The following is a 490,365-nucleotide window of genomic DNA, read 5'->3' as shown; positions in this document are numbered from 1 at the left end:
GAGTTTGAGTAACTCTAAACCTGGGCAGATAATTACGTTCCCTCCAACACAGCCCTCTAAATTAACTTGTGCCAGTTAAGATCACTCACTCCCTTTCAGAGGGTAAGAAAAATGATGAAATAAATTAAGTTTTTCTTAGATTCAAGATTCTCTTCTGTAATGAGAAGTTACAGAGAAGATAGACTAAAAGGACCCTGGCTAGTCACTCAGGCTGTATCCTCCCTTAAGTCATTGATCCAGTTGGTCTGTATTTATGGAACAGACCCTCCACCCTTTCCTTTCCCAGATCTCTTCACGAAATTGGAAGGTCAAATAATATGTGTGTGCGTGCGTGTTCGCGTGTGCGTGCACTTACAGACATCTGAATTGAACATTTCTAACTCCCCAGAAAACTCTCCTGTGCTCCTTAACGAATGCCCCCTCTGGAGGTAACTGCCATTCTATCACCTTACTTTTCACTTACATGGAAGCATGCAGTTTGCATTCTTTTGTATGTGGCTTCTTTAGCTCATCTGTTTGTATGTTAGACTGATCCATATTGTTGTGTACAGTCATAGCATTTTAGATAGAATTTATTTTTAGAGCAGTTTTAGGATCACAATGAAATTGAATAGATGGGGGTAGACTTCCCATAGACCCCAGCCTCCCCATTATCAACATCCCCCCCCCAGAGTGGTGTATTTGTTACAGCTGATGAGCCTACACTGACACGTCGTTACCACCCAACGTCCCAAGTTTACATCAGGGTTCACGCTTTGTGTTGAGCATTTTACTTACCCACCATTATGTTTCATTCAGAGTATTTTCACAGCCTAAAATTCCTCTGTTTTCCTCTTACTCCAATCCTGGCTCCAGTGTGTTCTGTGTGACGCTGGACAGGTGACTTAGCTAAGCTTCAGTTCCTTCACGTGTAAAATGGGGGCACACTTGGTACTTGCTTCGTAGAATAGTGTTTTTGAGAAAAAAATTAAGTTGATTTACCTGCAAAGTGCTCTTAACAGTGCCTGGTTCATGGGGAGCGTACCTGAAAGGTTGGGCGTTATTATTTTCCACTGTATTTGCATGCGGTTGTTTTCATGGAGAGGAATGGTATTTTTCCTTTTTTTTTTTTTTTTTAAGTTTCTATAAGTGTTTAGAGAAAAACTCACATAAGTGTGCAGATTATGAATTTCTGCCAACTGGACTGACCCTCATAATTGGCATCCGGATCAATATACAAAACATCCCTCTTGTGCTCCCTGCCAATCACTATCCCCCCCCCCCCCCCCAAAGAATAAACCATTATTCTAAATTCTAACAGCATAGACTCTTTTGTATCCATTTTTGCACTTCATGTACATGGAATCATATGACATGCATGTTTTTGGGCGTCTGGCTTCTTTCAGTCAACATTACATTTGAGTTCTACCCCTCTCCTCTCCTCCTCCCTCCCCTTCTCTCCTGTTTATTGGAAGGGAATAAAGTGCCAATACAGAGGGAAAATATATGAGTGGATGACTTAATAGGAATTTTTAAACAGGAAAATATGCTATTTAGATTAATTTAGGATTTGGTGCACTTACTCTGCCTTATTAAAATCTTGACACTTAAGAATCCCAAGTGTGGGAAGAAGTTTTGAGTTAGTGGTTTGGGCTTTGAGGAAGGGACCAAAGAGAGAGAGTAATGATCAGTGAGAAACTGCTTGTGTTTTCTCTAGGGCAGCAGCGCAGAGCAGGCCTGCTGCGGGGGGTGCTGTCAGTTCCAAGCCCTTTCGTTTCCCTCTGCAGTCTTTTCCCCGGTAATTTTATTTATCATAACTCAGGTTCATTTCTTTTTGGAATGAAAGCACACTCTAAGTACAAGATGTTCTCCAGGAAATTGATCTCGACTGCCTGCACACATTTTGTGAGGTGTCCCCAGGTGACGCCCTGCCTCTCTCCCCGGGCACACTGTCCTGTGGACCTGTTGGCATGTTTGTGCGAGAAAAGCGCCTGTTGACCTGAGTTGATCTTCATCTGTATTTTTAAATTTCGGTAGGAGTCATCGTCTGCTTAATTTCCGTACATAGAGGTAATCATTTTTCTCTGTCTTTCACTATAGCTGCAGAACAAATTCTCAGCTAATGGCTCAACTAGGCCCGAAGTCACCAAAGAGTTGCCAGACATTTCGAGAGAGGTATAATATATATATATATATATATATATATATATATATATATATATATATATATATATATAAAGAGCCTAGCTCCACAGAGAGATTCCTAAGTGATGTAATCAACAATTCAGACAGGCAAGGGAGGGGGGGCAGGAGGGTTGTGGGCTGTAACTTGTCAAGTTAGCCCTACTTCTGCAGCTGCAACTGGATATAATTTGTGGCTGATTTGGGATTGCTGCTAGGTGAGATGGAGAGGTTGTTCAAGGTGACTAAGGTAGAATAATAGACAAGCATATTTTTCCTAAAGAAACAATGGAGGAAGTTGCTGTTGGATAGGGTCTGAAAGTAGAAAAAACAAAGGATTAAACTAATGCCTATTTCAGTTTTGCAAGAATTAACTTTTTACTGTCATATCTCATTGTAGGGTTAGACATTTTGAGGTTTCTTGTGTATTGCCATATATGATCTCTGTGTTTCCTCGTACATACCTATGTCTTCAGCCACCCCCATGCATTGGTGACTCCCAAATCTGTGTCTTGAGTACATCCCATCCCCTGGGCTCTGTGTCCATATACCCAGATGGCTGGGCATGTCCATCTGGATGTCCTGCCATCATCTAATAGGTAATATGTCCAAAGGTGAGCTCATCATTTCTACCTCTTTCATCCATTTCATTCAGTATTATCTGATTTGATAAATGGCACTGCTCACTTGCTAAAAGTCACCTTGTTCTCTCTTTCTTCTCACATATTCTATTATTGTCACATCTTGCCTGTTTTATTTCCTGAATACCCCTTAAGTCCAACCCTCTCTCATAGCCCCTGGAGAGTCCTTTCTGTTTCTTAACCAAATTATTCCAGTAGTCTTCCAAGTAATCATCTGGTCTGCCGTCTTGTCTATCTACACTGAACACCGATGCTGTAATGATGAATATCAAAAGCATATCCCAGTCTACTAATGTATAAAGAAAATTATACACAACATCTGGGTGGTATTTATTCCAGTATGAAAAACTGGTTCATGAGTCAAACATCATTCAATATAATTCACCATATCAACAGGCTAAAGAATAAAAATCATGTCATCGTATCAAATTGATACAGAGAAAGAATCTGATAAAATATAACACTCATTCATGATAAAAACTCTCTGAACATTAGGAATAGAGAGTGGAGCACCTGAACTTGATACTGAACATCTACAAAAAACCTAGAGTTGCCGAAACCGGTTTGGCTCAGTGGATAGAGCGTCGGCCTGCGGACTGAAAGGTCCCAGGTTCGATTCTGGTCAAGGGCATGTACCTGGGTTGCGGGCACATTCCCAGTGGGAGATGTGCAGGAGGCAGCTGATCGATGTTTCTCTCCCATCGATGTTTCTAACTCTCTATCTCTCTCCCTTCCTCTCTGTAAAAAATCAATAAAAAAAAATATATTAAAAAAAAAAACAAAAAACAAACCTAGAGTTAACATCATACTTAATAGTGAGAGATTAGACACATCCCACTAAGATTAGCAGTGAGGCATAAATGTCCTCTCTCACTACTCCTACTGGAACTCCTAGCTAGTGGAATACAAGAAAAAGAAATTAAAAGTGTACAGTTTGGAAAGCAAAACTATAGAACCTATAGAAGAAAATCTATGTGACTTTGGCTTTAGTGGTGAGTGTTTAGATATAACAACAGAAGTGTGATGTGTGAAAGGGAAAATTGATTGCTTGAACTTAATTAAAATTAAAAAAATTCTGCCATGGGAAAGTCACTGTTAAGAGAATAAAAATACAAGCCAGGTATGTATTTTCAAAACACATACCTGATAAAAACCTTGTATCCAAATTATACAAAGATCTTTTAAAAGTCAACATTAAGAAAATAACATAATTTAAAAAATGGGCAAAAGATATCACACTGAAGAAGATACATGGATATCAAATAAGCAATGAAAAGTACAAAGTCATTTGTCATTAGTAAAATGCCAAAACAAAAGTGAGATTCTAGTAGACATCTATTCGAATGGTTAAAATTGGAAAAACAGACAAAATCAATTGCCTGCAAAGATGTAGAGTAATAGCAACTCTCATTCATTGCTGGTGGGATGCAAAATGGTATAGACATTTTGGAAAACAGTTTGACATTTTCTCATAAAGTTAAGAATAGTCTTAATTATGTAATCCAGCAATCGAGCTTCTAGGTATTTACTCAGCTGATTTGTAAGCACAGGAATGTGTATAGCAGCTTTATTCATAATTATCAAAAACCCTAAGCCATCACCAATATGTCTTCATTCCTGCTGAAAAGGCATGGAAGCTAGGAGATAGGAGCTCTTCACAGTATTTTGTGGATCTCTGGAAGACAATGGGGAAATGAATTCTACTCAGAGAGAGCATCGTGTCCAACAGCATGCAAGTGTGAACAAGCACGGCATGTACACGGAACCCAGTGTCAGTTGATTTGGCTGGTGCACAGGAGTTACTAGTACATAGGGATGACTGAGAAGCAAGACTTAGGAGGTACACAGGGGTCTGGTCATGTAGGACCTCTAACACCATGTAGACAGCCATGTAGCTCATCTTACTCAGTAGACAAGGGGAACCGTTGACGTATACTAAGCAGGGGAATGACCCTATCAGATATGCTTTTTTTTAAATATTAAAATTTTAAATTGTAGAATAGTTTTACAGAAAAATGGCAAAATTAGTACATAGAATCCCTAAATTTCCCATACCCAGAGTCCCCTATTATTAACATCATACATGAGTATGTTGCATTTATCACAATGAATGAACCAATATTGATACTTTATTCAGATTTCCTTAAGTTTTCCTAACATCTTTTTTGGTTTCAGGATCCCATCCAGAACAATACATTCAGCTGGCATGTCTCCTCAGCTCCTCTTAGCTGTAACAGTTTCTCATGTGTTATGAATCAGAGTCAGAGACATCAGAATGAACTCATGTTTAAAATAGATATAGAAGATAGACACAGAATAGGTACGTACAAAAATATTTATAAATATGTGTACAAATGTGGGTTAGTATACATCCATACATTTCCTGGCTCTGTCAGCAGAAAGGGCCTAGAAACAATAACACCTAGGAGTAAAAAGCACATCTAGCATTCAAATCTAAAAGCATTCTCCAAAGAAGTATCCGGCCTGGCCGGTGTGGCTCAGTGATCGAACCTATGAACCAGGAGGTAACAATTTGATTCCTGCTCAGGGCACATGCCTGGGTTGCGGGTTCAATCCCCAGTGTGGAACATGCAGGAAGCAGCTGATCAATGATTCTCTCTCATCATTAATGTTTCTATCTCTCTCACCCTCTCCCTTCCTCTCTGAAATTAATAAAAATATATTTATAAAAAAAAAAAGAAGTAACCAGAGCTCTTTGGAAAAGTGGCTGATTCTAGGGCAGGTGCAGAAAATCTACAAGATGAGCCTGAAATCATTCAACGCACTGGGACCTACAATACCTTGGTCTGATCATCTTTTCACTACTCTTCCTATTGTTGATTTCCTTTTTTTTTTTTTTTTATCAGTTTTGATTCTGTGGAACATCTTATAATTGCTACCTTGCACATAACCTTGGCTCTTTTTTGCTCTTATCTCTTTGTATTAACATAGCCAAATTCCAACCATGGTTAATTACAACTTTCCATCTACTTTGCTTGCTTCCAGACTGTTAAATGAGGCTAAATAAAAATACCCAAACATGTTAATTGGTTTTACTTTCTATGATTACTCATCTCAAATGAGTTCTTACTGGTATATTTTCCTAGTCTACTGACTCTTTCACTCTTCTAGGGTTCTGTTTCATACTTTCTTTTCTCAAATCTTAGAATCTAGAATCAGACTGCCTAGGATGACATCCAGGCTTTGTCCCATACTAGCTGTGGTATGTTCCTTAACCTCTTCACACCTCAGTTTACTCATCTGAAAAATGTGCATACCAATAACTACTTCATACAGTTATGCTTAAGTGAATCATGCATGTACACTACATAGAACAGTCCTGCCTTATAGCAAGTGCTGAAGAAAAGGAAGTTAGCTCCTGTTGCACAGAGAGAGTGGTCAGAGCCAGAAAACAACTTTCACATGTTTCTGCCACCTCGAATACAAATACATTTGTAACAATGCCATACACACACTGTTTTCTCCTCTGTCTCTGTGTGAACTTAATGATTGGTACATGTTCTATTCACTTTTTTGAAACATTTTTATTGGTTTCAGAGAGTAAGGGAAAGGGATAGAGAGATAGAAGCTTCAATGATGAAAGAGAATCATTGATTGGCTGCCTGCGGCACGGCCCTCACTGGGAATGGACCCCACAACCTGTGCATGTGCCCTGACCTGGAACTGAATCATGACCTTCTGGTTTATAGGTTGATGCCCAACCACTGAGCAGTGCCGGCTGCGCTACATGTTCTTTTCTAAGTGGATCCCTTCCACGTGTGTGTCAGTTGCTATGCTCCCCCACTACCTAAGGTCATCCACTTGCAATTTTACGTTCCTCTCCTGCTTCATTAAATGTACCCTATTTGGTGGATTGTTCCCATAAACATACAAACATGCAATAATATTTTCCATCTTAAAAGACCTTCTTTTGGCTCTGTATGCTCCTCCAGTTATGTATGCTCCTCCAGTTACTGTCTGATTTATCAACTTTTCTTTAAAACAAATAGCAAATATTTTCTATATTCACTATCATCACTTTCTATTTTCCAATTCTCTCTTGGATGTACTCTGCGGAAACAGGTCCTCAGTGACCTTCTAAATGCTAAATCGAAGCCACAATTCTCATTTCACACTCCACCTGGCTTCTGGGAACCACCGAATCTGTTTTCCTTCTAGCTCAGCATCACTTTTTCTCAGTCTCCTTTGTTTATTTCTCCTTATGTAGTGACAGTGAAAGAGGAGTTGACAGACTTTCTGTACAGGGTCAGGTATTAAATATTTTAGGCTTCATGAGCTATTAGTCTTAACTACTCAAGTCTCTTGTTGGAGTGAGCAGGAAAGGGGCTAAGGAATGGGCTGCATCTGTTCCAGTGAAACCTGATTTACAAAATCAGCCAGAGAGCTGGATTGGGCCTGTAGCCCATTGTGGATACCTAATCTAAAAGTTAAAAAAAAATACTATTGAATTTGAAATATACAAATTTGAATATATTTTCATCAAAATGTAAAGTAAGCATAAAAAATAAAAAAATGTGTTTATATGTTTTTTAAAAAAATATATTTTATTGATTTTTTACAGAGAGGAAGGGAGAGGGATAGAGAGTTAGAAACATTGATGAGAGCAAAACATCGATCAGCTGCCTCCTGCACATCTCCTACTGGGGATGTGCCCGCAACCAAGGTACATGCCCTTGATCAGAATCGAATCTGGGACCTTTCAGTCCGCAGGCTGACGCTCTATCCGCTGAGCCAAACCGGTTAGGGCTTTTCCATTGATTTTTAGAGAGAATGGAAGGAAGGGATGGAAGGGGGTTGGGGGAGAAAGAAAGAGAAAGAGCGCGCGCGAAGAGAGAGAGAGAGAGAGAGAGAGAGAGAGAGAGACATTGATTGCTTGTCTCTCACATGTGCCCCAACCAGGGCAGGGGATGGAACTTGCAACCCTTAGGTGCATGAACCAACGCTCTAATACTGAGCACACTAGCCAGGACAATAATTTTTCTTATAAAATATCCCAAACTGTGAAAATTAAAAAGCATAATATATATAAGTATCTGTCCTATATAATTAAAGCATAGTATGCAAATTGTCCTCTCAATTGGAGTTCTGGGAGTTTGACCAGGGAGCAGGCTGGCTGGGGGAAGGGAGGGAGGCCCCAGCACTGGAAGGTGGCTGGGGAAAGGGAGGGAGGCCCTGGCTGACAGCTGGCAGTTGCTAGGGACCCTACCAGTGAATGAATTTTGTGCACTGAGCTTCCAGTATAAATATATATATATATATATATATATATATATATATATATATATATGTATATATGAAGCCAGCAACCATAATGACAGGTTGCTATGATGCCCACTGTGGTCAGTGAACCAGCCCTATCAGGGCGTGGGGCTGGCTGGCCAACCTTGCCGTCCCTCCCCCCTGCCGGCCTGCCCCTGATCGGACTCTCCCACCCCGATCAAGAGCCAGGTGGCTGGCCAAACAGCACCCCCCCCTCCCCTGCCTGCCAGCCCCCTCCACCCCCCATCACAATAGGCCTGAAGCCCCTCCCCCCGGCCAGCCCGCCCTGGCCAGCCCACCCCTGATCGCACCCTCCACCCCAATAGGGGGCGGGGCTGGGTGGCCAACCTTCTGCAGTCGCTCCCCCTGGCTGCCCCATCCCTGATCGCACCCCAACACCCCAATAAGGGGCGGGGCTGGCTGGCCAACCTTCTGCAGTCCCTCACCCCACCAGGCCCCACCCCAGATTGGCTCCCCCACCCTGATCAGGGGCAGGGCTGGCTGGCCAACCACTCATGGCCCCACCTCCAGGCTACTGGCCTGTGATTGGCCCCCCGCACCCAATTTGGGGGTGGGGCCAGCCGGCCCACTGCCCAAAGCCCCTCCTCACAGCCAGCCCCACCCCCGATCAGCCCCCACCACCCCATGGGCCTGCAGCCCCTCCCTCCAGCCAGCCAGGCCCTGATCAGGCCTATCAGGGTGGGCCAGCCAACCAACCTCCTGCCATCTCCTCCTCCCGACAGGCCCAGCCCCGATCCGCCCCAATTGTGGCTGGGCCAGTCGGACCCCACCTGTGCATGAATTCATGCACTGGGCCTCTAGTAATTAATGATTATCCAAATTTGAAGTCAAAATTATTAAGTGACACTGAACATTTTAATTTAATTTTTTGAAAAGTAATTATATCTTATTAAGCATTTGTATAAAAAGGAAACTGCTGGCAGTTTTAGCATTCACTGTCCTTCTTTTTGCCAGTGCAATGAATTAGCATAGTGTTTCAGGCATATTGAGTCTACACTTAGAGCTATACCAGTGGTTCTCAATCTGTAGGTCGCCAACCTTTGGGTCGCGACCCTTTGGGGGTCGAACGACCCTTCCACAGGGGTCGCCTAAGACCATCGGAAAACACATATATAATTACATATTGTTTGTGTGATTAATCACTATGCTTTAATTATGTTCAATTTGTAACAATGAAAATACATCCTGCATCTCAGATATTTACATTACGATTCATAACCGTAGCAAAATTACAGTTATGAAGTAGCAACGAAAATAATTTTATGGTTGGGGGTCACCACAACATGAGAAACTATATTAAAGGGTCGCGGCATTAGGAAGGTTGAGAACCACTGATCTATACAAATTTAAAACCAGTTAACTGCCACCCGACCAAAACGGAAACCATCCCTGTAGGCCACGATATTTTGAATTCCATTTAAAAAACCAATTTGCAATGAATATTATAAAAATAAATATATTACTCACAATTTGGGTGTTCTTATTTTCAACTGAAAACTCTCACAAAAAATGATTTTAAAGTTGGCCAGGGCTTGCCACTTAGGGAAAACATGTTTTTTATAGACATGCGTGGCATGTGGGGAAGGTCTGCCGCTTGCATCTACAGACGCTTATGGTGGACAATGGGTTAAGTGCGTTGTGGATTGTTTCATATTGGAAAATATTCCCTAGGAGCCATGCGTTGTGTTGGGAATATTGCACTTGTCGGCAAGGACCCCTGGAATGGCAAAATTAGCTCAAAGAGAAGCAAGACAAGGAATGGATGCTGGGCACTAGTTGGAAATAATACGTCTTTGTGCAAGAATCTCATGTTCTCTGAGAGGAAGGATTTGACAACTTAATTAACTTATCTTTTCTCCTACCTAAGCTCTTCTGCCACTCAAATTCTCCCGACACTAAAGCAGTGACTTTCCCCAATACAGGCAGCAGTAATACGGAGCACTGAGTCATAGACACAGTCACCTTTGGTTTCATTAATGCAGGGGAGTGAATGTGTACATGTGTTGCCCTGAGGCTTGAAATTATGATCGGCATGAGCCTTTCGGTGTCAGCATGGGGTGCTGGGTCCTGAATGACAGAGGCATTTGAGTATCATTTATAGACTCAGTGAGTGTGTGTGTGTGTGTGTGTGTGTGTGTGTGTGTGTGTGTTGTGTCTAAGCTCAGGTCCCCGGGAAAGTTGCTTCCTGCTGAGACTACACTTAGCACCAGCTTGGGACATAATTCCATAGCCACTCCAGCCGACACTGCACACCCATGAGCTCCCTTCTAAAATGATGTGGAACCCTTGGTGGGCAACTACTTATAAGAGCCACATTCAGCGGAGAGATGTGGATAGAGCACTCCTAGGTCAAGAGGGAAAACCTATCTCTAAAACAGAGTAGAGCAACTGCTTCCTAATGACTATTTCAACATCAATAAGGTACTGTGGAAGGTGATGAGCTCCCAGATACTGGGAGTTGAGCAGAGGATGACCTGGAGGGGAGTCTTCCATTGGGTATGTAGTGAGTCTAACTGGCCTTTGAGATCTCACCCCACTCTGAGATTCTAAGAGTATAAGATAAAGTGTTTGAAGTAGCAAACAACACATTGATACAGTGGTGTGCTGGGGCCAGTTCTTACCGACTTATAAGAGTCAATTATTAAGTGTTAGGGAAATTTGTGAACCGATGGTTAAACTATTGGAAGCTGGAAATCAGGCATGGTGTGAGTATTTACACCATCAAAATTGGCAGACACTACAACTCAGGGTTTTATTTTTCTCTGGGGAGCTGGCTTACCAGTACATCTTTGACTACATAGTTGGTCCAGAGAGTGAATTTTACTTTAGCTAGGATCTATGCAACTAACTCAGCACCACCTCCTCTAGCAGAAGAATAAAGGAACCTGGAAGAAGACTACTACTATATTGTGGTTTATAATAAGCAACATATATTTCTTTTTCCCTATTCCTGGCATGGAGCCTCTAAAACCCTTGTAATTTTCTAAGTGATGAGAGCTATACAGGTGTCTTTTGTTAGGTTAAAGAGATAACTTTAGGGAAGCCCTTAGGTCACCTACTGGTTGCCAGGGGAACCAACCTTGTGATTAGAGGGTTGGAACTTTCAGTCCCATTCCTCCTTCCCGCCAACCTCCAGGGAGGGGAGGGGAGCTGGAGACTGAGCTCAGTCACCTGGCCAGTGCTTTCATCAGTCACGCCCATGGAAGGAGCCCCCATAAAAACCAAAGGGACAGGGTTGGGAGAACTTCCAGATTGGTGAGAGTGCTGCACCTGGAGAGGGTTTGGAAGTTCCGTGCCCTTTCCCCATGCCTTGCTCTAGGCTTTTTCCATCTGGATGTTCATCCGTGTCCTTTAACATATCCTTTTATAATAAATTGGTAAACAGTAAGCAAACTGTTCCTGAGTCCTGTAAGCAGCCCTAGCAAATTATTGAACCCAAGGAGGGTGTCATGGGAACGTCTAATTTATAGCCAGTCTGTCAGAAGCACATGTAGACTTGGACTTGTGACTGGCATTTGAAGTGGGGGTGGGGAGGGGCAGTCTTGTAAGACTGAACCCTTAATCTGTGGGAGCTGTCATTATCTCCAGGTAGGTAGTGTCAAATTGAGTTGAATTGTGGGGAACCATCTGGTATTGGAGAATTTCTAGGTGGCATAGGAAAAACACATACATTGGAAACAGTGTCAGAATTATAGCAATCCACAAAGTGTTTGTTTAGACCAGTGATGGCGAACCTTTTGAGCTCGGCATGTCAGCATTTTGAAAAACCCTAACTTAACTCTGGTGCCGTGTCACATATAGAAATTTTTTGATATTTTTAACCATAGTAAAACAAAGACTTATATTTTTGATATTTATTTTATATATTTAAATGCCATTTAACAAAGAAAAATCAACCAAAAAAATGAGTTTGTGTGTCACCTCTAACACGCGTGTCATAGGTTCGCCTTCACTGGTTTAGACTGTTCACCTCCTCCATGGTAGCATGAAAGCAACCATTGATATATCAGTGAATGGGTGTGACTCTGTTCCAATAAAACTTTATTTACAAAAACCTGCAGTGGGCTGGATGTGGCCTACAAGCTGTAGTTTGCCAACCCTTGGACTAGATTATAAAGTTGGCTATGTTAACCTAAAGATAAAATTTCAAAGTGAGAGGTAAAAAGTGTTTATTTGAGTTCCAAAAGAATTAAATTTTGGGAAGCACTGACTCAGGCAGAAACCCAAATAGTATTCTAAATATAGGGTGAAGGCGAAGGGATTTTATGAGAAAGGAAAGGAAAATAATTACATGAATAGAAAAAAGGAATTTCTATTGATGCTAATAAGCTATTTAGCTATACGTGGCTGGTTACTGATTCTAAAGAATGTGCTTAATTATCACTTGTATTCAGGGGTTAGCTTTCTTGTTAGTTCTACACACAGTGGTTTGTAAGACTATATTGGTGTGGGCCATTCCAAAGTTTATTTTGTCCAGTTTGAAAGGTTTAAAGAATAAGATATGCAAGCCAGCTCTGATTCCATTTTAAAGTGGTTCCACTTATGCCTACTTTTTGCAGCTACCACCCTGTGTATAATAATCAGGCAAGCCCGGCCAGTGTTGCTCAGTGGTTGAGCGTTGACCTATGAACCAGGAGGTCACGGTTCGATTCCCGCTCAAGGTGTATGCCTGGGTTTCAAGCTCCATCCCCAGTAGGGGGCCTGCAGAAGGCAGCCAATCAGTGATTCTCTCTCATCATTGATGTTTCTATCTCTCTGTCCCTCTCTCTTCCTCTCTGAGATAAATATAATAAAATAAAAATATATTTAAAAAAATAATAATCAGGCAACATAAAGGGGAAGGAGGATGTGTTGTGTGCACATACTCACACATGCAGAGCCCATGATGCAGAAAGAAAGGAGATCTAGGCACAGGGAGGGGCTCCGGGCCTCATTTCGTCCACAGACCATAGAGCCAAGAGCTGCTGATATCACTGTGTTCCCTTTTTATCAGTCAGCCACTCAGCTGTGTGTGGCTCATTATTTTATCAGGTGGCCCAAGCCTTCATTACATCTGAACTTTTGGTAAGTCTGCCTGTATGGGGTTGGAGTGGTTGTCCAATAGCTTTCTCACAGAGCATGGTTGTATTAAAGGCACACAGACAAGTCCCAAGAGTCTGAACCACATTCTTCCCATTCTGTCTGGGGAGCAGCAACCCCTAGTTCTCCTTGGCAGTCAGAGCATGAGAAAGAAGTTCAGGTAGTGGGCAGAGGAATAGGTCACAAATGCTGGCTCCGTATGCTGGGTGTCAGAGCAGCAGGACACATGTGAAGACTGCACCATAGCACACACAAGGCATACATGATAGGCCCGGGGTCTCTATTTGTAGCATTTGACAAAATGTACCTAAATGGTTAGTTTCCACATTAGGCTGTAAACCTCCCAGGAGTCAAGAACAGAAAATGTTTGTTTTTGTCAGAACAAAACATATCTGCTTTGACCAGAACCAAGCACAGCACCTGATAAATTGTTAGGTGCTTGAAAAATGCATAGTAAAGAGCAATGTTATAAGTCAACATCCAAAAATAGGGTGAAGTAACTCATAAAAAACTAATTCACATGAAATAAGAGAACAGTGGGTTCATATGGGCAAATAACATGTGTAAGAAACCCGTGCTGTTTGAGGGGAACTGAAGTTTGTGAATAGTCCGCAGTGCAGGGTGTATAAGCCTCACCTGGGGATTGGATGCTTCTCTTTCTCTTCTCTTGTGAGGCTCTTGCCAAATACTTAGCAGTCGGGAGTGGTGTTGGTTCAGGGCTAAAGCAAACTGACTGCTCTAGCTTCTCCTAGGACGATGATTTATTTACGAGCTTCACTTTCAAACCAATAGAGCTTTAGAAAATAAAGCCTTTGGTGAGAAGCAGGTGCTATCAGCACTAATAAAAGTTCAAGTCCAGATGTGGAGGGGGAAGATATTATCACAGAGAAGTTGGGCTTCTATTGGCAAGTTTAACTGCAGATTAAAGCAAATTAAACTAAGTTCAAGTCAACATTTTTGGGGGGACATTTACCAAGTGTAAGAGATGTATTAGCAGTCTGGGGCCACAAAAATGAGTAAGGATTAGTCCTTGCCCTCAAATCATTTATAGCAGTGGTCCTCAACCTTGGCTGCACAGTAGGATAATTTAAAATCCTGATTTCTGGGCCTCATCCTCCGGAAATTCTGTTTCTTTGTTACTAATGTTGTGGCCCCACCCCATAACAAAGAAACAGAATTTCCGGAGGACGAGGCCCAGAAATTAGGATTTTAAAAAGATTCCCAGGTGATTCTAATGTGCAGCCAAGGTTGAGAACCACTGACTTATAGTCTAGTGAAGTCCTTCAGGTACTCTAGGAAGAGGCATCAAATAACCTGTTTAAAGGAAGATGGAGGTGGAAGAGATGAATTCCAACTCAAAGAATCAATATAAACTTTATGGAGGAGGAAATATTTGAGAGGTTACTATGTCTTCGATTGTGTGTGGGGAAATATATTTCTGGTGGTGAGAATAACAAATAAAGGTTGCAAAGTCAGATGTCTAAGAAGTCAAGCACATCACAATCATGAGTAAAGCTAGTGGGATGTAAGACAATAGGGAATAGTGAGGATTGTGGCAAATTGGAGGGGGTGTGCTCCATCGAAAGGGCTCAGACATCCTTAGGCTCAGTCGACTGTTACCTTGATCTAGTATTTTTTCAAAAGGAGCTGGAAATCTTAAATGTTGTCAATGAATTATATGATGCAATCATCACCAAAACATCATGGGATCGATTCAAATCCATTTAAATCCAGTCAGCTGATAGTGATTTACATAAGGACATTTGAGGGAGAGAGAAAGATGTAAACAATGCTTGAGGAATGAACACCGCTGGAGCATATGTGGGCATGAATGGTTATGAGTAGAAGCAATAAGACAAAGACATGGATAGAGCTGGGTCTCCCAAGACCTGAATAATATACTGTGAAGAAGTTCAGACCTCATTCTACAGGCAGTCAGAAGCCTGTGATTATGGAGATGATGTGCTGAAAATTCTGCTTATGGAGAAAAAGGAAGATGTTTTATGATTAGTCAAGTTGATGACGGTGAGGAAAAAGTTGAATAATTCATAAATTGATGGTGGAGTGGAATAATTATGGACTTTAGAGTCAGAAGCCTTACTAGTAGCTTGAAGTCCAGGCCCTGTGACTTCCTGTTGGATGGGCATTGAGTTGTCAGGTAAGTCGCTCAGCCCTGCAGAACCTCTTCAACAACCAGGTTATTACCCCCATTTTACTCACGAGAAAAGGAAGGCTCAGAGAGATTCAGAAGCTTGATCAAAGTCCATAGCTAGGGATTTGAACCCAGGTCTTTCTGGTCTGCATTCTGTGCCCACCTTCCTTTTGGCCTAAATAGCTCATCCTAGGATGCTGAAACAGAGGGGCTGCAATGATCGGTGGTGACTGCCTAATCCAGTGATGGCGAACCTATGACACGCGTGTCAGAGGTGACACGCAAACTCATTTTTCTGGTTGATTTTTCTTTGTTAAATGGCATTTAAATAGATAAAATAAATATCAAAAATATAAGTCTTTGTTTTACTATGGTTGCAAATATCAAAAAATTTCTATATGTGACACGGCACCAGAGTTAAGTTAGGGTTTTTCAAAATGCTGACACGCCGAGCTCAAAAGGTTCGCCATCACTGGCCTAGTCCCTACTTTTGAGAGAAAAGGAAACTGAGGCCCAGAGCAGTAAGTCTGCTCACGGGCACACAACTAGCTCCCGGGGAGATCAGATTCTCACACTCAGGGCTCAGACCGTCAGAGCAGCGGCTGACGTCTGCACCAGGCTGCACCTCTGGCATGCAGCCTTTTTAATTTGCATGCACTCCTGCAAACAGGTGTAGGGTTCATTCCAGAGAATTACAGGACAAATTTACCCTTCCTGAGGCAACAGCTGGCATGTGTGCTGTGGCATCTGTTACTGAGCACACCCTGGGTTTATGGTGACTTGCCTGTGGCTTCTATCACCAGTGGGGAAGCTGTTTGGCACCAAGTGGACAAATAAAGGAGTTCACTGAAAACCGATCCCTCCATTCTTGTTTATCAGCCACTTGTAGCATGAGTATTACATGGTACGTCACCTAGATGGAAGCGCACAGAGTCTATTATATATGTGAATGAAGATGCTGTTTAAGCAATAAAATGCAATTCACAGTGTTACTGAATTTTGGCTAATTTTGGTCATTATGCTTTTCCTAATTAAAATGCAATTAAAACAGTACATTTTTATGAGTTTAGGTTATTATGATTTTATCCATTAAAATGTAGAATTTAAGATGTTATTGAATTTTTGCTAAATTAGGTCATGATGATGTTCTTAGTCAACAGATACTAAACATTCTGTAACTATGAGAACGGTCTGAATACATCTCTGATATTAGGAATGGGTTTCACAGTTGCGAAGGTTGAAGATCACAGGTCCAGATGATTTATTGGGTTCTTTCCAGGTCTAACATTTTGGATTTTAAACCACAGTACTCAAAACAGTAGCCATTAGTTACATGTGACCATTTAAATTTAAATTAGTTTTTAAAAGTTTATCCAGTTGCACTAGCTGCATTTCTAATGCTCAGTAGTCCCATGAGGCTAGTGGCTACCATATTGGTCAAGTGTAGACAGTAGAACATTTTCATCATCACAGAAAGTTCGATTAGGCAGCCCATTCTAGGAGAACTGAATGATCCTAGTGATGTGCTTTCCTTGAGATGAGATAGTCATATCACATAATTCTCAGAAGAATATGAGTTTGGGACCCGAAGTCACGTAACCTTTACTTCTGTCACTGAAGGGAGTAAAGATACATACTCGTGGGTGGGAGTGGTTAGAAGCCTGACAGATCAATCGGGACAGTTTGCTTTCCCACGTTTGATTGTTCTGGAAACATGATGCTTGAGGATCACCATGCACGCTAATGAGTGTTGGTTCAGCCACACCCCCAGTAGCCTCACCCACCTGATGACTCTGAGACTCAGAAGCCAGTGCCCAGGATCTGGAGAAAGCCAGAGATCAGGATTTTGCTGGTTCCCAGCCTAGAGGAGCCACTAAGAAGAGGAAGAATGGAGAAGCCATCCAAAGCCAAGTAACGTATTTCCTTCTCCTAACAGTGAGGTTTCTGGGTGTGGCCAGAGCCAAGGGGCTGGGAGCGAGGGGTGAGGGGCTCCCTTCAAAATCCTCAAGGGTTAACTAAGACCTAAGGCTTGGTAGGGAAAGGTCACGGGCCAGGAGGGACACTGGGTCTGATCATGCGCTTAAAAGACTTTGCCCTTTCTGATGAAACAAAGTAATATTTATTGTAGAAGACATGGAAAATATAGAAGCTATGAGGATTTTCAAAACCACTCATATTACCACTGGAAATAATTATTGTTAATATTTTGAACATTTAAACATTTTTTTCTTTTCATTCCTTGAACTTGACTATAAAGCATTAATATTAAATGCTTTTATTTTCTGAAACCAGGGCTTTTTCTTATTTAGTTGCACTACCTGTGGTTTCTTTTCTCATTTCTTTTCTCCTACCTCAATGTCTCTTCTCTCAGTTTAGTGTATTCTCTCTCATTGCAATGATTTTTTCCTCCTCTGTGTACCCTGCCACAATCAGCTCAGAAAAATTATCAGGAGAGGGACTTGATTTCATTCATTCATGCAGATTGGATTCATTAGGATGAAGGTGTTAAGTGGCATTGTAAATAGTTTCTGGAGTAAGGGCTCTGCTATGAGTGGAGCTATAGCAGCACCGCTCATGTGACTAGCACCCTTCCTGGTGTTGTCGAGGGTTTTTAGCGGGGCTCATATACAACCGTTGTGCATTTGTATGGCTGTACTCATTGTTACAATAATGAAATAGTTCCACACCAGTTGGTGAGTAGATCCTGTCTTGAGCCCACTGAGGGCCCTTCTGACCCCCAGGACCCACTTACATCCAGCAATGAATGGGCTAATGCCAGGCAGAGCAGGAGGTGCCATTTGCACTGGTGCCATGGCTGGTGACATTCTGATAGGTCAATACCCAGGCCATTGGTGTTTTGACTATCATCTCTGGTTATTAAGTATATGTCAGTGATATTGAAGTATTTCTTCCTGAAGAAAACAGGTTTAGGGGTGCATTACATATTAAAGAGAGCTGACTAGGGAACTGTATACAATCATTCCAACCACTGACTTTATCATTTACTAACTGCATCACCTTAGACTTGTTGCTTCACCTCTGCTTCTCTGATTTTTGTTTGTTTGTTTGTTGTTGTTTTGTCTGTAAAAAGGGGAAAAATTCATTCCTCATCCATCCATCTATCCATCCATCCACCCACCCATTTTTATCTATATCCAACAAACAGCCGTTGCCAACACCAACCCGGAAATGTCGCCTGATGGTGACCAGAACAACATTTAGGGAACTCATTTTGGGGAACTAGTCACAATCTAGTTTTGAAGGTCAAATGAGACCTTGGAAGCAAAAGCCTTTCCAAATCGTGAAGGTCACCAGGTCAGCAGCAGCATCAGTTCCTCGATGCTTATTCAGGGCACAGGCTGGGGCCTTGGTGTGCAATATACCATTCGGTCAGGCCCTCCAGCCCTTTGTTTATCCATTTGCATCCTGCTTAGTGCCAAAAGGACTACGAGTAAGTTTCCATTTGACTGTATTTGATGACAGCCTCCTTGATCCAGATGCTATTTCCCCCCAAAACAAGGAGAGCTTTACAGCTTTTGCTGAATGTAAAAATAATATGCAGCCTTTATAAAAATTTAAAACAACACAGAAAAAGCCATAAAGATGAAAGTAAAATTAACCCCAAATCCCACCTCTCATAGATGATTACTCATCTTTTTGATGAAACATGTCTGAGGCATCTTATACATTTACACATTTTTAAAATATAAACTGCATCACATTATACATGCTGTTCTGTAACCTACTTTTCCTCTGAACATATCATCACACACTGAAAGTTCTGTAATCAGTGGAGTGATGGAAAAGAAGTGTTGAACATTAAAAGGAGCTGTGATCTCTATAGGTTCTTTCATCATAGAATTCTAGAATTCTCTCTGTTGAATCCTTTTCTTGCATTTTCTCCTTGAACTAATTAAGTCTGTGCTTAGGTCTAGTAGGGTGGCGTGTTTTCAATTTCATACATACATACCAGCATTGCCATTGTTCATGACTCTGCTATTCCATTGTATATACAAAATGCATTTGTGTAATTAGTCCCTCACTGATGGATACTTGTGTTATTTCCCATTTTTGGCGAATGTAATAATTCCATAATAAAAATCCCTGTCTATTCAGTTTTGCCCATTTGCAAAGTTGTTTAATCTCACCCTCAGGATTAATTCCTAGAAATGAAAAGGCTGAGGTCAAAGTTTTAAAAAATTTAATTCGTATTTGAATCAGGCTATTAAAAGATGAGACATTCTGGAAGCTTGAGATTTAGCTGGGGTTCCAGGAGTTAAAACTCATGGCACAATTATAGTACAGTGCAGAAAGTGTTCTGTATAGAGCCGACGAGTGAATGTTGTCAGGTGGAAGGGTCACTGAGGCCCAGCCGATGTGGATCAGTGGTTGAGTGTCAACCCATGAACCAAGAGGTCACAGGTGCAATTCCTGGTCAGGGCACACGCCCGGGTTGCGGGGTCAATCCCCAGTGGGAGGCATGCAGGGGGCAGCCAATCAATATTTCTCTCTCATCAATGTTTCTATCTCTCTATCCCTCTCCCTTCCTCTTTCTCTAAAAAATAAAATCAATAAAAACATATTTTAAAAAGAAAGAAGGAAAGGGTCACTGAGTGTTGGAAAAGTTTCAGAAAAAGTAGGTGAAGTTACCTTGCTTTGGAGTCCTTGAAAACAGCCTGGACTCTCATCAGTGAAGGTTTCTCCCAGAGAGACCTAAGGGCAGAGGGAGGGACGAGGTTCTTTGCATCTCCACTAGTATTTGGTGAGTGCCGCTCCCACTTCTTTTTTTTTTTTTAATATATTTTATTGATTTTTTACAGAGAGGAAGGGAGAGGGACAGAGAGCTAGAAACATCGATGAGAGAGAAACATCGATCAGCTGCCTCCTGCACACCCCCTACTGGGGATGTGCCCGCAACCAAGGTACATGCCCTTGACTGGAATCGAACCCGGGACCCTTCAGTCCGCAGGCCGACGCTCTATCCACTGAGCCAAACCAGCCAGGGCCCCCTCCCACTTCTTACACATCCAAGGGCAGCCCAATTTTGATTTATTAAGTTAACTTTTTGGCTCTGATTATAGTAAACTAGAGGCCCGGTGCACAAAAATTTGTGCACTCGTGGGGGAGAGGGGGTCCCTCAGCCCGGCCTGTGCCCTCTCGCAGTCTGGGACCCCTTGGGAGATAATGACCTGCTGGCTTAGGCCTGCTCCCGGGTGGCAGAGGGCAGGCCCAATCCCTAGGTGCAGCCCCTGGTCGAGCTCAGAGCAGGGCCGATTGGGGAGTTGGGGCACCGCACCCTGTCACACTCAAGGCAGGGTCGCTAGGGAAGTTGCGGTGCCACCCCCTGTCACGCACAGAGCAGGGCCGATCAGGGGGTTGGGGCGCTGCCCCCTGTCACTCACAGAGCAGGGCCCATCAGGGGGGTTGGGGCTCCGTACCCTGTCACACACAGAGCAGGGCCGATCAGGGCAGTTGGGGCGCTGCACCCTGTCACACACAGAGCCACAGGGCGATCAGAGGGTTGGGGAGCTCCTCCCTATCAGGCACAGAGCAGGGCTGATCAGGGGGTTGGGCGCCTTCCCCTGTCACGAACAGAGCAGGGCAGATAGGGAGGTTGTGGCCCCGCCCCCTGTCACACACAGAGCCGCAGGGCGATCAGGGGGTTTGGTCGCTGCCCCCGTCACGCTGATCCCAGTGCCGGGAGGCCTCGTGCCTCCTCTGATCCTGGTGCTGGGAGGCATATTACCCTTTTGCTATATAGGATAGAGGCCTGGTGCACGGGTGGGGGCCGGCTGGTTTGCCCTGAAGGGTGTCCTGGATCAGGGTGGGGGTTCCCACTGGGGTGCCTGGCCAGTCTGGGTGAGGGGCTGAGGGCCGTTTTCAGGCTGGCAGGTGACTGAACCTCCCAACCGTTCCTTTTTTTCTTTTCTTTTTTTATTCTGGGCCAGCTTTAGCTCTGAGGCCTCAACTGTTGAAAGCAGGTTTCTGGCCTTTGTTTACCTTCCGTATTTGAAACAATGTTGCGGTCCTGCTGGCTGAAGCCTGGCTGACTAAAGCAGGTTTCTGGGGTTTTGTTTAGCTTCTATATTTGTTACAGTGTTGCTTAGAGTGCAGCTCAGAGGCCGGCAGTGGCAGGCGGGGAACGTTGGAGTCCTCCGTCACTGAAGCAAGCAAGCCTCCCTGTTCGCGTCAGCTGCCTGGCTGCTGGCCGCCATCTTGGTTGGCAGTTAATTTGCATATCTCCCTGATTAGCCAATGGGAAGGGTAGCGGAGGTACGGCTAATTACCATGTTTCTCTTTTATTAGATAGGATATGCTATATCTTGAAAATTTTCACACAGGCTTTTATCTTCATAGAAATCTTCCTTCAATGCTTTTCTCAAAAATTGTACTTCTGGTTAATAGCTGGTGGCTGGCTGGTGTTTTCTTACTTTATTGATGCCTGCATTATTCAAGACAATTCCAAACCCTGACAAAAGAAAAATAGATGGCATTTATTGCCTCTTCTCAATGTTCTACACTTGTCTTGGTTAGAGAGCTGAATTAGATTAGTTTCTGTTCTTTATGGAGCTTTACTTTACTGACTGCTACCATGTACCTCGCTATATCACTGTGTTTCTAAAGTTGTTGTCTGATTATTTCTTTTCACTGTCTTTTTTTCTTTCTGGAAATGGATGCAATGCATAATGGATGGCTTTATAAATTGCCACAAATGATGATAAAGGTTAGGCAAGAATATTAAATTCTCTATTTATACTTGAATATGAATCAAGGATGTTGTTGATTTGTAAATTACCCACTAATGAAACCTGGAAAAAAAAGTTTTCTCATCATATCTTCTCTACACATTCTTAATGAATACTTACCATTGTATACAAGAGTATCACAGATGAATATTCCAACATGTTTTTGGGGAGGAGAAAAATAATACTTAGATGAACTGATCACAGCATCCTGGTAGTGAAGTTGTTTATTGCTGGCAGATGGACCTTGTGTTTTGTTCTGTGCTTTTTTTTTCTGCTCTGCACCTTGACTTCCTTTACCATTTATGAGTTCTTCCTAAGGTGAAAGCCATAAACTTGCTTTCCCAGCTTCCCTTACAGGTGGGATGCAGGCATGTGGCCCAGGCTGCACCAATCAGATCAGAGGTCCTCAAACTTTTTATTTTTTTATTTTTTATTTATTTTATTTATTTTTTATTTTTATTTTTTTTATTGCTTAAAGTATTACAAAGGGTATTACATATGTGTCCTTTTTTTCCCCCTGCCCTTGACAATCCCCTGGCCTCCCCGACCCCCCAGTGTCTTATGTCCATTGGTTATGCTTATATGCATGCATACAAGTCCTTCAGTTGATCTCTTACCCCCCTCCCTCCTGTCCCCCAACCCTCCCAGTCCTCAAACTTTTTAAACAGGGGGCCAGTTCACTGTCCCTCAGACATTCCACACATGCACACTGCGGGCCCTGGAGGTGTCGGCTGCTAAGCAGGACAGGCAGCAGCGGCAAAAACACCCGGCGAGCTGGATAAATGTTTTCGGCGGGCCGCATGTGGCCCGCGGGCCGTAGTTTGAGGACCCCTGAATCAGATGCTTGAATTTGAGATTTTAAATTGAAAGCTAGTGACACAAATAAGCAGGTGCATCATAGAACCATTCTGGTGAGAAGAAGAACAAATAGGCCTGTTTTCTGCGAGAGGGCAGTGTCAGAGGTTCAGGCAGCACCCCCCGGTTCTGGTGTTGTGGATGAACTGAACTGTCTGTATCCAGTGGGTCTACCCAGGAGCTGTCTGTGGTCTGAAATAAATGGCCATTGCCCCTGAATTTGTAGTTCTCAGCCTGGTTCTCTGGGCCTTCTCAAAAAACCTGAAAACTGTCTCATAACCTTTAACATTCCTTTTCTATTTAATCTAGCCAAGGAGGGCGCCTATAGTTTCCAACTAAGAAATACAGTTGATACAACTGGAATATGAGGATAATGACAAGGAAATAAAACTCTTTCATATGTCTCTCCTTTCAGCTACTGAAAAATATCAGTAGAACAAAACCATTTGCCAGGTCATTCTTAGAGCAGTCATCATTTACTTAAGCTGACTCACTGTTGAGAACAGCAATCCAGAAAGAATGAAACACCCAGGCAGGGCGTTTCTAAGGGAAATGGACTGAGTTTGGAATTCATCAGTGGTCTTAGGAAAGGGGGTTAAAAGGAGAGATTTACCTTCTAAGAATAAAATTGCAACTCTGAGTTATTTATTAAAGAGTTTGCACAAAATTACTAAAGTTTGTCTGCAATCTTGAGTAAATGATACTCCATCTCAAAGCTCTTATATAAGAAAGGGTGAATTGTAATTCTGCTTTTCTTTCTAGTATACCTAGTGCTATAATTCCATGATCTCTGGGGCCTAAAAGTGTCTGCTCACTTGTAGACAATGACAGCTGATATCCTCATGTGCACCTTTGAGCTTCTTGTCTATAGCGTGAGTCAAATCTGAAGACAATAGAAGACCTTTGCTTAACAAAGGAACCAAAAAAAGCAAAGGGACAGAAGCATTCTTTTGATGTAAAAAATTCTCCTTAGAGCCAGTCCTCTGCACATTCACTTGTGCTTTACATAGCCATGACTCAATTAAATGATATTATCTGCCCCAAGCCAAGAATTATTTTGTTTCCTCCTTTGGTTAAAATATAACTCACTCACATAGGAGCCAGTTAGTCATCATCATTGTAAAGGGCAAAGAAATATGCTACATCCCATCCCATTCAAATGCTCAGGTCATGCCACTCAGCTAGAAGAGCATCTTGTGTGCCATTAGAATTTTGTTATAGAGAATATTATCAATTTATCATCCTTCCCCAATCTTCTTAGGTAAGAGCTGGAAGCTATTTTTATTTTCTTACAAAAATTAAAGAGTAAGGAGGAGTTTGACCAGGCAAATAAAACAGCAAGTAAAAACCAAAAACCGCCCTAGCTGGTTTGGCTCAGTGGGTAGAGTGTCAGCCTGCGGACTGAAGGGTCCCCAATTCGATTCTGGTCAAGAACACATGCCCGGGTTGGGGGCTCGATCCCCAGTAGGGGGTATGCAGGGGGCAGCCTCTTGATATTCTCTCTCATCATTGATGTTTCTATCTCTCTCTCCCTCTCCCTTCCTCTCTGACATCAATAAAAATACATTAAAAACAACAACCAAAACCAGGAACCAGTTCTCCCGACTCCCTGCCTAGACCCCAAGAGGCTTTATTTTGGGGATATCTAGGATTGAATCAGAGAATAAAAGTAAGTGAATGCGTCAAATGTAAGAGACGGTTATAATTTCTCACTTTCTGACTCCAGAGCAAATCCTTCAGCAAGTCCACAAAAACATATCTGAAGAAACATGAAACACTAATTTGAAAGAATATATGCACTCCTATATTCATTGTTATTTACAATAGCCACGATTTGGAAGCAGCCCAAGCGTCCATCAGTAGATGAGTGGATAAAAAAGCTGTGGTACATGTACACAATGGAATACTACTTAGTCATAAAAAGAAGGAAATCTTACCATTTGTGACAGCATGGATGGACCTGGAGAGCATTATGCTAAGTGAAATAAGCCAGCCAGAGAAAGACAAATACTGTATGATTTCACTTATATGTGGAATCTAATGAACAAAAGAAACTAACAAACAAAATAGAAACAGATTCAGAGATACAGAGAACAGACTGACAGCTGTCAGAGGGGAGTAGGGAGTGGGGCTGGGTGAAAAAAGGTGAAGGGATTAAGTAAAAAAACCCCACAAACCTCATAGACAGACAACAGTATGGTGATTACCAGAGGGCAAGGGAAGTGGGGGAAATGTGAGTGGGTAAAAGGTGATGGAAAGAGACTTGACTTGGGTTGGTGAACACAATACAATATACAGATGATGTGTTATAGAGTGTACACCTGAAACCTATTTAATTTTATTAACCAATGTCACCCAGTAAAGTCCATAAAATAAAAAGATAGGATGATAGTAAGTTGGAATATGGAGGAGGTAGTAGAGATGAATGAAGGCTAGAACTGCTCAGCCTTTGGAAGTTGGGGATCTTGAGAAGGCTGCCTGGTGAGCTGCTGTTTAACATGCTCAGTCCTCACCTGCAAAACCTTTTCCTCAGCCCCTGCCCTGCACCGGGGGACTGCCTTCCTCCCTCAGTGTCTGCACGTCCCAGGCTCTTACACCACTGACCAGCACACGGGTGTTAGCCTCCCCGCCTTCCCTGTGAGGTGCCCACAGGGTGAAGCCAACACTCTTTCCTTTCCTACAATGTCATCAAGAAGGGAAAGAGGACATGGCAAAGGGCAATGTATCATTCCCCAGGGCTGCATACAAATGACCACAGACCTGGCAGCTTATACCGATAGCACTGTATCCTCTCACAGTCTGAAATCCAGGTGCAGACGGGACCTGCTCCCCAGGAGACTCAAGGGGGAATCTCTGCTGCCGCTTCCAAGCTTCTGGTGGCTCCAGGTGCCCCTGGGCTGTGGCCACATCACTCCAGTCTCTGCCTCTGTCTTCACATCACCCCTCTCTGGGCTGTCTCCTTTTCTCTTTCTTGTAAGAACACTTGTAATTGGCTTTAGGGCCCACTCAGTAATCCAGAATGTTCTCATGCTTAGATCTCTAACTTAATTCCATCTGCAAAGACTGTTTTTGTTTTTTTTTCAAATAAGGGCACAGTCACAGTTTCCAGAACCTGGAAATATATTGGGGGATGAGGGTGGGCACCATTCAACCCCCTACAGACAGTGAGTTCTGAGGCATTTGACCTTCCAAAATACCTTCTTTTTATTTTGTTCCTTTTTCTTCTTTATAAACTTGGTATCTTTGAAATAGCATCAGACACAAGTCCTACTGAAATGTCACAGAGCAGAGGCAGCAGGCTGGAGAGCCTGAGAGCGCAGGCGCTGTCTGAGGTCACATGGCCTCGGTTCAAATCCCAGCACTTACCAACCCCTCCGTGGCTCTGTTTTTCCATCTGCATGTTGGGCACAATACCAATACCTACCTCTGAGGTTGTGGATCTTAAATAGGATAATACTTGTAACAGCATCTAGAACTGACCCCAAGCAAAGTGCTTAACAAATGTTAACTGTTCTTACTATTATTAAGTGAACAATAAGAATGCATTGCAGATGGGTAGGGGATGGTGACAATGATGAAAGAGCCAGGTGGGATGGCTGGATGGTGGCTAGAAAGCGCCCCAGGCTTTGGAACTGTCTGGAACTACGGCTCTTTTGTGTCTTGACCTACCTGTGGCCACCTGACTGGGAATAAAACACATTGGTGGCCCCTCCCCTCAGGACCTGCTCTGAGCCGCTGTGTTTGCTGATCGGAGGCTTAGACTCTGGCGGCCAAGCCAAGCAGAGGGCGCAGAATTTCAGAGATTAGGGAGCTGCTGGGCGAACACGCAGGAAGGGCATTTCCTGGGAGGCGCCGCCCCTCGGGATGGGGCAGCCTGATAACCCACCCCACCGGGCACTGCATTCTAGACAGGAGCCTTTCTCCTCCCGAGGCTAGTGCTGGACGCTCTGCCTCCTGCCCTGCTGACCTGCCCCAGCCAAGAAGTTCGTGAGTGGGAGTGCTCAGGGCACGGTCAAGGTGAGGCCCATTGCTCTGTTTCTTATTACTGAGCTCTGTCCGCACTCTGCTGTGGTCCAGGCTGCCCGATGCCCTTGTGGCTGCCGCTCCTCCTCTTGTTCTGAGAGACCTGGCTCACCATGGATGAGGCACAGAGCACAGAGCCCGGGCACTGGGCTTCAGCAACAGCTGCTGTGTGGCTCTAGGCAAGTTCCCTGGCCTCTCTGAATTGCGGTGTGCAGCATCTGGGAGGTGAGGGTTGCACAGTACCTTGAAAAGTTGAAAAAGGTCTAATTGATATTTGCGAGGCAGCACAGAGTGAAGGCTCTGACAGGCCAGAATCTGATTGCAGCTTAGGGCTGTGGGGTCTTAGGCAGGTTCCTTAACCTTTTAGACTTCAAGTCCCATATCGGTAAAAGAGATCAAAGCTTCAGCGGCTGTTGGGATGATGAAACGAGAAAATGTATGTAGAACCTTTAGCTGAGTGCCTGTCTCAGCCTACACGCTTAATGAGCAGCAGCTATTATGATGGTCTCAGAGCACATTGAAGATTGATAATTTAATAAAAAGGATTAAAATATTGAATACATTGTACAACAGAGAACTGTTTACTGGCTCAGTGTGGTCTAGATGGAAAAGCATTCAGCAAGCCCTGTGGAGACCTGACTCTGTCCCCAGTGTGGCCAGTTTGTAGCTGGGTGACTGAGTAAGTTGCCTAACTTTGCTGAGCCTCTATTCTCTCATCTTAAAATAAGAATAATGGTAGCTATTTTCTCTTATTTGCCAGGAGCTGTTTGAAGTGCTTTACATACATAAATTTACTTAATCCTTGACACTCTGTACAGAGGTAGGGAACCTTTTTTCTCCCCAGGGCCATTTGGATATTTCTAACATCATTTGAGGGCCATACAAAATTATCAACTTAAAAATTAGCCTGCTATACTTGGTCAATCATTTAATTAGCTCGCCCCTAATGCCTAGGCAAGGCCAGACCAAATAATTTCACAGGCCTTATATGGCCTGCGGGCCCAAGTTCCCCTCCCCTGCTCTATGAGGTAGGTATTACTTGATGCCCATTTTACAGATAACAAAATGGAGGCATAGAGAAGTTATATGGTATACTCCAGGTAACAGATTATAAGTAGTATTATGAGGCCAAAGTTAGACCGGAGCCTGTGTCTTACCCAGTATACTTTGGAAATACCAATCTCCTTTCCCACACAGGGCCTCTGCCAGGGTCTGATGTGTGGCTCCTGCTTGGGGAGGGTAAAATACCTTACAGATAGAACATGCAGTCACTATTTACCTCCCCAAGTCTTGGCTGCATCCCTGTTTCTGTTTAATGTGAGTGACATTCACATTAAACTGCGACTTTAAACAGATATAGGTATGGATACATCATGTTTATACATAAGTTCACTATACAGACTTCTCCAGTTCTGATTTTGCTATAGCAGACAAGGGACCAGTGAGGCCTTTCTCATTGTTTGTGAGGAATAAACTTTACTGCGAGTCTCCTGAGGCTGAGGCCCAGGACTAGGCATGACTTTACACCCCTTCTCTTTGGTGATTCCAACTTGAGGAAGGGACAGATCTTGGACGCCTCTGCATGTCTGGGCCTCCACACACATTTGAACTCTGAGCTGAGGCTGAAACTCCATGGAGAGTTATCCCTGGAGAATTGAACAGGACCGAGAGAGCTTCCTCCTCCCATGTGACAGCCTCAAACTCCAGCTTTTGCAAAAGTAATTTCAGAGGAAACTGAGCAGAGCCCTCAAGAACATCTTGGTCGAGTGCAGGAGAGAGTTTGATGGGATTCTGTTATTTCTGAGACCCTGTAAGTCTCACACAAAAGCTCCCTCAAGACAAGCTGTTTTACCAGGCTTCTCCATAATGCCTGAAGAGTTAGGTTTGATTGCATGGGTTGATACATGAGCCTTTGGATTTATTTCCTTCTATGCAGGACATCAGTGAAAACTGAAGCGATGAATTTCAGGTGGGGATTACAAAAATTGAGTTCATGTCTAGGATATGGATGACTGGAAGCTGTTCATAATTGCATTGAATTGCCTCATATTTCAAGTTTTGACTGATTAGAGAGCTTCATTTGTCTGCACTAATTAAATATTTTACTCTTGGAAGTAATCAGTTTGAGGGAAGTAGATTTTGGTTGCAGGAGCCATGAAGGAACTCAAACATGCAAAGGAGATAAAATCCTTTGCAGCCCTGTCGGAGTGGCTCAATTGGTGGAGCATTATCCTGTGCACCAAAAGGTTGGGGGTTCAGTTTCCAGTCAGAGCACATACCTGGGTTGTGGCAGATTCTATCCCCAGTAGGGGCACATACAGAAGGCAACCTATCAATGTTTCTCTCTCACATTGATGTTTCTCCCTCACATTGATGTCTCTCTCTCTCTCTCTCTCTCTCTCTCTCTCTCTCTATCCCTCCCTCTCTCTAAGCATGTCCTTGGGTGAGGATTAAAAAACATCCTTTGCAGATCATATTTGAAATAGAGTTTTTTCTGTACAGTACTGAACGGCTTTTGCTTTTAACAGATATGAATTTCCTTTCCTTTTTTCCTTTTTAAGTATACAGAGAAAAGTAATTAGGCCATCATATTTAAACCTTTGGTGCATTTTATGTAATGCTCAAGAGTTGTAAAGGAAAGTGCTGTTGAAAGAGAAAGCTAATTTTTGGATGAATGGGATTCAAGTGTATCTGTTATCAGTGAGCCTGGCCTGGGTGTAGACAGAAAGTGTTGTAGGAGTCCATGCTTGCTGAGGTCTTAGCATTCCTGGAGGGTAAACACAGGCTAAATGGACATCCAGAGGTCACAGTGATTTCAATAAACAGATATATGACCTTGATCCTTGATCTGGTCCCTACTTTTTCCTCTGGGTCCTAGTTTCTTCATCAGTTGAATGACTAGGATGATCTTGATTAGTGATTTTCAAACTTAAAAAGTTCATTTATTATTCAAACTCCTCAATATATAAAACACCATCACATTGGAGGGTAAGGCTTCAACATATGGCTTTGGGGGACACAGACACTCAGTCCATAGCATAATCTGAGACTGATATTATCTTTGATCAACGTCGTTTTGGTCATTCAGTAAATTATCATATGTAAAGGACTCTGACACAAAATGGATGTTGAATACATGTGTATCCTTTCTACCCAACTCTTCTCTGCTTCCCAGGCCCTTATTCTTCTTTTAAGATCAAACTAGAGTACCACCTGCTCTGGATGCCTTCCCCAGCTCCTCTTGGCCCAGGCCAGTCATTCTTCCTGCCATTCTCCAAAAGCTCTTGGTACTTACCCATGGTAGCATTGCTCTTCTGTGCTTATACCACACTGTGAGCACCTCTAAGGCCAAGGACCCTGTGAGATTTATTTCTGCCCACCGGGCCTATATGTGCTGGGGCACGAATAGACTCCATATACTTTTGTTGAATTATCATCTAAGGACTGGTAGAGAAATAACCAACCGATAAAAGGTATTTAGAGAAAGAAAAAGGAGGATGTGTTAGAAAAGGGAGTGATTTTAAGAAATGGATGGAGACCAGGGCTGGACGACAGCCAGAGCTGATGCACCATTTAACAGAGAATAAATGGCTCATCAGGCCCCAGGGAGAATAATTTCCTCTTCCTTCGCAGCTCCAAGGTAACTGTTAGGACAAGGCTTGGCAACTGAAGTTTTAGATTATTTTCTCCTCTCACTATGCTCCCAGTCTTGGAATGGCCTTAATGCGTTTCTGTCTGCTACAATACATTTTTTAAGAGAGCCAAAGAACTTCCAGTGAACTCTTGTGCCGCTTTCTATATGAATGCTCTGTCCATGTGTCTGCCTGTCCATCTGTCTATCCATGTATCCAGTAGTCATTGAGCCTTGCTATTTGCCAGGCATTATGCTAGATACTGAAAGTACGGATATAAACAAGCATGGTTACTGCCTTCAAAAACTCAGCATCTAATAAAGGAGAATGGTTGTTTTAGACGGTTATGATATATATGCTAAATGCTATAACAGAGATAAGAATAAAGTGCTAGTGGAATCCAGAAGAACAAGTGACTTTTCCTCTTTGTGAAACTGGAGGACACATTACATTAAAGAAGGTAGTTGAGTTGAGCCTAGAATATAGATGATAGTGTTGACTGATCAAGATGGGAGGAATCACCTTCAGTGGAGGGCCTGGAAGGAGAAAGGGTTCATGGGCAAAAGTGTGATGAATTTAGGAGGAGCTATCCATTGGGTGGAGTACATTGTTTGGGGAGTCAAGTGCTGGACAGGAGGGCTGAGGCTGTATTGTGGGGAGCCCTAAGGGACATTCACAGAATGTTGATCCTATTTTTTCATTTAATTAACATGTATAGGATATAGCACGTTAGCGTTTACAAACAGAATATCACATTTTTAATCTCATTTGATCTTCTCACAAGCCTCTAAGAGAACTTAGTTATCCTCCACTTTACAGATGAAGAAAGTGAGGTGAAGAAAGGAAAAGGATTTTCTCAAGGTTACATAATTAGCAGGTGGATGAGCTCATACTGAAAGCCAGGACTGTGGGTCCCAAAATCTATGCTTTTAAAAAATTAAACATTCTGTTGAATCATGGCATACAAGTGTGCTGTAGGATGCGTGAGATGCTGTGAGGAAAAGTCTCCATTTTCCTGGGGCAGAACCATCCTCCTACCTTGCCCTTGAACATTTGGCAAAGTTCTCGAAGGACTGCCTAACTTGGGCTGGCTTTACACAGTGTGGCTCTGAATTATTCCTGAGTCATCCTTGATTCAGAGAAACCACAGGAGGAGGGATTCCTTAGCATCCCTGGAGGTGCATTTCCGAGGCTCAGCTGACTCAGGTGAATATCAAGATTCCCAATGATAGTCTGTTGCGTTGGTGACATTTGAATTATGATGGCCAATGGGGCAGGAATGTACAAAACAAAGAACTCATAGAGAAATATCCACCTCCCTCAGTGAGGTAGCAGATTCCAAATTGCAGTGGGCAAGCACGAAAGGGTTCCCATGAGATTGGGAGTCAGTGCCCCATCCATTCAGGCGATTGCCTGGGACTCTTTGGACTCAATTCCTCTAAGATTGGGCTGATCCTATGCATAAGGAGAAAAGCCAACCAATTCTATAGCCTCTTTGCCAGAATGGGGATTGAATGGAAGAGAAGTTGGGGTTAGACCAGGGGTGGGCAAACTTTTTGACTCGAGGGCCACAATGGGTTCTTAAACTGGACCGGAGGGCCGGAACAAAAGCATGGATGGAGTGTTTATGTGAACTAATATAAATTCAAAGTAAACATCATTACATAAAAGGGTACAGTCTTTTTTTTTTTAGTTTTATTCATTTCAAACGGGCCGGATTCGGCCCGCGGGCCGTAGTTAGACAATAAAGGTCACTCAGCCTCCTTAAATATAACCACCAAGTATTCTGAATTTCCTAAATTTCATTGTTTCTTCTGGTTATAAAATTATCTTTTGAACTTTCTTTAAAAAATATAAACCTTCTCTTTGAGAAGACAGCACATTGGTTGCTGATTACTTAACCACAGGGGTCTGCAACCCCACTGCATGTTAGAATCGCCCCGGGAAATTTCAGAACTGCTGAGCCTTAGCTGCATGGCTGACCAATGAAATCAGTCTCTCTGGGCAGGTCCTGGACATGGTGTGGGGACAGTTTTATTTATTTATTTTTATTTTTAAAAATTTTTTAAATTGATTTCAGAGAGGAAGGGAGAGGGAGAGAGAGATAAAAACATCAATGATGAGAGAGAATCATTGATCGGCTGCCTCCTGCACGCCCCCTACTGGGGATCAAGCATGCAACCCGGGCATGTGCCCTTGACTGGAATCAATCCGGGGACCCTGCAGTCCACAGGTCCACATGCTATCCACTGAGCCAAACCGGCTAGGGCGTGGGGGACAGTTTTAGAAAGCTCCCCTGTATGAGTCCGATGTGCAGCCAAAGTTGAGCATCACTGCTCTAAAGAAATAGGATATCAGCCCTAACCGGTTTGGCTCAGTGGATAAAGCATCAGCCTGCGGACTGAAGGGTCCCAGGTTTGATTCCGGTCAAGGGCATGTACCTTGGTTGTGGGCACATTCCCAGTAGGGGGTGTGCAGGAGGCAGCTGATCGATGTTTCTAACTTTTTTTTTTTTTTTAAATATATTTTATTGATTTTTTACAGAGAAGAAGGGAGAGGGATAGAGAGCCAGAAACATCGATGAGAGAGATCGATCAGCTGCCTCCTGCACGCCCCGCAGTGGGGATGTGCCCGCAACCAAGGTACATGCCCTTGACCAGAATCGAACCTGGGACCCCTGAGTCCGCAGGCCAACGCTCTATCCACTGAGCCAAACCGGTTCGGCCGATGTTTCTAACTTTTTATCCCTCTCCCTTCATCTCTGTAAAAAATCAATAAAATATATATATTTTTTTAAAAAAAATAAAGAAGAAATCGAACAGGCAAGTTGTGATAGGAAGATCATAGGGAGAGAGAAAGAAAAGTTTCAGTCTTAACAAAGGCAGGATGTCACACAGATTTATATTTTAACCATCTTCTGTCACAATCACACTGTAGCTCTAACTCTGTTTGGTGGTTTGCCTTTAATGAGTAGATCCCAGTCAGTGAAGTCAGGTAAATACACAGATGGGATATTTCTGGGAAGGGATTTCCCAGAGGGCACCAGGGAGAGGATCCAAGGCTCTCCAGATAACCCCAGGATGGCCGTAAAGCTTGGTTTTGTTTTGTTCTTAAAAATGACCTGTTATGTGCAAATTCATTCTTTGGATAAAGAAATTTTATTAACTATATAATTAAACATTATTTTTTTAAGTTTATGAGTTTTCACATGAATAAATTCACAAATCAGCCAATCCTTATTTTTAAGTACTGGGGGTTATGACTGGCTTTCAAGGGTGAGGTGAGGGTGGCTTTCGACTTGTGTCCTGTGTCCTCTTAGGTGGAGAGGAGAGCAGTGGGGCCAGAATGTTCCCACCCATTGACACAATTAACTTAGTGCTTTGTCCCGTGGCCTGAGCTGCTTCTATTCCCCACTGAAGGTAGAAAAGGTGAGCCCAGTAGGGGCGTCTGGTGACGCAGTGGACAACCACATAGAGACACTGCTTGCAGACCATTTCCTAATCCCAGCTCCACTGAGCTATGGACGTGACATTAAATTAGCTATTTGTAGGACCCTTACCAGATCAGCATGAGGTCTGGCGAAGTCATGTATCTAACACCCAGGGAGAAAAGCAGAGTTAACTTTATTGACACTTTCTGCAGCAGAGGAGCCTGGAACTCAGAGAAGTGAGCCCCTGACCTAGTTAGAAAGTGTGTAGATGAGACCCAAACTCCAGGTGTCCAGCTGCTCTTTCCATGTGCCAGGCTGGATGCCCCTCTCCCCCCAGCAGCAAGGGCCCTGGGCTTCCACAGTGAGCGTCGCCGCCCCGAGCAGATGTGCCACAGCAAGTCTAACACATGCACTGTTTCATATTCTTATTGTTGGATACAGATATCGGAGTCATGGTAGCTTTCACCCCGAGGAGACCAGGTTGGTATAGGGGTTTCTGTTTGTCTCTTGACTTACCTTGGGGTGGCCCTGGGAGGAGATTCAATAGATCCTAAACCAGAGAGGCTCAATCATTTTTTTGAAGTGGGAGGGTTCCCATGCTGGAATCCTGGGCAGACTGGAGAGGGGAGTGTGATGGCACCTGCCCTGGTGAGCCTTCCTGATTTACCGGTGGATCCCAATATATGGACTGGAAATCCCCAACAACCTCTCGGTTGTAAAAATGGATAATGATAACATTTGCCCAGTGATAAATAATGGGAAGTCTAGGAGGTAATGTGTGCAAAATGGTGTTCCTGGCACATAGTGACTTTCAATACATTTTAAAAAAAACTTACACGCATTCGGGGAAATATTCTAGCCCATTTCTTTGTCATCAACAATGCAATCATTTGTAGCATGCTTTACATTTTACAAGCATTGTTTCCTATTTTAACCCTGTGACTTGGGTAAGAGATGTCCTCTGTCACATGTGAATGAAACATACTAGTACTCATTTGGGTTAAGCAACCAGCCCCAAATTCTAGCTCTGAGAGTGGATTAAAGCTGGCCCTGAGCTGAGTCTTGTGTGCTGCCCCATATTGCAGTGGCACGATCGTTCTAGGCTGGTGAGCTCTACTGTGGCTGTCATGGGGCCGAGGAGGAGAAATACATTTTATTGAGACTTTTCCTGCTTCGAGTCAGGCTGGGAATGCCCTTGATGACTCACTCACGGGTTTGGGCAAACAACCTTGTGTGTTTGTGAAACAAACATCAACCCACTCAAGACAGCTGAGCTGGTTGTGAATCCTTTGGGCAATTGGAAGGACGTACATCTCTGGTTTCCTGCAGGGGGTCTGAGCTGTGCCTAGACCAGGCCTTCTCAGCGCTGGTCTTCCCCAAAGCAATGCAAACTCTGAAAGTGATTTCCGACATCAGCATCTCTGAAGCTTCCTTAGTTGCCTCTAGTGCACAGCAGGGCCAAGAGCTCTTGTTTCCTGAGGGTCAGGAGTGCCTATCTCTAAGAGGCGGGGACCCCTCCTCTTCTCCTTTCACAGCAGCAACTTCGGGCATGCCCAGTGCCCAGGCACCAGCTGCCAATGGGAGGTGCAGAATACTGATGCCATCGATGATGAAGATGTTCCAAAAACAACCTTATGTGTCCCTCTGGTAGATCCTGGCATTTATTAGAAGCAGCTTCCTGTTTGAGGATGGAAGTAACTCAGCCCTTTCAAGCAGTCTGGGGAGACCATTGGCCAAGTTCCCAGAACATCAGATTCTGCCTCGGTGAAGTGATGATGGTAGTGAGCCCTGGGGGACCACAGTGGCAGTTCAGGGTTTGGCATGTGCTGGCCTGGGGGCTCTGCCTGGTAACTTTTCTTTGAAAACAGGGTAACAAGAACTATTATTGGAAATTTCCTTTAAGAAATTTCAGACAAAAGGGATCCCATTTTTGTTTCTCAGGAGACTTGGATTACTGTTCTTATCACAGGATAATGGCACATGAAAGGGGGAAAATGCTACCTCCAAGAAGGGTACGTTTTTTTTGTTTGCTTGCTTGTTTTTGTTTTGTTTTTTCCTTTTTTTAAATATTGTTTTTTATTGATTTCAGAGAGGAAGGGAGAAGGAGAGATAAAAACATCAATGATGAGAGAGAATAATTGATTGGCTGCCTCCTGCATGCCCCCCACTGTGGATCGAGCCTGAAACTGCAGCATGTACCCTGACCAGGAATTGAACCATGACCTCCTGGTTCATAGGTCGGTGTTCAACATCTGAGCCATGCCAGCCGGCCTGTGTTTGTTTGTTTGTTTTTTAGCACTTTTCATATACCAAGCACTGTCCTAGGTGCTTTGCTTACTTCACCTCATTTTCACAATAATCCTGTTAAGTAGGAACTTTACTATTACCTCATTGTACCAATGGGGAAACTGAGGTTCAGAGAGGTATCTATCCATGTCTGGGTGGTTCAAGGACCCATTTTTTCCCATTCTCCTGTACCTGAGGGTCTCAAAGGGCACCTCAGGTGCCACCTTTCTGATGTTTGGCCTCTTCACAATATCGTTTACCAGTATTCCTCAGGCCTCTGCTTGCACACCTCCAGGAACAGAGAGCTCACCCCCCACCCAGTGCAGCCCATTTCACTGTTCAGACAGCACCATTGTGGAGATCCTTAATTGCTCATCTGGATCCAGGGAGAATATCAACAGAATAAACAAACAGATAACTAAATACGTGAATAAGTAGAAGCTTCCTGTGTGTCTCCTAGAAGCTTCTGCTCATTGGTCCTAATCCTATCCCTTAGAATAATAACAAGAATAACATGTTTACTGACCAACAGTATGTTCCAGTTACTATACTAAAAGCTTTACATTCATTATCTCATTGTACACGAGGACCCTGAAGTTTGGAGATGTTCAGTACCTGGTCAAGGTGGCAAAAATAGTGCTGGGGTTGGAATCCAAGCAATCTGACTACAGAGTTCCTGATCCCAGCCTCTGCACTCTGCCCCTCCAGAGTCCTAAATATGTAAGCAAAATGGGAAATGGATGGTCCCGGCACTCTTCTCACATTGCTCCAGGAATGCAGAAAGCTCACAGAGGGTTGGAGCCTTCGCAGCTCTCCTCACCCCCTTCCTCCAGCCTTCCTTCTTCCTCTGCCCCCTTCCTCCACGGCTGCCCTACCAGCCTGCCGGACTCTCCTCTCAACTGTGACTTCCCGTTCTCCCACGCAGAGCTGGCTGCTCGCCACTCTCCCAGCCCCAGAAAGGGATTCTCTCAGGAGGCCAGCAGAAGGTCAGGATGCTCCTATTGTCTGATAGAGAAGTGGACTAGGGCCTTTCCCAGGGATGAGGCCCCCAAATGGCTTCCCACTCAGGGCTAGTAATAACAATAGTAATCATAGCTGACATCCGGGTCACATACTATGTGTCAGCTTAGCAGTGTACTTGCGGGGTGACCTCAGTGAGTTCCAGGGCCTCTTGACCTTGGAAATGGTTTGAGAGCCTGGCTCTGAAAGGGTGTTCATGCTGCTCAGAGGAAGCAGCTGGCTCAAGGCCAAACACAGGTTAGAGCCTGGGCTCAGGGAAATCAGGCAAACCTGGATTCCGGTGGTAGTTCTGATGCTTAGGAGGTGTGTGACCTTAGAAACATTACCTACCCTCTCTGGGCCTTGGCTCCTCATCTGTAAGATGGGTAGGAGAAGGCTGCTGTATTGACATCATGATTAAATGATGTCATTTGTTTTGCGCGGGTGACCAGGTGAGTGAGAATTGGTAAAATGCCAGCTAGTGCTATTAGTATTAGAATTGGGCCTCATTTAAGTGGGATTGTAGGTGCACTTCACGATTTCATTCTTTTGTTTTTATTTTATGATTTCTGTTCAGATGGGGAGTTTGTGGTTTCTGCATGAGTAGAGCTGTCTGGATCCCTTGTTGGGTCATCCTGACACTTGTCTTTGGATCCTCATCCTGGGTGGATGAGGAGGCTGGCCGGCTTCCGGGAGAACTCAGTGTATGCGCGTGTGTTTATTTTCTCCTAACATATCTGAATGACTCAGCGTGACAATGATTGTGTTGAAGTTTTTCTTCTTTTTTTCAGAAAGGGGATGTTTGGGCTGAAGCTGAAGAAGAAGAAGAATAAAGCAGAGAAGGGGTTAATCCTAGCCAACAAGGCTGCCCAAGGTGAGGCTCTGGTGGGGGGAGCTGACTGCTACCCTGGGGCCTGGGGCCTCACAGAGTGGACCCCTCCATGGCTGAGAATGGGGTTCGCGCTCCATAGGAGTGAGGCAGGACATGCTGCCTGCTGGGTCTTTGGACCCTGCCGATCACAGGTGCGGGCCCAAGGCCATCCACCCCAGGATGGCTGGTCACCTGGTCATTGGACCAAACGGGCAGGTGGACACCGCTGGGCTCGGGAAGGGGAGCCACAAAGAAGCAGCAGCTGGACTCAGGCTCCTGCCTCTGTTCCCATTTGCTCTGTGGCCCAGGATAAGCCACTCAGCAGCTCTGAGTCCCAGTTTCTTCCTTTGTCAAGCGGACATGGTGTGGGTTGCTGGGTTGACCTCACATGGCCATATGGAGAATCAAGTGAGATTGAAAATGAGAGCGAGCATAGCAGCTGCTATGGGGGAGGCTCTGTCTGTATTGTCTCATTTAACCCCTCCATCATCTTACCAGTAGGTGTTTTTGTCCTAGTTTTACAAAGGAGTTTACAGAGATGCAGAGAGAGTGAAGTGTGGGGAAGGCCAGCTGCAGGAATTTGCAGGGCCCAGAGAAAAACAAAATGCAAAGCCAGTCTTAATAAATGATTAAGAATTTCAAAATGGTAGCAGCAGAGCATTGAGCCAACTTGGAGGAAGTCCTTTTGATCACGGACCCATGACACGGGCCCGCCATGGCAGGCACGGAGCCAGGAAGCAGTCACGTTGGGAGGTAAATTCAGGCTCTCTGGCTTTCTGTCCTTACAACGGGCTACTTCCTTCTCCTAAAGAGCAAGGCCCGAGTTACAGGGTGAACTGTGCCAGCAGAGGCCAGGCTGGTGTCCACTTGACATTCCTGTTTATTGACTCAAATAGGAACACCGGCTTCCATTGGACAGGTCTGGGGTGGTCCCCGGGAGACTTCTGACAGCAACCAGTTCAAGGCCAGCTTTGTGGGCCGTTTCTAAACCCCTGTCATCTCCTTGGGGGCCTCCTTCACCCTGAACTGCCATCCACAGCAGGCTTCTGGTAGCTCTTCCCCACCTAACTCCGCTCCTTGCCTAAGGTAGAACCTAATCTTACAATAAAATAACATGAAAATTATTCACACTAAAGGTGTTGGTAATAATGAGTCCAAGAAAGGAGAGGCATTACATTTGAAGTGGGGACAAGGCTTAAAGCTTCATAGAAGTACTTGTCTATTCAGTTAAATTATAGTTGTCAGGGAATGGGTAGAAAAGGCTGGGGGTCTTTCCTGGTGTCCTTGAAATTATGACACTGTGGTAGGTTCTGGAGACGCATGCTTAAATAAGGCACAAGGGCCTTATGAAAAATGATAATTTATTTAAAAATATATTTTTATTGATTTCAGAGAGGAAGGGAGAGGGAGAGAGAGAGATAGAAACATCAGTGATGAGAATCATTGATCAGCTGCCTCCTGCACACCCCCTACTGGGGATCGAGCTCTTGACCAGAATTGAATCTGGGACCCTTCAGTCCACAGTCAGACACTCTACCCATTGAGCAAAACCGGCTGGAGCTGAAAAATAGTATTATTTATGACACATTAATTAGACCCTGATGCTTTCTGCTTTTGACATGCATCATTCATTACTCTAAAATGTAGATTCCTTTGCTCCTGTTTTACAACAGAGGTTCAGAGAGGGTGAGTGGCTTGCCCAAAGTCACACAGCTAATAAGTTTGAAGAAGTTGGCTCCTGAGCCCAGGTCAGTCTCACACCAGAGCCTGGGCTCTCTTACCCGCTGAGTTGCCCTCCAGTTAGGAGCCCTCACTGCTCAAGGGAGGAAGGAACAAGCTGGCAGAGATTTGGGGCAGTCAACCACAGGCGTTCGAAGGAGCTGGCTCATTCTAATTAGAGTCTTCAGCCCACAAAGCAAACAGGGCAGAGAGAACCAGGCCCCTCCTAGAAAGTACATAGCACCCGTCCTGCTTGCCAGGGGCCACCCTATAGGAGATGGCAAAACAAAGTCCAGAGAACTGAGTACACATTGGTCTTTCCTTGTTGGCCTGGCTTGGGAAGTTAGGACTTTTCTGGGTGAAATATTTCGAGTTTGTCAAAGTCTGTGGCTCTTATATCTGCATATTTGGAGGCATACTAGGCCATGCCTTTATTTTCTAAAATTCCAGTTACCTTAACTCCTCCATTAATTAGTTACCCAACTAAGAGTTATTAGGATCATCCATTCATTCATCTACTCAGCAGATAGTAATGGAATGTCTGCTGAGAGTTGAGCTGTGCTAGGTCTGGGTGTGTAATGGTCTAGAAGTGGGACAGCTCTATGTAGGACTCTTCCATATGCCTCTCCAGATCTGTTCTGCACCTTTTCCTGGGATCTGTTCTCTATCCCAGGAGGCTAACCTCTATGGTTGCATGACCCAGGTTCCTTCCCCAGTGGGGTGTCCCGGCAGGAGATCTGAGAGAGGGAAGAGAGTGAGGCCAGGGTCGGTGTCCCTCCACTGAAGGATGGCTGCTGCTCCTTGCAGGGGAGCTTGACTGCACCTGACTCCTCTTTCTACACTCTGGTGGCTGTGCGCTCTCTCTCCTCATTGTTGGGGCCTCGGAGTGGTAACAGCTTGGCTGCCGTGAGCCCCAGAGAGCTGCACAACCCTCTGTGGCTTTCTCACACCCACGCCTTTATAAAAAAAAAAGTCCTCAAATGGGCCCGTTCTGGGTGGGCCATCTGTTACCTATGGGGCGCTAATGAGGTAACTGCATTAGAAGTTGAGGAAAGTAGCATCAAGATGATAGCGAGCTGAAACGGAGACTATTGGGGCATCTGTGTCAGCGCCGTCAGAGAAGGGTTCTCTGTGGAGATAGCATTTAATCCGAAACTTCAAGGAAGAGAAGGAACCCAACGAGGGGTGGGCAGGAAGAGGAGGGATGTCTGTGAAGATAAATTCCACGCAGGAGAGAGCTTGTTTGGGGAGAAGGAACTGAAATAGGCCTGTGTGACTAGAAAGCAGAGATGGCAGGGACAGAGGGACCCGTGGCCCAGGAGGAGGGGACGGAAGCCAGAGCAGAGCATCAGAGTCCTAAGTGGACTTCAGCTTTATTCTAAGGACAATGGAAAACCACTGAGGGGTTTTAAGAAGAGAAGCAACACGAGGTGGATTTTTTGAGACAGTCACTCTGGATGGTCCATGGTGAGTAGATTGGAGAGAACAGAGTAGTAACTCAATAAATGAATGAATGCATGCACACAAGCTCTAGAAGACGTTGACTACCTTTCTACGTCTGGGTCTGTGTCACCCTCCAGCATGTAATGTAGCGGGAGGGCGTCCACATTTTGTCACCTTCCAACCTTGGCATCTAACCTAGCACAGTGTCTGGCATATGTAGGTACCTAAGCGTGGTCACTGGAAACTTGCATGGATAACATTTGGTCCCCATCCTTGAGGCCTTTGTAGCCAAGTAGGGAGAAAGGCTTAATTGCTTCTGCTGCCGCAGGAGCAGGCAGGCGCTGCCGTTCTTTCTGTCCCTGCAGGCTGGCTTGTCTCTCGTTTCCACAGTGAGAGGAGAGTCAAAGGTGACTGCATTCATTCCGGCATCCTTTCTGTAACTACTGAACACCACAAAGGCTTATGTCCATGAGCTCCTCTGACATAGGGGACCCATTAGCCCATCAATTATTTGATTTGGCACCGTTTTCCTTTGTTGCTGATTAAAATCAGAGAACCAAAATCCATTAAAACTGGAAGGTGTTCAGAGACGATAGGCAAGGAGGGGAAAATGCCATGAAATTCTGAGTGACTTACTCAACTTAAAATCCACACAATGAGCACTCACCATGCACCTGCAGATACTGTGCTAAGAGCTATTTATACTTAATTCAGGTTTCCTAACAGCCCTATGGAGTAGCTAACGCTAGCATTGCCTTGCTTCATAGAAGAGGAAAACAGGGCTGAAAGAAGTTAAGTAACTTCCCCCAAATCTTGGAGCCAGAAAGTGACAGAGCTGAGATTTGAACCCAGACCTTTTGGAGTTAGGTCTTTGAACCACACCATGTCAGAGCCTCTTTGTGTAAGAGAGTGTTCCATCCACTCTTCAGTTTTTGCCAAAAACCTGGTTGAAAAGTGGTTCTCAAGATTTGCTACACAATAGAATGACCTGGGGAATTAAAAACAAATTGATATCCCAGATAAATTAAATCAGAGTCCTTCTGATTATAAAGATTCTGTTTGGTATCTATTCATGAAAATAGTCTTAACACATGTGTATTCGTTTCCTATGACTGCTGTAACAAATACCACACACTAAGGCCGTATCTAATGGTTTCCTTGTATCTCTGTGGCATGGCACTGGACACAGAATGGAGGGTCAGGTCACTACTACATGTGTATTTAACAGGGTTTTCTTCCTTTTTTGCTCCTCTAGATGGTCAAGGTGAAGCAGAAGCACCACAGGAGGGCCCTTCTCCCCAGGAAGGACTGAGAGGAGATTTGATTTATGATGATGCGTCCATCACTCCTGTCCCCTCAGCTCCTCCAAAGAGAAGGTACAGTGTTGATGGGGGCAGTGAGCACACATTTGGGAGCCCTGCAGGCTGGAGGGGACAGAGAATAGCACCTAGTCACTGCCTGCAAGGAGCCAAAATGCCATGTCCTCATGTCCAGCTTTCTCTGTGGCCTGTGGCTCCCGGCCAACCTTCAGCAGGCCAGGGTCATGGCTGTACCAGGTTCCAGTCTTAAATCCCCTGAGTTAAGGTCCTCATGTCCCTTACAGTTCAGAAACGACAGCAGCAACAGGGGACAGATTCAGGAGCTGCCCTTCACCTGCTCTTGAATTCATCAACACCCTAGATGTCTTAGCTTCGTGTCTGTCCCAAATGAAAAGGTGGTTCTTAGGCAACCCAGCTAAAAAGTCAGAACAAACTGGCCTTCTGCCTGAGATTTGTGGTATCAGTCAGCTATTGATGTTTCCAAATAACCCCTAAATTCAGGGGTTTCATATAATCAACATTAATGATTGTTCATGGGTCTACCAATTAGTTAGGTAGTTTTATTGGTGCCAGATAGTCTCAGATACATCACTTTCGTATCTATGGCCATTTGTCAGCTCTGCTGATGTTAGTCTGAGGCGTGGCTGGTGGTAGGCTGGTCCAGATTTGCCTCAGCTAGGACCACCAGGCTCTCCATGTGGTGTCAGATTCCCCCAACAGGCTAATCTGAGCTTGTTGCAATGGGGGTGATGGCAGAATTCCGAGAGAAAGTGGAAGTACACAGGTCTCTTGAGGCCTAGGTATAGTCATTTCTGCTGCATGCTATTGGCCAGTGCAAATCACAACACCAGCCCACATCAGAGGACACTGTTTTAGGGCAAAGAGCATGGATGTAAGGAAGCCAGTAGTTGGAACTATCAGTGCTTTCAGTGTACCATGTTTGTTTATGTCAATTTCTTACTCATGGTAATTCTTCATGCCATCCCATCTTTTTTTCTCAAAGAAAATTAGTGCTTCCCTGTGTGGCAGATCCTGAGTTGTTATTACAAGGCTGTGGCAGGAAGGCAGTGTATGTATGTAACAGGCAGAGGTGGGTGACCAATGGAAAAGGGAGAAGGTGCTATCTCAGAGGTTGACCTTGAGACATGAAATTTGTATGAACATACTGCAATATCTCCTCCCCCATACACTGCACCATGACAACCACCCCCAAGCCCTGAATAGGGGAAATGTCAATTATTTTTAAGTATCTTTTAAAGGATCACTTGCCATTTATTTCACCAGGATAATAGCACTGAATGGAGGAAGGCAGAAAAAAAGTAAGGAGTAGAGACTTTTCTCCTTGGTCAGAACATTCTCCATCCGTTGAAATTCTACCCACCAACTAATGCTCAGTTCAGATCCAGCCTCTGTGGTGAAGTCTCTGTTGCTTATCCAGCTCTCAGGAATTTCTCTCTTTTTTGAACTCCGATGGCATTTTTTAATATGACACATTTTACACCTTCTCGTTCTCTTTAAATGCTTTGGTCCTCTCTCTTGAATAGATTGCTAGCTTTGCAAGGGTCAAGATGATGGATGGCTAATTCATCTTGGTTTTTCCTCTAACTGAGGAAATCACATAGCTTCCACATAGTAAACGATTGATATAAGTTTGCCATTTTATTAATGAACATCTATCTTTTGATATTTACATGCATTATCTCCTTTACCCCTATGTGGTAGAAATGATCATTTCCACTTTCCAATGAGGAAATTAAGGCTAACATCACAAAATTGGGAGAACAAGTATTCTAATTCAGATCAGTTTGACTCCAAAGCCTTGAGATTTTTTGCTAGTTTACTGTTCTCTACCAGACTCAATTATCTGAAGAAATGGAATGAAGTCGAGATGCATGATGGTTTTGTTAAAATGCAAGAGAATACATTTAAAAGGAACTCAGGCACAGTTCATTTCCTGCCTGTTGCTGCTTCTGTGACTATAAGAATTCTTCATCTCTTTCTACTATTATCCAATCTCTAAATCCCAGGTGTGGCACATCTATTTTCAATTACTTATGACAGTCCAAATAAAGGAAATTGTCTGGAATGTGAAATTTCACTGAGATAAAATCTTGGCTGTTCTTTCCAATTTCTCTTTTACCAATTCTTTCAATCTCAAAATTCAGAATGGTTATATCTAACGGATATAATCACGAAACTCAGAATGGTTATATCTAGTGGAAATGGCAAAGTGGTCCTGTGGAAAGGATCTGACAGGAGACAGGGGACATCCTTATTGAGACCCAGCTCTGCCACTGACTTGCTGAGGAATCTCAGTTTTTCACTCTGTGAAATAAATAATACTGATAATCATACTAACAATAAGAGTTGACATTTATTCTCGTCAAGTCCTGGATTAAACGTTTACATGCATTATATCATTAAATTGTAGCCATCACCTCATGTGGTAAGTGCAATAATTAGCTCCACTTTTAGGATGGGGAAACTGAGTCATAGAGAGATTGTCACTTGTCCATTTATACTTATCTCCCCCAGAGATGTAAAGAGAATATGTGATATGACATAAATAAAAGCACTTAGAAACACGTAGGGAAATATTACATGGCTTATGGATCTCAAGTATGTTCTTACTTGATGAAATGTATATGTTCAACTTTCTTTTAATAGATCAAAACTGTTGACTAAGATCCATGATGGGGAAGTCAGATCCCAAAGTTATCAAGTAAGTGATTGACTCTTCCTGCCAGCTTCCCCAGTTCTTCTTGTGTGAGTGAAGAGCTTGCTCCAGAGTGCGTACACGCTGCTTTGTGTTGTAGATTGCCATAACCATCACTGAGGCCCGCCAACTGGTGGGTGAAAACATTGACCCAGTTGTGATCATTGAGGTCGGGGATGAGAAGAAGCAAAGCACAGTGAAGGAAGGAACCAACAGCCCATTTTACAATGAAGTAAGTCACGGGGGTCCCCAATACCCTCTCCATCAACACTCTCTCGACTGCCACTCTCTGGTGTTCTTGAGCCAAATAGAAAGCCTGTGCCCTCATGACTGCTTCCCATCACTCATCTAAGCCCATGGCAAACTCTCATAGTCTCCTTAACAAACAGTCCATAAAGTTAAACAAAAAGATAATGGAAAGGATAGGTAAGAAATTCTCACTCATTTAAAATACATTACTATATTTTTAGTAAGACCCATTTTCTTATTCCTTATAAGCTTATCTTCATCCATTATAAGCTCTAGGTTTATATTAAAAATGTGTTGGATGTTGGTTAGTGAGAAGATACACATTCTTTTGCATAGCAGAGGCATTGTAAATCTAATTACTACTTTTGAAACAGGCATGCTGCCTTGGAAAGTAAAATAGTCATATTTTCCTAAGCAATGTAAAAATTGTAAAGGAATACATCAAAGAGAGACACGAAGCTTATAAATAGTAAACACACTACATTCTCTTTTGAAAGGAAAAAGATTAGACAGTAAAAAAAAATGGTGAAAGATACAAAGAGTATAAAGTGCTATTTGGTGAAAAATGTGTGTCCCGCTGATTTCTGATCCTTAACCCCTTAGTCTCCTCCCTAGAGGCAGCCATGCTCACCAGGCATTTGTATACCGTTTTAGAGACATTTTGGGCAAGCACTAAGAATACAAATAAATATTGTCACCAAATGGTAGCATACTATACACGCTGTCCTGGACCTTGCTCTTTCAACCAATGTGTCTTAGAGATGAGCCCAAATCAGGATGTACCGCTCAGTCTCATTTTCTGCCCATTGCTGTAGTTTCCCATTGCATCGATGCACTGTAATGTACTAAGCCAGTCAATTTCTCATTGATGGATATTACAATTTCTTTCAGTCTTTGGTCACTACTTATAATAATATTTACATGGCATGACTGGGGCAAAGAGTATATGCAACTAAGAAATTTTAAGATAAATTTATTGGGGTGACATTGGTCAACATGAACAGCATTTAAAATTTTGATATCTCCAAATTTCCCTCCCAAGAGGTAACCATTTATACTCCAGTAGTGTTCGAGGGTGCTTGTTTTCCCGTAGACATCATGAATTATCCAAAAATTCAGTAAACTCTTAATTACTTTCCCAGTGGCGGTGGTAATTGAAAAGGAAGGCAGGAGAGCATGGATAATGAAATGCATAGAAAATACCCAAATCCCATTAGAGCTGTTAACTCCTTTCCTCTTTATCACTCCTGCCTCTGAGCCTTTTATCGTGAGTAGAAGTGGCAGTCGTCTCCTTTCTGGTCCTCTCCCTGCCTGCATGGTTGTGATATGAAATAATGTGCGTGAAAGTGCTTTGATGCAAAGCTCTACAAATTTGTTAATGATTATAATTAGTATCTGCTTTATGCATACAAGTCCTGGGTCTAAATGACATTAACTTAGGCCCAAGTGTAATCACGCAAAAACATAGAAGTTGAAGTAAAAATCTGTCTTACAGTTGAACTGAAAACATTTATTACAGCGTTTGACCCTAGTTGTCAAGCCCAAAGTTCATCAGATGTTGAAGGAGCTGGTTAGTAGGGGCTGGGGAATATTTCCCAGCTAGAAGTGTGCGTGGGCTCGGCAGTCTGGGGAACCTGTGTGAGGCAGTTGGGTCTGAAATGTGAGATTCAGCAGAAGGCAATAAACATTGGAACTAATTTATTGGTCCAAAGGAACCCACAGTATCTCATATATCAGAGAATGAAGACTGGCAGGTAAGTGAATTTTGCACATAAAATAAATGCTGAACATGAAACTCTTAAAAAATTTGAACATATATATAAAAAACTTCCTGAAATGTTACACATTTTTTCTATTTTCTTAAACAGAAGGCACTGGAAATGCTGTAACCTTTTATTGATACCTAAGGACTGCCATTTTGAAGGTCTCATTATAATACATGATGACATCTTTCAGTTTCCACATTTGGTTTTTTCTGTTTTGCCCATTAAAAACAGGCTGTTAGAGGTTACTTCTCTCTTTTCTACTGCTGTCATGTTCATCCTAACATCCTTGGGTCAGTTCTCCATCCTGAAGCTCAAAAAAAAAAAAAAAAAAAGGAAAGAAATAATTCACAAAACGACTTCCTAGTTCTACCTCTACAATCCACAAAAACAAACAAACAAAAAACACCATCACTCCAGTTTTCTGCACCTTAGAATCATACGACCCCACATTTGGAAAGTACTCACTGAAGTCTAGTCCTTGAGCCCCTTGTGTGATAATTCCAGGAGAACACAGGTTTGGTCCCAGGCCCACCAATAACTAGCTATATGACTCTAGGCATGTCTCTCTCTTTTCAAAAATATTTTTATTACTTATTTTATTTCTTAATTACAGTTGACATTCAAATTTTTTAAAAAATATATTTTATTGATTTTTTACAGAGAGGAAGGGAGAGGGATAGAGCTAGAAACATCGATGAGAGAGAAACATCGATCAGCTGCCTCCTGCACACCCCCTACTGGGGATGTGACCGCAACCAAGGTACGTGCCCTTGACCAGAATCGAACCCAGGACCCTTCAGTCCACAGGCCGACGCTCTAGCCACTGAGCCAAACCGGTCACGGCTCAAAATTAGTTTATATTAGTTTCATGTGCACAGCATAGTGGTTAGACATTTGTATAATTTACAAAGTGATCCCCTACAATAAGTCTAGTACTCACCGGATACCATACATAGTTATTACAATATTATTGACTATATTCCACACTGAGATACTCTTTTCACCCATCATTCTAGATACGTAAAAATAAATAAATAAAAGATTTGACAATATAAAGGCTTGGCATAGGTATGGAGAAATGGCTATTTTTATATTCTGCCACTGGGAATGTAAAATGGTTTACCTCCCCCAGTAAGAAACTTCATGCTATTTACTAAATATTTACATGTGTATAAAATAAACCATGACCCAACAATCCCACTTCTCATGTCCATTTTAGAGGAAAACTCACATATATCCTGTGCAAAGATGTGGTTGGTGGCATTCTTTATTTTTTTACTTGAAAAAAAAATTGAAAAGTTAAATGACCTTCCAAAGGGTATGGCCAATCCATTGATGATATATACATTCATGCCATCGAGGCCCATGCAGCAACTGGTTAGAACAATACATAAGTAAATCTACTCCAGGGACAGGGTTCTTAAATGCAAGGCTGGGATTTAAAGTCAGAATGAACTTTATGTTTTATAGTACTTTGTCTTTGACTTCATTGGGCCTCAAGTGCATCTTTTTGACAAGATCATCAAAATCTCGGTAAGTATATGATTGGTGGTGGGAGTGGGGGGAGTGGGAGAGGCATTGGGAGTTCTCTAGGGCAGCACAGCCTGCTTAGAAGAGGATAGATTCAGGAGGGTGAGTGTGAGCTGGTGAGTTTGAAACCAACAGGATAGAACTTGCAATAACCAGAATAGAGGAGTTCCAGAAGGAAAACCTTTTCAAGAAAATCTGTGAGTGTTGGAAGCAAGTTGTGATCTACTGTCAAGCCATCATGAATTGAATTGTGTAGTGTACTAATGTGGGAATGTGAAAAATATGCCTCAAATGACAGTGGATTGCCATTTTTGAATTGGTTTCTTTCTTTTTATGAAGCAAATGTTAGTACTTCTCTCTTGGAGTGATCTCCACACTAATGATAGTTAATCACATCCCTTCCCCTCCTAGTTAGTAGTAAACTGAGAAATAGAAAGAATCAGGAAGGAACCAAATGTATCAGTAATGCTGGATTAGAGGATGTGATTTGGAGCAAGTGGTTACCACTTGGCTTCTTAGTAGTTAGTTGCTGTTGAGTGTAGACCTCCAGATCTACCCATGGGGGATTGGGTCTGCTGCATAGACCCTTCCTCAGCCCTGGCAGGTGAATTCCTACCTCCACAGATCTAGCCTGAAGAGTAGAGACAGAGAGAGCATTCTGGTCCAGCCAGGTTGGCCCACCACCTGGAGGACAGGAATGGGAAGGGAAAGTGCTGAGTTGAAGCTGTACTAGTCCACATGAGAGAATACACACAGGATCATTACCAACTTCATACCACTGTAAAAGGACAGAGACCACTGGATGACACATTACATCTCTCTCACCAGTTTGAGAAATTGTTGCTTCTCCCATGCATAAGGTAGTAGGATGTTCATGTTTGAAAGTGGTAGGATCAGGGAGTTGGAGGGAACATACTCTCTTCCAAATTGTTACAAAAGGACAGAATTCCTATTTTATATGCCAACATAAAATGTGTGGAGAATGAGGAAATGTTTTCCTAACAGTGACACCAATTCTAATAAGAATTGTGAAGATGGCAAACTTGTCTTGAAGACTTCCTTGCCTGTCTTTATCATTTGCTCATCTTTATTTTAATATTATGTCACACACACACACACACACACACACACACACACACACACAACATGTTATATATCAGTCCTGCATGAGGCTTAGGCAATAGTGAAATTATGATATTATCTTTCCCAGGGGCACTTGAAGAATGTGACTCTTGAAGAATGAAAAATGATCAAGAGCCAAACATTCTACATGTTTAAATTCCAGGCACGATGACAAGTGGTGCAGGAGATATTTTGGGACCTGGGACATTGCCCAGGACTTTGTTATATTACATAGCTCAGGCAATGACCTGTTTGGGAGATTCAGGCTCCTAAGGGACTGTCTAGATTGCAGATAAATGGTTAATAGCTAGATTTTTATACTGTATCATAGACAAGAGTCATGACTCTCTGTGGGCCAAGTGGATTTTTAGACAGAGAATCAAAGCTGGTATTGCCTATTTCTGGTCCTAACTTACAAGAAGAGACTAATTTGGTCTGCCTAAATAACCCTTTGGGACAGAGACCAAAGATTATAAAGGGAAAACTTCCCTTGAGGGGAGAGTATTTAATACAAGTTTTCTGCTAGTGCATGAACTATAAGTCAGCATGCCCAGACTACACTCAACATGGGAGAAAAAGGAGGGAGTGCTATAAGCAGATGCTGTTGGGATAGACAGCTATAGCAGACCCTGGTGGCGCCCAAGACCATCTTCCCCTGACAGGGTCCCCAGCACTCTGTGTGTGAGACGCTCCAGAGTTCTGGCAGTCCAATGCCTGATCACACCAGTTGCCTGGCACTCACACTAGGTGGATGATTTGAGGAGGCCGCCTGTGTTATTTAAAGATCTGTTTGGGGCTCTTGCATCCAATCACCCCACTGGGACCCAGACACCTTTGACCTGAGAATAGCTTGAGTCAGATTTGTGTTCTTGCTCAGGCCTTTGGGAAGCCACATTAGCAACTGCAAGCATGGAAGGGTTGGAATGAGCTTGGCGTATGTGGCCTTAAATAACTCCTTTATCAAGCCAAGTTGTCCTTGCTTCCCCTCAGTTCTCTCACATCCTTGCAAAGTTTGGTCAGGGGAGGAAGAGTGAAAAAGGAGATGGGAAAGGCTGTCATGTCTCCATTTCTTGAAGTCAGTTGAGTTTGTTTCTTATTGCCTCTCCCAGAGGAGCTGTTTAGAAGCTACAAAAGTCTCCTATTCATCCATCATTCAATCAGTCTTATTCATTAATTCACTCAGTGTTTATTGAACACCCATTATGAACAAGGCCACATGGTGGGTAGAAGAGAGTAGGAAACTGTCCTTGATTCAAGGGACTCATAGCATTTTATAATTAGAAGAAAATTTAGAGGTCATTTAATCCAACTTCCAGTCAGTGCAGGAATCCTTCTCTACCACCTCCATTACATGAGGTTCTTGGACTCTGCTTGATTATACCCAGTGATGGGGAGATCACTACTTCTAGGAAAGCCCATTCCATTGCTAAGACGTTCTAATTATAAAAACTGTCCTTATGGTGAATTGACATCTCTCTTCCCGTAATTTGGGAGCTACACTGGGAACCTACCCTACTACATGGAAGTATTTCCAAGATCTGAAGGCACGAAGTTACCACTGCCCTTCCTCTTTTCCCTTTTCTGGGTTAAGGGTTAAACTCCTCCTGAATCTTCAGCAGTGTCTCAGACAGTGTTGTTTCTGAACCGAGGGCCAGCTCTGACACCTTCCTTTAGAACTTAAATTCATCTTTATAGCATTGGCATTCAGATTTGCTACTGCAGCCAGCCAGGCACTCTGCTGTCTACTGGTTAGATGAAATATTGAGGATGGCCATCTCCCTTGTTCTAACTATTGTACATGTCCAAAGCTTCATGTGATGAGTTGTCTGAGAAAGTTGTGAGCAAAGTGGTATGTGAGTTAGTGGAGAAAGGGAGTACTTTCAGCTGTGGGGAATCAGGGAGGACTGCTTGGAGGAAGCAGCATTTGCTCTAGGTATTGAAAGATAATGTTTCAACAGGCAGAGATGGATGTTGAAGGGTTGGCTGCACAAAAGTTCATTTTGGTTAAAAAAAAAAAAAAGATCGTTCGGACAGTGAGATTTGTTAAGTCCTTTAATAAAGGATTAGCTGAAAACCTGCTGGGAGAAAGAGGTACTTCTGGACGCCCTTTACAGCCCTGAGATTTTGGTGACCAAATGTCATTGTGCTTTAGAGACGAGTGAAGGCCAGACAAGGGTCAAGGCCTAGAATGCTCTGTGAGCTGTCAGGAACCCATTTCACAGGTTTATCCTAAAAAGGAAATGTAGTTCTTCCGGGCTCACTGCTCCGTCACTCCTCAGGTCTTTCATCACAAGCTGATAGGAAGCATCCTGATTGGCGCCTTCAAAGTGGACCTGGGCACTGTGTACAACCAGCCTGGTAAGAAAGCCTTGCCTCCTCGTAGCTCTCTTACTCTTCTCCAGTTTACCCCACCTGGAGGTCAGCTCATTTATTCGCTCATCCATTTAACCATCCATTCAGTTACACTGAGCACCAATTATAGACTGTTGAGTAAAATATGGCTCTTTTCCTCAGTTTAAGATCTAATGACAAAGTTATCTTATATGTCCATACTTCTGAGCAGCTTTTCCCATTCTCACAAATTCTGTCTCATTTAGTGCTGTGAGAGAGCATCAAGAAAGACAGGAAAGTGTTGAAGTTAAGAATATGGGCTCTGGAGCCAGATTGACTGGGTTCAAATTCTATTCTGCTCTTTCCTAGTTGTGCATCCGTGGGCAAATGACGTGGCTTCTTCATATCTCAGTACTTTCTTCATAGGGATGTTGGAGGATTAAGTTAATAAATATACATAGAGTGCTTAGTGTAGACCCAGCACAGAATAATGACTGTGGTATGCCATATAAGGATTTGCTGTAATAATCACTATTATCCCTGATTTAAAAGAAAGTGAAACTCAGAGAAACTAGGTAATTTGTCCAAGGTCAAGAGCTAATAAGTAATAAAGCCAACAATAAACATAGATCTTCTCATGAAAGGCCTCTTTTCTTCAACTGTAATTCAAACTCACATGTCCAGGAGTCCAGGTCATGTGAGTTTGAATTAGCTCTACTAATTCCATTAGGATTAGCATCTACTCAGCTCCTTTACCTTCTGCTGTCATGTGGAATGTGCCCTCTGTATTGCCTGGTCTAACAGTTTGTTTTTGGATAAGCCAGAAGTATAGGTTTTTGTATGAGATTTTGAAGTTTGGACTTCCAGTGTAGGCCAAACAAAAAAATCCATGAGCCACATTTATGGCTTGTGAAATAATATGTGACTTCTATACTCCTTTAATGTCCTCCTACTTCATCAAATCTAGAATTCTGGCCAGGGGATTTCTATCAGGTTGAAAGGCTTCCCAAATACTTGTGACCAGTTGGAGAAAAAGATGGTGAAGAGGATGGGAAGTAAAGGACAGGTGGGAAAGGAGGAGAGGGAGGTGGCTTGAGACTTGGAAATGGCCCAGATGAGGTAATCCCTCAGTAGAGTGTGGGAGACCTTGGGTGTGGGAGAGCATTGGGTGGGGCTGGGTCCATCTGTGCAGGATATCTGAGCTGTCAGGACACTTTTACAGGTCATCAGTTCTGTGACAAGTGGGCCCTGCTCACAGACCCTGGTGATATCAGGATTGGCACGAAGGGGTATCTGAAGTGTGACATCAGCGTGATTGGGAAAGGCGACATCTTAAAGACCAACCCGAAAATCTCCGATGCTGAGGAACAAATAGAAAAGTGAGACAGATACATCCAGGGCTGGGCAATGGAAATGATATGTTCCCATTTCCATGTCTCTTTCCCTCCCTCCCTTTCCTTATGGGTACACGAGAATGGCCAAGTTTATAGCTTATCCACATGGGGTTCTGCTCTGTCTGAGGCATCGAGATGTGTCTGACGGAAGGTGTAACTATGCATTGGGAAGTCAGTTTCTAGGACAAGTAAAGCCTGTCTTCCTATAATAACCCATAACAGACAAGCTATTCCTGAGCTTATCTGATTTATTTGAATTTAGCTGATTTTCCTTTGAATGAATTATAATTTCAACCACTGATTTATAAAATGGGGAGACTTAATGTACCTATTGTAAGGTACAGCGTGGGAGACAGTGTTTATTCTATAATTGTAGGACCTAAGTGAGTTTGCATTCACTCTAATCAGATCCTTCACTGTCATTAAACTAAGAAGAACTCATTTTAGCAATAGATCCTAATCTTTTCAGATTTCTGTCACATATCAGGATCTTTCTTTATGCTTCTAGCTTTTCTCCCTATTCTTTTACGTGAGAGTGCTTTTTTATTTTTTGTTTTTGTCCTCCTCTAAGGAACCTTTTGATCCCTCAAGGGTTTCCATCAGAGAGACCCTGGGCCAGATTCTATGTGAGACTCTACAAAGCAGAAGGGTTGCCCAAGATGAACTCCAGCATCATGGCGAACGTGACCAAAGCATTTGTGGGTGACAGTAAGGACCTCGTGGATCCCTTTGTGGAAGTCTCCTTCGCTGGGCAGATGGTGAGGAACTGTTGTCACCAACAATGACAGGCCTGGTCTTTACCTAGGACATTTCTAGTCAAATGATAGGAAGTTAAAATCAAAATTAGGAAGTGCCTTGAGAGAAAAAACTTGCCGCAAAGAGGCACCGAGTCATGTGGCAAGAAAGAAGGGGAGGATTGCTCACTCACTGTCCATTGGAGATCATGGAGAAGAGCCATGGGGCATCATGGTTAGAACCTGGGCAGACAAGCTGCCTTTCTTACCTCTGGCTACTTCTCTGAGCTATGACCCAGTCCCTGCAGAATTACTAGCCTTCTCCCAATCTGCTCCACAGTCTGCCCAGGCGGTCGTTATCCTGTGTAAATCTGAACATCCATGTTCCCTGCTTAAGAGCCATTGGAAGTACCAGGGCCTGGGCACATGGTTGGAGCTCAGTCCTGGTTGACTGGGCTTTGAAGCTTCAGTTGACACATATTGCCTCTGCCCTTAACTATATGTCTACCCAACCCCTCCACTTGGCAGGGTAATCACTGGAGTATTTTTGACGTGGAATGCCTTGGTGGTCAATAGGACATCAACTCCATTTTATGATGCAGTCCAGACTAGGGAAGTGATTTGCACAGATTCCTCCTTTTATAAAACATGAACTCTGGGTTTAAATCTGCTGCATTCCCTGAGGTGTGGGGAACACTGCTGTTCATAGCACAGTGTTAGTTTCACCCCCGTCCCAGTATGAGGATGAGAACTTCCTGAGGGAAGGACCCGAGCCTTACTGACCTTTTCCCAATGCCTGGCACAGTGTCAGGCACAGAGTAGGACATCAGTAATGTTCACTGGGTGTAACTGATTTTCACAGGTGTTGGGTGGAGAAAGGTTCATTGTTTTTAAAAACTCACTTCATATTTCCAGCAGGTTTGATGAGTTTTCTTGGGTAAGTCATGTTTTGTTCCCATGGCTCCCATTCTCCTGGCTTTGTTTTTAGGGGCGAACCACAGTGCAAAAGAATTGTGCCGATCCCGTGTGGCATGAACAGGTAATCTTCAAGGAAATGTTCCCTCCCTTGTGTCGGAGGGTGAAAATCCAGGTGTGGGATGAAGGCAGTGTGAACGATGTAGCGCTGGCAACCCACTTCATTGACCTGAAGAAAATCTCCAATGAACAGGAGGGAGATAAAGGTAAAGCCTCACATGTCTTATTTGGACACAGAGCCTGGGAATGATTGAATTGGAGCCCTCATCTTTTAAGTGAGAGGCTTAGAGCAGGCACTGTGTTAGGCCCTTCATGTTCGGTGTGGTCTCTGGTTTTGATAGGTTCAGGGCAGAAGATGGAGCCAGACTCGGGAGCCTGGAGGCCTGTTCGCCATCCCAGGTCTTTCATGAGCTTCACTATGTGTCCTCAAGGCAGTCACTCCCTCTCCCTGGGCCTTAGGTTTCTTAATTGAGAAATGAAGTGTTTAGAGTAGATCAGAGGTGGGAAAACTATGGTCCATAGGCCACATCTGGCCTTATTTTTGCATGGCTCATAAGCTAGAAATGGCTTTTCCATGTTTAAGTGATTCCCCCAAATTGTGCCTCCAACTCACTGATGGGAGCAGGGGAGCAGGAGTAGAGCAGGGAGGCGCTGCTGACAGTGCACTCAGAGGGCCAGGGAGGGACAGAGTCCCAGCTCATCCACTGAGTCGGCCAAAAGAGCTTCCACCAGAATAAAGCTCTTTATGTACAAAAACTAAATCAGTAGGTGATGATTCTCTAAATACCCCAACAACTTTCCCTCCTTGCAGTTCTAAGGCAATCTTTCTCTGCACTACAAATCTGTGCTAATTGATGTATATGTTTGTGTGTGAGTGTGTGTGTGTGTGTGTGTGTGTGTGTGCGCGCGCGCACGCGCTTATACACATACACTGAGTGGCCAGATTATTATGACCAGCCAGATTATTATGATCACCCCATCAGTACTTCATTGACATTTCCAAAAATACTGAATATTGAAAACTTCCTAAGCAAATGCTCTCAAGGTTTTGTTATTATTTGCATAACTAATTCACTTCTTTGTACTGATGGGGTGGTCATAATAATCTGGCCACTCAGTGTACATACTGAAGGTTTGGCATAAGCAGAGGTCAAGATCGCATTTTTGTGCCCCTCACAGAGTGACCCTGTTGGAAGGTCTCAATAAATATCTGTTACTTAACTTTTCATATTTCTGAACAGTTCTCCACAGGATGCTTCATCAGAAAGCACACTCTGCCTGTCTACAGATTTCTCAGCTAGATGCAAACGGGTTTTACCCACAGCTTTGCAGGGACATCTTGATGGTGTTCAGGGAGATGTAGAACAGTGTTTAGAAAGTAGACATCAGGGGCCATAAAATGCTTCTATTCTTTTTAACACAATACCTCTGCTTCTTAAAATTTACTCAATGGAAGGACAGAATCTAGTTGATGGGGCTGCGGGACAGAGAGGAAACATTTAGGCATAAAACTATGGATAACAGTAAAATAAAGGTAATTGCTAAGCACATGATGATGCATATATTTATTAAGAGTAATGGCTAATATTCTTGAGCTCTTAAGTGAAGCACTTAATAGACATGATCTCTTTTAATCCTAATAGATGAGATAGGGATTATTAGCATCTTCATTTCACAGATGAGGAAACTGAGGCATAGAGAAGTTATCAAACCTGTCTGAGGTCACACAGCTCAAAACTGACAGAGTGAAGGTTTGAGACTTGAACCCAGGCTGTCAAGAATCAAGGTGGCCATGTCGTACTGCCTGGATAAAAGGAACATTCTGTTGCCAAGGAGATGTTCACATAGATACTGTGTCTTTTCTCGGACGTTCTGTATTAAGAAAGGAAGATAATTATGCTAATAGCAAATTACAATCTTGAGGTCTTTTCAGTTCTATGTTTAGAACATATCTCAGAATATTTACTTCTCTCAGTCTCCAGTACCATCATCCTAGAAGCCACCGATGTCTTCCATTTTGGTGATGATGTGTGGTCCCCAAACCAGTTTGCCAACATTCCTTCTTATACTCAATTCACATAGCAGCCACACTGAAGTTTTAAAATTTTTATTGATTTCAGAGAGGAAGGGAAAGGGAGAGAGAGAGAGAGAGAGAGAGAGAGAGAACCATCAATGATGAGAGAGAATCATTGATCGGCTGCCTCCTGCATGCCCCAAACTGGGGATTGAGCCCACAACCCGGGCATGTGCCCTGACAGGGAATGGATAGGTTGACACTCAACCACTGAGCCACTCTGGATGGGCATCAGACTGACCTTAAAACACACATCCAATTATGTTATATCTTTACTTAAATCCCTCTAAAATATTCCCATAATTTCTAGAGTAAAGAGCTTGTCAGGGGCCCCAAACCTGCTCACCTGTCCAAATTCATCTCATTCAGCTTGCTCTCTGGACTCAAGCCACTCTGGCTTTCTCTTTCAGCTTCTTCTGTCTCCTTTCCGGAGGACGTATGCTTTTCCCTCTGCCTAGAAATCTCTCTTTTCTCTCCTGTTTCTCTCTCTGCCTAACTCCTCTCCATGCTGTATCAGCCTGTTGTTTGTTCTTGCTGCACAAGGTATATCTCCTTCATAACATCTACAATGTACACATTTGTTTAATGTTTGTATTCTCCTTATTCTCCACTCAGCTGTATGTTTAGAGTCTAGCATGGTGCCTGGTGAATTTGATCAACGAATGAGAGAGGCAAGGATGCACATCAACATACATAGATTATTTCTTTTTCTTTTTCCCTTTTTTAAAAAAAAAATATTTATTGTTGGGGGTATTACAGATGTCCCTCTTTTTCCCTCCCATTACCCGCCTCCACCCAGTTCCTGCCCTGCCCCAGGCCTTCTCCACCCTATTGTCTGTGTCCATAGGTACTGCATAGATGCATATAAGATCTTCGGTTAATCTCTTCCCACCTTCTCCCCTACCCTTTCCTTCTGAGATTCGTCAGTCTGTTCCATGTTTTCATGCCTCTGGTTCTACTTTATTCATCAGTTTATTTTGTTCATTAGATTCCTAGTTCATTTATTTCAATTTTTCGATTCAACTGTTGATAGATATGTATTTATTGCCATTTTATTGTTCATATTTTTTTAAATCTTTTTTTCTTCCTCTTCTTCTCTCTCTCCTTAAAGAATACCCTTCAACATTTCATGTAACACTGGTTTGGTGGTGATGAACTCATTTATCTTTTTCTTGTCTGTGAAACCCTTTATCTGACCTTCAATGCTAATTGATAGCTTTGCTGGGTAGAGTAATCTTGGTTGTCATAAGAATTATTTCAACTGTGAACAAGTGTAGACATTTGCATGGAAGAAAGACTGGAAAGAAATATAGCAAAATGATAATTATGACTATTTATTGGTGAAAACATAGACTGTAAATATTTTCTCTTGTCTTTTCTGTATATCGCGTATTTCTAAATGTTTGTGCACAACTTTCATAAAACAAAAAATAATCAACTTGTAAACATAACCACACAACTAAAGTTTGGGATCTTTTTAGGCTTTCTACCTACCTTTGGACCTGCCTGGATTAACCTGTATGGCTCACCCAGGAACCACAGTCTGATGGACGACTACCAGGAAATGAATGAAGGCTTTGGAGAAGGCGTGTCATTCAGGGGCAGAATTTTGGTGGAAATTGCTGTGGAAATCCTCTCGGGAGGGGCACAGGAGTCTAAATTTTCCAAGGCACTCAAGGACCTCAAGTTGTCTTCAAAGGACAAAGACTCCAAATCTTCCAAAGGCTCAAGTAAAGACAAGGGTGACAAAACGGACAGTGGAAAACCCCAGCAGGCTTCAGACAAAACGAATTCAACCGAGGTCGAGGTGGAACCTTTCGATGTACCCCCAGAAGTAAGTCTGAACTCACCTGTGAGTTAGAGCCAAAGAGGAGCAGCACCTGCCACAGGTCCCCAAAGGCCTGCGGAGCTCTCACTCTCCCTGCAAATGTGTGTCGGCTCAGCCTCATTTTCCGGGGCAGATCCTCTGCCTCTTCCTGCACACATCACACCCATCTGCTGCTGGTAAATTCCTTTGGTGTCTCCCCAAAACACAATTCCCATAGAAACCAAAGTAAAAGAGAAATGAAAGTTCTCTGGAGGAGCTGGTGGGAGTGGGTGGTGGGGTGATCAGCTGAACTATATATGTGGCCTATTTTGTTTAGCTTGGTTTTTAGCTCAGCCATGCTGTGGATGGGAGGTAATGTGGGAGAAGGGGTGAGAGGAGGAAGCGTAGGCGACAAGCTGGGACACAAGACATTGAGAAACCTATTCCCTTGCTCAAGCCTGTGGGGAAATCACCACTCAAGAAAATACTTATCTTTGCTTATTGATACGAAGCACATTAGCATTTTTCAGCCTGGTTATGTTATGGGAAAGAAATCTTGGGCTTCAGATGAACACAAACTGTGAATAACCTCTCAACTGTTTAGTTTAGCAACAGTACTTCATAGTTTAAACAAATGAGAGAACTTTCTGTTTTGTTAGTAGCAGAGGTGGGTGGATTGCAGCTCTCAGCCTGGATGGTTCCGCCTCTGGGAGTGTGTTTCTCAGATCAACCAGACAATCATTTCAGGTGGGGAGGGGAGGTGATGGTGGGTCCCCCAGAGCTGTGCTTTCCTAGGAAAGTCTAGACAGACTGAAGGATTGTAGCATGTGGGCGACCTTAGCCTGGGAAGGTCCACTTATTTTTACTGCTGGGATCTAATGAATCTTAAGAAACTGTGGGGGAGAGGTTGGAGCACATGCTTGGAAATATTGGGGGTTGGTTCTATTCATGGCTCTGATACTAATAACACCTCTTCATGTTTCAGTTTGGTCATCAACAAAATGGGATAGTAATAGTCCCTCTCTGATAGGCATCCCCTCAGATAAGTGGGGGTGAGTGAGGGAATGCCTGCAAAATGCTCAGCAGAGCTCTTAGCAATGCTGCTGTTGTTACCGATGATGCTATGGTTTGCTCCCACCACCAGTGGACAGCTATTTAGAGCTCTCTACCCCGTTGTTGGTGACTTAATTTTGAGCATGTTGTCAGCCTCCCCAGCCCTCCCTCTGAAATTATATGTTGGGAAATACTCTCTGGAAATGTGTACTGTTAGTTTGTTAAAAATGACATTGCCTTGAGGTGATTGTGTTTGTGTGTTTCTTGAGAATATATGCCAACTTTGGAAACTTGACTTTTTTGGACTTTGCCAGAAATTGTGGGTAGTTGAGTAGTCACCTAAGCTGACATCCCCTAAGTCTGACCCTGTGTCAATATTTCCTGCTCTTAAGACTGGCCGTTCTTTTCTAAACAGGGATTGCCACGTGGAAAAACATTGCCTCTGTTTGAATCTTTGGGCAAGTGACTTAAGCTTCTGATGCTTTATTCCAATAATAACCTCTACTTTATAGGCTCATACAGAGGATTTGATGAATTAATACATGCAAAGTACTTAGAACAGAGACTGACCCATAGTAAGTGCTCAGTAAATATTAGTCACATCGAGCAGATATTTTAATCTTTCACGGAACTGCAGTGTCCTCATCTGTAAATGGGTATAATAAAATATCTCCCTCCCAGGGTAGTTATGAGAATTACATGCGATAATGTAGGTAAAGTTCTTAATACCGCATCTGACACATAATAGCAGCTTGGTAAACATTGCCATCATTATTTTTCCAGCTCAGGGAGTCAAGATATGCTTCCAGAAGGAAGAGCCATTTGAGCTGAGCCTTGAAGGATGGGTAGGCTTAAGACCTGAATTCTAAGCTGTTGAAATACGTGTCATGACTACCATTTGTAGCACGTACACATGTAAGTTTTATACTACTCGGTGCTCCACATGGATGATCTCGTTTCCCCTGTAGGCCCCATTGTGATGGTTAGCTCACAGGCAAGGAAAGTGACACCTGGAGAGTGGACATGACTGGCCCAAAGTCCACCAGCTGGGAAGTAGCAGAGTTGGGATTTGAAGAGGGTTTGTCTGGCTATGGAGCCTGCTGTCCCTCTTCCAGGCCACATGGCCTACATTCCCTCTAGGTCTCCAAGTAATTTTTGCCCTCCTCCCAGAGAGTAAACCTGGCCCCAGGAAGGTGAGATAAGTGGCTGGTTTACAGCCAGTGGACACAGTGGCAGCAGGTGGGAGGGGGTGTGTGCTCTGTGACTAAGACCCAGCACTGGGCCCCCACCCTGCCCGTCATCTTCTGGTCAACAGAGACAGTTCCTGCTGATGCTGAGAGCACAGGAGGTTCCTGTGTGAAGGAAGGGGTGACCTCCACCTAATGGTGTGGAAACCCTTTGGCTCTCTGAGAGTCGGGGTTTGAGGTTCTTGATTGAATGAGGCTCTTTAAACTCTGAGACCACAACTGCATTGATCCTTAGAGGAATCTTACTGTTTTTTCCATTGAGTTTAACAAATCCAATCACAAAACCAGGAAGCACAGATTACATGATTCCGGCTCACTCAGCCTCTTTGCTCAGAAATGTGATGCTGTGTCATCCGTCCCAGCAACATCTGCTCCTGAGGCATCAGCCTGTTCCATGTCAATAGGAGTCATTTGTAACTAGCTGTGTGCTATCTTGGGATGGCTCCTGTGTGAGAAACTGGCATAAGTGGAGCCATGTTAGATTGGAGTCAGGGCAGCCATTCCAGAGGAACTGCCTCATACGTCTTATTCCTTGAAACTTTGGAAAGTGTGAACTGGGCAAAATAACCTTGGGACTGGGCCAGAGCCGCATTGCCTTCCAAACAACTGTTTGTGGAGCTAACAGGCAAGCAGACCCCTTACCACAAGGCTGAAAATTGTAGGCATCCTTTAGAATCAGTAACCAGTCATGTACAGCTAAAGAGTAACAAAAGTTATTTGCACCAATAGAAATTCCTTTCTTCTATTCATGTAATTATTTCCCTTCTCTTTCTCTTAAAAACCCCTTACCTTTACCCTGTAATTGGAACACTATTTGGGTTTCTGTCTGAATCAGTGCTTCCCCACATTGCAATTCTTCTGGATCTCAAATAAGCGCTGTTGCCTCTCACTTTGCATTTCTATTTTTAGGTTAACACCTGTCACAGTCTAGTCTTTCAGAATGCAGGCTGCTTGAGAAGGCAGCCTCAGTGGAGACCAGGTCTCAAATCTTGGCTGTCTTTAACTTGCTGTGTGATCTTAGCAAGCCAGCCCCTTACTGTCTCTCTGAGCTTTAGTTTATTTGGGTAAAAGGTGGAGGTTGGAGCAGATGAACTCTAAGGCTGTTTTCAGTGTAAAAGCAATTTATATTGTTGTGCTTCTGGGCCCTGCACCCCCCACAGAGCAACCACAGTGCATATAGCCCACCCTGTGTGCACTTGACTGGCTGATGCTCATGTGAGTGCCTAACCCTCTACCCCTTTTATCTGGGAGTAAAGTCTGACTTTGAGTTAAGCACATGTTTAGAATTCAAAGAGCACTGGAGCTGTGATCAGAATACTTGGGAAAGTTACTAACTCAACCTCAAGCTCTGTATCCTCAATTTCCTTATCTGTACAATAGGAATGATCCAAATGTTGATCTCTCAGGGTTATTAAGAGGAACACATATAATGCATGTGACCACCCTGTATAATCCATAAAACTATGCTCAAATGTAGGGGTTTAATCCTATGCCTGAGTATCTCATCTTTGGTTTTCTGTTTTCTAAATGCCTACCCACCAGAAGGTGATTCCATATTTCTATTTCACAACAGCATCTTAGAAAGATAATATGCCCAAGCTTGTGTTTTAAAATAAAAGGATGCTCATCAATAGACAATTGGATAAAGAAGATGTTATATAAGAAGAGCATGTATGTGTATATATGTATGTGTGTGTGTGTATATATATCTACACTAATAAAAGAGAAAAATGGTAATTAGTGTACGACCGCTACCCTTCCCATTGGCTAATCAGCGTATCCTTATGCAAATTAACTGTCAGCCAAGATGGCAGCCGGCAGCCAGGCACTGAAGCGAACAGGGGGGCTTGCTTCCTCCAGGGACTGCAGACTCCAACGTTCCCCGCCTCACTTGCCCGACTCTCAACTGCAACTCTAAGCAACTATTACTATGTTGCAAATAAGAAGCTAAACAAAACTGGCTTTCAGTCAGCCCCGGACCGCAACATTGTATCCATGTTTTCAGCAGCGAGGCCTCAGAGCTAAAGCTGGCCCAGAATAAAAAAAAAAAGAAAACAAGGAGCGGTTGGGAGCTTTTAGTCAACTGCCAGCAGGAAAACAGCCCTCAGCCCCTCAGCCAGCCTGGCCAGGCACCCCAGTGGGGACCCCCACCCTGATCCAGGACACCCTTCAGGGCAAACCAGCCGGCCCCCTACCCATGCAGCAGGCCTCTATCCTATATAGTAAAAGGGTAATATGCCTCCCGGCACCGGGATCAGCGGAGCAGCAAGGCTCCCGGCACTGGGATCAGCGTGACAGGGGGCAGCGCCCAAACCCCCTGATCAGCCCTGCTCTGTGCCTGATACGGGGGAGCTCCCCAATCCCCCGATTGCCCTGCAGCTCTGTGTGTGACAGGGTGTGGTGCCCCAACCCCCCGCCCCCACAGGCCCTGCTCTGTGTGTGACAGGGTAGAACCATAACCTCCCCATCGGCCCTGCCCTGAGTGTGACAGTGGCGGTGCCCCAACCCCCTGATCAGCCCTGCTCTGTGGGTGATAGAGGGTGGCGCCCCAACCCCCCTCCACGGGCCTTGCTCTGTGTGTGACAGGGTAGAGCCATAACCTCCCCATTAGCCTTGCCCTGAGTGTGACAGGGTGCAGCGCCCCAACCCCCTGATCTGCCCTGCTCTGTGTGTGACAGGGGGCGGTGCCCCAACTCCCCTATCGGCCCTACTCTGTGAGTGACAGGGGGGAGCTCCCCAACCCCCTGATGGGCCCTGCTCTGTGTGTGACAGGGGGCAGCGCCCCAACCCCCTGATCGGCCCTGCTCTGTGAGTGACAGGGGGCAGCGCCCCAACCCCCTGATCGGCCCTGCTCTGTGCGTGACAGGGGGTGGCGCCACAACCTCCCCATCGACCCTGCCTTGAGTGTAACAGGGGGCGGTGCCCCAACCCCCCAATTGGCCCTACCCTGAGCGTGACTGAGGGTGGCATCGCAACCTCCCGATCCGCCCTGCTCTGTGCATGATGGGGCGGCGCCCCAACTCCCCAATTGGCCCTGCTCTGAGCCTGACCAGGGGCTGCACTTAGGGATTGGGCCTGCCCTCTGCCACCTGGGAGCAGGCCTAAGCCAGTAGATCGTTATCTCCCGAGGGGTCCCAGACTGTGAGAGGGCACAGGCTGGGCTGGGGGACCCCCCCCCCCGCCCCGCCCAGTGCACAAATTTTTGTGCACCGGGCTTCTAGTATATATATATATATATATATATATATATATATATATATATATATGATGGAATGTTGCTTGGCTATAAAAAGGAATAAAATCTTATGACTTGTGACAACATGAATGGACCTAAAGGGTATTATGCTAAGTGGAATAAGTCAGAGAAAGACAAATACCATATGATTTCACTTATATGTGGAATCTAATGAACAAAATAAACAAACAAAGTTAAAACAGACTCATAGATATAGAGAGCAGACTGATGGTTGCCAGAGGGAGGCGAGTTGGGGAACTGGGTGAAAAAGGTGAAGGAATTAAGAAGTACAAATTAGCAGTTGCAAAATACCACAGGGATGTAAACTATAGTTAATAATATTATAATAATTATGTATGGTGCCAGGTGGGCACTAGACTGATGGGGGGATCACTTTGTAAATTATATAAATATCTAACCACTATGCTGTATACCTTAAACTAATCCTATATAATAAAAGTGTAGTATGGAGGTGGTCTGGGAGTTCAACCAGGGGGCGGGGTCAGCCAGGGGAAGGGAGGGAGGCCCCAGCCGGCAACCAGCAGCCTCTAGGAATCCTACCAGTGCATGAATTTTGTGCACTGGGCCTCTAGTATAAAATAATATTGAATGTCAACTGTAATTGAAAAATTAGAAAAATAAATAGATAAATATCCTAAAGAGGACATTTTTATTGTAAGGTAGAAGTTCTGAAGGTTGAGACGACATTCTAGATAAATGATTGAATTTGGATGTGCAATTTGCAGGTCCCGGTTCCTGCCTGTCTGATTAGTGGGGAAAGTATGTGCCATTTCAGGCTGACACTGAGACTCAAATGCCTATGAATTCCCTGGACCAGGTTAGCATCAGCTTCCTAATGATAAAATATAAGGAACCAGGCCTATCTCATATATACTTTTTCTTTCTATAGATTGTACCAGAAAAATATGAGGAATTTTTACTCTTTGGAGCATTTTTTGAAGCCACCATGATTGACCGGAAGATTGGAGATAAACCCATTAGCTTTGAAGTTTCTATTGGTAAGTGTGGCCAAGCACAGTGCCTAGCACATGACATGGGCCATACAACCATTTCTTGAGAAAACAGTTAATAATTCCTTGTTTGCTTTTGTGTTTCTACATAAGGGATAGATTTATTTTCATACTTTAAAAAACATATTAAGAATATAGTTTGGATTCTGACAGATTTGGGTTAGTAAACCTGGTCCCATTATATTAGGCTCACTTAATTTCTCTGGGCCTCAGTTTCTTCATCTATTAAATAGGAATAATGATAACTTCTCATAGAACTGTTGCAAGGGTTTAATGGATCAGTGTAGGCAGAGTGCCATGCATATAGTGGGTGCTGTTATTATAACTCCCAGAAGTCTTTCTGGGCTGATGCACATTCTGGAAAAATGATTCCAAGATTGGATATTCCATCAGAGAAGGTCTTGATTCACATCTGGAAGTCAGTTTCAAATAAAGAAATGGAGATGGAATCCAGTTAATTTGTAACTTAAGTAGTTTTTACAAATGAGGACATAGCATGGTTATAGATGATGGCTCATTGTCATTGTCAGTCTTATTTCTTTGGTCTAACCATGCTCTTCCTGCCTTCATACTGAGATCTTATTTCCCTGCTTGGGGAGGACATGAACTCTGATCCCTTATGTCAAGCTGCCTGATTCTGCTTCTTGACTGACACCTGGCCCCTCCCCCCTTGCTACTGCCTCTGCAGGTAATTTTGGAAACTTGATTGATGGAGGCTCCCATCACGGGAGTAAGAAGAAGTCAGCTGAATCAGCTGAAGAAGACACCCTTCCGCTGCTGCAAGAGGGAGAAAGGGACACAGCGCAGGAGGTTGCCATCCCTATGGTCTCCACCACTCACCCGGAGAAGCCACTCGTGACAGAAGGAAACAGGTAGGAGATGGCAGAAGCAACAGTTTCTGACAGTGGGAGTCTGACCAATTTCTGGGACTGTTAGTTTCAGTTCTTCCCTAAAACCAGAAACATTATTATTATTGTTAATCTCAGTTATGGGAGCAAGCATACGTCTGGCCAGCATGGTAAGTGCCACTCTCCTGAATCCTTAGTTTCATGTCAACAACTCTCCAAATGACACATCCAGGTAATTCACTTAAGGGCAGAGCAATGATGATGGTTATTATGATCAGATCTGAAGTTCCCTTTATTCTAGAACTTTGATGCATAACAGGTAGGAAGGCCAGAATTTAAAAATTCAATACAAACCCTATTAACAGTTATTATATTCATCTGAGTTCTGTGCTATTATGCAAACTCAATTTAGTGGCATTATTGAATATATCACTTCTTATTTTACTTTGACACAGTCCAACTGAAGAACTCAAAAAACGATTGTTAGCCACCAGAAAAGACAGTCAGAAAACAGCTGGCACCTACATGTACCCTCACTGAGCCCGAACCCATGTAAAATCTCAACATGCAAAGAGAAGTAAAATTATAGAATTCGGTTTTAAGAAAGTGGTTCAAGCACCAACCAAGGGATTTATGAGAATAAGGGGAAGCCACACACAGTGAGAGAACTCTGTGTTCTGAGCCTTGTGCCGTGAATAAAGACTTCATGATCTGCAGGGACTCTCACAAGAGCACATTGCTCTTCTCGTTTGCATGCAAGGAGATTGGACCCACGTCACCAGAGCTCTTCACCCTCTGCTCTTCTCCATCTAGACTCTCTCTCTGGGCACAGACCCATGGCTCACTGACCACTATTAGGAAAACCAGGATTCAATCTATTTCCCCAGACAGCCTTCTTTACTGGCACAGATCCAAACCGATCCCCTGGGCATCCCATAAATTCTTTACAACGTTGCTTCTCTTCCCATCTTTCCAATCTCATAGACTGGTCCTCCCACCCTCTGAGTCCTTTTAATCACAAATGTATCATTCTCTTTTTCCTTCCTACCCACATCTAATCAGCAATAAAGTATGGTCAATTCTAGTTCTTAAATATTTCCTATATCTCTTGCCATTTCTTAATTCAGCGAGTTGGCATCTTCATCTGGATTATTTAAAAACCATTATCTGGCTTGAATGTTCTTCAAGAAACTTACCAAACTATCTATCTGAACCAGTGACTCCCCAGTTGGCATCATCCATGGACGGCCAGTGGCTTTCTGGATTAATTTCAGAGGCCATAACTTGGTCATTCAATGCCCATCTACTTCTCTGCCAACATCTTCAGTCACTTCCCAAACTCCATGTTTCCTCCAGCCACACAATGGCCCTGGCAGTTCCCCAAACTGCTGCTTTTCGTCTTTCTAAACATGCTCTTCCCTTTGCCAGGCAACAAATCCCCTCCTCAGAACTGCTGGCTCCCATTAACCTTCAAGACAAAGACCAAGTTCCCTTTCCTGAATCCCAAGTCTGATTTGGACTTGACACTCACCTCCTCCAAAGCACTGATGACACCGCATGAAGACATGTTCACTTGTCTGTGTCCCCGTTAGACTGTGAGCACTCTGAGGCAGGGCCTGTGCTATTCCCCTGTGTTTCTGCTCCTCTCTGTGCCTGGCACACATAGATGCTCATAACTGTTTCCAAATGAGTTAAGGAGTTGCTGTAACTGGGTTGGGCATAGAGTATTATGGAAGCAGAGAGTGACTACTCTGCCTACGGAGGAAGTGAAGAGTTGGAAAGGTCACAGAAAAGGTGACATCCTAAAGAATGAGAAGGGGCTTAAGAAATGGAGAGAGAGTGTTTGGAAAAAAGTAGAAAGGAGTAAGTGAAAATAATCCTAATTGTTGTCCTCTCCCTTTTTAGCATGCCCCATGTTTTCTAAATCCTGTCCCTCTCATGGGGCCATCTCCCCCCTCCCATGGACCACCTTACCCCTTCCCATAGACCATCTTCGTTGGGGCCTTTTTTGGGATCTCCTGGCAGCCATACTTGGCTGTCCATCCTCCCTTACACACACCATAAAGAACCCCAAATTTCCCAGTCCCTTAATAGCTTCTCTGTCCATTTTTAAAACTGAGGACCTCAATGAGTGGATCCTATAACGGGATCTGAAGGTCTTCTCTGAAACTAATCAGAAATATTCTGCATTCTTTCACTGGGACCAGGTAGCAAAAACATCCCTCACCTTGTTGGACTAGCCTATTGTTGACCATTGGTGACAATGTCAGGGGATATAGTGTGGGAAGGTTAGGGAGGAGATGAGAGGTCTCAAGGCAACCTTGGATGGACCTTATATTAGTCTGAGCAGCTGGCTCGAGGAAACCAAAGTAAGTCATGCTAGTGTTTTGGGGCTTTCTGTATATTTCTCAGTCACTATATTGAGGGTCTGTCCACATAGTGGCACGCTAGGGTGGCAGCAACTAAATTGGAAGATCCTGTGTCTATAATAGACCCCTACATGCATGTGCACACATATACACACAATTTATTTGTCTGTTGCCTTCATTAAAATACCATCTTAAAGGGGTGGTTTAGCATAGCACTTAAAATACCACTGTGTGTTTGTTCTGGGCTTTCCAGTTTTGCAAAGCACATGAATTCACATGAATTTATGTATTGGGCTGGAGCTCAGCAATGAGTTTGGAGCACAGGCACCTAATGACGGGTCATCATTTGAGTCTCGGATTCCAGGCCTACCCTTGACCAAAGTCACAAGGCTGGTCGTGTGTCAGGGCAGCCATTCAAACTGGCAACCTTCTCTTTCCACTGGCAACGTGGTGCCCTCCCATCTGCTGTCCTCCATCTGCACTGTAATTTACCTGAGACACCTAGACCCAGTGAGACCAGGAGGACTCTGGGAACCAAAGAGACAAAGGCGTTGAACATCATTAGCACAAAATAATCCAAACCTAAGAAACCTTGGAACAAAGCACAAAATTGAGAGGGAATTTATTCAGCTGCAGGATTCTTAATGTGATAATTTTAAAAAGACATGCAAGCAGTTTAGTTCTAACCCCTTTAATTTTTTTGTTTTCTTGCTGTAACAACAACCTGAGTTTCTGCCAAGAATTTATTTGGCTTCTCTTATGAATGGGCACCTGCTGGTTTATTGTCTGCAGAACAGACCATGGGGTGTGATTTCCAAAAGAAATTGGGGTTGGAGAGCTAAAAAGAACAAGCATTCATTCCTTCAGGCTTAAGTTCTCTTTAGCTTATTGGGATGAAAACCTCTCCTGTCTGCAGTCTCATCCTGTTAACTGTCTTTTCCTCATCACATTTAAGCATACTCCACTGTCCCCCTCAAAATTCTCTTTGGTGCTGCATTTCCCCTTCTAGGTACTTTGACATCCCTCTTGTCCCTTCTTAGCCTAGTGAGTCACCTACATCATTAGCACTAATGCCTGGTAACCATAAATATTGGATGGATGGATGGATGGGTGGATGGATGGATGGCAGGGAAGCCATGGGATCCTGAAGTTTAGTTTGAGGCATATGCTTTTATCCTCATTAATAATATTACCCTCTTACATTTCTCTAGCAGTTTCAGTTTACAAAATACAATTATATCTGTTATCTCAAGTGATCCTTACACAGTGCCTAGCATACAGACATTAAAGGAATGATGTCAGTTTTCCCCCCTTCTTTCCTCTCTCAAGTTAAAACCTTCCTCCTTGAAGAGGGCTTGCTTGATAAATTCTGCCCTCTGTTGATCATTTCCAGTTTTTCCCTGAGTCTGATAGCAGTAGCTGTTAGTACCTCTCTTCTCCTCAGCCACATCACTGTACATTGTTTATTGCTCATGAGTCCCCAAGTATAGGCTAAGGATGGAATTAACGATACTTTGGTAGTTTTGTCACCACCCCTTGCCCACCCCACATAGAACATACAAAACATGAATCTGTGGCTGGAATTGCCTGGAAACACTTGATTGCCAACTTACGTCCTAATATGTTTTCACAGAAATTACAACTACTTGCCATTTGAGGCCAAGAAGCCCTGCGTCTACTTCATCAGTTCCTGGGGAGACCAGACGTTTAGGCTCTACTGGTCCAACATGCTGGAGAAAATGGCGGACCTGCTGGTAGGTGACGGACAGGCCATGGACTTGATCATTGGGAAGCTGGAGGCCAAAGGATTTTTTATCCACCCAGTAGAAGGTCTTGACCTTAGTCTAAATACAAATAAATTGAAGTTGTTGCATTTGGAGGGCACAGGCCCCTCTTACCACATGGACCCGGAGGAATGAGAATACATTTTGCAAAATCCCTGGACTTTACATCAAACTATCTGAATTCAGATCCCTGCTCTGCTTCTTATTGGTGTAGGGCCTATGGTAGGCTGTTTTGCTAATCTCCAAAGAGCAGGGGATTGACAGTTCTCCCACAAAAGTGATAGATCCTGGTTTCAACTAATGTAAAAGCCTAAATCCCTAACATGGTGGACAGTTTCCTACAAGTTCAGCCCGAATCCAGTTAAGAAAAGGAAAATTAAGAGTCAGCATGCAGTAGTATTTTCCAGTTCAGATACAAGAAGACAGGGGAAATCTTCCTTCATTTCTAAAACAAACAAAAAAATAGCTATATATTATTTCTGGGGTGTTACAATCAATATCTCCACTACAGTGTCTCATTCTCACCTCTCATTTCTCCACCTCTGTGGTTTGTTTTCAGGAGGAAAGTATAGAAGAAGTGAAAGAATTGATCAAGATTTCAGAGGAAGCACCAGAGGAGAAAATGAAGACGGTGCTCAATGACTTCATCAGTCAAAGCAGGTACCCGCCGGCGTGTGGGGTGCTGAGCGTATATGGAATCAGCTTTTAATTATCTTAGAAAGTAGTCCCTTTGCATGCATTCAGGTGGGCATTTCAGTGTTCCATCTTTCTTTATTTTGTTCAGTAATTTAGCTGGCACAAGTGGGATTACTTTTGCTTCCTAAAACATTAACAACTAAAATCTAAAGCAAAGGGGGAAAGAAAAGAGAAGATAAAAAAGACTTACTGCTGAAACTCTTTATGAAACAAGAAAAATGCCAGCAGTGTCCTGGCAGGGTGGCTCAGTCAGTTGGAGTGTTGTCCCGTTGTCCTGTACACCAAAAAAGGTGTGGGTTTGATCCCCGGTCAAGGCGCACACAGGAGGCAACTGAATGTTTCTCTCTCTCTCTCTCTCTCTCTCTCTCTCTCTCTCTCTCTCTCTTTATCTCTCTCTCTCTCATCAATAAATATATCCTTGGATGAGGATTTTTAAAAAAGGAAAAAGAAAAATGCCAGCAGTGGTAGTGCCCAACGTGGTTTTTTTGCATTTAGTAAATACTCAACAATTATATTGACAATGAGATGAATAAGTTCTATCAAATACTATTTAATAGAATTCATCATATAATACATTAATAGGAACCAATTAATGACTCTTTTTCCAAGAGATGAATACAAAGATTCAAAAATAGGGTATCAGTTACTTATTACCGAATAACCAATAACCCTCAAATTTAGTGACTTAACACAGTATTTATTATCTCTGTTAATAGACTCAGTTCTATTGGCCATGAGTCCAGGTGTGGCATAGCTGGGTCCTTTGCTCAGAGCCTCTCACAGACTGAAGTCAAGGCATTGACTGGGTTATCTCAAGGCTCAGCTGGGAAGGATTTGCTTCCAAGATTGCTCACATGGTTATTTGTAGAATTCAGTTCTCAGACAATTGGATTGAGGTCTTCAGTTCCTTTGTAGTGGATGGTTATAAATCAACCTCAGTTCCTCACCACTTGGGCCTCTCCACCAGCTCTCACTACATGACAGCTGACCATCAGAGTGAGCCAGCGAAGAGTCAGAGAGTGTGTGCCAGGAAGATGGGAGTCACGGTCTTCTCAGACCCAATCTTGGAAATGCCATCCCATCACACTCTTGCTGTATTCTATTATGAACAAGTCAGTGGGTCCAGTGCACATTCTAAGGGAGGGGATTACACAATGACAAGAATAGAGATGTAGATCTTTGGGGGTCATGTTAGATCTATCTACCACACAAGGGCGCGCTTGGACTAACTCTTGAAATTAAGTCAGGACTGGAGCAAAGATGAGAATCTGTCTTAATGGAATTAATAGAAAAGGGTGGCTATTCAGTTGCTGGAAGGAAAAAACGAGTAGATAGGGGATAGCGACATTTTGGTATTCTGTTTGATAAGTTCTGGCTTTCGTAATCTCTCAACTATACAAGCATTTTTACTTTAAAAAAAAAGAAAAGAAAAAAATATGTAGTATTTTTCTTTCTATTTTAATTTCTGTCATGTTTTTCATAGTAGAAGCAATATATATCAGTGCTACTCTTGCTGTGAGCTAAGTGCCACCTGCAATTCCTTTTAAGCATTATTTTTTAAATAAACAACTATTTTTAAAAATGTTTTTATTGATTTTAGAGAGAGAGGAAGGGAGGGATGAGAGAGCGAGAGAGAGAGAGAGAAACGTTGATGTGAGAGAGAAACATGATTGACTGCCGCCTGTATGCCCCCTTACTGGGAATGGAGCCCACAACCCACGTATGGGCCCTGACCAGGAATCAATCAGCAACCTTTTGGCGCATTGGACGATGCTCAGCCAACTGAGCAACACTGGCCAGGGCTTCTTTTAAGCATCTTTAAAAAGCTTCGCGATCTCATATTTTCAGAAACTGTGGCAAATTAATAGTTCAATAACTTTTCTGTATTGGGGGTTACTTGGGATAATAATCATTTCCCCTTTCAATTTCATAATCAACAGAAAAAACATTCATGAGGGTTGGACAGAGATAAAAATGTTAGTTTTATATTTGATAAACCTGGATTTGAGAAAGCAACTTGGACCTGAGGTCATGGTGGGCTTCTTGGTCCCCTAAACCCATTCATGGTTGAGCAGCTGGTCTTTGAGGCTTCCCTGAGGAGGGACAGACCATTTGCCATGTGGGGTGAGAAGGCCACAGCCAGCAGCAGGCTGGGTCTGACAAACGAAGGATGAACAGAAATATGTGCTGTGGTCATTCACCCCCATTTTGATGAGGAAATAGTAATTTTCCCCCTGTGAAAAAGGGAGAGAGATGAGAAGTCAGAAGTGCCCCCCCATATCTCCCTGGGCTGGTCCATCCTGGGAGGGTAGGGGAATGAAATTTCTAGTGCCTCTAGGAAAGATAGATGTGTAAAAACAAGACTCCCTCTGCAAAATATAATGATTTTAATTCTTTTTAAAAATTAAGAGAAAAATGTAACTTGACTATACACCCAAAGAGAATTTCAGATGAGGCCTCCAATTGCAGCAGGCAGAGCATGGGGAGATGTGGCGTCTTAGGCTTCCCCTTTCGTTTCTCTTTCTTTCCCTCCCTCCCTCCCTCCGTCCCTCCTTCCTTCCTTCCTTCCTTCCTTCCTTCCTTCCTTCCTTCCTCCTTCCTTCCTTCCTTCCTTCCTTTTCTTTCTTTCTTTCTTTCTTTCTTTCTTTCTTTCTTTCTTTCTTCTTTCTTTCTTTCTTTCATCATAGAAGCACTACATGCTCATCTTACAGAAAAAGAAAATGCAGGGATGCATAAAGTAAAACTTTTCCCCAATTCTTTGTCTAACCCCACTCTCCAGAAAGGAGTTGGATTTGTCCTCCTGGATTTTCTCCCGTGCATTTGCAAACACACACATCCATAAAAACACTGTTCTTCACAGATGATAGCACACACTTTGTTCAGCAGGCTGCCTTCTCGCTCAACAATGCCTCACTGGCATCTTTCTGTAGCAGGACATAGCAGTCATCCTCAGTATTCAATCCGTGATGCGTGTCAGAGGCAGTCCCTGATATTGAAGTTGTCACCATTGAGTTGCTCCTATAAACAATGCCACAGCAAGGATTACTGCATAAATGTATTCTCACAAACATTTTCAGTTATTGTTGAAGGATAGAAGTCTAGTGTAATTTTTGGATCAAATTATATAGATATTTAAATGTTTATTGGTGCTGTTAAATCGCCTCTTGAACATTATAACAATTTACCTGCTCCTAAAATCGTGGAAGGGAGTGACTACATCCCCACAGCTTCACCAACCTTGTCTGCTTTCACATTTTTTTTCTTTATTGATTAAGGTATTACATATGTGTCCTTATCCCCCCATTGCCCTCCCCCCCCCCACTCATGCCCTCCACCCCCCCTGGTTACTATCACAGTTTTGTTTGTTTGTTTATATATATTTTATTGATTTTTTACAGAGAGAAAGGGAGAGAGATAGAGAGTTAGAAATATCGATGAGAGAGAAACATCGATCAGCTGCCTCCTGCACACCCCCCACTGGGGATGTGCCCGCAACCCAGGCACATGCCCTTGACCGGAATCGAACCCGGACCCATCAGTCCGCAGGCCGACGCTCCATCCACTGAGCCAAACCGGTTCTGGCACTATCACAGTTTTTTTTTTTTTTTTTTTTTTTTTTTTTTTTTTTATTTTTATTTTTTTTCGCTTAAAGTATTACAAAGGGTATTACATAAGTGTCCTTCCCCCCCCCCCCCCCGCCCTTGACAAACCCCTACCTTCCCTTACCCCCCAGTGTCTTATGTCCATTAGTTATGCTTATATGCATGCATACAAGTCCTTCGGTTGATCTCTTACTCCCCTCCCTCCTGCCCCCCAACTCTCTCTGGCCTTCCCACTGCAGTTTGACAATCAGTTTGAGGCAGCTCTGCCTCTGTATCTATTATTGTTCAAAAGTTTGTAATGGTCTTTATTATCCATGAATGAGTGAGATCATGTGGTATTTTTCCTTCATTGACTGGCTTGTTTCACTTAGCATTATGCTCTCCAGTTCCATCCATGATGTTGCAAATGGTAGGAGTTCCTTCTTTTTAACAGCAGCATAGTATTCCATCGTGTAGATGTACCACAGTTTTCTAATCCATTCATCTACTGATGGGCACTTAGACTGTTTCCAGATCCTAGCTATGGTGAATTGTGCTGCTATGAACATCTGGTTACATATATCCTTTCTGATAGGTGTTTCTGGTTTCTTGGGATATATTCCTAGTAGTGGGATCACAGGGTCAAATGGGAGTTCCATTTCCAATTTTTTGAGGAACCTCCATACTGCCTTCCATAGTGGCTGCACCAGTCTGCATTCCCACCAGCAGTGCACAAGTGTTCCTTTTTCTCCACATCCTCTCCAGCACTTGTCGTTTGTTGATTTGTTGATGATGGCCATTCTGACAGGTGTGAGATGGTACCTCATTGTTGTTTTGATTTGCATCTCTCGGATGATTAGTGACTTTGAGCATGTTTTCATATGCCTCTTGGCTTTCTGAATGTCCTCTTTTGAAAGGTGTCTATTTAGATCCTTTGCCCATTTTTTGATTGGATTGTTTATCTTCTTTTTGTTAAGTTGTATGAGTTCCCTATAAATTTTGGAGATTAAGCCCTTATCAGATATGACGTTGGCAAATATGTTTTCCCAAGAGGTGGGTTTTCTTGTTGTTTTGTTGATGGTTTCTTTTGCTGTGCAGAAGCTTTTTATTTTGATGTAGTCCCATTTGTTCAGTTTCTCTTTAGTTTCAACTGCCCTAGGAGCTGTATCAGTGAAGAAATTGTTTTGGCATAAGTCTGAGATTTTGTTGCCTTTGTATTCTTCTAGAATTTTTATGGTTTCCTGTCATACATTTAAGTCCTTTATCCATTTTGAGTTTATTCTTGTATATGGTGTAAGTTGGTGGTCTAGTTTCATTTTCTTGCATATATCTATCCAATTTTCCCAACACCATTTATTGAAGAGACTATCTTGGCTCCATTGTATGTTCATGCCTCCTTTGTCAAAAATTAATTGAGCATATTGGTTCGGGCTAATTTCTGGACTCTCTATTCTATTCCACTGGTCTATATGTCTGTTCTTGTGCCAGTACCAGGCAGTTTTGAGAACAGTGGCTTTGTAATACAGTTTGATATCTGGCATTGAGATCCCACCTACTTTGTTCTTTCTCAGGATCGCTGCAGCTATTCGGGGTCTTTTTTTATTCCAGATGAATTTTTGGAGAGTTCGTTCTAGATCTTTGAAGAAGGCCATTGGTATTTTAATGGGAAGTGCGTTGAATGTATAGATTGCTTTGGGTAGTATGGACATTTTAATGATGTTGATTCTACCAATCCAAGAACATGGTATGTTCTTCCATCTGTTTATGTCTTCCTCTATCTCTTTTTTCAACGTCCTGTAGTTTTCTGAGTAGAGGTCTTTAACCTCTTTAGTTAAGTTTATTCCTAGGTATCTTAATTTTTTTGGTGCGATGGTAAATGGGATTGTTTTTCTAATCTCTCTTTCTGAAAGTTCACTATTGGTGTATAGAAATGCCTCAGATTTCTTGGGGTTAATTTTGTATCCTGCTACATTGCCAAATTCATGTATTAAGTCTAGTAGCTTTTTGATGGAGTCTCTAGGGTTTTGTATGTATAATATCATGTCATCTGCAAATAAGGACAGTTTTACTTCCTCTTTTCCAATTTGGATGCCTTTTATTTCTTCTTCTTGCCTAATTGCAATGGCTAATACTTCCAGTACTATGTTGAACAGGAGTGGTGAGAGTGGGCATCCTTGTCTTGTTCCTGTTCTTAGGGGAAATGGTGTTAGTTTTTGTCCATTGAGTATGATGTTGGCTGTGGGCTTGTCATATATGGCTTTTATTATGTTGAGGTATGATCCTTCTATTCCCACCTTTCTGAGAGTTTTTATCAAAAATGGGTGTTGGATTTTGTCAAATGCTTTTTCTGCATCAATTGATATGACCATGTGGTTTTTTTCTTTCAATTTGTTTATGTGATGTATCACATTTATTGATTTACGGATGTTGTACCATCCTTGCATCTCTGGGATAAATCCTACTTGGTCATGGTGTATGATCCTTCTGATGTACTGCTGGATCCGATTTGCTAAGATTTTGTTGAGGATTTTGGCATCTATGTTCATGAGGGATATTGGCCTGTAATTCTCTTTCATTGTGATGTCTTTACCTGGTTTTGGTATTAGGGTGATGCTGGCTTCATAGAATGAGCTTGGAAGTGTTCCTTCCTCTTGAATTTTTTGTAGTAGTCTGAGGAGGGTAGGTTTTAGTTCTTCCTTGAATGTTTGGTAGAACTCCCCTGTGAAGCCGTCTGGCCCTGGGCTTTTGTTTGCTGGAAGCTTTCTGATGACTGCTTCAATTTCTTCCATAGTTATTGGCCTATTGAGGTTTTTAGATTCTTCCTGATTGAGTTTTGGAATGTTGTATTTTTCTAGGAATTTGTCCATTTCCTCCAGGTTGTCTAGTTTGTTGGAGTAGAGTTGCCCGTAGTATTGTTTAACAATCATTTGTATTTCTGTGGGGTCTGTTGTTATTTCGCCTCTATCATTTCTGATTTGGTTTATTTGGGACCTTTCTCTTTGCTTCTTGGTGAGCCTGGCGAGGGGTTTGTCAATCTTGTTTATCCTTTCAAAGAACCAGCTCTTGGTTTCATTGATTTTCTGTATTGTTTTTTTGGTCTCTATGTCATTGATTTCTGCTCTAATCTTTATTATCTCCTTCCTTCTGCTCACTCTGGGCTTTTCTTGTTGCTCTCTTTCTAATTCTTTGAGTTGTAGAGTTAGATGATTAACTACCATTTTTTCTTGTTTTTTGAGATAGGCCTGTAGAGCTATAAACTTCCCTCTCAGGACTGCTTTCATTGTGTCCCAGAGGTTTTGGATTGTTGTGTTTTCATTGTCATTAGTGTCCAGGATGTTTTTAATTTCTTCTTTGATGTCATCGGTAACCCAATCAATATTTAATAACATGCTATTCAGCTTCCAAGTGTTTGAGTATTTTGGGTTGTTTTTATTGTAGTTTATTTCTAACATTATGCCATCGTGGTCTGAGAAGATGCTTTTTATGATCTCAATCTTCTTGAATTTGTGGAGACTTTGCTTGTGACCCAATATGTGGTCTATTTTTGAATATGTCCCATGAGCACCTGAGAGGAATGTATATTCCACAGCTGTGGGGTGTAGAGTTCTGAAGATGTCAATTAAGTCCATCTGATCTAGTGAGTCATTTAGGATTGCTGTTTCTTTGCTGATTGTTTGTCTAGCGGATTTATCCAGTGATGTCAGTGGTGTATTAAAGTCCCCTACTATGATTGTGTTATTGTCGATATCTCCCCTGATATCTTCCAGAAGTTTTCTTATGTATGTGGGTGCTCCTGCATTGGGTGCATATATGTTTACCAGGGTTATATCTTCTTGTTGTATTGATCCCTTTAGTATTATGAAGTGGCCTTCCTTATCTCTGGTTATGGCCTTCACTTTGAGATGTATTTTGTCAGATATAAGTATTGCTACCCCAGCTTTCTTTTCCTTTCCATTTGCGTGAAAGATATTTTTCCATCCCTTCACTTTCAGTCTGTGTGAGTCCTTTCCAATGAGGTGGGTCTCTTGTAGACAGCAGATGTATGGGTCATGTTTTTTTATCCATTCAGCCACTCGATGTCTTTTATTTGGAGCATTTAGTCCATTTACATTTAAAGTTATTATTGAAAGGTACTTGTTTGTAGCCATTTCTTTTTTTGTGTGTGTGTGTGGCTGATTTCTTTCTGAGCTTGATATTTCTTCTTTTACACCAGTCCCTTTAGCATTTCTTGCATGGCTGGCTTGGTGGTGATAAACTCCCTTAGCCCTTTTTTGTCTGTGAAGCTTCTTATTTCCCCTTCAATTTTGAATGATAGCCTTGCTGGATAGAGTATTCTTGGATTCAGTCCTTTGCTTTGCATCACTTTGTAGATTTCCGTCCATTCTTTTCTGGCCTGATGTGTTTCTGTTGAGAAATCATTTGATAATCGAATGGGAGATCCCTTGTATGTTACTTTCCGCCTCTCTCTTGCAGCCTGTAAGATTCTCTCTTTATCCTGAACATTTGCCATGGTAATTATGATGTGTCTTGGTGTGGGTCTTTTCGGGTTCACCTTGTTTGGGACTCTCTGGGCTTGTGTGACTTTTTTCTTCCCCACCTCAGGGAAGTTTTCTGATATTATTTCTTCGAATAGGTTTTCTAATCCATGTTCATCTTTCTGTTGTTCTGGCACCCCTATTATTCGTATGTTGCTTCGTTTCATGTTGTCCCAAAGTTCCCTTAGGCTCTCCTCCTGTCTTTTAATTTTTTTCTCCATTTGCAGTACAGTTTGAGTGTGTTTTGCTTCCTTGTCTTCTAATTCACTGATTCGGTCCTCCGCTTCTCCCAGTCTACTGTTGATACTTTCAATGGTGTTTTTTATTGCAGCTAAGTCGCTCTTCATTTCTTCTTGGGACTTACTTAAGTTGTTGATTTTTTCATCTGTTTCTTCTAGCTTCTTGCATACGTAGTTGAGTTTTTCATCTGTTTCTTCTTGCTTCTTGAACATCCGGTGCATGTACTCTAGGAACCTTATTCTGAATTCTTTTTCCGTCATGTTGCATATCTCTGTCTCACTTAGCTGCTTTTCTGGCGAGTCCTCCTTTTCTTTCCTTTGGGGGTTTCTTTGTCTACCCATGTTTGATCTCACTGACATTACTTGTTGTTGAATCGTTCAGTGGCCGGACCCTGGGTGGCAGTGGCTGCTCCCTGGGTGGCAGTGGCTCCTCGGTCTGTGGTTGCTCCTTGGGCGGTTGTGGTAGCAGCGGCTCCTCTGTTGATAGCAGAGCCTCTGATGGGTGCTGTTCACAGTTGTGGTGGCTCTTCTGGCTGGTGGAGGGTGGCTTCAGACTCAGCAACTGTTCCCCAGGCAGAGCGTGTGGTGATCAGGAAGCCGCTGTTGCTTGAATCTTTCCGTGGAGGGGTGCAGGTCTCCCCTTGGCTCTTGCAGTCGCGCTGTTTGCGAATCGTTGCCTCCGGGTCAGTAGCCGATCTCTAGATGCCGGTGAACGCTGCCTGAGATGGCGCGGTCTCGCCGCTGCGCTGGCGCCCAGGGGGAGGTTTCAGCCTCAATCTCTAACCATCCGCATTTTTTAGGAGTTTTCTGTCTTTCCTGGCTGCAGACTGTCTCTCAGCTGAACCTCCCCAGCTTGATCGGGCCGATTGTTACCCGTTTCAGCTGCTCGCCCCTATCTGGTCCGGGACAAAGCACCAACACGTCTGTCTAAGCCTCCGCCATTTTCTCTCCCTCACTATCACAGTTTTTAATAGATGAAAATGGTATTGCATTTAAGTTATCACTAATTAGGACAATATCTCATTTTCCCAAGTCATGTATACTTCCAAGCCATGTATATATCTTCTTTCATTGCTTCATAACCTTTACTATTTTCTGATTGAACACATTTTTAACTTTATTCCTCAAAATGTTCCTCTCAGTCCTTTGTACAATTTTTAAAATGTGAAGGCACATCCCAGTATTGAGTCTAAGACATTTGCTTTGCAGACAATTTTTAGGACCCTTTTGGTGTGTGTTAAATTTGCATGATGGAAAACTGCTTTATTTTGTGTTTGTTGTTATGAACTAGGACAGCAGTCACAATAGATATGTATTGGAAAAATTGCAAAAACCAGCATCTGTTCCCCATGTGAAGTCTGAGTATCATTTTTCCCAGATAAGAAAAAATTCTCATTTTGTCGCTTAGGAAAGCTAGTGCATCGTTGCTTAATCCTAAATGAAAAATCTTGGTTTTGTGGCTTCATTAACTTTATCATTGTATTACAGGAAGTATATTTGCAAATCTCCAGAATTATATAAATGGATTGTCACTAAGTATTCTTCTTCTTCTCTTTCAGTGCCTTTATCTCTGAGGCAGAAAAGAAGCCCAAGATGTTGAACCAAACCACTTTAGATAAGAAACGACTTACGCTCTGTTGGCAGGAGCTGGTATGTGAAAATCTATTTATACTTTGAAGAGAATTGAAACGTGTTTTAAAAATAAACCTCATGGATGAGGCATAGGTCATAGACTACATGAGGATAAGGTTCTCAAGGTTATACATTTGCATGATATAAAGGCACAGGTGAACAGGGAATATATGGGTGAGTTGGAAAGGGACTAGCATTTATTGAATGTTTACAAGAATGAGCTAGGAGACCACCAGTTAGTCCTATATCCTATTCTGATGGATTTCCTCTTGTTCACTTTCTTGATATTTGTATTTTATAAAAGACTGTAGATTCTTTCACTTGACCTTCTGTTTCACAAGCTGAGAGAGCAAAAACAAGAACAACAACAACAGAACAAATAACTAGTCTTCCTCTTCTTGGTTTCCTCCCATTAAGCACTGTGTTAAAAGTTGTCAGCACTTCCTAAGTGGTGCATGTGTACACAATGAAATATGAGGTGGCCATAGAAAAGAAGGAAATCTTGTCCTCTGCAGCAATGTGGATGCACCCATAGGGTATTATGCTGGTGAAATAAGTTAGACAGAGAAAGACAAATGCCAGATATCACTTATGTATGGAATCTAAAAAACAAAATAAATGAACAAGCAGAACAGAAACAGACTCATAGACACAGAGAACATTTTGATGGTTGCCAGAGGGGTTAGTGGGGTGGCTGAAAAAGGTGAAGGGGTTTAGAAGTACAAATTTGTAGTTGCAGAATAGTCACAGCGATGTCAAGTACAGCGGAGGGACTATAGTTAATAATATTGTAATAACTATGTATGGTGGGTACTAGATTTATTGGGGTGATCACTTCGTAAGTTATATAAATGTCTATGGGGTTGTACACTTGAAATTAGTATAAGATTGTATGTCAACTGTAATTTAAAAAATAAAAAATACATATTTTTAGAAGATGTAAGCGCTTCTTGAGAACAGGCTGTAGCTGGTATGCCTCTGTGTCCTGGAGGCCCTGCATTCTTATAGATGCTCAGACCCTGCAGAATGAGGGAGACTGAGAAATGCCAGGCCAAGTCAGACCCTGGCTTCTCTCACCTCTAAACTTCGGTTCCAGCAGTGGCACCAAGGGACATTTTATATGAGGCCATGATAATTCTGCAAAGAACAATGACTCAGTATTTGCCTGGCCAGATATATTTCAAAGATGTGAGTGGGGCCCAGAAAGATTTAACGATTTTTTAAAGGTCACAGCTAATCCATCATTGTCTTAGAGAGACTAAAACTCAAGTCTCAAAACTCCTGGTTCATCCTTTCCAGCAAAATAAGTGAAGGTTTGTGTACTAATTTTCTGTACTCCCAGTGAGGCCAGGTCCTCACCGTACACAGGGTCTTCTTCCTGGCCCAATTCTTCTTCAGCTCCTTGGACCACCCTTCCCTGTCTCCTCAATGTCACCCACTGCCCACTGCCCACACAGTGTATTCTCAGTGTCTGCCCATCCTTGGCCTGAACAAGTCCATGATTTCAATGTCTCTGCAGTAGCCCAGCCCTACCTCCTCATCTCCAGACCTGTATTTCCAACCTCCTAGTGGACATGCCACTTGCTTGTCTCACAGCACTGCAGACTCAATACACATATCCTACTCAGCCCATCATCTTCCCACCTAAACTTGCTCCCCATCCTGCCAGCTATACTCATTTCTCCAGCCAGAAAACTGAGAATCAAATTTGAATCCTTACCTCTCATCCTAAACAGCCAGTTCGATTCCAGGCCTTGTTGATTCTGCCCCTCAAAGACTCTGGAACTTACTCCACTTCTTCATCCCCAAATTCACTATCTAAACTGAGGGCCTTCATGTCTCTGATCTAGACTATTGCAGTAGTCTTTCTTTAATCCATCTCCCTACCACAACCAGAATGGGCTTTCTAAAGCACAAAGCCAACTAGATCACTGTTGCTTAAAATAGTCACTGGAGATCTTAATCATTCATAGGATAAAGTCCAGTTTTCTTTTATATGATGTACAGGGATGTCTACTGTCTGGCTCCAACCTAGCACCCCAGACTTCTCGCCCATTACTCCCTTCCCATATGTCTATGCTCCAGCAATTTTGAACCCTCAGTGGTTAGGTGACGTCATATGTAGTTGTTCCCTCTGTCTTAACCATCCCTTTTTTCTTATCAAGTTATTGACTGGTTCGTTCGAACCACTATGGGAGGAAGTGGGGAGTAGGCAGGGCTAACTCACTCAGGGCCTTTGAAATCACTGGTAAGTATTTGGGGTTTTTCCCTAAGCACATAAATGTGGGCTGAGCGAATGAATCCAAGTAAACACTTTTGGGTGTTTCAATCACTCATGCTGAGTTCCTTGGTGGCATTTCTCAAATGATGCCACCTAGGTTTGGAAGCATCCACCAGGCCTCTAGGGAGAGGTGGTGAGGACAGTAATCAAGGACTTGGACTCAGCTGGAGGTCAACTCCAGCTCTGCCTCTCAGAGCTGCATTACTCTATTTCCCCAGCTGTCAAATGGGAATAATAGTCCCTACCCCAACCCTAACTGGTTTGGCTCACTGGATAGAGCGTCAGCCTGCGGACTGAAAAGTCCTAGGTTTGATTCCAGTCAAGGGCATGTACCTTGGTTGCAGGCACATCCCCAGTAGGGGGTGTGTAGGAGGCAGCTGATTGATGTTTCTCTCTCATCGATGTTTCTAACTCTCTATCTCCCTTCCTCTCTGTAAAAAATCAATAAAATATATTTTTTTAAAAATAGTCCCTACCCTAGTCCCTAAGGTGGCTATGGTTGCTATGAGGATTAACACAGCAGTTAGAACATTGCCCAGGACAGATTAAGAGCTCAATACATTTTAGCTGCTATTATTATAGTTGTTGTTAGTATCAGAAAACCTAGATTCTGGTCTTGTCTGCCAGAGCTATGGGACCTTGACAAACTCTGACTTTTCTGGGCCTCAGGTTCTTATCTGTCAAAGGGAAGTGAGATGCTGTTCACTGCCTCCATACTCCTATGATATTTTTACTAAATGGGCAGCACACTTAGTGGCAGGCCCTGAAATAGCCCCATGAGTGGCTCCGTGTGGAGCTAATGAACACCTTCAGGATTTTCCTGCAACAGGGCAGTGCTTATCCAGATTTCTAGAAAGATCTGCACTGATTCTTGTCTTGTTTTAGGATGCGATGGCCAAGAAGGCCAAAGGGATCATTCAGCAGCAGAAGAAAAAGTTATCACTTGATGAAATGATCCACGAAGCCCAAAATTTTGTGGAAAAAATCCGCTTCCTTGTGGACGAGGTAATCAACTCTAATGGCGAGCCTCATTAGGAAGATTCGACTGGGTGTTCTCCCAGTGAGGTCTCAATGTTGGATAACAACGAAAGAGCAATATTGTTCCTGAACTCTACTGAGCTGAGCAGGCACTATTAGTTTAGAGGTGAAAAAGGAGATTTTAAAATTAAGCCAAACATCTATAGCTTTATTGATTTTTAAAAAAATGAAGCTTGAATATTCAGAAGTAAAAAGCATGTTCCTTAATGGACTCAAAAAAAGTCAAAATTAGCACATGATCTTTGATAAGTTTTCAACAGAGGATCGAAACTCATGTTCAGTAAAGGTCAAGTCAGCTCATTGGTAAGTTAGTCATAACCATTATCTTCTGATGATGTCTAGAATGATCTAAAAAGGCCCTTATTATACATTTATCTGATCACTTTTATTATTTGAGTTATTTATAAGAATGTATTCATATATTGATTATATAATTAAAAATATGCCCCCAAAGAAACAAACAAAATCTATATATATAAAAGGCTAATATGCTAACTGTCTGTCCGGGTAATGATGTCACTTAGCAGTAACTGGCTTCCTCTCCCTAGCGACAGCTAACCTCCTTGCAGTTTCTTCAGCCCAGGCTTTATAGCCAGGTGGAAAAATTTCACACTTTAACCAAATGTCTGTGAAGCGTTTTCCCGTGCCTCTTATCATTTGATCCTCACAGAAGTCCTGGAGTAGATAGATAGGAGACTCGGTGGAATCCTATTTTCTTTTCATTAGCCGGAAAATGGAGATCTAGAAAGCTTAGAAACTCGAGCTGACTGAAAAGAAGTACTGGCGGGCCTTGAAAATGACTTCAGGTTTTCTCACTGTGCAGAATATACTCAAACACTGCTGCAGTTAAATATTTTACCCTTTGTTCTCCCTGCATGATCTACAATAATAATCTGCTTCATGTTGATATTTACTGCTGTGTTGCTGACAATTACCTGAAAGAGAAGCTGGAGTGTTTCACTGGGCTGGAAAAAGCTTAGCTACATCAGAAAGCAGGTCTAATTAAGCAAGTTTAATATATATATATATATATATATATATATATATATATATATATACACACACACACACACATATAAATAAAAGGTTAAGTTGACTCATGCATGTGCTATACATATAAAGTTCTCGCTGGCGCCAATCGCACACATGTGTTTCGATCTGTCATTGTTGATCGTGAATTTGGTTGACACTGCTATTATAGAGAAAGGGCGAATAGTGATATTTAAAATATTTCTTCTAATTATTTTCCTTTCAATGTGCACGAATTCATGCACCAGGCCACTAGTAAATAAATAAAATATAAAGGCCCTCATGTTTGCTTCTGTCAGACACAAGGTTTTGTGTGGGAAGGTTGCAGGAAGAAGCACAGATTTATTGCTTCTTTGTTTCTCAATGTTATATTTCTTGTTGCAAATCAATTATTCTCTGAAGGCATAATAAACAGTGAGACAGTCCTTTTAGTAGATACAGGGATTTTAATAAACATCCAGAAATTTCAAACCAGGCACCAGGGCCTCAGCTCTCTGATTGACCAACCCTGTGGCCAGGAAAGTGTCCACAGGGATGTTTGTTTCCATATCGAGGGAGAAGAGATACCTGATGAGGGTGCCAGGTGCACCAGAGCACTGGGGATTTCAAAATACAGAGCATCTGCTTCCGGCCCAGGAATGTCGTTTATGACAATATACTTCCCTTTTGTTTCCGTAGCTGCGTGGGTTCAGAAATGTACATTTCAGACACTCATAACACAATGGGCCTCTTGGCGAGGAATTCTGCAGTTCCTCCGTTGAATAGCTCAATTCTAACGTCTAATTTTCTGTGCAGTTCAGTCAAGTTTCTCCTGAATAACCACTTCACATGGAGCTAAAATGCTTGCAATCATAGTTTAGGCCCAAAGTCCCTGTGGAACTGTTTTCCCTTCCGAGAGTAAATGGAAAGACATTCATGGCGTTTTGTTTTTTTATTTGAAGATTCTGGAAATATTACCTGGTTCTTAGGAGACCCAGTGCTTGAAGCTTAATCACTATTACAAGACTGAAAAATGGGAAGGTGTGAAAATGTTTGTTCAGCAGATGGAGAAAAGCAGGCCACTAAAGATCCCAAATCTTCGGTGCAGTTTGTATTTCCTTCCAGCACAGTGAGCAATTTGGCAGATGAGTTTACCTTATTGGTAATTCGTGACCTAAAGCTTCCTCTTTTCCAAGAAGCTACACTTACACTTGCTTGATTGCAGAGACGTTTTAAGTACCTGGGTGGGTTAAGTCACAGAGTTTGCTCTGCAGAAGGAGGACAGGATAGGAGAACTCTGGGCGTGCAGTTGTTAAACACCAACCTATCAAATCCATTCCCCTCCATCCCTACAGCCACAGCACACCATCCCTGATGTCTTCCTCTGGATGCTCAGCAACAACAAGAGAGTGGCCTATGCCCGCATCGCCTCCAAAGACCTGCTCTACTCCCCTGTCAGGGAGCAGATGGGTAAATACTGTGGGACCATCAAGACTCATTTCCTCAAAGTAAGTCTGCATTACTTTTGACTCAAAGATGAGAAATCTCTGTTTTTCCTGGGTCACTCAGCATTCTTACTGTGTGTCCATATCTCTGATGCTTCCCCAAGCATCAGAGGTCTGAGGACAACTGGAATCCCTTGCCCCTCTTGATTTAAATTGTGATTCCACAGACTGTCTTGAGGCTGAATATTTTCCAATTACTATGTCACCAGACACATATAAGTTTTCTCTTTTAATCTATTGAGTGCACCTCAAGGTTATTTTAATTTTTATTGCTTTGATTACTAGGAAGAATGAATATTTTTCTATTAGTTACCTCTCCACCTCTTCTCTTATATAACTTGTCCATGGCATTTATTTTTCATGGAAGTTCTTCTGTATTTTAAAAATTGATTTCAAAGAAAATGACGAGAAAAGAGGTTTATATTCCACAGAACTGCTATTTCAGGATTGCCAGTGGCTTTAAATTATAAAAATCTGCTAGTCTTTTCAACTTGGGTCCCTGCACCCTTCATAAAGACAGGGTCCCCCAATGCCTCAGGATTGGACACCCATAGGAATAATCTCTGGATGGATTCTACTGTCTCTAACTTAAGATTTGAGCCTTTCTTGGAGACCCTGGGTATTTTACCTCTATTACAAAGTTATTTCTGTCGCAGAAGTAGACTTGGGCAAATATGGAGAAAGAGTGGTCGAAAGGCTTAACACTCAGCAATGACTGATGACCCTTTCCTAACTCTTACTAGACTATCCTGACAATTCCAGTTCGGATTTCTACTTCCCCAGAAGGAGGGTGAGGTGGTTCAAAACCATGCCCTGCGAACGATGGATGGAGAGAGAGCCATGCTTAAGTGAGACGATGTGACAACATGACAGAGACTTTGAGTGTTTGGAGGGTTACCCACCACAGGAATGATGGATTGAGTGTGTGTGTGTGTGTGTGTGTGTGTGTGTGTCTGTGTGTCTGTGTGTCTGGAATGAGGACTCATGATAGAACCAGAGGATAGAACTGGGATCCATGATAACCATTATAGGGAAATATTTCTCTAAATGGAGGTTCATAGTGTTATTCCTCATCCCTTTAGGTATCAGCAAAGGCTGGGCAAGTGCTTGATATAAATACGCAATCAGCAGCCAGGATAGATAGCCTCTATGCCATCCAGTTGCTAAAGTCTCCTGTAGATGTGATGGCTGACTGCAGGCAGAAGAGGCAGTGTGGGGTAATGGCGTAATGCCCGGGCTTTGAAATCAGGTGACTCTGGGTTGGAATTTGTATTCCTTTGCTAGGGATGTTGTGACAAAATACCACAGAGTGGCTTAAACAACTTGAATGCGTTATTTCACAGTTCTGAAGGCTGAGAATCTGAGGTTAAGATGTCAGCAGGGCCCTGCTCCCTCTGAGGGCGACAGGGAAGGACCTGTTCCCAGCCTCTCCTCTCGCTTCTGGTAGATCCTGGCCTTGTGACAGCATAACTCCAGTCTCCACAACCTTCTCCCTGTGTGTGTCTCTCCTCGCATGGTGTTCTTTTTATAAGAAGCCTTCTCCAGTTCAACCTTATCTTAACTATACCTGTAATGACCCTATTTCCAAACAAGGCCGTATCCTAAGGCAGTGTGGTTAGGATAGGACTTCAACACGTGAATATTGAGGGAATACAACTTGATCCATAACAGAATTCCAGGGCTAATATTTCTTAGCTGTGTGACCTTGTGTAAGTTACTTACCATTTCTGTGTCTCCTGTTCTTCATTCAGGTGGAGGTGGAGTTGAGGATTGAGTAGATAAATACAAATACAGAACATAGACTGTGCATCACCCAGAGTAATCACCCAATAAACACTGGCATTCAAACAGATGGGCCTCCACCATCCAGAGGATGTTTCTGGAATTATGCACTGCCTTTACAGGGGCAAGTTTAAAAATCATTTTACACACATGACAGAAAATAACATAAAATGATAACTGTAAAAGGAAATTTTCATGCAAGTTGTTCACCACAAATATCAGGATTTTTCTTCAGCTTTCTCCATCCACAAGAAACATTTATCTTAAAAATAGCAAATCATTTCCAAAGGCCCTGTGCTAAAAATACCAGAAAATCAGTGGGCTGTTGCTCCCTCCTAAATATTTTGGTGTATCCTGGCATTATTTAAAATGAGAACAAAGAACGACTGTCAAATAAAGCCTGCGGGTAGACATAGCTCAGGATTGAGAACCTTGGTTTATTCTTTATCTGTATTTTCCTTCTTCCATTGGGATTGCTCAGGGTGATAGCTTTGTAAATTTTGTTGAATTCAATCCTACGGACATGATGACACATCTTGATAAGATGACTCAGCAGAACTATTTTTAGTCCTCTTGTGATTGTCGCCCCTGCTTTTAACCCCCTCCCTTCACCTCCCTTTCTGCTCTTCTCTTCACTGAACTGGTAAATCTGAAAAAACGCTAGCTTTGTGCCAGGGAAACAAAGGCTCCACACGCCTGCCACTCACTCCCAACTCTCACCTGAGCATTAGGAAGTGCAATAAGACAAAGGATAGAATGTAAAACTAAAACCTCCAGGCCAGAGTTTGCTCAAAGTCTATTTTACAGAACCGCTATCCTTCAAGGGGCTCCATAAACATTCTTGTTCAAACGCATTTGGGAGGTTGCAGTTGAATCCCCCTCTTGGACTTTCCCAGTTCCCACAAAGGCTCTAAGAAGTCCTGCAGTCAGGAAACATCTTCAGCTTTTATAATCCAAGCTTGCCAATTGTATTCATCTAGAATAGCTATTTATAAATTTTAGGAAGCTACTGTTCTTAGGGGCCCAGTTTGGGGAATATTAATCTAAGGAAGCGCAAGTGCCTCATCTGAACACACATGGCTGAGGAATGGTAAACCCGTCATGGCAACCAGGCTTTTGTGGTCCCTGGTTCCATGGTCTTTCTTTTTCTCTAATTTAAACATATTCATAATGCTACTAACAATGCTGGAACAATGCTCCGCCCAATCCACCATCCACAAAAAGCTGAGTTCTCCCCCTCCAGTCTCATACCCACAGTGCCCCTAGTGACCGAAGGGCAGAAAAGGACATTCATTCATTACCAAAAGGAAACTCTTGGTATGCACTTAGAGCCCAGCCAGAAGGTGACGCTCTGTCTCTCTGTGCCAGTTCACCAGGCATTAACTCTAGAGACCTCTTCTCATTCTCACCCCCATCTCTACCCTGTCTCTGCTCCGCACCCCGGGGCCAGTCTCTTCTTCTCAGACCTCTAGCTTTCCATCCTGCTTTCCCTGGGAGCAGCAGAAAGTGGTGTCTGGGTCCTGCCAGAGTGAAACCTCCAAGGCAAACAAACCTTTCTCTTACTAACACTGATTGAACCAACTTCAACACAGCTCGTGTGAATTAGCATCTTTCTCTCCCTTTGCTGACTTGCCAGGATTTCTCTTTCTTTTAAGCCAGCAGGCATTCACCAGGACCCCCAGGGAGGTGGGTGGGGCATGTGGGAGGCGAAGACTTTAGCCTTCTGTCTCATGAAATGTTTATACATTGGTGATCACAGTTTTTCAATGTGCTTTTGCATTCTTTATTGTTCTCTGTTTATTCCCCCATGCTATTCTCAAAAAGAAAGACGTTGCTATGGTTGGTCAGGCTACAGGGGCTCATGAGAGACAGGAGAGGAGGAGGAGGAGGGGAAGACACTCCCAGGCTAGAAATGCCTGTGAAGCTAAAGATGGGACGAGGCTGCTGCAAGCACCTAGCGTGGTGCTTGGTAATGCTGCGTGCACTCCAACTTGGGTACTTAAGTGAGACTCTGCACTGTCTTGCAAGCAATTTCAATTTGTGTATTTTACTTTGTTTTTTAAAATTATTTTTATTTTTAATTAAATTTATTGGGGTGACATTGGTTAATAAGATTATATCTGTTTTGAGTGTATAATTCTATGACACATGATCTGTATATTGCATTGTGTGCCCACCAACCGAAGTCAGATCTTCTGTCAATTTGTGGATGTTAAAAAGGATGCATAAACCTGCAAACTTAGGAATGCATCATTGGTTCTTGTGTAACATTTTCACAAGATGTTAGCTGAGCTTTTGGTTCTGACCATGAACACACACATGCACATTTCATAGCAGTAGAAGTGAATGCACTTTTTTTGGTTTGTTTGTTTGTTTTACTTTAAGAAGCAAAGTATACCAGACCAGCGTGGAGCAATGCAACATAGTAAGTCAGGATTCTTGGTGCTTAAATACTTAAAACTGAAGTTAGTAGACCAGCATGATCAGCACCAACAGGGAGAAATAAATGCAGAATCTCACACTCTAACCCGGTCCTACGGAATCAGAATTTACATTTGAAACAGATGCCCAGGTAACTCTTATCCACTGGTATACACATCAGTGTGTGAGGACCACTGGCTCAGAGTATGGGGTCTGAACCAGGTAGAGCAGGCTTGAGTCTTAGCTCTACCCCTGCCTCACTCTGTGACACAGGACAATTGTCTTCACCGCTCTGAACCTCCATTTCTTTATCGTTAAAACACACAATAAAGTATATACTTTCTAGTCATAATGAAGATGAATGATTACCTATGACTTGCTAAAAGTATGCCGGTAATGGGACATTCTTTGTGGATGAGGGAACATTAGACCAGGGCCTGGACAATGTAAGTGCTCAATGCATGTGAAATATTATTACATCATCATCATTAGAAAAATAAATAATTCAACAAATATTTACTGGGTGCCAAGCCCTCTTTTAGGCACATCACTGTGATATCTACAAATGGCAGAGGGATTGCTTTTATTACAACAAAATAACCTTAGGCTCTCAATAAATATTTGTTTTATTGAACAGGTGCTTAATGCATCTTAGCTATTATTGATATTATAGAAGTGATGAATTGAGAATTATTTGTCTTATTATAAATTTTAGAATTATAAGTTGTGGAGTGGTTGTCTTTACCAACAACAAAATGACCTTTTACCCTATTTGTAACCTGAATAAAGAACATATTCCACTCCCTAAAGAATCACATCCAAACTTCTCAACATAACCAGCAGGATTCTCCAACGTTAGCCTGAGTCACCACTGTCAGTTCCTGCTCCTGCTATCTTTGTTCATGCAATTCCCTCTTCCTGGGGTGCTTCTCTACTGGTCCAGCTCCAAAGTACTGAGTCTTAAAGAAGGAATGGAAGTACCTACTGCCACTTCTCTGCTCCCGTAGCCTCTCATAGTAGGATTTTGTGATTCTCTATGGAAAAGAAGTGGTACAGAAGGAAGAGGGCAATACTGATAGGAAATCGTAAGAAAACTAAGGAAAGCCACTTAGAAGGGACAACAAAATATGGGCAGGTTGCCATTCTCAGAGCGAAGGCCTTGCCAGCGATCCTGAATGCAGCCAAGTCTGGGGCCTGGGTCTCCTTAGATGGGGGCAAGGAGTCTCCTAATCCTGGTGATGGGTGAGGGGATTAGAAACCACACTGCATGAGGAAGGGAGGAAGGAATGAGAAGTATTTAGCCGGGAAGAAAGAGCATGGTAGAGCACGTAGGTTCCTTCAAGCACATGGAGGCTTGACCTATGGAAGAAGCATTTGAGTTCTTCTGAATGAAGCCAAGAGGTAGAGGCTGTTGCTGGAGCTCCAGGCACTTGGAAGGTCTGGGAAGGGAGATTTCAACTCAGTGTGGGAAGAGGCAGGTGGTGGGGGTCAGAGACTGGAGTCTAGACCTGAAGTCATCTCTCTTGGGTTTGAGTCCTGGCTCTGTCCCTTAAAAGCTGAGTGTTCTTTGAAAACTCACCTAACCTCTCTGAGCCTGAGTTTTTTCATCTATAAAATGGGGGCAATAACCATACCTACCTGTGAGGGTTAAATGTGCAAGGCTCAGAAGTGTGTAACACAGTGCCTGTTTGAGCTTCAGGCCCCACTAAGACTGAATCCACCTCTGGGGCTATGGGTCATTGGTCTCATTTTGCTACAAGATGAGCTCCTGAGAACTGCTCTCTGAACACCCCCTGGATGTGTCCCTACGTACGCAGGAAGGACCTCATTTCTCAAAGAGCAGGGCCCATAATCAGCTCTTTCTAATGAGGTGGGCTTCCTTGTCACCTCTCCGCAGCTTCCTGGCAAACGGCCAGCTGGCTGGTCGGTGCAGGCCAAAGTCGACGTGTACCTGTGGCTGGGCTCGGCCAAACACTCCAGTGCCATTTTGGACAACTTGCCAGGCGGCTATGAAGCAGAAATATCCTCCAAAGTGGCTGTCCCCACTCACCCTCCAGCCAACCTGATCTACCAAGGTATGCTGCCCACTGGGCAGAGGGTCGTGAGGTGTCGCTAGTGGGCTTCTGAGGAAACAGTGAGGAGGGAGACATGCCTGTTGCTTGTGCATTATTTTAAGATCAACTTAGTCTTCTTTTAATAGAGTTTCTAAGTTTTCTTCCTTACCTTCCAATGTCTGATCTAAAAGAATAAAGTGAAGTCATTAGACACATCTCAAATGAAAATTTGTATTTTTGTGTTAATGGAGAGAAAGCAATTTGTTTTTTTGTAGGCAGACTATGTAGGTTGAGTTTGGATTTGAAGTGAACTATGTATTTTCAGTACATATCAGTGAGTTCTCTGTTGCTATGACCTGTGGAATTAAAGCAGATTTTCCCTTTTGCACGGCATTGGGGTTTTGATCTGTCAACAGCAGGCATGTACATTTCTCAGGAAGGACCCAGTGGAAGCCGGTATCGGTGAGGTCAGCATGTTTCTGCAGCTTGCTTCTTGACTTGGCTGCTTCTAGAAATTCAGAGTGCTTTATATAAGCCTTTCTCCTTTGCAGATATTTTTCATGACTGCTATCCTGTTTACATTTTCATAATACTTAAATTTTGTTATAAATATTAATGCCTTACAGTTGCATTTTGCTTGTTTCCAAATTGCTTCAATTTGCAGGATCTCTAGTGCAGTTTTACCTCCACTTCGCCAGAAGCTGAGTTTTGAATTGAGCCAGGTTTCCTTTGTCATGCAAGGCTCCTCTGATGTTGGTTGACCTTGACTACTAAAAGCTCAATAGTCAGAGAAGACAAGCTTCTGGAGAAAACACCTACCACCTGCCAAGCATTGTGCCCTACACTTTACACAGAAGATTTAATTTATTTCTCACATCAACCCTGGGTGGCTTCTTCATTTTGCAGATCACAAAGGATGTATCAGAGATGCTTAGAAATGCCGAAGATCACACAGCTAGTAACTGATGGAGCAAACAACCTCCAGAACTTGCTTTGTTCCCACTGCTTTCCATCCTGTCCTTAGTGTTTTATCTTTGGGTGAAAAATACCCAAATCAGGTTATCTTCTTATTCTTATGGACACTACCTCTAGCGACCCAAGGTACCCGGTCTGTCCAGCTACAAACAATTCAGAGGAGAGAAGAGACTTTCCCCAGAGCTTTCTGACCCTCTGCAGCATGTTTCTTGGAGTGACGTTCTAGTAGACTTTCCCTGCTGGGAACTTCTCAGCTCCTACTTGGTCTTCCCCCATCGAACCCGGGTCTGCCTCCACCTGCAGCCCTCTCTCTGCCTCCCATCCCGCCAAACAGGTGTGCTCGCGCCTGCCTTTAACCTCCCATGTCCTCTGTCTGTATCTCTCTCAGGACACTTGGTCCTGTCTCCTGTCACTGTGATTGTGGTGTTTTGTGATCTGTTACCCTCTCTCCCTGGAGCTCTCCAAGGGCAGGGCTGTCTTAACTACTTCAGAACCCGTAGAGACCAGAACTGTACCTGGCACACATAGGTGCTCAAAATGACCTTGGCTGGCTGAATGGATGAGTAGATGAATGGATGAGTTAAGACTTTATTGAGTTTATTGAAGTAAAAACCATTTGTGGAGAAACCTGTTTCTCTCTCTCTCTCTCTCTCTCTCTCACACACACACACACACACACACACCAGTGGAAACAGAAGAATTACTATGAATTAAAATGTGGTATTTTAGAAAGAGAAGGTGATTTTGAACATGACAGAAATGAAACCCAGGCTCTGGGCATTTTTTTAGCTCTGTAAACTTGGAACAGTATCTTAGCCTTTTGGTGAGCCATTTCCCTCATCTGTGGGATGGAGATAATTATATTTACTTCACAGGGTTGTTATGAAAGCACCAAGGAGAATGCCTGGCTCCTGAGTGCCGTCAACACCATCTTTTTCCTGCATCCATTTCAGGCTCGGGCTGGTGGTGCCGTGGTTCCATTGTCCTTCTCTGGATGCAGCCGCAGCCACACGTGGCACACAGACACCCACGCGCCTAGAAGCCCACTAACACCGCCCTTTCCACTGTCTGTCCACAGACCGGCATATCTTCCAGCTGAGGGCGCACATGTACCAAGCCCGGGGCCTCATCGCGGCCGACAGCAACGGACTTTCAGACCCTTTTGCCAAAGTCACGTTCCTTTCCCACTGCCAGACCACAAAGGTAACCAGGGCAGCCGCCTGCTTTCTTCCTGGGCCCACGGCTGATCCGCAGCAGACCCCGGGAAAGAAAAGGCAGGGGCACATGGCAAAGTCCCGTGTCTGTGGGCATGTGGATGTTTCAGACTCAAAAGCACGTGTGCAAGGAAGGACGGACATGGGGTCTGTTGTTCCAGTGTGACCACCGTCCTGCAGCCAAGAGAGCAAGTGCCGGAGGCACAGGGAGGGCAGCAGGAAAAGCAGAACCTGGCACCTAGGGCTCCTGCTGACGTGTCAGGCGCAAGGCCAAGTTCGGTGGGGAATGAACGAACGGGAAATCAGCCCACACAACCCACACGAGGCTTATGGTCCCATGTCACTGAGGGATCTTGGTGGGGGAGGTTTTCCAGCTTTGTGGACAGGAAGCCTGGCCTGGCCTGTCACTTTGCACTTTCCAGCCGGGGGGCTGTGTGTACTTTCAATATCCCTGCAATTCAGTGTGTCTTTCTTCTCCAAAATACAACTCCTGACGGATGCTGTGAGGACTGAGGGAGGTGGATCCATACTCCTTTCCTCTGTGCTCTCTCCCTTTTCTGTACACTGAGTGCAGAAATGTGAAAAGCGTTCTTAATCGGCGCAAGTCCACTAGGCTTGCTCATCGGATCGCATGTGCAAGGATTTACTCTGTTCTCTGAGGATGTGCTGTTCTGAGAGAGGGAAGCTCCGTAAAGGATTCGCCCGTCTCTGGGAGTGAAGACAGAGGACACAAAGAGACCCGAGGTTTCATTCCAGCTCATCTATTTTCTAGCTGCATTGACTCACTAAACCTTGGTCTGCCATCTTAAAATAGGGCTATTGTGAAGAAGCAGTTAAGAGAATAGGTGATTGATGAATGGTGGCCATTACATTGGTTGATGTTACGAAGGCTGACATTTCTTCCCAAAGTGAGGCGGTCATCTGGGTGACAAGTGAGATTGCATTTTGATTTATGACACGCAGACCGAGATCATCATGTGAACCAGCGGTGTGTCCTCTTCACCAGCGCCCGTGGGGTGTCTGCTCTGTGCCAGGCCCCATGCTGGGCTCAGGGGAGCCAGGGAGGGTGGGGCCAGCCCCTACCCTGCATAGTGTGTGATCTGGGCGTGGAGACAGGCAGTCCTCCGGACAGACGAGTCAGCTACCCGGTGATAAACCCTGAATTGCTGGGCCTCCAAGAGGCGCTGAAGAGAGGGCTTGGCTCTGTCTGGGAGGAAAGTCGAGAGAGACCTCAGAAGGAAGTGACTCCATTCTAAAGAATGAGCGTGAAAACAAGAAGAGTGCAGAATGCTCTCTGCTTCCTGTCTTGAGAGAGAAGATTTGATGACAAAATTGTATTTGCTCACAAGTGAAGAATCTCAGATAGCCCCCATCCTCAGTTGCCCTTCCATAAAGTGGGGACAACATCAGCGTCTGCTTAGTCAGGTTGGAGGAGTTTGGCAGCCTGGGCTTTGGTACCAGAGATCCAGGTCGAAGCTCGGTTCTGCCACTTGTTGGCTTTTGACAAGTGAGCCTCAGTTTCCTGGTCTGTAATATGAGCAGATAACTGGGTGCACCTCCCAGAGGCCGTGCCTGTGAAGGGCGGCCGCTGGCACCGAGGCAGTGCTCCGTGAAGGGCAGCTGGTCTTATCGTCACAGACTCCTGTGAGGATGCAGTTGAAATGATGTATCGCTGAGGGTATTAAACATCGTAGGGGCTCTACCTGAAACTTGTTTCAGCGTCTGCAGGGCAGGGATCCTTTCATCCACAAGCATCTAGCCCAGTGATGGCGAACCTATGACACGCGTGTCAGAGGTGACATGCAAACTCATTTTTTTGGTTGATTTTTCTTTGTTAAATGGCATTTAAATATATAAAATAAATATCAAAAATATAAGTCTTTGTTTTGCTATGGTTGCAAATGTCAAAAAATTTCTATATGTGACACGGCACCAGAGTTAAGTTAGGGTTTTTCAAAATGCGGACACGCCGAGCTCAAAAGGTTCGCCACCACTGATCTAGCCCTTAGAAGTACATCGGTTTACATTGTCCCTTGAGTGTGGAGTGAGTGAGCAGTGATGACGAGGATGTGTTCTCTTCGCCATGCATAGGAATCCTTTGAATGCACCTCGGGACCCTCACATCCTAGCTGAGTGATCTTTCACTTTTCTCTCCGCCCCACCTTCCAGGTCATTTCCCAGACCCTCTCCCCGACCTGGAACCAGATGCTGCTGTTCAATGACCTGGTGCTGCATGGAGACCACCAGGAGCTGGCGGAGTCCCCGCCCTTGGTGGTGGTGGAGCTGTATGACAGCGACGCGGTGGTGAGCGGCCAGGGCAGTGCTGACTGCGCTTTGTTTTACTTACGTTATTTAACCAGCCTGTTGCTGCTCAGGATCCAGACGTGCCTGGCAGCAGTCCCCACCCGGGAAAGCAGTGAATTACAGAACCAGGAAAATTGGTGACCGTTTGCTTCACTAAAGAGTTTTTCACTTAGAGTTCCCTTTGCATTGCAATTAAAATAGGATCTGGGTCACAGAGCTTCGGTTGGCACAACCCCCCCCCCCCCCCCCCCGTGTGCCCAGCCCCAGCTGGTTCCATGTCCCATGTCTGCGTAATGACAGTGTCCAGGCCTTTTGAAAACAGGAGGTGTTCACTGAGCTCGCCTGGCTGGAAGGGAATGGATGGGTATTGTCACCAGTGCAGCCTCTGTAGCTGGGTCTTTATTTTTTTCTCGGTTGTTGCTTCCAAAACCTGCAACAATGCATTCATCTCTCTCCCATTTCTGTTATGATGGAGACCAGACCTCTTCCTCTCCAAAGATGTCTGTGTTCTGCAACATTGGAGAGATTCACAGGCTTACTGGAGATTTTTAAAAAACAACAAATCAAATCTTCTTTTTAAATTAAGAAGTCTAAAATGAAAGGCAGTGTTTATTTATTTTATTTGCTGTCTCTACCTCCTCGGGAAGTTGCAGAAGCACAAATACATTAAATATAACAGCTGTTCCGAAAAGCCTTCCTAAAGCTTCTTCACCTCAGAGCATGCTGGCAGCTCTGACCTTGATCCAAGGTCAGGAGCAAATTAGGATGGGAAAATTGTAGCAGGTGAGCAGGCACCTTGGAGAGCACCGATTGCCCTCTTGCTTCCTAGAGAAGGAAGAGACCCAGAAAGGTCAAATGCCTTGTTCAAGGTGACAGCTAGCTGAGGCAGAGTCAGAACTTGAACCTAGCCATCTGTGCCCACTCTTTCTGCACATGTGGGCATGGCTAGTATGACTGTATGCCTTTAGAGACACATACTCTACTTCTCCATTCCTCCTCTCCCTCCTCCTCCTTTATCTCTCCCCCCTTCTCTCTCTCTCTCTCCCTCCCTCCCTCCCTCCCTCTCTCTCTCCCTCTCCTTCTCCTTCTCCCTCTCCCTCTCCCTCTCTCTCCAACGCCCCCCACCCAGTTGTAAGTTGGAGCTAGATGTATACACTTATGGAATGTGAGTTCTACTCTTGTGAGTATTGTATAAATTTTCTGTAGAGACAGCCACAAAATACTCATCTTTTCCATTTCGTTCCTAACAACATGGTTCCAATCCTAAGTATTTTTATTTGAAGACCAGTAACAACAATCAGGCATCCTTGAAAGCTCCCCCTAAACCAGCCTGCTCCACGGGTTCCCCTTGGCTGCCTTTGCTGTTCAGACTCCTAGATCTCTATTCGGTGCTCTCAGGCCCCACCCCAAGCCAAACCCTTTATGGAAAAATAAGCTTCCACTCTCCCATCCGAAGGAAAGGAGATGCAGGAGAGAAACCTCCTGGGAGTCTGCACTTTCCTCCTGAAGCGATGCCCGTGGACATGCAGGATTCTGTTGGCACTGCAGCTGCCTGGGGCCCGGTCTTGCAGGGACAGCCCCGATTATGAGATGCTGACTCTGCCACACGAGCAATTTCAGTCTAGAGCTTTCTCTCCGTACAGAGCCTTGTGCTCTCATTGGGGTCTGCTGGCTGTCTAGGAAATGAGTTCATCTTTTGCAAATTTGTTGCTTGGGCTTATGTCTACTCTTTCGTTTCTAGGACCAATTTTAATTATCCCAAGCTAGATCATGGGCAAAATAAGTATATGGCACATCACCTCAGCTGCCCTACCTGTACCCAGATTAGAAACAGGTCTGACCCTTCCAGTGGATACCAGCAGGCGACTCTATTTCTGAGTGTGGCTGAACTAAAACCCATTTCCACCTCACCCAGGCTTCCTTCTACAGCCAGCAATGCACGTGCTGATTCATGAGTCTCAAGGCAACGAAGCCCTGCAACTGCTCAAACCCAGCCCCAGCCCCAGCCCCAGACAGGCATGTGGGCTCTGTCCTTGGACGTCAGAAGTCATTAACCCAACAGCTTTCACTCAGTAAATATGTACCGGGTGCCTGCCCTATGCCAGGGGACACAGCAGTGAATAAAACAGGCAACCCTGCCTGCATGGAGCCTACATTCCAGGAGGTCCTGAGATAAACAGCAAGCAAAGCAGCCCCAGGCTCTGGCCCCATGCTGCTCCCAGGGGAGCATGGGTCCATGCTCTTGGGAGCAGGTGTGGGAAGAAGCAGGAGATGGTGCCATCTAATAGTTCTTAAACTTATGGACCACTCCATACATACAGATAAAAACCAGAGGCCCGGTGCATGCTGGCCAGGGCAGGGACCGTGGTGGGAGGTTGACCGCTGGCCCTTGAGGAGGGAGCTGACCCCCAGACCCCCTGGGAAAGGGGCCCCTTCCGCTGCCACCCACCCCTGATTCCCTGTCTCAGCCGGGGCCCGGGGGCCCCAGCGCGATTGGGAGAGGAGGCTACAGTCGCTGGGGCCAGGCTCAGAAAAACGGATGCCAAAGCCACTCAGTTCCCTGCCTCCTCCTTCCCTCACCACCGTGGGGGGCCCCCAGGGGAAGGAAGAGGAAGGGGGCGAGATAAACCATTGTGTCGAGGGCTGACTTTCAATAGATCACAGTGAGGGAGCTGCTCTGCTACGTAGGAAACCCTGACCCAGAAGCAGGTCTCTACGAATGGTTTAGCCAATGGGGGCCGCTGGCTGTGGGGAGGGGCCGCGGGAGGTTGGTGGTGGGAGCACACTGACCACCAGGGGGCAGCTCCTGCGTTGAGTGTCTTCCCCCTGCTGGTCAGTGCACATCATAGCGACTGGCCGACCAGTGGTTCCAGTTGACCAGTTGTGAGGGTCGCTTAGGCTTTTATATATATAGACACGTTAACACCCTCTTTTACTACCAAGAAAAATAGGATAGAACTGCTCTGTTACTTAAGCATATTGACCTTTATCATTATCATCATCATCATCATCATCTTACCATGAGTTGAGCACTCATTGTATACCAGTCACTGTGCAAAGCACATACATCGTTATATCAACCTTCATGGCCTTATTAACAGATAGTAGTTTGAACTACATTTTAGGCATAAGGCTAAAAAAAGGTTGAGTGAAATGGCCCAAGGCCATAGGATTGCCAGACTCCAAAGCTCACATTCCTGACCACAATAGTTTCCTGCCCTGGAGAGCTTGTGGAATGTTTGGTGCCACCTTATTTCTCCTTTTCCCCTCCAAGTCTACCCTAGGTGATTATTTTATTTTTTAAAATATATATTTTTTATTTCAGAAAAGAAGGGAGAGGGAGAGAGATAGAAACATCACTGATGAGAGAGAACCACTGATTGGCTGCCTTCTGCACACCCTCTTTTGGGGATTGAGCCTGCAACCCTGGGCATGCACCCTGACTGGGAGTTGAACTGTGACCTCCTGGTTCATAGTCAAAGCTCAACCACTGAGCCACACCGGCTGGGCTCCCCAGATGATTATTTTAACTTTATTCCACTGAGCTCTCTATGCTGAGGACCCCTAAGATAGTCTTGGGCCAGGGAATCCTTAAGGTGAACCTCTTAGAGTTTTCCCTGGGAGCCCAATCCTTGGAAAGGTGTATGAGGGCAGTAGCAAGAGGGAGATACTGAGGCTGATGGTTTTGTGAAGATTATTTACAAAATTGTGCTGATGCAGGTCAGGACCAGGTAGGTGGCAATCAGGGCCAAAAGGCATTTCTTTTCTGCCTTAGGGAAAGCCGGAATATTTGGGAGCCACGGTGGCTGCTCCTGTTGTGAAGCTGGCTGACCAGGACTATGAGGCGCCCCGGCTGTGCTATCACCCCATCTTCTGTGGGAACCTCTCTGGAGGGGACCTCCTTGCCGTGTTCGAGCTGTTACAGGTCAGTGAGGTGGAGGTGACACCCGCACCGGTCATCGTCTATCTGGTCCATCTGGCCAGGGAAGCGGCCTCCCTGGACGGGCACTTCCTTGAAACAGTGTCTGGTCCCCCCCTGCTGTCCTGGGTCTGGAGGGGTCTCCTTCTGGGGATGTTGGAGGTGCCACCTAAGAACGCAGGCTATTCCCAGCGCCCCTGTGCTAGAAGGTAGCATCCCAGGATGGACTGTTCTTATGGGTTTAGCCAGCGATGCTTGAACAGCCCTCTGTACAAGTCCTTGAGCAGCCTATGGACCATGAGAGGATGGCAAAGAGGAAGGGGGCAAACATTTGTGGGCTCACCATGTGCCCGGTTGTGCTTGCTGCCTCACATGCTTTCACCAGACCTCCCTCCATCCTGTTGAGATAGGTATTATGATTCCCGTTTCACAGGTAGCACACACATGGCAAATTATAATCTGTACACCTGAAAATTATATACTGTTATTAACCAATGTTATCCCAATACATTTATTTTTTTTAAATATACTTTTATTGATTTCAGAGAGGAAGGGAGAGGGAGAGAGAGACATAAATGATGAGAGAGAATCATTGATCAGCTGCCTCCTGCACAGCCCCTACTGGGGATCGAGCCCACAGCCTGGACATGTGCTCTGACTGGGAATTAAACCATGACTTCCTGGTTCATAGGTTGATGCTCACCCACTGAGCCACACCAGCAGGTAATTAAAAAAAAAAGAGGAAGCTGAAAAGCTGAGGCTCAAGGTTAATTGAATTCAGTCAACCACTCTTTTCATTACACGAAGCTTCCTGAAGTGCTCTGAGTGAGTCCCCTAGTCTGTGACTGAGGGGCTGGACCTACTGACCCCTTCCGGTCCTCCGAGGGCTCCATTCCACGTCCGCCTCTCCCCCTCCCTCACTCCTCCACGCTGAGCATAGAGGTGAGACCCTGCTGCCTGCTGACAGCCCAGTTAATAGAGGAAGCCCTGTCAGAGGCGAGCAGCCTAAGAGATACAATTCATTAGGGTTCCATTAGGACTTCTCATTTGATTACTTGTTCAGAAAGTAATTGGATCATCAGCGCAGCTGTCTGCATGTGCATCTCGTGCATGCTGAGAGACGGGAGCGGGCAATGCCTTCATCTGTCTCCCACTGCTCTCAGTTTTCATCTGCGATGGTTTATTCAGTCTCTCCATCTCCTTTTCTGAAACTCTCCCCCTCAGATTATATCCCTTGTGGGGATTGGAAATGCCCATTACCATGGAGAGTACTCTGAGAAGATCTAGGATTTTCCAAAGGTTTTTGACTATAAAACTTTTTTCTTTTTCTTTTCTTTTCTTTTCTTTTTTTTTGCATAATAACTCTTTATAGTTGTTCACGAAAAAAAATAATCTGGCCCGTAGGAAATTATAGGTTGGCATTTAAATTCTCCCCAGATTTGGCTTCAGGCTGTTTTTCAGCCTCACATCTCATATTACTCTACACCAGGGGTCCTCAAACTTTTTAAACAGGGGGCCAGTTCACTGTCCCTCAGACCGTTGGAGGGCCGGACTATAGTTTAAAAAAAAAAACTATGAACAAATTCCTATGCACACTGCACATATCTTATTTTGAAGTAAAAAAACAAAACGGGAACAAATATGATATTTGTATTTGCATGTGGCCCGCGGGCCGTAGTTTGAGGACCTGTGCTCTACACACACTATGGCCTCTTTATGCCAGGCGACTCCAAGTCATGCGGTTTCCCCATTCGGAAATGTCTCCCCACTCTGCCCACCCCAACCTCCACACTCCACCTACCTATTTAGGGAAAAGGTCATCATTAAATTCAGAGCCAGAGAGGCCTCCTCCGGGAAGCTTTCCCCACCCCCGCCCCAGTCAAGTTAAGTGCTTTCTTCCACCCTACAGCGCACTGCCTCTTTCCTGTTTGATTCGGGCTATGGGAAGGCCATTGCTTTACATGCATGACCCTGAGAGGGGTGGCTCCCTGACTTTTGCACCCGGTCCCATCCCAGACCTGCAGGGGGACCTCCTTTAATGTCCTGATATTTTGTCTGTATTGGGATGTTACAACGATCTGGCTTTTGGGCCAGCTTATCCTGCCCACCCCTGATTCTTAGCATTTTGCCTTCATAACAGTTCTTTATCTTTCCCTGGCCCTGTGCACTGACATACAACACACCATGTACTTTTATAAGCCAGCAGCTGCCCCATTTCACTGTGAAAGCATTTCCGCTTAGCTGGGAGCAAAGCCATTTAATCTCCACCACGCAGTGAGCTTCACAGCCTGTGTGAACACTAAGGGCATCTTTCAAGCACTCGTGTAACAAAGCTTCGCCAGGCCGACATTTCAGCAGCCCCGGGATGAGCAAACAGACTTGTGGAGCTTTGTAAAATCCACCCAGGGCACCGTCCTCTGCCCCATCCCAGCTGTTCTGTGCCTTTTCCTCTGGAGCTCGAGGGACAGTGAGCTTTCTCAGTGAGGTGGTGTTTTGCAGGCAAATCGCTCACCTCTTCACCGCCAGGCAGCACGGGCCATGCAGCCTCATTACTTCCCAGCTCCCCTATTTGGTCTGACTCATTCTGCACCTTCATTGTCTTGAGTCTGTTTGGCATTTGTGGTGTCTGCTGTCTGCTTTTTTCTGAGCTTCTTATAATTGAATTGACCACATCTGCCCTTGCCAACTAGAATACGTCTGTGAAAAGAAAGGCTGATATATTTGTGCTCTGCAGGTTGTGGTGAGCAATTAGGCTTTGTCGGGCATATGGAGTTAGCGTGTCAGGCAGCCAATAAACATTTATCAAGAGCCCACTGGATGTGGAAAGCCAATTGTGGGACTGGCAGAATGAAATGAAGTAAACAAACACCTCCTCTGGGCCAAACACCCCTCCCCCCGCCCCAGGAGAACCTCCTTCCCCAAAACAATGCTTCATAGAACATCTGACTTCCAAGGCACTCAAAGATCATCTGGCCCGACATCGGAGGCCCAGAGAGGGAAAGAGACTCATGCAGGGTCACACAGCAGAACCTGGTGTCCAGGCTCAGTCATGAATTTCTTTACTAAGCTTCTAGAGCAGGGGTCCTCAAACTACGGCCCGCGGGCCACATGCAAATACAAATATTGTATTTGTTCCCGTTTTGTTTTTTTACTTCAAAATAAGATATGTGCAGTGTGCATAGGAATTTGTTCATAGTTTTTTTTAAACTATAGTCCGGCCCTCCAACGGTCTGAGGGACAGTGAACTGGCCCCGTTTAAAAAGTTTGAGGACCCCTGTTCTAGAGAGAACACGCTACGTTCCAAGGACTGAAGGGTAGGAGAACAGCCCCAGTGGCTGGGATCAAATCAGGGACAGCTTCTTGAAGGATACACGTGTTGAGCCAGGTCTTGAAGGCAGTGCGCAGTGGCCTGCACAAGGGAGGAAACCCTTTCTAAGTCCTTTGTGTGAGATTTTAATAAAGCATGATTGTCCTCCTGCAGTTTTGTTAACTCCAAATGCACAGGAAATAACATCTTTTCATCCTTGCAGGCCTGCCTCCAAAAGACTTTATTTTCTGTTTCACTGATTGGGCGTGGATTCTATTTGACTAACCAGGAATCTCTCCTAGCAGTGCAACATGAGGGATAGTTAAGTCTCAAAGGGTCAGCTTCTATCCGAGCCCCTTCCCCAGTCCACTGCTGGAGTTCCGACGTTGTTTTATCAGGTCGAGAGGAGCTAGCTACTTTTCTTCCTCCACCTCCCATCTTACAGCGAGCTCATTAACCTATTAACTTTGTGGCACATCGTTAAGTGCTCACTAAATGAGGGTCACCCTTGCGAATGAATGCACTTGGCAGTTAATAAATAAGTGTGGTAAAACGAATCATCTCGGTTGCATGTCAAGCTGGAAACATTAAGCAATTACATGATTTGGCTGGTGGTGATAACAGGTGAATAAGGGAAAAAATAAAAGGAAGCAACTCAGATTCATCAGTGAGCCACGTGTATCTCACTGGGTGAGACAGCCCCAGAAATAGCCTCTCTTTCCCTCGTTCTCCATTTTCCATCAATGACCGAGTCCAGCTACACATAAAACATGCATGCCCCTCCTCACCATCCCCACTGACACGTCCAGGTCCCAGCATTCATCATCTCCTGCCTAGATTGTTATCCAGCCTGTCTGTAAGGGAAGTAGGGGGAGGAATTAAGGGATTTTAATGATGAGAATGTCTTTCTACTGAAATGAGACCTGTCTGCCTATGCATACCTTCTATTCATGGGCCATTTTTTTATTTTTCTATTTACAGTCGATATACACTATTATATTAGTTCCAGGCATACAGCATAGTGATTAGACATTTATATAACTTACGATGTGATCACCCTAATAAGTCTAGTACCAAACTGAACCTATGCATGGTTATTACAGTGTTACTGACTATATCCCCTAGGCCAGGGGTGGGCAAACTTTTTGACTCAAGGGCCACAATGGGTTCTTAAACTGGACCGGAGGGCCGGAACAAAAGCATGGATGGAGTGTTTGTGTGAACTAATATAAATTCAAAGTAAACATCTACACTAATAAAAGAGAAAAATGGTAATTGGCATACGACCGCTACCCTTCCGATTGGCTAATCAGCGTATCCTTATGCAAATTAACTGTCAGCCAAGATGGCGGCCGGCAGCCAGGCAGCTGGAAGCGAACGTGAGGTTTGCTTGCTCCAGTGACTGCAGATTCCAACGTTCCCCGCCTGACTTGCCGGACTCTGAGCTGGCAGTTTGAAACATTCTAACAAATATAGCCGGCTGGGATCTCAGAGCTGAAGTTATACATTGTTTCGATTATAGAACGGCAAACAAACCAGCAGCGGAAGCCTCAGAGCTAGAGCCAGAGCTAAAGCTGGCCCAGAAGAAAAAAAAAAAAGAAAAAAAGGAGTGGTTGGGAGCTTCAGTCAAAACCCCTAGCCTGAAAGCAGTCCTCAGCCCCTCACCCAGACTGGCCAGGCACCCCAGTGGGGACCCCCACCCTGATCCAGGACACCCTTCAGGGCAAACCAGCCAGCCCCCCAGGCCTCTATCCTATATAGTAAAAGGGTAATATGCCTCCCAGCACGGGGATCAGCGGAGCCACGAGGCCTCCTGGCACCAGATCAGCATGACAGGGGGCAGCGCCCAAACCCCCTGATCGCCCTGCGGCTCTGTGTGTGACAGGGTGTGGCGTCCCAACCCCCTGATCGGCCCTGCTCTGTGTGTGACAGGGGGTGGTGCCCCAACCCCCCCCCCCCACGGGCCCTGCTCTGTGTGTGACGGGGTAGAGCCATAACCTCCCCATCGGCCCTGCCCTGAGTGTGACAGTGGGGGCGCCCCAACCCCCTGATTGGCCCTGCTCTGTGGGTGACAGGGGGCGGTGCCCTAACTCCCCTATCGGCCCTACTCTGTGCGTGACAGGGGGGAGCTCCCCAACCCCCTGATGGGCCCTGCTCTGTGCATCACAGGGGGTGGCGCCGCAACCTCCCCATTGAACCTGCCTTGAGTGTGACAGGGGGCGGTGCCCCAACCCCCCAATCAGCCCTACCCTGAGCGTGACTGAGGGTGGCATCGCAACCTCCCAATCTGCCCTGCTCTGTGCATGACAGGGGGCGGAACCCCAACTCCCTAATCAGCCCTGCTCTGAGCCCGACCAGGGGCTGCACCTAGGGATTGGGCCTGCCCTCTGCCACCCAGGAGCAGGCCTAAGCCAGCAGGTCGTTATCTCCCGAGGGGTCCCAGACTGCGAGAGGGCACAGGCCGGGCTGAGGGACCCTCTCTTCCCCCCCGAGTGCACAAATTTTTGTGCACCGGGCCTCTAGTCATTACATAAAAGGGTACGGTCTTTTTTTTTTATTAGTTTTATTCATTTCAAACGGGCCGGATCTGGCCCGCGGGCCGTAGTTTGCCCACGGCTGCCCTATGCTGTACTTTACATCCCTGTGACTGTTTTTATAACTGCCACTTTGTACTTCTTAAATCCTTCAGAGAAAGACAAGCACCATATGATTTCAGTTATAAGTGGAATCTAGAAAATAAAATGAAAGAACAAACAAAACAGAAACAGACTCATAGACACAGAGAACAACTTGACAGTTGCCAGATGGGAGGAGGGTTGGGGGCTGGGTGAAAAACCGCTGTCTTACGGATGAGGTCCTTGCCTGTCCTTGACCTCCTAACCGGGACTTGTTCTTTGTGGTAGGTCCCTTCATCCGGGCTACAGGGGCTCCCTCCCATTGACCCACCAGATGTCACCCAGATCTACCCGGTTCCTGCCAGCATTCGGCCAGTGCTGAGTAAATACCGAGTGGAGGTAGGCACAGGGAAGGACTGATCAACTCTTTGGGACTAAAGGGCAGTGGTGCGTTGCAATACAGTAGTGCTTTGCATGAGGGGAATTGTGGGGTGGGAAGGAGACGGATGTAGTGGATCAGATGGGCCCTCGAGTTGCTGCTCAGTCCTTTCCTGGGAGAACATACTGTAGTTCCCAGGCAGCCTGTGGACCTCCTTGCCGGCTCCTCCCTGGGCCTTGGAGTGACAGCTCTGCTGGTCCTCTCCTCAGGTTCTCTTCTGGGGAGTCCGAGAGATGAAGAAGGTGCAGCTGCTCTCGGTGGATCGTCCTCAGGTGCTCATCGAGTGCGGGGGACGAGGAGTCAAGTCCTGCGTGATCCAGAGCTACAAGAACAACCCGAACTTCAGCATCCAGGCGGATGCTTTCGAAGTGGTGCGTGCACCTGGTTCCCCACCTGCTCCTGCCCTTCATTCTCACAGGTTGATTGCCGTGGGAAGATGTTTTGGAGTTTGGGCTGCACCCCCGCACAAAAAACAACATCTCCCCACGGCAATCAACCTGGAAGAACAGTCTAACTTAGTGAAAAGCCAGAAGTTCAGAATGAGCTAAAATAGACTTTTGTTGTTGTTTGGTTTGGTTTGGAAAGGCTCCAGGTTAGATCATACAGTCGATCAAATCAGGTTAACAGTGGTCCCCGAAGTGCTGCCCCCACCCTCTTCATCAACTTCAGCATCAGCATCACCTGGGCCTTTCAGAGACACGAATGCTCAGGCCCAACCCCACACCTACGGAATCAGAAACTGTTGGGGGCTGGGGCCCAGACAGTTCTGGCTTAACAAACCCTTTGATACATATTAAAGTTTGAGAACCACTGGCTGAGAACCTACCCTCACAAAACTCATTTTAATAGTTAGATTTTTAAAAATTATTTATGCATAAAAGGGCCATAGTTTACAAGTTCACTTAAGCTTTATCTACAGTGACATTTTTTTAGCATCTGTCCTTTTGTTTCAGTATTTCAACATACATTTTTGTGCTCTGATTTGGAGCTAATTGTGAAGAGTTTGCTTTGTCCAGCCCAGTCAATGCCAATGGACACATATGCTACATCAGCAAAGATTAGAATGAAAGCGTGTGCACCCGTGTGCAAACATTTCACACTGAGCTTTGTTGAGCTTTGGGGGAGGGGATGGAGGGGCCCCAGGGAAATGAGAGGGCCCCTCACGCGCAGCTCCATTTTGAATGGCTCCCTTTTGTATCTTGGGCCTGAGCAAACAGCTCTTTGAGATGAGAGCTCTGGTGAGTAATGACAAAATGAGACCATTGACAACTACTGCCATTGGAGGTGTGGGATTTTTGCGGTTTAAACCCTGGATGAACTGTTGGTGTTGCTCTTCCCATTGTGGGTCATTACTCCTTGGCTTGGGAAGGCACTGCTCCAGACTTCTGGCAAGCTGCAGGGGTGGCCGGGAAGAAGAGGATGACCAGGCAGGGACAGAGGGAGGAAGGGCGTCGGGCTTACTTTGGTCCTGCCCCCGACAGGTCAGCAGGGCGCCGGCAGCCAGGCTCAGCCCGGCAGTGTCCTGACCTCGCGCTGGCCTCTCCCCGCAGGAGCTGCCTGAGAATGAGCTGCTGCACCCGCCCCTGAGCATCTGCGTGGTGGACTGGAGGGCTTTCGGGAGGAGCACCCTGGTGGGCACCTACACCATCAACTGCTTGAAGCAGTTCTTGTGTAAATCCAGGGAGCCCCTCGCCCCCTCCTCACAGGTGGACGGAACCCAAGCTGGGCAAGGTAGGAAGCTCCCCTTGGTTCTGGGGCTGTGGACTGCTACAGGACCCGCACAAAGATGCCCCCCGCCCCCCCACGTCCCCTGGTCTCTGGATCTTTCTGAAGAATTTGCTCTTTAAGTGCCACCTCTGCTTTGTTAGTTGCCAGATTCTTGCTTTAAGAATGGCATCAGGGTCAGCTCCTCTGAGAAGCCTTCCTTAAATATTACTCAAGCTCCCGCCCGCCTCCACTCCCTGACAGTTTTCTCTTCTTGATGTTACTTTAATTTGGTCTGTTTCGGATCTCAGGTGCACAGAGTTGAATTAATTGTGCTTCTCAGTTCATGCTGTACAATTATCATCCATCTGTTCAAAGCTGCATATTATATCCACCGTCCCCCGTGCCTATTCCCATCCCCATTCCCCTTCCCCCCAACTCCCCACTGTAGGCCCCACACCACCAATTCTTGTAAAATGTAAATCCATGTAATTTACACTTATGAAATGGTGCCAGAACCTTCATTTGGTTTCCTACTCTTTTCACTCAAAGCTGTGTTTTAAGGTCTGTGCATACTGCTGTGTGTACATTAGCTTGTTACCACTGCCCACTGCATCTACCTCACTTTGCTTTTCCTTTTCCCTTATATTAGACTCCAGACTGCCTTCAGCTCCCCACTTCCACAAACAGTGCTGTGATAAATGACCTCTGTTCATTAAAATTACTCTGAGGATCAATAAGTGTGACCATTTATTGATTAGCTATTAGGCACCCAATGCCTTACATCCTGATCTCATTTATGACCCCAGTGACATGGGCATTTTCACTGTCATTTTGTCAAGAAGGAAACTGTTCAGAGATGGTAGGCACTTGCCATATTTGCATCCAGAGCTGCCTGGTGCCCAGTTTGGGTCCCTGAAATGACCTCCCTGTGCTATAGCCCAGGTTGCCCAACCTGATGTGCTTTCATTTTGCTTATTTCAGATTCACTAATAGCCACTGAGCCCTCTGGGTCCCTCAGCTCCTCCCAGGACCCCCCAACAGATCACATCTATGTGGACGTTGAGCCACCTCCCACAGTGGTACCTGACTCTGCCCAGGTTCAGCAGGCTAGTCAGGTTGACATCCCTGACTCATCCCCTATGCTGGCGGCTGAACACGCACCTGCAGCCCAAGAGCCACCACAGGATGGAAAAGCTAAGGTCAGAATCTAATCCCTCTTCGTATTTACAAGGCTCATTTGAGTTTGTATGGGAGGCTCTAGATATGAATCCTCCCACCTACTAGCTGTGTGACCAGGAGCAAGCAACTTCACGTTTCTGAGCATCAGTTTCCTCATCTGTAAAATGGGGATATTGATACCCACTTTGCATCACTGTTGTAGAATCAGACACGTCAACGTATATGAAACTAAAGTGCCAGTCAAACAGAACAGTAATATTTAATTGAACAGAAACTTTTGTCAATTTATTTGCTTGGAAAGACAATGGTTTCACATCTAGGACTAATCCCCAGATATTTAGAACCTACTTTGTACAAGGGCATGTGAAACAAAAAGATGTGTCTTCTGGACTCTGGAGAGAAGTGAGACTTCTCGTCCCCAGTTAGCTAAGATTCTGGAAGGGGAGATGGACACATATACAAAGAACCGTAAGCCAAGGATGTGATTTATCTTTCTGTGCCATAAACTTAAGTATAATATCCTGGGCATCAGTTGACTTGAAGGAGACAGTTTAAGAAAGTCCTAAGAGATTGCTTGCCCAGCAAATGGTAAAGGCTGAAATAGAAAGCAGAGTCACATAGATTAGTGGATGTTTGCTCAGGCTGTTCCCGTCTCATCCAGGCTCAGCGTGACCCTCTGACACCTCAAGGGGTCCTCTTCCTCCCACCAGCATGGCCCCTGCCACTTTAAGTTAGAAATCTCAGTGTAAGTGTTTGTTGTCACCATAAAACTGTGGGCCCCACTAGGTCAAAGGTAGTTTTTTAAACATCGCTGCATTCCCTGCATTTGATAGGGTGCCTGGGACAACATAGGTAGGGACTCAAGAGATGTCTGTGAATGGATATTGGGTACATGATGTGTTTGCAAAGATAGCCTCCTCCAGTGGGACAACTGTCTTCTCCAATAAATATGGCCTTGCTGCCAAACATGTATCACTACCTCTCCTACCCCATCACTTCTGTTGTAGGTGTCATTTATTTGTACCCATCCAAATCAGAAATGATGCCAAAGGAGAATTGTCTGTATTATGTCACTTAATCTTCACAACAGTGAAGTAGGCAGGTATTATTGTCACAAATTTAAATTAATTGCTTAATGACTTATAACCCAGGTCTGTCTGAAGCTAATGCCTATCCACATTGTATCATGAGTCAGTCTCCCCTCCTGAACTGTAAGCTTCCCAAAGGTGGGGATTGCGTCCAATTCCCCAAAGTCAAGCACAGTATCTCACATCTGTTCAATAAATGCTTGCCTGTTCCATAAATGAATGAATGAATGGATTATTAAACTTTCATTTATTGAAGTAGTACAGAGAGCTGCAACCACAAAACCTGCCCACACCTCCATCCGCCTCCCAGAGTGCATCTTTCTTTTCAGGAAACCAGTCAGCCACCAGCAGCTCCATGCGTTTCCATGGGGCCTAACTAACAACCCATCCTCATCGTTTGCCAGGATGCCAGGAAACCTTCCCGGAGGTCCACCAAAAGGAGGAAGAGGACCATAGCAGATGAGTCTGCTGAAAACGTCATTGACTGGTGGTCCAAATACTATGCCTCCGTGAAGAAAGCACAGAAGGTAGAGACTCCCCTGGCGGTGACAATCAAGGGACTCGATAGAAAAGTTGTCTCTCCCACCACCTTCCCAATTCCACATTGTCCCCTCTTTTAAATCCACTATAGGTAGGCCCTGCTCAGGCGTGATTCTGTGAATTGCGGAAAGGTTCAAAGCCTGGAATTGCTAACAGCCACCCTCTGGCTGGAGCTGACCCTAGGACACCAGCTCTGTTGTAAAATGCTGGCAGGATGTTCAGTCCAGCCTGGCATCCGGAGAATCTGTCCAGCAGTCAGACTCAGGGAGGTCCAGCGAGGAGAAATGGGGTCTCTGGACAGGTGGGCATCAGCGATGAGGGCTTCAGGTACACCTGGAGATCCCCAGCTCAAAGGGCTCCAGGTGTCCAGCAGGATTCTAAGTTCATGTGGGAAAGTATCAAAGTAAAGTCAGAGGTCTAGGCTTTAGCAAATGGGAATGATCAGTGTGTGGCCAGAGCAGGGCCTCGTGCACATGGAACATGAAAGGGATCGAGTTATAAAGCTGGAGAACCAGCGGGGAGTGGGTCTGGAGAATCAACCAAAGCTCAGTGGCGGAATTTGGTAAGACATCTCACCCCCAAGTAAGAAAGGAGGGGAAAATTAGTCAGGTATCACCATATGCAATTGAATAGACAGTCTTCTGATTCTTGAGTTCAGAAAGAGCGTAGTTTCTTCATCTAGGGCTACCCATGAAGGTTAATATGTAGTTAAATAAACAAACCAAGTGTTAGTCCCTGCCTCCAACCTCCCTCCTTTTGTTGCAATGGACACACCATTTCTGGTGAGTGCTCAGCCCTTTCCCCTTTCTCTGACACCCTGCCCAGTTCCTGGGACCAAACCAACAACATAACATGCCAGCAGGTAAACTCAGCGGCAGACTGGGGTGATCAGATGGAAGATGCTTCAGGGAGGTGGGAAAATAGTGAGGACAGGGACTGTTTTCCAGGGGCTGAGAGACGATTGCACATGGAGGACAAGGGAGTCTACCGCTTGGTGGCACTGTTCTAGGAAGTGTGGGCACCTTTTCTCTAGGGCAGGGCATCTCACTGCCCTTAGGTCTCAGGTCTTTACAGTGAGGCTTCACTTGGGAGTTAACTTTGGGACCATTTGCATACTCTTTTCAAATGGCATCTCTGGGAATGCAGAGGGCTGAGATAATTGAATTAGAACACTTAGCAAGTCAGGATTAATAAATGAGGCACGATAGTGTCAGTAATCTGGTCTCTGTCTTTTCTCAAAGGAAAAAGAGAGAAATCTCAAAGAGAAGAAAGACAAGACAGGTAAGTAGTTGTTCTGGGGAGCATTTAAACATAGAATAAGGCCATTTGGGAGAGAATTATTAAATGGAAGCAATGGGAGGTACGTTAGAGTTGTACACCCTAATTTCCCAGGTGAGGAAACATTCTCAGTCAGATGACAGTACTTTAAGAAGGTCATGTAGCTGATTTGAACTGGACCGGGACCAGCTCCCAGGGCTCCTAACTCTAGTTCAGTGCTGAAATCAACCCATTGGCTCATGTCCCTACATTGACAATCTGAATGTAGAAACAGCAGAGTAAAAATAGAAGTGAGCTGGGATGACAGGCCAAAACCAACATGATAAACTTTAATAGAGGTGACCTGGATTTAGCTTCCCAAACTCAGTTTACAAGGATTGGGTGGATGTGGTTTGGCAGAAATCAAATGAAAGAGGCCTGGGATTAGAAATGACCTCAAACTCGATTCAAGCCAACAGAAGGTCTTGGCCTACAAACAACCCGAACACCAAGTGGCCAGTGCTCAGTTTCAGGTGACACGTTGGAAGCAGGAGAATTAGAGTCAAGCTCCGTTCCTCAGACCACTGCTCATTAGCATGTGTCATTCTAAGACCATCTCATGACATAAGCAGTACTGGCTTCATTTTGCAGATGGTAAAACAGAGGTACAAAGAGGTGGTGTAACTTGCCCAAGTTCACACAGTCAGAATCTAGCAGAGCTAGAAGTCTGTCTCAGGCAGTTTATTTCTAGAGCCTGCTCCTAAAAAATTACTGAGTAATCTCTCTAACTACATTCGTGACTTTGTGCAAGACCCTTAACATAGTTGAGCCTCCGGTTATTAAACTAGATGAATCTCAAGTTCATAAACAGATCTGAGAGGGACTGTAACTCAGAGCTTTGGAGTCAGCCCATCCTGAGTCTGTTCTTTGTTAGTTGGATGACTGAGCAAATTATCTCTCCCCCTGCCCCCCTCCCTACTGTGCCTTGTTTGTTGTTTTTTTTTAAAAATATATTTTATTGATTTTTTTACAGAGAGAAAGGGAGAAGGACAGAGAGTTAGAAGCATTGATGAGAGAGAAACATCAATTCAGCTGCCTCCTGCACACTCCCTACTGGGGTTGTGCCCGCAACCAAGGTATATGCCCTTGACTGGAATTGAACCTGGGACTCTTGAGTCCGAAGACCGACACTCTATCCACTGAGCCAAACCGGTTAGGGCCCCCCACCCCCGTGCCTTGTTTAAGGAGTTCTTACATGTACCAGGACAGGCCCCAGGGGATCTGCTGACATTGCGTTACTATGTGAGTGGCATCTCCTCCAGTTCTGTAATGCACAGACTATAGCAGTCCTACAGAAAAATGTTACTCTTTCTTTTTGAAAAGAAGTGTCATGACACATGCCAGAATAAGGGACTTTGTTTCTTCTCATCTCTGCAGCCGTGAGAAGTCTAACAATTTCCACTAAATACCCACAGATGCAAAACCAGATGAGGTCGTGGTGAATATAGAAGATAGCCCGAAGAAGAAGAAAGATAAAATGCTCAAGAAGAAGCCCAAAGAAGATGAAATCCCCAACCTGGCTGTCTTGAAGGTGTGTGGACACAGCCATCGCCGCCATGGAAGGGGTGGGAAGCTCAGAAGGGGGTCCTGTTGGTGCTTCAGTCAATCCTAGTAATGTCTTTGTCTGAACTAATTTACTTTGTCTTCATTATAATCACTGATGCAGAGAAATAAGGTTTAACAAGCATGTAAGCCAAGACAATGGAGCTTGCTAGTTTTCTGTTTCCTACATCCTCATGTTAGAGAGGGACATAACTTACATTGGTTAGCCTGGATCCAGCAAGGTCACTGACAGTGCGTGTGTTCCCCTTGGCTCACCTCTTGGAGCTTGTCATCATCATGCAGATGTGTACATACTCAAATTAGCAGGAGTTTTAACTCGAGCTGAAGTCAGTTCCGTCAGACCAATTTTAACGTTAGCCAGAGGCTATTAGCTAGAGGCATATTGGTGGATATGAAAACTGGGAATGTGAAAATTATGTATCTCGATAACAAATTTAGATAAATAATTTTGATAGAAAATTTGAATAAGTGATTTAATTATATTACCAATCTTAAATTCAGTTTTGCATTTCTAAAGTGTATATACGTATAATTTCCCACTTGGAAAACTCATGTCTATATGCATTATAATAAAAACAAAACATTTCAGCTCTAGTTGGCTCAGTTGGCCTGCAAACTGAAGGGTCCCAGGTTCGATTCTGGTCAAGGGCACATGCCTGGGTTTCGGTCTTGATCCCCATTAGGGGGTGTGCAGGAGGCAGCCAATCAATAATTCTCTCTCATCATTGATGTTTCTATCTCTCTGTCCCTCTCCCTTTCTCTCTGAAATCAATAAAAATATTTTTTAAAATATATGTATTTCCTCACTTTATAAATGCTAAGAATTAGATGCTTAAGAAGCATATATTGACTGGAATGACCTCAAGATATGATAGTCTATATTGAAAAAGCCAAAGACATCAGTTAGCTATTAAAAAGTTTGTCATGTTTATAATTTTAAATTATATTTTAAAAATTTTGGTTTAGCTATACATTTCTTGGAACTTCAAAGTTTATCAAAAGGTTTTATAAATTTTGGAGGGGTCATTAGATCCAAGAATGCTGATTTTTGTCATATTCCTTATTTTGCTAAAGATAATTAACAGCAGCCTCTAGATTTTTCCAAGGGGTCCTATCAAGTCTGGCTTTGGAGAATATTGGCTTTTTTAATTAAATCAATCTTGGGCCTCTTTCCTTTGTCTGAGCACACTCTCTTCCCTTCTCCCTAAAGATATATGATGGCGACCTCGAGAGTGAGTTCAACAATTTTGAAGACTGGGTGAAAACCTTTGAGCTCTTCAGAGGCAAGTCTACGGAAGATGACCATGGCCTTGATGGAGACCGAGTCATAGGAAAGTTTAAGGCAAGTTCCAGAGTTAACTCTTTTATTTGGTTCTTCTGTTCATAAATGTCGGATATGACTCATTCTATTGATGGGATTGTGATATGGGATGTGTATAAGGAAATTTCTACATCTTATACAAGATCCTCTCTAGAGCCTCACAAGACCCAACCCCAGTCTTTTGAGACACTTGTTTCATGGGCAGTAAAGGGGGTGGGAAGTCATACTAGTGGAATTTAAGAGAGAGTTGTTACCCTAAAGAACCACTGAATTTTGCCTGGTCGGCATGGCTCAGTGGTGGAGCATCAGCCTATGAACCAGGAGGTCATGGTTTGATTCCCGGTCAGGACACATGCCCATGTTGCTGGCCCAGTATGGGGTGTGCAGGAGGCAGTCAATCAATGATTTTCTCTCATCATTGATGTTTCTATCTCTCTTTCCCTCTTCCTTCCTCTTTGAAATCAATAAAAATATATTTTAAAAAATAATCACTGTATTTAACTTTGTTCTTCCCACCCCTGACCTACCAAATGTGTAAGTTACATGAACCCACTAGTTGGATGATTAATCAAACAACACAAACCCTTTATCTGGCAGAGGTACGGTGTCAGCATCACAGAGTAGTAGTTCACACTAGGAACCTACCACATGCTGGGCCCTTTACATGCAGTGTCATGTATTGGAAAGAACATGGGTATTGCAGTCTGCCAATGTGGATTTTGATCCTGGTTATAATGCTAACAGCCCTGTGGGGAGGTATTCCTCTGCCAACACTGATTCACTGATGTGCCGTGAAGAAGCCCAGATTCAGGCAGGCTACGTGAACTTCTGGGGACACTCAGAGGGCAAGGGCAGTGCTCCTGTTTGACCCCAGCTGTGCTCACTTTCCCAGTGTTATGCCCTCTCTGGCTTTTGGTGGGACATATGACCATCTCGTTTCAATGGGTGGTGTTTTGTGTTTCCAGGGCTCTTTCTGCATTTACAAAAGCCCCGAGGATTCCAGCACTGAGGACAACGGGCAGCTGAGAATCCAGCAAGGGATTCCACCCAACCACCCCGTCAAAGTCATGATCCGGGTGTACATTGTGGCGGTGAGCATCCTGTTTACTCTGAGGGGCTCAGTCTGCTCGGGCTGCCATTCAAAGCACTACCGACTGGGTCACTTAAATAACAGGCATTTATTTTCTCACAGTTCTGGAGGCTGGGAGTCCATGGTCAAGGTGCCATCAGGATTGGTTTCTGGGGAAGCCTCTCTCCCTGGCTTGTAGATGGCCACCTTCTGGCTGTGCCCTCACATGGCCTTTCGCCTGTGTACACATCCAGAGGGAGAGAGAGAGAGAGAGAGAGAGAGAGAGAGATCTGGTGTCACTCCCTCTTCTTATAAGGCCATTAGTCTTGATGGATTAGGGCACCACCCTCAGGCTCCTTTAGCCTTAATTACCTCCCTAAAATTTAGGGCCTAAATGCTCCCTCTCCAAGTACATCACACTGGGGGTTAGGGCTTCCGCGTGTGAATTTTGAGAGGACACAGTTCTTCCACAACAGGGGTGTGAAGCTTGGTTGGTAACGTGGACATCTACCTGCTGGCTTTCCAGGCTTGGTGTGTGTAGCTGTATTTGCTCTCTGGGTTTGCTGCTAACTGGGAAGAAAATCAAACAGGCTGGAAACAGGAAGCTCCCAGGCAAGACTGTTAGAAAAACAAACAGGGCAGCTGCCGCTGTGAAGTTCTCCCGCACCCCTCCTACTAGGCCTCTGCACTGTGACGCTGAGAAATTCCATGTTGAATGTATTTCCCAGAAAAACATTCTCTGCCCTACTTTTTGAATATGCAAGCCCTACACTTTAATTGTGAAACGTTGGGGCCTGATTGCCAGGAAGCTCAGGGCCAAGTCTGATGCTCAATCCAAGCAGTTGTCTGCTGAACCTCTGTGGCTCATGTGTCTGTTTTCATCTCCTGAACTTGGAGTTGATTTCCATAATCTTATTTGATTGCGGTAGTCTTATTTTATATTAACTCTCTGCTGACATTGCCTGCATCCTTTTTAAAAACATAAAGGAAGCATAAAATAAAAATGAATTCTTCTTTGTGCTAAGGGAGAACTAAGTTTCCCCTTTCCATCGTGCCACTAACATGTTCATCGTCATCGCCACGACCACCACGTGCCAGGCGTGTTCTAACCACTAGGGATTTGGGGATGAGACGCACTTGTAAAGAATCACTGGCGATGCTGGGTAGTTTATTCTAAGCACCCACCCACAGGATAGTTTAGACCAGTGGTTCTCAACCGTGGCTGCACATTAGAATCACCTGGGAATTTTTTTAAATCCTGATTTCTGGGCCTCATCCTCCGGAAATTCTGTTTCTTTGTTATGGGGTGGGGCCACAACATTAGTAACAAAGAAATAGAATTTCCGGAGGATGAGGCCCAGAAATCAGAATTTTCAAAAGATTTCCGGGTGATTCTAATGTGCAGCCAAGGTTGAGAACCACTGGTTTAGACCAGTGGTTGGCAAACTCATTAGTCAAGAGAGCCAAATATCAACAGTACAACGATTGAAATTTCTTTTGAGAGCCAAATTTTTTAAACTTAAACTATATAGGTAGGTACATTGTTATTAACTTGATTAGGGTACTCCTAAGGCTTAGGAAGAGCCACACTCAAGGGGCCAAAGATCCGCATGTGGCTCGAGAGCCACAGTTTGCCGACCACTGGTTTAGATTAACCTTTTCTAAATCTTGTTCAGGAGGTCACTCATGTCTTGGGAGAGATAATTTCTTTGAAAATCACCCCACCTCTGCAATTCCACCCCCAGAAATAACTTACTTTAACCTGCAGATACAAATAAATCTAGATCTATTTCCACTCGTCTATAGCTCCTGTATGTACAAATAAATTTGAGAAGTGGTGCATATAATATTTTTTCCTTCACCAACCCCTGAGGTCCACAAGGCTCATTAGCGCAGTCAAGGCTCTGAGAATTCCAGAAGCAAAGAAATCTATTTAACTGTCGAGTCTTTAACAGCATCATCTAAACTTATTGCCCCACACTTTTTTTTCTCTCTACAGAAAACCCTGCAGAACTATGGTTCTCTGGGACAAATTTGGGGCAACCCAGAAATAGAGGGTTCGAGCAGTACAAGGAAGGAGAAAGATTTTGGACCACAGAGATGGGAGAAGGACCACTATGTATTGATTCATTAGCAAACATCTACAGCCTACTTCTATATGTCCAGTACCCTTTAGACTAAGGCCAGGAATGCATATCAGCTCCTGCTCAGGAAACAGTGGAGGAGGGAGGGCTTGGGCTGGAACTTGAGGACAAGCAGGACTTGGCCAAGTGAAGAGCAGGGGTGGTGGCCCTGGGTTGCAGGATGTAGGATAAATTCACTGTAATTATGGACAGCATATGCTTTTCATTGACATTTCTAGTAATAGTGATTGTGTGGTTTACTCTCTCACACTAAGATTTTACACATTAACTACATAAGTTAATTAGAAATTGTTTCATTTGCCCGACCAGCGTGGCTCAGTGGTTGACGTCGACCTGTGAGCCAGCAGGTCACAGTTCTATTTCTGATCAGGGCACATGCCCACAGGACCCCCAGTGGGGGGCGTGCAGGAGGCAGCCGATCAATGCTTCTCTCTCATCATTGATGTTTCTATCCCTCCCTTTTTCTCCCTCTCTGATGTCAATAAAAATATATTTTTAAAAAATATTTTCATTTAATAAAACACCAACAAAGTAAAAATAATACTACTTAAAAGTTGCATAAAGAAAGAAAGAAAAATCTCCCCCCCCCTCTGCAATTCCACCCCCAGAAATAACTTATTTTCACCTGCAGATACAAATAAATCTATATCTATTTCCACTTGTCTACAGCTCCTCCCTGGTAGTTATTTAACAGAATCCTGCTTGATACATTACATATTGATCTCCTATTTTCTTTTCTTAGCTAGTAATACAACTTGGACATTTTCCCAGATCAGTATATACAGGCCTTTCTCATTCTTCTTAGTAGCCACCTAGCATTTTTCTGAATTAATGTTAGCATCCATTTATTCATCCATGCAACAAATATTAAGAAGACCGTATTCGAGATCCTCGAAATAATATAATGAACAAGACAGCCAGTAGCCTTGCTCTCTTGGCGATTACGTACTAGCTGGAGATGGTGGGGCATTAAGAATGTATTAAATAGAAACAAAGGTCAGGTAAATAAAATGAAAGTCAGAGATAACTGCGACGTGGATGATTAAAATTGGGCGATGTGAGGAAGGGACCATTTTGGATTAAGTTTCCCCTTAAGTAATTGACATGTAGATTGTCTACGAATGTGGCTATTAAGCATTCTCTCATGAACTCCTTGAAAATATAGCTTGTGTGCTCATGCCATCCCATCTGTAGGATAGAGTCCTGACTACGGATTGTTTCTCACTCAGCTCTCATCTCTACAGAGTTTCTCCCTCTTTTCAGCATCATTCCTCACTGACCCCCTACCCCCACTTTCTCTTAGAAAATGTTTGCTGCCCTAGCTGGGTGGCTTAGTTGGTTGGAGCGTCATCCTGTATACCAAAAGGTTTTGGGTTCGATTCCTAGTCAGGGCACATACCTAGATTACTGGTTCGATCTCTAGCCAGGGCACATATGGGAGGCAACCGATTGATTGATGTTTCTTTTCTCACATCGATGTGTGTTTTCTTTCTCTCTCTCTCTGAAAACCAATAAAAACATATCCTTAGGTGAGGATTTTTTAAAAAAAGTGTTGCTTGTGATGGTTTATTGCCCAGCTTCTCTGGAGCCAGACTCACTCTGAGAAACAGATCATTAATCAGCCAGTGCTAAATGCAAGACTGATGGGGTCATGGACTCAGAGCCCAATCCTTCTGGGCTCTGATTTGACAGATCTCAGACTGCCCAACCAGAACCAGAACTCAAATGCATGCCTCTGCCTCCTGGCCCAGCAAATTCCTCATGCCTCTGTGCCAAGCGCTGCTTTCCCCGGGCAGACAACTCCAGAGAATGCTGAGCTTCGGCAAAGCTGATAGCTCTTAACAGCACCTTGGGGAGGCTAATGCAGTGGTTCTTAGCCTTGGCGGCACACTAGAGTCCTCTGGGGAGCTTCTAAAAAGCCTGAAGCCCAAGGCCAAGTAAATCAGAACACCTGGGGATGGGAGTGGGGTGTCTGTGTATTTTAAACTGCCCGGGGATCCCAGTGAGCAGCCAGTGGTGGGAACCACTGGACCAAGGGGATGTCCTTTCTCGCCCCCAGGCATTTAATCTTAGCCCAGCCGATCCAGACGGCAAATCGGATCCCTACATTGTGGTCAAGCTTGGCAAAACGGAAATCAAGGACCGAGACAAATACATCCCCAAGCAGCTGAACCCAGTGTTTGGAAGGTCAGTGGCCATCTGGGTGGAGTCGCTGCTGCTGTGCGTCTGTGGGGGGGCTGCTGTGTACAGGGGTGTGTCTGAGTACGTGGTGGCAGGAGGTTAGATGTTAACTTCTGCTTTGTGGAGAAAGGCCAACTTCTTTGGTCCCTTCAGGTAGAAGGCGATACATGGTGATCCTCCCGCCGACGGTTCTCCAATAATGATTTTCCTAGATCTTCATCTCTCCTAGATTCAGCCTCCTGCTTTTGGACAGGGAGGTATCCTTTTTGCAAACATGGCAACCAAGGCCCAGAGAGGTTTAGAAACTCATTCAAGTTCACACAGCTCGAGTGGAGAAGGGGCCACACCTTTGGTCTTGTCTCCTGCCAAAGGGATTTTCCCATAGTATCATTTTGCAGCTCATTTGAGGTGACCCCCAAAGTAAAAAGGTTGAACTGTGTCCCCCTCCGTGCTTTGTTTTCCTGCAAAGTGTGTTGCATGTGTGCATGTTGGGTGAACCGGGCTTTCCCCCGTTCACAGAAACCCCACCACCCCCATTTGTCTGCTAACGGGTGTGCCGCACATTCGTGTTCCCTGCTGGAGCTGGTGCACCTGATTGCTGTTAACTTTGGCGTCAGGCAGATGCGGGTTTCATTCTGCCACATACAGGCTGTGTAACTCTATGCAGGTGGCTTAACCTCTCTGATCCTGGTTTTCCTCATCTGTAAAGCAACAACAGTAACTTGATTCTCAGGCATCTTTAGGACAGTGGTTCTCAACCTTCTGGCCCTTTAAATACCTTTCCTCATGTTGTGACCCAACCATAAAATTATTTTCGTTGCTACTTCATAACTGTAATGTTGCTACCGTTATGAATCGTCATGTAAATATCTGATATGCAGGATGGTCTTAGGCGACCCCTGTGAAAGGGTCGTTCGACTGCCAAAGGGGTCGCGACCCACAGGTTGAGAACCGCTGCTTTAGGAGATTAAATGCATAGAATCTCACCGTAGTCTATGCTAGCCCATAAGAGGTACTCAAAACACATACCTTTCCTCTCTCTCTCTCTTAATAATCATTTTAGCAACAGATATATGTTAAGTGTATTTAATTTCCTGGTTTCCTGAGTAACAGGAGTGTGGAGTGAAATCTCCATCAGCCTTATTTAAATTCACTTCCACATTTGCGATCTCTTCGGACCCTCTGACATTTGATGAGCGCCAAACCCTTACACTTTCCTGCTCCCGAGGAAATGAAATAAATGATTGTGCCTGCTCAGGTTTAGGAGATGATTACAACGATGCCGGGGAAACGCACCCTCGCTTCCCTGATCCAGAGGTGACCTTTATCATTATCTGCCGTTTATGTAACCGGCACTTCATTTTGCCAAGTGCTTTGCAGTTACTTTTTATTTGCCGCTCTCACCACAGCGCCCTGAATTAGACTGGCTGTATTACGCCCGCTGACGGCTGTGGTAAACAGGAGAAGGGGGTGATGCAATATTCTCTCCCGCCTGGGCATTGCAGACTCTTCCAGAAGCCTCCACGTGTGGATGCTTTGTTGGAATGGTATTTAATGGTGACTCAGCGACAAAAGTTGCTGGCTCATTCCTGCAGTGTTCCAGCAGGGAGAGGGGCGGGCTCCTGGGCCTGACCTGGGTGGGGTCAGGAACTCCCTCTTTGGGACCTCATCACTGAATGAGGATGCCACAGGCTCCACCCGTGACCCCTGGCACCTCGCCTGCTTTTCCTTACGGCCTCTGACATGAATTGACATGTTTGGGTGTTGATTGGTTGTCTCTTATCTCCCCACTGGAATGTAAGCTCCACTGAGCAGGGACTCGGTCCCGCCTGTTCAACGCCACGTCCCCAGCACCCAGGACAGGGCATGGCACAGAGCACATGCCCAGTGAACACTAGTAGAAGGAATAAGTGAGTGAATGAATGGTGAACGAATGAATGAACAGATAGGTGGACAAACCTCCAGTCAGTTTCCGGTGGGATTTAATAGGGCCTGTCACTGTGCATCAGCCTGAGTGGCACCTGTCTGCAGACTTCGGTGGTTCCTTGTTTTCTTAGGCACCACAGTGCCTGGCACATAGTGGATGTGTAATTACTGTCCAGTGAACAGAGGAATTAGCAAGAGAATTAATAACTGAACAAAGAAACAGTGGAACATCGTGCTCTGAAGCTCAGAGGTACTGAATGTTTCAAAGGCTCAGTTTTTACCCAGTTCACGGTGCATTTCTCAAACCACCATTGGACCTAGAGATGGTGAGACGGCCCCAGTGAAGAGCCAGGAGAGGTTAATCTGTGAGCACACGGCTCAGGAGGTGGAACAGAGGCATGGAGTCGGCAAGGTTGCCAGGGGCAGTTAGCACTTAAGTCCTTTCCCGGTGGCAGCTAAGCTCAGACATGGGCAGCTGGAGGCTTCATTGTGAGATGCCTCCAGAATCAATTACTGTTTGGATTCCAGGGAGGCAGTACTATGTCTTTAGGTGGAAGATGCTAATTTCTTCCCCACAGCCTGCTCCGGCTGCCTTAGTCAGTTACAGTCCTGAAAGCTTGGAGCTGGCTGCCTTTTTCTCTGGCGGGGGGGGGGGGGGGGGGGGGGGGCAGTAATTGGCTCAGGCTGTCCTGTGATTGCAGTTCCTGCCACATCAGAGAGTGAGTCAGGGCCACGTGGATCTGAGCACGAGTTGGACAGCAGCCCAGACAGGCCCGTGGGCACGTGGGAAATAATGGTCCCTCATTCTCCCTTCCTCCCGCCTCCTCCCTGTCCCTTGCTCCCAGGCCACCCCACCTTGCCCCAAGAACAGTAGAGAAACATTGGTGTGTCTTGATTTGGTTTTCAGGAAGACATTTCCCTAAAATGCAGGGTTTAATTCTTAGCTTCTCTAATGCTCAGTCGCATGGATAATGCATTGTCCCAGGAAGTCCAACAGCAGGATGGACTCTAACACCTTGCACTGACGTGGCATCCAGGAAAGAGCCAGAACAAGGAGTCAGAAAACTGGCACTTCTATGAGTTGGGCCTGACTTATGCCCCTGGCCAAGTCACTCGTGTTCTCTGGATTGTAACGTCCTCATCTATAAAGTGAAGGGATTGGATATGGTGACCCCTGAGGTCCCTGGCAGCTCAAGGAAACGCTGCTGCCTACTCTGTGCAGGGGCATGCAGGCTGCAACCGTGCAGAGATGAGGACGGCGGGTCTCTGTTCTCGGGGCTCAGACTCTGTAGAGACGGCATTCCAGCCCTGCCATCCTAGTCTTTAGGGCAGTGGTTCTCAACCTTGGCTGCACATTAGAATCACCTGGGAATCTTTTTAAAATCCTGATTTCTGGGCCTCATCCTCCGGAAATTCTGTTTCTTTGTTATGGGGTGGGGCCACAACATTAGTAACAAAGAAACAGAATTTCCGGAGGATGAGGCCCAGAAATCAGGATTTTAAAAAGATTCCCAGGTGATTCTAATGTGCAGCCAAGGTTGAGAACCACTGCTTTAGGGTTTGTCCATCTTGTATAGGGCTCTCATTTCAAATAAGCTCAGCTGTACTCCCAGATGGAGCAAAAGTGGGCGGGAACGGGAATGGCAATCTATTGGGCGCCAGTTCAATGCCTAGAAGTAAAATGTGCGCTTTGTAAAAACAGCATTTAACCACCTCGCTGTCTTATAAAGAAGATGTTTATCCCCATTTACACATAAGGAGCCTAAGCAGGATGAAGAAACTTTCCCATGTTTTACAGTCAGGAAGGTACTGATTCAAAACCAAGGCTGGAAATCAGTTTGAGACCAAACCCAAGGATTTTCCTCTCCATCTAGCTGCCCCCTAGTTAAAGACGGAAACGGATGGCCCATGAATGCGGGGATTAATGGCTACTGAAAAGTGACAACAAAACTGGAAATTGTTGTGTCTTAGTGAAAAATTAAACCACATAAATATCTCCTGAGTGTTTAGTGCGTTCATGCGGACTGCAGGCTCGCTAAATGCGAAGCTGGGAAATGTCCCCTGTCGCCAAATGTTGACTCCCAAAGCCTCTGCTTGGACCGCAGGTCGTTTGAGATCCAGGCCACGTTCCCAAAGGAATCCCTGCTCTCCGTCCTGATCTACGACCATGACATGATCGGGACAGATGACCTCATTGGCGAGACCAGGATCGACCTGGAGAACCGCTTTTACAGCAAACACCGCGCCATCTGCGGCCTGCAGAGCCAGTATGAGATGTAAGTGCTTTCCCCGCAGACACTGCTGGCCTCCCGAGGTCCCGAGGCTGTGGGCTCAGATCGCCTGCTCCGGGAACGCCAGCCAAGGCTCAGCTTCAGCAATGAGCTCCCCGTCAGCAGGACGGGATTGAGGAAAATGCTGGCTGCCCTGGAGGGGGGTTGGGTAGGGGAGGCAGCGCTGATGTAGGGCCCAGGGAAGGTCCTTCAGGAGCCAGGAGCTGAGTTGCATGTGTTCACTCAGTCAGCTGGGCCTGGTGGGCAGAGTTCCATGAAGGGGAGTGATGCCAGAAGAATGATTATTATAACACAAATGCCAACACCCCAGTTAATGATAACTAACACCTATCACATACCAAGCACTTTCCATAGAGTATTTCAGTCAATTCTCTCAAAACCCAGTGAGCCGTTATCCCCAACTTAAAAATGGAGCAAGTATGGGCCCAGCTCTCACTCTTTAGAAAGATTTTGAATTCTGCTTAATTTGAAAGTATAGACTACCAGCTTTATTTTTAAAAAAAATGTAGCTGATATCTTAAAGAAAAAATTAGAATCTTACAATTACAAATTTCAGCTAAAGACGTTCATTAGATTTTTATGAATATAAAAATATTTTTATTTTTTTACAAATATTTTTATGAATATAAAATAATATGTTCATTGTAGAAAATTTAGGAAATACAGAAAGTACAAAATAATGCTCAAATTATTCCATCCAGAGATAACTTATGTAAAGAAATTTTATGTATTTCCTTTTAGTGTTTTTTTCTATGCTATTTCCCCCCAATGTTAGATTTATACTCTCTGTAAAGTTTTATAAATCACTTGTCTCACTAAGCCTTATATCATAAGCATCCTATAATATCATTTAACATCCTTCAACATAATTATTTTACTAACTCTGTGGTGTTCCATCATACGAATTTATTATAACATGATATGACCAGTTTGCCTTTGTGAACTTTAGGACATTTACATTTTTCTTCTTTATTCCATTAGAAATATTGCTGCTATAAGCATACAAAAGCCATTGCACACCCCTCTGACAATTCACTCGGTATTCATCTGTAGATATCGATTATTTTATTGAAATTAGTATAGACGTCCAAATGGCTCTGTAGGAGGGCTGTCCCCATTTAGATGCACATGAACAGAATCTGTGTGCTTGTTCCCTTCATGGCATGATCTCAGGCACGTGTCTACAGCTGGCCTCTCCTCTGAGCCCAGGAAGCCAGTTCAGTGTTTGCACCCCAGTGACTGTATAAGCCTCCGAGGTATTCTCATCACCCTCAAGTACAGGAGAGGGTACCATTCAGAACATGATTAGCTGAACTAACTCCTAAGTTGGGGCAGGAAGCCACAGGCCAGCGTGGTGCATCCTTTGTTCAGAAGAATTTCCAGACAGTGGAACTACCTATGAGCAAAATAGTTTAGTCAGCGAGCTTATAACCTTTGTTCACTAAAAAAGTTTTAGAATAAGACAAGAGCACCTGTGTCTGGGGAGGCCTGTGTGTGGCTCTGGCCTTGGTTTGGATGGTCACTCCAGGGCCCTCATATCTCTGGCAGGATGTAGGACAACGGCTTTGTAGCCATGTTTTGATTGATTTAAATGCTTAGACAAGTTAAGTTCTGATGAATCCTGGGTCTCAATGTGCAGAAAAATCCAAGCTCATCTTAGTCATGGCTCTTAGAGAGCAGTTCATTGCCAGTTAATAACTTTTAAACAAACAGCTCTTTTTAAGGGATGAAAGGGTTGGACAGATTTAGAAACTCAGCACAAGGAAAGTCACTGATTAGAGAAACAACACACATAGACTTTCTGCCTATGTCACGAGTCCACAGTATGATTTGGGGGAGTGGGGAGCAGAGGGGAGGAAAGAAGCAGAGAAACTGAAAGAATGAGCTAGGCTTTTCTCTAAGAATAAATAGCAGCCAAATGGCTACTCTGTTAGAAGCAGAACAAAAACAGCCTACAAAGAAATCCGTGGAGACAGCAGGTTGGTGATTGCCAAAAAGGGAGCGGGGAGGAACGAGGAGGAACTGCTTAATGGGCACAGGGTTCTTTTGGGGTGATGGAAATGTTTTGGAACTAGATAGAGATAGTGGATGCACAACATTGTGAATGTTCTAAATGCCACTGAATATGGTCAACCTTATAATGGTTAATTTTATGTTATATGAATCTCGCTTCAAATTTTTTAAGGTACATTTCTTTAAAAAAAAACAAACAGCTTACAAAAGATTTTTATGTCAAGCTATTCAGCAGTCCTGCTTTTCATACAAGCATCACATGCAGAGGTTTGGACCAGAAAAGAGAGAAAACAAAACAAAAACCGCTAGCCCAAGTGTATAGAATGGAAAGTCGAATCTGAAGGAAACCACGTGGATCTTAGGGGGCCCTTTGAATAGGGACATGGAGTGTGTCCTTCCGGGGGAAGCCGGGCCTCCCTCTCTGTCCTCCCTCACTTTGCAGAGAAGGATACAACGCCTGGAGAGACACGTCCAAACCCACAGAAATCCTCACCAAGCTCTGCAAGGACAACAAGCTGGATGGGCCCTACTTCCATCCCGGGAAAATACAGATCGGAAGCCAGGTCTTTTCTGGAAAAACAGTCTTCACTGAAGAGGACTCGGGTAATTTCCCCCAACGCAGCCCCTGACTTTGCTGTTTTGAAAAGCCGGCTTCTGGTGGTGTTGGTGGCCGGGGACAGTGGTCATCTATGGTAAAAGTGATGCATGCTCGTGGGAGAAAATGTGGAAAAGTAAAAAGGACAATGCAGATCACTTACAATCCCCAAAGCAGAGATAAGCATGTTGCATGCTGGTCCATTTCCTTACAGTTTGTGTGCATGTGTGTGTGCGTGCTATGTATCACATTTTTATAGAATTATAAATGTCATGTAGTTTTGTATCCTGTCTTTTCTGTTTCAAATAGATTGTGACAATTCTCCCTTGTGCTTTGAAATGATCACTGATATATTCATTTTTATGGTTTTGCCGTTTATTTACATTGTGTCCACTTTCTGCAGTGACACTTAATGCTACCATGCACTTCCTCATACCTACTTTTGCACATTTCTGATGTTTCTAGAGATCACATAAGTAGAATTCATGTGACAGAAGGTAGGCAATGACCTTAAAAAGAATGTTATATACAGTAAATCCTTGGACACAACCAAAATTACCCCCATAAATGTTATGCCAACAACTCTCTGATTTCAACACTAAAAGGGAGATTTTCCATAGGAATATCATGGCACCTACCAGGAAGGTCCCAGGGAGGTTTTCATAACCTTAGGATAAGAAGAAAGTCACCTTTACTTTAATGATACAGAACAATTCTTGTACTGTCACCCTTGTCTGTTTGGTGCATCTTCTAATGCCAAGAACCCAATTAAGGACATGCCACAGGATGTTTTGTCACTGCTGTGTTGATCCCACAAACTGATGTCAATATTTCTTTTTACCATGTTGTTCTGACCCCAGAAACTTCTTGAAGGTTCTTAAATGCAGAATTAATTAACATTTAGATAGTGTGTTTATGACATATTGATTAATTTATGTTGACGAATATTCTCTTTCACACTATGCTTTATTTAGTTTCTTGGTCAGTATCCTGTATTTCATGATTAAACAATTTTTTGCCCTCCAAAAATCTAAAATTATGTTCAAGATCGGTTCTTGATGGATTAAACTTCATGACAAAGATTTAGTCCATTCATTGCTTGTTTGTCCCTATCAACTTTTACTAATTGTAATTACTACTATTGGGAGATTTATTTTTGCCCCCCCCCCCCTTTTATGAAAAAAAAAGGCTCAATTTCCTATGTCAACTTTAGCCATTCTAGTCTTTGTCAAGAAGTTTTGATCCTTTCAACAATTGTTGCCATATAATGTTTGCAAATAATGTTTCTGCCAGTAGTTGTTATCATGAGTTACCTTCTTTGGTAAATGATAGATCAAAGAACCTTTTCTCCGAGCTGGAGATGGTAGGAGGGAAATCCCAAGCAATAACGAGAAAACACAGAGAACATCCATGAAATAGATTGTGCCCATTTCCCCACCTTGTTTTGGGTCATGCTGAGCCCCAGGCCCTCTCACACTGTGGTGTTAGCAAACAGCTTTGTATCTCCAAGAAACATATCCTCTCCAGAACCTTGAAGCCCAGCTAGTGATTTATAGACTCTGCAGAAATCTGATTCAAGGAGACCTATGTTCCAAGACCCCTGACTGTTCTCTAGGTCTTCTTATCAAACCATCTCATGTCTCATTCTCTAAACTTCCAATATCCTTCCCCTTCCTACCTCACTACCCCCACCTCTTTCCATTCTCTCTTTGTTCTTTTTCTCTTTTGCTGGCTTTTCTTGTGTCTCAATATTTTTAAAAAAAAAAACTTTAAGTGTGTTTAAAATGCATCTGACAGCCCATCACTGTCCCCATATAGGAACACACAACTGACAAATCTCTTTGTTTTTCTTTCTTCCACGCAGATGAGACGGTGGAGTCTTACGAGCACTTGGCCCTCAAAGTTTTACACTCTTGGAATGATATTCCAGAGGTTGGGTGTAGGCTGGTTCCTGAGCACATAGAAACCCGTCCGCTGTACCACAAGGATAAGCCAGGGATGGAGCAGGTAGTGGCCAAGACAGATCTGGCCCCCATACAAGTGTTCATCCCCAAGGAATGTGACTTTCCCCTAAGAGTTAATCTTGTGTGCCCTAGAATAATGGTTCCCAAAGAGGGACAATTGTGACACACACACTGCCCTGCTCTAGGACATTTAGCAATGTCTGGAAATATTTTTGGTTCCCTCAAGTGAGTGGAGATGCTACTGACATCTAGGGCGCAGAGGACAAGATCCTATTAAACATCCTACACTGCACAGGGCTGCTTCTCACAACAAAGAACCAATCATTCAGCCCAAAATGTCAGTAATGTCAAGGTCGAGAAACTCTGCCCTGGAGTCAGTGTTGGACTCGGAGCTTTTTCCTTTTTATGAATGAGCTGCCAAACTCATTTGGAAGAATTCTGACATTTGAGAAACTTCAAAACCCATTGGATATGTCCAAGCTCTTGCCGAAAGTTCTATCAGTAGGCACACAGCCCACTAGTTTTCCCAGAGAAGCAATAGATGGTGGCTTACCTTGAAGAACTAGTAAGAAGAAACCAGATGGGAAAAAAATAACTAGAAATCCAGGTTAGGGCTTAGAAGGGAAGAGAAGATAAATGTTATTAAGAGCCTTCTATGTACTAGGTCCCTTACATAAATGATCTCACATAATTGAGATGATCATAGAATTGTTTATCCAAACTGGCCATTTTGAGAGTGGAAGAGGACACTATTATATGAGCCCAACTGGTGCTTAGTGTTTAAGCATTGACCCATGAACTAGAAGATCAGGGTTCAATTCCCAGTCAGGGCACATGCCTGGGTTGTAGGCTCGATCCCCAATGGGGAGCGTGCAGGAGGCAGCCAATCAATGATTCTTATCGTTGATGTTTCTATCTTTCTCTCTCTCTCCCTTCCTCTCTGAAATTAATAAAAAAATATTTTTTAATAATGTCAGTTCTATCTTTGTCAACAAATATTCTAAACATGTATAAAGTGACTAAGCTGTATTTAATATCCATTTCTTGTAAAGAGATCTATTAAAACTGTGAATGATCAATTGCTCATGTGATGCCCCCGCCCCCCCAAAGCTAAAGGAGGTCTTTTCTTAATAAGGGCCGCCTGCAGATGTGGGTGGACATGTTTCCCAAAGACATGCCTCAGCCTGGACCTCCTGTTGACATTTCACCAAGGCAACCCAAAGGGTAAGTCAACTGCAGCCCCACCTTCGGGAGAGAGACCATTGTAGCAGACTGAATGATCATGGCATTTGAGCTGGTGTCTTATGAGTTACATTGATCAGTTGGCACCTGATAATTATATTTCACTTTCTTCCGGGCCAATAACAGCAGGGGGGTGTAGAGATTGGAGTGGTGGTCCCTGTTCTATGGTAGGGGCTATTACTGAGCTTCAACATTCTGAAAATTGTTGGTTAATGGAAGGAGGATCTTCTCAGAGAAATTCATGTCTTTGGTGATTCCATCTGGGACGCTTGGTTTTGACAGAGCCAAGACCTTAAGTGTTGATATTTTTGAACTTGGTAAAGTTGAAGAAACTTACAGACTCAAAGCAATAACAGAATCCCATAGATACCCACTAATTTTCATAGTTTTCAACCTAATGCTGCCTTCCCTTATTCCAGTTATGAATTGAGAGTAACCATCTGGAACACTGAAGATGTCATTTTAGAGGATGAGAATATCTTCACTGGACAAAAATCAAGTGATATTTATGTTAAAGGGTAAGGTCATTAACAAACTCCATCCTTCTTATTCTTCCCCTCCTCACGTCTTTAATTAATCCCTAAGCAAATCTATGCCTCAAGGAAGCTAATCCACCCACATCCCACAAAAGGCATTCATCTTACTCAGCTTGTTAAATAAGGGCACTTGCTTTGTCAAGTATTTGTCTTATTTGGTCACTTTGTTAAAAATTAGTATCTCATGAAAATATTTTTGTGAGGAAATCTTATATAAGCATCTCTTTAAGTTAAATATTGTATATACAGGCTTTTCTATTAACCCTTTGTGGTCCAATTTTATTTTTGGAATTCAGACAGTCTGGTCCAAATTAATTGACGGGATTGAATGTTGAAGTTATCTGTCTCACTAGACCTCAGCTCGGCTTTGGACCTGCTCCTAGCACCTGGTCTGTCGAGTCAGCCTCTACGTTGGACCGAAAAGGGTTAACATTTAAAATACATTTACATCTGAAGGAAGGAGAGAGATGTGATTCTATTGATGGAAGAGTAAGTGATAAGATTGTAAGACTAATACAAATGGTAAAACTTAAAACTTCCTGTTCGCTAGTTGTACTGATAAAAAAGATACTAACCTAGGACTCAGGGAAGTGAGGATTTTATGTCTCTCTTACACTTGGGCTATGACACAAGTGCCTTTGTAGGCTTCCTTTTAGCATCTAGTCAGGGAGAGAGATAAGGGAGTAAAGAATCAAAAGCAAAAATGACATAAACATGTATCCTCCTGAAAAAAAAACAACTCATCTCAGCCTCATCTGGGTATCTCTTTGTCTTCCCCAACCAGGAAGCCTTCTGTCTCATTGATGCCCCCATTTCTACTATGTCCTTAAATCTTGTCCCTATTACCCGACCTCCCAACCCCATACCCCAGCCGTGTAACTTTGCTGACTTACTATGACTGGTGAATGCTATTAGGCTTTTATTATATAGGACTAGACCTATTCAGTATAAATTTAAAATTACAGTAATACATATAGAAAACTTTTCTGTGAGATTAAACTTTAATTCATACAGACTTAATTTTAATTACACAAACATGTCTACATAAGTAAAAACAGGTAAACAAGTTGTCGTTTTTTTAACATATGCATTCGAAAAACCCATTTTATTAATATAACGGACTTTCAGCTTTAACAGACAACCCCTCGCCTGAATCAGTCCGTTATTTTGAGGTTTTTTCTGTATAGATAATATGGGGTACAAAAGCACTTACCATATTATCTCATATTACAGGCCTGGTGCACAGATTCATGCACCCGTGGGGTCCCTTGGCCTGGCCTGCGGGGATCTGGCTGAAACCAGCTCTCTGACATCCCCCAAGGGGTCCCAGATTGTGAGAGGGTTCAGGCCAAGCTGAGGGACCCCACCGGTGCGTGACTGGGGCGGGGGGAGGGACCGTGGGAGGGCTCCAGGGTGTGTCTGGCCTGTCTCGCCCAGTCCCGATCGGCCAGACCCCAGCAGCAAGCTAATCTACCAGTTGGAGTGTCTGCCCCTTGGTGGTCAGTGCACGTCATAGTGACTGGTCGAACGGTCGGACACTTAGCATATTAGGCTTTACTATATATATAAAAGCCTAATATGCAAAGTGTCCCCTCAGGAGTTTGACTGACTGGGAGTTCGATCACTCACTATGATGTGCACTGACCACCAGGGGGCGGTGCAGAATGAAGGAAGGCCCCGGCCAGTGACCGGCAGCCACTAAGGACCCTACCTGTGCATGAATTTTGTGCACTGGGCCTCTAGTATAGGATAATTCTCAGAACAACCCTATGAACTAGGTGCTGTCACTGCTTCCATTATCCAGATGCAAACCCAGGCACAGAGAGGTTAGAGGCTGTACAGTTAGTAAGTGCTAGAGCCAGGATTGGAGCCCAGGTGGGTGCAGGCAGCCCTGGTACCCTCCAGGCCACACTGATGCAGGCCTGCTGGGTTTTTGAGACCCACAACCAGAGAGAAGGTGGCTAGTCACAGCCCTGCAATCACAGGTCTAAATTAGGCCAGGTTTAGAGGCCTTGGTGTAGTAGGCAATCTTGTAACACCAGGTGCAGAGGTGGCACCCCTAACAAAGAGGGCTCCCAGGATAAAAGGAAACTGGTTCTACTTTCACATCTCCTGCATTTTCCTTCTTCATTGCATGGGACTTCCGGTCTGCTCATGAACAACTGAATGCTTCCCCAACACGGCTTAGAATGAGGGTCTGTCTCTGTTTCAGGCCCTTTAACCTCTTTTAGAATCAATGGAAGCTTCCATCTAAATCTAACAATATCATAATCTTAAAACTATGATCACTGACCACATTGAAACTAGTGAAATCACTCTCAATTGTACTGGTGCCTGAAGAATGTGTGTTTAATTCTTGTTCTGCCTTTATTCAGGTGGATAAAGGGTTTGGAAGATGACAAGCAGGAGACAGACGTGCATTACAACTCCCTGACCGGCGAGGGGAACTTCAACTGGCGCTTCCTGTTTCCGTTTCAGTATCTCCCAGCTGAGAAGCAAATGGTCATCACCAAGAGGGAGAACATCTTTTCCTTGGAGAAGATGGAGTGTAAGACGCCAGCTGTGCTGGTTCTCCAGGTCTGGGATTTTGAAAGGCTGTCCTCGGATGACTTTCTGGGTGAGCCAGTGGCTTCATCAGCTCGTGTGCATGTTAAGGGTTGTGTCCCAGGCTTGGGGGAGCTTGCTGTGATTTCACTGCAAGGGTCAGAATTTCAATGCTACTTATGATAGTAAAAAACTGGGAGCACTCCAAATAGCCCTTCATAGGGGATTGGCTGAATAAGTTATGGAGCTTTCATATGGTAGAAGATGCATATTCAAACAGATTTCAGTTGATCTTTGCTCTACCATGAAGGAGCTGTTAAATTTTGAGCTGACTTGTGGTTCATGCTGTGTCTCAGTTTGGCTCAGTTGTAAAAACGGGGTAGTAATATAGCATATCTCAGAGGGTGTTGGGAGCTGTATGTGTGTTACTATAATCTAAAAACTAAGCATAGTGCCTCATACATAGTAAGCTCTCAATAAGTGATAACCCTGCAGCCATTAAACATAACAAAGTATTTAATGAGTTGAATAGATGTGCAAGATGCATTGAGTGAAAAAAGAATGTAGGAAAAGTCCCCTTTCTGTAAAATATATGTGTATATAAAACATGTTTATATGTATATGAAAAAGTGGTAGAGACAGTCAAGGAGAAAGATGACAAAAGGATAAGGACTAATCCATAGAGAACGATGGACGTTTTTTCTTTTTGTTTTTTTGTTTTGCTTATGTGCATATTCTAAATATTCACAATTAACAAATATTAGTTTTGTACTAGGGAAAGGTTATTAGAGAGATATATAGTGCTGTCATGGCTCTAGTGCACGTGATCTTAGTCTGCCTTATATTCATTCATTGAAAATATCTTGTTGGGAGTCCACTACGGTCTTGGAGAGTAACTACAAAGACAGTAAGACTTAGTCCCTGACCTGGAGAGGTTTAGTGGACTCAAAGAGGGAGGTTTGGTGGGAGAAGGGGGTTCTCACAGGCTGATCTATGCCAAGGCAGGGGAAGGCCCAGAGATAGGCACCTGCTTCAGGCTACAGTCAGGGAGCAGAGATGCCCAGCAGCAATGACACCTGAAACTGAGGCCTGAAAGTTTCATATGGTAGCTCTGCCCCTGTCTCCTACCTGCTACCACATTATTAATGCTGTCAGGGCACCAAATATGTCTTGGCCACATTTGTATCCCCAATACCTGCTAGTGATCCAATGTGGTGCTGAATGAATGACTAGTGAGGGATGGATGGATGGGTCGGTGGATGATGGGTGATGGATGATGAATGAATGACTGGGTAGATGGAGGCAAGATGGATGAATGAATGAATGAATGAATGGGTGAACAAGAGTGGTGACTGATTTTAAAAGCTCTTCCATAACTGCTTTGGGCATCTCTTCACAGGCTCCCTGGAAATGAACCTCAACAGTTTCCCCCGGGCAGCCAAGTCTGCCAAAGCCTGTGATCTCAGCAAGTTTGAAAATGCGAGTGAGGACAGCAAGATCTCCATATTCCAGCAAAAGCGTGTGCGGGGCTGGTGGCCTTTTGCTAAAAGCAAAGAACTCACAGTAAGTGACAATGCAGGAGAAGGGCTGGGGCAGGGGAGGCAGGGAGCAGTAAGCCTTGTAAATGAGCAATTTGGCAAACTTCAAGTGAAGTGCCTTGCAGTGGGTGACACAGAGCCCTGCAGGGCAAAGGTTCTGCTGAGAAGCAAGAATTTTGAACACTTTGTAAATGCATTAGCCTTCCATATTTCGGCATTTTGATTTAATAACTATCTCTGTCAGGCTGGTTTTCTGTCCTTTTGGCTTGAACTTATGCCCCTGGTATTAGTTCCCCCCGCCACCCCAACATTTCTTGAAATTGTGCATCACGTCCTGACTGATGTGATTTTACATAAATACCTCATCCTCTCGCCCTTAAACACGAGTCTCCATTTAAAAAGTGATCCGTCCTTTGGAAACGTCCTCGAGAGAGTGGCCGCAGGGAGGGCCATTGACCCCGTCCCTGCACTGCCCCTTGGTGCTCCTGTGTGGCTCACGCATAGGCATTCAGACCTTTCACAGATACTGGGAAGAAAGTTTCTTCTGCCCTTTCCTACAGCCTCCACCAGGGAGGAGGGAGGCTTAGTCTCGGTGAAGTAGAGATCGGGTCTGGGCTGCATCTGTGGCCTCTTTTCTCGGCTGCTGACCTCCTCTTGGCGGGGGGCATGTTCTCCCCTCTGCTCCTGTGCCCAGTGCCAGAAGCACATCCAGGTCAGATCAGGACCCTTTTGGTAGCAGGTCTGGATAGAGAGCTATTTCCCCCTCCCCCTTCCCCCTCCCCACTCCTTTCCCCCTTCCCTCTCCCCCTCCTCCTCTCCCTCCCCCTTCCTCTGCTCTAGGGGCCCAGTGGATATGAGGCAAGGATGCCCTTTGAGCCTGACTGTGTGAATGTCAGCTGCCCGGTTTTCTGGGAGTTTTCCTCTTCCCTCCATGCTCAGTGTAACCCCCCTGATTGGTGGAATTGGATGAAGGGAATGAGGCTCATTCTTCTCCATCCTCCTAAGTACTTATTGAGGGTTTGCTACATGGCCACCCCTGGACTCAGTTCTGGCTTCACAGCTTAGCACATAGTAGGTCCTCGATCAATGAATTGATTGGTGAATGGATGAATTCAGAAACAAAGTTAGCCTGGCCTCTGCCCTCAACCAGCTCAGAGTCCAGAGAGAGGAACAGAGATATCAACAGCGCAGTCATGCACTAAATATTCGAAGTGTTCATCGCACTAAAGGAAGAGAGAGGAGGGAGGGATCTAATTCTCTCTGAGGGAGTTGAGGGGTCATGCAGGGCAGAACAAAGCATGATGAGAAGGTGACAATCGCCCAGCACCTGGATCCTGGTTTTTAAATGCCAATTTGTACTTAAAGAAACCAGGCATCTTTGGAGAAATGGCTGACTCCAGATCTAGGGCAGATGAAACACAGGATGTGTCTGGGACATCTCCTGGTGACAAACAGGACAGTTCGAACATCCAAAAGAATAACGACTATGCTTTGTGCAGATAGCTTTTGCTAAGTTTTTATGTATTTCCTTAATTTAGCGCTCCAGAGGTAGAACTCCTAGGTCTAGAGCAGTGGTCGGCAAACTGCGGCTCGCGAGCCACATGCGGCTCTTTGGCTCTTCCACAAAATACCAGCTTCTGCGCATGGGCCACGAAGTTTCAATCACACTGTACATGTGCGCCTGCACGTGGTATTTTGTAGAAGAGCCACACTCAAGGAGCCAAAGAGCCGCATGTGGCTTGCGAGCCGCAGTTTGCCAACCACTGGTCTAGAGTATGACAATCGAAGATAATGCACACACACTCACACGTACAAATGTGTATGCATTTACCTGTGCAGGTATGTATGTATGTATGTATGTATGTGTGTAACCCTCTTCCTAAAGGATTTTGCCAGCATATGTCCCCACCATGACGGTACGAGAATGCCTCCTCTCATGCCCGCCAGGGCTGTGTGTGAATGAGCAAGCACCATTGCTGAAGAAGGCACGTCCGACCTGAACACAGCCTCTTCTCAGCCTCCCCGGCATCACTCTCAGGCCTGGTGAAGCTGGAAGCCATAAATAACATGTGCAGAAACGACCAATCTAGTCTTTTCAGGACCTTTCCCTCCATCCAGAGGTGCCATTAAGTTAATAGTCTCTCAAAATGTCCTCCCCTCCCCCCCAGCTCTGATTAAAAATTACACTTGGGGGCTGTGATTAGCTTCAGACCTTCAGGTGCTGCTTGGTTGAGTGCTGATGACTGAACGCTCTGTGTGGAGAGATAGGGGATGAGGAGCGGCATTTATCAGAATAGGTCAGTAAGCACCTTGCCCTGCTGCCTGTGTGACACCAAGTTGCATGGTGCTAACTCGTGACCCTGCCTGGGGAAGAATTCACTTTATAATCTCCGCCTCGCTTTTCTTTACATTTTTATTTTCCTGGGGGGGTATGGGTCCTTAGAACATCTATGGGTGTTTTCTGTGTGGGCAGGATATGCTTCTCATTACATTATGTGTTTCCATGAAATAGTGTCACAGGTAATTTGTTGTTGTTGAGAGTATTACAGATATTTTCCCCTTAACCCCGCTCCCGTCCCACCCCCAGCCCTTCGCCGCACTGTTGTCTGTGTCCATGGGCTATGCATATGTTCATATAAATTTTTAATTTGGTTAATCTCTTCCCACCCTCCCCTGCCTTCCCTCTGAGATTCTGTAGTCTGTTCCATGTTTCTGGACCTATTTTGTTCATCAGTTTATTTTGTTCATTACATTCCACATACAAGAGAGATCATGTGATACTTGCTTTCTCTGACTGGCTTATTTTGCTTAGAATAATACTCTCCAGGTCCCTCCATGCTGTCTCCAAGGATAAGAGATCCTTCTCTTTTTACAGCTGCTTAGTATTCCACCGTGTAAATGTCCCGCAGCTGATGGGCACTGGGGCTGTTTCCTGGTCTTAGCTATTGTAAATAGTGCTGCTGTGAACAGAGGGTGCATATATTCTTTCTGATTGGTGTTTTGAGATTCTTAGACTATATTCCCAGAGATGGGGTCACTGGGTCAAACAGCAGTTCCATTTTTAATTTTTTGAGGACACTCCACACTGTTTTCCACAGTGGCTGCACCAGGCTGCCTTTCTACCAGTCGTAAATAAATGAATAAACAAGAAAGAAAGACTATTACCTTTTGCAGAGGCCTGTCTCGTTCTTTGATAATCCGAGACTTACATCACAAGTGGTAGAATAAAAGCATAATTATGAAACAATTAGTAGGGACAGTAATAACAATGAAGGATGATGGGAAAGCCACTCAGCAGGTATGGAGACACACCCACCTGTTTCCTCCATTGACAGAGAAGAAAGACAGCAGCAGATTTCAAAAGGTTCCAGCACTTAAGTAAGCAGCCCCCTTTCTAATTATTGTAACTTTCTTTAATTAATATTTCTTCAGAAATTAAATGATTACAAATTAAATAGCACATGTGACAGTATAAGTGTGTCTGTGTACTAGTACATGTGGGACTCACTCTTTTCACAAAACTCAACAGTAACATCATTTCAGGGCTTTTATTGTCCATCATAAAAATGGCTTCTCCCAGGACCAAAAAAGTAACAGTATTTCTCAAAATAATGCAGCAGAATAGTCAAAATGCTTCCTGGCAACCTCCCACATGATAACACTTTTCTGGAAGGCTGGGGGTGCCCCAGCAGGTCTTTGTGACTAGAAACCGAGTTTTGTCTTTGTGCAGGGGAAGGTGGAGGCTGAGTTCCACCTGGTTACTGCGGAGGAGGCTGAGAAAAACCCTGTCGGGAAAGCGCGGAAGGAGCCAGAGCCCCTGGCCAAGCCCAAGTGAGTGGGGTCGTGGGCGGGAGCATCCGAAATGGGAGCGGCCCTTTGCAGTCCCTGTCACAGAGGATGGGCCATTTCTAGAGGACCCTCTGGGCAAACTGAGAAGCCAGGAGGCAGCCAGTAGGTGCCTCCAATCTACATAGCTTTTCGTTTCTATTGAAAAATATTCTAACGTCAATACAGAGGCAAACAGAAAAGGCTTGTTTCTGTAATACTACCACAAAAGCTTTTCTAGGAGAATTTCATAATATTCTTTACTCTTTTTTTTATGTGAATGTCACATGAATTTTTTTCTACTCATTCTCTGATCATGCATACAAAATTGTCTTAATGTTTCATGCACGCTTTGCTGAAAAGTTCTGCTTTGTTTCCACAGTTGTCATAATTGGGATTTTTAATGGTTATGGAATATTCCTTAATGGCCATAATTGAATTGGTTACCACCCCATAATTGAATATCTCGTTTATATCTACCTTTTTTCATTATTATAATATGAAAATGTTTCCCCTTTATGAATTATTAAAGTAAATTCCCAGAAGTAGAATTACTAGAAGAGTTACTCTATTCAATTTAATCCATGGTTATATATCAATTAAAAAGTAAATATATACAGATATGAAATATGGATACAAAATACTCTTTCAAATTGTATTTGTGCTATCCCTCCCCAGGCTGCAAGTGTCTCAAGATAAGTGGTCCCTTCTCTTATATATATCATAGTGTTAGAAACTTATTTATAGATTAATTCAAAATTATTTATTGAGTTCCTACAGTGTGTACCTACTATGAATAACACTGAAGAAATATAAGACATAATCTCTGGCTTCCAGGAGCCTTTAATCTGTGTAGGGAGAACACACAGACTCATAAAATAGTTATCAGAGTGTAGATGACAAATATGCTAAGTTCAAAGGGGGCTAAGTCTAGTGAGAAGTGATAGGTAAGGTAGGAATTAGAAATGAGGGGGGTCATTATGGGCTGGGGTGATCAAGGTGGGCTTCATGGAAGAGGTGGGGCTTGAGCTGGTCAGGGTTGGTCAGATGGAGGGCACTCAGACCTCTGTCTGGGTTCTAACTAGACTCCTGCCCTCCTCTAGGCCAAACTATAAATGATGAGGAATCATTACTACCCCAAATGCTAGATTGCTTCTGCTTTAAGGCAACACAGTCTTCTTCTCCTGTTGTCAGGCTTCTCCTTGTGGAGAAGTGGAGTCTGAAATTCTCCCCGAGGTCTAGAGAGTCCTACATGAGGACAATATGGCCCCCTTCCCTAATTTTCTCTCGCTTCTCTCTCAGCCGCCCAGACACCTCCTTCTCCTGGTTTGTGAGCCCCTTCAAGTGCCTGTACCACCTCATCTGGAAGAATTACAAGAAGTACATCATCATAGCTTTCATTCTGATCATCCTCATCATCTTCCTGGTCCTCTTCATCTACACCTTGCCAGGCGCCATCAGCCGAAAGATTGTTGTGGGCTCCTAGAGGATCATGGAGGACCCGGGCCCTCCCTTTCTATGAATCTTCTCTTCTTCCTCACCTGTAAATACAGAAGAAAGGGTGCTCTGTGCAGGCACTGTGCTGGTTGCTAATGGGATGAACACAAGCGGCCTCAGAACCAGTCACTATGTCTAGGGACATAGCAGCTCTTCCTTTTTTAAAAAAAATAGATTTTGTTGATTTTTTACAGAGAGGAAGGGAGAGGGATACAGAGCTAGAAACATCGATGAGAGAGACATATTGATCAGCTGCCTCCTGCACACCCACTACTGGGGATGTGCCCACAACCAAGGTACATGCCCTTGACCGGAATCGAACCTGGGACCTTTCAGTCCACAGGCTGGCACTCTATCCACTGAGCCAAACCGGTTAGGGCCAGATCAGCCCTTCTTGGAGGAGATGGGAAAGGAGCAGTCCCTCCTCACCCTGACCCCTGCCACCACCTTTCACACATAAGCTTTAAGTCATGTTTTCAGCCATGGGAAGCATGAAATAATCAACGGTGACCTCAGATTGATTTAGGTGAATGTTTTCTTTATGTAACTGGTTTTATTCTGAAAAGTTTAATTCTGTGTCTGAGATTTTATTGGAAGTACTTTCTTTCAAATAAAAATTTTATGGCAAATAAACTGAACACATTTTAGCAACTACTAGATATTCAGCCTGTCCCATAGATCTTAAGCTTGTTTAATCCTTACAGTTTACAAAACACATTTACTTATTCAGGCTGCAAAACTAGCTTGGAGAAAAAATCATACAAATCACCTAGAATATTTCATGGTTAAAATTCCCTTCTAGAGGTGAGATGAGGCTGGTTTTCCATTAAAGTCAACACTTGCAAAGCTTGTGATTGGCGGTGGTAGTGAGTTCTGGAAAAATCCATTTGGATTTATGTTCTATGGCAATTTCCAAGTGGGAATTTTGTGTATGAAAAGTAATTTTGAGTATGTGTGTAGAGGCAGGGGCAGAGCCCCAAGTATCATGAGAATTCTCTTCAGCCAGGTACATAGCCCACCAGACACGACCCATAGATCATGATCCGAATGACCACCGTTGGCGCTATTCAACACTTAGTCTTACCACCATCTGTGGTAGGGTCTGTCAGACTCCCAGGCAGAGATGAATTTCAAAAGCAGTCTTAGAAACAACAGCCTAGCACTGGTCAGGTGGGTCCGGTTTTTCTTGAAAGTGAACCTTGGCTCTTCAAAGTAACCCAGTCTGGATCTGCTGCCCCACCTGAAGGAGGGAGTGAAAGTGAGGGGCCTGTGTTCTCAGAATAAAGGAACAAAGGAATTGGGGTGTTTAGCCTCAGACACAAGTAAATATGGAACCACTTCTTCTTTCTACCAGGGGGGCTATTTGGTGGTATTGAGGAGGCTTGATTGAGGTTCCCCTCTTGATCCCAGAAGTACATGGCTATTGATTTCTCTAGCTAGCCTGCCACATATGTAACTGTTCTAAAATAAAGGATGTTTACTTCCACATGGAAAGTCATTCCAAAATGTTCTTGGTTCATCAAAGAAGTGTGATTTTAAACTTAGTGTTATTCACTGAATTCTGGCCCTGGATACTCACGCCCTAGTAACCATGATGTCCTATTTTCCCAAAGTCCTGGAAAATAGAGCATTGAAGACATTGGCCACGTTACCTAGTGGGATTAATTGCATAAGGTATGGAGTAACATCTCCAATAATGAGGTAGTCAAAAATACTAGAGGGCATGTAATATATACACTGAGTACATTGTAAATTTTAAAAGATGGGTTAGAAAACTGGATGTGTAGCATGATGTAAAAAGAAAATATATACATGCATAAATAAAATGTCTGGAGGAATATGCCAAAATGTTAATAGTGATTATTTTTAAATAGCTGTATCTTTTTTTCCTTCTTGTAGTTTCTCCTAAAACTTTTAAAATAGAAATGTACTATTTTTAATGTAAAAAGTTTAATAAATATGTTCATTTAAAAATATTTACTGGGTGTCTCCTATGTGCTGGACAGTGGGGATGCAACAGAGATAAGACAAAGATTGCCTTGAATCTTGCATTCTAGTAGTTTCTCAAAATATTGTTTTGTCTCCAAATTATGGGGTGTCCAAGAAGAGCACCAGGTAGGGCACATGTTTCATGCATGAGGTTTAAGAAAAAGCACAACAACTAGAACATTTTATTTTATTACTGAATTTATTGGGGTTACATTGATTAATAAAATTATACAGGTTTCAGTTTATAAAAAATATATAGAATGTGACATATACAAACAGGATTCCAGTATTTGTGATTTACTAGAATGGTGGCTACGTGAGGACAGATTTCAATTCCTTGCCTCTCTGCCCCAATGACTATCATAGAATTCTGCACACCGTAGAAATTTAACAGGTATTTGTTAAGTGAAAAAGAAAAGCACACTGTACACCTGTGTTGTTGAAAAGGAAAAGAACGCTATTATTTTAGGAGGGATTTGGAAGTAAGGTACCATACTTTCCACTAGATTCTGGACAGTGAAATGACAAGGCAACTCTAGATAAAGCAATGCACCTTGTTCACATCCACAGTAAAAACAAGCTAAAAATGGACAATCCTTTCAAGTTAAATAGAGCTCGTCAACTTTGCTTTAATGTCCAAATGCTGAAAAGCCTTGAGCACAGGTGTCTGAAAGCACTTTCAGATCAGATGGCATCATAAATATGTGAGAAGAAGCGGTAAGCAAGGATAATTTTGGAATCAGCTATGTCTTGTGTTCTATATATAGGTTATTATTACCTGTGCTGCATGTAAAAAAATACAGCAATGAAAAAAAATACAATAATGTTCTAGGCCTAATTTTGCAGCCCTGGCCCTGAAGATATTGCAGTTTTAAAATAAACATATTTAAAAACTAATTTCCCAACGAGTTGTTATAGTCCCTACTTGTGTTCTTAAATAAGATTAAATTTATTCATTTGGCAAGTTAAAGTTTTTTTACAGCTTAAGTCTGTTTCCTAGTGGTTTTGTTTATGTGTTTTACATTTGAATTCTTTCCCTCAAACTAAGCAAAGCAAAATTAATTCCAGCAACAACACCACCACCACCAAACAACCCACACGATGGGACATCCAATTCTGTGTCTTCAGTAGTTGAAACATTTGGCACCTTTCTTGCTCTTTCTCGTAAAAGACACATAAATGGCAAATACAGGGTTGACTTCACAGCCAGGGCCAGTTGGTGTTTATTTATTCAGCAGATAGTTATTGCACTCGATCCTCATCCCAGGTGTGGGGTTCAGCACTGGGAACACAAAAGTACACAATCAGATAAAGTAAATCTCTGCTCTAATGGGGCATGGAGTTTGACAGAGAAGACATTAATCAAATAATCACACACAAATGTAATTACAGACTGAAGGATCGAACCAGGACAAAACAGTGGGAGCAGAAAGAACATCTCAATATAATCACTGTCTTCCCTCCTGGGGAGATTCTGTTTCCTGTCCTTTTCCAGCTTCCAGAGGCTGCCGGCATTCCTTGGCTTGTGGCCCCGTCCTCCATCTTCAAAGCCAACCATGTTACATCTCTCTGTGCTTTTCTTCTGCAGTCAATTCTCTCTCTGATTATAGTCAGAAAAGTTCTTGCTTTTGAGGACCCAGGTGAGTATATTGGACTCACCCAGATCACCCAGGAAAATCTCCCCATGTCAAGTTCCATAATCATATCCTCAAAGACTCTTTGCCTTGTAAAGTAACATTCACAGATTCTAGAAATTAAGACATGGATTTTTGGGGGAGGTGGGGAGATGGGCATTATTCTGTCTACCACACTGAGAATCCTCACCCAGGCCTCGCAATTCAGCCCAATTTAGAAGTCATTTCAGTGGAGCTTTGGAGGTTGGTGGGATGATTATGGCGAATGAAAGAAGGAGGCCCCACAGACACTTTTCTCTCTGGAACAAGATGTTTCCCTTCGTTGTTCAGCCTCTCAGGTGACAGTTGTCTCAAGAAACAAAAAGAGGGATTCTATCCCTCCTTGACTCATGAAAATCTCTCCAGCACGATGGACGGATGAGGCACATGCAGAGATGGTGAGGAAAAGCCGCTGCCATTGCTTCCCACCTCTCTGCCTCGGGAGTTTCCACTGAAGTCCAGCTTTCCTTTAGCACAGCAGTAAGTAGTTCCTTCCAAATCAAGAGGGAACACTTGATTGTCTCTGCTCTCCATGACTTGTAAAGGGCGATTTGAGAAGAGAACACTCTAATTTTCTCTGAATCACTGTACTGTGGAAAAACTGATGTAATGGCAGTGAAACTTGGGCAGAGACACTAGCTGTGTGACCTTGACCAAGTTACACAACCACTCTGAACCGCGTCTTTCTGATAAATAAAATGAAGATAATATCCATCCTATAGGAGTGTCCGTGTGCGGGCATGTGTGGCGGTGGGTTGTGGTCTTTCCTGGGGATAGAGGTAGAGGAACATTCATAAAGTACCTCGTTTACTGTCTTACATCGATTAGCATCCAAATTAATGATTACTTACTATTTAAGGAGCAAACAACTACTGTTTGCTGAATGCTGTTGTAGATAACAAAGTAATACCCATATTTTCTCACTAATTCTCCCAACTGTCTCATTTTGCAGACAAGGACACAGCTCCAGTATTTCCAAAACCAGCCAGCCCATTTGTAACAGATAGAAGTTCCAAGTCCAGAACCATCTCTCCTGCCCCTGCCCTCTCCTTTCTGAGAGGCTAATGACTGACTTAAGGTGGGTGGGGCTGCCTCCACTCAGAAAATTCCTTAATAAGTTTTGAAGGCTCACCCGTGCCTTAGGGGTTCAGCCAAACCCCTGGAATATTTCAAATGTGGTTTATATAACGCTGCGGATGTCTGTTTAAGTCTCCGTTTACTTGAATCATCACATTTGATGTTAAGAAAATGTAACAGAAATCTCTCATTTGTGCTACCCCAGATCTTCTTGACATTTTTTTTTTTTTTTCATTTTGCCACTTCTTGTGATGAGAATCTCCCCACCCCAATGCAGAAACAACCTCTGGAGTGCAGACATTTAACTGAACTCTTTTAAAAAAAAGTATTTTTATTGATTTCAGAGAAGAAAGAGAGGGAGATAAAAACATCAATGATGAGAGAGAATCATTGATTGGCTGCCTCCTGCATGCCCCACACTGGGAATTGAGCTCACAACCCAGGCATGTGCCCTGACCAGGAATCAAACCGTGACCTCCTGGTTCACAGACAGATGTTCAACCACTGAGGCACGCCGGCTGGCTTAACTGGGCTCTTTCTAGGTCAGACATAGAACTTAGATTTGGAAATGAATTTTGTGAAGAAGCAGGCAGGGTAGAAGGCACTTGGTCATCCCAGAACCTGCTGGCTGCATACCAGATTTCCATGTTCACCTTCTTTCTCGGTCACAGAGGTCCAGCTCTACTGGGGGCAGCAATGTGCTGAGCTCAGAGAGAACGGCCTTCAGTCTCCTGAGATTGAGGGGAGCCAAGGCTATGTGAGCAGAGCTCAATGGTAGGGCTCACAGGAGGGTTCACTCAACTGACAGACTCTTCATTTTTCATCCCACCTGGGGTGTGGATGTGATGGCTGGGGCTCCACCAGTTACCTTGAATCATGAGGCAACCTTGACGATAGAAGCCCCCACAAAGAATAGGGGGGCAGAAAAATGGGGAGGCCGCTCTGATCATATGGACCCTTCAAATCAACACAAGTTCCACAACTGCTGGACCAGAAAAAATAGAGCAATGAGTCTCCAGCAGTGACTATGGCATGCTGCCACTTGGAATTAAGATAAGACACTTCCACCCACATTTCCTCGGTCAAAACGAGTCACGTGGACATGCCCAACTTCAAGAGAGCAGGAAACTACCATACCCTCCCCCATGAACTCAGAAGTGAGGAGAACCAGATGTTGGGGAATAATAGTAATGCTTGCGATACGCGGGTATGACCGTTCCCAGTTACAGAGCAAATAATTAGGTGCCAGAGTTAATTACAGGGAAGTTCTGTTTGGTTTCAAAACTATCTTTTCTCTTTATTCCCAACACAATAGCTATTACATTATAGTATGCCGGCGAGAGACTATTTTCTCTCTAAAGAATTATCCAATATTCTGCCTGTACCAGTCTTTGTGATGCTTACGATGATTTAATGAAAGTGCTTGCTAACTGTAAGCTGACTGGTTTTTAATAAAACAACAAAATTCAGAGAGCAGTGAATCATTTTTATGGCTTTCCGGAGCTCCTTCTCCAGGACCACTTATGGCTCTAAGCGCTCACTTGGGGCTCCTAGGAAATACCCAGACAGCCCTTTTCTTCCTGTGGGGTTCAGGGAGCACAGCTGGAGTCTTAGCGGTTAGGGGCCCCGCATGCAGGGGCACCAGCGGGTGGCCACTAAGTAGAAGTAAATTTGCACTGGTGTCAGTTTACGATGCTCTGGTGCCCATTTAAAAATAAGCCTTAGAAGTGTATGACGCTGTCCCCGTGTTGGTCCTCCCACCAGGAGGGGGCTCCCTTTCCTCTGCCAGGTCCCAGTGCACTTCGTGCTTCTGTGATCCAGATATTTTATCTGACCCTAGAATCAATATGAGCTTTTCATCCTGCCTTATTTATTCATCCTTGCCTACTGAGTTTCCTCAGATCCTCATGACTGATGGGTAGAAATGGGATTGCAGTCATCGTAATAACCCCCAAATTGGGATTCTTGACCCAATTCAGTCTATTACAGTGGTTCTCAACCTTCTGGCCCTTTAAATACAGTTCCTCATGTTGTGGTGACCCCCAACCATAAAATTATTTTCGTTGCTACTTCATAACTGTAATGTTGCTACTGTTATGAATCATAATGTAAATATCTGATATGCAGGATGGTCTCAGGCGACCCCTGTGAAAGGGTCGTTCGACCACCAAAGGGGTCTCGACCCACAGGTTGAGAACCACTGGATAAGATCACAACCACCTAAAAACTCTTATTCCCTCACACAGCCCTAGAAGCTTTTACATAAAGCCTTAAACCAGGCCTAGGACAGTTCACCCACCATCGTTTCACCTCCAGCTTCAAGGGTGGGAACAGACGGACATGTGGACATAGGTGAGATGGGTGTGGCTGTGCGACAGGTGTTGGCCAGTCACAGGTATGAAGAAGTCTGCTGGCTGGGGCTTTTCAAATGCTCTGGCGTCCCTGACACAAGGAGTGGCCCAGCTTTCTGCCTTTGATCTTCCCCTTTGGTTCCTTTCTGGGATGTAGATGTGATGCTTGGAGCTACAGCAGCCATCTCTCCACAGGAGGACTGAAGCCAGAGTTTTGACAAAGGGGTGTGGGGGGACCCTAACCTATTAGTCAGGTTTTCTGTGGCCTGCGTGTCTCCAAAATTACAGGGGATCTGAAATGACTTTTAAGGAAAAACACACCCATTTGAGTTTGAATGGTAGAGGGAAGGTGGAGCAAGAGGCAGGGACGGGCCAGATTTGGGAGCAGAGGCAGGACAGAAGTCCACAAAAGTATAGACTGTGGTTACCCATGTTTAAGAACATTCTCTCGCCCCTCTCCCCACATCAGCGTCGCTCACATAGAAGCAGGGGCAGGGGCGGGGCAAGGGTGAAACTAAAACATCCTAAAAACTCTTCAATAATTCAGCGCCTTGGTCATTTGGTGAGTTGGCTTTCAGCAAATTAGCTTTCAGCGAATTGATTTTTCACAAAGCCTGTGTTTTCAGCTAGAACCACTGCCATCTCCCAGGGCTGCGATTCCGCCTACAATGGCTGCGAGCGCCTCTGTGCCAGAGCTGGGCTGTGGCCCAGCTGACAGCAGACAATGCCCCTCTCCGGCTCAAAGCCCTGGCCGGGAGCTGCTTTGTCCCTGAGCCCGGCAGGGATGTTGGCAACGCAGGTCTCTCTGGAGGATTCAGGCACCAGCCGCTTGAGTTGGACACAGAGACAAACGCGTGGGGCGGCCTGGGCTCTGCTTCCACCCGGCCTCCCCTCGGAGGGCTGGCTCAGATTGTAAGGGAAATTAGAAACGTGTTCCAAGTTTACCTGATGACCTTGAGCTTACCCAGGGGTAGTCCTGCAAGTGAAAAGAAGTATCTGATTCACTACCCTCCCCCTCTCAATCAGAATCAACCGTAGTTCTTATCGGGACTTTCTCAAAACACAGACTATATTGTCCTCCCAGTACCTTCTCTGACTTGAAATTGTGATTTAATGTTATGTTCCGAAGTTAAGTAGCATTTTCCACCTTTTGAACTGAAGGCATAATATGCTCTATTATCTGCTTAACGGAGGAGAGACTCCTAAGAGATGGATTTTGGCTCTCAATTCACCTACTTCCTGAACGCATGGCCTTAAATGTCCCTAAGACTCTTCATTCAAAGTGGAGGCCTGGGGAGGGGTGCGTGATCAAAAAGAGTGAGAATGGGCGCTCTGCACACTGCAGGGAATGTCCAAAGACCTGCAATAGCATATCAAGGAATTGACCTGTTTGCCTGAGGTGCCAGGAAACATAGAAACCAATGCAACTAGAAACTGAAGAAATTCATCATCCATCCATCCATCCATCCATCCATCCATTTATTGAAAAGCATTTCCTGACCACCTCCATCACCTCTGTGCTTGGGCTGGAGGCCCGGAGATGAAAAGGTAATCTAGTCTGGGACTGAGGCTGAGACCTCTTGTGGGGCCCGGAACAGAGTACACAGGAGGCTAAAGGCCCATTCACCATCCCCACGTGGGCAGGCACCGACACGCAGAGCGCAAGCGCACCCTTATGTAACCTGCTTAGGTTAACACAGCACAGGCGTCACTAATTGGCACGAGGCCTCTTGTTTGAGCAGGTATATAAGGTGCCGCTAACCGGCCAGCTTTTGGCTGCTTTGTTCGTAATAAAGCAGGTCCCACCTACCGACTGTCACTCTCGTGCTCTTCCAGTTTCCTGCACCCGAGGGGCCAACCCCCTTGCTGAGGAACTTGCCCCCGGCGCGTACAGGGTGGACAGTGATGCTGCAGGCACCCCGACCACCTCCCCCCACTCCTCATGCTCTGGCTCTGGGACCATCACGGCATGAGTCTGGTCTCTGCTAGGACTGAATAGCAAAGCTTCCAACCGCTTCTCCTCTGGTGCCTGATAAACTCACTTTTTCTTTCTCTTTAGACGAAGGGGAAAATACTTTAAAAATGACAAAAGTCCTTCAGTTAAGAAACTGGACTCAGACCTAGAAAAGCCAGGCAGTAAACACTCGAGCCAGCAAGGAGTCAAGTTCCTCTCTGATGAGAGGTCACGGGAGAGGCTGAGAGGCGGGCGGGCGGGGCTCCTACCCTGCATGTCAGTTTATTGCAAACTCCACTCCAAGCTCTGTCTTGGAGCCAAGAAATGCCTGAACACGCAGACGGTCACACGCAGACCGGGCCCCTCCACCCGGAGGCCCTCCCAACAAGCAGCACCCGGGTAACGTGGTGGCTGCGGGAAAGCCGCCTGCTCCCCAAATACCACGGCTCAGCTCAGCCCCTCCCGCTCCCCTCCACCTGCCCTATGAGTTACAATGCAACCCCACTGTCACTTTATTCTTCCAGGTTAAGATACTGTCCTTGTGCCCTGGCCCGCGTGGCTCAGGTGGTTGGGCATCCTGGGCACCAAAGGGTTTCGGGTTCTATTCCTGATTAGGCACATGCCTGGCTTGAGGGCTCGTTCCGGGGTGGGGAGGCAGCTGGTCAGTGTTGGGTTATCACAATGATCTCTCTCTCTCTCTCTCTCCCCCCCCTCCCTTTACTTCCCTCTCAGCAAAAATCAATAAAAACATATAAAGATATTGTCCCTAAAAGCCACTCCAGGTATTGGTAAAAAATGGCCAAAATTAGGCAAGTCAAATTCCAAGCTTTTGCAGGAAGAAAGGGGTTAACAGGGAGCCATTTACCTGGTTCTCAAACTTCAGGGCATCACCTGGCAGGCTTGTTAAAAAGGCTGGCCACGCGGCTAGCTACCAGCCATCAGGTGGGAAGGTGCGTGTCCCCAACTCGCTGAGGCTGGGCCTCCCTGGTCTCCTGTCATCTCATGTGGTCACTGAGACGCTGGCGTGATCCGCCTCCCCGCTGGTGGCTGTGAAATTGTCTCTATTTGCTTATTCGGAGGCACTGCTTCACTGCGCCCAGGTTTGGCTTGGTTTTCTTTGTTTGGGATTTTGTGTGTGTTTTCTATTCCAGTTGGTCAAGTCACCCCCCCCCCCCCCCCCCCCATTTTGAGAGCTCAAGTCTTTCTTCCGTTCTGAAAATGTCTGAGGTGAGGAATCTTCCCACACCCTCTCCAGCGGGGTATTTGTCCTTTTTAATTCCTATTAGACGCACAGGGTGCTTCTCATTCCCGTCTATTTCTTATCCTTTCATTTTCTACCTCTTTATCTCTTCATATTGAACCACACGGGTCACTGCTAACTCTTCAGCAGCCTCCAGAGGCTGCACTTGTTAAAAGAACAAATCGCTGCCTATTTTCGCTTCATAATCGCGGTTCTTACTAAAAACCCACGGATTTTATTCTTCATCTCCAAGATCATTAGTGCCCTTCCCTCCCCCAGGCCCCAGGCCCCAGGCTCGCACTGCTGCGGGTTTAGGGCTCCTGTTGAGTGTGTCCCTGTTTCTGGTCTATAGAGACTGCCCCGTCTTACCTTAGTATGCCACAGACCTTTACTTTTTTATTTTTATTATTTCTCTGTGCTTTTGAAAGGAGGGCACGTTTCCCGTGCTCAACCCGGCACCTGGCGTGAGCAGGTGCTCCCCATCCTCCTCAGTCCCCAGCAGCCTCCGGGAAGCCTGTGCCAGACGTCTCCAAAGCCAGAGGCCGATTCACAAAATGCACACGGCTCCCCTTTAGAGAAACCCCGCCGTGTCCGCCTCTGGTCCCTCTGCACTCGGGAAGCACCGTGTGCACGTGGCTTGTCTAGATACTTCTTACTCCCTTGGTTCAATTTCATACACAAAGAAGCAGAGGAGCCCGGCCACGGGGGCTCAGTGGTTGAGCGTCGACCTATGAACCAGGAGGCGAGGTTGGATTCCGCTCAGGGCACATGCCCATGGTGGGGGCTCGATCCCAGTGCGGGGTGTGAAGGAGGCAGCCGACCCATGATTCTCTCTTTATAATTAGTGTTTCTTTCTTCTCCCTTCCTCTCTGAAATCAATAAAAATATTTTTAAAAAAGAAAGAAAAGGAGGGGAAATCAAGCCATTTGTTCCGGTTCCCATCTGAGGTGCATCACAGTACATATCTCCCACTGCTCAACCCACTGTAGCAATTTATCCCAGAGAAACCGAATGCACAGCTTCCCAGCTGGTCTGCCCGTTCGAGGGAGCCGCTGTTAGTCCTTCACAGCTGTAGCCCATGTTCCTAACACCCAGGCCGTGTGTGATGTTTATCAGCGGAGGGAACAATCCTGAGAAGAAAGTAGGGTGTGTTCTGTTAAAGCTATTGCTTGGATTTCTTGGTTGAGGAGATGGGGGTCAGATTCACTGCCAGGTACCAGAGGTAGGGCTCAGACCCAGAATTTCTGACACTTGCCCCAATTAAACCCATCCCAGGAGAAACAAGATAAATTTTGTTGGTGATTTACTAACTAAACATTTCTCAGATGTATGTACTCATATGAACACACAAAAGATAATCACTAAAATGCTTGTTAGATTATTGTTAGGAATTATGACTAAATAATTATTCACTTTTTCTTAATCTTTTGCACTAATGGAACATCCTAGAACAGGGGTGGGCAGACTTTTTGACTCGAGGGCCACAATGGGTTCTTAAACTGGACCGGAGGGCCGGAACAAAAGCATGGATGGAGTGTTTGTGTGAACTAATATAAATTCAAAGTAAACATCATTACATAAAAGGGTACGGTCTTTTTTTTTTTTTTTTAGTTTTATTCATTTCAAATGGGCCGGATCCGGCCCGCAGGCCGTAGTTTGCCCATGGCTGTCCTAGAATCAACAGCTTTAAGAAAACTTTCACCCCCAAAAATGCACATTTGTACACAAACATGAAATTTTACATCAGTTCCAAAGGGTTCCCAGAGCTCCTAAAACTGAGTTATACCTTAAAAATCCCTTCAAACATCTTGAAATTTTAGCCCTTACAAGGGGCCTTAAAGAAATTGGGTTTTAATTTCCTCATTTCACAAATATGAAACTGAAGGCCAGAGACAGGAAGTTACTGGTAGGTTGATCTGAGAGTAGATGCAAAGAAGGCTTGGGATGTCTACTCGTTGGAAGTCCCCTCACCTAGCTGGGAAAGAGACCCTCCACCTCTTTGGACATGGACTTGCTCAGAAATGTCCTCCTTCCCACTGTCACCTCCCTGAGCTCCCGGGACCTCCCCAGATCGTCACAGCTTGTTAGGAGACGCCCTGATTCTGGAACCTAAGTCTCCTAACTCCCAGCCCATTGCCCTTCCCATAACAAATACTGTCCCTCAAAGTCTCTTTAAACCTCATTCTCCATCCTCCAAGCCAACTTCTCTCCTCCCTCCCTTCCTTCTGGGTTCTATTTGCTTTGGCTGCTTTCTTATATTACATTCTTTTTTAAATTAAAAAAATCAAAATTGCAATCCATAAAGTGATAAAAAGCTTGATTCAGATGATTGAAACCAAAAGTCCCTTGTATATTTCCAGTGTAACCAAACTCTAAAAGTAAATAAATAAATCATGTCGCTCCTTCCAACCTCAAGAAAGCAACAACATAAATATAACACACTGATGAGGCAATAAACCTTGACTAACTAAAATAAATAAAAATTATATTTGTAGAGAGAGATGGGCTCAGAACAAAATTATGTTTTGCTGTTGATAACACTATGATTAAACCAAATAAATTGACCCTTCTTGGTAATAAAAATCAGTAACTGCCTTGGAAACTTAATTACATAACGACTGGTGGCTCAGGTTCATGCCATAAAATTGAAGGGGAAAAAATCTGACAACAGAAAAAAGGAAAACCCTTTTCAGGGTTAACCCTGTAAGGTCCCCAAAACACATGAAGGACGAGATGTTTCTGAGTGTTTGGCCAGTGGTGGAACCCAGGTCTCTCGGCAGGGGACTGACTTTCCCACGTTGTATAGCAGTTAACACAGGGCAGATTTCCAGATGAGACCACGACATCCCTGAATCGGTTTTTCTTTAATAATGAAAATGAGTTTTCTTTCAGCAATTATTGCCAAGGTTGTGTGGGACCTTCCCCCCCTGAGGACCACGAGAAGACCTAGACAAAGTATAAAGAAGGCCTATTTAAGGCGTCAGGAACCCACTGAGCCAAAGAGAACTGACAAAGCCAGGGGAGAGTGAGGTCGGGAAATGGAGCCCTTTACTACCCAGACTCTTGATTCCAAAAACAAAAGCTGAGCCTAAGAGTCTGAGGAGAGCTTTTGGGGTTCCCATAGGACTAGAGGGGAATAAAGTGAAGGTCACAGTCCTCCAAAGAGGAGGGGTTTGGAGAAACGTGCAAGGCTTTTAGTTGGACAATAGGGGGGACTGCCACCCCGGAGTAGCACTGAGTGGGAAGAAGGCACTTCTCCCAAGAACTGAGCCTTCTGATGATGTCAATCCCGCTTTGATAAGGTAATGTGCCCTTAGCTTAGGGAAGTCTCAACAGAGGAATGAAAGACAAATGTGACATAGAAAACAAATAGCAAAATGTCAGCCATATAAATAATCACATTAAATAAAAATGGACTGGATGAAAAAGCAAGATCCAACTAGATGCTCTCTGTAAAAGATGCATTTTAAATACAAAGGCACAGAATTAAAACAAAAGGATAGAAAAAGCTTATGCCATGAAAAATTTAAGCACAAGAGATCTGGTGTGTTGTATTCATATCAAAGTTGATGGCAAGATAAAGAGTATTGCTAGAGATAAAAATAGACACTTGTAAATAATAAAAGTATCCATTCATTAAGATATAACAATCCTAAACGAGTATGTGCCTAATTACAAAGGTTCAAAATTCTTGAAGCAAACACTGGTCAAAACTAATAGAAAAGGAGAGAAATCCAGTTATATTATGGTGGGGGGTTGGGGAGAGGACAGATTTGCAACTGGTAGATAAGTCCTGGAGATCTTACCCACAGCATAGCGAGGACAGTCAATATACTGTTTTATAAGCTTCAAGGTTGCTAAGAAACCAAATCTTCACTGTTCTCACCAAAAAAAGAATTTTGTAATGTAGTAGATGTTTCAGCTAATGTTAAGTGGTAATTATATAGCAATGGACATGTTGTACACCTTAAACTTACACAATGCTATATCATAATTATATCTCAATAAAAATCAAAGGCTATAAAATGAATTATCCAATCTCCATCTTTAAAAGTTAGCAAAGGAAAAGCAAATAAACCCAATGTAAAAGGAAGAAAAAGAACAAAAGATCGGGAATCAATGAAATAGTTAACAACTAGCCGAAACCGGTTTGGCTCAGTGGATAGAGCGTAGGCCTGTGGACTGAAAGGTCCCAGGTTCGATTCCAGTCAAGGGCATGTACCTGGGTTGCGGGCACATCCCCAGTGGGAGATGTGCAGGAGGCAGCTGATCAATGTTTCTCTCTCATCGATGTTTCTAGCTCTCTGTCTCTCTCCCTTCCTCTCTGTGAAAAAGCAATAAAATATATTTTTTAAAAAAAGAAATAGTTAACGACTATAGAAAACAAACAGAAAAGTTAAAGCCAAAAATAAAAAGACAGAGAAAACAAAATGGCTAATATTTCGAATAAAATGAGGGGATAAGACATTAGGATAAGGCAATATTATAAAAAACTTTATGCTAATAACTCAGCAACTAGACAACTTCTTTGGACCAGATATGCCATATCTATTAAAGAAATTAAATCCATAATCTAAAAATATGTCCACACAAAGCCAGATAGTGTCACTGATAAATTTCATCAAATACTTCAGGAATGGAAGCAGTGCGTGTCCGACAATGGAAAGGACGCAGCAGCAGGTCGCTGGCCTTCAGTGTTGGGGGTACATGCACAGGAACCCCATTCTCTGCCCCTGTCTTGAAAATTCCAAATTCCAGGGAAGGTATTTTATTAGTCCACCATGGGTCAGATAGACACTTCTAGAAAAACCATCCATAGCCAGTAAGGATGGGAGGCACAGGGACCGAGCCTGAGGACTGAGTATGCTCCTCGAGAAAACGGGGTCCCCGGTCCCCAGAGAGTCACCCAGAGCACCCACTGCCCTTCTGGAGCCTCGCCTGGGGAACATTCAACTCCTGCAAGGGGACATACACATCTAGGAAGGAAACCCCATAACCCATACACACAGTCTTGGCATCTGGCTCGCACAGAAAACCAGTTCAGTCACCATGAGGTTTAAGCTGCAACAGAGAAGGTGGAACGTTCTAAGAACATCAACCAGCCAACAAGCCCATAGGTTGTGGGGCGGGGTTACAGTGTTTTGGACAGGTCCAAGCCTTGGGCTGAGGAGAGGGCACAGTCCTCTCATTGCCACATGCAAGTCCCAGCTTGGAGGGCAGAGCCCTCCCAGCACAATTATAGCCAACAGCTGTAGCTGTGAGCTTGAACCTGTGGTCCGAACACGTGGCCCCACGTGCCTGAGTGATGTGGTTCAGGTGCATGTAGTTGAGTAGGATTGAAACCCACGAGAATGTTGTAAACATCTGATCACGCCCTTACTTTCCCTCGTGGCATCTGCTATAAAATAAAGACACGGCTTGTGGGCGCTGGCGCTGTCTCTCCATCCAGGAGCAGCGTCCCACCGAGACCCAGCTCATTCTCTTGTCTGTCTTTTCTCAATCCTTCACCAGCCCCTCTCAGGGTCACTGAACCAGGCTGAGCTGGCATGGCACATAAGGCGCCCTGGGGCTGAGTGTGCCATGGCCGTGTCGGCTCCCCACAGTAGGTTATAATTCAAGATAAGAGAGCCAGTCCTTGGAACCACCACTGTGTTTTCTCAACCAGTCCCCGAACTCACGCAACCCTAAAACAATCTCCTCCCTGCAAAACACACACAGCAAAACCCAAAGCACCGTAACCTCTGAGACCACTGCAACAGGCTCTGTATTAGTATCTCAGTTTCCACAGGGGAAAGGTCACAGTTAGAAAGGGGCAAAGAGACCGACCCATCTGGCCATGGACCCAGCGTGTCTAATGTTGCGTAATCCTGCCTACACAGGTTTATCTCTTTAGAAGATAATTTGGGGCCCGCTTTAATTTCAGTTGGTCTAATGCAGTGGTTCTCAACCTTCTGGCCCTTTAAATACAGTTCCTCATGTTGTGACCCAACCATAAAATTATTTTCGTGGCTACTTCATAACTGTAACGTTGCCACTGTTATGAATCATAATGTAAATATCTGATATGCAGGATGGTCTTAGGCGAGCCCTGTGAAAGGGTCGTTCTACCGCCAAAGGGGGCGCGACCCACAGGTTGAGAACCGCTGGTCTAATGGGTGCTCAGTAGACTAGGAAGGTGCGGCCTTGGAAGAAGACTCCATTGCTTTTTTTCTGTGCTGCTATGCTCCCAGCTCCCTGGTGTTTCCTGTTTTACCTGCCTCCCCATTTGGGCCGTGAGAACAAAGAGCCCAGAGCAGAGCTGCTGATCAGTTTGTGGAGGTGACCCGGAGGGCAGAACATAACATCCATATTTAAAGAGGCTGTCGTTGTTTTTTTCAAAGGCTGAGTGATTATCTCCTCTCAGAATAAAGTTATGTAAATCCATTCCCTGCAAGGAAAGGGAAAGATGGCCTTTGGAGAATGAAGCTAAACTAATTTTAGCTCACTTTGCATTTATTTCTAGTGCATGAACAACTTTGATTGGGAGTGTGGAGGGGAGGAGAGAGGCTGACCCAGTTACAGGTCCTGAAAGGGGGCGGGGCGGAGCTGTGCTCCAGGCTGGGCACGATGGGTGATGGGTGTGCTTTGGTCACACGCTGGCACCTGGGCCAGCAGGCCTGAGACTTGAATGCCAGGACTCACCGGAGGCAGTATGATCCAGTGGACAGAGTGAGGGTGGATCCCTTGCCTTGGGCAAGTCACAGCCTCTTTGCTTCTTGTTCTCTGTGAAATGGAAACAATCCGTGCTTCCCTAGGATTCCAGCTCACCGTGAGTGTAGAGCCCCTGGCACAAGTGAGCGTGCGAGAAGGGTAGTACGAGATCAGAGAAAATCTGTTGGTCTCTGCCCACGGTTCCTGGCGTGGAGCTCCTGCAGCCCTTGGAATTCCTGGGTGGTGGGAGTGTCTTTTGTCCGAATGTGACTCCGGCTGGGCTCCTGGATGAGGACTGGTCACCGGAAAGACTGAGTCATGATCAGAGGCTTGGAATTTTCAGCCCCCTGCCACCCCCCACCCCCCGCCCCCGGCCCCCTGCCTTCTCTTGAGGAGGGAGGAAGGCTGGAAATGAAGCTACTGATCGATCATGCCTCTGTGATGAAGCCTCCATAAAATTCCAGAAGTATGGGGTTCAGGGAGCGCCCAGGTTGGCGAACACATCCATGTACCAGGCGGGTGACACACTCAAGTCCACAGGGACAGACCTCCTGCACCTGGGACCCTCCCGGACCTCCCCCACTATATTTCTTCATCTGGCTGTCCTCTCTATCCTTTATCATATCCTTTATAAACTAGTAAATGTAAATGTTTCCCTGAGTTCCCTGAGCCACTGTAGCAAATTCACCAAAGCTGGAGGGCGTTGTGGGAATTTGAGGCTTGTGGCCAAGTCTGACAGAAGCTGGGGGTACCCTTCGGACCTACTACTACTTGTACTCTTTGGCATCTGAAGGGGGGCAGCCTTGAGGGACGGAGCCCTTACCCTGTGGGATCTGCCATACATAGTGTTTGAACTGAGTTAAACCCTAGGACAGCTGGTGTCATGGAGAACTGCTTGGGGGGAGGGGGAGGGAATCCCTACACATTTGGTGACCAAAAATGTCAGAAGAGAAGTGTTCTGACCAAGCAGTGAAGAAAGACTCACAGGAGGAAAAAACTAGAGCTCCGTCCCCCCCCCCCGCCCCCCATACAGGTATTATCGTTAGCGTGACTGAGCCCCTCATCCCTGTTACCCATCCACCACCCAGAGATGACATCAGTGGGGAGCTGTGTGAGAGAGATTGCAGGCACACACTGAGGTTCTGGAAGGGGAAGGTTGCTGAGAAGTCTTTCTTACCTCAAGTTGTGCAAATCAAATGGGATGGAAAATGGAATTGGTACCCTTATTATTGTAGACAGATAAAGAAAACTCCGTGACTGATGTTACAAAGCAAAAACTCGGCTCTTTTTCTCTCATTTTCTTTTCAATTTATTGTGGGTTATCTTTTTTGTTTTGAATGGGTAAATTTTTCTATATGCTGGATACTGTTTCGTTCTGAGTGATGAAGATTGCAATTATACGCTTTGATTTTGTAGCTGGTCTTAAATTATATTTTTCAGACAGAATCTATCAGTTTTAATGTTATAATAAATAATCGCAGTGTATTAAAAAACCTGGGCTCTTCAATTCTCTGACTTATTAATTCAGGTTTCGCTATGGATGAACGGACCCTCGAGATGGAAAGAGCCCCAGTGCTCTGTGTGCGCCCGGGAGGCTGTGGATGCAGAAGGAACAATGCGTTCCTATGTGGTTTCATGCAGACGAGAATGAAATAAACGAAATACCCCTGGCTTTAAAAAAAATCATAACTCCCCCCCCCTTTGGCATAATAACCAAAAGTAGTTTAGCATAATGCAGATTGAAGGACAGGGAAATCGAAAACTGAGTCCCAGCTCTAGTATTTAACCTCTCTGGCCTTCATTTTCCCATCTATAAAATGGGGAACATAATCCCACATAGTTGGTGGTGCTGTTGCTGTAACTGGTGTGCTAAACAAGCATGATGATGCATTGTGATCAAAACATGCTTTAGTTGTTATTCTTCCGTCCCTTTAAATGTGATTCCTGGGGGGGTGAGGGGGAGGGGGTGGTCTCCCCATGCCTATGAGTGCCAAGTCCTACAGGCCTGTATGTACTCTGCTTACACATAGACAATTGATGGTCTAAAGACTACAAATACAACCTCAATTCAGCAACTGCAAAAATCCAGTCCTTTTTAGCAATCCCAAACTCTGAACGTGACTTAGCTTCCCTTGCGAGCTCAGGCCTGCTTCTGGGAACCGCGGGCAAGGAGAGGCCTTCTCTCTGCCGCCTCATATTCCCCTTCTCCTGCTCCCAAGCTGCTCCTCCTTTCAGATCGGCCGCCAGGATCACGGAAGGGGAGGTGGGACCTACGTAGGAGCAGAGGACAGTTATCACCTAGCAGGTTACTTTGTGCTCTCGGATCTGGAGGTGGCTAAGACGTAAGGTCTGAGAGTCCCTTGAGGCTTGAGGCTAGCAGGTGCCCCCGCCACCCTCTTTACCAGTCCTCTCCCCATCTTTCATCATTTCAAACCAGGTAAGGGAGTCAGTAGACAGAACGGGTGTGTCTTTGTTTCCACTGCAAATCCTGGTGTGGTGAGGTCTCTCTCATTCCCTCTCCTCATCACCAACTTGCTGCTATCTTTGTGAAAACCGAGTCAAAAGAGTCTCCTTTTAACATCCCGTCACGTAAAGATTAGAAATGATGTATCTCGCGTGGTTGGCTTATAGTAGGTGACGTGGTATAATTCTTAACTGTGTTCTTCTCTCTGGCAGATGAGAGAGGACTTTATGGGAAAACCCCAGCCGGAGCCTGTTTCAGTGCATTGGCATCCTTTTCTAACAATGCTCTGTAGTCAACAAGTTTAGGTTTCCCAAAGCCAGAGTGTTGTTAATTATTCAACATTTTAAGAAATGCCACAAACAAAACCACATGCTGGAGAATTGAAAACTGTACTCAGAGGCAGCCTGGGTTGGCACACCAGGGCTTGTTGGTGATGTTCCAGAACCAGCCTTAAAACGAGAGACTGCTCTGTGCGCTTGAGTTTCCTTTAAAAAAAAAAAAGTGTCATTTTCTGCACATCTACATGAAAGTCTAAAATTCAAATTTAAATAATGGTTCAGAAACCCCACTGAAAGTTGGCCCCTATTGGCTAAAGAGGAAAAATACAGGAAACACGCTCATTCTGGTCCTACCATATCTGAGCGTGGCAAAGGAAGATTTGGGCTTTTTGTTGTTTGTTTTGTTTTTTTCAGCCAACCAACTCAATCAAAAAGCATGAACCTCCCAGGAAACCCAAGACTACCAATCACCCAGACCCGTGTCTTCGAATACAGCGTACGCATGTGGTGTGTTTGAGTTCTGCCCCCTGGGAGGCTGTGGGCGTTGAGGCTCTCCTGCTGAGAAAGCAGAATGTTTTGTTCTCTGACAACCTCATGGAATCCCAACTGCTCTCATGTGGCTGACTCCCAGGAAACAGAACCTCTTCCCAAGCCGGAGGCAGCATGGTAGCCAGAGGGCACTGAGCTGCAAATGCTTTATTCTGATCTGAGCAGGACCCTTTGTATACCCAGTGAGGACGTGGGTAAGTCCCTTAAGTTATTTGGCTCAGAAACCCACTTTCCTTTGTTAGTTCAACTTCAATCTCCCATCCCCTTCCTCCACCCCCACCCCCAGGTGGTGCTCCCTGTGCCTTATTGGCGTAGCTGGCAGCCTTCTTGGCCTCTGCTTGTCCTCACCGCCCTGACCAGCACCAGCCCACTCCACCACCAACACTAGGTCAGCGTACTGAACTCCACTGAGGCCCTCACTGCCCGGCATTGGATTCTTTCTTAGGATTTCCATCTCTCTGCTTACATTACCCCCCTGCTTTTGTACGTGGTCTATTTGTCCATTGGAGCCTTCAACATATTAATCATAGTTACTGTAAATTGCTGGTCTGACAATGCCAACATCTGTAATGTATCTGAGTCAGGTTCTGATGCTTGCTTTGTCTCTTCAGACTATGTATTTTTTTCTTGGCTTTTGGCATGCCTTATAATTCTCTTGTTGAAAGCTGGACATGGTGTATTGACTAATAGGAATGGAAGTAAGTAGGCCTTTACTGTGAGGTTCTATGTGAATCTGTCTAGGAACTAGCCTGTGTTTAATATTTGCTATAGCTGTAGGTGCCAGAACCTTCAAGCTCCTGTAGTGTCCCTGTATTTGTCTTTAGGTTTCCCTAAGGACTCCTCCTTAAATAGAGTTAGCACCTGGCCACTCTTGGAGCTGTTCTCCACTGTTATTATACTGGAGTCCTGTTGAGTGGCAGTAAGATGTGGTGAGGAGTGGAAGTACCCTATAATCTTATTAAATCTCAGTTATTTAATGTGCCCATGTCCCTGGACTGTGACCTTCACAAGTGTTTCTTAATTCTCTCCATCCCCCCACCTTGAGTGAAACAGGAGGCTACAGGGGTCTGGAGTCTAACAAATGCCCCTCCCTCAGGTGGAGTAAGTTCTGGTAGTCTCTTCCCTTCCTGGGTAGGCCTTTGCATGCAGAATGCTCTGGCATATTTCCCAATGGCAATTTTTCTCCTCCCCCTGCTAGAGCCACAAGGGGGAGGAGAAAATTCGTGATTTTCACTGTGAAAATCTGGTAAGGTTATTGGAAATAAAGCCCATGAAGATGTGACCCCCCTCAAGACTGTGGCCCCCAGGATTTTCTCCCTCTCAAACTAGTCCACACTCAGCCTTTCGAAATTCATTCAATCGTCTGTGGTTGAATATAAAGGTGTTTTTTTCCCTCTCCCAATAAATTTCTTCTATTCAAATAACACTGAAGTAAGCATTCAAGAAGTGAAATATTTGTCATATTCTTAATGATTTCCTTTGGCTAAATTTATGGACTGCTAACTTAGCAGGTATGTACAAGTTAAAGCTTCTTTTAAAAAGTGTAGCGGATTGCTCTCCAGAGGGCAGAAGGATTGCAGTAATCATGAAACTATCAGCAGCCCTCTGTACCTTCAATGTTACTGGGTATTATTTTTAAACTGACAATCCAGTAAACTAAAAACAGTATGTCGCTCTTCAAAAGTTACCTTTATTTAGTTTCTTGTGAAACTCATCATTTAGAGAGCAATTATAGGTGTCTATTAGTATTATATTTCTAGAGAGAGAGAGAGGGAAGATGGAAAACACTATCATTAGAAGCTTGAAAGGGTCCACCAGGTAGACTACAGACATGCTGGCCCCATTTTAGGGCAGCAGCCAGTGGGCAGGACCTGGGTACCAGGCCAGTCTGAGAGAGGCAGAGGATGGGGAAGCGGGAGGCAGCTCTCATCTCACTGACACCAGGTTTCCTCTGTCATTCAAGAGGTCACTTAATATCTCTGGAATTCTTGAGCCTGTTTCCTGAAAAAGCATTTGCCATCCATCAGAAATGCATGGTTGTTACCATAGTGATTGGATTGAAAGCATGATTTAATTGTTGTTCTATAGGTACTAGCCTTATATATACACAAATATAAGATTTGAGAGAGAGAGAGCCCTGGCCTATTTTAATCCTGGCCTTCTCTTCCATGCCCAAATCAGTCCCTGTGAGACTATAATTAACTTACTTTACAGTCGGGCTGTAATGAGTCACGGGTAGGATGAATGCAAGATGATAGGAGTTGAACCTGGAGGGAAGAGAGGGCTTTCTTCACAGCTGTTCCCCTTAGATTTCATCACCGACCATCTTGCTGCTCAACAAATGAACAATAATGACAGCGATTTGCATTTGTTTCCAAAGGATTTTTGACCCCAAGTCCTTGAAGGCAAGAACTCTCCCAGTGCCCCACTTCCCCAACTTGAACTAGTGGCCACCTCATATCACTGCTTCATTTCAACTTGCGGAATTGGATTCATCAAACTGTATTTTATTAAGTTGAGTTGTCTGGCCTCTGGCATAAAGGGGACCCCTGTGCTGGTCATGGCTGGCGTCCCAGGATAGCTTGCACCCAATGCCTTCAAAATACACTTGCTTCTTGAGGCTACTTCATTTGGAGCCTTTAGATGTGATCAGAGCTGGTTGTGTCAGATGTGCTAAGGAGCACTCTGATACTTGGAAGTCCATGAACACGAGACTTCACACAAAAACACACTCACTCCTAGAAGCACTGCTATAGATTTGGATCCTACACACACAGGCAATTTCACAGGCTCCATTTTGTTCAATTCCCATCAATAAAAGGAAAGTGTAAGGTGCCTTCATAATTGCATGCATTGCATTATGACTTATTCCTGCGGGAGAGTACTTAGTTTTGAAGAGGCATTAATGAGAACAGAATACACCAGGTACAAGTCTATGCATTCGATGACTGCAATAATTGTACACAGAGTAGCCTCTGGTAGCTTCTGGCTCTGGTTCAAACCTTGTGTTTCCTTCACCACTCACCCCGCGCCAAGCACAGGAAGGCATGTTTCTGGACCTGCACAACCTCTAGCTCTGTCGTCTGTGTCGCTGTGGCTGAGCAGGCACAGTGGACAGCTGACGGATTCCTGGAGGCATATGACCTGCCGTTCAAACCTGGTGCCCAGGGATGGAGGGAGTTCACATTTTCTGATTCCTGCCTAAATAAGGCCAGTCACTGTCTGGCTGTTCCACCGGAGACTGGTGCATCCTGAGGGTGCCCAGCCCTGCGAACTGGCGTATCGGGTATACAGGACACGAGTGTGCTGGCTCCGAGGTGTGCACCCCACCACATTCTCCACCCTAGAAGTCACCTGGGAGAGCTTTGCCCTGGTGGCTATTGATCACTGCTCAGCTGTCATTTCTTAAGCTGGCACTGCATCCCTGTCCTGCTCTTTGGACTGCATTTTAATGGTTAGAACCTGATTGGGGGGGGGGGGGGGGAGGGGTAATGGATTCTTCATCCCATGATCTCTGCCCTCACCAGGTTTTGATCATTTTACACATGGGGACAGGAAAGTTCGGAGATCTATCTGATGGTGGCATGACCGATGAATGTCAGGGGAGAGAGACTCTTATGGGCATTTGCCTCTATGGTTCTCCAATCTCTGAACCTCTCATCTACCCCTTGGTAATTTTTCACATTATGAGACCTGCCTGTTCCAAAATATGTCACATTCCCACAATCCTTTGCAGCTCACTGCACACAGGTGACTTAGGTCCCGCCAGGTAGATGCACACAAGGCCTGGGTCAGACGTGAGCGCTCTGAGGAGGAGGCCTGGTGCCGGGGAGGCAGACGCCTGCGGAGAGGTCGGCTCCCACGGGCTGCAGACCTTCTGGGGTCTAGTCCCGAGCGGGGTGTGTCCCGCCAGGGTGGCCAGGGTCACGGGCTTTCACTGAGGCAGCTCCCACCACCCTGACCCTGGCTTAGCTTCAGAGCTCTCTGCGCCGTCCCAGACTCTGCGCCTGCTCATGCCTTTAAGTAAGTTTCCTTGCTGAAAACAGCAAGAGTTGATTTTGTTGTTGGACCAACGTTAACTGGATTTTTGATTCCCCAACTCAGTTTCTTTCCTGGGTCCACAGTCAGGCATTAGCTTCAAACTCACATCTTATCAGCCTTTTTCCTTTCTCCTGACAAGTAATGGGAAATAAAGGCCTGAAGGCACCTGGAAAGAGAACTTTGGACCCTGGGACCCCATCAGGATGGACAGGCCTGGTGGGGTGACAGAGAGGAAAATTGAGGGCACGGGGCCTCATCAGGGGACAGCGGAAGGAGAGGCAGGGAGTGAATGAGAATTGGGAAGGAAAAAGAAAAGGGAACTCGCATTTCCTAGCAATGGCCTTGTGCCGGAACACATCACGAACAACGCCAAGGACAACGTAACATTTCTGGTCTTCCCACTTTCTAAGGAGGATTCTTTCTTTAAATTATTATTTATTGATTTTAGGGAGAGAGGAAGGGAGGGGGGGAGAGTAACACCCACGTGTTGCTCCATTATTTATGCATTCATTGGTTGTTTCTTGTATGTGCCCTAATAGGAGATCAAACCCACAACTCTAAACCAACTGAGCTGCCCGGCCAGGGCCCTAAGGAGGATTCTTTCTTTGTGCTCTTCAGCTCCTGAGATCTTTTTGTGGGAACAAGATCAAGGAATAAGCAAAAGAAAGGTCTCCGTTATGCACAGAAGAAAGAGGAGATACAGGAAGTGGAAAAGGGGTTCCAGGCAGGCAGTATGGGGGTGGGCAATGGGAAGAAGTACCAAAATGGGTGGGACTTTGGGGAAGGCAATACTCTAAAAGGGTTTAGGAAGAGTGGCTGCATTGCCTGCTATAACATTGTTCTCCTTGCCTCCTCTTTCAAGAGACTTAAGTCTCACATTATTCTTCAAGCATTTGGATATACATTTGTTATCCTGGGACCCTTCTTAGGAAGGAACAAATGCATATCTCATTTGACCTTCATTATAATCCTGTGAGATGAACACTATTGTGATTCCTATTTCTCAGTTTAAGAATCTGAGGATCAAAGAGGTTTAATGGCTTATCTAAAGTCACACAGCTCTCTAGGCAGTAAGACTGAGATTTGAATCTAGACTTGCATGGAGGATGGTAGAAGTGACATATGTCAGTCTACTTCGCAATCTGCCCATTTCTGGGCGTGGATTTGGGAATACTACTTGAGCTGATGTAGGGTTCTGCCAATGACTTTGATCCATAGCTTAAAATTTAAAAGTTTCAAAGTTCTATACAACAACTATTCCAAAGGCATAAAAATAGAACCTCTAAAACTATCATCGAGGGCTAACCTGGGTAAGTTATTCAGAAAATAAAAATTAAATTAAAAAGAAAACTGGCTGTGCAATACCTCCTTGGTCTGCCCACAGCACAAGAAAGCAATGAATTTACTATGCACCTTATAAAAGTTTGAATGCAATTACCTCACTGTTGTTTATATCCATACAGACCAGAAAATGAGGACACAGGAGGAAATGAGCCTTTGTAATTACTTCAGTCTAATATGCTAGTATTAGGGCCGGGGAGAAATTAATTGCTCTGTACTGTGTAAGAGCTTTATAGATTATATTTATCTATCCTCACCACATCCCTAAGATGTTGATACTATTAGTCATATCCTATAAAGGATTCAGCGGGGCTCCAGACAATGAAATGATCTGCTGAGTCACACAGCTTCATGGGTCCTGGGATGGTCCTGGTTTATACCTGTTGCCTCAGGGTGATTATTGAGTGCCCTCCTTTCATTCTCAAAGTTGTCCCCTTTTAGATGACAATTTGTAGGGTTACCCTAGTCATCAGTGACAACACCGAGGCGCCCTAACCCAGTGATGGCGAACCTTTTGAGCTTGGCGTGCCAGCATTTTGAAAAACCCTAACTTAACTCTGGTGCCGTGTCACATATAGAAATTTTTTGATATTTGCAACCATAGTAAAACAAAGATTTACATTTTTGTTATTTATTTTATATATTTAAATGCCATTTAACAAAGAAAAATCAACCAAAAAAATGAGTTCGCATGTCACCTCTGACACACATGTCATAGGTTCGCCATCACTGCCCTAACCACATTCCTATTCTTCCTTCCTGACAGAGGTTACCTGTCTGCAAAGGTGGGAACCTCTTGAGTAGCTGGAGTATGGGCACATAACTCAAAACTGGTCAAAAAGAGCTGAGGACAAACACGTTAGAGCAGCAGTTCTCAACCTGTGGGCCGTGACCCCTTTGGTGGTCGAACGACCCTTTCACAGGGGTCGCCTAAGACCATCCTGCATATCAGATATTTACATTACGATTCATAACAGTAGCAACATTACAGTTATGAAGTGGCAATGAAAATAATTTTATGGTTGGGTCACAACATGAGGAACTGTATTTAAAGGGCCAGAAGGTTGAGAACCACTGTGTTAGAGGGTTTCTGGAAACACCCTTCCTCTGGTTTAAACAGAAGATTAAGGAGAAGCCCCTTCCTGCCTGCCTAGGACATAGTTAGTTACCGATGTGGTGCGTGGTGCAGTGGCCGCCATCTGGTGACCATGAGGACGGATGCCCTTAGGAATCTGACCCAGAGCCCTTACCCATGAACTAACCCTTGGAACCACCCAGCACCAGACTGACCAAGTACAGCAGTAAATATCCTAGTTGTTGAGTATCTGTTAGTAGGGATTCTGTTGCTTGCAACCAAAACCCTTCTACCTGTTATGAGGAAAAGGAATTCAGGTTTTATGTTTTAAAATGTCAGTGGTTACTTGAAAATTAACATTCATTGCATGGCCATTATTAAAACATAAGCAAAAATTAAAATGCATATAGAAGTCCATCTTAAATGATTATACTCCATAAAATTATTTTTACTATTCTAGCTTTTGTCTTAGTTTTATATCCTTTCCCCCCCAAGCATATATACATATATTTATTGCATAAAAGTGGCACCATACTCTGGCCCTAGTTTGTAACCTGTCTTATATTTGTGAATATGAGTGTCTAATATTATATCATGATGTTCTTTTCACATTTTTGATGGCAGCAAAGCATTTCTTTGTGTGTAGGTGCCATAATTTAAATAATCTCATATTGGTGGACGTTTTTGTTATTTATAGTTTTTAACGAATGCAATCACTATAATAAATACTATGATAAACATCTTTATGTATATAAACTTGCTCACTTGGTTAAATACTTCCATAGGATAGATTCAGAATTATACTGAATCCAGAGGTAGCATGGAATGTCTTTAAAGGATTTGTGTCTGAATTGCAGAATTGCTCCCCAGACGACTGTAGCCCTGTGTTCCCTACAAGCAGTGCATAAGACTCCTGTTTCCTTATGCCTTCCCAATGCTCGACATTTTTCTCTTAAGCTTTGCCAGAAAAGAAAATGTATCTGATTTGGGGGGGTATGCTTTTGATGATCAAATAAGGGTGGACATTTTGGCTTCTTGTTGAATGCTCGGCTATCTCAGGGCACGGGAAACTTCTATTTTACTCAAACACATTTTAATATTTCGCTCAGGCCTGCAAAGCCCCTGAGCTCCTGGTCTGACAGACAGCACTGTCCTGAGTTGATTTTGGGGCCTGATACATCTGGGGGAGTAAATCCTCCTACTGGTCTGCTCTCGGAACAGCCCACTCATTACTCAAGTAGCGCTGGCAGCCCATGTGTCAACAGTGCAGCCCTGTCCCAGCTCCTTTTTAAAAATAACAATTTGTCTTCAGTTTCCAACCCCAGCTGCACATCAGAACCATCTAGGCAGTTTTTTCATCTTTAACTTAAATTTTATTTTCCTTTCTGAGTAGATAATAAAAATGCAGAGGGATATTCAGATTAAAATCTCCCTCTGTGGCCCCCAAGCACTCAATTCTCCCAGAAGCAACCAATGTCACTCATTTCTTGTGGATCCTTCCAGAGATAGGGTCGATTTTAAGACGTACCCTTTCTGGGCTAGACCATTTGTATCAGAATTTTCAGGATGGAGAATCTAAAAACTTCGATTTTTAAAATAAATATTTTAATTGATGTCAGAGAGTAAAGGAAGGGGACCCAAGAGAGAGAGAAACATCAATAAGAGAGAGTCATTGTTCGACTATCTCCTGCACATCCTACACTGAGGATTGAGGTGACAACCTGGGCATGTGCCCTGACTGGGATTCAAACCATGACCTCCTGGTTCATAGGTTGGCGCTCAACCACTGAGCCGTACTGGCCGGGCTAGATTTGTTTTTTTAAGCCCATGGTGTTGTTGAATTGTAGCCAGGGTTTAAAATGACTACATCAGGATGTCACTCATTAATTAATTCATTCAACACATTTATTGAGCATGTGCTTTGATGGGCCAGACACTGTGCTTGGTGCCCGGGAGACAGCAATGAACATGACTCTCATGGAGCTTAGACTACAGCACGGAGGAAAGCAGAAACTGTAACGATCAGAAAGTGGAAGCTTCATGACAAAACTAGAACAGGATAATGGTAAGTCTTCCAATTGCTTTTATCTCAACTTGAGTCTCCTTCCTCTCGAGAGCCCCTCCACTGCAAGGCAGTGAAAGAAGGAAAAGGAGACAAAGTTTACCGGGCAATTGGCTCACTCCCAAAGCCCAAGTTCAGGACGAGTTTGAAGCTCGTGCCAAAGTCATTACTGTGTAAGGTCCATTCTCTTCATTAACACAGACCATTGGATTCTTCAGTAATGACTTAGCAATGATTTTGAGAAATGTCAATTAGCTCATTAGTCCAAAGTAGAAAGTCCAATTCCTTCTTTCTCTCCTGCAACCCGGTAAGGCCTACTCTGAGCATCACCAGGGGTCCCGCATGCCCAGCTAACACCTGAGAACTGGGGTGCCTCTTTCAGAGCTGGGGTGACACCAAGTATCTGTCAAAGAGACAAGGGGCTGGGCATCTCCTTGACTAACACAATATTCAGTTCAACTCAACAAACTCTACTATCAACATATGCCAGGCACTGTTGTAGGTACTATTATTATTCCATTTAAAAATGAGGAGGAAACTGAGGCCCAGAGAGGTTGATTAACTTATCCAAGTCACCCTGCATCAGACCTAGGTTTGCTGATGCCAGCATTTGGTATATCTCTCAAAGGTTTGCCTCAAAGGTTGAATGAGGTAATCCATGCATTGTGCTTAATGTAATATCTGGTAAATCGTCAACTTCTATCTCATTCTATGTAAGGTATCTTCTTTGCTATTGTTGTTAGTCAGCCAGACTTTCCAAGATGTGGCATCTACAGGCTTGTGTCTACCATTCTGTTGTTGTTAATCCTCACCCTAGGACATTTTTCCCATTGATTTTTGGAGAGAGTGTAAGGAAGGGCAAAAATCCACCACCCATCTCTACCTTGATTTTCTGTCCCTTCTCCAGGACAGACAAAACACAAGGATCATCAGCTCAGTGTCCCGATTCTCCCCAAAGCTGCAGCGCAAATAGTCCACTCCTGCTCCACCAGACATTAGCACTCTCTTTCCTCTTTCCACCCCCAGATCCAACTCTTCTATCCTGCCCCACAGCACCCGAGAATCACAGAGAAGTGTCTCATCCATCCCCTGGGAAAGTACACGTGGCTCCAGTGTGCATCCTTGTCTTTCTGGAAAAGTCTGTTTGGGAGGTGGGCAAGGAGGATCTTTCCTTCTTAGAGAACTCCGCAGGGGATTGGGCCTAAACTGGCAGTCAGACATCCCTCTGGCAGCCCGGGAGCCCTCAGGGGGATGTCCAACTGTGGCTTAGGCCCGCTCCTGCTAAGCCGCAGTAGAACATCCTTAGCACTGTGCTCACAGCCATCAGCCCAGCTTGTGGCTGAGCAGAGCTCCCTCTGTGGGAGTGCACTGACCACCAGGGGGCAGCTCCCGCATTGAGCATCTGCCCCCCTGGTGATCAGTGCACATCCTAGCACTGGTCGTTCCTGGTTGTTTGGCCGTTAGGGTCAATTTGCATATTACCCTTTTATTACATAGGATTTTTTAAAAAGGAAACATTATATGACTATTATAAATGGAAAACTAAAACCTGGAAGGTTTTCCCCATTGCTGTAATCCTTGCAGCAACTGAGGGCAGCTCAAAATGATTGTGAAACCTGAGCAATATTATTCAGTTCTAACTAGATAGTGTTGTGTGCAGAAGACACCATGCCTAAGGCCTGCTTTCTCTAGATAAAATTGGAGCGACTGAAAGGAAATTGAAAAGGGAATTGTTCCCTCACTCTGGTTCAATGCTGTTTCATGCCTTGCCTATAGATGATCTTAAATCATGACAAGTAGAACCAGGAGTGGGTATTCTATGCCTCAGAAACACTGGTTTAAGAGATGGAGCTCCTACTCTTCAAAGAGATTGGCCACAACTGTCGGAGGGCCCTCAGAGAGCAGCCCCGTCCCTGTCCATCTCACCCTGCCAACTTCCCACTCCCACCCTTTGATCAGAATGTGGGAGACCTTCCAAACAGCTCTTTCATTCTTTGCTGCCAGCTTGGACGTCTCTGAGGATCTTTAAGAGGGCATTTCTAAAGGGTTATAGGCCAACAGTGATCATTCCACCATCATCAAGATAAATGGCACCAGGAAAAGATGACTACTGTTGAATGACATGATCCCACTTTTGCCCACACGCATGTTCTCCCCCTTGGATTCAGTTGTGGGGGTTCTCTGTGTTCCTTCAGGTTGCTGGTGTAACAGGGCGAGGGGTGTTTCCATCTCTTCTGTAGGGAGGCCCGGATGATGAGGTTCGGCCAACTCTGGTCTGGGTCTTCCTGCTGTCTTCGAACACATTTTCCTCACCATTGAAGTAGTGAGACATCAAGCACTCAGATGTGGTTGTGGCACAGGGGAAGGGCCACAGTGTCTCCCAGCCTTGTCCTCTGTCCACCACTTGGGGCTCATGTAACCTGGATAGAAGGCCACCAGGTCACCAGGCCATCATAGGACTCGGAGCAAGTCTCAGCCTAATGAAGGCTTGTGCTGTCTGGCCTCGTCCTCTGTGCATGTATTTTCCTGTGACATCAAGACTCAGGAGTCTGTGATCATGGGTCTCTGCCAAACACCATCATCCCATCTGGGCAATACCTACATATGTAGAGACAAAAATATCTGAAGGAAATACACAAAATGTTACTCGGGTGAATTTCTGGGGGGTGGCAGGTGATTTTAGTTTTTACATTTAAATGAAGTAGTTTATCAAGATTTCTACTCCTTGAGTAGATTTAATTTTCCTTTTTACTGATCTGTATTTTCTAATTTTAGTGTAATAACTGCAAAATAATCTATAGTTGAAAAAAATATCTAAAAAACTGTCACTCTGGCCACAAAGTGATGAACAACCAGTTATTCTTTGAAAAATAAAGGTGAACTCCTGGCCCACAAGTGTCAAACTCTGTGATTTTAATTCCACTTTTATTGTTTCATATGGTACATTATTATCTTATAGGCCCACTAGAAAAACTCATATTAGCTTTTCAAATCCAGTTTGTTTGTCTGTTTGCCTTGGAACCCCTTTTCCATGTAAGTCCTAATCACAGCCTATGGAATTAAGCGTTCCAGCACACATACTTTTGGAAAAATTGATCTGATTCATTTTTCTTCCCCATTTGATAGCCAACAGAACTAAGGTCCAGAGAGACTCATTCAGAGACTCTCACAACCTTTGAGAAACCAGCGTGGAGCTCAAACGGGAGTTCTCTCCTGCAAGACCAGGGTGTAATCCTGCAGGTGATGCACACTCAGCTCCAGGGGACAGCAGGCACAATGTGAGCCACGCCCCCTGGAGTTGTGCCGGGCACACCTGCGTGGCTGTATGGTACTCAGTTCACAAAGTTACCGCATGGCCGTTTGTTCTTTGGCTGAGGCCATGATGGAGGAGGCTCTGGGCTGAACAGATACGTGAGGTATATCTATTATTAGTTGAAAGCAGCAACTCATCTCATAGCTAATGCATTAAGCTGCCTAACATAGTTTTCAGAAGATCTTGAGAAAGGAAACCTGTTTGGTTTGCTCTTCTACAAACTGTGGAGCTTTCAGTGGAGGATTCTGGCTGATTATAGTTCTGAGAGTCAGAATATTTCTCTCTCTCTCCCTCCTTTGAAAAGAGACGAAGTACCAAAGATGTGTGCAAAGCATTGTGCTCTAAGATATGCCTCCTGGGAGCTATTGTCACAGCTATTGCTGTTGGAACAGGGTTATCCAACCTGCTAAGGAATTCCATTTTCAGGATAAATTGTACCTTTACTTTGGTTTTCTTTTCCACTGCACCAACTTAGCCAGGGTCCCCAATGGCAATCAGAATGCCAAGATATTTTCATAGTTATTTTCTCCTTCCCTCTCACCCTTCCCCTTTGCCAACAGCTGCAGCACCCCCAGCTTGCGTCCCCTTCTTCGTCTCGCTGTGTCAGCCCAGCATGGAGAGGGCTCTCTTTACTTCTCTGAACTGGGAAACGGGCCTGGATTTCTCTTCCCCATCATGTCTAATCCATGGAAAGATCCTGCCGCATCAACGCTGACATTTCCCTCAAATCCTTCCACTGCTCATGGTCCAAGTCAGTGGTAGGCGTTGCCGCCACCAGCCTGGTCTATTGTCACAGCCTCCTCCTAACTGGACTCCCTGCTCCCAACCAACGGGCCTCTGAGTGCCTATTCTTCCCACCTGTTACCGATGTCCCTCTGCTCTGCAGACAGCTCCCCCTCATCCTTTATCTTTCAGTTTAAGCTGGTACTTTTCTCTACCTCCTTCCGCTTTATTTTCAAAAATTCTACCATGACCTATAAATCTTTATTTGTGACTGTCTGCTTAATCCCTGAGCTACTTGAGCACAAGAAAAGATTCTTGATTGCCTCCTACCCCACTGCTTAGCACCATTTCCTGCCTAGGTTTCAGCTCTTAGCTCTGACTGTGAGAAAGCTATTTAACTTCTCTCTTTTTAGCTATAAATGGGGCCACTGATCCGTAGCTCACAGGTCACTTGGAGAATTAAGTGAGCTCATTTGCAAGGTGTCAGGAGTAATGTGTGGCCCATCCTAGGTATTTCATGCCAGCTCCCTTCCCTTTCTATCTTGAAGGTAGGGCATGGGCGTGTAAGTCAGGAGCCTTGATTGTAAGTGACAGAAACTACAGAAACTGAATTTGAACTAGTTGAGACAAAAAGGGGGAAGCTTCTAGCTGCTGTTTCTAAGCTGGAGAAGCAGGGCTGAAGGTGAAAGCAGGGAGGGTGGCATCTCATCGCAGCTTCTTCCTGGCCGTCACTTTTATTCTCTCAAACTGCCTGCCTTTCTGAAGCGGAAACTCACCTCTGCAGGCTTGGCCTCCCCCTTAGCTTCACTTCTGGAGAGAAATGGGGCTTCGTTTTCTGAGCTCCAGGTAGAGGGACACCAGGGGAGAACTCTGAAACTCTGATTGCCTGACTTGAGTCACGTGCCCATCCTCCTGACTGTCACTAGGGCCAGGGAGGTGGAGACATCCAGCTCTTGTTCAGAGTAGAATAGGCTGGGGGACAGTACCCCCAAAAGAAAGGGGCTGCATTGCGCAGAGAAGTGCAAGATTCCCAGGCAGATGACAGAATGGGTGTCCACCCTGAGAAACACGAAACGGTACAAAACAGTGCATGCCACGACATGGCGATGATTACAACTGCCCCCTAGTTATGTGTCTTTCTCCCTGGCTGTGTCCAGCATCCCGGAAACAGAGACAGTGCCTTCGTTATGCTTCTTTCCCCGGCCCCAGCACAGTCAGGTGTACACCGGGCAAGGAAGAGGTGTTTGGTGCCTAAATAAATGACTATGTTGTAGGCGGCAGGAACGGCACCACGGGTCTGACCGGTGGGGTCAGACCAAACCTGGGTTCAGCAACCTCAGTACTTGGGTTCTGGCTAGGAAAGAATTCAGAGCAAGACGCAAACTGTGAGAGAACATTTATTGGGTAAATTACAGAGGTAGAAGCAGTAATTCCTGGAGGAAATGGGCTTAGCAAACAAGTTATGGAGCTAAAGGAAGGGCCCTTGGAGTTTGGGAGTGAGGAAGCTAATGGTAATGTGCCTGGGGGTGGGAGAGGGGAAAGGAAAGGGAAATGGAGAGAGAAGGGAAAGGCAGGGGTGTGCTCCCAGGAGGGGGATTGCACGGGGTCCTCCATCCTAAGGGTTTTAAGGGCAGAGGTTTCAGGGGGAAGATCTCAGTAGAATAGTCTGCAGTTTTCCAGGTGTGTCCATTTAGGGTTGTTGTCTCCACTGATTGGCCAGCACCAGGGTAGGCATCATTATTCAATGCAGCTGGTCCTGACGTCAGCCGTGGCTGGTTTTGGTGTTTATCTGGGCCTGGAGCTGAAATACAACCTGAGGCCTAGAGGTTATCTCTAGGGAGGAAAGGTCAGGGGGTCCAAGCCTCAGGACCAGTGATACGCAAGGGGAGGAAAGGTCACCCTGGGGTCAAGGTCCCACCCTGTAATTGATTGTCCCTTACTAGGCACCTGGGGTCTTCCAGGCTGATGACCCTCTGTACCTGGCCCAGGGCCCTCGCTCTGCTCACGTCTGTCCAACTGCCCACAGCAAATGGACAATGTGAGCACCACCACTTTCTTTTATTCCTGCCGGTGCTTCTCAGCTTCAAACTTCTCAGCTGCTTCTGTGATCCTGGTGTGAGGAAACACTTACATAATGGCCCTCAGAGTCCCCAAGAAGTTTGGCTTCTCTCTTGTTAGTTATTTACATCTTAGAATGATCTCGCCGAGACTTGCCAATTCTCCTTTGCCTTGCTTGGCTTCTTCCATGAGTTTCCATGTTCCTATTTATAAATCTCACTTGAGCCCAGCTCTTTGGGCCTAATTCTCTCCTCCCTCTGTCCCTTCCTCCCTCCCTCCCTCCCAGGGGCAGGGCTTTGGTTAACCCAAAATGGCTTTCAGAGGAGGGACAGCTGTTCATGCCAATGTGTTGTGGCCCCATCCAGCTCCGTCAAAGATGGCAGCCTTCCCCAGTTGCCTGTTTAGCCTCTGCTTCAAGGACAGAAGGGTCACTTAGCAGCTTCCTTGTTCAATGCAGGGAAAGTCAAGAGGCTGTGAGAGGAAGTGACTGGGCCAGGGGCACAGAGGTCCAGACCAACTCAGTTCTAAGCCTTGTAAGTTCCAAGTCCCTACCACAGCTAAGGCTTGGACCCCTCTCTTCAGCCCCTAGAGATGAAGGCAGCCACCACGGGCTGAGCTCCTGGGCTCTGTGGGACACTCGGGCCCTGTGATGATTCAGACCAGTCCTACCCCTGCAAGGCTCACAGCAGGCAGCTGAGAGGTGGATCATTACTACAATGGAGGTGACGCACCAAGGTCTCAGGCCATGAATTGCACAATGTTGAAAAGATTAGAACGCAAATGGCTTTTGCACCTGCAAAGACCTTGGTGTGACTCCAGAAAATTCTCCAGGGCTCATTTACCAAGTACCAGCTCACAGAAACAATTAAAGAAAAATCCTTTGGAGTTACTGTTAACAGTCACAGCGGTTTTAAAGCTGGGGGGATCTTGAAGACAATCTGGTCCCAAACCCTTAGTTCATAAGGGAACAAACCAGATCTGTAATTATGCAATTAAATCATAGTTCTGGCGTGCAAACTGCCCCCAAGGAGTTTATCTTAATAATGTATATTATTTTCTGTTAAAAAATGAAAAATTAACATTCATGCATGAGGCTTTGAACTACACATGCTATGGTCACATTTAATTCTCCCAGTAATGAGATGAGTGTTTTTATTGCCGTTACAAAGGAGGAAACAAGCACAGAGATGTTAAGTGGCATGCCCAAGGTCACACAGCTGGTAGATGAGGGGGGTAAATGATGGGTGGGGGTTTGAATTCAGGCTTATTTATTTCCAAAGCCTCCATTCCTAGGAGAATGGAAATGTATTGAATTCATGTTAAAAAACAACAACAAACAAACAAACCTGGATCCTCTCCTTAGATCTACGACTAACAAGTTATGTGAACTGGGAAATGTCTTTTCATTTCACTGGGACTTAGTTCCCTGTTCCATTGAGCTGGGAGGTTTGTGCTGGGTCCAGTGATGACAATACATGGCCCACGAATGGCCATCTTCCCGTCCCATATCCAAGACAGATGTGACTATAAGATCGAGGCACCATTTCACCTGAGCTCCAACTTCTAGCCCAGTGTCATGCAGCCACTCTCGGTCAGCTGCAATTGGCATGAAATGAAACTCAATTGCCACCCTTTGGCCCGAGGAGCTCTCAGCTAGAGTCCAACTCTATTTAGTGTGCGCAAACTGGCCTGGATCTTGTCATTTCTCTGCAGAGCTGGAAGGAAAATGGGAACAGCTTATCTGTGACTCTGCAGAGCAGAGCCCTGTGGATGCAGAGTCCTGCTGCTCTCCTGCTGATGGCAGGGCTGTGCCCAGAACTCCAGCGGGTTTGCCACAAGTGTGAGGGGTCCCAACTCTGCTCCACATGATGGAAATCTTTCCTCGCTCCTGATACTTCCTGATGTCACATAATTCTCTCCTGAAATGAATGTCTATTGCTCAAATGGCTTAGTTACTAAGCCTTAGTATCAACAATAAGGCAGCCAAAGAGGAAAGTGGAAAAACCCCACAGTCCTCACACGCTGATTGGCATACAGACCAGAGGGATAGGAGGGGGCGATGGGGCACAGTTAGTCGGAGTTATCTCCGGAAAATTTCCACAAGTGCCAGGAGGTGACAGGGGAATGGAAAATCAAAACAGCGTTGACATCTGATGCCGAGCTGACAAGTGCCATCAAATGCCATGCCCAGAGGAGCGGGGGCAGTGCGTGGATCCGAGGGAGCTGAGCCCCTGGCCAAACCCCAGGCTGCCCCTGTCCAGACCTCAGCAGGGTCCCCTCACGTAGCAGGTCATCCCGTCCTGCCAACAGCCACCATGGGGGAGAATGGTCTATGTTCCAGGTGTCTATTTGAGTCCGGTGTCAGGTGACCTGAGATTGGCCTGGCTCTGCCCTCGGAGGTGAATCAGCGTGACTCTGAAGGAAGCCCTGCCTGGCACACAGAGGGCAACAGGCCGCAGGTGAGGCGAGCGGGCAGGGAAGGGCCTGCAGCTGCATGGACAAGGAGCACTTACTAAGTGACCCCAGGTCCTTGCCTGCCCCTCTCCAGGTGGGGCTCTGCTTCGGGGGCTGTCTCAGGCCCCGTTTTCAATTTAGGCTACTCAGTAGTCATCTTTAGTAGCAGAGACCATGAGAATGCATTAGGTGACTCAGATAAGACAAAATAGAGAAAGAGAAATTCACCAGAAGGATCCAGATCTGTCTCGCGCCCCCTCCCCCATTTCTCTAGCTCAGCGATTCTCCTAAGGTGGTCCTCAGACCAGCAGCAGCAATGCCTTTTTGCCATCACACCACTTCAGCAATGTTACCTGAATACGCTCCTGTTCTTGTAGGAGTCCTCATAGCTTAGCGAGAGGGCAAAAGCTCTGGAACTCGCTAGAGGTGCGCATTCGCTGCATCAGAAAGGCTGGAGGGGGGCTCAGGCTACCTGGTCTTCTAGGCGGACAAGCTGACCCTCAGGAGCAGAGGGAATGCCCCCTCCACCCAATGCCACTTCCTTAGGGAGCCTTCCCGCTGGTCCTGGCTCTGCAGTGAGGGGAGAGGGTCTGGCCTCAGGACTAAGTCTCGACCTAGTCCTGTGAGGACAGGTCACTGAGGCCTGGGGCTTGGAAGGTATTTGAAACTGGTATTTGGGAGAGGGGATGGGAGAGACTGAAAGGGAAGGAGAAACAAGTCTTCCCTTTATCTCCTTAATGTTCAGCCATGAGAATCCCGTCATTACCGCTAATAATGGCTGTCATTTATCTAGCAGTCCTTATGAGCCGGGAGCTGTGGGATGCACTCTCCACGTATCATCTCTCAGCAGATTTTGAGAGATATGGCTCTAGTTTAGGGAAGAAATTGAGGCTCAGTGCATGTAGACATCTTGTTGAAAGGTGTTCATCTCTTCATAAGGGTCGAAGTTGGGACCTGATCCCATGTCTGTCTGACCATCAGTTGGCCATAAGTTGCCTTTCTAGCTCCCAAGGCTCTTCATCATGGTGGATGCAGGGCCAGAGTGAGACCAGGTGTGCCGATGTCCTCGCTCACAGCAGGTGCTTAACCGATGGGCGTCCTCTCCCCTCGCCTTGCGTGCACTCATTCTCTGCTGCCTGATCTCTCAGGGTGCCCTCCTCTCCCCTGTCCCGTTTATTCCCTTTGTTATTGCAGGAGCTCCCTCCTACTTGTGCACAGGCTAAGAGGAAACCTGAGACTTTGCCCCAAACTGGCCCTGTTGCAAGTCCCATTAGGGGGATGCGCCTACTAACAGAGACAGTGGGACACATAGGCATTGTCCCTTCTCTAGCCTCCCATGATCATTGTAGGGTCTCTGAACTCTTACCTCCTCCCCCTGAGGGAGACAGAGGCCCTGCATGGTTGCATGGCCTGCCCAAGGTTGCCAGGGAAACAGAGCAAGGACCAGATCCCGGCTCTCCTGATTCCCAGGCACTCCCTCACACGGCACTGTCTCTCTGGGAATCCTGCCACTGCCTGGTGGAGGGCACGACTAAAGGTCAGAATTGTCTCTTTGCCAGTCAGGATGCCCACAAGTTGCCAAGTATTGTTCTAGCTGCTTCCTAACAGAAACCACCTAACGGTTGTGATGTTTGGGCACACTGACTCTAGAGCCAGACAACCTTGGCTCAAACCCCAGCCTCCCTATTTACTAGTGGTGTGTCCTTGGCCAGTTACTTAATTTCTTTGTGCCTTGGTTTTCCCATCTGTAAAATGGGGATAATACTTTTATAAGGTTGTTAGGAGCATGATTCGTGTTATACCTGGCCCTTTATATGGGTTTTCTCATTGGACCTTACAAAAACACATTGACATAGGCATGATTTTCATTTGCATGTGAAGAAACTGAGGCAGAGAGCCAAGAAGTATCCTGCCCAAGGTCCCCAGATGGTGGTGATTATAATAATAATATCTAACATTTAGTAGACTCTTAGTTGATGTACCAGGCAAGCAAAACAGGGTACAATTGCCCTACTTAACAAATAGGAAAAGCTGAGGCACAGAGGGTACCAAGTAACCTGCTAAGATCACAGAGCTAGTAAATGGCAGAGCCACAATATCGACCCGGGAAGAGGGGTTTCAGAATCTGTGTTATTGACCACTGTGTGCACCCCTGAACCCCAAGCCCTTGCCCTGTCTGCTCCACCATGTTCCCCGCCCCTAATGAGTTGTGGAACTGTCCGTCGCATGAAAAAAAAAAGCTCTTCTTTAACTTTTTTGAAAAAAAAATATTTTTATTGATTTCAGAGAAGAAGGGAGAAAAAGGTAGAAACATCAATGATGAGAGAGAATCATTGATCAGCTGCCTCCCGCATGCCCCCGACTAGGGATTGAGCCTACAACCATGCATGTGCCCTTGACTGGAATTGAACTTAGGACCCTTCAGCCTGCAGGCCGACACGCTATCCACTGGGCCAAACCAGCTAGGGCTCTTCTTTACCTTTAACAGCTTTCCTCACCCAAGGGAGAGTCACAAGGTAATCCACAGTGATCATCGGACAGAGGTTGTTCTAATTTCACGGGGGCTGATTATTGATCAGAGCCGTGGTTCTCCCAAGCCTCGGTCACCATCAAATACCCCACGTGACTTTCACGTCTTTTCGGTGGACGGGAAGACTCTGGTGCGACTCCAGGTGAAATAGAGGATTACCTGCTTCCCATTCCTCTTTTCACTAATTGAGTTCAACCCAAGGAATTGGGAGAAGGCAGACTCAAACACGGGACAGCCAACAGTACCAGATGGAATGGTAGCGACAGGCATAAGAACCCCGTGACGGAGGAGGAGACCCTATCTCGGTGCATGGTCAGGAGCTGCTCTGTGGCAACTCCCCTGGGTGGATGTGGGAGGAGAGCAGGAGGCAAACCAGAGAAGGAGAGGAAACATAAATGCTGCCACCCCCCTTTTGCCACTTTGTTGGCAGAGAGAGGGCTAAGGCGAGGGTGTGGGGTGGTGGAGAGACTCCAGGTGTGGCAGTCGGGACCAGGCCCTGAGAGGCTGTGTCACCACGGCGAAGTCACTCACCTCTGTCCCCCGTTTCCCCAGTGGCCTTGATGGAGGCCTTCCTCCCACATCCCAGGGCTGTAAGGCTCAAGCGATGTCAGGAAGGTGCGGGCACCTGGACAGTGAAGACCACTGCTATTTCTGTTTGTGTCCAAAGCAGGTCTCTGTTCGTTGAGTGCCGTTTGCGTTTGGATATCTGCTGCATTCACAGCAGAACGAGCTCTTTGCCAGGCCCACACTCAGGGACTCACTTGCCCCCTGGGCATCAGTGAGCATGTCCTTCCCAGGACAACCAATGCCAAGGGCCACCCTGCAGGCCTGCTTGCTCTGATTGCCCCATCCCTTGCCTCCCATGGCTGAGTGACCACGACCAACCAAGTTCTCAGTGAAATCAAGAAATCCATTCAATTGCCGGGCCTCCTGTCATGGCCCCTGGTCTTCAGAACTAGCCACGTGAGCATTTTTCATAGGCACCGGTTCTTTCTTCGACAATGTATGATTCCTCAAGGCTGGTGAGAGGAGTTTCTTTTTGGTTATCTCAGAAAATATATGTAGGAAATAAGTAGTTTTCAGGTAATACTTGTACTTCACTATGTTTCTATGTCTATTATTTTAATTTCTTTTTCTAAATTATACAAAAGGATTTGGGGCATCTGAGCCTTATTTTGCGTGGACCTCCTTTGAGACAGATTTTCGTTAACTAACTCAGCATCCAGTGGAAATCCATTCAAGATGCTCCAACTAGCACGTTGAACCAAGGACTGGACCCCAGGCCTCTTGCTTTCTGCCTGGGGCCTGAACCAATGGGTTTTTATGGCCACAGGTTCTTTCTCCAATGGAATGCAGGCAGTGTGGTTTCCCAGAGGAGCTGACTCGGAAGGTAAATTCCTCTCTCACTTTCTAAGCTCAGTGTTTCTGAATCATCCCCTGCCCTCTGCCTTCAGGGCCTCCAGGGAACAACAGAATCCACGGCCCAGGCTCTGAGGGGCCTGTAATAGTTGCCCATTCTCGCTGGGTTTCAGTATCCTTGACTGTATCAGAGGCTGAATTGGTGTCTAAGGTCCCTGCAGCCCTGACCGAATGGGCTTCTACCCTAATTCTTCTGGGTATCAAGCGCCGATGCCTAATCTGCTTTCCTTCTTGCCACTGTTTATTTGGAATCTAATGATTCTTGTTGAAGCCCAGTCTCAGCTAATTAGCCACCACCCACCACTCTGCATGGCATGTGAGTATAGTTACCCAGTATGTTTAGGCTTCCTGTTCCCTGGAGAGTCTAAGACACCCCAGAATATGGCAGCTTTTCATCAGAAAGAGAAATTAGAGTAGAATGGTAACATTCTCTACCGTTTGCTGAGCACCAACTATGTGCCAGGTCATTAGGCGCTATACAGGGTGGGACAAAAGTAGAGTTACAGTTGTGAGTATAGGAAATAGTTTATTCTGGTGTTATTATTGATCAATTATTGTATTATTTTCCATACAAACAACTGTAAATCTTCCTGTGCCCCACCTGTATACTTCATCTCATTTAATTCTCACTGCGACTCTGGAAATACTGTATTAGCCTCCATTTCACGGGTGTGCAAACTGAGGTTTGGCAATGTTAGCCTGACTTGCCCAAGGGGAAAACATTGGGGATGGCTTAGATAGGATTCCTAAGTCAGCCTTTTTGGCCCTAAAGTTAATGCTGCTTACATGGCACTAGATATCACACAAACAATTGGCTTCCTTCCATTTCCAGAGCCCTTTGTTTATACCAATTATTCAAGGTTTGAGTACACCCACCCCTGTATTATGCCCATTTTCCTCAAATCTGTCTCACCCAACTTGCCATCAATTGAACAAATGACCCTTCCTAGGGTGTTTGTAATACCTTATTCATCTCTGTTCCCTCCCCTGCCCCCTGCTCCAGCAGGTGTACAATATATGCTCGCTGATAGCATACACCAATGACCCCACAACGCCCTCTGCAATGAATACCATCCTGATGACCTTTGATGAAAGAAACCTTTTTAATACATCATTTTAAGATAAAAATTTGACATTTGTCATACTGTTCATTATAAGCATCATCAGCTAAAGCCTTTTTTCCTGCCCCAATTTTAAAAGTTAAGTTTGATCTGTTGGGATGGCCCACATTTTTGAAGTTATTGGAAGAGCCAGAGCTGTGATTAGATTTTCCCCTGGTCAGTTTAATGAAAAAGAAAAATTACACACACACACACACACACACACACACCACAACCCTGAAAGGACACACCTAGAAAACTGCAGAACATTCTATTGAGATCTTTTCCTGGGACCGTCCCTATAATCTCCACCCTTAAACCCTTAGGATGGAGGACCCAGTGCACTCTCCCTTCCTGGAGCATGCCTGTACCTTTCCCTCCCCTTGCCCCCCCCCACCCCCAGACCCCCGCCTCTCCCCTCACCTCCCCGCCTCCTTACCATTAGCTTCCTCACCCCCAAGCTCCAAGGGCCCTTCCTTTACCTCTAGAACTTGTTTGCTAAGCCCATTTCTTCTAGGAATTACAACTTCTACCTCTGTAATTTACCCAATAAATGTTCTCTCACAGTTTGGGTCTGGACTTTGAATTCTTTCCTAGCCAGAACCCAAGTACTGAGGTTGCTGGACCCAGGTTTGGTCTGACCCCACCAGTCAGACACATGGTGTCATCCCTACAGCCTACATCTCTCCCTCTCTCCTCTCTCTCTCTCTCTCTCTCTCTCTCTCTCTATATATATATATATATATATATATATATATATATATATCAACACAAAATAATTTAGAGAGAAGAGTGGCATTGTTTGTATTTTTGCAAATTTCTTTACTATCTGCCTTAAAAGACCTCTAGACTCTCGTGTATGTTTTGGTTGAGGTATGTGAAGAAAGTCCCGCCTCACTCAGAGATGTAGTGTGAAGGTGGGGAGGAGCGGGTTTTAATAGCCTTTCTAGATAATTTTGGATATTCTTCTTTGAAACTGTACCAAACTTGGCAAGTGGTAGTTTCTTAGAGATTAATGACAGCGTGGAATCTAAAATATCAATGAATTTTTTGAACTCTGTTCCATTAAAGCCCATTATTGAGCTGCCACACACTTTAAATGGGTCTTTTACCCACATATGGATGTTGTACCATCATGCATTGATCGTTTGGGAAATATTGGCCCACTTAATTATACATATGTTCCCAATGTTAACACAGCTCATACCCAATAACAAAAAGAATCACATTTGCTAATATATCATGAATCTCATATGAAAAAAAGTATAACTATTTGGGAAGTTTCCCAGGCTCACAATGTTAGATATAAGAGGTTCCAAAATTCTGATTTTCACTTGAAAATGTGAATTTTATCACTGCAACAAATTCTGCCAGTAGATTTCTTTAAAGAGACAGATTGATTTCATTCATTTTTGAGAAACTATTTGCCACATACCTAAGTCTGATTAACCATAGTTTGTCAACCATTTTTTAAAGAAAAAAAGAGGTGTTGGGGTGGGGGACATACCAAAAAACAGGCTAGTTCAGCTCATAACTCAAACAATAGCACATTTTTTAAAATAAATTTTTTATTGATTTCAGAGAGGAAGGGAGAGGGAGAAAGATAGAAACATCAATACTGAGAAAGAGTCAGCGATCTGATTGGCTGCCTCCTGTGCGCCCACCATTGAGGATTGAGCCCACAACCTGGGCATGTACTCTGACCAGAATCAAACAGTGACCTCCTGGCTCATAGGCTGACACTCAACCACTGAACCACACCAGCCGGACAGCACAATTATTTCCCTCTGACAACTATGATACTTTAGCACACTGAAGTCATACTTTATGTGTACTTTCCATTTCAGCACACAGCATATTAAGAGGTGTACTCAAAAGTCAAGATTTTATAAAATTAACACTTTTTACTGCTTCATCAAGGACATTTTTCTAAGATATCATTTCAATAATAATACAAAATACATAAGAAACTAAAATCACAGAATTCACAGTTTAGCATGTTACTTTATGTTTATATGCATATTTAGAGACCTTACAGATAATTTAAGCTTACTTAACAGATTCTTTGGTCTTCAGAAGAATATAATATGGAAAAGGTCTTGAAGAAAGAGAATATTTATCTTGAATGGTTTATTAGTTTCTTTCCAACTGAAAAAGGAGATGGGGTGATCAATGACTCAAGTAAACATAACTTTTTTGTTATAAAAGTAATTTTGCAACTTCCTTGGCAGTTAAATTTTGAATCTCTTCTTTGTGATTCACATGGGCCAGTACCTGAGGTTATGTACAGATCTAGGCCATTACTGACCTAGAAATACTTAGTGGAATATTACCAGTATGATTATTATGTTTACTTTTTTTAAAAAAGGACATTCTTATGTGAAACAGGTGTTATTTTTATGGTGAGTTCATGGCAGCAAAGAATACACCGACCACCAGAGCAGTCGGGGCCCACGGTTTTGATGTGCACCAAGGTGCCAGCAGTTTGACCCCCATTCTCTTGCCTCATCGGTGCAAATGTCAACACTAAAAATAAATTAAAATGGCAGGAGGGCCAACACACTCTGAATGTTATTATGAAAATAGGTTTGGCATCACATACTCCCTGAAAGGTCCATGAACCCCACTTTGGAAACTGCTCTCTTTGATACCTTCTCGTTCTAAGAATCCATGACCCTTCCCCAACACCAAATTTCCCAGATGGACTCACTAACCCTAACATCATCATAACTGGTGCCACCAAAGAGGGGAGAGCTGTCCCAATGTTCTTGTCACCCCTCACGCACTTAGGGCGGAAGGTATGGCTGGGAGTGGGCAGGAGGGTGTCACACAAGTGTGAGCATCCAGCTGAGTCTGCCTGACAGCATCCTGTATTAACACTGGGTGTAGCATGCAGGGGAACTGACCTGCTTCTGGTCCCCATAGGGGGAGTGTCTCGGGCCCATCGAGTCCTTTCTGGGCAGCGTTTTCTGAAGACATCATCCTTTCTGCAGGGCTGCTTCTCTCCTCCCCAACCAACTCCTCCTGCCACCTAACATTAGACACATACGCAGTGATGTCTGGTCTAGGCCAGCCACTTCATAACTATGTATAATCCTACAAGAAGTTATTGCTCTTTTCATTTCAAGATGACTGATTTTAAAAAACCAAAGCCCATTGTGGCAGTTCATAAAAACAGACTTTCAAAGGGTGGTTTGGGGACAGGGTGACCTGGTAAATAATTCTTTTCCCTTGTACCTAGCTCTCTAACCACACAGAAGCCTTTATCACCATCTCCCTGATCAGTGGCTTTTAAGAATTAGTTAGGACTCAGAGAATTGGGGAAGTGCTAAGGAGATGAGAACCGCATCAAAGGACCAGGTTTTTAGAGTATTAATGAGTCTAAATGTGTCCTGTGAGGACAGGCAATGTGGCTGCAGAGCCCTGAATGACATTGAGAGAAAGTCTGCAAAGAGTTTCTGAAACGTCTAAGTAGAGAGTATTGGGGGTTTGTTATCAGGTTGAAACATAAGGTTTCACCACAGTGCAAGTAGGTAAATACAGTCAATCTCAGCCTCTTCCTCTGGAGCAGCGGGTCTCAACCTGTGGGTCTCGACCCCTTTGGCGGTCGAATGACCCTTTCACAGGGGTCGCCTAAGACCATCCTGCATATCAGATGTTTACATTATGATTCATAACAGTAGCAACATTACAGTTATGAAGTAGCCACGAAAATAATTTTATGGTTGGGTCACAACATGAGGAACTGTATTTAAAGGGCCAGAAGGTTGAGAACCACTGCTCTGGAGCCATAAGAGCCATTCTCTGTGAACTTACAGTTTAGTCAAATGGGCACAGAAGGGGTAAAAGAGAGCCATACAGCAGGCTACCATACCTGCTAAGAATTCCTCTATTCCCTTGCTCCCTGTCAATTAGTCTCTTATCTATTTAACAAATAGTAATCTCTTAGCACCCATACTCTGCCTAACTCTGGGCTGAACACTAGGAAGAATGCAAACATTATTCATATAAAACGCTTTATCTCAAGAAGTTGCCCATTTTTTGAGGAAGATAAGAATTGGCTACAATCAATTATACATAATCATGCAGAAATGAAAAGGGTGGATCTTCTACTTCTTGACTGTGTGGCATTAGACACGTTAGTTAAACCTTCTGAGCTTCAGGCTTCCCATCTGCAAAGTGGGGATAGTGATCGTATATTCCTCACGGGTTGTTGTGGACATTAAATGAAATAACATGTGTGAAGAGCCTTGTGCAGTGCCTGTACTTAGCATTCAGAACATGAGTCTAGTCTAAAAGCTAAGATCTGGTGTAACAGCTTGCGCCTGGGCTGCTGGCTCTGTGGATGCTCCATGTTGGTGCTCAGCCACACGCTCCCGGAAGCCCCAGCCTCGGAATGGCAACTGCCCCAGCTGAGCTCCCAGTCCACAGCCACCACCCAGCGATAGCCCTATGCGTGCACCATCTTGGATTTGCACCCAGGTCCAACCTCAAGATGGCTTCGGCCCTGTCACCATTTGCCTAAACTGCTTTTGGAAAACCCAGATGAGGCTCTGGCTGGGTAGCTCAGTTGGTCGGAGTGTCCCAATGTGCCAAGGTTGCAGGTCCCATCCCTGGTCAGAGTACATACAAGAGTCAAGCAATGAATGCATGGATAAGAGGAACAACAAACAGATGTTCCTCTCTCTCTCTCTCTCTCTCTCTCTCTCTCTCTCTCAATAGGAAAAAAGAAAGAAAAACATCTGGACCCGTCAGAGGGCTACTGTCACAAGGAAACCAGGCTAATTTAATACCAAAGGGCAGCAACCCCTCCAGGAAGACAAGTTATTGAAACGTGGACGCAGGCACCTGTGGCAGAATATGGGAGACGAGGCAGCCTCCATAAAAGCAGGTCGCAGGGCGGGATGGGCTTCACGGCTTCACTGAGATTGATGCTACGTTATTTCTTATGTAGGGTGATGGGCATACATATAATTGTTCCGCACATAATTCTTCATTTTTGTACGCTCAAATAATTTTATGGCTTTAAAGGGGCCTGGACTGAGAAACCTATGTTATAGACCGATGCTGCTCACAGCTCTGTGACCCCGGGGAGCACCCTCCACTCTGGCCCCTCCTGCCCCTCCTGTGTGGCTTCCAGCTGCCCGCTGCAGGGCCCACAGTCCCGACAATGCGTGTGCTCTTCAGAGAGTCACACTGGATGGAGCAGGAAGGCAGCTGAGACGGAGACCTGGGCACTCGAGGACAGGCCATGGCTTGGACACGCCCACAGCTGGTAGGCCAGCCAAGGTCCAGAACACCGCCTGCTTCTCCTGGACTGATTACTGTGCAAAGCTTTAAGCAAAGCACAGACTTCTCCCTATGCTGTGGTACAGACGCCCCTCAACACCCTCAACACACACACACACACACACACACACTCTCACAATCACACACACACACACTCACACACACACACACACTCTCACTCAAACACACACTCACTCAAACACACACACTCACTCACAATCACATACACACACACTCACTCAAACACACACTCACAATCACACTCACACTCACACACACTCACTCACAATCACATACACACACACTCACAATCACACACACACACACACACACACTCACACTCACACTGTAGTAGGGAAGAGCCAAGCAAAGTGACTGAGAACCACTTTACCAGAAAAAGAAATACTGAAGCCAAATGGCTTGACAAGTTAAAGGGAGCAGGGACGATAAGGTTCCTTAATGAAGCTCTGAGAGACCAAAATAAATAAATAAATAGGGCACAAAAGCTCTGAGAGAAGTAGGGATGTGTTTTGTGAAATACCATCTATAAAGGAGCTACTAAATGCCGGGTACTTTTAATATTCTTTATTTCTAACTCATACAGAAGTAAAAGGTAGGTGTTACTGACTAACTTGCAGATGGGAAGGCCAAGTACAGGGTCGTGGTTACGGCAAAGGCTCTGGAGTCAACAACCTGGGCTTGGTTCCCAGCTCTGCTCCTTGCTCGCTATGTGCTCGCGGGCAGGCCTGCTCTGCGCCTCGGCCACCTCTTCTGTAAGACGGGGATAACAGTGCTTCTAATAAGTGACAGAGGGCACGTGAGACGTTGGACAACAGGCCTGGCACGCAGTGAGCCCTTCATGAGTGTGAGCCGCCTCGTTTAGTTACTTACCCAAACCCCACGTTAGAAACCGGCTGACTCCGGCATTGCATGCCTGCTTTCCAGAGAAATATTGTTTGTGGTTTGTGAAAATTGATGTTGTGAAATACTAATAAGTTTAAATAACTAAATTAAACAGAGCTAGTGTGAACTCAGAGTCACCTCCTTTCCCCCACTTGCCACAATCTCCTCAAGGCGGCGCACAGCCATGAATGACCAGAAGGTTGCTAAATGGCTTTCTTAGGATTCCCCCACCCCCTCCCCTCCTCCCACTCCTCACACACTTTGTAATCACTGGGCTTTAGCCAAGTTGCTTAACTTTTGAGCCTCAGTTTTCTCATCTGTAGAATTGGAGAATAGTCCTTTCATTGTCAGGTTTCTGTGAGGATATAATAAGCAAATGTGTATAAAGTACTGACTATAGTGGTTTTTAAGCGCTCAGTAGTATACCAAATATGTATGTGTACACATGCACACAGACACACCTACATATATGCTTGCAGCAGCCTGTCTTTCCATTAGGACTACATTCTGGAGGAGGGGTTCTATTATTTTGGTCACTGTGTCTTATCTCCAGTAACTTGGTTACTTGTTATATAATGAATATGTGGATGGATAGATGGGTGGGTGGTGATTTTCGCCTTGGTAAGCATCTCCGAATAGAAGGGCCGATGGGAAAGAAATGGACCTGAAAATGCATGACTTTGAAAGAGAAGTTAAGTCAAGGACACACCTGCAGAGAAATCACTCAAAGCTGCCGCAGCATTCAGCTCTGCCAGGTTTTTGTCCTTGGTTCCCCAGGGTTTGTTCTTCAAGCACCACACCGTTCCGTGTTTCCTCCACACACTTGTATAGCCTTCAAATCCCTTTCACAAACATAACGCCATTAGCTCTTTGCAACAGCCCACCCAGGCAGGAAACATGAATACCAGCGTCTCCAATCTAAAATCAAGGAGAGCAGTTGTGGAGACGCTGAGCAGTCTGTTCTGATAGGTGACGAAGGGCTGGTTCCCTCACGCACAGTGGCTCAACCATCGTTAAGCAGAGGAGAGCCATAGAGCCCTGAGCAAAGGCTTCCATTACAGCACAAGCACGGAGACTGCACCTGGTCTTCTGTACAAGACCTGCCGCTCTCCGTATAACGTTAGGCAGGTTACTTCAGCTCTCTGAGTCACATTTTTTCAATTTTACGTAATTGAGATAATATCTGATTTTAAACCTTAACTGAGGGACCCTAGCAAAGTACTTGGAATCTAGCAGAGGTTCAATCAATGATAACCCTCTACTCTCCCTCCACTACCTCAGGAGTGAAATGAAGAGAAACGTTGCAGCAGGGCAGTTAAGAGCATGGACTTTGGAGTCAGCCTGTCTGGGTTCAAATTCTAGCTCTGCCATTTGTGGGCTGTGTGACTTTAAGCAAATGACTTAACCTTTCTGTACTTCAGGTTACTCTTCTAAAAGAATGAGATGATAACAGTACTTACCTCAGAGCGTTGTTATGAAGATTGAATGAGTTACCATTTGTAAAGTGATTAGAATACCTACTGGCATATACTGGGCATTACATGTTTTATTTTTTAAAACAAAAAATAACTAGCTTCACAGAACTTTTGTGGAAAGAGCAGCTGTGAAAATATTTTTTAAATTTAGAAGAATCGCACAAAAAGAGAAAAATACTACAGCATCTCTCTGAATCATCAAAACATATTGGTCCTTCAATTTCATAGACTCGAAGTAAAGTACAAAATGACTAAGTCAGGCATCATTCATTCGGTAAACATTGCTGTGTGCCTACTGTGCATCCGGCATTTTACCAAGTCCTCAGAAGGGCTGCCCTGAGTCCAGAAGCCTGATTAAGTGATGATTTGGGGACCAGGCCCAGCTTGTCACATTCAGTATGCGCTGGACTGCGTAGGGAGGTGATATGAGTGCATACTGAGAGAGAAATCAATTTGCCATAGACTGGATCACCTCCCTCTGTCCAAGCTCCACCCCCCCACTCCCACCCCCAAATTTACAGGGTCACCCAAACCAAGTATTATGGGCTGTCTCTGGTGGGAGAACCAGGGAGGACGAGAAAAGAAAAGCAACATTTATGGTCATTCCAGCTACTCCATGCAAGACACCGGCTCTGTGAGCAACTCATTCTGCAGAATTTTGCAGGAATAAGTCCAAGTGCTAAATTGCAGGGATATGGGGGAAGCTCAGGACCCTAGTGAGTTTCATTGCACTGATCACCCTATCTACAGGAGTCACCCCTGCCGTCACTATGGCAACAGTGTGCATCTAAGTCCATTCAGACTGCTATGACAAAACACGACAGACTGGGTGGCTTAAAGAGAACAGAAATTTATTTCTCATCATTTTGGGAGCCGGAAGTCTGAGATCAGGGTGCCCGCACGCTCTGGTGAGGGCCTGCTCCTAGGTTGCAGACCTCTCACCATGTCCTCACACGATGGAAGAAGCTAGGAAGTTCCCTAGGGTCTCTGTCATAAAGGCACTAATCTTTATTAGGGCTCTGCCTCCTAATAATCTTCAAAAGGCCCCACCTCCTAACAGCGTCACATGGGGTGTTGGGATTCCAGTGTGTGAATTTGGGGAGCACACAAGCATTCAGTGTGTTGCACCATGTGGAGTTTGCTTAGCACTTACCACAAATTTGAAATTATGTATCTACTAGTTTAGGTTTGACTCTTCGTAAGAATGTAAGCACCAGGAAAGCAGGAACTTTATCTGACTTTCCCCCCATTGTATCCCCTCCTCTAGAACAGTACATAATAGGCACTTGATCCATACTAGTTGAGTGAATAAATGAGTGAATAAATATTTCAGCAGCATGAAACAGCCTGTACATGGGAATAGCTCTAGAACCCCCATTCACAGAATCCGTTACTAGTCAAAGAGAAAGCCAACCTCTGTTAGTCTAATACTTCACAGTTTTCATAGCATTAAGTATGCATCTCCTAATTTAATCTTGGTAGCAAATCTACAAGATAACTATTATCATTTCCACTTACAGGTGAGAAAACTGAACCTCAGAAACATTCAATGACATCCTCAAGATCATACAACTGATAAGTAACAGAGCTAGAATGCAAGTGCCCAAGTTCAAGTTCAGTGTTTATCCTGTGCCCGAGGACCACTTTAAAAGAAAGGCGCTTCCTTCTAGATCCTTTTCTAGTTTGTGTCCACAGTCCCTAAGATAGGGTCCAAGGTACTCTCTTCACTTGGGAAGAAAGAGTGGCCCAGCTATAGCTGGTTTAGCTCAGTGGATGGAGCGTCAGCCTGCGGACTGAAGGGTCCTGGGTTCAAGTCCAGTCAAGAGCACATGCTCAGGTTGTGGGTTCCATCCCCAGTAGGGGATGTGCAGGAGGCAGCCAATCAATGATTCTCTCTCATCATTGATGTATCTAACTCTCTCTCTCCCTTCCTCTCTGAAATCAATAAACATATATTTTATTTTATTTTATTTTCAGTTGATCGCATAGCGAGGTTCTCTAGTCAGGTTCTGTCTTTATTGAATAAACATATATTTTTTTTAAAAAAAAAGAGTGGCCCAGGGGCACGAGCTTGGGCTGGAGTCCAGTTGGAGCTGCAGGAACCAGTTATGTAACCTTGGACAAGCCTTGGCACCTGTCAGCGAGCCTCTGTTTCTTCTTCTCTCAGGGGGTTGTAATCATACTGTCTGCCTCACAACGGGCCTTAAGGCTCCAATTTGTAAAAAGAATAAAATTCTACAAAGACATAAGCTCGACATGACAACAGGATGCCAGGGCTCTTGTGTCCTGGCCTCCCTGATTGGAGATCTGATCATAAAGGGGCCGCAACTCCCCCACCCACCTTGTTCCCATTTTATTCCTGTGACTTTACATTTTCCGTATCTGACCAACCCTTCAGAGCCCATACCTAGGAGTAGATAGTAGTGCTAGAAACTTTGTGAATATACTAAAATACACTGAATTTTAACCTTTAAGTATGGTGTGTGGAGTACATCTTATTCTTTAATAAAAAGAGGCAATTGCTAGTCCCAGTAAGAGGCACAAAGACCTACCTAAGACTGTAGCTGAGGTAATATGGAGGAGACAAATTAATGGTAGTCTTTGAGGAAGGTGAAGGAGCCACTATGATTACAGTTTTAGGCCTGAAAATGAGGGAGAGTGGTGGTGCCTTTAACAAAAAGAAAGGCAAGCAAGATTGGAGAGATAATGATCAACTCGGTGTAGCTATATCGAGTTTGAGACTTCAGTGTGACACACAGGTGCACACGTGCATCAAAAAGCCGGGAAAATTGGGCCTGGATTTCTGGGAATAGTGGGGACCTGGGAACTATCTGCATAAAAGCCATTGTTAATGATTAGAAACTGGGTGAGCTTCCTTGCGATTGTAAAAAAAAAAAAAAAAAGCCATCAGAGATTTTAAACCTCCAATATTCCAAGTCTTCTCTAAATTGGTGGGCTCCAATCCTTGTCAACCTGTGACTTCTTTGCGTATAGGTTATCCGATTAGACCTGGAGTGTGTTCAATTCAATTTTGTCAAAGGACTTCCATTGTTCATCCCAATTATAGAGTGAGGAGCTTACTATAGATCCCCTATGAAATGTATGGCAGTTTACTTCTAAGTACATTACAAATGTGGGTTCCTCTGTCTCACATTCTACATGAGAAGCAGAGGAACTTTAGGTACAGATATTGACTACTGCAAGATCATAAAAAAGCCCTGTCTGATCACTCTAATATCTGAATCTCCCGTGTGTCTCTTTATATTGTCTATTTTTCCTCTTGGAATTTGGACATTTGATCCTGTTTTTCAGCATGCCTTGTAATTTTTTACTGGATGCCTAACATTGTGGGTCAGAATTTGTAGAGGCTCTGGATAATGCTGTCTTTCTCCAAGTAGGGTTCAAGTTCCCTTGACTTCAAGCAGATAAAGGATCAGTAAATCACCTTGAGCCCATCTGGGTTGGGCGTTAGGATTTGTTACTGCTGATCTATTTCAATTTCCCCCTCCCTCCTCGGGCATAGTCATAACTCTGAGGGAATTACTTTGGGGTGTAGCCTTTATTTCTGTGACTCGGGCCTCCTGGGGTCTTAACTGAAATCCCAGAGTGTTACCAAGGCCCCTCCGCTTTGGCAAGACTTGAACTCCACCCTCTATCTCCCTGCACTGCTCAGCGGCTGTCATCTCTGCTCAGCTCGCTCGCCTCCCTGCTGCTACATTCTTCTGGGTACATCCTGGAACCTCACTCCGTGCACGTGCAGCTTAGGAGTCACCCACTGACTGCAGGGAATTCATTTGCTCAGGGAATTCATGACCTCTATTGGCCCAGCAGAATGAGGTGATGATTTCCACTCCAGCTCTTGCTGAAAACGAGAAATGGCCTCAGTGTGATGAGGGGAGATGGTCTGAGCTGCTGTCCTAGCGCCTCCTCTTCCTGGCTGTGCTGGCTGCTCCCCAGTCCTTCTAAACGTATTTTATACAATTTGCCCAGATTTCATCATTAGTTTCAGTGATCAGGTTAATGAAGCACATTACTCCACCAAAATTAGAAGTCTTCATTAGGAAAATAAAAAGATAATTAGGCCTGACACTTGGAAACCTACCTGGGGGAGCCAGAAGGGCAGCAATCAGAGACAGGAGAGGATGAGAGGCAAGAGGAAAACCAGAATTTGGCAATCTTATGAAGAGTGTTGGGGAGCCGGCATTATCAAAAAGAAAAAGACAGACGCGAAGAGAAGGCTAAAATAAGGATGTATTCTTGATAAGGAGCTGAAGGTCATGGGTGTAGCGTTTACTGATGGTCCCATCTGTTTATCTTCACCAAACGTCAAGCTTTCTGGAGTGGGTTTCGAGTTTTACAGTGTGTGAATCTTCACAGAACAGTTCTGAACACTCAGCATATACCTGCTCATAAATTATATGACAAGGAAAGTTTCACATATTTGAAAGGCGTGTGATTGAGAGGCAGGTGGAAAGCTGATAGAGAGGTCCGCTCCAGCATGTCCTTAGCAGAAGGGTCGGGAGACATTAATTTAGCAGAGGCCCCCTGCCAGACTATTTATACCCACCAGCAAAAGTGCCAGGTGCATAGCATTCCGTTCATGACTCAGGAGGACAGGATATGAATTTAATTTCAAGGATCCCAACTCACATGTGGGGAAAAGGAATCTGGCTGGTGTCTTTCCCCTCACCCTCTCCATACCCACATAGGTAATAGCCTTGAAGTTAAGCAGAGTCCTGTGGGCACAGAGCCCAAGGGACCAGGCTTTGGCTCTTTAAGAAATATAGTTTCCTCTGCTTCATCTGTCAAAATGTTTTTCCTTTGTATTTGGTGGAAAGAATATCAGTGTGTCCACGTCGACCAGTTTGACAACTGGAAATCCCGAGTTGTAGGCTCACATCCTTTTGGTTCCTCCTCCAGAGAGGAAAGCGCTTGCCCTACCTCACCTCACCTCAGCTCCCCACCATTCCATATGGAAAGGGGCCCATTCTGACGGCTGTCTCCCTTCCTGTAAGCACCCAGTCAGTTTCCAGGTTGTATGGACAAGTCGATACAATAGTCTAACCCAGCGATTTTCAACTGGTGTACAGCAAGAATTTTTAAAACATGCAGTTTGACGATCTGTTTCAGGCAGCTCTGCCTCTGTATCTATTATTGTTCATAAGTTTATAATGGTCTTTATTATCCATGAATGAGTGAGATCATGTGGTATTTTTCCTTCATTGACTGGCTTATTTCACTTAGCATAATGCTCTCCAGTTCCATCCATGCCATTGCAAATGGTAAGAGTTCCTTCTTTTTTACAGCAGCATAGTATTCCATCGTGTAGATATACCATAGTTTTCCAATCCATTCATCTACTGATGGGCACTTAGGCTGTTTCCAGATCTTAGCTATGGTGAATTGTGCTGCTATGAACATATGGGTGCATATATCCGGGGGGCAGGAGGGAGGGGGGTAAGAGGTCAACCAAAGGACTTGTATGCATGCATATAAGCATAACCAATGGACATAAGACACTGGGGGGTAGGGGAGGCCAGGGGATTGTCAAGGGCGGGACAAAAAAGGAGACATATGTAATACTCTTTGTAATACTTTAAGCAATAAAACAATAAAATAAAATAAAATAAAAAATAAAATAAAATAAAATAAAACATGCAGTACCTGACTATTTAGTCAGGGGCACTGACCTCTTTCCCCTTAGATTATCAAAAGAAAAAAATGACAACAGCCAATACAACAACAGCTGTGGGGGTGTGAATGCCCTATCTTATACGTAGGTCATATAATAGAGTTACATCTTTTAAAAAAATATTTTTTATTGATTTCAGAGAGGAAGGGAAAGGGAGAGAGAATAATTGATCAGCTGTCTCCTGCATGTCCCCTACTGGGATAGAGCCTACAACCTGGGCATGTGCCCTGACTGGGAATTGAACCATGACCTCCTAGTTCATAGGTCAACTCTCAACCACTGAGCCATGCTAGCCGGGCTAGAGTTGCATCTTATTGGTCATATCATATATAAAGTTGGGTCTGATTGGTTAATTCTTGGTACCAGAAATCCTTATATACAAATATAAGCACCCGATTTTTAAAAAGTCACTTTGGAGCAGAAAAGGTAGATTATTATTATTATTATTATTATTATTGTAAATCAATCAAGATTATACCTATTTTTTTGTCAGATCAGCAAAAAAAAATCTTTTTTTTTGGTGTGCCACAGAATTTTAGTAATTAGTTTATGTGTGCGATGAGATGAAAAAGGTTGCAAATTGATGGTCTAACCCACGGAGCATTTCATTGACCAACAAAGTTACAGGCAAGTGGAGCTAGAAGAATCCATGTGGGACCACCTGACCCAACAAGAAGGGTGTTTAGTGGTAAAGGGTGTCAGTACTGGAGCTGGACTGACTGCGTTCAAATCCTAGCATTGCCACTTTCACCTTTGTAGTCGCTCTGTGTCTTGGTTCCTTCTTAGGAAACATAGGGATGATGAGACCACGTTCCTTGTAGAGCTATTGGGAGGCTAATACAGTGCCTGGCTGCCCCTCTGACGGCACGAGAAAGCTCAGCATAAACCATGAGACACACTGTGAGTGTGCACTGTGGTTTCCCTAATTAATCCTCCCGGCACATCTGTGTTTAGTCAATGCTCACTTCGTGGATTTTAGGAGACAGAGCTGTCGGCCTGTTCAGCATCGAGGGAGTGGGCATTTGCACTGGGTCAGGCATCCCTCGAGCAGCGTGGAGGATGCTCACTGGCCCAGGGATGAGGAGCAGCTCTGCCCCGGAGCCCAAGCCCTCTCGGCTCAGTGCTGCTCGGAGGCAGGCTGCCCCAGAAGCAGCCAGGATTAGAGAAGGGCTCTGCTTGGGGTGCCAGGCAGTCAGAAACGGAAAGGATGGAGACAGACTGTCTGAGAAAGTCATTGCCACCCCCCACCCCCAGCAGGAGGGAGTGCAGTGGATGATCAGTGACTCATCGCAAAGGGATCGTGTCTTGATGAGGACGCGATGCATCTGCATTAGGCTGATTAAACATTGTTTCTTGTCACCTTAACAAATGGGATATTAATGAGTCTGGAAAGAAATGCAGAAAGGGCTTTGGAGGGTGACACACCCGTGCCCCAACCCTGGCTCTGTAACTCACCAGCTCTGTGACCTTGAGAAAGTTCCTTAGCTTCTCTGGTTCTGTTACCTTGTCATCAAGTGGAGATAATAATCTTTACTCCACAGGACTATTGCCGAGGGTCAGAGGAGCTGGCATATGTTACGTGCTGTGTGCCTACTGTGCCAGGCTCAGAGGAAGCAAGTAAGACAATGCCCATATGTCTCCTCTCCCGTCCAAAGGGAATCATTATGTGTAAGGACACATGGGTGGAGCGTTCAATTACTTGTCAACCCGTCCACCCCATGGCATCTCAGGTGGCTCCAGAATTCCTAGAACTGAACTCTAATCGCTCAGAATATAACAAAGCTCAGAACAATCTTGCTCCACAAGCTGTTGCCATACCTCCATGAGATTTAAATTACTGACTTAGCCATAAAAAGGGTGTTTGTTACTTTAAAAAATATAGACTGGGTATGCTGTCTCTAGGTAGCAGTAGGTACTTTACCTAGAGCTATTTCAATAATTTCCTACATTTAGAACCTTTTATGGGTGTTTTTTTTTAAACCAAAGTTACCCTGTTTTGTGTTTATTTTCATGTCAAATTTCCCTAGTCAGCAGGACCCGTGAACCACTGGTATTTGTGTTGTTACTGCTTAATTGTGTATCTGGCCCATAGGCAGTGCTCAGTAAATCTTTTTTAGGTGAGCTCTGAGTTGAGCTGTTTTTCCTACTTAAGCATATGATGTTAAAAAACCAAATTCAATACTACTCTCCCCACAATGGCTTACTATGACTCAGGCTAAGTGGTGTTATGCTCTTTCCTCCCCCAAAAATAAATGATCTGTTCACAAGAACAACTCATCAATAAAAGATGCTCACCAGAGGCCAGAAGATCCCAGGTATTTCCAAATTTTATTTCATCTGTTTGTTTTTTATTTTACACATTTCAATATAACCTCTCATGGAATCCGTCTAATAAAAACACAAATAACAACAACATAGCTGTGCCCACCTATTGAACGCTCGTTGTGTGCCTGCGTGCTTGTAGACTGTCTGCACCAATGTTGCAGCTTCATTACAGAGTCAGAGGGAGGGCAGGTTGGATGTGTTCTGATGCCCAGTAGGGCAGCTGCCCAAGGCCACCCCGCTAGGAAGCCAAATTTAAACCAGAAGCTTAGACCAAATCCAGGAGTCCTCTCCGGGCGCGCAAAGGCCTCCCAGCCTGGCATTTGGGCTTCCCAGGGTCTATGCCACAGACTTTGAGCCACACCTCAATTCTTCCCTCTGTGCACTTGCTGCTCTGCACTTCACGCGCTGCTGTGGCTTAGAAAACACCTGCTTCCTGGAATGCTCTTCCTGCCTCCTCTGACAGCCAATCCATCTTCTCTGAGACCCACTGTCTCTTCCAGAAAACCTTGCCCGCTCCCCTCTGCCCCCCATCCCCACACACACAGCAGGAGTCTTTCCTTGCTCTAAACCAGCACAGCATTTGGGGGACACCATTCCTGGGCCACTACACACCCCGCCCCTGGCATTTCAGCTTTGTGCACAGAGGCCCCGATCCTATCTCTGCTGGATGCTGCTCACCTTGGAGGCAGAATCCACGCAGGATCCAGACCTGATCCACGCAGCTCCCAGCACAGGAGAGTGAGGGTGGAAGCCCCTCCCATTGCAGTCCCATGACCAGGGTGGCTGTGTCTGACAAGCTAAGTCACACAGATTCTCCTCCTTCCCTTCTGGCTTCCCTCCCTCCCTCCCCCAACTTAATTGATTTAAAGGGACTCTGTGGGACTCGCCAATGAAGCATGAGATGGACCCACATGTTGCTGGGAGCCGCCCAATTAATCAAAGGGCTAAAGAAGAACAAAAATGCTGGATAAAATCAAAATAAATAATTGCCAAATTAGTCTCCATCTGTGCATTGTTTTCAACAAACAGAGCTCAATCTTCTGGCCTGCTAGGATTGCACAATGAGGCTTCAACCAACAGGCAAGCGAAAGGAACTGAAAGTGTTTGGGAGGTAGGATTTGCCCATGAATTTATTTGGGGGAAATTCCATTGACTCAAGTGGCATGTATTATGCACCTGCTACATATCCGACAGTCTGCTGGGCACTGGAGACATAGTGACAAAGGCTTTTCTGTCCAATAGTTGAACAGGCGAGTAGGCCCATAAAGAGATGGGGAAGAGGCAAGATGGGCAGGTTTGTCTTGGTCACGTGGCCTAGGGAATTCCTGTCATTGCTTTGGGTCTTGGTGACTTCACCTGTGAGATGGGATGATAACCAGGCTGGTGAGGAGGAAGTGAGATAACATTTACAGCAAGGCCTGGCTCACCCTACCTGCTTCATCATTGCTCACTCCTTTCCACTTCTGCCTGGAGCCCATGGGTGGAATTCCCCACTCAACACAAATGCTATTGGTAAATGGAGGATTAGAAAGGTAGTTCAGGGAAACAAGTCCATGATGGTGACCTCATATAACTGTCTTCCGTAAGCAAACTGAGCTAAAGAAGATATTTTCTTCTTTGTCTTTCCTGCTGAAATGCTTCATCCTTTCTATGAGTCTCAGATGGTGCTCCCTTCCCAATTAAAATATCTTCAAAAGTACCTAAGATCCAAGTCTTCGTTTCCCTGTGTTGATGTAAGAGCTGTCCAAACTTGTAGAGAATTTTTATGAAAGTTTATTTGAGCCAAACTGATGGCATTGCCAGGAAGCAACGTCTCAAATGCTTCCAAGAGTAAGTTTTGCAGTTTCTTTTATGCATTTGGAATCAAGGAGGGAACATGAAGATTACATGAAGGTGGCAGAAAGCAAGGCACAGGACAGATACCATTAGGATGTGCTCTCTTGGGTGTGGTTACACTTCCTAGGGGTCTGAAAAAGAGGCATTTCAAAGGTGTGTTAACCTAGATCCGTGGTCGGCAAACCACGGCTTGCAAGCCACATGTGGTTCTTTGGTCCCTTGAGTGTGGCTCTTCCACAAAATACCACATGCGGGTACCCACGTACAGTGCGATTGAAACTTCATGGCCCATGCACAGAAGTCGGTTTTTGGAAAGACGAAACAAGTATATAAGACAAGTGTGGATGGGAGAGTTGGAAGGGGTCGACCTCAGCGAACGTACCTCAATCAGATTGAGGACGTTTTTAGCAAAGGCCAGCTTAGGAGTACCCTAATTACGTTAATAACAGTGTACCTGCCTATATAGTTTAAGTTTAAAAACTTTGGCTCTCGCCCTAACCGGTTTGGCTCAGTGTATAGAGCATTGGCCTGCGGACTGAAAGGTCCCAGGTTTGATTCTAGTCAAGGGCATGTACCTTGGTTGCGGGCACATCCCCAGTTTGGGGTGTGCAGGAAGCAGCTGATCGATGTTTCTAACTCTCTATCCCTCTCCCTTCCTCTCTGTAAAAAAATCAATAAAATGTATTTTTTTAAAAATTGGCTCTCAAAAGAAATTTCAATCGTTGTACTGTTGATATTTGGCTCTGTTGACTAATGAGTTTGCCGACCACTGGTCTAGGAAATGTCTGTGTAGCTTTAATGCTCACCAGGTAAAGCTGATGACCAGGGCTGTAGGAGTACCTCTGTCCCAGATGGCTCCCTCATTACCCCTGGACGTCCTGGGCTAGAATTGGAGACTGTTACAGACTCTCACCATCCACACTGCTCATGGTTGGTTCCCAGAATAATTGGGTCTGGGGGAGGGGAGGAAGGGAAGGAATTATCATCTCTTATAATATTTATCTTTCTTCAGTTAGAGAAGGGAGCAAAAAGTATGAAGAAGAACTTTCTTCCATCATGAGTAGCTACTGGCTGTTGAATAAAGTGCTGGAAGGAAAGGAATACAAGAGCTATTAGGTGAGCCAGCCTTCGACCCAGAGAACATCTATCACAAGTAACAATCTAGCATCATCGCTAAGAGCATGGTCTTGGGAATCTGCTCATATGAGTTCCAGCTCTAGCACATAGCCCCTGCTTGACTGTGGGCCAGACATGTAGCCTTTCTGAATCCCATTTTTCTTACCTATAATATTCATCTACCAATTCATTCATCTTCCAATCCATCAATCTACCCACCTACTATCCACCCAGCCAAACATCAGTCCACCTACCTTTCCATTTAACCATCCATCCTTCATCCATTCATCCATCTATCCATATCATCTAACCACGGTCTATGGTGTCTAATGGCACCATGAGAATGGAATATCTTTATGGTCCTTTACGGTCTGAGATTTTGTGATCCCATAAAAATTGATGGATAGTAAGTAGGCTGATCATATACAGAATGAACCACAATCTCAGCAAGCCCTCTAAGAGCTCCCATCTGGCGGAGAGGATAAAAAATACACATATTTATTTAGAGCTGAAGGCAGAAGATGAAAAAGAGCCTAAGGGAGGTGTGAGTGGCAGCATGAAGGGTGGGGCAGGTTGAGAATAAAATGGCCTGAGCCATACAGGAAAGGTAGCCTTGTTTTTAAAATATGTGACAATCACCTAGCCAGTGTGGCTCAGTGGTTGAGCATCAACCTATGAACCAGGAGGTCACAGTTTGATGCCTGGGTAGGCAGCATGCAGGAGGCAGCTGGTTGATGATTCTCTCTCATCATTGATGTTTCTATCTCTCCCTCTCTGAAATAAATAAAAATATATTTTTAAAAATATGTGACAATCATCATTATGGGTTAGAGGGGTACTAAAAGCCAGAATCTACCTCCCCCACTAACCCATGCCATGCTTCCAATTCCTACCCTCTTTTGGACAAGGGCATCTGCTCCCAGGTGGTTTCTATGAAAAGCACAGCTTGCCCGGGAACACATCAATCAGTACCTATCTATAAGATTAGCAACCACACCATCTTTGATTTCAGGGTCTCATTTTCTGAGCCTGAAATCAGACATGTGACAAGCACACATGGAGACGAATAAAGGGTCTGTTTGGAATCTGAGCTGCCTTAGAAAATTGCCTTGTATAGATGCTGTGGCTATAGAATGGCTGAGCCCAATAGATCAGGAATTCTGTTTGGAGGGAGCCTGAGAAACCTGGTTTTCACGTCATTTTGATGCATTTCTGGGCAAAGAGCATTCAGTAGAGAGCAAAGAGTAACCAAACAGTAGTAAGAAGGAACCAAAAGTCAAATGAGAGCAGCAGAAGAAAAGAGGAAATGGTGACTAACAGGCAGTCCTCAAAAAATAGGCAAAAAGTCCCACCTCCACCCCTACAAACTTGACTTCTCTCTAATTGTTTTCTCACCTGGCTTTGCCTGGAGGGACTCTTCCAGATCAGCCTGCACTAGAGGCAGAGGCCTGGGGCCCTGGAGAGGGCTGGGCCCCCTGGATGCTTCCCATCCCTACCCTCTGCTTCTCTTCTTCAAAGAGGCAGAGGGCTCCTGCCCCCAAGCCGTGGGGACTACTCACTCCGATGAGGAGCTCAGGGGTGTAGGTTCCCATGGGGTGGACAGGGCCATCAGAGAGCAGTTCTTAACATGCAGCTGTGCAAGGAAGGAACTCCCTGCTTCTGTACGTTTGACTATTTTAGATAGTTTCCATTCTCTAGGGCTCTTCTCCTGAGTCAGCTTCTCCATTCCAACACGTCCAATGCGGCCATTCATTCCTCTAGGGGTCCCACAACACTTGATTTTTGCCTCTTTTTCACCTTGTATTACTTATGTATAGAAATCTCGCCTTCCCTCCTCCAACTTTATTGCTAATATGAAAAGGGTAGAGTGCTTGCTTCAGAAATACATACACTAAACTTATATGTAAATACATATACTATACATATAATAAAGAGAAAATTAGCATGGACCCTTCACAAAGGTGACACACAAATTCATGAAGTGTTCCATATTTTTTCTCACTTATATGTGGAATGTAATGGACAAAATAAACTGATGAACAAAATAGAAACAGAGGCATGGATATGTAGAACGTACTGACAGCTGTCAGAAGGAGGGGGGAGGGAGGATTGGATGAAAGAAGGTGAAGAGGGTAGCAAAAGAGCACATATGCATAACCCATAGACACAGACAGCAGTGTGGTGAAGGCCAGGGGAGGGAAGAGCAGGGGCTGGGTGGAGGTGAGAAAAGGTGGGGAAAATGAGGAACATCTGCAAAGTGTCAACAATTTAAAAGAAAAGAAAAGGGTAGAATCCCATCTATGTAGTATTAGCCACATAGTTTGTCAGTATCCTATATAATAAAAGTCTAATATGCTAAGTGTCTGGTCATCCAGTCGTCCGTTCCACCAATCAAAGCGTAATATGCTAATGATATGCTAAGGCAGCTCAACCACTCTCTATGACATGCATTGACCACTAGGGGGCAGATGCTCCAACTGGTAGGTTAGCTTGCTGCTGGGGTCTGGCTGATTGGGACTTAGTGAGATGGGCCGGACACACCCTGGAGCCCTCCGGTATCCCTCCCCGGCCCCGATTGTGCACTGGAGGGGTCCCTCGGCCTGGCCTTGTGCCCTCTCACAATCTGAGCTGAGGGACTCTCCCCCCCCCCCCCCTGCCCCCAGTGCACAAATTCCATGCACCAGGCCTCTTGTGGTTTGGGTTGTCCAAACCTTTACAGGGGGCTATATTAGATTATCATTAACAAGTAGGTAATAGAGAAAGCTGTGCTGTTTTGGGGTTATCCCAGGTGCTTATGTCTATCTTATGGATATTAGCTATAAGGCCACGTGGATCAGAAATTCCTTGGTAAAGTTTGAATTTTTCATTCTCCTTTTAAAGTCAATTGCACTAAACTAAGTCAAACTGAAAGGACCTCAGAAATTATCCAGGTGAGAAACCCCCTCACCCCCCCATTTTACAGACAAGATTGCATCGTTTCAACATAGTCACCCCTCCAGCTAGGACTGTTATGAAGCAACAAATACGGTGACAGTTCTGGGCCCTCTCTCCTCCCTGTGCCATCACAGGGTTCAATGAGCAGAGCCCAGGGCACATTGGGGATGGCAGTGCGCCCGCTTCTCATCAAACCTTCCTCTCCACTTCGCTCCTCCAGGAAGAAGCCTGGGCAAGTGCTCTTTCCACTCTTACAGGCTTGGACTTTCTTCCTTCTCCATCCACATTAGTCATTTTAAGAAAAGGGGAAAGGAAACCACTGGTCACTTCTGGGATTAGTCACAGTCACACGAGTTCGGTGTCGAACCGAATCAGTCCACACCCTGCTCTGGATTCTTCCTTCCCAAGCTGAATGGGAAGGGGCGTTCATCAGTGTCCACCCCAGAAGCACTCAGCAGTCAGGTGAGCTGGAGAGGAGAGCTGCCCCCACAGCAGGTCGCCTTGAAGCACCGAGTGACAGTTTGGGACGGTTAAAGCCGATGGCGGACACCCGGTGGGGACGGGCACAGGGGAGGCTTGCAGAACTGTGACTGCAGCAAATACGGCCAAAGTCACATGTGCAAGTCAGACCAGCCTTGGTCCTGAGATACACATCTCAGTCCCAGGAGCAGGTATTTTCAGTTCTGGCCCCTGTCACTGAGGGGGGACAGCGAGCTTCTCTTCTGCTTGTTCATAGAAGGAAACCCAGGATGTTAATGAGAAAGGCTTGACTTGTCAGCATCTTTGCTCCCCCTCCATTGTTTTCTCAGATTCCCACAGGAAGGACTGGGAGAGAAGACGAGGGGTGGGGTGGGGGTAGGGGTGCTGATGCCCACTTGGGAGTTAGGGCACTGAGGCACAGAAGGGTGTACTGACATCCCCACGATTAGGCAGCTGGTGAGGGCAGCTCAGGGACTCAAAGCCAGGCCTCTGCATCGCTGGTAGGAGTCTTCCTCAACCCTGAGAAACAACTATGGCAACCTCAGTGGGTCCTCCAGACCAGAGGGCTTCCACGGAACAGTGTCTCCTAGCAACAGCAACACAAGCCCCCCCCCCGCCCCCCCACACACACACACAATCTCAGCTGAGATGAGGTGCACGGGGGTGGGGGTTCTCTCCTGGTGGATAAGAGTCTCCTCTTGATGCCTCTGGGTCTCACTTTTCTCCTGCTCAGCTGCTGGCGGCCCCCAATATTATGCCCCACAGTTCTTCTCCTTTCCCTTATAACTCTGGCCCAAGCTGGGTCAATAAGTCTTCTTCTTTCTTTCTTTTAAAATCAAATCTTTATTGTTGAAAGTATTACCTATGTCCCCTTTTCCCTCCCATTGATCCCTTCTAGCCCCCATCCCAGGCCTTCACCACCCTATTGTCCGTGTCCATGGGCTATGCATATATGCATACAAGGTCTTTGGTTGATCTCTCCCACCTGCCCACCCTCCCCTGCACTCCCTCTGAGATTCTGCAGTCTGTTCTATGCTTCTATGTCTCTGGATCACAAGCCCTTTTCTTCTTTCCCAAAAGCAGAGGAGAGACAGCCAGACATTTCCACACAGGATAGTTCTGAACAGTAGCCAGAGAATTGTGACCAACAGTAAAAACAGTATCCCCCCTGCCACATTCTCACAGGAGACATTGCTGATGCTGAGAGAGCTACAGACTCGCTCCCAGAGGCAGGGCCTCCCCCCAGGCACCGGCTTCCCAGGAGCTTGCCTCCAGTGTGGCCGGAATGATGGCGATGTCTATGCTTCCATTTCCTCATCTTAAAATGGGGATTACACCTGCTTTTGGGGTCACTGTGAGAATCACGCAAGGTTCTGTGTAGAAGGCACTTGGCGTACCATCTGGTGCATAGCGGGTGCTCCAGTCGTGGCTTCTGAAACCTCAGTGTTCCACCCCCTAGCTATGAGGCTCCAGGATCGACAGGGCGTGGTGACCAGGGAGGCATTGGCTATAATTTCTCTTCCTTCCTCTCCCCTCCAATAACCTTCACGCCAGCGTTTGGGGTGGGGCACAAAAAAGGGTGTAAACCTTGTCCTCACTGCAAATTGGCCTTTAAAGACTGTCCCACTGGGAGGGCAGTGTCCCTGGGGATGGAGAGGGAGCCCTCCCTGGAAGATGCTCTGAGTGCTGGACTTCTTGGGAGCTCTTGTCAGACTTGGGGTGGGGGAAGGGGCAGGGAGCGGGAGGTTTCCTGAACCTGAGGGCCTGTGAGGAAGGGGACAAGGGGACAGCCTCTCCATCTCCCCTCCCCTACACGTGCAGAAATCACCCGGAGCAGAGTTTAGATGACAGGAAGGACGGAGACTCATGACCCAGCTTCCTTTTTTCTGAGAAGTGCAGATTCGGAATCACAGCCAACGCTCTGTAATTCAGATTTTATATCGAGATAAGAAAAGTCACACTGCAACAGTAATCTTTAAGTTTTAGCAGAAGTCACTTCTTGTTGAACTAACATTTCCATCCAAGCCACTTGCTAACAAATTGTAGGCTGCTGAAAAGTGGGTTTTATTGGGAGAAGACCAATTCGGCATCCCTGGCAGAGACCAGATGTTAGACTGAGGTTCGCTGAAGGGAAGCCTGTCCAAGGTCACTCGGCTGGTCAGTGCTGGGTCCAGAGCCTGGTGCTTCTGGGGGCTCACCTGAGCCCTCGGTGCTGACTGGGTCCCTGCGCTGTGCTTTACGGCTCTGTGATTATTTTCATAACTGACAATCTGTACTTCTTAATCCCTTTGACCTAAAGTATTGTGACAACTCTGGATAGTGCCAGGTGGGAACTAGACTTATCAGGTGATCACTTCATAAGGCATAGAAATGTCTAATCACTACGTTGTACACCTGAAACTAATATAATATTGTATATCAACTGTAACTGAAAAACAATTTTTTTTAATCTAAAGAAAAAAATTTTAAAAACCATCCTGAGCACCCTCAGAATCACCTGGAGGACTTGTTCAACAGTCTCTGATCCAGGAAGTCCGAGACAGGGCCCAATAATCTGCATTCTAGCAAGTTCCCAGGTGAAGCTGATGGGGCTGGTTCAGCAGCCACAGTGTGAGAACACATGCTTTAGGGCAACAGCACTGACCACATCAGCCTCAGCCGTGAGAAACCGGGAGGGTGTCCTTAAGAACAACTCATACAGAGGTTGTTAGGTCTCCCCGTTGCACCGGCACCATGACTGGTCAAGCAGCTGTAATCTTCAGAGACAATGAGAAGGTTTCTGCTTGGTCCAGATCCAACCACACCCCCGAGCAGCTGAGGACCAGGTTCCCTGGCCTCCCAGAGTTGGTTGTCTGGTCCCTGAGGGCCTTTCCTTGTGCCCGGAGAGGGAAAGTCTGGGAAAAGGAGAAATCGCCGCTGGCAGTGCGGCCACAGCCCTCTAACCCGACCTCTTCAGGGGACCTTGGCAACCACGGGAGCTTGGTGGCAGCTTGTGGCCATTAACACAGCTGGGCCTCGGGTGACCTCAGACAGCTCTTCCTCTGATGTTTATTTGGTTTCCTACAGCCTCAACAGTAGGGAACAGAGGTGAAAACGAACGTTTCTAAGAGACCATCCCCTGCTGGCTGCCCCTGCCAGGGATTGGAAAGATTTCTGCAGAATTAAAAGAGTTTCGGCTGCCAGCATGGATAAGGTCTGTGATCCCAACCCACAGGCTAAATATAAAAACACAGGCTAATTACCACAGTGCCCCATTGCAATTAAAGCCACACGAGTGAGTGCACTCTGCAAATGATGCAGCGAAACGCAGCCGCTGGCAGCAAGACCAGCTTGGTGCACGGTAATCTGAAATGAAACCAGTGCTTTAAAGCTTAAGGCTTTGAGAAATACGCCGTGACATTTTTTAGAAGACAATCTTGTGAAGCGATTGCCACCTACCCAATAGCATGAACTGGACCAAAATGGCATGAGATGATATTAGATGATGTTGGAAGGGGTGGATGTTTGGAAAGAAGGTAAGAGTGTGGACTTTGGAGTCAGCCCTGTACCAGCTCTGTCATTTATCAGCAGTGACCTTGGGCATATGGCCCAATTCCCACATCCAAACCACCACCAAAAGAGGTCCCAAATCTGTCCACTTCTCTCATCTCCATTGTCTCCCGCCACAAGCAAGCCCCATTCCTCTAGTCTGGATGACTGCAATAGCCTGCTAACCAGTGTCCCTGCCTCCATAGTTGCCACCCAATAGTCTATTCTCCGCTCAAAAGCCAGCGTGATTTTTGTTTCTTTCATTGCAGTAAAGCATGCATGGCATACAATTTTCCTTCTCCACCATTTTAAGTAATATTCAGTATATTCACATTATCGTGCAACCAATCTCTAGAACTTTTTCATCTTGCAAAATTAGAACTCTGTGCCCATTCAACAATTCCGCATTTCCCACTCCCCCCAGCACCGAGCAACCACAGTATTTGGAAGCTTAAGACTTTGAGGAATAAATAAGTCATGGCATTGTTTTAGAAGACATGTTGTGGTTGTTTTCTTCATTTCCTCTTTCCCCATTTGAAGCTATTTTGTTCATTTGTTGTTTATGAATTATCTACGGAATAAAAAATAATTTATCAGCCAAATCAGGACAATTTTGAAAAGGAAAGGGCAGGCTAAAAATCATGAACAGTGTCAAACCAGGGACTTCTGGGAACCCTAATCATAGGTGACCTGGACGAGCTCCACGGTTTGTTTTGCTCATAGTGCATCCCCAGCACCTACAACAGTACCCAGCACACAGTAGGAGCTCAATGAATGAATGTAGAAACTTTCTGATCTCAGGTACCTCAATCATGAAAATGGATGTGATAACGGACTGCCTAGAGACTGTTGTGAGAAACAAATGATATTGCTCATGTGCTATCAGATCCCTAATAAAATACTTATTTCCTCCTGTGCTATTTCCATAGGAAAGGAAAATTTTAGAACTAAAGAGACCTCAGTCCCTGGAAGTGGAATCCCAGAACTGGAGGTGATGGTCTGGTTCGGGGTCTCGCAATCCTGGCTGAACGTGAGGCTCCCTGGAGCTTATCAACCACCCATGCGTAGGCCCCGCTCCGAGCCGAGTGAAAGGAAGGCTCCAGAGGTAAAGCTCAGGCAGGTGGATGGTTCTTAAAGTCTCTTGGGGGATTCTGAGGCACAGAGAGTGCTGAGACTCCCAAATCAGGTCAAACCCACTAATTTCAGATGAGGAATAAAGCTCAGGGAGGAGACCTGCCCATGGTTGCTCACTCCACGTGGCAGGAACTGCCCTGGACCCCAGGTCTCCTGGCTCTTAGTCGGTTCTCTGTCCACTCTATCAATCTGCTTCTTGCCAGCGGGTGTGTAGCTGTCCAGTCTTGGAATGATCCTGAGGATGTCCTGTGAGAGAACCTGAGCTTGCTAATGAGCCCCAGTCTTCATCTGCAGGATCAATGCACCAAGTTCAAAGACAGGATGAGTTGTCAGATCACCCTGATCATCAATGCCCACCTCAAGGCAGCCCAATTGCCTCTCCAACCTCAACATCTTCTTAGTGACTCGGGGGGGCGGGGGTGACCTTCAAGCAGTGAGTCACCCAGGATCCTCTGGATTCTGATTCGGTTCAGCCAATGAGTGGCACCACCAGGTCAGATGACAATAGGAGAGCCGAAGCTAACCTCGGTGGAGTCTGTGAGGATAACTTGAGCAAATGAATTCCACGCCTCTAGCTGACTATTTCACATGGTCAGTACTAATAAATATCCTTCCTTTCTGGTATACATGGGCAAAAACCTGTCCAGTGCTTGGGGGAGAAAATGGAGATTACCCTATATTTATAACAAAGGACTGGCACAAAAGTATCATTTAGTTAAACAGAAAAGCAAAAAACGACAACAACAACAACAACAACAACAACAAACAAACAATAAAAACCACCAAAATAAAAATCAGCTCTGTTCTCAGTTTGTTGTTCTTGTTAATTACTCCTTTGTTCTCTGAGACCAGCCCAGATTCATTTTTCTTTTCCTAATCTGTTTCTAAACAACATTCAGAGCTTTCTACAATGTCTTGTGGGACTTTCAAAAGGATTCTGTGCTTACAGGAACGTTTCTCCCGCTCTCCAGTTCGTAGGGGTAATGAACTGAGCTGGACGCCAAGGAAAAGCCATGTGTTCACGAAGCTTGATGGGCAGCCTGGGTTAGCCTTTGAAAGTGTGGTGGCCTCCTCTTAGAAGTGCCTGGAACTGTCTCAGACAACCCGATTGGGTTCTCTGACTGCAGTCCACAACGCAACTCAGACAGCTACATGCTCCCAGTAGGAAGCGCACAGGCTGGGCTGCTCCCACTGGTGTGTGTTGTTGGACAAGTCAGTGAATCTCTTCATGCCTCAGTTCACGCAGATGTAAAAGTGGAATAGTGACCATGTTTACCTGGAGGACCAGTGGTGGATAGTGAACTCTGACTTGGGTTTTGGGCCCTAAGGGGACCCTGAGGCAGGGAGGGGATTTGTGAGGATTGGCAGAAATGAATGTCAAGTTCTTGGCACATGGTAGGTGACCAATAAATAACAGTTATTATCACTTCGTAGGGTTTTGTGAGTGTTAAATGTCATGATGTATAAAAATAACCAGTTCATGCTAGGCACATAATAAAGGCTTAAAAAATGATATAATATATTGAAAAACAGGTCTAAGAATAACTGTGAAGAAGGCTTAAAAGTAATGCACTCCACCCTGATGTTGACTTGGATTATTCTAACACCTCTGTTGCCCTTGGACATTATCCTCTGGACTCACCTTCTCCTATTCTAAAAGAACAGGTGGGTCCCTGACAGATAGAGCTCAAGGGTGACATCAATGACACCTGTCAAGAAAGTTAAACTTTTTTTCATGATAGAAAATGTGAAGCTCTAGACACATTTCAAACCTTATTTTAAATCCCAAATTAGTTGAAAGTTGGAGTGCAAATTTGAAAGCAGTTTTGAAGCCTGGGTTTCTAGACTGTTACAGTTTTTGTATTTTTCCTTGTAGATGTTGTTTCTGGAGCTATGGGCCAGGAGGCAAGAGGCTGGGAGCTTAGTCCCCACCTTACCATTAGCTAGTTGTATGGCCTTGGGGCCCTAGTTTCCCACCTGTCAAATAGGGGGGTTGGGCTACCTTTATAAGGGCATGATTTTCCTTTTCCAAAAACTTTGGCACGGTTGGGCGTAGGGCTATAACTTAGAATACAGTCTCTGTGTTAAGTGAGGTGGGATGGGGGTTAAGTCCTCGCCCCATAGATCCAGGGAAGGGACCTCACTGCCTGCTGAAAGGTCTTTCCCACTGAGGATGGGAAAACTGGGAAAAAAGGGTGGGGCTGGTGACGTGTGGAGTAGGGAAGAGGTATGGGGTTGTGGTGGCAGCAAGTGGCTCTAGGGAGTGATCAACTGGAGCAAATGCTGGTGAGAAAAATAAGAAGGATGAACACAGAATGGCAATGGTGATGTAGCCATTGATGACCTTGAACCTTTCTGGGGAAGAGGTGGGAATGAAATCTAAATGAAAGGAATTTGAGCCCTAGCTGGTTTGGCTCAGTGGATAGAGCGTCGGCCTGCAGACTCAAGGGTCCCAGGTTGGATTCCGGTCAAGGGCATGTACCTTGGTTGCGGGCATATATCCAGGAGGAAGTCTGCAGGAGGCAGCTGATCGATGTTTCTCTCTCATTGATGTTTCTAACTCTCTATCCCTCTCTCTTCCTCTCTGTAAAAAATCAATAAAACACACACACACACACACATATATATATGTATATATATATGAAAGAAAGGGATTTGAACAAGACTGGAACAAGAGAAATTAAAGATAATTAGACATATTTTGGAGTTTTGCTGTAGATATAGAAAACCATTTTTAGAAATAAAAAAACAACAAGATATGCAGATACTTAGCACAGTGCCTGTCACAATGTAAGTGCTGAAACATGGTAGGCGATTATTATTTTTTTCTTTATTCTTTATTCTCTCATCTGATCTTCACATTCCTGAGAGGCCCAGAAGTCTTTATGAAAGTGTGAAATGAGAAAATTGAGGCAAATAAATATGTTTACTTACTCAATGTCTCACATTTAGTTCATTGGTTTATCCATTCATCCTACACGTCTGTTGAGAGCCTGCTGTGTGCTGGGAGTGGAGCTAAGAGTTGGGTCTCCTAATGGGCAGATCCATAATTTTTCCAATATATAAGGGGAAGTTTCTTAAAATTTTTAAACTGATCTAGTAAATGTGTGAGTTACAAACCATCAAGGAAACTCAACTCCCTGATTCCTCAAAGAGCTGTCCATCTAATGAGTTTGTCATTTAATGACAATGTCATCTAATGACATTGCTTTGATTTTCTCCATTTCTTTAAATGTGAAGTAGCATCTTCTACTAGTGCTATATTCATATTATATCCCTGAGCTTCTATGAATTGGGTATTAAAGTCTTAAGGGCTGACCTCCTTTCTCATGGACAACTGCATCAGCATCTCTATCCTAAGATTTTTTGGGGCTCTAGAAACCCATCAAAAGTTGGCCACTTGGCAGAGACTCCAGAGAAAGGTTAATTAGTGATCATTCTTGGATTCGTTTAGATACAAGAAAAGCCATCTTTGGGAAATACGGCTGCAATTTTCAGCTCCTCCGCCATCCTTCACTGTCAAACAGGCAGGGTGTAATCAATTGCTTAGCGTTGAAAAGGTTGAACATTCAAGTGCAATCTATCTCTTTGAACTTTATTACCAATGTTCTTTTTCTCAACCTCTCAAGTAACCCAATTTCTCTGACCAGGGAAATTGAATGTAGAATCAATGCACCCCTATTAATCCTTCCACCCACCACCATAATCACCATGACGCTATCTGCAAGCAGAGATACACTTAAACTATTTAAAGCCCAATCCTTGCTTACTGAGCCCAGGGAGTTTCATAGCCTTCTTTGGGATCCATCTCCACTGAGGGCCCTTCTCCGACATGGAAAGGAACAACCAGAGACAAGGATGAGTTCCAGCAGCCAGGCCCTGATGTATGTGGGCTGTGGAATGTGCCAGACTAGACTGCAAATTCTAGAGCTGACACCTACTTTCACTTTAGCTTTGGGTCCCTGCTCTCAATTAAAACCTACCTCAAGTGGTTGTACAGATTCAAGAAGGTAATATGTGCACATAACCTCTTAGCATAGTTCTAGCACTCAATAAATCAATATAATAATTATTCATTATTAACATTGCCTATACACAGAAGAGAACGATCACAGAGAAGGAGGATTAATACAACAAACTCGGTTTAAACATATATCACTGGTTAAACATATGTCACCTCAATTTAATGCTCCATCCCACTAGCGATGGTGCGTACTTATATTCAGGTAATGCCACGTGTGGATCCTCTGTGACTGGTTCTGTCTCAGAGGGACAACTCTCTGGGGCCAGCAGCCTTCAAATTCAACGTGGAATGGTTTGTTCCCCTGCCCTTTCCCATTTGCTCATCTTTGGTTTGATGATCTCAAGATGGAGGTATCCTTCTGCCTTGCTGTGATATTTGCAAATTCCTCAGACTCCTGTCCGATCACATTCCTGCAGACAATTTTGACTTAGATCCAAGGGCCCAGGCTAGAGGACAGGGAGTTGTACTTCTTGGTGACCTCTGACGCATCTTTGGTTAGATTTCTCTCTGATATGTTGCAGCCCGCCTTTTGGTAATCATTTACTCCTCAGAGCACACTCTCCCTTTCCCCTACAGTGCTTCAGATGGTGTATGGGGGCTGAATTGTGTCCCCACCAAAGTCATATGTTGAGACCCTAACCTACAGTACCTCAAAATATAACTGAATTCAGACATAGGCCCTTTAAAGAGGTAATTAAGTTAAAGTGAGGCTCCGATCCAATCTATTGGTGTCCATATAAGAAGAGAAAATCACACCAGGGATGTGAGCATACAGAGAAACGGAGACACAAGGAGATGGGCATCTGGAAGGCAAGGAGAGAGGCCTCAGGAGAAACTAACCCTACAGATACCTTGATCTCTGACTTCTAGCCTCTAGAACAGTGGTTCTCAACCTTCAGGCCTTTTAAATATAGTTCCTCAAGTTGTGACCCAACCATAAAATTATTTTCATTGCTACTTCATAACTGTAATGTTGCTACTGTTATGAATCGTAATGTAAATATCTGATATGCAGGATGGTCTTAGGCGACCCCTGTGAAAGGGTCGTTTGACCGCCAAAGGGGTCGCAACCCACAGGTTGAGAACCGCTGCTCTAGAACTGTGAGAAAACAACTTTCTGTTGTTTAAGGACATCATTACAGCAGCCCAAACTGAATAACACAGTCTATTTCTTAACATCCAGAAACTTCTATGACATCAACTCATGAGTTAAGATAAACGTTGCTGACTTGTTTCTATGGTGGCTTTGGGAAATTCTATTTCCAGCCAATTGCTTTTATGGTGTCACTAGACAGTGGCCAGGAGGGAACCACAGCGCTTGAGAGCATATTTTTCTCCAGTCTGCCATTCTTCCTGTGGCTCCTAACGGTGGGGCTGAAACAGTTATTTCACATTCACATTCCAGCTTCTCCCCGTGGCCAGGGTTCTTCCATACATTCATTTCTAGTCACTTCCCTGGACTGCTCTTTTCATGAATAAGCACCACATTACTCACAAAAAGGAATTCACAGTTTCCAGTCTCAGTTCCTACACTTAGTGAAATGTTCCACATGGAGGCACTGTGGGGAGCTCCACGATGCAGCTGTAACCTTCAAATCTAAACTATATGAGAAGCTCCCTGGATGTGCCAGAGCCCCCCACATACCACACAGTGCATGGAACAACCTGGGGGAGAGAGAACTTGCATAGACTACAGTGAGAATATATTGTACAGTGTGCAACTCACACAGCTTTACAAAGCGGCCCTGGTAGAAACCATCCTCATGCAATCCATTTCCTGTCTCTCCCTCTCCCTTCCAATCTAAAAAATCAATGGGAAAAATATCCTCAGGTGAGTATTAAAAACAACAACAAAAATTTAATGGAAAAAAAGAAGAGAGAGCGAGAGCGAGAGCGAGAGCGAGAGAGAGCGCTATTGAGAATGAGACAATGCACCTGACATTCTGATGCTGAAGCTTGGCACAATGGAACCCTCAGTAAGTGTTGATTTCCTTTTCCCAGAGGTGGCGAAGTGTGTTTTGTAGCTCTGCAAAGCCAATCACACCATCATAGGGGAAAGGGGCAGATGTGACATCCCCAAGAGAAGTTCTGTTGAGTGATTGTGGCAATCCATACCCTAACCCAACCCCGAACCCCAAATGGGATCCCAAGTGTGAGAAAGCCCAAGGGAAACTGTAGGAGCAGCAGGCCTGCCATGGATGTGGATCCTCAGAGGGGGCAATGCTTGCACCCTGTGGCCTGGCCAGTGCCCACTCTGATGGGGACAGTGATTGACTCTCCCGGCTGATGATGAAGCTCTGACCAGATTGCTCTCTAAGAAAACCTCTAACTTGGAGTTGTTAAGTGCCCTTCAGAAATTCAGCTTTGATGCACAGCATATTCCAAGATGGTGAATGTGGTGGGCCCTATCTGCCTCCTGACCTCAGGAGCAATGATGAGGCCTGAAATGGAGGAGGATGTAAAAAGGAAACAGAACGGTTGGCTTTTCCTTTTTAGTGAGAAAGGAGGTTGACAAGGCACTCCTCTCAGGAGACCTGTCCAAGGCTCCAAGGAAGGTGCCAACCCCATCCTCAGAACCACAAGTCACTCACCTTAGACAGGGGGCAGCTGGACAGACTGGTTGATGCGCATGTTTCTACATATTCCATCCACAGCCTGTTCGCTTGAAAAGTGATCTTTATGGAGAAAGGGACAACCCTTACCTTTAGGAATGAAGATGGAAAGCTGGAGTCCAAGGGTCTTTCCAATGACCATCTCAGCAAGAACAGTTGAACCCAAACTGAACTCCCTGGGAAAAGTGACTTGTGAGATGGAAAGAGAATGGGCTTTGGGGTCTGACAGGAATGGGTCTGAATCCCACCTCCACCTCTTAGGAGCTATGACTTTCCTTGTGGGCTTCCACCATGATGGAAGGAGATAATATACGTGCATGTGTAGAGTACACAATAAGTGCTCAATATGTGGACATGGTTTGCTTTGATTCATATCATTGCAAACCCTGAACACACCTGGCCATCACAGCTGCTTCTGCCTTGGATGAACAGCCATCTCCACTGGTTGACATCCTATCCATCTTTTCCATCCTAGATTAACTGGTAGCCCTTCCAGGAAGCAGTCCCTGATTTCCAAGTCAAATAAGCCATCACACAGGGAAATACAACCATGTTCTTCCCCTACCCAAAGCCGCTGGGTGGTTCTCCATTGCCTAGAGAACAAAACCCAATCTCTTTAGGGAGAACAATAAGGCCCTTCATGATTTAACCTTTGTCCCCAATTCTTCTCCAAACTCTGCCTTCATTTTACATTCCAACCTTATGCTTCTACTGTGGTTTCATGAACACAGCACACTCTCTCATATTTCCCTACTGCTGGGGGCTGCGCCATCAGAAGCAGGTGCTGAATCAACTTGCACTTGGATTTCTGGGATGTGAGGCATGCTAAACCTGGGCCCAGTTGTAAAAGGGCTCTTTGAAAAGTCCTTCCCCTGGAGCACAATGAAAATCCTTGCATCTGCATTTTGCAAATAGAGTATCCCCTGCGTTCATCTTTAGCCACCCTCAGGATGACGATGGAAGACGTGTTGGTGTCCCCACTCCCCCAACCAACCTGTGCTGCCTGCCTGTCTGCAGCCTGGGGTCAGCGGAGAAGGCATTGCCCCCATGGGGGCATTGAAAATACAGGGCTCTGGCATTGCTCTGTCCAGTGTTCCAGGTGAGAGTGTGGCTCCTAGGCAGAAACAGACTTATTCCAACCCTGACTTATCACTTACCAGCTATGGGACCTTAGAAATGTCTCTGAACCCCCATTTCTTCGTGGGGGGAAGTGGTAATAACACCCAAAAATGTTATGGGAAGGAGGCATCTAGCATATAGCAGAGGGTCAATAAAAGTTTACTACTATCAGAATTTCTGGAAGCAGCAGGCAATGCTTCCACCACAAGCATGTGTGCTGGGTTGTATGCACTGCAGAGATTGATCCAACCACCTTGGAGAGAGCTACAGCTCAGCACTAAAAGGCCAAGGTCATGTCCTCCATTCTCATCCTTCCCTTCCAGAGGCCTCCCTGTGGAAATTAGTTTGCAGAGTCTGGCAAGTCACTTCTCTAGAGGGAAGCATCTCTGTGCTCCAGGGAACACGTTCCAGAATTTGACCTCTGCAACTTCGACTCTTCAGGACTTACTGGATGATGTGGGTTATGGTTTGGAAAAGTCCAAGAACCTGGAGGCAGAGGACCTGGGTTCTGGCCCTGGCCCAGCTGGTTACCAGCTGAGCTGTGTGATCTTGGCTAAGTCACTTAGCCTCTCTGAACCTCAGATTGCTTTTCTGTAGTACATGGGTGTCTACTTCACAAGTAAGACAATGAGAGCAAAAGTGTTTTGTAACCTACAAAGTATGGCTTAGGTCTAAGTTTCTTGGGTTTGCTTCATTTTCTCTAGGTCTCTTTTACTGTAGGTTAAAAATATCTTATCCACAATTCCAAAATGCAAAAACATCTGAAAGACAGTATTTTGGTAACTCATTTGGCTGCAGTACTTGACCTGAATGAATTGAGTGCGTCTATTTAAAGACTTTATTTATCCGACTTATAGCAAATACTCAAGTTTTACTGCAGAAATAATAACGTGTTTAGTTTGAGAGTACTGTTCCAGTTACCTCTGGGGGTGAAAAGTAATGCACCAGATATTCTGAAACCCATCGGGCCCCAAGATTTATATTCTACGTATAGATCCTAAGTCATATTAGCAGTCATTCGTGTTCTACTTTCATGATGGGGTCAGGAAGCCTGGGTCCTAACTTCTGGCATGAAACTAACCAGCCCTGTGTCCGAGACACCAGTCTACCATCTGTAGACCACAGAGGCGTGCTCTCAGGAGCTGGCCTGCAGTGTAATGTGAAGATCAAGGAGATACATGTTTTAATCCTAGTTCTGCCCCTTGGACAAGTTATTTAATTTTTTTCTGAGCCCTTCTTTCCTCATCTATAAAACCTATCCCAAAGATGTTAATGAGAATTAAAGAACAAAATGTATGTAAAATATTGAGCACAGTCCAGGTACAAAGTAAATGATAAGTGAATGGTAGCTGTTTCTATTATCGGCCATGTGGACACTCTGGGCCTCCGAACTGAACTATATGAATGTGTATAATGAACAGCTCTTGCTTCCAGTGATTATGGATTTACTGCCCAGAACAGAATGACTGAGGAAACATGCAGCTGACAGATAAGCTCATCACAATTCAACTTTCAAATGAATGACTTTTTCTAGCTTTGAAAAGCTATTCACAAGATGCCTCAAAAAAAAAAAAAAAAAAAAAAATCAACCAACGGAGCTTTAAATATGGCCAGTCATTTTCTGCCAGCGGAAAAGGAAGTCAGGGAAAATGGAAAGAAATGATTATTATTTTAGTCCTTGACTTTCGGGAGAGAACATTTTACTCCCCTGATAGGAGTTTCACCAAATGACCATCTCTGGCATCTGAAGGGACACTGCCCAGAGGTAAACAGCAAGAGGCCAGAGGAGGCGTGAGGAACCCAGGCCAGTATTTTGTAAAACACGGAGTCACCTGACAAACTGCATTGGGTGACTTAGATGATGTTAAAATGCAGATTCCCCCAGACCCAAATGAATGGGATTATATGGGTTTGGGACTGAAAATACGCATCTTTAACAAGTGCCCTTGATGCAATCAACACTGAAAATCACTCATCTTGGGCCATGTCATAATCATGCCATAAATGCCATGTATTATTCATGTGTGTCATCTCACTAGGATTTCTCTTCATCTCCAAAAGAAACTTCTGGTCTAGAAGAAGCAGGAGACAAAGAAACCATCCTAGGAATTGCATAGCCAACTAATAGAAGTGAAAGTATAGTGGTGCCCACGGTGGGGGAGGCGGGTTGCCAGTCGGCTTGGGGACACAGAGGGACAATTGTCAAGAAAGGGAAGTTTCACCTGCACATTTCCCTTTCTGGATGCCCACCTCACCCTAGACTTTATTAGCAATGGGCTGCTATTTTTATCTTCAGCTGCCTGGTTTATATGCCCTGAGTTTCATAGGACCTTATCAGATGTCCACAACATGCAAGGAAAATACCAGGAGGTTCCAAATCATTGCACTTCATTGCGGTTATTTTAGGGTTAGCAGTGGAACATACAACTTCAAAACCATGTGTTTGATCTAGGATATCTTTTGGTAGCTTAACTTTCATCAAAGTTGTGTCTGATGGACAGAAACCTCAATACTTAACACAAAATGGAATGTTTCCACGTTCCCATTATTCCCCAGCTCAAAAACTCAACAGGTTCCATTTCTTTCAACTATTTAACCACCAAATGGAAGACAGGAGAAAGATCCCTAAAAACTACTATCTTCACTGCAACCATTCACGGAGCACCTCCCATATTCCCAGCACTTTTTATATTCACCAGGTATTATAAATATATAACCTCAATTCTTAAAATTCCGTAGAGCTAGTACTGTCTCAATTTTATAAATGGGGACAGTCTGAGAAAGACTGGTCCTCATGTGCAAGTTCCCACAGCTAGGAGTGGATCGACTTAGAACTGTTGGATTCCCAATGGCAAATACTATCAACACGGTTTCAAAAAGCAAAGGACTTCAGCAGTGAATGTAGGTCTTTCTGTATGACCTACAGCCAGGTCTATCAGCAGCAACTATCCCCTTCAGCTCAGAGGCTGAAGGCTTAAAAAGAGCATTGACAATGAATGAGTAGTTTAATTCTATAATGTATAGTAAGTGAGTTTGCAATTCTCTTATCAAGCCTTCAAAGTTAAAAATTGATAGATGATAAAAACAAACAAATAAAGAGGGATAATCTGTAATATGGAGTTGTGATAAATACCAAGGACACAACAACGAAATAGGTGTAACCTTTGCTTCAGTGATGAGCTATCACATCAGAGATGTGAAACAGTGTGCTAATGATATCAACAGGGAGTCATGGGACCATGGAGAATTTAACCTGAAGTGATGTTTTGCTATATTTCATTTCTATTTTTCCTGAAATTGAATAACTTGATGTTCTTATTGAAAAGGTTACTTACATTAAATCTTCCTGCAGAGTAGGAATAAGTCAAAATGACTTTATTGCTCAATATGTTGAATTATATAAGAATAAACTATAATATAATGCATTATAAAGCCTTAGCACCATTGTGAGCCACGTGAGTCACTCAGAATCACAGAATTCTGGAGTTTGCAGAATCCCCAAAGATTGTCCGTCTCTCTGGTGTTAGAAGATCCTCAAGAGAGGGAATTGAACCTCATGATTCTGATGACCCACCTCCCTCATAATTTGGTTCATTACCGGACACCAAACACAATGGTAGGAGTGACTGCAGAAAAATATTATTTTTCTGAAATGCATTTAGAATTTCTAAATCTTGCAGAGACAAAGGAAAAAGATGATTTTTTAAATTAGTTAAGCTATTTATTAGCTGTCTGAGTGGGAAGAATATTGCAGAAAGATAAATTATAAAACCTGAATATAGCTGGCATCCAGCCTAGATTTTTCAGCCTGTTTATAAAACATGCCAGATATCAGATGGTATGCAAAGGGTAATGTGTTATTAGCAGATAGCCAAAACACTGGCTGCAATTTCTAGGAAAGACTAAATAATTTTACTAAGCTTTTGGCAGAGCTGTTCTGTAACACACCATTTCTCTTTAAATCTGCTTAGAAAAAGAAATGACTTGAAATAAATGAGGAAAGTTTAGAACTTTCATTTTCTACACAAGGGAATATAAATATGGAAAGCATGGTACCAAACACCAGAATGTTCACATTGTGAATGCAAACCCCTAGTTATCTACCCCCTCTCCAAAGTGTAATCCTATAAAATTTGGAGTTCATACAGTCTAGAACCTGACAACTAGAGAGGAGAGACAAAGCAGTTTCCAGAAGTGAGAGCAGCAAAAAAAAAAAAAAATGGGAGGAAACTGAGAAACAAAAACCAGATTCCCGAGGTACTGCATTGCAACACAATAACTGTCCATAAAAATGATGCTTACCTCTAGAAATAAGAAAAATCTCTAATAACTACCTAATCCTACAATGAAAAGAATTAGAAGGGGAAAAACAAGAAAAGTCCAGAGTAAGTAGAAGGAAGGAGATGATAAAGATCACAGTGGAAATAAATGACATAGAGATCAAAAAAACAATACGAAAGATCAATGAAACCAAGAGCTGATTCTTTGAAAAGATAAGCAAGATTAATGAACCTCTAGCCAGACTCATCAAGAAACCGGACCTAAATAAATAAAATCAGAAACAAAAGAGGTGAAGTAATAGCTGACACCACAGAAATACAAAGGATGGTAAGAAAATACTGCAAAACAACTATACGCCAACAAATTGGACAAATTCCTAGAAACATACAATCTTACAAAACTGACTCAGGAAGAATCAGAAAATCTGAATAGACTAATAACAGCTAATTAAATTGAAGCAGTAATAGAGAAAAGGAGCAAAGTAAATGCTACGTTATTATATAGAGGCTTAGATATCGCTGCTGTAAATTCCCATCAGTGTAATTTATGCCAATCTTTCTAAAGGTTTTTATTTTTTTTGACATCCCCTTAAAGATAAATTACCTCCATATGGGATCATTCTTCTCTCATAATCTGTAATGTTGTATCTCAAGTGTGGGTTTCAGTGAAGTAATAAATAGTTCTATTTTACTGTCTCAGTGACATTGCTACAAACAAATCGGCATCTATTAATCCTACTTCCTTTAGCGACACAATAAGCACGCCCTTCTGAGATTAGGAAGAAAATCAAATTTCAAAGTCAAAACCACATTCCAAATTTCTTAAAAGATTTTTCTTGTTCAATTCTTTTGTAGAAACATTGGTCACCATTTAACATACAGTGGCAACAAAATGCACCCAATGTACATGCATCAAGAAGTCAATAAATCATCATACATGGACAACATGAATTTTAAACAGACAGTACTAAAAAGTAGCTCATGTTGCATTTAACCACAGTTATGGTGCTCTCAATAAAGAAATAACTAATATGAGAAATAAGAATTCCAGTTTCAATCTGAAATAAGGTTCTTGGTAACAAGTAACATAAAATAATAGTTACATAAAGTAATTATCTTAAAGGAACCATTTCTCAGAAATCATTTTGTGCAGAACACAAAGATCTTGGAAAAATGTGTATCTTAGGTTAAGGACAAAAGAATGCCATTTTTTGAAAATTAATTACTTGAATGATGCAAATTTTTACTGTGTCCATAAATTAAAATGTCTTTCAATATGAAGATTTTATGTTACATGTTTTGACACCTTAAATAACTTTGCAGATGTTCAGCTAAACTGAAAGATTCTGTAGGACTAGATTATTTTCAACAGGAAGAAAAACACACAACAGTAATCAAAAGCCCTTTCTAAACTTACAGGCAGTTTCTGGATATGGGATTTAATTAATAAAGAAAAAATTGAAGCACCACAATAATATGCTTTTTTAGAAAACAGAAAGGACTGGCGATATACAAGTTAGGGACAAAAGCACATAAATATTTAGCAAAAAAAAAATTTTAATAAGCACTCTAATCCTCTCTCCTGAAGTAATAAAAAAAAATTTTTTTTGGTGTGTGTATAGTACTATGTGAAAGATACAAACCACAATTTTGTTTAAGATATCAAGTTCTATTCTAATTTGACCAAATGAGACTATCATACTATTTGTACATAATAAGAATGGTATATGTTTATTTTTTCATTGTTTGATTTATGTTTTTCCTTCTAAAATCTATGATTAAGGGATAGCACTAAATTATTTTGAAGTGCACTGAAGCGAATTTATGGTAAATTGCCTTGTGGGGAAAATCAGTTCCTTTGTAAAAAGAGCTCAAAGTAAATATTTGCAAATAAACTTTTAAAATAAGTTATAGCTGTAAATACAGCCATCTTATAAGTTTCCCTTCTTTTGCATCTATTTACCAACTTTAATAATTTCAGCAACCCAAATAGTAATTTTAATTTCAGTTTTTCTACTCCATAATGTGTTTTTTTAGCATGTGTAACAGGCCACATGCTAACAAACTTTAAGGGTTCATAAAATTAAAATTTATGATTCCTACACAGTTATACTTAAGTCAGATATACAAGATTGGAATAAATAACTTCAACCTAGAATCTGATTTAAATACCACAAAAGAAGAAAAAAAGACCAAAAAGGAAAAAAAAAAGATTTTAACTCATGTAACTTTTGACTATTAGACTATATGTAGCAAAGAGTAAAATATAAAATATTTTTGCCTTACCAGTGTAGCGCACTGGTTGAGCATCGACCTGTGAAGCAGGAGGTCATGGTTTGATTCCCAGTCACAGCACATGCCCAAGGTTGCGGCTTGATCCCCAGTAGGGGGGCATTCAGGAGTCAGCGATCAAAGATTCTCTTTCAATATTGATGTTTCTATCTCTCTCTCCCTTTCCCTTCCTCTCTAAAATAAATTTATATATATATATATATATATATATATATATATATATATATATATAATATTTTTCACCTCAAAAGAAGTTATCCAGAAGTAAAATTCACTAAACAAGATATAACATCAGGATTATGAATAGGAAGTACTCAGACTCATTTAATTCAGATCAAAAGACATTTTGGAGGGAACAAATCCTTCCTGAACAATATAATTTGTATCTCATTAACCTTACAAACATCCTTTCAACTTCACCACTTATCCCATAAACCTTCTTGACAGTTCCCATTTTCTATTTCTCTAAAAAAATTTGTTTAGCCTCTTAATTTTCAAGTGTCATGTCAAACCCCTTAGTTCACTCTAATTCCATAATCATCATTGAAAAGAACCCACAATAATAATTTTCTTCCTCTCATTAGTCAAAAATCACCATGTAGTGATGCAAAATTGAGAAATTAAAAGTAAAACAATCCATTCGAAATAATATACTTAAGATATATGGTTGCCCTAACGGGTTTGGCTTAGTGGCTAGAGCGTCGGCCTGCGGACTGAAGGGTCCCAGGTTCGATTCCGGTCAAGGGCATGTACCTTGGTTGCGGGCACATTCCCAGTCGGGGGTGTGCAGGAGGCAGCTGATCAATGTTTCTCTCTCGTCGATGTTTCTGACTATCTGTCCCTCTCCCTTCCTCTCTGTGGAAGATCAATGGAATATATTTTTTTTAAAAAAAGATATATGGTTTTATGTAGTACGAAGACCACATAACTGCTCATTCTGATTGACCTCTGGCACTTGAGACAAGAAATTAGAATGAGTAACAGAAACTTAAAATACTTAAAGTCTGCATCTGTTTTGAATAGATGTGGGAGTAAATAAAAGTGACCGAAATTATATGATTATGAATGTTTTCTGTGAAACAGTACAAAATTGATTTGCCAGAAAGCGAGTAAAAAATCTTCAACTGACAACAAACATCTTATGTAATTTGGAAAAATCTTAAGGTTGAATTGTAACTATAGGGAACACAACAACAGAAAATGTTTTCATGCATATACACATTACATAACAAATAAGCAAACCCCAAGTCAGTACAATACATCAATGACTGATAAATGATATTTGGATATATAAAGAAAGAGAAGGAAAAGATAAAATGTTGACTGCCGTTGATGAAAAAGCACTTCAACAATTTACACAAAATGATACTAAACAGTTTTTTTTAAAAAGATGTCCTAAGAAAACCAAGCCACAATAAGTTAGTGTTTTCCATAATACATGCTGAATTATTTGATCCCATATCTATACACTGTTACTGTCTTAATTCCTAAATGTTGTGACAGCATATTTAATCGTTGAGGTACATTAGTTTACATCTTTTATAGGTACTCTACGAGGGTTAATTTTTCTTTTCCAGTTTTTCATCTTCTTCACCTACTCCCAAGAAAATCAAAGGAAACATTCCTAGAATGCAGCCAATAGTCACCCCAACAGCTTTGCCCTAAGGAAACAAAACAAAACATTTTTGAAAGTTATTTTATTGCTGTAAGAGGAATCCTTGCTTAAGTATCTATGATAAACAATTACTATCCTATATAATAAAAGCCTAATATGCTAAGTGTCCAGTCGTCTGGTGACCAGTTGACTGTTCAACCAATCAAAGCGTAATATGCTAATGATATGCTAAGGCCACTCAACCGCTCACTATGACGTGCACTGACCACCAGGGGGCAGTCAACTGGTCGACCAGTTGCTATGATGTGCACTGACCACCAGGGGGCAGATGCTCCAACTGGTAGGTTAGCTTGCTTCTTGGGTCCGGCCGATGGGGACTGAGCGAGATGGGTTGGACATGCCCTGGAGCCCTCCTGCGGTGCCTCCCTGCCCCCGATCATGCACTGGTGGGGTCCCTTGGCCTGGCCTCTGCCCTCTTGCAAACCAGGACCCCTTGGGGGATGTCAGAGAGCCTGTTTCAGCCCGATCCCACAGGCCGCTCCCCTCGGGAGGGCGCCAGATGCAGGGCTCATGGCTGGCAGGTGCTGCTACTGCAGCTCGAGCCTCTCCCGATCAGGACTGATTGGGCGCGAGCCCGTGGCAGCTGCAGTGGGGCCCGGATGAGCAGGAGTGGCAGGTAGGAGCTGCAGGCAGCACTGGACTGCGGGTTTTGGCCCAATCCCCACAGGCCACCCCAAGGGACCCCACCTGTACATGAATTCGTGCACCAGGCCTCTAGTGTACTATAAAATTCAACTGTGACTGCATGTCTTTTGATCATAATAACCGAAATATAAAAATATGCTACAAAAATATCCTAGAAGAAATGATATTTAAAGTTCAAAGCAACCAGGAAATTTTTCTTTTATCAAATTGCCATAAAAATAACATCAAAGAATATTCAAGTAGAAAACACTCGTTAAATATTGAACATATATTTTAATGTCAGAAGACAAGAAAAATCCTCACCTAGAATCTTATTTTGACCTTAGATAATGTTTGTATTTATTTATATATATTCACAGAGACTATATTAGATTCCTGACTTCCCCATATACATGAAATGACCCTTGCTAGTAGACTACACTTCCCACCCAAAATGTTAGAATGCTTGTTACTGTCATCCATGAAAACCAAGGTTTTCTCCGCCCTCACTCTAGGAATGCCAGTCAGTGAGTTCCAACACGATTTTCTCAATGGGGCAATATGGTCAGTAGGGCAGAGAAGGAGGAAAGAAATGGGCTATCCTTCCTTTTCTGGCTCCCTGATCCAGGCCCTGAAAAAAAATTATATATATATATGGTTAATCCTCAACTGAGGACATTTTTTTCTCCCACTGATTTTTAGAGAAAGTGCAAGAGAGTGGGAGAGACACAGAGAGAGAAATTTTGATGCAAGAGAGAAACCATTGGTTGCCTCCCGCACGGGGATCAAACCTGCAACCAAGGTACTTGCCCTTGACCCGAATCAAACTCGTGATCCTTCAGTCATGGGTCATTGCTAAAACCACAGAGCCAAACCAGCTAGAGCCAACCGGCTAGGGCCATATTTTTCCATCATGATAGTTATATATATATATATATATATTACTAGAGGCCCGGTGCACGGATTTGTGCCCCGGTGGGGTCCCTTGGCCTGGCCTGCGGGGATAGGACCAAAACTGGATCTCTCACATCCGCCAGGGGGTCCCGGATTGCGAGAGGGCACAGGCAAGGCCGAGGGACCCCACTGGTGCACGATGGGGGCCGGGGAGGGACTGTGGGAGGGTCCAGGGTGTATCTGGACTGTCTCGCCCAGTCCCAATCGGCCAGACCGCAGCAGCAAGCTAACCGACTGGTTGGAGCATCTGCCTCCTGGTGGTCAGTGCATGTCATAGTGACTGGTCAAATGGTCAAATGAATGGTCGGACACTTAGCATATTAGGCTTTTATTATATAGGATTATCGGGTCTTATAATAATATTAGGCCCTATAGTTAATTATACTGGAGCTAACTGAGGACTTGAGTATATCTGTAATATTATGCAAGAAGATATTTTCAGAGTTTCAAACAACTAAATTACAAATAAGGCTTTAAAATACAACATATGTCAGTTAGAAACTACATGTGTACTGGCATATATTCTATTCTAGGTAAATTTCAGAGTTAGCATATGTTATAACTAGATGGCTGATCACTAACTTCAACCACTACTAACTTCAACCACTAAGGCTGTTTATAACCAAATGTTATGTTACAGAATAGAAGATTTGACCCTAAGACATACCAAGCGGAGTCAACTACTGAGGGACAGAATCCATATGCTTATGGGGTTTTATCAATAAACATACAAACAAGTATATATATGACAGTTTGGTGTGTGACGTGCTTTTGTTACAGAAGGGGGGAAATGGACCTGCTCATAATATAGAAAGAAAACAATTATAAATTATGTCAGAAGAGAAGGCCCCAGGAAATAATCTTATCTTGATCCCAACTGTTATGTTAAAATGTTAAGCCAAATTCCTAGAATGTTAGAATACCCTTACTCCTCAACAACTCTGGCTGATTGATATTAGCTAACTAATCTCACTTCAATAGATCTACAAATTGCAGGATATGGACACACACACATAATTTTTTATGCAGTGACAGGTTTAAGGTAGAGCCTGAGAATTTGAGTATCTAATCAGTTCCCAGTAATGTTGATCCTGCTGGTCCTGGCATCGCACTCAAACACTGCCCAATGCAATCCCCTTCTCACCTGGCTTTCACCATCGCCTACGTTTTCAGTGAGGGCTGCGGTGACCCTCCGATTTAGTATTGCAATCTGTCTAGCACTCCCAACCTCTTTTACTCTGCTTAGCTTTCCTTTTTTTCTTTAATTTCCCATAACACTGTGAACTTCTAATATTCTAAATATTTAACTTATCAAGTTTTTAAAATTGTTTCTTTCTCCTCACGCTGCTAGAACTTAAGATCCACCAGAAAAGAAAAAAAAAAGATCTTGTTTTGTTAACCAATAATATCCAAAGCTCCTAGGTCTGTGCCCTGCATATAATAGGTTAACAGTAAATATTTGTTGAATTAATGGATGAATGATTACACCCACCATCTCTAATTCAATCCTCTCCAACTCTTGACCTTTAATCCAAATGCCTACTCGGTATCACTGCTTGAGTGTTCTACTAACATCTCAAATTCAGCGTGTCCAAAATAGAACTCATTCTCTTCCCTTACAAAAGTTGTTCTTCCTCCTCTTCTTAATTGGTAACACTGATCCATCCAGTTTCCTTCCTATTTAAAATAGCACTCCACCACCTAGGTATGGGGTTCAAGCTCTTTGCCACAGTTTATACATCAACAGAAAAATGCCTTTCCTGTCTGATCCATTCTTACATCTCCCATGTTGTTTTCCATTATTGCTTCGATGTACAACTACTACATAGCACAACCCAGCAATTACTAATCTCTTGTATTTTTGTTAACACACCCTGTTTTTATCATGCTTTTCTACTTGCTAGTCAATATACTTGGAATTCTCTTGTTCACTTAGTAAATGTCTCACCAATAATTTTTAGAAATCAGCTTAGATCTAATAATCACCAAGAAATCTCCCCATGAAAAGAAACTTTTCCCCACAAAGTATTAATTCTTGTACTTGTGCTATTCCTATATCTAGTTTATAATTCCATTACTGCATATGTCACACTAAATTATAATTTGTTTAAATGTCTGGTTCTCTACCTAAACAATCCTCAAAACAACTATATTCATTTTATGTCTAGCACATAACCGATACCTTAAGATTAACTAAACCATATGAAGAATTTTTACAAATGAAGTACACCTACAAAATATGAAGTCAATAAAAAAAATTACTCTTCCTCGGAAAACTGCCAAGCCTTGGACAATTTGTGTTAAAAACTTCACTCAAATCGATTTTAGTCTCAAATTTCTCAAGGGGCTGAACTTGCTCTGGCCACCCAAACTCACTTTCATAAGCCACGTAACGTACTTACCAAATGTGTGCTAACACGCGTCTGCCACATGTCAACCTGCTTTGGTGTGAGGTCAGGAATTGACAGGCCTAACCTGGCAGCCAAAGCTTCGACGTAGCCTGCAAGTCTTCAAAAAAGACACGAGGACAGAATATAAGTTGTTAAAGTCCTCAGGTAGTAAAAAACAAATTAATACAAAGAGAAACCAGATAGTTTTATACCTATAATTAATTGGCACTCTAGAAATGGTGTCGACATTTTCATAAACATCTTTGTGTATAAATTTTTATTGTGTATAAATATATCCAGTTTAAAACTATTTCCATATTACTATATTTAGTACATAGGTAAATTAATTGACTTAGCAAACTTATTCTCTACCATTACTTTAAAAAGGCTAATTCAAGGTATAGAAATGTTTTACAACAATTTCAATTTATGCACTTATTCTACATTCCAAGTAAAGCACTTTAACGTATGATATAAATTAATAACTATCATCAGAAAGCAAAAATTTCCAAATTTACCAGATAGATATAATAAGAAAAATAGCCTAGAATTTTCATAACAGTTTCAAGTATTTATCAATTCTAATTTACCTTCACTTATTGGATACTATCTTACTTTATGAACTGTAAGGAAAAAATGCCAATTAAACTATGCATACCATTGATTACGGGATGGATCCCAATGTCAGGTATGTTAAATCTAAAAAACTGTGCATCTAAGAATGGATAAAATGTGGTGTTTGTTATTTAATGATATTTTTAAAAGGCAAATAAGAAATAGTTCTTTAAAGTCTCCCAACAAAATCTTTATCGCTAACAAAAAATAATTGTTTTATGATGCAATCTAAAATGAAGCAGCCTTACAATGTATTAGATCATTTAGTTCTATTAAATATAGAAAGCTATCACAGCAGCTGTAATACCATTACTAACCTTAGTATTGGAAACTGGGAAAGGTAATGTTTGAAGGATGATATCATTATGGATTTATCCCAGAAATTCCAGGAATGTAAAATTTTTGCCTTGGCCCCAAAGCAAAGAAACTCTGTTTTTAATGGTAGCTTTGGCCCCAACTGCAGCGCAAAAGTCTAACATGTAGAGTCAGACCAATTATAAAGCTGCCTTTGCCTAGACTATAGGGCTAAGTAGACTTCTATTAGCCCCAAATCCAAATTCCAAAACTCACCACTCCAATGAACCAAGGAAGGAAGGAACAAAACCAAAGACTGAGTATGAGAGTATGCGTATCACTATGATTAATGCCAGCTGAGCCTAATTGATACTTCCCAAGCTTCCCCAGGCTCAGGAGGCAGCCCAGCCCATTTGCCACTGGGAAGTGAGAGTGTAAAAGTAGAAAGAGAGAAAACTGGTCTTTTCTAAGTAGACAGTTTGTTTCATCATTCCTGCCACAGGGAGTAAAGAAAGCAAACACATGTATGCTTTGGCCATTATTCCTTTAGAAAGTTCCTCTCTCTAGAGAAAACATGGGGTGGAATAATGACAGGGGTTCTTACTTTTAATCCTGTCTCGGCCTTGGAAATGTCTCTAAAATACATACATATAAATAATTAACTCTGCTTCATTGTGATAGCTTTAGAACAATTTGTGTATATGTCAGAATTTCTTGAGAAGATTATTAAACACAAATGTCAAGGCCCCATCCCAAGAAACACTTACTATGTATGACTGGGGTGTGACCCGGGCATCAATAGTTGATGTGCACCAAAGATTTAGTACTGCTGATTTAGAAATTTTAAAGTTTAGCTCTAAAATTTAGCTCTAAAAGACACAAATAAATGTCTTTTTTTTTTTTTAGCCCTCTCAATGAAGGAGAATGGAGAAAAGAAAGAGAGCAAATAAGTAAAGACATGCACAAATGAATAAATGTATGGACCTACCCAAGACCAGCTAAATCTGACACAAGATTTCCCAAAGCAGCAGCTAAAAAAAGTGAAAAATGGACAAGTAAATTGTCACGTGGAAGTCATAAAAAGCATTAGAATACATCACTCTAATTAACAAAGCACTGGTCTGGAAGCGTTACCACATTTCTCAAACTAAAACAACTTTATCCAAAGTAACTCATTGAATAGCTCGGAATTTCAAGATTTCATAATAGAGCACAATTCTTCTGAGATTATAGAATTCTATAATCTTCATCAAGGAGCAGGGTTGTTGTTTTTTTCTGTTGTGGCAGCCAGTTTCCATTTTAGGTTCAATATTCAAACACGTGTGCAACATTTTGTAGTTGTAACTTTCAGATAATGTTTGATAAAGGGAATTTGGATATTAGGGGAAAAGTAAAGCCATATGTACAACTCCAAAACTCCAGGAAATCAAGGAGAAGAAATGTCTCTTACATTAATTCATCTACTTATGTGCTCCATACAACACACAGAACACAGAACTATCCCCAGATTTCACCATCACGAAGAATACAGTGTTAATTGAGGGGAAAGCAGAAGATAGTACCAAATTAAATTTTCCATCTTGTATTTCCTTCTTTGATTTTTCTACCCAACTTGAGAATAAATAATTTAATAGAGAAAAGGGGTAGAAAGGTTTCAGGGTGACCAGTAATAAAAAGAAAAACTTTTCATTAACATAGTCAATGTAGTAGATTACTGTTACCCATCAACTAACATACTGTACCTAAAATTTCTCAGAAAAACATAGTATTATGTACACAAAATTAAGAATTAAAGGAATAGGATTTAGGAGATAAACTAGTAGACATTTCAATGAGTAAATGCATTCAAATAAATTATCCCCTTCTATGCTTAACCTACTGAAATGTTTTTAAATATACAGATAATAGAATATTATTATTATTAAATACCTGCCATAGTTGAAATTCCCAAAATAATTCCAATAGACATCTCAATATGGGTTCCCTGAAAAAAAAAGATTGCAAAGAAGTTAACCTTAAAATATTAAAGCTCTGGTGACTATAAAAGAGTAGCAAAACATTAATAAAAACAGATAAAGTAGTCAAACATGTTATTGCAACAAAATTATAAAAATATGCAGAAATATGCATATATAATGCAGTAATTCACTTAATTACTAAGGATATGCAATATGCAGAAATAATATCAATATTTCTTCATTAAAATTAGGCTTTCAGAAAAAAAAATACCAACACAGATACAATACAATTCATGATTAAGAATCTAAGATTTATATTTTCTTATCACAGAGAAAGGTGCTTTAAAGCTCTTTGAGCACAAAGTCGACAAACTCACCTAAATTTTAAATTCTGAATGCTACATCTATACTATTGTTATTTATCCTATAAAAGCTTGAAAAGCCAGACTAAAACGGTATCTAGGAACCCAAAATATCATAAACTTCAAAAATTACCCTTATAACACTTAGTTCTTTAGCCATTGAGTACTGGGACTATCTGATTCATTTCTAAGCAACAACAACGTTTGATACAATAGAGCTAAAGCAAAAATGAGGCTCTATTGTATTTCCACCGCATTTATTTATTGAGAGAGTTTAAGACTTTCTACATCTCTCTCACTCCTCTGAAGAAAAGAGGAGCTCATATTTTTATTTCTACTTTAAAGAGAAGGAACTGAAGTGACGAAGATGAAACTATTCTCATGGGTTATTACATGGACTAAATTAGAAATCCTAGAACCTGTCATGCTAGCTCAGTTCCAGTCCTTGGGCAACGCTGCCATAAACGGACATACTTTTCAAAAGCCCTCTTGAATACTAAGAATGCTTGAACCTTTAAAAAATCTCCATGGTGTTTGTGGAGAAAAGAGAACGCCCTATGTGGTATGTAGAAATACTGCATTAATCAATTATTTCTAAAACTGAAGAGAAGCTGCGTTAAGCTTTCCTCAATTTTCTTTCCCCGAGGCCTTTGGGTCCCACCTCTTTAAAATCAATTCTTATAGACTATGGCCCAGACAGCCTGATGCACAAAAGTCTCCCAGGCACTTAAAATTACAAGGTTGAAAAGGTACCCAAAGAAAGAGATTTCCGAAGGAGGAAAACGAGAACCGGCACACACACACAAAAAGATGTGTCACTTTATATATGAACACAAACAGCAACAACAGCGCTGGGGCTTTGGTATAGAAGAGACGCACCTGACAGTTACGGAGCATGGAAAATAAACACAGCACCGTTAACAGCGGTGAGTCACTAGGAATGACCCAAGAAGAATCTGTTTGCAGTGCAGTACCTGTATTTAACAAGTATTTAAGTGTGTAATCGTTTGATTAAATTTAAGGAACCTGAAGGTCCTTCTAACAGCATAAAACGCCTCATATAGAGTCAGTCAGTTTGAAGGCAACAGACTATCCATGCCTTTACTTTTTTCCCGTAGTTACATCAACATAGTTTCCTGTTAGCAGGTGAGTTGGAAATCATAAACAAATTTAATAGTAGTTGTCTTACAGGTTATACGTGGTTCATCACCTGAATATAATTAATCTACTCTAGAATTCGAATAAATGTTATACTAGTTAAATTGCCAGAAAAATAATCCCCAAATCCACTAGGTTACAAAAGCAACCCCAATAACATAAAAATAGAATAAAGAGCTATAAAACCAGAAGCTTAGTATGATTAGCAGTCAACAATAAAGGTCAAATCTATTACAAGAAGTTATATACAAATTTGTTTTTGTTAGTACAACTAGGGCAGCAGCAGCCCAGAGAGTACACCTAACCGGAAGAAGAAAATATCAAATGTCTATGCCATAGACTCTATGGCATGATAGAAAAGCAGAATCAAATATCTTAATATCGTAAAACAGACAGAGCTGTCCACAACGTTAGGAGGCAATCAGTGTTTTTTTTAAAAAGTAAAAAAAAAATTCTTATGGAGGTAGGTGGGAGCCGGGTGGAGGGGGACAGTGAGGGAAAAGAGGGGGGACATCTATAGTTACTCTCAACAATAAAGATACATTAAAAATATTTTATGAAAATAATGATCACTGTTTCCCTTTGCATAGATTCTAGAGTTATATTATTTATGTATATTAATCTCAGCAGTGTACTACAAAGCCTCTTTGGAAAACTTCACTGTCCCTGAATTAGTTTGCAAGTATCACAGGAAGCTATTTTTTGCCACACCTACTACTCTCAATCAGGTATTGAAGTCAGTGATTTAAATATTTATTTTAGTATTATACAAGTGATAACCTGGTGATTAAGTCCCTGAAAGCGGATTTCAATGTAAACTAGAAAAACAAATAATACTAAATTACTGAGCCATCTGGGGCCTGCAAAAATAAGTCACTCTCACTTATACTACTAATGAGATGCAGGCCTGAGTCACACTGAATCGTGAACATTAGTACAGTAATTTGACTCTAGAATGTGGGTGTTTTGTTTTGTTGGTAGCTCTATTTAAACACAGATATGTTACTTTAAATATTTATATCAAAGAAATAATAAGATCTTATTCAGGATCTAAAAAGCTACTCAATTTTCCTATTCTGATCTCCCTTAGCCCCTTTATGCAAAATATAGCCTCTCAACATGTCCCTGTAGCGAGATTAGTCTTTCAGCATTTGAATATCTAAGGTCTGCCCTACTGAGGTGAAAAAATTATTATTAAGATGTCAGTAGGGGGGCAAGTAGCTGTTAATAAAAAGAATCTAAAAGATTGAGTCATGTAAAATTGAAAGAAATATTTGCCACAGAGAAACTTTAATTCAGACAATCTATTCAAGAAACACGAGTCTTAACTATTCTATATATATAAAAGCCTAAAATGTAAATTGTCCCTTCCTAAGTTCAACTGGGAGACTGGGAGTTCGATCACTCACTACGACGTGCACTGACCACTAGGGGGTGGTGCGGAGCGAAGGGAGGCCCCAGCCAGCAGCTGGAAGGCCCTGATGGGCCCTGATCGCTGGCCAGGCCTAGGGACCCTACCCGTGCACGAATTTCACGCACCGGGCCTCTCGTAGCTTATAAATTCATCAGAACAAGGTTTTTATTACAATTATATTTGACTTACATTAACTATTTAAATAATCTAACCAACTCAGATTTTAGTAATTTCAGAAAAGACAGTGTAGCTCTAAATGGCTGTCTCACATTCATAGATATATAAATTGGCCAATTTGATTCTTATGTACATATTAGGAAAATGTTGAAATCAGTAAAAAACTAGCATTTTGAAATCATATTTTAGAAGCTTTTGCCAGAATACTCTGCGAAGGAATTATCCAATGGGTGTTATCTCCTTCAAGTTGTGCGCACGTTAGAGTATCTTCTGTGACTATTTATGAAACAGGATACCTTCGGCTGTGCGAACCCTGTTAGTTCCCCAACCAGGGGAATAGCTAGACTTTTTGGATATCTCATTTCCATGAATCTGGACATAAAATGAGACTATATAGCAAAAGAAAAACAGAACAAAAACATTCTTGAATGAACCAATTTTAGATATTTTCTAAGCAAATTTTGTAATCTACACAATGTAAATTATCCTTTTATCCTGATTTTGAAACCAAATATTCTATTTATGTCTACATGGAGTAGGACATGTGACCTCCAAAACACCAAAAAAAAGCAAAAACAAACCTTGTATCTCTCACATGTATTTTCCTCACATTCAATAATCCAAAAATCGTTACCTTTTTTTTAAAGCCTCCTACATAAAGCTAGAATTTATAGATTTTAATTAAAGTTAAAGTCAGTGAAGAGAAGTGAATAGAGCACTTGAGTAGTTTCAAAATAGTTGCATTTTAATCATGGTGTTATTTCTGACTTTAGAATCTGAACCCAATACTGATATCCATTAACAAAAGGTGTCACATAACAGCAAAAAGGTAAATCGGCCATTCCTGAGACTAACTATTAAAGAACACCCTGACATTAAAATGACCATGGCAAAGGAAAATTCTTTTTTACCCATTACAATGGAACAAAGACAGAGGGGTATATGTTCACAGTGCTCTGAATTGAAATTTATAACATCTTCCAGTTAAATGGATAGATAAATTATATCAGAACATCCTTTAAAACAGCGGTTCTCAACCTGTGGGTCGTGACCCCTTTGGGGGTCGAACGACCCTTTCACAGGGGTCACCTATCATCGGAAAACACACATATAATTACATATTGTTTTTGTGATTCATCACTATGCTTTAATTATGTTCAATTTGTAACAATGAAAATACATCCTGCATATCAGATATTTACATTACTATTCATAACAGTAGTAAAATGACAGTTATGAAGTAGCAACGAAAATAATTTTATGGTTGGGGTTCATCACAACATGAGGAACTGTATTAAAGGGTTGCGGCATTAGGAAGGTTGAGAACCACTGCTTTAAAACATTTTTGGTCATGGCCGGTATGCTCAATGGTTAGAGTGTCGACCCTTGACCCAAAGGGTCTTGGGGGCTCGATTCTAATCAAGGGCAGGTACCTGAGTTTCAGGTTCCCTGCCCCGGGTGGGGTGCCTGCTGGAGGCAACCAGCTGATGTGGCTCTCTCACATTGATGTTTCTCTCTTTGTCTCCTCTCCTCCCCCTTCCACTCTCTCTAAAAAATATATCCATGGAAAAAATATCCTCCAGTGAGGAATAACCATAAATAAATAAATAAACAAACAAACAAACCACATTTTTGCATGGGAAAATTAAATAAGGAACTAATCAAATAACATACATGTGATGTGAACTGCTGATACAATTAAAGAACATAAGAAAATTTTACATACATTTTTCTTTAATATGAATGTTGAAACCAGAACAGAATAATATACTCAATATGTGTTTGTTATTGTCAATGTTTTACCAAAAGTCATAATGATTAACATACATGATGCTTTAAAATTGAGCTAGAGCCTAATTGACATAAAACATAGTAAAAAAAAAAAAAAGCTTCATTCATTGTTCATTAAAACTTTACAGCTACAATATGCAAATTATTAGAAAAATTTAGACCGCATAAATTTCTTTATTAGCTCAAAATAGAAGGGGTAAGAGAAAGAACTTACTGCAACAATCATAATTGCATTATCCAAAAAGCCAAACCCTACGAAAGGTATCGCATTGTGGATGAATACTGAAAAACATCAAAAACAGAAAAACATATTTTAAGATTTCTATAATTTTAAAATGACAAAAATAGACCATACAATTAAAGTCTCCTCAGTAAGCTTTGGAATTTGCTTGCCATTCCCCATAGCCAGAAGATTCTTCTACTCCTACTGTAAGTTTAGCTACTTAGTAGAAGCTATACTGAGACAAATAAAAAAACAAAATAAAAAATCCGTAACATGTAAAAACAATCGTGTTAGGCTTCTGTGTTTTCTTACTGGCAACACATACAAATTATATAAAGTTAACAGCAGAACAAATAAGTAAATACGTATTATGAATACCATGTTTTTTCCTGTTTAACTGATATTGACATCAATCTGTTTCTCTCTTATACCTAAAGACTGATATCATAAAATTGATCTCCACATTAGAAATAATAAAAACATTCCCTGAATCAAATTTTAGGGAAGCTGTTTGGTAACTTTTAAATAATTGTTTTAAACAAAACGTTAGGAAAATGTGATTACTTCATCTATATTAGACATTTACATTCAGAAATCTTTTTCCCCTTCACAATACTTCAGTATCCCTGAATGCTTTCACAAACTATAAAAAAAAAAACCCCATTCTATTTAAATCAAAATGTAACTTGGCCTCCTCCTACCAAAGGCACACCTTACCTCATCTATCTAGTACACGATCTGAATAACCTGAGATAATAGAGGTGTAACTAGGAAGAACTAATACCTATATGTTTTTGATACATTTAGCCTCATTTTTCTAGTTCTAGATGGTAACATATTTAAGCAATAATAGATATGTCTTAAACCGAGTTTATACATTTTTGCTGTGGCATAATAAATAGGATAACTCACTCTGAAAGATTTAATGTATTGACTCTTGTACTATCAATAAATGATATAGTTATTTCAAGTCCAAGATACAGATGCACAATATTTAACAATTATAGAGCCTTTACCGTATCTCAGCTGTTCTGGGGTGGGTGGCGCAGCTTCCAATTTTTCTAAAGGGGAAGAAAAGGGTGTGGGGCAAGAATTAGTTACGATGGCATGGTCTCTTTTTTTATTACAATGAAGAAAACACCAGCAGATTTACAAAGCTAGGAAAATATCAGAGTTTATTCATAAATTGTCTTTCGGTTAATGGACCTAAATTAGCCATACAGAAGATGTTACTTGGTATGGATTAAATACAAGGTTGGAAAACAAAACTGAGCGTTAGTTACAAGCCTGTCATGGAGTCTATAACCCTGAATAAATCATTTGCTTTTTGTTTTTTGTTTTTTAAGTCCTTGCATCTATGTAACAAGCCTGTTTACATTAATTGCAGTTTTCAAAATTTCGAAAATAGCCCTGGCCCATGTGGCTCAGTTGGTTGAGTGTTGTCCTGTGCACCAAAAGGTTCAGTTCTGGTCAGAGCACATGCCCAGGTTGCGGGCTCAATCCAGATAGGGTCCCCAGTAGGGGTGCGTGTGAGAGACAGCAGATTGATGTTTCTCTCTCACATCAATGTTTCCCTCTCTCTCTCCCTCTCCCTTTCTCTAAAAATCAATAAAAACATTTTGTTTAATTTCAAAAATATAGCTACCCTTCTTAAAGATGGTAATCCTAGGTAACTTAAGAAATTTACATGCAAGTGAGCACTGATACTGGAAAAAAGAATGTTCAGCCCTAGCGGGTTTGGCTCAGTGGATAGAGCATGGCCTGCCGACTGAAGAGTCCTGGGGTTCTATTCCGGTCCTGGGCACATGCCTGGGTTTCAGGCTCCATCCCCATTAGGGGGCGTGCAGGAGGCAGCCGATCAACGACTCTCTCATCATTGATGTTTCTGTCTCTCTCTCTATCGTCTCCCTTCCTCCCTGAAATCAATAAAAATAAAAATATTAAAGAAAAAGAATGTTCAATTAGGCCTAAATATCCTTTAAAAATAGTAAAATAATATTTTTAAAGCAATATATTACAACAATGATTGTGTTCTGTTCTTTAATTAATCTCCCTTGATGATATACTAAATATTTTGAGTTTTGAAACCTATACTACCAGGTAATATAGAATATCCTACACAATAAAAAAAGGAAGGTGTTATTCAACAAGTAACAATATACTATTTATAATATATGTCATAATAAACACACAAGGTTTTCCCAAGTATATGTCAAAGTAAATATCTTCAAGTGACATCATTAAATATAAAAATTAACAATAATTACAAAAAAAGCAAGCTATCAAATCTTGTAATAATAACCATCTTACGCCCAGCTGGTGTGGCTCAGTGGTTGAGTGTCGACCTATGAACCAGGAGGTTCATGGTTCAATTCCCAGTCAGACTCGATCCCCAGTGGGGGACATGCAGGAGGTAGTCGATCAATGATTCTCTCTCATCATTGATGTTTCTATTTCTCTCTCCCTCCCCCTTCCTCTCTGAAATCAGTAAAAATATATATTTAAAAAAATAATAATAAACACCTCACCATTTATATAAGCACAAGAATAGGCTATGGTAAAATGGCAGAGAAGTCTACCTTCTTCATCCTCATCCAATCCCACAGAATTAATCGATAACCTATAGAGAAGAACCCACACCATGGATTACTCTGCTCTACGATTTAATACAACCAGATTTTCCAATGAAACACATTACAAACGGGATATACATTTTCTAAAATATTTATTTATAATCTATGACAATGTGAGGACTAAATAAATCTTTATATATAAGCTATATAAAAAATGTATAGTTCATATTTGTGAATGCTATTTTATTTAAAAATCATATAATACCATCTGGCTTTATAATAAGAAATACACTAAAACCTAGAGTTTAATCAATTATTGTATTATTCATAAAGTTCTAAGAATTCAACTTTAGGGTTTTTTCTCTTTTAGAAGGGTTAAGAAATAAAGATATACTAATCTTTGTAGAGTTTTACATTTGATTAAAATATTTTCTCTATACTTTGACTTGCGCTATTATCTCAAAATTTACCTTTAAGCTATGCAAATAGTTTTCCAATTTTTAAAAAGGAATGTAGACTACCACTGTAGTCCACAGAGTTTTCTGGTGAAGTAGATAGAACTATTTGCTGGCTGCATTACTCTACCTATCACTCCAGGTCGGACACTGCACGAGGTCCTTGTCAGTGAACTAGAACATCTTGAAACATCTAAAAATTCATCCAGCAAGACCTTCCCAGTAGCTAAGAGTATATAGTGTCCTTGCTTTTACTTCTTCAAATTCCCTGCATACTGACCAAAATATCTAAAATATTTTACAACTCCTAAGGTTTAGGACCAGGTGAATGTATAATGTGCAGCAGTAGAAAGAAAAAAAAGCAAATAATGTATATAGTATCCTAGTCTTTCTGACTACACAGAAGGATTAAAAAATTAAAGGTAATAAAAAATAATCTTTTTAAAGAAATAGAGCAGAAAGAAAACCACTGGCACGGAGTTGAATGTAAAATCAAATCACAGATTCTGCCTCCTGCTTCACAAAGAACCAAAGGAATAATAAGAGGAAACATGAAAGGAACATTTCCTAGAAAGTGGAAATTTTCTGCAAAATATAAACTTTATGGAAAGTAGCTATCAAAAATTTTTAATTATAATTTGATCATTTTGAGGACTTTGACACTGTAAGTTATCTTCTTTACTATATTAACTGAATCAAAACAAAATATATATCAGAAGTAAAAAACATTAGATGTAACAACGGAACTCAATCTTGAAAATAAACCCAAGGTGCCATCAAAATATACCGGTTTTAAAATGCAATGGCTGCTAATACAACCTCCCTGAAAATAGTCACAATAAACGCTAGAAGCTTTATTTCCCTACGTAGGTATCTTAACCTTAGGAATTTCCTTCTGACATAGGTAAACTATCTACACTTACACTGGAAATGTATTCTAATCTAAAGGCAGCAGCAGACTTTGCAGTCAGAAAAACCAATTCTTTCCATTACGGTGTGTGTATGATATACATCATAATTTCTCTATCCTTTTCCTGAATATTTTTAAATAATATGACATTAAGATTGTACTTCACCACACACCATATTTTCCAACTATTTTTACCTAAGAAATTCTGGTCCTATTTCTAACACTGGCTGAATAACCTTCTATCAAACCAATCCTTCTGCCTAGAACAACTCTAAAGTATAGACTAAAATACAATATAAACAAATAACCAACCAAAAGCATTAAAAAAATGACCAAAAATAGTTGATTCTGGAAAGGAATCAACACTTGGAATTCTGGAGGAATGGTATTAAAGGAGTTGCCTGTTTGTTGCAGCTTTGGGCCTAAGGGCATGCCTCAATCCACAACCTGTAGGACAACTCAAATGCTAATATGTTCAGACTTTCTGGTCTGAAGAAGCAGTGAACAGGGTACAAAGTAACAAAAGCCACCAGAAAGTAAGAGGTGAATCCTGGAAAAAACAGAGTCAGAATGGAGGAGTCCTAAATTCTATATACCAGTGCATTCAGTTCAAATATATGGCTGATCCATGAGCCACACACATGTGGCAGGGAAAACCCCCAAAAATCCTAGCTAAGGGTAAAATAACTAAAGATTTAAGCTGCAGCCCAAGAGTTTGTAGTTTAAGCCTAACCATTAATGGCCTGCTACAACAAATGTTAAAAATCTATATTTTAAAGAATAAAACAGAACCCAGAGTCTCTGTAATATAATAATCACAGCAATGACTAGGGTACAATTCAAAATTACTTCACGAAGAAACAGGAAAACATGACTCAGTCTCAGGAAAAACAATGGATGGAGACCAATCGAAAGTAATTCAAGTATTAGAAGTAGCAGACGAAATTACACTCAAATTATACTGAAGGCATAAATGAAAATATGCTCGAATAGAAGTTATAAAAAACAGAACCCAATTATAGTTTGAGAACTGAAAAATACACTTTCTGAAATTTTAAAATTAATTGAAAAGGCTTAAAATCAAAAGGGAGGTGACAGAAGAAAAAGTTAGTGAACATCAATATAATATCACAAATCAAGGGAAAAATTCAAAATCATTTATAATAGATGTAGTAAATACCAAAGCAACTTCACCCTGAATGACATAAAAGGAACAGTTTAATGCACACATTAGTCCTTTAATTACAAAAAAAACAAATACTCTTTAAGTGGCAATTATCTACTTTCTGACCTTTGACCACCTAATAATACCTGCTCCGGGCCCCACACTACCATTTTCTCAATAAAGTACAGGCGTAGGCTTGGCCACACCAATCACTATTTGGCCTAATGAGAGATTTATTAAAAAGACAGAGATGAAGCTACCATGTTTAAGAAACAATTTGGGGGCTATATTCCTGAACATTATAAATAACTGCTTAGACTTTTAATAGAACCAAAAGTTCCAATGGATAAGGTAAAATTTATAATAAATATGTAACATTAAAAAAATACAAACTTGAAGTACAAACCATGCTGTATGCAAAACAATTTAAGCAAATCATATTAAATGCCAAAAAGAAGACATGCACCCAAAGGAGGTTTATGAAGCTACACAGCAGTATTTTAAAATAAGTTAATATGGCTCAGAAATATAAAAACTGACATTCAAAACTGAAAATACTCTTTAGAAACAGCAAGGAACTTAACTTTTTAACTTAGTAAATTTCAATCAACAGGTTTTGTCTTTTAAAATTAAGACTATAATTATAAAAGGATTTTAAAATTATTTTTAAAAATATATATGCTTTAGCTAAGATCTCCCCCCCCCCATCCCCCAAAAAAGAATTTGAGTGTGATTTTGTAACTTTACTTAGCATTTAAAAGTTTCATGCACATTATGGAGTAAAGAAATTTCTATGTAGATCACATAATACTGTCATTTCATTAACCGTCTGGGGTACGTATCATGCGACCTGGGTCTTCATTGCAACCTAGACTGCAATCCAGTTTACTTAAGGGCAACTAACCAGTTCCTAGGCTGAGGCAGGCCCCGGGTATAACAGTTGAGAGAACAGGAGTTGCCCAGTAGTAATGATGAGGTGATAATGCCCAATGAATCATCATCTTTACTAACCTCATTAATACACTCATCTGTTAATTGTTTACCTCTGGCTTAAGAAATAGTAAATACTAGGGGTATAACAATTTATTTCTCTTATAGCTGTCATTTCATAAAGTTTTTAAAGATAATCAAACATACTATTGATTAGTGGTTGCTTTTATGTGTCTAACTTGTGTACCTGGGATAATTATATACACTACTTAATATACAGAGGCTATACTCCTTCCCTTCCTTCATGCCAAAGGAAGACAAAAAGAATGATTACTATGTACAATGATATTCCTTTTTAAAAAGACTAAGATATTAAAACAGTACAACTTTTAAAAAACAGATCTTATAACTTATTAGGTATAGAGATAGCACTATAATAAGTTTAGAAAATCATTTAATTATGGATGTTGTATTATATTATAGATGTAAAACAAAGTGAGTTAGGACAAATTAAAAATTTGTCTTGGAATATTATAAATGGTAGATATATCTGTGGGTATAGTTACATAGAGTCCCAGAAGATATTCATTTAAAAATAAAATTGCTTTGCCCTACCTGTGGTCGGCAAACTGCAGCTCGCGAGCCACATGCGGCTCTTTGGCCCCTTGAGTGTGGCTCTTCCTAAGCCTTAGGAGTACCCTAATTAAGTTAATAACAATGTACCTACCTATATAGTTTAAGTTTAAAAAATTTGGCTCTCAAAAGAAATTTCAATCGTTGTACTGTTGATATTTGGCTCTATTGACTAATGAGTTTGCCGATGACTGCAGCCGGTTTGGTTCAGTGGATAGAGCGTTGGCCTGTGGACCAAAGGATCCTGGGTTCGATTCTGGTCAAGGGCATGTACCTTGGTTGCAGGCTCCTCCCCGGCCTGGGCCCTGGTGTGGGCTAGTGCAGAAGGCAACCACCCAATGTGTTTCTCTCACATCGATGTTTCCCTCTGTCTTTCCCTCTCTCTTCTACTCTCCCTAAAAATTAATGGATAAATATCCTTGGGGGAGGATTAACAAAAATAAATAAATAAATAAATAAATAAATAAATAATGAATTGTTTTATACTAGGAATGAGCAGAGATTTTTCAGTCAATACACTACCTTTTCCTCTTTAAATCATTCCCCAAATAAAAATCTCTTATAGAATGTGAGCAGTAAAAGGATTCTTAGGACCCACCTGCCAGTGGTTCTCAACTTGGGGTGGTTCGTCATCACCTTACAAGATGCTCAGAAATGCAGGGATATTTTGGATGTGATAATGACTGCGAAATGCTACTGGCATTAGGAATTCTAAATATCCTATAATGCACAAGAAAGTCCTTTATAATGAAGAGTTATCCAGCCCAAATGCCAGCAGTATGCCCACTGAGAAATACTGACTTAATTCTCCACTTTGAAGATGCAGCCACTTAAGCCCAGAGATGGTAAGTGACTTACTCAAAGACACATAGCCAAGTCCAAAACCTATATTCTCATTCTCTTCTTCTATTTTCCTTTTAAAAGTAAACTCTCAATAAAAATATAGAAGAACCAACAATCAATTGTATATGAATATGTGAAACACTGTCAGTATGTGAAACAGTTTATTGTATTAAATCATTGATTTAACCTGCATGTATTTTCCCATACAAACAACTGTAAGCCTACATTTGCCACACCCCTATAAAGCCTAAGAAAACTAAGTTGTATTTACCCTTTATCCTTTTAAAATTTCAATTGGTCCACAAAGTATTTCTGATTCCTTTTTATATACTGTGTTACTAGTATACTTCTTAGGCAATGTATCTATATTAAATAGTAATAAAAAATAAAATAGGAACAGAGAGATATTTATTTGTATACCTGCCTCCCTCCCCCATCTCTCTCTATATATACACCTATCCCTCTCTCTGTTCCTCTCTGTTCTTCTCTCTCTCTCTCTCTCTCTCTCTCACACACACACACACACACAAAAATACAATTCTCCCAGTACCACCACCACTACAGAATGCAACATAAATTAGATATCAAGCTGTATGGAGACTGAATCTTAAAAAAAAAAAAAAAGTTCATGAATGGCCTTAAAATGCAATTATATAAGCCTTTCAAATTATTTTATTTTTAAAATACATTTTTGTGAAGTTTAGTTACTTAAAAACAGTTTCTCTTTACAATATTCTGAAGGTTTACCTGTGTGGCACTTTTCCCTACCCATTCATCTTTGTTGCTCGTTATGTGTCCCTTGCCGGGGTTACTGCAACAATTTTTAAAATACACTATTTAAATATAATTAAATATAAGTGATTTTGTCTTTTGTTAAGGTCATAAGTTTAATCCTTCAGTTAATGAAACATGCAATTATTATTCTATCATATCCACAAAATCTAGGATTAGAGAATAAAAAATATCTTGTAGGTAGTCCAAAACAATGATGCAAAAAAATTATCATTATAACTAAAGCATGCTATTTCAAACCAGCAAGAAGTCAAGAAGTTCTGTTAAATAGATGTTTGCTATCTGCAATAAACATCTAGTGAACAATCAATACTGTTAAGATGGTACTATACCAAAACTATCAGGGGTCTCTGCTGATGATACCTTCTTCGCCGTCTTCATAATGGCTACCTCAGGTTTGGGAAATCTGCATGCTAAAAATATTTAAAAATCAAAATGTATTCAAGCAATAAAGCCAATAAAATATGTATAAATAAAAGGGTATATGAAATTTTGAAATGAAGCATGCTTGAATATAGACAGTTCTCACTTTGCACACTTGTGTGGGACCATTAAAATGACGGTGCAGCTGAAACTGCACAATCTTAATAAGCAATGGAGAAAATTACAATTGTTCTGTGATCTTTAAAAAAAAAATTTCCAAACATTGAAATCTCTCTCACAAGGAAAAAATAGTTTGGAATTACGTATGGTGGCGGATGTTAACTAGATTTATTGTAGTGATCATTTTGCAATATATACAAATATCTTGTATATCTGGAACTAATACAGTGTATGTCAATTTTATCACAATAAAAAAATTTAACAACTCGTCTACTGACAATAATAAAGGAACATTTGGAAATAATGAAACTAAAGTTTATGTAGTATGCCATCCTTTAAAATATTAGAAACACTGAACTAAAGTGTTTTATTATCTCTTTGTAAAGAAGATGATCCAAGGCAGCTTGAACCGTGCTAGCACTCATATCTCACAATGTGGAGCAAGCATCTTCTCTCTGCCTGGTGAGTTGCCACACTCCTTTGTGAGTCTGGATTAGCTAATACTCGGTATCCTTTGTATTCTCAATGTCATAAAATAGCTCTGAGAGCTCCTTTAGTGTGAAGTTGGAACCAGAGTCACTTCCTCTGGAACATCTGCATCCTTTTCATCACAACCTCCTCACTTACGTCCACAATAAGTGCGCCTTCTCCAGGCCCCTCTGGCTGCGTGTCTGGAGCGTCTCAAATGGCAGCAGTTCAACAGCGGTGTCAACACCCCCTCATCTTGGAGGACCGCCTCAGCTGAAGAATGCCGCGGCACCGCACCCGCAGCCCTGCCCCCTGCCCAGAGCAGTCCACACCCAAGAGCTCAATTTCAGAGGCAGAGAGACTTCTCACCCAACTCAGGACAGCACGGAGGGGTCATCCTATCTCTAGAAGCCTCCACCGGGTCAGCTAAGGCTCCCATGGACACTGTATTCCCCAACAAATGTTTTATGCTCATCTTTGTCTCAGAGACTGCTTCCCAAGGAACTTAACCTGTGACAGGGATGGTAAGGCTTCTTGTCAGCAACATATTCTCAAGTGATTCGTGGGGAGGGGGTGGGGGATAGGTAGTAGAGGGGAGCTTACTGTACTATACTTAAACCTTTTTCTATAAACTTGAGATTGTTTCAAAACTTAAGAAGTAATGTGAAGTGGGGAAAGCACAATTACACTAAAAAGTTCCCATTGTATACCTATAAAATCAGTATTAACAATTCACATTTTTTCTAATGTCTTTAAGAAGGCCCTTTGAGAAGAAGAAGAAAAAAGCTAGGATCATGTTTTTTAAACCATTAAGATCTTTCTCACACACAAACATAAAATTCTGCCCGCTCACCAAAGGCGCCACATCCCACATTATCACGCTCACATCTGTTTGCCTGTTCCCTGTCGCACGTCAAGCACGCCTACGTTTATCTGCGTGACCTCGCCTCTTTCCCACCTTAAAACAAAAAGCAAGACCACCTGCTCTCACCTTGCTACTCAGGACAGGATCCCTGGACCTGCAACACTGAAACCACTGGACACTTGTTGGAAATGCAGAATCTGGGGCCCTGTCTCACACGTACGGAAACAGAATCTGGGTTTCCGTAAGATTCCCGGGTGATTTTCCATGTACTTTAGATTTTGTGAAGCAAGGTTCTAGTTTCTACTGTGGGGTGTAGAGAGCTACAAGAAGCACTGTCACCACCCTTACAGTGAAACACAGTCAGACTAAATTCAAACGCATGGCTTATTTCGAACCAAACCCATAAGAGAGCTGAAGTCACAGCGCAAACAACTTGGCCTGAACTAAGAGAGAGGCAGGCAACTGCAAGGACAGAGGGGACAGGGGACGGTAGCACTTGCTTACTTGGGATCGATGCAACCGGACACCTTAAGGAGGGTACAGCTAGAACAGTAAGGGCGCAGGTGAAGGCAGCGTGCGGGCTGGGGGGACAGTGGGAAGGCACCCGCATACAGATAAATTGGGGGAGTCTGCACTTCCTTGCAGATTCTTTCACCAGAAATCCCACCAGACACAAAAAGTGGTAAGAGAGAGAATGTTGAGAGAGTGTCCAATTTGGTGCAGGCCTCCAGGAGCGGAAAAGCAGTCGTGCAGAAGGAACATGGAATTCTACCTGGATCCTTTTTTCAATCTCTCCTATGAGTCAAAGGCTTTAGTCTGTCAGAAGGGCCAAACATATTGTCAGGGAAGGTGACCAATCCTCCAGTTTGCCAGGGACTAGCTTAGTTTTAGCACTGAAAATCCTATAGCCCGGGGAAAAAATGTATCCCTAGCTCTTGGGTATCTTAACTTGAAAAATGGAGTCCAAATCATCTTCTTGACTTCATAAGCTTCTTACCAAAGAAAATGAAAAGATCTTACCTGCTAAATGGCCTGCATATTTTTACAAAATGCTGCTAAAAAGGGGTGTGATTCACTTACCTGTGATATTTTATTTTTCTCTGATGAACTAGAATTCTACACAGGACTGTCTGTAAAAAAATGAGCATACTAGTAATAAGTAGTTAAAATAAGTTTAGACTTCTGACCAATAAGTAAAGGAATACTCTCAGTAATATTCAAGCTACTATAGTAGGACTATCCAAAGTTCCCTTTAAACTGTAAGAGCCGAATCCTTCTTTATTGATACTCCCTCCTCAGCTGACTACAATCTGGCTTCTTCCCAAATATTTCTTATAAAACTACTTCTGACAGCCCAGCCGGTGTGGCTCAGTGGTTGAGTGTGGACCTATGAACCGGAGGTCAGGGTTCAATTCCCGGTCAGGACACATCCCCGGGTTTGCAGGCTCGATCCCCAATGTGGGGCATGCAGGAGGCAGCTGGTCAATGACTCTTATCATTATGTTTCTATCTCTCTCTCCCTCTCCATCCCTTTCTGAAATCAATAAAAATATATTTAAAAAAACTACTTCTGACAAAAACACCAGTCTCTTTTGTGTTAAATCCTATGCACCCTCTTCCGACACAACTGCCCCCAAGCCTTTCCCTTACGTGACTTATTCAAAGCATCAGATCAACCTCACTGTCTTTTTCACTTAGCTTCTGGAACACACTGTTCTTGTATTTTTCCTGTCTTTGTGGACACTAAGGTGTTTTTGAGTTCTCTCCTGGATCTTCTTTTCCATCTATATACAATTGTTGACACTCATACTTACATCTTCAGCCTAATCTTCCCTTATGAGTTTAGATTTGTAATATAAATACAACACACACACACACACACACACACACACACACACCTAACTACTTGATATCTCCATTCACATTCACACAGGTATCTTAAACTTGACATGTCCAAACTTAAGACTTTAATTTCCATCCCTCCGAAACCTATTTGTCCCCAGACTTCTCCCTCACAATTATTGGGACCATCTTTTACTCAATCACTAGTCAGAACCCTAAGTCCTCACTTTCTATTTTCTTTCCCTTAATTACCTGCCCTTTCTACCCATCAGCAAGTTCCATAAGTTCACTCTCAAATAAATATCTCTTTTAAAAATATATTTTTATTGATTTTAGAGAAGAAAGGAGAGGCAGAGAGAGATAGACATATCAATGATGAGAGAGAATCATTGATCAGCTGCCTCCTGCACGTCCCACACTGGGGAGCGAGCCTGCAACTCGGGCAAGTGCCCTGACCAGGAATCAAACCATAACCTTCTGGTTCATAGGTCAACGCTCAACCACTGAGCCATGCTGGCTGGGCTCAAATAAATATCTTGAATCCACCTCCTTTTCTTCATCTCCGTGGCCACTTAGTCTAAACTACTACCACCCCTGGCCTAGACTACTGTAACAGCTTCCTAAGTGGTCTCCTAGCTTATGCATTTGCAGCCTTCAGTTAGTCCATTAGCAGCCACAGTGCTCTTTACATCCCATTATTTCACTCTAGGGCTTAAACCTTCAAACGGCTTTCCTAAGGTTTACCTACAGAGGCCCTGACTAATCTGGCTTCTGCCCACCTGCCTATCTCATTCCACGCTCCACTTTGTTCATTAAATTCCACCCATAAATACTTTCTGTCAATTCCTATGCTATGCCAAGTCCCTTCTTATCTCCGTGTCTTGGTATTTGCTTTTCCTCCCCAGAATGCTCTCCTCCCACTGTCTGAATGACTAGCTCATCAAACCTTTCTTTTCAGTTTAAATATTACCGACACAAAGGCCTTCGAAGATCGCCTTATCTAAATAAGTGTCATTCTGTTTATTCTAACAGCACAGATTATATATAATGATTTAATTTATTTACTATATTACTCATATCTTTCCTCTCTCAAAAAATGTAAGTCTCATGAGAGTATTATGCCAAGTTAATTAATTCTATTATATGGTAGGGAGAGTAACAAATATTTGTTAAATAAACAAACTTTCAAAGTTTGGAAAGCTTTCCAATGAATAGTATGTTAGATATCTATATTAATAATAGACAAATATGTAAATTGGCCATCCCTTCGTGACACCCACAGCCAATCAGGAGTGAGTATGCAAATTAACCCGACAAAGATGGCGGGCCTGTGGCCAGCGTGCACACGTGCAGACGCCAAGCAGCCATGGCGATGACACAGGCGTTCCACACCACCCCAGCTGCTCCAGGACTCTGGGCAGCGTGGGAAGGCGGAAAGGCGGCTCCGGGCCAGAGCGAAGGCGGTGCCGGCAGCCAGGGGAAGGAAGGCCTATTTTTTTTTTTTAAATATATATTTTTATTGATTTCAGAGAGGAAGGGAGAGGGAGAGAGAGATAGAAACATCAATGATGAGAGAGAATCATTGATTGGCTGCCTCCTGCACACCCCCTACTGGGGACCGAGCCTGCAACCTGGGCATGTGCCCTTGACCGGAATCGAACCTGGAATCCTTCAGTTTGCAGGCCTACGCTCTATCCACTGAGCCAAACCAGCTAGAGCTAGATTTTTTTTTTTTAAAGAAAACTACAATACTCTATAGAAATGTGGAGTAGCCTGTCTACATTTAGCTTTGGATACTCTTGATGCATAGCATCTTTGAGTGCTGAGACCAGTCTTACCACTGCCGTGGGGCATGCCAGCCACACTCAAACACCGCCGCCGAGCAGCAAATCTGGGCAACCTTTGCTAATAAGCGTTGGGCAACCTATTATGAGATGCCTTAAACTGATAACTAGAGACCTATGCAGACGTTTTGCTTCAAGAAAGTTCTTCCTACATTAGTTATAATAAAAAACATTGGAAACAACATTTATTTATTGTAGATCTGCATATGAACTACGAAGCAGCTCTTACATTTTGTTTAAGGAGATACTCAGGATGAGGCATCAAGTTAAGTGAAAAGAGCAGAGCTTTTTTCCCATTTTTGAAGAAAAATGTATGAATTAGTATAGCTATGTACAGTGGGGCCTTGACTTACGAGTGTCCCGACTAACGAGTTTTTACCAGCTGTCTCTCGGCTGATTTTTTGCATTGAGTTGATAGAGTAATTTGAGTTAACGAGCTCCTTAACAAGCTCGGTCTCAGAACGAATTAAACTCGTAAGTCAAGGCCCCACTGTCTAGGTATGTAGCAAAGGTGTTCAAAAACATATAGTGAACCCATGGACACAGACAACAGGGTGGTGAAGGTTTGGGGGTAGAGGGAGGAAGGCCTATTCTTGCATGAATCTTCATGCATTGGGCCTCTAGTTTTTTATAAAACTCATTAAAAAATCTAAAGAAAAATTAGAGTAAAGGTTAGAAACATATGACAGTTATGTGTCACAAATACTAGTTTTCTGACTTTTCCAAATTCCTCAAACAATTTATAAACTTTTTTGCATACTGATTTTACTTTGATTTTGCTTATGCAAATGCCATATTTGCTTTTGTACTGAATGTTAAAAGATAGACTAAGATATGTAACTTTTATTGATCATTTAAGGTGTAACATTTTTCCCAAACATGTGTTAAAAAAAACCAGGAATGAATATCCAGAAGGGTGTAATAATTAGAACAGAGTTTTAGAGTCAAATAAAGCTAAGTTAAAAACTCCACTCTGCTACACAGGTTGCAGGATCTTGGGCAAACTCCTCTTGGCCTTAGTTTCTTAATCTATAGAATAGAGATCATTCCTTCTCTCTCCATGAGAAGTAAATAAAATAAGTACATGGAAACTCACTTAATTCAGCATGTTTGACACATAGCAGATGCTTAATAATTGCTAAGTAATTGTAGTGAAGATGGTGTTAGCAGCAGCGAGAGTTGTGGCTGCAGAAGGTGCTCTATAAAATATAAGAACCATTTCACAATAGAAGTTCAGAAGTAGTTTTATGAAATACGAGGCTGTTTTTCAAAGTACGAATGTTTTAAACCATACAGTGCACTAAGTAATCTACCCTAAAACTCAGAAAGAAAACAGAAAATCTAAACTAATCCAAATAAGAAAACCATTCTAATATAAATTTCCCTGAAACTTTAAGATCCAAAAATAGTAATATCTCAGTTAATCGGGTGCTTAAAACAATGATCCTTTGAACAGCCAAAATCCAGATATTAGCAAAAGTACTCACAAGATCTTCAATGTGAGATCTGAGCGTCAAAGGTCAATAATGTGATAGAAGCAATTGGCTAGCTGGAAAGACAAAGAAGGGTGGTGGTCTATGACCTTGAAACGTATATCAGGATTAAACCCTATTGAGAAGCCTAGGGGGATCAAAAACAACATGAGAATGAAAGAAAAAGAAAAGAAAGAAAAAACACATGGAAGAGTGACAAAGAGCAGACATTAAAAATAACAAAAAAAGATGCCAAAAAGCAAACCTCCTTACACAGCAGAAAAGAGTTTACCACAACCACAAGGGATGAATGAGAATAGCGTAGAATAGTCTACAGGCACTGAGGGATGGGGGAGGGTTACTACAAGTCCAGCACATTTCACTACCACTATATCACAGAGTCTAAAAAGCCTGCCAACTGGAATGGCACATGGTGTGATGACTAGTAGTATATCTACAAATAGAAGTAGCCCCCCAAAATATTACTGTATTAAAATACAGTATATAAGGACTCTGACAGCTAGCAGAAGCTAAATTGTGCTCATTATGCTTTCATTAAGGCAGAGAAAAATGCAGCACTATGTTCAAATATGCTTCCAACAAAAGCTATCCAAGTAAATGCTTAAGAGCTTAAAGTCCTTTGTCTAGAAGATCTCTCATTTACCAGAAGATCTGAGGTAACTAAGTTATTACATTTTAACATCTAACTTCTTGTTTCAAATGTGGTTGTTTTTATTAACTTAAAGCAGTCATAAACCTATGAGTCAAACACAAGGGAAGAGTCCTATAAATCTACATACTAATTAATTCAACTGACTTGAGGAAAACGCTAATAAATTTTTCACTCTGGGATTGGTCTTTATTTGTTCTAGTTAGCTTTATACTGATGTGCCAAAGAAAACCAGTCAAAAGTGTGATTATGCAAACTCATCACTATTTTTAGAAAAACTGAAACTATTAATGGTTCAATATCAGATCATTCCCAACATTCAAAAACATCCATTATCTTTAGTTGCAACTGACCTTCTGGATGCCCCTGTAAGTAGCAGACTTCATATTATTTCAATTTTCCTATCCACAAATTTGTTTATAAAAACTTGATTGTCATGATTGCTTAAGTTAGCAATAAGTGACTACTGAGATGAACAACACCAAATTAATTACTAGTGAATCAAACACTCTAGCAGTGTTCAACTTACCTGAAGCCATATTTTCTAAGTATCTAATATTTAGAATTTAGTCAAGAACTTAGAAATTAAGAAACATCGCAATCAAGGAAAACAGTTATCACAAAGCTCATTTATTTGATAGAGAGGTGAGGAGTTTGATAGGGAGGTAAGGAGTTACTCTTCGACCTTATCCAGAGACAAATAAATGTAAAATAAAGCAATGAGCTAGAAGCAAAGAGAATACACTGATAACAGCAAGTATCCATGTATGATAGAAGAGAAGGAGAGCTAAGGCAGAGGATTGAAGCAGCAGCAACTTACAGCATTTCATATAAAGTAATGGCTCTTGACCAGGACAATTTTGCTACTCTCTTCTCTTCCCCCCACCCCACATCTTCTCCATGGAACATTCGGCAATGTTTGGAAACATTTTTGGTTGCCAGAACTGGGGTGAGGTGGGTCCGAGGGTGCTCTGTCATCTAGTGGGTAGAGGACAGGGACACGGCTAAAAATCCTCTGTGGAAGACGGTCCCCACAACAAGGAAGTATCCAGCCCCAAATGTCAATAGTGCCAATGTTGAGAAATCCTATATGGAGGAAGGAGTCCCACGTAGCTCAATATATAAAAGAAATCACTGCACTAGCACTCAGCATAAGAACTAATGTTCAAATTTCTTAAAATAAACAAAAGCCTAATATGTTAATGGTATGCGTTAATAGAGAAAGACGTAATACAAGATTTCCAACAGAAATTAATTCTTTTTTTAAACGCACTGATAGGAAGTAATAAATTACTATTAAGCATGGCCATCTACATGGAATACCACTTCCTAATTTCCCTTCCCTTGAATCCAGACTGGTCTTAGTGACTTACTCAACCAGCAGAAGTGACATTCCGGGACTTCCAAAGCTAGGTCATAACAAGTCGGGTGGAAGGTTGAAGAACGTTCATACCCAATCCTCCAACCTTTGAATATGTTACCTTGGATGGCAAAGGAGATTTGCAGATGTGATTAAATTAGGATTTTGAGAGAATGAGATTATCCGGGGCCTAAATATGATCTCGGGGGTCATTATATAATAGGGAGGCAAGAAAAGGTCAATGAAGGAGATGATATAATGATCGAAAACAGAGATCAGAGTGATGTGGACAGGAACCAAGCAATGACAAAAGCTGGAAGGGACAAGGAAGAGCTTCTCCTATGGAGCCTCCAGGACAGAACCTTGCTGATGCTTTTATTAGCCCCTAAGTCTCCTTTTGGACTTCAAACCCTCAGAACGCTAAGAAAATAAATTTGTATGGTTTTAAACCACTAAATTTGTGGTAATTTGTTACAGCAGCAATATGAAACTAATACAAAGTCTTAAAGTTTCTATCATGCACCTACTCTGGCCACCGCTGCAGTTGAGCCCAGCCTTCCAGCTCTCTCCCCCAAAGTGCCAGACATGAGCAAAACCACCTTGGACTCTGTAATCAGCCCATCTCCCAGCTGAAGTCTACGGAGTGACCTCTATAGATACCACATGAACCAGGTGAATTATCCAGCTGAGCCCTGATTATATTCCTGATCCACAAAAATCAAAAGATATAATAGAATGGTTGTTGTTTTAAATCACATATAACTCCAGACATCAAGCTATATGTAAGTGATGATTAAAGACTGTTAAATAGCATATATCCATTTTATAATGGAAAAAATCTTATTTGTGTTATCCGTTCTTTACTGGCAGTAATCCCTAGTAACAGGGGCCACTCCAACATGCCCAATAACTCTGAAGTATTCAGAATTAAGCTTGTTAGAATATATTGATACTAGTGGCCTGGTGCACGAAATTCATGCACATTAAAAGGGAATTAATTAGAGGACATATTTTAATATTGCTATTTGCCCTTTCTCTATAATAGATGTGTCAGAGATGAAAGAAAATTAGTAAAATGTATATGAAAATCTTCCTCATATCAGAGTCAAGTCCCCGCCTACCTGTGCACTCCTCAAAATCATGCGAGACCCAGACCCAGCCAGCCCCACCTCCATTGGGTGAGATCCAGACCCAGCCGCCCCCATACCTGTCAAGCCCTGCCAGGCGGGGGGTGCGGACTCAGGTCCCCTGGCCCGGCACTGGGTGGGGGACACAGCCTCAGGGCCCCTGGTACACGCCGGGTGGGAGTCACAGCCTCAGGTCCCCTGGCCCACCCTCAAGTCCTCTGGCCCGGTGTCGGGGTGGGGGACATGGCCTGGGGTCCCCTATCAAGCCCCACAGGGTGGGGGAGGTGCAGCCTGAGGTCCCCTGTCAAGCCCTGCTGGGTGGGGGGCATGGCCTGAGGTTCCCCAGCTCAGCTCTGGCAGAGGGCGCAGCTTCAGGTCCCCTGGCCTGGCATCGGGGTGGGGGTCGAAGCCTGAGGTCCCCTGGCCTGGGCCGGGGTGGGGGGCACAGCCTGAGGTCTCCTGGCCTGGGCCATGGTGGGGGGCGTGCCTTGACATCCCCCATCAAGCCCTGCCGGGTGGGGGGCGTGGCCTGAGATCCCCTGTCAAGCCCTGCCAGGCATGGGACGCAGCCTCAGGTCCCCCACCCCCGCCCAGCTCGGCGCTACGCAGCCTCAGGTCCCTGCTGATCGCTCATTATGGTTCATTACAGGAATCCCACCTCCGCTGTGGGTGCAGCCATATTGTGACAGCATTACGGTGTGAGGGTCAATTTGCATATTACTTCTTTATTATATAGGATATTAGGTCCTTTCCATATTAGTAAAATAATTGATTGTGGCAAAGCTTCATTTTAACTTACCTAGGCCCAAGATATAGAAGCTCTCAGCTTCTTAGATATCTCTCACTCCTCCTGACTCAATTCACACTTCACATCCTCATCCTGGCTCTTCCCTGCTTGCTGTGTCTAGTTGGGGCTACTTCCCTTGTTCCTCTTTTACTATTTCAGTGAAGGCACTGAAATATCTTTATTCACGCATCTTAATTTAGAGTATGAGATGTTTTCCTTACCCTCGTTCTCATTCTCTTTCAGCAAAAGCTGAAATTATCTTCAATTGATCCCAGAGGTTAGTAGCTTAACAGAGTGGCTATTTTCTCCCATAATCCTGAACAATAGGCTGAGAGAAATGGAGATATTCTCCTTAAGAGTCCAGGATCCCTAGTGGGTCATAACTCCATGAAAGATTTTGTTTTTGAGTATTCTAGACATCCACTTTACTATCAGCTTTTTATCTTCCAGTCTTTCATTTGACAAAGGCCCTTCTGCTATATGGCAAGTTCTCAAAACGAAGCTCCTCATCTACTTAAATAATCACAAAAGGTGAGGAACTACAAGGTTATACATAGTTTAGAATTATATGGTGTGTCTATGTGGATGTAGATAAATGGTAAAAAGAAAACCTAAATGTACACAATTACCACTTAATATGGCAAAAAAGAAAAAAAATGCAAGCTAATTAAGATCTAACATTGATAGCCTGCTTGGCTCAGTGGTGGGGTGTCGATCTAAGAACCAGGAGGTCAGGGTTCGATTCCCCATCAGGGCACAGGCCCAGGTTGCGGGCTCCATCCCCAGTGTGGGGCATGCAGGAGGCAGCCCATCAATGATTCTCTCTCATCATTGATGTTTCTACCTCTCCCTCATTCTTTCCCTCTGAAATAAATAAAAAATATATATTTTCTTAAAAAGATCCAATATTGATAGAAAAACTGCTCTGTTCACTGCAATCTATCTCTTGTTAAATGTAAAAAGAATCTCATTTTTAAAATCCTTAAGTACATGTTTAACAGAAATATCCCCTAAGAAGCTCCTTTTTTTCAAATCAAATCTTTTGCTGCGCCTTCCCCAAAGCCAACTCTTATCTCTATGTAATTCTCCAGCAAACATTAATTACAACACCTTAAATAAGTGTGGGAGGCAGCCTCTCAGATCCTCCCAATCATTTCCTCCTCCTGGTTTTACACCCTGTACAGTCCCCTCCTATGATGTACCAGGGCAGAAGGGATGGACTATCTCTTCTAAGACTGGGTAATAAAAGACTGTGGATGCCAGCTTAGACTGTGTCATCACTTGTCCTGGAGGGAGCCAAGGGCCACGTCTTGAGAACCCTTAGGTGGCCCTGGGAGTGGCCTGCATGGCAAGAAACTGAGACCTCCAGCCTACAGCTGAGTGAATGAGCCTTTTTGGGAATGGATCTTGCAGCCCCAGTCAAGGTGTCAAACGATGCAGCCACAGCTGAAAGCTTGATTACGACTTTATGAGACCGGAGTCAGAAACATCTCACTAAGCTGCCCCAGGACTCCTGAAGCTGTGCGACAATACATGTTTATTTTAAGCCATTATATTTAGGGGTATTCGTAATACAGCAATGAACTAATACAATGAGCAATGCCACTGCCCATCCTTCAAATACCAAATTGCTGTACATTCGGCCCATAGTATCTGCAGGCTCTGGGGATTCAACCAAAGATAAAAAATATTTGGGGGGCGGGGGGGGGCTGGTGAGTTACGAGTTGCTGTCATGTACAAAGTAGTTAGGCCTAGGATGGTTGCGTCTGTACTGAATATGTACAGACTTTTTTTTCTTATTATTCCCTAAACAATACAGTATAACAACTATTAACATAGCATTTACATTGCACGAGAAGTAATCTAGAGAGGATTTAAAGTACACAGGGATGATGTGCATAGGTCATATGCAAATAGTACGCCATTTTATAGAGGGGACTTGGGCATCCACAGATTTTGGTACTCACGAGGGTCCTGGAACCAGTTTTTTAAAATAATTATAAATAGAAAGTGTAATTGCAAAAAGTGGGAGACAAATTTGTTTGAAAATCTTGGCTAAAATTAAAGGCAACTGTAATAATGTCAGCTTGCCAGCCCTACTTGTAAAAACAATGAACTAACAATGTACTATCTGAGGTTAGGCACTGTTTCTGGAAAAAGACCAGGTTGAGAAGGTGAAGTGAGAATACGGTATCAACTTTTTTTAAATTGGGGAGAAAAAAAGTTTAAAAATCACAGTATCCTAAGTAGCTATGATAAGACATCCCACAAAGTAGGGGTTATCTATTATAAATTGATTCTATGAATCTAACACTTTATCTTGTCACAGACTATATCACTTGCCCACTGGTAAACTCATAAGAAAGATAAGGGCAAAAGTACCAAATTTCAGCAGTAGATTCCACTGACATATCAAAGCATGGATGATTTTTTTCTTGTAATGTTTCCACACCAAATCCAAAACATGTCATGACATCATACAAGAAACCTTCCCAGGAACACATAAGATTCCCTACAATTAAAAAAAAGCCCTTTTACCAAAAATTTATTTCATTAGAAAATCCACTAAGTACACACACACACATTTAATATGTGAATCGGGTATTGAAAAAGCAACAATAAAAGAAAAACAGCAATTTTTTGTTTGTCTGGGGGAAAAATGTTGATTTCAGCAATGTAATGAGCTGCATTCATTTGCAACATAATAATGAATAAGGTAATTTATTAGTGACGATTCAATTCCAGTTATCTCCATAGTAACTATGTGTATTCATATTGAAAACAATAAAGAACATTAAAACTGTCCTAAAAATGAAACCAGTAGCATCACTTAAGTGTCATTTGAGTCAAAGAGCAATAATTTAGTCATCAACATTGGCAAAAATAGTTTATTTAAACTTTAAAGTTCTTTAGCTTATAAATAGGAGATAAGCATTCTTTCTCATATAACGTACATACTTATTAAGCATAATTGATCTAAGTGATCTCCATTGACTGAAGCTTATAGGTCCTTTCCAGTATATGTAAAACTATGTTAAATTTCAAAATATCATATCATTGTAAAATGCAGCATATCTATTGCAATGTGCAATAGGTATGAAGTAAAATTTACCCAGGACATGCTTTTTCAAGAATTGCCATAAAATTATATTAATAGGGCCCTTCACTCTTGTAACAGTGGTAATATAGAATTTCCAAGAAATTACTTAGAAAGGTCAAATGTGTGTTCAAATAGTCTTAGCTCATGGAGAACTTCAGCATGTGAGTGTCTATTGTATTTCAAGGAGCTCATTTTCAGAACTGAATATTTTAAAGCCACATACTGAGTACACACATAGCTTACAAAATATGCTAGCATTTGATTATGATTTAAAATAATGTGATTACACATTTAAAAAATGAATTGACTGCAATGTGACATTTTTCCTGTAAAAGCACTGTGGGTGGACATTGTCTTGAATCATCCAATAGGATAAATTGGTCCATAATTCCCTGAATGTAGTAGGGAGGGAGGGGCGTGGTTAAAAGACACAATTAAGCCTGGCCTGCATGGCTCAGTGGTTGAGTGTCCACCTATGAACCAAAAGGTCAGGGTTAGATTCCCGGTCAGGGCATATGTGGGGTTGCAGGCTCGATCCCTAGCGTGGGTATGCAGGAGGCAGCTATCAATGATTCTCTCTCATCACTGATGTTTGTATCTCTCTCTCTCTCTCTGTCTCTCTCTCTCTCTCTCTCTCCCTTCCTTTCTGATATCAATAAAAATATATATTTTAAAAAAGACACAACTAATAAAAAGTTTTTGAAGAAGTAGTATAGATAAGTCATATGGAGGTAAATAAATCTTTCCTTCATTCCTGTGCATAGGCCAAGGAAACACCTTCAAGTGCCTGTGGCAAATCAAATGCCATCTTCCCAATCAATATGCTGTAAACATAAGGAATCTACAGAATGGTTATGTACCTACCAACTTTGGGGGCCGGGGGGGGGGGGGGGGTAAACTTTTGATGTTCAAACACATCAGAATGTAATATAAAATAGTAGCAATGTAATTTGTCTATATTACCATATTTAAATGGCAAATATTTTAAGACAGAATGATTTTATCTTTTGCTCCTTTCATCCCTTTGATTTTATGAATTGTTAGCTTTTGCAGCTGGACTCAAATTCTGACCTACCAGCATGCTGCACTGATTGTAAAAACATCCTATTTTAACATGTTGGCTTAAAAATAGTTTTGCTTTCACCATTGCAGATTACTTTTGAGCAGAAGTCTGCTTTTTCTTGTAGAGCCACAGATTCTCAGAAAAAATACCTTTTTGTTTACTTCATTCTTTCAACCTCTGGGGAAACAACAAAAACTGGAGTTTAACTTACGAAGCACCGAACTTAATATGGGCTTGCAAGTATGTACTGCAGTTGCTGGTTTGATCCATTCTTTCCATTTCCCGGGGAAATGTTCCCTTCCGCTGCTCAAATGAATACAACTAGACGTGTGTGCAAACTAGCAGCCGAGAGCATCTCTGCCTTCTGAAGCAACATCCCTTCTTATGGGCCCCCAGACACCTTCGTTCCATAACCATCCAAGAAAGTTTCTTCCTCTCGGGTTCGTAGCACTTTCGGGGGAAGCAGGCATGCCACCTGCGCGGCTGCAAGTTCACAGGAAAGCATCGAGGGACAAGAGGGCTGGGGACGGGAGGCACACGGCAAATCAAAACAAAATCAAAACAGGATCGGTTGGCCATTGGGGCTGAAGCTCGGGCTTCTGAGGCTGGGGAGGAACCAGCCAGCCAAGCGTTGGCCCTGGCTGCCTGGCTAGATGGGCTCCGGTCCCACCTGCCCCGGGGACACTCAAGAGGCGGAAAGTTCCCCCCACCTGGGACGTCCCAGGCGCCGGGCCAGGCCGGCGAGGGGGGCCGGCGGGTGGGGCGGCGGCGGCGATGGCTGGGGTCCAAGGCCGAGGGGCGGCAGGACTTCCCCGGGGCAGGCGGGGCAGTGGAGGGCGCCGGGCCCCCGGGGTCACCCCCCCGCCCTCTCCATCCCCTTTACCTTGGGCGATGGCAATGGACTCGAAGCGGTGCAGCTCCTTGAGCAGGCAGCTCCTCTCGGTGGAGTGCAGGCTGTAGATGAAGTCGCGCGCGCCCTGCGCCGTGTTCAGCGCCTCCATGGGCTCCTTGGGGTGCGTGCCCAGCCCCCGGGGGCCGCCGGGGGAGCGTCCGGGGAACGCGATCGCCAGCAGCCCCCGCCCGCAGCCGCACCAGGACGGCAGGCGGGGCGCGGCGGCGGCGGCCGGGCCCGGCCTCAGGCTGCGCGCGGTCCGGCTCCGCAGCAGCGGCAGCAGCCGGGACATGGCGGGCTGGGGCGCGGGGACCCCCGCGGCAGTCCGGAGGGCGATCTCGGGCGAGGCTGAGGCTAGAAGGAGCTGGGCTCCGCGGACCCCGCCCCGATGTCCTCCAGATGGGCAGCCGCGGCGCCGGGCACCATGCACTCCCCGGGCCCGCACGGCTCTCGCGTCCTCTTCCGTCCCCGATCCCTTCCCAAAGGCCCGCGGCGGCTTCGGTCCCTCTGATGAGACAAACTTTGTGCGAGGCGATCGGGCTGGGAGGAGGGGCGGGCGGTGCGGGCGGGCGCCTCCCGCGCTGAACAGGAGCGGCGCGGGCAGGCGGGCTCAGCGGGGTTTGTCTGTCGATCTGCCTTTCCAGGGGGATGAGTCAGCCACGCGCCGCCCTCCTCCAGCGCCGCCCTTCTCTCCCGCCGGCTTTCCCAGCGCCCGCTCCCACCCCGATCGCTTTCCGCGCCCTCGAAGCGGCCGCGCTGTCAGGCCGCAGCCGCCGCCAGTACCTCTAGCGGTGGTTTAAGGGGTAACAGGGCGGGGCCAAGGCAGGGGGCGGGGCGGGGCGGGGCGGGGCCGCGCAGGCGTAGTCCTCTGGCTCGCGGGCCCGGCTCGGGTGTAGGGAGCGTGCACCAGCGTGCGCACCCCCTCGGGTGCGTGGAAATGGAGGCAGAGAGGGCGCGCCCCGTTGTGCTGGCGACAGTCACCTTTAAGTCCGGGGATGGAAATAGCGAAGAGGAGCTTTGAACCCCTCGCCCGGCCGGGTAGTGCAGCTGTCACCCGGCCCGCCCTAGCGCCATGCCAAATCGGGGCTCCTTCCGATCAGTGCCCCAGCCTGCGCCCCCCTCTCCGGGCGCGGGCCGCTCCGAGCCTCGCGGGGTCACAGCCTCCTACTGATGAGGGTTTTGGAGATGGAAGCGCCCAAGCTGCGCTCTTTGCCAAGTCAGCGCCCACCGTGGCCTCGGACAGACACTTCGGTCTCCAAGGCACCCACTCTGGGAGCTCCAAAGAGAGGGCGAGGCCCGTTCTACCCCTTCCCAAGACGGGTTTGAGCCTGACATCTTGACACCCGTCCTCGTCCTGATGCCAGCAGCTTGCAGATGGGTGATGCTGGAGCGCTGGAGGCGAGTGTCACAGACCTTTCCCCGGTGTTCCCTCAAGGTTTGTGTGATTTCTCTATAGTATAGAGCCTATACCAAAACGAAGAATTCCCCGATTCTCCATTTCTCAATGTTCAGGTTCTAGGCATCTTTCAAGACCCGGCTCAGACTCGCCTGCTCCATGCTTTCCTTTCTCTCTTCATCTGAACCTGTCTTACTGTCACCTAGGCTTCAAGCCCTTATTAAGGGAATAGATCCACTTAGAGACTAAATCTGCTCAAGTATAATCAAGACCTAAATCCTCTCCTTATCATATCCGCTGCTGCTGCTGCAGCCAGGCCAAGCCCTGGGTTGCAGTAGATGTGCTGTACACGTGTGAGTGCAATAGATTCACTAAAGCTCCCTGCCTAGTGGTTCTCAAAGTATGGTCCCTGGGCAACAGAGCTTGTTAGACCTGCAAATTCATGTGCTCCACCCAGACCTCCTGAATCAGAAACTGGGAGTTGGGCTCAGTCGTCTGTGTTTTAACAGGCCCTCTACTTAATACTGATGCACACATAAGTTTGAGACCCACTGCTCTAACTTAAACATGGAAAGCAATTTTTCTTTTAAATCTCAAAGTCTCTGGTGTAGTAATGACAATTAATACACTCTGGCCTGGCCGGTATGGTTCAATGGTTGAGTGTCGACCTCTGAACCAAGAGGTCATGATTCCATTCCCAGGCAGTGCACATGCCCAGGTTTTGGGCTCCATGCAGGAGGCAGCCAATCAATGATCAATGATTCTCTCTCAACATTGATGTTTCTATCTCTCCCTCTCCCTCTCTGATATCAATGGAAATTTTTTTTAAAGAATGCACTCTGTGAAAACTAAGTTCTTTGAGTGCACAGACTGTCTTTCTTGTCTTTGAAACCTTCTGTTCCCCCCGTGCGTGTTGGAATCCTCTGCAGAGTTATTTCAGTCTGGAATTCTTGGTATTACCACCACCTCCCTCTATATCTCTTACCCCCAAGAAATTCTGACTCACTGGGCTTGGGGTTGGGTCCTGGAAAGTGAGATTTGGACAAAACTACTCACCAAGAACCCATTCCCAACAGATTGCTGAAAGTTTGATAACGGGATTAACCATGGCCTAGGTGGGTGTTGGTTGTAGGTTATAGTAGTGGTCCCAATGAATCACTCCTGATGTGTAGACCTGTCCTGTGGTATCCACTCCCTTGTGTAGACCTGTCCCACATTGACTTTGGACTTGGCCAAATGACTTGCTATTAGCCAGTTAGTGGGGCATCACAAACCTGATCTGATAAGTGCTTGCTCGTTGGGACTTGCTATAGTGTGTCTGCTGTAATGTGTTTGCTGTATGACTTAGGAATATTTCATTCTGCTGTAGAAAATAGGAGAAACTGAAATATACACACAATTTGCTTATGAGACATGTTACACATGAAATAAATGGATATGTGTTTAAAAAGGATGGAAAAAATGAAAGTGCTATTTTAGATAGAAAGAGGTAGACCAAGTGAACTTTAAATACTAATAAGGCATGAATTGTACTACTTCTAGACTGACAACAATGTCATCCCTAAATTGGCCACCTACTAGTGACACCCATTATAGCCCCATTATGGCCTCAGGTAGCCACAAAGGCCATCTCAGATTCAAAGATAAACCCCTAGCTACTCAGCCAGCTAATGACCAGACACAGTCATGACCAGACATACTTGTCCTACATCTCTCTGACAGAAGAGATGCATGTTGGTTCCTGGCTCCTTTAATCTGCTAACCTCCCTCACTCACTCTTCGCACTGGTCCTTGGAACTACCCCATCTGCAGAGAAGACTGGCATGGCAGAGAGGGTTAGGACATACGAACATTGCATAAAACCAAATGTAGGTACTATGGTCCTTCCAGTCTGCTTGTACCCTATCTAAGCATGTTTATCTACCACATCTCTTTCCTGTTTCTTCTCACTCTGTTCTAAACTGGTTGATAAACTAGATAACCGTTGCTGCTCTTTGAGTGAATGTGCTATGCCAGACTTGGTGGCTTAGGTAGCCAATTTATTTTGCTTTTGATTTTGTGGCTCAGAAATTGGGAAGGGCTTGCTTGGCCAGTTTATTGTTTGAGTCTCTTATCAGATGTCAGCTGCAGCTGCTGTCATTTGAAGGCTTATCTGGGCTGGACATCCAAGATGGCACACTCTGTGGCTGACAGTTGTCGCTGGCTGTTGGCTCTCTGGAAGCTCAGCTGGGACTATGAACCAGAGCCTTCACAATCCCTCCAGCATGGCAGACTTCTCACATGGCATCTGGCTTCCCTCAGAGTGAGTGTCTGAAAGTACCAGACTCATGGCCTTTTGAGACTTATGCTAAGAAGTCGTGCTGCATCACTTACACTTTATTCTACTAGCTACCAGCAAGCCACAAAGGCCATCTCAGATTCAAAAGAAGGGAATGTAGAGCCCTCACCTCCCCCCAGTTGGGGACATGTTTTAAAGCTGCTCAATTTCATACTCCATGGGCTCATATTTATCTGAACATCAACATACCTATAGGCAACAAGACTGTGACTGCCCACAACCAACATAAAAAGTGTGCATACACATATAATAGGCACACACATGCATGCATGAACACACACCTATATGACTTTTTCAGGGTAGTATTTTGTAACTTTTTCCCCTTCCAGGCTTCCCATCGTATTTGAGGTTGGGGAGGGAGATTGATCAAGCTAAATATAAATAATAGGGCTATCCAATGCCTTCTGTTCAAACTTTAAACTCAGATTTTTAGTGAGGCCTTCAAATCATTCATCTACTTTTAAAAAATGACTATCTTTGAGCCCAGCAGAAAGGTCAGTAGAAGGATTTTGAATGTTCCTATTTGTTTTGGAAGAAAAATAAGGAACCCATTCCGACTTTCTGAACACGTTTTCAGAGAAACTTATTAAATCAGCTAGAAGGGAACAACCTAGGAGAAGGTAAATTTGAGCAACAACCCCCAAAAAGTACAGGAATTGGACACTCCAAGTACTTCTGAAGGTAGAAATATAATTGAGCTAAAAAAGAAAAGAAGACCTCAGTGAAAAACTTTAAGGGAGCAGTTATAAAGCCAGCTTTCCTTGTACATCTGATGCAGCTGGGAGGTTGCCACCTCCGCGTCCCAGCTGAAGTCTAGAAGTTTACTAGTGGAGACACTAGATTCAAAGGCAGGAGAAACACCGGAGGGGAGGGAGGTGCACCAAAAACAAGGAGATGGAGGGAGTGCCACATTCTGACTCATGGATCCCTTGTCACGCTTCTGCTTTGCCTCAAAAACACAGGTAGCCATACTATTGGGGGATTTCTCTCTGAGCACCCACTGAAAGAGCTCAGCCAGACCACCCGACAATGAAACCATCCATTACCTAGCTCTGCCACGCACAATTTCCAAACAGCTTTTTGGAAATACACTCTTAAATACAAAGTATGAGCCAGGAGCCCAAAATCACTAGTAAGTTGAAGAAAGCCTTCAAGATGGCAAGACAGAACCAAAATAGCTACCATTTCTTTAATAGGGGGATCTCTGAGGAAGTAGGGAACAAAATAAATGTTTGAAAAGGCATCACAATATCTTTGCAAAATAAGGAGAGATACTGCATCTATGGAATAATAGGAATCTACAAAAGTAAGAACATCCAGAAAACAAAAAAAATTACTTGAAAATTAAAAATATGACAAAGTAAAAAATGTTTCAAAAGGATCAGAAGATAACATTGAGAAAAAATTTATTTAAAAGTAGATGGTAAATAATATAACAAATATAAAATAGAAGATAAATGACAAAATTAAAGACTCAGGTCAGGAGGTACAAGAGAGTTAAAGAAGATATAATAGTTTTGAAATATAAGGGAGAAAATTGTCAAAGAAATGTCTGAAGGAAAGTTCCCAAAGAGAAGGTCATTTGTTCCAGCAGCAAAGTCAGTGGCTCTCAAGAGACATTCAATAAAAAGAATCCCATTTCACAATGGCTTCAGACATCTCAACAGCAACACTGGACACCAGAAGACAATGGAGAAGCAGCTTTAAAATTCTGAGGAAAACTATCCCATTTAGAATTCTATATCTAGCAATCTGGTGTGGTGGTAGAGTATAACCTCAGATATTGAAGTCTCAAAATATTTACATTTCATATGTCATATCAGGAAGTAACTGTAAGATGTATCCCATTAAATTGAAGGATTAAACCAGGAAATGGGAAGTCACAGCACAACTAGAGAGTGTCCAGTCCAAATGGGAGCACGGTGACGGAAGGTTTGGGGAGCTGTGCCTCTACTACAGAGATGGGCTTAACAGATTTTTTAATGTATTTTTGAAGTATTGAAAGCAGGGTTACACTTCTGAGGGAAAGTTGGAGGATGGATTGGTGGTAGGTACTTTGAAAATTAAGCAAACAAAAACTAAGGCAATTACTAACTCTAGTAAATAAAATTATATTAGGGGGAAAGTATACGAAATTAAAAGGTCACAGGTAAATAGTATTTACAAGATGATAATAATACAGAATGCTGAATTAACCAAAAATTATGCTATGTCTAAACTGGGCAGATGGGGAGGGGAAGTGTCTTAGTCAACTTGGGCTGTCGTATCAAAATACCGTAGACTGCATGACTTAAACATCGGGAATGTATTTCTCACAGGTCTGGAGGCTAGAAGTCCAGGATAGATTTCAAGGTAGATTTCATTCTGAGACCTCTTCTCCTGGCTTGTAGGCAGCTGCCATCTCTCTGTGTGCTCACATGACCTATTCTTTGTATAAGTGGAGAGAGAGAGAGAGAGAGAGAGAGAGGGAGAGAGAGAGAAAACTTTCTGGTTTTCTTTTATAAGGGCACAAATCCCATCATGAGGGCCATACCCTCATGACTTCAACTAAACCTAATTACCTTCCCAAAACCCTATCTCTAAAAAGTGACACAATTTGTGGAGGAGGGACATTCAGTCCATAGCAAGAAGCGTGTGTGTGTGTGTGTGTGTGTGTGTGTGTGTGTTTATGTATATAGTGTTGTAGAGCAAGAAAGTGGGAGTAAGAAAGCTACATTCTTGTCTTTCATAGTAAGCATGCCAAGTAGGGTCACAACAGGACACAGATGGTAGTACACTCTAAGTGGGATAATTTGAGGATACTTTCAATACTTCAAAAATACATAAAAAAAATCCATTAACAAAAGGACAATTTTTTCTCTTTTTTATTTATATATTTTTAAATTTATCTTTATTGTTGAAAGTATTTCAGATGTTCCCCCTTTTTTTCCCCATTGATACCCTCCACCCCGCACCTGCCCCTCCCAGGCCTTCACCACACTATGGTCTGTCTCTGGCTATGCATATCCTGTATAATAAAAGCCTACTATGCAAATCCACCAAACAGCAGAACAACTGGTGGAATGACTGGTCGCTATGATGCGCACTGACCACCAGGGGACAGACACTCAATGCAGGAGCTGCCCACAGGCCCCAGGCCAGCCACGGCGAGTGCCAGTGGAGGGAGGTGACCGGTGGTGGCCCAGGTGATCAGGGGGCAGGGTTGGAGAGTGGGCAGCACCAGGCTGGCCAAGGCGGGTGCCATCAGGGGTCCCCGATGGCCCCCTAGTCGCCCCTACAGATTGTCCCTGATTGCCGGCTGTGGGGTGCGGCTACAGTGTTTTGGCCAGGCTCAAGCCTCGAACTAATGAAAGGACAGGGTCCTCTCATTGCCACGTGCAAGTCCCAGCTGGAGGGCAGGGCCCTCCCAGCACAATCATAGCCAACGGCTGTGGTTGTAAGCTTGAACCTATGGTCCGAACACGTAGCCCCACGTGCCTTGTGATAGAGTTCGGGTGCATGTAGTTAAGTGAGGTTGAAACTCACAAGAATGCTGTAAACAACTTGATCACGCCCCTACTTTGCCTCGTGGCACCTGCTATAAAATAAAGACACGGCTTGTGGGCGCCGGCACTGTCTCCTCATCAGGGAGCAGCATCCCACCAAGACCCAGCTTTCATTCTCTTGTCTGTCTTTTCTCAATCCTTTCACCCCCACCCCCGCCCCCCACTCAGGGTCACTGAACCAGGCTGAGCTGGCATGGCACATAAGGCGCCCTGGGGCTGAGTATGCCATGGCCGTGCCAGCTCCCCACAGCCGGCCAGGCCTAGGGACCCTACCCGTGCATGAATTTCATGCATTGGGCCTCTAGTATGCATATAAATTCACCTATTACTCGCCCCTTGCTCCCCCCCCCCCCGCCACTTCCCTCTGAAATTTGCAAAAGGTGTGAAAGTAGGGAAGCCACAAGAGATAGTACAGTAACGTGACTTAATAGCAATTGCACTGTCACCAACCTTAGGCCCAAAGGGGTAAAAGTGGAGTGCATGGGGACCACAATCTAGAATGAGAGTCAAATAGAGTAGCCCTTCTTGAGGGAATCAGGGACTTCCTGTTGAAGACACAGCCAGCTAGAGTAGATCATCAAAGAGGAAGCCACAGGAATAAATATTCTAATCAATCTCTCTCTCTCCCCGCTCTCTCTCTCTCCGCCCCCATTTCTGTCTGTGTCTCCTCTTCTATTCTCTCCTCTCTCCCCTCTCTCATGTCTCCTCTCCTCTCCAGGTTCTCCCAACTAGAGAACAACTCAATTGAAAGCCAAAGGGACCATTCATAAACCCATTGACGTTGTTCATACAGGTGAGTTTCTCTGAACAGAAAACACAGAAGAGGGTAGAGAGTAGTTCCAAGGGACAAATGGAAAATATCCAACACAATAAGAACACACACAAAAATGAAGAAACAATAGGCATAATCCTATTATGTACTCAGAAGAAGCTTCTAAAAGAGTTGAAAATAATTGCCTTTCTGAACTAACAATTGGAAATAGGAAAACACTGTTGGGAACTGCTTTTTTATGTTATATGCTTTGGAGAACTATTTGACTTTTATTTATTTATTTTTAATATATTTTTATTGATTTCAGAGAGGAAGGGAGAGGGAGAGAGAGATAGAAACATCAATGATGAGAAAGAATCATTGATTGGCTGCCTCCTGCATGCCCCCTACTAGGGTGGAACCTGCAACACGGGAATGTGCCCTTGACAGGAATCGAGCCCGGGACCCTTCAGTCCGCAGGCCGACGCTCTATCCACTGAGCCAAACCGGGTAGGGCAACTATTTGACTTTTATAACAAAACTAGAGGCCCGGTGCACAAAATTCATGCACGGGTAGGGTCCCTCGTCTGGCCAGCGGTCAGGGCCGATCTGTGGGGCGACCAGCAGGGCAATTGGGGGGCTCTTGCTGGCACCTGCCTTGGTCGGCCTGGCACTGCCCGCTTGCCGGCCCCACCCCCCTGCCACCACCCACTTGCCAGCCAGCCCCACCCCCCGCCATTGCCACCAGTTGCCTCCCTCTGCAGGGTGACTGGGGGGGTGATCAGGGGGCCCACGCTGGCCCCTGCCTTGGCTGGCCTGTGGTCTGCAGGCTGGGGGAAGCTCCTGCGTTGAGCATCTGCCCCCTGATGATCAGTGTGCATCATAGCAACTGGTCGTTCCACTGGTTGTTCTGCCGTTCGGTCGATTTGCATATTAGGCTTTTTATTATATAGGATACAATGTTGATAGAAATAATTTTTAAGTGCTCTTTGGATTTGCAATGAGAAAATCATTTATAATCTTTTGACATGCAATTTCAGTTAAGTGCTGGGAGCAGAGGTCAGATTATAGTGGGTTGAGAAGAGAAGCTGAGTGGGAGATGAAATTTAAAAGACAGCCAGCTGTTGTTATTCAAACGTTTAGTTAAAGTCACTTGGTTTAGATAGATCAGAGGTGTTGTTTCATATGAACTGTGTTTTAATGAGCTCCGCATACTGCTGCTTTGGTTCCACATGTATTATCCATATTCATGCACAGTTTTAGGATTCAGAACATCACTTTGTGCTTGTAATTATTAAAATGGTTTCTGGCTGTTATTTCTTAACCTGTCCCCAAAATATCATCTTGCCTCTGATACCCATTCCTCTTGCTGTATTTCCTTTGTATACCTTCCTAACTGAAAATCAAAGTTTGAACCATCTCTGACCTCCTCTTTTACTTCCATCTTGTCCTTGCCAAATGCTATGCATTCTGTCCATTAAATGTTTTTAATTTTTGTTTCCTCCTTCCATCCTGGCTGAGCCTGACAGAGTTTAAGCCATCAGGATTTGTTGGCTGTCACTATGGAGTAACTACCTCTCCATGCCTCTAAACTCTATCTCCAGTAGCTCTCCTTAGTAGTTAATGAACTTCATGATATTATTAGAAACTGCTTTTCCAGCCACATCTCTTATTACTTCCCCTTTCTTTAGAGAAACATGACTCCCTAAGTGCTCCCCAAGATTCCCACTCTTCACACCTGTGTTCACATTGTCACCTTTGCTTGGTGCACCTTCGTCCTCATGTTCTCTACATGACCAGTCTTTCCCATTTTTCAGGGCCCAGCTCAAATGTCTTCTCATGTCCATGAAGATCTGAGCTCTTTTCCTGAACCTTTTCCTTGTGTTCTAGCACATAGTGTGCCCCAATTATAAGCAATTTGAAGGAAGCTTCCCTGCCTAATTCATCTTTGTTTTCCCTTAGCAGCTGGCATAGTATCCTGTACATATACACACTCAATACATTTGTTGAATTTTTAAGTTAGGTAGCCAGTCAATATTTTTCCTTTTTATTGAGGTTTAATTGGCATACAAAAAAAACTGCACATAATTAATCATTTGTAAGTTCGGACATTTGTATACATTTGTGATACCATCACCAAAATCAATGTAAAAAAACATATCCATCACTTCCCAAAGTTTCCTTGTGTCCCTTTGTTTTTGTTTTGGTGAGAACATTTAACATGAGATCTACCTTCTTAACAAATTTTAAGCACACAATACTTTATTGTTAATTACAGGTGCTATATTGTTCAACAGATCTCTGGAACTTACTCATCTTATGTAACTACTAGAGGCCCGGTGCACAAAATTTGTGCACGAGTAGGGTCTCTAGGCCTGGCCTGCGATCAGGGCCGATCGGGGCCTTCCAGCTGCCGGCCGGGGCCTTCCTTCATTCCATGCCGCCCCCTGGTGGTCAGCGCATGTCATAGTGAGCAGTTGAACTCCCGGTCGATCAAACTCCCAAGGGGACAATTTGCATATTAGCCTTTTATTATATAGGATAACTTTATACCATTGAACAACTCTCCTAATTCTCTCTTCCAACCCCCTAATAACCACCATTCTGCTCATCAATATTTGATTTTATAATATACTGTTATTTGAAAGACAACAAAGAGCAGTAACCTTAATGAACTGTCATCATAGTACTATCTAATTTTGTTCCAGGTGCCAGCAAGATTTAAAAAATATGATTATTAAGGAAAAGATCTGGGGACTGAAAAGTCCTATTAAAATTGAGAAGCTGCCCTAGCTAGTTTAGCTCAGTGGATAGAGTGTCGGCCTGCAGACTGAAGGGTCCCAGGTTCAGTTCTAGTCAAGGGCACATGCCCAGGTTGCAGGCTCAACCCCCAGTAGGTGGCGTGCAGTAAGCACCCGATCAATGATTCTCTCCCAGCATTGATGTTTCTATTTTTCTCTTCCTCTCCCTTCCTCTCTGAAATCAATAAAAATATTTTTTAAAAATTGAGAAGCCATAACCCAATATTGTACCCATCATGTAAGTAAAGGTTAAGAACAGAGGTATAGGAGTCAGAGTAACCTGGGCTGAAATCTTGCACTGCCCTTTACCAGCTGCATATTTTTAGATCAATTAACCTCCTGAGCCTCCTTTCCTCAATTTCCTTCTAGGAAAAAATCAGACAATAATGGTACCTAAAAGCACTCATTAGCTTTGGAATCAGACAGAATTGGGGAGTTATTATTTAAAAATGATGAGAGAACACTTCCAAATTCATTTTACTGGCCAGCATTCAACTCATATCAAAGCAAGATAAGGACACTTCAAGAAAGAAAATTACATGCCAATATCCTCGATGAACATAGATGCAAAAACCCTCAGCAAATACTAGCAAACCAAATTCAGCAACGCATTAAAAGCATCTTACACCATGATCAAGCTAGATTTATCCTTGGGAATCAAAAGTGGTTCAACATATACAAATCAATAAACATGATACATCACATTAACATTATCATAAACCATATGATAGTCTCAATAGATGCAAAAAATTTGACAAAATTTAATATCCTTTAATGATTAAAAAAAACCCTCAACAAATTGAGTGTAGAACTATACCTCAACATAAAAAAAAAGGCCATATATGACAAACCCACAGCTAACATCATACCCAACAGTGAAAAGCTGAAAGTTTTTCCTTTAAGATCAGGAATAAGATAAGGTTGCCCACTCTGATCACTTCTATTAAACATAGTACTGGAAGTGTTAGAGTAATTAGGCAAGAAAAAGAAATAAAAGGCATCCAAATCAGAAAGAACGAAGGTATATTGTCTGTTTGCAGATGATATGATTTTATATTTAGAAAATCCTAAAGACTCCACCAAAAAAACTATTAGAATAAATAAATTCTGTAAAATTGCAAGATACAAAATCAATATACAAAAAGCAGTTACTTTTCTGTACACAATGAACTGTCTGAAAAAACTTAAGAAAGTAATTCAATTTATAATAGCATCAAAAACAATAAAATACTTAGGATAAATTTAACCAAGGAGTGGAAGATCTATGTAGTGAAAACTATAAAACAGTGATGAAAGAAACTGAACAAGACACAAAATAAGTAAAAAGATATACCATGTTCATAGATTGGAAGAATTATATCATTAAAATGTCCATACTCCCCAATGACATCTATAGATTTAATGCAATCCCTATCAAAATCACAATGGCATTTTCCACAGAAATAGAAAAAAAAAAAATCCTAAAATTCAAATGGAACCACAAAAAACCCTGAATAGCCAAAGCAATCTTGAGCAAGAGCAAAACTGGAGTCATCACATGGTCTGATTTTAAACTATATTACAAAGCTATAGCAATCAAAACTGTATGGTGCTGGCATAAAACATTTGAACAGAATAAAGAGCCCAGAAATAAGCCCAAGAGTATACAGTTAATGAATGTTTGACAAAGATGCCAAGACTACACGATGGGGAAAGGATAGTATTTTCAATAAATGGTGTTGGGAAAACTGGATATCCACACTCAAAAGAATGAAATTGGGCCCTTACCTTACACCACACACAAAAATCAACTCAAAATGGATTAAAGACTTAAATGTAAGACCTGAATTCATAAAATTCTTAGAAGAAAACTAAGGGGTAAGCTTTTTTTACATTGGTCTTGGTAACGATTTTTTGGATCCGACACTAAAAGAACAGGCAACAAAAGCAAAAATAAACCAGTTGGACTATATCAAACTAAAAAGCTTCTGCATGGCAAAAGAAACCATCAACAGAATGAAAAAGCAACCTTTGGAATGAGAGAAAGTATATGCAAACTATATATCTGATCAGGGTTAATAACCAAAGTATGTAAGGAACTCTTACAACTCAATAGTGGAAAAACACATAACTGGGTAAAAAATGGACAGAAGAGCTGAAGAGACATTCACCCAAAGAAGACACTCAAATGACCAACAGGTATATGAAAATGCACTCAATGCCAATAATCATCAAGGAAATGCAAATCAAAGCCATAAGAAGATATCACCTCATACCTGTTAGGATGGCAAGTACCAAAAAGACGAGAGCTAAGAAATGTTGACAGGGGTGTGGAGAAAAGGGAACCCTTGTACACTGCTGGTGGGGATGTAAATTGGTATAGCCATTATGGAAAATGGTATGGAGATTCCTCAAAAAATTAAAAATAAAACTACCATATTATTGGCATCTCAAAGAACTACCTGCACTCCAATATTCACTGCAGTATTATTCACAATAACAAGATATGGAAATTACCTAAGTATTCATCAACCAATGAATGGGAAAAGAAAATGTGGTATATTATTAAAACAAAATAAAATGGCAGACAGAAGCTTTTAAGCCATGTAAATGAAATTTAATCTATCTTATTTCATGAATGTGAGCAAAACAAGTTATTCATCCCTCCATCACTCCCAGGTTGCTATAAAGTTAAATGATTAGGTCTGCTGATCAATTTCATAGTCATAGCTAATCATTTAGTATTCACCACACGGAAGACACTGTGCTAAGTACTTTGCATACTTCATCTCCTTTAATCCTCTTAGGCTTCCAAAGTAGCTTTTGTTATCTCCAAAATAGTTTATAGATAATGTAGTTTATAGATAAGAATAATAAGGATGCTGATTATAGCTCACCATTTTTGAGTGCTTATTATGGTGCAGGTGCTGTGCTATATCTTTAATATAGATTCGCTCTCTTTATTTTCATTAATAACCTTATCAGGTAGGAACTATATTTAACCCTCAATTTTTTAAAAGAAAACTAACGAAACAGTGCAGACAGGTTAGCTGTGTTGTCCAAGATTACACAGCTAAGAAATGATGGACAGGATTCAAACCTCTGGTCTCTGTGACTCCAGGGTTCAAGCTTTTTTATCTCTAAGGTCCAGCCAAGCTCAGGCACAGACATGTTGCCTGCAGTGGTTCTCAACCTTCCTAATGCCGCGACCCTTTAATACAGTTCCTCATGTTGTGGTGACCCCCAACCATAAAATTATTTTTGTTGCTACTTCTTAACTGTAATTTTGCTACTGTTATGAATCGTAATGTAAATATCTGATATGCTATATGTGTTTTCCGATGGTCGTGACCCACAGGTTGAGAACTGCTGCCTTAGAGTGAAGAGACAGTGAGTTACTGTGACCTTGTCTGTGTGAGTTTCAAGGTTTCTGTTCATCTTCAGGGCCACCATCTTAGTCCTGGCCCATAATCTCTGGTCTACACCACAATAGCCTAAATAGTTTCCCTGCTTCTACTACAGCCTCATTCACATCCATAATCCTTAAAAGCAGACAAAATGGTTATCTTAGAATATAGTAAATCAGATCATTTCACTGCCTTGCTTAACCCCTTATCCTTCTGTTCTCATGGCTTAGAATAGAATCCTAACTCCTCACTGAGTCCCTCACATAGGACCTTACATGATCTATCTGGACCCCATTCACATCGGGCACACACTGCCCTTTGCTCTACACTTCAGCCACACCGACTTAGGATCCTGGGACAGACCTATCTTGTCCCTGCCTCAGGTCTTTGGCCCTTGCTGTTCCTTCTGTAGTACTCTGCTTCTCAACTTCTTCGCCGTGGCTGTCAAAACCTAGACAGCCAAAACATTTACTGATCACCCTAGATCAGTGGTTCTCAACCTTCCTAATGCCGAGACCCTTTAATACAGTTCCTCATGTTGTGGTGACCCCCAATTTCATTGTTACAAATTGAACATAATTAAAGCATAGTGATTAATCACAAAACAATATGTAATTATATATGTGTTTCCCGATGGTCTTAGGCGACCCCTGTGAAAGGGTTGTTTGACCCCCAAAGGGGTCGCGACCCACAGATTGAGAACCCCTGCCCTAGATAGTTACCTCTCTCCCGTTTACTCTTATTCTTGTTACTTTGTTTTGCTATTTAGCAATTTTTGTTATGTGAAATAACCTGGCTCATTCATAAAGTTGTGTACTTTTCTATAGTCTATTTCCCTCTAGTGAAAACAAGCTCTCTGAGAGTAGAGACCTTATCTATGGGGACCTTAGACAAGGTCTTGCTCACTGCTCAATCCCCACTCTTACCACCATGCTTGGCAAAAGAGATGTGCAATAATTATTGCATATATAAATACATGTAGGACACACATCATAATGTGCAGTCTTTTGCCCTTAAAAAGTTGGGCTTACTGTCTATGTGTGGTCCAGGACATACTTGCACAGTCATAAAAGATTCAACAATAATAAAAACTGCCAATACAGAAATAAAATAGTCTCCACCCAGAACAAATTTGATGACCATCCCAGAGTGAGAAAGTCCCGGGGAACACATTCTTTCCAAGTCTACCCTGGTCGGACAGCCGGAATGACTGAGGGGATAGTAGACCCATGAGTGCTATAGGTGCTCATGACTTTTGATGACCTCTGCTAGGATGCAAAAGCAAATTTAGAAAGCTGGGCCAATTCCCATCTCTTCACAACACATGTTCTTGGTTCTTGTCCTTCTTGGCTTCCAGATCCCAGTCTGAACTGTAAGTTCAGTGTGCGTGCCTCTGTCCCAACAGTCTTGGCCTTTGTGATATGTTGAAATGGCGCTCCGACTTGGTCCAGCCCTCTGCACAACTAAGCTAAGGATCCTCTGACTCCTGGAGTAAGGTATTCCCTCCCTCAGGTCTGGTCTCCCGGATGCCTCCCATTACCTCTGAAATCTCTCTCTACCACACAGACAGTTGACACCAAGGTTAACCAAGACAAGGTATAGTGGAAAAAAGCATGGGATTTGATGTCAAAAGAAAAGTTCAAATCACAACCTCACCACTTACTCTTTGTGTGCCCTGGAGCAAGTTGCTTAAGATTTCTGAGTTTTGCTTTCCTCCTGTTAACCTAAAAGTAAAGGCAAAGTGAGAGGCAACAGGCGTTTATTTGAGATCCATTGGGAAGCATGGATTCAGGCAGAAACCCAAATAGTGTTCTGATGAGGTGAAGGCAAAGGGCATTTATGAGAAAGGGAAGAGTTTGATTATATCAATAGAAGGAAGGAATTTATATGGGTGTTAATACACTAAGAAAGGAATTTCTGTAGTTACAGATAAGCTAACATAGTGATGCTAATTTTAAAGAATGTCTATATTTTTAAGTCCTAGTTATGTCTGTTTTCCTGTTATCTTTGCAAATAGTTGTTTGGAATGCAATGCTGCTTTAGGCCCAGTCCAAAGGTTATTTTGCCTACTTTTAGCATTCTCAAGGTTTGAGGAATGAGGCATGCAAGGCAGTTCCGCTATGATAGCAACTCTCACTCCATTTTAAAGTGGCTCTGTTTGTATTATTATTATTTTTTTTATATATTTTATTGATTTTTTTACAGAGAGGAAGGGAGAGGGATAGAGAGTTAGAAACATCGATTAGAGAGAAACATTGATCAGCTGCCTCCTGCACACCCCCTACTTGGGATGTGCCCACAACCAAGGTACATGCCCTTGACCGGAATCAAACCTGAGACCCTTCAGTCCGCAGGCTGAAGCTCTATCCACTGAGCCAAATGGGTTAGGGCTGTTTGTATTATTTTTTATACTTTCTTTTAAAACCTAGAAAGCAATATCTACCTCGCAGAGTACTTGAGATGATAAATAAGGAAAAGTCCTTTTTTACACCTCTTTCTCATTTGTTTCAGTGTTTTCTGTTTTCTTGAACAGCATTATCATCACTCATCTAGCCACTCAAGCCAGAAACCTGGAGGGCCTTCTTATAGTTTCTCCAGATCTACTTCCTCCTGCTCCAAAGCCAAAACAATCCTCACTCAGGTTCACTTTCCATTTCACATTATTTTGGTCCAATCATCTCCCACCTGGAATAGAACAGTATCCTAACTGGTCTCCAAACACTGGATCTGTTTTCCACCAGCCACAATTATTGATAAAGTGCAAATTTAAGTATCTCATTTACATCCTGAAAACTCATCAATGGCTTCCCATTGCTATTAGGATAAGGTACACAGTCTTTGCAAGGACTCATGGGGTCCTGCATTGCCTGGCCCTGGCTTCCTCTCTAGCTTCACCTATCAGCTCTAGGCACATGGGTCTTTTGTCCTTTCTGGAACCTCCATCATGCCTTAGACACCCTCATATAATCTTAATTCTGCTGGAGCTCTCTCCTTCTCTGACTACCTTTGTGTACCTTCTACGAAGTTCATTTCTACCCATCCTCCAGGTCTCAGCTGAAATATCATCACTTTCTCAACCTCCCTTTCTTCAAATATCTCTCTCTCTCTCTTTCTATCTCTCTCTTTCTATCTCTCTCTCTCTCTCACCCACCCACACCTCTCATCATTATTTTAATTACATGATTAGTATCTTATTTCAGGCTATACCTACTCTTACATAATAGGTGTACAATAAATGCTTGTCAGAATAATGAATAGTAAAATTAAGTCCAGACCTATTGTAAATTAGAAATGGACAATAAAAATAGCAAAGATAACTTTTTTGTTACAGCCACATCATTACATTAGGAATTTAGCTTTGAACTCATAGCAACCATCATGCTGGCTACAACTATGTGGCATATTTGGGTTCCTGACAATTGGATGTTAATTCAAAGGGCTGTGAAAACTTCTGACACTTATATTTTCTTTACCTTTATCCTTGGGTTTCTTTAACTGATAAACGCAATGGAAAAGAACACAGGCTTTATGATGATAGGAACGTTCTCTATCTCATTCACCACTGTATCCTTTAGGCTTGTTAGACTGTCAGCACATATACTCATTCAATATTTTCCTAATGGATCAATCAGTTAAATTAATAACATTCCAACAAAACATCCTCCCACCATCAGCAAATATTCTGAGCATCTCAAACTCAAAGTTGCAATGTAAATAACACGTAAATAAGTAGATGGTATTTTATTAAAAAGAAAACACCACTGTAGAAGTCCTCAAAGAGGAACACAGATAAATTGATTTCCTTGTTGTTAAAAGATTAGATTAAATGAACCCAGGGGTCCTATCTATATATATAAAAGGCGAATATGCTATGTGTCCCACCATCTGACCAGTAACTATGACATTCACTGACCACCAAGGGGCAGACACTCAACACTGCTGAGCTGCAGTGACTTGGCAACGGCGGTTCTCGGGTGACGCACCCCAAAACCAGAGAGGAGTGAGCCCAATTCCTTGTGGGGCCACACAATTCCACCTCTGCTGTGGGTTATGTTGTTGTTGGGGCACTGTTGGCCCTGCATCTGGTTTACCGCACACTTGCATTTGCGTTCCACACCCTGTACAACTTTGCAGAGTGCCCTCTCGCACTCCATGAACCCTTGGGGGATGTCAGAGAGCGGGTTTTAGCCCGATCTCCACAGCCCAGGCTGAGGGACCCCCACCTCACTGCACAGACCGCAGGAGGTTGGCTCCAGGGTGTCTGGCCCATCTTGCCCAGTCCTACCCCACCGGCCACCTTCTATTTCCTTAATTAGAAGTTATAAAATTCTGATTCCAGGATTATATGTGAGGCATTTAGAATAGTAGGTGCATGAGCTCCCTGACAAGTAATTGGGTTCATGGGACACTGGTGCAGTTGACACCCCAATTTAGTATTAACTTTCCCCAGAGCATTAGCAAGGACTTTGCACTAATTGGTTTTCAAGCTTGATGACTACACATTCCTGTTAATAGATCATCTTGTAGCTTAGGAACAGTTTTTCAAAGAGACTCAAAAGAAGGCTCTAATTCTTCCTCAATGGCAAGGCCAAGTGCTGGAATACAAAGAACTCTGGTTCTTGTCCCTGAATTGGGTCAAGTCCCAGCTCTATCTGCACTATGTATGGCCTTAGATATATCTCCTGCTGTCTTTGAGATTTCATTGTTTTTCATATGTAAGTAAAACTATAGCAGGTAAACTCTAAAATCTCTTCAAGTTCTGCCCTAGCCCATATGGCTCAGTTGGTTGAGTGTCATCCCATGCATGAAAAGGTCACTGGTTTGATTCCCGGTCAGGACACAAGGCCAGATTTTGGGCCTGATTCCTGGTCAGCAACCTATTGATGTTTCTCTCTCCTCCTTCTCTCCCTTCCTCTCTCTCTCAAATCAAAAAATATACACTGAGTGGCCAGATTATTATGACCGGCCAGATTATTATGACCACCCCATCAGTACTTCATTGACACTTCCAAAAATACTGAATATTGAAAACTTCCTAAGCAAATACTCTCAAGGTTTTATTATTATTATTATTTGCATAACTAATTCACTTCATTCTACTGTTGGGGTGGTCATAATAATCTGGCCGGTCATAATAATCTGGCCACTCAGTGTATTAAGAATACATAAATAAGAAATAAAATCTCTTCAAGTTCTAAAGATTCATGATTCTAAGAAACTGTAAAAGCTTATAAACATTCACATATTATTCCCTGTGAAATTCACACTACTTTCCTATGTGCTCAACAGAAAATCCAGAAAATCTGGACTTCTTATCCTAGTATAAATATCTTGTGTGATCTGGTTCCTGCCTACTTCTCCACCTGCTCTCAACTGCTCCCAGTTCTTTGGCTGTCCAGGCATGTTGCTGTACAGGATGGAGCACATATTATTCCCACTAGCAGGGATATTCTGCCCCTAGCTCTTACATTGCTGGCTCCTTTATTATTATCATTGAGTTTATTGGGGTGGCTTAAAAGCCCTTGTGATTATGGATTTCTCAATGAATTTCAAGATAATAATCAATGTATGGCATGACATTTTCTAGAACTGACCAGTGTTGTTAAATCTTAATTGTAGCTATTGCTAAAAATATCTAAGACCAGTTGCTTAATGTGGCTTTGACCTTGAAATATTTAAATGCTGACAGTGTGTTTGGAAACCTCATTCCAGTTTTGACTAGTATTTTCTGAATAGCTTTGGGGAAGTAATTTATTGTTTCTGTTTATAACATTGCTCCCTTCCTTTTTAGTAACCTTTGGTGTATAAGTTCAAATATAATTTATAATAGAGAAGGTGAATAAGACAAGAATAAAGTAATATTTTTCCAGAAAGCATGCACAAAAATATCGTTGTTTTAATTATTAAATTGTACTTAAGGAACCCCATATTCCAGTAGCTTCTGAAGTAGTCTTTTGCTATTAATTAGGTACCTTTGAAACCATTACCCTTTAGGTGTCTATAGGATATCAGGAAGGGTGACATTGGGTAGGCAAGGGATCCAGGCCTCAAGGGTCAGTGCTTTATAACTCTACTCATCAGATTCCTACTCTTCTATCAATTCCTTGAAGGCAGGGATTATGTATTTCCATTCCTTCCATTTGTGGATCATGGATTACCTGGAATGCATAAAGTTCAGTGGCAAAAATTTAAAAGCAGATAAGAAAACCCCAAATTACAAACAGGTTAGTTTACAAAGGTTTCGCTTTTCTTAACATAAAGTATTTGTCTTCCTCTACTTGGCTTATTTCAGTTAGCATAATGCTCTCTAGGTTCACTCACCACTGTTGTAGAAAATGACATGATTTTCTTCTTTTTATGACTAAATAACATTCCGTTGTGTGTGTGTGTGTGCGTGTGTGTGTGTGTGTGTGTGCGCGCAAACGCGCACAAGCATGTGTGTTGCATTTTCTTTATTCCTTAATTGTTGATGGACACTTGGGTTATTTTTATATCTTGACTATTGTGATAATGCTGCAATGAAACATGGGAGTGCAGATATCTCTTTGAGATAGTGATTTTATTTCCTTCTATTATATGCCCAGAAATGGAATTGCTGGATCATGTGATAGTTCTTTTTTTAATTTATTGAGGAGCCTCCATACTGTTTTCCATAATGACTGCATCCATTTACATTCCCAACAATGCACAAGGGTTCCCTTTTCTCCACATCTTTGCCAGCTTTTCTCTCTTGTCCTTTTTATAATAGACATCCTAACAGTGTGAGGTGTTATGTTGTGGTTTTGATTTGCATTTTCCTCATAACTAGTCATGTTGAGCATCTTTCATATATCTGTTGGCCAGTTGGATGTCTTCTTTGGAAAAATGTCTCTTCAGGTCCTTTGCCTTTTTTTTTTTTTTTTACTTTGTTGTATATAAGAGTTGATATTTTGGATATATAGTTTGCAAATATTTTCTCTCATTCCATAGGTTGCCTTTTCATTTTGCTGATTGATTGCTTTGTAGAAGCTTTTTAGTTCGCTGTAGTCTCACTTTTGTTGCCTGTGCTCTTGGTGTTATATCCAAAGATCTCTACCGCAACCAGTGTCAAGGAGCTTTTCTCCCCGTGTTTTTTTTCTAGGATTTTTATGGTTTTAGGTCTTACATTTAAGACTTTAATCCACTTGAGTTGGTTTTGTGTTTGGTGTAAGATAAAGGTCCAATTTTATTTTTTTGAATATAGATATCCAGTTTCCCCAATACCACTATTGAAGGGACTATCTTTTCCCCATTGTGTATTCTTGGTGCCTTTGTTGAGAGTTAGGTGACTGTCTGAGTGTAGATTTAAGGTTTTTAAATGCATTCCCTGTAAAAGAAAGAAGAGAGTGTTGGCTAAGTAATAAGGAGAATCATAGTTAACATTGGATAGTAAACCTGGAGGCTGGTAGACCTTTTCCTGCTCTGCAGTTGCTGAGCTAGGTCCCGTGGTCCTCCTGGGCCCCAGCTGCCTTTAACATAAGAAGTTAATATGGAAAGCATTTCCATTAGAAGTTCTGGGCTACAAATTATTGTGCTTCTGTGGCAACCACGCTGTCCTGGGCCACCCCTTGCCACCTCCTCTGTTTCCCCAGGCTAGCCCAGCAAACCAATGCTATCCAAACACCCAGCCACTCTTCTCCAGGCGCAGGTACCAGACGCTGCAGTTCCTTGATCACTGGACCATGCAGCTGGTGATACTCCCTATTTATTTATAGGGAGCTTGTGGCTCTCTTCCCTCCCACAAGGTTCATTCTCCTGCAGGGGCTGTCGAGTGCTGACACCCATGTTGTCTGGAATGCAATTCTCCTACCTGACATCAACAGCCTCTTCAGGAAGTATAATAAGGTAAATCTCTGGTGCATTCAGGTTGTGTCCTTAGATTCCTTCTGAGTTCCCTCTCTCATGGACTGCATCCCTCAATGGGCCAGCCTACCCCAACCTATGCCAGTTAGCAGAATGGAGCAGGAGATGCCTACTGAGGGCTGGATCCAGGACAGTGGGGCGTTAGCATGACCCGGAGAGCTCTAAACTATGTATTTGCATATTTATAATTTTTAAAAAAGAGTTACAATACTAATATGTTATGTATTTTGTTACATATGTATAGATATAGAAATTAAAGATAGGAGATATAAAAAATGAATCAAAAGAAGAAAATTTTAGTATTTCCTCTTCGTACCCCTAGGGTGCATTCATGGGGTGCATTGCATCATTTTGGAGACCTCTGAAAACCAATGCTGTCAAATTGTGCTTGAAAGCAGCGTGGGGTAGTTGTTAAAATGTGGACTCAGGAGTCGGCTGGCCTGGATATGAACCCTGGCTCCATCACCTCCTGGCTGGATGACAGCCTCAATATCATTTAAAACATGAATAGTGCCCTAGCTGGTTTGGCCCAGTGGATAGAGAATCAGCTTGCAGACTAAAGGGTCCCAGGTTCAATTTTGGTCAAGGGCACATGCCCGGGTTGCGGACTCGATCCCCAGTGGGGGACATGCAGGAGGCAGCTGCCAATGATTCTCTCATCATTGATGTTTCTCTCTCTCTCTCTCTCTCTCTCAAATCAATAAAAATATATTTTTAAAAAACTGAAGCTAGAGATTCTCTTAAATAAATAAATAATAAAAAATACGACATGAGCCCTGACTGGTTTGGCTCATTGGATAGAGCATCGGCCTAGGGACTAAAGGGTCCCAGGTTTGATTCCGGTCAAGGGCATGTACCTTGGTTGCTGGCATATGCCCAGTGGGGGATGTGCAGGAGGCAGCTGATCAATGTTTCTCTCTCATTGATGTTTCTAACTCTCTATCCCTCTCCCTTCCTCTCTGTAAAAAATCAATAAAAAAAATACGACATGAATAGTAAGAGTGCACATCTCACAGAGTTCTTAGAAAGATTAATTAATATAAAACATTGAAGTAAATGCCATTTACCAATGAACTTGATATATGTTATTATTTTCCTCAGTGCCACTATTAAAAATAATGTAAAATCTTAAAATACACACACACACACACACACACACACACACACAAAACAAAACAAAACAAAAACACCAGATGGGAGGAAAAGGAAAGAAGCCTGGAGGGATGTCCTAAAAAAGATGATCCCCAATCTGAATTCACATTTCCCAGCAATGCATACAGGTCTGCTGGGTGAAGGTCATGGCAATGAGTCAGCTCAGCCTTTTCTTAAATTAGTAAAACGTTTTCATAGATGCTGCTCTTTGCTCTGATGTCTCTTTTCTGTCTGCATCTAACTCCTCTCCAGAGTCTCTGTGTTGACTCCAGGGGCTTTTCTGTCTATAGCCTAGAGCAGCAATTTTTCAACCTTTTTCTTTTAATCTCATGGCACACATAAAGTAATTACTAAAATTCAGCAGCACATCCAAAATACATATTTTTGCTGATCTGACCAAAAAATAGGTATAATTTTGACTCATTTACACTGGATGGCTATTGTTATGTTTGCTGTCATTTTTTTTTTTTTAATTTGACAATCTAAGGGAAAAGAGGTTGGTGCCCCTGACTAAATAGTCAGGTATTGCATGTTTTAAAAATTCTTGAGGCACACTGGCTGAAAATTGCTGGTCTAGAGGAATGTCACTTAATAGGTGATGTTTGCATACCCTCCCTTATGTGTCTTCAATTATTCCCATAATCAAATGTGAAATCAACCAAAAAGTAAGACCAACCCACTTCCCCCAGTCATGGGTGGTGATGGGACCCTTTTCTGTGCGGGAGGAATAGGCAGAAGTCCTTGGGTCAGGCCCTTCTTGTTTCTTTTGCTCTGCTCTAGTCTTCCTGCCTCACTATGTTCACAGAGCCTAGAGCTGTAGTTAGTGGCCACCTTGCAACCAGAAGGATGAAAGTCGTTCGGAGGCAGAGAAGAGGCCTGGTTTACTGAGGATTTCCCTGAATAGCTATTCCAGCTCTGGATTTTTATATTAAATACTAGAGGCCCGGTGCACAAAATTTCTTGCACTGGGGGTTGGGGCCCTCAGCCCAGCCTCACCCTCTCGCAGTCCGGGACCCCTCGGGGGATGTCTGCCTGCTGGCTTAGGAGTGGGCCTAAGCCAGCAGGCGGACATCCCTCTTGCAGTCCTGGACCCCTCACTCTTTATTGTCCGTCTGCAGCGGAGGCAGGAGAGGCTCCCGCCACTGCCACTGCTCTCACCAGCTGTGAGCCTGGCTTCTGGCTGAGCAGCACTCCTCCTCTGAAAGCACACTGACCACCAGGGGGCAGCTCCTGCATTAAGCATCTCCCCTCTGGTGGTCAGTGCACGTCATAGAAACTGGTCATTCTGCCGTTCAGTCAATTTGCATATTAGGGTTTTATTATGTAGGATATGGAATATATACCTCCCTACCCATTGTTGAGCTGCTGTTTGTTGGAGTTTCCATTACTTGCTGTCAAACACATTCACACGTCTGAATTAGTTTGTCAGTAAGGGCTGTCTAATAGATGAAAGAAGAAAGGCCCCTGGGGAACAGTAGGCCCTTGATTTGCCCTGACATCCAAACCCAGTAACTTTCCTCCAAAGCTTGCACTACTTTGGTGTTGGTAATTGCTGCCATCTAGTGGCAATGTTGTAGAACTAAAACACTCTCTGGCCAAGAGCTGTTTTTCCTGCAGCTCTTTCAGTAGGAATGAAGAGTCACGGGAAAGGTAATTATACTGGCAAATGGCAGCATGATTATGTACTGATAGGAAAAATCCAGGAGAGGGGGAGAAAGAAAAATTGAAAGCACAGTTCATAGAGAGGATACTGAAAAATTAGAGTCCTGAGAGAACTCTGGGAGACAGTAGAGAATATGCCTCAGATGTATTGCAACTAAGGTGTGTGAAAGTTGGGAGATTTATTTACCAACTCACATCACTCACTGGTTGTGGGATGCTGGGAGGGCACACATTCCCCAGCATTTCTGGTCTGCCCTGGACTTGGGCTAAAATAATTCTGGTGAGCAGAGAAAGCCATCAGGCAAAGATTCCCAAATGCTTGCAGCTAGAAGCCATTACGTTGGCATGTACAGGAATGCTGAGTCCCCAGGGCATATGGGGCCCCAAGAGGGTCTTCGACTCTGTCTTGGTTGATGTTTTCTCCATTTCTGAGTCTCTAACATAGAGAAAAAACTGAAAACAAAACAATTCTGACCCTGACCGGTTTGGCTCAGTGAATAGAGCATCAGCCTGTGGACTGAAAGGTCCCAGGTTTGATTCCGGTCAAGGGCATGTACCTTGGTTGGGGGCAAATCTCCAGTAGGAGGTGTGCAGGAGGCAGCTGATCGATGTTTCTCTCTCATCGATGTTTCTAATTCTCTATCCCTCTCCCTTCCTCTCTGTAAAAAATATATTTTAAAAAATTCTGATTATTAATGAATAGCTGTGAAGAGGCAAAAAAAGTGTTTTAGCCATAGTTTGTGCCTTCCATACAGACACACCTGAGTTGGGGACCTCAGTTGTTAATCTCTTTGGGTCTCAATGACCTAATCTGTAGAATGGTGGGAGGTAAGTAAAAAGGATAGGGTTTCTTTGCAATTCTTATTTTCAATTATTTTATCGGTTGGATAATTCCCCTTTGTCCTCATTAGATATATCCAAGCATTTCAAGCGGTATATATCTGCCATTTAACCAATTCAACGTGTTACGTTATATCTCTTTTGAGTATTTACTCTTTGCTGGTCATGGTAAAGCATTGTATGTATCTCCAACCACTATAGCAATCATCTGAGGATGTTAACATTATTCCATTCTACAGGTGAAGATTCTGGTTCTGAGAGGTGATAACGATTTATCCAAACTGAGATCCTTCTGACTTCCAGGCATTCGTTTCTTATACTGCAGGACAGTGAGATGGTGACAACTATCTTTTGCCAGGAAAAGGAATGAGGAATTCACATCTGATTCTTCACTAGCAGATAAGGCGGCTGCTGGTGCTGCCCTGAGAGAGCAGCGTGAGGCTATGGGAAGCCTTTCTCCAAAGTCGGCCCATCATTCCAGGCTCACTTCCCTCTGTGGATTCGTGAGCAGCCCTGACGAGAGGGCATGAGAGTTCTGGAGGATGCCCACTAATTTGAAGTGTTTCAGCCCACACAGGTCCTTGTTGTTATTAATTTCCTGTTGGGGTGAAGCAAGTAGCCAGAGATCGCAATACAGATGGCAGTAGCGGCTTCACCATGGCAACTATGACGCCAATCGGCGGGAGGCGTAACTACACCCTTTAGTTCCGGCTTTCTGGTGACGTCACTTCCGTCCCCGGCACAGCGGCGTGCACGCCTCTCTTCCTGCTGCGGCGGAGTGGAGCCGAAGCGGAGGGAATCCACGAGAATGTGGGGCCGGCGACATGGAAAAGGAAGGCGGGAAGCCGGCGGCCGTGGTAGCAGTGGTGACTGAGCCGCGGTTTACCCAGCGATGCAGGGAGTACCTCGAGAAGGAGAAACTCCTGGACAGACAGCACCGCGTGGAGAAGATGCCGGACGGCACCGTGGCGCTGCCGGTGCTGGGAGACGCGCTCCCCGAGCAGCACCTGCGGGAGCTGAGGGGTCGTGTGGCTCCAGGCGGCACCTGTGCACTGACGCAGCTCCTGGATCCTGTGCCTTCCAGGACGGCCCAGGGTTGTTCGCCTGCCCAGCGGCTGTGCCTTGCGGTGAGTCGCTGGGCAGAGGGCCGGGGAGTGACATGGTCAGCTGAGTTGGAGGCTGATTTGCCCCGATCTTGGCAACGACACGGTAACCTCTTGTTGCTGAGTGAGAACTGTTTCCAAGCCAAGCAGTGGAAACATCTGGAACCAGAACTCTGGGGGGTAGTGGCCTCGGCACTCGGCGTCCAGCGTTTGGCCAAACGAGGGCGGGTCTCACCAGATGGCACCCGAACGCCAGCAGTGACTCTGCTGCTGGGCGACGATGGCTGGGTTGAGCATGTGGATAACGGGATCCGGTATACGTTTGACATGACCCAGTGCATGTTCTCCTTCGGAAACATCACTGAGAAGCTCCGAGTGGCGTCGCTGCCCTGTGCTGGACAAGTGCTGGTGGATCTCTATGCGGGGATTGGTTATTTTACATTGCCATTCCTCGTTCATGCCGGCGCTGCCTTCGTCCATGCCTGTGAGTGGAACCCCCACGCGGTAGTGGCTCTGAAACGTAACCTTGAGATCAATGGAGTAGCAGGTCGGTGCCAAATACACTTTGGAGACAACAGAGAGTTGAACCTCTCAAGCATTGCGGACCGGGTGAACCTGGGGCTGATTCCCAGCTCTGAAGAAGGCTGGCCGATTGCCTGCCGGGTGCTACGAAAGGATGCCGGGGGCATTTTGCATATCCACCAAAATGTGGAATCTTTCCCAGGGAGGAATCTCCAGCCTTCGGGACACAGTGAAATGGGGAAGGAGGATTGGCCTTGTCCTCAGCAAATTATCAGTAACCAACGGGAAAATGGAGCTACTGGGGATTCTAGGAGGAAAGTGCTGTCCGCAGCCATCAAGCCAGAGTGGCACAGGTGGGCGGAGTCTGCAGAAACTCGAATTGTCACTCTGCTTCAGCAGGTGCACGGGAAACCGTGGAAGACACACATCTTGCACATCCAACCAGTGAAATCCTATGCACCCCACGTGGATCACATAGTCCTGGATCTAGAATGCCGGCCCTGTCCTCTGGTTGGCTAGAGATGGTGGATCCAGAGACATGAGGATCTACCTGTGAGTGAACCTTCATGCATCAGCTCAGGCCAGGTTCTCACCCCTCTTGCCTCTGGTAATCCATTTAAATACAGTATTTCGTGGCCCTGCAAGCAGGCTCTGGACCAGTCCATCCTGGGAGAAGCAGTATGGCTCACTGAAATGAGGCCCATCTGTGCAGTCATGCATTCCGAATCCTGACCTCGGTTCTGTCTGACCGTGGGTACCTGGTTTCAGTATTCTTTTGGCGTTGGATTTCCGTATTTACAAAATAAGGGTTTCTCTGAATTATCTTACATGGCTTTTATGTAATGAGCGGTTGCACACAGGATGTTGGTTATCAGAGTGAAAGGCAGTGTTGTTTCCAAAATCATGCTGGTTACCATATGAAAAATCAACCAGAAGGTGTCCAGGAGGGAAGCAGACCAGTGAGAAGGTCTCTGTAGTTGTCCAGGCATGAGGTGATGGTGGCCTCTAGTTGGTGGCAGTGGGAGGTGGATGAATTTGAGAAATAAAATCAATGTGACTAATCAATGGAGTCTATATCAAGACATTAAAGTGATGCTGCTTTATGATTATCACTGACAAAATAGGGAGGGAAGAGGACAAAAATTACTTTAGTGTATTAACTCTGTTCCTCTACTTAGGCATTCCTAAATGAGTGTTGGGAGGAAGGTGATGTCTTAAATATTGGGTTTATTGTGGTAGAAAAATGGATAAAATGACTGCTTTAAATCATAGGGAAACTAGATTTTCAGTCTTAAGCTGTGCAATAGCTGCCAATTACTAGCTTTTTTTTTTTTTTTTCTTAATCCTCACTCGAGGATATGCGTATTGACTAGAGCAGCGGTTCTCAATCTGTGGGTCGCGACCCCTTTGGGGGTTGAACGACCCTTTCACAGGGGTCGCCTGAGACCATCGGAAAACACATATATAATTACATATTGTTTTTGTGATTAATCACTATGCTTTAATTATGTTCAATTTGTAACAATGAAAATACATCCTGCATATCAGATATTACATTACGATTCATAACAGTAGCAAAATTACAGTTATGAAGTAGCAACAAAAATAATTTTATGGTTGGGGGTCACCACAACATGAGGAACTGTATTAAAGGGTCACGGCATTAGGAAGGTTGAGAACCACTGGACTAGAGAGAGGGGAAGGAAGAGAGAGCATGAGAGAAACATGGATGCGAGAGAGAACATTGATTGGCTGCCTTCCATACGTCCCTTGACCAGGGATCGAACCAGCATCCTAAGTATGTGCCCTTACCTGGAATCAAACCCAAAAACTCGTATATGGATGACGCTCCAACCAACTGAGCCATACCAGCCAGGGCTTGCTAGCTATTTTAAAAGTTCGAATTAAAACCTTACATTTTTAAAGGGCTCCGATTCTCTTTTCATCTTCCTTCCCTGGCCAACAACATCAGGACCAGCGGAAGGAGCTATAGGGAATGTGAGGTGTTCTGGGGTTTTTAAGCCTCACTTTATTTTATGGCTGTCTGCCATCACCATGGTTTACCCTTTGGATGACGGACTGTGGGGAATCTCTCTGTTTACCTTTAGGATGACTAATTGTGGAGAATCACTTCTCAGAGCCTTATTTTGGTGCACTTTGAAGCCTTCTGGGTTTGTTTATCTGATAGAGGAAATAGATAAAAGCATGTGGCTTTATCAGGATTATGATTGTACCTGGCATTTGCTTAGCTGGGGTTGGGCTGGGCTGCTGGTCCTTTTTGCAACAGTGGCGGTAAACCAGACAGATTGGTGCTGTTTGTGTTATTCCGTAAATATTGTCTACGATATACATGAGCCACAGGAAATATATTCACTAGACACAGTTCCTGAAATAACTGAAATAACACAAATACTCAGAATTTGAAGACGATGAAATAAGTGCCATATGAGTGATAGCACGTTGCAAGAGTGCTAAGGTGAGGGAACAAAGTTCAAAATAAATAGCTAAATCTTGACTGGAAAGGGAAGCTTCTGGCAGTCTAACTTGCTCTATTCCCACCCCCCGCCCCACCTCTAATACAGTGTTAAATTGTTCCTAATTTCAGAGGGAATGCCTCCAGTGTGTTTCACCATTAAGTGATATGCTGTCCTTTGTTAGGCAGTATTCATAGAGTCCCATTATATTGCTGTGTGTGTGTGTGTGTGTGTGTGTGTTTATCATCTTTTCCCTCTGTTCTTTCACTTTCATCATAAACTCATAGTGTGGGGCTGTTTCTGGACTTTCTCTTCTGTTCCATGGGTGAGTTTTTCTATTCATGCACCAACACCATCTTGTCTGAATTATTATAGCTTTAAAACAGGTCCTGGTAACTGATACTGTAAGTCCTTCAACTTTGTTCAAGATTGCATTATTTATTCTTGATCTTTTGCATTTTCTTATGATGTTAAAATCAGTTTGTCAATTTTTGGAAAAAAGAACCTGCTGAGATTTTTTTGTTGGGATTACAGGGTAAAATTGGCATTGTTACAATATTGAATCTTCTGTTTTGAAGCTTTTATTCTACTCATTTGGGTGTAGCTATGAAATGAGAAATGATTTTTTTTTTTAAATGAAAGGTGATTATCAGAAGCTGGGACTACAGTATCCCATCTAAGGTGAAGGGTCCTGTACTTCTCCTGTCAGTGGGATACTATATCCATCTTCTTTGGGCTCCCTGCCTTGATAGATAGATGTTTTTAATTTAGTATTACTTTACTCTTTCTGTCAGCAGTATCTCAGCCCTCAGATTATTCTTGACCATCACCCTAGAAGATTAACATATTTGAACCTGTCATCTATTTATAGTCTAATATAAATTAGAGACCCGGTGCACAAAAATTTGTGCACTGGAGGAGGGGGGTGTCCCTTAGCCCAGCCTGCCCCCTATTACATACTTGGAGCCCTCAGGGATGTCCTACTGACGGCTTAGGCCACTCCCTGCTCCCCTTGGGGAGTGGGCCTAAGCCACAGTCTGGCCTCCCTTTGTGGGAGGCAACCAGGCTGATCAGGGGAAGGCACCAGCCCCATCACCCCACTGCTGCAGCCACTGCCAGTCACCACAGCCACCAAGGTGTTTTCATCAACACAGACTCCAGTCCCTTCACCATGAAAAAGTGACAACTTTCTTTAGGCATTTTCAAGATGTGTCTTTCATAGGATATGACATTTCTTCCTTTCTTTTTTTATCCTCACCTGAGGATATGTTTCCATTGATTTTTAGAGAATGTGGAAGAGAAAGGGAAAGACAGAGAGAAACATCAAAGTGAGAGGAAAACTTTGATTGGTTGCTTCCTGCATGAGCCCTGACCTGGGCTCGGGCCAGGGAGGAGCCTGCAACCTAGGTACATGCCCTTAGTCAGAATTGAACCCAGACCCAGCAGTGGGCAGGCCGAGGCATTATCCACTGAGCCAAACCAGCGAGGGCAGGATATGACATTTCTTAGCCCTCCAGCAGCAGACTTTCCTTTTTTTCTCCAGGAACGTGGTAAAAAACCCTAGATCACCTTATTGGATTCTTATTACCCAAGTTACTAAGAATATTACCAGTGGCATACAGGGAGCTTAGCCAATGAGCAGTCAGAAAAGGTGTTTCCTCTGTAGTTCACACCAATTGCCAGCTCGGCCCCTACCCAGGCCTAACGCCTCTGGCCGAGTCATTAGGCCTGGGCAGAGGACCTCCAGCTCCCCGTCATCGCTGGCTCCGCCCCTGCCCAGGCCTAATGTCTCTGACCAAGGCGTTAGGCCTGGGCAGGGTACCCCCAGCTCCCACAGTCGTCAGATCTGCCCCTGTTCCCCGTGATCGCTGGCTCTGCTCCTGCTCCCCGCCATCGCCGGCTCCCTCCCTGCTCCCCGCCATCGCGGGCTCCGCCCCTGCCCAGGCATAATGCCGGTGGCCTAGTCGTTAGGCCTGGGCAGGGGACCTTCAGCGCCCCGTCATCGCCGGCTCAGCCCCCGCTCCCCGTGATTGCTGGCTCTACCCCTGCTCCCCGCCATCGCCGGCTCCACCCCTGCCCAGGCCTAACGCCTCTGGTTAAGGCCTTAGGCCTGGGCAGGGGACCCCCAGCTCCCTGCCATCACTGGCTCCGCCCCTGCTCCCCGTGATCGCCGGCTCCGCCCCTGCCCAGGCCTAACGTCTGTTGCCGAGGCATTAGGCTTGGGCAGGGGACCCCCCAGCTCCCCGTGATTGCCGGCTACACCCCTGCTCCCCACCATCACTGGCTCCCTCCCTGCTCCCCACCATCGCCGGCTCCGCCCCTCCTCCCCGTGATCGCCGGCTCTGCCCCTGCCCAGGCCTAATGACCGATGCGTTAGGCCTGGGCAGGGGACCCCCAGCTCCCTGCATTGCCGGCTGTGCGCCTGCCCAGGCCTAACTCCTCAAGGCATTAGGCCTGGGCAGGGGACCCCTCAGCTCTGATTGCAGGCTTCGATTGCCGCTGGGCGCCTACGTATGCAAATTAACCACCATCTTTGTTTGGTTAATTTGCATACTTATCCAATTGGCTGGTGAGCGTAGTGAAGGTATGGTCAATTTGCATGTTTGTCTATTATTAGGTAAGATTACTGAATAATTATCACATATAACAACCCAAACTAATAAACATCTTCATATCACTACTGAGCTATAAATGGAGCCATTGCTAAGTGTTATATAAAGCTTCCACTGAGTATTTCTTTCCTTTTTTTTTTAGAAAATATTTTTATTGATTTTTTACAGAGAGGAAGGGAGAGGGATAGAGAGTTAGAAACATCGATGAGAGAGAAACATCGATCAGCTGCCTCCTGCATGCCCCCTACCGGGGATGTGCCCACAACCAAGGTACATGCCCTTGACCGGAATCGAACCTGGGACCCTTGAGTCTGCAGGCTGACGTTCTATCCACTGAGCCAAACCGGTTAGGGCGAGTATTTCTCTTAACATTTGTTTACTATATACCATACCAAGTATTAAAATATATTGTTATAATTTGTGTAACAAGCACGAGAAATTACTTGCGGAGGATTAGACCTTAAGCTCTGGAATCAGAAAAATAAGAGTTAGAAACCTGACTCTGCCAGTGTGACTGTCTGTGTCCTTGGACAAGTTCGTTGAAGATTAATTGGATAATGCATGTCATGTATTTTGTTTTATATTAAACTTTATTTCTTTTTACAAGATGAGGATACTGAAGACTAGAGAGTTTAAGTACTCTGTCTAGAGACAGAGAAGTAGTAAGAGGCAGAAGTGGGCAAACATACTGCCAAGCTTACAGTGCTCAGTAAATGTCTGTTGAATGAATAAATGAATGAACCAAAAGTCAGGTAATGTAAACCCAACATTGATTCCATATGCCATTGTATTCTTTGTTAACTAAACAACAATAGACTGTTCCTGTTCATTTGGCACTTACAAAACCAGAAAATTCAAATAGTTGAATTTTGATGAGTATATCTGAAATTTAATGATAAGGAAAACTGGAGCTCCCCTGAAGTAATTTAGGACCGGAGATTATTTTTTAAATACTTCCTGAGGTCTGAAATCAAGCTAAGGTATGTATTTGTCTCTTTTGGGGCCATTACTCCCTACCCTTCCTACCAGCGTCCTTATATTCCATTTAAAGGAAACACATAGTACTTTGTTGGGGAGTTGGGATGGGTAATTCTAAGTGCCTGTTTCCTACTGCTTCGTTCCCCCTGCACTTCCCAGGAAGCTGCTAGTACTTGTCCTAGATACAGCTCGGGTACAGATACATGGTCCAGTAAGCTCGACCAATTGCACGGTCATTCTTGGAACTTGAAATCTTGAGGAATAATGATAGTCCAGAATCAGTTTCTGTTGCTTGGAACAAAGACTTGGCTGATGAAAATGTCGACAGAAAAGTCAAACTAGTTTTTACACATCATATTATCTAAAGGCTTTTTAGAGCTACTAAGAGGCATTTGAATCATTAAAGCTGAATGAACAGATTATTTTTGACCACGGGTTATTTATGTATATAAAGTGTGTGCTTGTGTGTGTGTGTGAATACTGTTCTGGATACACTCAATATAAATATATACCTGAGTTGTGCAACATTCAAATCAATGTAGAAACCAAAGATTAAATTCAGTGAATTGTAGCTATTTCTTTGAAAGCTTTGCTTTTATTTAAAAGATTCCTAAGCATCAAAATACTACCTCATTGATATAAATTTAGTTTTAAAGTAGTATTTTAAAGTATTTGCCAGGATCTTAGTCAAATCTTCACTTTATGGGTGAGGAAAGTGAGACCTAGAGAGTTTAAAGAAACTTGGCTTGAAGTTATATGTGAGAAAGATAAGAATGACTATGCCACCAATCCTGAACGTTCTTGGCCTAAGATGGAATTTAGTTTGAATTAGAAATTCTTTTAAAAATATTTTTTTTTATTGATTTCAGAGAGGAAGGGAGAGGGAGAGAGAGAGAGAGAGATAGAAACATAAATGATGAGAGAGAATCATTGATGGGCTGCCTCCTGCATGCTCCTACAGGGGGATTGAGTCAGCAACCCAGGCATGTGCCCCCACCTACCAGGAATTGAACTTGTGACTTCCTGTGATCACTGAGCGAATTAAAGATTCTTATAAAATTTATGCATCAAATTAAGATTGGAAACTGTTAAAACATTAACATGAACTGTGACATTTGCTCATTTTTAAAACCTTTTCATTTAATATTTACTACACTTAACTTTTAAAATATAAATTGGAGAAAACCCATGAACTATTTTATTTTCCATTTTGCATGATCATAATATAGTGGTACTTAACCTCCTGTCTCCTTACCACACTACTCTTTTAGATTATTCCTTATGGGCCCTTTTCTCCATAATAGCCTCTCTCTTTTTCCTTTAAATTGCAATTAGGGCAGAATAACAGATGGACTGAGTAGCTAATTTACATCTCTGAAGTTTCCATATAAGCCTTCATAGCTGTCTCCTCTTACCAAGTTTGCTTTCCTTTGGGAATTTTGTCAAAACCACAAGATTATTCCCCAGGTGTGCAGTTTAGGAGAATTAACCCAGCAGAAGTAAACAGACTGGATTAGAAAAATGGTGATCAAAATGATATTGCAGTAAATAGGCAAGCTACAGTAGGATTTTGGGTTAGAATACTGACAGTGACAACAGTAAGGAAACAAATACAAGAGACTGTCTGGAAAAAATGAGTAAGATTTGGTTGCAGATTGGCTGTGGGTGAAAAGAGGAAGGAGTTAAAGATGCCTGAAGTTCTAAGTTCCAGGTAGCCTTGGGTTCAAATCCTGGGTTTGCTCTCCAGTAGCTATGGCCATACTGGCCACTTAACTTTTTGTTCTTCGTAACTTATCTAAGCCTCATTTCTTCCTCTTTAAAACAGAGAAAATGATACCTATCAAAATAATGATGATACAAAGATTTAAGTAAAATGTAACACCCTTAGCTCAGTGCCTAGTATATGGGAAACACAGATGGCAGTCATTATTAGTAGGGGATGACAATAGAAGTTTAAAAACATGAGACTGTAGTAAGGAGTTTGGGTGTGGGTTCAATCATTCTACCACGCTTACCTCCACCCAGAGAAAGGGGTCTTGGAGTTTTATTAATCACCCATTTAGAGCCCTGATAAAGTGGATTGCAGAGTGCAGTTTGGGCTGGGACCCTAGGTCAGTGGTCGGCAAACTCATTAGTCAACAGAGCCAAATATCAACAGTACAACGATTGAAATTTCTATTGAGAGCCAAATTTTTATAACTTAAACTATATAGGTAGGTACATTGTTATTAACTTAATTAGGGTACTCCTAAGGCTTAGGAAGAGCCACACTCAAGGGGCCAAAGAGCCGCATGTGGCTCTCGAGCCGCAGTTTGCTGACCACTGCCCTAGGTAAACCAGGTTCTTGCTTACTATTTCACCCTCCTTAGTTTGAGATGGCTGGGTCTACAGTGCAGACTCTGACCTGAATTACATTCTTATTTTCCTTTTTTTATTGTTTTTACAATTAAACTTATTGGGATGACATTCGTTAATAGCTAATTTACATTCCTATTTTCTGGTGAAGTAAGAAAAATAAGTATGGTCAGATTAGTATAGGCTTCTAGGGGATGGTAACTGGGAAGGTAAATATATGGGGGAAACTATTGGAAGATGATTAGTAAGGTTAGTGGGTGATTCAGAGTCTGAGAGTCCTCTTATACGTAAGGGAGAGGGACACCTTTACAAATGGACATTTATGTCCTGATTTCTAAGCAAATGTCTTTTGGGGGGCGTGGAGGCAGAGAGCTTTTCTTGGGAGAGGGGGGGCTTCAGCTCTTTCTTGTTTTAGCCAAAAGTAATCCTGTCAAAGTGGCATACTTTGGGGTGGCATGTTCTTATCCCCTACAAAAAAAGAAAACTGTGATCTCTTCAGCCTGGGAGGAAAGAAGGGACTGCCTGGGTACGCTTTCCTTAAAGAAAACGGGACATCAAAGTCGGAGGCCTGGGTTCCTGCCCTTCATTCACAGTGACCCTTGATATCTGTAAAATGTGGCCGAGAAGTGTCCTCAGTTCTGTCCAACTTGGGAGGAGGTGGTTAGGGATGTGCCAAGAGATGAGGGATGTTGTTGGTATGGCGCCTACAACACCTAGCCCAGAGCCACAGTCGCGGCGGCTCCACGAAAGGCACGCAGACACGCCCCCCAGAAGGTCTTTCCCTGGAATGTCGGCCAACCGGCCCGTCTCAGAGCCGCCGCCAGGTCGGGTGAGTAGGTGGGGCGGGCGGCGCCCTTTGCCTTTCCTCCTCTCAAGCATCTTTGAACCACGTTTATGAGACATTTAATGGGCTCTAATAAAACAACAAGGAAGTCCCGCCCGTGGAAGCAAGGGGATCCCTTCCTGAGCCCACGCCGCCGTGGGTGTGGCGGCCGCTCTGAGGCTGGAGGGCGCGGCTGCCACAGAGCGCCTGCGCCACGGCGAGGCTCCAAAACAGCAAAGGCAGCGTGGTTCGCGGTGGTCAGTGGAAACCATGGTAACGCTTACAGACGTTGGCTACGCCGTACGTGATGACGACGTGGGGGCGCCCCTGGCGTCCGCTTGTGACGCGACGGCAGCGCGGTCTCCGCGGTCTCGCGTGACCTGGGGCACCGCCTCAGCCTCCCAACAGCCCCAACGGCAGAGGCCCGCGGGCGAGGTCAAGATGGTGGCTCCGCGGGCGGGGGAGGCGGCGGAGGGAGGAGGAGCCAGGCCTTAGCCAGCCGAGAACACCGACACCCCGAGGCCTCCCCGGAGCCGCCGCCGCCTGCTCCTGCTCGTAGACGCGAGCGGGCGGCGGGCGGGTGGTGAAGAGACCAGGGAGGAGGGGGCGGAGTCGCCGCCTCAGCCCCCGCCCCTGGCCGCCGGCCCGGGACCGGCCCGCCCAGCCCCGGTGCGGCAGCGGCTCATGGCGGCGGTGGGGCCCCCGCAGCAGCAGGTGCGGATGGCCCATCAGCAGGCCTGGGCGGCGCTCGAAGTGGCGCTCCGGGTGCCCTGCCTCTACATCATCGACGCCATCTTCAACTCTTACTACGATTCCAGCCAAAGCCGGTTCTGCATCGGGCTCCAGATCTTCCTCCGGCTCCTCGGTAAGGGGGAGGGGCGGCCTGCCTCCCGGGACGGGACGTGCCGCCGGGAGCCGGCAGCCGCGTGCAGGCCGTGGGTCGTGTGCGTGTGAGAGAGACTGTGTGTGTGACGGACTGAGTCAGTGTGAGGCTGTGAGAGACTGTCAGTGAGCGTGAGGCTGTGAGAGGACTGAACCAGGTTCGCCCCCGCGGGGCGTCCTCGCGGCCGGAGGAGGGAGGCGGTGACCCGGGTCCGCGTGCGCAGCAGAGGGCGCTGCGGGAGTCGTCCGCTCCTTCGCACCTCGTGGGGCGGGCGGGGGGGAGCCCTGCCGCCGCTCCTCCTGGGGAACGGGTGCCGACGGCCGCTCCCTGTGCGACCGCCCGGGAAACTGCACCCCCATTCGCCCTGCCCCTGCCCCGCCGCAGGTAGCCTTGGACTTGTGCGAAGGCCTGGGCCTCCGTTTCCCTCTTTCCGAAATGCGGGGTGCTCGTCTGTGGTCGCTTCTGTATCGACGGGGTGTCCCGTGACGGGGAAGTGTCCGCGGCAAATGACATCCAGACGAGAGGGGCAGGGTTTTGAATGTCCGACCCTGCAACCCTGACCGAAACCGCTTATGGAGAAGGCGATGTTTATCAGGAGTCCGAAATGTTCCATGAATGAAGTAGAGGTATTTAAAGAAAAAACGTGGCTAGAAAGTGATGAGGCTTTTCCAAGAGAGACTTCTGAAGAGGAGTTTTGGTGGCATTTGCAGGAAGTGTTGAAAAGCCTCATGTTTGACGCCCCGTCTCCACTTGCATCATCAAAGTGAAAAGCACTTATGCGTGAAAGAATTTCAGTCCTTGCACCTTGGCACGTTTGGTGGGTGAGGTAATTCTTGCGATGCGCTCTCAGGAGGCGAGTGCTTTGAAGTGTTGCTGATAGTGGGTCCTCACCAAACCTCTCCGAACGATGAGCCATCTGTTGCTTCTTTATTCGGACAAAAGGAGAGTGGTAATGTCGAGTTTTGTTCTTAGCAATAAGTAGCAGTGTTTTACAGATGATACTTTACTTTTGCAAAGCATTTTCACTGGTATTATCTAACCTAATGTCTGTCTAACCTTCAAAAATCCCTGAGGTGGGAGGTGGTATTTTCATTTTACAAATGAGAAAACGGGGTCAGAGGTTGTGTTTTGCTTTAGATACACAGCAAATAAGTGGTTGCCAGAGCCTAGGCTTAAAAATCTTCTGACATCAATAGTGGTTGACTTTTCTCCGCAGCCCAGCTGCAGTCCAGATACAGAATGGTATAGTGATGATCACACGCTAGATCTTAAAACTCACAGATGTGAACGTGCTGTGCTGTTCTTTAGCACAAGACTTATCGGGAACGCACCAGCTGCTGACACCAGCTATTCCTACTGCAAAAGTGTAGTGCCCTCGTTATCTGTGGCAAAAGCGGAGCTGTGCGATTTCGTAATGTATACAAATATCACCTGAAACTAATACGTTATGCACTTGAAACTAATGTAATAATGTCAATTATACTTAAATTTAAAAAGCATTCGCTAGCTTTAATATTTCATACTTAACATTTTATTGAATTCTGACAGTTATGGGTGAAGTGCAGTTAATGTTAAAATGAAATTAATAAGAAGCGGGGCTGTTGGGAAGGCATTTTATTCCTGCCAGTAAGAAGCCACTCATCGTACCATAAGTTAACGTGCAGTTACTTATGTAGTAAGGTGGTCCCAGCTGAGTCTGACTGCCAACCCTGCCTTCACCCTCCCCAGAAGAGAGCAGAAGATAACAGACTTCTAGGGCACTTGATCAGATTTGGGATCAATGGGATAACCAAGTGCAGCTTTGAAAACTAAGTAATCACATATAGCAGGACTCTCTGAGAGTAGGAGGATGGCTATCCCCATTTCTGATTTGAGAAGAGTCCGTGGCGGAGGAGGAAAAAAAGGAACTTTGTTTGAGAGGATTCACATGTTCATTGCCCAAATAGTGTAGCTGCTGCCTTGTTCTTACTGCAGGTGACTGCAGATTCTCTGAAAACCCTTTTGGGACCAGGTGTGGAGAATTTTAAATGCAGTGCTCTCAGAGTTGAGCTAGGGAACTTTAAGGAAAAGGAGTATTCTCCTTAAGTGAATAATTTGTGGTTTAAGAACATGGAACAAAAGCAATAGTATTTTCTTTGTACCCTATCCTGTTTCTTATTTTTGTAGTAAATCATGGAAGTTTGTATTTGATAAATCATAAGAATAAGACGTCAGGCAGGTTACTTGGTTGTGTCATGCCTCCCTGTTCTTATCTGTATCTTTTTAAAGATGGACAGTAATGGTCTTTCTCTCATTGGGTGTTAAGGACAATAAATGAGATAGGATGTAAGCCCTAGAACAGTACTTGGGACCTAGTAAGCGTTAGCTAATAGTAAGCTTGATGGTTTAAAAACATTTTTTTTTAATACTTAAATTAAAACCATACTGTGTTGCCCAGCTGGTGTGGCTTAGTGGATTGAGCGTCGTCCCATGGACCAGGAGGTCCTGGGTTGGATTCCGGGTCAGGGCACATGCCCTGGTTGCAGGCTCCATCCCCAGGAGGAGGCATGCAGGAGGCAGCCAATTGATGTCTCTCTCTCATTGGTGTTTCTATCTCTCTCTACCTCTCTCTTCCTATCTAAAAATCAGTAAGAACATATTTCTTTAAAACAACCATACTGTGTTACAGATATTTTGGTCTTTTGAGGGCATCAGAGAAATGTTGACACTGTTTATTTGAAAATTTTTATCTCAAAATATACTCTGGGTCAGACTTTATGAGAAATACAAAATATTTTTCAGATCCATCACCTGGCTGTTCCTTAAATTGTGCCAATGTAATTATGCTAATTTTTCACATTTGTAAGTGATAACGTTTTTTAAAAAGTGGCTTTGGTGCTAAAAAACAACAACCCCAAAACATTCTGAATAAAAGCAAGTAAGGCGCATTCAATGAGGCATCTGTTGTTTTTTGAGAGTGGCAGGTTTGTGTGTAAAAGATACCAAAGGATAGTTAAAATTAATTGTTCTACCTGTGTTTTTGTGTGTGTGTGTGTTTTTTAGTAATTGTAGAACCTTTTTAAAATAATTTATATACTGCTGTATATAAATCTTAAACCTTGGCAGTCTGACCTTTTTCTTTATAATAAAATTGTAAAAATGGAAATCTATTTTCTAAGTAAAAAAAAAAGCAGTACCAATTTTATTTTATTTTTTAAAATATATTTTTATTGATTTCAGAGAGGAAGGGAGAGGGAGAGAAATAGAAACATCAATTATGAGAGAGAATCATTGATTGCCTCCTGCACACCCCCCACTGAGGATTAAACCCAAAACCCTGGCATGTGCCCTTGACTGGAATCGAACCTGGGACCCTTCTATCTGAAGGCCGATGTGCTATCCACTGAGCAAACCAGCTTTTCCCTGGCCCAGGCCCTGATTGGTGTGCGTGCCTGCAGGAGGCGACCAATCAATGTAGTACCAATTTTTATATATAGCATATGAAGAATTTACTTTCCTTCCCTATAATAAAGCACTAAAACTGAGAGTTTCAGGAGATTAGAAAATAAAGCATCTCATTTTGGAGATCCAAATAAAATCTTATCACAATATATAGAATATTTAAGAATGTTAAGCTATTCTTAGGAGCTGTTATATGCTAAATGAAATGCAACCCAGTGCAGCATAATGCTGAATTGGCAAATCTAAATCCAAGGCAGAAAATGAAAGCATAGGACTTTGTTTTAATAGTATTACTCATATAATGATAATTCACTGAAGTGGAAAAGCTTTTCTGAACATAAAAGAAAATCTAGAAATTACAAGGGAAATTAAAATGAAAAGCTTTTATGACAAAACTTTAATTTCTTAAAAATGGCACATTGAGGGAAAAATGTCTGTATCATATGAGATTGAAGTCCTAAAAGTTTTACTTTGTCAGTAAGATAAACTTCTACTTCCAGAGAACAATGGGCCCAGGATAAGCAGTTCACAATAAATGAAATGCACATGGTCAATAAGCAAAAGAAAAATTACTCAGCCTCATTTATAACTAAATAAATATAGTTAAAACAAAACTTCACTTATTAGATTAGTGAAGAGTTTAAAGTTTGAATAGAAACTGGTAAGGCAAAACTTTTTTTCCCTTTCTGTAAAATAGGTAAAGTGATACAATTTTTGTAGGCTGTCATTTCTGTGTAAAGCCATTTGGCACTATCAGCTGAAATTCATCATATTCCTTTTGACACACGATTTTGTTTCTAAGAATTTGACCTAAAAATATAGTTGTACAAAGACTATGGGCAAGGATATTCATTGCAGAATTGTTGGTAATGACAAACAACAAATTGTTTATCTCAATGTCTATTAAAAGGGAATCTGTTCATTGTATTAGGTTCAGCCATACAATAAAGTTGATTAAAAGAATGAGATACAGTTATTTTTGGTGCTCTAGAAAGAACTCAGAAAACCTGTGATGTGAAAAATGAAGTAAAACAATAGTAATCAGGACTGCATAAGGATAGATTAGGTATTCTAAGCTGTGACACTATTGACATTTTGGACAAGATAATTCTTTGTTGGGAGGTGGGTGGAGCTGTTCAGGAATTTGTAGGATTTTTAACAGCATCCCTGCCCACTGCCCATTAGATACCAGAAGCACCTCATTTGAGATTGCCAAAACATGTCTCTAGATATTGTCAGATGACTCCTGGGGGGAGAGGGGAAAAAGATTCTGGTTGAGAACCACTGGGATAAACAAATAGACCAATAGCACAGAATAGAAAGCCCAGAAATAGACTACCCAGGCATACTGGTATACAGAAACTTAATGTGTTTCAGAGGTACATTGAGGTACGTAGAGGTAGATGTAGACTATCCATTTGTGGTCATTTAGTTATCCATATGGGAAAAATTCCACTGGATCACTACCTCATATCAATATATAAACAAACAGTTCTAATGGATTAATGCTTAGATGTGAAAAGCAAACTTTAAAGAAAACAAAGGAGAACATTTTTTTTTAAACCTTAAAGAAGGAAAAATTCTTTTAAAATATATAAAAGCAAATGTGTAAAATATTGACAAGTTCAACAATATTAAAATTTAAAACATCAATTAATCAAAATGAAGCATCAGAAAAGTGAAGAACAGCCACATACCTGGAGAAGATGTTTGCATTACAGATAACTGACAAAGAATTTTTAGTCAGAATATTTTTTTAAATGTCTGTGATTCATTAAGGAAAACAAATTCCATAGATAAATGAGCAAAAATAAATTGGCAATTCACAGACAAGAAACATGATGATCAGTAAATGCTCTCTTTGATAAATAATCAGAAATGTAAATTTTCAAAGGTTAAAATAACAAAACCCACTATTATTTAGTAAGATCCTCTGAGTAAGAAGTAAAAAAGAGTATGTGTGTTTATAAATATGTGCTTGTTTTATGCAAAGCTTGGTTTATTCTTCACTTAATACCAATGTGGTTTGATTCTTTAAAAATCATGTTCACATTTAAAAAATAAAAACATGTTTAATAAAATCTTAGTTTGAAGCAAGATTTTAGTTTTATCTTATTAAAAAACTTAAAATACCCTTTTTTAACCTAAAGTGAGTTTGATAGAAAATTTTTCTTTATGGTATAGTTTATCAAGCATACCAACAGATTGCTATTTCAAGATATTCTATTTACCTTGTATTTCATTGGTTAGGGCTCCCTTGCGAATAAGGTAGTCATAACATTTATTTCTGGGCTCCATCTTTTTCTGTCTGGCATTGAAATGTTTTTCCACAGCTTGCTTTAGGTTATGTTTTAAAGGTTTAAGGTAGCTAGAGAGTTGTAAATATTCTGTCCTGTTTCTTTCTAATTTTTAGTCCTAAGTTTCCAGAAAAGGTTATGGTATGAATGGACTTTCCACACAAAAGAACCAAACACATTGGTGTATAACGTGTGATGGTTTGTTTCTGCTTGCTTATTTTGGGTAATCCAAATTGTAAAGGCCCTGAACTCTTGATGAATTGATTTCACATATAGCCTCAGAGATCCTGAATTGATTTAGATACCTGCTTCTTTCCTACCTCGAGAACTTTGGTGAAACTCTAATCACTGGAAATTGGGTCCCTGAGTTGTGATTTCAGTTAATTCTATTCTCCAGTGTCCCAAGTATAAAGTATCATTTATATATAGCCTTGATTATTTATGTAGGTGACCCTTACATGTTAATAAGAAACACTATCCCTGGGCTTAATTTTCTTAGGTGTACAGGGTAAATAACAAGAGTTTTATGTCTGAAGTTGTGAAAATACAACAAAACTTTAATATTATTTTTTTAAATATATTTTATTGATTTTTTTACAGAGAGGAAAGAAGAGAGATAGAGAGCTAGAAACATCAATGAGAGAGAAACATCAATCAGCTGCCTCCTGCACATCTCCCACTGGGTATGTGCCCGCAACCCAGGTACATGCCCTTGACCGGAATCGAACCCGGGAACCTTCAGTCCGCAGGCCGACGCTCTATCCACTGAGCCAAACCGGTTTTGGCAAAACTTTAATATTATTGGTAACAGTCACAAAAGGCCAAGGCCAGGAAAGGGAATGTTGAGACTTATTATTTGGGAATTTGACTTTCTTTTTTCCTTCTGTAAAATGAGTGTTGATTCCTCCCATGTTCCATACATAGGACCTTGAGTATAAAAGAAAATTTAAGAACCCCATGTACACGCAAACTTTGGGTAAGAATTAAATAGTTTTATACTATTGAAGTGTTTGGTCGTTATTATATCTTGAGGGTATTATTTTAGTCAAGAAAGGGCAGTATCAGCCCTAGCCAGTTTGGCTCAGTGGATAGAGCATCGGCCTGTGAACTGAAAGGTCCTGGGTTCAGTTCCAGTCAAGGGCACATACCTTGCTTACAGGCTCCTTCCTTGCCTGGGCCCTGGTTGGTGTGCGTGCCTGCAGGAGGCAACCAATCACTGTATTTCTCTCTGTCTTTCCCTCTCACTTCCACTCCCTTTAAAATCAATTGAAAAATATTCTTGGGTGAGGATTAAAAAAAAAAAAGGAATATAGTATTAGATTGTTACTTGCTAGGACACATCTGAACTTTGTGATTTATAGTCTCACTACATTATTTGTCTACCCTCCCCCCTTTTCCCTTGGTATCTATCCTATATAATAAAAGCCCAGCGACTAAAATGGCAGAACGACCATGGCCCTTGGCCCGGCCAGCCCCACCCCCCAGTGAGTGGTTAGGGGCGATCAGGCAGGCAGGTGAGTGGTTAGGAGCAATCAGGCAGGCAGATGAGCAGTTAGGAGCCAGTGGTCCCAGATTGCGAGAGGGATGTCCATCTGACAGTTTAGGCCCGATCCGGATCCGCAGGAATTTCGTGCACCAGGCCTCTAGTATATATAAAAGTCTAAATGACCGTTCAACTGGTAGCTATGACATGCACTGACCACTAGGGGGGAAGATGCTCAATGCACAGGCTCAGAAACATGGAACAGACTAATGAGTCTCAAAGGGAAGGGGGGAGAGGGGAGGGCAGGAAGAGATTAACCAAAGATCTTATATGCATACTAGAGGCCTGACTGGCGGGGATTGGACCGAAATTGGCAGTCCGACATCCCCTAAGGGGTCCCAGATTGCCAGAGGACGCAGGCCAGGCTGAGGGACCCAACCATACACCAGACCTCTAGTATTTGCATAAAGCAAAATGGCACTTTTTCTCCAGACATATTTCTAAAACCCAAATCATTCCTTCATTTGTGTGTAAAAATGAGTTTCGGGGTAAAGCTATTCAAGTAAAAGGGGACTGGTTATAAATTACAACAAAGTTCATGAATATTCACAAGCAATGATTAATTTACCACTTTGTGAATAGCAAGCTGACAAAAGTAATTTACAGTCCCTGCTTGACTTTCTCCCTTTTAATTGGTATAAACTAGAATTGAAATTATTTGACTCATCTTAGGAGATTGGTTTAAGTTTTGTCTCAGGAAAATTGCTGACTTTTTCTATGTAGAGAAAGTAATATTACATATACATAGTGGTTGAATTAATTCCATTTCCTCTCACCTTCATGGAAAATATTCCTAATCCAGCTTTTTAAAAAAGTCCTTTAAAAAAACACACGATATTTTTAGAGAGAAAGGAAAGGAGAGGGGGAGAGAGAGAAACCGATGTGAGAACCAAACATCAATCTATTGCCTCCTGCATGCCCCCCACTGGGGATCTAGCCTGCAACCCAGGCATGTGCCCTGACCTGGAATTGAACCGGCAGCCTTTACGTGCATGGGACAATGCCCAACCCTGGGCCACACTGACCAGGGCAGTTCATTTTATATTGAAAGGACCTTTACCCAGATATTAGCTCTCTGGGAGATTACTAGTGGCCCACTTGCTCTGGAAATTAATCAGGTGGTTTTTATGCAGAAATTTATGTATCTTCTAGATGATTGTGTCCTTTGTTCTTTTTCACAAATGACCTGATACATTGGCGTAGGATAAATTTTAAGTTCATGGGCAAAGTCATCATTTAGAGTAGCAGTCTCCAACGTTTCAGACCTCACAGACCACGGGTTGGCAACGGCCGGTTGGCGACGGCTGATTTAGAGGAACTAGCCCTTACTTTTACATGCAATGGATTATGAAATGCCTCCACTGTATGTAATATGCAGTCTTTCTTGATTGCATGCTGAAATAAGGAGGATGGATAGATATTTTATTTGGAGTATGTCACGTTTTCTATACTCCAAGCTCTAGTTTCTTTTTTTTAAAATATATTTTATTGATTTTTTACAGAGAGGAAGGGAGAGGGATAGAGAGGGATAGAGAGATAGAAACATCGATGAGAGAGGAACATCGATCACCTGCCTCCTGCACACCTCCTACTGGGGATGTGCCCTCAACCAAGGTATATGCCCTTGACCGGAATCGAACCTGGGACCTTTCAGAATGCAGGCCGATGCTCTATCCTCTGAGCCAAACCAGTTAGGGCCAAGCTCTAGTTTCTTAGCTTTGTCTGACCTCATATATATCAATTTCTAAGTGAGCTGTATTTTGTAGTTTCCTTTAAAAACATAATCCAGAATTCAACAGAAACATTTAGTTCCCCAATGAATAGTAATTGCATTTATTTTCTACAAAATATTTTATGATCCATAGATATACAAGGTACTATCCTTGCTTACTCTCAAAGACATTATCTAACAGGGTAGATGATACCTACAAACTACAATATCGGGTAGTATATGAGTATTAGGTGTTTCACCAGGTTTTGTAGATATGCTGGAGAGGAACAGTCACTATCAGAGAAAGTGGGTCTATAAGATGGACAGGATTTGAGCAGTCAGGGTGGGACCAAGATGACAAGCAGATAAAAATGTAAACGCAGTTGCAGTTATGGCAACGAAAGGGTGTTTTTGGGAAAGAAGTCTGGAGCTATGGTGTGTGCTTTGAGAGGAGCATTATTCTAAGGCCAGCTGGATCCTTGATTTCTAGGATAAGAAATACAGATTTTAGTTATTATTACTATTTCAGAGCTGCCACAGTATTTTGAAGAAATAAATGAAGGCATATTGGTGATGGCTTGTAGATGGATTTGGACAAGATGAGTTTTTAGTTAGAGACAAACTAATAAATAGGTTGGTGAAAAGAAGAGATAATAGTTGTTAGAATTTGGAGACTGTCAAGTTCGAGGGTACAGGGCTAGAAGGCACCATTAAGAAAATAATGGTACCTTTCACTGAAATTAGAAATCACAAGAGCCATTTGAGGTAAGTTAAGTTTTAGAAATTTTGAATGTTACAGTTGTAATGTAGAAGTGCTAGTAGGTGGCTATTTATTTTTATTTTTTTGTCAATCCTCAAACAAGGATATTTTTCTGTTAATTTAATTTTTTAGAGGAAGTGGAAGGGAGGGGGAGAGACAGAGAGTGAGAGAGAGAGAGAGAGACATGGATTGGTTGCCTCTCACACATGACCCATCCAGGGCCAGAGATCAAGCCCTGCAATCGAGGTATGTGCCCTTGACCTGTTTTGAACCAGCTATGACCCTTCTTCAGTCCACAGGCTAATGCTCTATTTACTGAGCCACACCGGCTAGGGTACTTGGTGGCTATTTGGATATCGTTTCCATAGTTGAAACCTTGGATAATGTTTATTGTAATCTCACTTAAAAATTTGTCAGAGCATAAAGAAAGATGCTTCTAAATACACTTCAGACCATACACTTGTTAAGTATGGAGTGGGGAGGAGGATTTATTACTGTTTTCTAAATGTTTTGGTTTTCGTAATGCTACTTTTGTAATTTGAAGAACAATAAAAAGGGTAGACTATTTGAAGAAAAAGATTCAGTAATGTATAGAAAACAAGGAACTTGAAAGACATTTCCGAAACTTGCAAGGTAATTGGGGGGCGGGGGGGGGGGGGGCGACAACTGAATTTGGACGAGGGGAGAATGCTCAATTTAAGGAGCAGGAAAAATAAGAGCCAGCTGGAGTTCAGCTTGAGGAAAAGGAGGAATTAGATGTAAGTATAAAACTTAAACTCAATTTCCTAAAGAATACTTTTAAGAAAAAGAATTCTAAGATTTAATAGGAACAAGTGTTTTCCATTTTGGTTATTTTTAATTGTAATGTTTTTGTCATGGAATTATTTTAATTATTTTTAATAATTATAAAATTTAAAAGGACATGTTCTTTAAAGATTTTAAAACTTATTAAAATGTATGTCATTACAAACTCAAAGGTAATTTAGTGCCTGGGTATATGGTACTATTTAAATTACTTTGGAAATTGTAATTCTAATAAGATTTTTAACCCTTTGCACTCCTCTGTCCCCTCTCAGGGGACATCGGAATTCTAGCATATCACTCGGATGTCCCCTCTCAGGGGACATTGCAGTTTATTAGTGATTACGGGGAATTGAGTTATTTCAACGCAACTTTTTGAGACATGCATGTTTCCCTGAAGTTTTATCTTGAAATGGCACAAGAAATTAAATCAAAATATCATAAAATTACTAAGATATATACAAGAAATGTCAGCGGGTTTTGTGTCGGATTAAACAATAAACTACATATTCCCGATGTGGGACAAAGAAAACGGGACTGCATTGTGTGTTCTAACAGGAAAACACCTGGTGGCAGGCGTCAAACCACTTATTACTGTCAAACATGCACTAATCAGCCTGCAGTGCATATTGGGGAGTGTTACAAAACTTATCATACTGTACAAAATTATAAACAATAAAATATTGGTTTTTTTGCAAATATCCATTCCTCGATGTCACCCAATTCATATAAGTCCAATATCATTATAATACATTACTTGGTTCCAAAATTATACTAAATAATACGAGGGTCTGTAAATGCACGTTTCCGCCGCAAAGTAGCATCGAGTAGCTGGTAGCCAATGTCCAGAATGGTTCGGAGTGCAAAGGGTTAAAAATGTTTTGTCTGTCCTGTTGAACTGACTTTACAAAACTCTTTTGGCCTTTAAACCTAAATTGCCTTGAGGCTTAATGTTCATAATTTAATTTCCTAAAGGTAGACTATAACTATTAGTGGGAAAATATTCTTTAAAACGTTTCACATGACCTTTTTTTCTTTTTTTTCAGGTATATTTGTATCCAGTATTGTTCTGATATTGTCACAGCGATCACTTTTCAAGTTTTACATGTACAGCGCAGCCTTTCTATTAGCTGCAACTTCAGTGTTGGTAAATTATTATGCTGTTTTGCACATTGACTTCTATGGTGCCTACAACACGTCAGCTTTTGGAATTGAACTGCTTCCTCGGAAAGGGCCCTCACAATGGATGGCACTCATTGTTCTACAGCTAACATTTGGAATTGGATACATTACACTACTCCAAATTCATTCCATCTATTCACAATTAATTATTTTGGATCTCTTGGTTCCTGTAATAGGCTTAATCACAGAGCTACCATTACACGTCCGGGAGACTTTAGTTTTTACTTCTTCCTTGATTCTTATATTAAACACACTGTTTGTCTTGGCAGTGAAACTTAGGTGGTTTTATTATTCCACACGGTATGTTTATCTTTTAGTGAGGCACATGTATCGAATTTATGGATTACAATTATTAATGGAGGACACATGGAAGAGGATCCGTTTCCCAGATATACTGAGAGTCTTTTGGCTAACAAGAATTACAGCTCAGGCTACAGTGTTAATGTACATTTTAAGGATGGCAAGTGAAACTGATTCCTTCTTTATTTCTTGGGACGATTTCTGGGACCTCATTTGCAATCTTATAATTAGTGGATGTGATTCTACACTAACTGTGCTGGGCATGAGTGCTGTAATTTCCTCAATAGCCCATTATTTGGGCCTTGGAATATTGGCCTTTATTGGATCAACTGAAGAAGACGACAGGCGACTTGGCTTTGTAGCACCTGTTTTATTTTTTATTTTGGCTCTTCAGACTGGTTTAAGTGGGCTAAGACCAGAAGAGAGACTTATTCGCTTAAGTAGAAACATGTGCCTTTTATTAACTGCAGTCCTGCATTTCATCCATGGAATGACAGACCCCGTATTAATGTCTCTCAGTGCCTCTCATGTGTCATCTTTTCGTAGACATTTTCCTGTGCTCTTTGTCTCTGCTTGCCTGTTTATTCTTCCTGTTTTACTCAGTTATGTTCTTTGGCATCACTATGCACTAAACACATGGTTGTTTGCCGTTACAGCCTTCTGTGTGGAACTCTGCTTAAAAGTAATTGTTTCTCTCACTGTTTATACGTTATTCATGATTGATGGCTACTATAATGTCCTCTGGGAAAAGCTTGATGATTATGTCTACTATGTTCGTTCAACAGGCAATATTATTGAATTTATATTTGGAGTAGTAATGTTTGGAAATGGGGCTTATACTATGATGTTTGAGTCAGGAAGTAAAATTCGGGCTTGTATGATGTGTCTACATGCGTATTTTAACATCTACTTACAAGCAAAAAATGGCTGGAAGACATTCATGAATCGTAGGACTGCTGTTAAGAAAATTAATTCACTTCCTGAAATAAAAGGGAGCCGCTTACAAGAAATAGATGATGTCTGTGCAATCTGCTATCATGAGTTTACTACATCTGCTCGTATGACACCATGTAATCATTATTTCCATGCACTTTGCCTTCGGAAATGGCTGTACATTCAAGATACTTGTCCAATGTGCCATCAAAAAGTATACATTGAAGATGATATCAAGGCTAATTCAAATATACGTAGCAACAACGGATTTATTGCACCTAATGAAAACGCAGAGGAAGCTGTAAGAGAGGCTGCTGCTGCCGAATCTGACAGGGAATTGAATGAAGATGACAGTACAGATTGTGAGGATGATGTTCAAACAGAAAGAAATGGAGTGATTCAGAATACAGGTACAGCAGCTGAAGAATTTAATGAGGACACTGACTGATTAAACAGCATTTACTAATCATTGAGGTTATTTGTTCAAAATTCAGTTCATCCAAAATGGAGTTAATATGCTTCACTTCATTGTGTAACCAAGCACAAAAACAGTCAATGTTGAATCTGTGAATGGTTTTCCGTTTACTGTGATGTGCTACTGTAAATATACCTCTTTAATTACTTCTGGTCTCTTTGGTGACCTATTTAAATTTGTGTACATTATTGTACATAGAATAAAATGTTTTCACGTTTTTATGACAAAATTTGAACAAATAGCTTTTTAATAGATATAATGATAATACAGTGCGCCAACTGTGCCAAAGATTCCTAAATGAAAGTGTATAATTCTGGCCCCTAGTGTTTAAGATAGGTGGGAGAATGAAAAAGCAAATCAGAGGAAACCACATTAAATCAAGGAAATAATTTGGACCAGAGGATAAAGGATATATTTTTATGAAATAAGGAAAAAGTAGGCTGCCAGAAGTGATTGAGACTTTTTTTGAAATTTGAGAGTAGCACTGTAGTTGAGCTGAGTTCAAAAGTCAAGATTTGGATATTGTGAGTTGAGAAATAGGCATATATCAGGTATGTATGTATATCAGGTATGTATCAACATATCTGGTATGAACCAGAATGTGTTTAATTTTGATGTGAAAATCAGTATATTTGTTAGCCATTCTTTGTTTGCAGCATTGACATAAAATTGTCCTTTTGGACTTCTGAAGAGATTATAAAATTAAATACTTGGTGATTTTCATTCTTTTATGCTGAGGTATTAAGTGACATTAAAAAAATCCTGGTTTTATAGATAGAAATAAGGGAGATGGTGTGCAGTGATGTATATAATACCTCTTTAGACAAGTTCCAGAGAATTCCTTTATTGAAACTAAGTTTTACCATGAAATTTCACATACATGATGGAAAATACATACCAATTACATGTCAGGAAAAAATACTTTAATGGTATTATTGTATAGCTCATTGGCTAATTCCAGTGGATCCTCATCTCTCACTGCTGCCATTATCTCCAGTATTTGACTAAAAACAAAAATAGATGGTTTAAATTTCCAATTACATATTCTGTTTTAAAGCTATTTATCTTTTTCCACATAATGATACTAGCACTTTTAATAAGCTTAAGCGGGTATTAGAGTTTTCAGCACTATCAGAAAGTTTAACTGCTAGGATATTTAAAATTAGAGTAATTAGAGATTCTTGTGGTAGTTTTTGCATATAACTAGAGCCAAAAACCAGTTTCAAATAAATTATAAAGGCAGCCTATATTATGTGTACCTCAATTAGGGAATTAACCTGGTAGAAATGAGTCCTTTTAAACTGTGGGTCATTCCATACTCATTACTGGGTCATGGTAAGCTTTTAAAAAATTGAAAGTTACAAAAGGAAAAGTACAGTGCATGTAGGCAAGTACTATTTCATTTATGTATGTACATGTGTAATGCGTCAATGTAGGTCATTGTGGGGACAGCCATCAAAATTTGAAAGCCACTGCTTAGAGAACTAGTAATAAAGGATAGCAAGAAACTGTGGCATGATCACTAGCACAATGAAAGCCAAGGAAGTTATTTACTCAGAATAATGTGTTTGGTAGGGGGGGAGACTGGGCTTTCTTTTCCTGTACTTTTCCCCCTGCCATACAGAGAATAGCCCAGGTGTTATTCTTTCAATTTCTCCCTAAAATAATTATCAGTAATGTTTTCTAGCATTCTTATATATAGATAGAATATTTTTATACATGAATTATAAAGTTTTAAAGTAAAAATTAAACATTTAAATATCTTTATCTTAAGCTTTTTGTTCCTTTTTATCAGTTTCTTAAATATAAAACACCAAATGGTATTAGGGATGGAGATTAAAGATTAACTGGAACTTTATTCTGTAAAAGTAGCACAAAATGCTTGCTTAATTTGTATACTAAATGAACTGACTGAATTTTTGTTATCTGACAGTCAAAAATATGCTGAAAGTAAATCTGTTAACATTTAAATTGACACTAAAGATCCAATTTTCTTCGTAAATTGCAGAATTTTCCTCTATTAAACTATTTGGAATTGGAACTTGCATAATACTGTGCAAAATAGATTCCTGATACCCTTCTCCTTTCCAGTCCTTTCTCCACACTGATACCAGTTACAGCTTAAGAAAAAAGCTGCCATTTTCCCGTTTAAAATCCTTTGGGTCCTGATAAAATCTAAACTACTAAAGTTGGCACAGAAGAGCCCTCACAATCTGGCCTCACTCTACCTTCCCAGACTGATCACTTACTCGTGCATCCTACTTTCTGGCACCCTAACTCACTGTTCCCCTGGAGCAGCTAAGTCCTCTAACAGTCTGCCTTTGCTCAGCATGTTTATCTTGGTCTGGCATAATTCCCAGTTCGTAAACAGTTGAAATGTCACTTTAGTTCTCTTACTTCCCCTCAAGGCGGGCAGTTGCTATGTCCTATGGTCCCAGTCACACATTCATACCTCTATAACACCACTACCAGCTAGAATTATACTTTTTATGTGCTTGTTTGTTCCAGAGGGAAGGAATCCTCGTCTGACTCAATTAGTGCCTTATCCAAAGTGCCTGGCACAATGTACCTACTCATTGGTGGATAGATGAGGGAAGGGACTGTCTGGATTCTTCTGTATAGCCTCAGTAAAATGGCATATGGCAAGACCTCCAAAATGTGCTTCAAGGAATTTATTTAGAAGGGAGATCTCTATACAAATAATTAAAATAAAGAACTGTTAATAGATGGAATTTGATTAAAACGACTTTGTAAGTAGGAATTTTAACTTGCCAATTAGTTAATTAGACTGTGGCAGGTGTGTTTTTGAAATGTGGCTTAAGCTTTTCAGTTTGCAAATGTTGATTTTCCCAAGCTCTGCCTATTCAGAACTGGTATTCATGATTGTAGTTGCGAATCATGCATTTTTAGCTCTTAACTGTCGGCATTTAGAAGCAGGTTTAAATTTCGTTTTGGAAATGTATAGCTAAAGTCAACAGGTATACTTAACAGTAAGATAGTATAGAAAATGGAGTATAGATTGCATTTTTATAACCATCAACAGGAAGCTGCATGAGAACAGAACGTAAACCAGGTAAGGTGTTCCTATATGGAAAGCATTAAGATCTTTTCCCTCTCTACAAAACGACAAGTGACCAAAATCACATGAAGTTCTCACTGCAGCAATAAAACCACTGGGGTAGAGAGGATATAAAAAGAGGAGCTGAAATAGAGCAATTCAAGTGCAAATTCCTAAAAACCACTGCATTAAAATGGTTGTATTTGATCTGAACTTCATTTGGACTTCACCTAACTTTAATTATGTCCCTTGAGTTCATTTTGTTAAGTGGCATTTGGTGGTTGGTTTTAATAGTTTTGAAGACCATGAAAACAAAATACTTACATTATATGGCAAGGTTCATTTCTGTCTTTCAAACAGTGCCCATTTTCCCATTTCTTTTTGGTAGGAAATGACGTTTTTACATATTTTGAACCAGCATGTGTACTTTTGACTCCACACCAAGGTGCATCTAGAATTAGCAAATAGAAGTCTCTTCAGAAGTTTAACTTTTTGAATTATTTTTTTAAATGAACATTACCAAGCTAATATATAACCTCTAAAATATAAGTTATGATTCAGCTTCAAACATGGCAAAAAGCAACAGAAAGGTTCTAAGAAACACACAAGACAGAAATCTTAAACTGTACAAATTCTTAAATGTTTTTATAAGACTCACTTTTGTCCCCCAACCCCCATTATTGCTGGTGTATGATATGCTTTTTAAAAAAGATCTAAAGCTAAAAGAAATACAATTGTAACATGAAAACATTTAGGTTAAACAAACTTCTGTATTGCCTCAACTGAATATAAAAATAGTAGCTTTGAATACTGGGGTTATTCAATAACCTATTTCCTTAATTAAGAATTGTAATAGCTTACACATTCTATAAGCTATGTACTTTTAATGACCTCATTAAGTTTTCATTACTCCCCAAGGAAATAAACCTCATTTCTTCAGAATGGCTCAGCTTTGACTTCACAAAAAAAGTCCTCTTGTATAAAATCCTTGTGTTCCAGGGTACAAAAATGTTAGCTTCTAACCTTGTTTTAAGATGCAACAGATTACTATCAGAAATTCTTAGACTAAACCAATTTGATTTAAATTTCTGCACTTCAAAGTATTGTAGAATTAAGTCATTGCAAAGAAGACATTGTGTAAAAAGTTCTGAATAGTTTTTTAAACCCTGCGCTAAAATTAGCTTAGTTAAGACTCCTTATTTAGTCATCCCCTTGTAAGTGCTTAGGCTTTTGTCAAATTTCTAAAATTGAAAAAATCACCTGCATAAATATTTTTCCATCAATTGATAACAACCCCAAAGGTTTTCTAAAAAATGTAACTGTTGAGGCTGTGTGCTGTTTTAAAATAAAACATATGTTCAATTTTCTTTAGTTCTTTTTTTGGAATGGGTTAATATGAAAAAGTTCTAAAAACAAACTTACCAGTCTCAATCATTAATTTTTCACTAGGTATTGACTTCAAAACTTCCAAATTAGCCTCAGTTTTCAGTGAGCTTAAAAGATATTAATGTATAAAATAAAAAGGTGTATTTAATGACTTTTCATACTATAAACTTGTCTAAACAGATCACAAAACTAACTCAAAATCCCAAAACAAACTTTGGTTGACTACAGAGGCAATATACCATTGTATTTGCCCATCCATATTAAATAAAAGTTCTAACCACCAAGGCTGAAAGTTTTTTTAAAGGGCTATTAGGCCATTGCCAGCAAGAAAAAGACCAGGTCCTGGGGTATGAAGTTTAAACCACCAGCAATAGTACTAGATGGAAAAGGCAACTTGTCAGCCATCCTAGAGTTGCGCATTCTTACACATCATGGTGGGGATACGAGTTGTTTTGAAAGAATTTACAGTGTATATAGATAGATAAGGGGTGGGAGGAGGTGAAACAGGGTCAGCTCTGGGATAGGCTCAAGGTCTTCCAGGAAGGTGTCTGTTCTGGGACTGGCTGTGGGTAATAGATTGGAAAGTTCAAGCAGATGGCGCCTAGCTAGTCTCTTTTTAGATAATTGTGGAAATAGCCACAAGGCAGTTAATCCAAAATTCTACCAGACAACATACAGGAATGTGAGCAGTCTTGTTATCTGGCCTTGCAGTTGTTTACTGATTAACCCCCTCCTGTTCTTCCTTCAACCTTCTGGCCTGTTGTGATTTAATTCAGGACATCTCAGAATTTTCTCCTTGTCACTAACTAGCCTTACTGAATCCAAATTAAGATCTATTCCAACCAGATCCTGCCTTTGGGGAGGATACAATAACTTCCTATGAGTAAGTAAAACTTTTTAGAATATTTCACTTTTCTGAGAAATTGACACAACTTAGAGTGGTATAGTCTAAACTTTCTCTTTCAGTTTCACCTGTTTTCCAGAAATCTACATTAGCAAAACTCACTTTCGTTTTTATACGTTTCCCTTTTTGGATATAATTTTAGTAGGATTTTAGGAGGGGTGGGAGTGAAATGTTTGTCTAGTTTATCGTAAGTACCAGTCTTTTAATTAGTGTTCTCTAGAAGAAAACAGAATTATTTTCAGCCATATTAGTACTTGGTCAATGTAAATATTTTCTAAAATATATTGATATGCTCAGTATTAAGGGGAAGCAGAGTTTGCCACTGCAAATATGCCTTTGGGCTATTATTTGAAGCTAGTTATTTTTAAGGAAAAACTTTGACATTTCTCCCTAACTGCCTAAGACAGTGGTCGGCAAACTGCGGCCCCTTCTACAAAAGAGTGTGGCTCTTCCACAAAATACCATGTGCAGGCGCGCATGTACAGTGCGATTGAAACTTCGTGGCCACACTCAAGGGGCCAAAGAGCCGCATGTGGCTCGTGAGCCACAGTTTGCCGACCACTGGCCTAAGAGAATTTAGAAAGAGGATCTGCTCCAGTGAGGGAGCTATCATCATAAACAACAATAGTTTAATATGAACTAAGTATAACAGAGGAACCTACTAGCAAGGCCCATCTGATCAAAGTCCTGTTGTGTCCCATTGTTAAAGAAGGCCCAGCAAACATTTGTTTACCAAACATTTGCTTTTCATCTCCATGTGAACTGCTTTTCTCCCCTTTGAAGTCCCAAACCACAACTCCTCCCTCCTTAGCTCAAGATGGCTATATCAGCTTCCTCTGTCCTCTGGTCTCGCTCTCATGGAACTCCCATATATACCTACATAATAAGTTTGAATATTTTCTCCTATTAATTTATCTCATATTAATTTGATTATAGAATCCAGGCAGAATAACTTAAAGGGTGGAAGGAAAATTAAATTTTCTGCTCCCACAGTTTGGATACTAAATTTAAAACTTGTCACCAAATTAACAATTTACATATTTTTGATCTCATGAAATCATGTCTAACTGACTTAAGACTTTTCCAACATGTATTCCATGTTTGTAAAAATTGATCAAAATACAGAAATGGGGAGGGGGGGAGAAGGAAGAGATTAACCAATGAACTTATGTGCATATATGCATAGCCCATGGGTAGACAATATACGTAGTGAGGGAAAAGGCCTTGGAGGCGGGGTGGATGACGGGGTCTAAGGAAGAACAACTGAGATTGTGTGTTCAAGTTTAAAACTTGCCCATTTTCTTGGGGGGGGTGAGAGTGGGGGGAAGAAGGTTATAATTTAATCATTAGAAACCAAAGTTTGTTATAGATAGTATAAATTACCATACTGCAGAAATTCAGATTAAGACTAAAATAAATTTCAAAATAAGACCAGAAATACTGACTCTGACTAAATGACTAATCCATTAATTCAGTTAATGTAGGGAGGGAAAAAGCTAAGTCTTTATAAACTCGAGATAATTTAGAAACATCTGAAACAGACTTACAGTTCAAATGGGTAGAATAAAAGCCTTCTACCCCTGTCTCTGGAAAGCCATCCCAAAATAACAAGGAAAAAAAGAAACAGCATGTTTTTTATGAAACTAGAAGGCATTTCTAACCCCTAATCAAAATACATAGAGTAGAGAGTGGATGGAGAAATGATAACCCATATTTACCTGCTAAGCAACTTAAGTGTTATATGCCTATAGAGAGAAATACTGAAGACAAACCAATTCACCCAAGGAAGTTCTAAGAACTGGAAGAACCAGGAAAAGACGGATAAGGCAGGGGACTGAAAGGGGGGGATTGTTTGAAAAGTGAAAAGTCAGAGTAAAGAGAAGATGGGACTCCTAGATTACTTTCTCATGAACTAGTGCAGAGATGACGAATTACTTTTGCCCCCACCCAGGGAGAAAGAGGGAGGATATAGGAGGGAGAGAGATGTGTACAGTCTGGAGAATTTAAACCAGAGACTAGACTAGAGAGCAAGCACAGAGGAGTGCAGGGTCAGGCATGGAACTGAAAATGGCGACTGCTTACTGCACAGTGAAATCCTCTCTCCAACCCCTCCCTGCTTCAGAACACAGGCACATTTATGAATCTCCATTCCACTTTTCCAGCAGGGAGCAGAGGATCCTCTCTGGAGACACTGAACCAACTGGGAGGAAGAGCTCAACAAGCTGACATTTAGGAATCCCTGCTGAGAATGTCAGTTGGCCACCTGACTGGCCCAGTTGATAGGCTATCTCACCACTGAGCTTCCAATCAGCTTTTTTTTCTTTTTTTAACTTTTCCAGTATACAGGGAAGAACAGCCTGACATTTGAAGAAAGCCTCCATTGTGATAGAGACCAAAACAACAAAAGGGGAAATAGGAACGCGGAGCATTTTTTGGCAAACAGAAAATAACTTTAAAAAACTGTAATTCTTCGGAGAGATGAGAAGATGCTGCAGAAAAAATATCAAATGAAAGTGTTTGGGGTTTTTTAAAATTCACTATCTAGGCAAACTTTCAAGAGGGAAAAGTAGAATAAATTCACTTTCAAATGTGTTCCATCAACACAAAAGGAATACATGGGATCTAAAAATAGTTCTGTCAAAGAAACACTAGTCCTAACAAGCAGCAAGATGGAAGGGTCTGGAAGGAATGGAACAATCAGATTATCTAGACAGGTTTCCTCACAGGCATTTTATAGAGATGTTGCAAAGTGTAAGAAGCTTAGTTTTGAAGAAAGCCAAGTAAACAAAAGTATGAGGAAAGTTACTCCAGGAGAATAAAAAAAGTGGTACACCACATGGTTCAGCAGTCAACAATATACAAACATAATGAAAACATGGAATATGCATATAACCAAAAACTCTAAACTAAGGGGATTATGGAGGATAATGCAGGTGGGGGAACAGTATGGAATATGGACTTAAATGCTCATATACCTTCATGAGAACAGGTAAAGGGAATGAATGAATAACAATGCATATAAATTAGAAGGTGATAAAGAGTAATGTGAATGCCTCTGGAAAAATTGATTCAGGGGTACAGGACATGCTGGAGAGTGTTTAAAGCCTCTTAGTACTACTGGACTTTCTCTTCCATAGGCATGTAGTCCTTCGCATAGTAATTAAATTAAATAACTTAAAATACTAGAACATTTAAGTCTGAACTCTATAGCAAACAGGTAAATTTCATTTTTCTATTTTCTCAGATTATAGTAAAAAAATCAGAAAAATAATTTTAAGGAAATTAAACACAAATGATGGAAAGTAATCTTATACTACTTTGCAATTTATTTAATGACCTACACTGACATCCTGTAAAAAGACACTGGTGGAGGCTCACCAAATCTGGAAGAAAATGAGCCTGTATTGGGTGTGTGAGGTTTTAGTTTGGCATAACAGCAGAAAGGTCACTGAGTGAGGAGCCAGAGGACACAGGTCCTCACACTTTTGAGTTACTTTATACCTGTTTTTTAGCTTCTTTAAGCCCCAGTTAATTGACCTACAGAGATATAGATGATTATGTCATAGTATAACCTTTCCCCCGTGGTCAGTCATCACACACACACAATGAACAGGTATGTTTTAAAGGGACAAAAATAACCTGAAAATAAACTGCATTGCTACAGAAAGCTAGTTGCTGAGCTCAACATAAAATTATTTTCCATTATTGGAACACATGGTAGTTTTTAAATGTTCCAGCTTTAACTTGTAATAGTACTGTTTAATTTCCTACAGTAATTACTGAAATTTTCAGGCCAAGGTCAATGCAAAATACAAACTAAATTAACAAATTCGTATCATCAGCAATTGACTATAACAATTTAAGGAATCCGCTTAATATGTTAAAAAACAAAAACAGAACCTACCAACCATTAAATCCTATATAGAGATCCAAGTCAACCAAAGCAGCTGCTATTTCCTTGGTACCATCAAATGAATGCACCTAAAGACATACAGGCATAATTCTATTATTATAATTACTTTTCCTTTAATAAAATTTTCTAAGCAAAAATATAGGTGCATTTAGGGTTTTTGGACCACAAGATTTCAAATGTGGTGGCCTCTACAATTTTTATTTTCAATTATAACCTGTCATCATCTCCAATTACATGAGATAAGAAGGAATTTGGCCGAAACCGGTTTGGCTCAGTGGATAGAGCGTCAGCCTGCGGACTGAAAGGTCCCAGGTTCGATTCCGGTCAAGGGCATGTACCTGGGTTGCGGGCACATCCCCAGTAGGAGGTGTGCAGGAGGCAGCTGATCGATGTTTCTCTCTCTCATCGATGTTTCTAACTCTCTATCTCTCTCCCTTCCTCTCTGTAAAAAATCAATAAAATATATTAAAAAAAAAAAAAAAAAGAAGGAATTTGTTGGCTGCCTAAAATCTCTGCCTTTGTGGCCCCCTGTGGCTATCTCCACCGGCATTAGGGCATGTATACATTACAGCATGCATCTCCAGGAAGGAAAACTGGACTAGGGAACCACATTCGTAGGCAAAAGCATGAGAAAAAATTAGAAATATTATAAAACTATTAAAAATATATTTTTAAACGTTCAATTTTTCGGTTAGAAATTACTTTTAAGAGGCAAGTTTTAAGACATAAAGAGGTTGTAAGAACGTTGCTAAAACAATATTATATAGTTAATAATATCAGCTCAATAGGCAAAAAAAATTGAGAGGGCGTTTTTCTCCTTCAAAGATATAGGAGGTAAGGTATAGCTTTCATAGTATTTATGTAATCAAAACCAGTAAAAACAATAACACTCCTTTAAACATACTTAGCCAGTGATATCAAATTAATACTGAGCCTAGAGTCAGAATACACTGGGTAACAAGTTTCTATACAACAAAACTATTAGATGCCCAAAAGGGTTTATTTTTATCCTCTGACTAGAAAACATAGCCTCCAACAGTATCAAATAATTTTAAACGTGACTCCATATAAACCATTTCAGAATATTATTTCTTTATTTGAAAATTTTTAATAAAAGTAAAAAATTTAAGTTGGATTTGCTGTTGCTGTTACTTTTTTTTAACTATTATAGAATCATCCAAGTAAATTCTTATTTAGAAATAAAGTAAATGGGCTGAGAAGTAGAGCCTGAAGGTTTAAGTGCCACCAGTAATACCAAGAGCATTAATGAAAGCCTCTCTCAATTTCCAAGTACTATTCCTAAAGGATAAGTTATAGGGTCAGTAAATTACAGATAAAAATGTGCACTGTAATATTTAATACCACAGCAATGCAAAAAGCATGCATATCACTAGTATGCATAAAACATGAGGCTAAGAATTTAAGAGCATAAATATGAAATTGTCAAAGCAGTGCAATGTGGGTATACAATTAGTGCAAAATGCTATTTCCTCTGCCTAGAGAACAGGTTTTTTTATTGGAGCCCAGTGAGTCTCTCCTGCGATTATGTATGAAAATTGACATATCTGAGCATTTTTCTGAGGCAGATTTTCAAAGGAGTCCATGATCCCCAGAATATTAAAAGTCACATGGATACTCGCGTTAAGTGGTGGGTAGATAATATTTATGGGAAATGTCTCAAGATTAATGACTAAGATGACCATATAGAAGTGTTTAGAGTAGAAGCAAATTACAGAAAGGAGAATGAGTCTCTAAGTCAGAGTAATAATAGTGAATACAGTTGAAAAGAAGTTAAGAAGGCAAGCCTAAGTGTTAAATTATTTTTAAGTATTATTAAAATTAATTTTGCTCAAATTTAAGAGTGTCTGATAGAAAAGGCAGAGTGAACAGAATTCTATACTCATTTTTGTACTTTGAAGACAGTAACTAAATTTACATGTCCTTCAGATAATGAGAGGAATCTTAGTAAGTTTATTGCTGACATCTGAATTACTTTAAAAGACCAATCTTTGTCAAACTGCAGCGGGAAGGCCGGGGAGGGTTGGGGGGCAGGAGGGAGGGGGGTAAGAGATCAACCGAAGGACTTGTATGCATGCATATGAGCATAACCAATGGACATAAGACACTGGGGGGTAGGGGAAGCCGGGGTATTGTCAAGGGCAGGGGAAAAAAAGGACACATATGTGATACCCTTTGTAATGCTTTAAGCAATAAAAAATAAAAAAATAAAAAGCAAAAAAAAAAAAAAAAAAAAAAAAAAAAGACCAATCTTAATAACCAAGAAGCTTTTTGCAGCATCTAGTAAAAACAACTCATACTTACTACTCCCCCTACACACCGATCTCTATTTCTTTTCATTATGTCTGTGAATTAAAAACAGAGAACTTTTAGCAAATAGTTGGATTTCTGCAAAACTTAAATTCTAAATATTATAGCTTTAACTCACCCAAAAATTCAGCATGTGAGTTTCGGCAGTGAAGAAACATGGGTAATTTTGTCTGATCTGACAGTTCAAACTGTTTTTCAAAATATCTGCATAATACAAAAGATTTTGTTAAAAATTTTATTTTAGCATGATAAAAATAATTGTTAAATTATATTTTTTAGTTAAAGGAATTTCCCTAGAAATTATCGGGCAAAGATACTAAGTTGAGACATTTAAAATATGCCAGGCTTAGCCAAAGGCTTTTACAACACACATCTTCTGGAAAGGGGTACTTCATTTTCTGGGATTACAAAATTTTCAGAAATGATTATTAACTACAGGGTAAATTAGTACTTTACTATTGATCACTAGAACTAAAGAGCTATAGAGTTTAAGTTTAGAGGTATAGGGTATTTCCCCAAATACTTTTAACTAGCTGTCCAACCAAATCTCAGCAAATGAAGCAGACACCATCCTATAACCTGTGGGATCCCTTCCCTGCAGAATGTGTTTGGTGATGGAAAATACACGACCGGCCCCTTGCTCTGAGAGCTGGCTGAGCACCATCAGCAGGAGCCAGCTGACTCGTGAGAAGCCAGGCAGAGCTTTATTTATACTCAGTGTTTTCTATGTGCTGTTGTATAATAAATTACTGCTACTGTACCAAAAGGATTCCCTTATAAACTAAATACAAGGAGCTGTTAAAGAGCACAAAAACTAAAATACTCCATTTTTCAGAAAAATGAAAATTACATAAAGTAGCTGCTCTGAATATTTTATAGAAAGGTTTTCCAAGTGCCACATACCATTATCTCATCTAGCATAGCACAAGGGTTGGTGTCAGAGGTGGGTAGGACCTTGTTCAAGATCACAACACACAACATGGCAAACCTAGAACCCGAACTTCAGTGCTCCAATTCCAAGTCCCAGCCAAAACCAAAAGGCATGGTGTATCAAAGAAGCCTCTTCCTGGTCCCACAGTATATTATCCAGAGGATATGATGGGGTGGTGGGTGGAGGGGTGTTTTTTCCCTTCATTTTAGCAGTGTTCCCTCTCATTTTCCTTAATGGTCAAGTAGTTTTAGGTGAAACCAGGAGTTACACACAAGAGGTGTCTTATTATTTTCCAAGGGGCTTAGCTCTTCTAGACCTCTTGATCTTGGGGAACAATTTCTCTGTGTTTAACTTAAATCTCTTTGGTAATATTTTTCCATATCTTGTCTCCTGAAGTGCAGAGCAGCTATTTTACTGAGTACCCCTCTATCTTCGAAAATGCTCAATTTCAAAATTATAAACAAAAATATACTTTTAAAAGACATAGTCATACTAAAATCGGTGGACTATGTCTTTATTACCCAATGTTTAGGTTTTTAAACCACCTTTTAAAATTCTGCTGGGTTAGTATAAACAAAAATATCTTTAAAGTGCTGAAATTTCAGTGTAGGAAACAGAAGGGAAACTTGAGGGGAAAAAAGATTTAAATCATTACACTAGTCATTATTTCCATAACCTCTAAATTAATTCAAATGTCAGCAAGTAAGTGTGCTCCAGTCATTCTGTGAACTTAGTGTGCGGCTTCTGGCTATGCACAGCAGGCAATATTCTCCACTTTGTGTTCTCCCCTCTAAACTGAAAACATTTTCAGCAGAATTAATTCTATGTACTAAGCCACATGACCAAGCTGGAGTCTTACAGAATCTAATGCTCAGTTTGGAAATTAGCCTTCCTATTACAGAGCAGGCAAAAACAATTTTCCAACCTATGTTAATTATTTATGTCCTCTTTTAAAATATTCATGAATAAAATGTAACTTTCCATACAAATTCATTCAATGACCAGGATCACATCAGATTTTATTCTAATTTATTAAAAAACGCTTAGAGAATCACATGAGTTTTCAACACAGTAGGTTCCATTTTATTAAGGAAAAAAAAACAAATAGCTCTTAAATTATCTTCACTCATCATAGAATGTGTCATATAAAAATAAAGTTTTGCTTCCAAAAATGTGTTTCCATGTGGTTGTTGTGTTGTCTAGTGGTGCTATTGGGGCCAGAAGCACCAAAGACCTGAGAAGTTTAACCACTGAAGGGTCATTTTTCATAAAATTTCCTTAGGCGTCTGGAGGAAAATCTCCCGCTAGGCATTTTAGTGCTATAGTTACTTTAAATTAATGTGGACTAAAAGCCACAAAAAGTTGAGTTATTTCAGCACAAAAAAGTTATGTAGCCAAGTTGTGGGCTCCTCGGACATACATAAGCAGTCCCATAAAATAGCTGCTCAAGTAAGAAAACAGAATTTGTCTGATTACACTTAGCATACGCTCCACTCGGAAGTCCTGCTCATCCATCTCTGTCAGCTTCTGAACATTAGAATTGCTACTTCTTTCCTTCAAAGAGCACCTGTAATTCACAGTTCTAAAGTCTTATTATTCTCACACCACAGTCTTTGCCTCGTGAGGCTTATCTTGGCTGAAAAGACACCAAAGTGGAGGAATTATGATCTGTGGGCTTAACTTAAGAAACCACTACAGACAACTGTTTTTTCTACTTAAATATGAATCTGTGAACTTAATATTAAGTGAGCTGACCTACATGATATTTAAGAGAGATAAAGGGATTTAGTGATCCTGTGGGTAATCACATGAGCATCCTTGAAAAACAGCAAATATTATGTCACTAATTAAATAGTTCTGATACAGTTATAAAGATTAGAGAACTGAAAGACTTCGGAGAACATTAATGTAATTCATCCTATGTCACTTGGTTATGAGCCTTCACGCTCCAGGAATTCTGGAGCTTGAAGTCTCAATCTGATTCTTGCTATAGGCATTTTCAACTGGGCTGGACATATGGGGCTGTTTGTGGTAGGGCAGTGAAGGGAGGGGGAGATATAATTTGACATATATAATTTGAAAAATCCCTTCAAGCCACTGGCTTAATCAAGATCATATGACAAAATGGTTAATTAAATATTCTGAGAGAAAAAAAATATTATGCTAGAGCTAGACGGTATCTTAAAGAATTTGATCCAGACTCCTTGCTCATGTATAAGCAACTAAGCAGAGGATTGTTTATTCTTAAATGGCCGTAAGGACAGATATTAGACTTTATTCACATTTTTGACTATTGGGTTCTTAGCAGTTTCTGGCACATATAAGTCTCTAAATATTTGCTGAATGGTGGAATAATTAAATTAACCTCCTTTAGAAGCTCATTCTAATATTTTATCATCTAGACCAGTGGTCGGCAAACTGAGGCTCTTTGGCCCCTTGAGTGTGGCCATGAAGTTTCAATTGCACTGTACGTGCGTGCCCACACGTGGTATTTTGAAGAAGAGCCACACTCAAGGGGCCGCAGTTTGCCAACCACTGATCTAGACAATTAAAACATTGTTTTTGAAATTCAACAAAATGCACATCTTCAATTAAGCCTATGACCAAAATTTTCTTTTCAGCCTCTAACACTACCCACCAGTATGACAGGAGCTCCAACTAAAAGCTATAGGCAATAGGGTATAGGAAGTCCCCAAAGCTTGTAAGCTTTGTTGTTTTCTAAGAAGACACCACTCTCAACATAGCTCTTAAGGATTCCTCTGCTCCAAAGTGACACTATCCAAAGCCCAGCAAGACTAAAATAAGTTTTCTGGCTTTGGTCCGATCACTTTTTCATATCCTTTCTCTTAAATCATATCCCCCACAAATGAATACGATTCATTTCATTGGAATGGTTCATGTATGAATGCATTAAGTCAAAAGCAACACAAAGCTTCTACTATATAAAACTCCACTTATTTCTACCATTAAAATCAGATTATATGGCTAATCAATCAGGGATCTATCTAACCTTTGGTCCCTTAGGAATTGCATGCAAGTATGCATGGCATTTGTTGCACTTAACTGTTCATATACAATGGAAAAAAAGAAAGCCTGATGCTTAAAGATACATATTCAGGATGATAAAAGCTATTTTTTTTTTAAATTAAGATTTTTACAATCATTTCTAAAGTCAACAAATTTCCTTACTTGAGCTGAGTATCTTTGGGACAAAACTGTAGACGGTCAAAATCTTCAAGACAAAAAAGAATAATTACTCATGACTTGTACAGAACAAATCAATTATATTTTCAAGGTCACTCACAGAGCTGGGTTGGCACTTACCGAGTCCACATTCCCCTATTGCTACAACTTTCCCCTTGTTGTTTTCAGCAAGATTTAGCAACTCCATTAAGTAAATATCGGGGTTATTCTTTTCAAATTCATCACATCTTGTAGGATGACATCCAACTGTACTGAAAAACATATCTAAGCACAAAATAATGTCCTAGGATTATTTTTTAAACTATTTTCCATATTTATATTTAATATGCATAAATGAGACTATAGATTAATTTCAACTGGTTAATTTTTAATAGTAAAAAACTATTCAAACTATCAGAATTCCATTAGTTTAATCATATAAAACTTTTCGGAATACTTTAAACAAGGTAGGGCATGAAGATGAAAATTGCCTTAACATATTGATAAAAATAATTAATGCAACTCTTCCCAAAGCTTAGCCCTAGCCAGTTTGGCTCAGTGCATAGAGCATCGGCCTGCAGACCAAAGGGTCCTGGGTTCAATTCTGGTCAAGGGCATATACTCTGGTTGCAGGCTCCTCCTCAGCCCAGGCCCTGGTCAAGGCTCATGAGGAGGCAACCAACCAATCGATGTATTTTTCTCACATCGACGTTTGTGTCTTTCCCTCTCTCTTCCACTCTCCCTAAAAAAATCAATGGAAAAATATCCTCAGGTGAGGATTAACAACAACAAAAAAAAACAAAGCTTGGTATATACTGAGCCTTGTAGAACAGAAAAATGAAACAATTGTAGAATTAAATGTCAATAACTAAATTTATCTTTTATAGTCACTGTTCATGTGTTGTGTTATTTCATGTATTTAATAGTTAAAATGTATATTCCTTCCCATTAATAAGGGTAACTTAAAGAGGTGGAAGGGGGAATTTGTTTTTCTAAATAAGAATAAAGCTCACTTATCTGGAGGCCATACTTTTTGATAGTTTTAATTGCATAGAACACAAATATGAAGCCAAAAGGGTTTTTGAGTGGCTTAAGGTGCAGCTGAACCCATGGGAAAGATGTGGAGCCTTCCTGTGACTCTGAGCAGATGTTTACATAAAAAGGGAGGCAGAGCTTTGAAAGCAGTGAGGAAACAGGTACACGGAGAGGAGTGGAAAAGGGCTGACATCGGAGATCTGAGGATTTTTTAAACGTATCTGTTTGGGGATAAAAAGTATGGAAGACAATATTCTCATCACCTAAAAGCTCTGGAAAGAAGACTACTCTTATGACCTTAATCACTATGAAAAAGTAGCAGTGGATCCTGAAGCGATTTCCATAAACAATAGCTTTTAGGCAGGGGCTTGTCAAGGGGGGGGGGGGGGGGGGGGGGGGGGCGAGGGGGGGGGGGGGAAGGACACTTATGTAATACCCTTTGTAATACTTTTAGCGAAAAAAAAAAAAAACAAACAAAAAAAACCAATAGCTTTTAATAAGCCAGTTATTTTGAAAAATAACGTAGAATGCCTAATTTTTCAGTGTCCAATAGATAAAGCAAACCACACCCCCCAAAAAAGTTGATAAGTAAATGAATGCTGGATAAAGGAGGTATTTTATATAATTAAGATTTCTTTAGGAACCAATTCCAAAATTTCATAGATTTTAAGTAATTGCAGAATGTATGAACATAAAGTACAGGATGGATTATGTAGTACAGTATTACTTGCACAGTGGTCTACATAATAAATATTTAATAAATGATTTTTCACAGCTTAGGTTAAAAAAGAGCAAATAGCAAGCAATTCACCTTAAACACATTACAACATATACACAAAAATTCTACATCAGGAATATTTGAGGTTAAATTATATACCTGGTGACCTTAATTCTCATTAACTGAAATATTAATCCTTATTAAGTACAATCCTTATTAAGCTCTATGCCAATGGGCACTTTGAACTCTTCATCATAATCATGTCCCATTGAAATCAGTCTATTTTCCTGTTGTTTCTACAGTCATGATCCATTGTATTGTACCTGAAGCAGTTCTCAGAAAGATTTCTTCAAAATAACTTAATTCATATTTGCTTTTGGTAAAAGTAATATGAGGATACCATTTGTTTGTGCCAAATGGAGTGCATCTTTACTGTCTTGTAGATTTCCACCTGTAATCATAAACTGAAATAGAAATAAAATAAGCCCACTTTAACAAGGTATCAGCAATTGTTCCACAAACATGCCTTCCCATTACTGCTTTTTTCCAGAATGCTTTTATCTCTGTCACACACCTCCCATTCCTTTAAAATTCAACTGAAGGATCATCTCCTATATGTGGAGTGGTCCCTGTCTACTCCTCTCCACGCACAGACACACAATACACAGAATTCATCACTCCCACCTACTGAAATGCATTCACATGTCTGTCTTTCCTATTAGACCATGAGTTCCTTGAAGGCAGAGATCAATCAGGTTGTGAAACACTGCAAAAGACTGAATAACTAAAGATCTCTGGGAAGCTAATCAATGTAGAGGCAGTAGCCACCAAGTGTGCTGATACCGCACCACTACAGAACTCTCTAAAATAGCAGGCATTTTCCTAATCAAATTATTACTGAAAAATGAAACTGTCCTCTCAGTTACTTGAAATGGTATACCTACATACTATAAAAACTAGGCTTGGTGACAGATACATGTCTTTTTTATGATTGCTTACCTCAATAAATACTAAAGTATGCCATAAAATGAATGTATTTAAGGTTGCCTCTTCAGACGCCTGGTATTTCAGACGGACTTTGAAAAAAATTTCAAAGCGATTTTGCTATTTCTGATCACATGGAAGAACTAACTATCCATGAAGCTTGTGTCATTTAAACTGCTGTGAACAGAATATGTAGACATACTTTATTTCATTAACTTGATAATATTACATATTAACAGTATATACTCAAAAAAGGCAAGTGTAATACTGGCTTTTTCCCTTCTATTCAGCAGAATTTTAACCAAAATTTAGTTTTAAAAAAAAATCTCAATAGTAATAAAAACTAGATGTTACCTTTTTAACACCAATTTGGACAGCTCTCTGTATTACATCCTGTAAGTCATCTGTAAAAGATGAACCCCAAAGTAAGAGGGCCTGGTAAATAAAACTCCATTTATCTATAAGTCACATTTACTAAATCAAAATCAAATCAATACTATTTAACAAGTACTTAACGTATAAGAATAGAGTGTGATAATCTTAGAAAAAGAAACCCGTATAAGGCAACAAACTAGATGAAGTTATTCATTTATTTGTATTTTTATTCTGTTGGCCAAAAGAGTATAAAGTGACAAAATTCAGAGGTTCAAACTAGAGATGAATTCACTGACTATAATTTGAACCATTTGCTTTGAATTTCAAACTTGTTGGTAGATCTTTAAAAATAGAAATCATTAAGATTATTTTTACTATGGCTTTTTAGAGTACACCTGCAATGCCCCCCAAAATATAGCATCTATTTTAAAATTTTAGTTAATGCCGTATTTCTATAATTACTATCCCCATTGAGGAAGGTTAATTTTTTATTTTCTCTGACAGTTGTTTTTTGCTTTTTTCCTAAAATTGATTGTTAAGTAACAAACTTTTGGGGGAGATCAATAGTAATTACTAAGCTCCAAGAGGCCTGAAGCAAAATTAAACAATTATGTCATAAAAACCTATTTTTTAATTTCATATTTAAGCATCAAAGTAAATGTGATTGGAATTCAATTACTATTACTTCTAGAATAGCTACAAAATATAACTTAGACAAAGAATTATCAACTTAGTGAACGTATATAAGTAGAGCAGTTTTACTAATTATTATAAACTAGACTAATACTGATATTGATCACTATAACACTTATTTCATACACACACATATACATATATATACACCCAGTCACAAAGCATGAACTCTGAGTGCTAGGAGGCGAAAAAAAAAGCAGAATGTAATTGATTCAGTTTTCTAACTATACTATGTAAATAACATCTAAACTTCTAAATGCAGTAGGTAAAATAAGTTTTGAGGTAAGGTTAAGGAAAACTAACATTTACCTTTCTCTGTTCAAGTGACATCTAGCATTTCCTATATTTAAAGCTTTCACTTAGTATCAAGTGAGATTAACTTCTGACTGAACATGTGAAATGTGCAATTCCATACCATCCAGACCCACAAAACCAAAGTTTCCTATTTGTACTTACATAATGACAAATATAGTAATTTTCTGAGGCAATATGCACAGTTTATTGGAGAAATTAAAGAACTTGTCACCATCATTTCCTGCTTAGTCACGTAGCTGACATAAGCCTTTTAAAAATGAATTTGATGTGATAAATCAAGTTTGGTTTTGGCTAAGCTTTCCATCAACCTTTGAGGTACTACTCTTCCCACCTGTACTGCAGATGTGTAGGATCTAGCAGGACTGGGCTGGAAAGGGGGAGAGGCAAGACACAGGACTGCAGTGCACCGCCCCCTAAACCACATTCCCACTTAGTCACCCCACTGAAATGTTTTAGGAAAACCAGACATACTAATGTTCAACTGGACATTATTTTTAAATTATGTGCCCTTACTGTTCGATTGCCTGAAAGACTAAACATCAACTACTGTTCGGCTTTTCTGCATATGGTTATGTATAGTTCTATATTCGAAATTATAAACTTCTACAGATAAGGGCTTGGTTAACTGTTACAACAGGTGCATTATAAGTGTTCACTATCACAGTTTATCAATGTAGCTTATAAGTGTTTCACTTTGTTTACAGTTTATCCAAGATGCATAGTAATATTTCAGTTGTAAGAGTGGATTATGCTTTTCTAGGTCTCCTTGAGGCAGACTATTTATCTTCATAGAGAAACTGTTTACCTCAATAAAACATTTACCTTGATGCTTCTGAACCCCCCTATAAATTCCTCTGAATACAGGATCTGTCAAGTTGATACCAATATCTGCGGAAAGCAAAAGAAAAATAAATGATTAATCATGAAGAGCCTCTATGTGAAACCTTTTCTTTAAATAAAAGCTCATACTTTTCATCCTCACATTCATTCACTTCAACAAAATCTGAGTGCCTGCATCTTGCCAGTCACTGTGTCACTGTGCTAGACACCTGGGCTACAAAGATGAGAGAGAGAATGCCTGCTGTGAAGAAACTGGGAATTGGGAAGGCAGACCCACCGACAGACAATAAGAAACGTTCCAAGCAGACACTGGTACTGTGGCACACAGACGAGGAACCCTGACCTAGCCTGGGAGCTGGCCCAGAGGCTTCCAGAAGAAGCGGTCCCTGAACTGAATCTTAAAGGCTGAGTTAGAGTTACCCAGTACAAGAGGGGAAACTGCAGACAAGAGGGAAGGAGCAGAGCATCGGGGTGTGAAATAGCACAACGATTAGGGAGAACGACAGGCCATTCTAGCTGCTGGAAAAAAGTGTAGGGAAGGAGTGACCAGAAAAGGCCAGACTCAGCTGTTACAGACACTTGTCTTTAAAGTGTCAGATGCAGCAAGAAGCACTGATGGCTTTTAAGCAAAGGAGTAAGGTTTGCATTGTGGACATGTCATTCTGGAGTCTTGGTGGAGGGAAGGATTTGAAGGGAGCAAGGAGTCAGGATAGCTGCTTGAAACGGGTAAGAGCTCCCATTTACCATGAAGAGGACCTGGATTAGGGTAATGCAAGCAAAGATGCAGAGAGAAGAATAAATTGTTTATTTCCTTTACTCATCAAATATTTATGAAGGCCAACTCTGTGCCAAATAGTATGGTAAGGGGTTAGGGAACACAGAAATGAATAAGACCCAAGACTCGGTCCCGCCCTCCAGAAATTTATATGGGAACTACAAATATAACTGTGATATAATAAACTACACTGTAGCAACAGAAGGCAAGAAATGTTTATATTCATTGCTGTATCCCTAGAACAGTGATGGCGAACATATGACACGCGTGTCAGAGGTGACACACGAACTCATTTTTTTGGTTGATTTTTCTTTGTTAAATGGCATTTAAATATATAAAATAAATATCAAAAATATAAGTCTTTGTTTTACTATGGTTGCAAATATCAAAAAATTTCTATATGTGACACGGCACCAGAGTTAAGTTAGGGTTTTTCAAAATGCTGACACGCCGAGCTCAAAAGGTTCGCCATCACTGCCCTAGAACCCAGCACAATGGTTGTGTGAAAATAATATAAATGGAGCCACTTCAAAATGGAGTCAGAGCAGCCACCCAGATGAACTGCCTTGCACACCTTACTCCTCAAACTTTGGGATGTTTCAACTGGACAAAATAACTTTTGGGCTGGGCCAAACAATGGTATATTCCAATTAAGTGATTACAAAGTTAACAGGAAAGCAGAAATCCTGATAGTTCTTTAGAATTAGTACCACCATGTGTAGCTAAATAACAACTTACTTGCGCCTATAGAAATTCCCTCCTTGGCTCATTAACACCAACAGAAATTCCTTTCTTCTGTCCCCTTACCTTTCTCACAATTATCCCTTGCCTTCACCCCATAACTGTAAACTATTTAGGTTTCTGCCTGAATCAGTGTTTCCCAGAAGTGCAATTCTTTTTTAACTCAAGTAAGTGCTTGTTGCCTCTCATCTTGGCTTTTCATTTAAACACACATTGTTAGCATGGGAGCACAAAAAGGAGGCAATAACAGCTCTGGCAGTATGATGAGAAAAGCTTCACAAAAGAGGTCATCTTGAAGCTAAAACTAATGGAAAGGGCATTCTGCACACACATGTGTAGGTACAAGCCTGGAAGAAATTCACTGAGCCTGTAGAGCAGTGTCCTCAATGGAGAGCGATTCTGCAGAACCTCTCTTCTCCTAACTCTCCCCCAGCCCATAGCATTTAGCAACGTCTATATTCATTTCTAGTTGTCACATCCGGGAAAGTGCTACTAGCATCTAGGCTTCAGGCCAGGGATGCTGCTAAATATCCTACAAGGCAGACAGGCTAGCCTCTCACAACAAATAATTATCCGACCCAAACTATCAAGTGCTGTTCCTGATAAATCCTGCTGCAGAGGACAAGAGAGCAAGGGGAAGAATGAGACATGAAGTCATGTTGTGATGGGCATGGCCAATAACAATGACATCCTTAGTTAAAATACATACCCTTTAGCTTTTAGCACTAGGACAATCTCCAAGTTTGTGGAGAGACAGCTGCCCATCAATAGACCCCTACATTATTGTTGCCGAGCTCCAGCTTCTCTTCAGTATATTCTCACTCTGCTTCTGCCAAGCTGACCCTCAGTGTGCTCTGCTGCTGCAACATTAAGACAGACCTTGCAAGATGAAAGGAGTCTGGAGAGAGTATTCCACAAGAGAAAAGCACAATGCAGACAACTTCAAAGATATGCAAAAGCATGTCAGTGGAGGGTGGGAGATGAATTCACAACAGGTACTATTACAGTAAAGGGCTGTTAACACACAAATATCAAATACTATAAAATACAAATTCATTGAGAATGCCCAGATCACAGAAATCAGCACCTATTTTCTTTTCATAAGGACAGGAAATAAGATAGGGAAGGGGCAGAGTGGGAAAGGAAACCCTGGCAAGAGAGGAGGGGCCTTTCTGCCTAGAATGACCCGTCACAGGAGTCAGTCTAGTCATCCACCAGGTGATCATTAGGAGCACTGAGCCCATCTGCATCTCTAGCCCATTTTCCCTTTGTGCAGCAAAGAAATTAGAATTTATCCAAAGCAATCTTTTCCTAGAAACAAAGTGAAAAACAAATGAAACCCAAGCAAATTTAGCAAGTACACTTTCTGATACTAATTTCAAAAGATTAGCTGGGAGGCTCAATTATGAAACCTTTCCAATTTCCAAGTCCTTGTCTCAACCCTAATAGGAATGGATGCTAAATCCTTTTTCAATGCTTACACTGAGGCCAATTACAGGTGATCCCACTTCCCCCTACAACCCACCTCTTCCCAATATGAGTCAGTCTTTCAGGCCCTAAGTCTCAGCATACTTCAAAGATCTACATTCAGCTTTGGACCCAAGTGAGCATTGGGCTGTAGGGATATACTGCACAGCCACCAGTTTCTTCCCTTTTCTGCAAGAATCTCTTGTGAGCCCTAGCTGGTTTGGCTCAGTGGATAGAGGGTCAGCCTTCGGACTGAAGGGTCCCAGGTTCGATTCCAGTCAAGGGCACCTGCCCGGGTTTCAGGCTTGGTCCCCAGTTGGGGGCATGCAGGAGGCAGCCGATAGTCTCTCTCATCATTGATGTTTCTATCTCTCCCTCTCCCTTCCTCTCTGAAATCAATAAAAAAAATATATTTAAAAAATCTCTTGACTTATAGCCCCAAGCTTTTTTCTTTCTGACATGGTTCGTCTGAGGTGTTGTATTCCTCAGCCTGTAATTAGAGCTGCTTTCTATACTTTGATGAATAGGCTCCATTACCTTAGTTAAGTTTGATGAATGCGTTCAAAACATGCCACCCCAAAATATGCAGCTTTGGCATATTGGGTTTTTTGAGCTGAAGGCACTTGAGAAATAGCAGATGTGGGAAAGTTTCTCTCATCTCCCCCTTTCCAGCTAAAAGGTCATAAAATTTCCCATAAAAAAGGTGCCCTTCCTATACCAGGCAGAGGACATTCTTACCACCAGAGACTGAAAGTCAAAGTCATAATATATCTATACAAACAAACCCAAAATAACCCTTATCTTCTATTAGCTTCCCTTATATTTCCTGGTCACTGTTCCACAATTTCAGTCCCTCTGTCTCACCACATCCTCACTTAAGCTTTTGGGCCTAACAGCTTCTTTGAGTCTTCATTTTCCATTTGAAGACTCCCATACACACGAAAAAATAAAATGTGTATGTTTTCTCCTATGAATCTGTCTTACGTCTGTTTAATTCTTAGGGCCAGCCACTGAACCTAAGAGGGCAGAAGGAAGTCTTTCCTCCCCTACAGAGGCAAATACCTTCTTTTTCTGGACTCTGACTCACTTCTGTTTCCTGTAAGAAGTTCTCCCTGATATTGGATGGCCTCTGTGACTCCCACTCCCCACCCACTACTCACCTTACTCAGCAGCAAACAAACACCTGCAGGTGATTAAGATAATTAACAAGTCGCCCTGGCCAGGTAGCTCAGTTGTTAGAGCATCCTCCCAATTCACCAAGGTTGCGGGTTTGATCCCATGTCAGGGCACATACAAGAATCAACCAATGAAAGCATAAATAAGTGGAGCAACAAATCCATACCTTCTCTAACTCTCTCTCCCCCTTCCTCTTTGTATCTAAAATCAATCAATAACTAAAGCCCTGGCCGGTGTGGCTCAGTTGGTTGCCAGTTCGATTCCCAGTCAGCGGACGTGCTCAGGTTGCGGGCATGCAGGAAACAGCTGAACAATGTTTGGCTCTCACAGTGATGTTCCTCTCTCCCCCTCTCCTTTTCTCTCTAAAAATAAATTATTTATTTATTTATTAAACATATTTTTATTGATTTCAGAGAGGAAGGGAGAAGAAGAGAAAATCACTGGCTGGCTGCCTCCCACACACCCCTACTGGGGATCGAGCCCACAACCTGGGCATGTGTTCTGACTGGGAATTGAATTAGAGGTCGACACACAAACACTGAGCCACACCGGCAGGGCAATAAAAATGATTTAAAACAATAAAATCAATAAATAAAAATAATTAACAAGTCAATATAAAGGAAACCACAGAATGTTCAAAATTATCCTCTAAAAGTATTCAATCTCCAAGCAAGTCCCAAGAAATAAAATACAAGCAGGAACTGCAGTTCGGACAGAATGGGCTGTGGAGTCGGAATTCTGGCATCAGTACTAATTAGCGAACGGCTGTGGGTAAATCAGCAGGCCTCTGGGCCTGTTTCCGCACTTGTAAGGGAGGCATAGAATTCCTCCTTTCGAGGATGAACTGAGGCTCAAACTGGAAAATGACCCTGAAAGCATTTTACAAACTGAAAGAGTTATAAAATGTAACTGTTATTATTATTATTACTGAGTGCAGTGCAGATTCTGTAACACGCCAACCACAGATGGAATTTTGGTCAACATTACCTATTCAGGCATACCTCATTTTATTGCGCGTCACAGATGTTGTGTGTTTTACAAATGGAAGGCAAGACCCTCCACCAGAAAGTGATTGACTCGCTTTACTGTGGTGGTCTGGAACCCAACCCACAATACCCGCTAGGTCGACGCCTGCACTGTCATCCACCCTAAGTGATTAACCTCCCAATCCAGGACTGCATCATTAAGCAGCCAGATGTAAGTCAATCTGTTTATACTCAGATTCATGGAGGGGAAAAAAAAACCGTCAAAATGCTATTTAACTTGGTCAGAATCTTTTAAATTGAAAAGTTCCTATCAGAAGTATGTCTGGTATCGATAAACTAAAAAAAAAAGTAAAGAAATACTGTATGGCCCTAACTGATTTGGCTCAGTGGATAGAGCTTCGGCCTGTGAACTGAAAGGTCCCAGGTTCGATTCCGGTCAAGGGCATGTACCTTGGTTGCGGGCACATCCCCAGTGGGGGGTGTGCAGGAGGCAGCTGATCGATGTTTCTAACTCTCTCCCTTTCGCTCTGTAAAAAAATCAATAAAATATATTTTTAAAAAAAGAAATACTGTATGAAAATCAATTTCTATCCAGCTCCAGCCAAAGACAATAAACATCTTGAAAAACTAAGTGAGAGATAGAACTGAGACAGAATGACCAGAATTTAATAAAGGCAAAGTGAAAAAGGACTACTTGTGATTTGGGGAGGGAGGGCAATTGAGGGACTCATGTTTAGTAGCATGTCCCCTTACACGGATCAGTCATGTTTCTTTTCCATTTCTTTCTTTCTTTAGCTAGCTTTAAAAGCAGTACCAGCTTTACTGTTAAAAATTACTCCCAGCATTAATGAGTTTTATTACTCAACACAAAGAGTGGAAAAAAAAAAGTTTGCAACCCAAAGAAAACCACATTTCCTCACTGTGTAGGCTCAGTGAATCATGTCTTATCACTGTCACCTACAATCTAGGGATAGAGAGGGACAGCAAATGGGGCATTTTAAAATTGTTTTAGACTCGCTTTGCCTTTAGATAGAACTTCACGCTCACAGAAAATACAGAACAGTAGAGAACAAGCCAGACACCACCACATACCAGAGACCAGTGGTTCTCAATCTTCCTAATGCTGCGACCCTTTAATACAGTTCCTCATGTTGTGGTGACCCCCAACCATCAAATTATTTTCGTTGCTACTTTATAACTGTAATTTTGCTACTGTTATGAATCGTAATGTAAATATCTGATATGCAGGATGTATTTTCATTGTTACCAATTGAACATAATTAAAGCATAGTGATTAATCACAAAAACAATATGTAATTATATATGTTTTCAGATGGTCTTAGGCGACCCCTGTGAAAGGGTCGTTCGACCCCCCAAAGGGGTCGCGACCCGCAGGTTGAGAACCGCTGAAATAGACAAATCCACAAGGCAACCAGCCAAGAAGTTCCTCTATACACAGGAAAACTAAGCTCCGCAAGACACTGAAGTCCCAATCCTCGCTCCCGCCGGGCCCTGCAGGGTCTCCTAAGTGCCGGGCAGTAAATATTCTTACCCCTCGGGTTCCTGCAGCCACGGAGCGGGGAAGTGGCGGGAGGTGCACGTGTGAAGGGGGAGACTATAGTGACTCGCCTCTTTGGTTTTTGAGTAGTTGTGCTTCCTTTTTTCTTTTTATTGATTACACACACGTTATAAGGAGCACAAATCCTAACGCCGCCACGCGAGAACTTTCACAAACAAGCACACCTTGAAGGCAGCACCTACGCCGAGAAGCGGGCAGGACCGGCGCCCAGCGGCCTCGGGCGACCTGGCACCTTCAGAAAAGCCAGAGCTCATGCTGGGCCTGTGGCCGCGGCGAGCGGCGCCCGGGGGCAAAGAGCCCAAGGCCCGGAAAACCAGTTTCTTACCCACGAACTTGTAGCGACTCATGACCACGGCGCCGGGATCTCCTAGGTGGAAGCGGAAGTGGTTGCGTTCGCCCCGCCCTTCCGGCCTCCCCGCCCCCTAGCCGCCGCGCTTCCGTTTCCCGGCAGCCCCCGCGGCCGCTGAAGGTGAGCGGCCGTCATGGCGTTCTCGGCGCCGGCGGCCTACCTGACGCACCAGCAGAAGGTGCTGCGGCTTTACAAGCGGGCGCTGCGCCACCTGGAGTCCTTCTGCGTCCACAGGTGGGCGAGGGCCCGGCGCGCGGGGGGTGACTCCGGGGAGGCCGACGGAGGCCGCGGGTCCCCAGGGAGCCCACGTCTCAAGGACTTCGGGGACGGAGGGGGAAGGCGGCCCCTCGGCCCCGCAGACCCGGGTTCGAGGCCCCGCATCGTCGCCCCTGGGCTGCGAGACCTGGGAGAGCTGCTCTCTGGCCCGGGCCTCGGCTTTCTGTTAAGAACGCAGCACTCGGCAGAGAGGGTCACAGGCGGCCGGGTGCCTAAAGCTGCAGTTAGGCCTCCAGCGCTCGCTGAACAATAGCCGTCTGTACGGCCTCGTTCCTGATATTAATATGTGCATTCTTCATACTGTTATGTGCATGACTTTCTTAGGTCTTCACAGCAACGCTGAGAGTTAGGGACTATTTAGCCTTACTTTGCAGGTGAGGAACTAGAGACAGAGTAACTTGCTCCAAGTATTATAGCTGGTAAGTGGCCCGGCCAGGATTACAGCTCAGGTGCCCGAGTCCAAGCATCTCATCCTCCCAGCTTCCCGTGACCTTCCTCCTTGTAGCTTCCTCCAGCCCTTTACTGCCCCATACACTTCACCTCCCCCCGAGACTAGCCTTAGAGCATAGTCTTGAGACATAGGTTATTTTCGTGGCCCAGGTGCAGTACAAGGTGAGGTGACAACCCAAATGTGCCTCCACTCCCTTATCAGAATCCGGAAACCTCATCCCAGGAGGAGAACTTCTGGGGAAAACCTCAAAACACTGGAAAAGGTCTGGGCGAGGAGATAACATTTCTAATCCCCCCAAATCCTTTTGGTTTAAGGGACAAATACCGGTACTTCGCTTGTTTGATGAGAGCTCGGTTTGACGAACATAAGAATGAAAAGGACATGGTGAAGGCCACCCGGCTGCTGAGGGAGGCGGAGGAAGAGTTCTGGCACAACCAGCATCCTCAGCCATACATCTTCCCCGACTCTCCTGGGGGCACCTCCTACGAGAGATACGAGTGTTACAAGGTGGGTGCGGCCAGCCTGCGGCTGACTCCTCCCGTTCCAGAGTTACTCTTGTCGGGGCAGCTAGATTTCCTTCCAGGTGACATTAAGACTTTTCTTGCCCTAACCGGTTTGGCTCAGTGGATAGAGCGTCAGCCTGCGGGCTGAAGGGTCCCAGGTTCGATTCCGGTCAAGGGCATGTACCTTGGTTGCGGGCACATCCCCAGTAGGGGGTGTGCGGGAGGCAGCTGATTGATGTTTCTCTCTCATCGATGTTTCTAACTCTCTATTCCTCTCCCTTCTTCTCTGTAAAAAATCAATAAAATATATTTTTTTTTAAAAATACTTTTCTTTCCAAATTCAGCTTGTGGTATCCTTTTGGCATAGCAGATGTTAAATTACTTGGTAAATAACCCATTTTTGGACCTTAAGGTGAACCAGTCTGGATTGGTGTTTAGAATTTCTGAGAAACTCTAGATAATACTTCCAAAGAACATAAACCCACTGGATGTTTAGGAGGCACAGGTAGGGAAGGGGTGATGCCAGTTCTTTCTGAACGGGCCTTGCTGTTTTTCAACCCCAGGCAGTTTTACTCAAAGGCATTCTCCCTGCTTATCTTCTGCTGCTCATTGCTTGCTTGGTGTCAAACTGTCTGACACTTGCAGTGGAATAAAAGTGCACCTGGAGTTTGTCTGTTGTGCAGGACCCGTCAGCAGCATGTAAATGTATCTTGTGTACTGACGCCATGATTTTCTCTCCTGACAGGTTCCTGAGTGGTGCTTAGATGACTGGCATCCTTCTGAGAAGGCAATGTATCCTGATTACTTTGCCAAGAGAGAGCAATGGAAGAAACTGCGGAGGGAAAGCTGGGAGCGAGAGGTGAGTCTTACCTGCGTTTTACGGGGTGGCTTAGCCCACGGGGTCAGCACCTGGAAGGAGCTCAGGTTTTGTCCCACTGACGAGGTCTGGAGTCCAGTTATGAGTTACTCTGGCCCCTTGCTTCTTAGATATACATTTCTCAGTTACATGGGACTCTTACACCCATCTTCCAAATTGGTTACACTGTGTTTCCTTCTGGGTTTTCTGGTCTCTAATTTTGCTTTTCCCCTTCTCCTTAGTCCTTTGCCTTTCCTTCCTGCTATGCCCTGTCATCCCTTAACCTTACTCCCCAGCAGTGCCTTGGACCCTTTTCGTGCCTGCTTCACATTTTTCAAAGCTTAATCTTGCTGTAGTGTGAAAGATATATTGGAGAGGGTAAGGTGACGAGTGGAGAGACCACTTTGAGGTTATTGCAGTTTATTCAAAAGATTATGGCAGCCAGCACTAAGGTGCATGCACTGAACATGGAGGGAAGTAGATTCAGGAGATAGTTGGAGGGATATAGAGCTAGATTGGATGTGGGGGAGTGAGGGACAGTGAGGATCAAGAATGGTTTCCAGGTTATAAGCTTTAACATCTGGAGTTTGCTGATGGTGTTTATTGAGATAGGAAAGGTGGGGTGTCGGGGCATTCTAATGCTCAGTTATAAGTGTGTTAAATCTAAGAATCCTAAGACATTACGTGCAGATGTCAGAAGGTGACTGGATATGGGAATCTGGATGTCAAAGGAGCTTGAAAGACACTTGTGAGCTAACAGTTGTTTTCAACATCAGGGAAGTAGATGAGTCTTTGACGGGAGACTAGAAAAATAAAAGTGGCAGGAGCTCCATTGGTCAAGGTCAGGAAAAGGAGACCGAGGAGCACCCGGCAAGGGAGGGACAGCCCGGAGGGTGTGCCGCGGGTCCCGGAGAAAGTGTTTCAGGAATGGCCAGGCCACGTCCTCTCACAGAGTGAGGACTGGGAATAATGTGCAGAGTTTGGCTGCAGGAAGGGCATTAGTGGGCGTGACCAGAGCCTTTTCTGGAGGGTTTAGTCACCTGACAGTAGTGAGCAGAGTGAGGAAGAGAAGACAGGAGGGAGAGAGGATTCTTGAGAAGTTCTGCTGAGAATAGTAACGAGACCAAGGGATTATTTTCTAAGATGAGAACTGATGGTGCGTAATTTGGAAGGAGGGAGAAGTTGTTAATGCTGATGAGGGATGGAAAGGTGGAGGGAGTTTCGAGAAGAGGTGTGGGACCCCGAGCATGCACGGAGGCCTGTCTCTGCATTGGGGAACTGGAGGTGCGGTGATTCAGGGAGAGCAGGAGGTGCACACTGCAGGTGATCACTGCAACCCCCTCTCCCCCGCACAAACCTTCCTCCTCTTGCTGTTGTCTCTGCCACATTGTGAAACAGCACATGTGCTGGAGGCTCAGGTTAACCACATTCCAGGATGGATTTTTCTGGAGGAGCTTCATAAAGTCACTGATCTGGAAAGTGGGTCTCTGGGTTTCCCCCTCTGTGAGGGCCGTGATCGTCTTGGAGATCCCTGAACTGGGGTAGTTGGTCATTATCAGACGTAACGGCATATTTTTCATGTGATTGTGTGTTGCTTCTTGTCCTGGTTGCTGTTGGGGGAGAGGGGCTTTAAAGTTAACATCCCTAATATACATGAATTGAGATTTTTCTTTTTGAGATTTCTTACTAGTGCTTTTGGAGAACACTTAGCTGAGACACAAAAATCCATTTTTGTTGGGGGAGAGTTTAGGTGGGGAGACCATAACCAGGGGAATTGGAGTAGTAGTTGTCATGGTTTGGGTTAGTGAATGAGGTGGGCGGGAGAGTTTTTCTCAACTTTGCTGTTTTAAGAACGGGAAAAGCTTTGGGGACATCTTTTCTGAGTTCAAGTGTGGGATCAAATAATGCAGGTATGAACAAACAACACTTCAGTAGTGAGGATCAGCTAGCATGTGATGTGACAGCAGGAACAAAGGTGACACTAACTGTACAGCCGGGACCGTCCGTTCACTCCTTTTCTAACTGGTCCCTCCTTGACCCCTTCCAGGTTAAGCAGCTGCAGGCGGAAACCCCAGTTGGTGGTCCCATCACTGAAGCTTTGCCCCCTGCCCGAAAGGAAGGTGATTTGCCCCCACTGTGGTGGCATATTGTGACCAGGCCCCGGGAGCGGCCCGCATAGAGACAGAGAGAGGAAGACACACCACCAGTCCTGCTTGCAAGTGAAATAAGTTACAGAAAATATGCACACTTGCCCTAATAAAAATAAAAGGTATGACTGATGTGTTCTTCTGTGTGAGGAGTAACGGGATGCCAGGGGACTGCCATTGTCTTACAGGTTCCGTAGCAGTTGTGCATAGAAAGAAACGTATGTGATGTGTCGTCAGTCAGATGTGTTCTTTTCTTCCCCATTAAGTCACATAGAGAGCACATGTTCTTAATAAGGGACAACTGTAGCAGAACCAGGTACAAGGTTTACTCTGAAGATTGAGTCAAAGAGACTCTAGTTGAAGCCTTAATTAATACTCGTGTCTGGAAGGAATGGAGGCTGAGAAAAGGTATGCTAATGTTAAGGACTTACGCTACCGTCTTGGTTTTCTAAAGATTCTCCTGATGGAATTTGTTTTGATTAAACACCTTTCTCTAAGAAGCACACATTCAGCAAAAAAACCTGGAGTCTCAGGAGTGGCAGTTTGATGGGTAGGGTTAAAGGGTCCAATTTGGGATGAAACTCACTAGCTTTGAAGGCAGTTTTCCAGCTTTGCTTCCTCTACTGTAGCTTGGATTGCCTGCAGACTCAAAGGTAAGGGTACAGCAGAACTCTAACCCTTTGAAGAGGTTTCTTTCAATGGTAAAGCCAGCCATGGCCAATGGTGCGCACTGGTTAGATCATGGGCCCGTGCACTGAAGGGTCGAGGGTTCGATCCCCAGTCAAGAGCAGGTACCTAGGTTTCGAGTTTGTCCCCATCCCCCAACCCCTACCCCTACCTCCAGTTGGGCACATGCAGGAGGCAACCAGGCGATGTGTCTGTCTCTGTCTCTCTCTCCCTCCCTCCCTCCCTCCCTTCCTTCCACACTCTGAAAAAGCAATGGAAAAAATATCCTTAGGTGAGGATTCACAAAAATAAAAGGTCAACTGAACCCAGCTACCTTTCGTTCTTGACAACTCGTTGGAACTGCATTCAAATAATTAGTTCAGGCAACTACTGTTCTTAGGGATCAAAGTCATCACAAAAATAATGTTCTGTCAGTTTTCTAAGTAATCTAAGTATGAGTCTCAGTGCATCTTCTAACATTTAGCAAAGACCAAGTGAATTTTAATAAGAGTTGAAATACAGGACTTTTTTTTTTTCTAGTGGTTCTTTATTTATAATGTAGGCTGAAGCAATTGTTACAAGATAGAAGGGAAACACATTACACAATTGTTATTTATACAAGTTTAGAACAAAAAACTGCACAGGGAGAGGTCAACTCTCAGTACAAACTAGCAACTAAACCACAATAATTTACCTTTAGAAACGATTTCTTTATTTGTAGCTGTGACACTGCTTTTACAATATGCAAAAACACAAACAGGACTACCCAAGGTGTTTTGTCACATTCTTTCTACAGTAAATTTGGCAACATTTTATATTAAATTTCTTCAGATTATACTAACGTTTAAAAACTAAACAAGTGAAAAGCTGTACCGAGGTACAGTTACATCCATTTATTTCAAAGGTTTAAAATACCACTCTTACCTATTGTAATTACCTTGCAGTGATTTCTGCTTTTGCAAAAACCATCTCAAGCATCATATGCACAATGCATCAGCTACTTGTTAGTCCTCGAGATTGGTGGGCTAAACCACAGGCACTACTGTTGCTTATATTCTGTAAAAGGAGCTTGTTTTTCAAAGAAAAAAAAGCTTAAATAGTTTCTAATAATCATGCCTTTGCTTTAAAGCCATAACATAAAATGTCCTTGAGCAATCACAGCAGTGTTAAATGTTAATATATAGAATTAATGACTATACAGGTACGTTACTCTCACATCCAATGCAGTTATGTATTAAAGCATAAGATTATGTCATTGAAGATAGGAGCCAACAGGAACCTGCAGGGTGTGTGGGACCCACCACGCCCCTATCATCCCTTGACAGGTCCGGTCACAAAGGAGCACTGTCAGGTGACCCAGCTACTAGGAATTGCTTGCTTTTTCATGTTTACATTCTCCAAACATGAACCCTCTAAATCTACAAGTCCCTGTTGGCTTTCGGGGATGGGCATTGTAACAAATTTAACTTTCACTTAAAGAAGAAAAGACATAAATCCATTCCAAAAAACATTACCTAGAATACAAAAAGAGGGACAGTCTAGTGGTCAGATTCCGAGTGACAATAAATAAATCCTCCTCTCTTCATTGTTTAGCATGAAGCCAATTAAGAAAAACAAGCCCCCGGATTGGTAAACACATTGGCAAGTTGCTGGATGCTAAGCTGGTTACTCTTGTTAAATCCGCTCAAGTTTTTTCAAAATATTTGGGCTTTTCAATGCACCCAGCCTGCTGGGCACAGTTAAGTAAAAGGCATTTGCTTTATCTAAGAATTCCCTGCTATCATGTTTAAATGTTTTCACATTTTGAAACTGCCTTACCCTTTTGGATGCATCTGGATTCGATGAAAATGGGTATAACAGACGAGTAACTAAGTGGGGGATAAATTCTATGTCTACCCGGTGGTGGCAGCATGCACAGGATTGGAGGTGGGTGCTGTGTGCAGTCAAGAGGAATCGGAGAAAGGAAGTCCTTAAACACCTTACAGAAACAAACACCGCAATCCAGTATGGCTTATTCGGATGCATTAACCATGAAGCTACTAGAAATTCAACCTACAAGGCTACTCTTAAATGTGACAGGTCGGCTATGTTGACAGTGCCCCTCCCATGGCCCTCCCCCCAATCCCAACAGTCTACCCTCCAGATTCATTTCACTCCGAATAGTGCTCATCAACTCTTGCTACTGCTTTGCTCATTCAGAACATCATGTATTTAAATGAAGAGTTTACCTCTTACCTTTTCGTTTGTACATTAAAATAACTTGAATTTGCTTCTAAGCCAGACTTCTACAATGCATCTACAAAAGCTTGCAGGAAAAAAAAAGAAAAGAAAAAGATACCCCTTTTTTTCTGAAATTAACTACTTCGTGGTTCCCCTGCCCTGAGCCCTCCCCCCCCTTATGCATTTAAAATTTTACAAAGACTTATAAAAAAGTTAAGTGGAATTTGGCACCTTCAGAAAAATCAAAAGGGAAACTAATTTTAAATGTGCAGAAAGTAAGTTGTCGATATTTACAAATTAAAAGATCAAGATTATGTCAGTTACATATGTTGCTTTTAATTCTTATCTAAAGGTGTCGAGTACTTTCAAAAGAGCTGTATTCTGAGTTGCCTACAAAATCTTTTGTTGGATTATAGATTGGAATGCATAAGACAAATTAGGTTTTATTAATTAAACAGTCATTCCCCACTGGCAGCATTTCTCGTGAGCCTACGAGAAGCGAGGGGCCGAGCGGTCATTTGTCATGGTCTTCTTCAGTTTCACGCCCCTTCGGATGGCATTCAGCATGTCTTCTCCTTGTGGGGCATCCCTGGGGCTCAGGTCTGCGGGCTCACTCTCTGGAGCCCGGCCCGGGGAGGCAGTGGCACTGGAGGGATCCCTCTCCTGGTCTTCGGCCTCGCTCTCTGGGATCGCCTGTCTGTGCTCCTCAGGGATACTTGGCTTCGGGCCTGGAAGGGGAGGGTTGACGGAGGCTTGGCCGCTCCACAGTGAGGACGGCATGCTGGTGACCCCCTGGGGGCCCTCACCCACAGAGGGCGACTCGGGGCTGTGCTCACCCCGCTCCTCTGGCCCATCCGGAGGGGCTGGCAACACCCCAGGGAGGTCTGGGACGGTTGGGGTCTTCACGGGGATCACGGGTGTCTTGATGGGGATGGGACCGGCTCCGATGGTCCCCCGGCGGACAGAAGGCTTGGTGGAAGGGGTCCGTCGGATGGTTGCAACCCCTGGGGTGACCATGGCAGGTCCGAGGGTGGTGGGGAGGCCAGCAGTGGAGGCCGGGCGCTTGGCTTGGAACATCCGTCGGTAGGACTGGCTGATGTCGCTGTTCCTCGGGATGGTGGAGGATTTGTCAAACTCCTGCTGCTGGTCTGCCTCCTGGTCACCACTTACCGAGAAATAATCGTAATCTGAAACTGATGATAGGATTCGATTAGAAACCTCCAAGGCAGCGGCTCTGCTTTCTGATTCTTCTGTGTTGGGAGAACAAAAGGCACAAGAGGCAAGGTGCTTAGCCACGGTCTCACCCACGCCTCCCCAGGCTTCTGTCGTCCTTAGGAACTGGGCGAGTGAGCAGTCCTTGGCAGGACCTTCCTGCTGTTCCCGGATGTAACCCCAGGTGCCTAGCACAGTGCTGGCGTGGAAGGCACGCACTCCCAGATGGTGGAGAGGCGACATGGAAAACGGCCAGGCTGAGGCAAAGCTCCCCGAGCATCTCTAAGGAATGAGGCGGTGGAGAGAAATTCCCCACGCCCTCCAGTCCAGATCTCAACGTGAGCCACAGCCCCAAACAGACTACCTCAGACCCTGCTATCTCCCTCAACTAACTCCTTAGGTGAGCCCTATGAAGGAGATGGAAGTACTGGCAATGAACCCCTGAAGACAGGTACACATGGGTTCCATCAATAAGTTCCATTTCCTAAAAAAGGTATCAGAAGGGACCGGAAGCTCACAGATTTCTGAATGGCAACACTTGCCATTGTGGACCATATGAACTCAGGGGTGCTGTGTACTACAGGGTATTTACAGCACCCCAGCCGGCTAGCACCCCCTCCAGTGGTGACAGCCAAAAATGTCACCAGACGTTGCAAATGTCCCTTGGGCAGCAAAATCCCTTTGATGGACTGCAAACAGGGTCAGCGATCACAGACCCATTCCAGCTGTCAGACTGCTATGCTGTTGGCTTGGGAGTGTCGTAGGGATGGGGTGAGGGAGGCATGGTGGAGAGAGGATTTGGCTGGAACAGGTTCAGAGTTTGGGCTTCAGACTCTCATAGACCTTAGGTTCAAACTCTAGCTCTGCTGCGTATTGCATGAATTTGGGGAAGTTACACAGGCTCAGTTTCCATGTATGTAAAATGGGGTAAAAAGACGTATTATATAAGCGGCTGAGAACACTAAATGGGAAAATGAAGTGCTGAAACACACATAATGTTCTCCTTAACAGCGTCCGGCTGAATTCCTATTGAGAACTACCCTGCACCCTGCAGGTGAAAACGAGCTGCAACAGCCAGTCCCTGTGGCAGTGGCCCGGCCAGGCAGGCCAGCTCTCCCAGGCCCTTCCAAGATGAAGGTGGTTCGCAGGACTCCCGCCCTCTGCGTCCGCCCAGGGAGGACCTCCCTTTTCCTCGCGGGTCCTGCCTGGGAAGCCCAGCTGCCTGGTACCTTGGGAGGGAATGGTGTCCTCTGAGCAGCACGGGGTGGTGGTCTGGGTGCTGTAGCCACTGGAGCACTGCAGCGAGTCCCGGCTGCTCCTCTGGGTGTCCAGCTGGAGGCCCCGAGACAGGGCCAGGGCCAGTTCCTCACAAGCCTCCATCTCCTCGCCAGGCTGCAGGGTGGAGGAGGGACAGACAAGCCACAGGGCCGTGACTCCCCTGCCTGCTGTCCCCAGGGCCCTTCCGTACCCCCTCCGAGTGGGGACCAGGTGTCAGTCCTCGTCTGCTCCTGGGAACACCACCTGTCTGTGGGCCCAGGGACAGGAACTTGCTTGGGCCCTACCCAGGCTCTAGAGATTTCGACAAGTCTGATCCCCACACAGGCTTTTCCCTGGGAGCCTCATGAAAACTGGAGAGCAGGGAAGGGGAGCGGCTCAGCTCCCTCAGCTGCAAGGTCCCCAATGCTGTCCACATCTGGCCCCCAGGCCGGTCTAGAGGGGCCCACCCAGCGATAGAGAACAGAAGCCTCACCCTGGTGGCAGCGGATACGGTCATGCTCCGTGGTCTCTGAGCCTCCTCGGCAGCTGCAGACGGGCCACCCGCGGCGGCGGGTCCTCCTCCGCTGGGGTCCTGCTCCCGCTTCTCTTTGCGGCGCTGTAGGGTGTTCACCAGAGGCTGGTCATAAGGCCCTGGCTTGGCCCAGTCCTACGCAGAACAGTGTGGTCAGGTACCAGGGCCTCGCTGCCGGGTGAGGGCTGCGGACCTTCCAGACAGCTGCCCACAGAAGGCATCTGGTCCCCTTGGGGGAAGCTCAGACTGGGACAGGTCAGCAGGCCCCTTCTATTCCCTCCCCTGGCTCTAAAGGGAGTGGAACACCCTTCGGGGACCCCCTGGTCACCTCCCGTTTCCTCACATCTGCTCAAAGATGAAAAATCCTCAACAATCGGACAAGTGGCCTGAGGGAGACTCCACTACAGCTACCAGCCAGGGACCAGTCCAGTCCCCAATGACTGTGCTTGAGTGGAGTGGCCACCAGGGGGCGCTGAGGGAACGGCAGCCACTCCCGGGAAGGCTGACCCTCCACTAGGAAAGCTGGGCCCCAAAAGGCACTTCAGGATGTGTCCTGCGGCCCTCACAGGGGAAGGAAGGCCCCCAGGATCAGCTGGGAGGTTAGGAGTCTGAGGGGTCCACACCACGTGTGAGGGGTGAAGACCTGCTCAAAATTAGGGACCTCCTCTCAAAATAAAGCAGAACACCCTGGGGCATCCGCTGCACTTTTGCTTTTACACTGAAGCACACGTTTTAATATAAACAGTGGAGACTAAGAATCAAGTCCGTGTGCACTTTGACGGTGTTATTACCATGTCCAGTAAGGGCCTCGGGGGAACGTGGCCATGGGGGACCCTCCCGGCCGATAACGGGCTCTTAGGCGGCCCCGGAGGCCGAACTGGGACTTGGGACTTGGAACTGACGCCTCTGCAGGTCACAGCTGTGTCTACTACCCAATGGGGTTAACTCATGTTTAGTAACAGGAGCCTCTCCAATCTCAGCTCCTGGTGGATTTGTCTAACTCCAAGCTGCCTGCCGCTCTCTGGCTCTCCCGGTGGGAATGGCCTTGGGGAGAGGCGTTATGGGGAAGAAGGCAGAGTGTGAAAGGAAGGGGGAGAGGGGTAATCAGGGTGAGGTTGGGGGGACAGGAGGAGGTGAGCACAGAAGCCATGAGAGAGGAAAGGAGGGGAGAGAGGGGAGGAGGGAGGAGAGACACAAACCTTCCAGCTAGGGATCTGAGATGACGGGAACATGCCGGGCCCAATGGTGTAATAATGATTGTAGTCTGGAAGGTGGACAGAGGTGACCCGAGGGAGCAGGCGGGAGGCAGGCGGGCAATGAGGGAAAAGGCTCGCCCCCACGGGCCCCACATGGGACTCACTTGATAAACTATAGTGAGTAAACCCGTTAGACAACTGAAAACGAAACAAAAAAAGGGGGGGAGGAAAAAAAATTAATATAATAGGATGAGTGTGGAGATACAAGATGGCATTGACATTCGATGAGAGGAAGCCCTGGACTTCTATTGACAAACACGGGCCTGGCGCTCATGGTGAGCCAGGACGCAGGGAGGAGCAGGTGCAGAGCGCACGTCCGTTTCCTCGACACCGAGCCGTGTTCGGTGGAGGAAATACTGCCCCGCTATCTGAGGACAGTGGGGAACTGACCGTGTCCTTCTGTGGCGCTCTCAATGGTTTCTGAGTATTTAACTCACACAACATCCCTTCGTAGTGCTCATCTCATTGGCAAACTTACAAACCCTACAGTGTCTTCCACTGAACCTGTTCATTGTAGGTTTCTGACATCATCACACTGTTTGGAAGCAGATGCCAGGTCGGGGTGAGTAGGGGGTGGTTTGCGAACTAAAAGGCAGGAAAGCACATGGCCTCTGACGCGGTGAAATGTCACGCCCAGCGGGGAGGCGGCCGGGAGGTCGGACAGGCGGGGTGGATGCTGGAGAGGGGGATGAGCACACGCGCTCTGGGATGAAGCCTTCACACCTCCGCGTTCCCCATAGCCCGACTCGCCCTCGGGACAGCCGCACGGTCCTTGTTTAGGAGCCAGACACCCTCAGGAGAAAGCCCTCAGCCTCATCCGGTCCCCAAGCTCTCGGTGTCGATTCTGAGTGTCCAGGTTCCTGTGCCTGTGGCATGAGCAGCGGGCAGGGGGGTGGAGGGGGGCGAGGGGGGGCCGTGGTGGCGGACCCCGGTCGGTCACCTTCTCTGTGGAGGCCCAGGCGCCCATGGTGGAGCCTGAGCTGACCGAGGTGGGCGAGCTGCACTCGCTGACTGACTGGCAGGTTTCGGAGGCTTCCGAGGAGGCCGAGCTGGACGAGTTCTGCAGCCGGGGAGGGACCACACGAGGGGACCCACAGAATCCAGGCCACACGCCACCAAAAAGTAACGGTGAGTAAAAATAAAACAGATGGGGGTGGGGGAAAGCACGCAGAGAGAGAGACAGACACATACACACAGGAAAGGAAGGATGAGAGAGCAGAGCGTTAGGGTTATTCCTTCCCCAGCTGCACCCACAGGCCGTCGAGCCCTTGAGAAGCGTGAGACCCAGCAAGGTCCGGACCGCAGACTGTAAGCGCCCTGAACCCCGACTTGCGTGTCTAGTCCTGAACTGGCACATGGCAGGTGCTCGAATCGCTAAATGGATGAGGGACAACGACTGTCTCCTCCATGTGCACTGGGTCCCCTGGGAGTGCACTGAGCCCATCCAGGTATCTGCTTTAGGTTTTTTCATTGTTAGCTGCCCTCTCTGGCTCATGCCATTTGCTTAAATAAGCCCCGCCCTGCCCCGCCAGGGTGCCTCAGTGGTTTATTGTTGAACTGTGAACCAGGAGGTCATGGTTTGATTTCCCGTCAGGGCACATATGCCTGGGTTTCAGGCTTGATCCCCAGTAGGGGGCGTGCAGGAGGCAGCCAATCGATTCTCATTATTGATGTTTTTCTCTCTCTCTCTCTGCCCCTCTGGGGAGCACGATCGCGCTCCTCCTGCAGTGTCACTATTAGATGCTAGTAGTTCACTCTTTATGTGGGGAAAAAAATTAAAAACCTTAACTCAAAATGCCTTGGCAATTTTAGCATAGTTCCTAGGATACTGGTTGGCACTCAAAGGGTTAAAGGAAATCAATACAAACACAAATAAATAAGCCAGCGAGCCCAGCCCCACTGGGGTCTACTACTCTCACAGAAGTGCTCCTGTATTCACTGTCTAGGAGGCAGGACTCGTGTTTCTGTCACCCCTCCCACCGGCCAAGGAAAGGTTCCTGCACAGGGACAGAGCAGTAGCGTTCCCCTCCTGCAAAGGCAGGGGACCCGGAGACACCCCGACGTGCAGGGGGCTCCGTGCAGCCGAAGCCACTCCCCGAGCTCCATTTCGGGTGAGCAGTCGGGGCCGGAGTCTGAAGGTTTGGATTTAAGTGACATTTCTGCCACTTGTCAGTCAAGGAATCATGGGCTTAATCTTTCTAAACCTGTTTTCATCCTTAGAATGGGGATCAGTAATATCTAACAGATGAGACAAAGCGAGGGTTTATACCTGTGTGTCTATGCATAGTGCTTAGCCAGGTGTAGAGAGAGTCAGTCACCATGGGGACGCTCCAGGACTGTCTATCTTGGTTCCTCTGACTCCAGCGTGTGCAGCTTGGACAAGGCCAGCGAACCCCAGGGCTGCAGGTCATGCTGCTTTTGATTTCTCATTTTTTCTAAAGAACCTCTTGCTTTGATAGCCTCAGCGGCCCTAGGACCAGACCCTCTCCACCAGCACGGGCCCACTCCTGGGCGCACGGGTGAAGGCACACTTACAGAGCAGAGCTGAGGAAAGTGCGAGAACTCTGAACGCTTTCTCTCACTCGGCATTTGTGTCTGCCGGGGCGGGGGGCGGGGTGGGGGGCTGGGCTGTGCTCCTCCCTCCCTCCCCAAAGGAGGACAGTATTACTGCCCTCAGGACATGCAGCCTCTGGCCTGTGATCTGTGCCATTTCCTTATAATGGTAAGTAGCAGTAGAGCCTTTTTTGAAAAATAGATTTTTCTAGTAAATTCTGCAGCACCCTGAGGAAAGGCCCTAAAGCTGCCGAACCCCATACCTCGGGCACCAGCTCTGAGGTTTAAGTGAGTCCCACACGCCACCTCTGCCTCCCCGAGCGCCGCTGCGCCCCACACTCGGTCTCAGACAGGGAGGCTGCAGCACCCGCCCCCCCTCCTTTAGAAACGGGTGTCAGTGCGCAAGATGAGGTTAGTTTGTCAGTTGATTAAAAACACAAAGAATTAAGCAGCACAGCGAAGAGCCTTGGAGGAATTGCGAACTCCTGCTTTCCTTCCCGTCGTTCAGCTCTGCGTGGGTGACACGTGGAGGACGGCTGGGGACACCTTCGCAACCAGGCCCCCACCCAGTCCGACAAGCACACGAGAACTTGGAGCCGCAGCTCTCGGCCCAGAGCGTTTGTTTGAAACCGAGTCTCTCTCCCAGGAAGACAGGCCGGGTCTCCTGGGACAGCAGGAAACTACCTGCCCAGGGAGCGAGGAGCCAGGGGCTGGGGTCACCATGTCAGACAGGCAGGCAGTCCCCACACACCGCAGCAGCTTCCTCCTCACCAAGGGCCCCCCACGCACCCTCCCGGGGGCGCCCCAAGGCTGAGGTGGAGCAGGCGGTAGAAGCCTCTTCCCAGGTCTCAGGTCCGTAACCTGCAGGTCAGTAACTGCGATCGGGCGGGTCACCCACAGCCCCGAGCCTCCGTTTCCACAAAACGGGGGTCATAGCAGCCGACGTGGTTGCTGGAAGGACCATGCAGCAAACCCGTGCAGGGCGGCCTGGCACGCCGAGATGGCCAGTGACTGTCGGGCAATCGGGAACTTGGGTAAACAAGACAAGCATGTGATGTCCTGAGTCCACAGGGTCTTGGACCAAAGGCTGCGTATGGGTCAGCTCAAAATGGACAGGTCGGGCCGAACCCACCATGCCCAGCCGATGGCGCGGTGGGCACTGGGCCCTCCCACTCCTGGTGTCGTGCTGCCTACTAAGTGTGAGGCCAGACACGGGCACCAGGAGGAGGGGGCGGGGGGGCAGGTGGGTGTGGCGATGCCTGCCCAGCTCCTGCCCGCTGCTCCGGCGGGACCCCTGGCTGGGCTGGGGCTGGCCTGCGTAGCCCGCTGAGGTGGGAGAGCTCTGACACCTCCCTTCTCCCAGAGCAAAGTGCCAACAGGCTGTGCTGCGAGGGCTGCGCTGAGCCATTCTCATTCTCAACATAAACCGGTAAACGGAGCCCAAGAGTGACAGGGTTCCGGGCACTGCCCCATGGCAGAGTCTCAGAGGACAGAGATGGGGGGGGGGGGGGCCCACTGTGCAATGCCCGTCAGCTACAGCACCACGCTAAGCGGGCCCTCACAGGGATGCCGGGGGGGCGGGGGGGGGGGGGGGGGGCAACCCTCTCTGAAGTCTATGCGCTCAGGTGTGGGAACTCCCCAAACCAAAGTGTGATTCAACCACCTCACCATGAACATCGGCTGCCAGCCCACCTTCTAGTCTGCCTCCCTTTGGGGGAACAACACATGTAAAGATGAGACGTTCAACCCGTTTTCTCGCGTCTACAGACAGAGGCCTGTCCAAGCCAAGGGCTCTAGCCATCGATGGTGGTCTGGGTGCCAGGTGTGGCAGCTGCTCCCCGAGCTGAGGGCACCCTTACCTGGGTGGGGGCCTCGGGCGGCATGGGGGACGGTGACTTGGACTGGAAGGCGTCCTGGGATATGAAGCCCGAGTCGTGCGAGGACACGCTGGACAGCCGCACAGGCGCCTGCTGGGCCAGGTTGGAGCTGCGGCAGCGGTAGTGGGAGCTGGGCGAGTGCGAGTGCGAGCCGCTGGAGCGCGAGTCGCTGCTGTTCACGCTGTTCAGGCTGCTGTGGGGCCAAGCAGAGGGGCGGGGGGTGAGAGGAGGGGCCAGGAAACGAGAGGGGGCAGGGAAGGGGGGACAACATAATGTCGTCGGCTCTGCCTCGGAGCAGGAGCAGCAGCACAAGCCGTAAGGTGTGTTTCCAAAGCGCCACTTCATTAGGCTCGTAAACAAGTCCTTTTTCTCGTGAGCCACGGGAAAAGCGAGCTGCTGAGACTCGGGTCTCTGATAGATGGTGTGATGAGGCGTCTGGGCATGGAGGCCTGTGATTCTGCAAAGCCAGGTCCTGCCCAATTCTGCCAGGTCCTTGACCAGCAGAGCTAGGGGACCTGGTGCCCATGGCAGGAGAGGGGAGGCTGATCTTATCTGGGCCCCGTAGCTACACCAGGAAGGCGTCAGTGTGACGTGGATGGAATGTGCGAGTGTGATCCTTGGCTGGGCCACCTGGGCCCGAGAGACCAAGGTCATCCAGCCAACGCTGCTCTGGCGGTGCAGGCGCCAACGGGCATCTCAGGGTGATCTTATCCTCAGTGTGTGTGTCAGGGCTGCATTAACAAAGCTGGTGCTTTAACGAATGGCTCTACCCTGATCATGGGCATCTCTCTGTTAAAATATCTGTGGGCCTGTTGTTAACAGTCCCTCTGGCAAGACGCAGGCAGCTTTCAGCGACTGAAGACAATCCACACTAAGCCCTTTGCTTCTGAGAATAAACAGTAAACAGGATGTCGAGAAATCACACACACCCTCTGGGTGTTCTGTCCGCATTCCATTTCCAGTCTAAGAAAAGTGCTCTACTGTCTGTGCACCAACTCAGAGCATGAAAACCAGAACGCTGAACAGTCCCCGGTCCGAGCAAGTAGAGCTGACACCCACAGGGCAGCCCTAGAAGCAGCTGAAGGGATGAAATGAGCAGCCCAGCCTGGGATTCGAAAGTGTGGTTCCTGCTCCGAACCCTGAAAGTTTCCTGTCCAACTGTGACGCTAAGAAGGCGGCCAGGCACCGCGACTGTTCCACGCTACGATTACTTGGTGCGACAGTCCCGACAGAAACACTGGGGCATGCTGGGAGAAGGCTGCTGGGGGTAATGCTCATGAGGCTGGCTTTCCACTCCCATTGGCCAGGCGGGGGTGGGGGGTTGGGGGGTGGGGGGGCTGACGGGGAAGCCATGCAACGCCCTCCAGCGGCTCATCCTGGACATCAGTGTGTCATGGTTGTCTCCGGAAACGAACACAGTAAACCAGCCGGCGTGGCTCAGTGGCTGAGCATCAGTCTTTGAACCAGGAAGTCACAGATTCCTGGTCAGGGCACATGCCCGGGTTGTGGGCTTAGTCCCCAGTGTGGGGCATGCAGGAAGCAGCCAATCAATGATTCTCTCTCCTTCTCCCTTCCTCTCTGAAGTCAATAAAAATGTATTTTTAAAAAATATTTAAAAGAATAAGAAAAAGAAGAAGAACTGTCCTCAGAGCAGGGCGGAGCCTGGCTTCTCTTACCTGCAGACACTTGACTTGCGGGACATGGTGGTGCTGGGGGACGAGGGCGGCGTCTGGTACGACCAACTGTAGTCAGAGCCTTTCAGGTCCAAGATCACCTACGGGGACAGAGCCAGGCGGGTAAGCGAGGTGCGGAGAAGGGAAACCTTATCCGTCACATCTTAAAACCGTAACATCCAAATGCTGCCACCATCGAGGGGTGGGGATTATACGCTACTAATCCATTAATGTCATAATCCGTTTTCTGAGACAAGCAAAAATGTAATGAATGTTGGGGGGCTGAAATATCGGTAAAAAAGAGAGGGAGGGAGATGTACGGTGACAGATCAACACTGTACAAGAGCCATTTACACCCATGGCCAGAACTGGCAGGGTTTTCGTCCTAAAGCACCACCAAGACCATACGGTTTCAGGATCTGTTGGTTTCTCCATTAGAGCGTCAGCGGTCACTTGTGCCCTATTGGCCCAGGATTCGCTATTATAAACGTGACATAATCAAGAGCAAACCAATTCTTTCACAGTTACTTCTACGTCTGTCTCCCCCACTTGATAGCTACTTGAGTGTAAGGTCTCCTTTTGTTCATACAGTAGGTGCTCTATAAATGTCTATGTACTGAGAGAGAATGCATGCTGAGGTCTCATAAGAGAAATTTCATAGAATGGAAAATAAAAGCTCTCAATTTGCCTTCTGAGCTGGCTCTCTGAAGGGGTGACAAGAATTTGATGCAAAGGCCAAAAGCCACGATGTGATTCATCAGCTGTTTCCCAGTATGTCTCTTCCCACCTGATACAGTGTGAATGTCACATGAACCAATTAATGAGCACCAAAAATAGTCATCTTTCTCATAAGAGAGACCCTCATTAGAATGGTTCAAATGACGGCCAAGATACACCCACGTCAGGAGTGTATTTCTAGAGGGTAGATGGACACAGAGGCTAAGAGCACAGGCTCTGGCCCATCCGGTGTGGCTCGGTGATTGAGGGTCGACCTATGAACCAGGAGATCAGGGTTCGATTCCCGGTCAGGGCACGTGCCCGGGTTGTGGGCTCGATCCCCAGTGTGGGGCGTGCAGGAGGCATCCAATCAATGATTCTCGCTCTCATTGATGTTTTTCTCTCTCCCTCTCCCTTCCTCTCTGAAATCAATAGAAATATGTTTTTTAACGAGCACAGGCTCTGGAAACTGACTGCTTGGTTCAAATCTCAGTCCTGCCACAAATGAGCTGGGTGAGCGTGGCTCAGGGACTGTTCCCAGCGCGAGTGTCCTCTGTAAGGGGGGACCCTGGGGAGATGAGCCGAGGAGGCCCCGTCCCCGAGCACACACAGGGGCTCTGCACGGCTGGCAGGGATGGGATGGGCACTGTGCACCTCACTGTGAAGCGTGGATGTGATTTGGTGGGATCCTGTCCCCGGGACCCTCAGGACCTAGAAGCGCCTCTCCCTGGGTTGCTCCCCGAGCGCCTGGCAGCATGCCTACCTGCTCACTGGAGGAGGGCAGCTTGTGGGGGTCCATGGTCAGGCTCTTCAGGTCTTCGGAGATGGTCTGCAGGTGCGTTATCTCCCCCAGCATGGAGATTTCTTCCTCCTGCAGGCAGGGTGCGCAGCGCGTTATTAACAAGGGGGGTGGGGGCTTACTTCATCGTCCCGGCCCGACCACCTTTATTAGGGTCACTGGCTGACCCTTTCGACTTTTCAGGAAAGGCCCCTGGGACTGGGACATTTGCTGAAGGCACTACCAGCCTTTCTTCTGGGAAGAGGAGATCTGCCATCGTCGGAGTGGCCTGCGTGCCGCGGACAGGGGTGCACCAGGCCAAAGCGAAGCCGCAGTCCGCCTCGCAGGGTCTGGGCTGCAGGCTGCTGGATGGGCTGCCTGTCTTCCCACAGGTCTGCAGCCGGCCCTCCAACTTATTTAAAATGAGCCTATGTTGCCCTGGCCAGTGTTTCCCAGTGGGTTGGGCATTATCCCATGCACCCAAAGGTCACCTGTTTGATTCCCAGTCGGGGTACATGCCCGGGTTGTGGGCTCAATCCCCAGGAGGGGGTGCATAGGAAGCAGCTGATTGATGCTGCTCCCATCATTGTTTCTCTCTCTCCCTCTCCCTTCCTCTTTCTCTCTTATCAATAAAAATATATTTTATAAAAAGAAAAATCAAGCCTATTTGACTTGTTGAGGCTCTTCCCATATTCATCTCACGGCCACTCCTTGGTATTCAGCTTGGCCAGTGGGCCACCCAACCCCCTGGGAGCTTGTTTAAAGCACAGGGGACTGGGTCCCCACCCCCAGAGCTGGGCTTGAGGATGTGCATTTCAAACCAGTTCCCAGATGACGCTGCTGGCCTGGGGAACACACTTTGAGAACCACTCTGCCAGGCTTTCTTGACTGGGGGAGAAAAGGTAAGCACAGCAACTGGTGCTAAGAACAGAAGAGCCGTGGGCTGTGCGGCCAGCAGGAGCGTGCACAGAAGTCCTGGTCTCTCCTATCAGGATTCCCGACCCACAGCAGGTGCCCATGACTCGAGCATGGCGGCTAGATAAAAAGGAGGGAGTCTCCTCCCAATGGCGCTCTGGGCCTCCTGGAACTTCCCACGAACTTACGATCACTGGCCGCAGCATCGAGATGAAGGTGCAGAACCGGCCGCGCTCTTCGATCAGCGCCTTGCGGACCGCCTGCTTCTCGGTCTCCTCCAACAGGAGGTACTTGTCGTTGACATCCTGGAGCGCGCTGTCCAACTGAGGCTGGATGTCGCCCCTCCCTGCGAACGACAGGGCCAGCGGCTGCTGAAACAGCTCCCAGGGCGACCGCCCCCTTCCCTGGCGTGCTGGGGGCGAACCACACTCCTTCGAAACTTTAGTTACTTAGTTACACCCAGAAAGGACGTAAGGTGCTGCTGTTCTGGGCCAGCCATTTTTGAGTTCCAGGGATCCTGGCTCATTCCTGCAAGGAGGGTTTCCGGGAAGGCAACTCCCAACTTGCCCTGTTGCCCTGGGCAGCCCCTCAGAGCCCTCTGCCAACCAACCCCGGGACATGGCGGCCAGACGGAATTCCTTCCTCCGAGCACATTCTGAACAGGCTCAGGGGAGAACAAGGCGAGGGCCTGTGGATGTCCCCAAAAATGGGCAAAGCTGGCTTTGCTGGGCCAACCTCCATCAAAGAGCCTCTGTTTGCACAGGAGTTTGTCCCGGGAGCAGGGGTGGCCAGCGTCAGCCCGGCTCTGCGGCCCGGGACTCCCTGGCAGTCAGCGGGACTCCCGGGAGAGCTCTCAATGCGCTTCCTGTAAAACAAGCCCCGTCATCACGGGGCCTCAGCCAGGTCGCAGGCGAGAAATTGAAGGTGGTATCGATGCTGAGCTGGGTCCGTGTCCAGCCAGGTCCACAGACCCCACTACGGAGGCAACCATTTCTAGAGTTTAAAACAGGGTGTTAACCTTGGAAACAATTCTAGAACGTGGTCGGCAAACTGTCTTTATAAATAAAGTTTTATCAGAACATAGCCACGCCCCATGATTTACAGTGACAAGGCCCACTCCTGCTGCAACTGCAGGGCAGCATCTCTGAGACAGACTTCACAATCAAGCCCTTTGGAGGAGAAGTCTGCTGCCCTAGAAGATAGACAGGGACGAACGGGCCCTGTGTCAGGGGTGCGGCTACTGTAAACCTGACCGGCAGGGGTACGAGGGTGACCGCCTGGGAGGCCAGTGCGTGAGCTGCCCCCGCTCCCCACCCAGGGGCTCCCCCCATCATCCAACCCTGAGACAGAATTTCTAACTTCTCCAGGGCAGGCTCGTGGACCGCCCACCCCCCCCACACACCCCCCAGCACAACGCCATGTGTGCATACAACAAGTGCTCAACAAATGCTTGTTTTAAACACAGCATATTCGAGATGGAGGCGGCCTTAGGGTCATCCGGGCCCACCTGCTGATGTTTCAGTGGAGGTCAAGGCCTAGGGAAGGCGAGGGCCTTATGCAGGGTCACTCAGGGAAGGGAGAGTGGGGACGGCACCCACACAGCCTGTGCCTCTGTGACCGGGCGGGAGCCTGTGAACCAACGCCACTCGCCTCCTGCCCGTCACCACGTCCCCCTCTTAGCAGTGACACAGGGAACTTTCAATGTAATGCCTCGTTTGAAAAGAAAAGGGCCAGGGAAAATGGCCTCGAATGAAGGAATAGATTCTGTGTTTTCTCTCATAAGCAGGCGAGAGGCTTAATTTGGAGCAAGAGGGCCGGCTTCGAGAACGCCCCAGCAAAGAGGTCGTTGGGGTTTGTAAGGACGTCACTTCTGAGGCAGCGGTTACATTTGGAGTCGGCACAGAAAGGGAAGTCACATGCAGCCAGAGGTCGCCCCGCACACGCCTCTGATGTCCGCAAGCACAGTGAACACGGCGCATGCAGAGCCCTCACCAAGTGAGCACACACGTGGGGCGGGGCACCACACTCCGCACGCTGAACCCCGCGGAGGGACGGCATCCAACAATCACGGCACAGGGACCTGCTGACCGAGAAGTTCCGCGTGTCCTCACGGTGACGGCTCAGCATTCCCCCATTAGTCACCATCCAGCCGGGATACTCCGACCAGGGCCCCAGCATCTCCAGCCGCTTCCAGGGGGAGGCAGGCCGGCCATCCCCACACACTGGCCTGGCCGCTGGGCCTCGGGTCTCCCGAATTCTCAGTGGACAGGAAGCCCACACGGGCATTCTCCACCCTCTCCGGGGGCCGGCTGGGGGCGCCAGGGCTCCGTCTGGAGGACACACAGCCGAGCCACAGACAGGAGCTCCAGGAGGGAAGCCGGGTCGACACCCCTATGAGAACTGTGGGTTCCCTCTTCCTCTGTTTAAGTGCTGGCTGCGCACCTGAATCCACGTACTACGCCGAGCGTGTACACGACACAGGCCCCCAGGCGGTGAGGCCCTGGGATGCTGCCCACGTTCCCTGCTCCCCTGAAACCTGCAGCGCGGGCCGACCTCGGGCCCGGCTGGGAGGCCGCGGGACTCAGGGCTGGTCTAAGGCTTCTGCACGCCTCTGAGTCTCTCCCTGACGCCCCAGCCCACGACACACGGAGGCTGCAGACCAGGTCGGCATGCTCTTAACTTCCGTGGAGGAGGTGGAGGGGTGGAGAGAAAGTACACCAAAAGGCACAGTGCTTGACCCACGGCTTGGATGTGCTTTGATTACGGCAGGAATCCCCTGTATTATCAGTCTCTAACGATAAGAAACTGGAAACGTGTATCTTTTCTTCCTTTCGTGAGTTATAAGGCACATGTCTATCTGTAACTAATAGAACTGGGTTTTAAAAATATACTTACAGCGAAAAGCAAAGTGACCAGAACCAAGTGTTACCTGATCTCATAAACAGGAATCTAAAGGATTCTATGATTACAGAAGACTTACTTTAAACATGTGTTGTTATAATTTAAGGACTTTCAAGTTGCGGTGCTCTAAACTAAGTCTAAGCTGTCAAGATTGTTATAATTATAGTTGCAGTGAGTACATTTCTACTCAGGATGTATCAGAACCTGAAAACACAATTTTATTGTGTTTTTATTTCTTAAATTCACTGACATGACGTGTAACCATGTTTATGAAAAGCAACTGTGCAGGAAGTGACTCCATGCCCCAGTCGGACGCGCTGGCCTTCAGACACGGAGGTCTTTGCAGACCCACAAGTCAGGTGGGAGTGTAGGGCAGCCTGTTCATTTCCCCGGCAGCAGCGCCGGCACCTCCGCACACGTCCTGGCCGCTCCAGCTCCCTCCCACACGGACTCTCTCTGTCCTCTCCTTTCGCCTGTCGCCACCCTCACTGGACAGCTGCAAGGGCCCCTCGTGTGTCACCCCGACTGCGTTTAGATCGGCAGCCCCGACTCCTTTAAAAATGCAAGTATTATCACTTCTTGTCAACAACTCCCGTTTCTTTCAAGAAAAGTCCAATGTCCTTAACACGGCCTGCCAGCCAGGCATGCATGGGTCAGCCGGTCCACTCACGGCCTCGAGCTCTTCACCCCCTCCCTCCCCTCCCCCTTTCCTCCACTTCCCACCCACCTTCACAGACGCTCTCCCTCCTCCCCACCTGCCTGGCCTGCTCACCCTGCAGGCCTCCATCCTTCAGGCAAACCCTCCTCCAACTCTCTCCAGAGATTAGGATTCGGCCGCGTGAGCTCAGAAGTTCCTTTTACGCATCTTTCACGACATGCCCAGTACTAGGTCCATCTTTCTTTCTCTAGTTCTCTGAGTGACGTCAGCCCCCACGGACCCTGCACCTTCTGCCCAGCACACCTGCCTGAAGACGGGTGCAGGTACCTGCGGATGAAGGAGGCAGGGAGAGACTAGCTCCCTCTGCGTTTGCTCACTGGCCTCCACTGCCCCGGCCTTACATGGCCTAAGACCATAAAACTAGCAAATTCCAGGCCAGCCGAGCAGCCAAAAGAAGGAAGGGGCGCCTCCCACGGGCTTTGCAGATAAAACTCCTGATTCGGGCTGTGTGTGACCTGGCCTGTGCGGCCTGAGCCATCTCGGTCTTGAGAATGTTTTCCCTCTGCCAGTTCCCAGGTCTCGGAATCCAGAGGCACAAGAGGCAGGAGCCTCTGCTCCCCAGGGGAATCCACACGATTCTCCTTTTCCCAAGAAACGTTCCTGGGCCATGCCCTCGGATGGGCGGGCACCAGGGCACGGCCAGCGTGGCTCCCTGAAAGGAAGGGGGTTTGCCAGCTGTCTGTTGGTTAAGGAGGGAGAGTTCACAAACCTTCCTGGAGTGGCATGAAGATCCCTTATCTTCCCAACATTTACTCTGTATTTCCTTTAATTTTTACATAAATGTTCAAGGCAGGAATTAATACCCCCTTTGAACAGAGGGGGAAACTGAGAGTGGGGGAGGCCAAGTGGCTGGCACAGGGCCGCCGAGCTGGGGATGGGCCCGGCCAGACCCCCACCCTCGGCCTTTCTGGTCAGAGGCCCCCTTCACACTCACAGCAAACATGCCAGGAGCTGAGTGGCCCACGTCCGCCCGCGACAGCCCAACTCAAAAGCCAGTCGGTGCCATCAGCATGAGGTGGGACCTCCAGCCCCTTCCCACGCACTGCAGCCCTCACCTGAGCCTCGCGGGCCACGCAGACACCAGGCTCGGGGGGAGGGCTCCCCCGCAGAGAACAGCCCAGGCCACCCCGGCCTAGATCGTTGTCAGAAAACATCCGAGGTCACTTGTTTTCCGGAGACAGATGTCTGAGGAAGCCGCCAGAATCCCACAAAAGGACTGCCATCTGCCCTGACACAAACACTGCATTTCACTCTAACAGCCCCCCTTCCATACCTGTGCACCTCACAAATCAAGCTGTGTCCTGCAACCCATGGCCTGTCGTCGTAGTTTAACCGGCAGGGGTTTCTTTTTCGTGGTTTAGAAAATAATGGTGCATCTTACGATGGATGGCACCTTCCGAGCCGGTGACAAACGGAATATAAATACAGACATGGGCACGCAGGGTGAGCTGGAGATTCGATTCTGGAATGAAAAATCCCCTTTCCCAACGGAAGCGGCTCCCACTGTCCCGCTACAGGCCTCCCCAATGTCCGGCAGCAGGACTGGACTGATTCCCCAAAGTGATAAGAAAGACAGACTGGAGGCTTTTGACTTAAAAATGTTCTAACTCAATTTGTTATTCTGTCAACAAGCTGGGCCTCAGTGTCTCCTCATCTGTGAGCTGTGAACAACAGTGAGTTCCTAGAGCTCAGATGGCTCCCGGGGCCAAACGGCCTCATTCCTGTGAGGCGCTCAGCACGTGGTGGGCACTGGATCGGGGGCAGCGCCATCTCGGCCACACCACGGCCCTGGCACCTCAGCAGGGGGAGGATGCAGGGCACGGGGGGGGGAGGGGGGGCGGGTTTAAAAAATGAGCATTCAGTTCGAGGTCCCTAATCCTTCCCCTAAAGGTAGGCGTTTCGTCATTGAGATTCGCTGGTCCTGAGCGAGCAGCTGTCCGTCAAAGCAAAGACTGAGACGAGACAGCTCAGAGAACCACAGAACCCCCGCCCCCCACGGCGACCTGGGCTCACGGAGAATCCACGTCACCTCCTCTCACTGGGAAGGCTCCTCCTCTGTGGTTAGAGAAACACTCCCGCCCTCCACCTGTCGCCGGACCCAGGAACCTGCAGCCCCTCCAACTCCCCCTTTCACTTACTTTCTCCCAAACAGCTCTCGAACCCGATCACCTCCCCATCCCTGCGCCCTGGCCACGGTCACCTCTCACCTGAACAAAAGCCACTCGCTAACGAGGTGTCCAGTTGGGCCACTATCTATCTAACCCAAACAGACACTGTCTATCTAATCCAGAGAGACCGTCACAGCGGAACTTTCTAGAAACCAGGAAGTCTTCAAGGGCTTCCACACAGTCCCGAAAGTCAAGTCTTTCCTGATCGGGTCCCTGCTCACCTCCGCCTCGTCCTGCACCTGAGGAGATACCAGTAGAAGCCATTCGCACCTGTGCCAGGTCTCCAACTACAGCACGATCTCCCAGCTTCCCTCAGAGACGCGCTGCGGGGCACAGGGAATGGGGGCGATGCTGGGGGCGTCTTTTTGGGGTGATGCAAGTGCTCTGAAATCAGGCGGCGGGAATGGCTGCACAACGCTGTGGACGCACCAAAGCGCCAGCATGCACCTGTCCGATGGACAAGGCTACGTTCCGTAAAACTTATCCCAATGAGCACTGAGCACGCGGTCCCACCGCCCTCCCGAAGGGGCACTCGGCACCGTCCGCGCTGCTCCACAGCACAGCGTGGGGCCCGGGAGGATCGTCATTCATAAAGTTGGGGAAGAACCAGCCCAACGTCACCATGAGGGGAAGTCAGGGGAAGTCGAGGCAGAGCTGAGCCCCCACATGTCAGGGGAGACCCAGGTGGCTCGGGGTTGTTGTCGTCAGTGACAGAATCCAGCCCAACACCCCCTTGGGAGCTGCTCAGTGCGGATGCTCAGACACGCGGACACCTCGCAGACGGGCCTCCCGGACAGACGGACAGCCCCGAGATGCCAAGAGCAACGTGAAGGTTTAGTAGCAAAATCACCCACAGGATGAGGTTGACATTCAATCAAGAAAAATCATTCTGATTATTGAATCTGAGTCCCCAATACCTTTGAAGTTGGCCATTCCACAAACTCTGCTGAAATAAGAAATACTTTGTTGGGTTGGGGTTTTTTTTAATGAATTCTAAGTTTTGAATAGAACTCTCTAGTTCTGGAGGGACAAAGTAAAAGATACTTTGCCAGCTTAATTAATACAACCAAATCTGATTTGGAAATTACTGTGAGGGAGTTACTGAATGTGGCTCTACAGATTTCGTTTGTGGTATAAACACACACACACACACACACACACATATATATTCTTAGATACATATGTATGTATAAAGATATTTATTTCCTGGGGAAGGGAGGGTTTAAATCACTCTGTATTTCTTCTTTCCATGAGTCTAAACTGGATTATGTTGATTCAAAAGCTCTTTGAATGTCGTGCTAATCCATGAAAGTGCCAAACATGGAAGGAAGAAAGTGATTGAACACACGCACACGCAATTTTCTTAAAGTTAAGGAGAATTAGGTAGGCACCGTTGATTGTCCTGAGCCGGGAGGAGAGCGTGGGCCACGGGCATAGGCCTGGACACGCCCACTGCAAGGACCACACCGTGACCAGCACCAGAGGTCGGATGGCAGACTTACCGAGAACTTCCACTGGCGGGAGACGCACGGTGAGAAAGTGCAGGATACACAATTGACACAAAAAGGAAAATAACACCGTCAAACTGGTATTCGAGCAGCAGTCTTACCTCCCTTTCGCGTGTCCGTCAGTCCACGGCAGCCACCGGATTTTACCACAGGAGGCAGCCACCGATTCAACCCACACCCCCAAGACCGCACAGCCGTGCGCCCTGCCCTGACGCACTGGCGCTCTTCCCTTCTCCTCTCAACAGAAAGCCTCCCAGCTAGGAATCATCACGCCCAGCACAGCAAGGCTCTTCAAAAGAGGGATGAAGACTACATTCCCAAAGAAGTCAATTAAGATGCGTGACCAAGATACCCTTTCAAGTGTAATGTGTTGTAACTTGAAGAGTCACTAGGAAAAACCTATGACACAAAGTTTGAGCTGGGGTGGAAATGAAAAAGAAATAATTAAAGAATTAAAAATTGTAGTATAAAGACAAATAATATGCTAGTCTGGAACTCTGTGAGTCTGTTTACAGGGTTTATACTATGAACTTTGCAGCCACTGCTGACAAAGGACAGATGAGACTATTTAAATGTCAGGCTCAAGGGCAAGCGTATTAAAATGTCCCAGGTCTCTCCAAGGATGTCCATCCGAACACCTGGTGTGAATCTCAGAGGCATCACAACACTTTATAAGCCAAGAGTCCAGGCAGCGGCTCCTGAAGGAGACTGAACGGATGGAGGGGCTCAGGGAAACTTGGGCTAACCGGACCCAAACTAAACGGAAGCCTCAGATAACCGATTTCTCCCGACCCGAAACGCACGGCATTCCTAGTCCGTTCTCGGGCCACTCGGAGCCCCCCATCACAGATGTGCACCAGAATGACGTGTCTGGTCCCTCCGAGAAGGCTCCATTCACCCCGGACATGCACAAGTATGAGCACTTGGTAAAAATAATGCACTTATATACTTTAGAAAAAACAGTTGTTTATAAAGGAAAGATATTAAAGCTGTTTTCTGGAGTAACTAGAAAATCACCCAGAACATTCCCAGCTGCTGATCTGACCTGGCTGCAGACGTCAGCACACACGGCCACCTAATCTGGAGAGGATATGGGGCCCGAGACCCCAGCCACGTGCGGGGACGGAGAGATAGCAGCTTCCGGTCACAGCCTCCATCCTCTCAACCTTCAGGCCCACGGGCCCCGAGAAACCGCCCTGCTAAGGGCCAGTTACTCCCAAGTCCCGGGACCAGAGCATCTCTCCGCGTCCCACAGGCCAGCGCCCGAGGACCGGCCCCGAATCTTTCTACGGGCTCCCTGACGGGAAGTGCGCCGGCCTCCCAGGACAGCCGAGCCAGTGCCCGGCAAGTCTAACGCCAGAACCTTCGCTTCATGCTGCACTGCCCGCAACCCATCAGGCTTCCCTGTCGGGCCAGATTCCGCTCACTGACAACGCCAGCACCTTGGAGTGGCAGCCTCCATGCAGAATTCGGATAAAAGGATTATCGCTGCAGCCGAGAGCTTAAAAGGGACGTCGGGAAGAGCAGAGGGAAAATAGCTACTTTTCCTTACCTCATCCTGTTCACCGACTCCCCACCTGAGCCAAGCCATCAGTCTGCCCGGGACCCTCCCTCCAAACCCATCATCTCTCCTCTCTCACAGCCGCCAGGTGGCCAGGTAGGTGGAGATGCGCTCCCACTGTTTCCCAGCCTGCACTTCCACGGGACCTCGGATTCAGTGGACTTGGTGGCAGCGTTATTTACAAACTTTCACCTCCGGACGCGCTAAAATGCTACTGGCCACAAGCCCTATTGCTGTCGACCGCTTGCTCCCAGGGGCCCTCACTGGGTTGAAGGTTGTGGTGAGAAGCAACCAGACCAGGAAAACACACCCGGAAGAAACAACTGGGCCAGTACTAACCGAAACCCTGACGTGGGTGGAAATCCTGCGGCCGCTCGCTATCTTCAAACCGTCTTAGGGTTTAAGAACCAGGAGGGCATTTCTTAGAAATGTCAAAACCTTGTCCTTTTCCCACCTCTCTTCCACAAACCATTCCACCTCTCCAAGTGTATTTGCTTTTAATTCAAAAAACAAACTGCTTGTCTAGGAAAGAGGAACTTAGGTTTTGGGGCTTTCTACCTCAAAAGATCATTGTCCCAAATAAGCGATAACGTGAGCCATAGAGCAGCCTGAGGGGAGAGTGCGGCATCAGCTGTGAGGCAGCGAATTAAGAGGCGTGGTGTCAGGAACAGTGTAGAAGATGACATCATTGGTATAATAGTTAGAACAGAACATTTGCATAAAGGCTTTGTGCATGATCCCAAGAAATGTATAGGTTTCCTGACAAGGTACAGTAGGCATGGCAACTGTCAGATGCTGGAGACAAAGGTGTGGAGAGGGAACAGGTCCAGGGCAGCTTTGCAAGGGCCTCAAGTGGACAGAGTCTGACCCGAGAACTGCACTCAGGCGCAGCCTCTCGGCTCCCGCTGCTCCCCGGGGCCGCCCCGAGGAAGGAAGTCTGCATTGAACTCTCTGCTCCAAAGACAAATCGAGCCCAAGCGCTTTCCCCCAAGTGACACAGTTAACTGCAGAATTCGTCGTTACCTTTCTTCGCTTTCTTCTGCAGTTTCAGTGTATCCGAGGACTTCTTCTTTATCTCTTGACGAGCTTTTTTATATTCTAAGAGGAAGCAGAATAATTGAATCACTTTACCACTTTGCTCAACAGAAAATAATTTTGGAACAGCCGTTACTTCCATCAGGGCGTAAACTGTGGTGCATAATAAACAGCTTCATCGGAATCCCGTGTGAGAAGCACCTTGCGATGACGTTTCAGAGCAGGGGTGTTACTAACGTGACAAACGACAACACTCACTGCCGTCTTTCCCAGAAGTACCCATTCCTATCAGCTGCTCAGAAAGACGGCATTTGGGAACATTTTACTGAAAATGAAAAATTCAGCCCTGCCAGCATGACTCCGAGGTTCATTGAGCCTCGACCTATGAACCAAGAGGTCACGGTGGTTTGGTTCTGGTCAGAGCACATAACCAGGGTGTGCAGGAGGCAGCCAATCAATGATTCTCTCTCATCATTGATGTTTCTCTCTCTCTCCCTCTCCCTTCCTCTCTGAAACCAATAAAAAGTATATTTAAAAAATAATAAAATAAAATGAAAAATATGTATTTTCTCAGCTCAAGTATCAGGAAATATTTTCAACATGATCCACTCTCCTAAGGGCCGAAATCTCCTCAGAAAGGACCCATGTGGCGAGTCGCCGGCCAGATGTTACAGTTCAGGCAAGAGAACCTCGCACAACAGCAGAACCCACCATGTTCCTCCGGCCCCCACCAACCACCTCCTCTGCCCCCCAGGCCACGCCACTCCCGGATGCCCCATTTCTGCTGCGAGTATCTCCACTGCCCAGGTGTGGACATCTAAAACGATTCACCTCTTGCCCGGCCAGCGTGGCTCAGTGGTTGAGCGTCGACCTATGACCCAGGAGGTCACAGTTCAATTCCTGGTCAGGGTGCATGCCATGTTGTAGGCTCGATCCCCTGTGTGGGACGTGCAGGAGGCAGCCGATCAATAATTCTCTCTCATTATTGATGTTTCTATTTCTCTCTCCCTCTCCCTTCCTCTCTGAAATCAATAAAATATTTTTTAAATAAACAAACAAATAAAACGAGTCCCCTCGGCACTTCTCTCTCCCACTGCCCTCGTGTTCGATCCAGTGCCAACGAGCAGTTTCCTCAGTTACTCCCCATGGCTCCCCTCCCCGCCCAAAGCCCCCAGAGCTCTTACCACTGCCTGTTAGCCAGCCCTCCTGCCAGATGTGTGCCCTCGGAGCTCCCACGTGCTTTCCTCCCCAGCACACACCGGGCGCAGGCTTGACCCTTGGAGACCGTCTCCTGCCCCTTCCACATGGCCAGCACCCCACCCTCCGGCTCCGGAAGACCCAAGGGCAGGGGTGTGTCTGTCTGGACCACTCTGTCCCCAGAGGCTGGCACATGAGGCGCTGATGGGCCATTTCTGGGCAGGAGGCCCGGTTAGCTTACATCATTAAAGGTGGTTTTTAAACGGGCTGCCATGCCTTACGTATGAACCTCTGGCTGTTAAGCCTGGCATTACAATTCACTTTTCTTTTTTAAGAAGTTGATTTCAGAGAGAGGAAGGAACAAGGAGACAGAAACATCAATGATGAGAGAGAATCACTGATGGGCTGCCTCCTGCATGCCCCCTACTGGGGATCAAGCCCAAAACATGGGCATGTGCCCCAACCTGGAATCAACCGTGACCTCCTGGTTCATAGGTCGACACTCAACCACGAGCCACATGGGCTGGGCTTCGATTCACTTTTAATTCAGCGGATTACAATTCACACCACCTAGTGACCAGGCTGGCGGCTGCTGAAAACGGTTTGTGCCGAAACTGAAGCGCTGGGCCCTGCTGTGGGATCACTTTTGACTCCTCATCTTCCATAGGACACCCTGAAAGGCCCACAGGACACGCAGGGACAGAGGGGCCCTTGGGGACACCAGGAAACCCAGCAGAGGCACCAGCAGCACCACAGCCACCTTCGTGGCTCTTCGTGGAATGCTATCCCACCACGGACAGTGCGCCCGTACCTTTTGCGTGGTCTTTATCCAGCTGGTTGGCCACTTTCTTCCATTCTTCCATCTGTTCTTGAAGTGGGTTTATCAGACAGTCGATTAAAGCGCTTTTACGAAAAGGGAAAGAAAGGGAGAAATTAAACAGCTATATTTCTGTTGTCAAGACTGAACACTTGGTTGTCAAAACATCCAAATCACCATTAGCTGAAGCCAGACAAGGCGGCATACTACGCCCAAGCTCACATTCAAACCCCCGGTTGTGCAGCACACTTGTCCCCAGGATTCTCTGCCACGACTGTGAGGCAGCTGCACGTGTGACTGACAGAAACGCCCTCTCTTCTCATGCCTGTTTATGTTTATTTTATTCACAAGCAGCGTTGTGTGCAGGTGGGGTCGCCCGCTGGCTGCTGTGAAAAGGTGATGACACCTGGGCCTCACCCCCCAGCTCATGGAAACTTTGAGGGTGAGGCCCCCCCCATGACTATTTCTAAAAAGACCCACGTGGCCCTAACTGGTTTGGCTCAGTGGATAGAGCGTCAGCCTGCGGACTGAAAGGTCCCGGGTTTGATTCTGGTCAAGGGCACATGCCCAGGTTGCGGGCTTGATCCCCAGTAGGGGGCGTGCAGGAGGCAGCCGATCAATGATTCTCTCTCATCATTGATGTTTCTATCTCTCTCTCCCTCTCCCTTCCTCTCTGAAATCAATATATATATATATATATATATATATATATATATATATATATATATTAGAGGCCCGATGCACGAAATTCGTGCAAGAGTAGGCCTTCCTTCCCCAGCTGCCAGCATCGGCTTCCCTCTGGCACCCAGGACCCGGGCTTCCCTCACAGCCCCAGCTTCGTCCAGAAGAACGTCGAGTCTAATTAGCATATTATGCTTTATATATATATATCCATCCCATGTGATTCTGATGCACATTCAGGATTTCACGTCATGAATGTGGGCTGAGGGTGGGCAGCCTCGAGGACGGGGTGCAGGTCTCTCCAGGGACATCAGCCCATGGGCACCGTGGAGAGTGGCTCCCCACACGGAGGAATCACGCGAGCCCAGCTTTTTATCTGTGCGATGGGAGGGAAACCAGCCCACCCCCACGACAGAGCTGTTGTAGAAAAAGGAGAAAATGCCCATCAGCTGGTGAACCACATGGTGAGCACGACCCGGAAGCTGCTCTCAGCTGCTTTTTGCTGCTGAGCCTCCTGAATGTCTCCAAGTTCTTGGTCCGATCCCCTCCTTTTCTGACCAGGGTCACCTCGCAATTCCTTCCCTCACTCACTTCCTCCAGCCGTCAGCGCAGCTCATGCCCTTCCTTTTCCCAGGTCTCTGCTCAAATCTTTCTTCTGAATAGAGGCGCTCCCTAATTACGCCCCCTGTGCCAACGGTGGCCACCCCCCACCCTGTGTACTTCTCCTCGTGCCACGGACCACCGCCTGACGCCATGACAGGTTTATTTAGTGTCTGGCACATAAGCTCCGTGAGAGCAGCACGTAGTCCTGTTCACCACCAGGTCCCATGACCTAAGGCGGTGCCCAGCATGCAGTAGCTGCTCAATAAGCAGTGGCTGTTGAAGGGGTGCCTCCTCATCCCTAAAGTGGGGTGAGGCACCACAGGACCGGCTCAGGACCAAAACAACCGACGTGCGTGAGGGGGGCACTGAGCAATTCAGGGAGCGCCGTCCAGGTGGGGAGCAGGAGGGAAAGAAGCTAGGCCTCATCACCTGCTACACCATGGGCTCCCTGCCATACACATGGGGCCCTTTCATTAATGTTCACAAAACCCTTCAGAAATGGCCATCCCCACTTCACAGGGGCCGAGATCCTAGTCGGGGTCACAGCAGGTCGCGGCCCCCGAGCATGTGGACTGCAGTGCTTCCTGCTGTGTCCTGTTGCCTCCGGGGGGGGTGGGGGGGGGCTGCCAAGTGCCAGGGCCATCTCGCCTTCACGGCCCCTCACACGACTTGCTCTGTGTAAAGCGGAACCGGGCAGACCTGCTGAGTCGTGCTGATCTGCCCGGGAGAATGCCCATCTCGTTTGAACGCTGGTAAGCCTAAATCCCCATGCCAGTCGCTGCCGTTCCTGCCGCTCAGGAGGCGGGAAAGACAGACGAGAGGCGGACGGTGTGAAGGGCTCTGAGCTCCCACTCTGCTCAGCAGTGGGTCAGGGGGAGCACGCCGGGCACAGGACAGCAGGGCAGCCTCCCTCCCCAGGGCCAGCTCCTCTTCAAGACGCTCCTGCAGGGGTGGGGGTCAGGGGGCTCCTCACCCTGACAGAGAGGGTGAGGAGAGACACGCAGGAACACACAGCCGACCCTACAGGGGGTGCAGGCTCACGAGGGCAGGGACCTGGACCCTCTGGTTGACCAGGGCCGGGCACAGAGCAGATGCCCAGCGAGTCCGTGTTCAAGCAACGAGCAGGGTGCTGGGCTGTGATGAGCGATGGGCTGTGGAGGTTCACGTGCTATGCTGACGGCCAGTCCCGCCACAACACACCACTTCCTAAACCCCAACTCGGCAGTGGGTTTGAGGTTGGGGGGCGGGGGGGGGGGGGGGAGGTCTGGGCTCCTCACCTGGAAAACTGCCTCAGCTTGGCTTCGATGCTCCGGTGCCGCATGCACATCCGGGTGAGGGCGGAGCCGATCTCCCTGGTTCCACCTGGAAGAGAACGGAGCAGAGCTGAGGACGGAGGCCGGTCCAACCGTGAGACACTTAAAGGCGACGGAAAGGATTTAAAAACAAGCGAGTGTCCATCATGTCGTAAAAGCCAAGCCACTGCCGTTCAGACTTCTCACCATGCACGTGTGTGCTCACACTCACACTCACACACACGTGTACACATATATGTATGGTGACAGCTTTTATATAATCACCAAACAGAAGTTACCTTTACTATAGACAATACCCTCTGATATTTCCTATTCCGATTGTTTAAAATGCTGATTGTGATCCAGAAATTGATTTTAACAGCCCACTAATACATCAATGACCTACAGTTTGAAAAATACTTCCCCAGGAGGATGACCAAAATAGCATCTGATATTTAGGAAAAAGCTGTAGTTATTTTTCCCTCCTCTGGCAAAAATAACCCTGTTAGCATTCTTTAGAACGGCCAGTAAGGCCACTCCAGGTAATTGTTTCAAGACACACACAAGTATTTCGGAGAATAGCAAGGCTAAACAGAATGCAATAATAGAGTGTTTTTAAATGGGTGCGGGTAACTCCAGTGCAAGAAGTCCTCCCACTCAGCAAATGTGGAAGTCAACTGCAACACAGTGTGATCTTCCCGGAATTCTTGTCATGCTTCTCCTTCAGGCGCACCCTTCTCTAGATACCCCCTGAAGGCCCTCCCTCCCCGTCTTGGAAACAAGGCCTGAATCAGCATTCACTGGGGCGTGGGGGAGGGAGGAGCAAACTGCAACCACAGATGGTAATTCTGCACCGACACTGAAAAGCACAATTAATTATAAACGTTATGAAAACACTGGGGCTTGTGAAACCCGGGGGGAAATGTCAAATAAAGCACTATTTTTAGCAGACGAGCTGTCCAGGGGAAGCCGCAGGAATTTATGGCAGGTTTAGCCAAGTCAAATTATCAGGAAAAAAATTCTCCTCCTTATTAGTGCTCTTGACATTATTACAGGTTGGCTGTCCCCTTCCTCCTCTAGAAACACCACCGTGCTGCTCACATTCCACCTATTTTCCATTTTATCCTGCCGGACGAACAGGTTTCCGGAACAAAAAAATATATGAGTCATAACAGTGGTATTATATATTAATATTTCTATACTTGAAAAATCTGAAAAGAGAAATTTAACACAGGGCTTCCCCACCTGAACACGGTGGACGAATGGGCCCGGCGACTCTTGGTTGGGGGCAGTCCTGTGCATGGAAAAATGTTCAGCAGAAGCCCTGGCCTCTCTCTACTACAGCGGTTCTCAACCTGTGGGTCGCGACCCCTTTGGTGGTCGAACGACCCTTTCACAGGGGTCGCCTAAGACCATCCTGCATATCAGATATTTCCATGACGATTCATCACAGTAGCAACATTACAGTGATGAAGCAGCAACGAAAATAATTTTATGGTTGGGTCACAACATGAGGAACTGTATTTAAAGGGCCAGAGGTTGAGAACCACTGCTCTACTAGAAGGCAGCAGCATCCCCCCAATCGGCGGCACCCAAAAGTGTGTTCCTTGGGGAATAAAAATATCCCGGCCAGTTGAGGAGCACAGCTGTAAATCAACCTGACCAAGAACTACATGTCACCTGAGGCTGTTTAAATGCCTAGAAGTCTGACAATGTTGCCCTCTAGCTCCTGGCACCTGCAGCCAAGCTCAGACCATAAGTAACCACCACCTCAGCGGCACCATCTACGGCAGCTCACGCCTCTCCACCAGCGGAAACCAGCAGAGGGCGCTGTTTTCACACCCAGCAGCTTGCCTTCAGGTTCTCTTAAGCTTTTATTGCTTAAAAGCAGGGAACACTTTATCCCCAGGGAAATATCTCCTGTTTCATGGGCCTTCATTTGATTAAAAGTTAATAACCTGGCCATGCAAGGAAATTGGCTCACTTGCTCGCTGCTGGTAAACTAGCACTTTTCTGGGGGAAATTTGGCAGCATCTATCAAGAAAAGCCTTAAAAACACACCCCCTCCTTGACCCAGCAATTCTAGTCTGAGAAATTGAACCTGGGGAGATAATTAAGGATGAGAGCAAATCCTTACTTAAGAGACTAGTCACCAAAATGCTGTTTACATCAGTAAAAAGTGAAAACAAAATCCCATTACAGGGAGCGGGTTAAACAGACCAGACAACACCTCCGCCCCAGGGAATAGCATGCAGTGGTCTGAACGCTGCAGAGCGATGTGTAAGGTCCCGGGAAGGTGAGACATTTGCAGAGCTGCTCGTGCAGGGCTCCGGGATAAGCCCTTTGCACACGAACTGTGTAATCCTTGCAATCTCCCAGTTGTGTGGGGATTATCATCATTCCTTTTCCTGCACGGACAGGAAGAGGCCCTATGTAATTTGCTGAAGCTCACACCGCTAGAAAGTGGGGTTCTGACGCAGGCTGAGCAGCGAGTCCGTGCATGGAACCACTCAGCATCCCACACTTGGTACACACAGACAAGGGTGATGGGAAGGGGCGGAGCCGAGAGCCTAGAGGACGCTGCTAAACTTCAGTACCTACACTGTTACGGGTGTTGGGACTTCACAGCCCAGCTCTCAAACTGTGGTTCTTTTTAAAAAATATGTAATTTTATTGATTTCAGAGAAGAAGGAAAAGGGAGAGATAGAAATATCAACGATGAGAGAGAATCATTGATCAGCTGCCTCCTGCACGCCCCCTACTGGGAACTGAGCCCACAACCTGGACATGTGCCCTAATCAGGAATCGAACCATGACCTCCTGGTTCATAGGTCGACACTCAACCACTGAGCTACACTGGCAAGGCTCAAATTGTGGTTCTTGAGCCTAAAACTGTCCAACTGGCACCAAGGGGCTTGAGCTGCACTCCTTGCTGAGCTACTACAGACAGGTAAGTGATGGAAACTGCTTCATTGACCGCCCGCTTCTGTTTCCTCAGGGTGGAATTCTGCCTTTGGAAAAGATCACCTGGAAGCTGTTCCCTCCTCCCATGTCTCTGCTCCATTATTTCTGTTCCCTTCCCAGGTATTTTCCATAGATGGCAACCGGCTATCGATCATCCCCAGGAAAGCCCGTGGCTTCCCAGGACCAGCCCAACTCCCAGCCCAACAGCCAGCAGTCTCCAAACATGCTGCGTGTGCCCCACCACTGCGCCTCTGCCGCCCAGGCCGCCCTGGGAGAGAGGAGACAAAGAACCACAAAGAAAACTCCCGAGCAGCCGTGCGTGCCTCTGTCCAGCTGGGCGCAAGGGCAGGACACGGGCAGATGGCATCCTCCACGGACCCGGGACCCATCCCTTCGCACGACTGCTGATCTGGGCAGCACGGGGCACCCTAAAAATAGCCCCCTCTGCGGCTGCGCTTCGCCACGTCTCATGTTCTTCCTGACCCTCGCTGAAACCCAGAAGATAAATCAGCAGGTTTGAAAGGGCTGCAGAGGAAACTGGCTGCAGCGACAGAGACAGAGCGGACACCTGGGAGAGCGCCGCTGTGCCAGTGAGAACCTTTACGGAAATCAGACGGCTGGCTGAGAGGCACCTTGTGAGTGAGGACACGACTGCACTTGCTTCTGCTCACCCTGCACCGAGCACGCTCGGAGGGCAGGAACCAGCATGTATCACATTTTAAGAGCAAAGCACCAGGTTGGCTCTACCTGGAGGCGGGACCCGGAACTGGGTTTGTCTTTTGTTTAACCCATAAATGTTTGTGTACCCTCTATGGGCACGCTATGGAAGATTTAAAACAAATGAAAATAAATATGAGATTCTTATTATATTAGACGAGGCCTATATTGATTCAGAGTCAGCCTGGAGAAATAATGGTGTATTCATTTCCTATGCCGCTGTAGGAAATTACCACTGGCTTACAGAAGCACACATTTATTATCGTACAGTTCTGGACAAATCAGTTTCACCAGGCCAACATCACCAAGTTGGAAAGGCTCCCTTCCTCCCGCAGGCTCCAGGGGAGAAGCCATTTCCTGGCCTTCTCCCGCGGCTGGAGGCCGCCCACAGTCCTTGGCTAGTGGCCCCTCCCTCCATCTTCAAAGCCAGCTGTGCAGCATCTTTTCTCTTCCCTAGCCTCTGTTTCTGCCCTCACATCTTTTCTCTCAGACTCTGATCCTCCTTCTCCTCCTTAGGAGAACCCTTGTGATGGGATCTATCGGGATAATTTCCCCAATGCAAGATCCTTAACTGAATCACATCTGCCCAGTTCCTTTGCCGTGTGAGGTGCCATACTCACAGGTCTCGGGGATGTGAATGTGGACATATTTGGGGACCATTTTTCTGCCAAAGATGAGTATAAGTTGCTAATTTGGAGACTCTAGGACAGTGATGGCGAACCTTTTGAGCTCGGCGTGTCAGCATTTTGAAAAACCCTAACTTAACTCTGGTGCCGTGTCACATATAGAATTTTTTTGATATTTGCAACCATAGTAAAACAAAGACTTATATTTTTGATATTTATTTTATATATTTAAATGCCATTTAACAAAGAAAAATCAACCAAAAAAATGAGTTCGCGTGTCACCTCTGACGCACGTGTCATAGGTTCACCATCACTAGTCTAGGAGGCACTGTGGTCGAAAAGCCAATATCCATTCATCCTCAAACAGTGCTCTAATTCCATCCCCTTTCCCACCCCCTGGTTCAGGGATGGGACAAAGATGAAGAGAGTTTTGGGGGAGACCCGGGGGAAAATTTCCCTGATCTTAAGAGAGACCCCAGAGGGTGTGAACAGGAAGCAGGTGCCCAGATGCTGCAGGCGGCCATCCTTACGGCCATGGGGACACCTGCTTTCGGATGAGGCTCCTCCTATGGACGAAGAAAGAAAGAGCCTGGGTCCCCTGTGACCTTGCTGAGCCACCAAATTAACACACCCAGAGCCTGCTCTCCCCCCTGGACCTGGGGCTCCTGTTTTGCAAGAACGGACATTTCCTTCTTTTCAAAGCCACTTTGCCTTGGTTCTGTTTCTGCCCGGTTCAAAGAGGAAGCAGGAAGGGTGCAATGACCTCCCAGGCTTCCTCCTGGCACCAGGGGTCACGCGTTGCTAAGAGAAGTGTAAGTGCAGCCCTGCTGCTGAGCAATGCACAAATGCTTTACGGCAAACCTCTTCATTCTTCTCAGTGTGTATGTGTAAGCACTTTCTCCCATAACAAGCAAAAGTTTTTTGTTTTTTTTTAAAAAAAGGGTAGCACAAAATCAGTCTGCTCTCTAAACAGGATGATCTGCAAAGGAGACAATCAGTGGAAAGAAAGAAGTAAAAGTCCAGAGGCCAGCGATCAAAGTGTGGGTGCTGGGGCAGGGACTCTGTTTTGTACAGAAACACACTTTTCCTAAGCGTGTTAGCTTCCTAGGGCTGTGTGACAAAGTCCTCCAAACCAATTGGCCGACAACCACCAGAATGGATGGTCTCGCAGCCCTGGGGGCAGGAGAGGAACACACAATCTGAAATCAGGTGTCAGCAGGGCCACGCTCCTCAGACCCGCGAAGAAGCGTCCCTCCTGCCTCTCCCTCGCTCGGGTGGTGACCCGCACTCCTGGGCTCTCAGACGCATCGCTCCGGGCCCTGCCATGGCCTTCCCAGGGCGCTCTCTCCCTGTGCCTGTGTCCAAATTCCTCTCTTCTCCTAACGACACAGCCCAGCCGTACTGAAGTAGGGACACCCCCAATGACCTCATCTTCGTGTGACTACATCTACAAAGACCTTAAGTCCAAGTGAGGTCACATTCACAGGTACCAGGGGTTAGAATTTTAAACATCTTTTTGGGGGGAACACAATGTACCCCCAAAAAGCATCTATCTACCATGTAGCAAGGATTAGAGCGATTCCAAAGGTTGAGGACAAGGGCTTGGCGGGCTCACCATCGGGCTGGGGGTGCCTAATAATGGTGCAGGACCACAGGCTTTGCAGCAACCCTACGATGTAGGTCTTGTGGTCCCCACGTTATCCATGGACAAACCTGCGGAGGGCCACAGGGCCTGGAGGTGGGAGAGCTAAGACCTAGCCCTGACTTTACAGAAACCAAAAGGCTCTCTCCCTCCGTGACAAGCTGGAGACGTTCCCAACCAAGGACAACGAGGCAATTAAAGTGGCGGACAAACTACAAACTGTGTAATGCCTCTTTGGGAGCAAATGGTGGGAGGGGCATAAGAAGAGTGAGCCCCCAAAAGTCTGACATGGCTATGCCCTGCAGACTGCCACTCGCCACAGTGCTTTGCAGGGAGCGGGGGGAGGGGGGGCATGGCATCCAGCAAGTGGCACTGTCCCCTCCCTCCACCTGCCCCCTGTGCAGACGCTTCCATCCCCCCACAGGGCGGGGGCCTAATGGACAGGCTCTCTCGGTCCACCATGTGCAGGTGGCGAGTGAGGACAGAAAAGCTGATGTGTCAGGCCCAGCATCCAGGAGGGGGTGAGGGTGGGGGCGTGAGGCTGGAGGAAGGGAGACTCAGGAAGCGCCTGGGTCGAAGCGCACGGCCACAGTAAGTCACTGTGCCTCTCGGGCGCTGAGGGCTGATATTGTGGGAAGGCTAATTAGGACAGGAGCAGGCTCCCTGCACCCCCCGTAGGAGCCGGTCCAAAGGGGCAGGACACCTCGGCGCTGCTGGCACGCTGGACCCGATCACTTCGTCATGGGGCCGTCCTGTGCATTGTGGGGTGATTTGCAGCACCCCTGCCTCTACCCTCTGGGTGCCAGCAGCACACCCCACCCACGTCATGCTGAGCGGAAACATCTCCAGACACTGTCAACTGTCCTCGAGGTGCAACATCGCCCTTTTGGAGAGCCACTGGCCTCACAAAGGGGGACATGTGTCCTTGTCCCCTGAGGAGGGGTCGCCGATCCCGGCGCTGGGCCTGGGAAGCCACGCCTGACACACGCAGCGGTCACAGCAGCGGCCCGCACACACGTGCCGCAGCAGCGGAGAAAAGCTATTAAGTTCGATGCCCACCCCCGGCTTCCTAGGCACAGAGGTAATAGGCAACTCTTGTTCCCCTAATGAGGAAAATGTTCCACTTGCCATCACAGAGCCATTCATTCCAAAACACACAGGTCACTTTCCCCACATCAGCAGGCACCAGCTCCCTCCTTGCAAACCAGTTCCCAGCAGCAGCCTCGCACCGGGACTAAGGGGAGCCTCCGCACAAACTTCTGGCCGTCTCCCGAGGGAGCATGAAGATCAGGCGGAAAGGGGGTAGCGGGGAAGGGTCACAAGCTCGGCTCCCCCATTTGCCGCTATCTGACCTTGGGAAGGGTCTAACTCACTTAGACTCAAGTGTTAATGATTGTACTCTAACAAACATGAGTGTTGAGTGGTGTTTTAATCATCTTTGTTGCACATATTACACCCAAAATGCACCATCTAGGATTTCCAGTTTGGGCTTCCTGTGAAAGTCTGTGCCGGCTAGATTTTCTTGTAACTGTCCCAATCTTTTACAATTGCCTCATCCATACTCAATTTCATGGCAGTGTTTTAAAGCAACTTGCTTCTATCTTGTTGTTCTAAACATCCCACTTATTTTGTAGAAATAACCAATCTTGATTTTTGTTTTCTGGGTTTTTTGGGGGGTTTTCTTTGGTTAATCTTCACCTGAGGATATTTTTCCTTTGATTTTTAGAGAGAGTGGAAGGGCAGACAGATAGAGAGAAACATTGATGTGAGAGAGACACATCAATTGGTTGCCTCCTGCACACACCCTAACCAGGGCCAGGGATTGAGCTTGCAACCTAGGTACGTGCCCTTTACCGGAATCGAACCTGGGACCCTTCAGTCCTCAGACCAACGCTCTATCCATGGAGCCAAACCAGCTAGGGCTTAATCTTGATTTTTCACACTCATATTCCCAAGGTTTACATACTTTACAGTTAAATACCTTCATGACGGGCCATACAATGGTTTGGGGGCGGGGGGGGTGGCACACAACAGACTCTAGGTTGAGCCTGCAACTCAGGTGGCAGGAGTGTATGGACATGCCGAGGGAAGCCCATGAGCTGTGAGCTCGCGGAAGGCAGGGCTGGCGTATTTCAGAGAGAAAATAAGGAGCACTGGTTATATCAATGGGCCAATTACTAGTAAGTAGGGCTTTGCTGTGGCAATAATCAGCCAAGTCCTACAGGAAGGCAGGGGCCAGGGAAATTAACTCAGCCCGGCTGGGGCACCCGTCCACATCTAGCGCCCCCCTCCCACATCTAATACTGCCCATCTCCAAGGAGCTGGCGAAGGAGAATGGAAGGAAAGTTAACCGCACAAGGGGCAGCAGCTTCTCTGGAAGCCAGAACAGTTCCTCCTTCCCAAACATCGCAGAACAGCAGAGGCCGAGAGGAGTGTGCGGAGTGCCCACGCGAAGACTGCTGTAAACAGTTATGCATCAACAGCGGCCGTGTGGCCCATCCGGCCGGCTCAGGGGCTGAGATCAACCTATGAACCAGGAGATCACGGCTTGATTCCCGGTCAGGGCACATACCAGGGACGCGGGCTCGATCCCCAAAGTGGGGCAGGCAGGAGGCAGCTGATCAATGACTCTCTCTCAGCACTGATGTTGCTATCTCTCCCCCCAATCTCCCTTCCTCTCTGAAATGAATTTAAAAATATATTTTTTGAAAAGAGTGGTCATTTGATGGTATTCAAAGCCGTAGTAGTCAACCTCTTGTCATGAGCCTCAATTTCCTGGCACCCGGCACCTTCCTATCAGCAGGCAGCTGCCAATGGCAGCAGCTTTGAGAGGCGTCCGCACAGTTCCAGATCTCTCTGTCGTCTACTGTGGTATCGGAACCTTGTGCCACCAGCCTCCTCCGAGCAATGACCAGAAAGCTCCTGTGGCATCTGGCGTTGGGTGCCATGGCGGACACGCAGGCCCCGCCGTGGACGGCGTGCGGCAGGTGTGACAGTGCAGGCTCGCTGCGAGGAAAGAGCGGCTCTCCTTCCTCTCAAGCCCTGCTCTGAGGGCCAGAAGTCTTGAAATGTCAGGTGTCTTTTCACCTTGACGCCGGCTGGAGGGCGGCCCAAGCGCTGCATCGTAGAAACCGCCTCAGCGTGCGTCAGCTGCCGCCCTGGCCGGGCCATCTGCTGCCGGCGCTCCACACGGCCAGCACATGCCAGCACCGCGCCCTGCTTCTGCAGCCTCACTGGCGTGTTTCAGGATGCTTCTATTTATCTATCTTATTTATTTTAAAGATTTTTATTGATTTCAGAGAGGAAGGGAGAGGGAGGGATAGAAACGTCAATGATGAGAGAGAATCATCGATTAGCTGTTTCCCCCCTCACCCAGCACGCCCCACACTGGAGACTGAGCCCGAAACCCAGGCATGTGCCTGACCGGGAATGGAACCATGAACCTCTTGGTTCACAGGTCAACGCTCCACCACTGAGCCACGCCGGCCGGGCAGGATGCTTTCATTTTAGAGCTTTAAGGTACGTGGGTTTCAAACGGGAGAGTAAAAGCGTCTCAGGCGGCACCTGAAAGTCAGCCTGTTCTAATGAGAAAGAAGGGAGCTCAGTTCTTGTCCCTCAGAAAGCGGAGCCATGATGCCCCAGCTAACAAAGACCTGCTCCCAGGGGCCAGGTCCAAAAGGCCCCGAGATGGGCCACCTGAGCCAACCCTACAAGAGAGCGGGTCAGTGAGGACCGCCCGGGCACACCGGCAGGGCACCAGCTGAGCCTCGGCCGGAGGGGCGCCCGCTGGGGGCTCCATAAAGTGGCTCTTCCCGCTGACCCCCTGGCTGGACTAAAGGACCTCCTTCCTCCTGTAGGAAAAAAGGTCTCATGGCATTGAGATGCTGGAGAAGAGACGGGGCAGCACTTCTATCCTCAGCAAACACGGAAAAAACGTGACTGCGGTGTCGTTACTGCGCTGTGAATGGAGGAGACAGGCCCGTCCTCGAGGAGCTACATCTAGTCTAAACTTGGGGGCCATGGACTTCTAGGGTGACCGCATCGCTGGGAGGTGCTTAGAAAACGCAGGAGGCCACCGACCAGCGACGGGTCCTTGCTGCTCGGTGCCGACCTCTCCGGCGCCCACGCTCGCCGTCACTTCTCCGGCTCAGGGGGCAGCAGCCTTTTCTGCACTGCATCCACGAGGCAGCTGGTTCCCAACAGGGGCACTGTCGTTTCATTAAAGGTCAAAGAAGGCACGCAGGATATTAAGAACATCAAATTGACAAATATGTTTCTTCTGGCTTCATCAGCATTTTATTTTTATCCTCGGGCACAGAGAGATGGACAACTGGGAGAAGGCAGTATCATAGGATGCCCTACATTTGTTTAACAACAAGGAGGGAAGGGAGAGGGAGGGAGGGAGGGAGGGGGAGAGGGAGAGGGAGAGGGGGAGAGAGAGGGAGAGGGAGAGGGAGAGGGGGAGGGAGAGAGAGGGGGAGGGAGAGGGAGAGGGAGAGGGGGAGGGAGAGGGAGAGGGGGAGGGAGAGGGGGAGGGGGAGGGGGAGGGAGAGAGAGAGGGGGAGCGAGAGGGAGAGAGAGAGAGAGAGAGAGAGAGAGAGAGAGAGAGAAGAGTTCCTGGTATTACAAGTTACCATACAGAGCTTATGTGCCATTTACACCAGCCACGAAACCTCTAGCCACTCAGTGAAATCAGTGAGCAGCACCCAAATCCCTATGTTAGCCTTGACAATGGCTTCAAACTACCCAAACATGCTTGTATGAGCTATTTAGATCGCCCACATGTTCTTGCAACAAAGACGCGATTTATCTTCACGGAAACTGACGGATGAAGAACGGTGATGGGGAACAGGAGTCATATATTAAACAGTGGGAGGATCTGTCTCTTTGTCCTCCTGGGGTTTCATTGGACAAAATGAAAAAAAACTTAAAACAGTTTCAAAAATAAACCCTTAAAGCTTCCAACAAAGGAAGTGCAACTTCCCTTCAGCTGCAAGGCTGTCCCCACACCCGCTCCGAAGTCGCAGGAAGAGAAAAGCACACGGAGTTTCCTGTTCACAAAACCGTGCTCTCAGCCCCTGATGTGGCTGAGATGTGGCGGGCGGGCGGGGACAGCCAACACGGTGAGCTCAGCAAATGCTGGAGAAGGCTGGCGAGGCGTGTTGGGAAGACACCCCTGTGCCCACACGTGGGTGGGAAGACACCGCAAACTGATCAGCTGACAGTCTTTCGGCCCATCTCCCACATCCCAGCCTCCCCACTTCACGACTTTCCAAAAAGCAGAGGAAAGCCCTGGCTGGTTTGGCTCAGTGGAGAGAGCATCAGCCTGCGGACTGGAGGGTCCCGGGTTCAATTCCGATCAAGGGCGCATGCCCAGGCTGTGGACTCGATCCCCAGTGGGGGGCATGCAGGAGGCAGCAGATCCATGATTCTCTTTAATGATAGATGTTTCTATCTCCCTCTCCCTCTTCCTTCCTCTCTGAAATCAATTAAATTATATATTTTTTAAAAGACTACATTTTTTTTTAAAAAGCGGGGGAAACAAAATTACACACACACACACACACACACAGAGTCCTACCACCATCTGGCGGCTCAGACCAGCAAGCATGAGATTCTGGCCTGCAGGGTCCTGGCAGCCACACAGACTGAGCTCCCCTTTCTTTGTTGCAGTTTTCAAAGCAAAGCGAGAAAGGTAACATGGGAATATAAGACACCGACACGCTCACACTCGGGGAAAACCGTAGCGGGAGCAAGCGCATTCCCACAGCGACTCCTCCCGCCTTCGTTTCCGATGGAACGGTGCCTGGTTGAAAAGCACCGCGAGGGTATCACCGGGGAAAAGCCGCTGGCTCCCCGACATCTGCTCCCCGACATCGCCAGCGTCTGCCTCTGCCACATGGGCACAGAGAGATGCTCCCGCTGGAGCCAGACTCCAGGACGCCAACCTGTGCCAGCAAAGCAGATGTGGGCTGATGTGCAGAGCCTCACGTCTTCTCAGCACAGGAAATTGAACTGTCGGGCAGATAAAATGCTCCCAGCCACAGATCCGGGCATGATCTCCCAGGCAGCCCCCTCAGGGAAGGTCAGATGAAGCAGAAGGTGGCCCGACGACCATGGAAGCAGAGCAGGGCCGTTCGTGTTTTAGGGATGAGAGTCAGAGCAGGTGCACCCCTCTCTGCCACCGGGATGAAACCCCAGAGAGTGAGCCCTCTGGCTCTGCTTCTGCCGGTGAGCAGACCTCCTTGTTACATCAAGCATCTCGATCAGGTTACCCCGTGTACCGCTGGCCTAGGAACCACGCTGTTCCTTTAAGGGACTTCTGTATGTCCCGGAACTGTGCCAGGATGTGCTGACTTCAGCCTCTGTCAGGAAGCAATCTTGCTGCTTTCCAAATTATTAAGAACAGCTACCATTTGCTGAGTGCTTGCAATCTAACAGGCACATGCAAGCATATTGTATTTGAAATCTTTACATCTCATCATATTCCTCAGACAGGTATCATTATAGTTGAGGAATGATTATCCTCACTTCACAGGTGAGGACAAGGGGGCTCAGAGAAGTGAAGTAACTTGTTTAAGGTCACACAGTAGAATTCAGGATTTGCACCCAGGGCCGAGTTCATAGTTAAACCTTGTAACCATTCTTGGGGACATCTCGCTGTTGGCAATTACGTACCAAAGTATTTGGTGGCTAAGAAGTTAGGTTTTCCTCTCCCCCGCCCCATCCAAGCCCCTCTTTTATCAGCCAGAAACTGTGTGCGGACTGGCCGGTCTGCGTGCGATGCCCTGGGACCAGGGTGGACGCAGACCGACCGCCTCAGCACACGTCGCCTCCTGCCGCCTTCCTCTGGCACTGGGCACGGTTTATTCAGGCAGAGGACCCTTCCCTGTTACCAGGAGAATCTCTTCCCCCAAATCACCTTTTAGCTACTGACACCTCCCGGCAGGGGCCACTGCCATCCAGTTTCCTGGGAACGGCCATCCCTGCTCAGCCAAATCCTCTTTGGGTTCCAGAAACACCGGCGTCTCATAAAACAGCACGTCATGGGACGTGTGCACATCTTTGAACATAGTAGGTGCTCAACAAACCTGAGTGTGTGGGAAGCGGCAGAAGTGCCAAACTTCTGGGCTATAACACTCACCCTTCCCAATTTCTAAGACCGTCTCCCTCCTCCCCTCTCTCCCCTTCATCCTGACTGCACACCCCACCCACCACCGTGACACGGAAATCGGAAGGAGCTAAGATTTAAGATTCCCAAGGACAAGTGGCACTCGGGAATGGGACTCAGAGCGCTCCATTTTGTAGATAACTTTCTAGCAAATTCATCTAAGATGATGAGAACACAGTTATCAATGATATTCTCTTCTTCCCCTCAATTTATATTGCAAGGTGCTGTACCGCCACAAAACGAATGAATGAATGAATGAATGAATGCCTGGATGCTTTCTGATCTCACAGTATTTGAAACTCAAACCCAGAAACAGCAAACAGGAAGCTGGCTCTTACAACCAAAGGGTTACCCCACGAGGCCCCGGCAGGCAGGACAGCAGCACATGGCACCACCCAAGTGTCCGCAGGACCCTGAGCCGGGCAGCCCCGTCCTCCTCCCTCCACGTGGGAAACCAAGGCTGAAAACTGGGGTTCACTACTGGTTCCCCCGTCGAGTCTCCCCCGTCGAGCCTTAGGGTCAAGCAGTAGTAATAGGAATCCCAGAACCACTCAATAGCTCTGAAAGTCTCCTTACTGCTCAGGCGAACTCACCCACCCTTTGTGCTGGAATTGTATTAAATCTGGGAAAATGATCCCAGATGGACAGTTACCATATTTCTCCAAGAGAAGACGGAGGGAGGAGAGACTTTAATGTGACTTAAAACTGTAATCTGCTCTGTAAGATGTTATCGAAATCTTGCAGTGGGTCCACAGAGGTTGGGGAAAGACCAGCAGCAGCACTCCGTGGACAGAAGCTGCCACTACGAATCCCAGTCCAGCCCAATTTCTACGAAAACGGGCCATGGTTCTGGTAGCCTGCTGACCCTTTGGGGTTAAACCAAGTTGGCCTCTTGGTCCCTGAGAGCCGGTCGCACAAGGTGATGCGAACTTTTTTACATATATATTTTTATTGATTTTTTACAGAGAGGAAGGGAGAGGGATAGTCAGAAACATCGATGAAAGAGAAACATCAATCAGCTGCCTCCTGCAACACCCCCTACTGGGGATGTGCCCGCAACCAAGGTAAATGCCCTTGACTGGAATTGAACCTGGGACCCTTCAGTCCGCAGGCCAACGCTCTATTCACTGAGCCAGACTGGTTAGGGCTGACGTGAACTTTTTACAGGATCGTTGGAGCGACTCTGGTCCCTCCCTCCTGCTCCCCTTTCTTCTTGGCCCCGAACCCGCTTGAGCAACCGCGTTCCTCTAACAGATCGAAAATACTTTCTCTTAGGAAAGTAACCACCCAGGCGTGGTTTAAACCTCACCACTGCTCCGTCATCAAGTCAACCCCAGGGGAAGCGGCCGAGGCTGTGGGCAGAGGGGCCGCCTGCCCTGCTCCACCACGCCCCGGCCTGACCGCGGAGGACCAGCTGGGCCTGCGTGTCGCCACTGTGCTGTGTCGGTTCCGGCGGCCGACAGCTGCTCGCTCCGTGGATCCTCGTGTTCCTTCCTGCCCCGGAAGATGGGCGGGGCGTGATTCTCAACCATGGCGCTCTAGGCAATAAGCCGCGTCCTTGTTTGATGGTTTGTCTGGAGGTCTTCCCAGACGAAGGCAGGTGGCAGGTGGGTTTATCTCCTGGGCTGGTTCTGACCGGGGTGACAGGTGCCCGAGCACTGTGTTGAGAAGGATTCTCAGGCTGGATCCGGACTCGACGGAGAACAGTGCCCAGACCAGCGAGCAATGTCTGCCACGCAGGCAGGGGCCCCCGGTGGAGGGTGTGCGCCTTGTATTTGCTACCCTGGCCCTGAGTCTCAAAAGAACCAGCACAGCCAACTTCAGGGGATTACGCTAAAATGAAGACTCCGGTGCAGAAGGTCCGAGGGTGGCCTGGGACTCTGCATTTATAACAGGCTCCCCGGTGAGGCTGCCGCTTCCAGACCACCGGCCTTGCACTGCGTCGAAGGGGCCAGAGCACTTCAACAGCCAACACACCTGTCCCCGATTCCCCGAGAACCTGGATTTCAGGTGGACCCTGACCTGGACTTGGAGGAGACACCTGGGGAGGGTGACTGATCACCGGGTCGCAGCCCCATAAAACATCGGGGTCTGCTGCCATAACGAACCCTGCTGGCGAAGCTTCCCCACCCCTCGCCAGATGTCTCCTGCCAATGAGCCTACGCGTGAAAGGACAACTTGGGTCTAGACACGAGAGAAAACCTGGGAGCATCAGATGACACGGTGGGGACACGGTGGCTCGACAAAAGCTCAGCGCGAGTCACCAGTGGCCCTTGGTTCCCGCCGGCCTCCGTCTCTCCCAGGCCCGGGACGTTTAAGAAGCCCTCAGCCTGGCTGAGTATGAAAAGGCAGGCATGGAGGGAGCTTGCTCTTCTGCCGCTCAGAGGATTAGCAGCACAGAAGCTTCCAGCACTTGCAATTAAAGATGAGGTCATGGAGGAAGGAGGGAAGGAGAGACTACGGGACCAGGTGGTCGCCAGCTCACACCCGCTCTTCACACGCACAGACAGGCATTCGCCGTATTTGTAACCTTGTCCTGGGCTTACTACCTCCTGGGCCTGGGTCCTCATCAGACTGACAGCAGCCACGTCTGAGTCATCCCTGAGTTCCCAGATGCCTGACCCAGCATAAAGGTTGGCTAGGTAGTTGTAGATAACAGAAACAAACAAACAAAAAAAGTAAAAACATCAGACAGTCTCCTGTCCTGAAAAGCAGACACTCCTAACATTTTAGCGGCTGAGATAAATCTGAGCTGCCAGAGGGGGCGATGAGTGGTTTTTGTCAGTTTTAGACTCACCCATGGGTCCCCTCTGCTCTGTGGTGTGAGAACAAAAGGGGCCAAAGCTGTGAGCTCTGGGAGGCCTGCTGGGTTTGAGGGTCACAATCATGAAGGGAAAGAACGTACCTAAATGCTAATCTGATAGAATAGTTAGAGCAATGCCTGGCGATTCCGCCAGCCTGCCAAATCCAATTACATATCTGAGCACCTACTATGTGCAAGGCTTCATGCAACAGCAGGACAGCGATTCTTCTCCCATATGTGAACATGCTCAAAAGAAAATGAAGGCAAAACAAAACAGTCTTTTTATTTTAAGATATGCAGCTGATATGGACCTCGAAAGTCCCCATGAGGATGGAATAGGGCCCATTAAAATGTTCGCAATATGCAGAAAGTGTTTTTTTTTTCGGAGATAATTACTAACAATCTCAGGAAGCGTCAGATCCCCTATATGCTATTAGAAAAGCCTTTGCAGGCGCAGCTCTGTTGCCATAACAACCATCATCTGGCGGAGTTATGAAGAAGGATGAGGGACCTGCCAAATGGTATTCTCAACAGTAAGCCCTGGGATTTCTGAAAGTCACTTTTTCTAAAGAACCTTTAGCATCTACGAGTTGCAGAACCTACAAGCTGAATGAGACCTTCGGGGTAATTAGTTTTAGAATGTGACTGGAATTTTTTCTTTTTTATCCCCCCGCCTCCCCCCCAACCCCCACCCACTGCCAAGTGGTCACCCAGACTCAGGCAAAACATCTCCCGGGCCAGAGAACGTGCTCCGCTCTGTGCTGCGAGGGAGAGGCGGGAGCTTTCCTCGGAAATCCCTGGAGTGGGGGGAGCGTAGGTTTAGGAAGGTGGGGGGTTCTTACGGGAAGGACCTCTCTTCCCAAGCAGAAGGTTGGGGCCACGCATGCTGTGAGCTCGGTGAGACTGAGCGAGACAGAAACAGCCACGGAGGCAGAGCCCAGGCCTTCGGTGCAGAGCTGGTTTCTAATTCCAGCCGTTAGACGCCACCTGGAAACTCATGACTGTCACTGTCTCACTGTTTCCCTAAACAGAAATGGCACCCCGGCCCCTGGCGGCATTCGGTGAACCGCTCGGCGGGCTGCATATGGCAAAGACATAACCGCACACCGTGCATCCACACACGGCAAAAACAACACACATGTGCACAAACACACACACAAACCACAAGAGGACCCCCAGGATGGGCCTCATCAGTCACCTCTGCAGAGCAGGGCGGCACCAAGGAGGGCCTCTCCCAGTGTCCTGGTCACCAAAGGACTCGGAGATGAAAGCATACGGCGTCTTAGGTGGCTCCCGGGGACACATCTGCACAGACCAGGGCTGGAGGAGGGGTGAGCTGGGGCACTGCTGGGTAAGCGCACGCAAGGCCATGCTGAGGGGATCCCCACGTCAGCCACGTGTGCTGCTGTGGGGAGCGACCCCGCCCACCCCCTCAGGTTCCTCCCACTGCCTCCTGACGCCACCCATTGCTGGGAGGCCCCAGGACAACAGGTGCCAGGATGCCCTGCTGGGTGCCGACGTCCATCCTGCCCGTGACCCTCGGATCGGCAATTCACCATGCCCCTCCGCTCACCACTTCCCAGATGGCCCTCGGGCACCCTAGCACCTTCCAATAGTCATCCCGGGCCGACGCAACCACCATCCTGAGACGAGCTCACAGGCTCACTTCTAATGAGAGCAGAAAAGTGTTGTCTTTGAGACTCCAGTTTACTTAGTGCAGTGGTCGGCAAACTGCGGCTCACGAGCCACATGCGGCTCTTTGGCCCCTTGAGTGTGGCTCTTCCACAAAATACTACATGAGGGCGTGCATGTACAGTGTGATTGAAACTTCGTGGCCCATGCGCAGAAGTCGGTATTTTGTGGAAGAGCCACACTCAAGGGGCCAAAGAGCTGCATGTGGCTCGCCAGCCGCCGTTTGCCAACCACTGACTTAGTGCCTTACAGTTTCCACCATCCCAAAGGAGAATTGGAAAATACGGAAACGGTTTGCATGACCTACCGGGCTCTCACTGGTCTCAGACACAGCGGGTTTATTTTCACAGTAACTGCTAGGAAGAGGGTGCCAGTGAGCAGGTGTCTCCCCAGAACGCCGCAATGCAGCCCCCCGGGATTCCCCCCAACGTTCCCATCAGGAACCCAGCACTCACTAGGGGAGGAACCAGCAAACCATCCTTAGCACGTAGTCAGCCAATGTGCTAACGTTGGAGGCAGGAATGAGCTCCTATAAGAATGGGTGCTGATTTGGTGACCATCCAGTCGAGGTGACGTTGTATTTACTCCAAACCAGCGGTGGCGACTGAGGGAGGGAAGACGGAAGCTCAGAGGGCTCCTCACCAGAAGGCAGAGGCCAGGGGTGGGGGCACCGGCCGGAGGAGGCACAGAACCATTACAGAACAGGACAGGAGCCGCCCTCCCCCACTGGGGGACGTTAGCTGAGGTTCCGGCAGACTGAGCGCGGCCACAGGAAATGGCCCAGGCGCGGCCATTAGGGGAGAATGGCTCAGCATCCAGATAGCTACGAAGCCAATCTCTCGGCCCGGGAGATGCTGGCTTATTTTAGGAGACAATTACCCAGTTATTACAGAGCTGAAACTGAGCTTTCAGGCCGAAATCTTGGCATCAGGGATCATCTGATCCCAAGCCTAAGAGGTGGGGTAGCCGGGTCACCCTGAGCTGCCTGAGAGAGGGGGAGGGGGGAAGAGAGAGAGACAGTGTGGATGTGTGTGAGGTGAGAGGGAGAGACAGACAGACAGAGACGACAGACAGACAGGCACTAGTGAATCCAAGGGCAGAGACAGACTGCCCGGCAATACTGGGCCCCTAGAGTAACACTGAATTGTATTCAGCCCACAGTCAAGCACTCAGAGCAGGTTAATACCTGTTGGAAACTGTAAACCCAATTTTCTTACTATTTTTAAGTTCAAAAGACTGAGACCCATCACGTAGAGTAAACAAACCCACACAGCTACCATCCAGCCTCGAATGCCTCGCGGAACATTCCTCCTATTTCATTCCTCAGACGGCAGCACTGGGTGCTAGTCTGGGAAGGGAGTGGTAGGGGACAGTTCTCCAGACCCGAAAGCTGGCCTGGCCCCTGAGCACCCGAAATAGACAGTAACCGGCCCCTGGCTACCCCACCTCTCAGGCAGCTCAGGGTGACCCGCTACCCCCACCTCCCAGGCAGCTCAGGGTGACCCGCTACCCCACCTCTCGGGGTTCTGGTTGGTTATCCATAGTCACTGCCCAGCTCTCCCACCAACCAAAGGCATAAGTTTGGGCGAAATCCACTCTGCACCTCAGTTCCCTCACCTGACAGGACCTCCCCCACAGAGCTATCGAGGGCTAAGTGAGGCAGCCTGGTGGGATGCTGAAGACGGGTCCCGTGCAGGCAGAGTCCGTGGGTAACAGACACTTGCCATCATCACGCTCTGAACATGGACAGCACGGCTGTGTGACTGCAGACCGCTGTGTATGCGTGGCTCCACACAAGACGCTCAACTGGATCTGGTCCCAGGTTTACATCCTACCTCACTCCCAAGTGCGTGTGAGTTTTTTACTACCCAGCAATGTGCGCCATGACCGGTCAGGAGGAGGGTCACTGCCTTCCAAGCAGCCGCAGAACGTGCCTGCAGCACCTCGGGGCTGCCGGGGGCAGCCTCACAACTGCGGGGCGCCATTCCCTTAGGGCAGTGGTCAGCAAACTGCGGCTCGCGAGCCACATGCAGCTCTTTGGCCCCTTAAGTGTGGCTCTTCCACAAAATAGTGACTTCTGTGCATGGGCCACAAAGTTTCAATCGCACTTTACGTGCGTGCCCACACATGGTATTTTGTGGAAGAGCCACACTCAAGGGGCCAAAGAACCGCATGTGGCTCGAGAGCAGCAGTTTGCCGACCACTGCCTAAGGGACGCGTCACGGGCATCGGCAAGTCCGGTTTCTACTCCGTCAGATCCAGAATGAGGTTCCCTGGACTTCGACTCACAGCTCCACGAGCTCTGGGCCCCTTTCCTGTCATTCTGTCTGTTGGCAAACTTTAAAACAGACTAAGTCACTCGGAAAAAAGGGGAAAGCTCCTACCCCAGGCGCTGGAGGGAAGAGTGGGGTGATTGTCTGTCTGCTACTGAAACCTTGTTTACGGAGAGCCCAGGTAAACCGGCCCACACATTTATTTTAAAAAATCAAACATTAAGCCCGGTCGGCATAACTCAGTGCTTGAGCGTTGACCTATGAACCAGGAGGTCACAGTTCGATTCCTGGTCAGGGCACATGCCAGGGTTGCAGGCTCGATCCCCAATGTGGGGCGTGCAGGAGGCAGCCAATCAATGATTCTCTCTCATCCCTGGTGTTTCTATTTCTCTCTCCCTCTCCCTTCCTCTCTTAGATCAATACAAATATTTTTTTTAAAAAAAATTCAAACATTAAACGCTCAGGTGATGTAACTCAACCGAGAACAAGGGTGCGACACCACTTACTCTCCTTTCTGGGTGGGTGGGGGGATGTCTTTTCCTGTGAGGAGAGGACCCCTCACCTTTTCCTCGTTGTGGGTATACAACAACGTGAATACAGTTAACACTCTTGAACTAAAACCTCAAAACTGTCAAGAGGATAATCCTTATATGATGTGTATTTTGCCACAGTTAAACATTTAAAATTTAAAAAGCCTCAATGAATCTCCATGACCTGATCTCAGCCTTGGTTTCTGCTCTGGGGACGGTTCTGGAGGAGAAACTGAGGCAAGAACAAAAATGTGACTCCTTCCCTGACCCGCTCAGCCTGGAGGCCCCAGGACAGTGATGGCGAACCTTTTGAGCTCGGCGTGTCAGCATTTTGAAAAACCCTAACTTAACTCTGGTGCCGTGTCACATATAGAAATTTTTTGATATTTGCAACCATAGTAAAACAAAGACTTATATTTTTGATATTTATTTTATATATTTAAATGCCATTTAACAAAGAAAAATCAACCAAAAAAATGAGTTTGCGTGTCTCCTTTGACACGCGTGTCATAGGTTCGCCATCGCTGCCCTAGGACAAGTCGCTCACATCACAGGATGAACCACTGAGCACCACGCCCTCCTCCTGCCAGCTCCCGGGACGCTGGCAACCTGGGCCCCAGACTTTTGACTTTCAGGGTCCTCCTGCTCCTCCCCAACATCACTCTCCCCTTTGCCAGCACCTGAGGTGTCAGTGCCACGGCTCCTCCCAGCTCTGGGCCACATCTGCCGCCCACCAGAGCAGAAATGCAATGTCATGTTTCCAGGGCAGGGCACAGATCAACCAGACCAAATAGGAGGCCGCACAGCATGAATATGCAAAGGAACCTGCGAAAACTCTGCCACGACTGTCAGAAGGCTCTACAGGCCAAGCATGTCAAACTCGCGGCCGGCGGGCCACATGGCTTGTTCAAACGAGGCCCACCGGCCATGAGTTTGACATGCTAGCATCCCAGGCCGAAGGTGCAGCAGACAAAATTCCACGAACTGCAAAACAGAGGGAGGATCATTTGACGGGGGAGCTGGGGAGGGTGGGAACACTGGCTTGGCCACCTCCTCCAATGCTGCTGCTGCTGCTGCAGGTGTGCTGGCTTCAGGCAGTAAGACACCCCATCACACGCTCTGTTAGTGACATTGGCCCCCAATATGCCTGGCATATGCCTGTAGCTCAATGATGTGACGCAACCCTCATACGCCAGGCTGGGCACGGGAGAGACAACAAATCAGGGAGGGAGTTGGATATATAAGCAACTGGGAGCCATGCATGTTGGCAGAATCAGGGAATACAAAGGGAAGGGGGGGGGGCAGAGCCCGTGAGTCCCCCACCACAAATCCTCTAACAAATTCCCTTTCTGAGCCTGAAGTGGTTTCTTCAGCTACAAAGCAGACCCTTGACTAATAGTATCAGCAAGAACGGAGCCCTTCTTAACTCGCCCTTGAGCCATGAGGCGCTTAACTGCTGAAATCTCGACTGCTTTTTCATTTCAAATTTCGAGCTCCTTTGGAAAAGTAGGAGTTGGTTAATAAGCAATCAGATTAACTAGCAGAAACGCACACTAAGGACTAACGTCTCATCTGCCCTCAGGCCTGCAACAAATCCCAATGTTTTTCCAATCAGGATTATGCAAGCAGGAAGCCCACAGCTGGAAATGCGCTCAGCTCAGAGAGTGGCAGGCCGGCTCTCCAGCCCGCGGAGCGGGTCAGACGAGAAGTCTGTGCCTAATGTTCTTCCCAGGACTCACTCCAGAGCACTGGTGGCGGGAGGACTCTCAGGTGGGCTGGGCGCTCCTTGCTGGAGGAGGTGGTGATGTGGGCACCAGGCAGCCCGGGGTCATCGGAAAGCCAGCAGCTGCCTTCACGAGGCAGGGCGCCGCGCCTCTCTCTTCCATTTCCAGAACCAGCCCTCGCCAAAGGGCCAGCAGGGTCCAATGAGTCCCCATGCAGGTCAGGAGCAGACATTTAGGCCCAACGGCCATGAACTCGTTTGCCTTAAATTTTCAGGCCAATCTATATATATAAAAGCTTAAGTGACTGTTTGACAGTTCGACAGACCGGTAGCTATGACGTGCACTGACCACCAGGGGGCAGACGCTCAACACACAGGCATGGAAACATGGAACAGACTGATGAATCTCAGAGGGAAGTGGGGAGAGAGGGGGGCAGGAAGAGATTAACCAAAGATCTTATATGCAAACTATGGCCCAGTGCACGGATTAGTGCACCAGTGAGGTCCCTCAGCCTGGCCTGCAGGGATTGGGCCAAAACCAGAAGTCCGACATCCCTTGAGGGGTCCTGGATTGCGAGAGGGTGCAGGCCTGGCCGAGGGACCCCACTGGTGCACAAATCTGTGCACCAGGCCTCTAGTCAATTATAAAAGGCCTAAAATCCAATTTTCCATTCCTTATGAATAAGAGAACCAGGGCAGCTGGGAAGGTCTTTGAAAAAATCATCTGGTACACTTCAGAAGGGACCTCACCTAAGTCAGAAATTTACAAAAGAAAAATTTTTTAGGTAGTGAACCCTATTTTGATTTGAGATGCTTCACAAGAAGGGCCAGCTGTGGCCAGAGGGGTGGGGGGAGTGAGGGGCTCTATACAGACTGTTCTCCACCCCAGGGCTCACCCACCTGACCATGCCACTCAAGATCAGAGCACACCCTAATTTTAGGGACCTCAGAGATCCAAAGAAGTCAGCTGGCACAATTCCTCACCACATTTAACACATGCATGGGACAGCTTTCCTGTACCTGGCACAGTATATACGTGGTTTCTAATACCTTTGACAGCTCTAGGCAATGCGTGTTGATATTCCCATCATGGATGAGGAAAATGAGGCAGAGAAACTGTTGTAATTCCAACAGGTGGCCTGGCACTGTAGCCCCATCCCACCCCAATTCTTTTTGGAAAGGGGATTCTTTATGGGGGCTATGCATGTTTGCTCAGTATTGTGTAAAGAATTATATAAAAGCACTCCTTCCAGAGTACTACCTCAACACTTCTTATAACAATATTCTCAAGCTGCCTGTGAACAGAGAAGGTGCGCAACCTGCCATATGTCACACAGCTAACATGCAAGGGAGCTGGGCTCTGTGCCTCCAATGCCCATGCACCTTCCACCCAACCTCACTGCTTCTCTCACTGGAATCCTCAGGCTGCTGCCCAGGTCTCAGGCGATGCTGAGGAGACCTGGTTAGCACCCTCCACGCACCCATTTTCCCAGCGCACAGTCCGCTGTTTCACAACATTGCTGAGCTTCGTCCATGCAAACAGTAAGCAGCCGTTGCCTCATTCCACATTATCGCAAACAGATTTCCAACGATGACATCAACAGGGCAGAGTCTGTGCGCCAATTTTTTTCATCTTTGATCCGCTGTTGACAAAACGAATGTTTGGACAGCAAGCGCGGGAGACTTGGTGATCCTGCTACTAAAACGACACTTGCCTTTTACCCGTTGGGATTAGGTTGAAGGACAGCAAAGGGGAGAGAAGCCCAAGGCCACCCCTTCCACTCCCACAAGACACCACGTTCAGGCTTTCCTGCACACGCCTCCCCCAAACTGGCTCTGCGATGTCCCTGCTACCCTCCAGGCGTCTCCTCATCCACAGAGCCACACACACGGGGCAAGAAGAGGAGCTTTCCCAGACACAGGGGAAAAGAAAGAAGGAAGCAAATGTGAAAAGCATCAACTAAGAAGCAGGCTGAAATACAGTCCAAGGAACAAAGTAAAGGGAACACATGCAATGCAGTTTCAGACTAAACAATGACGTCCGCACACCCCGCAGATCATGTGACGGTAGCAGATTTATATCATCTGGGGGTGCGATGGCTGGAAAATGTAAGGATGGGGGGAGCGCCTTGCTCCAAAGGATGTGGACAAATGCTGACCGAGTTTGTTTATCTCAGGTTTTCTTGCACAGGGTTCACGGGAGGTGATCAGCATTCACGGGAGGAGAGTTCCACCTGCATCTCATACGGCTGGCGTCTACTAAAGGTAACAGACAACAAGGCAGAGCGCGAATGTACTTCAAACTGGCACCTGAGAGTCTTTGTGGAGACAAACTCGACACCCATTGCCAACACACACGCTCCAGACGACAGGCGTCCGGCCGCGCCCAACACTCGTCCTCCCTTGCACTTGTCTCCTGGCTTCTGTACTCGCTGTTCCCTCCGTCGGGACGCTGCCCTTCCTGCTGGCCTCTGTGCCCCCTGGCGACCCTGCCGCAGGTCACCAGGCTGAGCAGCACCCCCGAGCTCCGCCTCCGAGGGGCCTCCTCTCTATGGAGCCAGACCCCCAAGGCCCCGGTCGGATGGTCACACTGTCCTGCCACTGTTTACCCTTTGTCTCCTGCACCCAGGCTAAGTGAGCGCCCTGCAGTGGGGCTCCTGTCTGCTGTCCCCCGATCCTGGCATGGGCAGGAATCAAAGCAATTTGCTGAATGATGGAACACTAGAGGGGAGAAACACCTGGGGGGGCACTGGGGGGAGTAGCGGGGGCATGTCACTAACACCAATGGGAATGCAAACGAATTCACACAAAACAATCTACCTTTTCAGACTTGTGAATAAAAGGTTTTGTTTTTAAATATATTTCCATTGATTTCCGAGAGGAAGCAAGAGGGAGAGAGAGAGAAACATCAATGATGAGAGAGAATTATTGACCAGCTGCCTCCTGCACGCCCCCCACTGGGGATTGAGCCTGCAACTTGGGCATGTGCCCTTGGCCGGAATCAGACCGTGAGCTCCTGGTTCACAGGTCGAACGCTCAACCACTGAGCCATGCCAGTCGGGCACTATAAAGGTTTTTGAAGTCTCTCGCTGGCTACGTATACAAGGATCACAGAATTCAGACTCATGACGCTGGAAAGGATCCTCGGTCCCGTGGCCCTGTGTCCCACTAATGCAGGAAACACGTGTCTGCTTTGCACCAAGTCGGACACATCGCTGATGCTCCGTTATCCTGGCAGATGCGTCTCCCTCAAGAGCCATAAACTGCACGCCTGCTTTTCTGCCGGAGAAAAACAGTACACAGATCACAGCAGAGGTTTTTTCTTTCCGCTGTTTCAGCTTTCTGCCACTCATCATCTCCAGCCACGAGAAGAAACCTGGGAGCTGGGGCTTCAGGCCCAGTGCGGGGCACTTCCGTCCTTGGGGAAGGGCAGGTCGCCGTCTTCTGAAAGGCACGGCCTTCATGGAGGGCATCGGACCAACTCTAACTCCCGGGGGTGTCTAGCAAGTCTTGGCATGCAGTGGACGCTCCAAATATTTCATAATTGGTCTCTGACCAACAGAAACCCAGTATCAGCCGCATGCCTTCACTTTCCAGGCCTCAACTCCTTCCTACTGACATTCCCGTCAGATAGAACGGGGTACTATAATTTTTAACTTTTTAATTTATTTTTTAAAATTTTTTTTATTGATTTCAGAGAAAAAGGAAGAGGCTGAGAGATAGAAATATCCATGATGAGAGAGAACCATTGACTGGTTGCCTCCTGCACACCCCCTACTGGCATGTGCCCTGACCGGGAATCAAACCGTGACCTCCTGGTTCACAGGTCGGCACTCAACCACCGAGCCACGCTGGCCGGGCAGGTGATGTATGTTTTAGAAGCCACTTAAAAATGAAGGACGTCAACCAGTTTTATTACTGGAGTCATAAAGCGAAGGTCTGACCACCATGGGAGGACAGTCACACAGGGGCAAGAACGCTACCCTTCTGCTTACAGCAATGCCACGGTGAAGCAGGAAAACAGCCGTGAGAATTCTGAACCATCTTTTCTTCCTCCTGCATAAAAAACTCACAGGCCGAGCAATGGCATGGCTATGCCTCACCTCGCTGTGATAGTGCAAACGAAACTCTATCTTGAACGACTGGGCAGGGAATACCGTTTCTCCTATTGAGCACGGTTGTCCAGTTCAAAGGCCGTCCTCACCCACATTCCAGCCCCTTCCCGGCATCTCTCTGGAAAAAGCCAAAAAGAGAAAGAGTCCTGCTCCTCCCACTCACCTGCAGTCCCTTTACCCATCAAGGACACGTCTAACAAACCATCTTCCCTCAAACACGCCCCTTTTTCCCCATTCCCCACCCAAACCCACGAGGACAGAAAACAATGACGCCACTTGGTCATCACCATGACTCTGACCTTTAAATGTTTAACCAGGGATCTATTCTTTAAAGGCCAGATAAATAGGCAGGTGATTAGTTTTCAACATGAGTCACAATATCCCCACAGAGAAATAATTCAATTAAATATTTAATGGCCTTCGGTTGGTTTGAGGCCCTGTTTATACCGGGCCCAGGTGGCACAGGCGTGGTCTCCTGAGTGAAGAAGGGAACAGGCCCCCAGGGGGAAGAGGGGCCCAGGGGAGGCAGGGCAGGCGGCCCTCACCCTGCAGCTGGGAAGCCAGGCCCGGGGGGAGGAAGACGATGCACCTGGCACAGTGGCACTGCCCTGGTCACGCGGAGGCAGAGGCCCTGCCCTCTCGTAGACTGTGCCTTACCACCCCTCCCAGAGAAATCCTCACTAACCCTTGGAGAGGCACCAACATCCTCAAGTGGGTTCTTGGCACCAAAGTGTTTCAGGTTTGGGCTGGATGTTGTTTCTCTGGGTGATGTGCTACGAGGAGCTGGCTTTACTCTCTTAGCTAAGAAGACCTTCCTCACCCGTGTGGCTCAGTGGTTGAGCATCGACCTATGAACCTGGAGGTCACGGTTCAATTCTTGGTCAGGGCACATGCCTGGGTTGCGGGCTCGATCCTCAGTAGGGGGTGTGCAGGAGGCAGCCGATCCATGATTCTCTCTCATCACTGATGTTTCTATCTCTCCCTCTCCCCTCCTCTCTGAAATCAATAAGATATACGGTATTAAAAAAAAAAAAAAAAAAAAAAAGCCCCTCCCCAAGTAGACTCGCCTCACCAGGAAATACAGGGAGGAGCCTCTGTGGGCAAGGTCAGAGTTCAGACAATCCCACCCTACAGAAGACTAACAACTCAACCTGCTATGTGTCCTTCCTCTAGTTCTTGGGGACGGGAGGAAGCACTGGGGGGATAGCTAATCCGGAGAACAGTTTCATTTGAAGGATTCCGGCAATAAAAGATTTCCCAAGCTGCTCGATTTAGCTGTTTCGGGGTATGGCTACTCTATTGAAAATGTTTAACTGCAACGCCCTTTGCTGTCCTCTGAACTCCCACAAATGTTCATCTTTCTTACAAAGACCAGAGGGACTATGGTATGTGCCTTCATGTTCCTATATCTACATTTCGCTGGTCATACTCCCCAGGTATTTCCCATCAAGGTATTGATCCAGCACCTTTGTTAGCAACACTGAAAGGCTAACATTATTATGAAATGCGATTCGGCCCCATTTTGTGAATACCACATTTTTTTTTTACCAAATATAAATAAGTCTGGCTCCCCAAATAGTTGGGTGCCCCGACCCTCTGCCAAAACTTTGACCCCAAAAAGTGAAACTTATCAAATTAACCACCCAATTGAAGCATTTGGCTTAAAACAAAACAAGAACAGCCCTGTCCAGGTGGCTCAGTTGGTTGGAGTGTCGTACCACACACCCAAAGGCTGTGGGTTTGATCCGCAGTCAGGGCACATACCTAGGTTACAGTTTCGATGCCAAGTCGGGGCACACACAGGAGGTAACCGATCTGTTTCTCTCTCTCTCTCTCTCTCTCTCTCTCTCTCTCTCTCTCCCCTTCCCTCTCTCTCTCCCTCCCTCCCTCTCTCAAATCAATAGAAACATAAACTCAAGTGAGAATTTTTTTAAAAAAGCACCTTCTAAAATAAGTTGCTATGTGACCCTTCCCTGGGAACTAGGAAAATCAGTTCCTCCCTCCTTGTCAGTCATGAGAGCCATCAACCATGGCCTCCTCTGGGTGAACTGAGAAGTGCTGGTTAAACCAGCTTCAAAAAAGGGGGAGATTTCCTCGAAATCCCCATTTCAACATGCTAATCAGCACTCGAGCACACATTCAAGAAGGCCGGCACCGTGCAAAGACCTGCACAGACAAAAGAAGGACAAGTCAGGCCCTGCTCTCAGGACCGACTGGGTCACCGCGTGGAGGAGAAAGGAGTGCGTGCAACTATGTACCAGGAGCCACACAGGGGCTCCCAACCGCACTGCGTGCAGGTGGCAAGAGAGCGAGCACCATCTTTTTGAGCAGGGCTGGGCGGTTACTGGCAGATGCTCCGCCCAGCGCTTCAAAGGAGGAACGGTGAGGGCATGGACCAAAGTTCAGAGAGAAGGCGACCCAAGCAGTCCAGACTCAGGTGGTGGCATGACAGAGAAAGAGAAAGGAAGGAATGGGCAGAGGAGAACAGCAGGGAGCAGCACCTATTCAGCTTGAGAGCCTGGGAGTGATCAATGAGGCAGGACTAGGAACCGAAGGTCAGTCTGACACTTGAGGTCCAGGTGACCTCAGCTGGGAGCTTCACGAACAAACATGGGAATGAAGAGGCGGCAGTTTGGTTTGGCTGGGTCTCAGGTGCCATCGGGAGGACCCAATATCCCTGAACTGCGCCAGGAACGCTGACGGTGCGGAAATAAATGTCTCCTCAGATGATCGGAGACCAACCAGCAGACGGCAGGAGGAGGAAACTGGAAGCTCACCCAAAGAGGTGTGTTTGCCCAGAGGAGGGAGGTGTGGGCACGGGAATGAGTGAGGCCTGCACAGAGCTCTTTCCTACCCTCCACATCACCCACGGCAGATGTCTGGCAAACGCCTGGGAATGTCCTGCTGCTCAGATCATTGTATTTGTTTCAGAGATAGATGCTATAAATGACATGCCCACATCTTCCCAGCGACAGACCTCACAGCAGCACATGGCCCCCAATCTGTCAGGGCCTGGGCGTGTGGAGTTCAGACTCAAATATGCAAATCATCCCTAGCAGGGAAATGGTTCTCTAGGCGGGGCTTTGGGCACGGGAGCCGGAAGAATGAATGAGAAGGTACTGTGTAAATGGTTGTTTTTTAAAAATGTATTTTTTTATTGATTTCAGAGAGGAAGGGAGAGGGAGTAAGAGATAGAAACATCTATGATGAGAGAGAATCACTGATCATCTGCCTCCTGCACACCCCCTCCTGGGGATCAAGCCCGAAACCCAGACATGTGGGAATCGAACCGTGACCTCCTGGTTCATAGGCGGATGTTCAACCACTGAGCCACACTGGCTGGGCAACAGTTGTCATCTTTGTTGGGCAGAACCAGACTCATGTCCTGCCTCTGCCTCCCGCTAGTTTCGTGATCCTGGAAAGGATTTTTCTGAGCCTCAGTGTGCTCATCTTTAAAGTGGGCCTCTCTTCTGGCCTCAGAAGATTCTAGTTAAAACATGAGATAAATCACGGGACAATACACTATGGAGTGTAAAGGGTTTCTTGGCAAGCCACGGAATCCTTCTAATCTTTGCACTGAACCTATCACAACAATTCTGACTCATTCTTACAGGCAGAATTCCCATCCAGAGAAATTAGTGCGTGGCTGAGGACTTACGGACAACAAAAGTTGAAACTTTAGACAGGCCAGCACTTTCAGACACAGGCTCCCATGGCTGGCGAGGCCACTGTACCCCCCGAGGCAGCCCAGTCTGGTCCTGGCAGACGGCCAGTCAAGGCACCCACCACATAAAACTGCAGCTCTGGGGTCCTTGTGAAGGGGTTTCAGCTCCAAATGCATATTCAGCTGCACTGCCTTCTTTAAACACATCTCAGTCCTCTTATTTCTTGGTGAACAGACTGCAGGTCAGGAAGGCTACCCATCCATTTTCATGAGCAAACCCTCACGCACAGCAATGCGTCCGTCCAAGAAATCAAGATGGCAGGATTCTATCCGGGCAACGTCCCCACCGCCTCCCTGCGCCTCCCAGTTGGCTCATAGGGTCAACTTTCCAGTCTGTGAATCTAGCTTAAGCATAATAGGCACCTACTATGTGCAGAGCCTGATAACGACAGGAAGGGAGGGGCTGGGATTCAAACCAAAGTATGCCTCCAGGGCCAGGTCTCTGAAGCCTGGCACCACGCTGGCGAGGGTGAAGCAAGACCACAGCGCATCTGACGGGCGGTGGGAGAGGACGTTGTGTTAGTGTGGGTCTTCCAGGAGCAGGGCTATTTCTCGCCACACAGAGCCATTCTGGTGTTTCTGCAGTTCTTCTCCTGGGAACACGGGGCCTGCACAGTGCTGGGCTGGTCCACCCCACTGGCAGCTTCTCAGGCACCTTTTCTGCCAGGACGATTAAGCTAAAGAAACAATCCCAGGTCAAGGTGGCCCCGCTTGAAGGACCTTGAGAAGCATCACGTCTAGAAATGAGCCATCTCAGAGCAGCGGGGTGGGGACCCAGTGAGGGTTTATTTCCTAAGGCTGTTTGTTGGAAGCTGCTCCCTCTGCCGTTGGAAAGGAGGCGACAAGATGAACTTGGTCATGGGGCCTGGTTAGAAATGACCCAAACTCAGCGAGGAAAGATCAGAGGCCCCCGCAAGCCCTGCCTGGGACACCTGGTTGTACATTTCTTCCCCTGCGCGTGGCCCAGCCACTGCTCCAGGAGACGGAGAGAGAGAAAGCAAGGGGCGCATCTCCATGGTGCCGGTCGCAGGGACGGATATACGCCGTCCTGGCACTAAGAAAGGTCTCCGAAGGCATCTTCCGGTCACTGCACTGCTGAGCCAGCCGTCTGCTCCGTCCCTGCCGGGCCTGCACCCAGCGCCACCGGCTGGAAGTGAGCCGGCCGCAGGATGCTGCTTCACCGGGGAGTGCTCTGCACGGTCCCAACCACCAGGAAGCAGCGCCGGGTCCACACCAACGGGTGCACAGAGAAACCTCCCGGGCCCTCAAAAGGCTGCCCCTGGGCTCTCAGAGGAGAAAGGGAGGCTGAGCTCACCTCTCCCAGCCCTGGCCTCGGACCCTGGGGTCTGCATGGTGCCTTGGGCTGTGTGAAGACCTGGGGCATCTTATGGAACCTACAACTGGCTCAGTGAAGTTCTCGAGTTGGCACTGGAAGGATGAGGGCTGGCTATCGGGGAGACATCAGAGCTTAATCACTCCACCTGCTAACACTTACTGAGCGCCACTGCATGCATCAGACACGTGACCCCTCCCTTTGCACAACCCCGGCTTTATCAAGGAGGACCTGAGGCTCACAGAGGTTAAGTCACTTATTCAAGGTCGCACACTGAGAATATTGGGGGGGGGGGGGGGAGCTACAGGATTCAAAGCAGGACAATCAGATTCCAAACCCCCATTCTCAACTCCTCCTCCATAACACGGGGCCACAACCAAGGGGAGGAGGGGACACGGGACCAGGGAAACAGGGGAGCACGCCAGGGAAAATTCGTGAAGGGGGAAGGCTGGGATCAGAGGCTGAGCAGCACCACGGGCCCCAGGGACTGTCGCGTGGGGTGTGACGGAAGGAGAGGGGGGTCAGGGAGGAGGCGGGCGGCCTCAGGTGCCAGCCTGGGTTGTGTAACCTTCCGTGGGCAACGAGTAGGGAGCTAGAAAGATGCACAGGGGAGCGGCGGGAACTACACTTTGGGAAGAAAACCAGGACAATGGCGTTTCCTATGGATAGAGCTTGCCTACGGAGAGAATACTGGCCATGATGGGAGGCGCAGGACAGCTCACGCAAAGGAGCAGAAGCTAAAGGCCTGGAGGGGAAGGGGCGAGGGGGCTGGCATCACCGTCTGAGTCTGAACCTCAAGCAGCCGCCTCGCCGCTCCTGGTCTCACTCTCAGATCCTGTTCCCCGGAACACGGTGCCAATTATCTCTTCCAATTAAACCGCAGCCACAGGATACGAAGTCCAAAGACACGGACCAGCAGCAGGAGGCTACCCAGCCTCGGCCTGGCATTTATGAGCCCGATTAGCAGGAAGGCCCGTCTCCTGCTCCCCACAGCTAACTCACCAAGGAAGCTGGAAGTGCTGGTGAGCCCTGCGGGGCCTCCGCCTCCGACCCCTACCCCATGAGGCCCCCACGACAGCAGGGCAGGGCTCTGGCGAAGGGCAGGATGACACCGATGGCAGAGCCCGGAGGAGCCATGGCTCCCTCCGCTCCAAGTCCACTGTCCTGCACAACAGGCTTTCGGACGCATAAGTCAATGTGCCAACTCCACAGGGGGCTCCTGCCCATTGGCGAGAGCACAAAAGATCCAAGTTACAGGCGTGCTATCAGCTAACAGCTTCCACTGATTGTCTACAACGGGCAAGAAACTGTGAGAAGCATTTTATATCATTTCATTCAATTCCCACGGCAACCTTCTGAGTCACGTCCTATGTTACCATCTCCCCATTGTACAGATGGGGAGACTGAGGCTAAGGGAAATTTGTCATAGGTGGGTAAATCTAGGATTCAACCCCAATGGTGTCTGGCTCCAAAGTCTGTACCTGAAGAGTCACTGCCCCACGGCACACTCAGAAAGTAACATGCGTGGGTTTTATGTGATCCTGGTCCATCCGCAGGAAAACGGTATTCACCAAGGAGGTCCCAGGGCAAGAAGGGCGCTGAGCTGGAAATGAGCTCACATACTGAGCATCATGACCTGGCCCGGGTCTGTGCTCTGTGCATACATTCATTCATTTTAATTCTTCCAATGACCCCGTCATCACCCCATTTTACAGACGAGGAAACTGAGACTCAGGAAGACAGATCTGGGTGCTTCGCCCTAAGACAGTGGTTCTCAACCTTCCTAATGCCGCGACCCTTTAATACAGTTCCTCATGTTGTGGTGACCCCCAATTTCATTGTTACAAATTGAACATAATTAAAGCATAGTGATTAATCACAAAACCAATATGTAATTATATATGTGTTTTCCGATGGTCTGAGGCGACCCCCAAAGGGGTCGCGACCCATAGGTTGAGAACCGCTGCCCTAAGCGAATTACCCAAACGACTAAAACGCCCCCTTCTGAGCAGTCACACTTTTCGTCTTCAGCATTTTAACTGCAATCCTTTAAAACACAATGCGCACACTATGCCTTCTTACACAGAGCCTCCCGCCCGCTGGGCTGGTGTGAGCTCACTTCCCAGAGCTGCCTGGGTGAGGACAGCGAGGGGGGCCACGCTTACTGCCTGCCGAGGCCTGTCTGAGGCCTCCCCGAAACACACACCTCGTCTGCTCCAAGGAATCCGACCCCTCCTTTAACTGCTTAAACTGCAGGATCACACACATTTAATACACATCCCAGGACTCTGGCCAGGGAGGAGGTCGCCTCCCCGTCCCCAGAGAGACCACTTTCAAAGGCGAGCTGTTTACTCTGGGCCCAAAGGGGCCGTGGACCCGAAGGCCCCATCTAACTCCATCCGAGGCTGTTGGGTTCAATGGAAAGTGACCACTCCTCTTAGCAAGTCACCCATCAGCAAAGCCACCAGCAGACACGCGGCCCAGGTTTCACAGACGGCTGTCACCCTCACAGGAGTAACAGCGACATGGGGTTGGAGCGGGAACAGAGGGAACGAATTAAAGAGGATAAAGGCCTGGGAGGAAAAGACGACGAGAGACACTGATATTTTTCATTATTTCGATGTACAAAGATCTCACACATATGATCTCAATTCCCACAGCAATTCTACGGGAGGGGGACACACCATGAATGGTCTCCTCGGTTCACAAACTCTGGAAGAGAAAGCCAGCCCGATGCCAGGGGGTGCAGACACCTGCCCCAGTGGGGCACACAGACCAGCAGCAGGGCCCGGGAGCCCACTCCGGCCTCCTGCGTCGCAGCCTCACAGCCCGAATTTCAATCACCCAGGTGAGTCATGGGCGCTTTAACGATGGACAAGCACTGGTCTAGTGCATAGGTTTGGGGTCAGAAAAATCTAGGTCTCACTTGCCATGTGACCTGAGCTGAACACTCATCTGTGAAGTGGTCCTTACATATAAGGTAGTTGTAAGAAGGACACAAAATAAAATGCATAAAGCATTTAGCATAAACTCTGGTAGCGAAAAAAGAAAATCACCAGTTGGCTTTGCCATGGTCAATATCCACCGCTAGGACCCGAGCCACAGGCGCGCCTCTCGCGGCTTACATCATTCTGGGAACTTTTGGCCGCGGCACCCAGAACCTGCTTGGCATGTTGCAATGCTCACGGCCTACCTCCGTGCTCTTAAATACACAATGTCCCAGCATCATCACCAACACAGAGCCACCAACCACACTCAGAGGCAAAGACACACAGGGATGAGAAAAGGAGAATGACTCATGGTGGGCTTAAACATTTCGCCAGCCAGCACCCCAGGGCTCTGCCCTGGAGCCTACGGCACCACACACACCCCAGGTGCTGCGGACAGAGACAAGGAAGCCGGGGACAGGGGCGGGCCGGCTCCTCTGGACTCTGTCCAGGCAGGCTTCCTGAGCCGAAGGTCCCTGAGAACACACAGACCAAAGGTCACCACCTTGACCCAAGAACCTCCCCAGGGATGTGAAATGGATGTTACGCCCACAGCGAGCAAACAGCACAGGGATTTCGCCACAGGTGAGCCCGTGCAGAAGGACACGTACACCTGCAAGGCAAGGGCAGGTCTGCACACCAGGGCCCGACGCCTCTGCAGAGGTCAGATCTGGTCCCGGCCAGCCTGCCACTGTCCTTCTCGTGACCCTGGGTCCCTCTGTGCCTCGCCAAGCACTGGGCCTCAAATCCCGGTTAACGCACTGGTCCCCAGGTTTACCCTCTGTCCTATGATGTCTCTGGCCCCATACTGTTCACTTTGCTCACAAAGCCACTCCCATTCGGGTTCTGATCATGAAAGCCCTCAGGCCGGCCAGTTTCTGTCTCTCCACAGCTCAAACCATCAGGATCACTCCCTCAGTCAATCTCCAACCCCACTGTGCCCGCTGGTGACTCTCCTGCTCAGAGAACGAACCCCAGGTCCTCCAAAAGGGGGGGTGGCAGCAAAGCTGAGTTTCCCATCACTGCCCCCTGCCCCCCAGTCTTCTGTTGCAGCCACTGGGATAAGAGAGATCTGGAGTTTGCTGGCAGCGGTTGTCTGTCTGGTTTGACTTTAACAGAAAGCAAACAGAAGAGGTAAAGAGCAGGGCTCTCCACATAACCACAGACGGACGTCAGTGCAAAGACGACACAACTTCCTGCAAACCGGAAACTTCTCCAACCAAATGGCTGTCGTCAACTGAGGAGCCAAACTCTCGTTGGGCAAACCCTTTCGGGAACTCTATGTAGGAACAGCATCTAGAATAGTGGTTCTCAACCTTCTGGCCCTTTAAATACAGTTCCTCATGTTGTGACCCAACCATAAAATTATTTTCGTTGCTACTTCATAACTGTAATGTTGCTACTGTTATGAATCGTTATGTAAATATCTGATATGCAGGATGGTCTTAGGTGACCCCTGTGAAAGGGTCGTTCGACCACCAAAGGGGTCTCGACCCACAGGTTGAGAACCGCTGATCTAGAAAGTGGTTTATAAGTCACTGGAGAAAAGCAGTTCTGGTGACTACTTCACAGTCCAACCCTCTTTCTGATCACAAGCTGTGCTAAACAGCTCTGCACCCACCCTGGGCCCAGGACGCGGCTCCCGCTCCTATTTCAAAAATAAAAATTAGCCCACTCTCAGTGGGCAACTATTTACCACAATAATGTTTGGTGACTTTAATTCACTGTTGTGTAAAGTTCGGATGGTGGTCCCAGAGAGATTTCCCCAAAAGGTCAGGGCAGTGGCCACACTGAGGGAGCCAGTGGAATTAGCTCCCCAAATTAATACAATCGCTTCTCTCACACGTCAAGCTGTGATCCAGACCCAAATTCATAGATGAAAGTTTATATGAATCAACATGACAAAATGGCCATGACCTTCTGCAGGGAGCTTCCTTGGAAACCAGTAGGAAGGAAACACACAGCAGTCCCTCCTTATCCGCGGTTTCATGCTCCACGGTTTCAGTTACCCGGAGTCAACCGCAGCCCAAAAATATTAAGTGGGAAGTGACCACTCTTCTTGGCAACAATTCCTAAGTTTTAAATCACACGCCGTTTCTGAATACGGCGATGAAATCTCGGGCCGTCCAGCTCCATCCGCCCGGGACCTGAATCGTCCCTGTGCCCAGCATGTCCACACTGTAGGCGCTCCCCACCCACTAGTCACTTAGTAGCTGTCTCCATCATCAGACTGAGTGTCTTGATCACTGTGCTTGTGTTCAAGCACACCTCACAGCAGCCGAACGCTGTGTTCCAACGCTTACGTCAGTCACCTCACCTCCTCTGGTCACACAGGCACTGCGTCATCTCACATCATCGCAAGACGGTGAGTACAGTACAATGAGACACTTTGAGAGACCACATTCACATAACTTTTATTAAAGAATATTGCTATAATTATTCTTTTATTCATTATTATTAATTTCTAATAATTAATAATTTATAAATTAAACTTTACCATAGGTATGTATGTTTTTTTTTTTTAAAAACCCAGTATATATAGGGTTCAGTAGGTTCAGTACTATTCACTATTTCAGGCATCCACGAGAGGAGGGAGGGTGTCTTGAAACGTATCCCCTATTTTAAAGGAGATATAAAAAAGTCTCTGCCCTGGCTGGTTTGGCTCAGTGGATACAGTGTTGGCCTGCAGACTGAAGGGTCCGAGGTTCAATTCCGGTCAAGGGCACATGCCTGGGGTTGCGGGTTCAATCCCCAGTAGGGGGCGTGCAGGAGGCAGCCTATCAATGATTTTCTCTCATCATTAATGTTTCTATTTCTCTCTCCCTCTCCCTTCCTCTCTGAAATCAATCAAAAAATATGTTTGTTTGTTTTTTTTAAGTGCCCTTGACCGGAATCGAACCTGGGACCCTTCAGTCTGCAGGCCGATGCTCTATCCACTGAGCCAAACCAGTCAGAGCAAGTATGTATATATTTTTTTTTAAAGAAAGGTCCAAGCCCTGGCCAGGTAGCTCAGTTGGTTAGAGCATTGTCCCAATATGCCAAGATTATAGGTTTGATCCCCAGTCAGGGCACATACAGGAATCATCTCTCTCTCATCAACCAATAAAATTTTTTTAAAAGTCCCAATTCCCCATTTCTTTGCACTTTCCTTCATCATCTTCTCACACCACATTGTTTACTATTTACAAACATGGAGCCATGGAGCTCACTCGCTGAGGACACACCCCTTACACCAGGTGCACTCCAGCAGTTAGTGACGCCTGGGCCTGACTTGTGTGATCAGCTGCCTAGAGCACCAGCCTTCCCATTTCCTGGATCCAAACCCTCTTCTCCCTGTTGCTAAAACAGCCAGCAGCCGCAGGGCCATGCCGCTGGTATTCAAAGCCTGCTCCCTGGGTCAGCGGGAGTCGCACAGGCCCACCCCCACTTGCTGAATCAGGGCTGCATTTTACAGGATCCCAGGTGGTGCCCATGTGCATCCTAGTTTGAGAACCTGTTCCACGTGGTAACAAAAAGACAGCACATGATTTATAATGTCCTAATGAAATTTTTGTTTTTCCAAAATAATCAACCTTCAACTTTCTGTTTTTACAAAACAGGGAACCGTCCGTCCTCTGACTGCTTCTGCTTCCTCATCTGCTTCCTCATCTGCTTCCTCATCTACTAGAAGGGACCCTGTATGTTCTCCTGGGCTGTGGCAGGTCCACTCCGGTGCCTAGCTCGGAGCCGGGGACAGAAAGGAGCTTGACCCCCACTTACTTTCCCTCCAAGCATCACTTCCCTCCTCTCTTCCCATAAGTAAACCTCACTTTGGGGTTCAAAAAGATCAAAGGAAACCAAGAAACAGCAATGGAGAGAAAAGAAGAAAACGGGCAAACACAGAGAACAAGACACACAGGACTGAGCTAGTCTAGGCTCCCCCCCCCCAGCCCCCCAAAATAACCAGTAGACAGTGGGTGCTCAACCACTGCTGTTGCATGGATGTCCTGAGCTGTTAGCATCTCTGACACATCTGCCCTATTTCGAGGTGGACTCAGATTATTTCATGGCTCCCTGATTTCTACCTTATTAGGATGCCATCCTGATTTCCATCTGGATGCTAAGTAAAATAATAAGAAAGGTTAGGTTGTCTCAATATTCTCACCTAGCGCCCGCCCCCCCAAATGCCCTGTTACACCCACCAAGGACCTGAATGAGTCTCTGAGGAAGGTAATGAACTCTAAGGTTAAAGCACAGAGGTGAGAAGATCTCTTTGCCAGACTCCTGGGACTAGGAGCAGAGTCCAAAGCAGCCTCGGACACAGGTTCTTGGGTTTAACTACAGCTACTGCCAGATTGCGCATTCTCTCTCTCTCTCTCTCTCTCTCTCTCTCTCTCTCACACACACACACACACACACACACACACCCTAAACATGTTTGGAGACTCCAAATTCTAGGGAAATGTAACAAAGGTTATTAACTCGGGCAGCTTACATTTGAAGAGTTTTCCAAAGGGCAGCCCATGTGACAGGAGCAATCTGACAGCCATGACAAATTCGGCTTGATTTGCCCGAGAGCCCTCCCTGTTCATTTAGCTGTGATCACTGAGGCTTCCTGATCCTCGCCGAGGAAATGCACTCGGCTGTCCATGCTGAGCCTCAGATCTCGCAGATCTAGCGTCTCCGGGCATTCCTGTCCAATGAGCAGAGAGCACCATCACCCTGCGGAGGGGCCTGGAGAGGGGCTGCTTCACGTGGTGGCACACGAGCTCTCTGCCCTGACAATGACCTTGCACAGTGACCTCAGAGCTTCTTTAGAGGAACCAACTGGCAGCATTTGCTATAGGCAACTGACTCCCCCAACTTCATCATCATTCAGGCTTCCTTGCTGGCATTTAAAATTCAAAAGTATGAAACTCTGAACTAAGACCAGCCTTTCCTCCTGAAGTCATGACAGTAAACCTAGGCTAAAGAAGGAATGATTCTTTAAGTCTTCTGCTGTGTGTCCTGATTCTTCTTTCTAATCTTTAAAAAATGTTTTCATTGATTTTTTAGAGAGAGGAAGAGGGAGGGAGGGAGAGGGAGAGAGAAACATCGATGCAAGCAGGAAACATCGATTGGCTGCCTCCTGCACGCACCCCAACTGGGGATCCAACCCTCAACCTGGACATGTGCCTTTAGCGGGAATCAAACTGACAACCGTTTGGTGCATGAGGCGACCAACACTCAACTGAGCCACACTGACAGGGTGTGCCCTGTGTCTTCTATGATCCCTCACTCTCATGTCACACCAACCCAGCACGTTAGACATTTATCCCAAAAGCTCATGACACCGAGGCCTGCTCAGGTCCCAGGGGGAAGCAACAGGCTCCGCAACTGGCTACCTGAAGCAAGTGTCCTTCTCTGTGCTTTCCTACAGAGCCGTCCTGCTCCCTCAGTTCAGGTTAAGATGGCTGGATTGTTAATGAATTCATTTATCAACCCAACCCCTCCCGAGGATCTATTCTGTGAAAGGGAACAGGGAAATGGGGCAGTAGCTTGAGAAGAAATAGAATCAAGGGCGGTTTCACGTGGTGACATTAAAGAGCGCGTATACTCCAGCCAGTCCTGAGTGAGGGACATGCCAGGGGAGACTCGTGAATAGGCTGGGGCAGGGATACGACCCCAGGGGCCTTCTCCCACAGGAAGGGAAAAGGCTCGATGTGGAGGGGCCGCTGGGGACCTTGGTCCCAGAAGATGAGCGCTGACCCTTGCAGAAATGCAGGCGGCTGGGGGTTCGCCCCTCTGCGCACCGTGGCCACCGCTGTTTCGTGCCGGGGCCTGCAGGAAACAGGTGGCCACCTCCATCCGCATCCGGGCAGGAATGGAATTTCTGTGTCACATTCTTCTGATGGGTCTTTTAAGCAAAGGGTGGATCTGCCCCTACCAGTGAAAGGGTTGGTTTCAAAGCTATAAGTAGGATGTAGGCACTTGCCTGTTTGTTTATTTCATACAGTTACTGAGCCCGGGTGTGAAAGCTGCTATGAGAACATAAATCCAAATCAGCCTGAACTTGCCCTCAAAGTCCGCTCTCACAGAAGACACACACACCATTAGGTAAATGAAGGAGGTGAAACTGGTTTGGGAGCTTACGGAGGTAGATTCATTCCAGTTGGGAATAGGATGTCGCATCCCAGATGTTACTGTACATAATAAGAATCACCTGAGAATCTTTTCCTGCGGGGTCTCTTCCGTCTCATAAAACTCTGGGATTCCTTTATCTGACTTCCTTTATGGTTTTACCCTCTAAGCCAGAGAATGTAGCCTCTGACAATAAATCCAGTAAAGATGTTAATCATAATTTTTTTATCTTATCAGAAAGATCCAAGGAAATTTCAATCTTGATGACTACAAAAGGTATCAAGCCTCCCATTGTAAGGGTCTTTCTCTCCAACCAGTGGAGAAGATACAGGTAAAAAGGCATGACACACAAGTGTCTGCGATTAAATCCACTCCCCCAAACGGCCCCCACCTTCAAGTGCAGTAATGCTGCTGAATGCGCTTCACAGGAAGCCCAAATCATCCAAAAATAGGCTTGGAGGGAGGAGAGTCCCATCTGACATAGGAAAGAGGATCACACTCGGACATTCCAGCTCGCTAGTTCCTTCCTGGGCAGAGGCCCGCGGCCTCGGGAACACAGCCAGGAGGCCACGGGGTCCGTGGTGGGGTGAGCGGGCACCTGCTCCCTCACAGCCTCCGAGCAGTTGTGTCTCCCGGAGCTCCAGGGGAAGAGACCGGGCACAGAGCTCATCACCACCACTCGAGCATGACGCTGCTATGCCCCTGACATGCTTCCCTTTTAATAACCTGCGAGGTTTAAAGTGAACACCGTCACAGGCATCCCTCTCTCCTCCCACTCTGCTCAGGGCCCAGGAGGGTGACAAGGACCCCGAGGCCACAAAAGAATGGGCAGCAGCCGAGGATGCTTTTCTTAATCACTAGTAGTTATTGCTATAACGTCACAAGCAAACAAATGAGAAAGATCATTTTGGAAATACAGAAACAGTCCCTATGAAGGACAGAATTCTCATTAACTGTGGAAGGTCGGTTTGAATTCATCAAAAGGCTCAACTGGCAAGTATTAACCGTGCCCTGTAACAACAACACAAAGATGTTCAGTTTTCCAAGGCATAAACAGTAATGAGCGAGGTTAGAAGGTGTTGGCAAGCTGAACTCCTGGGATACCTGCTTTAACGACGATATAAAATTCTCACAACAAAGTGTACAAATGGCTCCTTTATTTTTTTAAAATATATTTTTATTGACTTCAGAGAGGGAGAGTGAGAGAGAGAGAAAAACATCAATGATGAGAGTGAATCATTGCTCGGCTACCTTCTGTATGCCCCCCACTGGGGATTGAGCCTGCCACCCAGGCACGTGTGCCCTTGACTGGAATCAAATGTGGGACCCTTCAGCCCACAGGCCGATGCTCTATCCACTGAGCCACACCAGCTAGGGCTAAATGGTTCCTTTAAATTGCTGTAAAAGCACATACAGACTACTACAGGGACAATCTTCCTGATAGTATTAACCTGTAGGCTTCTTTTCTATAAAGTGTTAGGACAGTTATTGTCTAGACCAGTGGTTCTCAACCTTCTGTCCCTTTAAATACAGTTCCTCATGTTGTGACCCAACCATAAAATTATTTTCGTTGCTACTTCATAACTGTAATGTTGCTACTGTTATGATCGTAATGTAAATATCTGATATGCAGGATGGTCTTAGGCGACCCCTGTGAAAGGGTCATTCGACTGCCAAAGGGGTCGCAACCCACAGGTTGAGAACCGCTGGTCTAGACGTTCATAAACTTGGGATCTGGAAAGCCTAATTTAATCAAGAGTTTTGCTAAACTTCTTGCTCCCGTAATTAATAATCATAATAGAAAACCAGATAAACATGATAAAAACAGACCAATATAATGAGCCTATCACATGCAGGTGACCTTTAATGCGCATCTACTATGTGAAACATGTAACTGTTTACTAGCTGGGCTCTCCCCAGCCGTAGTGCTGGACAGGAGCTGTTCAACCCATTTCACAGATGAGGAAGCGGAGTGGTTTCCCTTCGGTCTCACAGCTGGTAGGGGGGTCACGCTGGAATAAGAGCCCCGATCTTGTGACTCCTTCCCCCAGCCTACTCACTGTTCATCACTCCCACCTACTTCCCACCAGGCAACAGGAGGTGAGGCTATGAAAGGCAGTCACTCTGGTTCAGTAGAACGACCATCCTGTCGGATGTGATGTTTGTTTGATTATTTTAAGAAGTCAGAGCAGGTGAGGACTCAGAAACTATATATACACATCTTAAACCAGGGGTCCTCAAACTACGGCCCGCGGCCACATGCAAATACAAATATTGTATTTGTTCCCGTTTTGTTTTTTTACTTCAAAATAAGATATGTGCAGTGTGCATAGGAATTTGTTCATAGTTTTTTTTTAAACTATAGTCCGGCCCTCCAACGGTCTGAGGGACAGTGAGCTGGCCCCCTGTTTAAATAGTTTGAGGACCCCTGCCTTAAACAAGTTACTTTCACTTAAAACATTCACTCAATCTTGTGATGAAGGGCCAAGGCCTCCTCTTTGGATATGGAGCTGCTGACCGGAGAGCCATGGTCTTTCTAGCAAAACCACACCCACCACGTCCAATTTCAGGCCCCTTCCAGGAGCGTTTCACTACTTGCAAAGAGAAGACTCCTAGAATTTAACCACCACCATGCTCCCTCTTTGTTTATTTTCATGCATCTTAAGCACACCTAAAACAACAGGAATATTTTAATAACATTTTTCAAGTCTTTCCAAAACACTGAATGTAGTTTTCAGAAAAACAACTTATTCTCTTCACACTCAAATTTCATCAGTTGCAAAAAGTTTTGGAGAAAACATTAAAAAGAAACAATTGATCAGTCAGCACAGCACTCCCCTGGACGAAGCAGATGAGGTAGGGGACAGGCGAGAGAGCGATCCTAGCCCCCCACCCAGGACAGGGGGACAGACAGCCGCCATCGCCCCGGCCAGCAGGCCCACGGGCGGCCAGCTAAGAGAGCTTCTGTCTCACACACACCTATAAGCACCTGGGAAAGACACCAAGTGTTTCTATCAGAAAGCAGGGTGATGTGAGAGCAGAAGAAAAGGTGAGACCCAACACACATGGCTTCAAATAACCATGACCTCGGCAAGCCCCGGTTCTCTCTGGGCCTCCGTTCCGGAAATAAATGGTTAACACAGTGTTCCTTATGCAGCTGCTCCCCTCAGCCCCGGCCTGAGAACACAGAACTGCTCAATAAACTTGAGTTTCTTGGCCATGTTACCTTCCTCCCACAATGCCTGGCAACACGCTTCGAAGTCGAAAGCTCTGGAGATGGATGGGTAGATGGACCGATTTACAGCTGGTCTGGTGGCAGAGCTCTAAACACCCTTCCGTTTAGTAACCTGCTGGCTCAAATGGCCCAAATAGTGAATCAAAAGCTGTATCCTGCACCAGAGTTTTCCCTGCTGACGATGAAAGGATTCTGGTTTTACCCACGAGCACGGAGAGAACAGAGTCGGGATAAAAAGAAAAACAGCCAGCGGGAGAGAATTCGGAAAGCATTGGTCCTGCGTGTTACACAAAAGCTCTGGCTCACCGGTGAATCCATCTTCTTTCTTCCCTCTTCCTTCCAATTGCAGTGACTGACAACAAGGATATATTAGCATGAGTGTGATTGTCCTCCAAGGCGCAGAGAAACGTATAGCCAGCTAAATCCAGGGAAAAGGATAAATTATTTACATTTAGTTTCCAATAAATAGCAAGTCTCAAAAAGTTAAACAGGTAATAGGTCCAGAAGGGCAACCACATGGTTTGATTCCAAGTGCTTAGCATTTCATGAAATGCACAGTTAACTGGAAAGGCGTTTAAACTCTGAAATGAAGCAGGTGCGAGAATCCATGCTTTCAATGGTGAAGGGATAGGAATGGAAAGCAGGCAGAAACGGAAAGCCCTAAGCTCAGCACATCCTAAGATACATTTTGTTAAATGAATCAATCACACAGTAGAGAAAGCTTTCCCTCACTGTCGATTTTTTATTTACAAAAGCTCCAAGTGCTGAGACACATGGGAAACCGCGGGAAGGGACAGTGGACTCCGGGAAGAAAAACATCTCCAGTTGAAAGCAGAGCCCAAAGTCAACTCATTTCTCAAAGAGTTTAAGCTGATTCCCTTCTTCCTTCAACACCGCTGTCTTCGGTGGGCCCAGCTAAGCTTTAAACATATCCTCCCTCAGCTTGTAACATAAGCATTAACTCAACCAATTTGGAAATACGAGTCCCTTAAGAGGGTCTCACTTTCCTTCTGTGTTCTTTCAAGACAATATGAGAACAATCAATGGCCTGTCTCTCAAAGCCTCAGTTTCCTCATCTGTGAAATGGGGACATAGTGGGCCCCATTTCAGTCAGCTGTTGTGAGAACTAACGATACATAGCAGACTCTGTATCTTGTACAATAACTCCTCAATCCAAGGGCACTGCTATCGTTCTCTTTCTGTATATAATTACTAAAAGGAAAAAAGGAGGGGGCGGAGGAAGAATCTTTGAGCAGTAAAACTGGCAGACTGAGAAAAACATCGGTAACACCTAGCGTTAATAAGTCACTACACGTTTTATAACCTACTGGATTATAGCTAATAGCTATTTTCTACATGGTTTTAAAAGCATCTGCACCATGACACATACCTTCTTTAAACAGAAGGAATTTATGTACATTTTCAAGAACTACCTCAAATTCAAACTACATTTGCATACTATTTATGTTCTATGTATGTGTTATGTAATTCATGTTTGACTACATCTAGATTTGGGTCTTTTGTGTACCAGGATTTTTTTGGCCTTTATTAGATATCAGAGTTTCTGTGTTTACCAGTTTTTATCCTCAATAAAGCAGGTTCTAATATACAAAGAAAGGTGTGTGCACTGGGGAGAGGGTGGGTGTTGAAATGATACCATTCCTTCTATCCCCATTATCATGTATTAGCCAATTTCAAAAGTACTAAGAGAGAAACAATTTCTCAATTCTTCCTGCTCTTCAGCTGGTCAGCTGTGAAATGAGGCAATCCCATGAGTTTTCTGAAGTAGGAGTAAATAGACATATATTTGGTAACAGAAGACAGGATCCAGGCTTAAGGTCATGTACATGGAAATCCATTGTAAATAAAGTTTTATTGAAACACAGCAGGCCCATCCATTTACCTATTTTCTATGGCTGCTTTTGCTCCACAACGGCAGAGATGAGCAGCTGCAACAAAGAAACCATGGCTCTCAAAGTCTCCAATATTTACTCTGTGGCCCTAAGTGGTACAAAGCATTGGAACCCCTAGGAGTGCATAACATTATCAGCAGGAAGCAGCCCTTACCCTAAACAATGCTCTCATGTGGTACAATGGCAGAGGGGACAGGGGCTCTGAGACGGGGACTGTGCTTCCCACCAGCGTTGGTGACCACATGACCCTCAGCTCCTCCGGCTGCACACTTAGGGCATCCCTACCTACTTCACGAGGCGGTCATGAGGATCAAACCCCCTACAACCAAACCCGGTATCCCTGCAGCGACCTGTTCATGCTAACTGTCCACCACCTACCCTCCCCCAGGCACAGTTACTGAGTAAGCATTCCGGACTAAATATGAATCATGGAGACCTTCAGCCATGAAGGCACCTATCACCATGATCTAACAGGATCATAGCGCCATCATCCAAACGAAGGGTGCCATGCCCTGTTCTGTGCTGAGTCCCAGAAAGTGAAGGCTCGGGATTTTATGCCGAGCTTGGGAAAAATACTGAGAAGCGTTTCAGGATGGAACCCTTCAAAATCAAATTGCAGGCCACCTCCTGGGTATGGAGAAGACCCAGAGTTCAGCCACCCAGAGTCTGACTTCGAACCCTGCGTGATTAACCTTATTAACAGACAGCAAGTGACAGAACCACGCCATGAACCAGCCAGAGCTGTAAAGAGATTATGCTTAAAGGGCTGTGAAATGACGCTCCTGTGGCTTTGCGCTGATAGGAGGGGTGACTCCAGCCAGAGCAACAGCAACGACCAGGAACCAGACCAGTGAATACTGCGCAGGGCAGATGCTGGGCATGATGAAATCACGGCAATGTCCTAGGCCAGGAGTAGCCACGTCTCCTCAGCCCTCTATACTGTCCCCGCTTTCCACCCCACTTCTCTGACATTTGCAACCAAAGCCATGCACAGCCTTCCATCACCCCAAGGCAACTGATCCTGCAAAACAAATCCCACAAGGTGGGCAGGTCAGGGGTTGGGTGTCAGTTTCACAGTTGGGGAAACCAAGGTTCAGAAAGGAGGTGTGGCCTGGGAGCAAGGTCCCAACTATCTGACTTACCCGCCACTCCATATCCATCCCCTGGGCCCGGCAGGCACTTGGCAGTTAATACAGGTGCTCGGTTAACTATCGTTTAAGGCTTGCATGTAAACCCCAACTCCTCCTTCCACTAGCCATTGACCGTGGGGATATTCATTTATCCTTCATTGCCCAAGTTCATTCATCTGTGAAAAGGGAATAACAGTAACCTAACCACATAGGGTTGCTGTGAGGCCTAAATGAGTTACTACGGGTGAAGTCCTTAGAACAGTGCTGCTGAATCGAAGCTGCCTGACTTAAAGCCAAATCTTCGGACCACTTTTTGCTTCTCATTTGCAGTCATTCCCCAAACACGCACACAGCAATTTTTAAAATTATAGCCTGAGACAGGCCCCCTCCTAGGATGTCAGCATGAAAACGCCAGGGAACAAGAGCCTTTTTCAAAAGGACGCCTGCCTTACGCTGATAACGTGCCTCAAAGTAAGCGGATAGCACCAGTCAGTCACACGCGGGCGTCTCAAATGAGAACTGGAGTTTGACGTGCCCCTCCAATGTAGTCTACAGAGCAAATATTATATGGAACTGCTCTACCTGCCTCTAGTGACCAAACATGGTCCCCATGGCCACTGGGTGTCATCGATGACTGCAGCTGGAAACCTTTTAGAGCAGTGGTTCTCAACCTTCCTAATGCCTCCACCCTTTAATACAGTTCCTCATGTTGTGGTGACCCCCAATTTCATTGTACAAATTGAACATAATTAAAGCATAGTGATTAATCACAAAAAAATATGTAATTATGTATGTGTTTTCCGATGGTCTTAGGCGACCCCTGTGAAAGGGTCATTTGACCCCCAAAGGGGTCGCGACCCACAGGTTGAGAACCACTGTTTTAGAGTAAAAGCATTTCTCTGGGGTTCTGCCCTCTGAATAAGGCTGCTGACCATTCCTGACGGCAGAGGGCCCTTCCCTGAAACCACAGGCCAGATACAGACAATGCAGAGGCGTTCACAGGAGACACAGACACTTCCACTGCTCGGGGACATACGTCTCTGGGGTCACCTCGTGCCCGCGGACCCCCTTTTAGGAGATGAGACGACACGCGTGGCTTTCTGTGAGGATGCGGGGCGGTCTACAGTCAACAGACCCACTAGCAGTGACCTGCACCAACGGCCGTTGAAAACTGAGAAAACCTTAACTCTTGCCGGCCTGAGTGCCCACGGGAAGCAGTGGGCGACGTGGCAGCTGGAGAGGACGCCTGTCCCACCACAGGCCCTCGGGCAGAGCGGCATCTCCTGGGGCTGTTCACATTCCAGAGCTCCCCGGCCGGGCGGTGCTTCCGGAAAGGTCTTACTGCCGCCCACGCGAGGTGCTGAGGCGGGTCCCTGGCAATGACCTGCCAGCGAATGGGGGAGCCTCCACTCCAAGGGCGGGAAGGGCAGCCCGAAGCAGTCCTGCTGCCAACAAAGTCCCGAGGAGGAGAGACTGCCAAACGAATTATTAACCTGTTTGTCAATGTTTGACCCTCTTCCCCATCCAGTTTTCACTGTGAAGAAACGCGTCAATTGGCAAAGAAGAAATTCACTGTTCTGAGAAGCGTGGCAGGCAAATGCTCCGGTCCCCTCTCTCCCCGTCTCTGCCACTTGCCCCGGTGGGAACAGCCGCACTGTAAGTGGAAGGCGTGCGAATGAATGACATAGCAGGAAAGTTCTGCGTCCCTCCCCACAGATCAGAAGAAATGACAAATCAAAATTCTGGAGAATTTTAAGAAACACGGGAATTTCATAAAGTAGAAACACTCAAAGGTTCACATTAAGCCTGGCCGGTGTGGCTCAGTGGTTGAGCACTGACCTATGAACCTGGAGGTCACAGATCAATTCCCTGTCAGAGCACATGCCCGGTTTCTTTCGGGCTTGCTCCCCAGTAGGGGGCGTACAGGAGGCAGCCGATCAATGATTCTCTCTCATCATTGATGTTTCTCTCTCTCTCTCTCTCCCTTCCTCTCTGAAATCAATAAAATTATATTTTTAAAAATCAATTTAATAAATAAATATTTTTAAAGTTCACATTAAACCATGTGAAGTACAGTCTTTTATGCCAAGTGCCCCAGAAGTCAAGAGCCTTTACCGTAACCCAGCTCAATCACTACTAGCAAGGCGGCCTTCGCCAGCTGGTACCTTTCTAGGTCTCGGTTGCCTTAGTAATAAAAGGAGGGCAAAATCCATACGACTGTTCTGTGGTTAAGTATCTACCAGTGAACGTGAGAACACCACCTCCCACCAACCCTGTGAAGTATCTTCTCCCTATTTCAGACAGGAACAACCTGAGGCTCAAAGAACTTTAAAAACTTGCTCCAGGCCACAAAGAAAGTGACAGAACAGGGTGTTGGGCTCGAGTTTTCTGATGCTAAAACAGCTGATAATAATCAATGAGGCACTCAATCTTAAGACTCAGTCATAAACCACGGCCCAGGTGAAGCGCTCCGCATCCTCCCTCTTCTGCTCGGCACAGCTGCACCCTAACAGCAGAGCAGGATGGGGACCAGAAAGTGATGTGCTTGGAGAGAGGCTCTCGCTGCTGACAGGCTCAGCCCAGGCTTGGGGATCTGCCCGGCATCAAACCAAGTCCACTGACCCCTTCTAGGGAAGCGTTTGTTCCCAAAGTCACTGCAAATGACCCCGAAAGGCAACGTTAGATGCCAACGCCGTTGCAACAGCCACCTGGACAAAGAGAAGGGCATATCTGGGTGTCCTAGCGGGGCCTGGAGGTCCGTGGGATTCCCGAGGGCACAGTCAGGTATCTCTGTCCTCATCTCAGCAGAACAGGGAGGGGACAGGAGGGGTCTCAACACCGGGGAGAGCCATCAGAGTCCATGAAATCCCACAAATGTTCATCTTACACTACGTGCCGGAGCATGGCCGTGCTTTGCAAAAGTCAAAGGTGAAGAATAAAGCTTTCTGCCCTCCTAGAATTTACCACCAGAAACTCCTACAACCACCCCTCACCCATGTGGAGAGTGACATGAGCTACGACAGTGACACCAATAAAGCACGAGGGGACCCATAACACCCAAGGGAGAGGCTCCTGACTGGGGAAGGAGGGAGGGACAGGAGGACTATGGAGAAAGGTTAGCATCCCAGCTGGGCTGTGAAGCTTGAGAAAGAAATCAGAGGGAACAGCATTCAAAGATGGGGACAATGTGGGCAACAGAAGTAGCCAGTCCTTGAGCAATAAAGGAAAAGGGGCTGCTATAGGTTAGATTAGATTGAAAGAGACAAGCACGTATCATCCAAATACAATGATAGCATTTTGTATTCTGATTCCTACAAACCAATGTAAAAGACATTTGAGTCAATTGAGGAAAAATGAATTCGAACTAGTGATGTTAAGAAATTATCGTTAACTGTATTAGAAGTGATAACAGTATTGTGGTTATGGCGGGGGTTTTTTTAAGGCCTAATCAGTTAGTGGGTGGTTCCTGCATAAATGCAGGTGGGTAAAATAATATAATGCCTGCATTTTGCTTGATGATACCGTAGCACAAAAAAAGGAGGAACATGCATGTCTGAAAAGAAGAATAGCAGAAAGTTGATGGTAATGGGTAAGTGGGGGTTTATTCCAGTATTCTGTCTCCTTTTATGTGTGCTTAAATTTTTCCATACTAAAGAAGTTTAAAAAACAAAACTATAAAACTCAGAACAGAAACATGTTTTTTCTTATTCTCAACACATGTGTCGTTCAAGGCAGAGTTAGCTTAACAACAACAAAAATATGAATACAGTCACAGAGGGACCGGGTATGAGGAGAGGTTAGTTCCGTCTGTGCTGAGCAAAACAGAGCTCAGAGACCAAAAGCTCAGCAGCAAGTCTGCAAAGACGGTCCCAGGGTCAGTCTCCAGCTTATCTCCCCAGGAGACGAGAGCCTTCTGATGACACACAGGACCCCCAGGGACCTCTCCCCACACAGAGCAGGAGACCCTCAGCTCCTATACCCACCCCACAGGTGGGTTAAAACCTCCCTGGTAATCTCACCATTGACCTGTTTCGAGTTGTCAAATTGCAAGCATTATGAAATAAAGTCCTTTTCTAACTGCTATGAACTGTGTTCCCCCAAAAGTCATATATTGAAGCCCCAATCCCAATATGATGGTATGTGGAGGTGGAGCCTTTGGTAGGTTATTAGGTTCTGAGGGTGGAGCCCTCGTGAACAGGATTAGTGCCCTATTAGGAAGAAACACTCAGAGATATTCTCTCTCTCAGAACATATGGGCACAGCCAGAAGGGAGCCGTCTGCAAATCAGGAAGAGAAACTTCACAAGGAACGAAACTGTCCAGGACCTTGCCCTTGGACTTCCCGGCCTCCAAAACCGTGAGAGAGAAACTTCTGCTGCGTAAGCCATCCAATCTATGGTATTTCTGACACAATAGCCAAAACTAAGGCACCATTTCTGCATTATTTCAAATAAATCGGGACAAACTCGTTATTTTTAACTTTGTTAAATATGATGTTAATAATCTACCAATTTAATAAATAAATATGACTTAATAATAAAACAATAATAAATCATTCCTTTACAAGAACTTAACACTAGTTAAGTACATGACCAGAGATGAACTAGGCAATCCATCCTGAACATTACCTTTCTGCCCTGTTCAGGGCAGTTATTTCTAACATTAGGGTAATTTTAAATAAATAACAGCCAAGTGGTATCAACTACCACACTGATTTAAAAGCTCAGAGTCTGAGCCTTGGGAAATCATATGCATACTAAACTTAAAAAAAAAAAGAGCTCAGACTCTGTCTCTGAAAGCCTCAGTTAGGACGTTTCCCCCACGACTCTTGATCCATGTCAGGGACTCCCATCTCAAGAGTGATCATATACACGTGTGCCTTTATCTGATAATACCAGGCAAGTTCCTCTTTACATCAGCCAAACGCAAGGATCACCACTCTAGGCTTATTCCAGAAAAGCTTCCTAAAAATCACATGGGGCTTCTCAGCTCATTTCTCAGGAGATTAACGGCTGAGAATTATGATTTGACTTCAGAAGCAAGGAGCCCAAACACTTAAACCATACTGTTCCCACTGGTTATGGTAAATTATAAATTTCACAGAAATCCTTGGGGGGAAACAGACAAGGTACAATGGTCATCGCCTCAAAGGGGACCGTGTAAAAGCACCTGGTCATCTTTTGCACCCTCTCCCTAAGCGCACTCCCGGCCACTCCACACCCACCTGGGGGCCCTCTCTGTCCTCTTCACAGACACTCTTCCAGCCCCTGGGGCACGTTTCCCCTGGGACTGGTTTCCTGGGGATATGACATCTAGACCAAGTCCCTGAAGGGAAGGACTGTGACTCTCACATCTTCAGGTCAGCAGCACCTAGCACAGCACCTGGCACCTGGCTGCCACTCAAATGCCTGCTGAGTACGCGGAAGGCGGATGGCTGGATGGATGAGTGGAGAACCCATAATCCTGAGGAATTAATAAAACATACACAAAAAACAGATGTACCAATTTAATAAGCACTGTGAGGATATTAAGGAATGGATATTTATATGAGGAACAACTCCATCAACTTCAGGCAGTGAGAGCTACCCATAACATGGAATTAAATCAGAATCCACAGAAAATAAAACAAAATGGATATATACCTCCCTCCTGACTCTGGCTGTTAAAACCAGACCTTGTGATCCATTTACCGTGGGACTTGAATAGCGAAGGCCACAGAGTTAGAAACAGTCTCTGTTCTCAAATATCCAAAGGTACCACCCCCCGCCCCAAATGTGGTAGGTGGGGCGGCCGTTCTAACCAGGAAGATCTCCAAACCACACAATTGTTCCCCATGGCACCCTTGGACTTCAACATGGTCTATACGTGTACATTTCAGAAAGGAACTTTGGAAAGCCCTGCTCTGGCTCTTGAGTTCAATTGTGGGTGAAAAGGCACATGCCAGACTGGAGTTAGGTTTCAAAAAAAGCACAAACAATCATTTGAGCTTGGAATAGGCTGTGCCCAGAAACACAAGCCCTGGAACAGAGCAGCATTTCAACCAAAAGAAAGCCAACAGAGGAGAGGGGGGAGGAACGATGGCACAGGTTTATAATTAGAGGCATATTTTGGTTTAGAAAGAAGTACACACACATCCTCAAAAGGAGGGGCAAGATCAAGGCACTAAATCAACAAAGCCTCCCCCACAACAGCCCACTCACTCCCTACCCCGCTCCTCCAAATCCAAAGAAAGACACTTCCTGGGCTGTCGCCTACCCCCTCCCACTGTCACTAAAAAGGGGGCTCCGGCTGAGTGAGGACCTGCAAGCAGCCGCGGTATTTCTATGAAATATGTGCTAAGTGCATCTGATGCGAATGGATCTGAATTCCTGAGCGTGCTGTGCCACAGCTTCATGCTAGTTCAGTACCAAAGTCCCCTTCCACTTAGCTCTTCCTCCTGGGTTCTCCCCGCAATGATATTCTGGTTCGATCTCGTTAAGGAGCTTGTTGCAGAGTTCTCCCCACTGGGGCAAGTGGATGCCTTAAGGCGCTCACACACACACACACGCACACCTGCACACCTGCACACCTGCACGCACACACACACATGCACACCTGCACACCTGCACACACACTTGCGCGCACACACACCTTCACACCTGCACGCACACACACACACACACACACACACACACCTGCACACACACTTGCGCGCGCACACACCTTCACACCTGCACGCACACACACACACACACACACCTGCACACCTGCACACACACTTGCGCGCACACACACCTTCACACCTGCACACACACACACACACACACACACACACACACCTGCACACCTGCACACACACGTGCGCGCGCACACACACGTAATCTGGATCACCCTCTACTGTCTGAATGTAGTCACCTCTGGACCCTGAGGCCGTTTCAATCCACAGAGGCAAAGGCACACAGGGAGAAAACAGTGGGTGCAGAAAAACCCCCAGAGCCACCCAGCATCCAGGCAAGATGCCAGAGGACGGGTGGGTGTGTCTGATCATTAGAAAGTTTATCACCCAGAACCCTCATCCTTGGAGGAAAGCGTTTCAATAAGAAAAACACACTAGCATATCTATGTTTTAAAAATTAAAGTCGATCAGCTTTTTCCAAAACAAAAGGGTAATACTGAAAAATAAAAAGCCTAGGAAAGCACCACCATAAACTACCCAGAAACAACTTTAGAGATGTCAGTTTATTTCCTTCCTTTTTTTTGTCCTGTAAACAGATGGACATTTGCAAACAGTCCATGCTTGCACCAGCTAGTTATTACAGTATCTAGACAAAAAGCAAGCTCTTGATGCCCAGTCACCCAGTCCTACCGAAGCAGCCTTGCTTAAAACCAGAAGCTGATTCGGCAAAAACCTGGCAGTTGGGAATAGACATGTGACCATCACTCATGAAAACTGGGCAGGCCACATGGCCAGGCTGTGGGATCCCTGCAGAACCACAGGTCCAAACGCCACTGGGAGAGAGCACAAACCAGAGCCTTCCCGCCCAGGGAGGGTGCAAGGCTTCCTTCCTGCAGGAAGGAATGATCACAGGTCTGTGTGCAGGTGCAGCAGGGACAGCAGGAAGCGCAGGGCGAGGTCTCTGCCACCGGTCTCTGCCACCGAGAAGCTTTTCCATCTCACACTGAGGGTTCTTGATCGAGGGCACCTATCACAATGACCGGAGAGAGGGAGCCTTTCTAAAAGACGCAGACCCCAGCCTCAGCCCCTGACCAGGTCCTGAGTCACCTCTGAATAGAGGGTCTGGCCCAGATACTTTTCAAATAGCTATGCGAGTGCTCCTGGCACACAGCTGAGGACATCTGCCACAGACAGTAAAATAAAACTACTGTCGCCCTAGTCGGGTTTCCTCAGCGGTTAGAGCGTCAGCCCCAGGACTGAAGGCTCACAAGTTTGATTCCAGTCAAGGGCACATGCCTGGGTCACAGGTTCAATCCCCAGCCCTGATCCGGGCACGTGTAGGAGGCAACGAATCCACGTGTCTCTCTCACATTGATGTTTCTCTCTCCCTCTCCCTTCCACTCTTTCTAAAATAATCAATGGAAGAAAATATTATCTTCAGGTGAGGATTAACCAAAAAACAAACAAAAAACCCACCCTATTGTTACATTTACAAATATTCAGGGGTAAGAGGAGTGAAGCAGGCAGAGAGGAGTGAAGCAAGTAATTTTTTAAAAATTTGTAACCATCAGTACCTCCTTCCCAGCTTCACCTTTCACTATAGCCAAGCAGGTAGAGATAAAGGGCAACTCCCTAGGGGTCCGAGTGAGGGAGAGATGTGGGCCTCAGCCATCTGATCCAGGGACAGCTGCTCTCCTTCAGGGAGACGCAGGCACGGATGCAGGACCCCCACCCCGACACCCCCACTCAGGGCCACTGTGTTGGGAGCTGCCTGGTGGCCTCCAGCACAGAGACAAGTGGCTTATGCTGACCTGCACACATGGCTCTTCAGACAAGACGCACCTGCCGCACACCCAGCAACTCCCTCCTGGGAGCTGGCTCTTGAGCTGTGAGTTTTTCCTTAGGCCACTTGGTGACATTTCACGCTAAGTGAAAGTCATAGCCTCAGGTGCCCTTCGCTTAAGGAGGCTTCCCACAAAGGCCTGGGCAAAGAGCTACAAGTAAAGACAAGGACACTTGTCCCTGGGAGGGAGGGGAAACCCCCAGCATCAGGTGCTTGCTGGCTCGGCCATAGTCCCCTCCTCCCCGAGGCCTCGGAGAGCAGGCGGGGGATTCAGAAGGCCAGAGGGAAGTCAGGCTCACATGACCACCAGCCCCAAACCACCCACTGGCCCGACCCATGCCCTCAGCAGTCCAGGGTAGGACTGCCCCATCCCCCTTTTCCCCACACTCCTTGATGCAGCAGATTTGGGAATCCGTTTCCTGGTTGCCCTGCCTGGGTGACCCCTTATTTGTCTCCGTACAAAGGCTGTCTCCCTCTTCCTCCTCCTCCAAGGACCCTCCGAGCATCACCTTTTGCTATTTTGCCTTCGTCCATTCCAGTGCCCTATTGTAAATGGCCTACTATGTGCAGAGCACAGTAGGTACAAAGATAAATGAATTGCAATCCCATTCTTGAAAGAGGGCAAAGATGCACCAAACAGAAAATTGTCATAGAGACCACAACAAAAGAGGGGAGCTAGGGCATCAGGGGAACAAAGGATGCGCAAGGATCATGCATGGCTTTCTCAGGAACCAAGGAGGAGGCGACGATGGCCACGTGGTGTTTGCAAAGAAGCGACCGAGAGCCAAGCACAGAAGGACCCGCTTGCCTGGATCAGTGGGAAGAAACCAGACACCTGAGTGTGGCAAGCAGGTGAAGCGCACACAGTGAGGGGCCGGCAGACAGAGGCCAGCACCTGCGGGGCCGCGGCCTCCCAAGTCCTTGGGGTGCCACCCACAGCTTTGCTAGGCTTTTCCCAGGACTGGTTTCATGTCAGAACCACAGGCCTCGTCTCAGCCTGTCATCACGGGCAACCGAGTCGACAGCCCTAATTATCATCCCTGAGACAGGCGTGGCCTCCTCCTCCCGGCGAGGCCTGTCTGCAGATAAAGGCTCCTCCACCGCAACCGCCAGAGGCCGGCTTCTCCGGGCTCCCTCCCCGGCCTTTAATTTGGCAGCACCCAGGCATTCCCGTCTGAGCCCGACCATTTATAGTTACAGAGCGGCTCTCTGATGGCCGGGAGAGTGTGGGTCAGAGCACGGTGGGATGCAAGATTAGAGGCCAGGCTCTAAAATGAGCCTGTGCTTCCCCAGGGGCTGGAAAGGGCGGGTGACCACTGGGGTGTGTCATGCCCGAAAGCACACACACTCACAGGCCATAGTCACACGGAATTACAGGCAACGAGGGGTCTCGCTCGCTCGTCAGGAGAGCCGGCCCCGTCTGAAATCTACGAAATCTGCAGAGAGCGCACTTTCCTGTTGGCTTCTGCTCACATCGAGTCATTAGTCATTTCAGCCTCTGGGCCTGTTTCCTTCTCTATATAAACACCGCGGCCGCCGCCAGCACCATCATTAACACGTACTGAGTAATTACTGCGTGTCCGGCACGGCCAACGCAATAACCCTGGGAAGCAGACGACTGGCCGTATTTCATTGATTTGTGGACCAATCATAGACTCAATCCTATAGCCAATCTTTTCCCTCCCCACATTTTAACATCTCTGAAGAGTGTGTCATAGTTTCACTGGCATGATTTTTTTTTTCTTTGTGCTATAAAAAATTTAAGTTGCAGCTTAAGGGACAGTATCTTGGGTTTGAGGAAATAACCTATTTTTATTTTGCTAATGTGGACACTAAGCGTGGAGAGAACAGATAACTCGTCCTCACGCAGATGTGTGTGCCAGGTAATCTGCTGGGTGCCTTTTTGCAGCACTTCAATTATTGAACATCCATCGGAGAGAAAGTGCTGCCTTCCGACACTGAAACCCAAAATTAGCCCCACCGTGCCCAAGACTTTTATCTGGGGATTCTTTAAAGATTCCTTTGCTCGATTCAACAATCTGCTCAGTGGCTAATTCGACTTTTCCTCTCAATGTATTCCTCCCTCTTCCTACTGTTACAGACTCCAGTTCATAAAATTCCATCCAAAGTAAGTTCACTCACTCACTCCATCTCACCTTTGGGCTTTTGCTTACTTTGTCTCCGTCCCCATTCTGCACCCCCTCCAGGAAGCCTTCAGTGATTTCCTCCTGGTTAATCTCCTCTCCTTTCCCCCCAGCTGTAGGGTCTTGCTTGGCTTGGCCAACCTGAGCTTAGAAAGCCTAGGCAATAAAAAATTAAAAAAAAAAACCCGGCCCCTGGAGACAGATAGCAAAGCTGAAGTCCCACTCTTGCTACTGATGGGCCCCGTGATTTGGGGCTCAGTTACTTAACCTATCTGTGCTTCAGTTCATTCATCTGTAAAATATTAGTACCTACCTCACAGAGCTGTTGTGAAAACTCGGAGATCGCATGTATAACTCATTGCTCATTAGCACGCAACACACAGGAAATGCTCAATAAACATTAGCTACCACTACAGCCCCACTGCATGGTAGCAACCTATTCATCTGTACACATTTCCTATGAACTGACCTCACCAAACAGACACTGGACCATATATTAACACATTCCCAGGGCCCAGCCCTGTGGCTAGCTCACAGGAGCTCAGAAAACATGTGTTGAATGAATGAATGAATGATGAATGCCTATGTGTATAACACACACAAGGCATTATGTTTTGGAACACATGGGCAAGAGAGCCATGCAAACTATCAACTCCAATACAAGCGCTGAGTTGATGTCCTAGTAACGTGCAAGTACCATGGAAGGAAAACTTAACTCTGGCAGGAAGGTGCGGCGAAGAAAAATACTGATGGACGCGAAGGAAGGCGTGGCTGTAAGGAAGGGACGGGAGCAAAGGCGAAGAGGCCAGACGCGCAGGGTCTTCCACATCCGGTACAGCACGGCGTCCAGCACGGGCCTCGGGTGGTTCAGACCCAGGGTCCCCGGCCCCTTTGAAATTACTGGAAAGCCAGGTGAATACACACCTTTCTGGTCTGGAGGGCCTTCTCCTCTCTGCATCCTTCTTTTCTCACAGGCACAATTGGTTCCGCAAGCCACGTCTTGCCAGCTGATTACTGATCGCCATTTTGAAAATAACTCCTACACCCAACACTCAAATTCCACTCCAAGCTGTATCTATAGGATCTTACTGACACAAGCTTTCATCCAGCAAATTCTACAAAGCTTACCAAGGTTTGGCGCTCTTTGCTTCTGTGACATAAAAGAAACACATTTTGGCTCAAGTGGGCCCTTTCCCATAGAGCTACGTGCCTTCAACGATGCCTTGAATGTTCCCAAAGTTTCTGAACGAACACAAGCTGCCTGGTGTAGACAGACACTCCTACTGTATCTGACTTTTAAACCCTTGTTGCAGAGTAGGTTTACTGCCGCTGCATTTCATTGTGTTCCACTCGGAATGAATCTCTCAGTAAACACCATCAGCAAAGTAAGACCCCCACCACCTACGCACTCCAATGCAGCCCTTCGGAGCGCGTGGTAACGTGGCACAACGAAGAAGGGTTTCATCCTCACAGTTTTAGATTCTATTTTCTCTCAAAATACTTACTCATTTTCTAATTAAACAATTAGTAGAAAGCACAGCCTGGGAAATCGCGTAGGCGTCAGCATCCTACTACACTGAGACACTGTGACAACTGGTGCTAACCAACGGTGAATACAACGTGTTTGGCTCCTCATGTTTGCAGAGGCTGAGATAACCACACGGGCCGGCGTTTATAGCACAGCTTGCTCCAAACGTGAAACAGACACTTTTAATGCTGGACATCCTAAATGGAAAAACGGTGTCTTTAGGTCAAACCCAGAAGTCCTGGACTGGGGAGAGAAAAGAGCTGGCTAGGGCAGTGGTCGGCAAGCCGCGGCTCGAGAGCCACAGGAGGCTTTTGGCCCCTTGAGTGTGGCTCTTCCACAAAATACCACGTACAGTGCGATTCAAACTTCGTGGCCCATGCGCAGAAGTCGGTTTTCGGCCTGGGCGAGTCTATTTTGAAGAAGTGGCGTTAGAAGTGGGGGGTGTCGGTCGGGTGGGCGGGCGACGAGAGAGGCGGCGCAGGCGGGCCGTGGGATACACAGCGAGGGGGAGGCACACGCAGGATTCATGCACGAGTTGAGTGAGCCAGTCAGTCAGCAGTCTCATTGTGCAGTGGTTAGTGCTAGGCGCGTCCACAAATCACGCGCAGGTGACAAAAGTACCTACTCGAAGCATAAAGTTACCTGTATTTTTCCAACCAGCTGCAAATCCTACAGGTATTTTTGTCATCAATTTAAGAACTGTAATTATTTTATTATTATTATAAAATGAGGACGTTTTTAGCAAAGGCCAGCTTAGGAGTACACTAATTAAGTTAATAACAATGTGCCTACCTATATAGTTTAAGTTTAAAAAATTTGGCTCTCAAAAGAAATTTCAATCGTTGTGCCGTTGATATTTGGCTCTGTTGGCTAATGAGTCTGCCGACCACTGGGCTAGGGAATCCATTCAAGGCAGCTTTGTTTACTTTGTGTTTGTTTTATAGGATGCCACGGGACTGCCACGGGACTGCAAAAGGTCCCGGTCCTAAGTGAGTCAAAGACACTGAGCCACATGTTTTTGCTTGATTTTACTAATGTTCGGCATTTCTCTCTTCCCATGTTCAGGGACACAAGACACTGACCTTTTTAGCTCATGTGCTAAATAAAATCTGTCAGTTCTAATTGACTAAGCAAAGTTAACATCCGCTCTTCCTGGTTTAGTACTGATGAAAGGACATGGATGGTTACAACACTAAATAAAGGCAGATGGTACGAGCATCTCACTCCTGCTCTACTAACAGAATCCAAATATCATCGCCACAGAAGGATGTGTCTGTAGCACGGGCTATTTTTAAATTCATTCATTTAAAATTCTTATTCGTTCATTCAGTACATCTTTACTGAGTGCCAGGTACCGTAGACACAGAGGTTCATAGAGTTCTGCCCTCGGGGAGATGACATGTTAGTGGAAAGGAAACAGATTAAATCATGAAAACAAGTGAGAATTTCGCATAATTCCAAGTGCCACCAAACAAGGCAACAGAAGAGAGAGGGAATGGGGGATACAGAGGAAGGAGGGTGGAGGTACTGGGGTGAAACACAATCTGAGAAGGCCTTTCCAAGGTTACATTTGAGCTGAAACCATACAGAAGTTGGGGGAAGAACATCCCAGGCAGAGGGAACTGCACTTATTGCCCTGGACAGAGAATGAGACTGACTTCTACTTCCTTTCCTCCTCAGTTACCCTTCAAGAACCAAAGCCATGCACTTGGCCCTGGGCTAAGCAGCAGGGTTTCCTTCAGGGTCTTCCCACGCTGGAAAATGCAGGCAGGTTCTACGCTGGACTGGTGTGTCACGTGATAAGGCGAGCTGTGTGTCACCAGTGTGTAAGGCGAGCTGTGTTTTAAAGTGGTACCGAAACATGTAGTAACGGCACAGCTGAGATGAGGAAAGCCACATAAAATGAAATACTAAGCCGAAGAGGAGACCACTCACATGTTTCACAGTGTATGTTCCTCTGGAAGAAAATCACTCCTAACAGCGCTGCACGTAAAAGTTGGTCACAGGCTCACGCGTGGCCCAGATGCGGGTGTGCCGAGTGAACCCAACGCAAGGCCAAGATCCCTGAACCCCGTGTGCGTCCCCGAGGGAGCCTGGAGAGAAGGGCTGCTCTCGGCCACCCCCTGTGCGGGTTCGAGCACGGCGACTTCATTCCTGCTTGTTCTCAGGGAGCACAGATGGGCCGCATCAATGCGTGTGACCCCAGGAAGACGAGGAGACCCAGACTGGCAGCAGCATATTTCTCCAGGCTCCTGTGAGGACGACGTGAAGCTGGAACTAAGACGTGTCAAGCAGCTGAAAGCACTGGTTCCTTTCTTTCTTAAAGCCTTAGAGCATTTCACAAAACACTCCCACGTTTCACGGACGCAAACTCCACCTGGAACACGGCACAAGGTGAAGGAGTGAAGCCTTCTCGGTTTGGTCAGCGCCAACCACGGGGAGAGCAGTCCCAGCCGCTCCAGACACCGGAAGGCTCATCCCCGTCAGCCGAGCAGACAGGGCGAGGCCAAGCCTCACCTGGAACATGGCCTGCGGGAGACCGGGGCTCCCACACGACATCTCATTAGGGGACTAGACCTCCGAAGGCACAGGCTTCCCCCGGCACCTTTCCAGGGAGTTTAATGAGCCAGATTGTATAAGGGGCAGGCATATACTAAACGACGCGCATTAAACCTCTCCTATGCACTGCACATCTTTTAAAAAATCTTAACAAGTCCTAACTGGTTTGGCTCAGTGGATAGAGCATCAGCCTGCGGACTCAAGGGTCCCAGGTTCGATTCCAGTCAAGGGCATGTACCTTGGTTGCGGCCACATCCCCAGTAGGGAGTGTGCAGGAGGCAGCTGAATTGATGTTTCTCTCTCATCAATGTTTCTAACTCTCTATCCTCTCCCTTCCTCTCTGTAAAAAAATCAATAAAATATATTTTAAAAAAATCTTAATCCTCTTATAATCCTTATTTCTATTGAAAACGAGCTCAGAGACGTAAAGAAAAAACCAGGCCAAAAACACAGGTCTAGTAGGAATCAGAGCAGAGAGCCCCTTGGTGGGAACTGTCAGGCAGCTCTGCCTCTGACTCAGCCAGACGTGAAGTTCGTAGAGGAACACCGGGCCTTCCCGGCTCTGCCCAGTGTGTCGATCTCTCCTATCACCATGCCAACAAACTGCATGTGGGAATAATGAAGATGTAGGAGAAACAGAAACCCAGGAGCCAGTCCTACAACTGCGACTTCCTAAGGACGTGAGCTTGAGCGATTCCATCCTCTGAGCCTCGGGCTCTGATGTGCAAAGGTGTGTTTCGTTCTCTATTACAGGTTGGAGACCAAGCACATCCAGGACTGACAACTCCCGGCAATTTGGCGAGTGTACCGCATATGGTAGCATGATACAGGCTGTGTGTGTGTGTGTGTGTTTTAACTGAAGTGTGTCTTTTAATTGATACGAAATATAATTAACCATTTTAAAGTGAACAACTAGTACAGTGGCATTTAGTACATTTCCCAATGCTGTGCAGTGACCACCTCCATCTAGTTCCAAAATATTGTCAATGCCCCAAAATACACTCCCATGTCCATTAAGCACTTAGCAGTCCCCACCCCCTCCCAGCATCCACTAGTCACCACGAATCTGTTCTTTGTTGCTGCAGATCTACCTATTCTGAACATTTCAGGTAACTGTAATCAGGAGCCCTTTTGTGCCTGACTTTCATGTAGCATCATGTTTGAGGTTCATCCAAACTGTAGCAGATACCAGTACTCCATTCCTTTTTATGGTTGAACTAGAGGCCTAGTGCACGAAATTCATGCACTTGGGGGGAGGGGGGTCCCTCAGCCCGGCCTGTGCCCTCTCACAGTCCGGGAGCCCTTGGGGGATGTCTGACTGATGGCTTAAGCTGGCAGTCAGACATCCTTAGCACTGCTGCGGAGGCAGGAGAGGCTCCCGCCACTGCCACTATGCTCGCCAGCCACGAGCCCGGCTTCTGGCTGAGCAGCGCTCCCCCTGTGGGAGTGCACTGACCACCAGGCAGCAGCTCCTGCATTGAGCGTCTGCCCCCCGGTGGTCAATGCATGTCATAGCAACCGGTCATTCTGCCGTTCAGTATATTTGCATATTAGCCTTTTATTATATTGGATGATATTCCACTGTGTGCCTATACCACAATTGTCTATCCCTCTGTCTCATGATCCATGATGGACAGCTTGGCAGTTTCCCCCTTTTGGCTACTGCAAACAGGTTATGAACCTTCATGTAGCAGCTTATATCCCTTAAGGGACTTTTACATTTGATTCCAACAACTATGTGAGGCAGACCCGGATCCTAGGAATGACATGCAGGGTGTGCTGCCTTCTTCATGAAGTCACCACATTCAAGTCCCCCTATTTTTTTTAATCAAGAACACTGACCAAGAGCTTCCAAGGCCAAGTCAGACAATGACGACTTTGTGAAGAAGGTATGAGAAGGTGCTTATTCCTGATGTGATTTTAAAAAAAAAAATCGTAACTGAGAATGTGTAACAGAACTTTCACACAGTTGGGTGTTATTCCTGACATGCGTGGATAACGTAAAGGCTGTAAGAAAGATGAGATTTCTCAAAAGTAAAGGTTCTACAGGACTGTGGAGAGAGCAGTGAGATACAGGAGCGAGCAAAAGCAGAACCCCTCATTTCTGGGTCAGCCCTTCTTCGCCCCTAACCAGGGACTTTGGAACCCCCGACCTCACTGTGTACAGATCCACCGTCATCATGTTGACTCTTTCCTAAGGACGTTACCTTGAGCGATTCCATCCCCCCTGAGCCTCTGCCCAGAGACGTTCAGCTCAGAACCCCGAGCAGGCAGCAACCTCGCAGACCTCCCATCGCATCCGGACAGGTCGGATCCCCCGGAAGAGTAACATGCTCCATTTGGTAAGGGAACGGCTGATATTGTCATCATTAATGCGGTCACTGTTTGGCTTCAGGACCATCAAAACAAAGAGACCCAACGCCCTGTAGGTGTTAGGAGTCTTACATTGTCAAGGAAAAAAAAGCCTCAGTTCCCTGAATTCTTTTTTTAATCTTGGGTTTGGGGCCTCAGGTGCAGTAGAAAGTGAACCCAACCCCAACAGGCGCCCTGAAGGGGCAGCGTGCAGGCTCGCCTTGGGAGGAGCCTGCCAGCACAGTCCCTGTGAACCCGGCCCAGGCCCAGCGCCCTTGGACGGTGTCACGGCAGGTGCTCTTCACTGGATCCCTAATAAAGTCAATCAGGGGAACATCCTCACCCTGTGCTCTGTACGGGGCGCAAAGGAGAAACCTGACTATTCAAAATGTTCAAGGTACTCAAGGTGGGACACAGACGGGAAGGGAGTGAGAACCAGAAAACTATCCTTCTCATGGGCTGTCTCCATGGTCACCAACTGTTAGTGTTTTCTTGAGTCTTCCCCAATCAAGATTCTCAATTTAGGGATAGACAAATCAGGAGGTGGGGAGGGGGGGGCGGAGGGATGGGGAGGAGAGGGTAATTTTTTACAAGAAAGATTTATTTTAAACATTTAAATTTTTTTTAATTTAAGGGAAAATGTATTTTCCACCTTCCCTGTATCCCTATGCCCTCCTCCCAAGCTCCTTCGCTTAAATCAGGGGTCAGCTACCTCGGTAAAGGGTTCATTGGTAAATAGTCTAGGCCAGTAGTCGGCAAACTGCGGCTCAGCAAACCGCGTCTCGCGAGCCACATGCGGCTCTTTGGCCCCTTGAGTGTGGCTCTTCCACAAAATACCGGCTCTTCCACAAAATACCGACTTCTGCGCATGGGCCACGAAGTTTCAATCGCACTGTACATGCGCACCCACACATGGTATTTTGTGGAAGAGCCACACTCAAGGGGCCAAAGAGCCGCATGTGGCTCGCAAGCCGCGGTTTGCCGACCACGGGTCTAGGCTCTGTGAACCATTTGGTCTGTTAACAGCTACTCAGCTCTGTCTCTGCAGCAAAAACCAGCCACTGACCGAACCCTCGCCACAGGCTGGCTGTGTGCCAATAAAACTTTACAGATGGACTCAAGTTTGCATTTCACATTAACTTACATGTCATAAAATATTACTCTTCATTTGTTTCAACTAGTTAAAAAACGATTCTTCGCTCCTGGGCCGGCAGCGGGCTGCATGTGGCACACAGCTACGGGAGGCAGGTTTAGAGGTTGTATAAACAAGAACAGAGCCAGGCAAGGACAACGTTACAATAGTATATTTCAGAAAGAGAGCACCAACCTCTGTTAAATGAATTCCAAGAAAGTCTGAAAATACCTTCAATCACTTCTTGGCAGAGGACTACAGACTTTAAAATGTGCCTGCTTACCTCTAAAAGTTAAATGCTCCACTGCCTCCTCTTCAAAAGAGAAATGCAAGAATAGTAATGTATGTTTTCTTTTTCTTTTTTAAAATTAAATTTTCAGAATCAGATTGGTAGGTACTCACTCGATGCCTGGTGCCTTCAGCCCTGGTCACGCTGCTGGACAGAACACAGACCAGACATATCATTTCTCTGAAAGGACTTCGATCCCCGACAGCTCTCAGTGTGGAGGCGATGGATTGGCGCTGACCCCTCCTACACCATGATCTCCACTGATCCCTCTTTGATCCACGACATTCATTTTAGAGATGATTTTAGCTAGGGGTTAGTACACATATTTAAGGCAATCAAGCAAGTAGTGTGGCCTCATAGGAACAATTCCAGACTTCAGAATCCTAATTCTGCCATTTAGTTCTCTGACCCCGGGAAAACTAATTAACCTCTCCAAATCCTCTAAGAACAGGGCATAAAAACATCTTTCTCAAATAATCCTGACCCTTCAGTGCAGGGCCTGATGGGCACTAATCCATCCTCTCATTCAAAAAAGGCTTAACGAGCCCCATGTACGCGGCCCCAGAAACACCACGAACAAGGCAGACCCAGTCTCCACCATCATGGACCTTATAGACCAATGGCAACTTGTTGGCTTTTTTTTTTTTTTTCACTAAACACTCACTCACACACACACACACACACACACACACACACACACACCTTAACCTGCTTTCGCTTTCTCTACTTTTTTTCTTAATATGGTTTTACTAATTTTTAAGTGAGGAAGGGAGAGGGAGAGAGGGAAACATCAATGAGAGAGAATCATTGATTGGCAGCCTACTGCACACCCCCTACTAGGGATCAAGCCTGCAACCCAGGCGTGTGCCCTGACCGGGAATCAAACTGTGAACTCCTGGTTCATAGGTCGACGCTCAACCAGACGGGCAGCTTTCTCTACTTTTTAATGCCACTTCAACCTGGTACCAGCTTCGGAATCTTAGAACCCAGATGAACACAGAGCGTCTGTTATGTACCTGCCCTTCTGCTCTGGAGCGTGAAGGAGGCCTCATTCTCCCAGACATCAAACGCAGGGGGCCCCTGCCTGTGAGCTGCTGCCTCCCCTCTCAGCTAGAAGTGGAGAAGGAGGCCCCCAGAAGTTGAGCCAAGGACAAGGTGGGGGGGAAGATTATAACAAAAACATAGGTGATTTATACGCCACAATTAGGGCTCTTAGCTTCCCGAATCCAAGACAGCACTTCTATTGTATTAACAGTATAGAATATGCCTATTCACTAATAGTACATTACCACCATTTTCTATTACATTCATCTCTTTAAAAGAAACACCAGGACGCGATGGCCAACGTACTCTTCATGAAGAAACTCAACAACCTGTTACACGTGTTGGAGAACGTTCATCGGTGCCAGGCACAGTTTCCACAGGTTGAATGAAGGGCGCACCCCCTCAGCTAAACAGATGAGGCTGCAAGGAGCGCTCACACCCACCCATGCTGCCTCCAGGCCCTGGGGGTCCTGCATTCACTTTACCCCCCCCCCCCCAATCTCTACTCCCAGGGAGGAAGGCTAAGCCAGGCCACAAAGACCCTCCTGGCCAGAGTGGTGGTTTCTTTAGACCACAGGCAAGGCGCTCCTTAATCACATGTCAGAAGCTAATCATCGATTCAAGGCCCCCTGGGGACTGAGGGGCAGAGCACGGAGTGGAGAGGTTTCCCCCACATGGAGGGGATTCCGTAGTCAGTGTTGGAAACAAAGAAGAGGGCTGTGTGCTCAGCCTCTGCCTGGGCGAGAAGCTGGACTTCAGCAGCCTTCACAAAGGGCCTGTCGCGTCCAATCCAACCCCGGGAAGCTGTGGCCCGATTACAAAGAGGTGAACTCGAGTAACTAACCTTCCAGGCAGCGTCACCGTCATCCCTCAGCAGCGAAATGGACTCCTACACGTGGTTTATGTCAATGAAGCTATTCTGAGCATGAAAGCATTTGCTTTTACATCGTTCTCAGTTTTGATTGGTTGATTGGTTGGTTGTTTGAGGTGTGTGTGTGTGTGTGTGTGTGTGTGTGTGTGTTGTAAATTTTTAAAATATCTGCAATGAAAATGTACCCGTCCCCAAAATATTTGAAACTGTTTGATTGATAGAAAGAACCTGCCCACTGTTTAGTTTAAATCACCGCCACCTCTCTCAGAACTGCTTTCTATGAAGACTAGTTACTATGATCTATACCAAGCACACAGCAGAGCGCCTGGCACACTCATCTGGATGGGTAAGTGGTAGCTTTCCTTATTCGTTATAATGGCCAACATCTGAAAGCTGCTATGGATCAGGCACAGAACTACGCCCTCAGCACACATTCTCAAAGGCTCTGCCTGCGATCCTACTCAGGTGCTCTTATTAAGCCCAATTTACAGATGAGGAAACTGAGGCACACAGAGGTTAGAGCAACTTGCCAAAGGTCAAGTGCAGGCTGGGATTCCATCCAAACCGAAGGTTCTGAACTGGCACCGACGCAATTCCTTCGCTCTAACAATAGGATAGCATTCACACCAGAATCATTTACCCTGGTTTGCATTTCACACTGTAATGACTTTTTAATTTTTTTTAATTAATTTTATAGAGAGAGGAAGGGAGGAGAGAAAGAAACATCGATGAGAGAGAGAGAAACATCAATCAGCTGCCTCCTGCATGCCCCATACTTGGGATCGAGCCCAAAACCCGGGCATGTGCCCTGACCAGGAATGGGACTGGCGACCTTCTGGTACATGGGACGATGCTCAACCAATAATGATTTTCATGGTCGCCGTTATGTAGACTAAGAGCAGGGTGGGAAGCTGCTTCCAGCCTGTGTGCCCACTAACTAACATGGCAACCCTTCGACGCTGCCTCTTCCCTCGGGCAAACACTCCCTCAGCCGGTACCAGGAGCAGCCGAGAGGCAGGGGAGAGGCCCGTTCCAGAACACGCATTTGCTTCTGAGGCTCAGAGAACAGGAAGGCTCTGGCTGTCGCCTCCATTCCTGGGGGTAAGAATACAGCAGAGAGGAGGCTGGAGCAGCCAGTCTGGCCCTGTGAGGCCGAAGGAGGCCTGGAGTCAGGAAGGGGGAGCCAGGGATGCAAAGGTTGGGGCCGGCCGGCTGCCTGGGCCTGTGGCTCACTGCAAGGCCAGCACAGGGCAGCTGACGGCCACAGCAGTGCCTACTCCAGAGAACCAGGGAAGAGGAACAAAGCAGGGAGGGGCAAGCACACAGGAGGGGCACTTTCCTTAGGGCGCACGCCCGCACGCAGCACGTGATCAGATCCAGTCCCGTGAAATAGGATCACAAGCCGAATGTATACTGAACACAAAGAAAACACAGGGGTTCTGACGCCAAATCACATGTTCTTGGAGAAAACGAAATGACCAGGCTCTGAAATGTGGATAAATGCGTGGTCTTGCCTTTTTAACTCGGACAAGTGGTCGGTCCAGCCCTTCCTTCTCCGACCCGGACCTTTTCACACCACCTGGGTTCCTCTCCTGATGCTTTGGAGTAGGAAATCGACAGTACATTGAAATGTCTAGGGCAGTGGTTCTCAACCTTCCTAATGCCGCGACCCTCATGTTGTGGTGAACCCCAACCATAAAATTATTTTCGTTGCTACTTCATAACTGTCATTTTGCTACAGTTATGAATCGTAATGTAAATATCTGATATGCAGGATGTATTTTCATTGTTACAAATTGAACATAATTAAAGCATAGTGACTAATCACAAAAACAATATATAATTATATATGTGTTTTCCGATGGTCTTAGGTGACCCCTGTGAAAGGGTCGTTCGACCCCCCAAAGGGGTCGAGACCCACAGGTTGAGAACCTGGTCTAGTGCCATTTGATTTCCATGTGGTTTAAGCCCGATGTGTTCGTGTTTAGCAGGACTACCATTTCGAGTAAGCAAAAAGATAAGCTTACTTGCACAACAAATGCCTTTGGTTTAGAAGGAAGTGGTCCAAATCTAAAAAAAATTAATTGAATTAAAAATAGAAGGGGAACAGCCCCAGCCAGTTTGGCTCAGTAGATAGAGCATTGGCCTGCGGACCAAAGGGCCCAGGGTTTGATTCCAGTCAAGGGCACATACCTTGGTTGCAGGCTCCTCCCCGGCCCAGGCCCTGATCGGGGCTTGTGCAGGAGGCAACCGACTGATGTGTTTCTCTCACATCGATGTTTCTCTCTGTCTTTCCCTCTCTCTTCCACTCTCCCTAAAAATCAATGGCAAAGTATCCTTGAGTGAAGATTTAAAAAAAAAAATCCCCACTCCAGGAATTGTGAGAAGAAACCAAATCTTTCAACATGCAGATAGCAAATACTAGTGTGCGCGCGCGCGCGCACACACGCGCACACACACACACACACACACACACGACCTTGGGCTCTAAACTTAGGAGGGAATTCCTGAGGAGGTTGGCTTCCCTGACAGCCTGGAATAGAACCACAACACAGGTCCATTTCCAGACTAGAAAACTCCCACCGGAGGCCAGAGAGGACCACCTCTTCCCAGGGTCCCACACAAAGGAACCGACTGCCATATCTGGGTCAGCTTCTCCGGCAGCGAACACGGGAGGATACAGGTTAAGCGAGAACACCGGAAACGACCTTACCAGGGTGGTCAACCAAAGGCTGAGCAGTAGCACATGGGATGAAGGCAATAGCACCTGGTGGGTAAGAGCCTCAAGGACAGGAATCAGACCCCAGTGCACCTCCTGCTGTGAGGCCATCATGAATCAGCCACTGCACCCAGTGAGGGCTCAGTGGCTACTGACACCACTCCCACCTCCATCATCAAACCAAGACTGAGCTTTGGTTCCCTGGAGAGCAAAAAGCTGACCTAAGCCTTAGGGCCCTCAAGAATAATTATCTGAACAAATGGGATTCTGTTCCTGTCAACAGCAGAAACTTTAAAGAGAAGAAATGATGCTCTGGTTTGCAGCCTCAGCCAAAACGTTGAGACCGCAAATGGATCGCAGAGTAGATAGAAATGGCCTCGGTAAAACAAAAACCTTTCATTATTTTTTTTCCAGAATAATGAACTGTAAGCTACTTTGCATTCTTTTTAGCTTCTCATTTTTATTTTGTTTTAGTATCTGATACCATGGCCATTAAAAACAATCTCTAAAAAGTCTGTTGAGCATCAGCATGAGACAGCTGGGATGCTGGCATGAGGAAATGTTCAATCTTGTCATTTTGCAAAAGGAATTCATATTCATAATTAATGATGCTTTTGTCCAAGCCAGAAGGAAAATATAAAGGCTCAACTATGCTTAAGTAAATTCTCCCCAAGCCAACTGCAATACAATTTTTATAAATTATAGAGTAACAGAGGAAAACAAGATTTTTTGAGTTGTGAGCATAAAAGAAAAGACAAACAAGGCAAACATATTTCCAGGAAGAAATCGGGTTAAAAACATTAATTTTCCCCAACCATCATTATTGGCTCAAAATGTCAACTAAAAAGAGCCAAGATAGCCCAGCTGGAGTGGCTCAGCTGGATGAGTGCTGCCCTGTTCACGAAAAGGTTGCTGGTTCGATTCCCAGTCAGGGCACATACCTGGGTTGCAGGTTCAATCCCAGGTTGGGGCACGTACAGAAGGCAACCAATAGATGTTTCTCTCTTGCTCTTTATACATCTCTATCCCTATCTATCTCGCTCTCTCTCTAAGCTTGTCCTTGGGGGAGGATAAAAAAAATAACCAAGATAAGCAGATAGACTACAGAATTAGCTTTGGTTTAAGAGGCATTTCTATACACATTTCAATAGATAAGTAGTGATACATTTCACAGAAATTTCCTTATAGCTGACTTTCCTCGTTAGATAGCTATTGAAGAGATCTACAAAGACAAATCAGTGTTAGAGTAAAGGCTCATTTCATTCATGCAACAGTTTTATTTAGCAACTACTATGTTCGGGGTCAGGGGTACAATGACGAGTAAAACACGAAATACAGCCAGGGTGGTTGCCAAAGGCTGGCGGGGGAGGGAGATGGGGAGTAACTGCTTAATGAGAATGGGGTTTTGGTTTTCAGGATAAAATATACCTAACATAAAATTTACCATCACAACCATTTATTAAATTAAGGTTTTATTTCTTTCAGAGCAGTTTAAGGTCCACAGCAGAATTTAGGAGAAAATACAAAGATTTCCCATAGACCCCTTTGATGAACCTACACTGACCAAGTAGTTGTTCTTAGTAAGGTGCAGACTCTGCAGGAAGTTTTATACACACAAGCTCAGGTGAAACAATGCACGAACTGTGAAATTTCCAAAGTCATAACTTAGCTATGAATAACTTAAAACCTAGCCTAACTGAGCCAGTTGTCTGTAACTGCCTCCAAAAAGGCACAGCACAGTGGCCTTGAACTGCCACGTAACAACACCTAAAAAATCTAGCTCAGTGGCTCTCAACCAGGGCCATTTTTGCCCCTCATTTGACAACATCTAGAGACACTTTCTGTTTGCACAGTGGGGGTGGGGTAGACAACAGGGGTGTCACTAAACATCCTACAATGCATACATAGGACAGCCCCTCCCGACAAAGAATTATTCAGCCCAAAATGACAGTAATGCCACAACTGAGACACCCTGGTCTAAATTCCTACGTGGTTCTAGACATACAACTGATCTCAGAGGTGGAAAGAAGGTGGGATGAAGGATCGGTCACACACCTCCAGGCTCTGCTGCTTGTGTGACATTTTAACCAAGTCACCTCAAGTTGCCAAGCTGGTTCCCTGGTTGGCAAAATGGGGTTCCTACCGCAAGCCTCAATGAGGCAAAGCAGCCGAGTGCTCCCACAGGTAGAAGGTCCCCTGTGAATCCAAGGCCAAGGCTGGACTAAGATCCTGCCCCCTGCGACAGTGAGGCTCCAGACGGCCTCACTGTTTGCAAATCACACACGCTCCCAGCATCGGCTTGATGCAAACACATTGGAACAACAAACACCAGTGTGTGCCCACCTGTGGCCAGTGCCCAACAGGACAGCCAACACCCCTGAGGTCAGGGGCACAGGTACATGGCTCATTATTTCCTGGTTCCAGTACAAACAACACATCCTGTACTTCGCCTGAAATGGGAAATACCCAAATGGAGTATCACTCTCATAATGGAGTATCACTCTCATAATCAGCATCTGCCTTCCAACGGGCACAAGATGGCAATCATGTGCCGATAGGCGAATCAAGGGCTAAAACCCGGGCAAGCTCTCCAGGCTCTGAGAACAGGCTCTCTGGGTCCATTTGGAGAGAGGGGGTCAGGACGTCAGGATGGCGGGCACCTACCGAGAGCAGGTCTTTTGTCTGCGGTCAGGCCCTTCTGACACACCAAATGGACTCTCCTGGGGCCAGTGGGATAAAGCCGGTCAGCCGTGCACCCGTGTTCTGCCCACAGAGCCTGCAGGCCAGCAGCACGGCGCCATTCCCACTGTCCCCACCACGGAGCTTCTGGTACCTTTGGCCTCCTTTGGGTGATGGTATTGCCCTACTAGACAGTCACAGTAAAAGGGTGCATGTTAAAGGTCTCGTTCTACCTCAGCAGAAACAGTATTTTTTAAATCTGTAATCCCACAGCTTTCCCCCGTCCATCTCCTTATTTTAAAAGCGGAAGCAGCAGCATTGTACTGAACTGTGAAATGTGCTCAGATGCAGCTCTAAAGGAAAGTACCACCCAGCGGCTGGATACCCGTTTCCATGGTAACCAGGGTCCCTGGGTCCTGGCGCACACAGCAGGAAATGCTGCAGATTTCCACAGCAGTAGCTTTTACTAGAAATAAGAGTCCCGTGGCAATTTTAAACATTTGGGAATCCACACATTGTGTGTGTGTGTGTGTGTGTGTGTGTGTGTGTGTGTTTCGTCACATGTGTGAGTGCAGGTAAAGATATATTCCCCAAACGAAGCCAATGTAGGTGAAAGAAGCCTAGCTATTCTCACAGATAAACACGCTTATGTCAAATATAACACATGATCAAAATATAAACAAAACAACCTACCCACCCACACATTGAGCTACAAGAAAACAAAAACATATTCCATAGACGAAGGACTGGAAGTGGAAAACTGCTTTGGGAAACCGCGTGATCAAGGACTCCATATAAACAAACAGCAAACACAAATCTTTACAAACACCAGGAGCACAGAGACAGGTTTGCACGGCCCATGTTCTTTCCTACTTGAATACCCTCCCCGTTAAACCCAGAGGCCAAGAGGCGAGGGGACAACAGCTTTGCCGTTCAGTGTTCAGGGGGAACCATGAGATAGGAAGCCCTGGGCTGGAATGGGCATCCCCACGGCCCCCGGACAAGCTGAGTGGCCCTGGCAAGTGACTTCACCTTGCTGAGACGCAGCCTGCCCTGCAAAATAAAACGGCTGCACGAGATGCTAGATGGTCTAAAGAAAAGCCCTGTACTCTCTACAAACTGAAAACCAGTTATGTTAAATAAATAAATAAGGCACAGCAAAACAAGAAACCTCCAGGTAATTCTCACTTTAGCCAACATAAATATTTTGAAACGTATAAAAAATCAAATTTTTAAGACAATGTACCAGGAGAATTCACCATCTGTTTCTCGGTGATGAAGACCTTGCAAATATTCTTTGTTCCCTGAGCTACTTCCCGGTTTCACATTTTTCCTCAGCAGAGCACACGTGCTCGGCGACAGTGGAATTGTTAACGCAAAGCAGTGTCCACATTTCCTGCATGTTTCCGGGCGGGGGCCTTCTCGGAGGGAGCAGAGAGGAGGCAGCCACACGATGAGGCGTAGACTCATCCTAGAAAACACTAGTTTGACAACTTCAAGTGTCTCGAGTTCACATTCACATTCCACACAGCTATTTTTATCTGAGGTGGGCGACCAAACCAAGTTCACGGCTCTATGGCAAACGAGCTTCCACGGGAAAGCATTGTAGAAAAAAATAAAAAAAGGTTTGCCTCATCGGTGAGAACTAGAGTGACTGCATTCTCTCATGAACGCTAATCAGTGTTTTACCAAAAATGACGGCGAGACGTTGGTGTGAGTGGCAGCGGGAGGGGTTGGAGGAGTGTTAGTTATTAAGCCAAAATAAAAAGTAAAGGAGGAGAAAAGGACTAGGACGGGAAGGAGAACCCTCACTGCTTGCGAACAAAACACACGGCAGCCTGGGAAACTGGAAGGGTGAAGTGTTGAGAGTACTGCTTTCGTATGGAAACCGCCTAAAGAAACACTCAGCCGACTGCACACGCACCAACCCAGTCACCTGTCACGCCCGGACCTTCCTCCCACTGCTGCCAGCCCCGTCGCCACGGAATCCGCCTGCGTTTAGTAAGGCTGCCGAGGTTAGACAGAAAGCAGCACGCATCCCAACTCACGCACCACCCGGGAAACACGCCAGGGCAAACCGGGGTCCCACCACCGCACTGAGCGGGAATGAGTGCTCCCCTCTGGTCAGCGGCGGGACAAGCCTTCACAGGCCGCGCGGGGTGGGTCTTGGGAGGGATTTGGGTATTCCCAGCTCTCCCTGGTAGAGGGTTTTAGGGTTCTGGTGGCATCCTGCGCTGGACACTCTTACGTAAAAGTGGGACTCGGGTTAGTGTCTTTCAGGCCACCCCACACAAACCGCCCTTTCACGTGTCATTTCGGGAAGACACAGGGAAAAGCCAAACGCGACACAGGCAGGACGCTGGCTGACCACAGTGGAACCGAGTCTCTGGCAACTGTCGCCGCACAACCAAAGGTCAGTAAGAGAAGGTCACTTGTCAATGGTGCTGTCGGTCATCAGTGTCAGCATCAAGAAAAGATCAATGAGGTTCATGATTCCAACCTCATGGACACACACACACACACACACACACACACATATGCAGGTAGTTACACATGTTGTTACACTGACTAAACAGAAACATACACACAAATATACTAATAAATCCTCATCAAAAGGATTATAGCTATAAAGTCCAATTAAGGAAGGGCTTTTGGACATAACCCAGCACTCAAGTCTTTCTTCACGTCCACATGTGGCTAAAGAGTAGTTACAAATGGTAAAATTTTAACAGCAATGAGGAGGGAAGCCGATCTTGGATGCTTCAGGATCCAGCTATTGATCAACACTGGGCAACTTTTTATGACAAGGCCATGGACCTTGCATTGCCAATTTCGTTAATTCCAATAAAGTTTCTAACAGCACTCACCTTCATCAGGTTCATGAAAATTCTTAAAATGCACCTTGAATGGGGCAATAGGCAAAAGGCTGACCGGTCTTAAAAGCTAGGCCTTCGTCACAAAACAATTTTCTCAAGCTTTCCCCCACTATCATTCCCATAAAGAGCCCTTTTGGACCCCCCCCCCCCCCGCAGTTACCCCTTTTGCCATACTGCAGACATACGTATGCCTGCTTATGTATTGCATTCATTCATATCTGTGCCTGGTATATAAAAAGGGTACGATCCCCTCCCCTCCTCAGAACCAATGTTGACCCTCTTCGGAATACTCTCTCATCCACTGAGATTGCATGAAAGGGACATGCTTTAAAAAGAACAGGGATGCATTTATTGCTTGAAATTATGATTGCTGTTCACATGTACCTCTCCGCCTAACACCCCCACCGCTTGCCTGCTAAACCCTCCGCCACCACGGACCCACAGCCTCGGAAACAGCCCCTTTCCGACTGACCGGTGCACTCCCAGAGCCCTAGGTACACAAAAACCCTCAATAAATCTTCCTGACATAAAGAAAATAAATCAGATGACTCACAAATTATGACACTTACTGTTAGAGCAGAACAAGCCTTTCTTTGTAGAAATCATGACACTGCCTATGCCTGTGCCGTGTACCAGGGTAGCCACGAGGTGTATGTGGCTGTTCCAATTAAAATGAGGAAGATTTAAAAGCCAGAACATCAGGTCCTCAGTTACACTGGCCCCATCTCAAGTGCTCAGTCAACCCACGTGTGGCTAGTGGCTACCATGTTAAATAGCAAAAATGTGTAACATTTCCATATTACAGGAAATTCTATCACAGAGAACGGCCCCAGCTCAGCCTAAAAGCCCCACCAGGTCAGGACTGCCCTGGGGTCATTCATGCAGCACACACTGGGCCTGCAAGTCGAAGGGAGGCGGGAGGGGACGGATAAAAAAGAAATATGGGAGGAAGACGACTTCATCTTGGCCCGGCCGATTTCCCACTTTAACCAACTACAAATGTTTTCATTTCTCAGCTTTGTTCCTACTCTCACACCCACCTACAGTACAGCAATGAGAATTTTTCAAAATGAGCTACCAGCAGAGCGAAATTCGCTTAGGGCTTCCTCAGCATAATTCATGGGAATCAAATCAAGAGGTCAAGATCAAATTCCCCCAAATGAAAGGCCATTGAGAGATTCTAGGTCACTGTCAAAACAGCATGCCTGGGTTCATGGATGACAATGTTAGAGAACACAGCTGCGAGCGAGTGAGGGAGTGCTTCCGTCTATACACCTTTCCACACATAGCACCCGTCTCCTGGGCTCGGAGAGGTGTCCGGCGCCGGGACATCAGAGCTGAGGTTTGGAGCCCCCACAACAGCTATCCACAGGCTCTGAGTGAAATCAGCCTCAGCCAACTGCCCACAAACCTTCTCCGCCTGCAGGGGATGCTTTACGCTCGATCCTCCTTCTCCTCCTATTAGCTGTAAAGCCTCGGTTGGAATTAAGTTCATCAGAAAAAAGTTAATACACTATCCCTTGAACCTTTCGAAACAAAAAGCTCAGCTGTTAAAGAAAACGTACCGAGCTTATTTCTTCTCACTTTTTTTCTCTTTGTTAATCCCCACCCTCGGATATTTTCCCATTGATGTTTGGAGAGAGTGGAAAGGAGGGGGAGAGACAGAGAGAGAGAAACATCCATGTGAGAGAGACACCTGACCAGGGCGGCGTCTAGCCTGCAACCGAGATACCTGCCCTTGACCCGAATCCAACGCCTGACTCTTCAGCCGAGGGCCCTGCTCTATCCACTGAGCAAACCAGCTAGGGCTACAACTGAGCTTATTTCTCAAACTACTCAAAGTTCCCACTTTTCCTGTGAGAATTCTCAGGACAATAACCAAAGATAACTTAGGACCCCAGATTGGCCTGTGAGAGTACAAAGCCAGTCTGTGACCTAGAGCCACATCCATAGATTCACAGGCAGCAGTTTTACACCTTTTCATTTTTAATGTAACGAGTGAATGTGTCTATGCTCCTTTAAGGTTCTATTCAAAGATTCTTCAGTTCTAGGCCTGTGAGAAGGAGCTTTTTAAATAATTAATTTTTTCTCTCAGTTTTGTGGCTAAGTAGCCTCCTCGGTAGAAATAATAAGGCTCTAATTCCATGAGCGAGAGCTCATGACTTGAACACTGGTGGGTCCAGAAGCGAAGGGCCGTGACCACCTGGTTAAAATAAAACTTGGGGGCAAACAAAACCAGTCTGGCTGCCTCTTAGAAACCACCTCCCAGTACCTCCCCTCCTTACCCCTGGCAGGGAAGGTTCCCTCCCAACCACCCCCCCCTCCCCCGCCCACCCCGCCACAGCAGTAGCCCATTTACCACCGGCCCCTTCCCAGGGCCTGGTCATGGAATGCTGAGCCCTCCTCAGGTACATGAAGTAGGAAGTCACACATTCTACCAGAGACTGGGTCTCAGGGAGGAGTCGCCAAGATTCCAGTTCTGAACTCCCAAGTGAATCTTGCCAAAGACTCCATCCCAGCAGCCTCCTGTCCCCAGAAGTGACAGCCTTCCTCACCCAGGTCTGCCTGGTGCCATGTGCAAACGCTGCCGACGTCCTGCCAAATGCCAGGTCCTTAGCATCTGGGTAAGCGGGTTCCTCGGGGAGGAGTAGAGCAGCTCCTGTCCTGGAGGTGTCTGCAGCCTAGTGGGGAAGGCGGTGACCACGCGGAGAGTGAGGTGAGAGGAAGCATGTGCCGCAGCGGCCCTGGGCCGGAAACCGCTTGCCTTGGGAAAGAGGGGCAAGTTTCACAGGCGACAGGACTCTTTAACCGGCTCTTGGAAGGCAAGCAGCAGATCCTAAGCACGTAAAGGGGGCCTCAGGGGGTAAGCTGGGAAGGGTGTTCCAGGTCTGGAATGGACAGGTGCAAGCAGAAAGAGATTAACGGTTTTCTCTTTTTAAAATATATATATTTTTTTATTGGTTTCAGAGAGGAAGGAAGAGTGAGAGAGAAAGATAGAAACATCAGTGATAGAGAATCACTGGTCGGCAGCCTCCTGCACGACCCACACTGGGCATCCGAGCCTGCAACCCAGGCATGTGCCCTGACCCGGAATCAAACCATGACCTTCCTGGCTCATAGGTCAACGCTCAACCACTGAGCCACGCTGACTGGGCAGAGATTAAAGGTCTTAAGGATTTCAGGGAAGAGTGAGCATTTCTTTGTGGGTGGAACTGCCGGCCATGGCGGAGATGTCATTGGACAGGTGGGTTGTGGCAAGATGCTTGCGAGAAGCCTTATCCTCCTGGGACGCTTGGATAAATCTGAGATTTCTGGGTCCCCCTGCCCCACTCCATACCCCCCTCCTCCCGTTATTTTGATTCCATAGGTATGAGGCAGGGCCCTGAAATCTGTACTTTAAAACAAACTTCTTGAGTGATTACAATCCACAAAGCCAGATCTGGAGACCACAGCATTTAAGAAAATCTACACTAAAAGCATGTAACATACTTTTAAGGACCAAGACTGCTTTAGCCAACACAAACCATAGGGATTTCTTCACTGATGCACAGAACCTTGGCAATCCAGGCTCACTGGTTAAAGCCCACGCCTGGGCCTCAAAGGCCGTCTTAAAAGTGCCAACTCCCACCCGCCCTTCTCATGCACATGGCTGAGAGGGAGCCTCGTTAGAGCCCAGGTCACCCCAAACGCCCATGTGTAGTTCCCATTCTTCCCTTCTAACCAACCCTCTCCCCTCCATTATTCTCTGCCTCACTTGGCTTCCTCCGCTCCCTTTGTCTCCAGAGCAGACTCTAAGTTAAAATAGAAAATTCAGACTGCCCGAATTCCTTCACATTTTATGGATTTAATAGGGCCAAATCAAGATTTAAAATGGTAGAATACCGGAGCCCTGTGTCCTGGGAAAACCCCAGCTACAGGTGGGAAAATGAGAGCCCCGAGAAGTGAAATAAAATTACTTGGAGTCACACAGCCAGAAGACGAACACAGACATCCCAGCTCCCAATCTAGATGTTACTCCAAGGGGAAATATAGGTTGTTTCTTGAAACCCATTCAGGAGCAGTAACTTTTAAGCAAATAATAAACCTATACTAAATCCAGGAGTTGCTTACATAGGGATCATAACTTAATGGTTAAATTCTAGGCTGTGGGCCAGACTCCAGCTTCCCCACTTACTAGCCACACGACCTTGGTCAGTTTACGTAAACTCCCTTTGCCTCGATTTCACCACCTAAAATGAAGATCATGAGCACCTACCTCGTGGGGCTGTTAAAATAAAACGACTCGATACATGTAAAACATACAGGACAGAGCCCAGCCCATGTATGCATTTAACAGGTTCGCCATCACTCTCAAGATTCAAACCACTGCCCATTTTTTAAAGTGACATATAAAGGGTTTGGGACAGTAAAGATGATCTAGTCAGCTGGAGATCCATTTCCTTCCTGCTGATGATCTCAAACCCCTTACTACGGGTTTGGTGTGTCATCATCTCAACATCCCTGAGACGGTTCATCAAAGCTTTAAAGTAATTACAGAGGCACAAAGAGGCAGCCCAAACTGCAAGTCACACAGCATCATGCTCTTCAAAGGCCCTTGCTGACCTCAGCAATGACGCTGTGGCCACGAAGGGCCAGTGCTGAGTAAGACAGAGTGTTTCATCAGCTCAACACGCCTGCGTTCTACGGACACGGAGAGCCGGGCCCTGGGGTGCAAGGGCACGTGCTTACGGGTGTAGGCTGGTCCCAGAAACGGGCCACCTCTGCCGTAGAGGGCTGAGGAGCCTCCCCCCTCCTTAGTTCATCGTCTTTTTTGCTTTTTTAAAGTAACCCCGACAACTGCATGCCAGTCAGTTCAAACATTTCTCAACTCCTACAACGGCCGGCATGCTGGCCCCTCGTGGACGAGGAGATGGTGACGCTGCCCTGAAAGCCCTCAGTGTACCGAATGCCCGGCCACTAATTCTTCGTGGTCGATAACACAGAAAAGGGTGCGCTTGCATATTAAACACAAGTTGCAAAATCAATAAAATGTGAAACTGTACCATGTCTTATGGAGCTAATAAATGCCTAAGTCCCATTACAGTTTAATTATTAACCTAAATACACACATCGTAAGGGCAACTTGTACTATTTTTTTAAAAAATAGAACAGAACAGAGTTTGGACATATTTCCACATCCTATTTAACAAGTTATATAGAGATTAGAGTGATGTTGCTCTTATAGTGACTAGCTTTAAAATTTGTTCCTAAACTGTATTAACAGCTAGTGTAAAATATTTGCGAAGAAGGACAAAGACCTTTCAGAGCTGTTTCCTTGGGGAAACAATATGGAATGCTAATGTTTGGAAACCAGAGATCTGCTAGCTTGAAATTCTGGACAGACATTTGCCCAACATGAGATGCACTTAAGAATAACTGCTATTCCCTTGTCATCTCCAGCAAGAAAGATTCGAAAAAGACATCTATGGCCCTGGCCTGTTGCTCAGTGGTTAGAGCGTAGGCCCACACACAACCAAGGGTATTGGGTTTGATTCCCAGTCAAGGGCATGTTACCTTGGTTGCCGGGGATGGTGCAGAGGCAACCAATCGATGTGTCTCTGTCACATTGATGTCTCTCTCTCTCTCTCTCTCTCTCTCTCTCTCTCCCCCCATCCTCCCTAAAAATATCATCCTCTCTAAAAATATCAATGGAAAAAATATTCTTGGGTGAGGATAAAAAGAAAAAGACAGCTCCAGGCTCTAAATAAAACACTGGACTTTCTGTAGAGGGTAGATATCAAACTGCAAACTGTAGAGTTACAGCCTGTCATGACCTTAAGCCCAAATACGTACTTACTGCTGACCAAAACAGCTTGAAGCATTTCTACGGATTCACTGTTTCCTCGGTGATGCATACGTCATTAAAAATAGATTACGCACAGATCTCCAAAAGGATGCAGACATGGGCATTAAGTGCAGCATAGCTTGTAATAACAAATACATGGGGATAATCTAAATATCCCTCAACAGAAGAGTGATTACACTGTGCTACATCCCGACAGTGAAATTCCATTTGACCACTAGAAAGAACATGGTCAAGCTACAGGTACTGACTAGAAAGATCATACCCTATACTGTGGAGGAAAAGCACAGGGATCATGTTTCCTATGGGCTACCTCTGGGAAAAGATCATACAGACATACTTCATTTTATATTATCCTGCAACTAGCTTTTTTCCCTCCCACATGTGTTTACGTATGCATAAAGGTCTGTACATAATGCTAAACCCAGTCCCTGCAAAGGGGACTGGGAGGGTGGATTTAATTTTCTATATTTTGTCACATAAATTTTTTTAAACTCAAGAGCATGTTCTATATTTTTAAATTTTAAGTAAACTTTAACTTCATAGAAATCACTTCTGATGCTTACTGAACATATAAGAAGTGCGTGTGTTCTAGTTCTCTCTTGTCATCTTCATAAAATATATTTCTATCAACCAGACACTTCTTTTTAGGTCACGTGAGAGTCCTCCCCCTCCCCATGCCACAGAAAGTTATACCCCCTTCCCCCGCCCCCAGTGCACATGGCCAGATGGGGAGTATTCTGGAATCTCTAAAAATGATCAGAAATCAAAGACTTTAAAAATATATCAAAGCAGAGTCTGTTCGCTGTGACAGTATTTGTTTTTTGTCCAATACATCACCTTTAAATTCCTAGCTCCTCCATCACACCCGCAGAGAAGTGATTCTGGTTTCTTTTCCCACAAATCATCGCTCTGCTTTTCCTCCCTTCAACCAGGAGGACTTGCAGGATCTCCCGTTTCCCACCGAGAACCCCCGGGGGCAGCCTCTGCCAATAGCCAGGCTCCCACTGCAGGACATCATGGACCGTCGGGGATGTCTTTCTCGTTCATCCCTTAGGGTCCATCCCATGATTAAACATTAAAATATAAAAACTTATGAATCACTGAGCCTTGAAAATGCAATGCCAGATATCTAAGCTCTTTAAAGCAACTTTTTAAAGAAGATACATTCTGGTGGCTATTCTAGAAAGACATCAACACAACTGACCAGTCCAGTTCCCTCTACCAGTGAAATAGAAGAAAATATTATAAAATAGACCCAATAACACTAACAATGGTGAAGACTGGCTTTGATGTTCTATTCTTCTTTATACTTATATTTTCTAGCTTCTACCACGGACACATATAAACTATGTAATAATTTTTTTAAAGGGCTTGAAAAACACAGTGGATATGATCCACATCAAGCCGGCAAACCAGACAAAGCACCACTGCTCCGATGCCGCCATCACGTTCTCCTAGGGAACCTTCTGAAACACTGTCGGCATCTTGGAAATGAAGAGAAATATTCCCTCCCCTGGAGACCTCCCTCGTCTCCCTGAGCTGAGTCAATTACTCACTTCTTCATATTCCCCCAGCACGCTGTTCTACCACTGGCATCCCAGCAAACATATTTCTACACTCAAATTCTCATTCGAGTATCGCATTTCTCCCCTTCAGTTCCAAGCTCCCCCGGGACCAGGACGGCAATGCATTGATGCGTGTGGCCCCATGACAGTGTCTTACATGTTATCAGTTTCCAGGTTTCTGGGATGAATGAGAAGTGTGCTCCCTGCAAATTCGCCCAAACATTTCACTGAGCCCCGATGGTAATTGGGCACCTGGAGAATCCCACCGGAGGTGCCCGTCATGTGCATCAGAGAAGCCAAACTCTCCTGTGACTGGGAGCAACCCCAACACCCACATTTTCCAATGTCACCTTGACAACGGCAAGAACAAGCGTGTAGCTGTCAGTGCACAAGCAGACCCTGCCTGGGAGTGAAGGAGAAGGCACGCCCCTTCGAACAGGGTTTCTTCTTTAGGGCTGACAAGCTGATGGTGTATTTCTAACAATGGTGGTGGATACAGGAGTATTCGTTTTCTTCTTTATAACTTTCACATGTTCTTACGCGTCTTTTGCATGATTCAGTAGTCACTGAAACCATTAAAATATTTCTGAAGACTTTTTTCCTAGATTTAACACACATACTGTAAACACCATGTTCTGGGCACTATGATTTTGGGGGGTTGGACAAGAAGAAGTCATATGTGGGAGACACAAATACAACACAATAGGACACCACTTACACAAGGGCTCCCAGTTTTACAGAACCCAGAAAAATGGTCTGCCCCATCATTCTTCCTGCTTCCCGTCCCCCAAGGAGACGAGGAAAACCTTAGGACAACCCTTGCGAGAAGGGAAAAACGAACTACACCCAAATGCACAGCTCAGTAAAAGCGACCAGGAAACACGTCGAGCCACCTCCTGCCTCTTTTAAAGGAAAAGTGGCTCTTTCCCTTCACTTTCCGTTCTTCTCTTGAGCTTTGTCCTGCAGAGAACCTTGAAACTTTGAAACGTGTGCTATGTGGAACCCCGCAGCGTTAACAGAATTTTAGGTATGAGTCAGCTCAGCCCTGACGCTCCTCCCTGAAGCCTCCCCAGGGAAAGAGCCACCCTCCATCTGCTTACCACGTGTGTTGGTAGCCATGTCGGCCACTTTCTGAAAGGCGTCCAAGAAGGCAGCTGCCGCTACTACTGTTGTCCTAAAATACAAACAGATGACACAGGCATGAGGAATGTCATTAGCGCTCAAGGGCTAAAACCTCCACGGACAGCACGTTATCCTCAGGACAGCCGAGCCAGCTGGGCAAGGACAACCTTCGGCTTTGTGGTCCCACTCTGTTCTTGGGAGGCGTTCCTCCTCCTCACATTATTCGCAACCCTGCCCCAGTGACGCCCAGCTCCTTCGGTGCTAGTCAATAAATGCCGGCAATCCCTCCCATGCCTTCCTGCCCATTACCCGGTAAAATTTCACAAAGGAGGGAAAGACAGGTGTTTCTACCGAAAAGAAAAACATTATTTAAAAATATCAAGGGTACCGGTAAAAATTAACTTTAGAGTAGGAATCTTTGCGAGAGATCATCTAGTGTAAGTAACTCATTTTAGAGAAGGGAAAACGGAGACCGCATCCACAAGGTGGCTTTCCAACTACGTTCAGGCCAGAGCTGGGTCTAGTAGCCAGGCCCATGACTCACAGCCCCATGCTCGTCCCACTACACGTCAAGATCCTGGCTATGTGACTTTCCCCCGAAATCGTAATCACAGTGAAACATCATTTTCCAACCTTAGAAGGCTATCTCAACTGTACCTTCTGAATTCCTAACAGCTGAGAATAGGGAGAAGTTTCTACACTCATTTGCTGGCCTAGAAATGATTTTGAACTCGTCACACGCCCTTGAGCACTATAAGATGCGCTGAGCACTCTGCGGTCTCCTGCTTCCTGGAGCTGGGATCCAAGATGTCATCCAGTGAAGAGCAGATGATGGGTCCCCCAAACACGCAAGCCAGCCCCAAGATCTGTACTTTACAATCGAGCTCTAACCTGATGTAATTTCTAAGTATTTTACATATGAATCCAGTCTTTACTGAGCATGTGTATGAAAGCAATGTTGCTGAAGGAAGGAGATGAGGATAAAGATGAAAAAGGAAAGAGTTCAAAACAGCGACATAGAAAAAAAATGGCCTTTAAATATAAGCAACAGTGCAATGAGACAAAAGGCTCCTGGTGCTCGGCGTGGTCTCGGGGAACACCGGGCACCAGTCCCTGAGCGCTGAGCTTCCAAATGAGGCCTGATATTTTCCATTCTGCTCAAATTTTATATATATTGATTTCAAAGAGGAAGGGAGAGGGTGAGAGAGATAGATCCATCAATGATGAGAGAGAATCATTGATCAGGGCTGCCTCCTACACACCTCACACTGGAGATGGAGCCTGCAACCCAGGCATATGTCCTGACCAGGGATCGAACTGTGACCTCCTGGTTCATAGGTCGACGCTCAACCACTGAGCTATACTGACTAGGCTCTGCTCAAATTTTTAAAAAAATGACATACAAGAACAAAACCATAACGTCAGAAACCCCACCTCGAAGCACATTGTTAAAAGATCTGACGTCCAATGCAAACCCTGGAAAAGAGCTTTCTCAAACATCCTAGGATTTATAAATAGCTCATTCTGGCACACAATTAATATCTGACACAGTGGCTGGATTTATTCTCATTCGAGTCCATGCCAATCATCCAAATTTAATGAGCCCGCTGTAGGGGTGCCTTGCCCATCACCCATCATCAGGGCCGCATGGAAAATGAGGTGGTCAAGTGTGACGAATTCAGAGCTTTAACCACGGCTCCCAGTGAGTCATAGTTCAGTATCTGCTGTGTCACGAGATCTCTTAGGCCTCTCAGATCGGAGAGGACACACATGCAGCCACAGGCAGCAGGAAGGAGCGATTCTCGGGTTTCAATGCTCCCGGGCTTACTTGCCTGTTCTACAGTCTTCTCTTCATCCTTTCTCAAACACAGACAACTACACCATGTGCGTGGGGCCCCCGGCGTGCCCTCAGCCGGTGCTAGGAGTCTGACAAAATGCAGAAATGGCCCCTGCTCTCAGGAGGCCTAAGTGTTGTCAAAAAATACAAAACGTACTTTGCACCAGTGGCGGTAAGATACGATTGCTCTAAGTCTTACTTGGTGTGTTGAATCAGTTCATTACCTGAAGCTTCGGCTTCCTCATCGGTAAAAAGGAAAGGGAATCTTTTCCATGGTGCATCTTGAAAGCTTGCCAGACAATTCAATGAGGCCAGATAAGGAAAAGTATGTGTGTGGTGGGGGGAGGGCGGGTAAACATAAGCGTCTTATTGTTTTACTGCAGATAACCTCCTGGATGGAGGCGAACCTATTTGAAATAAATGTAACAGTGGCCGAGCTGGGGGGTGGGCTGCAGATGTAACTAATGAACAAAGGGAAGGGGCCTGCATTCTGAGCAGAGGAGTTTGGATCCTTCGGCATAAAAGTAAGGTAAGTTCTTAAGCAAAGAAATGGGGAAGCACTTGACAACTAGAGAAGGAGCTGGACTCCAGGGCCCACTGTCCGCCTGGAGGCCCACTCACGGCTCTGGACACCCAGGTTCATGGGTGGAAACCCCAGGCAGGAAGGTGCAGGAACGAAGGGGAAAAGATCCACCTCCCCCGAGGTCCTCTCTTCTGATCTCCAGGAGCCATACCCTGACCTGCCCTGTGGCCAAAGCTCTGGGCAGTAACCCCTGGGGTCCACAGGCAAAGGCCCACAAGCATCATGCCATCCTTCCGCCCTCTCTCTGTCATCCGCATAGCTTTTGATAAAAAACAAAACAAAAAAAACACACAGAAAACCTACCTGCTTTGTTCTCTGGAAAACCATCCTCATACATCCGAACCAACCTATGTCATCCCCATATGCCATGAACAAGGGCCATGACACTGATTGCTTTTTCAAGGTCCCATCCTTCATGGAGCACCCGCAAAGTGCAAAAGTGCCCCTTCTTCCCACTGATTTATGGGCATATCATCTTAGCAAGAAGATGCTGATATATTTCCTATTTCTTATCAGACGATATATGAACAAGCACAAGATGAAGCAATAAGAATAGCCCCTGCGAGCATTATCGGCACTAAATCTTACGATTTTTTAAAGCGGCTTTACTGAGGCATCATAATTTGTATACCATAAAAATTCACCCCTTTAGGTACACGACTCAATGATTTTTTAGTAAATTTAGAGTTATGAAACCACCAAAGCAATCCAATTTTAGGAACATTTTCATCACCCCCCCAAAAATCCCTCGTGTCCATTTGTAATCAGTCTTCTTTTCCATTCCTGGCCCCAGGCAACCACCAATCTACATCTGTGTCTACACATTTGCTTTTTCTAGGCATCTCATGTAAATGGGATTCTATAATGGTCACGACTGAGTTTTAAACTCTTTATACGAATAGGCAGTAAGCAGAATGGACTCTGGAGCCAAACTCCGTAAGTTCCAATCGCTGTCATTTACTAGCTGTGTGACTTTGGATAACTTATTCAGCTTATCCATGCCTCGGTTTCCTCATCAGTATAACGGGGATAACAGCTGTGCTTAGATCTTGGGGTTCTAAGATTTAATTAAGCTAACACATGCCTGGCACATAGTGAGTGCTCTATGAATGCTGCCCAATATTACTTTACATATAACACCCCATTTAACTCTCACAATTCCTGTGGAGGAGGCAGAGCAGATGAGTTTAATTTAGATGTGCATCGTGGGGCCATGCCATTCCCTCCTTTGTCTACGGACGTTGCCATTTTCCTGGGAAGACCTGCTTCTACTTACCGAAGCTGGGACTGCAGTTTCCCCGCTTTGTTTATGAAATCTTCCCAAACTGGGTAGCTCCCCTGCAACAGAACAAAGCCATCAATCAGTAAGTCACGCTGTGACAGGCATCTGATTCCGACAATAACACAACACCCGATTCCGATGACACAGGAACAATCTGTGTATGCTCTCTTCCCTGCCGTCTGGCCTACAGCCCTGGTGATATATAAATGTATTAGCCCGGGAATGGGTTTAGAACAGGGGTGGGCAAACCTTTTGACTCGAGGGCCACAATGGGTTCTTAAACTGGACCGGAGGGCCGGAACAAAAGCATGGATGGAGTGCTTGTGTGAACTAATATAAATTCAAAGTAAACATCATTACATAAAAGGGTACGGTCTTTTTTTTTTTTTTTTTTTTTTTTTTTTAGTTTTATTCATTTCAAACAGGCTGGATCCGGCCCGCGGGCCGTAGTTTGCCCACGGCTGGTTTAGAATGTGCTCAGTCCTGTAATCAAGTCAACACTACAGACAACAGCTGGAACACGTTGGGCAGAATCTAATACATACAGCGATGCATCACTTTTTGAGTCAGTAGATGGTGGGTCCAAATTCAAGATGTGCAGGATATTCAAGGCTCTACCTTAAATATTCTGCATAGCCTGGGAATGTACTTCCTGGGAAAGGCCCCCTTTTTTCTCCACCTGATCACGGCCCTGGCTGTTCTCACTCTTATTCCAAATGGTAGGGAAGAGGGAAACAGAGGGACGGGGGCTCCTCCCAGGATAGGGGCCCATTGGGAAGCATCATCAGAATCTCAAGGTTGGGAAGTTACATCAATAGAGCTGCTCCACTGATGGCTTGAACCTGGCATCTAACTACAACAGGTGGCCCCCAGCACACTTCACCATCACCCTCCCTCCCATGGCAGCCTATATCTCCTACCCTGTCTTATATATCCATGCAGCCCTAAGTCTATCCTTCTGGGCAACTTCACAGTTAAGTTTAATATTTGTCTACCGTATATTAAAATGGACTATTTCTGGGAGCTAAGATTTAGACCAATGGGTTGCTTTCTTGGTCATACTTTTCCTCTCTGGCTATAGTTTGGATTTTTTTTTGTAATAAGGTCATGTCATTTTTACAAAAACAATAAAAGTCATTACATAAAAATTTTAAGATCAAATTAGAGGTTCTGGCAACGACAGCACCATGAATTTACAATCCATCCAAACCCTAAAGTCTCTTGCACACAAGCTTCCACATGGATGTCTTTTCAAAGAACCGAAGATAACCAGCACATCCACCCACAGCTTTCCTTCTTTCAGCCGCCCCCCAAGTTCAATTCCATCTCTACCTGGGACCCTGCTTTACATCCCCACAGCATCCTGGGAAAATCCATCATGTCTCCCTACTATTATTTATTTATATTGATCTTTAGAGAGAGAGGAAGGGAGAGGGAAAGAAAGAGAAGCATTGATGTGAAAGTGAAACATCCATCAGCTGCTTCCTGCACATCCCCTACTGGGAATCGAGCCTGCAACCCCCCAGCATGTGTCCTGACCGGGAATCCAACTGGCAATCTTTTGGTGCAAGGAAGGAAGCCCAACCAACTGAGCCACACCAGCCAGGGCTCCCTACTCTTTTTCTAAGCAAGGCACTCAGACATGAGCTCAAACCTGCCGGTACAATTCTGCCAGGGCAAAACCGAGCGAGGCCGGACACCTCCCTGCACCTGCACATTACATTTATATTAAGATCGGTAGCCAACCGACCAATAGGCGATGCAAAACAAACCCAGAGAAGCGGAAACCATGGTGACAGAAATGTCGCTTGTCATTGAATCACTTAAATATAGAACTAAGACTAAACACCTGGCGGGTTTTGGGTGCAGGACAGAACATAAATACTATGTTAAAAACAGCCAAAACCGGTTTGGCTCAGTGGATAGAGCGTCAGCCTGCGGACTGAAAGGTCCCAGGTTCTATTCCGGTCAAGGGCATGTACCTGGGTTGCGGACACATCCCCAGTAGGGGGTTGTGCAAGAGGCAGCTGATCAATGTTTCTCTCTCATCGATGTTTCTAAGTCTCTATCCCTCTCCCTTCCTCTCTGTAAGAAATCAATAAAATATATTTAAAAAAAAAAAAACACACAGGCCATCTCTTGATTTCGTTGTCAAGGGCAGGAAGGAGAAACTATGCAATGAAGTAAATCATCTCATCTTTCAATACAGAGGCCCAATACATACTCTGAAGCTGCAATTTAGCTAAAACTTAACAATTTCACCTTCCTAATGGCTTTAATAGTCTTTTTATCTTACCCTTAGAGCAGTTTCTCTACCTGGCCACTAATGACATTTTGGGCCAGATAATTCTTTCTTTAAGGGGCTGCCCTGTGCATTATAGGATATTTAGCAGCATCCTTGACCTGCACTCGGTAGATGCCAGTCGCATTCACAGACACCGCTGGCTGTGACAACCCAAATGTGTCCAGACAATGCCAGATGTCCTCTTCGGGGCAAAACCACCCCTGGTTAAGAAGCACCGCGATAGAGGAATATCTGAGAAACTCATTTCTCTCGGCGCAGAAACAGTTCTCTGGAGCTTAGCGATTTGTTTGGTATCACTTGTTTCAATTTTTCTGTTAAATCAAAGTGAAGTTAAATATGTTTTTATTTTGAAAATATCATGCAGACCACGAACACCTTGTTATAAAAGTGCCGTGTATACCTTTCTCTAGCAATCCAGTCTGTCTGACAAGGTGCAGGCAGACATCTGGAAAATTATCTACCAAACAGTAAAAGGGACTGTTTCTGGGAGTTAAGATTTGGACCAATGGATTGCTTTCTTGTTTGTACTTTCCTCTCTGTCCGCAGTTTTTGTTGTTGTTGTTAATAAGCTCATGTATCATTTTTATGAAAACAATAAAAGTTGTTTACATAAAAAAAACTTAAGATCAAATTAGAGGTTCTGGCCACAGCAGCACCATGAATTTACAGCCCATCCAGACCCTGAAGTCTCCTGCACACAGCTGAGAGCGCACCCATCAGCTCTGCAACTGTGCCTCCGAGACCTGCTGGCCCAACTGCAGGCCTCTGGGTCACTCCTCCAGGCTGCCATTTGCTCCCATGGGCTGCTAAGCTGCACCAGGCCAGGGATCCTGTCTGACTGGTTCCTGGCAGAGGCCCTGAGGCAGCTACATCTGAGCTACTGACACCAACACCCATGCACAGGTCTTGTCACCATACTGCGCAGCCACATGGCCTCCATCCCATCTTCCTGCCCCGGTTCTTCAACCCAAGAGCATAACTTTATTTTAACTTATGTTGCAAAGGCTCAGGCTACCACCATTCTAGGTCCATCAGACCTTGTGGGAAAATCCAATGACCCACTTAACATACTTACTATTTTCTGATCCAGTCCAGATATGAACACCCCTTCTACACCCACATCCAAGTAAGGAAAGAGTGGAGGGCCAAGATCAGAGTCCACTGGCTGGCCAGTAGAGCTCTCTGTCCGAACGGGCATCGGTGAGCATCCTTAAGAGTGCAAGAGTTCAACCGACAATTACCACCGTATCTAGCCATTCCTTCTCTTTCTGACCCACAAGGCAGTATAAGCAGCTTTTTGAAAAGCCCATGTTCAGACCCACTGACCACCAACTTCTAGCCAAAGTCACCATCACCTCTCATCTACACCAAGAAGGACATGAGAGCTACCTCTTCCTCTCCCCAGCGCCAACCACTCCCATCCAGGGAACCCTGAAGAAGGTCACTGAGATGAACCAGTGGCAAGAAGCCTGAGCAGGAAGCATCGAGCCCTGAGTTCTAGCCAGGATCCTGCCAGTAAACGACTGGATGAAGTCACTTCACCCTCTCAGGGCCTGTTCCTCCTAATGATAAATAATAATAAAAAGCAATCCCACCACCATCACTGAACACTGACATTACTGAACACTGAAAGAATACAGGGAAGGAATAAAGAACCCAATGCAGGAGTTCAACCTCCTGGACCGAATCTTCACTCTCGTTTGCAATGTGACACTGGGCAAGTCGCTGGAGCTCTGCATGGGGACGGTCACCACTTCCCTGGGTTGGTGTGAGGAATGAACGAGGTCAGACATTAACACGCTCAGTAAGTGTTCAATACACAGTTGAGAGGATTGATCCAAGCGTTTCTCAGGCTGTCGGGAGAGAAGTCATAAACTCTCTAAGTCAGACCGTCCATCCAGGCGGAAATCCCTCATTCTCCGTCCTCAGTACGGAGCCAGCTGTACACGGGTACACTGTGTGTCTCACTGTGAGTTAACCACAGTCACAGCAGAGCGAGGCCGGGGCGGCTGGGTGCACAGTGTCAGACAAAGTCTCTGCCGCTCCTAAGTAAATGGTGGGTAGAGTACGCCAAAGCGAGATGAACGCTCCTGAAAATGATTGCTCAACCCACTTCAAACACTACTTACCTGCCCCCACTTGGAGCCTCACTTCAGTCTTTACCAAATTAGCAACCAAAGGAGGGTCCCCTCTCTCGTCAAGGGGTGCAGCACGCCGCTCTCGCCCACGCACACCCACTCAGCCCCAGAAGCCTGCCAAGAGCAGCTCTCTCCCGTCTTAATGATATTTGAAGTCTTTCAAAGTGTCAGGCCCACCTCTTTCAGGCAGCCTATAATTTAATGGGTTCTAAAAAAAAAAATGAATTTCTAAGAACACAAGACAAAAACCTCCCTGTGTAAGAAAAAAACTTTAAGTGTGTAAATGTTATTAAAACTTAAAAGGCATGGTGATTTGAGTTGCTCCATATTTTTTTTAAAGTTTCTTTCAAAGTTTCTACCCACTTGAAAGTAGTTTTACTACAAAAACCCAAAAGTATGGAGGAAGGGAGAAAGGAGGGAGAAGGGACGTGGAGAAGAGGTCACAGGGGCAAAGCCAGCGGCTGTTCTGGCCTATCAGACTTAGTCAAGGGAAGCACACTCAAATTTCAAAGGAACTTTGCAGGTAAAGACACTGTATGCCCTGAGGACCCTTTCAGAAGGCAATTCCAATACAGTCCCTCATCGGTTCCACCTGCACCCCACCCACCAGGAAGTCCCGAGTCCTCTCCCGAGGCCACGTTGCTGCCTGGGTTCGCATTTGAGGAACTCCCTAGGAAGGCTGTCCGGGAGCTGTGGAAGTCTCGACACAGACCCCACTGCGGGGTTCACCAGAGAACACATCAAGGTCTCCACACCTTTCAGACGCACGGAGGGACCTGGCGAGTATCATGCGAAGTGAAGTAAGTCAGTCAGAGAAAGATTAAGTATCACATGATCTCCCTCATATGTGGAATCTAATTAATAAAATAAACTCATGAACGGAGTGGATCCAGAGACATGGAAGCGTGGAACAGAGTATGGAATCTGGGAGGGAAGGAGATGATCAACCAAAGACCTTGTATGCATATATGCATAACCCATGGACACAGACAATAGGGTGGTGAAGGCCGGGGTGGGGGACGGGGTAGGCTGGAGGGCTCAGTGGGGAAAGAGGGGGACATAGGTAATACTTTCAACAATAAAAATATTTGTTAAAAATATTTTTTAAAATACACTGTATATATTTAACATGTAAAATAAAGGTTTCCTAACTTTTCAGACAGACCCGAATAAAAAAAAAAAAATGAGACTCCCACTGAGCACCCGGCTTCTGCCAAGTCAAAGTCACAGGCAAAGGGAAGAAAGACCCTCCTCCCCTGGGACCCCTGCGTTTCTCTGCAGAGGGGAGCAGGCAGGTTTGCTGAACACAGAGCTCAGATCACACTGGGTCGTGCGAGAAAGGAAAAGGCCCCTGTTACAGAAACGGGACGAGAACTCGGGTTTGTTCACAAGCATGGAGGGCTCGCTCAATGACCTGCATGACTGTCCCATGTCCTACGAGGAACGAGAGATGGGCTTCCCTAAAGACAGGCTCTAACTCACAACCCTGCAGCCACGAGGGGCACATGCTGCCCTCACCACGTCCACCACCCCCGATGGCGGTCCTGTCTCCTAACCTCCACGGCGATCCAACAGTCCTGGAAGCTGCTACTCAGCTGTCACCACCCGGCTCAGATGTCCCCTCTTCCCGGGCGCTCTCAGCCGCACCTGCTTCTCCCACGTCACACAGTTGTCCATCTCTGAGCCTGAGTCTCCCCACTGAACTGTGGACTCGAGGACTGAGAAATGAGGAAGGAAATGCATTTCCAGTAAGATGGACAGCAGGGAGGCAGAGAGGACCTGAGCAAGAGGGTCCAATAAGGTCCAGGGAGGGTCCAAGGAGCGGGAAGGCAGGGAGGCAGGAAGGACCGAAGCGGGCTCTGCCCCAAGGACACTGCAGTGGAGCAGCTGTGCTGGGAGAAGCAGGAGATGGCGGGGTGGACAAGGGGACCGTGAGCAACCTTCAAGGGCAAGGCCCAGAGCTTCCACCAGTTGGACGGCAGAGGAAGACTAGGCGGGGCCTTCATTCAGATGGCAAGTGACAAAACTCCCAAGCCAGCCAGGTGACCAGAGGGCCTGGCTGAGGGGTCCCACACCTGACAGCAACCTGGTGCCCTGGGCAGCGGGGAGGAGAATGAAGTCATTGTCTTACTGCTGAGGAGAAAGGCCTAACTTTCAACTCCCCAAGAGTTTGGTGGCCACCTAAATAAACATGTGAGTTGGCTTCTCCCTCCCCACCCTCAAGGCTGAGCTGTGGCACAGCCCTGCGTCTTTCTCCTGTCCTTCCTGGAGGTTGGGCAGGCCCCTGGCCTTCTGCAGGGCGCAGGACTCAGCCGGTGGCCATTCTGGCTTGGGTTCTGTTTTGCTTTGTTTTGTATCAAACAGAAGCCCAGGATGGCCTCCCACGCGCGGAGCAGAAGAATAAACTGTGTAAGGCATTGGCAGGGCTGGTTAGCATGGGCCATAAATAATGCACGAGCTGCCTCTCCCAGCCCAGCCCCAGCCCGCGGTGACAGCGCGACTTCAGAGGACAGCTGAGGGAATCAGACACCACCAGGAGCGTGGTGGAGAGGGGGCGGTTTCAGAGGCATCCAAGAGTTGGAGGACTCTCAGGAAGAAGAAGGACTGGGCTTAGCCGATAATAAAATAGGGACCAGCGGGCACAGGCTATACACAGGCACAGGCTATAGAGAATCAGGCTCCAGCTCAGAGACCTCTGTCCCGTCCACAGGTTCCGGACAAAGGCTGGCTCCCCAGTAGTTATGGCTGATGAGAATCCAAGGCATGGGTATGCCACTGGACAGGCAACCTCTCAAGCTCCTCTTCCCACCTTGACAAGCGTCCCTGTCGCCATCATCATCATTTTCTAAACAGCTGCTAGGTATCGGGTACTTGTATCAACATTTCTCACACCTGGGGATCTTGCAAAAACGCAGGCTCTCATTCCTGGGGTTGAGGTGGGGCCCGGATGCTGCGTGTTTAATTGGAGTGATGCCGTGGTCCCCAGACCACACTCTGAGAAGCACAGCTGGATAGACACTCTTATTACAGGCTGACTACCCCACGAGGCAAGGACTACTATTATTTCACAGCCAAGGAAACTGAGGACCAGCGAGGTCTAATCTGAAATTTGATCCCAGATCTGACCAACTTTGTGGGCCAAGTGCTACCCAGATTCTGGGAAATGCAAACAGCCAGATGAACAACCCCAGCCTCCGGGTGCAGCCTCGGGGCCACAGAAAACCAGTCAGCAGGCAGGCAGGGTCCTGCTTCCTACTGGGGTCCTGTAGGAGCCTACACAGAGTAGAATGTGTGTGTCTGGGGGGGGGGGGGACTCCCTAAACACACAACCCCCAGTTACAGTGGCAATGCCCTGAGGGAGCTATGTCACCCTAGAAATGGTAGGACCCTCAACCAAGTGAAAAAGAAGACAAAAACAAAGAAAAGTCCTTTGCAGAAAAAGGTCTTATAGGAACACACTAGAAATGGTCACCGTTGCTGTCCTCAGTGCTGTGATTATGGGTAATTTTATCACATCTTCAGGTTTTCTGCGGACGCTGGAACCAACCTGCTGCTACCAGGAGAAGGGGCAGTGTGTCTGAGCATCTCCATAGGCTGCTGCGGCCCCCAGGTCCGTCTGTGGATCTGCAGGAACCTCATGGGGTGAGCGCAGCCCACAGCATCCCCCCCCTCCTTCTTCTGGGCACACCCCTTGGTGAGCTCAGACGTTCGGGAGATGAAGAGCTCAGCTTCAAGAGGAAGCTTCTGACCTAAACAGCAGCGCCTCTGGACCCCTCGCCGCTTGAAGCACAAGGCAGGAGCATCGGCTCCAGAGCGGGTGTGCAGAATGCAGGGCGGCCCGGACATGCCTGTCACAGCTTTGTCCCCAAAGCCACCCTTCCCCACCCCATCCTGCGAGAGGAAGGACTCCCGAGATCCTCGGATGAAAGGCACTGTGTAAGCCCATCCATCAGAGAAACCATCCCTGATTGGAGCTTGCCTAATCCACTAATTATCCTTGTCCATCAAGTGGATGACAGCCCTGGAGATAATCAATGGTTGCTTCCTTGCACGCCCCCCCCCTCGCCCACTTGCCCAAGCTCACCAGCAATAATACGCCTATGAAAGAGAAGACTGACCACAAAAGGTGCTCCCCCCACCCATCCACCCTTCCAACTGCCCCATTTGTAACTCTAACACCCTAATTAAGTCAAGGACATCCTTCCTCCTGTGTTAGGAGGTTCCAGGCCCAGAATCCCCATGGGTAGGTCTTCACTTGCAATAAGAAAATAAAATAAAAAAGAAGAACAAATATGTCAACCGCATGTTCAAAGTAGTTCAAATGTATTTCATGGTCATCATTAAGCACACCGTCTCACTTTACATAGACCCGAGGGGGCCAACGGCGTTCACTGCAACCCTGGGAGGGCAGGCAGCAGAACGGGCATTCAGCGCGTCCCCTTTTCCCTGGAGAGCTAAGGCACGGAGAGCTTCAATATCTTTAACTTCCCAAAGGTCAGGAAAGGGTTTGCCCTCACACCTAATTTACAATGAACTGCTCCCTAAGTTTGCTCAGTTCTTCTGAACACAAAACTGTCCCACAGATTCCCCTAAAACTTACTGCTCCTCCGCAGCTAGAAACCTGGGGACTCGAAATCTAAGCACCTAGCACCGGGCTGGCTGCTCTTCCCCAAGTGCCGTAAGGGACGTTGGTGTCCAGTCCGGCCTCCTCATGATAAAAAATACCTATCTACCCCCTCTAACCTTTGTCCCACTACACAGAGTCCAACGCTGCTGCTGCAGTTGTTTATTCCTGTTTATACGTGTCTACAAGAGATAATGAACCTAAGCAAAATACTTGGTGACGTGCATTCCCCATAAAAATGTCAAGTGTTGTTATTATCGCTCCGTGTTCGCACGCCTGCACTTACCCACTTCTCCCTGGAAGTGCCCTCTCTGGCTGGCCCCCACCCAACTCCACAACTGCTTCTGCCTTATAGGAATCAGTTCTTTTAAAATATATATATGATTGATTTCAGAGAGGAAGAGCCAGGGAGAGGGAAAGAGAAACATCAATGATGAGAGAGAATCAATGACTGGCTGCCTCCTGCATGCCCCCCACTGGGGACCGAGCCTGCAACCCAGGCATGTGCCCTGACTGAATCAAACCGACTTCCTGGTTCATAGGTCAATGCTCAACCACGGAGCCATGCCAGCCGGACAATTCTTCCTGGGGGTGATCTCTCCAGCCCCCTGAGTATCTGGCACAAGCAGAGCACCAGGACCCGAAAGGAACCCTGCCTGTGCTTGGGGTTTTGTTCTCCCCGGGGAGCACCTCTGTGTTCCTCCTCTACTCACTTTGAAATTGTAAGCTCTCCCGAGGCAGCGGTGGTGTGATCGACTCGTCAAATCCACCCTGGGGAGCAATGGCCATACCACCCTGTGCGCACATCTGTGTGCTCTGCCACCTCCCACCAAACAGAGCCTCCTCCACACCCCCAAACCCCACCCGGCTGCTTGGAATGACGCCCAGGTGAGCATCACCACAAAGGGCCATGGCTGTGTGTGTCACTTCTCAGTCGCTGCCCTGCTCTGGGTGTCCTCCCACTGATGTCCTTGCCTGGAGAGAAGGGCCTAATGGGCAGTCATGTCCCAGAGTCTTCAAGGACCCATGGGGTCTAGGGCTTAAACGCCTGGCTCTAGAGTCTGACTGCCCAACCTCAGATCTACCCCCTGGGTGACCAGTTACCTAGTCAGCCGTGCCGCCCTGTCTTCATGTATCTGTAAATGGTGCCCACGGCAGTCCCCACCTCAAAGGATGGTAACGAGAGTAAGCGAAATAACAAGTGCTTACGAGGGTGACTAGCACTCAACAAATGCTGGCGATACCTGTTTTAATGAGTCAACAAATAATGCCAGCCACCTTGACTAGGACATTTAATGAGCACCTACTATGCTCAGGCGACCGGCGGGGTGAAGGCCATACAGAGATAAGGGAACGCTAACATGGAAGCCACCAATCCCTAAGCCTTCAGAGGGCACCAAGACCCGAATTTAAAGTAATGGAAGGTGTGGTTGGGGCAAGCTTCAGGGAGGGGGAGTGATGCCTCCCCCAGGTCTCAAAGGTAAAAGAATTTTCCTGGCAAACAGGAAGAAAGAAGGAAGGGAGGAAGCATTCCTGCAAAAGAAACACAATTAGCAAAGCAAAGGAAGTAGAGACGGTGACGCAAGTCACTTAGATCAGAGTCACTTTTTCACCTGAAACACATTCCAGGCAGGTGTAATGTGGGGGCTGGTGGGGTGAGTGAGGGATCCTTCCTACTCACTTCATGAGCTGCAGAGGAGGCTCTTGGCGGCTCAGGGCAGCCCAAGAGCCACCCCCACTACACCAGACCTACAGATAGCTGAGCCCCACCCCAGATCTACATGGTCAAAATCTGCGGGGATGGGCCCAGGGATCTGCATTTTACACAGTCCCAGGGGACATTCACGCTCTGCTCACTAACATCACAAACAGCAAGAACTGAGAATCCTCGCACTAAATAAGATGCATGTCCTTCTGAGGCCTTGGAAGCTGCAGCCCAGCAATTTCCGTCCTAACGCTCCTTGCGATGTAATCCCTGGTGACGAGCACTCACACATGGGAATGTGAACTGATACTCTCTTTCTGAAAGGCATTTGGCAGTGGGTTCCGAACGCCTTGAAACGTCCATACCTGACGACAGCAATTAATTGAGGCCACTGAGTATAGAAGCGACACAGTCATCGCCGTTTCTGGTGTCATTCCCAGCGGCCCGGGGTAGGTCCTGGGAGCGTGGAGGAAGTCCTGTTCGGTGAAATGTGGCAGAGCACACCAACTGTGCCCAGTGCTGTCAGGCCATTGCTCTCCAGGGTAGAGCTGACAAGTTGATGTCACTGCCCTGACTTAGGAGAGTTTACAATGAAAAATAAATAGAGGTGCTCATTTAGGAGAGCAAAATCCTAACAATGTGTAGCGACAAGGATACACTCATTGCAGTGCTGCTTACAGTTCATCAAAACCTGGACACAGCCTCAACACAAACCAGCATGGAACTGGCTCCCACCTCAGGGCCTCTGCACATGCTCTTCTCCAGCCTGGCGCATTCTTCCTCTGATATCTACATACTTCATAAGCTATGCTCACAGGGCACCTCCTCTGTGAGGCCTTCCCTGACCACCCTATTTAACAACAACAACACTGCCCCTGCTTTATTTTGCCCCATTGCACGTCATCTTCCTGATCTATGAGAAGTGACTGATTTACTCACTGTGCCTGTCCCCTCTCCACTAGAATGTAAGTTCCAGGAGGGCAGGGCTTTCTGTCCATTTTATTTATTGCTGTATCCCTACACTTAACAGAAAACCTGACACACAGTGGGTCCTCAAGTACATGTCGACTAAATGAATGAACTACAGACCTACCAAACAATGCAAGGCCACGCAGCCACTAGAACTGTCTCGGCTTATGATGACACGTATAGAACGGCAGTATAGCGAGAAGCTAAGTGAAAAAAGAAATTTCGGGCACAGCAGAGGCCGCACCAGCCTTCCTCTAAAATGTGTGCACATAACCCACTTTGCGATCCAGTGGCTAAGGGTGACTTTGATTTTTCACTGAACTGAAGTTTCTCCGTTTGTCTCCCATTAACTTTATAGATCTTGCATAATCTTTGAGACGTACTCCCTCATGAAATGCTCTCAAAACATTTGCTAATTTATTTTTAGGGAAAAGCTTCCTCCTGGGTGACTTAATTAGAGTGTCCCTAATTAAGGCCAGGCCGACATCAAAGAGGACAGGTTCCAGGGGACCCCTGCCCAGGTCTACTTCTGGTTGCAAGATGGCCTCAGTCCCGTCAGGCGCGGCCCCGCCTCCGAGTGCTCAGATGCCAAAGGCTTGGCCATCAGCTAGTTACTCCTGGCTCTGCTCCCCGCTACTTGCTTCCTATTGGGGTGCCTCATCCAATTATTCAGGCGCAGATCACATCCTGCTGGAGAGCTGGCTTTGAAGGTCCAGTAAACAATCACTTCAAAACAAAGAGCGACCATTAAACCAAACTCAAAGACTTCCTTAATGGCCGCTGCTCAGCTGCAGGAGCCAGGCTCAAGCAAGCCAGGCCTCTCATGTGCAACTGAGTGAGGTCTGTCTCCCTGGGAACTAATCTCAAGGCAGGTCAGCCTCCTACTGCAAATACCCCCCTTCCTGTTTAGCACTCAGCCATGTGTGTGCACAGCCGGTTACTGGGGTGACCCTGATGGGAGAGGTTTTCTCCTGCAAAACAAACATGTCATGTGGTTGTCACCTTGGACAGCCAAGCCCTTAGGTCTCACACTCCGCCTACTCCCCACATACTTCCCTCCGCTGACAACTTAGAGACACTGGCCAGGTGAGTCAATTGCCCAACAATGTCATGTCATTGGCTGGATCAAACTCTTCAAGCACAGTGAGGCCCCTGGAGGTTCTTGAAGCAGCTCAGAGAAGAGCCTAGATTTGTATGCTTTATCTGGTTCATCCTGACTCCTAAAGGGGTGTGTGTGTGTGTGTGTGTGTGTGTATAGAATAGTCATCAAAAGATCAATGAAATACACCCATTCCAGAATCTGAAAATGAAATCCTAAAATACGATGCTGTAAGAGTCAGTGCAGCCTCGTGGATAAGAGCACAGGCTGGAGTTGGACCACCTAGGTTCAAATCCCAGCTGCGCCTCTTACTAGTTTGATAAAGTGGGCAAATGGCTTAACCTCTCTGCACCTCAGTTTCCTCATCTGTGAAATGGTAACCATGCAGTAACTACCTCACTGGGTTCTTATTTGTAAAGCACCAAAATATGCCTGATTGTGCCAATCAAATGCTTTTGGAATATGGGAGATGAAACTCAGCTCTCAGCTTGGGCGTCACCTGTACCAAAAGCCTCCCCCGACTGTCCCCCGATTCAAATGAGAACCAGAGCCCCTCCCCAGGACTCCACGCTGACATCTGTCGTGATGCTGATCACGCTGGTTGCTAATTCCTTGTGTGTTCCTCTCCTAGACTAAACAACGTTAGGGTAAGGACGGGGTGTCTTGTCCAGAGCGCTACCTCCACCACCCAGCGGTGCCTGGCACACAGAAGGCATGTCATCAATTTGTTGAATACACGTAATGTGTTCCCTCAAATGATTTATTTGCTTAATAAACATTTCACTCCTGTCTCCACCGCATTATAAAGGGGAGACACAGGTTTCTTGTATTTGCTAAAACACCTGAGTGCAGCGTTCAGCAGGGTACCCCGCTGGAAATTACCAGGGTAGCTCAGACACACAGAGCGGTTTATTTAGCAATTACTCCGTGCTAAGCCCTTTACACAGACTTTCTCATTTATTTCCCAACAACTTAAGAGGGAAGTTATTATCCCCACATTTCTCAGATAGGAAAACCAAGGCTCAGGGAGGCGGAGTAACTTGCCCAGAGTCATAGAAGTGGCAGAGCCAGACGTCAAAGGCCAAAGGCAACCGCTAAAGGTGGAATGCCATAAAAACACGGTGGAATCACCGCAGAATGCGAGAAGTCCCTGTGGGTATCTTATCTGACTTGGTGGGAAGAGGAGGGACCAGAAATTATGCAACTTTCTGGTGAGGCCTTGAAAGACGGGAAAGATTTCATTAGGCAACAGGGCAGAGAGGGTCCCTCAAGCTCTATTGGGGCAAACGGGATGTGGTCAAGGAAGCCAGGGACCCCGGGCTGGGGAGCACTGGGCACGGAGCAGGCCACTCAGCTGGGCTGAGCCCAGGGCTCCCTGAATGCCAGGCTAAGACAAGGGCCACAGCAGGCGGGCCGGCAGTCTGGAAGAACCCAAATGTGGCCAACTCTGGGGAAGGACAGAAGCCTCAGGAAGCTGCTGCTACAGGGCAGGCTAGCGGCACACAAGGCCACTGTTCCTGGTGGTCACTCCAGAAAACGAAGATGCAAATAATGGAGACAGAAAAAGCTGGCCTTTACAAGCAACTCCTCCCTCTCTCTCTCTCCTTACCCTGGTGTAAACATCTTCTAAAAAAATTTTTTTTAAACATTAAATGCTCTGGGGACCTCAGCCTCCCCGCCCTCCCTTTATATACTGACACTGGGATTGCAAATATAGAGATGCAAATAGGAGGCCTGGCTGAGCCAGATGAGGTTATAATGAACTGGGGAGTAATTTACCTAACAAGAAAAGAAAAAAAAAAGCAACTTCCCCATTTCCTGCAACTTCATTGCGAGCTCTAAATACAGCTGGGTGAGGGGTGGGGTAGTGTTTGCTCTAAGAAGTGGTGGAGATAATTACTACACTGATTTTGAGAAGTCAGAATTCTTCATTCCTCGTTCTACAAGACAGAATAATACGGGCGACAAACATTTGGGTGCCTGCACGCCAGGCACCATATGAACCCTTTCACAAGCATTATCCCATTTCAGAATCTTGCAACAACCTTAGAAGGTGGGTACGGACCCATTTTGCAGAACAGGATAATGAGTCTCAGTAACTTGCCCACGGGATTTAAAACCAGATCTCTTTGACTCCACGGCCAGCAGTAGTTCTAGAATTTCTACAGGAGGGGTTGAGGGGCGATAATGTGGCCAGAAGGAGGTACAAAGCACGCACAATATTTTTACTTAGATGGTGTTATAGGTCCGCACTGTCCAATATGATGACCACTAGCCACATATGGCTGTTTAAATTTAAACAAATTAAAAGTGAATAAAATCTAAAAATCAGTTCATTGGTCGTACTTCAAGTGCTCAACAGTCACATGTTGCTAGAGGCTACCATATCTGACAATTTCCATTATTGCAAAAAATTGTATTGGACAGGACTATTACATATCAACTAATAACAGCCAAGTATTCTAAAGATGCTTTTTCTGTTATTTTTCTATTTCAACTTATTTAGTGTTATTTCACAGTAAATTTGTTATTTTAATTTGTGATAAAAATACACATACCCTGAACCACTAGAAAGAGGGACAAGTGGGACCTAGAGCAAATGAACCCCGAAACATCGCCGGAAGCAGTAAGGACAAGTTGAACGTGGCACACCCTGAGAAGGCAGGGAGGGCCCTTTGGAAAAGACGATCGTGCTGGGAAAACCGAAGGCAGCAGCAAAAGAGGAAGACCACGTAGGAGCTGGACTGACTCCATGACAGAAGCCCTCGGTAGAGTCTGCAGGAGCTGAGCAGGCTGGGAGGCTAGGGCATCACTCATGCATAGGGTCGCCAGGAGACGGAGCGGACTCAGAGTGCGTGATACATTCACATATAAAATGCCCCATCCTGCATTGTTAAGCATACAGTGTTAAACACATTCACACTGTTGTACAACCATCTAAAGATGCCTTTACTCAGATTTAGGTAAGGTGGAGAAAACCCTTTGAAGGTGATGAAATTGTGTACAGCTCAATGTTCCTCAAGCCTGGCTACACATTAGAATGAGCCGGGGGTGTTTTTTATAACCCTAGTACCCAGGATGCACCCCAGGAATAGGGTCCAGGCTTCAGTGTCTTATGGCTCCCAGAATCCAATGCACCTGTCCCTGTAGCCCCGCCCTTTCTACCGAAAGGGGCACACCTGTCCAGAACTAGCTCCCCCAGCCAGACCCACTCCTCCAGCCCCTGAAGACTCCTGTCGTGGAGGTGGCAGGAAAGGGAGTCCCAGGCCAAACCTGCCGCCCGCCTCCAGGAGGCCACGGATACTGCACACGCGAATACTTTTACTGCTGGCCAAATTCTTTGAGGGAAAGAAAGCAAATAAAAAGACACATCACTCAAAAGGCACTCAATTGATTTTTTTTCACCCACTTAAACTAGACAGGAAAAGAAAAACCACTCAGAACTATGACCAAGGCCGTGTGTGCCAAGAGGCAGCACAGGAAGGAGTTTTTTGGTGATCCCATCAACTTACTTCTCCAAACACAACTCAACCCAAACCGGAGGGCTACGGGGCATAATTAAACACAGAAAGCTCCTTTACAAGGGAGTTCCAGGGCTGGACGCGAAATGAGTTCAAGGTAAGGCGTTCTCTTTGAGGAGCCATTTGAACTTTGGGTGAACTTACTCAATTCATATAATTAGGAGGAGCTGTCGGGCTTGCACAGTCATCCTGCCTCAGGGACCGACGTATGAATGCGGCCCTCTGGCCCGGCATGGAGGCGCTCTGGGGACAAGGACAGGAGCCAAGGGCGACCGCTAGAGCCTGGCCCAAAGAACTCTTTCCCCTCCGCACACCCAGGGAAATAAGAGGAAAGGAGAATGCCAGGTTATCTGTGAGAAAAGACTGGTAAGCGGGAGAAGGCAGGAAGCCACACTATGTTGATGTGTCATAAATTAAACAATTTCCACAAAAGTGGCAGCCAGATGGGAGCCGCCCACCCCAACAACCATCCTCACAGCAGCTCAGCTCAAGCTCACACCTCCAGGCTGAGTCTGAGCCAGAGGCCCAGAGATCAGATCCCGTCTTCCCTGGGCCTCTTGTGGGACTCGGGCATGTGAAATGCCATCTTCTATAGGTATGTTCTAAAGCAGGAGTCACCAACCGGAGGTCCACGGATCACTGGTGGTCTGTGAGGTCTGAAAGGTTGACGACCGCTGTGAATCTAAAGAGCTCCCGCCCTACGATCAAATAGGTCAAGGTCCAAATAGCAGTCCACCTCACCATGGCCTTAGACAAGGTACTGACTCTCCAAGCCTCAGTTTTCTCATCTGTAAAGTGGGGTTGATGTGAGAATGACATGAATCCATGCATGCCAAGCACTTAGCACAATGCCTGGCACACAGTAGGTTCTCACCAAGTTCCTTTCTGCCCTGTTCACCACATGCAGTGAATGCTGAGCACCTACTTGCTCTGTACAGGTGGCACGCCAGGGCATCTTCAATTGGGAAGCAGCAGAGATGACACAGCCCTTGCCAAGCCTCCCCTAGGCTAAGAGGTGGGAAACACTGATAATGGGTGGGCTGCTCTGGAATCTACACTGGGTGGGTTTGGGTGTTGCTTTTGGGGGTCTTTATGTATGTGTGGCACATACTCGGATGAAACCTTCTGCAGAGTCCAGCTAACTCCAGGGAGAACCTTGGCAATCAAATACAATGGGTTTCCTCAATGCTCCGCCAATTAATTTACTCCATTTGTCTCTCTGCTTTGCTACTTAATAAGGCCATATCAGCAGTGCAATCTGCAAATCTGAGTTAAACTGCTTAAGGCATCAGTTCCCTTTAAGGAGCCCCAAATGCCTCTTGTCTGATATCCTAGGCAGCTGACTCTGTCCTCTGGCTTTTGTTCGGTTTGGGGAGAGGTATGTCTTTGTTTCTGCGGAGGTGTGGGTTTTAGGGGAAAGTATCCTTGAAGGCAGTTCCGAGAAAGAATGGTGAACTTGAAATGAGCTCATTTTTCCATAACCAGTTTTGAACATCTAAAGGTCTCGCTACAGAAGGAATCATGCCAACGCTCACCCATCTCTGGGAAGATGGAAAAGGCCTCGATGAAAATTATAGGTAAAGCGTCTAATAGATCAATAGTTTCAACATTTCCACCCTCCAAGCATTTTAACAACCTCAGAGGAGCTATCCAAATGACAGGTATCATTTTAGCTTTCTCCTTTTCCCTACCCCCAAGTGCAAAATGACGAGTTCAGAAGCCCAGAGGCCAGGCGCCGAGGAGACATAACATGCATGGGACAGACTTATACTGAAACTGTCCAGTGCTCAGCTGAAATTCAAATGTACCTGGGAATTCTGTATCTTTACCTGCTGAAATCATAGCATGGAACTTGGTGCCTGCAACCCTGCTGATGCTTAATAGATATTACAGAATTAGGGATCGATGTTATTCACGTAAGAACTGAGTGATAGCTGAACCCGGCGAAATTCAAGCTCAGCTTACCTTCCACGCAAACCGTGACCCAAGACTGGCCTTCTCTCTGCATCTGAGGCATTACTAACTGTGGAATCTCAGAACATCCAGCAACTAGTTCTGAACCATTTGGTTAAATGTGATGCACCGGGATTTTCCCACAAAAACGCTCCAGCCAAGATTAAAAAAAAAAAAAAAGATTTCTTTTCAAAACTGGACTGAGATTTGCACACACACACACACACAAAAATCTATGTAGAACAGACCCTAAATCTCTGAACAGGCACCCGTTCCGGGCAGTTCCCTGCTGCCAATTTTATGACATCTTTACTTCAACTTCTCCCAGAGGCCCAAACTGAGGAAGCTGTAAAACCCTGGGCAAACACAGCCATTTGCTAAGAGAAAAGCCAGCGTGGGGCCCATCTGGGCTTTGCTTGTCCTGCGTTTGTGTGTCACCATTTACAGAGTGGCCCGCCTCCCTCGGAGCACCTGGCCACTGGCAGAGGCCTTGGCTGGGTTGTCGATATCTTCCTCACAGACACTTTTTGTCAAGAATCAGGGGACCTCCTGCAGGGACTGACTGACACCCTGCCCCAGGCTGGACTCCACATTCTCCCTGAATGGCCACCAGACTGTATTGGACATTAGCTGCTAAAGGCCCACAGGACAAGCAGCTCTCCAAGGGCGGCCCTGTGGATCGGTGGCTCCTGGAGGCCCAGCGAAAGGCCTTCCACAGAGCAGGCCCCCCGATAAACACTGAGGAAGTAAACCTCTCTGCTGACTGGAACCCCAAAGCTAACGCAGGAGGAGAGACAACCACCACTCTGAAACCACGATCCAGGGCTGGGCCCACTACCCACATTCTTGATCTTATGATAAGTGAGGGAAAATATGGTGACGTGCCTTTGAACCACAAAAGATTTCCATGGAACTCAAGAAGTCCCTTTAGCAGATCCAATTTTAGGCCGAACTCCAGAGAGGGGATACTGGTAGCAAACAGAGGGGGACTGAACAAGGCCCCTATTCTGCCCGGCACAGGTGCTGGTAACAGGACACCCTGTCTAAGCGAGACCTGGGTGGGGAATGCAAGGTGTGGTTGGGTGTTTTTTTCACTCCCAGTCGCATTACATAAGGCCAAACACACTCTCCGACCCGGTACAAAGTTCTCCCTGCATCAGGCCCGATTCAGCTCCTGACACGCTGATTCTTAAGCAACAAGGTGGAGAAAAATATTTGATGTTAGCATCCAACTGTTTTTGAGCTAAGTTAATTATTAAAAGAAGAAAGACAGCCACAGGGTGAGCTGCCCTTAAGTTTGGCCAGAGTCTCCTGGTCCTATGAGCTCCCCGAACATCACGAATTCTATGCAGGTTCAATTACTTACATTTAAAAAAAAATAACCAATGAACAAATACAAATATCAAATCGGTATGGTGCACACCTGAAAGTAATATAGTGTGCTGTGTCAATTATACCTCAATTTAAAAAAAATATGATGTTTGCAACAGTTATCCTTGGATAGAAACTCGGAAAAGATTCCAGGACCTCCTTAATGCAGTCAACATGATCTAACCATCAGAAGCCAGTCAACTGACTTTCCACACACAGTCACTCCAAGCTGCTCTTCCCTGAGACAAGCAGGCGATGCGCCCGTGCCTCCAGCCACATGAGTCTCTTGCTTCCCCTTTTCCTCTGGGATCAGCTCACAGCAGCCGACTTGATTTATGTGGATGGGCGGAAAGGCAGCCAGTAAGCGATTTTGCACACCACCATTCATTACTGACCACCACCACAGTAGGGTGGGAGAAAGGGAAAAAACACAAGGTTTCCTCTCGACAAGGAATCAATAAGTTATTTAACAGCTGCATCCCAATGGGAGCCAAGTGAGGGTTTCTTCGGCGCCCCTCCCCCTGAAAAGGATGCAACTCTGGCCCTGACAGCCGAGGACTTAACCAGATGAAGGATCATTAGACGGAAGCAAAAAGAAGCCTCCCTAGCTTTTCCATGTCTTGGGCTCTCTGGCTTCGGAAGATAGATGGTGCGAGGCCTTGACATTACTCCATTTGTGTTGTTGTGTTGTTTTTTTCCTCCAAAGAGGAAATCGACTCCCTTCCTGTGCTGCTGTTGTTCATTTTGGAGAATCAAATGCTACTAAAAAAGCCATTTTTCATATCTTCCCTCACCCCGGTCCAACGTCACTTCTTAGAAAATGACCTAAAAATTTTCTCAAGGTGGCATTCCAAACGGGTGTCCAACATTTGTTTACACCTGACCTTCAAAGTGCACAGAAAGGGGACGAGAGGCATTCAAACCCATCGTGGGAGTTCAAAGAGGAAAAGGAGCAGATAAGCAGGGCATTAGAAAGCCAGCTGATTTCAGCATTAAAAACTGACTTTTACTGCTGGCAGCTGCATGCATATGCATACTCTACACTGCTTAGCCTATATGCCCAAATTTTAAAAGTCCCTTCTAAAATGTCAGTCAACTAATTCATGAAGAAATCTTTTAAGAAGAAAACCCCATGAAAATATTCAGCAACTATCTTATGAATAAACAAGCTTGGAAATCAGACACCCCCCTCTCTTTTTCATTCTCTCTCTACTCCCCCAAAAGTCTGAAATTCTGCAGACCCCAAGGCATGTTGTAGTTGTTGTGTTTAAAATCTTTGCTGCCAAACCAAAACCAACAGAAACCTTTAAAATAAATACCTTCCCACAGGATGTTGAACAAATGCTACTACATTCCAAGGGAAAGAACTCAGGAAACACAGACTATAGATCCTGCACCCAAGGGGCATTAAACAAGTCTTTATTTTTAACTGGAATCTTGTGGACGAAAAAACATGCCAACGTAGCACCCACAAACCCCCAGAGCCACAGTGCTGCAGGGTGGCCATGGGGTGGCAGGTGGAAGCAGAAGGGCCCACTCTGTGGAGGGTTACCTACAGAAGGGCTTCGTGCTCAAACCGGTAAATGGGAAGAACCAAGGCTAGATTCTGGATTAAAGAACAAAGAGAGAGGGAAAACTCTAGATGTTTACACTCTGGAACTGCAGTGGGCAGACCTATTAGGTCACTGGGTTCTTGTAACTACTACTGGGGGCCTGGAAACATCCCTTTCTCTCCCTAAAAAAACACAAGCAGCTTTACCAACCCATCCCAAATTCTTCCCCTAGTGATCAGAATAGGCAGGCGTGTGCCTCAAACCAAATCCTGTTTGATTACAGGCCTGCACAATTAAGTTAACCAGAAATACTCCAGGAGTCCAAGGCGGCACCAATCTTTGTCTCCAAAGAGCACATCAATGGTGAACTGGGGGCAAAGGAATGCGAGGGGCTGTCTTTGAACAGGGAATAATCTAATTCCAAGTGGCTGGATTAGAGGCATTCCGGGGCAAACAGGATACCTTTGAAGATAATGCTGCACGGATGTCAATTTCTGACAAAAGGCACCGGCTCTGTAGAAGGATTTCAAAATAGACAAGAGCAGGACAGAGGCACCTTGGAGAAGTTCACCCTGGGCAAGGTGGCAGTTGGTTCTAAAAGGTGGAAGTAGCCCGTGACAGCTGAACATTCCTCCCCAAAGTCCATCTCCAAGGCCAAACCCTGTCCAAACCTCACACTTCATCAGACAAAAGCTCCTCGCCGAGCCCAGGCAGCGGCTGAAGGGGGGCTGTCCACACCCACTCGCTGCACAGCTTCCAAACCTGCCCACTCTTTTTGGAAGCTGAGCTTTTAATTAAACACCACCTCCCCGGATCTGTTGAGGCAAATTGAGGCTGGGCTAGAGCCAAAGAGAAGCTCCCTAAATACACATGGGGAAAAAGATCCCCCCACCGCCCCCAATTCCCACCTCCAGCCAGCTCAAAGGGCTGATTATATTTCCCTTGGATGAGTAACGGAGGGCCCCCTGGTCTATCTCTATGCACAGAAAATCCACGTCCAAGGATCAGGTTATCCCCAGTCCCACCCTTCGCAGGAAAAAGCCAGGGTGTTGTTCTCCACCCCCAACACACGCGTGTGCGCGCGCGCGCACACACACACGCGCACACAATTTTCACAATCCTTCCAAGAGAAAACCGGGAGTCTGTGTGTGGTGGGTACGGGTGTGGGGGGAGGGGTGAGCTACAGTTGTTTGTGGGGCCCCAATCTCGCCTTCAGGCTGGGAGCCTCAGCCAGGGCCAGGAGGGGCCCCTGCAAGGCTGCTCTGAGAACTTCTGCTCCGCGCCCCGGGGAGGGCCCGAGGGAAGGCATGCACACCCTCACCAGCTTTGAAACGGCATAATTAATGCCTAATTTGTTCGGATCCCTCCAGGTGGACCTGAAAGCCAAGGAGGGAAAGGGAGTCTTCCTTTCCAGGCTCAGTCCGCGAGCTCCTTTCCGAGGCCAGGCAGAGCCCCCAATACCGCGCCAGGCGCCCCCTCCCCGTACCCGGGGGGAATCAGGTGTCCGCCCAGCACCCAGCCTCTGCGGGTCGCAGACACTCTGTCCAAGGACAGACAATGGAAAACTTGGAGCCGGGGCCCTGAGCCCCCCAGGAAAATGAGTTGAGGCCGCCCCCTGGGACAATGAGCAGGGAGAGGGGGAGGGAGCATCAAACACCCCCGTGGAAGCCGCCCGACCGGTGACCCAGCAGAGCCCGAAACGGCGCCCGGGTTGAGCAGGTGACACCCGGCCGCAGCGCTCCCGCAGGTGGCTATCGGCCGCCGCGCAGACCAGGACCGGGCGGCTGGCCCGGGGCGGAGGCGAAGCGCCGCGGCCAGGTCAGCGCGCGGCGGCCAGCGCCGCAGCCGCGCCCCCGGCGACCTACCTTCATGTCGCTGATGATGGTCTGGAAGAGGCCTCCGAGCGCGCTGCATTCCTTCTCAATCACAGCCTCCATTTTCCCGGCGCCGGCGGGGACAGGACGCACACGCTGGGCCGCCTGGACTGTGCGCGGGACCGGGCTGGCTCACCCCGGGAGGAATTTCACACTCGCAGCCTCTCCAGCAAAGAGGACCGAGTGCCCGAGGTCGACTGTTCTCTGCCCAAAATAATAATAATTTCAAAAGCCAAACCGCTCCGTAGGGTGATTTGCCTACATGCAGCGCTCGGCTCCTGGCCTTAAAAATGCCCGGAGAAGGCTGACAATCAGACCACCACGGGTGCCCACGACGGAAACGGCAAAACCCATCTTGAGGCAGAGAAAAGCGCCCGCTGACCCAGGGCCAGCGCCATTAAAAAAATGCAAGGTTTTCCAAATTAATAGATTTGGGGGAAATTACAAAAACAAAATCGCCCAACAGCAGAGCGGGTGAGCTCGCAGCGCCCGGATCTGTTGCTCGCAGCCGCGGCCGCCGCCTCCTTTTCACTCCTGCGCGCCCGGCCCTGCGCTCGCTCTGGCTCGGCTCCCGCGGACGTTCCGAGAGGCGCACGCGCGCTCGTGGCCGTGCGTCCGCCGCGGGGGTGCGGGAGGGCGCGTGCGCGCGCGCGGGGCTGGGAGCGCGTGCCCGGGAGGCGCGTGGGGCGCGGGCAGCGGAGAGGCGCCGGCAGGCGGTGCAGCGAGGATCCGAGCCCGGCGGGAGCCTCCCCCTCCGAGCACGCACAGGGCACCTTCTGCCCTGGCCGCCGGTCGCAGCGCGGAGAGGGCGTGTCAGCACGAGGCGAGGGGAACGCCCACCCCACAATGGCTGCGAGCGCCCGGAACGGAGGGTGCACCCGCCACTCCCCGGGGACTCACGGTGGCCAGCTTAGCGCAGTGTCCAGCAAATAGTGAGCGCTCAGTAGGGCGAGAAAACTGCTGCTTGCTGCTGCTGCTGCTGCTGCTACTGCTGCTACTGCAGGCTTCTCAGAATAGGCGCGGTCTGTGATATCAGGACTGCAATGCCAAGTCACGACTGCAAACAGCCAAATATGTCATTTAAGGAGAGTTCGGGGCGTGTCCTGCAGCGGGATGCGGAGTTCAATAAAGTTGCAGGAGGCTGGGAACGTGGATTGATTTGCCATTGCTAAATAAGTGGCAGTAGAGCATTATTGCTGACTGCCCGTGGCTTGGACAGTTTTTCAGGCCCACAGAGGTCAATGGTGTTGGTATAACTGCAGAGCGCCTTGTTGGGAAGTTTAACCTGGAAAGAGAGCGCATGTGCCCAAGTTGACGGGGGAGCTGGTGTTTCATTTTCGCAGCTCCACCGCCTAACTGCACAGGTCTCATTTAGATCAGGATCAAATAGACAAAGAGGAGGGGACCCCGAGGAGCGGCTTTTAAAAGACCTTGAAACAAAAGCACCAAACTCTGGGCTGTTCCCTTGACCCTTGAGCTGACCGTTGGCAGCACTAAACACACAAAAGGAAATGACAAAAGAAACCATATGCAACATGTAATAGACTATTTCAGACTCAGTGATAGGAAAAGTTCTGGCTTTGAAAAGCTGCGTGAATCAAAGAAAAGCACAGATCTGCCTATCACAGCTCAGAAGATCATTTTCCCCGGGGCCACTCTGCCCAACTCTTAACCACAACCCTCTTTGTCCACTTCTCTCCCCAAAATCATAGGAAGGAGTGTCGCTTCTGGAATGAGCTGCTCTCATGGGGATGTATAGATCTTATCTTCACCTTGCCAATAACAGTGCTGACGCATAGGTTGTTCTTAATCATTATCGTTATTATGACTTTACTACTATAAATATTGTAGTGATCAAGATCACTGATTTACAGCCAGATTGCCTGGGTTCAATCTAACGGGATGGCCTTGGGCCATACTAATGGGGCCTCAGTTTCCTCATCTGTAAATGGGGATAAAGATAGCATCTACTTCACAGGGCTGTCCTGAGTTTCCCCTAGACCCGTGGTCGGCAAACTGCGGCTCGCGAGCCACATGCGGCTCTTTGGCCCCTTGAGTGTGGCTCCTCCTAAGCCTTAGGAGTACCCTAATTAAGTCAATAACAATGTACCTACCTATATAGTTTAAGTTTAAAAAATTTGGCTCTCAAAAGAAATTTCAATCATTGTACTGTTGATATTTGGCTCTGTTGACTAATGAGTTTGCCGACCACTGCAGCCTAGACTAATATATGTAAAGCATTTAAAGCAGTTACTGGCACATAGTAAATACGCACTCAAAAAATTTTATCAACAAAGATTCACAGTAGTCAAGATGTGGAAACAACCTAAATGTTCATGGCGGATGAATGGATAAAGTGTGGTGTATACATACAATGGGCTATTATTAGCCTTAAAAAGGAAGGAAACCCTGCAGTATGCAACAGCATGGATGAGCCGCGGGGACATTATGCTAAGTGAAATAAGCCAGTCACAGGACAAGGACTGCATGATTCCACTTATATGAAGTATATAATAAAATAGTCAAACTCAGAGAATGAGAGTGAAGAGTGGTGGTTGCCAGGGGGTGGGGGTGGGTGCTAATCCATGGGCATGTAGTCTCAATTATGAAAGACAAGTTCTAGAGGTCTACTGTACAACACATACTTACACTTAACCATCCTGTAT

The 490,365-nt window shown here is 45.3% G+C and overlaps 7 protein-coding genes and 1 pseudogene across 24 annotated transcripts; 5 read left to right on the top strand and 3 right to left on the bottom strand.

The window, feature by feature from the left end:
• Nucleotides 1-17,159: 17,159 nt before the first annotated feature.
• Nucleotides 17,160-143,184, top strand: FER1L6 (fer-1 like family member 6). 3 transcript variants are annotated; one of them, XM_070392044.1, is made up of 42 exons: nucleotides 17,160-17,244; nucleotides 34,461-34,499; nucleotides 38,096-38,178; nucleotides 42,593-42,713; nucleotides 45,324-45,378; nucleotides 45,473-45,604; nucleotides 48,858-48,920; nucleotides 52,319-52,397; nucleotides 53,593-53,749; nucleotides 54,336-54,522; nucleotides 55,487-55,679; nucleotides 59,029-59,381; nucleotides 65,800-65,908; nucleotides 66,609-66,792; nucleotides 70,771-70,891; nucleotides 71,481-71,581; nucleotides 81,532-81,622; nucleotides 84,771-84,890; nucleotides 87,287-87,439; nucleotides 93,537-93,714; nucleotides 95,747-95,871; nucleotides 98,052-98,186; nucleotides 101,962-102,111; nucleotides 108,316-108,426; nucleotides 108,676-108,837; nucleotides 110,017-110,197; nucleotides 111,155-111,372; nucleotides 112,845-112,967; nucleotides 114,222-114,261; nucleotides 115,713-115,828; nucleotides 117,071-117,202; nucleotides 118,147-118,272; nucleotides 122,454-122,581; nucleotides 126,607-126,777; nucleotides 129,248-129,408; nucleotides 131,265-131,407; nucleotides 132,500-132,588; nucleotides 133,026-133,124; nucleotides 135,518-135,759; nucleotides 137,086-137,249; nucleotides 140,955-141,055; nucleotides 142,352-143,184. In XM_070392044.1, exons 1-42 carry the CDS (start codon nucleotides 17,222-17,224, stop codon nucleotides 142,533-142,535), a joined length of 5,643 nt encoding a protein of 1,880 aa, XP_070248145.1. In that variant the 5' UTR covers nucleotides 17,160-17,221; the 3' UTR covers nucleotides 142,536-143,184. The 3 variants fall into 3 exon arrangements, with proteins under 3 accessions (XP_070248145.1, XP_070248146.1, XP_070248147.1); XM_070392045.1 differs by lacking the exon at nucleotides 34,461-34,499; XM_070392046.1 differs by lacking the exons at nucleotides 17,160-17,244; nucleotides 34,461-34,499 and adding an exon at nucleotides 26,872-26,951.
• Nucleotides 143,185-205,464: 62,280 nt separating this feature from the next.
• LOC138993610 (U6 spliceosomal RNA) lies at nucleotides 205,465-205,559 on the top strand (annotated as a pseudogene).
• Nucleotides 205,560-224,489: 18,930 nt separating this feature from the next.
• On the bottom strand, nucleotides 224,490-264,712 carry TMEM65 (transmembrane protein 65). 2 transcript variants are annotated; one of them, XM_070391899.1, is made up of 8 exons: nucleotides 263,927-264,712; nucleotides 248,235-248,315; nucleotides 240,618-240,662; nucleotides 239,593-239,660; nucleotides 234,448-234,502; nucleotides 233,507-233,549; nucleotides 231,622-231,727; nucleotides 224,490-227,627 (listed from the first exon to the last, which is right to left on the bottom strand). In XM_070391899.1, exons 1-8 carry the CDS (start codon nucleotides 264,225-264,227, stop codon nucleotides 227,526-227,528), a joined length of 801 nt encoding a protein of 266 aa, XP_070248000.1. In that variant the 5' UTR covers nucleotides 264,228-264,712; the 3' UTR covers nucleotides 224,490-227,525. The 2 variants fall into 2 exon arrangements, with proteins under 2 accessions (XP_070248000.1, XP_070248001.1); XM_070391900.1 differs by lacking the exon at nucleotides 248,235-248,315.
• Nucleotides 264,713-264,844: 132 nt separating this feature from the next.
• TRMT12 (tRNA methyltransferase 12 homolog) lies at nucleotides 264,845-313,118 on the top strand. Of its 4 annotated transcripts, none has more exons than XR_011468199.1 (4): nucleotides 264,845-265,370; nucleotides 271,933-272,007; nucleotides 290,256-292,062; nucleotides 313,037-313,118. XR_011468199.1 is itself a non-coding variant. In XM_070391917.1 (4 exons), exon 3 carries the CDS (start codon nucleotides 290,512-290,514, stop codon nucleotides 291,829-291,831), a length of 1,320 nt encoding a protein of 439 aa, XP_070248018.1. In that variant the 5' UTR covers nucleotides 264,845-265,370; nucleotides 271,933-272,007; nucleotides 290,256-290,511; the 3' UTR covers nucleotides 291,832-291,864; nucleotides 313,037-313,115. The 4 variants fall into 4 exon arrangements, 3 of the variants coding, with proteins under 3 accessions (XP_070248018.1, XP_070248017.1, XP_070248016.1); XM_070391917.1 differs by having other exon boundaries at nucleotides 290,256-291,864; nucleotides 313,037-313,115; XM_070391916.1 differs by lacking the exon at nucleotides 313,037-313,118 and having other exon boundaries at nucleotides 290,265-295,845.
• On the top strand, nucleotides 300,962-316,653 carry RNF139 (ring finger protein 139). Its single transcript, XM_070391914.1, has 2 exons — nucleotides 300,962-301,419; nucleotides 313,037-316,653. The coding sequence occupies exons 1-2, from the start codon at nucleotides 301,239-301,241 to the stop codon at nucleotides 314,851-314,853; spliced, it is 1,998 nt and encodes a 665-aa protein (XP_070248015.1). The 5' UTR covers nucleotides 300,962-301,238; the 3' UTR covers nucleotides 314,854-316,653.
• Nucleotides 315,699-342,647, bottom strand: TATDN1 (TatD DNase domain containing 1). Of its 5 annotated transcripts, none has more exons than XM_070391921.1 (13): nucleotides 342,593-342,626; nucleotides 337,769-337,919; nucleotides 335,509-335,591; nucleotides 333,675-333,724; nucleotides 332,737-332,800; nucleotides 330,725-330,868; nucleotides 330,590-330,632; nucleotides 326,588-326,673; nucleotides 326,464-326,504; nucleotides 324,133-324,209; nucleotides 319,361-319,431; nucleotides 318,263-318,389; nucleotides 315,700-315,884 (listed from the first exon to the last, which is right to left on the bottom strand). In XM_070391921.1, the coding sequence occupies exons 5-13, from the start codon at nucleotides 332,795-332,797 to the stop codon at nucleotides 315,782-315,784; spliced, it is 753 nt and encodes a 250-aa protein (XP_070248022.1). In that variant the 5' UTR covers nucleotides 332,798-332,800; nucleotides 333,675-333,724; nucleotides 335,509-335,591; nucleotides 337,769-337,919; nucleotides 342,593-342,626; the 3' UTR covers nucleotides 315,700-315,781. The 5 variants fall into 5 exon arrangements, 4 of the variants coding, with proteins under 4 accessions (XP_070248020.1, XP_070248022.1, XP_070248021.1 ...); XM_070391920.1 differs by having other exon boundaries at nucleotides 335,526-335,591; XR_011468200.1 differs by lacking the exon at nucleotides 337,769-337,919 and adding an exon at nucleotides 317,454-317,571 and having other exon boundaries at nucleotides 315,813-315,884; nucleotides 335,526-335,591; nucleotides 342,593-342,647.
• A 61-nt stretch (nucleotides 342,648-342,708) lies between these two features.
• Nucleotides 342,709-346,981, top strand: NDUFB9 (NADH:ubiquinone oxidoreductase subunit B9). The gene is made up of 4 exons (XM_070392314.1): nucleotides 342,709-342,850; nucleotides 343,658-343,850; nucleotides 344,592-344,705; nucleotides 346,750-346,981. The coding sequence occupies exons 1-4, from the start codon at nucleotides 342,750-342,752 to the stop codon at nucleotides 346,879-346,881; spliced, it is 540 nt and encodes a 179-aa protein (XP_070248415.1). The 5' UTR covers nucleotides 342,709-342,749; the 3' UTR covers nucleotides 346,882-346,981.
• A 1,059-nt stretch (nucleotides 346,982-348,040) lies between these two features.
• On the bottom strand, nucleotides 348,041-488,259 carry MTSS1 (MTSS I-BAR domain containing 1). Of its 8 annotated transcripts, XM_070392313.1 has the most exons (15): nucleotides 487,691-488,259; nucleotides 464,582-464,643; nucleotides 460,864-460,937; nucleotides 376,972-377,056; nucleotides 374,405-374,496; nucleotides 372,385-372,459; nucleotides 362,694-362,851; nucleotides 361,576-361,683; nucleotides 360,099-360,196; nucleotides 358,405-358,615; nucleotides 354,933-355,052; nucleotides 353,936-354,130; nucleotides 352,698-352,871; nucleotides 352,177-352,339; nucleotides 348,041-350,928 (listed from the first exon to the last, which is right to left on the bottom strand). In XM_070392313.1, exons 1-15 carry the CDS (start codon nucleotides 487,760-487,762, stop codon nucleotides 350,225-350,227), a joined length of 2,391 nt encoding a protein of 796 aa, XP_070248414.1. In that variant the 5' UTR covers nucleotides 487,763-488,259; the 3' UTR covers nucleotides 348,041-350,224. The 8 variants fall into 8 exon arrangements, with proteins under 8 accessions (XP_070248414.1, XP_070248410.1, XP_070248413.1 ...); XM_070392309.1 differs by lacking the exon at nucleotides 353,936-354,130 and having other exon boundaries at nucleotides 348,041-350,985; XM_070392312.1 differs by lacking the exon at nucleotides 353,936-354,130.
• Between the last annotated feature and the right edge of the window lie 2,106 nt (nucleotides 488,260-490,365).

This window comes from Myotis yumanensis, unplaced genomic scaffold (genome assembly GCF_028538775.1).
Source record: "Myotis yumanensis isolate MYYU_CA2020_CCGP unplaced genomic scaffold, mMyoYum1.0.hap1 SCAF_15, whole genome shotgun sequence".
Lineage (NCBI taxonomy): Eukaryota > Metazoa > Chordata > Mammalia > Chiroptera > Vespertilionidae > Myotis > Myotis yumanensis.
Note: the sequence above shows the minus strand (reverse complement) of the source record. Positions and strands in the feature narration are given on the sequence as shown.

Bases quoted from the DNA above. Each gene is read 5' to 3' on its own strand.
- NDUFB9 (XM_070392314.1), top strand. From the start codon at position 342,750: ATGGCGTTCTCGGCGCCGGCGGCCTACCTGACGCACCAGCAGAAGGTG. The intron at 342,851-343,657 runs GTGGGCGAGGGC...TTTTGGTTTAAG, and splicing joins GAGTCCTTCTGCGTCCACAG to GGACAAATACCGGTACTTCG. The intron at 343,851-344,591 runs GTGGGTGCGGCC...CTCTCCTGACAG, and splicing joins AGAGATACGAGTGTTACAAG to GTTCCTGAGTGGTGCTTAGA.
- FER1L6 (XM_070392044.1), top strand. From the start codon at position 17,222: ATGGAGAAGCCATCCAAAGCCAA. The intron at 42,714-45,323 runs GTACAGTGTTGA...TTCTTTTAATAG, and splicing joins TCAGCTCCTCCAAAGAGAAG to ATCAAAACTGTTGACTAAGA. The intron at 54,523-55,486 runs GTGAGGAACTGT...CTTTGTTTTTAG, and splicing joins TCTCCTTCGCTGGGCAGATG to GGGCGAACCACAGTGCAAAA.
- RNF139 (XM_070391914.1), top strand. From the start codon at position 301,239: ATGGCGGCGGTGGGGCCCCCGCAGCAGCAGGTGCGGATGGCCCATCAG. The intron at 301,420-313,036 runs GTAAGGGGGAGG...CTTTTTTTTCAG, and splicing joins GATCTTCCTCCGGCTCCTCG to GTATATTTGTATCCAGTATT.
- TATDN1 (XM_070391919.1), bottom strand. From the start codon at position 342,614: ATGAGTCGCTACAAGTTCGTGG. The intron at 335,592-342,592 runs GTAAGAAACTGG...TGCTTTCCGCAG, and splicing joins GAGTCGCTACAAGTTCGTGG to ATATTGGTATCAACTTGACA. The intron at 330,633-330,724 runs GTAAGTGCCAAC...TTTGTCTTGAAG, and splicing joins AATAGGGGAATGTGGACTCG to ATTTTGACCGTCTACAGTTT.
- MTSS1 (XM_070392313.1), bottom strand. From the start codon at position 487,762: ATGGAGGCTGTGATTGAGAAGGAATGCAGCGCGCTCGGAGGCCTCTTC. The intron at 354,131-354,932 runs GTGACCGACCGG...TTTCGTTTTCAG, and splicing joins CCTGGGCCTCCACAGAGAAG to TTGTCTAACGGGTTTACTCA. The intron at 352,872-353,935 runs GTTTGTGTCTCT...TGTTCTGCGTAG, and splicing joins CTCAGATCCCTAGCTGGAAG to GACTGGGCCAAGCCAGGGCC.
- TRMT12 (XM_070391917.1), top strand. From the start codon at position 290,512: ATGGAAAAGGAAGGCGGGAAGCCGGCGGCCGTGGTAGCAGTGGTGACT.
- TMEM65 (XM_070391899.1), bottom strand. From the start codon at position 264,227: ATGTCCCGGCTGCTGCCGCTGCTGCGGAGCCGGACCGCGCGCAGCCTG. The intron at 239,661-240,617 runs GTAAAGGCTCTA...GATGTTTTTCAG, and splicing joins CCCAGAACAGCTGAGATACG to TATTCATCCACAATGCGATA. The intron at 234,503-239,592 runs GTAAGTTCTTTC...TTTTTTTTTCAG, and splicing joins ATGCAATTATGATTGTTGCA to GGAACCCATATTGAGATGTC.